At 52.6% G+C, this 439054-nt stretch overlaps 11 protein-coding genes, 1 long non-coding RNA gene and 1 pseudogene across 36 annotated transcripts; 8 read left to right on the forward strand and 5 right to left on the reverse strand.

Moving 5' to 3' along the window:
• Positions 1-1952: 1952 nt before the first annotated feature.
• On the reverse strand, positions 1953-19518 carry TMC6 (transmembrane channel like 6). 10 transcript variants are annotated; one of them, XM_053570553.1, is made up of 20 exons: positions 19445-19518; positions 15459-15597; positions 15228-15352; positions 14975-15070; positions 14474-14635; positions 12910-13015; positions 12658-12754; positions 12219-12479; positions 11663-11853; positions 10494-10638; positions 9106-9261; positions 8590-8741; positions 8326-8505; positions 7206-7301; positions 6830-6905; positions 5972-6105; positions 5658-5834; positions 5485-5563; positions 3597-3664; positions 1953-3432 (listed from the first exon to the last, which is right to left on the reverse strand). In XM_053570553.1, exons 2-20 carry the CDS (start codon positions 15512-15514, stop codon positions 3396-3398), a joined length of 2394 nt encoding a protein of 797 aa, XP_053426528.1. In that variant the 5' UTR covers positions 15515-15597; positions 19445-19518; the 3' UTR covers positions 1953-3395. The 10 variants fall into 10 exon arrangements, with proteins under 10 accessions (XP_053426528.1, XP_053426523.1, XP_053426526.1 ...); XM_053570548.1 differs by lacking the exon at positions 19445-19518 and adding an exon at positions 17243-18206 and having other exon boundaries at positions 15459-16800; XM_053570551.1 differs by lacking the exon at positions 19445-19518 and adding an exon at positions 17203-18206.
• Positions 19519-19526: 8 nt separating this feature from the next.
• On the forward strand, positions 19527-275548 carry TMC8 (transmembrane channel like 8). Of its 5 annotated transcripts, none has more exons than XR_008375666.1 (16): positions 19532-20329; positions 20464-20615; positions 20893-21042; positions 21277-21359; positions 21880-22016; positions 22299-22446; positions 22668-22838; positions 23124-23263; positions 24607-24730; positions 25129-25226; positions 25395-25578; positions 25692-25822; positions 25921-26079; positions 26935-27013; positions 27657-28080; positions 275520-275548. XR_008375666.1 is itself a non-coding variant. In XM_053570557.1 (15 exons), the coding sequence occupies exons 1-15, from the start codon at positions 20169-20171 to the stop codon at positions 27894-27896; spliced, it is 2085 nt and encodes a 694-aa protein (XP_053426532.1). In that variant the 5' UTR covers positions 19527-20168; the 3' UTR covers positions 27897-29507. The 5 variants fall into 5 exon arrangements, 3 of the variants coding, with proteins under 3 accessions (XP_053426532.1, XP_053426531.1, XP_053426530.1); XR_008375665.1 differs by lacking the exon at positions 275520-275548 and adding an exon at positions 29222-29507 and having other exon boundaries at positions 27657-29070; XM_053570557.1 differs by lacking the exon at positions 275520-275548 and having other exon boundaries at positions 19527-20329; positions 25764-25822; positions 27657-29507.
• On the forward strand, positions 50672-55871 carry SYNGR2 (synaptogyrin 2). Its single transcript, XM_053570581.1, has 4 exons — positions 50672-51504; positions 54046-54283; positions 54679-54818; positions 54916-55871. The coding sequence occupies exons 1-4, from the start codon at positions 51406-51408 to the stop codon at positions 55111-55113; spliced, it is 675 nt and encodes a 224-aa protein (XP_053426556.1). The 5' UTR covers positions 50672-51405; the 3' UTR covers positions 55114-55871.
• Positions 56947-70674, reverse strand: TK1 (thymidine kinase 1). 3 transcript variants are annotated; one of them, XM_053570575.1, is made up of 7 exons: positions 70421-70674; positions 70277-70308; positions 69414-69524; positions 67409-67502; positions 58361-58450; positions 57876-57995; positions 56947-57773 (listed from the first exon to the last, which is right to left on the reverse strand). In XM_053570575.1, the coding sequence occupies exons 1-7, from the start codon at positions 70484-70486 to the stop codon at positions 57576-57578; spliced, it is 711 nt and encodes a 236-aa protein (XP_053426550.1). In that variant the 5' UTR covers positions 70487-70674; the 3' UTR covers positions 56947-57575. The 3 variants fall into 3 exon arrangements, with proteins under 3 accessions (XP_053426550.1, XP_053426549.1, XP_053426551.1); XM_053570574.1 differs by having other exon boundaries at positions 56947-57995; XM_053570576.1 differs by lacking the exon at positions 70277-70308 and having other exon boundaries at positions 70421-70534.
• Positions 70712-93366, forward strand: AFMID (arylformamidase). Of its 8 annotated transcripts, XR_008375668.1 has the most exons (12): positions 70727-70876; positions 73575-73671; positions 81849-81953; positions 82024-82072; positions 83315-83400; positions 83487-83559; positions 83735-83832; positions 84042-84120; positions 84217-84352; positions 84660-84764; positions 89863-89987; positions 92771-93320. XR_008375668.1 is itself a non-coding variant. In XM_053570566.1 (11 exons), the coding sequence occupies exons 1-11, from the start codon at positions 70817-70819 to the stop codon at positions 92852-92854; spliced, it is 972 nt and encodes a 323-aa protein (XP_053426541.1). In that variant the 5' UTR covers positions 70712-70816; the 3' UTR covers positions 92855-93366. The 8 variants fall into 8 exon arrangements, 7 of the variants coding, with proteins under 7 accessions (XP_053426541.1, XP_053426542.1, XP_053426547.1 ...); XM_053570566.1 differs by lacking the exon at positions 89863-89987 and having other exon boundaries at positions 70712-70876; positions 92771-93366; XM_053570567.1 differs by lacking the exon at positions 89863-89987 and having other exon boundaries at positions 70712-70876; positions 73575-73665; positions 92771-93324.
• Positions 96669-102632, forward strand: BIRC5 (baculoviral IAP repeat containing 5). The gene is made up of 4 exons (XM_053570583.1): positions 96669-96850; positions 97183-97292; positions 98740-98857; positions 102259-102632. The coding sequence occupies exons 1-4, from the start codon at positions 96740-96742 to the stop codon at positions 102346-102348; spliced, it is 429 nt and encodes a 142-aa protein (XP_053426558.1). The 5' UTR covers positions 96669-96739; the 3' UTR covers positions 102349-102632.
• TMEM235 (transmembrane protein 235) lies at positions 110052-117269 on the forward strand. Its single transcript, XM_053570584.1, is given in 6 exon segments — positions 110052-110503; positions 110506-110559; positions 112178-112258; positions 112908-112980; positions 112982-113043; positions 115787-117269. Coding segments are annotated over 6 exon segments (597 nt in total). The 5' UTR covers positions 110052-110418; the 3' UTR covers positions 116029-117269.
• On the reverse strand, positions 212939-216058 carry SOCS3 (suppressor of cytokine signaling 3). The gene is made up of 2 exons (XM_053570579.1): positions 215759-216058; positions 212939-215206 (listed from the first exon to the last, which is right to left on the reverse strand). The coding sequence occupies exon 2, from the start codon at positions 215116-215118 to the stop codon at positions 214435-214437; it is 684 nt and encodes a 227-aa protein (XP_053426554.1). The 5' UTR covers positions 215119-215206; positions 215759-216058; the 3' UTR covers positions 212939-214434.
• On the forward strand, positions 234253-286636 carry PGS1 (phosphatidylglycerophosphate synthase 1). Of its 3 annotated transcripts, XM_053570559.1 has the most exons (10): positions 234253-234407; positions 248049-248238; positions 252033-252110; positions 253703-253802; positions 254914-255103; positions 255682-255860; positions 259342-259863; positions 272808-272956; positions 280230-280359; positions 286502-286636. In XM_053570559.1, exons 1-9 carry the CDS (start codon positions 234271-234273, stop codon positions 280347-280349), a joined length of 1665 nt encoding a protein of 554 aa, XP_053426534.1. In that variant the 5' UTR covers positions 234253-234270; the 3' UTR covers positions 280350-280359; positions 286502-286636. The 3 variants fall into 3 exon arrangements, 2 of the variants coding, with proteins under 2 accessions (XP_053426534.1, XP_053426535.1); XR_008375667.1 differs by lacking the exon at positions 272808-272956; XM_053570560.1 differs by lacking the exon at positions 286502-286636 and having other exon boundaries at positions 272881-272956.
• On the reverse strand, positions 246741-247376 carry LOC128570938 (ribosomal protein L18). The gene has a single exon (XM_053570582.1). The coding sequence runs from the start codon at positions 247343-247345 to the stop codon at positions 246779-246781; it is 567 nt and encodes a 188-aa protein (XP_053426557.1). The 5' UTR covers positions 247346-247376; the 3' UTR covers positions 246741-246778.
• DNAH17 (dynein axonemal heavy chain 17) lies at positions 282015-400859 on the reverse strand. Its single transcript, XM_053570537.1, has 80 exons — positions 399692-400859; positions 398429-398622; positions 397476-397668; positions 397221-397320; positions 396951-397036; positions 396648-396773; positions 395815-395967; positions 395598-395684; positions 393547-393714; positions 393234-393350; positions 387472-387737; positions 386539-386734; positions 385545-385691; positions 382637-382745; positions 381200-381303; positions 380783-380923; positions 378627-378770; positions 376492-376674; positions 375473-375727; positions 373354-373523; positions 372551-372773; positions 371114-371230; positions 370898-370984; positions 369380-369532; positions 365796-366044; positions 362122-362244; positions 360077-360424; positions 359891-359982; positions 359407-359533; positions 358471-358623; positions 355742-355867; positions 355447-355554; positions 354631-354762; positions 354077-354237; positions 353364-353520; positions 352271-352375; positions 349929-350086; positions 349421-349559; positions 349061-349288; positions 348567-348704; positions 347366-347498; positions 346537-346664; positions 345850-345998; positions 342106-342388; positions 341848-342021; positions 341449-341656; positions 340907-341072; positions 336873-336975; positions 335763-335910; positions 335305-335396; positions 334156-334317; positions 333484-333648; positions 333112-333303; positions 330480-330746; positions 329049-329210; positions 327381-327614; positions 325352-325516; positions 324430-324525; positions 324098-324315; positions 322215-322422; positions 321819-321934; positions 319764-319956; positions 318528-318763; positions 317871-317993; positions 316521-316725; positions 315794-315958; positions 315436-315576; positions 315020-315190; positions 312537-312659; positions 311755-311948; positions 300759-300907; positions 299837-299964; positions 298855-299082; positions 296331-296522; positions 291216-291395; positions 290688-290870; positions 288931-289113; positions 288481-288624; positions 287755-287980; positions 282015-286594 (listed from the first exon to the last, which is right to left on the reverse strand). Exons 1-80 carry the CDS (start codon positions 400031-400033, stop codon positions 286347-286349), a joined length of 13386 nt encoding a protein of 4461 aa, XP_053426512.1. The 5' UTR covers positions 400034-400859; the 3' UTR covers positions 282015-286346.
• On the forward strand, positions 291769-296199 carry LOC128570942 (exosome complex component RRP43-like; annotated as a pseudogene).
• Positions 389595-397700, forward strand: LOC128570945 (uncharacterized). Its single transcript, XR_008375670.1, has 3 exons — positions 389595-389825; positions 394081-394165; positions 395803-397700. It is a non-coding gene; the product is annotated as an uncharacterized LOC128570945 (long non-coding RNA).
• Positions 400860-439054: the final 38195 nt, after the last annotated feature.

Genomic DNA, 439054 nt, shown 5'->3' on the forward strand with positions numbered 1-439054 from the left:
GAAGCTGAGCAGGAAAGCACTGAATGGCTCCTAATTGGAAGAAGAAAGTAAGTGCTAGAGCAAGAAGGAAACGTGGGAAATGGGACGGTCAGGAGGCACTGCCACTCTATCTGGGACAGACTAGAGGCAGCCCTCAGCTCTGCACGCGGGCCCTGGGCAAGTGTGGTCCCACACCTGAGGCGTCAGTTTGTCCCAGTGCCTTGAGGATGTCCAAAGGATCTAAGGAGCTACATGTATTTGGTAAAGGGGGGGAAACGGAGATGGGGGCACTTCAAGAAGGTTCTCTGCAGGAACAGCCCCTTTGGTGAACCAGGAAGACCTAAATCGCACCATGACAGACACACACAGTTGCTTTACCAGCTCCCGCAGCCGAGGATCCCGTGCTGGCACCCAAGCGGCCTTGAGTCTGCTCATCACATCATGAAAACATTTCCAACTGCCTCCATATGCCTCTGGCCTGAGTGTGCATGCTGTGACAGTCAAGTGCCAGATGGGTCCCCGAGCAGGGATTCTCAACCTTGGCCCATGCTAGAATTATCTGGAAGTTTTTGTCATCCCAAAGCCAGGAAATCCAACTCATCAGGATCTCTGGAGTGACCACCAGGCAGCAATGTTCCTAAACCTCCCCAGTGGGCTCTGCTGTGCAGCCAGGGTCAAGCAGCAGTGGCACAGAGGAGCTTTGTCACTCTGAAATGTCACCGTCAACCTCCCACTCGGACAGCACTTGGCAATTTCCATGTCTTAAATTGGTCTTGTTGGGCAATTAGCTAGCTTTACTTTTTTTTTTTAGCAAACATAACGTCCTTTACTTCAAATCAACTGCCACATCTACAGCGGACCTTCAGAGGATCACCTAACTTGGGTTTGAACCTGTGGGAGCTGCAGCCTGACATAGCACACAGGCTGTCCTGCAGAAACGTCCCGGGCAGCAGCTTGCCCTTCTCCACCATTAGCTGCTTGTGCTGGCTCCTGCAGGAGCTATGGGGTCGGTGAAGTGGCTCCCGAGTGTGGTGTCAAGCCTCACTATTACGAAAATGTCATCTGGATGGATTTGGCCCAGGGACCCGGCAAAGCCACACACTTCCTGGCCTGCTCACCCAGGTCCATCCAGCAACACTCATGTCCAGAAATGCACCCCAAATCTGCCCCCCAGGCCATTTGCAGAGGTTCCTAATCGACACTCAGTTTGGTTTGTCCACAAGCAGCTCAGGAAATCTGACCAGGTGTGACCAGGTGAGCCCCATGGGCCGCATCAGCTGCTGGCATCTCCCCCGGGTGTCTGCAGAGCACAGGAGCATCCCGGTGGGATTGTCCTCGGGAGACGGTGTTGGGTGAGAGTGGGCCCAGCTTGGGGGACTGCTGGTGGCCAGTGGCTCTGGATGCGACTCTTTAGGTTCCATTCTCAAATGCTGAGTGGTGGGCCCATCTCCCCACCCAAGGTCATTCCCTCAGCCTTGAGCCCACTCCCCTCAGCCTTAAAGCATCCCGAAGACTTCGAACTCAGCCTGGCCAGACCTAGGGTCCCCACCCTCCCAGTCAGCCCTGTCTGCCCCTTTGCCTTGGAGACACCTCTCCCTACCTCCTCTCAGCTCATTTGCAACTAAAATGTCATCAACCTCCACACTTGTCACTCCCTAAATTTGCCTCCCTCCCCCTGCCCCAATAACTGCTAAAGCATCATTTGCTGGTTGACTTAGTGCTGTGGACACAGGCCCTACTGGCCTGTTTCACCTCCAGGCCAGGCCAGGCCAGGCTGACCAAGGGTAGCATCTCTGTGAGGTGCAGTTCAGCCCCGGCCAGCTGGTGCTAGGTCAGCAGAGGGTGCTCTGGCCCAGCTGAGGGACCAGGACCAGGACCAGGAGGTAGCCCCAGGCAGCCATGGGCACAGCAACCACCAGCACCTAGGCACACCTGGGCAGGCCCAAGTCACAAGCAGAGTTCCAACAGACAAGCCCATTTTGCAAAAACTATTTAATCAGAATAAATAGAGGCAGAGCAGGGCAGGGTCCGCTGGGGCACCCAAGCCCACCTGTCCCTGCTTCAGCTCCAGTCTGGGTGGGCTACAGCTTTCCAAAGGGGAAGCAGAACACTTTGTCATCCTGGAGTCCTTGCAAGGTAACCTGTGCCATGGGGCAGCGAGTTACCCAGGGCGCCAGGTGAGCGTGCCAGGCCCGCTGCTGTCCCACCAGGCGTCTCCTTCCCCTTCATCCGGGGGAGGGTGGGGTGGGGTGGTCTCCTGGGTTCTACCAGCTCTGCCAGAAGGGGGCATCAAGGAGGATACCAACAAACACTGGCATCCCTCCAACCAGGCTGGGCAGAGCCAGACAGGTCAACACCCAACAGCCTCTAAAGCAGTGGTTCTCAACCTTCCTCATGCCGTGACCCTTTAATACAGTTCCTCATATTGTGTGACCCCCAACCATAAAATCATTTTTATTGCTACTTCATAACTGTAATTTTGCTACTGTTACGAATCATAATATAAATATCTGATATTAGGCGACCCCCAAAGGGGTTGCAACCCACAGGTTGAGAACCACTGCAAAAACTCTAGAGAGCTGAGGCCGGAGTGAGGATGCTATGGGACACACTGCTGGTGTATTTGCTAACACGGGGTCGGGGGAGGGGGTACTGGACCTCATGAAGTGAGGCAGGTTCCAGAAATGTCACACAGTGCAACCCAGTGGCAGCTGGTGCATCTAAGCAACATTTCTTTCAGTCCAGGTCTGTCATGAGCTCAGGGCCTCACACAGCAGCTGGGCGTGGGGAAGCCAATCCCTCCTTCACACGAGAAACCAGGCCAGCGCCCTGCAGAGTCTCCGTGAGCCCCGAAGGATGAGGCAGCATCCTGGCCTGAGGGTCCCCACAGCTTGTTCTGTGAGTCTTACACCAGATGGCTGCTCTGTGGGTGCTGCTGCCCAGGGGAAGAGCCCTGGTGGCCATAGCCTGGGGCCAGCAATGGTCTAGCTCAGGCTCCCTGAGGGGCCAGCCTCAGCCTGAGCAACCCCCAGACCTGGAGGTGGGGGTGATGAAGAAGGGGAAAGAAACAAGCCTCTGTATGCAGATGTTCACAAAGTTTGTCCACCTGTGGGAGGAAGGTATCAACCCACCCCAGCTCCTGCTGTCAGGGTGGCACAAAGATAGTCCCTCCCATAACGAGAATGCCTTTGATCACGAGTTTGCGTCTCCATCATTTTCCCTTCCTAGGTCTGACCACAGGCAACAGGTGAACGCTGTGAAGGCCGAGGAACAGACACTGGGCTCTGCCCCAGTGACAGGGCACAGACTCCACAGGGAAGAGGCCCCGCCGGCTGGCACCATGCGACTTACAAGGGGAGTGGCACAGGGAGCCGAAGGCAGCTCTTTTCTTTCCATTTCCTCCTCCCTCACCAAACTTAACAACTTTCTTCCTTCCCCAAGTGCTCCGCACACCTGAGGAGGAACCATAGGGAAAGGTCATCAGCAACTGTGCCTGGGCCAAGGAGGCTGCCCACCCACAGAGGGAGGCAGACGTCCCAGAGATGCTGTCCAGCCCCAGCCCCAGCCCCTCTGACCACCCGGCTCAGAGCGGCCCTGACCCTTCTGTGGCCCCTCACCTACTCCGCTCCTTCCTCTCGTAGACGGAGTGAAGTTTGTTGATTAAGAAGATTTTGTCCTCCCCCTCCTAGAAAGGCCAGAACACAAAGGGGAAGGGATCAGCAGTGGTCTGTTCATTGGGCCATCCAGAACAACCCTGTTCTGGGCTACATTTGGGCAAAACTTACGATGTGTATTTTACATCACAAGCAGCAAAAAGCCAGAAGAGGTAGGTGAATGAGGCACCAAAACAAGGATCAGGAAAAGCCAAGGGACAGGAAGTGTGCCTATGTGTGGATCTAACCTTCCTAGTGGCTACGGTGAAAAGGGCAATGTGATCACCTGCACAGTCAGGGCCCAGAGCCAGCCCAACCCAATTTAAAACCAGCCACCTACTAAATCTGCCTTGGACAAATTACCTGCACTCTGACCTCCATGGCACCGTCTGCATAGAGGGATAATAATGCTTTCCTATTGCAATTGGATTAAACACCTCAAATTTAGTAGCTTAAAACAACACAAATTTATCCCCTTCCAGTTCTGAGATCAGAAGTCCAAAATGAGTCCCATTGTGCTATAACCCAGGGTCAGCAGGGCTCCTTCCCTCGGGAGGCTTGAGGACAAGCCCTTTGTGTGCCTCTTCTAGCTTCTAGAGGCCACCAGCATCCCTTGGCTCTCGGCCCCTTCCTCTGCTTCAAAGCCAGAAATGGCCAGTGGAGCCCCTCACATGGCATTACTCTGTCCCAAACTTCTGGCCTCCTTTTACCACAGTAAGGTGCCTGAGGTTACAGCGGGCCACCCAGATATCGAGGACAATCTCCCATCTCAAGGTCAGCTGACCAGCAACTGCAATCCCCCCTGCAGTCTTCATTCCCCAGCATGTGATATGACACGTTCAGAGGCTCCTGTCTTAGGGCATGGATGTGTTTGGGGCCAGTGCTGGGCTGACCCAGGGCTCTTTGGACAATGAATGTGAAAAGCTTATAAAGCATTCAGCACAGACCTGTGCAGATAACCACCAAACAGATGGCAATGACTGTTACTACTCAGATTGGCCTGGGTTCCCTGCAGGGAGCAGCTGGCCAGGAGCCGTGTAGAGCAGTTCTGGTCACTTGGTAACCCTGCTTAACCCAGGAACACCACTTACAATACCTGCAAAGGTGGACCACAGGCCCCTTAGCAACACCCATGAGCTGTTTCTGTTGAGCTGATGGCAGGTTCAGGGGGTGCCCCTGAGCTCAGATGCCCTCCCTGGCCCTGAAGACTAGACTATGGCAGGGGCTGGCCCTGGGTGGACACGGCAGCCAGCATCCATCTGGAGAATGGTCCTCCCGATCCCTCCCAGAGAAAAGGTAAGTGGAACCAGGACTCTCCCCCTAAGGCTGCTAAGCCCTCGGCCCCCCATGGCACCCCAAGCCTCTGAAGTTCACAGGGTAGGGCAGGAGCCGTTTAGCCAAAACCTCTCTTTGAGAGCTACAGCAGGACGACCACCCCAGCTGAGATGCCCAGGTGTGGTTCCGTTTCCTGGGAGCTCACCAGACACAGAAACACGGAGGGCCAGGAGTTGCTGTGTGCTCATTTTTGACAACCCCAGAAAAGCGGGAGCTGTCCCGGTAAGCACTTCCCACCCGGGACCAGCTGCCCACAGCCCTGCTCCAAGCACCGGCCAACCGGCAGCAGGGCCACATGTTTGCTGAGTGCTGAGGCCACGCCTGGTGTGCCCTGTCCAGTCCTTGCCTTGGCACACAGCCAGCCACTGACCCCCAACAAGCACTCCTGCCCTGGTGTGAAACACACCTGGTGACACAGGCACCCCACGGCCCCAAAATGGAAAACCACAGGAAGAAAGGACAATGTGTAGTAACAGGGAAGGTGATGTCAGGGCAGAACAGGGTGAGGAGCACTCACGTGGCTGATCTGCTCCTTGAGCAGGCCGATGACCTTTTGCTGGCCCCTCACCACCTGGATGTTGAAGTAGATCACGGCCCTGTGGGACACAGCCGTCAGGCAAGGCACTGGGCAGCAGCCAGAGCAGCAGAGACCCCACTGGGCGGGCCCAGCCCGGCTGCCCCTGAACTCACAGCAGCAGGGCAGACAGCAGGAAGATGAAGAAGGTGTTCTCCAGCAGGTGCCTGTGCACCCAGGGCAGCCAGGACAGCCCAGGGCCCGCCTCCTCCAGGCGGTGCACCCACACCAGGCCCGCCTCGTACATGCTGTCCAGGCTCCGGAAGGGGCCACACAGGCTCGAGGGCTTCACCCTGGGGACCAGGGAGAGCAGGACCCCTCAGCCTGGGCGGTGGCCCCCAGCTCCTCCCACCCCTCCCTGTCACCCCAAAACCCAGCCCCACACCCAGGTGCCACGACCCAGCCTAGGATGACGAGGCCCAGGACTCACTGCCAGACTGCATAGCAGAGGAAGACGGCGGCACCCAGGAAGGAAGGGAAGCAGAGCAGAGAGAGGAAGACGGTGCTCATGTGGGAGGCCAACCAGGGCCTGCGTGGTGCCTGGCAGTTGGCCAGCAGGCTTGTCTGCGGGACAAAGGCTATGCTCTGCCACCTCCCCGGCACTCCGACCCCTCCCCAGGTCTAGTGGAGGCCTCCAAGACTAAAGAAGGGGAGAGACGGGGCCCGGGCTGTGCTTCCAGGCAGGCACCTGACCTGGGACCCCCTCAGCCCACAGCCCCCCAAGGGTCACAGAGGGCAGAATGAGGCGCACGTGGGGAATGGCTTATCTGAGGCCTACATGGGAAAGGGTTGACCCTGACAGCCACCTGCACTGATGGAGGTCACTACCATGCCAGGCTCTGCATCCAGCCCTTGCTAAACATGCTCTCTTAGCCCCCACGGTACAGTGAGGACAGGCAGGACTAGAGGGAGAGGAGCTGCCCAGAGCCAGGACGGAAGCTGAGTTCCCAGTTCTCAGCCCCTAAGCAGACTCTAGCAGAGGACAGAGGGCCAATGTCACTTCCCAGGGTCCAGGAGGGCCTGAGGCTCAGTATCTCCCAGCACCCTGGCCCTAACCCCCAGCCCAGTGCATGCAGGCCCATCCTGATGACCTGTGGTGCTTCATGGCCTGCCAAAGACAGGCGAGGGCTCGGCCAGTTCCCTCAGGTGAAGGACAGACCCAAGGGTAGCCCTGGGCAGCCAGCCGCAGGCCACTAGGGAGGCAGAGGCCTCCAACGACCCAGTCTGCCCAGCTGAGCTATGCCCAGCAGCCACCCCTCCAGGGCCACCCAGCCTGCAGTAGCGTCACCTTCTTTATGTAGAAGAGGAGCAATAGCTTGACCATCTGCACAGCCGGGAGGAGGGGCGAGAAGAGGACCCCCAGCCTGGGGAGGGAGGGAGGGAGGGAGCTGTGGTTCAGAGACTGGGGCATGACCTCCACATGGCCCCCCAGGGCTGGAACAGCCCCTGGTCCTAGCTCAGGGCTGGAATAGGCTGCATCTGTGCCCTTCCCTCCCTGAGACCACACAGGGGAGGACAAGCAGGAGTGGCCATGTCCCAGGGCCCCAGGAGGAGAGGGTTCAAGGCCAATGCCACTGTAGGGTCCTTGAGGCAAAAGAGCACCACCAAGGGGCTCAGCCCCTCTTCCAGGGCCAGGCAGCAAGAGGCAAGTGGGGGCTCCTCACCAGGTCAGAGTCTGCCCATAAATCAGCTCCAGAACGTTCCGGGCGATGTCAAACTCAGGCTTCCGCCTCCTCCTCATCTTCTTCTCAGAGATAACCCTGGGGCAGAGGGGAGAGCCCTGAGGTTCAGATGGGAGGGCACCCCCACACCTTGAGTCAGGAAGAGACAACACCCTGGGGCCACCCTGCCGCTGCCTCTCAGTCACCCAGCTCTAAACCTGCAGAATCAGCATCAAACATTTTACTGATGTTTTAAATCATTTTATTTTTTTGAGACAGAGTCTCACTTTGTCCCCCTTGGTAGAGTGCTGTAGCGTCATAGCTCACAGCAACCTCAAACTCTTGGGCTCAAGCAATTCTCTTGCCTCAAACTCCCAAGTAGCTGGGACTACGGGCGCCTGCCACAACGCTCAGCTATTTTTAGAAACAAGGTCTCGCTCTGGCTCAGGCTGGTCTCAAACCTGTGACCTCAGGCAATCCACCTGCCTGGGCCTCCCAAGTTCTGGGATTACAGGCATGAGCCACCTCACCCGGCCTAAATCTTTAAGTATAATTGAATTCATATACTCTTCTTTTTAAATTTATTCTTCTATTTCATTTTTCTTTGATTTTTTTTGTTTGTTTTTTAGTTCTCATCAAAGGAAGATTTTTCTTTATCAACAAGAATGAACTTGGATAAATTCATATACTCTTGAAGAAGATGCAAAAAGAAAAAAAGAAAAAAACACCTGAAGTAGGAACCCCAGTGGCAGCTGCTGGGACACTCAGAACATGCCCACTCCCCTCACCTCCTCCCACCCCCCCACCCTCGACTACTCTCCCCCCCCCCCCCCGGCCTCTTTTTGCTTTTTCTTAGTCTCTGAGACTAAGACTGCAGCACACATCTCCCTGAACCCAGAACCTGGTCCCGTGTTCCTTCCCAATCTCGAATGTGCTGGGTCCCGACCAGCCAGCGTTATTCTTGGTCTAACAACCCTCCACAAAAAAGCTGACATGGGCAGGGGCACAGGCCCCAATTTGGGAAGTCAGACTGCCCTGACCCCACCATGCAGGTGAGGCTGTCCCTCCCCAGGCGGGGGACCCAGAGTGCCCAAAGCACGAGCAGCCAGACCTGGCCCCTCACCTCCACACCAACTCCCCAAAGAGCGTGTCCAGCAGCGCAAAGAGGAAGTCCACCACCATGAAGCGGTACAGCTCCTGACCCACGAAGTCCTCCCAGCAGCGGCCCTGCAGGGCACCTACCCTGCGGCCCAGCCAGTGGTAGCAAAGCACCCCCATGATGACTGTCTTAAGGATGAGGTTCCTGCAGAGGGCAGGGCATAGGGGCTGAGGAGCGTCCCCGGGACATAGGAGACGCACCCCAGGGCCTGCCCTGCCAGCCACACACCTGCAGATGGCCACGTATACCTCCAGCACTGGGGAGTCGTGGGGCTCCAGGGTGGCCAGGCACCGGTACAGGTAGGGGGCCGTCAAGTTGAGGAGGCAGACCACCAGGGGCAGTGCCAGCAGCATCACCTCCTGGCCAGCAGCCACAGGGCCCTGCCAGGGCAGCAGAGGAGGGGAAGGTCACATGCCTTGCCCCTGGATAGAGCAGGGGCCTGGGGGAGAGGGGGTGAAGGAGGGTCAGACCAGGCAGTCAGCACCTCCCTTCCTCACACCCAGCCCCATACACACCCCTTTGATTCACACCACGCAGGAAGTGGGGCAGGGGCACAGGGGTGGGAAAGGAAAGTGAAACCAAAAAGAAGACAGAAAAATAGGGGAGAGCAGGAGACAGAAAGAAGGACAGATCAGGAGGCAGCCCCAGCACGGAAGGTGGATGCATGGGACCCCTGTGGCTAGGATGGACGTTGGGGATACAGATGCTCAGAGTTGCAAAGCCCAGGCCCTGCCCTCCCCGCACCTGGATCACCAGCTCTGAGAAGGTGTAGACAGCCATAGCACAGCCCAGTGCGGTCCCCAGACACAGCAGCCACACCAGCCCCAGCACTGCTGCCTGCCGCAGCCTCCAGCACAGGCTCCGAGGGCCCTGCCGCAGCTGCCACTCGGCCAGCAGCTCCTGTGGGGGACAGTGTGTTCTTGTCACCCACTCCAGGGCACACGCACATACACCAGCAGGATTTAGGAATTTTTTTTTTTTGAGACAGAGTCTCACTTTGTCACCGGGGGTAGAATGCCATGGCGTCATAGACTACAGCAACCTCAAACTCTGGCTCAAGAGTTCTTGTGCTCAAGACTTCCTCTTGCCTCAGCCTCCCAAGTACCTGGGACTACAGGTGCCTGCTACAACACCCAGTTCGTTTTAAAGACAGGGTCTCGCTCTTGCTCAAGCTGGTCTGGAACTCCTGAGCTAAAGCAATCCGACTACCTCAGCCTCCCGGAGTGCTAGGATCATAGGCCTGAGTCACCTACCATGCCCAGACTCACACCAGCAGGAATTGAAGGGACCCAGGGTCAAGGGTCAACAGCCCTTCCTGCTCCAGGCCCCCTCCGGGCAGAGGAGGACAGGGCACTGCCTGCAGACCTGCCGCTGGGCCCAGCTCACCCTAAGGCCTGTCCCACAGCTCCACACCCAGCCACCCCAGCCCCTGGAAGCCTCCAGAGTTACCCTGCCAGATATCCTTGCCCCATTCCCAGTGGACGTGGGGCCTGTAGCAACCCTGAGGCATGGAAGGCACCTGCCCCCCCCAGGAACTCCCCGGGACAGTGGAAAAGCCTGTGAGCCGGGCCATAGCTCTGAGACCCACACAGCAGAAAACTCCAGAAAGGCAGAGAACCTTCCCTGCGACCCAGCTCTGCTGCCACCTGACCCTGTGTGTGACTTCCATGCCTTGGTTTCCTCCCTGTGGCACAGGGAACAGAACAGCCCTTCGCTAGTGGGCTACTATGGCCATTAACCGAGCTAATGCCAGCAGGAGCCTGAGGGCCTCCAGCAGGACACACGGGCTCCCAGGCCCTGTTCACAGATCAAGCTCTTCTGCGGGGCCCATGCACACAGGTACCGAAAGCCTCTGTGTGCAGTCTTCCTTATTGCTGGCCCTAGATGTCCCCTGGGCTGTGGCGCTGACACCCGCTAGCAGACAGAGGCAGCTCCAAACTGAGGGGCATATACAGGAGGGAAAACTAGGCCCCACCTGACCCTGTTAGCACCCCCCGACCCCCCGGCCCAGTGGCCTGGGGTCAGCTCACGCCTGGACAGCCCTCCCTCCAGACCACTGTCTGGCCATTTGGCCTGGGGGCTCCCAGTCTGGGGTCCCAGATGGCATAGCCCCAGGTTCCCCAGGTGCTCACCTTCAGCCGGGTACGGATGTTGTCATGCTGGAGGCGCGCAGCTCGCTTTTGAGTCACCTTATAGTCCCAGGAGCAGAAGACGGTGAGGGCGTGGACGCCAGAGGTGCTGCCCACCCGGTAGCTCTCCCCAAACGCGTGGGCCATGCTGGGAAGCAGAGACAGGTAGGGTGGGTGAGGGGTATGGAGGCCAGGGGGGTGGGGGGAGGGCAGACAGGACACCCTGCAGCTAAAACCCTCCACCCCTCAGGAGCCCTCTGAGAGCAGGACTGTGCCCCACCACTGGTCCAGCCTCCTGGCATATGCCACCAACCACTCTACCCCAGCACTGTCCAGTAGGGTGCCCTCCAGCCACACATGCCTGGGAGGGGGAGGAGGGCTGCTGCCCCAAGCCAAGGTACAGAGGGCTCAGGGCTCACTTCAGAATGACCAAAATGCCCTCCCCTGCCTCTTTCCCTCCCATTCTACTCAGCCTTCCCATCTCGGGGCAAGTGCCACCTCCCCTAGAATGCCAGGCTGACTCTTTCCCCAGTGTTCCCCTAACACTTGGGCAAACACCTCCAAGGTTCCTAGACGGTCCCAGCCCATTCACCGAGCTTGTGTCTTCCAGAGACACAGGACCCTCTAGGGGAGGTGCCATGCTTGATTTGCTTTCCTGCCCTGAGTTAAGCGCAAGGAATGTGTGTGGGGTGGATGTGTGAATGGGAGGATGGACGGATAGATGGATGTGGGTAGACGGATAAGTGGATACACAAGTGTATGGATGGGTGGACAGACGGATGGGTAGATGAGTGGATGGATGGACAAATGGATGAGTGGGTGAGTGGATAGATGCCTGGATGTGTGAATGGATGAATGGATGAGTGGGTGGATGAGGGACGGATGGGTGGGCAGATGGATGGGCAGATGGATAGATACTCAGATGGAAGAGTGGATGGACAAATAGATGGACAGATGGATGAATGGGTAAGTGGATGCATGAGTGGCTAAGCAGATGGGTAGGTAGAGGAGTAGACAGCTAGATGAATGGGTGGGTGGGCAGGTGGGTACACAGATGGATAGAAAGAAGGCAAAAAGTAAATGAAGGAAAGAAGGATCAGTGGATGGGTCAAAGGACGGAAGAATGCATCAGTGGTGCCCAGAGCCAGCTTCATAAGTTAGAGGACCATTACCTATACACCAGGGTGATGCAGGTGACAAAAAAGGCCACCCCCAGAGTGAAGAGGTAGGCCAGGGGCATGTGGTAGGACAGGCCACCTGCCCTGGGTCTGCACTGGCCACCTTCCCGGGGGTGGCCACATGGCTGGCTCACCGTGGCATTACTGTAGTAGCCGTAGTACATGACGGTGTTGGTGAAGCAGCCCTGCAGGGAACACCCAGCCAAGTTAGGGACTCCCCAACCCTCACCCACCCTCGGGCCTTGAGAGGCAGACGAAGGCCATCATGGGGAACGGCCCAGGTAGGGGCAGCAAGGAAAACTAACGGGCCAAAACAGCCATCCTGGGTACCCCCAGCACCATGGGGACCAGGACACAGTGGACACCAAGAAGCAACTGGGAGAGGAGGAGAGGAGCAGGCTATGGCCACCTAGAGTCACCGCACGAGGTAGAGATGGAGACAGGGTCTCTGGGAAAGCTGGGACAAGATGGGGGGACGGTGCCGAGGTGGCAACCGACGACAGGCACCCATGCCTGGAGCAGATGCCCCATCCCATGCAGGCCCCCTCACCACGCCCGTGAGGAGCTCCAGGCCTGTGCAGGCAGGGCCGGGACCAGGGCCGGGGTCCGGTGGGAAGGCAGCCTGCACGCCCACCACAAAGGCCAGCAGGGGCAGCAGCAGGAGGCCGTTGAAGGCCACCAGGGTCTTGAGGAAGAGGAAGTAGGAGAGCACACTGGATCCAAACTGGCCCCCAATGCGCTTCAGGGTGTAGTGCCAGGGCGTCAGGGCGTGTAGGCCCGACAGCAGCGTGAGCCCCAGGCTGCGCAAGGTCTGTGGGGAGAGCACCAGGAAGCCCCAAGGGCAAAGCTGAGCCCTCCTGCCCCAGGCCTAGGCTGCAGGTGGACAGCAGAGGCCCAGAGCAAAGGGTGGCCACCCCCTGCCAGCCACCCTAGCCCTCTGTGGCACAGGAGAGACCTGGTAGCCGTAGTACATGTATAGGAGGCCCTACCAGGATGCAGGCATATCCGAGCCGGCTACAGCAGGAGAAGACCCCAACACGGCTGGACTGGCCCTTCCACTTCCCATGGGGAGTCTGGCTCTTCTCCCTGGGACAGAGGGAACCCTCAGTGCCTGGACTGAGGAGGGGCCCAACTCCCTCCTGGGGCCACCCACCAATAGGCTCAGGGCCATTCTCCCTGACTACCTGGCCAAGCCGAGGAATTGGGTCTCAGCCCCCACAAGCCAGTGGACGGACACTCACCGCAGGCTGCGCTTCTCCGCCAGGCCCAAGGGCATTCCCCGGAGCATGTGGTCACGCTGGGCGGCTGACAGGCCCTGAAGCTCCTTCACCAGGAGGTTCTGCTTCTCTGCAAAGAGGGAGAAGGAGGCCCTGCCCACTTTGCAGCACCCCACCTCCTACCACAGCCGGGACCCTGGACAGGTCCGTCTGCCCCACAGCACCATGCTTGGCTCTCCCCTGCTCCCCAGCCTGTCCTACATGCTCCTCTGTCCACACTCCCACCAGGCCGGCTAGAGCCCCAGTGGCTCCTCTCTGCCTGCACAGTGAAGCCAGAACCCGGCCAGCGGTCAGGGGCCCAGCCTGCCAGGCAGTTCACCCTCACCTCCCCACTGTCCCCTGGAGTCCCACAGTCCCTTCTCCCACCTCTACCATATCCCCAGCAGTGCTCAGCACTCAAGGGGTGAGTGGGGGAGGGCGGCCGGCCCTGTGCTCTCTGCCCCAACATTGGGCTGCCCCCATCCACGCCTTCTTTCTCTCTGGAGGCCTGACTGGGGCCCACCAGGACCTCAGCATTAGGTCCCAGGACCCAGAGGAGTCTCCCTCATCTCAGGAGCATCAGCACTAGTGTGAGCCGCAGGCCTCCTTCTACCATCACAACCAGCCAGCAGGTAGGAGCTACTTTAGCCCCAAGATTACAGTTAAGACAAGACCCCTGGCCTGAGTCACAGAGTAAATGGTGAAACAGGAACATCTGTCCTGACTCTGAGCCCACAGCACCCTGCCCTGATCCATCGTCCCCAGATAGTGCCCAAGGCCTGGGGAGGCAGAGCCAACAGGGACCAGGCAGGAGGGACATGTTAGAGACCACTCCGAGCTCCCCAGCATCTGGATGCCAGAGATCACATGTTTGAGAGCCAGCCTGGAGGAATGGTCCCCGCCCCCTGCTTGGCTTCCCCTGCTCCCCAGCCCCTCCTCACTGGCCTCACTGCCTTTGCACCCCTGCTCAGCTCTGCTGCCATTTCCTCCACGAACCCTCCCTGGACCCCTCCGGGCTGGGCAGTGCTGGTTTCTTATCTGAGCTTTACTCATCTGTTTATCCATGTATTTGGTTCACATCTGTCTTGCTGGGCAGACAGTAAGCCACATGGGAGGGAAGGCCTGTTTTCCACCATCATGTCCCCAAAGCCTGGCCCTGTGGCCACAACCCAAGTGCATGATGGGCTTTTTCTTTCGAGACAAAGTCTCACTCTGTTGCCCTGGGTAGAGTGCCATGGCGTCAGCCTAGCTCACAACAACCTCAAACTCAAGCCATCTACCTGCCTCGGCCTCCCAGAGTACTAGGATGATAGGCATTAGCCACCACACCCAGCCCACACAACAGATATTTATGAATGTTGAATGCCTGCCTGCCATGGGGTGAGCCTTCTACAGCCTGAAAGACCCCTGCTTTCCTGCCCCCAAGGGTCCCTACAGAGGGAGGCCTTCAAGCAGCCTGCTGAGAGAAGGGGGCATATTCCCAGCTCTGCCACTCCCAGCACCTCCTCACAGGCTGGTGTCAGCCGCTTGGCCAGACAGGCTCACTCACCCTCCTCCTCCTGGGCCATGGGGTCCAGTTCCAGGTCATAGAGGCGGAGGCTGGGCCGGGCCGAGCGTGCCACCACGTCCCCCAGCAGGGGCCGGCCACTCCTGCGTCGCAGCCTCATCGTGCGGCTGTAGTACTGGGAGATGATGGCTCCACGGCTACGGCCTACAGAAGCAGCTGGGCAAGGCTGAGCAAGGCCAGGCCGGGCCTCCCTTCCCCCTACTCTGGAATGGCTCTTACACCAGGCTTCTCCATCACTCACCCCTCCCAGAACCCAGGAAAATCACTTTAGCAGAGACCTTGGGTGCCAATGGGTTCCCAAGAACCTATTTTTACCCCTGTGATTTTTTAGAACCCGCTGCAGAGGGCTAGGCAGGACCTCTGGGCAGCAGACAGGGTGGCTAGGAGCCCATAGGGCCTGGCTTTAAGGTACACACATGCCCGGCTGAAACCCAGGCCTGGCCCGGAGTTGGGGTTAATGCTGGGACAGAAGGTCGTACTCACCAATCGTACGACTGGGCATGCTGGCCAAGATGCGCAGTGTGGCCATGCTATGGACAGGGGCACTCTCGGGCCCCAGGAAGGTCTCATGGCCACTGCCTAGTAGTAAGAAAGACTTGGCTGGAGGTCCTGGAGGTAACCTTGGCTGGTGTCTCAGCCACCCCACCCCCATCCCAAGCCTACAGACTGTTGGGAGGGCTGTCCCAAGACACTGGAAAGCCCAAGCCCCTGTCCGCACCGTTGCTGCCTGGCTTACCTGGGGTCCCCTGTTCCCTTGGCTGCAGCTCCAGCCCTTCCTCAGTCACCCACCGGCTCTGCTCCTGGATGAGCTGGTGGAAGGAGTCATGCACTTCGCTCTCATCATAGGGACTGGGCTCCTGGCTGGGGGCAGGGGGGCAGGGGACAGGATCAAGGTGCAGCCCCCATCTCTTTCCACAAGGTCTTGATATGTCCCAGCCTCCTAGCCCCCCAGCCCACGAATGCTTACCCCTGGTCCCCTGGGGTCTCAGGGACATCAAGGAGGAAGGACAGTGGCTGGGCCATATCTGGAGCCCACACCCAGGCAGTCTGCAGACCTAGGGCAGCTCAGAGCCTGTAAGCCAACTCCAGAGCCTCCTGCTGCCCATCTGCTGAAACAAGGAGCCTTCAGCCAAAATTGGCCTTCAATGCCTGGCACACGTCCAAACCACCCACTTCCCTGGGGACTGTGGAAGTACCACTCATAGCCCAGGCTGCCCGATCCCCCATTCCCCCCAACCACAGTTGAATGTGTGGTCAGGTGAGTGGCCCCATGTCAGAATGGACTGAGGGGAGAGACCGTCCACTGCCCAGGGTGCTAGGCAGAAGGGAAGAGGGGGAGGAAGGGGAGATGCAGGTCCCCATCTGTTTCCTGGATGTTGACCAGTCCCTGAGAAATGGGGAAGGGCAGAGTGCCTGTGGACACAGCCCCTCCCAGGCCCTCCATTCCCAGGGTTCTGGCCCTGAGACACGTCCCACTTGAGGAGAAAGGTCAGGGCACTGGGAGGCCTTCCCTGTGCTGCTCTGTGACCTCAAACACTTCCTCTAGCAGGAAACCAGCACTGGGCCCACACTCCCAGGCCCAGGGGGAAGCAGCAAGAACAGGTCACTCCAGGCCACCCGGCAGGGGCTCCAAGGTCCTCCTGTTCTCAGGAGACTGATGCCCTCGCATTCCATCACCCCAGGGCAGCCAGCTGGAGGGAGTGGGGCCAGGCCTTACACAGGACCCCTTTGTCCAGCTCTGTGTCACCATCGCTGACACCACTGGAACCAGAGGGGCCTTGTCTAGGGCTCCAGCCCCAGTCTGTTCACCCCATGGGAGTGGGGTGGGGATAACACGCTCCCAACCCCCAAGTGACTCTTAAGGCTCTACCCCAGCAGGCTCTACCCCACTGGGTCCTCCAGGCCTCCCTTCACTCACCTCCAGGGAACTCAATTCAGAAAGTGGGGAGAACCACAGGGCCCAGACAGGGCCTGGGTCAACACCTCCTGGGCTCCTGCCTCCAGTGGGAGCACAGGTTGAGAAATTGGCCTAGAAACTATCAGAGCTGGACCCTCACTCATCCCCAAACAGGAAAGTCGTGGGAAGTGCAGGCGAGGTACCTCCATCCTCACCCTGGAGCCGGACTCCTTTTTTCCGACAGACTCCCCACGCACCTCTCCTCCACAGGGGTGCAGAAGGCTGTGGGCCCTCGCAGTGGGGCTTCCCCTGCGTGGCGGGGACTTCAGCCCGGCGGGACCAAGCGCCCGGCACCCCGCCCCCAGGCCAGGGCAGATCTGGTGGAGTTTCCGGGGCGCACCATTCCTGAGCCCTGAGCCAGGTGGGGAGGGCAAGGTGGGGCCGCTTCCTGGAACCCCTAACGCGGTTGGCAGCGAGTCCAACCGGAGCAGCCTCCGCCCAGGAAGAGTCACCACCTGACCTCGGAGCCCAGGGGCCGCAGCACCGCCTGAGTCCCTCGACCCGCGCTGGCCCGTCGCCCGGACCCCTGCCCCTCGCGGCCAGTGGTACCGGCCCGCGCGACCTGGCCTCCCCGGCCCGGGTCACAGCGCCGCCCAACCCGGTGCCCGCCGCCTCTTCCGCGCCGAGGCGGGACCCAGGGGAACTCGGCGGCCAAGAGGCCCTGGAGGCCGAGAAGAATTCGGAGGGAGTGGCGCTGCCGCCCCGGGGGAGAACCAGCCGGGGCAGGCGGACCCGCACCCCGAGCCCCGCTCACCTGGGAAGCGCGGGAGAGGCGGGGCCCGCGAGCCGCTCACCTGTGCCCCGCGAGGGCCGCCGGGAGCCGCCTGCGCTGCGCCACCCGAGGGAGGGGCCGCCGGGTCGGTGGGAGGGGTGACAAAGGGCCCGGGGGTAACTGGGACCGACGACAGCGCCCGGCCCACGCAGCGGCCTCGGCGGCCACGTGACCCGCTCTCTCGGCGCCAGCCACGACCTGCCCTTCCAGCCAACTTCCTACCCCTCGCCTCTCCCCCACCCCCACTGGGTCTGAGCAGGGGGAGGACGGCGGGGTAGCTGGTTCTGCTAATCTCTGACTGATGTCCCCAATTTTTGTGAGGCTCAGTTTCCCCAAGTTTCAAAGCGGGACACTCATTCCAGACCCATCCTCTGCGCACGGTTAGAGCCCGGCTGACGCCTGCCTTTCGACACTAGATTGGGCAAGCCTTCCCCCTTCCTCCCTTCCTCCCCTCCTCCCCTAACTCAGCAAGCCTCAAACTCTCCACACCCCTACCCCCACCGCTGGGGAGTCTCCTCTGGGTGAGGTTCTGCTGTTTATCTAGCCGGAGTTCTGGCTCACTGCCTGAGCAGTAGGTGGGGCTGAGGCTGAAATCAGCAGTGCTGTTTTCTGTTACTTCCCCTCGAGCCAGGAAAGTAGCAGTGACATTCCTCCGGAGATGAGGAAACTGAGGCAGAGAGGTTAATCACCCTGCAAGGTGGCCCCAGTCACGGCCTGACTCACGGGAGGAGCCTGGCTTTGAGAGCCACCCTCCCATCCATCTGGAGGAGGGGCATTGGGGAAGAAGCCCTCCTACAGGGAGAGCTGGAGGGGACTTGAAGCCGGACAGAGGGGGAGGAGCTGGGGCTGGGGCTCTTTGCAGCGGTCAACTGGGTGGGACCTGGCTGAGATACCTCAGGCTCTGCTCAGGCCCCTCCCCGCCTCCCTGCACGCTCACACTGAACTTGCTTGACCCCAGGCCCAACTTGAAGGACACCTCCTCTAGGGAGCCTTGCCAGACTGAGCCCTGGGGGAGCACTTACTCTTTATACCTATTACGCATTTGTGGGTCTGTCCCCACCATCTCCTCCAGCCCACCATGTTCCCCCCTGGCACCAGCACCCAGCTTGGGGCCTGGCACAAGAGAAGGCTCTGGAGACCAGAAGGGAGGCAGAAACAGAGACAGAAAAGCCACAGGAGCATTTAGACCTGAGATGACCCTGAAGGAGAAGGACCAGCTCCGCGCCCGTAGCATAGTGGTTACGGCACCAGCCACATACACTGAGGGTGGCTGGTTCAAACTCGGCCCAGGCCAGCTAAACAACTGCAACAACAACAAAAAACAATAGCCAGTGTTGTGGTGGGCACCTGTGGTCCCAGCTACTTGGGAGTCTGAGGCAAGAGAATCGCTAAGCCCAAGAGTTGGATGTTGCTGTGAGCTGTGACAGCACAGCACTCTACCGAGGGTAACACAGTGAGACTCTGTCTTAAAAAAAAAAAAAAAGAAAGAAAGAGTAGGACTGTGGGGCCTCCCAAGGGATTTGAGCACATGGAGCTGGTCAAAATGACTTTTTTTTTTTCTTGAGATAGAGTCTCACTATGTGCCCTTGGTAGAGTACTGTACCATCACAGCTCACAGCAACTTCCAACTCCTGGGCTTAAGTGATTCTCTTGCCTCAGCCTCCCAAGTATCTGGAACTACAGGCGCCTGCCACAACACCTGGGTATTTTTTGTTGCAATTGTCATTGCAACACCGCCTTGGAACCCGCCAGCCTGGGTGTATGTGGCTGGCGCCAAGCCATGGTCACAATGACTCTTTACCCCTGTCCTGGAGGGACATGAATGAAGCCTATTCCTGAGCACTTACTCTTTATGGCCAGACACTAGCCCCCGCCTTGGCTTAGTGGTGGTGCCAGGGACAGAAAGGCCGAGTTCAGCATTAAGACCAAGAGCTTCTGGAAACGCAGCAGTTAGTGCGATGGGGGCCACCATCTTCCTATCGCACTCTTCAGGGCGACCTGCGGTGGCAGATAGGGGCGTGGCCCCGCGGCCGCAGCCCCGCCCGGGTCAGGCCCAGGCTCCCGAACCGGAAGGCGGCGGACGTGCGCGCAGGAGCAGCCCCCGGCTCGGGGCGCGGAGCCCCCACGGCGGGCCCCGGAGGCCGGGCAGGCGGCAGAGCCCACGAGCGGCGTGCAGCGCAGGAGCCTGGCCCCCAGCCTGGCGCCGACGGCCGGTGCCTCTCACCTGCGCTGCTGCGCCCGAGAGCCCGCAGGAAACGCTCGCTCCACCGCAGAGCAGAGGAAACGAGGAGGGGCGAGGACAGAGGTAGCGGAGGGCAGCGGAGCCGGGGTTCCTGTCATGTGACCCGTCCCCTCGGCGCCCTCACGGTCCCGCCTGGCGCGGTGGAAGCCGTCGGAGGAGGGGGCTCCACCGGGGACTCGGTTCCTTGGTCCCCACGTGAGCTGGACGCAGAGCAGGGGGAGAAAGCGGAGGGCGAGAGTGTGAAAGTGAGAATTGAGGTCCTGGGGCCGTGTGAGAGGAATTATTAGAGCCTCCTCCCGGGGCTGCACTGCACCAAGTTAGACAGAAGAGAGTCCAGCGGGTTCCTGCAGGAGGCCGATCCTGGGAGCTGTCGGGGTTTGTGACAGGAGCTTCTTCCAAAGAACGAATTGGCGAGTGGAGAAGAGCGAGAATTCTCTCCGAAGGGTGGCCCAGGTGGCGGGTAGGGCTGGGATGGAGCAGGCCTCGGCTTTACGGTTACGGGCCTATCCTTCCCAGCCCTTTGGTACTTTCGCCCCCATTTGACAGACGGGATGACCAAGGCCCCTGGCCGTGTGTCGCTTTGAGAGTTGGAACGGACCGAGCAGGATTCTTTGTCTTGGTTCCGGAGTGAGCCAAGGCCACGACTTTGAGGCTCACCCACTTGGCGAGCACATCCCTCCTGGGAGTTGGCGTCGCAGCCCCGGAGATGCTGCGGCAGTGGTCGGTGCAGTCGGGGCAGGCCCCCGAGGGACCAGAACAGGAGATGGCCACCGATGAGCTGTGGGAGTCGGAGATGGAGCGGCTGTGCGCCTCCCGGGCGCCCGTGCGCGCACTGCCCTACCCCATGGCGGACAAGCGCCTCCTCCGGTGGGTGCGCCCCCGCACGGCAAGACGCGGCGCGGGGAGGGTGCACCGCTGGGAAGACCCCCGGGTCCGTGGGCCATCAGCCCGGCCACTGAGTGGGTGACTCCGGGGCGGCCCCATCACTTCCCCTGCGGCAGGCAGCTGCGAGAGCCCGAGGGGGTGAAGACCTCATTCTGGCAGCGGTGGCGGCGCAGGCGGCAGATAGCAGGACGACGGCGGCTGCGGGAGGCAGCGCGGCGACTGGCCCGGGGCTTTGGGCTATGGGAGGCGGCTCTTTACGAGATTGGGGGTAGGAACCGAGCGCCGACCCTTCTTCCCCCTCCAATCCCTGGAGTGTCAATGTCCAGTTTGGAAACAGGAGTAGGGCATCACCCACCAACCACTGCCCTGTCCATCCCCACCGGTCATCCTCACACACCCACTTGGTCCCGACACGGGCGCCAACTTAGCAGATGACAGCACACCCTGGTGGCTGTCAGAGGTACTGCTGGGCTTGTGTAGGTCGGGGCAAGGCTGGTCAACCCTGGAGTCTCTGCCCCCTGACCCACCCGATCCGCTCCCCACAGGTCTCTTTGGCACTGGAATCCGGTCCTACTTCACCTTTCTGCGCTTCCTGCTGCTACTCAACCTGCTGACAGTGCTGGTCACGGCCAGCTTCGTCCTGCTGCCCCTGGCCTGGCTCCACCCCCCTGACCCAGGCCCCACCCGCAACTTGAGTGAGTGCCCAAGGATGAAATGGCTCCCCAGAGCCCCCCTGCACCATGGGCTTGTCCAGGGCTCAGCTTACTAGGACAGCCTGGACTCTCAGTGCCCCACCCTGGGCATGCTCTGCTGTGGCCAACCCCAGGACCCTGTCTTCCATGTGGCTCAGGCCTCCCCAGGGTTGGGGGCTGCTGATGGTAAGGGCAGAGCCTCACGTATGTTTTGGGGACCCTCCCCCTCCTCAATAGCCCTCCAGTGCCTCGACAGCCACCAGCCCCAGATGCGTGTCCCAAAGTTCCACAATCAACTTTGGAATGTTTTAACTGGCACGGTGAGTGAGGTCTCTCCTGGCTTTGATCCAGGGACCCTGGGAGACCCAGGGAACTTGCTGCAGGGGACTGCAATCTAAAAAGACTCCAGCCCTACAAGGGCATTTGGCTTCTAGGAGGCTGATTTTACAAAGACAGCCTGACATGGCCAGTAATGAGGTTAAAGAAAGGAAGAGGTAATAGCTGGGCATTGTGGCAGGTGCCTATGGTCCCAGCTACGTGGGAGGCTGAGGCAAGAGAATCACTTGAGCCCAAGAGTTTGAGGTTGCTGTGAGCTATGATGCCACAGCACTCTACCCAGGGTGACAGCTTGAGCCTCTGTCTCAAAAAAAAGAAAAGAAAAAGAAAGAAAGGAAGAGGCCATTACACAAATGCTTCAGAGCCTGACTGGGTGGGAGTGCAAGGAACGAGGGGGACAAGTGTCCAGGCCTCTGGGACAAGCATGCTCCCCATTCCTGGGAAATTCTTAGGACAGAGCCTGAGGCTAGACACAGGCTCAGTTGTCTTTGTCGTCGTCCCCAGGCCTTCAACAACACCTACCTCTTCTATGGCGCCTACCGGGCAGGGCTGGAGAGCAGCTCAGTATACAGCATCCGCCTGGCCTACCTCCTCAGCCCACTGGTCTGCCTGCTCCTCTGCTTCTGCGGAACCCTGCAGCGGTGAGGGCACAGCCTGTGCATTGCTCTTTTCCAGGGCACCTTTTTTGATCACACCTTCCTGGCAGGGTGTGCCCCCCAGGTGGCAGGAAGGCCCCGGCCCTACTCAGCAGGCTCATGGGTGGTTCCTGGGCCCAAGCTCCAGCTGCAGTTCCCAGATGCTGACCTCAGGGGCAGGGCCACTGTTCTGTATCCCCAAGGCCTGCACCCCAGGCTGCTGGGGGCCTTCCCACCCCAGACCAAGAGCAAAGTGGCCCTCCCCCAGCAGCCCCTGGTCTCCCCCAGGATGGTGAAGGGGCTGCCGCAGAAGTCACTCCTGGGTCAAGACTACAGGGTGCCTCTCAGCGCCAAAGTCTTCTCCTCCTGGGACTTCTGCATCCATGTGCATGAATCAGCCAAGATCAAGAAGCATGAGATAAGCAACGAGTTCAAGGTGTGTGTGAGCACGTGACGGCAGGAGAGCATGTGACTGTGAGCATGAGAGTGTGTGTGTACAAGCATGGCTGAGTGGCTGAGCGTGATGGCATGAGAGTGCACGTGACCAAGTGGGTGTGAGAATACACGAGTGTGTGCACAAGTGTGCGAGTGTGACAGTGAGTGAGTGTGAGCAGGCTTCACAGCACCCTTCCCCTCCGATACCCACCCGCCCTGCAGGGGGAGCTGGAGGAGGACCGGTGCTTCCAGATGGTACAGCAGCAGTCCCCTGCGCAGAGGGCCTGCCGCCTGCTCCGCTACCTGCGGGTCAATGTCCTCATCGGGCTCCTGGTGGTTGGGGCCATCAGTGCCATCTTCTGGGCCACCAAGTACTCACAGGACAACAAGGAGGTGCCAGGAAATTATGTGTATTTAGTCCCAGCCAGAATTGTGGGAGAGTCAGGATGATCCCACTTTATAGATGAGGAAAGGCTAAAGGCTTTACAGGCTCAGAGAGGCTAAAGCAATCATGAGTCAGACTGGCTGTCACCGGACATCCACTGACTGCTGCAAGGAATAATTTATGGACTTCCAGATCCTGGGCCTGCACCAGAGTTGCACCTCCAGGTGCCACAGGGCAAGGGAGACCTGCAGAGGCCTCCAACCATGGGCTCCCTGACCTGCTTCTTCCCGCAGGAGTCCCTGTTTGTGCTGCTCCAGTACCTGCCTCCTGGTGTCATCGCCCTGGTCAACTTTATGGGTCCCCTGTTGTTTGTGTTTTTGGTCCAGCTGGAGGATTATCCTCCCAACACCGAGGTCAACCTCACCCTTATCTGGTAAGTGCCATCCTTGGCGGTGGGGGAGGAATCTAGCCCCACTGCTTTGTCTTGGTTGTGGCCTGGGTTTCCCCATTGGTCCCCAGCTGGGAGGCTCCTCCTGTTCACTGTTGCACCAAAGCAAAGGCAGATGGGCACGTCCACAACACATGACCTGAAGGGCATGGGCCTAAAGTTTTCAGTCTTCTACCTCTGAAGACAGCCACTAGTCTAAACCAAGCTCTGACAAATGACTGTTTTCTTGGGGTGTTGGGAACTGCTTGGAATACAGGAAAACCAGCTTGGGATGTGCAAACCTGCCGCATCCCCTGAGAGCTTGATACCCTCATGAGAAGTCCAGTAAAGTCTATAAAGTCCAGTCCATCCTTATCCCCATTTGATGGATAAGGAAACAGGTTCACACAGGTGAAGTGCCCAGTCAAGATCAAGTTCACCATGCCTGCTGGGTGCAGGTTCAAACACAAGCCTTCTCCCACCCCAAGCTCTGCCATTTTCCATCTCACCACCTTGGTCCTGTCTGGACCCCCAGCCCCTCTTTAATCCACCCCCAAGAGCACATACAGCCCCCCTGACTTCCAGCAGTCCCTCTCTCCTCCTGCCAGCCTCACCCCTCCCTAGGCCCTGCCCGCTTTCCCCACTGCTTCCTCCAATGCCTACTGTGTTTGGTTTGGTTTGCTTTGCAACTTTACTTTTGAATAGATTAAACACATGCACATGGTGAAAAATTCAAAATGCTCAAAAGGATGAAAGGTAAAGAAAAAAAAAAGCCCCCACCCACCCTTGCCTCCCAGCCACTCATGTGGCTAGCAATCACAACCTGCACCGGGAGGGTCCACCCTTGCAGCTAACAGCATGCGGTGGTGCCCGTGTAGGCCATCGTGTGTGTTATTAGGTCTGGCTCTGTGCACAGGCATACAGGGCACATGTTCACGATGTATGAGGCAGTGGCAGTGGGCTAGGATGTGAACAGGCGGTAGAAGGAAGGAAAGTCTCCTCTACAGTAAGGATCCTGAAAGGTCCCCAGGTTTCTCCTCTGCAGAGCTTGTCCTATATGAATCTTTATGCTGGGTGTAGGGAAAAGATGGCTGGACTGTGCAGTGTTTCCCAAACTGATTTAAAAACAGAACCCTTTTCCCATGAATCATCTGGAGACACAGATCCTGAAAACAGTTTGAGAAACATTGCCGTGGACAGAGCAGGTTGGAAGGAAGCTGGGCTCTGGGTTGCGAGGGGCTATCTAGGGACAGGACATGACCCCACTCAGACATTAGCCATCCTGCAGGGCAGATGGAGTCAGGTGCCTTGGTCCCTGCGCCCTGTCCCTAACACTGCCCCACCCCCAGGTGTGTGGTGCTGAAACTGGCCAGCCTGGGGATGTTTTCCTTCTCACTGGGTCAGACCATGCTGTGCCTGGGCAGAAACAAGACCAGCTGCGAGTCCTACGGCTACAACGCCTGTGACTACCAGGTGGCTGGCATTCTGGCAGAGCCTGTCCCTCCCATCCTCTGAGCAGCCCCACTTCAAACCATGCAGAGCCCTGTCCCCGTCTCTGCCCCTTTAGTCTCCCCATCTTCCTTCCCTCGGGGTCTCTCCATTGAGAGAAGGCGCAAGTAGAGCTGCCCATACAATGGCACACCTCCAGGGGGCACCACTGCCCCAGACTGCCTTGTGCAGTGTGACAGCCCTAGCTGTGGGGTTCCCTGGCCTCGCCTTGCCCCCCAGGCCTGGGTTTTAACTTAGCAACCACATCAGCTTCCAGGCAAGGCTCCTGTGCCACAGAGACCCCCCCTTATGAGGGCGGATGAGGGATGGGGAAGCTGGGGGCTGGGGGTTGGAGGCTGACCGTCCCCTCTCTCTGCACCCAGTGCTGGGAGGACTCTGTGGGACAGGAACTGTATAAGCTGAGCACCTTCAACTTCCTCCTCACAGTGGCCTTCACTTTCCTGGTCAGCCTGCCTAGGAGGTGAGCCATGTGGGGACATGGGCATGTTGGGGATGGCCAATGGTCACAGCCAGGGGTGAGCCAGGTCCACACATGGAGGTCCATATGAGCAGAGCGTCCTTGTCCATGACCAGAGCAGCACACATGTCCCTCCTGCACAGTGGGTACCCGGGCTTCCCCCTACTGCAGGCTGCTGGTAGAGCGGTTCTCAGGCCCGTTCTGGGCCTGGCTGGGCCGGGAGGAGTTCCTGGTGCCCAAGAACGTGCTGGACATTGTGGCGGGTCAGACTGTCACCTGGATGGGCCTCTTCTACTGCCCCCTGCTACCGTTGCTGAACAGCATCTTCATCTTCCTCACCTTCTACATCAAGAAGGTGCAGGCTCACTCTGGGAGAGGCATGGGATATGCCTCTGGGTGGGCACCCTGGGCTGGGCTGGGCTGCCTCTGCCCACCTGCTGACTCTGGCTTGCTGCTCCCTGCCCCCAGTACGCCCTCCTGAGGAACTCCAGGGCGTCTCCGCGGCTCTTCCGGGCCTCCAGCTCCACCTTCTTCTTCCAGCTGGTGCTGCTCTTAGGCCTGCTCCTGGCTGCGGTGCCCCTGGGCTATGTGGTCAGCAGGTGAGGGAGGGGCTAGGGAGGCACCACCCTGAGGCTGGTGGAGGGCAGCCCCTTGCCCGGGGTTCTGACACCAGCCCCCCTCACCCATGTCTCTCCAGCGTTCACTCCTCCTGGGACTGTGGCCTCTTCACCAACTACTCTGCCCCCTGGCAGGTGGTCCCAGAGCTGGTGGCCCTCCGGCTCCCACTCCCTGGCCAGCATGTCCTCCACTACCTCAGCTCCCATGCCTTCAGCTTCCCTCTCCTCCTCATTCTCAGGTGCCTCATGGGGCAGCAGGGAGCACATGGGAGGGAGGTCTTTTCTCCCATGGGGGTGGTGTAGGCCTGGCACCCCCAGCCATTTTCATGGGATTCAGGAGCCAGACGAGGAGAACCCAGGGGAGCAGGTACCCAGGACCTGGGGGACACAGGTGCCTCACCTACAAACAGGCACTTTCTGGTCCCGCCTTCTGGGATGTGCCAGGGATTGCACATTGCCAGTTGCAGAGGCGCGGCTGCTTTACAGGGCTCAAGGAGAGGGGAGAAGGGTCCTACCTATCTTCAGATAAAGCGGAGTGCAGAGAGAAAACCCAGCAGCAAGAGGTCCTTCCTTCCTCCCTCCCTCCCTTCCTTCCCTTTTCCTTCCTTCCTTCCTTTTCTTTTCTTTTCTTTCTTTTTTTTAAACATAGTCTCACTATGTTGCCCTGGGTAGAGTGCTGTAACATCACAGCTCACAGCAACCTCAAACTCTTGGACTTAAGCGATTCTCTTGCCTCAGCCTCACAAGTAGCTGGAACTACAGACGCTGGTCAAAACGGTTGTAGTTGTCATTGTTGTTTAGCAGCCCCGGGCCAGGCTAGAACCTGCCTCAGTGTATCTGGCTGGCGCCCTACTCACTGAGCTACCAGCGCCCAGCCAGCAGCAGCGAGTTTTTAAGAAACTGAGTGGGGTGGGGCGGTGCCTCTGGCTAAAAGGAGTAGAGCGCGGGCCCCATATGCTGGAGGTGGCCGGTTCAAACCCAGCCCCAGCCGAAAAAAAAAAAAAAGAAAAGAAACTGAGTGGGGAGAGAGTAAGTCGGGAGGAGGCACCTGTACTCCCTGGGAGAGCCTGACCTTGATCCCTCGCTGCCCCAAGCGTCGTCCTGACGGTGTGCGTCTCCCAGTCCCAGGCCAATGCGAGAGCCATCCATGGGCTCCGGAAGCAGCTGCTGTGGGTGAGTGTCCGCGGGGCTGGGGAGAGGACACCAACACCGAATCTCAGGTCGAAGCAGGTCGGGATTTTGCTAATGGTGGGCATGGCCTGAGGTTGACGGTAAAGATGGCAAGAGGAGAGACGGAACGCGGGTCCTCAGACCCGAAACCAGACTTGATAGGAATGTGGCGTTAGGCTTGGGGACAGGAGCTTAAAACAAGGGCTGAAGGCCAGACGGCGACCAGGATGAGGGCATGGCCTCGGGCTGGATTGGGGGCGAGGTGACCGAGCGTGGCCTCAGAGGATGCGGGACCCTGAAAGGGAGCAGGGCCTTGGATGGTGTCTCTGGTGGGGCAGGGGTCTAATGCCGCGGCGCTCAGGCCTGAGGCGAGACCCGATGGGCGTGGCCTTGGTTTGCTGGGGGCGGGGCTCTTGTAGATGTGGTCTCTGAGTGGAGAGACAAATGGGGCGTGGCTCTGGTTGCATTGAGGGCGGGTCCTAGTGGGTGTGGCTTCTGGCTGGGGCGTGGTCTGAGGCTGGGCGCGGGCTCTGGGGCGTTTATCTGGGCCCCGCAGTGGACTGTAGGGCTATAGACAGCTGTGGTCTTGATGGCTGGCTAGTGGGAAGAGGTTCTGCCCTCAACCCACAGCTAGCTCCCCTCACAGCAGGTCCAGGAGAAGTGGCACCTGGTGGATGACTTGTCGCGGCTGTTGCCAGAGCCGGACCTGGGCCCCGCATCCCCTCATTCTCGAGCCTCGCACCCGCGGTCCGTCTGCCCCGGATTCCCCTGTCCAGGCTCTCCTGGTCCCAGGGCCCCACGACCAGGACCCTCCCTCGAGGATCCCACGGAGCTGCGCTCCCCAGGCCCCGCACACAGATTCCGCTTCCCCAGCACGGAGCTGTAGCTCTGACCCCTGCCTCCACCCATAGCCTCCCCTGGGGCCAGACCTGCAGCCCCTCACTCCACTTTGCCCCACACTCCTGGTCCCTGGTGACCACCCTCTCTCTCAACCACCCTCTAGCAGGAGTCAGCAAAGAGGGGCAAACATCTGCTGGGACAGCAGAAAGAACATATGGGGTTTTTTTGTTGTTTTGTTGTTTGTTTGTTTTTTGTTTTGAGACAGAGTCTCACTATGTCACCCTTTGTACAGTGCTGTGCCGTCAAAGCTCACGGCAACCTCAAACTCTTGGGCTTAAGTGATTCTCTTGCCTCAGCCTCCAAGTAGCTGGGACTACAGGTGCCCACCACAACGCCCAGCTATTTTTTTTTTTTTTTTTTTTTGGTAGAGACAGAGTTTCACTTTATCGCCCTGGGTAGAGTGCCGTGGCCTCACACAGCTCACAGCAACCTCCAACTCCTGGGTCTAAGCGATTCTCTTGCCTCAGCCTCCCGTGTAGCTGGGACTACAGGCGCCCGCCACAACGCCCGGCTATTTTTTTTTTTGGTTGCAGTTTGGCTGGGGCCGGGTTTGAACCCGCCACACCCAGTACATGGGGCCGGCACCCTACCCACTGAGCCACAGGCGCCGCCCCCAGCTATTTTTTGGTCGTAGTTGTTTAGTTGGCCTGGGCCAAGTTCAAACCTGCCACCCTCAGTGTATATGGCCAGCGCCAAGCCATGTGGGAATTTCTATCTGTTTTTTATCTCATCTCTTTATATTGTCTGCTTTCTGTTGAATGTTTTATAATGTACATAGTAAATTAGTATAGTAACCTGTGAAAGCAATTTATAAACACATACATGCTGGACAACCTCAGAAATTGTTCACTGGTAGAGGCACTGTCCAGAGAGCCACTCCTTGCCCCAACCCCGCCCCATGCTGATGCTGTGGCCTTGACCTTTGCAGCCCTCAGCTGTCAGGGTGAGTGAAGAGGGTGTGGGTCAACCTTTCCCTGGGATTCTTCACTCTTCAGTATTTGAACCCAGCAGCCAAATCAACAAACCTGTCTCAAGAAACCAAAATAGAGCCCATGGCCACCCCTTGTACAGGACCCTATTCTCCCAACCTGAATTGTGTCCCCTGGTTGAGCCAACCTTGAGGACCTGTGAGCTGAAGGTTCCCTGCCAAGGCCTCAGTGGTATGTACCGGCCTGCATGGTAAGAGAGGTGGAGGCTGCAGGAGGTGGCCCAGGGAGGTGGTGCAGCCATCAGGGACACAAAAGCAAGGCTGGGATGGCACCCACGGCTATGTCTGAGATTACTGAGACTATTCAGTCCTCCTTTTCCAAGCCTTGGGGAACACCTGAGAAGCTGTCTGAAGTTGGTCCGATGCCAGCAACTCTGGGTACAGCCAGAAGACAGGGCACCCAGACTTCTTCAAGCTCCCAGGGAATGCCACAGGCAACTGGGGTTGAGAACTGCCAGGAGAGGAGACCACACGTCTCAAGACTCGCTCCACCAAAGGACCAGCTCCTGGCAGGATCCCTGGCCTGGACTCTACATCTGGCAGCTCTGGCCTGTCACCCTTGGGGCTGGAGGCTTCTTCCTGTGGTCATTAAAGACATGGTCATTCCATCCTCTCCTGTCACTCTTTGTGTCACTCAGCCAGCATCACAGGACCTATCAGTCCATCATCAGATGTGGATTAAGTGCTGCTCATTGTAGGTCCCAGTTCAAAGGGCCTGTGAGGAGGCTACAAGGGAACCAGAGGGAGCTGTGTGTTCCATCTGGGCAGGGTCACAAGCCTGGTCCAGGTGAAAGTGACACATGTTGTTAATTAGCAACATAGGGCCCAAGTGTGGCCTTGGGACCAGCAGCATCAATGTCACCTGGGAAAAGGTCAGAAGTGCAGACCCTCAGGCCCCACCTTGGCCTTCTGAATCAGTGATACCGATGGCTGCTTGAGGGAGGGACCCTCTGCACTGGGGCATCAAGGCATTTTTCTTGTGCCCTTCATGCCCCTTCAACAGATACTTCCTGAGAGCCGGTCACATTGTGCATTGCTGCGTGGGCAGTAAGAGCTGTGAGGGAGAGACAAGCTTGAGGACTTTGAGGAGGTCACCAACTCTGGGCCTCAGTTTGCTCATCCAAGACATAGGGAGGGCACTATGCTCCTCTGAGTGGTCATGAAGATTAAATGGGCAATTATTTAGGGAACTGATGACTGCCTAGAGGTGCAGTGAAGCTACTAGGTGGCCGTGCCTGACAGAGCCACATAGGAGAGAGGGGCAGTGGGCCAAGTCCCCTACGATGGGGCCTGCCCAAGGTGACGACCCAAGGGATCCAGGGATGGGCCACTTCCAGCAGGAGGGTTTCTGAAGGAGGTGACAAGTGGGGCCTGAGAGAAGGGGAGGATTCAGACAGGAGCTGAGGGCAGAAGGAAGGCCTGAGCCAATGCATGGAGAAGGGGCCATGCTGGGCAGGTTAGAAACTGGAATCTAAGGCCTCTAGACCAGCAGTTCTCAACCTGTGGGTTGCAACCCACAAGAACTGTATTAAAGGGTTGCGGCATTAGGAAGGTTGAGAACCACTGCTCTAGACCGAGGCCCAGGGGGCAGCCAGAGTGAAAGGCACCATCCTGCTGCGAGCATGCCATAGGGCTGGCATGATCTTCTGTAGGTCACAGGGAGCCTAGGTCCACGAAATAGGAAGCCAGCTTTCCAGCAACCCAGAAGTCACACCCAGGCAGGGAAAGACCCGAGAAGGTTATTACAAGAAATGAAGTCAAGCCCTCACTTGGGGGAAGCACCCTCTGCAGCCATTTGAGAAGGGCAGGAGTCATGACCCCCAACCACAGGGATTCCTGGACCCTCCTACCCTGAGAGGCCAGCCCTCTGCTCCCTGTGCCCCCTCCCACCCCTCAGCTACACTGACCAAGGCAAACCCCTCTGGGAATGTGACATGAGGGTGACAAGAGTGATGCCACTCGTTATGGAGGAGCTTGGCCCTTTGTGGGAAAAAAATTACAGCACTTCAGTCTGCAGCAGGTGACTGGAAAGCTTGGGGGCTCCCCAAACTCCACTCAGGGTGACCTCTAAGGCACCACTGGTGCAAGCTGATTAGTCCTGCTCTGCAGTGTGGACAGTGGGGCAGGGAAGCTCAGAGGACCAGCCCCTCATCAGATGGGTACATAGCTAATCCCTAGACAGGGGCCTGGGGAAGATGTCCCTTGAGTCTGCCGTGCTCTCTCCTCTAACGCTGGTGGCTTCCCAAATGCTGACAAGAGGAAGAGTCTCATAAGCTGCCTCATCTGATCGGTGTCCCCGTGAGCACCACGTGGAGAAAGAAGCCCGATTGAGTTTCCTGACTTCCGGGCAGCAGCCAGCGAGCAGCCTGGGACCTCAGTGGCCGCCAGTGCCTGGGACCTGCCATGCCTTCCTGCAGCCTTCCATTCCTTCTCCTAAACCCTGTGACAGAAGTGAGAACAACTTTTTGGAAGGAGATTTTGCTGGGAAACTTAGAGAAAATGTTTTGGCTCCCCAAAGGGGGAAAAACTATTACAAAAGCAGACAGGTCAGTGGGCACAGAGGGTACAGGTCCATGGTGGCAAGTGACAAAAGCTGACTTAGGATGGCTGAGAGACAGGGAGCCACTGAGGGCCCCCCAGAGCTCATCTCCAGGTGACCCTGAGGACACATGAGTTGGCTCTGCCCATCGTCCTTCCAGCTTCCCCCTGGACAGCACAGCTGCCCCTCAGACTAGCTACTTGGCTCACCTGGACCTCAACCTCACAGGCCCCAGCAGATCCCCCTGAGCATGGCTAAGAGGGGGCCCTCGGGGTCGAGGGGACAAGCTGTAACTGGCCTTTGGTGGTAAGGCATCTATTCCCGGACTAACCAGCTATGCCTGGGGTAGGGAGTGTAATTGACCACATAAGCTCTGTAGGAAGCAAATAGAGCCCATCAGAGGCACATGGTGACCTGGTGGCAGAGGCACTGCCCCTGAAGAAGGCAGCTCAAATGGGCATTTCCTGCACAAGAGGGAGGGAGCCTGACCAGAGAGGGAAGGGCTGGTGCAGCAGCCCCTGGACTGGCCTGAGTGAAGAGCCAGGCTGCAGGGGTGGGGCTGGGCAGGTCCTGCCCTCAGACGCCTACTCCTCAGCCCTCCTCTGTGCTTGGACTGGCTGGAGAGCTCTGGGACACCCTGCTTTCCCATGCTTCCCTCCAGGTCCAGCTGGTTCTGCTGTAAGCCGCTGACGAGGCCATGGATGGGGGGAATGGGCTGTGAGGTGACAGAGTCCCTCAGGGAGCGACCCCCAGCCACTTCTCTTTTAACGACTTTTTTTTTTTTTTTTTGGTGAGACAGAGTCTCACTACATCGCCCTTGGTAGAGTGCCATGGCATCACAGCTCATAGCAACCTCAAACTCTTGGGCTTAAGCAATTCTCTTGCCTCAGCCTCCCAAGTAGCTGGGACTACAGGCGCCCACCACAACACCTGGCTATTTTTTTGTTTCAGTTGTCATTGTTGTTTAGCTGGCCCAGGCCAAGTTCAACCCCTCCAACCCCAGTGCATGTGGCCAGTGCCGTAACCACTGTGCTATGGACGCCAAGCCTAGCAACATTCTTTTCACCTGCTGGAAGTCACATAGCCTCTACGTACTTTCCTTTTTTTTTTTGTAGAGACAGAGTTTCACTTTATTGCCCTCGGTAGAGTGCCGTGGCCTCACACAGCTCACAGCAACTTCCAACTCCTGGGCTTAGGCGATTCTCCTGCCTCAGCCTCCCGAGTAGATGGGACTACAGGCGCCCGCCACAACACCCGGCTATTTTTTGGTTGCAGTTTGGCCGGGGCTGGGTTTGAACCCGCTGCCCTCGGTATATGGGGCCGGCACCCTACTCACTGAGCCACAGGCGCCGCCCTACGTACTTTCCTTATTACAGCTTTCCCTCCTTAACATAATCCTTACTCCAGGTATTAAGATTTACCTTGTTAAAGATACTTACAGGTGTCCTCAAACTTTTTAAACAGGGGGCTAATTCATTGTCCCTCAGACCGTTGGAGAGCCGAACTATAGTTTAAAAAAAAAAAAATATGAACAAATTCCTATGCACACTGCACATACCTTATTTTGAAGTAAAAAAACAAAACGGGAACAAATACAATCACACCGCCTCATGTGGCCTGCGGGCCACAGTTTGAGGACCCCTGCTTTATAGGCTCGGCACCTGTGGCTCAAGCAGCTAAGGTGCCAGCCACATACGCCTGAGCTGGCGGGTTTGAATCAGTATGGGCCACCTGGCAGGTGTCCAGTAGGAGGCCAGCTATGAACTGATGTGTGACGGACAGAAGTTGCCAGACCTCCCCGCTTCTCCAATGGGATCCAGCCGGCCAGTTCTCCCTGACTGCCTTGAGTTATCTCGAGGAACAGCCCTCGAGAACTCAGGACAACCCCCCATCTCAAAATCCACCAGCATGGGAGACGGAAATTTTAAAAGTACTAGAAGAAAACATATCAGAAAATCTCCATGAAGTTAATTTGGGCAGTAATTTTTTGAATATAAACCCCAAAGCACAGGTAACAAAAGCAAAAATAGACAATATGGAATTATATCAAACTAAAAAGCTTCTGTATAGCAAAGTAAATAATCAGCAGAGTGTAAAGACAACCTATGGAGTGGGAAAATTATTTGCAAACCACACATCTATTAAGGCATTAATACCCAAAATACATAAGAAACTCAAAGAACTTAAGAGCAATAAAGCAAATAACCAGATTTAAAAATAGGCAAAGAGGGCGGTGCCTGTGGCTCAAGGAGTAGAGCGCCAGTCCCGTATGCCGGAGGTGGCGGGTTCAAACCCAGCCCCGGCCAAAAACCACAAAAAAAAAAAAAAAAGAAAAAAAATAGGCAAAGAACCTGAAAAGGTATTTCTAAAACTAATACATTGGCAGCCATGTAACACAGTATGCGCTTGGTCCCAGGGGTTAGGACGTAGACATCTACCACGTAAGGCCAGGGTCCTACAGCTCAGCCATGACTGCTTCATTTAAGCTCTGGCTTGGCTCCAAGGTGTAGACTCCTTCCCCTCTCTGGAGGGTCTGGGGGGCATTTGCTATTCTGGGTCTGCTGGGGCTCTCCAGGCCCAGCCCCAGCAGCTGAGGCCCGGGGGTGCTGGGCCTCCAGGTTATCTCCTGGCTGCCATAGCTACCAGTGAGCAGCCCAGGGGCCCTAGGGCAGGGGAGGCCAAAACCTAGGGAGCCCTTAGGAGCCTGAGAAGAGGCCTCCCACTCACTGAGCCGTGAGGACCTTTGTCTGCTAGGCCTGGCCATGCTGGTGAGTGCACTGTTGGACATCATGGGGGGCTGCTGCCAAGGTCTAGAGGAACAGGCTCAGGGTGGGCGTGTTGGGAGCACAGGAGAGGTGGGACCTGAAGGCATGGGCATCTCCAGAAGCACAGATGGAGGGGGAAAGATCTGGGCTTGAGTCTCAGACCATCCCCTTCCTGCCACGCCATCCTGGCCCGCTATATACCCATCTGCAAAAGGGGCTGATGATGCTCAGTGCTGTGGGTGGTGACACGAGTCAGATCCTGGGGCAGCATCAGAGGAAATCAGCCTGCTCCTCCCATACCCCGGGTCCCCCAACCACCCTAACCTGTCTAACTATTGCCAAGGAGCAGACGAGAGGGAGAAGCAGCATCTCCCCAACCCCCCCACAACCCCACCCCCAGCGGGTGCCTGGGAAAGCTGGATGGTGGGGGAGGGGTGGGAGGAGCAGGCTAAGTTGGGGGGGAGGGGGGGAGGAGCAGGCTAAGTTGGGGGGAGGGGTGGGAGGAGCAGGCTAAGTTGGGGGGAGGGGTGGGAGGAGCAGGCTAAGTTGGGGGGAGGGGTGGGAGGAGCAGGCTAAGTTGGGGGAGGGGTGGGAGGAGCAGGCTAAGTTGGGGGGGAGGGGGGGAGGAGCAGGCTAAGTTGGGGGGAGGGGTGGGAGGAGCAGGCTAAGTTGGGGGGAGGGGTGGGAGGAGCAGGCTAAGTTGGGGGGGAGGGGGGGAGGAGCAGGCTAAGTTGGGGGGAGGGGTGGGAGGAGCAGGCTAAGTTGGGGGGAGGGGTGGGAGGAGCAGGCTAAGTTGGGGGGAGGGGTGGGAGGAGCAGGCTAAGTTGGGGGAGGGGTGGGAGGAGCAGGCTAAGTTGGGGGGAGGGGTGGGAGGAGCAGGCTAAGTTGGGGGAGGGGTGGGAGGAGCAGGCTAAGTTGGGGGAGGGGTGGGAGGAGCAGGCTAAGTTGGGGGGAGGGGTGGGAGGAGCAGGCTAAGTTGGGGGAGGGGTGGGAGGAGCAGGCTAAGTTGGGGGGAGGGGTGGGAGGAGCAGGCTAAGTTGGGGGGCCTCCAGGGAACACAGGGCAAGGAAGGCGCTTGGTGCTCAGCTCTTGGCTTCCTGTTGGGCTGTTTGGTGGGGCAGAGAGGGTACCCTGGGCAGGTGTATCCCAACTACTGCACCCCAGGTTCCTGATCTGGAATGAAGCTCCAGTGGAAGCCTCTGCTCCACTGGTGGGAGTGACCCCAAAGAGGGCTGGGGAATCTGGTGGGACACCTGGCCTGAGGCCAGGATGAGGGCAGTTTGAGAGCATTTGGGGACTCAGGGCAGTACAGGGTGAGGGAGGAGGGGACCGTGGGGAAGGTCCCTGACAGCCCCTGGCCTGGCTACTTCCCATCTTTCTGCCTATACTTTTCTGCCCTCTCTTTCCCTCCATCCGGTGCCCCATCTCTAGCCCTTGTGTCTGTTAAAGGAGAGGTGGTCAGTCACTCCCTGTCTTCTCCCATCCGTCCCTTTACCCCAGGCACCAGGTCACCAGGTCATACTGCAAGGCATCCCCGTCTCTCCTACTTAAGGGCAGGTATGGGGTAATGGCGACACCCATCTCACTTGAAGGAGGCACAGGCTGAACTATCATTTCCTCATTTGCTTTAAAACCCAGCCTGTCCTCAGCACTGCTGCTAAAAAGAGCACCAGCAGCTGGGGAAGTCCCTGCACAGGGGCGCCGCCTCCCCACCCCCAGGCTCTGCCTGCTGCTCAGATCCCCTGAGCACGAGCGGAAGCCAAGCCCTCCGTGTCTTACAGCGTCTTACATTCTAGCGGGGCTGCGCAGAATGTTTCGGAAGAAGCAAGGACGGCAGAAGGAACACGTGGGGGGGGGTCGGAAGGAAGGAGATGACATTTCATATGGCATCACTGAGAAGGGTCCACACATCCCTCCATCCAACATCGCCCTGCCCAAGGACTCGAGGTGGGTGGGAGAGCAAGATGCACCCAGACAAAGGCCCCGTGTGGCCGGGGCCCAGCAAGCAGGGTCAGGGGCCGGGCCAGGGGCTGCCTGGGGAGGGAGGGCCTGTGCGGCATAGCACACCACCTGATTTGCCCTGCATGGGGTTATTTGGCCACTTTGTTGGGATGGGGCTCAAAGGGAGAATCCCAGAGAGCCAGGAGACTGCTCCCAGGCCCCAGAGGAGGGAGTGCAGGGTGGGAGGAGAAGGCATGCACTCTGGAGACCCACAGCACCTGCTGGCAGGGACGGGGTGGGGAGGACGTGGGTGCTAAGGTCTTTAGCCAGGCATCTGGAAGGATGGGGCTGTATGAAGTACACTCAACAGTAGCATGTCACATGGCTGAATAACTTCAGTGGCAGTAGGAAGGTGGCCACAAAATACTGTGAGTTAAGAAATTAAAACGCCGGCCCTTGGGAAAGATGATGATCTCTGTGTATTTTGAAATCTCCAGGCCGGACGTGGTGGCTCACACCTGTAATCCTAGCACTCTGGGAGGCCGAGGCAGGTGGATTGTCGGAACTCACAGGTTTAAGACTAGCCTGAGCAAGAGCAAGACCCCATCTCTAAAAGTGGCTGGGCGCTGTGGTGGGCGCCTGTAGTCCCAGCTACTTGGGAGGTTGAGGCAAGAGAATCGTTTGAGCCCAAGAGTGTGAGGTTGCTGTGAGCTACGACACCATAGCACTCTACTGAGGGCGACAAAGTGAAACTCTGTCTCAAAAAAAAAAAAAAAGAAATTGGCTTCATGCCTTTAGCTCAAGCGGCTAAGGTGCCGGCCACATACACCAGAGCTAGCGGGTTTGAATCCAGCCCAGGCCCACCAAACAGTGACATCTACAACTAAAAAATAGCTGGGTGTTGTGGCAGCTGCCTGTAGTCCCAGCTACTTGGGAGGCTGAGGCAAGAGAATAGCTTAAGCTCAGGAGTTGGAAGTTACTGTGAGCTATGATGCCATAGCACTCTACCCAGGGTGACAGTTTGAGGTTCTGTCTCAAAAAAAAAAATCTCCAGGAATGATAGCAAGTGTAATACTAATCGTGGTAGGAACCAAGGATGGGAATCTTCGGGGAATGATAAAATTTTGCAGATCACTGCAGCACGGGCACAAGGAGGAATATGCCAGACCACATGAGTTGGAGTTTGGGGAGGGGGGGAGCAATGTCTTAGGGAGGGAGAAGTATCAAGAGGATGTTGAGGGCGGCGCCTGTGGCTCAGTGAGCAGGGCGCTGGCCCCATATGCCGAGGGTGGCGCGTTCAAACCCAGCCCCGGCCAAACTGCAACAAAAAAATAGCCGGGCGTTGTGGCGGGTGCCTGTAGTCCCAGCTGCTCGGGAGGCTGAGGCAAGAGAATCGCGTAAGCCCAAGAGTTAGAGGTTGCTGTGAGCTGTGTGACACCACGGCACTCTACCCGAGGGCGGTACAGTGAGACTCTGTCTCTACAAAAAAAAAAAAAAAAAGAGAGAGAGAGGGCGGCGCCTGTGGCTCAAGGAGTAGGGTGCTGGTCCCATATGCCGGAGGTGGCGGGTTCAAACCTAGCCCCGGCCAAAAAAAAAAAAAAAGAGGATGTTGACCCTGTGTCCCAGCCCAGTGCCACCTGAGACAGCTGCAGGTGCACAGCTTCTGGGGAGGAGGGGGTCTAGTTTCTGTCAGATATAGATGAGAAGATGTTGGCTGAAAGATCGAGAGTACAGGGACTTTGCCCTGTGAGCCCATATTCCAGAGGGCACTTCAGGATGGGGAGGTTTGGAGACAGCACACTCAGGAACTTGCAGAGCCCCAAAAAGGCTGGGCCAGGAAGTTTGAGGGTAACCTGGGGGCCCAGGAGTTCTTGCGGGAATGATGTGGACATGACAACAATGTCCTCCTTCTGAGGGAGGAATATCTGGTTGAAGGACAGAATTTTTCTTTTTTTTTTGAGACAGTCTCACTATGTCACCCTCGGTAGAGTGCCGTGGCATCACAGTCCACAGCAACCTGAAACTCTTAGACTTAAGCAATTCTCCTGCCTCCACCTACCAAGTAGCTTGGACTACAGGTGCCCACCAAAACGCCCAGCTATTTTTATTTTTGCAGTTGTCATTATTGTTTGGCAGGCCTGGACTGGGTTCAAACCCTCCAGCTCTGGTGTATGTGGCTGGTGTCTTAGCCGCTGAGCTACAGGCACTGAGCCTGAGGGACAGGTTTAAACTAGACCGTGCTCCCTTGAGAGAGAGTAAAGGAACCTGGACAGATTTTCCAACATTTGCTCCTAATATCAAATGGTATTTCTTACAGTGAGATTCTAAGACTTCACAAGAACCACTTGTAAGAGGTGGTGTGTGGATTTCCTGGGTCTGCTCTAACAAAGGACTCCAAACCAGCTGGCTTAAAATGACAGAAATGTTTCCTCCCAGGGGCTGGGAGCCAGAATTTTGAAGTAGGCCGGGCTGGCGCCTTCCGAGCCTCAGGAAGAACCTGCTCATTGCTCTGTCTTGGTGGCCAGTGCCATCGTCCCTGTGAGCGTCTCTGACTCCTTTCCTCTTCTTGCTAGACCCCACTCTGACCCAGCATGGATGACTGGAGTTCAGTCAGCCATTTGACTTGACTGTGAGGTCCCATGCAGGGGTAACACACTCCAACCCTCCAGAGACAGGCCGTTCCCATCAGATCCCCGGACCTCACCTCTGGTCTGATGAGTGCCAATCTTCAGGGTTGGGATTCGCACTTCCAAGCTTCTAGTTATCACAGGGACAAGTCTGGAGAGAGGTGTGGACAATTCCAAAGGTTCCCGAGCCCCCTGGGCACAAGTGCCATGGTTGTGCTCTCTTTAGCAGCACGAAGGTCCTCCCACTGGAAGGAAGCTCCGTGCAGCAACGCTTAGCCCTGCCTTGGCTTGGCTTAGCTTCCTGACCTCAAGGTGGCTGGTTATCATTTCATCAAATTTCAGGGTGTGCTATGCCATCATTCAAACATTCTGACACAGTAGTTGAATTTTATTTTATTTTATTATTTTTTTTGAGGCAGAGTTTCACGATGTTGCCCTCGGTAGGGTGCCGTGGTGTTACAACTCACAGCAACCTCAAACTCTTGGGCTTAAGTGATTCTCTCACCTCAGCCTCTCAAGTAGCTGGAACTACAGGCGCCCACCACAACGCCCTACCCACTGAGTTATGTGCACCGCTGAGTAGTTGAATTTTAAATTAAATAACAGACCCCTCTTTATTTGATAGGTGAGCTAGATTATCAAAAGCTAAACTAAATTATCGAAAGGGGAAAAACAGGCAGCTTAAAGTAAAAAGTGAATGCCGCTTAAATGTGGTTCCTGTGGGCGGCACCTGTGGCTCAGTGGATGAGCCAGTGGATATACCAAGGATGGCGGGTTCGAACCCAGTCCCGGCCAAACTGCAACAAAAAAGTAGCTGGGCATCATGGCCAGCACCTGTGGTCCCAGCTACTCAGGAGGCCGAGGCAAGAGAATGGCCTAGGCCCAGGAGTTGGAGGTTGCTGTGAGCTGTGATGCCACAGCACTCTGCTGAGGATGATAGAGTGAGACTCTGTCTCAAAAAAAAAAAAAAAAGAAAGAAAGAAACAAACGTGGTTCCTGTCTGCGAACTTAGGCAAATAAGGCTTCTATTAATGTCCATTGACATAGAAATGAGATGTGGGCATTTTTTTCCCCCACTTTTTTAAGTCAAGATCATTTCCCTCATGAATGGAGCAGGAAAAAAAAGTCTAATCACGCATGTCAGGACTGGATGCCCAATTCCCCCACCTGGGGAAGTATTCAGCCCCTGAGGCATCCTTTATTTTATTTATTTTTTGAGACAGAGTTTCACTTTGTTGCCCTCAATAGAGTGCCAGGGCATCATAGCTTACAGCAACCTCAAACTCTTGGGCTCAAGTGATTCTCTGGCCTCAGCCTCCTGAGTAGCTGGGACTACAGGCCCCCGCCACAATGCCCAGGTATTTTTAGAGACAAGGTCTCACTGTTGCTCAGGCTGGTCTCGAACCCGTGAGTTCAGGCAATCCACCCACCTCAGCCTCACCAGAGTGCTAAGATTACAGGTGTGAGCCACTTCGCCTCAGCTGAGACACCTTTTAGATTGCAGGAGGAGGAGGCCTCTTGGCCCCGAGGCTCACATTGGTGAGATTGTTGGTAGAAGCCTGCTAACCCAGAGAATAATTTCATCTCTAGATATAACCTTACTTCCTTCAAATCAAAGGTTTTTGCATAATTCTGTGAAGGCAGGGTTGAAGAAAAATAAGCAATTTAAATAAAATTTTAAAAAGATGTTGGCTGCTGCGACTTCCCATAATACTGCCAAAGTCCACCCACATTACAGCCTGTGCCTGAACTTCATTTCTCTTTAAGGCTGAATAATATTCCACGTCATGGATGGATGGTGTTGTGACCGTCACCCACCCATTGATGGCATCTGGGCTGTTGTGAACAGTGCTGCGTGGATGTGTGTGCACGGTCTGTTTTCAGCTCCTTTCCTATATGTCTAGGAGTGGAACCTGTGGATTACAAGGTAATTCCTTTTTTTGAGACAGAGTCTCTATTGCCCAGGCCGAGGTGCTGTGTGGTCATCACAGCTCACAGCAACCTCAAACTCCTGGGCTCCCAGTGATCCTCCTGCCTCAGCCTTCCAAGTAGCTGGGACTACAGGCATCGCCACAATACCTGGCCATTTTTAGAGATGATGACCAGCTTCTCTCTGGCTCAGGCTGGTCTCGAACTCGTGAGCTCAGGCAATCCATCCACCCTGGCCTCCCAGAGTGCTAGGATTACAGGCATAAGCCACGGAGCCCGGTGTCTTTAACTTTTCGAAGAACTGCCAAACCAGTATTTTCTTAAGGTGCTTTATAAATGTTGGTTTATTTCTTCCTTCTTGGACAGTTTGCCTCGCAGAAATCAGCCCCAAGGTCTTCATTGCCTACACAATCCTGGGAGTTTTCCCCAAAGGCCACAGGGCCCTCCTAAGGAGCTCCTCATCCCTGGGGCCCCACCCTTCATCTGCTCCCTCTGGGACAGCCCAGACAAGGAGGTAGGGGTGGCAGAGAAGATGGTGAAGACCACGACCTGGCCTCCTTCACCATCACACTCAAGTCCAGCCAGCACCAGGCTGCGAGGTAGTGGCAGGTATGGGCCAGTGAGTGACCCTGGGCACAGCACTGAGGAGCCCCTGGGCCAGCAGCTCCTGGGTGTGGGAGTGGCGGGCCATGGGGACAGGGATTAGAGAGCACCAGAGCATGCTACCCACAGGGCCATGCACAGTCCTCTGGCCAGAGCAGGAGGGCAGCAGTCACCAAGTGTCCCCAAGCACCCATGTGTCAGTGTGGACCGCAAGTTGACCACAAAAAAAAAAAGTGTGAGCTTGGTGGTGCCTGTGGCTCAGTGAGTAAGGCGCCAGCCCCATATACCGAGGGTGGCAGGTTCAAACCCAGCCCCAGCTGAACTGCAACCAAAAAATAGCTGGGCGTTGTGGCGGGCGCCTGTAATCCCAGCTGCTTGGGAGGCTGAGGCAGGAGAATCGCGGAAGCCCAAGAGCTAGAGGTTGCTGTGAGTCCTGTGTACATCATGGCACTCTACTGAAGGCGGTAAGGTGAGACTCTGTCTCTACAAAAAAAAAAAAAAAGTCTGAGCTTTTTTTTTTTTTTTTGTCGCCCTTGGTAGAGTGCTGTCCATGGCATCACAGCTCATAGCAACCTCCAGCTCTTGGGCTTAGGTAATTCTCTTGCCTCAGCTTCCCCAGTAGGTGGGACTACAGGTGCCCACCACAATACCTGGCTATTTTTTTTTTTTTTTTTTTTTTTAATTTGGCTGGGGCTGGGTTTGAACCCACCACCTCCGGCATATGGGACCGGCACCCTACCCGCTGAGCCACAGGCGCCGCCCAATACCTGGCTATTTTTTTGCAGTTTGGCCGGGGCTGGGTTTGAACCCACCACCCTTGGTATATGGGGCTGGCGCCCTACACACTGAGCCACAGGCGCCACCCTACACCCAGTTATTTTTTGGTTGTAGTTGTCATTGTTTACCAGGCCCAGGCTGGATTCAAATCCATCAGCTGTGGTGTATGTGGCTGGCGCCTTAGCCGCTTGAGCTACAGGTGCTGAGCCAGCTTTTTTTTTTGAGAGTCTCACTTTGTCGCTCTTGGTAGAGCGCTGTGGTGTCACAGCTCACAGCAACCTCTAACTCTTGGGCTTAAGCGATTCTCTTGCCTCAGCTCCCAAGTAGGTGCCCGCCACAACTCTCTGCAACTGTTGTTGCAGTTGTCATTGTTTAGCAGGCCTAGGCAGGGTTCAGACCCACCTGCCTCAGTGTATGTGGCTGGTGCCCTACCCACTGAGCAACCGGCGCCAAGCCAAAGTCTGAGCTTTTTGCACTTTATCTTTTTTTTTATTTCCTTGCTTATTTTTGTTTGCTTTTGTTGTTGTTGTTGTTGAGACAGAGTCCCACCCTATACCCTGAACAGAATGCAATGGCATCATTGCTCACTGCAAGCGGGCATCCTGCTGCCTTAGCCTCCAGAAGCCCCTGGGATTACAGGTACTCGCTGAGGCACCCGACTGGGTTTTTCCATTTTTTTAAGAGCCAGGGTCTCACTCTTCACTCAGGCAAGTCTCGAACTCCTGAGCTCAAGCAATTCTCCCTCCTCAGCCTCCCACAGTGCTGGGATTACAGGCATGAGCCGTTTTTTTTTCTTTGAGACAGAGCCTCAAGCTGTCACCCTGGGTAGAGTGCGTGGTGTCATAGCTCACAGCAACCTCCAACTCTTGGGCTCAAGTGATCTTCTTGCCTCTTTTTTTTTTCTATTTTTAGTAGAGACAGGGTCTCGATTTTGCTCAGGCTGATCTCGAACTCCTGAGCTCAGGCAGTCCACCCTCCTAGGCCTCTCAGAGTGCTGGGATTATAGGCATGAGCCACCCACCCGGTCTGCTTTCTCTTACCTGATTGCCCTGCCTGCTTTATCTTATTTGATCTCCACAGCAGTGCTCAGGGTGGGGTTCTAGGTTGAGGCTCTATAGAAGTGAAAGCTAAAGCTCTGGGAGGACAAGGGAGTCGCCCCTGGCCACACGGCTAGAAAGTGGCTAAGTCTGATGTCAAACCCCACTGTGTTCAGCTCCAACCTCTCTTCTTCTCCATTCCGTCCTGATCTTAACAGGTTTGGTGGGAGCCAGGAAGTGTTGCCTGACCTACATGAGACTATGGCCCCCCCATCCATTCTTTGCCATGCACGCCCCAGGAACACAGAGAGAGTGGAGAGAGCCTTGAGGAGAAGAGCCTGGGATCTCTGCCCCATGGAGAGTTCCAATGCCTATGCTAACTGGCTGCCACCCAACCCCTGGACCTCAGCTGCAAAACAAAGATAATAGAAGGACCTGCCCTGGGGTTATGAAAAGGATTAAATGAAAGCTTTTCAGAAGTGGCCAGGGTGAAACTAAGTGTGGTGGTTTTTCCTAATCTATGAGAATGTTTATTTATTTTCTGAGACAGAGTCTCCCTCAGTTGCCCTGGGGTTGAGTGCCTTAGCATCACAGCTCACAGCAACCTCAAACTCTTGGGCTTAAGCAATTCTCTTGCCTCAGCCTCCCAAGTAGCTGAGATGACAGGTGCCTGCCACAATGCCTGGCTATTTTTTGTTGCAGTTGTCATTGTTGTTTAGGGGGCCCAGGCCGAAGATCAAACCCTCCACCCTTGGTGTATGTGGCTGGCATCGTAACCACTCCCGGCTATTTTTACAGACGGGGTCTGGCTCTTGCTTAGGTTGGTCTCCAACCCGAACCTGTGAGTTCAAGCAATCTGCCCACCTCGGCCTCCAGAGTGCTAGGATTATAGGCATGAGCACCGCGCCCAGCCCATGTAAGAATGTTTAGACCACCAGGCTGAAGGTCGGGGGTCCTTGAATCTATAATCTTCTAAGTGACATTTCTTGCTCGGAAGGAACTTGCTTCCCTTGCAGTAAAACAGACAAGACTGAAAGACTATAACTAGATACATTTTGCATAGGACATACTTATATTTTAAAAAGTATTCTTTTTTTCTGAAATTGAAATTTAATTGTATTTTTATTGGCGAAGTCTTTCAACCTAAAATATACTCCACGAGAATAAAACCAAATGTGAAATGTGCAGTGTACACTGCAGGTAGGGCACGAGCCCAGGCACAGGTGGGGCGGGTCCTCGGTAAGGCTGCCTGAAGGAGACAGGAGTCTCAGCTAAGCCTCCAAGTTCATGAGGCGTTTTATAACGAGAATTTTGGGGGGAAGAGGGATTTAAAACCTTCCAGCCATGCCTGGGCTACCTTCTTCCACTCTGCCAGAGCTAGTGTCCCAGCTTCTGGCTGACTTCACCCTTCAGGACACAGGGCCAGGCCCCAGGTAGAGATATCCTGCCCAGTGTCCTCAGGTGGGGCCACCCATCACCAGCAAACTGGTCAGGATGCACAGGCATGTTGGCATGCAGCGGAGGCCACGCCCCAGGCAGCCTGCTAACTTTTCCTTCCTGCTGGGGCAGACATCAGGCTGGTTCCTGTGCCAGGCTGGAAGTGACATCAGTGTCCAGGGCAGTACCCTCACACTGGTGGCCTCTGGTGAGAGGACCCTTTGATTTCTGGCCCTTCTGTGTGGGGAGGGTGTGCCATGCCAGAGCATCCGGGAGGCAGGCTGGTGGGAGGTGACACAGCTCCACCTAGCCTGGCCCAGAGTGGGAAGGGCACCTGAGGCAGCCCTGGCCCCTGCCTGAAGGCAGCCCTACCCAGCTGCCTCTGCCTCCACACCAGGGGAGCTGCCCTAGGGACCAACCTTTGTGTTGGCTGCCAGCCTGGCTTCCACTGCAGCTATCACCTCCAGGATGCTGGAGGGAGGAAATGGATGCTGGACACAAGGAAGAGCCGGAGCTGCCATTGGCCTGCGAGGTCCCATAGGGGCGCTGACTAGGGAGCAGCAGGCGATGGACTCGTAGGGCAGGGCTGCCGCCAGGGCAAAGACAGGGCCATGCTGTTTACACACGAGTGGAAGATGTCTATTAAGGGCCCGCAGGGCGCCATGTGCCTCCCGAGGCTTGCACTGTCCTGGCCTTTTCTGCCCCCAGCACCCAGCTGACTTCTGGGTGGAATGTCCCCTGTGTTCCTTACAGGGTCTGTCACATTGGTCATCACTACACTGACGTATAAAGTGACAGGCCCTTAATGGCTATATTTAGGTATAACTAACAGGATACTATGTGGTACCTCATCTTTCTCAAGTTCTCCCTCCTACTCTAGCAAGGTAGACCACTTGGGGTACTTCTTTTTTGAAAGAAGGTCTAGAAAGTAAATTGAGGTAGGAAACAGGATTGCCAGGACCTAACTAAAGACGAGTAAAACAAATCTCTTTAAAAGATGGTGGACTTCACTCTTTTAGGCTGCTTCCATTATTGTAATTAAAAGTCAAACAAGGGCGGCACCTGTGGCTCAAGGAGTAGGGTGCCGGTCCCATATGCCGGAGGTGGTGGGTTCAAACCCAGCCCCGGCCAAAAAAATCACAAAAAAAAAAAAAAGTCAAACAAAAGTGTTTGGTATATCCATTGTTATAAGGAATTTTGCTTATTGCAAATCTGTTTTATTTGTTTTTGGCATTATTCTGGGCCATGCTTTGCTTGATGACTTTCACCTGGGTTTTTTTTGGCTGCCTTTGGGCTGCTGTAACTATTTCCTTTTCAGTAATTTCTGTTCTGGACTTATTTTTGATACCCATCAAAACTGCTCATATTTCTGCTTAGGGGATGCCATTTAAAAAGAAGCTTTTCCAAAAAAAAGAAGAAGAAGAAGCTTTTCACCAAAACAAATAAAAATCAATTACAGTAATGGTGTTTGTACTAACAGGCAGATACCGTAGGAAATCTTGATAGTTTGGAGAAAATCAGTGTTTACAACATAGGAATTTTCATGGGATGTGTATAATCATGATACATATAAACAGGGATTTTTGTTTTATACGTCACTGTTTTACCCTGCTCCCCACCAATTTAATCTTACGTCTTGATTTATCGATTTGCATCTATCTTTTGGGGAGACAAAAGTTCTTTTTTTTTTGGTTTTTTGGCCGGGGCTGGGTTTGAACCCGCCACCTCCAGCATATGGGGCTGGCGCCCTACTCCTTGAGCCATAGGCACCGCCCAAGACAAAAGTTCTTAACAAACCAGTATCATGGGCGGCGCCTGTGGCTCTGTGAGTAGGGCGCCGGCCCCCTATGCCGAGGGTGGCGGGTTCAAACCCAGCCCCGGCCAAACTGTAACAAAAAAAAAAAAAATAGCCGGGCATTGTAGCGGGTGCCTGTAGTCCCAGCTGCTTGGGAGGCTGAGGTAAGAGAATCATGTAAGCCCAAGAGTTAGAGGTTGCTGTGAGCCATGTGACGCCACAGCACCCTATCCAAGGGCGGTACAGTGAGACTCTGTCTCTACAAAAAAAAAAAAAAAAAAATCAGTATCGAGGAAGATATGTGGTTAAAATATTTTTTTTTTTTTTGGCCGGGGCTGGGTTTGAACCTGCCACCTCCGGCATATGGGACCGGCGCCCTACTCCTTGAGCCACAGGCGCCGACCCTGTTTTTTTCTTTCTTAATTGAAAATTAATATATTTAGGGCGGCGCCTGTGGCTCAGTGAGTAGGGCGCCAGCCCCATATGCCGAGGGTGGCGGGTTCAAACCCAGCCCCGGCCAAACTGCAACCAAAAAATAGCTGGGCGTTGTGGCGGGCGCCTGTAGTCCCAGCTGCTCGGGAGGCTGAGGCAAGAGAATCGTGTGAGCCCAAGAGTTAGAGGTTGCTGTGAGTCGTGTGACGCCACGGCACTCTACCTGAGGGCGGGACAGTGAGACTCGGTCTCTACAAAAAAAAAAAAAAAAAAAGAAAATTAATATATTTAACAAGATGTATTTTATTTTCTTTCTTTTTTTTTTTTTTTGTAGAGACAGAGTCTCACTTTATGGCCCTCGGTAGAGTGCCGTGGCCTCACACGGCTCACAGCAACCTCTAACTCCTGGGCTTAAGCGATTCTCTTGCCTCAGCCTCCCGAGCAGCTGGGACTACAGGCGCCCGCCACAACGCCCAGCTATCTTTTTTGTTGTTGTTGTTGCAGTTTGGCCGGGGCTGGGTTTGAACCCGCCACCCTCGGCATATGGGGCCGGCGCCCTACTCACTGAGCCACAGGCGCCGCCAGGTTATAATTTTAAAATCCTCTTCAGATGCAGTCTGAGTTGACCACCTCTTACACACAAAAATTTTCTATTTTAATATTGCATTATTTTGGTGGTTTTCTAGTTAGTACATTCCAGTTCTTTACTGAATACAAATCTTTTGCTTTTATTTCCGATTTCTTGGACCAGAACAATAACTCACTTAAGATAGTTTATATATGGTCACAGACTTGTACAGAATAAATAATTGTTAGGTAAATCATCAAATGGTTTACAGACCTTTACATAAAATCTAAGGTACCTTGGTGGTGTCTGCTATAGTGCTTACTCCCACCCCTAATTCTGTTTATACCCTTTTATCTATCTAAGAAATATATATTCTCGGGTGGCACCTGTGGCTCAAAGGAGTAGGGCGCTGGCCCAATATGCCAGAGGTGGAGGGTTCAAACCCAGCCCCAGCCAAAAACTGCAAAAAAAGAAGAAGAGAAAAAAAACACAAAAACTAGACAGGTGTTGTTGTGGCCACCTGTAGTGTCAGCTACTCAGGAGGCTGAGGCAAGAGGATGGCAAGAGTTGGAGGTTGCTGTGAGATATATATATATACTGACTCAGGTTAGAATATATAGACTCAGGTTAGCTAGCAAAAGAATTAAGCATTTGTGATATTTAGGTGCAACTTTACCGAAGCCATATGTCTTATCTTCTTTGTCAACGAGGCTGTTGACCTTAAAGATTAGATTAGATGGGCGGCGCCTGTGGCTCAAGGAGTAGGGTGCCGGTCCCATATGCCGGAGGTGGTGGGTTCAAACCCAGCCCTTGCCAAAAAAAATAAATAAATAAATAAAGATTAGATTAGATTAGGTTGATCTAGCACAACACTGTGTGCGTATGTGTGTATGCAAGGATGTGGCATACGCTAGCGTATTAGTGTGTTTTTTTAATCCATTCTGTAACTTTTGGGGGGTTGCATTGTGGAGGGTAGGGAAACATATTTTTTAGGTTAAATCTTTAAGGTATTTCATAAATGTTCCTGGGTGTAAAAGTTTTTTTCAAATACTCATGGCAGGTAAGAACATTTTTGTAAATAATAAATTAGCACCATTTGGAGAAATTTGCTTTCATTTATTTTTTTGGACAAGTTCATTGTCACTGTATAGCAAAAGTCTCAACATTCGCTTTACATTTAGTGAAGGGGCAAGATTTGTTTTTGGAGTTTGAGAGATGTTTTCCTTGTCTTCCATCTTTCAATAAATACTAAAATGATTAAAAAATAAATAAATAAAGTGACAGGCCCTTCATGCTGCCTGACACCAGGCACCACTGGCCTCTGCATCCTGCACCTATCTGTCCTTTGGTGGCCACCCTTGCCTCCTGACATTCTCACCTGTGTCCTGGTCCTCCTCCTCCTCCCTCAGCCCCACCAGTGGGCTTTGCCAGGACTCTCCTTGGCACTCATCACTGATGGGTGCCTTCCTTCCAAGTCTGTCCTTTCCAGAGGCCAGGCTCATGGGCGAGCCGAGTTGCCTGTCTGAGCTTCAGTGTTTCCTTCTGTAAAATGGGGCACATATTCCTGGCTCTTACTCACCAGGTGACCAGGGGCCAGCACTGCCCTCTTGGTGATTCAGCACCCCCCTTCCTTTTGTGGGCTGAGCCAACCTCCTTCCTGTTCTCCTGCTGCCAGGGCTCTAAAGAACATAGACTCATAAAATGCACTGAGGCCTTGGGAAGGAGTGGCCAAGCTGGCCTGGGCTGGCCCAGTCTCACCTTCTTTGTCATCAAGGTTGGGACCAGAAGATGTAAGCTTGGCAGAGTACCCCCAAGAGCACCCTGGTCCCTCCCTTGCCACCCTACAGAAAGAAGGGTGAAGAAAAATTGAGTGAAGAAAAGCCTGTGGGGTAGGGGGATGGGGAGTGAAGGTCAGAGGACACACAGTGGCAGATAGGCAGGGTGAACAGGTGTAGGGACCTAAAACACAATGTAAGAGTTGTGGGTAATAAAATTGTACTATGTAGATTTGGAATTCATGGTAAATGAGTATATTTTAGCTTCTCTTGCCACAAAAAGGATAACCATGTGAGATAATGTTGGTGGTGGTGGGAGGATATTCTGAACATAGAAGGGGGCTCTGTGTGGGCCCCCGTTCTCGCCTCTCAGATGCTCCCCTACCGTCCATCCAGGTGTGGAATGATACAGGGCTCTCACACTCAGGGCTGGACAGGGGCCCCTCATTCTCTAGGCCCAGTGATCTCAGAAATCAGACCCTCCTTTCCAGAGGCCAGGCAGCTCACAAACAAGCTGCCCTTCCTGGGCCATACCCTCTGGTCTCTAGCAAGGTCATGAACCAAGCAGCCTGAAACGGTTTGGGTGGTTCCACCTTGAGTAGGAAGCACACACCCTAATGCCTTCCCTGAGACAAAAACTGCATCCATTCATTTGTTAATACACCCATTAACTTTGAAAAGATATTTTTCCACCTGCTAAGTCTTGACCAAAAGGTAATATATACCCCTAGACAAAGTCTCCCACGTGGGAGACTTCTGACTTGGGTCTTCCCCTTTCCCAGAAGCTCGGGTATTTTTTTACTCCTTCTGTGTTCCCTTCTGCCTAATAAAATCCTATCTTACCACTGATCTGTGGTCCATAGGTTCATTCTTTTTCTTTTTTATGAGACAGAGTCTCACTTTGTCGCCCTCAATAGAGTGCAGTGGCATCGCAGCTCACACAGGAACCTGAAACTCTTGGACTTAAGCGATTCTCTTGCCTCAGCCTCCCAAGTAGCTGGCACTAAAACGCCTGCCACAATGCCTGGCTATTTTGTTGTTGTTGTTGTTGCAGTTTTTAGCTGGCCCAGGCTGGGTTTGAACCCACCAGCCTTGGTGTATGTAGCTGGCGCCCTACCCACTGAGCTATGGGCGCCACCTGTGTGTTCATTCTTGAATCCCGGAGACCAAGGGTCTACTGAAAAACAGGGAGATGGTCTGGGACAGACTGTGAAAAGGCCTGGGACAGACTGTGAAAAGGCCAAGCCCTTCCCTCATGCCTGCTCCCCTCTCCCTTGGAGAGGCATCCATCTCCTGCAGGCCCAGTCCTCTGCTTAACCCACAGTACAACCTGGCAGACTGCACCCCACCTTGCTCACATGCCCTCATTAACCTTTCCTTACTACTAGCAAAGGTTGTCTGGAATTCCTCACTGCCAGGTCAGCCTGTGGCTGGGAGAACACAACCCCAGCACAGACGCAGAACCCAGCCCCACCTTCGCGGTGCCAGACGCTCAGCCTCCTGCCTATTGCCCCGAGGACTTGGTTTCTGTTTGCACACCATCTTGGAACCCGGAACCTTGAAGCCACACTGCCCTTCTCAGCCTTGGGGCCCAGCCCAGCAAGAATGCCCCAGTCTTAGCCCCAGGGTCGTCCACGGCAGAGTGCTGAGGCGTCACAGCTCACAGTAACCTCAAACTCTTGGGCTTAAGCGATTCTCTTGCCTCAGCCTCCCAGGTAGTTGGGACTACAGGCGCCCGCCACAACGCCCGGCTATTTTTTTGTTGTTGTAATTACATTGTTGTTTGGCAGGCCCGGGCTGGGTTCGAACCCGCCAGCTTCGGTGTATGTTACAGGCGCCTAGCCTGGCCTGGGGTTTTGAGTGGGATGGGAAAGGGGAATGCTGAGCTTAGGAGCCTGGATCCTGGGCTGCTGGAGTCCGGAACAGGTGTCTGACGGGCTTCCTGGAGGAAGAGACCTGAGGGCGGGAGCGAGACGATGAGGGGGCCTCCGTCTGTCCCTCCTCCTGGGAGACTCTCTGATCCTTCCCGGTCGTGCTGCAGGCCAGCGCAGCGGGGGGACGAGCCCCCGAAAAGGCGGTGGAGTGGACAATGAGCCCTCAGCGGCTAGAAGGCCCCCAGCGGCTGGAAACGCATACCCTCCCGCCGGGCGCCAGGGCCACACTTTGCCCTCGGTCCCTGGAGGCCTCCTGGCCACGCCCCCGGGGGCGGGGCGGGGCGGGGCGCGTGGGGCTGCCCGGCCGGTTCCTCAGCGTTCCGCGGCGGCGGCGGCGGCGACAGCGACATGGAGAGCGGGGCCTATGGCGCGGCCAAGGCGGGCGGCTCCTTCGACCTGTGGCGTTTCCTGACGCAGCCGCAGGTGGTGGTGCGCGCCATGTGCATGGTGAGCCCCGGGAAAGGGCTGGGCGCCGCTGGGACACAGTCGGCGCCGGGCCCTGCGGGAACGGCGAGCCTGCGGGCCCGCGGCCGCGACAGGTGGCTAGGGCTGCGCGTCCCGGGCCCGGCATTGGAGTGGGGCCGACGTCCAGCGTCCCGCTCCGCCCCGCCTTTCCTCCCTTCCCGTTCTGGGTCGCGCTGTCCCTTCCCGGCCCCGGCCCGGGCCCCCGCCACCTACTCCCCTCCTTGACCACGGCCCCAGCCCCGCCGCCCTGCGCAGGGTTTCGGGAGGCGCAGCCGGGAGCAGGCCCTCGCCCCGCTGACAGCGGGAGAAGCTTGGGGGCAGCTCCTGGACAGGTGGCCCGCATGCCGCGGTTCCTTCGTCGGAGAATTCACCAGGAAGGGGCTTTCCGAAGCCACGTGGGGTGCAGGGCGTGGGGGAGAGAGGGCGTTCTCGCACCCTGAAACTCGGTCTCCTTCCTATTCAGGAGCAAGTCAAGGGGTCTGCTTCCCCACCCACGATTGAGTGTCCCCAAGGCATACCCCTCCCCATAAGCTGGCCGAGAGCCCCAACACTAGGTTGGGGGGTGGGTCCATGTTTGGACAACCGGCGCTGGAAGCTGGAGGTGTCAGAGGGTGCTTTGCGTTGCCCAGACCATACTCGGGCCCAGAGCCTTTGAGGTCTCCCCTCCCAGTCTGGCCGTGGGGTCTGACAGCCTCTGTCTTGGGCTGTGCCCAAGGAACGAACACATGCCCAGTGGGTCGGGACAGCAGTGCCAGGAGTCTTGGATGGGCAGCCGGCTCCCAGCATCCCGGAGTTCCGGCTTCAATTGCTACGGGGTGGGGGTGGGGATTGGGACCGTCTGCTCCAGACTCTTAATGAGAGCTTCCTGTGTGACAGGGGCAGGACTTGGCAGGGGAGAGGCCCAGGGCCCTCCTGCATCTGATGAGGTGGGGTAGGCATAGGTGTTGGCCTTGAAGTCTGGGGAGGAGGCATGGAGCTGTTCCTACGGGGTGGAACCCCTCTGGGTAGCTCTGGCTGGTGGACAGACCATACCCTGGGTCCTCCAGGGGTCTGAGTTCAGAGCTGTGTCCATAAGAATGCTGGTCAGACTCCCACTCATCATGTGACCAGGAGCCAGGTAGGACCCACTGTGGGGTGGAGACAGACTAGGGCTCTCTCAGGGGAGGGACAGGGATGCCAAAGAGGCCAGAACCCTTATATGAAGAAAGCTGGACTGGGCTGGGGACAGTGGGTGTTGGAGGGTACCAGGGCTGGGATAGGGCTCCAGGAGGTTGGAGCCCCAGGGCACGAGCATGCCTTTCCCAAGATGCACCCCAGTGTGTTCAGGCAGAGGTTGGGCACTACAGAGATGGCTTTGGCAGAAGATAATGGAGTGGGAAGTGGGTGAGACCCCAAGCCTGGGTTTCTGTGAATTTGTGGCCCATCTTTTTTTTTTTGAGACAGTCTTATGTTGCCCTCGATAAGAGTGCTATGGTGTCACAGCTCACAGCAACTTCAAATTCTTGGGCCCAAGCGATTCTCTTGCCTCAGACTCCCAAGTAGCTGGGACTACAGGCGCCCGAAGAAGAAGCCACAACAATAAAAACAGCCACAACACCGGGCTATTTTTTGGTTGTAGATATCATTGTTGTTTGGCAGGCCCGGGCTGGGTTTGAACCCACCAGCTACGGTGTATGTGGCTAGCGCCCTTGCTGCTGAGCTACAGGCCTTGAGCCTATGGCCCATGTTATTTAAAATTAGTTCAATTCAGCTTGGCGCCTGTGGCTCAAGCCGCTAAGGTGCCAGCCACATACACCTGAGCTGGCAGGTTTGAATCCAGCCCGGGCCCGCCAAACAACAATGACGGCTGCAACCAAAAAGTAGCCCCGCGTTGTGGCGGGCACCTGTGGTCCCAGCTGCTTGGGAGGCGGAGGCAGGAGAATCGCTTGAGCCCAGGAGTTTGAGGTTACTGTGAGCTGTGATGTCATGGTACTCTACCCAGGGTGACAGCTTGAGGCTCTGTCTCAAAAAAAAAAAAAAAAATTAGTTCAATAGGCTCCATGTCCATAGCACAGTGGTTACGGCGCCAGCCACATACACCGGGGGTGGAGGTTTCAAATCCGGCACGGCCCAGCTAAACAACTGCAACAAAAAAATAGCCGGGCATTGTGGCGGGCGCCTGTAGTCCCAGCTACTTGAGAGGCTGAGGCAAGAGAATTGCTGAAGCCCAAGAGTTGGAGGTTGCAGTGGGCTGTGACACTACAGCACTCTACTGAGGGTGACATAGTGAGACTGCCTCAAAAAATAAAATTAGTTCAGTAAAGCAATTGAAGTTCTTAAAAAGGAAAAAGCCCAAACTGGCTCAAAGTGGGGGTGGGTTGGTGGTGGGGTGATTGCCCTTCATCCCCATCAGATGCCCTAATGAGGTAGTTCCTGCAGGCAACACTGACAGGTAGTCTGCCAACGTCCCATCCATTCCCTCGTGTCCCCACGGGGGCTGTTCCGGGGACCCCCCAGCCCTACTGGACCCTCCTCTTCCCTCAGGTCTTCGCCTTGGTTGTGTTCTCATGCATCTTTGGGGAGGGCTACAGCAACACCCACTCGTCAAGTCAGATGTACTGCGTGTTCAACCACAACGAAGACGCCTGCCGCTACGGCAGCGCCATCGGGGTGCTGGCCTTCCTGGCCTCGGCCTTCTTCTTGGTGGTTGACGTATATTTCCCCCAGATTAGCAATGTCACTGACCGCAAGTACCTGGTCATTAGTGACCTGCTCTTCTCAGGTATCTGCCACTACCCTTGGAGCTTGGGAGGTGAACTGGCATGGGAGGGGTTATCCTCTAGCATTCTGGGATGGAGGGGCCTCAGTCCCTTCAGGAGGGACTGGGAGCAGCTCAGGGTCCCCAGCCCCAGTTGAGCAGAGAGGCTTGGTCTGTGTCTCTGTCTGTTCTCTGGGCTGGCAGTAGGCATTGCTGCCCATCTGCTGAAACCCACTGGCCTTGAGTTCAGGACTTTGGAGCCAGGCCCTCCCGGGGCCTCCACCTGGCCCCTCTGCTCCTGTGGCTTACACACCCTGGGGCTCCCGGGAGATCCCTGCTTAGGGCCTGTCCTACCCTCCCAGGGCCCTGGAAAGCCCCTGCCCTTCCTTGGAGCTGAGCCCTCCTTGTCTTCTCCCCAGCTCTCTGGACCTTCCTGTGGTTTGTTGGTTTCTGCTTCCTCACCAACCAGTGGACGGCCACTGACCCAAATGATGTGCTCATTGGTGCTGACTCTGCCCGGGCAGCCATCACCTTCAGCTTCTTTTCCATATTCTCCTGGGTAGGTGGGCCTGGGGTAGGCAGCTCTGGAGTCCTGAGGTCCCCTCCCCCCTACACCCCTTTTCCCTCTGTAACTCAGTCCTTGGGGCTCCCTGCAGGGTGTGCTGGCCTCCCTCGCCTACCAGCGCTACAGAGCTGGTGTGGATGACTTTACCCAGAACTACGTAGATCCCACTCCAGACCCCAGCACAGCCTATGCCTCCTACCCGGGAGCGCCTGTGGACAACTACCAGCAGCCACCCTTCACCCAGAATGCAGAGACCACCGAGGGCTACCAGCCACCCCCTGTGTACTGAGAGCAGCAGGTGGGAAGGGGACGGGGCCACTGGGGCCTGGACTTTCCCCATGTCCTGCTTCTGAGGCTGCCAGCTTTTGCCGGTGTCTGCTGCAATTAGAGCCCCACTCTGCTCCCCAGAGCCATACCCCAATAACCCATGCCTGTGCCTAGAGAACTTCCCAGGCGCCCACTCAAGAGCATTTTTTAGAAGAGGGTTTTTACCAGATGGGTTTTCTGATTGCTTTTAATGACCCCCAGCCTGGCCTAGAGTAGCTAGTAGTGGAAGGAACCTCCTGCGCCATTTCTACAAGTGCCTTCGCTTCTCCCCCCAGCCCAAAGGAGCAGAGCCCAGGCCACAGTGGTGGCAGCCAGTTACTGGGGTTCTCTGCCAAAGACAGGTAGGGGGGCCTCACCCGTCTCCTGTGGCTGGTGGTATAGGCTCCAGCCCCCTGCCTCCTCCTCACTCAGGTTGTCCCCACAGCCCCTGCCTGGCCTTGGGCCAGGCCCCATGTTCACTGCTGTATGGTCTGGGGTCACCACCCTGTGCCAGTGCCTCTGGGCTGCCCTGGGTGTGGGGGCAGGGCAGCTGTCCAGCCCAGGGGGACGGGCTTTGCCTGACAACACCCAGCTTTATGTAAATATTATGCCTTTGTTAGTTAAAGGTGGGTAGGGCCAAGGGCTGAGCCTTGGAGAAAATGCCCTGGCCCCCCTCGATGGATTCTGCCAGACAGTTGGACAGAATAAAGATTTTCTCATCCAGTCTCCATTGTCATTGGCTGGCCTCAGCCTTGGGGTGGAAGAGATTTGGTTCTGGGAACCCCCGTGGGGCCGGCCTTCTGGAACTACTCATATTTTGAACAAAGTGGTGGTAGCCTCTCCCCAGTCCAGGGTCTCATCCTTCATGGACCTTTCACTAACGTCTTAAAATAGCAACTGTGCTCAGCTTGCACAGCTGACTTTCCTGAGATGCCTTGCCAGAGCCCTGCTGTCTTCTTCCCAGAGTTCGGGTGCAGTCACCTGGGGGTTGCCCCTTTCATAGCAGGACCAATGGGAGGGGTCAGCACCTCTGGACCCCCTCCTGGGCCATGGCATGGAGAGGGCCTGGCTGCCCCAGCCCACAAGTGAGAGCGTGAGCCCCCACTGGCCAGGAGAGGCCAGGGCCCATGAAGCAACTCAGCTTCCCCTTTTGAGCAATGACAAAGGCAGCTGTCAACAGTGGGCCCTGAGTTTCAAAATCCTGAGTACAAATAAGTAGGACCCAACCCCCAGGTGGGTATATTACAGGCCTTAATGCTGCAGGACAGCCTGCACCTGTGGCTTGTGACAAATCCTCAGCAAATGGAGTGTAGCAAAGAAAAGACAGTGTCGGGAGGTCAGCACTGCGGCCAGGAGGCCAGCACCTCGTCTGAGCACCCCTGAGTGGATCCTGCCTCTCAGTGAGCCGCCAACAGCTCATTTTCTGAGGCACAGCTGAGCTGCGTTATCTTGGCTTCTCAGCTATCAAGTGTCTGTTTCACAAATAAAACCTGACCTGGGGGGGGCCCAGTGGCCAGCATGACAGTAGCCTCATCCACCCAGCCTTGCCCCAGGCAGGGAGCCAGGTGAGCACTCCTCTTAGGACATACTCTAGAATCATTTTTTGGTTAAAAGGGGTTGTGGTTAACAGGGCACTAGTGGGTGGCGCCTGTGGCTCAAAGGAGTAGGGCACCAACCCCATATGCCAAAGGTGGCCGGCTCAAACCCAGCCCTGGCCAAAAAAAGGGCACTAGTTCTACAAAAAGATTTGGAAAATATTCCCAGCCCAAATCACGTCAGAGCCATCTGAAACAAGTTGAAGAGAAATGAGCTTTCACCAACTATTGAATTTTAATATTAGTTACTAATTTCACACGCTACAGAAGCATGGACCCTTCCTCCTGGTTCCCACTTTAAACGATGATTCCTGGGGTCTGAGCCCCAGCTGAGTCAGTGTCACAAGGTGACAAGTGCTGTAGTTCTGGAGAAAAACAGCTGCAGAACAGAAGGGCTCTGAGCCCAAAGGGAGCCAGAGGGCGTGAGGCCAGGCCGTCCCCAGGGGAAGGTGGGACCTGTCCTGGCATAGGGAACAAAGCCTTTGTGTGGGCCACGGGGCAAAGTGCTAGTGCCCAGACTTCCCAGGGAGAACAGAAACTTGACAGTGAAAGCCACAAAGGGGAAAGAGGCCAGCAGCGCTGATGTCACAACAGCATGTGGCTCTGCCCCACTCCTCAGAGGAGGGGGGTCTGTAGCCCATCCCAACAGCCCAGAGGGGAACCAAGAAAGGGCTGGTGAGCAGGCAATGAGGGAGCATGTGACATGTGACGTGTATGTGGCAGCCTCAGAAAGTCCCCCAGACACAGCAACCCTTCCTGACTTCCTCCCCGACTGGCCACACAGCGGGTAAGGGCAGGCGTCCGCTAGGCGGCAGCAGCACAGGGAGCAGGTGGACCTTCCAAGGCCACCTCAGTTGATCGGGCTGCACTGCAGGACCTGCTGAGGGGCAAAGAGCTTCCTGGTGGCTGCTGCAGCCACCTCCCCTGGCTTGCTCAGCACCGGGCAGTTCTCTTTGTTGTCCACCCCAGCAGGCTGGCCCGAGGCCCTCTTGAAGTAGCAGAGGCGACACACAGAGTGGTACTTGTCCGCTCCACCAATCACCTCAACCTGCCCACAGAGACACAGAAGGGGTGATGTGAAGGGCGTGGACTCAGGAGGCAGAGCTGCGTCCCAGCCCGCCCTGCAGGGCAGAAGGTGGGTAGGAGCTACCTCTTTCTCCATGCCCAGCCTCTTGGTGTAGGCGGCTTCCCGGAAGCACTCCATGCACACTGCAGTCAGCTTCACCACGCTCTCGGCCACGGGCACCAAGTTCAGGATGGGCCCAAAAGCCTGCACTCCAGGGAATGATGACAGGGTGCATATGGTCACCTCGTTGGGTGGGTTTCTCTTTTTAAGCCCTCTGATTCATAAACACTGAAGCCAGTACAGCTTGCCTTGACTTTGGTCCCCCAAAGAGCACTAAAACCTGACCTGTCCCTTTGCCAGTTCAAAGCACCTGCCATAGCAGATGGCATCCAGTCTGGACAGGCTCACTCGGCCTTATCCTGTGGTGGCCAAGCCCAGGTCATACAGGGAGTGTCATGTTGAGATGGGGAAGAACACGCTGGGCTAAAGTCTTTGTGCACTGCCCTGCACCCTCCAGAAGCACCTTCCTCCCTCTGATCCCACCCCAAGGCCTGGATCAGACCCCTTACCTTCCTCTGGAAGGTCCCATCCAGTGCAGCCACGATCACCGTCTTCCCGGCGTTGGCCATAGTCTCACAGAACTCCACAATGTCTGGAAACTGGGAGGGGGGCAGAGGAAGAACGTGAGTTCCTCCCTGGAGCCTTGGAAAAGACACTACCAGATCCAAAGACTCCAGCCACTCAGGCTAGCCTGGAGCCACTCTTACTCCCCTGATTGGGGACTACTGTCCATCTGAAGTCCTCCCAGCTGTAGAGGACATGCAGGCCCACAAGAGCCCAGCCCCTTTTCTGACCTGGGAGTGATACCCACAATCAAGTGCTTCCACTTAACGTGTCCTCCCATGTTCAAAGCGCAAATGCCACATCTCTCCCAAGTAAACTGTAAACTCTTGCCCCTGCCATGGAGGTCCCTGAGGGGTCTTGGATACAAATGAAGACAGAAGTGCTCAAATTATTTGTAGATGCCCAAGTTGTTTGCAATAATTTATTTTATTTTATTTATTTTGAGACAGAGCCTCAAGCTGTCGCCCTGTATAGAGTGTTGTGGTATCACAGCAACCTTCAACTCCTGGGCTCAAGCGATTCTCCTGCCTCCGCCTCCCAAGTAGCTGGGACTACAGGCGCCCGCCACAACGCCCAGCTTTTTTTTTGGTTGCAGCCGTCATTATTGTTTGGCGGGCCTGGGCTGGATTCAAACCTGCCAGCTCAGGTGTATGTGGCTGGTGCATTAGCCGCTTGAGCCACAGGCGCCGAGCCATGTTTGCGATATTTTAAAATGGCCTTGGCAACCACTTAGTTAGTATTTACTTTTATTGCCATTAGTTTTTTAGGATATGTTATGGTTGAATTTTGTCCCGCTCATTTACATATTGATGTCCTAATCCCCAGGTCTGAATGTGACCTTGTTTGGAGTGAAGGTCTTTCCAGAGGTGGTCAAATTAAAGTGAGAACAGTAGGGTGGACTCTAATCCAATGATAGGCATCCTTGTAAAAAGGGAAATTAGGACACAGAGATGCTCACGAGGACAATGGGATGACACAGGAAGAAGACGCTGTCTGCAAACCAGGAGAGGCCTGGAGCAGGCCCTGCCTGCCCAGCCTCAGAAGGAACCAGCACACTGACACCTTGGTCTTGGACTTTCAGCCTCCAGAACCGAGAAGAAATTTCTGTTGTTTAAGCCCCCAGTCTGCAGTAGTCCTTGGAGACGAGTACGGGTAACGTTAGCAAGGAACTCTGATGTCCTCAGTAAAGCCAGGGTTTCCTCAGTAGACCTATGGACTCACATAGGAAAGTAACAAAGCAGGTTTCTTTGTCGTGGTGACAAGTTTGCCCACTTGGGTTCATCTGTGTTTCCACACCCACAGATGACCTGCATAGAGCCATTTCTGGGTGGCAAGTTTTTTTTTCTTTTGTAGAGACAGAGTCTCACTTTATCACCCTCGGTAGAGTGTCCTGGCGTCACAGTTCACAGCAACCTCCAACTCCTGGGCTTAGGCGATTCTCTTGCCTCAGCCTCCCGAGCAGCTGGGACTACAGGTGCCCGCCACAACGCCCGGCTAGGGTGACAAGTTTTAAGATTAGGAAGCCTAGAAGCAGATTTTCAACCCCCTTCATCATCCTGCTCAGAGGTGGTGGCTTGAGCATGGTGGCAGAACACTGGCTCTGCCCTGGGGAGGCCTGACACCTGGCAGATACATGCTGGCTTTTCAGGACTAAGGGAAAGCCAGGGAAGACAGGAGTGAAGGAGGTGACAAAGTAAAAACATAAATTCGGTTGGTAAAAGACCACACAAAACGCCACAAAGGCAATACACGGAAAAGGGTTATTTCCAGCACATGATAAAAGCACATCAGCTACTATCCACGTCTACCAGAAAAGAAGATAAACTAAGAGAAAAATGAGCAAAGGACTTAAATAGGCAATTTACAGAGGGAGAAACAAATCTAAGTAGCTGATAAAACGTGGCGAGGTGTCAGCCACATCTGTAATAAAGCAGAAATGCAGTCAGACGAGGGCTGTATGCGCTCACACAAGCCGTCCAACGTGCCCAGGCAGGCTCCCCTCCTCTCCTAGCTGGCCTCACCACTGCCCTCTGGCCTCGACCACCTGCCCCGTCTTCACACAGGCCTCCTCCATCGGATTGGGCCACCCTTGATTTCCTCTTTACGTAGGGTAAAGCCCAGGCATCTGGCTCAGGTTCCCCACAGGCACTGCCTTAGGCCTCTATCTCATAAGTCATCCTCCCACCTTAACACTGAGCACCTTCAGCCTCCTCATCCTCACACTACCTTTTCCTCTAATTCATACCAATTTTTTTTTTTTGAGACAGTTTCACTTTGTCACCCTTGGTAGAGGGCAATCCCACCATAGCTCCCAGCAACCTCAAACTTCTGGGCTCCAGTGATTCTCTTGCCCCAGCCTCCCAAGTAACTGACATCCAACACAATGCCCAACTACCTTTTTTTTTTTTTTTTTTGCAGGTTTTGGCCAGGGCCGGGTTTGAACCCACCACCTTGGGTATATGGGGGTTGGCGCCCTACTCCTTGAGTCACAGGCGCCGCCCAATGCCCAGCTATTTTTTAGTGATGTAGTCTCACTCTGGCTCAGGCTGGTCTCAAACCTGTGAACTCAGGCAATCCACCCTTCTTGGCCTCCCAGAGTGCTGGGATTACAGGCATGAGCCACTGCACCAGGCCTTTAATTCATACCAATTATTACCACCTGACATTACATTTCTCTCCTCTAACTAGAGTGTAAGCTCCAGAGTGGGGGCTCTGTATTTTTTTTTTTTTTTTTTTTTTTTGAGACAGAGTCTCAAGCTGTCGTCCCGGGTAGAGTGCTGTGGTGTCATAGCTCACAGCCACCTCTATCTCTTGGGCTTAAGCAGTTCTCTTGCCTCCGCCTCCCGAGTAGCTGGGACTACAGGCGCCCTCCACAACACCTGGCTATTTTTTATTGCAGTTGTCATTGCTGTTTTAGCTGGCTGGGTCAAGCTCGAACCCGCCACCCTCAGTATATGGGGCCAGTGCCCTACCCACTGAGCCACAGGCGCTGTCCCTGGCTATTTTTGGTTGCAGTTGTCATTGTTGTTTGGCAGGCTCAGACTGGATTCAAACCCATCAGCTCCGGTATATGTGGCTGGTACCATAGCCTCTGAGCTACAGGTACTGAGCTGGGGCTCTCATAATCCTAGCACACTAGGAGGCCGAGGTGGGAGGATCTCTCAAGCTTGGGAATTGGAAATCAACATCAGTAAGAGCAAGACTGCATCTCTACTAAAAATACAAAAACTAGCCAGGCATGGTGGAGGCACCTGTAGTGGTCTGACCTATATTGGCTGTGGCAAAATGACTTGAACCCAGCAGTTTGAGGTTGCTGTGAGCTGTGATGCCAGGCACTCTACCCAGGGCAACAAAGTGAGACTCTGTTTCAAAAGAAATAAAGAACAAGGCAGGCCCTGCCTAGCTGCTCCACTCACCACTTACATCCCAATGCGTCACGGGCTGGCCCAAGACATCTGTGTGTCTAAATACCACAGACAAGGAAGCTTAACAAAATGCAGTATATTCGTAAAGATGAGTATTTTTTTTGATGTGGAAAAATGGCCAGAGAATGTGATGGAAGCCCGACCTATTTTTTTTGAGTCTCACTATGTCGCCCTTGGTGGAGTGCTGTGGTGTCACAGCTCACAGCAACATCAAACTCTTGGGCTTAAGCGATTCTCTTGCCTCAGCCTCCCTGTAGCTGGGACTACAGGTGCCCACCACAACGCCTGGGTATTTTTTGTTGTTGTTGTTGTTGTCATTGTTGTTTAGCAAGCCTGGGCCAGGTTCAAACCAGCCAGCCCCAGTGTATGCGGCCAGCGCCCTAACCACTGAGCTACAGGTGCTGAGCCAAAGCCTGATCTATTAAAAAAACATATATATGTAAGGATTAGAAGGATCTAGGCCAGTAGTTCTCAACCTAGAATGCCTAAGCCCTCTAATACAGTTCCCGTGGGTTGCGACCCATAGGTTGAGAACCACTGATCTAGGCCAACATGCCATGGGGTTTTTATTTGTTTTTCTGGGTTGGACAAAGAGCAGAGCAGCCCCAGGAGCTGGGCCCTGGCCTGGTGGGACGTTGTCATTGTTACTGAAGAGCAGCATCAGGACAGGCCACTCCGATGGGCAGGAGGCAAGATGAAAGGAGACCCCTCCTTAATCACTTCCGACAAAGACAAAGCAGAGCAGCAAACACCCCCCTCTCCTGGCCAAGGAATGAGCTGTCCCTCTGCAGCTTCGCCCCCACCCTCTCCCTAATCCAAAATGCTGCAAAATCTGGAAGTTTCTGAGCACTGACACGGCACAAGTAGAAAATTCAATACTTGACCTCATGGGACAGGTCACAGTCAAAACTTTGGTTCATGCATAAAGTTATTTAATATTGTATAAAATTACCTTCAGACCATGTGTATAAGGTTATATAAAACATAAATGAGGGTGGCACCTGTGGCTCAAAGGAGTAGGGTGCTGGCCCCATATGCTGGAGGTGACGGGTTCAAACCCAGCCCTGGCCAAAAACTGCAAAAAAAAAAAAAAAAACCTTAAATGAATTTTGTATTTTGACTTGGGTCCCATCTCGAAGATGTTTCATGTTTTTTGTTTTTTTTGAGACAGTCTCACTTTGTCACCCTCAGTAGAGTGCCGTGGCATCACAGCTCACAGCAATTGCAAACTCTTGGGCTCAAGCGATTCTCTTGCCTCAGCCTCCCAAAGTAGCTGGGACTACAGGTGCCTGCCAAAGTCCCTGGGTATTTTTTGGTTGTAGTTGTCATTGTTGTTTGGCAGGCCTGGGCCAGATTTGAACCCATAAGCTTTGGTGTACGTGGCTGGTGCCCTAGCTACTGAGCTACAGGTATAGCCAGATACTTCATGTTATACATGCAAAATATTCCATATCTGAAAAATCTGAAATCCTGACAGCCTCTTAAGCACAGCACCCTCAGCTTGTGGCCTCCGGATCTTCAGATGAATCACTTCCCAGCACCAGCAATTTCTACAAGGCAGGCTAAGTGCTGCTGAGCCTCACCCAGTCACCAAAGAGCACACAAGCTCTTCTTTAAGAAGGCAGGGCAGCTACTCTGGGACCTGCTGACACAGAAAACGAGGACAGGGCAGGCAAAGCTTGGCTTCATCCACTGTCCACTCAGATGGAGAAGGGGGAAGGGAGCAGCCCTTTGGTTGGGTCCCCTGTATGGAGCCCACCTCCTCAATCCAGAACTTGCACCGGGAAGACCCTGGAGTTCTTGTTGAGAACAAGGCTAGCAGAGGCCAGAGCACAGCGGAAGGATGGTGATGTTTGTACAGTGGGCATAATAAACATGCGCGGATCCAACTAGGGTTGGACTTGCTTGCCAGGGAGGAAGTAGACAAATAAAACCCTCCTACAGGGTACAATGGGTAACAGGACTTTGTTTGCTGGCTCCTGGGACATTTGGATGTCAACCAACCAGGAATAAGGGGAGAATGGGTGTTTGGGTAAACAAGGTTTACCCAAAGCCAGGAGAGCAGAGCTGAGGCAACTCACGGCAACAGGGTCTGGAGGGAGAGCTTCCCCAGAACCGAAGCTTCCTGGCTCTGAGAGGGCCATGCCCTCAAAGCTGATGCAATGGCCCCAAATCCTTTTGGAGATAACAATTTGGATAGAAAGGGAAGAGCTTCATTCCCAACTTGGGAGCCCCATCTCACCCAGATCCCTCCACTCATGTAGCAACAAGGGGGTGCCCAAAAGCACACCTCTGAGGATCTGAAATGGAATGGGCACACCCATGGCCGGGGAGCAGGTACCAGCTGCTGGGTGGTCTAGAAGCCAGAGCCAGTGCTGGCGGTCGGAATCCCTCTCCACGGGGGAGACTGCCAACTTCTCCATGGCCCTAGAGTTTAAGGCTGTGATTCACGGGAGGCCAGGTGAGAACAGGGCCAAAAAGGCAGGACTGGCCTTGAGGGAGCAGGACCTCTACCATCCCCGTGAGGTATTACAGTCACAGCTGCCTGGGTCTGTACTGGGAGGCAGGGCAGGCAGAGATCACAAACCGCTCACTTCTTCCTCCCGGCGAGTGGGAAATAAATCCCTACTGTATAAAATCATCACATTGTTGATCTTGAAAATGTTTACTCTTTGACAATTAAATATATTTTTTACATGTCTATCACATTAAGCTACTGGACTTTTGGTTGTACTCATTACAGCAACTCTTGTCATCCTTCCTAATGCACTTGAGGTGACCAGAGGTTAAGTAAGCTAAGCCCCTTCCAGAGTGGGTTTTAGTTCCATTCATTCAAGATGAATGGGGGAAAAACAAAAAAATTCCAAAGCATAGGAGAGAAATTAAGAGCACAGAAGATAACCAACAAACTCAACTAGAGAATGTGCTCCTAAAGAAATGGAAACAGTTAGCTGGAAAAGACTAAAAGAAGAGTTTCAGAAAAATAATGGAAGGAATAGCATACATTAAAAAAACCCAGGCTCTGGGCGGCGCCTGTGGCTCAGCGGGTAGGGCACCGGCCCCACATGCCGAGGGTGGTGGGTTCAAACCGGCCCCGGCCAAACTGCAACAACAAAAAAAAACAAAAACAAAAACAAACAAAAAAAAATAGCCGGGTGTTGTGGCGGGCACCTATAATCCCAGCTACTTGGGAGGCTGAGGCAAGAGAATCGCCTAAGCCTATGAGTTGGAGGTTGCTGTGAGCTGTGTGACACCACGGCACTCTACCAAGGGCGATAAAGTGAGACTCTGTCTCTAAAAAAAAAAAAAAAAACCCAGGCTCAGTGCCCATAGCTCAGTGCTTAGGGCGTTGGCCACATACACTGGGGCTGGCGGGTTTGAACCCAGTCTGAGCCTGCTAAACAACAATGACAACAATAATAAAAATAGCTGGGTGTTCTGGCAGGTGCCTATAGTCCCAGCTACTTGGGAGGCTGAGGCAAGAGAATCACTTAGACCCAAGAGTTTGAAGGTGCTGTGAGCTGTGACACCAGGGCACTCTACCAAGGGCGATACAGTGAGACTGTCTCAAAACAACAACAAAACAAAACCCAGTAAATTGTCTTGTTTTTTTTTTTGGATACAGTCTCAGTGTGTCACCTTCAGTAGAGTGCCCTGGTGGCATAGCTCACAGCAACCTCTAACTGTTGGGCTCAAGTGATTCCCATGCCTCAGCCTTCCCAGTAGCTGGGACTATAGGTGCCTGCCACAACACCTGGCTGTCTTTTTTAGAGACGGGATCTTGTTCTGGCTCAGGCTGGTCTTGAACTCATGAGCTCAGGCAACCACCCACCTCGGCCTCCCAGAGTGTGGGATTACAGGCGTGAGTCATGCGCCTGGCAAAAAAACCAGTAAATTATTAAACAAAAATGAGTTAGAACAGAAGAAACAAAAATAGAGGCATCAATACAAAACACACTTTGGAAAATAGTACCCAGAACACCATAGAAGGATGAGGAGAGACATTTCAAGTGATAATGGCTTAATAATGTCCTTCCCAGAACTGAAAAGGCACACCAAATACAAAACAGGATAAATAAACGCAAAACCTCCCCTGGATACGCTGTCCTGAGAACAGACCAATCACCTGCTCAAGAAGTAACCGTTAGACTGACAGCAGTCTTCCCCATACTTTTCAAAGCAACAAGATCAACCTACCACCTGCTGCCCAGCTTACACTGGAAGGCACAATAAGACATTTTCACAGGAAGATAGGCAGAGCTTTCAAATAAATGCATAAGGAACAAGCGAAACACAACAACAAACCAAACAAAATAGGCTAGGCGCAGTGGTTCACGCCTGTAATAACAGCACTCCAGGAGGTTGGTTGAGATGGGTGGATCACTTACGCTCAGAATTCAAGTCCAGCCTCAGCAAGAGTGAGATCTCGTCTCTACTTAAAAACAGAAAAACCAGGTGTCGTGGCAGGTACCTATAGTCTAAGCTACTCAGGAGGCTGAGGCAGGAGGATCACCTGAGCCCAAGAGTTTGAGGTTGCTGTGTGCCACAGCACTCTACTGAGGGCAACAAAGTAAGACACTGTCTCCAACAAACAAACAAATAAAACACCCCTATACACCAGTGTTGAAAAATCTTTTTTTCCTACTGAAAAAATATATACATTTTTTTTTCAAGACACAGTCTCACTTTGTTTCCCTTGGTAGAGTGCCAAGGCATCATAGCTCACAGCAAGCCCAAACTCCTGGGGTCAAGCAATTTTCTTGCCTCAGCCTCCCAAGTAGCTGAGACTACAGGTACCCATCACAATACCTGGCTATTTTTAGAGACAGGGTTTTGCTCTGGCTCAGGCTGGTCTTGAACCTGTGAGCTCAAGCAATCCACCCACCTCAGCTTCTCAGGGTGCTAGGATTACAGGCATAAGCCACTACACTTGGCCTTTCTCCCCCCCACCTTTTTTTTGATAGAATCTCACTTTCTTGCCCTCGGTAGAGTGCCATGGCATCTTAGCTCACAGCAACCTCAAACTCTTGGGCTCAAGCAATTCTCTTGCCTCAGTCTCCCAAGTAGTTGGGACTACAGGCGCCTGCCACAAAGCCCGGCTATTTTTAGAGATGGTCTCATTTCTTTTTTTTTTTTTTTGGTTGCAGTTTTGGGCCGGGACTGGTTTTGAACCCAGCACCTCCAGCATACGGGGCTGGTGCCCCACTTGTTGAGCCACAGGCACCACCCGAGATGGTCTCATTCTTGCTCAGGCTGGTCTAGAACCTGTGAGCTCAGGCAATCTACCCGCCTCGGCCTCCCAGAGGGCTAGGATTACAGGCGTGAGCCACCTCACCTGGCCAACTGTAAATATATATATATTTTTAATATAAAATATATCCTATGACAATAATATGGAAACAAGAAAGGGCAATTCAAAGGGGTTTCAGACACTCGTGGAAGGAACTTAACCTTGTTACTTCTACAGAAAGATCAGCAATGGAACAGGTAACTTCCAAGCCAGCAGAGGAAAAGCAGGGACAGATAAGGAGCTGATAGGAAGAATGATGCCAGGACAGGCCAACTTACAAACTGCCCTTCATCGATGCCTATGACAGCTGCACCCAGGGCCTCCTGGGTCACATCGCGGAGCAGGCAGGCCGGCAGTGCCTCCATGGTGTTCCTGGGAGACAAAGAAGTCAGTGTGAGCAAGACAAGCCAGGGAGACCTGAAACTAGCACCAGGGGCCAGGGAACAGCTATGGTCTTGACCACCCTGTACCTGCAACATTGGCTGCTGTGCCACCTTGCACAGCTCTGAGGTCAGTGCTGATGGGGAGGTGGCTGGAGAGCCAAGGCTCTTGTTCAGAAACCAGTTAACAGTAGAACCTCTGTAGTTGAGGACCTCCTTTAGCTGACCTGATTTTCATAGACCAGACATGCACCACGCATACAGATCAGTGCAGTGGGCCTACTTTCTCGTGTTGGCCACCTCCATATGTTGACCATTTGTCATCGTCCCTTGGGGGGGTAACTTACAGAAGTTCTACTGTATTTTTGTTTGTTTGTTTGTTTGTTTTTTGTGGTTTTTGGCCGGGGCTGGGTTTGAACCCGCCACCTCCGGCATATGGGACCAGCGCCCTACCCCTTTGAGCCACAGGTGCTGCCCAAGTTCTACTGTATTTAAAACAAGCCATTGCAGGTGGCACCTGTGGCTCAAGGAGTAGGGCCCCATATGCCGAGGGTGGCGGGTTCAAACCTAGCCCTGCCCCACCCCACCCCAAAAAAACAAGCCATTGTACTTGATGCTTTGAACTGGAAATCAGCCCTGCTCAACATAAAACTCAATAGACTCAAAAATTCTTTTCCGGCTCGGCACCTGCGGCTCAAGTTGCTAAGGCGCCAGCCACATACATTTGAGCTGGCAGGTTCGAATCCAGCCCAGGCCCACCAATGAGGGCTGCAACCAAAAAGTAGCCAGGCGTTGTGGCAGGTGCCCATAGTCCCAGCTACTTGGGAGGCAGGAAAATCGCTCTAGCCCAGGAGTTGGAGGTTGCTGTGAGCTGTGATGCCATTGCACTCTACCAGGGTGACAGCTTGAGGCTCTGTCTAAAAAAAAAAAAAAAAAAAACAACTCTTTTCTGCCTCTGTTCAGACACAGCTGATGAGGGACAGAAAGGGCCAATTTCTTCATCAGATACAGTGCCCTGGGGCGCATGATACTGATAGGGGCCAGCAAAGTGCTTTTATTTCTTTTAAAATTCATAAGAATTGCCAGCAAAGTGGCTTATGCCTATAATCCTAGCAATCTGGGAGGCTGAGGCCGGTGGATTGCCTGAGCTCACAGGTTTGAGACCAGCCTGAGCCAGAGACATCATCTCTTAAAAAAAAATAGCCGGTGTTGTGGCGGATGCCTATAGTCCCAGATACTTGGGAGGATGAGGCAAGAAAATTGCTTAAGTCCAAGAGTTTATGAGATTGCTGTGAGCTGTGATGCCACGGCACTCTACCTGGGATGACATAGCGAGACTCTGTCTCAAAAAAAAAAAAAAAAAAAAGCCAGGTGTGGTGGCATGTGCCTGTAGTCCCAGGTACCTAGGAGGCTGAGGCAGGAGGATCACTTAAGCCCAGGAGTTAAGATTGCAGGGAGCTATGGTTACGCCTTGGCACTACAGCCATGGAGTGGCTCTGTTTCAAAAAAAAAAGGACACTGTGTAACCAAAGGAAACGAGTTTGCAGCCTCTGTATAGGTACAAACTCTAGAGCAGTTTCTCAATGGCAGTCACTACTGACACCTGGGGCCAGATCATTCTTTGTTGTGGGGTCAGTAGCATCTCCTTCTCCCCCAGTTGTGACAACCAGAAATATCTCCATTCATTGTCATATAGACTATGGAGGACAAAATTGCTCTGTTTGAGAACCACTGTGCTGGAACCTTGTGAATGGCTGAGTCCTTGGCTACTTTGGCAGACACCCTGGAGAGTTTGCTGATTTGAACTACTCAGGGGGACATCACCATTATTTACCATCCCCCCTAAAGGCAGCTCTGACAGTGTGTCCTAGGCCTCCGCAGGACCAAAGGTGCACAGACTGACCGGTCATGAGTGCAGAAGTTGCTGCTGTAGCGAGTGTCTTTGGAATATTTGATGACCAGGCACTTGTACTGGGCAATCTGGAAGCGCTGGACCCGTCTCATCAGCTCCGTGCTGCAAATGTAGAGGGTCTGTTGAGGACCCTGGAGAAGATTGGGAGAGGAAGACCCCACAGCACAAGCTGGGCTCCCCATCGCCTCCCCAGGTAGTGTGCAGCCCTCGCCCCATCAAAGTAGGGAGAGGTGGCTGGGGCAGAAAGTGCTGGGTGTAACCCTCCCAGGAATGGTCCCCAGGTGGTCCAGGAAGGGGGGTAGGAGTAAGTTTCTCAGGGATAACTGGGGAAGGTGGCCAGAGGCAGGGGCACAGATTGCATTGAAAAGTAATTTCATCACAGAATTGTTGTAAGAACTTGGAGTTTTTCTGAATTCACTTCACAAAGGTTGAAAGCCCTTGCTGCTGGGTCCAAGAAGTACCACCCTGAAGCACTACGGCTTTAGACTCCTCCCTGTCAAAAGCAACTGTTTCCTCCACCACAAAAGGAAACCGTCAAACTGAAAGAGGGTGTACCTACGTGCCTGCCCCACTGGACACAACTGGACTCCCCCTTCTGAGAGGCTTACGTGGAGGGCGTGCCAGCTGTGACCAGCTCCAGGAGGTAGTGGCACTTTGTACAGTGTCTACAATGGGAGGGGAGGATGACCCTGGCGGGCAGGGGCAGTCTTCCTCCGGGACAGCAGGGAGGAGAACCTGGGCGGGCGCAGGGCTGCGAGAGGCCTTCCAGAGGGGGACTCTCCGAGAGGGGCAGCCGGCCTGGGAAGGCGGGGTCCCTGGGTAGAAGCCGCACCCCCGTCCCGCTAAGCCGTTACCTTTTTCCTGAGAACATCGGCCCGAAAATCACCTAAGAGAGAAGAAGTCACCTAGGAGAGGAGAGCTCCTCGTGGACACCCGGACACCACCCCGACCCCGCATCCCCAAGCCCCGCAGGCCCAGACACCACCCAGCGTTCGCACCTGGATCTGCCCCCGGGTCTTGCTGGGGGAGCTGGGCAGCACAGTGGGCAGGTTAACGCAGCTCATGGCGCCTCTGTGAAGCCCTCAGGACTAGGAACAATCAGCTGCTTCCTCCTGCTGGTACAGCGCTTGTTCCCGCGCCACCGACTTTAAGCGCCGAGCGCTGACCAATCGCAAGCCTCCGCCGCCGCGCCCAGGGCCAATCAGCGCCCGGCCCCGGGCCCGGCGGGAGATTCTACTGCGGCGGGTCCTGTCTTGGCAGAGAGCAAAGGGAGCCCCTGGTCTCCGGAAATGAGGCGGTGGGCGTGGCCTGGAAGGGCGTGCTCCGGTTCGAGCCCCGCCCCTCCAGCCAAGGATTAAGGGGCGGGACGCACCTCGCTTCCACAGTAGACAGTCATGGACGTCTCCAGTGTAGGTAACCGGGGCGAGGCCCCCTGGAAGAAGATGTCTACAGAGGTAGGCGGGTTGCAGGGAAGGGCTGGGGTCTGGGGTCTAGGGCCGCTGAGTTTAGCTCATTGATGACATTGGGATTCGAAGAAAGAAACATAGGGGCCATCTAGATCACTCCTGTGGGCGGGCTGAGCACCTACTTCTCACTGCAGGCAGATTTTTTTTTTTTGCAGTTTTTGGCCGGGGCTGGGTTTGAACCTGCCACCTCCGGCATATGGGGCCAGCACCCTACTCCTTTGAGCCACAGGCGCTGCCTGCAGGCAGATTTTTGTTAGCCCGATTTTAAGGCTAGAGAAAGTTGAATTCCTGGCTACGACAATATTCATAGACCTTCAGGTTAGGGACCAAAGTTCTTTTTTTTTTTTTTTTTTGAGACAGAGTCTGAAGCTGTCACCCTGGATAGAGTGCTATGGCATCACAGTTCACAGCAACCTCTAAGTCTTGAGCTTAAGCGATTCTCTTGCCTCAGCTTCCAAATAGCTGGGACTACAGGCGCCCGACACACGCCCGGCTATTTTGTTGTTGTTGCAGTTGTCATTGTTGCTTTAGCTGGCCTGGGGCCGGGTTCAAACCTGCCACCCTCGGAGTATGTGGCCGGTGCCTTAGCCACTTGAGCTACAGGCGCCGAGCCGGGACCAAAATTCTTGATCTTGACCTGAGGTTATGCAATGTGTTTGATTCTGTACCGGTTCATCTGCCCACGGCCCAACAGAAAGGCAATGGTCACAAACAGAATTTGTGCACATCAGGGAAAGTTTATTCTGCTGGGCACTAAGCGAGGAGACAGGAAAAGTCTCTCAAATTTGCGTCCAAGAGAATTGGTGGGACAGGGTTTTTAAAGTCAGTTTGGTGGGCAGAAGATTAAACACTCAGGGTTTACTGATGGGGCGATTTCAGGACATTGCTGGCAGTGCTTTGGGCTGGGTTAGTTACTGGAATGCAGGAGTTTGGGTGGATGGTCCAAGACCAGATGTATAAGTTCCTTGGTCAGCATGTGTTTGTCACTGGAATGCAGGAACTGAATGATATCTCAAAAACTACCCCAAGGCTCCAAACAGGTGGTGCTCATGACTCCAGGATAAAGAAACAAACTAGGGGACGGTTTGTTATCAAGCAAATGATTATTCTCATTCTTTTAGCTAAGCCTGCTCCTTTGCAGAGTTAAGGGCCTACCCTTAACCTAGATTTTGCCTTGCACTCCTTCATCCATTTGTAAGGGCAGTTTCAGAAGGAGCAGAAAGGCCACTGTTCACTGAGGATTAAAATGACACACGCAAAGCACATGGTGCACTTCCAGACACTTAGTGTGATTATCATTCGGTTGTAATTTCCTAACTAGTTTTCCTGTATTTTAGGCAGTGGTTCTTTTTCCATCATGGGCACATCTGAGAATCTGATGACAATTATAGATGTTGCACCAGGAAATCTTATCCCCCCGACAGGCACACACATTTGCTTACAATATTAGAGGACTCTCAGAAACTCACTGCATTATCATTCATGGCATTCATGGAGTATGTCAGGGGTGGCTTACAGATAATGACCTTTACAGGTGCACATTGTACAGCTCCAAAGACCTCTGGCCAAGAGTCCCATTCACCAGAAGAGGTGGCAACCCACATTTGAGTGTTGGCTTCACTTCACTTACATTCCTTATCTCTTCAACCTTGTGAGGTGGCTGGTATGGCCATTCTACCCAAGAGGGCACTGAGTCCTAGAGACTAAGTAACTTGCCTAGGGTGAAACAGCCAGAAGGTGGCTTGGCACCTGTAGCTCAGCGGCTAGGGTGCCAGCCACATACACCGGAGCTGGTGGGTTTGAATCCAGCCCGGGCCTGCCAAACAAGGACAACTACAACCAAAAAATAGCCGGGTGCTGTAGCGGGCGCCTATAGTCCCAGTTCCTTGGGAGGCTGAGGTAAGAGACTCGTTTAAGCCCAAGAGTTTAAAGTTGCTGTGAGCTATGACGCCAGGGCACTGTACGCGGGGCGACAGCTTGAGAAGGTGTTTGGTCTCAGGCCTTTCCTTGAGCCCCCTGTCTTCAAATTTTCCCTGATGATTGCTTTGAGGCCTCTCTCCAAAATCCTATTCCTGCGTTGAGTCTGGACATCTGAGTCTGATATTCACAGCCCTCCCTCCTCCCACTCCAGCTCCCAGCTTTATCTTTGTGCTTCAGGAGTCTGGCCTGCCAGCATTTACAAACTGACCTTTGATTCCTTACTCCTCCCCTCTGTGCCTTTGAGCATGCTGAGTCCTCCTGCAGTCAGAGTTGCCCCCTCTCCAGGGAGATGAGCTCCTTGTCTGCAGTGGCCACCCCTGCCACCTGGCCTCCTGTGGTCCTACTTGCTGTAGGGTGGCGCCCACAATGGCATTAACTGGACACATTTATGGAACCTTGTCTCCCCTTAAGGCAGACAGGGGTTAAAGGTACAGCCACTGCTGGTGCCCCACTAGATCATGAGTATAGGGCATCTTTGATGTATCTAGAGCAGCTAATGGGACACCTTGTGGGAGGAGGGTAGGGAGTGGGTTGACAGGCTGGAGGTTAAAGGGGACTGAAGGAAGCTGAGGGCGTCTTTGAGACCTGGGATCCTGGGAAGGGGGCTCCTTGAGGCAGAGAGGAGCATCTGGGCATGCAGAGGGGTGAGGGTTCACTTTGCCTTGAGAATAAAGGTCTTAAAGAGCCTTGTGTCTCTGTCCTACAGGAATTGGAGAATCAATACTCCCCGAGCAGATGGGCGGTCCAAATGAGACCAGAGGAAGCCTTGAAGACCTACCTCCAGATAGGAATCGAGGGTACTGGTGTGACCTCTTGTGGCTAAATTGGGTGGCCTTTAGCATGTGGCAGGGTTCAGAATGCCAGGAGGTATGGGGGGAGGGAGGAAGAGCTGTATCACCTGAGCCTTGAGAGCCATTTCCTGGCCACCAGGCATTTTGTGAGCCTACCCTGCTTGGGGCGCTCGCTGCAGGGCCTGGTGGAGGCAGGGGAGGCCTGGGTGGTGTCCAGGCTCAGTCTACCATGCTTAGCTTCTCCTCCTGCTCAGCCAACCATGCCCAGGCCCATGAGGCCACATGCTGTGGTTTTGAAGGGAGGCAAAGTGGGAAAAGGAAGGTTCTCCCTCCACTGCTGGATGTGGAATGCTGTTGCCATTTATTAAAAAAAAAGAAGAAGGAGAGGCGCCTGTAGCTCAGTCGGTAAGGCGCCGGCCCCATATACCAACGGTGGCGGGTTCAAACCCGGCCCGGCCGAACTGCAACCAAAAAAAAAAAAATAGCCGGGCGTTGTGGTGGGCGCCTGTAGTCCCAGCTACTCGGGAGGCTGAGGCAAGAGACTCGCTTAAGCCCAGGAGTTGGAGGTTGCTGTGCGCTGTGTGAGGCCACGGCACTCTACCGAGGGCCATAAAGTAAGACTGTCTCTACAAAAAAAAAAAAGAAGAAGAAGAAGAAGCCTTTTTCCTTTAATAAAATCAAAGCTTGGGAACTGGTAAGCTAGTGGAGCCTTAAGGAAAAAAAAAATTTTTTTAACCCCAAGTTTGGAAATGTATTTGCTTTCAGAAGTGTCAGTTTCCCAGTTTAAGAAGGTGATGATTCGCTATTGATGAGGTACATTGGCACTGTTGAAACCCCTGGAGTGACCTCAACTTCAGACAGAGCTGGTTTGGGTCTGGGCTCTGTCGCTCACGGTGTCACCTGGGGTAGCCCTTCGCTTCCTTGGCCTTGATTTCCTCATCTGCATGAGGTGCACAGGGTGCTCTGTTCTTGTCCTACCCAGTCCACACGAGTGGATGGAGCTGTCCCAGCCTCCTTGCTGAGAGGGACTTGGGTCCGGAGGTCGTCAGGAGTGAAGCTTCCGTCCTTTCTGTTGACAGCATTTCCTCATTAAATGCAGAGGTCTGAGATATTCTCTTCCTCTTCCCAGCAAGAGGCTGGAGAAGATAAAGAATGCCCAGGGATCCTTGGGGGACAAGAGAGTTGCCTTAAGGAAAATTTTTATCTCTGCTCTGCATCTATTTGAACGCTTAAGTTTTTGTGCTGCCTTGGGGCAGCAGGCTGCAGGAGGAAGTATGATTAAGGAGCAGCTGGCGGGGCGGCGCCTGTGGCTCAGTGAGCAGGGCACCGGCCCCATATGCTGAGGGTGGCGGGTTCAAACCCAGCCCCAGCCAAACTGCAACAACAACAAAAAAAAATAGCCGGGCGTTGTGGCGGGCGCCTGTAGTCCCAGCTACTGGAGAGGCTGAGGCAAGAGAATCGCCTAGGCCCAGGAGTTGGAGGTTGCTGTGAGCTGTGTGACGCCACGGCACTCTACCGAGCGCGATAAAGTGAAACTCTGTTTCTACAAAAAAAAAAAAAAAGGAGCAGCTGGCCTGTTGACAAGTCAGCTTTGTTTTAGCAGGCTGAACGCAGCCTCTCTGAGGCAGCTGCCCGGCTCCTCAGATTGGCGGTCTTCTAAACAGAGATAAGCCAGGAGGAGGAACAGACTTGTTGGGGATTTCTTCCAGCACATTCCAACATCCCCTTTGTCCTAATAGACATGGGACAGAGCTGTTTCTGAGGCTCTCTGGGATCCATTGCCATGTCCAGCTCTGCCACATGTCTCTATTTGCTCAATAAATATGTGGGTATGTGGTGAAACATGCATAAGCTTGGAGGAAACCTGTTTGGCTATCTTAATTGTTTCTAGGAATAAAAGAGCTGACTCCAGTGAGAAAAGGAGTGAAACACAGAAAGTGGATCTAACAGTGTGCTATGCTGTGTGCTCAGAATCGCTCTAGTGAACTCTGGATCAGCTGGCTAGTGCTCTAAGTGAACAAGCTGCCCCTCCCTGAGACTGAGGCTCCAGTAGACGGTGGTGCTTCGAGGATAACTGGTTCCTTTCATAGGCGGAGAGCACAAGCCCAGCAGAGTAGGATGAGAGTGAGACTGGTGGGGCAAGTGCCAGCTAGCTCGGAGCCTGCTTCAATTTAAAATTTTGTTATTTTGTTCATCATGGATTTTTTGGGCATTAATTTGGCTTCCACCTTTCCACAGAATCTGAAGTTATCTCCTTTGAGAATTACATTTCTGAGATGGCTCCAGCCTCCTTTTTTCTTTTCTTTTCTTTTTTGAGACAGAATCTCACTATGTCACCCTCAGTAGAGTGCCGTGGCGTTATAGCTCATAGCAACCTCAAACCCTTGGGGTTAAGCAATTCTCTCGTCTCAGCCTCCCAAGTAGCTGGGGCTACAGGTGCCTGCCACAATGCTCGGCTATTTTTTTTTGTTGCAGTTGTCATTGTTGTTTTAGCTGGCCCAGGCCAGGTTCCAACTGGCAGCCTCGGTGTATGTGGCCAGAGCCCTACCCACTGAGCTACGGGCATGCCCCCTCTTGACACTTTTGCATGCCCTTCATACCAAATTCCCTTTTTAAGCCCTACCTTGGCCTGAGACTTTGAAATGATTTCTTTGAAGCAAGAGCCTCAATCCTAAGCTATTTCTAAATACATAACATAGTGGCAGAGTCTAAAAAAAAAAAAGGAATTTAATCATAAGGTCAGCTGATGGCAGCCTGAGCAAAAGTGAGATCCTGTCTCCACTAAAAATAGAAAAACTAGCCACGCATGGTGGTAGGTGCCTGTAGTCCTTATGAGGATCTCAGGAGGCTGAGGATCACTCAAACCCAGGAGTTTGGGGTTGCTGTGAGCTAGGCTGACACAATGGCACTCTAGCCTGGGCAACAGAGCAAGACTCTGTCTCAAAAAAAAAAAAAAGAAAGAGAGAGTATGTTTACACAGTCAGAAAGTACACAGAAGGTTTTCGGTGAAACGCTCCCTGCCCCCATCTGCCCTGTGTCTCGTGCCTACCAAGGTGGCTGCCGTCATTAACATGGACACTCTCCTCCCTTCAACACAGATGGTACCATGGGAAACACATTTATGTTTTACTTAGTATTTCTTGGAGATCTTCTCTTATCAATACATAGAGAGCCCCTTCAAAGGCCAGGGTTGGTAACACAGTTGCTGCTGGCAAAATTGGTTTTGCAGGGCGGCGCCTGTGGCTCAGTGAGTAGGGCGCTGGCCCCATATGCTGAGGGTGGCAGGTTCAAACCCAGCCCTGGCCAAACTGCAACAAAAAAATAGCCGGGTGCTGTGGTGGGCACCTGTAGTCCCAGCTACTCGGGAGGCTGAGGCAAGAGAATCGCTTAAGCCCAGGAGCTGGAGGTTGCTGTGAGCTGTGTGATGCCACGGCACTCTACCGAGGGCCACAAAGTGAGACTCTGTCTCTACAAAAAAAAAAAAAAAAATTGGTTTTGCAACCACTCTGGTGTCCTGGGAGGGCAGCCTCATGCCTGGTCTTGGCATGTGGGAAACATGGCATCTACCATTACTTTTTCTTCTGGCTTTGGTTTTTAACAGCGTGCGCACAGCGCGGTTTCCATGAGCTCTCAGTCTCAGCCTTCGTTCTCTCCTGCCGTGTCCACACCTTCTGGAGTTTCAGGATCAGTCACACACCTGGAGGAAGCATGTTTGGGGGGGCCCACTGTGGCCACTGAGGTCAGGGATGGGGGTTCTCCAGGGAGGGCCATGGACTCCAAATAGCAGGTTGATACTCAGAGCTTTTTCTGAGATGCAGGTTCTGCTCTCGGAGTCTACTGGGAACTGGACTGCAGATCTTTTGGGGAGGTCACCCCAGCACCCCATCGGTGCCTGACTTACTAGCATCTCCTAAGTCCAGTTGGGGGTGGACTGCAGGGAAGTGGGCTGGAGGCCAATATTGAGGGATTACCACTTTGACACCCCCCCCATGGAGATTTGTCTCCAGAACCAGAGAACCTTGTGCCTGCAAACATCCCCTGAAGTGTAGTGTTATCAGACAAAGAGGGTCCAGCCACCTGCCGCTGTTAACCAATAAGCAGAGACGGGGATAGGTCCACCAAACTGTCAGAAGGCTGGGATTCTGAAGAACAGTGAAAGTAGCCTCTCCAAGACTGTTCTGTGCTTCCATTTCCAAAACCACTGTTTTGTACATGAAAGTTCAAAGCAAAAACCACATTAACCGTTAACTTAAAAAATAATAATCAGTATAACTCATGACCCATCATAAATAATAATCAGCATAACCCATGACCGAAAACAACATTCCAATTCAAAAGTTAATCTCCTAGGCCAGGCACAGTGGCTCACACCTGTAACCCTAGCACTCTGGGATGCTGAGGTGGGTGGACTGCCTCAGCTCACAGGTTTGAGATAGCCTGAGCCAGAGTGAGACCCTTGTCTCTAAAAATAGTGAGATGTTGTGGCGGGCACCTGTAATCCCAGCTACTTGGGAAGTTGAGGCAAGAGAATAGCTTCAACCCAAGAGTTTGAGGTTGCTATGACTCCACAGTACTCTACCGAGGATGACAAAATGAGACTCTGTCTCAAAAAAAAAAGTTAATCTCCTACATCACTTGCCCTAAACTACTGAAGATACACAGTTTTAGTGAATTTACAAAACAGCAAGATTGGGAGACATGAGGTGAAGGTCACAAAGGGCCTAAACTGAGCAGAATAGCTGTGTGTCTCAGCCCTACCTGACTGTCTACACACGCTCTCAGAAGGACCTTCCAGAATGATGATGATCTGTCCGTTTGCTAAGACGGCCATAACAAAGTACCAGAAGCTGAGTAGCTTCAACAAAAGAAATGGATTCTCTCATAGTTCTAGGGTTTTTAAAAATATTTTATTTCTTGGGTGGCATCTGTGGCTCAGTGAGTAGGGCGCTGGCCCCATACACCGAGGGTGGCGGGTTCAAACCCGGCCCCGGCTGAACTGCAACCAAAAAAGCCGGGCGTTGTGGCGAGCGCCTGTAGTCCCAGCTGCTCGGGAGGCTGAGGCAAGAGAATTGCTTAAGCCCGGGAGTTGGAGGTTGCTGTGAGCTGTGTGAGGCCACGGCACTCTACCAGGGGCCATAAAGTGAGACTCTGTCTCTACAAAAAAAAAATATATATATATATATATTTTTTATTTCTTAAATTTTATGATAGCATCTCACTCTGTTGCCCTGGGTTGAATGCCATGGCATCACAGCTCACAGCAACCTCCAACTCCTGGGCTCAAGCGATTCTCCTGCCTCCGCCTCCCAAGTAGCTGGGACTATAGGCGCCCGCCACAATGCCTGGCTATTTTTTGGTTGCAGCCGTCATTGTTGTTTGGCAGGCCTGGGCTTCGAACCTGCCAGCTCAGGTGTATGTGGCTGGTGCCTTAGCCTCTTGAGCCACAGGCGCTGAGCCGCCCCACTAGTTTTCTATCTGTTGTAGAGACTGGGTCTCCCTCTTGCTCAGGCTGAGCACGCTGAGCTCATGCAATCCACCCACCTCAGCCTTCCAGAGTGCTGGGATTACAGGTGTGAGCCACCTTGCCTGGCCCAGTTTTTCCCTTTCGATTAGCATGTTTTAGGTCCTGCTTATGCAGTCTTTGCCTACTCTAAGATTTTAAAGATCTTCTATTTCCTTTTCTAAAGGCTTTCTTGTCTTATCTAGAATGCGTCTGGTGTGAATCCCTATATACCGTGTGAGGTAGGGGTCAAGAAATTTTTTTTCTGTATGGATATTCAGTTGACCCAGCCTTGCTTATTGAAGTACATATTCATTACATAATTTCCTTTTCTTTCTATGCAATTTTATTTTAAATGCTTACTATGTATCAAGTCCTAGGTAGATAGAGGTGAGCAAAACAAAGCCCTTGTCTTCACAGAGTTTGTTCTAGTGATAGATGGTAAACTGGAAAAATATCTATTAAGGATGAAGAATGCTGAGATAGAAAATAAAATGGAGAAGGGGATACACCATAATGTATTGAACTAGTTTTCTGTTCCATGTCACACGAGCTATATCCAGTTTTTTTGCTATTATAAGTTAATGCCCAGGTGCAGTGGCTCACACCTGTAATCCCAGCATTCTGGGAGTCTCAGGTGGGTGGATTGCTTGAGCTTAAGAATTTGTGATCTGGGCAGCTCAGTGGGTAGGGTGCCAGCTGAGACAAGGGTGGTGGATTCGAATGTGGCCCTGGCCAAACTGCAACAAAAAATAGCCGGGTGTTGTGGTGGGCACCTGTAGTCCCAGCTACTCGGGAGGCTGAGGCAAGAGAATCGCCTAAGCCCAGGAGTTGGAGGTTGCTGTGAGCTGTGATGCCACAGCACTCTACCAAGGGCAACAAAGTGAAACTCTGTCTCAAAATAAGAAAAAAGAGTTCGAGATCTATTTGCCTAAGCAAGAATGAGACCCTGTCTCTACTAAAAATAGAAAATCTAGCTGAGTGGCTCGGCGTCCATAGCACAGTGGTTATGGCACCAGCCACACGCACCAAGGCTAGAGGGTTCAAACCCAGCCCAGGCCAGCTAAACAACAATGACAACTGCAAAAAAAAAAAAAAAAATAGCCAGACATTGTGGTGGGCGCCTGAAGTCCCAGCTACTTGGGAGGCTGAGGCAAGAGAATCTCTTAAGCCCAAAAGTATGAGGTTGCTGTGAGCTGTGACGTCATGGCACTCTACTGAGGACGACATAATGAGACTGTCTCAAAAAAAAAAAAAGGGGGGCGGCAGTGCCTGTGGCACAGTGGATAGGGCGCCAGCCCCATATGCCGAGGTGGTGGGTTCGAACCCAGACCAGGCCAAACTGCAACAACAACAATTAAAAAAAAAAAAAGAAAAGAAAGAAAGAAAATCTAAGAGCCAGGCATGGTGGCTCATGCCTATAATCCTAGCACTCTGGGAGGCCAAGGTGCGTGGATAGCTTGAGCTCACGAGTTCAAGGCAAGCCTGAGCATAATCGAGACCCTCATCTCTACTAAAAATAGAAAAACTGAGGCAAGAGGATTGCTTGAGCCCAAGTTGGAGGTTGCTATGAGCTATGACACCACAGCACTCTACGCAGGGTGACAGCTTGAGACTCTGTCTCAAAAAAAGAAGGAAAAAAAGAAAAAGAAAAGAAAATCTAGCTGGGTATTGTAGCTGGCACCTGTAGTCCCACTTACTAAAGAGGCTAAAGCAGGAGGATTGCTCAAGCCCAAGAGTTTAAAGTTGTTGTAAGCTATGATATCACAGCACCCCATCCAGGAAGACAGAATGAGACTGTCTCAAAAAATAGCATTGCTGTGACCATCCTTAAAACAAATCCTTGGGAATATTTCTGATTCTTTCTTTATAAGTGCGGATAATGATTTAGGGGCTTGGATACATATGTCCAAGTTGCCTTAAGGAAGAGTCTACACTTTACACTCTCTAGCCCAGTGTTGAGGGAGCTAATGGCTGGGTTTGGGTGATGGTTGGGGAACAACTGGACTGTGAGCAGAGTCCCTGCCCCTCCACACCTGTGTGAAAGGCCGTGCTCTCCCTTTCTCCCCTGCCAGGTCGCAGCCACCGCTGGGTTGCCCTGAGCTCTTCCACTGTGCCCTCGTGGGTATTCAGTGTTTCACTGTTTACTGATGTCAAGTGAGTTCCTAGAATACAATTTTTACAAATATTTGGGAAAGTTTGCACCTCCTAGAGCACACAGTACAATGTGATGCAGTTAACAAGCGTGTCCCAACACTGGGCATGCTGGCTCACGCCTGTAATCCCAGCACTCTGGGAGGCCGAAGTAGGGCATTACTTGAGCTCACAAGTTCAAGACCAGCCTGAGCAAGACAGACTCCCCCACTCCCATTTCTACTGAAAAAAAAAAATGAAAAGCTGAGGTAAGATTGCTTGAGCCCAAGATTTTGAGGTTGCTGTGAGCTATGACGCCCTGGCACGCTACCAAGGGCGACAAAGTGAGACTCAGTAGCGCTGAAAAGGTGCCAGTGAGAGCCCTGGTCCACTCAGAGGCACGGGTCGGGACCTGGGTGTCCCCTCTCACGGAAGGCGCTCATAGCCCTGGCTGACCTGTCTACTCGGGGAGATTTCAGCCAAGAGTTTTCTACCCTGGCTGAAACCGCTGCCACTTGAGCTCGTGCTGACAGTGACCTGTCTGTTTCTGAGACAGCCACCAGGAGGGCCCGGGCCACCAGGAGGAGCCTGCTGCACGTGCCTTACGGAGACAGCGAAGGGGACAAATTGGACGTCTACCTTCCCCGGGAGGCGACAGAAGGTCAGTGAGGGGGCGGGGCTCTGCCGCTGAGCGGCGCCGGCCCCGCCCACACGCCCCCTCGGTTTTGCAGCCCTCCCCTGCTTCGTGTTTTTCCATGGAGGATACTGGCAGAGTGGAAGGTGAGTCCGGGAAATGGGGATGATGGAGCCAAAGGAGATTCATCTTCCCCGTCTGGGTGGTCTCCTGCGGCTGCCTGCCGCGACAAACTGCCACCTGGGTTGCAGCTCTGGAGTGGGGACCCAGAAATCCAGGTGTGGGCAGGTCCATGCTCCCCCTGAAGGCTCCAGGGCAGGGTCCTGCGTGCCGCCTCCAGCTTCTGGTGGCCCAAGATGCTCCCTGGCCTGAGGCTGTGTCACTGCCATCTGTCTCCTTGCACACCTGCCAAGTCATGTTTGTTTTGAGACAGTCTCACTATATTGCCCTTGGTAGAGTGCTGTACTGTCACAGCGCACAGCAACCTCAAACTCTTGGGCTTAAGCGATTTTCCTGCCTTGGCCTCCCAAGTAGCTGGGACTACAGGCGCCTGCCACAACACCCAGATATTTTTTTAGATACAAAAATGCCTGGCTTTTTTTTTTTTTTTGGTTGGAGTTGTCACTGTTGTTTAGCAGGCCCAGTCTGGATTCGAACCCGCCAGCTCTGGTTTATGCGGCTGGTGCCCTAGCCGCTGAGCTATAGGCACCAAGCTTTAAATTCTTTTTTTTTTTTTGAGACAGAGTCTCACTTTGCTGGCCTTGGTAGAGTGCCATGGCATCACAGCTCAGCAACCTCAAACTCTTGGGTTCAAGCAATTCTCTAGCCTCAGCCTCCCAAGCAGCTGGGACTACAGGTGCCTGCCACAACACCCAGCTATTTTTTTAGATACAGGGGTCTCACTATTGCTCAGGCTGGTTTTGAACTCCTTGAGCTCAGGCAATCCACCCACGTGTGCCTCCTACCATGCTAGGATTACAAGCGTGAGCCACCACGCCTGGCTCTGTTTTTCCTTATAAGGACACCAGTCGTTGGATTTAGGGCCCACCTGAATCCAGGATGACCTCACCTCAAGATTCTTAATGTCGTCTGAAAAGATCCTATTTCCAAATAAGGTCACATTCATAATTTCTAGGGGTGAGCACTTGGACAACCCACTTCACAGTGAGAAGAACATCAAGCCTGCTTTTCCAGGGAAAAGCCAGAGTGACCAACCACCCCTGTTTACTCAGGACTGAGGAGAGTTTTCCCAGGGCATGGGGCTTTCAGTGAACGCAGTGAAGCTCTGTGTGGACAGGATATCTGGTACATGGTGTGTCCAGGTCACAGGGGAAGCAGCACCGTGGTCAATTTACCTTGGACTGTCCCATCTCCGTCTCTCTCTGCAGTAAAGACGAATCTGCCTTCATGGTGGAAGCCCTGACAGCACAAGGAGTGGCAGTGGTGATTGTGGATTATGACATTGCTCCCAGAGGTAACAAGGGCAGTGGCTGTGTGTTGGGGGGCTGGTGGGCTTTGACGGGGAGACAGCCCCCAAGCCAGCTCGGGTTCTCTGTGCAGGCACCCTGGCCCAGATGGTAGATCAGGTGACACGGAGTGTGGCGTTTGTGCAGAGGCAGCATCCGCGCAATGGGTGGGTGTTGCTGCAGACCTCCTGCTTGTTGGACCATGCTGGGCGGGAGGATGATGCCCAGTGGACACAGCCATGCTGCCCCTCTGGCCTAGAGAGCAGAAGGAAAATTGGGACTCCTTGATACTGGCTGGGAAACTTAATGCAAATCCATCTCTCTGCTCTGACCCATTCCTAGGGGAATTTACCTGTGTGGACACTCAGCTGGGGCCCACCTGACTGCCATGATGCTCCTGGCCAACTGGACCAAGTTTGGAGTCGTGCCCAACCTCAAAGGTTTCCATGGGGACTGCAGCCTGGCTGGGCAGCCTTCCCCTTCCCCAGTGGGCCTGAGGGTTGGGACCAGCTGTTCCAAATCCTAACAGCTGTGAGCCCTGTGAGCAGGGCCTTCTCTGCTTCCCCCTGTCCCTCCCCTGGGCCTGCCCCTCTGGCCTGGAGGGTGGGCTGCCTTTCTCGCTCCCCTGCACATGGCTTTCTCTTCTCAGGCTTCTTCCTGGTGAGTGGGATCTACGACCTGGAGCCTATCATGTTCACCTCGAATAATGCCCTTCTGCACTTAGCACCGTGAGTCCCTTGGCCACCCCCCAGCCCCAGCTCACCGAGATCCTGGCTTCCTCCTGCCCTGACTCCTGCCCATGCCCCCACCTCACCCCACATTAGGGAGGATGCCCAGAAGAACAGCCCCCAGCTGCTGGTGGCCCTGACACAGCCGGCAGACCCTACCTGCCACGTGCAGGTGATTGTGGGCCAGCACGACTCCCCAGAGTTCCAGCGCCAGTCCAGGGAGTTTTATCAGGTACTCCTAGCATGTGGTTTGCCACCAGAGGTCCAGGTCGTGTGATCTTCACATTATCTTCTTCTTGCTTTCACCCAAACGGGCCCTAAGACTATCAGTCACTCATTCAGCAGATACTTACTGAGCTCCTTTTTTTTTTTGCAGTGTTGGTCGGGACTGGGTTTGAATCCGCCACCCCTGGTATATGGGCTGGCGCCCTACTCCTTGAGCCACAGGCGCCACCCACTTACTGAGCTCCTGAGACCTACCAGGCATGGTCAGGAGTGTCTGCAGATTCATACCTCTTCTTCCGGTTTCTCCTGCCCAGGCCCTGTGCCAAGGAGGGTGGAAAGCCTCTTTTGAAGAACTCTGCAATGTGGATCACTTTGAAATCATTGAGAATCTGACCCAGAAGGACGATGTGCTCACGCAGGTGAGACCTCAGTCCTTCCCAGATGACCGGCAGCCCCTTCACGGTGGACAGCAGGGCCCTGGTCTAGCCCCTTGAACAGGGGTGGGCAGGCAGGCCTGCATAGCCAAGTCACCTTCAATGGTTCTTTGGCACCCAGAAGGTTGGGGGTGGGAGCTCTGGGTGCTGAGGCAGGAGTCAAATGCTGTGCTGGCTTCCTGTACTTCACCTCTGTCTGGAACAGCCCAGATCTCTGGGGAATCCTATCCGGGCACACAGGTGGGATCTACCAGTGACTACGTGGGTGGGAGAGGCAGGTGGGAGAAGGTGTTGGCCTGTGTCTATGAATAAAAGCAAACACCAACTCTATAAAGAAAAAGATGGAAGGTAAAAAAAAAAAAAAAAAAGAAAAAGATGGATGGATTTGGCTACATAAATGTTTACTACAGGGGTGGCACCTGTGGCTCAGTGAGTAGGGCGCTGGTCCCATATACCAAGAGTGGTGAGTTCAAACCTGGCCCTGGCCAAACTGCAACAAAAAAATAGCCGGGTGTTGTGGTGGGCGCCTGTAGTCCCAGCTACTCGGGAGGCTGAGGCAAGAGAATCACCTAAGCCCAAGAGCTGGAGGTTGCTGTGAGCTGTGACACCATAGCTCTCTACCGAGGGTGACAAAATGAGACTCTGTCTCTAAAAATATATATATATGTGTGTTTATTACAATTTTACTGCAGAGAATACCATAAACAATTAAAAGTCAAAGGATAAATTGAGGGCTGAGTACAGGGGCTCACATCTGTAATCCTGGCACTTTGGGTGGCTGAGGTAGGAAGATTGCTTGAAGCCAGGAGTTCAAGACCAGCCTGAGCAACATAGCAAGACCCTATCTCTACAAAAAAATAGAAAAATTGCCAGGGCATGTTAGCACATGTCTGTGCTATGATTGATGCCACTATACTCTAGCCCAGGCAACAGAACAAGACCTTGTCTCAAAAAAAAGGGAAAATTGGGTGGCACCTGTGGCTCAAAGGAGTAGGGCGCTGGCCCCATATGCCGGAGGTGGCGGGTTCAAACCCAGCCCTGGACAAAAACTGCAAAAAAGATGTGGGTGGGATTGATAAAAATATTTGCCACTTGGGGGGGGAGGAAAAGCAGAAAGAGGGACGGAGGGTGGGGGGTGGGGCCTTGGTGTGTGTCACACTTTATGGGGGCAAGACATGATTGCAAAAGGGACTTTGCCTAACAATTGCAATCAATGTAACCTGGCTTATTGTACCCTCAATGAATCCCCAACAATTTAAAAAAATAAATAAATAAATAAAAACAAACAAAAAAAAATGACAAAAGTTCAAAAGAAACGGCATTCACATCAAAAAACCATCACACAGAAGACTTGGCAAAAGGATATTCTTGTAAAATGTTTCAAGAACAAGGCACAAATTAATTCTTTTTTTTAATGCAAAAAGATTAAGCCATTTAATATAGCAAATTCCCTTGATATATTCACTTGAATGTATTTTAGAAAAAAATAGAAACCTCAAGTTGGGTTTCATTAAAAAAAAATATATATTTGCCACAGATGTGAGCAGATATAGCTATATTTTTCTCTTTTTTTTTCCCAAGAAAGTGGGCTTTCTTTTTCTTTCTTTCTTTTTTTTCTTGAGACAGAGTCTCACTCTGTTGCCCCAGGCTAGAGTTCCTAGCTCCCAGCAACCTCAAACTCCTGCGTTCAAGCAATCTCCTTGCCTCAGCCTCCCAAGTAGCTGGAACTAAAGGTCCCTGCCACAATCCCTGACTAATTTTTCTATATATTTTTTTTTAAGTAGAGACAAAGTCTTACTGTTGTTCAGGCTGGTCTTGAACTCTTGAGCTCAAGGTATCATCCTGCCTTGGTTTCCCAGAGTCCTAGGATTACAGGTGTGAGCCACAGTGTTGGCCTGGGAAAGTGGACTTTTGATTAACTGGGCTTTTTTTCTGGAGATAGAATCTCACTTTGTTGCCCCCGGTAGAGTGCTGTGGCATCATAGCTCACAGCAATCTCTAACTCTTGGGCTCAAGTGATTCTCTTGCCTCAGCCTACTGAGTAGCTGGGACTACAAGCACCTGCCACAACACCCAGCTAGTTTTATAGAGACGGGGGTCTCACTTTTGCTCAGGCTGGTCTCAAACTCGTGAGCTCAAGTGATCCACCCACCTTGGCCTCCCAGAGTGCTGAGATTTACAGGCATGAGCCATCTCACCAGGCCTTAACTTGGCTTTTTAATTAGCTGTACCACCTCCATGTGGTTTTTGTAGCATCCAGTTTCAATTCACATGGTTAACCTTAAAAAGACTTTTCAAATCAGAACAGTTTTTAGCCAGGCGTTGTGGTAGGCGCCTGTAGTCCCAGCTACTGGGAGGCTGAGGCAAGAGAATCGCTTAAGCCCAAGAGTTTGAGGTTGCTGTGAGCTGTGATACTATGGTGCTCTACCAAGGGTGACAAAGTGAGACTGTCCCAAATTAAAAAAAAAAAAAAAAGTTATTTCTTGGGCAGCGCCTGTGGCTCAGTCGGTAAGGCGCCGGCCCCATATACCGAGGGTGGCGGGTTCAAACCCAGCCCCGGCCGAACTGCAACCAAAAAATAGCCAGGCGTTGTGGTGGGCGCCTGTAATCCCAGCTACTTGGGAGGCTGAGGCAAGAGAATCGCTTAAGCCCAGGAGTTGGAGGTTGCTGTGAGCTGTGTGACGCCATGGCACTCTACTGAGAGCCATAAAGTGATGCTCTGTCTCTACAAAAAAAAAAAAAAAAAGTTACTTCTCTTTAAGAACGGTAATCGGCCTGACATAATGACTCATACCTATAATCCCAGCACTTTGGAAAGCCAAGCCAGGAGGATGGAAGTTCAAGATCAGCCTGGGCACCATAGTAAGACGCCTGTCTCTACAAAAAAATTTCTTTAATTAGTTGGGTGTGATGGCAAGTGCCTATAGTCCTAGCTACTTGGCTGAGATAGGAGGATCACTTGAGCCCAGGAGTTGGAGGCCGCAGTAGGCCATGATTGGGCCACTGCCCTTCAGCCTGGGTTTTGTTTTTTTTTTTACCACCCTTGGTAGAGTGCCATGACATCACAGGACTCACAGCAACCTCCAGCTCTTGGGCTTTCGCGATTCTCCTGCCTCAGCCTCCCGAGCAGCTGGGACTACAGGCGCCCACCACAACACCCAGCTATTTTTTGGTTGCAGTTCAGCCGGGGCTGGGTTTGAACCCACCACCCTCAGTATATCGGGCCAGTGCCCTACTCACTGAGCCACAAGCGCCACCCAGCCTGGGTTTTTGAGTGAGATCCTATCTCTAAAAAATATATAAAATAAAATAAATAGGAAAAAATACACAAATAATGACAGACAAATTTAAAAGAAATAGAAATATCTGGTAAACATGGGGAAAGATTAAACTGCTTTAAAATGTAACTTAAAATGAGATTCCTTCTCCATCTCTCATTGGAAATGATCTAATAATAGTAATGCCCCAAGCTCTCTGGGGTTCTGCTAGTCAGGAGCACATACTGGCCCAACATTTCTGGAGCTCAGTGTGGCAAACCCACTGACCCAATAGTTCTGCTTGGAATTTGACTTTAGCATTATATTTTTTTATTTTTTTATTATTATTTTTTTAAAGACAGAGTCTAACTTTGTCGCCCTTGGTAGAGTGCTGTGGTGTCACAGCTCACAGCAACCTCCAGCTCTTGGGCTTAGGCAATACTCTTGTTTCAGCCTCCTGGGTAGCTGGGACTACAGGTGCCTGCCAGAATGGCTGGCTGTTTTTTTTTGTTGTTGTTGTTGTTGCAGTTTGGCCGGGGTCAGGTTTGAACCTACCACCTTCGGTATGTGGGGCTGGTGCCCTACTCACTGAGCCACAGGCGCTGTCCCTGACTTTAGTATTATAAATGAACACTCAAAGATGTTCTTTCTTAATATTTAAAACTTGGAAACAACCTAAACATCCAGAGAGGTTAAGTTATGATATAATTAGGAAACAAGGTCAAATTTGTAAACACTGCTTAGGATATGTGAATTCAGGCTCAGCACCCATAGTGCAGTGGTTACAGCATCAGCCACATACACCGAGGCTGACAGGTTCAAACCCAGCCCAGGCCAGCTAAACAACAATGACAACTGCAACAAAAAATAGCCGGGTGTTGTGGTGGGTGCCTGTAGTCCCAGCTACTCGGGAGGCTGAGGCAAGAGAATCACTGAAGCCCAAGAGTTTGAGGTTGCCGTGAGCTGTGATGCCACAGTACTCTACCAAGAGCGACATAGTGAGACTCTGTCTCAAAAAAAAAAGGATATGTGAAATCAGTTCAGATCCCATTCTGTGAGAGCAAAAACATGAGAAACAACTGGTCTCATGCATTCTTAGTTTAATACGACATAAATAGCCATACCCCTGGATCTGTGTGTATGCAAATGAAAAGACATTTATCTGTGGTATTAAAAGTCCACATTTTTTTTAATAGAAATTGGATTCATTTTATTTTATTATTTGTGTGTGTGCGTGCGTGTGTGTTTTTTTTTTTTTTTTTTTGCTGGGGCTGAGTTTGAACCTGCCACCTCCGGCATATGGGACCAGCGCCCTACTCCTTTGAGCCACAGGCGCCGCCCGAAAGTCTACATTTTTAAAAATCTACATTTTCTACTATGAATGTTTACATATTTTTTTTTTCTTTGAGACAGACTCACTCTGTTGCCCTGGGTAGAGTGCTGTAGAGTCATAGATCATAGCAACCTCAAACTCTTGGGCTCAAGTGGTCCTCTTGCCTCAGCCTCCCGAGTAGCTGGGAGGGACTACAGGCGCCTTCCACAACGCCCACCCATTTTTTAGATGTGGGGTCTTGCTCTGACTCAGCTGGTCTTGAACTCCTGAGCTCAATCAGTCTACCCATCTCAGCCTCCCAGAATGCTGGGATTACAGGTGTGAGCCACTGTACCCAGCCATATTACTGGTTTTTTTTTTTTTAACTAGGAAATTAACACCCATAAAACCTAAGAAAGGAAGGAACCTAAGAAACACCACTGTTTGCTTAATCAAATCCTTGTCCACAGCTGCTCCAATTCTGAGGCTTTTGTGTCTTCTCTTCCTGCTGCAGATTATTTTGAAAACAATCTTTCAGAAGTTTTGAGGACACCTAGACCCCAGCTTGTGTGCACCCCAACTCCTGGCGCCTACTCAAAGAGCACAGCTGGTGCTTCTCCCAGTGCCCAGCCCCGCCTGGTAGGCCTGCCTGTCCAGGCAAGAGTCCCTCCTTCCCACTGCCGTGAACTCTTGTGACAGTCTCCATGTTGTCCCTCTTCTCAGCCTGGATCGGGCTTGAGGGATGGCTCGGGGGAAGGTCGGCACTCTGAGATGCCCAGAATTGCCACTGTGTCTCTGACAGTGCGTGATAGAAGTGGCTTACCTCCAACTTACCACCTGTGTTTATAGTGCTCTTAACCCAATAATGCTCTTAAGACTTTTAGACAGTTCAAAAAGAACCAAATAAGAAATTTTATAACATGTCGAAAGTATACATGTCAAATTTCCGCCTGGATAAAGTTGTATTGCTCATTCCTTTACATATTATTGGGCAGCTTCTGAGCAGCGCTGGGCAGTCACAAGGGCGGCTGCCTGACCCACAGCACGCAGTGTCTCCTGTCTTCACTGACCCTGCAAGGGCTTCCCTCAACCAGTCTTTGTTTTGCCTTTTACTTCTGTCTTCTGTTGCTCCGTCCTGGGGGCTACTTGTCCCTTGGGTCTGTCCCTAAGTGCCCTGGGGTCTTAGCTTTCGGGCTGACACCCTGACATTGAGGACAGTGCCATCCACAGGTAGGACAAGCTCCCCTTGCCCACCCGAGGTCTGTGTGCAGTTCCCATCCCCAGCCCTCTGCCTCTTTCCCTCCTCTGAACATCTAGCAGTTGGAGAATTTCCCCTGGATGATCCCGAGACCAGCCTGCTGCTGGCCCCCGTATGATTATGTACCGCCTGGTATAAGGCTTCAGGCATCCACTGGGGGTCTCGGAACATGTCCTCATGGATACAGGGGGACCAGTGTACATCTTGTATAGGGATGTAGTATATGAAGCATAATAGGCCACTGCACCCTCACTCTAGACTTTTTTTTTTTTTTTTTTTTTAATTTTTTTTTGTAGAGACAGAGTCTCACTTTATGGCCCTCGGTAGAGTGCCATGGCCTCACACAGCTCACAGCAACCTCCAACTCCTGGGCTTAAGCGATTCTCTTGCCTCAGCCTCCCGAGTAGCTGGGACTACAGGCGCCCGCCACAACGCCCGGTTATTTTTTGGTTGCGGTTTGGCCGGGGCCGGGCTTGAACCCGCCACCCTCGGTATATGGGGCCGGCGCCTTACCGACTGAGCCACAGGCGCAGCCCCTCACTCTAGACTTTTAAAGGAAATGACTCACAAACTGTGGGACTTCATTAATTAATATTTGTAACAATTACCTTGTGAGACACTTCATAGCTGCTAGCAGGGAACCCATTCCTCACCAGCCCTGGGTTGAGAATGGCTCCCTGTGCCATAAGGTTAAGCGCTTCTGGGTAAGCAAAGGCATAAATGGATACTTAGCTGTATTTACAGGCATATGGCAGGCTCGTCTCTGTTTCTGTATGAACAGAAGTAAGACTGGAAGGGTACACATGTGTCAGCAGCAGATAACCTCCAGGGTGACAAGGGGGGGGCAATTAAAATTTATTTAATAAACATTTTTAATTAATATAAATTGTTTGTTTTTCACACCTGTAATCTCAGCACTTGGGAGGCCGAGGTGGCTGAACTGTCTGAGCTCAGGAGTTGGAGACCCACCTGAGCAAGAGCAAGACCCTGTCTCAAAAAATATATATATATATATCCGGGTGTTATGGTGGGCACCTGTAGTCCCAGCTACTTGGGAGGCTAAGGCAAGAGGATCGCTTGAACCCAAGAATTTGAGGTTGCTGTGAGCTAAGATGCCATAGTACTCTGCCGAGGTTGACAAAGTGAGCCTCTGCCTCAAAAAAAAAAAAAAAAAAAAAAAAAAGTATCAACTTACAGTTTTTCTTTTTTTTTTTTTTTTTTTTGGTTTTTTTTTTTTTTTGGCCGGGGCTGGGTTTGAACCCGCCATCTCCGGCATATGGGACCGGCGCCCTACCCACTGAGCCACAGGCGCCGCCCAACTTACAGTTTTTCAACAAGGCATAAAATCTCTCTGACTTTCTTTCGCCAGACCACACCCAACCCATGTGGATCTCTGGCCATTAAGAAATTCAGCAGACCAAAAGGAAATGTAAATTCTTTTTACATTTCCTTAGCTCCTCTTTCTTTTAAAATTTGTTCCTTAGCCAGACGATGGTGGCACATGCCTGGAATCTCAGCTCTCTGGGAAGCCAAGGCGGGTGGATTGCTTGAGCTTAGGAGTTTGAGACCTGAGACCAGCCAGAGCAAGAGCAAGACTCTGTTTCTACTAAAAATGGCTGGGTGTTGTGGTGGGCGCCTGTAGTCTCAGCTACTGTGATCTATGATGCCATGGCACTGTACCCAGTGTGAAAAAACAAGACTCTGTCTCAAAAAAAGAAAATATTTAGGAGTCAAGTGTCACCGGCCTTGAACTTACTCATAAATGATTGAGGTAAAGAACCCATATCCATGCATATAAATGTATGTGGTATATACTCACACATACCTGAATTTGTGTGTGTGTGTGTGTATACATGGAGAAATTGGAGAGAAAATGATAAAACAAATGGCAAGAACATAAACAGAAAATCTGGGTAAAGGGTATATGAGTATTCCTTATACCATTCTTGTGACTCTTCCTCAAAGTGACATCAAAATAAAAAGTTACAACACTAAATGAATGGCGGTCTGCAGGGCGACCTACTTCTGGCCGGGGCAGTTGAGAGGATGTGAGGGCTTTGCCCTCCTCCCTCAGAGGGGAAGTGACTCTCAGAACAGCCAGTTCCAACACACAGGGCACCACTCATCTTTTATTTTGTTAAACAACAGGTTTTCTCTTTACTAGGCTGTGGGATTTACTATTGCTGGGAACTGCTGCTTGGAGGAGAGAAAGGCCAAGTCCGTGCTGTGGGTCAGCCCACCTGGCTAGCTCTTGCTCTGGCTCATGACCCAGGCCCTGTCCCCTAGCACAAGATGGTGATGAAGATGGCTGCCGGTGGTCTCCACTTATTCTGGCATAAAATAACTGGATGGAGCAGGAGTAGATGAACAGACAGACTCAGGAGCTGGGCCCGTCCTAGCCCGGAAAGGCCACATCTCAAACCCTTTGTTTCTGTCTCTTAAAAAAAAAACAAACCCCGCTGTACAAAGCCAGTTATTGAACCAACCCACCAGACTGTGGAAAACATAAACCTAATCCTTGTTGCATGCCTTCTGCTGGCATTCTTCCTAGAGGGGTTTAGACTTCAAACATAAAAACTAATACCAGAATCTGTAAGCTATGGTTCTGTTTATAAAAAAGAAAATGAAAACAGGGTGGCGCCTGTGGCTCAGCGGGTAGGGCGCTGGCCCCATATCCTGAGGGTGCTGGGTTCAAACCCGGCCCCGGCCAAACTACAACAACAAATAGCCGGGCGTTGTGGCGGGCGCCTGTAGTCCCAGCTACTCGGGAGGCTGAGGCAAGAGAATCGCCTAAGCCCAGGATTTGGAGGTTGCTGTGAGCTGTGTGACGCCACGGCTCTCTACCGAGGGCCATAAAGTGAGACTCTGTCTCTACAAAAAAAAAGAAAATGAAAACAAACAAAACTAGCAAAGGCTGAGGGTGAACCTGAACCAGAGCAAAGGGAGCCCGAGGTGGGCCTCAGCTGCCTTCAAACGTGATGCTCGGGAAGCAAGAGGTGCAGGTCCTCATGATGCCGTGACCCCAGGTCACCCCTGTGTCACGCTGGCCAGAGGAGGACGCCCTGCTCTGCCCCTTGTAGGCGTGCTGCCGGAGGCGACGTGGGTCAGGATGCCCAGGACACAGTAGTTACCATATGGAAGTGTTTTCATATCACTGCCCCAGGCCCTTAAGAAGCCCCCATTCAGGGAGGGAGGGGGGAGGTGGGTAGAGGGAAGGGGATTGGTGGGATTACACCAGCGGTGCATCTTACAAGGGTATATGTGAAACTTGGTAAACGGTCTGTAAAGCTAGTGAATGATGCCCCATGATCATATCAATGTACACAGCTATGATTTAATAAAAAAAAAAAAAGAAGCCCCCATTCAGCTCCCTGGGCCCTCCGGGGTTGCACACCTTCCCACGATCCAGGAGCTGAAGAGCTGACTCAGCACAGCCTAGAGCCTCTGCCCAGCTGGAATCCATTCTGTCTATTTTGATCCTCACTCTGCCTGCCTCCTTTGGATAAAATGAAGTAACACACACAAAGTTGGTTGTCCTGTTAGATACCACAGAACTGCATCTGAAGATAATGTCTAGCACAGAGGACTGTGTGTCCTTCAGCCTGGAGGGCCACTGTACCAGTCTGATGACACTCCTTCCAGGAAGAGGTGTCTGCAAAGGAAGGGCCAGCCCTTAGGGCTTCCAAGGAGGCTTGGGCTTGCCTGGGTCTCCACAATCCAGAGGTTGGCTCTGCCTGAGGCAGGCTTGCCCACATCCTGGAGGCCCACAGACGCGGGGCCAACCCGAGGGACCTGTAGCCCAACCAAGATGTCAGGGCATCTGCTCATAATGCCCGGGAGATGATCCCAAGACCAGCCTGTTGCTTGCCCCTGTGGGCTCCTTAGGAGAAGTCGTTGCAGTTAGGGAAGTGCCTGGTGGAAATAGAGAGCCACGGTGGGCGGTCAGCTGGAAAGTGGGACATCTGCATCAGGCTAAGCCAGCACACATGTCTGGGGAGCCACAACCCTGTTCCGGGGCTGGACTGACTGACTCTACTCCCCTTTTCTATAATCTGGACAGACCATTCCTGTGCTGTCCACTTACTTCCCGTGGTCATGTTCCAAGGCTGCCCCCCGGGGATGACACCCACATCCATTGGAGGGCTGGTGGGGTGCAGTGTTTCTCCTAAAATATAGTCAAATCTTTGTCAACTCCCCCACCCACCTCCATTGCAGACTGGGCTCTGCAGGCAGCCTAATTCTCCAGTGTGTAGGAGGCATCTCAGGAGGTGGATGTCAGTTCCGTGGGGGCTCTCCTCTAAAAGTCAGCAGTGTGTGATGGCACATGCCTGTAGTCCCAGCTCTTTGTGGGGGACCAAAGCAGGAGGATCGCTTGAGCCCAGGAGTTTGAGGTTGCCAGGCTGACACCACTGCACTCTAGCCTGGGCAACAGAGCTGGACTCTGTCTCTAAAAAATAAATATAAAAAATCACAGCGGGGGCTTTTTAAAATTCTTGTAGCTGCTCCCCCCCTTCCAAAGGCCTTACTGCACTATCTGCTTTGGTTTGTGTGATGTTCCTGCTGGTGGAGAACGGGGAGGAAGGAAAGGGTGGAGTTATGTTCTCAGAGATTCAAGTCCCGATGTACATTTGAGGAACCTAAGGCTCAGAGGGGGAAGATGTAGGCTTAAAATTCCAGTAGGAAGCCAGACATGGTGCCTGTGCCTGTAACCCCAGCAATTAAGGAGACTGAAGCAGGATGATCTCTTGAGGCCAGGAGTTAAGACACCAGCCTGGGAAACATAGCAAGACCTCTGTCTCAAAACAAACAAACAGAACCCAATTAGACTATCGTTGGTTCCCGTGGGACACTTGAGACTCTGACTTTCTACATGGTGATGTCCTGCCTGTGATGTGCTCACTGTGCCCGGCCTTACCTAATAATTTTTTAAGTTTTTGTACGGATGAGGGTCTGGCTATGTTGCCCAGATTGGTCTGAACTTGTGGCTAAAGCATTCCTCCTTCCTCTGCTTCCCAAAGTACTGGAACTACAGGTGTGAGCCACTGAACCCAGCCAGCATTCACCTTTTATTTATTTATTTTCTTTTTGCTACATGACACAAACATGCATTCCTTTTATTCACAAACACCCTGGTTTCCTAAAACAATATAAACAACATGTTCATCAGCAGGAAGCTGGCAGCATTAACCTTTTAAATGTATAGTCAATTTAGCAATCCACACTTCAAAAGCCAGCCTATAGGAGCAAAAATAACAGTACACACGAATATTCATACAAGATAGTTATTGCAGGGCTATTTGAAGTGGCACAAAATTGGACCCCCTTTTAGGGGTCTTTTGCCCATTGCAAGGATTATAATTGGATAGGTGAGTTTTTTCATATCTGGCACTACACTGCTTCTGTGGCATACTTAAGAGCTCCAGCTCTTGACCTGTAGGAATATCTCAGTCCGTTTGAATTCTAAGGGAAAGGCAGGAACCAAGCTCCAAGGGTTGATTCCTGGACTTCCAAAAAGCTTCAGGAAGGCTGGGCACGGTGGCTCACGCCTGTAATCCTAGCATTTCGGGAGGCCGAGGCAAATGGACTGCCTGAGCTCACGAGTTGAGAACAGCCTGAGCCAGCGCAAGACGCCCCCCAACCCCCAACCCCCATCTCTAAAAATAGCCGGGCCTTGTGGAGGGCGCCAGTAATCCCAGCTGCTCAGGAGGCTGAGGCAAGAGAATCCTCGAACCCAAGAGTTTGAGGTTACTGTGAGCTGTAACGCCATTGCACTCTACCAGGGCGACCAAGTGAGACTCTGTCAAACGAATTTGCACGCTGAAAGGGTGTATACTTGTGTTCTGGACAGTAGCCACTCTGAGACCTCACGGTCAGCCCCTTCTTCACTCGCTCTTTGAAGGCAGTGGGGAGGCGCTAAGCACAGGAAGGAACCAGGCCACCACTGGGCGGGGCAGAGCCGCGCTGCAGCAGGACTACAATTTCCGGCACGCCCCGCGGCCAGCCTCGCTTTCCCAGAAGGCCGCGGGTAGCAGCTTGTTCAAGGGGCGGGGCGTTCCCGACATGCTCCGCGGCGCGCCATCAACTGTTGGATTTGAACAGCTGCACAGGTCTGCCCGGGGGCGGTGGTGGAGGTATGGGCGCTCCGACTTTGCCCCCGGCCTGGCGGCTCTTTCTCAAGGATCATCGTGTCTCTACGTTCAAGAACTGGCCCTTCTTGGAGGGCTGCGCCTGCACCCCGGAACGGGTGAGACTGCCCGGCTTCTCGGGCTCCTGCAGGCCCGCCCCGTCCCGGAGTCCGGACGCGGAAGGTCGCCTCCCGAGGACTGCCGGTCCCACTGTAGCTGGGTAGCGAGGATCCCAGCTTCCCTCCCTTCCTCTGACTGCGGAACAACCCTTTCCCGGGGTTGCCGGCGCCACTGTGGCTAGGGCCCGGAAGTCCAGGCCACCCTCCCCTCGCGCCCCTCCCGCCCCTCCCGCCCGGGCTGGTGGACGTCCCCTCCAGCGGACTGCCGGCCCCACTGGGTCCCGGGGGTCTTCGCCACCGCGTCTGCTCACGAGCGGTGCTGTCCCTTGCAGATGGCCGAGGCCGGCTTCATCCACTGTCCTACTGAGAACGAGCCCGACTTGGCCCAGTGTTTCTTCTGCTTCAAGGAGCTGGAAGGCTGGGAGCCAGATGACGACCCCATGTAAGTCCCTTGAAGCCAGCCTCGATGGGCTTCCCTGACCACGGCGGAACCTTTGTTCAGAACTGGGCTTGTGAACAGGGTTTGCACTGGAGACAGTTAGTGCAGGAGGGAAGACTTCCAGGCTCATATTGTTTCTTAAATGGCTGTTGTGTTCTAGGAATGGCTATGGCCTTGAGCCTTGGTGATGCTTCCACTCTTATCAAATCTGGTTTGGCTAGAAGGTCCTTGGGGTGGATGTTGAAAAAAGTCTCCCTCATGCAAGGTGCTTGATGTCTTTCAAGTTCAATAGAAGTTAGCAGATCCTGTTGTCCTGAACTCCCAGGAATTTCCAAGCGCTTTTTTTCTTTGAGATTTGTTTGAAAATCTTTGAGATATTTTTTGAAAATCCAGCTTTATTGAGATGTAATCCACATGGTGCAAAAACCCACCCTTTTAAAGTGTACACTTCAGTATTTAGGATTTTGTTCTTCAAGACACCTAGTTACTTAAAAAAAAAAAATTCTTGGGGCGGCGCCTGTGGCTCAAGGAGTAGGGCGACGGTCCCATATGCCGGAGGTGGCGGGTTCAAACTCAGCCCCGGCCAAAAAAAAAAAAAAAAAAATTCTGTGTATGCATTCTGATGTATTCTACATGTCTCTCCATAGTGAAAAGCCATGTTCTTTTCTCTCCTTTTTATCTTGTCAGAGTTTATTGTTTCCACAACTTTTATTTTTTCCCCTAGAGAAATTATTTCCCTTCTTGGTTAGAAAAGAGCTGCTGGTTGTTTTTTTTTTTTCTTGATGTTTGCTATTATGATCAAGTGTTGATTGGCAACAGTGATCATAATGGCATGGTGATTTTATCAGTGATCACTGGGAAAGCAGTGATATCCTTCTTGAGGAAGAATTTCTAAGTGTTGCACTATTTTCATATTATAATTACTACTGGCCATTGGACTTTGTGTGGCTGTGTTTTTATTTTAATACTGTTCTGGTTAGGTGACATTCAGCTGCTCAGGGAAATTCCTCTGGGAGAAAATGACGGTGTGAGGAAGAGGGGTCCCCTGGGAAAGACTGGCCAATGATGTTCCCTATTCTGAACCAGTGGATTCTGTAAAAGTTCAGGGAAATGAAATTACTTCAAACAGTTCCTTGAGGATTATAGGAGGGGTCTCACTTCTACCTTCTAACACTTTCCCCACTAATCGCTAAAGGAGTCTAGATAAAATACATCAACCACAGGGATATGGGGGAAGACTCTGTGGAGGGAGAAGGTGCTAAGTCTTAGCAGCTGAGACAAGCCACGTGGGAATGTGGCCAGGGGCAAAGCACTAGTTCCAACTTCAGTCTTAACACTTTACTCTGGAAGCAGAACACAGTGTGCTCCTTAGGGGGTGGTCAGAGGAAGATGAACTACTGATTTCCCCCGTTACCTGATTTCCTGCTGACTTATGTATTGATTTTTCTAGAGAGGAACATAAAAAGCATTCATCTGGTTGTGCTTTCCTTTCCGTCAAGAAGCAGTTTGAAGAATTAACCCTCAGTGAATTTTTGAAACTGGACAGAGAAAGAGCCAAGAACAAAATTGTATGTATGACTGGGAATAAGAACTGAAAGCCAACCCTGTTCCATATCTTTAGTGCTAAACCACCCAGTCCCTCAAAACAGTAGGAAGAGTCTGTGCTTTCCTGAGACAGAGTCTCACTACGTTGCACTCAGTAGAGTGCGGTGACGTCACAGCTCACAGCAACCTCTGATTTTTGGGTTTAAGTGATTCTCTTGCCTCCGCTTCCCAAATAGCTGGGACTACAGGAGCCTGCCACAATGCCTGGTTATTATTTTTTTTTGTAGTTGTCATTATTGTTTAGCAGTCCTGGGCTGGTTCAAATCCTCCAGTCCTAGTGTTTGTAGCCAGTACCTAACCTAGTGAGCTGAGGTTCCTTGGTTGGTGGGGACACAGCAATATTAGGGTTGGTTTCATGCCTCAGTGACCCTGTGTATGGGAAGTCACTTACATGGGTGTATGTTATGTGTTAGCAGTCATGTGAGCAGAGGGTTTGGGGAAGCACATAGGCAGTGTATTGGGAAGGGGGAGAAGGAGGCAGCATCCAGCAGGACCTGGGGGGATTTCTGTAGGTGGACCTTGACTCTTGTCCAGTGGCACTGAGTTATTCCCTTGGCAGAGTCACAAAGAGCTGCCTCCCAAGGAGCCAGGTTGTGGAGAACAAGGCTTGCCGGAGAAGACCAGGGCTCCCAGTTAAATTGGAATTTCAGATAATCAAGGATTAATTTCTTAATATAAGTGTGTCCCACATTTTCTATAGGTATTTACTAAAAAGTTAGTTTTTAGGGCGGCGCCTGTGGCTCAAGGAGTAGGGCGCCAGACCCATACACCGGAGGTGGTGGGTTCAAACCCAGCCCCAGCCAAAAAAACTGGAAAAAAAAAAAAAAAAAGAAGAAGTAAAAAGTTAGTTATTTATCCTTTTTTAGGAACAGGATCTCTGTTACCCAGGGTTGAGTGTAGTGGTACAATCACTGTAACCTTAAGCTCTCGCACTCAAGCAATCCTCCCTCCTCAGCCTTCTAAGTAGCAGGGACTACAGGTACCTGCCACCACACCTAGCTAATTTTGGGGTTTTTTAGAGATGGGGTCTCAAATTCTTGGCCTCAAATGATCCTCCTGTCTTGGGCCTCCCCAAATGCTAGGGTTACAGGCATGAACTGCCGTGCCCGACAGCATCTTGTATATACTCATTTGCTAAATCTGGCAGCTCTATAGAGAACAGATATTGAGGGGGGGGGTTAGTAGCCTATATCAAAGCGCTGGCTGGGGTCAGGAGGCGCCCTGTTTCTGTTCCTGCCACTCACAGACTGTGTGTGTATGCCAGTCTGGGTCATACTTCTCTTGCTACACCTGTGTTGGACCCCACCCCATGGTTTCTGAGGTCTCGTCTCAACTTTAAAATTGTGTTCCCTTTTATAGATCAGTATAAAATAATTCTGTCTAATACAGCTTCTAAATGCTGAGGACTAAAATTGTGTTTTGTCAGGATCAGTGGTCAGGAGACTGCATTGTGGGGAAACTAGGTACTTGAATGAGGCCTTGGCAGCCTCAGTGTTGGAAATAGGGTAGAAAGCCTTCTAGGTCAGGGTGGCAAACTTTTTCTGTAAAGGTAGTCGGCCACATAGGCTCTGTTGAATGTTATTCTTTGTTGTCTTTTACAAATGTAAAAGCCATTCTTTTTTTGTTTGTTTTGTTTTGTTTTCTTTTTTGAGACAGAGTCTCACTTTGTCACCCTCAGTAGAGTACTGTGGCGTCACAGCTCACAGCAACCTCCAGCTCTTGGGCTTAGGCAATTCTCTTGCCTCAGCCTCCCGAGTAGCTGGGACTACAAGTGCCCGCCACAACGCCGGCTATTTTTTTATTGCAGTTTGGCCGGGGCCAGGTTTGAACCCTCCACCCTCTGTATATGGGGCTGGCGCCCTACTCACTGAGTCACGGCGCCACCCTGTGAAAGCCATTCTTAGCCTGTTGCCATGATGGGCCAGCCCTGTTCTAGGAGGAGAAGCAGCTTACACACCTGAGGAAATGTCACAAGCAGGAACCTGAGCTCAGCAGGGTATAGCCAGCTGGTGGGATCAGGTCTGGAGCAATGAGGGAGGCAAAGGAGTTAGGAGGGCACTGAGTTCTGACAGATCCCTTGCAAAAATGCAGATTAAGTGCTTATGGATGCTGAGAATCGCTCAGCTCCAATGTTACAAGGATGACGAAGAGGGGCCTGGTAGAGGATGTGTGAGCTGAAGGGACACGAGACCCTCTGATCTCTGTCTCCTGGTGTACAGCAGCCAGGGCCCCAGCCAGAGCACACCCCACCCAGTGGGAAAAGTGGAGAGATTTTGAACTGTTCTTTGTTTTCCCTAAATCAGAATACAGAATACTAGGTGGTGCCTGAAGCTCAGTGTGTAGGGCCCCGGCCACATACACCGGGGTTGGCAGGTTAGAACCTGGCCTGGGGCTGCTAAAACAATGACAGCTGCAACAAGAAATAGCGGGGCGTTGGGGCAGGCGCCTATAGTCCCAGCTACTTGGCAGGTTGAGGCAAGAGAATCACTTAAGCCCAAAGAGTTTGAGGTTGCTGTGAGCTGTGACGTCACAGTACTCTACCAAGGGCAACATAGTGAGACACTGTCTCAAAAAAAAAAAAAAAGAAAGAAAGAAAGAAAAAGTGAATGTTTCACAGGCTTTCTTTTCTTTTTTTTTTTTTGTAGAGACAGTCTCACTTTATGGCCCTCGGTAGAGTGCCGTGGCCTCACACAGCTCACAGCAACCTCCAACTCCTGGGCTTAAGCGATTCTCTTGCCTCAGCCTCCCGAGTAGCTGGGACTACAGGCGCCCGCCACAACGCCCGGCTATTTTTTGGTTGCAGTTTGGCCGGGGCCAAGTTTGAACCTGCCACCCTTGGTATATGGGGCCGGCGCCTTACTGACTGAGCCACAGGTGCCGCCCCACAGGCTTTCTTTAATTGTACAAGTAGAGGAAGACTCTGGGCTTTTCCTCTAGGAGCTTCAGAAGCAAGCTGGGGCGGAGGTTGAGAGCTGAGCTTTCTGCCTCAGACCAACTGGGTAGCCTGGAGCTGGTCAGTCCTCCCTGGACGTCAGATTCCTGTCTGTGTGACAGGGTGTGATAGCACCTGCTCATGGGGACACTGTGAATAGTAGCTCGACTAACATGGTGAGGCAGGTGGCATGGTATTTGGTATGTACAAAGTGTTCCATGAATGTCATTATGAAATGATTGGGAGGGAGCTTAAATTAGACGCAGTTGAATTACTCAGGACATTGCCCAGATGGCTGGGCATCTTGCCCTTGCACAGGGCTCAGTCTATTTGGGTGCTCAGTAAATGTTTCCTTTAGTTGCCTTCTTTTTTATCTTACTTACAGGGTGTGATTTGGAGGCTCTTATTTCAGTTTCCCGTATTTATTTCTAGGCAAAGGAAACCAACAATAAGAAGAAAGAATTTGAAGAAACTGCACAGAAAGTGCGCTGTGCCATTGAGCAGCTGGCTGCCCTGGACTGAGGCCTCTGGCCACATTCTCCTGGTCCCAGGGTGGCTTCATCACTTCCCAGCTTATTCCCTGGTGTCTCCAGCCTTACCAGGGGACCCCTTAGCAATACCTTCAGGAAAGGAGACATCAGAATTTTGAAATCAGATATTTCAACTATATTTTCATTTTTTTTTTTTATAAAGTGGCACCAGAGGCTGCTTCTGCCTATGCAGCTGGTGCTGTGATTACAGTGACTGACTCTTTTCTTTCTTTGGTAGTTTTGCTTTTTAAATTCCTGGACTAGCCGGTGGGGAAGCAGGCAGAGCTGATGGCTCTGGAGCCCAGTGTGGACTTGGCGGTGCTCGTTGGACTCAGCTGTGGCTCCTCACCTGTCATGCCTCACTGGTTTTCCTCCCGCCCCTACACGGTTCTTGTGTGATGAGGTGGGGAACTGAGACAACGTCCCCAGCTCCTAGTGTTTTGCAACATGGTTTTCCTGTTTTGTTTGAATTATTATTTCACAGAACACAGATTACAGAAAGCACAGAGCCGTCCTGAGGCAGTGGACATCCAAGAGCGAGCAGGAGGTGCCTCTGGAGATGGAGTGAAGTAGCAGGGAGTATCTAGCAGGTCTTATTTATGAAATTGCCACACGATTAGACAGGCCTTGTGCACCGCAAGGCACACGCCGGCTGTTCCCTCCCTGCAGAAAAGGCAGTGGCCTGAATCCTTTTTAAATTACTTGGCTCGGCGCTGCAGGGACTGGCTGGGCTGCTGCAGGCCGTGTCTATCTGTCAGTCTGGGCTGGCTGCGCAGGATTGGCCTCTGTTTGCTGCTCCAGTGTCACATCTGTCACAGAGCAGGGTGGTGGGAGGCACATGCCCACAGCGGTCCTTCCGTTCTCCAGAGGCCAGCTCCCCAGGGCTGCTGCCTGATGGTAAGGTGATAATTTGATTTCACCCTTTCCTCAAGTAAAGCTGCAGGGTAGGTTGTTACAGCCTCACTGGAAACCTCTGGAGTTACCTTAGTTGCTCTGAGAAATAAAAAGCATGTCCTTTCAAACCCTGCTGCAGACTTCACTGGGCTTTTAAAATACTGTCAGTTTTTTAGGCGAGCTGAGCCTTCCCTCCTGAGCAGGGGTGGTGAGGACAGGAGTCCTGTGGAGGGGCAGGGCTGGCTGTCGGCTCCTCAGCCAGAGCTGCGTGGGACCCAGCACTTTTGTACTGTCTGGACTCCTGGGTATAAGTGGCTGTGAAAACGTACCACTGACTTATTTATTATATTTTTACCACGTCTCAGAGAGTGAGATGTATTTTTCCCTCTAAACTTGGTGAAGATTGCAGTGGTTTTTGTTAGGAGAAAAATGCGCTAGATCTGCTGTGCTCGTCCAGGCTGCTTATTTCTGATATTTGTGTCAATCTCCAAGTGGACACTTCACTTTTATAACTGGTGCTTACCAACTGGCTTTGTAGAGAAGCTGGAAAAAGGTGTTTTTGTCCTCAGTTTTCTGCACACTGGGCAATAATGTAGATTTTGGCTTTTGTCAGGCCATGTAGTGGCTGGGGCTGAGCTGCCCTTTCAGTCCAGCCTCCTACATGTCTCCTCTTCTAGAAACTTGCTTTCTAAAGGCCAAGTTTATCATCAGGCTTTAATAACTGTGAGGGTCAGAAAGCCTGATCACCATCTATTAATAAAGCCTAAAGCCCTTGTCTAGGGTGACACCTCAACTTCCAATTATGTGTCCACGTCTCAGGGTGGTGTCTCAAGAGGGTTGTAAACGTGGCTGGGAAGGGTGATTCACAGGCTGTCAAGCAGGGTTCAAGTGGCAGGTTAGAGTCCCATGGGCCTTCCCCATTCCACAGGGAGTGGAGGTGACAGGGTGTTGTGGAAAATGGTACCCGCGGGGTGACACCAGCATAGGGGAGGTGGGGAGGGTTGCCAAGCCACAGGCTGTGCCCACTTAGAAAGAACATAGTGGGTGGCGCCGGCCCCATATACCGAGGATGGTGGGTTCACACCCGGCCCCCGTCAAATTGCAACAAAAAAAATAGCTGGGTGTTGTGGCGGGCTCCTGTAGTCCCAGCTACTCGGTGGAGGCTGAGGCAAGAGAATCACCTAAGCCTAGGAGTTGGGAGGTTGCTGTGAGCTATGATGCTGCAGCACTCCACCAAGGGTGATAAAGTGAGACTATCTCTTAAAAAAAAAAAGAACAGGGTGGCGCCTGTGGCTCAGTGAGTAGGGCGCCGGCCCCATATGCCAAGGGTGGCGGGTTTAAACCCAGCCCCGGCCAAACTGCAACAAAAAAATAGCCGGGTGTTGTGGCGGGTGCCTGTAGTCCCAGCTGTTTGGGAGGCTGAGGCAAGAGAATCGCATAGGCCCAAGAGTTAGAGGTTGCTGTGAGCCGGGTGACATCATGGCACTCTACCCGAGGGCGGTACAGTGAGATTCTGTCTCTACCAAAAAAAAAAAAAAAAAATACAGTTGCCAGTTAAGTCTAACACGATTTTATCTGCATTTTTAAATGCTGAAAAGGAGACCTTAATGAGGTGAAATAATTTGTCCAGGATTATAGAAGTGTTAAGTTTGAGGCCTGGGTTTTGAGCCCAGGCAGTCCCACTGCAAATCTGGGCTCTCACTCCCTGACACTGCGCAGTCTCAGGGGTGGCCAGCTGCCTGATTCTGAGGAGGGAGGCTTGTCTTTAAAGGGTTCTCATTCCATTTTCGGAAAGTCAAATGGAACAGAAACCCGCTCAAGGTGCCCAGAGATCATCACTATACACTTGAAGCTTTTATTTTGAAAGTAAGAGCACAGGGGTCCTGTGCACCCTTCCCTAGCTTCTCCACTGCGATGACAGCATGACATCTGTCTGGACACGCACGGCCTGTCTCGCATCACAAAGGCTTTCTTGTCTTGACTTGGGTGAATCCAGCTCTTAACAAGGCAGGGAACCAACCCAGCTGTGGGTTTTCTCTCTGCCAGACTCGGCCTGCAGTATTTTTCCCGTTTTCAGCTGGATGGGACCCAACTGGGCCCTTCACTTCTGCAGTTTCCACTGGTACCCGAAGTGGTGACATTGATCTCTGAGTTCCTTCACATGTTTGCCTCTGGGCCCACGGTGGCAGGCACTGCATCTCTGGCAGTGAGTTCACAGGGTTTCTTGTCTTCTGAAGAGTAGGAAAACAGGTCAGCAAATAGCGACTGCAGGAGTTGCTGACCAAGACAGAGCCACCAAATGCCATCGGTGGCAACAGGACAGGGCCTTTCTGAACTTGTGTTTGTCCCAGCCCACGGAGTAGGCTGCTGGGTGAGGTGCTCCGGGCAGAGGGAACAGACATGTACATGCATTCTGTGAAGTGGGGAGGGGCGTGGCCCTTGAGCAAGACCCCATCACAGGCTGCTTGGCTCTGTGGGCGGGTGAGGCCAGGGCAGCTGTGTTGAACCCCTCAGGTCTGTGAATTGTGCTCAAGGATGAACTCTGCCTTCCAGTCTGGGCCACATCTCACAAAGTGCACGTTCGTGCAGAATGAAAAAGCACATTTCCAACCTACGACCACAAGCGTTTGAGAGCCCTTTAGAATATTTGGCTTTGAGTAGAGCCATGATGAGGCTATGGCGTGACTTAGCTCCATAATGCACCTGAATGAAGTGGTTGGCCTATCGGGCAGGATGGTTTAATGAGCTTCCTTCTCTGTTGGAGCAAAGTTAGCTGGGCGTAGCCTGGCACGGAGCTTAGCTGGTGGTTTCAGCTGCCTCCCAATCTGTGCTGGAGGCAGCAAATAGATGTGTCACCAGCCTGGAGCAGGGCACATCTCCCTGTGGCCGCAGCTGGCCCAGGCGTCCTGTTGCCACTGGTGTAAAGTAGTTAAATGTGGGTTTTTAAAAAAAGAGGCATGGGTGCAGCCTTGTGTTTTGTCACTTACAATTGGAATCTTTTCCATCAAAAGGGCATCCCACCCCGGTTTCAGTGGTAGTGGTCTGACGCAACTTTGGAGAGGCCCTGCTGCCTGGAGCAGGCATGCTGTTTTGTCTTAGCTGGTCAAAGGAGGGGGAACAGTAAAAGCAGCACCTTTCTGGACTGGCCTAGGGTAGGATTTGGGAAGTAAACTAGCAGAATTCATCCAAGTAGCCCCTCAAGGTCCAGCACTTACTGCTAAAAAACGCACAGTGGGGTTTGTGTTGCACGTGTCACAGAAAGCCAGTGACTGAGGCCAGTGACAGGCTACAGGGATTGTGAAGGAAGAAACGTCTACTTGAGGAGATGTACTTGCTGGGGGGGAGGCACAGACTGCCTCAAATAGGGGTTTTTATGGAGGTAAAAATGAATAATGCATGAGGGGAGTGAATGTCATCACATGTCTGGGGTGGAGTGTGGTGCACGCGAGCACAGTGAGGAATCATGAACAAAAATGGTGGGTAAGTCCCTCCCACAGCGGAGATCTTAGTATTAGAATGAGCTGGGTCATTCTTTCAGTCTTGTGTGCAGGCTCAGGGGGTCCTTGGGCAGTGCCACAGAAAGTTACAAAGTTCTCCTCAGCAATTCTTACCAGCATAAGAAAACCATAAAAAAAGATTAAAAGATGTTTTGTTGCTTATGGAGGCGAGTGCACCACTGCTGAGGGGACAATCAGTGGCCCCAGCCACACATGCAGGGCTTAAAACACTAAGCCCAGGATGTAAAGCAGACGTGTGTGTCCAGCCAGGCCCTCTCCCACCCTGCATCACAAATGAAATGTGTGTCCATTCTGCCTAGATGTGGCTCTGAAGCCTCCCTCTAGTTAGCAATGGCCTCAAGCATGCCTGTCTTGGGTCTTGACAGCTGAATTCTGAATCAGCTCAAGTAGAGGGTGATCACTGGGAGGAAGTGCATGATACAGGCAGCCAGACAGTTCCTTTCTCCCTAAACCCTCAGTTCATACCTTACACTGAGTAAGGGAGATTTAGACCAGCTAAAGTAACACTGATCCTTGTTACAATGCTTCATTTATGCTAAATGTTAGGTGCCCAGGAGTTTTCGTTATGTTCTGTTCCTTCCCCAGTTGTAATCAGAGTTTGGGGCTGGAAGGAGGCCCCAGCAAGGGGGGGTTTGCTGCCCCTGAGCACCTTCCAGGTCTAACTCCTGAGAGAGAGGAGGCTCCCAGGGTAGGGGCCAGCAGGTACAGGGGCACTTCAACCGATGCAGCGGGGAAAGCCCCACCTGCCCACGTGCCTGATGGTCTTTGGTACAGTGTGTAGAGAGACAGACAGCCTTTCCACCCCAGCAGTTCTCTGCTACTCTATCTAAATTCTCTTTGAAATACTGTTTCAATAACTGCTGGGATTGTTTTTCTTTCTATGTTCCTCAAACTGGAGCCCAGCAGAATAAAAATGGCCAAAACAAACACAGACAGTGGTTCTCAACCGACCTACAGGAACTGTATTAAAGGGTCATGGCATTAGGAAGGTTGAGAACCCTGGGTCAGCCCTGAGAGCCAACATCACTGTGGCTATTTACCTGATTTCTGGCCCCTGTGCAGGCTTTGCCCAGCCCAGCAGTAACCCACAGGAGGCCCTCCTAGTGTCTGAGATTTAACCACCTACCCAGGCTGCCTGTATTGTCCCTCCCAACCACCTCATTATCATGGGATCCACACGGGGGCCTGCTCCTCTTTCTCCCTCCACACTTGTTCTAGAAGGTTCTTTTTTGTAGAGACAGAGTTTCACTTTATGGCTCTCAGTAGAGTGCCGTGGCATCTCACAGCTCACAGCAACCTCCAACTCCTGGGCTTAAGCGATTGTCTTGCCTCAGCCTCCGCAGTAGCTGGGACTTCTAGAAGGTTCTTTATGCATTTTTGCTCAGGGAGTGACCAGATAGGCAGAGGCTGGCCTTGCTGGATGTGCTTTTGTAATTGCAAACTCAAGCAGCCTGCTGCAGGCCCTGACCACCCACTGCACATCACTGTGTCCCATCTGGCTGGAGGACCAGCCAGCACCACATGTCCCTCCTACCTTCCTGAGCTCAGATGCTTCCAGGAATAGCAGGGCTCTGGTCCTCCTGAGCATCCTCCTGGCCAGTACCAGGCCAGACTCACCATCCTCCTCTCCAGCTGTGCATAGCCTGGCAGGGCGGGCCCATTCTGCCTTGCCAATGGAGAACCAGAGGTTTAGCAAAATTGGGGCCAGCAGGGTGGCTCACACCTGTAATCCTAGCACTCTGGGAGCTGAGGTGGGATGATGGATCTCTTCAGTCAGGAGTTTGAGACCAACTTGAGTAAAAGTGAGACACCCAGGGCGGCACCTGTGGTTCCGTGAGTAGGGTGCCAGCCCCATATATGGAAGGTGGTGGGTTCGAACCTGGCCCCAGCCAAACTGTAACAACAACAACAACAACAAAAAAGTGAGACACCCTTTCTCTATTAAAAATAGGAAAATTAGGGCAGCACCCGTGGCTCAGTGAGTAGGGCGCCGGCCCCATATGCTGAGGTTGGCAGGTTCAAACTCAGCCCTGGCCAAACCGCAACAACAACAAAAAAATAGCTGGGTGTTGTGGTGGGCACCTATAATCCCAGCTACTCAGGAAGCTGAGGCAAGAGAATCACCTAAGCCCAAGAGCTGGAGGTTGCTGTGAGCTGTGATGTCACAGCACTCTACTGAAGGCAAGAAAGTGAGACTCTGTCTCAAAAAAAAAGGAAAATTAGCCAGTGGAGTTGTGTGCCTGTAGTCCCAGCTAATCAGGAGGCTGAGGCAGAAGCAGAAGGATTGTTTGAACCCAGGAGTTTGAGATTGCTGTCAGCTACCATGACACCCCAGCACTCTAGGCAGGCAACAGAGTGAAATTCTGTCTCAAGAAAGAAATCTGGCTCTGTGCCTGTGGCTTAAGCAGCTAAGGCGCCAGCCACATACACCTGAGCTGGCAGGTTCAAATCCAGCCCCTGCCCGCCAAACAACAAGGACAGCTGCAACCAAAAAAAAAAAAAAAACCGGCCTTGTGGTGGGGCTGTAGGCCCAGCTACTTGGGAGGTGGAGGCAGGAAATCACTTGCGCCTGGGAGTTGGAGGTTGCTGTAAGCTGTGATGCCATGGCACTCTACCTAGGGCAACAGCTTGAAACTCTGTCTCAAAAAAAAAAAAAAAAAGAAAAGAAATCAGCGGCGCCTGTAGTACAGTGGTTACAGCGACGGCCATATACTCCAAGGGTGGTGGGTTCGAACCCAGCCCCAGGCCAGCTAAAACAACAATGACAACTGCAACAACAACAACCAAATAGCCTGGCATTGTGGTGAGCGCCTATAGTCTCAGCTCCTTGGGAAGCTGAGGCAAGAGAATTGCTGAAGCCCAAGAGTTTGAGGTTGCTGTGAGCTGTGATGCCTCGGAACTCTATCCAGGGCAACATAGTGAGACTCTCTCAAAAAAAAAAAATCAATGGGGCAGCACCTGTGACTCAGTGGGTAGGGCGCTGGCCCCATATATGGAGGGTGGCGAGTTCAAACCTGGCCCTAGCCAAACTGCAACAACAAAAAGAATAGCTGGGTGTTGTGGCGCGCCCTTGTGGTCCCAGCTACTCGGGAGGCTGAGGCAAGAGAATCACCTAAGCCCAAGAGCTGGGGGTTGCTGTGAGCTGTGATGTCACAGCACTCTGCTAAGGGTGACAAAGTGAGACTCCGTCTCAAAAAAAAAAAAAAAAAAAGGAATCTTCTTGGCTGTGAAACAAAGAAAAAGGAAAGAAAGAAAGAAAAGGGAGGGAGGAAAGAAGAAAAAATAGAAATATGCCCAGGTTGGGCACTGCGGGAGGCTGAGCTCAGTTCAAAGCTGCAGTGAGCTCTGATGACGCCACTGCAGGCCATCCTGGGGGACAGAGCAAACAAGACGCAGCTCAAAACATTAAAAAAAAAAAAAAAAAAAGGAAAGGAAATAAAACCAGGAAGACCTGCTGCCAGCTGGTGGGGATGCCAGGATTTGAACCCAGCGTGCAGCACGGGGTTCTGCGACTTACAGCTCCCTCCCCGAGGGTCGAGCTGCCACCGTAGGGAGGTGGGGACGACAGGTCCACGCCAGGCAAGCCGTGGGCGAGAGTGGTCGCGCTTAGGAGAGCCTCGGGCTGCGCCTTGCGCCCACCGTCCGGCCCCATGGCCCTGCTGGGCGCGCTGCTCAGCTTCGCGCTGCTGGCGGCCGCGGTCGCCAGTGACTACTGGTACATCCTGGAGGTGGCGGACGCGGGCGCGCAGAGCAGCTGTCCTCGCACTCGGGGCTCTGGCGCATCTGCGAAGGTGAGCGGCCACCTCGCCCTCCTCCCTCCGCGCCGGGGTCACCCTAGGGTCGAGGAGCCGGTCGGGCAGAGGGACGGCTGCGGAGGAAGGGGTCCTGCCTGGAGCCAGGCCGGGGGCGCGGAGCCTTCCTGAGCGGAAACCAGAGACCGCTGCTGTCCTTGGCTTCTCCTGTTCTGGATCCTGCCTTGTGCAAAATCAGGGCAGGTCTCCCGAAGTTTGCCGGGGGGTGGGGTGGGGGCCACTTGCTGCTGGATGACCTGAGACTTTGTCCCTCCTCAACCTCCCAGTCAGGAGAGAAGGGTGCGCAGGGGACTGGGTCATTGTGCCAGGGCAGGGAAAGGCTGGGCTGGGGGGTGGGGGGCAGGGAGCAGGGTAGTGGGTGTGGGAGGGGACTGGGTCATTGTGCCAGGGCGGGGAAAGGCTGGGCTGGGGGGTGGGGGGCAGGGAGCAGGGTAGTGGGTGTGGGAGGGGACTGGGTCATTGTGCCAGGGCGGGGAAAGGCTGGGCTGGGGGGTGGGGGGCAGGGAGCAGGGTAGTGGGTGTGGGAGGGGACTGGGTCACTGCATCAAGGTAGGGAAAGGCTGGGCTGGGGGGGAGGGGCCTGTTCTTGTTGCCCCTCTGTGGGAGCGGCCCTTCCCCTAGCAGGGGATGTGGGAGTGCGTGTGGGGGACCTCTGGGATGACCACAAGGCTTCATCCCAGTGACTGGGAATTGGTCACCTCCTCTAGTTTAGGTAGAGAGGAGAGGGGGTTCAAACAACAGGTCCAGGAGAGAGGAGGGGTTTCCAAATGACCCTCACTGCCACCCCCTCACACCTCCTTCCCTGGTGGGGACCTGCCTGGGGCTTCCCTTGTACAGGGCCTGTGCTGGGGGCAGGAGCAGAAATGACATGTAAGAGTGTAAGCATGCTCCAGTGTATGTGTAAATGTGATTGTCAGTGTGAGTGTGTGAATACGAGGGTGTATGTAAATGACTGTCAGCATGTGTGTCTGTGTGTATGCAAATATGACTGTGTCAGCATGTGTGAGTGTGTCAGTGTGTATACGTATGAGTGTGTGCACGTGTGTGCACGTGTGTATGTGAATGACTGTGTGTGCAAGCATGTGTGTGAGTTAGCGTGTCCGTAAAGTGTATGTGAGATGGTGACAGCTGGCGATGAGGGACCTCATCCATCTGACAAGCCATGCCTCATGCTCTAAAGACTTCCCGGCCCACACATGTGTCCATACGCAGGTGACTGCACGTGCGTGAGAATCGGAGCGTACACACGCCCACATGCCTGAGTCCTGAGGGCTCCAAAGTGCGAGGCTTCCCAGCGAGTCCATTTTGCACACACCTTTTTCCTTTCAAAGCAAAATCTGTTTTTCGCACGTGACAGGGACCTCACCTCAGGGATTCCCGAGGGCCCACTTGGGTGTGAAAACAAACAGAAGGAAGGAAAATGGCTCAAGCCCAAGAGTTTGAGGTTGCTGTGAGCTGTGACGCCATGGCACTCTACCGAGGGCAACACAGTGAAACAGAAGGAAGAGCCAGGGCCTCTCATCCACATGGAGCCCCCACTCCACATCCTGGGAGTTGCCCGTGGTGTCCAGCCCGGCCTGCGTCCTCTGCTTTCCAGGGTGGAACAGTTGCATCCCCCTGGTCGACCCCTTCACCAGTGAGAGCCTGGACGTCTCTGCCTCAGAGCAGCACCTCCTTGGTGAGTTGGGGCTGCATCTTTGCCTTGCTACGGAGTCTCTTGGCCCACCCAGTCTCAGGCAGGGCCAGCTGAGGCACCCCCATCCCAGAAGGCAGAGCTGCTGCCAATGGTCCTGCTGCAGGTCTGCCACTGTCCCGGCCTGTCCTGCCGCCCTTTCAGGTTCCCTTTCAGTGCCAATGGCTCACCCCTCTGTCATTGAGAGGGGACAAGAGACAGCCCTGAGCCTGGCTGCATCTTGTGGCCCCCCTTAGGGACTCTCCTTTGTCTTTCCAAATGGGCTGCTGTAATCCAACCACTCTGGGAGGCTGAGGCCGGTGGATTGCCTGTGGTCCCAGCTACTTGGGAGGCTGAGGCAAGAGAATCTCTTGAGCCCGAGAGTTTGAGGTTACTGTGAGCTGTGACGCCAAGCACTCTACTGAGGGCAACAAAGTGAAACTCCATCTCAAAAACAAAAACAAAAACAACCAAAAGGGCTGTTGGTCTGCTTGGCCAGCAACTCCCCACTGGGGTGGGGATGATGAAGGTGCTGGGGGATCCTCCCTCCCTCTGGCCTCAGTAAGCCTGTGCCAGAGGAGAAGTGAGAGGTGGCCACTGAGAGGGTCTGGTGGGGAGATGCTGGAGCAGCACGTCACCGTCCTCCTGGCCTGAGTCCACTCTCACCGCGCCGTCATGGTGGTCCTGCCCCCGAGCCTGGTGCTCCTGGTGTGCGGCTGGGTCTGCGGCTGGCTCCCTGGCCCAGAGCACCTCACTGCTGCTTTTCACAGGCTGCCACTTCCTGCTGTGGGGTGAGTCTGGGGCCCAGGGAGTCTGCGGGGAAGGTGGGACCTGGGTCCCAGGGGTGAGTGCCGCCCTTCCTGCTGCCACTCCCTTGACCCTCCCTGGGCAGCAGTGGGTGCCCTAGATGGCCCTGGGGTCTGATGGGGTCAGGGCTTCCACTTGTGGGGTGGAAGTGGGGAGTGGCACCAGGGTGTGGGGAGCGCCAGGTCCCGCTCTGGTGGGTCAGATGGTGCTTGGGGTGTGGGGCCGGCCCCCACTGCTCCCTTGTTCTCAGACTGTCCCAGAGGGAGGAGCAAGGCAGGCAGGGTGAGAACAGCTGTCACTAGTGAGGGTCCACCAGCTGACCCAGACTACAACTGACCACGCGCTGGCACTGGGCTCCCAGGGCTCCTGGGTCCCCCCTTACACCTCTCCTCCTTGGAGAGTTCCAAGGAGTGCCTGAAGCCAGGGGTCCCTCACTGACTTTGGTGCTGCCTGCCCAACTGCCTGTCTCCCAACTGCCCAAGGCTGGTGGCCCCTGTTGTCTTGGGCCAGGGCTAAGCCGGTGGTGTCTCAGAACAGCTCCACTATCAGCACTCTCACCATAGGACAAGACCACCAGGCTGGGGTGTCCACCCAGGTGGCTTCCCTGGCTTTGAGAGGCTTTTGCGGAGATGCTGACCGGAAGTACATCCCCACAGTGAGGAAACCAGGGGCCTTGGCTTTGGTCACAGGGCACATGAGACCAGCGTGCAAGTCAAAGTCTCCTCTAGACAATGAACTCAAGGATCCAAGTGTCACCTGTGACCCTGGAGACGGTCTGTGAGTGTTCAAAATCCAGTTACAAGGGCCTTGGAAGGCAGTGACAGGAGTAATTAGGTTGGTTTTGGAACCAGCCAGGGGCAAGGGTCTGGAGGTGGCTTCAGGAGGCAGCCCACGGCAGCTGCCCAGGCAGGGGGTGCCCAGTCTGAGAGCTGGAAGTGGGGTCCAAGGCTGGCCTACCTGAAGGCCAGCCCACCAGTTCCCTCATTCAGATTCCACCATTGCTTCCCTCGAACTGTGATTCCCCACAAGTGAGTGTCACACCACTCTCAGGGGCTCCCCAGGTGGGGCCAGGGCAGGCACAGTGGGCTGCAGCACGGGGGAGAGACAGATGTCACCCCAAGGGCTCTTGCCTAAGGCCAGCTCACCTGGTGCTGCCTCCACTGGCACGGCAAGAGAGGGAGGAAGGGGCGGCGCCTGTGGCTCAGTGGGTAAGGCGCCGGCCCCATATACCGAGGGTGGTAGGTTCAAACCCAGCCCCGGCCAAACTGCAACAAAAAGATAGCCGGGCATTGTGGCGGGCGCAGCTACTCGGGAGGCTGAGGCAGGAGAATCGCCTAAGCCCAGGAGTTGGAGGTTGCTGTGAGCTGTGTGACACCACGGCACTCTACCGAGGGCAATAAAATGAAACTCTGTCTCTACGAAAAAAAAAAAAAAAGAGGGGGAGGAAGGAGGGTCCAGGATGGATGGAGGTGCCCTTCCCTGAGACAGGACCATGGGGAGCATGGTAGGCAGACAGGGCCTGAGTGTCAAATCCTACCATGATCGTCCTGCTCGGAGTTGCAGGTTCTGGCCCAGGGAGACATCCTTCAGGGGCTCTGAAGCTAGCAGAGAGGAGCTGGGCCTGGGCTCCCTCTCCAGGGAGAGTTAGGTTGAGACTCAGGCAAAGTCCCTGCAAGGGGGCTCACCCTTTGTCCTTGTTGGGCAGAGGGTCGTGTCCTCAGCCAGGCCAGATGGAAGCAGTGGTGTTTGGAGAGGGCTCAGCTGGTGGGGTAGCCGGCAGGGGCAGGGTGCAGGGACTGGGGCTCCTGCCACCTGGGCTCCCTGCTAGGGCATGACTGGCCAGCCAGAGCCTGCTTCACATCCTATTCCAAACTAAATTTGTAACTTCTGCTGCTGCTCGACCCTCTCAGGCTGGAAGCTCTGTGTGTCCTCCCTCCTGCCGTCTTCCCCCTCCATCTCCCTTCCTTCTTTCTGTCTTTGGTCCTCTAGGAGTCTCAGAGGACCAAGGTGAGAGTCTGGCACCGTGGGACCCCCAGGGCTGTGCTGATTCTTTGGTCACCAGTGAGATCCTGATCTGGCTTTGAACATCAGCCCAGATCAGTCACCTGTCCTTGGCTGGGTAATCCCAGAGGGAACACTGCGCACCCAGGAGGTGCCTGTGGGGGCTTCAGGGCCACCTGCCCCCGGCTGCCATTTCCTACAGGTGGCACCAGGGACAGGCTTCGCTGTTAGCCAGCAGCTGGGGAATAAAGGGCATGCTCTGGGCTGATCCCCCAGAGCACAGCAGACAGGAAAAGCCCCCCGAGGCCTGTGGGCTGAGGGCAACATCCAGCTCTTTGCTGGACCCTGAACTGCCAGACATAAGGTCACCTGGCACTGTCACACTATGCCAAGCCAATCACCCTTCCTTGAAGACAGCAGGTATGTGTGTGTGTGTGTGTGTGCACATTGAGTGTTGGGGGGCTGTGGAGATACAGTGTGAAGGGCATTCTGTGTGTGGGATCTGTGTGTTGGGGTACAGATGATGCTGTCTGCAGGGAACTTGTGGGGTGAGGGCTCTGGGTTTGAAGTCTGAATTGGAGTTTCTAAACTCCCTCCTCCCAAACCCCAGAGTCCACAGCCTTTAGCATCTGTCCCCATCTGGTCCCCAGAGGTACTTGGTCCAGGTCCTGGTCCAGGTCCTGCGGCAACAGACACGTGGAGCAGCCGTGCGCCCCTATCCGGCAGGTGCCCTGACCCTGGCGGGGGTCAGTGTCTACATGGGCTACTCCCACCTGGCCTTCGCGGAGACTGCCCGCCAGTACGGCCCACAGCACATGCAGAACGTCCACATCAGCTTCAGCTGGTCAGTGGCCCTGGCCTGGGGCTCCTGTGCCTCGGAGGTGCTCAGCGGCGCCCTGCTGCTCACGGCCGCCCAGGCCCTCAACCAGGGTGGCCAGCCAGACACCTCCCACTCTGTGGTCATCTGAGTCCCCAGTGGGCTGGCAGGCAGGTGATGGGGGGAGACCTCAGCTTCCCTATGCATCCCTGGGGATCCCTGGAGTTCTGGATTGGGGGAGTCTGGGGTGGCTGGGGTATCCTGGGTGTTGAGGGGCTAACCGCCCCTCAGAGATGAGAAGAGAGAGTCCAGAAAGAGGACGCAGAGGGCTGAGGGGACACGAGCTGCGTGGCAGAGCCGGGTGGCAGTCCTCGGACTCTGGGTGCTCAGCCTGTGTCCGTGCCTGCCCATGTGCTTCCCTGGAAAGTCCCTGTGTCACCACTGCCCCCGTCGAGGGACCTGGACAGTCCAGGAAGAGAAGAGTGTGCCATGCTGGGTGCTGAGGGCTGCCCTGCTCTCCAGGCCCCCAACAGCCCTCTTCAGTGGTTACCATTTACTCCATTTTACAGAGGGGGAGAGTGAGGCCCCAGTCACACAAAGCCAGGTGTCCTTGTGGCCGGGACCTCCCAGCTGCTGTTCTGTCCACTCTCCTCAGAAGGCAGGTGCTGGTGGGGAGGAGGTGAGGAGAGACTGGGGAGCCCCAGGGTGGAGCTGAGTGGGCTAGATACGCTCACCCCCACCTGGAGGGTGATTTTTACTGAACATGTCCAGGCACAGGCCACCAGTACCTCTGGGCCTGGCCTTCCACTCCCCAGCACCCTGAGGAATGGCTGCCATGTGGCCGCCTGGTGGGACCCTGACCTGGCTGGTGTGGGAGTCTAGGAAGGCTGGGGAGGGGTGGGGGAGGCCATGCCCTGGTGGAAGGGTGTGGGCCACTCATCACCTGCCTCGTGGTGGCCTGGATGAAAGATCACCACTGGGCGAGGGCCAGACAGGGAGAATGGGGATAGCCAGCTCAGACCTGAGCCATCCTGGGTCATGGATGCTGGGGCAGGCCTATGTTTATGTCAGTGGCCAGTCAGGGTGGTACAGAAGTGTCCCCAGGGGGCTGTGAAGCATCTGGAGCCGCAGATAGCCCCGTGTTAGGTGTGGGACTCATCCTGATCCTAGGACAAGTGCTGAGGGAGGTGGCAGATTCTCTGGCCCGTTCTTCCCCCTGCACCCCTTTCGCCTCCCATCATTGTTTCAAAGTGACAGGAAACTCCTGGCTCAGGGGGCTGGCACTGTTTTGATGGGACCCACTGAGGGCAGGGATATGGGAGGTGAGTGGGGCCTGCCCTTCCTCCTTGACTTTGAACATGAGGGAACACTGTGCCACTTTGCCCCAAATAAATCAACTTGTATTGTGTGTGGTGGAAGTGCTTTAGTTTTCTCTTAGAAGTTTTCAAAATAGGGCGGCGCCTGTGGCTCAGTGAGTAGGGCGCCGGCCCCATATGACAAAGGTGGCGGGTTCAAACCCAGCCCCGGCCAAACTGCAACCAAAAAATAGCCGGGCGTTATGGCAGGCGCCTGTAGTCCCAGCTGCTTGGGAGGCTGAGGCAAGAGAATCGCTCTAAGCCCAAGAGTTAGAGGTTGCTGTGAGCCATGTGACGCCACGGCACTCTACCCGAGGGCGGTACAGTGAGACTCTGTCTCTACAAAAAAAAAAATAAAAGAAGTTTTCAAAATAGATGCCCATGTCTCACAGTACTACAAGGTAAACAAACCCTGTTCCCAGCTGCGTGCATATGGGTGTGTGTGTGTGTGTGTCCATCGGTGATACCTTTGTAGACACAAAGCTCCTTGTCATTGTCATTCACAGGTCAACCCAGGGTTGGGAGGAGTCCCCAGCCTCCAAGCTGGTGCCTGGGTTGGTTTACAGGTCTGGTCCTGCCCTCTCAGTGTGGGAGGAAAGGTCTCACCCTCCTTCTCCCTCCTTCCAGCCCCGCAGCCCTGCCGAGGAGCTTCTCCTTTGGGGCGGGGGTGTGTGCGTTTCCCCCAGGCCTCTCTGACTGCAGGGGGGTGCAGACTGTAGAAGGGGGCTACCGCTTGCCTCGTTCCTTCTAGAACAACTTGCCCGCTCAGACCACCCTCACCCTCTGATCAGCCAGTCTCCATAGCAGTTGGCCCGAGGGTTCCGGTTTCATGGCTTGCTGGGTGGGCAGGCTATGCAGTCAACATTGAGAGGCAGATGTGTGGTACGCAGGGAGGAGAGCGCCTGGTTCCAGGTCGCTGATGGTAGAAGACATGACACCAGGCTTAAGGGGTGCCGTGTTATTTACAGCAAGAGGAGTGCTCTGGGAGCTGCTGTGGTCGTCCCTGTGGCTGGGTCGTTTGTCCCAGTGGGCCTGTTTCTTGCAGCCAGACGCAGGCCCCGCCTTCTTCTTCCTCCTCCATTCTCTGAGGGCGGTCTTCCCCTAGCCCACCTTTCCTCCTCCCTCCCTCTGACACATTATCTGCACTATTCTGTGTCTGCATACTATCTCCATTCTGGGAGGTGTCCTGACCCTGGTGAGGACAGGGTCCTGACCCTGGAGGTGTCCTGACCCTGGTGAGGACCCTGATTGACCCCCAGACAATCTCTAAGACAGCCCCCAGTGACTTCATCCCCTAGAGCTCTCCCCTGTGTCATCACCCCTGCCACACTGAGTCAGGGCCCACCTGAGTGTCAAATAGGAAGCGACGGAGTGTGACGAGGTCATGAGAGTCATCGCAGCTCCTGCCTGGGCCTCCCCTGAGCTAGTCAAGTAGCCTGAGGAGATGCCTGTCCAGGCAGGTGCTGAGGCCTGGGCCAACCGTCAGCGGCGACTTGCCAGTGGCAGGAGCACCACCTGGAAGTGGATTATTCATGTAGTACAGTCCCCGCTGATGTGGACTGCAACCTCAGGAGAGACTCCAAGTCAGAACCTCTAGCTGTAAGCCACTTCCCAACTCCTAACCCACAGAAACTATGAGAAATAATGATTATTGCTATTTTAAGGCACTATATTTTGGGATTATTTGTTATGCAGCTGTGGATAACCAATGCAATGGACACTTGCTTGCCCTAGGCAGGGCAGTGTAGGAGACGTGGAATTATAGGGGTTTAGAGCTGCTGGCTTCTTTTCAGAGTTATCACCTCCTCAAGCACAGGAAAGCAGTTCTGGGGCCTTGGGGAGCTCCCTGAGGTCTTGGGGAGCCCCTGGGGATCTAGTATCCCAGATTATGTATCTGTATTATTCTATAGGATGGAAGGAAAGGTGGAGGATCCTCTGCCTTAGGGCTCCTTGGCCTGACACAGGCCCCAACTCTTCCCCCCTTGCACACACTCACTGCAGGCCAAGATTACTACTAATGGTTATTCTTAGATGATAAAAACACAGGCAATTGTTTTATTCTTTTTTTTGAGACAAAGTCTCAAGCTATTGCCCTGGGTAGAGTGCTGTGGCATCGTAACTCACAACAACTTCCAACTCTTGGACTCAAGTGATCCTCTTGCCTCAGTTTTTCTATTTTTAGTAGAGATAAGGTCTTGCTTTTGCTCAGGCTGGTCTTGAACTTGTGAGCTCTAGCTATCCCCTGCCTCAGCCTCCCAGAGTGCTAGTATTACAGGCGTGAGCCACCACACCTGGCCTATTTTATTCTTTATTCTTTTTATATTAGGAAAATTTATCCATGTTTCCTCTCTTGTGTTTATGACAAGTCTCACCAGAGACTTCTTACTCTTACTCTTCTTACTCTTTTTTTTTTTTTTTTGCAGTTTTCGCCCAGGGCTGGGTTTGAACCTACCACCTCCGGCATATGGGGCCAGCGCCCTACTCCTTTGAGCCACAGGCACTGCCCTCAAAGAACCACCTTTTGGATTTGTTTATCTGTATTTTCTCCTGGCTTAACTTCTTCACTAATTCTCTCTTCACCTGTGTCTTGTGCTATTAAACCTATCCACTGAGTTACTATATATATTTTTTTTTTTTTTTTTTTGAGACAGAGCCTCAAGCTGTCACCCTGGGTAGAATGCCGTGGCATCACAGCTCACAGCAACCTCCAACTCCTGGGCTCAAGTGATTCTCCTGCCTCAGCCTCCCAAGTAGCTGGACTACAGGTGCCCACCACAACGCCCGGCTATTTTTTTGGTTGCAGCCATCATTGTTGTTTGGCAGGCCCAGGCTGGATTCAAACCTGCCAGCTCAGGTGTATGTGGCTGGTGCCTTAGCCACTTGAGCCACAGGCACCAAGCCCAGTTGCCATATTTTTGAATTCTGAAATGTCCATGTGGTCTTGTGATTTCAAGTTTTCTGCCAGACTTTTTTTGAGACAATCTCACTCTGTCACCCTGGGTACAGTGCCATGGCAGAGTCACAGCTCACAACCTCAAACTTTTAGGCTCAAGTGATCCTCCTGCCTCAGCCTCCCAAGTAGCTGGGACTACAGGTGCCTACCACAATGCCCTATTTTTAACAAAGACGGGATCTTGCTCTTGCTCAGGCTGGATTTTGCCAAACTTTTTGATCTTGCTTTGTAATTCCTGCAATATTTTATTATTTTTAAATATTTATTTATGTATTTTTGAGACAGAGTCTCACTATATCGCCTCAGTAGAGTACTATGGCGTCACAGCTCACAGCAACCTCAGATTCTTGGGCTTAAGCAATTCTCTTGCCTCAGCCTCCCAAGTAGCTGGGACTACAGGCGCCTGCCACAACACCCGGCTATTTTTTGGTTGCAGTTGTTGTTGTTTAGCAGGCCTGGGCCAGGTTCAAACCCACCAGCCTTGGTGTATGTGGCTGGTGCCCTACTCACTGAGCTATGGGCACTGAGTCATGCAATATTTTATTTTAAAATCTGTGCTAAATAACTCCATTATCTTGGTCACTTAAAGGTCTATTTATTTTGTTCATTTTGGAGGGTATTTATTTTTAGCCCTATCTTGCTCCATCCTATGCCTAGTTATTTCTGATTGAGAGAGGACCTCATACATGAATAACTGTAGAGAAAATTGGAGGCTGTGGGTGGTGTCACCGTCTTCCAGGAAGACTGACCTTAACTCCTGGCAGGCCACTAGGCCAGAGGCACTAGCAACCCCAGATCACCTTAATCAGGGATTACAGTGATGCACAGCTGAGTTTCACTCCTCATGATGGTTGGTTGCAGTCCCCTCTCCTCCCAGACATTGGCCCCACAGGCCAACCAGGCAGTGTCTCTGCCCTGGAGATGCTGTCCGGCTCCTGTCTTGGCTCTTGGTGACCACTAGGGGGCAGAAGAGCACCTAGCACTCACTAGGCGTCAGCCACGACCCGGCTAGCCTGCGCCACTGCCGCCCTCACGTGGCAAGTGTGGGATCCAGCTCACCTTCCCACCTGCCCTGGAAAGACCACCTCCCAGCCAGATTCTCATGGCTCTCCCTGACTCCCCTCTACAGGTCCCAGCCCTTCCCACCTGAGCACCCTGCGTTGGCTAGAGAGGGTCCAGGGTCCGGGGTGAGCCATCCCGCCTTGCTCACAGACATGGAGGTAGCATTCCTACTCAAGCACCATGGCAGTGACAAGTCACTGAGACCGATGGAAAACAGGGAGGGTCTTGGCACTGAGTGCCAGAGGGTGTCTGCCCATGATCAGTTTGGTAGGCTGAGCCCTAGGACCACAGTCAGCTCCCACGTGCCTTTTGCCAACTAGGAAAGCACCCATCAAGAGGTCTCACCGCCATGTGCCGGAGAACCAACACACGTTAATGCACAACTCTAGGATGGCCGTGCTGTAGGTTGCTGGGCCACACACACCCTGCACACCAGTGCCCTGCAGCCCCGCCCACAGAGCACCTCCTGCTGGCAGAAGCCACTGCCATGTTGCCCTTGTGAGACAAGAAGCCCAGGGCACCAGTATCTATCAAGCCCAGCAGGAGACAAATGGCACATGCACACCAGGACATTGGAAGAGCAGTTGATAAAGGGACAGTTGACAAAGGTGAGGCAGGTGTAGGGACAGGCCTGAAGGGATGAGGCATGTGTGGTTACAGGAACCTGGAGCCAGGGCTATGGAGGAGGAGCTGGGGAGGGGCAGAGACACAGGGCCCTCACTCTCCCCACTGCCTTATCTCCTACCATGGCTCCCCACTGGCTGAGCCCAGCAGAAATCCAGGGATGTGGTCCTGAATGTCAGTCACAGCACAGAGGGGCCCAGTGTGTGCTGAGAACCTGGTGGGTGAATGGAGCCACCCTGTACCCCGAGAGATGAGGCTGGCCGGAGGGACAACAGGCACAGGCAGAGAAGCTGCAGGCCTTTTCCTGAAGCTCTTAGGGGGTGGGAGGAGTGAGGTGGAGAGCCTCTGTCAACACTCACAATGGGAGACACTACATGCTGGCTACACGTGGCCACTGTCCAAAGGACTGTCCTTGCGTTACTACATGCTATAAAGTAGCCGAGTGGGGTGGGCACCAGGCTGCCAGCTGTTGTCCATGGGCTTGGCAACTGCACCTCTGGCTCCAGTGGCCCCAGTCAACTCTCTACACCCCATCTCCTCCTGGGCCGTGGTCTCTCCCCCTCCCCCCAGGACACTCTTGTGGTTTGAACCCCTGTCTCCCCCCCACCAGGCCTCACACCTGTCTCACTTCCTTTCCCATCAGCCTCTGGCAGGTGGGGTCTGTGGTTTCTCTGCTGACTTCCTCTCCCCCAGGGGAGGGGAGACTCTGGGGAGCTGGAGGGGCACAAGGGTATGGCTGGAGGGCAAGTGGGGCTCCTGCTTCAAAGCCCACCATGGCTGTCCTCTGACTGTGGCTGGCATGATCTGGCTTCTGCCTTCCCCCTGGGGGTGTCCCCTGCACCCTACACTCCAGCCACATTCCCTATCTGTCCCAAACACCTTTCCCTCCAGTAAGCTTATGCTGCTGAAGGTCCCTGCCTGAGGGCTGTTCACTCATCGTAAAGGAGGCCTCCTCTATGAAGGCTGAAGGCCCCCTTCCCTGTGAGCCACAGGCCTCTCCCCACCCCTGGTTCCTAAGACACTCTATTTTATAGACACCCTTCAGGGTGAGCACCTGCCCCACCCAGACAGTGGGAACCTGTTTATGCAATAGGCTGCCTGCTGAGCAGTGGGCTCAGAGCCTTGGATGTTCTCAGCAACACCGGATGTCTGCTGGATGCATGATCAGCTTCAACCATCCCTTAACTCTAAATATGGGCCCTCAGGTTCAAATGGTGACTCCATGGCTTGTCCCTGGCCCAGCTGAGAGTTGCACACACCCAGCAGTAACAGTGAATCACTATGGCAGCAACTCTCAACTGGGGCTGGGGGTGTGCTCACTGCATCTTGTAAACACTCCCTAGGTTATTAGTGAATCGAGCCCACTCCTTGCAGAGAATCCCTTTATCCCCTTTTCTATAATAGATTGGTTGCTGTTGTTGTTTTCCAGAGTCTCACTCCGCTGCCCAGGCTAGGGTGCATGGTGTCAGCCTAGCTCACAGTAACCTCTAACTCCCGTGTGCAAGGTATCCTCCCGAGTAGCTGTAACTATAAGTGAGCACCACCACACCCAGCTATTTTTTTCTATTTTTAGCAGAGGTTGCTCTCACTCTTGCTAAGGTGGTCTCGAACTCCTGAACTCAAGGGATCCTCCTGCCTCCACCTCACAGAGTGCTAGGATCACAGACATAGCTACCATGCCTAACCTAGATGGGTTTTCTGTTTGTCTTCATGGGGAGACCAGTTATGGATTTTAGAGTCCTAAGTCCTTGGCTCAAACTCTATTTCTGCCATTACTGGGTATGTGGCCTTGAACGCTTCCCTCAGCATCTCAAGGGGAGCTGGGTGCCCATGCAAGGTACCCAGGTATCACCTGTTAAAATTCTAGCTGGGCATGCGCGGTGTGGGACACGAGGCGTAACAGGCTGCCAGGAGATGAGCGGGCTGAGCAGTGGTTAGAGAGCAAGGCTTCACCTGCGGCGGGTGCTACTTAAGTGCCACCTACCCACCGCCCCTGCGTCCTGGGCCATCCCTCCCACCAGCACTAGGGGCAGCGCTCCGGGGTCGCCTCCACGGCCCCTGCCCCGAGCCTGCACGGCAGGCTCACTATGGGTGGGGGTCTTCGCTGTAGTCGACGCTTCGGCCGTGGTGGGCCTCAGGGCTTGACCCTGGCCTGGTCACCGTGTCGCTGCGCAGGTCCACTACCTGGGCCGGGAACCCCCTTCCCGCTCCCAGATCCCCAAGCCCAGAGGATCCCGTGCCCCAGGACCGGGGTCCAGGCCAGTTCGCGGAGCATTACAGGGGCAGCCCTCGGCTCCCCATCCCTGCGGGAACTGCGGAGAGAGCCCTTTCCTCCCCTACTAGGGCGGCATGTAACTGCGGGGTCTGCACGGCCAGAATTCCCAGACTCGGTCTCCGCCGACCTGGGCCGGGCGTGCCGGCCCCGCTGCGCGCCGGGAGTCGTAGTTCGGGCTGCGTCACGGAGGCATGCTGGGAGTTGTAGTTCAGGCTGCGTCGCGGAGGCATGCTGGGAGTTGTAGTTCAGGCTGCTTCGTGGCGGAGACCGCGCGAACCCCAGACGGAGCCTAAGAGTTCTGCTTACTGGAAGGGAAACCGAGGGTGGGCGAGCTTTTGTAAAGCAGGTGTTCATGTGGCTCTTAACGTGTACCAGGCACTGCTCCAGGCGCCTTACGAATGTTAACTCAGTTAAGCCTCCCAATAATTGTAGGACACAAGTACTCTGTGGTTGGTTTACAGACGGGGAAACTGAGGCGCTAGCAGCTAATGAGTATGCCCAGGACACTTGGGTAGGAATTTGTTGGGACTGGGCGCGCTGTTCAAAGTCCAGCTCAGAATCAGTTGTTACTTTTTACATTGTCCCTAAAAAGTAGTTTCTGGTCATTTGCTTTTTCAGTACGGACTTGCTAAGCACCTGTTGCGCCCCAGGCATTGTCTGGGTGCCAGGCAGGGGACACATAGGTGGATGCATCGGGTCCCAGCTTGCAGCCTTATGGGGTGAGATACGAGAGAGAGTGCCTGCGCCATATAGCTCTACCCTGTAGGCTGGATGCTAGTGAAGGGCCACAGCTGACTGCGTTTGAGGTTTGAGGTTGGGTTTCCCGCTTGCCAGCTGTGTAGCCTCAGACAAGCCTCAGTTTCCTCAACTGCAAAGTGGGCTGTTGAGAGGAGTTGCTGACTGGATGTGTTTAGTGTTTTGACTAGGGCCTGGCTCTCGGTAAGTGCCATGTCTGAGTGCTCACTCTGCTGCAGCTGTTACCATCGTGGTCATGATCACAACCTGGAGCCCCAGAAACCCTGGGCTGCTGCTGCTGTGGGTATGCTCTGACTCAGCCTGGATGGTGGAATGACCTTCCCTCACCCAGGGAGGACAGGGACCCAGCCCCACTCAAAAGTCTGGAACACAGACTACATGATGTTGTCTGTCTCCTGTGGGAGAAAGTGGGTCCAAGAAGGGCCACAGTGGATCAGAGGCCATGGTGTCTGGTGAGGGTGCCCCTCTGTAGGAGACCAGATGATTCAAGGGAAGGAGAAGCCAGAGTTAAGCTTTGAATGCTCTGTAATTATAAGAAACACCTGTGACATAACAGCTCCATAACACCTTGGTGATAAGGGCATGGGGAAGGGATTCGGCTCTCCTTAACATGAGAACACCAGCATCAGTGCTTGGCAGTCTCCACACCTGTGGTGCAAATAGCCACGGGATCACTTTTTTTTTTTCAGTTTTTTTTGGCCAGGGTGGGCCTGCCACCTTTGGTATTTGGGTCCGGCACCCTACTCCTTTGAGCCCCAGGCGCCACCCAGCCACGGGATCACTTCCATGAGTAGCTGCAGGAGCCCTTGATTCATTCTCTCACAGACTCGCTCATTCTTTTTTTTTTAGTATTAGATGACTCACTCATTCTAATTCTTGCTTCCTCCTGCTCGGAGGGTGTCTGCTCGGTGCCCTTCTATGAAGACTGCTAAGATTCGAGTGCCCTTCTATGAAGACTCCTAAGATTCACTCTCCTACTAAGACTCTCTCTCTCCTGCTAAGGCAAGTTGCCCTCCTGCACCTAAGGGGAGTTGATCCCGAGTAAGGTAGCACAGTAGTCCACGTCCAGACAGTTAGATAGTCCAGGGCCGGAGACCTGGTGTTCCAGGCCCAGGCACCCCTCCGTGAAGAGGGTACTGGTCCTGCACCAGATGCTCTACCACGGACCAGTGTCCAGTCGGGACTGAGGACTTTGGGGCAGCAGTGCAGCCCACCCTCCAGCACTCAGATCTTCAGGGTAGGGGACAAAACACTGCTCACAAGAGGATCACAGGGAGCAGCTGTGACAGGCCTGCTTGAAACAGTACGCAGGCTTCCTGGAGGAAGCAACGAGTAGGCTGAGGTTTGAAGCATCAGGCCTTGGGTGGAGGGAATAGCATGGGTGAAGGCTGGTTGTGGGGGTAGGAAGGAGCTGGGAGATAGGACTAAAAGCTACGTGCAGAGCTGGGTAAGCTCTCAGGGCTGTTCATCTCTCCAACTTAAGCCTGGTGGGGCCACCCTGAAGGAGGCTGTGGCCCCAAGGAGCGCCATCTGCTAGGAAGGCTCACCGCCCTCCCCCACTCTGGGACCTCTCTGGGCCTGACCCACAATCTTCACCAAATTCCTGGCCCTTAGAAAACAAGCCCCTTATCTCATTGTCTGGCTCCAGCCCTTCTGCTGGGAAGTGGGGGGCAGGGAATAGAGGCCTCCATGGGAAGGAAGGGAGGTGGATGGGCTGTCCTGGGGCCGGAGCAGGGAGAAAGGGGCAAACGCACAGGCCCTGGGCACCTCCCAGCCATGGCAAAGCCACAGGGTGGCCTCCTGTTTGTTTGCAGACAGGCCATCTTCCAATTGCAGCCTCCTATCTGTCCTCACAGCAGCCTTGGGGGAGGAGGACTGGCCAGGGAAGTTAGGACCATCCCAAGCCCAAAGACCTCAGCCAGGCAACACAGCTGTCTTCAAACCTGGCTTTTCTCCACCCAAAGCAGAGCTTCTCCCCAGAGAGGTGGCCTCTTTCTGGGCTGGCCCCTTCTGCCAGGTCCTCCTGCCTTGCCCCAGTGAGGTCTGCAGCATGGAGGGGGCAAGAAGAATGGGCTGAAGGTGGAGAGCCCTGGGTACAGTGAGACATGTTACAGACAGACCCTCTGACCACAGCTTGGCTCCTGGGGGTTGTCTGGGCTTGTGCTTTTGTGCATGTGTGTTTGTATGTAAGCATGTGTGTGTCCCTGGCTACATCTGAGATCTGATTTGTCTTGCTGGTAAGTGGGGGACAGGCCACAGCTTCCAGGCTGGGATGTGAAGCCCAAAGCTCCCTGTGGGGCCAATTTTACTTGCCCTCTGACCCTGTGCTCATTCCTTCCTCCCTGTCGCTGTAATTCTTCTCAGTAGGAGGCTGACTGTCACCAGAGGTTATGGGGTCATCTCTTGCCTCACTCAGGCCTGCCCTTCCAGCTGCTCCCTTCTCTCCCCAGCTATTGCCCTTGGTAGGGCCACCCTGGGCTCCTGCATGAGTCTGGCCCCTGCAGTCTGGCAGTTGCTCCCAAACTTTGAGTGCTACATCTATCTCTGGGTGTTTCGGGGCCTCTTGGTGGGGCCCCCTCCCAGGCTCTCTGGGATCTGGCCTCTCCTGCTTCCCAGCTGCCTCCCCCGCTCCCCTTTCCAGCTCAATTGCGACATTTCTGTTCCCTGAATGTGGTGGCCTCTCTTTCACCCCCAGATCTCTGCACCTGTGTTCCTGGAAACCCCCAACCATTGGCACGTGTCCCGGCACCACTTTCTCAGTCTTCAGGCCACAGCTGAGACACTTCTTCCTCCAGGAAGCCCCCCATCCCCAGCCCAGAAGGCAAGGGAAGTGGCCCTCCTTCAGGAGTGCCCATAGCACCTTTTCTGCCCACTGCCCGGAATCAGCACAGGGTCACGGCCTGTGGGTCACAGCTGCACGTTTATTCCTGTGACTTCTCTGTCTGACCAGTGCTGTAAGCATGCAGAGGCCACATGCCCTTGTCCTTTGGTGCGTCCTCCATGCCTAGCACATAACCTGGGCCACAGGACTTGGCAGATTCAGCTAAATGACTGATTAGGAAGGGACGCATGGCTTAACACTCCTGACCTTAGGACCCCGGGCAGCATGGTTGTACTGTTTGCAGCTCCCTGTGCAGGAGGGCCTGGGGGGCCCTTTCAAGCATTTGGAGGTCCCCAAGGCAGCCCCCTCCCTGGTCCTGGGCCTTCTTAGGAGATTTATTTGCCACTCCCCAGAGCAGTGGAAGAACACCAGATGGACTTGAAGGGGACTCAACTCAGTCCAGGTGGGCTCCCTGGCACCTGGCCAGGCGTGGGCCCTGGGTGTGGGCACACGCTCACACACACTCACAGGGCTTAGTGTGAGTATTCCTGTAACGCTGGGCGCTGGCAGGAAGTGAGCGGTGGGGAGGCTGCTGCTGGGAACCCGGGGCTGGCCCCGCTGAGATAAAGGAGGCAGCAGATTGGAGCTGGAGATAGCGGCCCCAGGGCCTGGTAAACATGTATGGGGGGAAATGTCCTTTCCATCCCACCCCCTTGGCCCTGAGCCAGCAGGATCTATAGAGCACTGGCCTGGGCCCAATACGAATAGCCTGGGAGTATCAGGGAGAACAGCTCACACCACCACCAGCATTCCAGCTGGGCAGAGCAGGGGGCATGCACTTGGCCCTGCACCTCCCCCACTGGGAGGAAAATCAGGCAGAAATCCAGAGTGACCTGTTCCCATGAGGGTGGGAGACCAGGAGAGAACAGGAGTGCAGAGCAGATGGGCTCTGCAGACTCACTGCGCTGGGCTTGAGGGTGAAGGAGCTGGGGAAACCCTGCACTGCCAAGCAGAGGGGACACCATGGCCAGCCATTCAACCATTAGCTCCTGGCTGTGCAGGGCCAGAGCCAGGCTGGCTAGGAGCTATGCATGGTGGGTGCTCAAATACACTTGTTTTTCAAAAGAAATATGCCACTCATACAGAAAAGCCCAGGAAGCATCCTTGTGCAGGGTTACAGATAAACATGTATAGCAAACTCCTATGTTGTGGCCATGCATATGGAGAAATAGACTATGGCCAGGATTCCAGAAGCTTCCTCCCCATCTGTGACTGCTCCCTCTCCCGGAAGTTAAAGCTGCCCTCACTTTTATGATCGTGATTTGCTTTTATTTACTGTTTTACCACTGTGTATATATCTTCAACAAAAGTTGAGTGTCGGGGCGGCGCCTGCGGCTCAGTGAGTAAGGCGCCGGCCCCATATACCGAGGGTGGTGGGTTCAAACCCAGCCCCCGCTGAACTGCAACCAAAAAATAGCCGGGCGTTGTGGTGGGCGCCTGTAATCCCAGCTACTCGGGAGGCTGAGGCAGGAGAATTGCGGAAGCCTTTCTGCTCAAGAGGTTGCTGTGAGTCCTGTGACATCATGGTACTCTACTGAAGGCCGTAAAGTGAGACTCTGTCTCTATATAAAAAAAAAAAAAAAATGTTGAGTGTCGGCTGGGTGCCTATGGCTCAAGCGGCTAAGGCACCAGCCACATACACCTGAGCTGGCGGGTTCGAATCCAGCCCGGGCCCGCCAAACAACAATGACGGCTGCAACCAAAAAATAGCCGGGAGTTGTGGCGGGCGCCTGTAGTCCCAGCTACTCGGGAGGCTGAGGCAGGAGAATCGCTTAAGCCCAGGAGTTGGAGGTTGCTGTGAGCTAAGATGCCACAGCACTCTACCCAGGGTGACAGCTTGAGGCTCTGTCTCAAAAAAAAAAAAACAAAACAATAGTTGAATGTGACTTGTGTTTCATCTTTACAGAAGTGGTATCAGTGTGCTGGGGGAGGGGGGTCAGCGTGATGTTCACAAGTCACTGGCGTCACGGCTGTCAGTCCTTCTCCGCAACTTCTGCGTGCCTTTCCCCCGCCTGCCTAGACTGCAGCTAAATTCTTCACTCTGCCTGTTTAGGAACCCGGGTTGTTGACCAATGCTGCCTGCGAGTATTTTAGTCCTGTCTCAGGGTACAGGTGGCGGGTGAGGGTGGAACTGCTGAGTCTGGAGTCACCTCCAGCCTTACAGGATAGTGACAAACCCTTTCCCAAAGTGGTGGAAATGATTCTTTTCTCACTTTCCCGTTGCTGGTCTATCTTGATGACACTTAGCACCATGACGCTTCTTTTTTTTTTTTTTTTAATTTTTAATTTCAGCTTCCTTGTTCATTCTTCTTCGTTTGAAGTACTCTTTTTTTGTTGTTCATTTTCTTCTTTCTCTGGAGATGCTCTGTCCTGCTGTTTTTTTTTATGTTAGTAGAGACGGGGTCTTACTCTGGCTCACTGCTGTTCATACAGGTCTCGAACCTCTGAGCTCAGGCAATCCACCCGCCTCGGCCTCCCACAGCGCTGGGACTACAGGCGTGAGCCACCACACCCGGCCGCATCATGACGCTTCTTAATTCCAGCCACTTCGGTGGGTGTGTGGTGGTGTCTTATGATTTTAATCTGCTCTTTCTGGTACCTGGTGGAGTGGTGTGCCTCCTCCCATGTTTGAGCCATCTGGAGCCCTCTTTTGTGAAGCGCCCATGTTGGCCCACTTTGGGAGTTCAGACAGAAATTGCCCCTCTGGCAGTCCGGTGACCTGCCCCAGGGAATCCTTGCACTCTGCTCTGCCCTGTCCGGGCCTATGGGGCTGAATGTCAGGCTGGAGATCAAAGGTGACTTGACCTGCAGAGAGAAGGCCTTGGTCAGGAGAGAAAAGAGAAACATTGACACTGCCTGTCGCTGGGGAATGAGAGGTGGTCTTGGGTCAGTCCTGAATATACTGAGCCTCAAAAAGCCTGGTGAAAGGATGGTGCCTGTGGCTCCAGCCCCATATACCAGAGGTGTGGGTTCAAACCTGGCCCCAGCCAAAAAAAAAAAAAAAAAGCTTGTGAACAAAGTGGCCCCATGCTGGGCTGTGATCCTCCCCCTACCGCCCCCTCTCTTCATAGTTGAGGGGGGACTACTAGCCTTACAGGAGAGTGACAAACCCTTTCCCAAAGCGGTGGAAATGATCCCTTCTCTCACTTTCCCCTTGCCTGTCTATCTGGATGGCACTCAGCATCAACATCCTTCTTAATTTTAGTCATTCTGGTGGGTGTGTGGTGGTTTCTTGTCATTTTTTTTTTTTTTTTGTAGAGACAGAGTCTCACTGTAGAGACCTGTGACGTCACACAGCTCACAGCAACCTCTAACTCTTGGGCTTATGCGATTCTCTTGCCTCAGCCTCCCAAGCAGCTGGGACTACAGGCGCCTGCCACAACGCCCAGCTATTTTTTGGTTGCAGTTTGGCGGGGGCCGGGTTTGAACCCGCCACCCTCTGCATATGGGGCCGGCGCCCTACTCACTGAGCCATAGGCACCGCCCGGTTTCTTGTGATTTTAACCTGCTCTTTTACACAGTCCCTCACACAGAGGCACCTGGGCTTTGGGACCCAGTGGCATGGGGACACCAGGAGTTACAGGCCTTAAGTGCTTCTCAGGGGCCTTTGGGGGAAAGATTCAGAGTCCCGGAGGCCTGCAGGAAAGTGGGACCTGAAGCTGACAGCCAGTGGGCGGAGCTGCAATCCCGGCGGAAAACCCTCGGGGACCATAACCCAGGGCTCCCGCTGTGGCTGGGAAGCAGCCAGCCTTCCAGGAACTGGGCTTTGGGGTGGGGGTGGGGAAGCCCGTGGGGGAGCCCAGCAAGCCCAGGGCTGTATCCTCTCTCCAGGGCCTTCCTGAGAGGCTGGGGGCTGTGGTGTGGATGGGCAGGGGACCGAGCCCAGGGACCCTGGGGACGTCCCCTTCTCAGGCTGAGACCAGCTCAACCTCTGTTGCTTCTGCCCCGCCTGCTCCCCGCACCCGGGGGGCCAGCCTGCAAGCCCCTCCAGCCAGCTCAGCAGCTGGGTACACAGTTCAGCGTGCGTTATTTACTGCTGCAGCTTCCTCCTCCTTCCAGGAACTTGTCCTCCAGCTTCGGGCAGCCTCTGATTAGGCAGCAGACCTCTAATCTCCCTCGGATCTCCTTTACTGGCATCCACCTCTAGCTTCCTGTTACTGGGCCTGGACCGTAGCACGGGCTCAGCTCTGAGCCAGCTGGTCCCCTGCTGGGTCTTGGGCCTCGGTTCTGGCCTTTCAGCCCACCAGGCAGAGAGGACAGAAGGGTCAGATGCCGGGCATCAGGCATGGTGGCCATCTGGGGGCAGGTCCTATTCCATAGATACTCTGCTGGGTGCAGAGGACCCAAGGGTGAGCAGGCTGCAGGCTCTGCCCCTTGGAGCTCAGGGTCCAGCAGGGGAACATGCTACTCCCTTTGCCCTTCCTGGCATTGCAGAGTACCCACAGAGGACACCCTTCCCCTAGGAACCCCCTCCTCCAACTCCTGCTGCCACCAGGGAGAGCCCTTGTGGGGAGTAAGTAGATGCAGGAAATGGGAGCCGCATGGATGGAAGATGGGGCTTGTAGTCTGCCGCTCTCTGCAGACACAGAATTCCAGGGTGGGCCTCCTGACTCCCCCAGAGAAGTCCTGGCTTCCCAGAGTCACAAGGGTGTGGGCAAGAATAGCTGCCCGGCCCCACCGAAGGCCCGAATCCAGGGACAGGCAGAGCCTACCTTGTCCATAAGCAGAATCCCAACAACTGCTCCAATGCTGCAGACCTACTGTGCACCCCGGCTCCAGGCTCTCCCATTGGTCATTTTACCCAGAGATGGGATTTCAACACAAGTTCCTTAGCACTGAAGAGCACCCTCCTTCGGCACCCTGTGGAGGAAGTTTTGCCCTCTGCCATCTTGTCCTCTGTCCCCTGTACCATAGGCCTAATTGCTCTCCCCCCAGCAGCCTTGCAGAAGATGGAGCACAGCTATTGTAGGGGTACCCTGGGCCTGGCTCCCCAGTTGGGGGTTCTTTGGAAGGATGGTTGGAACTTGAGGCTGAGAGATGGACCAAAGAGGCGGGCACCTGGGACCCCGTCAGGGCTAGGGGTCCGAGGGCTCTCTTGCTGACCTGGCCTCCAAAAGGGGATACACAGGATGAGCCATTATGGTGGGGAGGAGAATTTTGTACTTACTATTTAAATCTCATTCTTTTAAAATGCCATCTTTTGTGCATATTTTAGAATGCAAGTAATATATTCATACAGTCATGGAAATGTGTAATCTATAAATAACCATGCATATATCATTTTTATTGGAGGGTGCATGATCCAAGCAGTGTGAAGGCTGACAGGTCTTATAATTTTTTACCCTGGGCACCTGCCCGCTGAACTTGAAGTGCAGGGTGGCAGGATGAAGGAAGGTCCCATGTTGAGAAACCTGGAGAGCTGGCTAGGTGGGGATCACAGGCAGGACTGAAGACCAGGGGATGGCCTGGGCCAGCTGGGGGTTGGGCTTCTCTCTGGTGGGCACTTGCCCCTATTGGGAACAGAGACAAGGGTGGCGCCTGTGGCTCAGTGAGTAGGGCGCCGGCCCCATATACCGAGGGTGGTGGGTTAGAACCCAGCCCCAGGCAAACTGCAACAACAACAACAACAAAAAATAATAGCCAGGTGGCGCCTGTGGCTCAACAGGTAGGGCGCCGGTCCCATATGCCGGAGGTGGCGGGTTCAAGCCCAGCCCCGGCCAAAAATAAATAAAAAAAAATAAAAATAATAATAGCCACTCATTGTGGTGGACACCTGTAGTCCCAGCTACTCGGGAGGCTGAGGCAAGTGAATCGCCTCAGCCCAAGAGCTAGGGGTTGCTGTGAGCTGTGATGCCACAGCACTTTACTGAGGGTAACAAAGTGAGACTCTGTCTCTAAAAAAAAAGGAACAGAGACAAGACTGGGCTGGCCCTGGCCCTGGGGTTTGGGGCCTAGGCTCAAGGACTCCATGCTGGGACCATGAGGACCATATGCAGGACTAGCAGCTGCTTAGGCATGTCCCTCTGTTGAGCAGCCCTGGAGTCCCCAGGAGGGGCTTCATCTTTGGAGAACCTAATTCCACAGGTCTCTGTCACCCTCTTGCCAGAGTCAGGGGCAGAATGCAGTCCATGTTGCCCAGTGTCCCCAGGCTGAGGGGGCACTTGACAGGTGTGATCAGAGACTTAGGTGCTTCCCAGAGACCTCAGTGAACAAAGGTGAGTTGTGCTGAGGAGAGATTCCAGAAGAAACTTCAACGTTCTCAATCTGTCCACCAGGCAGCATCCTACTGGGCACCCCTTAGGTTTGCCAGCCCATGTTGGATGCTGAGCTGAGCCTTTTGTCTCCTGCTGAGGAGACAAGACCTCAAAATAACAGCCAGGAGCTCTGCACACCCAGGACTGCAGGACCCCCTGTGTCAGTGGGGAGACTGAGATCAGGGAGGGAGGGCGGGAACTTGCTGGTAGGTAGTAGAGCTGGGATTGGGGCCCACACCTCAGAGGTGTCTGCTGCCGGAAAGACCCCGCCCTGCTGCGGGCACTGCAGGTGTCCAGCCTTCCTACTCCTCTGCCTTCTCAACCCCCTCTGTTTTGTAGCCTGTCTCCTCCTCCAGGAAGCCTTAGGTGATAGTCACTCCTGCTTCTCTCTGGGTCCTTGGAGCTGTCTTTGTCATTGGTCACTTGTCAGTGTCACTCACCAGGACTGCAAGATCCTAGAGAGTGAGACTTGGGTCTTTTATTCTCGGGGTCTCTAGCATGGGGCTTAGAGCATAGTGTGCAGGAAATGCCTGAATGTATGTAGATGAGAGAACTCAGAGCAGAGGGTAGAGAGGGGCTTCCTTCCAAGAAGAGATGTGGCTAGGGTTGACCTATGTAGTGGGGAGGGACAGTCCCCCTAGAGGATAGCTCTAGCAAAGATCTGGAGCATGCTATAAGTCTGCCCTGCTGGGGTGGCCCCATGGGACAGAGGACCTGGAGCACCAGGTGGATAGATGGCATTAGACATCAGTAGGGCTCCTGGCAGGTCCTCAAATGGGGCAATGCAGACCTCCTGCAGAAGAGGAGAGTGTGAGAGGCAGCTGATTCCCCACCCCCCCAGGAGTTTTGTGGCCTTCTCACCCCAGGCGGGGCTGTCTGCCTCCCAGAGCTCAGGACAAACTCTGCCCAGTTCATTCATTCATTTATTCACTGAGTATTTTTTGGTGCCTAGGCCTTGCCTGGCATTAGGGTGTGGACCCTAACACTGAAGGGGTGTTAGGACCACCCCACCCAGTCCTGGGCTCAGCCACCCTCTCCCTGCCCACTCTGAGCCAGGACCCCACAGGGGGCCTCCAGAGGGTGAGGGTGGTGGGGCTGGGCCACCACTGCCCCGCCCGGGCCCCATGCAGGCAGCTGTTCCCGGAACAGGAATGGGGGTTTTAAACTTTTCTTTTGTTGGCAAATATGCATGTGGTCTTAATTATTTATACGCTGGCTGCACTTATCTCCCCCAAATGTTTTATCAGGATTCGGCAGATCCCAGCATGCTAGAGGCAGGCGGGCATGGGGGCAGGGCAGGACATTCAGGCACAGGGAGGCTGAGGAACCTGGGGTGTCCCCCAAATCAGCCTGGTGCCTGGGGACTTCAGTGTTGAGGGAAGGAAGGAAGGATGGTCAGGTTAACTCTTCTAGGCACTGACAGGCAGGAAAGGGCACTCCTGGAACAGGCTTGTGTCCCCCTCCCGGCTCTGGCCCATGCCAATTCTGCAGGCAAGGGGCGCCAGGCTGGACAGCGACCCACTTTTCTCAGCAGCAACTTGGGGAGCCTTAAGAAGGGCCTCAGCTCTTTTCTGGTGGGGCTGGGGGAGGACGGAAAATGAAGAAAAGAGGCACAGTAGTCCAGGCTGCCCCCACTGCCTCCCCTGCCTCCCAGGTCTGTACTGGGCCTGGCTCTTTGGGCAGTGCCACTGGAGATGCCTGGAAGTGCCTTTGGGTCTCACACACACCCCCTCCCTGAACCTTTCCACATGCCCACCGTGTGCCTGCCTGTGGAGTTTGCATGGTGTTGGGAACCCCCACCCCCTCCACCAGCTATGTCTACTCTAATACTCCCCAGATTCCCAGACCCCACACCCCATAGGCCCTCAACACCCACTGACTGAATCAGCTGTGAGTCAGGGGCCAGGACAGAGGATCCAGATGGGAGGTCCAGGCCAGACCACGTGTGACAGGTGGGGCACTGGGCAAAGTCCATCTCAGCCCACTATGGCAGATAACAGGCAGGGGGTATCAGGATTTGGAGGTGTACCCCCAGGGCCCTGACCTTCACCCCACCTTGGGGCATCTAGAGCCCTATTTCTGTCTGGGAGGAGTGTGCATGTTTGTGTTGGGGGTGGGGAGGACTTTCTTAAACTTGTTGCTTTGGCCCTCTCTTTCCCACTGGGGCTGAGTTGGGGTGAGCTCCTGGGCCCCCCACATTACACACTCTCGTGGTCGGATTGGGCCAGGGTAGAGGAGTCTCAGTCCAGGCATCCCTTGAATTTCACCGCAGGCTGGGAAGTCGAGGCATTCCCATTGTCGAGCTCCAAGAGGGAGATTCCTGGGAGCTCCTCCCTGCCCCGTCATTGGCTCATCCATTAGCTGCTGATAACCACTGGGGGGCGGGGCTGAGTCAGGGGCCCAGCCCTGGGGGATATTACAAGGTAGGTGAGGTAGGTGGGAAATCAGGAAATTGTTAATTGTGGGTTGGGGAGGGTCTCCATGCTCCTCTAAGAGAGTGAGGACCCATGGGAGGCAGCCGTGGGGTCCCCCAGGTGCCAGCAGCCTGCTGGGCCCCCTCGGGCCCCTGGAAGAATTGGTTCCCACCAGCCAACCTTTCCCACAGCCAGAAGTTGCCATGGTGACCCCCTCCCACCTCAGCTACAGCTTTTCCAGTAAAACCACTGCAGAAATCCACACTTCCCGACAGGGCCCCCACCCCCCACTCTGCGCCTCCCAGAGCCTCCCAGAGTTAACCCTGCAAGTGCCGTGTGGACATCTGCTGTTTGGGGGACACAAGGGAGTGAGGGCCGAGCAGGTAGCAGAGGCGAGGACAGCTGGCCTGTCCCCAGGGTCCCCAGAGTGACTAGAGTGACTCCAGGAAGTTGGTATGGAGAAGTGAAGCTGGTGCTGTGTAGGCCCCTGGCTTCAGCGGAGGCCTAGCTCAGAGGGGCCTAGCTCCTACTGCTGCCTTGGGAACCTGAGGCTGCTGGGGGGCACGGGACCCTCCCCAGCTTGGCCTGTGGCAGCCACTCACTTGCCTCTCCCCTCTTCCCTCTCTTCCCTCCCAGCACACACCTCTTTCCTGGAGGCTGAGCAGCCCAGCCCCAGCTCTGGGCCCTGCTGTCTCCGAGGGTGCTACGCAGCCCCACTTTGTGTCTGTCGGTCTGCCCTGCCTCTGAGTCTCCCCCAGAAACAATGACAATCTGGGCCACTTACAGGTTTAGGGGAGAAGAGAATGCTCCTCAAAGGTCTGTCCTGCTGGGACCAGGGACAAACCTGTGTGGCCTCTGTTGGGGACTGGGGAGCCCAGGGGGCTTGGCTGTACAGCCCAGGCCCAGCCTTACTTCTACCGCCAGAGCTGTGAGGGAGAGATGCTCTAATTGTTCTCTCTGTGGCCCAGGATGAATAATTGAGAGGTCTTTGAAGAGAATTAATTAGCCTGCTTATTGACTTTAAACGCCCTGTGCAGATGGAGGGAGGGCTGGGGGCTGTGTGGGCTGCTGGCTACTGGGGCAGCAACTAGGCATTTGATTCACATCCACCTGGCCCCTCAGTGACCGGGGCTCCCTTCTCCCCAGGAAGGAGCTGATGGGCTGAGCCCCAGCCTGTCCTCCTGCAGTGGCTCTGCCCAGACTCCTGGTATTGGGCAGCAGCCCCATGGAGCAGCCTGTCTTCCAGGGCAAGATGGGACATCTGTAATCTCAGCACTCTGGGATCTGAGGTGGGTAGATCACCTGAGCTCTGGGGTAGGAGACCAGCCTGAGCAAGAGTGAGACCCTATCTCTACTAAAAATAGTCAGGATTGTGGTAGACACCTATAGTCCCAGCTACTCAGGAGCTGAGGCAGGAGGATCGCTTGAGCCCAAGAGTTTGACGTTGCTATGAGCTGTGATGCCACAGCACTCTACCGAGGGTGACAAAGTGAGACTCTGTCTCAAAAAGAAAAAAAAAAAGAAAGAAAGAACAAAAGAGGCAAGATGGGATCCCCTCCTCAGCAAGGAGAGGGGCTGGGATGTGTCTCACTACGGGGCATTCCCCCTGAGGCCAGGCGCTGGCCAGGGTCTGGGGGCCTGCTGGGCTGGCTCTGGCTTCCTCCAGTCCAGCCCACCTACTGTGCCCCAGCCCCCCTTTTTCGGGAACTAAGGAGTGACAGGAAAATGTGAAAGTGGTTCCAGCCCTCCAGTCTAGGGGGTGGAGGGTTGGACATGTCAACACCCCTGTAGGGCTGAGGCGGGCAGGCGCCTGCAAGTGGACAAGGCTGGGCACTTAGCAGGAAGTGCTGGGTTGCTAGACGGTAATTGATGGTGATAGTAAACATTTCTGCAGCATTCAATCTTGCCACCTACCCCATGGAGACCCTTGAAGCTGAGGGTAGGGGCTTGTTCCCCAGCTGGGACAGAGCCTCAGGGCAGACCCTGGTGTAAGGATGGTGGGTCTTTGCAGTGAAATGTAAATAGTTTGTTTTTTTTTAGAGACAGAGTCTCACTTTATCCCCTCGGTAGACAACCTCCAGCTCTTGGGCTGAGGCGATTCTCTTACCTCAGCCTCCCAAGTAGCTGGGACTACAGCTGCCCGCCACAAGGCTATTTTTGTTGCAGTTTGGCCGGGCAGGTTTGAACCCGCCACCCTCCCTCCGTATGTGGGGCCGGCGCCCTACTCACTGAGCCACACGCCCGTAAATAGTTTTTTATTAAAGACAAAAATCTCTCTCTCTCTCTCTGCCTTTCCTTCTCTGCCCTGTAGACATACTAGCAGCTCCCACTGCACCCCAGTTCCCTTTTCACAAACCACTGAGGAGCCCACAGATCAAAAGGAAATGTTAATTCTTTCTACATTTCTTCAGCTCTCTGCCTTTCAGAAATTGCTCCTATGGCTTGAGTGGTTCCTGAAACTCTCTTGGACAGACAGCTGGATGTAAACACTTGTAAATGGGATCAAAACACCTATAAACAAAGTCTGTCTTCAACTATCAGGGAATAGGGCATCCAGCCTTCACATCCATCCCACGAAAACCTGTGAATTTGGCTGCAGTTACCTTTTTCTCTTCCTCCAGCCTTCACATCCACAAAAACCTGTGAATTTGGCTGCAATTACCTTTTTCTCTTCCTCCCCGTAAAGTTCAGCGACCCTTTGACCTCAACTGCTGGCATCTTTCCTTTTCTTTATTTGGGATGTCATAGTCATCTCTCTCTCTTTCCCCACTCCCTTCCCCTCTCTCACTCCCTCTCTCCTTCTAAAGGATGAAATAAAGGCCAGGCGAGGTGGCTCTGGCCTAGCACTCTAGGAGGCCCAGGCAGGTGGATTGCTTGAGTTCAGGAGTCCCAGGCCAGCCTAAGCAAGAGTGAGACTACTGAAAATAGAAACTAACTGGGCATCCTGGCAGGAGAATCTCTTAAGCCCAAGAGTTTGAGGTTGCTGTGAACTACGATGACACCAAGACACTATCCATGAAAGAAAGATAGATAGATAGATAAAAAGAGGAAGTGTTTTAAAAATCATGAAATAAACTTACACTTTTATATCCTAATCTTGGTCCACAGAAATTCTTCTTTTCTTTGAGACAGAGCCTCAAGCTGTCACCCTGGTTAGAGTGCCGTGGCATCACAGCCTACAGCAACCTCCAACTCATGGGTTCAAGTGAGTCTCCTGCCTTCACCTCCCAAGTAGCTGGGACTACAGGCACCTACCACAATGCCCGGCTATTTTTTGGTTGCAGCCATTATTGTTGTTTGGCGGGCCCAGGCTGGATTTGAACCCGCCAGCTCAGGTATATGTGGCAGGTGCCTTAGTTGCTTGAGCCACAGGCATCAAGCCAGTCCACAGAAATTCTTTTCTCCTACTGTGCAGAACACCTGCTGAGCTTTGCACCCTAACACCTGGCACAGATAAAGGTTTGTTGAATGAATAAAGAAATGAGAACAAATGGATGGAGGGTGTGCTGAGTGCAGGGCTGGGCCTACACCCCTTTTTCTTCTGGATCAAGGACCTGTGCACTGATGTGTCTGCCAGTGGAGCAAGATGCCAGCAGCCATGGAGGACTCTGCCACATAGGGGGACAGAAGGAGGTGGGGCCAGCTCTGCCTCTGTGGCCTTGGGGGCACCAGTGAGGTGTGAGAGCAGGTAGGGGCGGGGGTTCGGGGCTGGCCGGAGATGATGTTGGAAGGGGCTGGCTGGAGACCCTTGGTCTCAGTCTAGTTGACACATGACAAGGCTTGGGCCAAAACCATCGACATGGGGCAGGGGAGGCTGTGACAGCTCTGAGAGCTGGGGAAGAGAGGGGACAATGGAACTGGGCGGCTTGTAGATCTGGGGGTGAGGGGACAGAGAAGTTGAGATGCCCCAGGTGTTACTGAGATGAGGACGTGCATCTCCAAACAAGAGGGCACCAGGAAGCCCAAGGATCTGGCTCTGGCCCTGCAGTGCAGCTCAGTGGATGCCCCTGGTGGGGACCCTTCTGTTCTGCTCTGTACCGGCTTGTGGAGGCTGCCATGGGGGGTCCACAACACTGGTCTCCCTCATCCCTGGTCCTCTGTCTGGCCCAATCAGCAGGAGGCACCGTCAGAACCTGGGGTGCAGTATAGTTGGCTGTGGGGGTTTATTCCTGTGGGTGACCTCTCCATTTCTCTTTCTGGGGCTGTGGTCAGGTTGGGGGTCCTTTACACGCAACACCTTTAGCCCCCCCAAGTGAGTCTCCCACCTCTACCTGCTATGGCTTGAGTGGTTCCTGAAACCACTCCCAGGGGTCCTACGGGTGGGGTTGTTACAGAGCTGATTTTCAGCTCCCAACAGACTTAGCTGGGACTTCAACAACCTCCCAAGTCACCAAGTCACTAAATGTCAGAGGGAAGATGTGAGCCCACACCTGCCAGGCTCCACATTGCTGTGAACGCCCGCTGGTTCATCTGCCCTCTCTCCAGGTAGAATGCAGCAGCGTCACAGCTCACAGCAACCTCAAACTCCTGGGCTCAAGCCATCCTCTTGTGTCACACTCCTAAGTAGCTGGGATTGCAGGTGCCTGCCATGATGCCCAGCTAATTTCTCTATTTTTAGTACAGACAGGGTTTTAGTCTTAGTCGGGCTGGTCTTGAACTCCTGAGCTCAAGGAATCCTCCTGCCCCAGCCTCCCAGAGTGCCAGGATTACAGGAGGGAGACCAGTGTTTTATATATATATATATATATTTTTTTTTTTTTTTTTGGAAACAGAATCTCACTATGTCACCCTCAGTAGAGTGCTGTGGCATCATAGCTCACAGCAACCTCAAACTCTTGGGCTTAAGCGATTCTCTTGCCTCAGCCTCCCTTGTAGCTAGGACTACAGGCTCCCACCACAATGCCCAGCTATTTTTTTGTTGCCATTGTTGTTTAGCAGGCCTAGGCCAGGTTCCAACCCACTTGCCTGGGTGTATGTGGCCATTGTCCTAACCACTGAGATATGGGTGCCGAGCCTGAAAAAGTATTTTTTAAAAAATAGTCAGGGGGCGGCGCCTGTGGCTCAAGGAGTAGGGCACCGGTCCCATATGCCGGAGGTGGCGGGTTCAAACCCAGCTCCGGCCAAAAACACACACACACACACACACACACACAAAATAGTCAGGAGTGTCTCAGTGCCTGTAGCTCAAGCGGCTAAGACGCCAGCCACACACAACTGAGCTGGCGGGTTTGAATGCAGCCTGGACCCGCCACACAACAAGGACAACTACAACCAAAAAAAAATAGCCCGGTGTTATGGCGGGCACCTGTTGTCCCAGCTACTTGGGAGGCTGAGGCAAGAGAATCGCTTAAGCCCAGGAGTTGGAGGTTGCTGTGAGCTGTGATGATACGGCACTCTACCCAGGGGTGACAGCTTGAGGCTCTGTCTCAAAAAAAAAAAAAAAGGCAGAAGGGTATATGAATCTCCATAGAATATCATGCAGGCGCCACATATATGCCTAATCTGTCTATTATCTTGGGGCGGGGAGTATAAACATTTAACTTTTTCTATTGTGGTAAAATGTACATAACAAAATTTATCATTTTAATCATTTTTAAGTGTATAATTCAGTGGTATTAAGTAATTCACGGTGTTGTGCAACCACCATCCGTCTCCTGAACTTTTTCATCTTTCCGACTGAAACTCCATCCTCTTTAAACTTCTCATTAGTACTCCCCATTTCCTGTCCCCAGCCCCTGACGACTCCCATTTTAATTTTCATCTCTGTGAATGTGACCCCTCGAGCTCCGAGTGGAATCCTGTGTAATTTGTTTTTGTGTGACCTGCACGTGTCTCTTCGCACAAAGCCTTCAGGGTTGGCACGTCGCAGCCTGCCCTGGACTTTCCTTCCTTTTTAAGGTGCAGTAACACTCTGCAGTAGGGACAGATCACCTTTTGTTTGTGGGGTTGCTCCCACCTTTCAGCTGTTGAGAATGAATGATCCTGCTATGCTATGCACATGGGGATACACATATCTCTTTGAGTCCCTGATTTTAATTCTTTTTCTTTTTTTGTGTGAGAGAGAGGCTTTTTATTTTACTTATTTATTTATTTTTGACACAGAGTCTCACTATGTTGCCCTTGGTAGAGTGCTGTAGCATCACACCTCACAGCAACCTCAAACTCCTGGGCTTAAGCGATTCTCTTGCCTTGGCCTCCCAAGTCGCTGGGACTACAGGTACCCGCCACAACACCTGGCTAATTTTTGGTTGTAGTTGTCATTGTTGTTTGGCAGGCCTGGGTTGGATTTGAACCCGCCAGCTCTGATGTATGTGGCTGGCGCCCTAGCCGCTGAGCTACAGCCACTGAGCCCCCGATTTTAATTCTTTTGGGGATATAGCCAGATGTGGAATTGCTGGGTCAAGTTTAACTGTTTGAGATGCCTCCACATTCTCACCAACAGTGAGCGTCTGCTTTTGCCTCATCCTCGCCAACACTTGCTGTTTTCTGCTATTTTCTGTTCTCAGGATCAGCCATCCTAAGGGGTGTGAAGTGGTGTCTAATTGTGGTTTTGATTCTCATTTCAGTCTCCATCTGGCTTCAGCTGGTTTGCAATGAGTTTCTGTTTCTTATAACTGGTACTAGTTAGGGTGGGATCAGTGGCTGCAGCAGGAGATATGACAACAGAGGCTGTGACTGGTGGGGGTTATTTCTCTCTCCCTCAGGGGACCCAGGCGGACAGCCACTCTGCCATCTCAGCATGCAGTTTCTGAGGTCACCCCCAGGGAGGAGTGTGGAACACCTGTGGGGAATGATGGGCCAGGGCAGACCTTCCCTTTCACATCCCAGCAGGGAACTTAGTCACAGGGTCACACCAGCCACCTTCTGCAGACACTTTCAGAGGAGGGGATGGGTTTAGGAAGTGGCCAGAGTCCCCAACACACAACAGGTGCATCTTCCATGCCAACCAGCCCTCACTGCTGCCCAGACTCAAACGTCCCAGGAGGAACAAGGATCCCATGGGAAGGTCAGGACTGCTGGGAGGACTATGTATCCAGCCTGCTGAGGGAACCAGAGTGGGCCCTCCATGGGAGAAGCCTGCAGTCACATGCTTGGAGGAAAGCCCTGGAGAGGCCATCATGGACTCCCAGGCTGCTGTCACCCCAGCACCATGGTTACCCAGTTGAATGGTAGCACCCAAAAGACATGCCTAAGCTCTGAACCCTTAGACCTGTGAATGAGGCCTTATTTAGAAAACAGTTCTTTGCAGATGTAATTCACTTATTGTCTGGGTAAGCCCTAAATCCAAGGACAAACATCCTTAAAAAGAAAAAAGACGTAGGGCAGTGCCTGTGGCTCAATGGAGTAAGGCACCAGCCCCGTATGTCAGAGGTGGCGGGTTCAAACCTAGCCCCAGCCAAAAAAAAGAAAGAAAAAGAAAAAAGACAGACACAGGTGAGAAGGCCAGTGACAGTGGACACGGAGATCAGATCAATGTAGCCATAAGTCAAGGAAGGCTGGAGCTGGATGGGGCAAGGATGGGTTGTCTCTCAGAGCCTTTGGAGGGAGCACCTGGCCCTGCCAACACCTTGGTCCTGGACTTCTGGCCTCCAGAAGGAATGAACTTCTGTTATTCTACACTCCTCTCTCCTGTGCGTGGCAGTTTGTTCAGACAGTCCTAGGAAACCCACCCCAAGATACCCTCATGGACTCTGGTACGCAGGGTGGCTGGGCCTGAAACCCATCACCACTGAGCGCTTGTACCTGGAGTGGAGCCCTGCAGGCTGACTGCCCTAATGATCTGTCACATGAAGGGCCACCTGAGACACAGCCTAGAGAGTGTGGACTCTGTATTATTCGTTGATGTCTACCTCGGGGCGGGGAGTGGGGGTGGTGCCAGGGCCCTTTCCCCACTCTGGGAGGTGTTTGCATCTCTGTGGACATATTTGCCTTTTTTTTTTTTTTTTTTTTGAGACAGAGTCTCACTCTGTTGCCCCAGGCTAGGGTGCAGTGGCATCATAGCTCACAGCAACCTCAAACTCTTGGGCTTAAGGGATCCTCTTGCCTCAGCCTCCTGAGTAACTAAGATTACAGTAGCCTGCCACAAAGCCCACTAGTTTTTCTATTCTTGGTAGAAATGGGGTCTCACTCTTGTTCGGGCTGGTCTCAAACTCCTGAGCTCAAGGGATCCACAGGCCTCGGCCTCCCCGCCTTTGCCTACTGGAGAGATAATCCTGCTGAGTGCCCACAGCATCCCTGAGTGTGACAGCAGCCCTGTACCAGGAGGAGGGCCCCTGACACACACTGGGCTCTGGGTACCCCTGTCAATCAAGGTGGTGGCTAGGAAGGCTGCTGGGGCAGTGTCAGGAGCTGGAAGAGTGACAACTGCTACAGCCCTTACCAGCCAACAGGGACCCAGACCCTGCATAACTTAGGGGCATTTGACTCCCTAGACCAGCCTGGGAACTCAGAGGCTTTTCTGTCTTGCCAGCCCCTTGGTGCCACTGTGACCATCATTTTCTTTGCCCCGTGGCCTCGACCTTCAGCAGGCTCCCTGGGCTGGGACAGCAGCACATCCACTTTCCCTGGGGACAGTCTGTACCCAGGGGCCCTGCTGGGTGGCCTGGCGTTGAGTCAGAGGCTCCCCCGAGGTGGGCCACAGGCTCTCAATACCACTGCTTGGCACAAACGTCCTTCAGGTGCCCTTTAGTGCCGGACCCTGCTCTGGATGCTGGGGACACTGAGTGACCAAACTGGAGGCTGGGTCCTCAGCAGCCTGCAGACCGGGGGTGGGACAGGGTGATAAATAGGGACTCAGAACACATTTGCGTTCTATACTGCTGTGACAAACTACCACAGAGGTGGTGGCTTCCCACAGCACTCGCTTAGTGTCTACAGGTTCTGGAGGTCGGGAATCCTGCAGGGTCTCTCTCACTGCCCTAAAATCAAAGTGCCAGCTGGGCTGAGTCCTTCTGGAGCCTCCATGGGGGAAACCTTTCTTTTTTTCTTTTTTTTTTGTGGTTTTTGGCTGAGGCTGGGTTTGAACCCACCACCTCCAGCATATGGGACTGGCGCCCTATCCCCTTGAGCCACAGGCGCCGCACGGGAAACCTTTCTTTACCTTTTCCAGTCTTTTGGGGGAGGCGTGTGTCCCTTGGCTGGTGGCCCCTTCCTGCATCTTCCTGTCCCTCTCTTTGACCTCCGTCTCCATCCCGTGCCTCCTTCTCTGCTCCCCACCACCACCTTCCTCTCTCCTTCTAAGGGCATGTGACTGTATTGGGCCCATGGGACAGTCCAGGACCAGGTTCCATCAAGGTCCTCAACTTTGATCACAGCTGCACAGACCCTTTGGCCATGGAAGGTGAATTTACTGGCCATTATTCTACCAACCACCGTTACAGGGAGGAACACCAGGTAGGAAGGCCAGGACTGGGAAGGAGGACTTCTCGGAAGAGGTGACATCGGAGTCAAGAAGACGTATGAGGGAGAGCAGCCGGAAAGGCAAGGCCCTGGGGGCTATGTTCAGCCAAGGCCCAGCCAGGGGCTGGCGGGGCAGGGGCCTCAAAGGGCTCAGGCACAGGGCCCCACAGGGAGGTTCCTGCCTTCCCTCCCACCACCCTGCCCCTCTCCTTCCCTTGTTTTTCCTCTTTTTTCCGCTGATGTTTCTTGGAATCCTCCCTGTGTTAAGCACTTGGTCAAATTCTCACCCTCTTGTCCAGTTTTACTGTTGAGAACACAGGCACCAGTGGTCAGCCATGCCCACGACTAGTGTGGGCCCCAGGGCCTGGGCTCCTAACCATAGGGCTTGGAGGGCTCCCTGTGGTCAGTAGGAAGGGGCTGTATTTTCCAAGAGACCAGTGTTGCCTGACAGAAAGTTCTCATGATGTGATGTGCACCTTGCATTTGAACACAAAGCTGACACCTCTGGGAGACACTGTCCACTTCTCAAATAGCGATTCCTAGCCCCATGAGGAAGAGCAGCCGTGTCCCAGGACTGTCCTCCACTCCCCTCCACAGCCCCTGCTCGAGATGCTGTGTTCTGGGGCCTGGATGTGGCTCTCCCAGCTAGCCCGTGAAGACACACAGGGGCAGGGGCACAGGCACTTCCTGCCCACCTCCAGGTGCCCCATGCCCAGCAGGCCCAAGAGGGCTGGAGGTGCTCTGAACATTGCAAAGTGAGTAAACATGGGGAGGCAGCCTGCAGGTGCAGCCACTGAACACCAGCAGCTCTCAGGTCTGCAGCCTAGGGAGCCCCATAGATTAGGTGGAAATCGACAATGCTCACGCTTGACCTCCATGAGATCCTGTCTCCTGACTGTCAGTGTTCCTGGGGGACCCTCCAGGGTCTCGGCTCAGCCCCAGGCCCCAGCTCTCCTCTCTAGCCCAAACTTCCTGGACAAGCTGACCCAGCCAGCTTCTGAGGGGCTCCTGTCCCAGTCTGAGCCCCACCTGGCTGCAGGTCTCTCCAGTTCTGGTGCCAGCCATCATGGGCTGAAAGGGGCCAGGCTCTGCATTCTCTGAGCTGTCCCACTCAGCTTCCCAGCGGCCCAGTGGTGCTGCTCAGGGTGCCCACTGCAGGGTGAGGACCCAGATGTTAGGGTGCACAGGACAATCTCCCAAAGGCACCTGTGAGGGTCCCTTGGGCACAGCCCCCTCTCCCAGCCCATAACTATGAGGAGCGCTGGTGTGGGGAGAAGGACCTCAAGACCCAGACACCCTCAGGGGTGAGGGAGGCCCCTTGCCCTCTCCCCCAGGACAGGCCTTTTGGAAACAGATGGCTCTTGGAAAGGGGAAGCTAGTTGCCCAAAAGGGCTGCTGTGGCACCTAAAAATACGAGCTTCCTCCTCCTTCTGGGAAGGGGGCAGAGAAGGAAGTGGCCCCCACTCCCTGTCCCCCTCCCCCGTCTGCCGCTGTGGGCTCAGCTGGACTTCAGCTCAGCCCTGCTCCTTGGCCCACACCCAGCATGTCATTTAACCTGTCTGTAAAGTGGGTCGGCCATGTGGCTGCCATGGATAGAGATGGTATCGGGGAAGCCACCCAAGGGCCCCTGGCTAGAGCTGAGCTTACCCTTCTCACCTACTGCTAGAATGGGGATTAAGGGTGTCTTTTATAGCCAGTAGGGACACTGAGGCTCACAGGTTCAATCACTTCCAACCGGGTCTGAATGACATCAAATCTAGGCTTGGCAGGAGGCCAGCTGAGCAGGGCCACCCATCTAATCCTGTGGTAGCTGATAAGTTCTATAAATGAGGGTTGGTCACAGAGGAAGCCCCTATTTCCCCAGGAAGCCCCGGCAGCAGGGAGGCCCTGAGACAGAGGGGGAGAGCCAAGTGGGCAAGGGTACCCACCCTCCCACCCTCGGGGCCTCATAGCCACAGGAGATCACATGGGTGCAGTGCAAAGGGGCTGGGAATGGGGCCCAGGCTGGGGCAGCGGGCACACCTGAGCCTGTGGCCCTGTGGCGGGAGGAGAGGTCTCTGGGGAAGGGACTTACCAGCAGCCAGCTCTGCTGAGACCCCAGGGGGCTTTCCTCCTTTCTGTAGTAACAGAGCCAGGGGCAGAGGGGGTGGCCCAGCTCCTCAGCTGTCTCCTGCCAGCTCCTCCCAAAACCAGCCAAGCTCCTCTCCTCTCCCCTGTCCCTTGGGCCTCCTTTACCATCATCCCCACCTTGAAATCTACCTTTTGGCTGCCTCCTCCCCTAGGAGGGAAGAGCTGGGCTAACTCAAGTTTTGACAGGTGTGGAAACTGCTTGAGGCCCACAGCCAGCCCTTCTTAGTGACAACTAGGAGAAACAAAGGCCAGTGGCGGCTCCAGTGAGAGGCAGTGTAGTGGCTGAAGGGTCCAGGCCCACCCAGTGCCTGTCTTCAACCTGGCCTCCAGCCCAGACACCTTCCCCATCTGTAGGCCCCTGTGGTGAGGTTGGGAGAGTGGCCATGCCACCACCTGGTAGGGTAGAGGGGAGCCGCTGTCTATCTGTCTGGGGGGTGGATGCCCTTAGGGAGGCTGTGAAAGGCACAGACATTTCCCCCGTAGGATAGGCAGATTGGGGACTTTGCCAGAGTTCACGACCCTGCTCCCAGATCAGGGCCTCTCACCTCACTGCCCATGGCAGAGGGGGTGAGGCTGCCCTGTGAGCTGACATTCCCCCCCTTTTCCTTTCTTTTCTCTCTTCTCAGCTCTAGATAGCCCCCACCCCAGCCACTCAGGTGCAAGGAACCAACCCCTGCACTGGGGAAGGCCTTAGAGCAGGTTTCTGCACCTGCAGGGCAGCTCCCCACTTTCCCAGAGAAAGGAGGGAACAGTAGCATCTGGGAGGGGGTGAAGCCCCTGCCTCCCTCCCTGTGCCCTGCCCTGGTAGATAGATCAACACCCAGGACATCTGTGCAGGGGCCTGGGCCAGTCCCCTCTATGCCCCAGACCCAGGTGACTTCTAGGCCAGCATGCAAAGTATATGCATTCAAGGCCCCAACCAGTCACACCCTGCCCCGGGAGAGAACCCCACACAAGCCCTGCTGTCACCAGCAGCTGGGAGGCATGGGTGCCTACCACACTTAGGGGTGCCTACCACATATAGGGGTGCCTACAGCATGCAGGAACTGCAGGCTATGCATAGGGCTGTGGGGAGGGAGATGCCTGTCAGCTCTCAGAGGATTTGATCCCCCTGGACAGGAAGGAACAGGCAAAGGGGAGGGACACCCCCCATACACAGGTAAATGAATCAAATAGACGAGAGCCCTGGGCAGGCACACAGGGTCCCAGGGATGTGAGCAGAAAGGAAAGCTTGTCCCTCCACTCGCTCACTTGTTTGCAGATATTTACCTAGTGCCTGTTATGAGCCAGGTGTGTCCTGGGGGCTGGAGATGGCATAGCAGCTGAGAACTATGACAAGTACGCGGGGCGCTAGGCAGGAAGGCCAGGTGCTGGGGTGCAGCTGAGTATTCAGGAGTCGGTGTCAGGGCAGACCCCCTGTGGAAGTGAGACGTAAGCCAGGCCTGGCAGGTGAGGGGCTGAGCCAGGTGGGCAACCAGAGGTGCAGCCACAGCCCTGTGTGTCCCAAAAGGCACAGAGCCCAAAGCCAAGGAGGGCAGGGAGGTCAGAGGCGGCAGGGATAGTCTTCTGGCCATTGTTGGACCTTCCGTGTTTGCCCAGTGAAGAGCAGGGTCTGGACAGGAGCCACTGGTGGAAGAGGGCCTTGCAGCGTCACGAAGGCACCCTGGGGAGGGGGCAGAATGTGGAGCCTGGCCAAGCCCCTGGCTCTGGCCGGGACTGGCAGTCGGTGCTGGGAAGTGGTTTGGTTCTGGGTATCATAAGCAGGAAGGGAAGCTCTCTCCTCACTCTCTGAATGTTCACTGAAAATCACCAGCAGAGGTGGTTGAGCAGATGTATGCATGGGGGATTGCAGAAGAATGGTCACCCAGAACCCAGGGGCCCCAGATGCTCTGTACCTTCTCCCTGGGGCAGAGGATTCGGGGAAATGGGAGTCTGAGGGGTATCAGTGATCTCTAGTAGGAAACAAAAGGGCTCAATGCTCAGACAATAGTTAGTAAATTATTCCGGGAATCTAATGGGACCTGAGAACAGACAATAGTTTGGGAAGAAGTCTGGGCTCTAGGTGTGGTGTTTGATTTTCACTCTCTGCCCCTATGATGTGAGTTTTAATCTCTCTGGCTAATGACATTTCGGGGAAGGCAATTGTGTTTCTCCTCAGCAGGTCCTGGCAGGTCAGGTTTCTAGGTAGATAAGAGAACGTCAGAGGACAGCTACAGCCTCCACTCTGGGAGACAGCGGTGCCGGGAGGAGGGTCAGAGGGACCCCAAGGCTGCTTCACATCAAGACACCATATTTCTGGCTAACCTGTTCTGAACCCTAACAGTATTTTGGGAATACTGTAATTTTCCATGGAAAAACAAAGACTTGTGTGTTTGGGCTTGGGTGCTTGTGGGGGGACGGTGTGGTACCCCACCCTCACTCCCAACCACTCCATGGACTGCCAGTGTACAGCTCCCCGTAGCTACCACCCCAACCAAACAAGACCCCAAGACTGACAGGCCCGGAATTGTTTACATGAACTACCACCTGAGCCACCCATGAAGGCCCCTGGGGGGTGAGCCTGTTCTAGGGGTTCCCTGCAAGTTTGCCTCTCCTAACTTCCTTCTGTTCTTATGGCTTCTGGTGGGGTGGGCAAGGAACAAAGCCATCCCTCTGAAAGTGGAAGTTATTTTTTGCAGCAGCAGGAGAAAGCTACTTGCTACCAGGCCTAATTAATATGTGGGTGATCCAAACTGGATCATGCACTTTTTACTCCAAACTGAGCCCAGGCTTTGAAGTCCCCAGAGCTAATTATCACTCTGAACTGGCTGAGAAGCCAGGTCTGCAGCCTTTGAGTCAGCATGTTCTGTGGCCTTTAGTACATTTGCCCTGTACAGACCTCTTCAGGACCCAGCCTACAGCCTCCGGGAAGGGACTGGCCAGTAGTGCCCCAGGTCTCCATTCACCTGTGTCAGTGACCAACTGCCAAACAGCCATCACCATGGCTGACTTCCCATCACAGCCACCAGGCTATGAAAACGTGGGCATAAACCTCCGTCACTGTCCCCCCATTTGGCCTTTGTGCCTAAATGATCAGCACCAAGGCTACGTTAGCAGCCCTAGCACCCCTCACCTCTCGCACCTAAAGGCCTGGGGACCAAGTATGCCCGGCCTGGCCACCTCCAAGCCCCCAGATGTTCCCCAGAATGCCAGCTGCTCTGTGCAGTCAGAGTTCAGTTCGTTCAGGGCCCTGGAAGTCTGGCCTCGATCTTCAGGCCTGCTTCAGTTACCAGATTTAGTAAAACTCACAAAAACTCAAGACATCTAGTTGAATTTGAATTCTGGGGAGACAACGAATACATTTTTAATACACGTATGCCTATATTAAAAACATATGCGTTATTTCTCTGAAATTTCAATTTCACTGAGCATCCTGTATTTTATCTGTTAACCCCACTCCCATTGCCCCCCAGTTTTGCATGTGCAAGAATCCTTTTCCTGCCCCAACCACGAATCTCTCACAGATGAAGCTGGATTTTCATCATTCTTTCTTTCCCCCAGCTGAAATGACTTCTTCTTTTTGCATTCTATAGTTTTACAACAGCAGCAGTAAAAAAATTCTTGTCAGCAGGGTGATTGAAAATGTAACTACAAAGGAAATCATTGGTTTTATTTATGTCTTCGTCAGAGACACACAATGGGTTCCCAGCACCACCTCTGCAGGTTTTGGGGCTGACAGGTGCTCACCAGCGTGAGGCCCCTTTGCAGCCACCAGCGTGTTTTGGGCCCAGTGGTAACATTTATTCCCAATAATCCTGCTGCAATGGGTTATTGATATTTAATACTTGTTATTGCAGTAAAATTTATTATTATAATTCCTCAGAATTATAATATTCATCTACTAATGGGATTATTATTTTGGTTTTTTGGTATTTTAAACCCATGGAAATAAAATATACTCCCAACAATACAGCTACAATTTAATGTCCCTAAAACTGACCATAAACAATAAACACAGTAACAGGAGGTCTGGACACACATAAATCATCCTTCTGGGGAAAAGTGAGCACACCATTTCTATCTGTCCAGCTGGGACCCAGCAAAGCTCTGGGGGAGCCCAGCCTTGAAGTTGAGGTCCTGGGCTGACTTCAAAAGGATGAAACAACTTCTTCGCAGGCCAGCTGGGGAGTGAGTTATTTAACATTTGGGAGCAAAAAGACCCAACTTGGAAGGAGCTGCTGCAGGGAGCCAGTTTTCTTTCTTTTTTTTTTTTTCTTTTGTAGAGACAGAGTCTCTCACTTTATCACCCTCAGTAGAGTGCTGTGGTGTCACACAGCAAGCTCGCTTAGGCCTCCCGAGCAGCTGGGACTACAGGTGCCTGCCACAAGGCCCGGCTATTTTTTTGTTGCAGTTTGGCCGGGGCCAGGTTTGAACCTACCACCCTCCGTATATGGGGCCGGCTCCCTACCAGCTGAGCCACAGGCACCGCCCATGGGAGCCAGTTTTCATGGGAGGTCCCCATGTGAGTCTCCAGGAGTTGCCGGAACAATGTGCTGCAGAGTTTGCAGAGTGGGGGGTGGGAGGGAGGGGCTTAAAACAACACAAATTGATGCTCTTACAGTTTGGAGGCCAGAAGCCTGAAATCAGGGTGTTGGCAGGGCTACCTCCCTCCAGAGGCTCCAGGGCAGACTCCGTATTGCTTCCTCCAGCTCTGCCGCCCCAGCTGTCCTGGGCTGTGGCTGCAGCCCTCCCGTCTCTGCCTCTGTGGTCCCAGGCCTTCCTTTCCGTGTGTCTCTGCGTCCTCCTTCCCTCCTGTTTCTTAAAAGGACAGAGTCATTAGATTGAGGGCCCGTACCATTCCAGAATGCCCTCGTTTTAACTTGATGACATCTGCAAAGACCCTTTTTCCAAATTTGGTCGCATTCACAGGTTCTGGGTGGACATATCTTTTGGGGGGCCGATTTACACTGCTGCAGCATCAGCAGCATCATCATCGCCATTTGGGACATAAGATGCGAAAGTCGGGAAGCACCAGTCCCCAAGGACGGAATCACGGGGAGGTGCCCACGGGGAACCATGCATCCCTTGTGGTGCCATGGCAGATGGTGAGGGGGCCCTCTCTGGCTGAGGTCAGGGACATGTGGACACCCACACACCCAATCTCCACCTACCTGCAGGATGCATCCTCTGCGGGGCCTCCTGGGAGGGGTAGAGGCAGGTGGGGACCCAAGTCAGCCCAGCGCAGTGAACACAGGCTTCGCCATCACCTGAGCAAGGGAGAAACAAGCGGTACTCCCACACAGAGGGACGTGGTTTGGCTGCAGGAGGAGAGCCAGTGACCGTGCTCACTACGGTGTGGGTGAGTCCTCAGTAAAAGAAACCAGGCACAGGAGACCATCAGCTGTATGAGCCCACTTACAGGAATTGTCCAGAAGAGGCAAATTTCTACAAAGAAAGTGGGTTAGTGGTGGCAGAGGCTGGGGGAGGGATGGGCGTGGGGAGCGTCTATTCATGGGTACAGGGTTTCTTTCAGAGATGATGAAAATGTTCACAGCCGACTGTGGTGAGGGCTGCACCCCTCTGTGAATGCAGCAAAAGCGTTGAATTGTGAATTGTGAAGACACTCCCACCCAGGCTTCCAGCTGCCCAGAGAGCGCTTGGAACTGGCACCAGGGACCAGGAGCACCATCCCACTGGGTGGATGGTTTGTGCTGCCCTTTCCTCCAGCTTAAGATGACAGGTGACATAAACCCCAAAACCAAAAGGCCCATGGGGGTCCCTTAGGTAATCTCAAGAGAGTCACCTGCAAGGGACGGAGGGGGTGGCCACAGCCTTCCAAGCAGGCTGGGGACAGGGCATCTCCTCTCCTGAGTGGGACAAGAGGCCCAGAGAGCATGGGGCTGGCTGAGGTCACCAGTGCCTGGGCGGTTCCCCTATCCCGACCAGTCCTGGATCCCTCCCGAGTCCCCTGTCCCCAGTCTGGTGTCTCTCAAGGAATGGCCGGCATCCCCTGCCTCGGTGTTTGAGGTGCTTGTGACCTCCCAGCTCAGAATCTCAGCCAGGGCCTGCATGTTAACCAGCCTCCAGGCCACTGAAGGTACTGCCGGACCCCAGGAATTTCCAGACTTGCCTGACCTCGGAATTACCCAGCTGCTTGTTAAGTTATAGGGTCTCTCCAGCTGAAATCAGGGAGCTGGGGAAGGGCACTTCAGAATCTGCTGTGATCACTTCTTGGCCTTTTGGCTAAGATCAAGTGCAGAATCTGCTGTGAGAGGTGCCAGGGACACTCTCATGACACAAAGTGGCAAAGCTGTTTGCTGTTTGTTCCTCCCTTCATTCAGTACATGCATGCCGCTCTGCAGGGGTAACCCTCTCCAGCCTGGCTGCCGCCCCCCCCAAACTCCCCCCACGGATGTCTGAAGCGCTTTCCATGTACCTCCTTCCTTCTGCCCATCTTCTGCCCTTCCACCCAGCATCAAGGGCTGCAGGATACCTTCCTTGCCAGGCTCATCACCTGGTAGCTGGCTCTGGGAGCAGGGCGAGCCCTGAGGGGGGGTCTGTGCCACCACCCCCACCGGGCCTCAGGCCCCTTGGAGGCCCTGGGCCTGTGGCTGTGCTCTGCAGTTCCAGCCTATGGTGGGGGCAGCTGCCAGCAAGTATCCAGTCCCTGCTCCTCAAACAATGAAGGGACAAAGGGCAGTGTCTAGGCACCAGTGAAGGAGCTGGGACCCCTCAGGATTTGGCTGCAGCCTAGGCCAGAAAGCGGTAGGTTCCTGTGGCCTCCCTGGGAGCCGCTGCTCCTGGGCCGCTAGAGGGAGACCTTGGCAGCCGCCTCTCCCCAGTCAAGGCCACCATGCAGCCAGCAGCAGGGAGAGGGCTGTGTGTGTGTGAGAGAGAGACAGACAGACAGAAACAGAGAAGTATGTGTGTCTTACCTGGAGCTGCCCTGAGCCCTGCACACACCGCCTGGCTCCCCAGAAGCAGCAGTGCTGTTCACACAACCGTGGGAGAGATTTAGAAGCTGGGGGTAAAGTTGGGCATGGCCCCAGGGCAGGCAGAATAGCAGATGAGAACCAGGCTGGCATTAATGGAGGACATTATTTGGGCCTTTCCCATGCCTGGTGCTGTCCTAAGCATTCAGCGGATATCATGGGAAATAACCCTATGAAAGTGGGGCCTATTAACACAGCGTCCATTTTACAGATGAAGAAATTGAGGTCCAGAGAGCCTGAGTTACTTGCCAGCCCTGTCTGGTAAGAGGAGGAGCCACCACGAGGCATGGCCAGGTAGGTATCTGAGCCAGCTTCCCAGACCTGACGGGCCTGGCTTTGGACCCTTCCCCCTCTGAGCTCTGCTGCCTGCTCCTAGATGGGGGATATTTGGAGGCTTAACTGACACACAGGACATAAAGAGAGACAGACTGCAGGGCCCTTGTCAGGAGCCTGGTATGTGGGCACAGGGCCTTTGTATATACCAGGAAGATGCTCCCCTCACTGTGGACTCCTAGTCCTTCCTCAGCTGCAGGGCCAGCTTCAGGGGCCTGTGACCCATGGATATGCACAGACCCCCCCATCCCCATTAAGCATCCATGCTGGGCTTAATGGTCTCCTACCACCAACTTGAAATTCTTAATACTTTTTGAACAAGAGTCCCGCATTTTCATTTTGTACTGGCCCTGCCAATGGCACAGCCAGGCCTGCAATTTCTATGGTGGCTGCACCCACTGTGTCATCAGCTGCAGGAGAGTGCTGAGGACAGAGCCCCAAGAGCAGCAGAGGGGGCCTGGAGCCCGAGCAGGCTGGACACGCTGCTGATGTCCAACTCCAGCCCCAGGGATGCCTCCTCAAAGGAGGCAGGCAGACTCCCCCCGACCTTTCTTAGCACATACTGAATTGGCCTGTGGGTCAGTCATGTCCCTAAAATGGAGGTGACAATTGAAGGCCTCCAAATTTCCCAGTTAGTTGTGATGGCAGGACTTCAGCCTGTACAGGGGCTGCTCTGGATTGTTAGTGGGGTCCCCCCTGGGGATCTCACCCAGGCTGGTCAGCTCCCCTACACCCCTGTTCTCCTAGAAGGAGAGAGCCTCAAGGCAGACTTGTCTGGGCTCAGCCTAAGTGCTGCGCTTTTTGGAAAGAGAAATTCTCACAGGTGGCGCTTATAGTTCAAGTGGCTAAGGCTCCAGCCACGTACACGAGAGCTGGCAGGTTCAAATCCGGCTTGGGCCTGCCAAACAATGACAACTACAACCAAAAAATAGCCGGGCATTGTAGCGGGCACCTATAGTCCCAGATACTCAGGAGGCTGAGGCAAGAGAATCATTTAAGGCCAGGAGTTGGGGTTACTGTGAGCTGTGCCACCACAGCACTCTAACCAGGGCGATAGCTTAAAGCTCTGTCTCAAAAGAAAAAAAGAAATTCTAACAAACAGAAGCCTCTCTCTCCCACTCCCCTTCGAGGACAGTGAACTCACCATCAAAGGCCATCTCAGGGGACACATGATATCTCAGCTTCTGGCAGTCTGAATGGGGACAAATGATGTTCAGGTGGCATCTTTCATCCTTCACTCCTGGCTCTGAGCACCTGCACTCTGGCCCAGTCTGCCTGCTAGGGTGAATGCCCTTTGGGGCAGGTGGTGTTCTGGGAACAGGCAATGTCCTGGCCAGTGGGGGGGCCAGAGCTAGAGCCTGACTGTAGGCCTCCCCAAGGTCCACCCAGGGGCGGGAACAGCGTCAAAAATTACAGAACACCCAGCAGTGGCCTAAGAGGATCCCAGGCGGGACAGAGTGGGGGCTGTTCCCTTCCATCTCAAATCTACCCCCTTGCCGCAGCCTGGTCCAGCTGTGTCCCCCACACCTAACTCATTCTGCAATTTGAGAACTTGCTTCCAGGACTGCAAAGTCTGCCGAGATGAATGTAGAACAGCTCCCAAGATTAGCCCAGTCCACAGGGCCTCTTCCTCACCATAGTGCCCAAGCCTTGAAAGGGGGAGGATATCCCAGAAATAAGGCCAGCCCTGGGTCCTGGCCCAGGATCCCAGACCAACACTCCACACTCACAATCTCAGCTGCTTCGTGGCCCTAGCTGGTGATGCCTCCTGTGTGGAGTGACCAAGTAAGTTGTAAGAAACCCAGGAAGGGGCTTCTGAGTGGCTGCTTCTCTGTGCCTTGCAGTTATCTCCAAGTGGCTACGGCTTTGTGTCCCCAACGCTGTTTTTAAGGTGTTTGAGATGATAAAGGGGAACCTGAGTCAAACCTTTGCAAGTTTGATTTATTCAATTTACAAACATTGCCTAAGTGTTTAGGAAGAACTTGCAGGCCGATTTGTAGTCAGCCCTGCAGGTGCTAGAGACAAGCCACATTGTGTGCGATTTCAGACTGTTGTTCCCAAGAACCTGTCTTCTATAGGCAGGTAAGTGGGTGAAGAGCTCTGGGACGGATTAATATACAGTATCCTAACTGTAGAGGTAACTGAACATAGCTCAGCCTAAAGTGACTGTTGGTATTTTAATATTAAAATTAGGCTGGGCACGGCAGCTTATGCCTGTTATCCTAGCACTCTGGAAGGCCAACACAGAGGGATCACTTGAGCTCGGGAGTTGGAGACCACCTGAGCAAGAGTGAGACCCCCATCTCTACTAAAAATAGAAAAATTGGTTGGGCATTATGGTGGGTAGTCCCAGCTGCTCAGAAGGCTGAAGCAGGAGGATCACTTGAGGCCAGGAGTTTGAGGTTGCTGTGAGCTATGATGACACCAAGGCACTCAATCCCAGGACATAGAATTAGACTCTGTCTCAAAGAAAAAAAAAAATTAAAGGCCAGGCAAGTTGTCTCACAACTATAATCCTAGCTGAGGCGGGTGGACTGCCTGAGCTCACAGGCAGAGACCAGCCTGAGCCAGAGTGAGAACCCATCTCTAAAAATAGCCAGGACTTGTGGCAGGGACCTGTAGTCCCAGCTACTTGGGAGGCTGAGGCAAGACAATTGCTTGAGCCCAAGACTTTGAGGTTGCTGTGAACAATGATGTTGTGTCACTCTATCGAGGGTAACAAAGTGAGACTCTAGTAAAAAAAAAAGAAAGAAAGAAAGAAAGAAAATTTGGGTGGCACCTGTGGCTCAAAGGATTAGGACGCCAGCCCCATATAACAGAGGTGGTGGGTTCAAACCTGGCCCTGGCCAAAAAATGAACAAAAGAAAAAAAAGAAAGAAAGAAAATTTATTGGATTTGGACTACATGGCCTAAGAAAACCTAGGTTTTAACATTCACTACTTGATATAGTGACTTTCTTCTTTTTTCTTTTTTTTTTTTTTTTGTAGAGACAGAGTCTCACTGTACCGCCCTCGGGTAGAGTGCCGTGGTGTCACATGGCTCACAGCAACCTCTAACTCTTGGGCTTACGCGATTCTCTTGCCTCAGCCTCCTGAGTGGCTGGGACTACAGGCGCCCGCCACAACGCCCGGCTATTTTTCTGTTGCAGTTTGGCCGGGGCTGGGTCTGAACCCGCCACCCTCGGCATATGGGGCTGGCGCCCTACTCACTGAGCCACAGGTGCCGCCCCGATATTGTGACTTTCAATTGGAATTTAAGATACAAAGTCTTGATTGGAGGCACAAAACTGCCCTGTCATTAAAAAATTCAAGTGGCACAGAAGAAAGAGAGGTTATGGGGGTGGGGAATGACTGCCTGGAGGAGGGCTGGGCTTTGGGGCAGGTGGAAGCCCTGTAGAGAAGCGTCTCCTCGGAGCTCCAGCGGGCAGTGCAGCCCACGCACTGCCCCTTCCCTGCCCCATGACTGCTGGCGTGGAAACTGTTCTCTGCGGCTCTCACTGGCTCCTTGAATCTCCTTGTGTCTCAATCACACAACAGAAATTTCACACACTCATTTCTTCCTTCAGCAAATGGTAAAAACCTCAGACATCCAGGTGCCTTGCCAGATGCTAAGAATTCAGAGCAGAGCAAGGGTCCTGTCTGGGGGTGAAGGGGATGAGTCCTGTCGTCTTTCCTCATTGCTTTGTGCCCCTGTGGTGTCCCCCAGATTTGTATGTTGGAACCAAATACCCAGGTGATAGTAGTAAAAGTCAGGGCCTTTGAGAGGTGATTAAGTCACCAGGACTCCACCTCGCAAATGGGATTAGTGCCCCTACAAGAGATGTTTAGGAGGGAGAGCCTGTTTTCCTCTTGTGCCACATGAGGACACAGCAAAACAAGCCATCTGGCAGGAATGAGCCCTCACCAGATACCACATCTGCCACTGTCTTGATCTTGGACTTGCCAACCTCCAGAACCATGAGTAATCACCCAGTCTAGGCTGGGTGCAGTGGCTCAAATTTGTAATACTAGAACTCTGGGAGGCCAAGGTGGGTGGATTGCTTGAGCTCAGGAGTTTGAGACCAGTCTGAGCAAAAGTAAGAACCCCTCCCCCCATCCCCTAATCTCTAAAAGTGTTCTGGCGAGCACCTATAATCCTAGCTACTCGGGAGGCTGAGGCAAGAGAATCACTGGAGCCCAAGAGTTTGAGGTTGCTGTGAGCTGTGACACCATAGACCTCTACCAAAGGTGACAAAGTGAAACTCTGTCTAAAGAAAATATATACACACACACACATACATACACATCACCCAGTCTAGGTAGTATTTTGTTACAGCAGCCAATGGCCCTGACTCAGCCTCTCTGTCTGTCACCCTGGGTTGGGGACTTTGCTCTGGCTCTATCCTCCCCGCCAACCACAGCCTCACCACAAGCAGGCCCAGTGGAACGGGGGGCCCCTGGGTTTAGCACCTGGGGCCACACCACCTATAACCACCTTAAATAGACCACAACCAGCACTAGGCTAGGGTATTCTTCATGGAATTCACCATCTTCTAAAAAAAACAGAAAATTATTATGTTTTGTTTTCCATTTAGTAAAGAAAAACTTGCTCGTTGTCTTTAAAATGGAAAGATTACAGAAATAGGTAACGTGGAAAGTGAAACCTCCCCCTCCCTCGTGCCACACCTCTGTCCCTCTCTTCTTCCTCCCTGGGGGCTCAGCCTGCCGGGCGCTGAGTACTGCTGTGCAGGTTGTGCGTGACCCCACTGCCTGGCAGATTATTCTCCCATAATCAGGTATTAACACACGTGTGTTGCCTTTGTAAAAGCAGATCTGTATTAGTGAAGGCTCTTCAGAGAAATAGAACGAATGCAGGGGGGAGGGGTGATTTATTCTAAGGAATTTGTCTCACACAAGTATGCAACTGGCAAGTCCAAAATCCTCAGGGTGGGCTGGCAGGCTGGAGACCCAGGGGTGAGCCCACCCTACAGTTCAAGTGCAAAGGCCCTCCTTGCTTGGGGGAGGTTAAGTCTTTTTGTTCTGTTCAAGTCTTCAGATTGGATGGGGCCCCCTGACATTATGGAGGGCAGTCCACATTACTCAAAATTCACTGATTTAAATGCTGATCTCATCCAAACACACTCTCCTAGAAATATCCTGAAAGATGTCTGACCACACCTCTGGGCACCCTGGCCCAACCAACTTGACACGTGAGATTAACCACAGGATCATTCTCCACAGGAGTTTGGCAGCGTGTCCTTCTTCCTTACTGACATATTTGAACGCCTTTCCGCGTCAGCCTTCCACCTCGCTGGTTTCCCCACAGTGCAGCTGCAGTGAGGACAGCCTTGAACTCAGCGTTCTCTCTTCTCACTCCAGTTGCAAAGGCTCCGAAGGCAGGGAATATGAACTTCTGTGTCTCCCCCAGGAGCGTAACTATGCTCAGCCACCCTCAAAATGGAAGATTCATTCTTTCAAACAGACATAACTTTTCCATTCACTCATCACCCCAAAAGTGTTTTCAGTGCCCCTATTATGAGCTAGTCATCATTATGGGTACAAGGATGTAGCTTTGGACATGAAGCAGCCCTGCCGTGTGGAGCTTTGTGACGAATACATGTAAAACGATCATGCCTGCAAGTGATGATGTTATGTAGAAAAAGAAGACAGAGCAAGGTGATGGAGAGAGGGATGGGTGGTCAGGGCAGCCTCTCTGATGAGATGGGCTCGGGGCAGAGCTGGAGAGAGCCACGTGGGAGGCTCAGGCAGCTGGGATAGAGGGAGCGCACATAGGCAGCTGGAGATGACCCAGAGGGTGCCCTGAGACGACGGGAGGTGCGGTGCATCTCCCACAGGGACATGGCTTGCTGTGACTCACTCCTGAAGGTGTCCACTTCAGCCTCTGGTGGTCCCAGGATGACCCCAAGGGTTCTAGAGGAGGATGGAGTTGGCATCCTGGAGGTGGGGAGACTTGGTTGGAAGCAGTTTTGTGGAAAGGGGGGGTCTTTGAGTGGAGGGCTGCGTCTGAGATGCGGGTAGACTCCCAGGGACAGATGTCAGGGGACAGCAGAGTGTGTGAGATGCAGGCTTGGAGGAGAGGCTGGCTGGCCATGACCTCGGGATCCAGCCTGCCAGTGGGTAGACGGAACACCCAGAAAGAGGAAGGCAGGTGATCCAAGAGGAAAATGGGGGGTGGCGCCTGTGGCTCAGTCGGTAGGGCGCCGGCCCCATATACCAAGGGTGGCGGGTTCAAACCCGGCCCCAGCTGAACTGCAAACCAAAAAAAAAAATAGCTGGGCGTTGTGGCGGGCGCCTGTAGTCCCAGCTACTCGGGAGGCTGAGGCAAGAGAATCGCTTCAGCCCAGGAGTTGGAAGTTGCTGTGAGCTATGTGATGCCTCGGCACTCTACCCAGGGCCATAAAGTGAGACTCTGTCTCTACAAAAAAAAAAAAAAAGGAAAATGGGCAAAAAATGTGAATAGGCATTGGCTTGACGCCTGTGGCACAGTGGTTACTGCGCCAGCCACATACAGCAAGGCTGGCAGGTTCGAACCCGGCCTGGGCCAGCTAAGCAACAATGACAACTGCAACAAAAAATAGCTGGGTGTTGTGGCAGGTGCCTGTAGTCCCAGCTACTTGGGAGGCTGAGGCAAGAGAATCGCTTAAGCCCAGGAGTTGGAGGTTGCTGTGATCTGCAACGCCACAGCACTCTACCGAGGGCAACATATAGTACGACTCTGTCTCAAAAAAAAAAATAAATAAACCCCCACAAAACAGACACTTGGCAAAGGCGGATGGCAAATGGCCCGTAAACATAGAATAGGTGCTTGAAAATTAAAACCAGAATGTGACACCACCACCTACCCAGCAGAATGGCTGAAGTGAAAAGGACAGAGGATCCCTCAAACTGGTGAAGATGTGGGGCAGCTACGACTCTCACCCGCTGCTGGGGGGGGACATGAATTGGCACTGCCACCGTGGAAGCTGTTTTGAGGTGCCGTCACTAGTGAGGCTGAGCACACCCAGCCTGTGAGGCAGCAATTCCATTCCTGAGAAGGTAGGCAACAGAAACTGCATGTATTCAGCAGTTTCACCACAACACCATCAGTAATAGCCCAAAAGTGGAACCAGCCCGAATGTCCGTCAGTCCATCAAGAAGGGAAGAATGGGCCAGGCGTGGTGACTCACGCCTGTAATCCCAGCACTCTGGGAGACCGGGGCGGGTGGACTGCCTGAGCTCAGGAGTTTGAGACCAGCTTGCGCGAGACCCCATCTCTACTAAACATAGAAAAATTAGCCAGGTGTTCGGGCAGCTATAGTCCCAGCTACTTGGGAAGCTGAGGCAAGAGGATCACTGGAATCCAGGAGTTTGAGGTTGCTATGAGCGATGACATTACATCACTCCACCCAGGGTGACAGAGTGACACTCTGTCTAAAAAAAAGAAAAGAAAAAAAAAAAAAAAGGAAGGGCAGAATGGATAAGCAAGCAGGAAAAATGGGCCACAACTGCACGTGTCCGTGGGGTGGGTCTCTCCAACACCAGGTTGAGGAGGAAGCCAGGTGTGTGTGTTCCGTTGATACAAAACCGGGAAAAACCAACCTACGGTGTCAAAAGTTGGGATAGTGTTTATGAACCTCTTTGGGCTTCTGGGGTGGTGAGAGGGATGCTCTGGGCCTTGACTTGGTGTCACTGGGATTTCTGTGCTTTTCCGTATGTACGTTACACTCCAGTAAAAAGAGTTTTTATTTTTATTTATTTTTTTGTGTGTGTGGTTTTTTTTTTTCTTTTTGGCCAGGGCTGGGTTTGAACCCGCCACCTCCGGTATATGGGACTGGGGCCCTACTCCTTGAAGCACAGGCGCTGCCCCGTAAAAAGAATTTTTAAAAAGTCTTGGCTATACTTGGTGTGCAGGTCGGATTGCGGGTCACTGTTCTTGCCTTCATCCACGCCCAGCCGGCTGGTGCCAACAGTTTTCATCACTCCCCTCACTGTCCTGCATGGCCCTCCCAGGTCAGGAAGGGGCAACTCCGTTCACACAGTTGCTCAGACCCCAGTCTGTGCCCTTGTCCTGGATGTCCACTCTCCCACTCACATCCCACGTTCCACCTGTCCCCTCTGCAGCAAGGTCAGTTATCTCCCCCTTCAGAGAGATCCAGAGCCAGCCTCTCCGTGGCCCTCTCCTCCCACCCCGGCCCTCCTGCTGGCCCTCTTCCTTCCGCTACCTCCTACCCCCGTGGGGTTGCCTCCCAAGGACAGCAAGAGCTGTCCTTCTAAAATACAAACCTGGCCATGCACTTTGTTACCCCCATTCAGAAGACCCCAGAGGTTTTAAGATGCAGAGGAGAGGGCGGCGCCTGTGGCTCAGTCGGTAGGGCGCCGGCCCCATATGCCGAGGGTGACGGGTTCAAGCCCGGCCCCGGCCAAACTGCAACCAAAAAATGGCCGGGCGTTGTGGCGGGCACCTGTAGTCCCAGCTACTCGGGAGGCTGAGGCAAGAGAATCGCTTAAGCCCAGGAGTTGGAGGTTGCTGTGAGCTGTGTGAGGCCACGGCACTCTACCAAGGGCCATAAAGTGAGACTCTGTCTCTACAAAAAAAAAAAAAAAAGATGCAGAGGAGAAATTACCCAAGCCCCCCAACCCGGGCTGTGGGGTGTGGCCCAGGGTGGGGGCTCTCCCTCCCCACTCTCCCTGGCCTCCACACACTGACCTCCCAGGGTCAGCTCAGGGTGCCCCTGTTCCTTCTGAGCATCCTTTTCTTCTTGCTGTCACCCAGGTGGCTCCTCAATACCTAAACGAGGTCAACCTTAGAGTCCCTCTGTTGAGTGTGACCCCAAAGAGCCTGCACCTTCTCCTGTCCTCTGCTTTGCCCCCCTGTGTCTCTGCCCCCATCCAGCCTCTCTTGGGTCCTCCCCTTGGCACTTCTGTGTTCATGGCTGGCCCCTCCCTTTCCAGCTGCCCTCAGCCCAGGATGCTTCTCCCACGGTACTGGCCAGGCTCTTGCCTCTGCCTCACCAGCTGGGCTGGGGGCCTCTGTCAAAACTGGGGTGAGGCACAGGTCACTTGTTTCCTCAAGTAGACAGTGTGCCTATGTAGGGTTTTTTGGTTTGTTTGTTTGATCGATTGTTTTGAAACAGAGTCTCTTTGTCACTCTCTAAAGTGCTGAGGCATCATCATAGCTCACAGTAACCTCAAACTCTTGGGCTCAAGCAATCCTCTTGCCTCAGCCTCCTGAGTAGCTGGGACTACAGGCACCTGCCACAACACCCTCTTGAGCTACAGGCGCTGAGCCAAACCAGACTATTTTAATTTACTTTTTTATGTTTTTCTGTGTTTTCTAACTTTCTACAAAGGTTACATATTACGTACATATTTTTTATAGAAAGCATCATTTAAAGGCCTATCCTCTTTGATTCAATATTTATTTGCTCTTCTGGGACACCTACCCCAAAGAAATAATTTTTTTTTTTTGAGACAGAGTCTATGTCGCCCTCAGTAGAGTGCTGTAGCGTCATAGCTCACAGCAACCTCAAACTCCTGAGTTTAAGCAGTTCTCTTGCCTCAGCCTCCCAAGTAGCTGTGACTACAGGTGCCCACCACAACGCCTAGCTATTTTTTGGTTGCAGTTGTCGTTGTTTAGCAGGCCTGGGCCGGGTTTGAACCCGCCAGCCTTGGTGTATGTGGCTGGTGTCCTACACACTGAGCTACGAGCGCCGAGCCCCAAAGAAATAATTCTAAATAAACAAAGAGTTGTGCAGGAATGAAAAGATTAAGTGAAACAGACTTAGGGCTCCCCAAGAAGCCCTCATGGTGAGACTGAGACTCGGAGCAGGGCTTAGACCATGCAACTGAAAGCAGCAGGGCGTGACTGGCCTGCTAGACACTGCTCAGCACTTTTCTTCCTCAAGGACTCTGTGAAGGTGGCCGCTCTCCTCATTCTTTCAGATGAGGCCAGGCTAACAGGGACTTGCCCACACTTTACCCTGCAGGCTGAGTTGTTGCCATGAGGCTGGTCCAGCCTGGCCTCACCTCACCCTGTTAGGGGACACCACCAGCTGCCCCCTTCTTCCTCATTAACAGAGCCCTTGCCCTAGGGGATGAAGAGAGATGGGTCTAAGCCAATCATCCAGTTCCTGCTCTTTTGCCAGTGACTGGTCTAAGGTGACCTTGTCACCCAGCCTTGGCAATGAAATGTAGGGTTGGGGCTATCTCTGGAGGACAAGATAGGCAAGAGAGAAGTAAAGAGATGGCAAAGGAGCATTCTGTTTTGCTTCCACCCTATTTCCTCTTAGTCAATGCACTATTATGTGAGGGGTGATGCTTGGAGCTGTGGCAGCTATTTTGTGCCAGGAGGAGCATCGTCTGCAGTACTAGGGTGAGCACAAGTCCAGATTTGATTTCCTGGATGCAGGAATTTTAGCACTAAAAGTGGGAGTGTCCTGGGCAAGTCAGGATGATTGCTCACCCTAAATTGATGGCATAGACAGACATAAACATAGGCCCTTGTCAACATGCTCACTTCTGGGTCTTTTGTCAGGTAAACAATGACTGTGGTTAAACTCTGTTTGTTCCCTGCAGCTGAAGTCACCAGCAGAGTGCTGCACATAACACCCTTTTCCACCCTGCTCTGTGCTGTTCCATCACTGCCCCCTGCACCCCATCTGTTGTAGACACTGTGTCCTGCTAATCTTACCTGTGCCGCCTCCTCCCTGAGGACTTCCTGAGCTCCCCGTCAACCAGGGCAGGTGGCTCACCCCTTCTTTCTGGCATCTCTTGCACCCTGCCCTGCACAGAGGTTTGCTGGTTCCACTTCACTCTTGCCTGTCCTGTCCTACACACAAGCTCTGAGCCCCCAGGGAGTAGACAGCACAATTCCCTCAACTTCCCCTATCCCTGTCCTGGGGAGCACATGGAGAGGGCCCTGCAGACCAGCCTAACAAATCCAGGCCTGACCTGCCCCATCTCCCTCCTGGACCGGCAGGCTCACTTCACCCTAGCCCTCCCACTGGGTTACTCACTTCCAACAGGAGGCCCCAGGACCACCCCAAGTACACGTCTGCATCCTCTTCCTGCCCTGGTGCCGTCTTTGTCTCTGATCACATGCCCCACCCCAGGTCCTCTTTCCGGGGAAGCCCAATGGTGGGCGATCTTTCTCCTGGTCCCACCTTTGCTACTTCTGGGGACTTGAAGCCTTTCTACAAGCCTGTCTGCCCAGGATCTTTCCCAGCCCCTGTTTGTAACTCTCCGCCCCTTCTCTGGACCTCCTCCTTCTCTTGCCAAAAGGGCCTCGCTCACATTGACGCTATTTACACCTCTCTAATTAGATTGGGGACAGGGAGCACTTCAGCCAATGTCCTCATGTGACAAGTTTCACAAGGACCACCCAATGGGCACTGGGGGTGGAGACAGAGGGGTCAGCATGGTCTCATGTCCAGGACAAGCCCATGTCCCAAGCCAGAGTCAGGGACAAGCTGACCAAGCACACCTCTCTGGGGTGGCTGTTCCTTTTCTGGCCAATTGGTTCGCGAGGGTGGCCTGCCCTGGAGGCGCCGCCACTGGGCCATGGTGGGACGGGAGCCAGTGGGCTTCCAGGAAGGGAAGCTAAAGATACCCCCTTCCTTCCCGGCATGGGCCTGAGAGGACAGAGATCCGGTTCCCCGTCCTGCTGTGGCTGGGGGCAGAGGTGGTGACCCTGAGTGCCCTGCCATAGCTGCATAAGTGCTGGAGCTGGGACGGGGCCTCTGCCGGCTGAGACTCTGGGCCGGTGGGCGAGGGCAGGGAGGGTGGGCAGGCGTGTTACTGGAAGCCTGGCCAGCTCTGTCTGTCACTCTGCCAAGTTGCCCACTGCATTCTTTGGCCTACTATTTCCAGGCAGTCTCTGGGACGGGTCCTGGGCCTGGCATGCCCTCAATCTGGGTGCCCATGTTAAGGGTCACTTGAGCTGCTACTTGGGCAACAGATGAGAGGGATGCATGGGGCTTGGGCATGATGCTCCCGGGAGCTCAGGTGACCTGGAGAGCTGAAGGGACTGTGTTCACATGCCACAGTCACGTATGTGCATGTGTGAGTGCATGTGTGCCTGTGTGCGTGTGCACAAGCGTGCGTGAGTAGGGTCTGTGCCTGTGACGTGCAGGTGGGCATAAGATATCCAGCTCACCTACCTGACCAAGAGATTATCCCATTCTTCCCCCTGGAAATTCCGGGTCCACATGCCTTCTTCCTGCTCACACTTCGCCTCAGCCTTCCTACCTAACTGTCCCCTTAAAGCACAGGGTCTTTTCTTCAGGATCCTGAGCCCAGGGCCTTCCAAGTGGCAGAGAGAAATCTGGATGTCCAGCAAGTTCTAGGGGTCCTGCCACCCTCTCCTCCCACTGTGGGGACATCCACATTGCAGCCAGATCAGGCTGGCCTGAGGGAGACAGCAGGATGATTCCAGGAAACCAGTGCAGCGCCCCCGATCAATGGCAGAAAGGCTGGCCGCCAGCAGGCCGGGCAGTGCGTCAGAGCTGGGGTCGAGGGGTTCTAGTCTCCTCCGGCCCTCACCCCCACACCCTGGCTGCTGGCTGCTTCCTGCTGGGCACTGACCTCCCCAGACCCTTCTTCTTACCTCCCCTGGCCTGAGCTTACCCAGGGAGCCGTAATCTGATCCCTAAGGATGTCAGGGCAGCTTCTCCCTTGCTGGGGGACTTGAGGGAGGTCACTCCACCTCTGAGCCTCAGTTTTCTTCTCTGGATGATGTGGGTGGATCACGCAGCTCCGAGGTCTTCCTGGCTTAAATGGAAGAACCATGTAAAAGGCCTTGCAGGCAATGTAAGTTAACTGCTTCCTGCTCCGGAACAGATCAGGCTCTGTTGTTTGTTTCTTTGTTTAAGACAGGGTCTCGCTCTGTTACCTTGGGTAGGGAGCCATGGCGTCATAGCTCACAGCAACCTCAAACTCTTGGGCTCAAGCAATCCTCCTGCCTCAGCCTCCCAAGTAGCTGGGACTACAGGTGCTCATCACTATGCCCTGCTGGTTTTTCTATTTTTATTAGAGATGGGGTCTCACTCTTGCTCAGGCTGGTCTTTAACTCCTGAACTCAAGCAATCCTCCTGCTTTGGTCTCCCAGAGTGCTGGGATTACAGATGTGAACCCTCTGGGCCTGGCCTGAGTGCCCTGTCTCTAAACAGAGGGAGGAGATTAGCCTCCCTGTCGATCCCTCCAGTGTAGGGGAGTAAAGATCGGGGACCCTGCAGCGAGGACAAGTGGCCCAGAGGTCTCCCTCCATTTCCTTTGCCAATCCTGCATGTCCTGGGCACCCAGGGCCCTGCTGGAAAGCTCGGCTCGCCCTTTCTTCTCTCTGGAGATCATGCTGTGTCCCAGGGCAGCTTCTGTTTTCCTGTCCTGCAGGGAGTGAGAGGGTCACTGTCCCTCTCTAATCTTTGATCTGCTCAGAACAAGGCTTACCAGGTTATCAGGAAGCAAACACTCTCCCTTCTTTGAATACCTGGGCGCCCTCTTCCCCTTCAGAGCCCAGCTCCTGAGTGAGGTATAATCAGTACACACGCCAAAGCCTGGTGGAGAGATGGGGCTGGGACAGTGATTTTCTCCACTAGCTGAGCAAGGTTGGAAGGGAGCTGGGGATGGCCTCACACCTCATAGGCCACAGGGCATGCCCTGAGCCAGGTCCCCAGTCTTCCTCCCCTTGTCCTCTTCCCACCCCAGCAGGCTGTCTCCACTGCCTCCCTGTAGGGTAGCCAGAGCCCCTGTCTCTGGTACTTGTGCCCTCAGCTAACCCCTCCATGCCAAATCAGGCTGACTCAAGGAACTTCAGGGGGCAAGGGCATGCAGCCTGGCCTCTTCCTTTCTGGTCTTTCATCTCTTTTACTCTGGGGGAAGCCAGGCACCACTCCATGAGGAAGCTCAACCTACCCCACAGGGAAGCTCATGTAAAAAGAAGCTGAGGCCTCCAGCCAACAGCCACATGAAGGAGCCACCTTGGAAACTTCTGCCAGCCACAGTCAAGCCTTCAGATGACTGCAGCCTCATGAGAGGCCCCAGGCCAGAACTACCCAGCCAAACTACTCCCGAATTCCTGTCTCACAGAAACTACCAGAGATAGTACATGATCATTGCTTCAAACCCCACGTTTTGGGGTGAATTGTGATACAGCCAGAGTAACCAGAATATCCGACTCCATGAGGAAGGAATTCTAGTGTCTTCTTTCTGCAACCCAAGACCTCTGCAGAAAGCTGTGTTAGTTTTCCATGCTGTGTCCAAATTATCACAAAGTTAGGACCTAAAACAACATGCATATCTGTTATCTCAGTTTCCCCAGGTTGGAAGTCTGGGAATACTTTCCTGGGTCCTTTGCTGAAAGTCCATTAGGCTGTAATGGAAGTGTCAGTTGGGCTGAGTTCTTAGCTAGAGGCTCAATTGAGGAAGGGTCATCTGCCAACTCTGCCGGCTACAAATGGGATTCCTTTCCTTGCAGCCGTGAGGCCCAAGGTTTCTGCTGGCTGGGGGCCACCTCAGTCTCTCACCTCGTGGGCCTCCTCAATGAGGCCGCTCACTCCATGGAGCCAGGTGGTCTCCGTCCAGTTCTTTATGTTGGTGAGGGCTAAGGCCGGTTTCCTGATAATTAGGTTTTTCTCCCAGACAAGATGGAGCAGTCTCATTTGAGTCATGCATACGCGTTTGATTAGCATGGCTCTAACCCAGTTGCTACAAAGAATAACTGGTACAACACCCAAGCGTGCTGTGTGCCAGACACCTAATGAGGCGCTCTAACTCGTTATCTCATTTAGGTATCACACCAACCCCATGAGCAGGTATTATTATTTCCTTTGAACAGAACACAGAAGTGAAATGGCCAAGGTCAGCTAATAGCTATTAGTCAGGACTGTCTGAAGCCAATGTAAAGTGGCTTAAGCAATTAGCAGGGGTTATATTGCTGGCTCACAGGAAATAAGCACACAGGATTAGCGCTGGGCCTCAGGCACAGTTGGATCTGGATGCGCCAGTGGTGCCGTCTGGAAACGTCTCCCAGGTCTGCTTCCCTCCTGCTGCCCCGCGGGCAGGCTCTCTCACTTTATACCCACACGGCTGCGGCTGCGGAAAGACGGCCGTGGAATCTACCTTTCTTCCCTCAAGGGTGCATCCACTGATTGGAAAGAATTCACATCTTTGACATTTTTTTTTTTCTGAGACAGAGTCTCACTATGTCACCTTCGGTAGAATGCTGTGGTGTCACAGCTCGCAGCAACCTCCAACTCTTGGGCTTAAGCGATTCTCTTGCCTCAGCCTCCCAAGTAGCTGGGACTACAGGTGCCTGCCACAATTCCTGACTATTTTTTGGTTGCAGTTGTCATTGTTTAGCAGGCCCCGCCGAGCTTGAACCCGCCACCTTCGGTGTATGTGGCTGGCACCCTACTCACTGAGCTATGGGCACCAAGCCAAAGAATTCACATCTAAAAGGAGTCTGGAAAAGTTTCCAGCTTTCCAACTGCTGCGATCTGAGTGCATCCCCCAACATTCACATGGTAAACCTTAATGGCTGAAGTAATAGCATTAAGAGGTGGGTTCTTTACGGGGTGATTAGGTCAAAGTCTTTTTTTTTTTTTTGCAACAGAGTCTCAAGCTGTCACCATGGGTACAGTGTCATGGCGTCACAGCTCACAGCAACCTCCAACTCCTGGGCTCAAGTGATCTTTTGCCTCAGCCTCCCAAGTAGCTGGGACTACAGGTGCCTGACACAACGCCCGGCTATTTTTTGGTTGTAGCTGTCATTGTTGTTTGGCAGCCTGGGCTGGATTCAAACTTGCCAGCTCTGGTGTATGTGGCTGGCGCCTTAGCAGCTTGAGCTATAGGCCCCTAGCCCAAAGTCTTCATGACAGAGGCTTTGCACAGCATTCAGCCCCCTTTTTGCCCTTCCATCCCTTCTGCCACATGAGGGCACAGCATTCCTTCGTTCCAGAGGACACAGCACCAAGGCCAGAGTGAGACCTCATCTCTAAAGACAGCCAGGCACATGGCGGGCGCCTGTAGTCCCAGCTACTTGGGAGGCTGAGGCAAGAGAATTGCTCGAGCTCAAGAGTTTGAAGTTGCTGTGAGCTATGATGCCATAGCTCACTACCAAGGGTGACAAAGTGAGACTCTGTCTCAAAAAAAAAAAAAAAAAATCATCCATCCCCAATGCATACAGGTCCCCTGGAGGCATAGAGATCACTAGTATCACAAAATTCCTCCCCCATTGCCCTGCTGGAGTTTTGCAAACCTGCACAGCATTATGTGGTGGCCCCAGGTCATTTACTTCGTGTAGAATAATAAGGAAGAGAAAGGAAGAAAAGGAAATCAGTTCACATAAACAAAGATGAACGTAATAAAGGAGAAAGAGTGTGTAGTGGTCCTTAACTCTGCCATAGTTAGTATTTGTAACTTCCCCTTCCACTGTCCATATTCCCTCTGTGTTCCACACCTGCCCCAATAACCCAGTCTCTACATGCCGCAGGACAGGTCCTGAGCAAGCCTGGGATGGGTGATGTCAGCAGTAGGGCCCCTACCCCTGCAGGGTGCCTGGCGCCTGAGGCACTAACAAACTGCAAGCTAGCAGAGCTGGGAAGCTGGAGGAGGATGGAGAAAGGAGTTCCAGAGAGAGGTGGACATGGTTATAAAAGTGTGCCTCAACTCCAGGGAGCCTGTGTGTTGGAACCACTCAGCACCTTGATTGTGCAGTGGGCACACAGGTGGCAGGGTGACACCCAAATGGGTCCCAGTGACACTGTGGAGATCTGAATAAGGTTGGCAGAATGTGTCAGGGTCAGCGTGTTGGTTGAGTTATTGTACCATGGTTTGTTTGTTTTTTGGGGGGTTAAGCAATATTTATTGAGAGAAACAACATTATTTCAAAGGATTAAGAGTCTGCTATTCCTCTCACATCGCGGTTTTAGGATTAGCTACCGAGTAATGAGATATTTGCCAGCCCACTGTGGAATGATGAACTGTTTTTGTAAATGGCAACCTAGGAAGTATTTTAGGTTTTGCAGTCAGTTCAGTTTCTGTTGTAACTACTCCACTCTGCCATTGTAGGGTGAAAACACTCATAGACAATATGAAAACAAGTGGGTGCAGCTGTGGGCCAGTAAAACTTCACTTACAGAAACAGGCAGTGGTGGGATCTGGCCCGTAGGCTGTACTTTGCTGAGCTCTGGCCTAGGTAGATTTTTTTTTTTTTTTTATTGTTGGGGATTCATTGAGGATACAATAAGCCAGGTTACACTGATTGCATTTGTTAGGTAAAGTCCCTCTTGCTTTGTTTTTTTTTTTTAATTTATTTATTTTTATTGTTAGATCATAGCTGTGTACATTAGTGCAATCAAGGGGTACAATGTGCTGGTTTCATATACAATCTGAAATATTCTCATCAAACTGTTCAACGTAGCCTTCATGGCATTTTGTAGGCATTTGTATTCTACATTTAGTAAGTTTTGCCTGTACCCATGGTTTTGGAAACTGTTGCCATAGAGGGGAACTGAGCAAGGTGTGCTGAGATCTTTCTGTCTTTCTGACAACTGGGTGCCAATCTACAACTCTCTCAGTAAAGTTTCGGTGGAAGAATTCACAAGGGGGAGGAGTGAGTGAATGGATGCGTGCAGAGTGGAGTCAGCAGTGAAGCCTGGAGCAGGAGGGTGACTCTCCATCACCACCTGGCAGCAGGACAGCCCCTGGGAAAGGCTGACCTGAAAGCTGGATCCTCCATGAGGGAACACTGCCCAGCAACCAACAAGGTCACTGTCGGACCCCTGAGGTGGATTTTCAGTCCTTCTCACTGTCCATGCCAACACTCCAAACCTTCACCAGCCCTATCCACCTCCTCCAGCACCACCCACATGGCTCTCTTGCTTTTCCTCTTAATTCTGACCCCTTCATTCCGCCTCACAGAATCTTGCTGGCCAAGGCAGGATCCTCAGGGCAGGGAGATGCAGCTGCCCCCACACCCTCTGGGTGGTGTGTGGGGGCCAGGAGTGCACCTTGACCTCCAGAGGGTCTCTGGGGTTCCTCCACTCCCAGGTGGTAGGCCCTGTCCTCCTGCCAGGCCCCCTGCCTGAGGCTGATTCTGGACTCTCTCCCACCTGCCACCCACTGAGGGAGCCGGGCCTATTAAGCCCAAGTGTGGGGTTGAGAGGTTTCCTCCCAGATCTCCATGCTCTTCCCCATCCTCTGGGAAGAAAGAGCTGCCCACCAGCCCCAGTCCTCAGGGAAGTGGAGGAGGAGCCCTAAGTAGGCTGGACAGCCTCAGCTTCTTTCTCTACTGACAGGCCCAGGAGGGGCCCCCTCCACCTCTTTCTGCATTAGGTCCCTGAAAGGGACTGAGCTTGAAGCTAACCAGATAGTTGAGAAGGCCCTGCAGCCCCTCCATCTGCTCCCCCCCTCCCCAGATCAGACTTCCCTGGAGTGGAGGGAGAGGGGAGAACACCATTCCTGCACTTTCCTAAAGGCCCCTAACCCTTTCTCCTGGCCCTTCTTCCATCTCTCATCTCCCTCCCACCCCCAAGTGCCTTTGTACTCAGGGGAGCGAATCCCTGCCATACTACAACTTCCCTGCTCTGGCTTCTTTTAGGAGTTCATTCTGAGTGAATACTGCTCATCACTTGAATGCCAAAAAAAATACAAAGAACCGTCCCTGCCAACAAAGTTAGAAGTGCAGAGTGTGGCAGACAGCAGCAGTTCTAGTTAAGGGAGAAGGGGTGGCTGGTCCAACTTCCAAATTCTAGGATTTGGTGTCTGCTGGTAAGAGCGGCGACCGACGGGGGCGTGGGGGGGTCTGTCAGTAGGTCAATGCCCTCTGCAGTTCCGGTGGACTGACTGCTGGAGACTCAGTCCGGCAAGCGCGGGGGTGAGGGAGCCCAGGACCGAGGCGCGAGGGCTGGGCACGCAGGGCCCCGGGGCAGGAAGGGAGCCTGGGGCGGCCGGCGCGGGCGCGCATTGATCGCCGGTGCAGACGCAGCCGCAGCGGCGCGGCCCGGGCTCCTCTGCGCGCCCGCGCGCGGCCTGGCTGTCGGGAACTCGGCCGCGCTCCGCTCGCTCGCGCTTACTGGAAACATGCTCCCGAGCGAGGACAGGCTCGGTGGCTGGGGCCCGGGGTCGCCCTGGACGCGGGCCACCCCCAGGACCCATCCAGTCGTGGGGTGCTCAGGACCTCCCTGCGCTGTGCTCCGGGGCGGGGGCGACAGGAGGGAGCCGGAGCGGTCGGGGAAGCCGCGGGCGGGCAACCAACAGCTGCAGGGCGAACCGCCTCCCTTCCCGGTATCCTCGCGGCCACCCGGTGGAACGTGGCGCCGCGCCAGGTCCAGGCCAAGGCGCGAGCTAGGCCCGCAGCCACGCCCCGTCGAGGGTGCAGGTGGGCTCCGCGGCCTGGAGGAGGTGCTGGGGGCGGGCCGGAATCCCGGAGGATCCCCTCCCTGCAGCCTCCCACCCCCTTCCCCCCAAGGCGCGAAGTCTTCATTGGCACCTACTACAGGGTGCCCTGGGTGCAAGCCCTGGAGGTGGGGGTGGGGGAGGTTTTTTCCGTTTCAGGAAAAGGTTTCAGAGCACGTATATTTATTTATTTATAAACCAGAGGCACTTTATTACTGGGCTTATATATTATGTATCCATAAAACTTGAAATTTAAAGGTGATGAGATAAAAAATAGAAGCCCAGGGATTGTGTTTCTTTCCACATGCCATCGACTTATCTTGCTCATGTCCCACTTTGGAGACCAGGGTTTAGTGGCCACATCCTGCCATGCCCCCCAGGCTGGAGAACACACCCTCACTTCCCATTTGTGTTCAAATCACCCTGCCCTTCCAGGTCCAGGATGAGCTGTCTTCTGGGTCTTGGTGCCTCCTCCACCTTCAGCTGGAGGGAAGCAGAAGGCAGGCCAGGGGAGTAGAGAGTGCTTGGAGATCTGGGTTCAAATCTTGCACTGGCCCAGTGACCTCAGGGCGCCCTGAGCCTCAGTTTCTTCTTCTGTAAAATGGAGGGAGCAGCATCTCCCTCCTGCCGGGCAGAGTGCCTGGTGGCTGCAGGCTGCCTGCCCCCTCCCAGCTCTGGGCCAGGTGGGCACAGACAGTCTGAGCGATGGACGCCCTAAATTAAGCCAAATGGCAAAGTGGTTAGGAACACACCCCCAGGGGCCAGGCAGGGTCCTGCAATGGTCATGCAGATTCAGAGAAAGAACCCATTTATCCTGGTGTCCGGTATAGATTATGGTTCCAGGAAAGTGTAGTCATTAGTAAAGTACATGTCACACAGCTGAGGGGCAGTGGGAGAGGAATGGTTCAAGGAGTTAGTGGGAGGGAAGAGTGAGGAATCAAAGAGCCAGTCAGTCAGTCAGTCAACAAACATTTCCTAAGTATTGACTCTGTGCCAGGCACTGTTTTAGGCAGTGAACAACCAAGAAGCTCACTCAGCAGCCTGGGATCCTTTGCAGCCCAGGGTGTCCCTCTCAGGGGCGGATGCTGGATCTCTGAGGAGTGTTGGAGTCATTTTCAGGCCAGGGCTGAGGGGCCCTTGGGAGAGTGAGGGGGAGGCCCAGGCCTAGAGCCAGGCGGCCACCCCCAGGTGTGGTCCCCCCTGGGCGGAGAGTGACTCAGGCCCCGCCTAGCCTCCCCACTGCCTGGGTTTGGTTTGTTTAAGAACAAATTAGTCACAGAGCAGGCAGCTTTCCCGAAAATAAAATGAGAATCCCCAGGAAACAGGGAAAATTGAAGGCAGGAGAGTGAGTCAGCACGTGCTGCCCTCAGGGCTGCACTTTCCAAAGTCTGCGCCGCCCACCCTCCCGCTGGGCCTTTCTCCTCTTACTTGACCTCCACCGCCCTCCATCCTCACCTGCCCACACGCGTTCATCCCTCTCTCCGAGTGCGAGGTCATTCATGCCCTTGGTATTTCCAGGGCCTTTCCTCCTTGGGAGAGGTCGAGCTAAGGGATGTGGCCAGGGGACAAGTCAACACTTGGTGCCCTGAGCCTCAGTCAGTCCTCTGGGATTGGCTGAGCTGGGCCCCCAACCAATGAAGTTGGGGACTTCACTCTGAGCTCTCAGTCTCCATCCCCAGCAGGTCAGGCAGGACTAGGGAGTTGTGGGAAGAATTCCTCACTCTGCAACCCCTCCCTGGCCCGGAACAGGCATGAAGGAGAGTGGAACCTGGCTGTTTTGAATTTGAGAGACAAACTCATTTTGTCCCCTCCTTCCCTCCCTCATATCCTTAGTTAGCCTCCTGTGGGTCAGCAGGAGGGAGATGGTATGGGGGAGCCAGGCACCTCTGAACCTGGCATCTGGGTTCCCCCTGGTCAGAGCAAGTGAGACCCCCTCCCATCTGGACAAGACTCTGAGGGCTGGGGCACCCAAGGCCCTTTGATTCTGTCCTCTGTCTCTCTCACCCTCCTCTCCCCTGGGGACTCCTGGGCCACTCACCTCCCAGACCCCTCAGGCTCCAGGGGAGACAGCCACATTCCTGGGTCATGGGGCTGGGCTGGGGTCCCTTGTCTCTCCGGTCACTGTCCAATCTCTGTCTGGAGCTCTCAATGAATAATTTAGTTGTTCGAATTACAGTAAAGAGCTATTTAGCTTCCCTTCCCAAATCGTTAAGAGCTGATACAAGACATCTTGGTTCCTTCTAAGGAAAATCCCTTTCCCGGTGAAACTGAGCCTTGTGGGCTGGGATTTCTCCCCTGCTGCTCCCCCATCATTAACTAATATCCGACAGTAATAGGCAATTGGGTTGTTTTTAAAGCTCGGCTGTGGAAAGTGAAGCCTTAGTTGGCTGCCAGTTCTAGGGAGCAGAAAAGTGTAACTGACCTGAGGGTTTGGATTGAGGTGCTGCTCTGGAATGAGACTTTCCAGCAGTTAATGGTGACCCCAAGTTATAATCTTGGGGGTGAAACTGACCAGATAGTGCAAGAGTGTGTGGGCATGTGGGTGTCACGTCCGTGAGAATGTGAACGGGCATGTGCATACGTGTGGTTGTGCGTATGTGCACACGTGTGTGCATGGAGTGAGGATGTGCGAACATGGTGTGCTTCCACGTGTGAGTGTGCGTGCATGTTTGTGTGTGTGTTTACCAGAGCACAGGTGCCTTGGACCAGGTGGAGCCTTGGCAGAGCCGGGCCAGCGCTTGTATTCTCAGAGTTGGGAGAGTTGGGGTGGAGATTCAGGGTGGAGCTGGGCTTGGGATCCTGGTTGTGACTTACAGGCATTGAGGGGAGGGGCTTTAGGAAGTTAGGAGAGAGGGAGGGTGGGATGGGAGAGGGCAGGGGTGGGACCTTGGCTGGTAGAGGCAATGCAGAGGGAGGCCACATCTGGGACTTGAGCACTCTGGATTTTAGACCCAGGATGGTGGGAGGTGGGTGTAGGAGCCAAGTTAGCCATGGTTGCCATAGAAGGAGGCTAGAGACCAGGCTGGGAGCCTTGGGCCTGTGGAGGGAGGCCTCCCAGCACCTGGGGAGGTCCCTGCAGCCTGGGCCAGGGAGGAGGAGGAGGGAGGGTTTTGGGGCTGAGATTCACCCTCACCCTACAGCAGTGGTGCTAGGAGGCCAGAGGGAGACAGGGGGAGCCCCTGCAGTCCTGGCTGGCAGGAGGCTCCAGCAAGCCCTCAGCCTGTGCCCTGACAGCTGAGGGAGGGAGGGACTGTTTGTCACACCTGCACCTGTGCCTGATTCTCTGACTTCACACCTCAGCCGGCAGACAGGGACACCCAGCACGTGAGCAAACAGCCACAAAGGCCTGAGAGGGTGAGAGTGGAGACCCTGCCTCACTCCCTTTCTCCTCCACTCAGAAATTGCACCCCACCTTTGGGGAGTCTGGAGGTGCTTGAGGATCTAGAAACCCTTTGATTGGTCCCAGATAGCCCAGGGATGGCCTGGGGGGCCCAGTCCTTATGGCGCTTCCCACAGACGCAGGGACCTCAGGGCAGAGTGGGAAGCAGCCCCAGCCCTCAGTGTGCAGGTTGGGCAGGGGGGGGGGGGAATCCCCCAGAGTCCATGTCTCCTTTCCAGTCTTGAAAAGGACCCCAGCCTGCAGAGTCCACGTCTCCTCTTCTGTCTCAAAAAGGGCCCCAGCCTGACCACTGACCAGTGGAGAGCCCACCAACCCCTAGTATGTTAGGACAGCTGTGTACACCAATTTCCCAGGTGTCTCCTGAAAGCTCTCTGGCTCCTCATCCTACTTGGCGGCGGCTCCTCCCACTCCCAGCAGGCCATGTGGGGCCCAGCTGTGACCTCAGTGCCCCTTGGCTAGATATGGGCCTGCTCCAGGCTCCCCTGGGGACTGCCCTCCATCTGCTATGTCACAGGGCAGAACAGAGGTGAAGGGAGAACCCCAGGGACAGCAGCCCCTAGTAACCTTTTCATCCTCTCATCTCCAAACCCCTAGTCCTCAGCCCCCAGGCCTATCTTGGCTTCTTGGGGGAAGGAAGGCATGGTCAGCTCCACAGAAGAGAGAGGGAGGGGCGGTGCCTATGGCTCAGGGAGTAGGGCACTGGACCCATATACCGAGGGTGGCAGGTTCAAACCTGGCCCTGGCTAAAACGGCAAGAACAACAACTAAATAAATAAATAGAATTCCTGTTAAAAAAAAAAAAAAGAGAGAGAAGATAGAGGGAATTCACCCAGTGTCACTGGACAGAGCAGAAATGTGCTGCTCTCCAAACCTGCCCTGCCCTGCCCGCGCTCCTGGCTTCCTGAGCAGGTAGGGTAGTGGGACACTTGCTGCTTCCTGTGCTCTCCGTTCCTCTACCTTTGCCAGGGAGGCTTGTGCAAGGTGGCACCTGGCTGGTGGCAACTAGACAGAGACCACCCATCCTTGCTCTGTCCTCTCCTGGGTGGGAATCTCAAGGACCCTCCCTGGTACCAAGACAAGGTGGCTGCTGCAGCCTGCCCCCTGCTCACTCCCAACACACCCCTTCCCCAGCTCTCTAATCCCACTATGGTGGGCTCTGGCCGATGCCCAGGAAGTTCCACTGTCTCCTGCCCACCGGCCTGTGCATGTGCTTCCCTGAGGCCAGAGGGGCAGCAAACTTTTTCTGAAAAGGGTCAGGTGATAAATATTTTAGTCTCTGCTTAGTGAGAAGGCAGCCATGTGGCTGGTTCCAATAGCACTACTTATGGACACTGAAACTTGAATTTCATGTAAGCTGCACATTATGAAATATTCTTTTTCTTTGGATTTGTTTTCCAACCATTTGAAAATGTAAAAATCATTATTTGGTCATAAGAAGTACAAAAACAAAACAGGCAGCAGGCTGGGTTTGGCCTGTGGTTAGGGGTTGGCTGACCCCTGTGCTGGGCCCCAGGGTAAACTCCTCCTCCAACCAGGTGAGCACTTGGCCAGGACGCCCAGGTGCCCCGTAACCTCTTTCCCACACAGTCGAGCTCAGTCACTGTAGATTATGTTTCCTACACATACACTGTCTCTTTCGCTCTTCACAACACCTGAGTAAAGCATAACTATGATCCCCATTTTGCGGACAGGGATCGGTGTGGCCAAGAGAGTTTAAGTAACCTGTCCAGTGTTACCCAGCAAGCTGAGGCAGAGGCAAGAATTGAGCTGCATGCAGTTTCCTGGGCTTCTGGGCAGCAAGGCCTCTACTGAGATGAGGATGGGGACTCAGCTGCTCCAGGGGTCAGGGAAGCCCAGCCTGCCTTCTATCCTTGGTCGCAGGCTTGCTTGGGAGCTAATGGCTGCTCCCATTGGCCTCTGTGGAGTGGCGTGTTTTGTGAGTCATTTCTAGGGCTGAGTTAGGACGCCTGATCTTTGGAGTCCTGCCTTCTCAGCAATCCCAGCCCCAGGGTGAGAGAGAGTGAACCTGCCCCTGGGTCTGTAGTCAGCAGCCCAGCCTTCCCAGGCGTTCCTTCCAAGCCCCCTGCCTCCAGCTGCCCACTGGTCCCCTGTGTCCTCCCTCAGCCCTGCTCCACTCAGCTGCCAGCCCCTCTTTCTCTATCAAGTGTTCCTATCTCCCCAAGTCAGGGGAGATGGCCCCCAACACCTCCCTGCTCCCAGCCTCAGCCTGGAAGTTGAGGCACACTCTAGGGGAGGAGATGAGGGCCGGGGCTGGATCAACATGGTCCCATGGTCCGGCTGTGGTCTGCCTTCCCACCATGGGGCCTCTTGGGAGATTTCTGAGGCTGGGGGTATGGGACAGACCCTCCTTCGGCCTGGAGGCAGTGACCCCAAGACCGTGTGGTCACTTAGCCCATCACTCTTTCTAGCTCTTTCCCACGGAACATCCTGGCTTCAGGGATTCCCATCACCCGGTCAGAGGTCATCCAAAGTTCCCCCCCTCCCTTCTCCATCCCCTGGAGGGAGGAAGGAGGGACAGCAGCTCATCTCTCTGAGCTGTAGGAGCTCAGGGTTCTGGTGAGGGGGGACAAGGGAAGTCATAGGGCAGCATGATCCCACAGTGGACATCACTGCCTCGGGGTGATGGGGTGACGATGACACCAACATCAGAGGCCATCAGCTCTCATCCAGGGGCTTGAGGGGACAGTGTCCAGATGGCCTCTGGAGGAGTGAGCCCAGGAATCCCAAGGACCAGAGATGGTTCCTTATGGGAGCCCAGAGCCCTTCCTCTCTCCCTTCCCCTGTCTGCAGCCAGACAGTGAACGTGGCCTTGCTGGGTCCCTCCGGGGGGCCTCACTCTGCTGCCAAAAGCGGCCCCCTGGTACTGGTCACGCTCAGAGCTATCTGCCAACTGTTACCAGCAGGATGGGGACCCATTTCCTAGGCTGGGGGTAGAGGCGACTGTGGAACATTGAGAAGCAAAGAAGACAGGGAGGGAAGAGAGGGAGAGAGGGAGGAAGGATGGAAGGGCACAAAGAGAGGGGAAAGGAGAAACTAAAGAGGAAGGGTTAGGAAGAGGATGGGAAGGGGCAGGAATCACCCAGACTCTGAGGGCAAGGCCGCCAAGAGGCCCCTGGTGTGTATTTGCTTATTTACTTGTTCTTCACGGTATTTAGCGCCCTCCCACGTGTACTTTTACTTATCTCCTTGCCACCTCCCTGGCTCTGGCCCCAGGTCCAGTTGGGACTGGCAGCCCGGGTGCCGGCAGGCCTGGTTGCCTCGGCAACGCCCCTTTGTTAGGCACCAGCGTCTGAAAATGTCACACTGATTTCTGTGGGTCAGACCCGGCTCCCTCCTTTCTCCCCCTTCTCCTTTTCCAATTCCAGTTGCTGCTGCCCAAGTTGCAAACTTCCTCTGTCTCCATGGGGATGGAGGAGGGCTGTCTCTCTTTTTCCGTCCCAAACATCTGTCTCTATAAACAGTGGTGTGTGCAGCACCTCCTCCTCCTTCTGGGCTCGGGCTTTGGAAGGAAGCGCTTTGTTTATCTGGAGGGGGTCGGCTTCCTTGCTCCTCTCAGCTCCTCCGGCTCCCCAGTGCTGGATGGCTGCAGCCTGGGACTCTGGGAGCCCCGGGCGGACAGCGGACAGCAGGCGTGGGGCTGGCTGCTCCTCTGTAGCTGGCACCCCGTGGGGAAGGCAATGGCTTTGCTCTGTAATCTAGTAGATAGATTACTTAACCTCTCTGAGCTTCTGTTAATGCTCAGTGAAGTGGGGATTCTAATAGCGCCTCTCTGGAAGATTTGTCCGGACGACAATGATTTGGCCCACACAGAGTCAGAAGCATTCATTCGATGGGCGCTCTCACCGAAACACTCCTGTATTTCCCACTTTCAGAGATTCTTTGGGCAAAATACTACTATGAACAGCTCCATTTAGGAGGAGGTTCCAACTCAGGTTAACTGGCCCAGGACTTACAGGAATTTGGCAGCAGAGACAGAATTCCTCCCAGGAGGCAAGCCCAGGCATTTTCTAATCCCTGGGACCCCTGTTGGAACCCCAAGCTCTCCATTTGCAAACTGAAGAGTTTGGATTAGGTGACTTCCTTCCCAGCTTAAAACTTCTTTGATTTATTTCACAGAAGAGGGTAGGGCAAGCTAAGAAGTTGGTGGAGTTTTGCTGGGAGCCAGGGACAGGGACTCCCATCTCACTCTCGGATGACTCAGACCTGATTTCCCTGCTCGTGGAACTGGGCCACGGGAAGAGCCAGTCTGGGCCCCGAGTTGGCCATGGCAAAGAGCCTGTTCTAGGCCCACCTGGCCAAGGTACCAGCGTCACTCCCAGTGCCCTCACTATACCTAACTCCCAAGTCCACATCCAGCACCTTTCCTTATGTCTACAGTTCCTGTGTGGCTCAAAGAAATAGATCAATTACCCCGTTTCCGGAAGGTCACAGACAAGATTTTATGAACAGCTAAATTAATGTCTGAGTTAGAGTTTTGGCTTTGGAGCCAGGAGAACTGAATTTAAACCGGCGGGTTAATCTCTCTGACACTTGGTTACACCATCTGTGAAATGAGTAGCAGAATAATGGTATCTCCTGCAGGGGATGCCTACAAAGTGCTTTGGGTTTGCGTGGCAAGTGGCTTTAGGAACGAAGAAGGTATGACCGTTGTGATTGTTTGGTTGGCTCTGGCAGGCAGGAGGCCGTGCTCACGACAGCCAGACCCCCAGGGATTTGTGGTCTCCATGCAGTGTGCAAGAACAACCAGCGTGAGGTGAGCAAAGTTGTGGGGCAAGGAGTGAACTTCCCTCTCTAGCCCAGCCCCCCTCTGCACACGGGGATACCAATGACCTACCTCAAAAGTGCATGGCATCCAACCTCCCTTCACCTGTACCCACCACCAACAGGAGAGGGTGGCAGGTTTGTGGTATGAGGATAGGAAACTGGTGCCTGAGCACATGTGCCCAGAAGGCTGGAGGCTGGACCTCCTGGGAGCCTACGCTCCAAGCCCACAGCACACACCTCCTCCCATCATGAATTGAAAGATAAAATGGGCTCGGCGCCTGTAGCTCAGTGGCTAGGGCACTAGCCACATATACCAGAGCTGGCGGGTTCATATCCCACCTGGGCCTGCCAAACAACAATGATAACTACAACCAAAAAATAGCCAGGCATTGTGGCAGATGCCTGTAGTCCTAGCTACTTGGGAAGCTGAGGCAAGAGAATCGCTTAACCCCAAGAGTTTGAGCTTGCTGTAAGCAACAAAGTGAGACTCTCTCTCCACAAAAAAAAAAAAAAAAGGTAAAATGATTAAGAACTTGAAGGTGATGCAGAGCATAAAACTCCAAGCATAAGGCCACCATCTGAGTATTGATTGCTATTTCCTAGGATGTCTTTCAATAGATGGAATAAACTGGATTTGAGGACAGGTGCCAGGAGGGAGGCAGAATTCATCCACAGCTCCCATCCCCTGTTAGTCCAAGTTCACCCCACAGAGCATTAACACACTAGCCCTCACTGAGGCTGAGTGGTCTCAGGCTCAGGGACAGCAGTGGGCACCCACAGGGCTGGCCCTAGGAACAGATAAGGTCAGGGGCATTATAGGTGCCACATAAAAAGTGTCTATTATGGCTCGGGCCTGTGGCTCAAGCAGCTAAGGCGCCAGCCACATACACCTGAGCTGGCAGGTTTAAATCCAGCCCGGCCCGCCAAACAACAATGACAACTGCAACCAAAAAATGGCCAGGCATTGTGGCAGGCGCTTGTAGTCCCAGCTACTTGGGAGGCAGAGGCAGGAGAATCGCTTGAGCCCAGGAATTGGAGGTTGCTGTGAGCTGTGATGCCACAGCACTCTACCCAGGGTGACAGCTTGAGGCTCTGTCTCAAAAAAAAAAGTGTCTATTGTGGGCTCAGCGCCTATAGCACAGTGGTTACAGCACCAGAGACATACACTGAGGCTGGCAGGTTCAAACCCAGACTGGGCTAGCTAAAACAACGACAACTGCAACAAAAAATACCTGGGCATTGTGGTGGGCGCCTATAGTCCCAGCTACTCAGGAGGCTGAGGCAAGAGAATCCCTTAAACCTAAGAGTTGGAGGTTGCTGTGAGCTGTGACGTCACGTACTCCACTGTGAGGGCAACATAGTGAGACTCTGTCTCAAAAAAAAAAAAAATGTCTATTGTGATGTGCCTTTCCTGGAGTTGATCATTGTACTGTGATTCTGTAAGAAAACAGCCTCATTTTAGGACACTCACACTGATGTACTTTGGGGATAAAGAGGCATCATGTTGTGACTTACACAAACACTCAAATGTCTAAGGCAAAAAAATGGGAAGGGGAGAGATAAAATCATGCAAATGTGGTAAAACGTTCACATTTGGGGAATCTGAGTGAAGGGCATCCGGGAATTCTTTGCAGTATTTTTGCAACTTTTTTGTAAGCGTGAAATTATTTCAAAAGAAAAAGTTGGGTTTTCTGTTTTGTTTCTAAAGATATACCACGGCCATCCTTGCTGGGGGGAATACCAGCAAAGAGCCCTTCTGCTGGAGGAGGACCTCAGTGCTGGGAGAAGGAACAGGGCACTGTGCTACCAGGCACCCCCCAGGCTCAGTGGCCACCATCGGACTCCAGCTTTCCGGCCTTGCGGCCAGTCTTTCCCTTTGGGGGGGCTGGTGACTCAGCCACGGGTTCCATGTGGCAGGAAGTGGGCACAGTGACTCATGGGGTGACTGGGCGCTCTCCCTCCTGGAGGCCGGGATAGCAGCTGAGGCCCCAGGCCAGAGAGGGCCCTTGAGAGAGGAGGGTGTGCACCTCACAGTAGTCAGCCCAAGGAGTCCTGCTCTGGAGCGCTCAGGCCAGCAAAATCTGCCCTCTCCCAACTCTGCCCACAACCTGCAGAGTTTTCCAGGAGTGCTGGACACTCCTTAAGAATTCCCCACTGTCTGCAAAGCTGGCAACCACTGCCAAGGTCTCCAACCCTGCTGGCTGCCCCCAGCCAGTGCCCTGACAGGGGCCTTGTCAGCACTCAGTAGTCATGCAAACGGCCCCCCTACGTGGCTCCCCTGGGGCCCAGGCCTCTGCCAGCCTGTTTAGGCTCAAGCCCCAGAGCATTGCCTCACTGGCCTTAAGGGTCAGTGCTGCAGATCTGTCTGCTGTCTCATCAGGTGGTTTGAAACCAACACCGTAAACTGTGAGTGAGTGAGTGAATGCTGCTTTCGGGAAGAAACTGTCCTTTCCCAAGATGCCCTGACCTCCCCAGCCTTTCTTCTTTGGTCTCCAGGAGCACACAGAGCTGGGGTGCTCCCTTTAAAGCATGCTCATGTTTTTTTGTTTTTTTTTTTTTGGTTTTTGGCCGGGGCTGGGTTTGAACGCGCCACCTCTAGCATATGGGACCGGCGCCCTACTCCTTGAGCCACAGGCGCCGCCCTAAAGCACGCTCATGTTTGTTGCAGGAATGACCTAGGGCTTGTACATCCTCTGTTTCCTTTATCCTCACAACAGAGAGGGAAACTGAGGCTCAGAGAGGTTAAGGACCTTGCCTGAGGCCACACAGCACCAAGTGGTAGAATCTGCATCTGAACTCCAGCTTTGGAGACTTCAAAGTCTGACAACCTATCCTATCTCATGATGGCCACGCCACACATTGCCACACATTGTCCTTTATTGCTGGCAGAGGTTTGCCTGCCGGGTGGCAAGCCCAGCAGCTCAGCCAGGAGGGTAGCCTCCTTGTTTCCCAAAGCTTCTCAGCCTGCAGCCATTGACACATCACAGGTGTTCAGAGGTAACTCACAGGTGGACTGGGCGTCCAAACCTGCCAATGGTGGCTCGGGGCACAGCTTCAGCTCTCCACAGCAAACCCTGTTCCCTCCCAGCGGAGTCCCTGCCCCTGTCTCTCACCCGCACAGCCCCCTATCAGGGACCTGCTGCTGGCAAATCCTTTTCTAGGCAGCCAGGTGCCACTCCACCTCCCCTGCCTCCCTCCCTTTTCCTGATGTATTTGCAGCTTTCCCTCTGCTGGGTTCCCACCGTCCCCCTTTTCAGCACCCTCTGAGCTGTCTGCAGGCTGTTTCCAGTAGAGCTCTCCTTCCTCTCAGCCAGTGCTGGGTCTACTCCAGCTCCACGCACAAGTGGGACAAAGGGTGGCTGCTCTCCTGGATCACATCCCACTTTTTCTGTGCAAACACAGACTCGAAGGAGGTCCTGGGGGGGGGGACGGTGGGTGTCCCTGGCTGTTCTAGTCCAGCTTCCCCAGCACTGCCTCCCACGCAGTGCCTTGCTCCTGTGTAGACAGAAGAGTGACTCCTCCTTGTCTGGGAAGTTCGACCAGGCAGTTTGTACTCAGGCATAGGTAGACTCTCTGGAGGGTGGGATGAGATGGTGCTCTGAGGTGGTGGTGCCCAGGGGCTCTCAATGCAGCATGCTGTTCCTTTCCTTCATTGTATTAAGTTGAAATCTGCCTTTTGGAAGCTTCCTTCCCCTTGTTCTTTCATCTGGAGGGGAGTCATCTCCCTGACCAGACGACTATCCACTGGTGGTCAACTAGCTGGTGAAGGCCATTATGCCGTCGTCTCTTCCCCCAGGTAAACATCTCGGGTTCTATCAACTGTTCTTCATGGATATGAACCTCAGACCCCTCCCCACCTTTCTGTCCTCCTCCTGGACACCCACTATGGCCACAAAGGGCTGGAGGCTACTTCATCACTCTATCCAGATGAGGACCACGGTCATGATGGCTTTTGTCCCATGGCGTCTGAACTGTAACTCGTCAGCAGCCAGCTAACACCGAGTGTCTGGGACACCTGATTGCTGGACTATGTATTCAGGCCTGTTCAATTTCATCTGTGTCACTCAACTCATTGTTCTAGCCTGCCATCAACTGGGGTTTCACACCCAGTTGTGTTTATCAGAGCACAGGCCTTCCTGGTCTTCATTCATGTCATTGGCAAATGTGTTGACCTGGACGAGGTCAAGGTCAGAGAGCTGCATTTGTGTCTAGAGACTCACCTCCAGGCAAGCACTGTTCACTTACCAATAGCATTTTTTGTTTGTTTTGAGGCAGAGTCTCACTTTGTCACCCTCGGTAGGGTGCTGTGGCGTCACAGCTCACAACAACCTCAAACCCTTGGGCTCAAGTGATCCTCTCGCCTCAGTTTTCATTTTTATTTATTTATTTTTTGAGACAGAGTCTCACTAAGTCACCCTTGGTAGAGTGCTGTGGCGTCACAGCTCAGAGCAACCTCCAACTCTTGGACATGAGCGATTCTTTTGTCTCAGCCCCCTAAGTAGCTGGGACTACAGGCGCCTGCTGCAGCGCCCAACTACTTTCTGTTGCAGTTGCCCCTGCCGTTTTAGCTGGCCAGGGCTGTGTTCGAACCCGCCACCCTCAGTATATGGGGTCGGCGCCCTACCCACTGAGCCACAGGCACCGCCCCTACTTTTTAAAATTAAACTATATTTGTAGAGATGGCGTCTTGCTTTGCTGCTCTATTCATAAACTCTTGGCCTCAAATAATCCTCCTGCCTCTGCCTCCCACAATGCTGGGATTGTAGGCATGAGCCGCTACCCCTGGCCCTGTTCTGTTTTCTAGGCTATTTTTTTCTATGTCTTGTATACAGCTATCACAGAATGTTAAATGTTTTTACATTTAACATTGGTATGTATGGTATGCTATATCCATAGCATTTCTACGATCTGACCATCTTATCAAAACAAAAAGGAGTCCAGGTGAGGTGGCTCACGCCTGTAATCCTAGCACTCTGGGAGGCGGAGGTGGGAGGATTGCTTGAGGCCAGGAGTCCAACCTGAGCAACAGCAAGATCCTGTCCCTACTAAAAACAGAAAAATCAGCTGGGCGTGGTGGCACCTGTAATTCCAGCTACTAGAGAGTCTGAGACAGGACTATTGCTTGAACCCAGGAGTATGAAGTCTCACATTATAGCCAGGACAATCAGAGTGAGACTATATCTCAAGAAGAAGAAGAAGAAAGGACTTAGTTTATCCAGAGTTGAAAATAGTAAGGTTTTTTTTACACTTGAAAAATAATAGTCTATATTTTTGTATTCATTTCATCAAAAGCCTAAAATACAGATAAATGAAAATTAAAAAGAATTGGGCGGTGCCTGTGGCTCAGTGAGCAGGGCTCCGACCCCATATACCAAGGGTGGCAGGTTCGAACTCGGCCCTGTCCAAACTGCATCAAAAATAGCCAGGTGTTGTGGCGGGCACCTGTGGTTCCAGGTACTCAGGAGGCTGAGGCAAGAGAATTGCCTAAGCCCAAGAGCTGGAGGTTGCTGTGAGCTGTGATGCTATAGCACTCTACCGAGGGCGACAAAGTAAAACTCTGTCTCCAAAAAAAAAAAAAAAAAAAAAGAAGAAAGAAAAAAAAGAAAATTAAAAAGAATTTTAATTTGAGGGCGGCGCCGGTGGCTCAGTGAGTAGGGCGCCGACCCCATATACCAAGGGTGGCGGGTTCAAACCCGGCCCTGGCCAAACTGCGACAAAAAATAGCTGGACGCTGTGGCGGGCGCCTGTAGTCCCAGCTACTGGGGAGGCTGAGGCAAGAGAATCACCTAAGCCCAGGAGCTGGAGGTTTCTGTGAGCTGTGATGCCATGACAGTCTACCAAGGGCAATAAAGTGAGACTCTGTCTCTACAAAAAAAAAAAAAAAAAAAAAGAATTTTAATTTGGGAGGCCGAGAAGGTGGATTGCCTGAGCTCACAGGTTCGAGACCAGCCTGAGCCAGAGCGAGACCTGTCTCTAAAAATAGCCAGGTGTTGTGGCAGGCACCTATAGTCCCAGCTACTTGGGAGGCTAAAGCAAGAGAATCACTTGAGCCCAAGAGTTTGAGGCTGTTGTGAGCTATGACACCACAACACTCTACCAAGGGCAACAGAGTGAGACTATGTCTCAAAAAAAAAGAAAGGAAGAAAGGCTCGGCACCTATAGCTCGGCGGCTAGGGCGCCAGCCACATACACCACAGCTGGTGGGTTCAAACCCAGCCTGGGCCTGCCAATCAACAATGACAACTACAACCAAAACATACTCGGGCATTGTGGCAGGCACCTGTAGTCCCAGCTACTTGGGAGGCTGAGGCAAGAGAATCACTTAAGCCCAAGAGTTGGAGGTTGCTGTGAGCTGTGTGAGGCCACGGCACTCTACCGAGGGTGGCATAGTGAGATTTTGTCTCAAAAAGAAAAACAAACAGGCACCTGTAGCTCAAGGAGTAGGACGCCAGCCCCATATACCGCGGTGGTGGGTTCAAGCCCAGCCCCTGACAAAACTGCAAAAAAAAAAAAAAAAAAGTCTTGGCGCCTGTAGTGGTTACGGCGCCAGCCACATGCACTGAGGCTGGCAGGTTTGAATCTGGCCTGGGCCAGCTAAACAACAATGACAACTGCAAAAAAGATTGCTGGGCATTATGGTGGGCGCCTGTAGTCCCAGCTACTCGGGAGGCTGAGGCAAGAGAATCACTTAAGCCCTAGAATTGGAGGTTGCTGTGAGTTGTGACACCACAGGACTCTACTGAGGGCAACATAGTGAAACTCTGTCTCAAAAGAAAAAAAACCCACAATCAATCCTACATACTCTGCTTTTTTCACTTACTGATATTTTGTGAATGTCTTCATGTGTGAAGAAGTAAATGATGTTTAGATAAACATCAGTACTGGCTGGGTGGTGTTTCCTGACGTGGCCATATCCTAGTCAACAGGTCTTACATTATGGGGTTTTTTTTGCCTTTATATACGTACCTGTTATGCACAGTAGACATTCTTCCCTGAAATACATTCAGCTATTATAGTCTAAGAATTCACAGCTCTTAATCCCCAAAACATTCTTTTTTTTTTGAGACAGAGTCTCACTGTGTCGCCCTTGGTAGAGTGCTGTGGCATCACAGCGCACAGCAACCTCAAACTCTTAGGCTTAAGCGATTCTCTTGTCTCAGCCTCCCGAGTAGCTGGGACTATAAGTTCCCCCCACAACGCCCAGCTATTTTTAGAGACAGAGGTCTCGCTCAAGGTCAAGCTGGTCTCGAACTCGTGAGCTCTGGCAATCCTCCTACCTCAGACTCCCAAAGTGCTAGTGTTACAAGGGTAAGCCACGGCGTCCAGCAGTTTTTCTATTTGTAGTAGAGGTGGAAGTCTCATTCTTACTCAGGCTGCTCTTGAACTCTTGAGCTTTATGATCCTCCCACCTTGACCTCCCAGAGTGTTGGGATTACAGGCCTGAGCCCAGCCTCCCTTGCTCATTCTTGTAGCACTGACTACAACCTTCCAAGTCTTTTTTTTTTTTTTTCTTAGAAGTGTTTCGGGGAGCTCAGTTGAACAGCCCCCATCCCAGCCGCCGGGTTCCAGGTGCTTTTTGTACTCACTTGTGGTTGGGGCCCCTCCCTCCCTCCCTTCCTTCCACCCTCTTCTCTTCATCCTTTTGAAATATGAGCTCAGCTCTCAGAAAGGTTGTTGGTGCTTTATTTAGTACCCTTACTCACCACCATCCTTTCTTTAAGAAATCTTTTGTGACTGGATTGTCTGAATTGTGGATTCTTTTTCCAGTTTATCCATTTTCCTTGACATATTTTCACTTTTAGAACCTGTAGACCTGAAGCCTTTTTATTTTATGTTTCTTTCTTTTTGGCCAGAGTTTCCTGAACTTTTTGGAAAAATTTCCCCTAAAGTCCCCATCTGACAGTTTCCAGTGTCTCTTTGCTGAACTGCTATAAACTCACAGGGAATCACCCTGTGTGAAGAGTGACCCCACTGTGAAATTCCTTTCCTGAAGTTTAAACTGTAGACTTCATTGGAATAAAGACCATTGTAATCCCCTTTGCCAGCTCCGGCAAAGCCACAGAATGCCAGAGCCATTGCCGAACTCTTTGGCAGGGCAGTGGGCTCAAACTCACCTAAACAGGAATGTGATCCCTAAACCCAGGCCAAGCTTAATCAGTGATGCTGGGTGTGGCCCTATAAGGGGTTGTCTTTTTTTCTTTGAGACAGAGTCTCACTTTGTCACCCTCAGTAGAGTGCCCTGATGTCATAGCTCATAGCAACCTCAAACTCCTGGCCTCAGGTGATCCTCTAAGCCTCCCCCGAGTAGCTGGTACTACAGGCACCTGCCACAAGGCCCAGTTATTTTTAGAGATGGGGTCTCACTCTTGCTCAGGCTGGTCTCAAACTCCTCAGCTCAAGCAATCTGCCCATCTCAGCCTTCCAAAGTGCTAGGATTATAGGCGTGAGCCACCCTGTCCGGCTGGGGGTTGTCTTTTTAAACAAGAGCTCAGAAAGGAACACAGTCTGAAATAGCAAGATCTATTAAGCATGTGCTATGTGACTATGACCCGGGGACTGGGGAGAGCAAAGGTAAGGATCTTGATCTCACCCTCAAAGAGCTTAGGATCTATTGACTAAAAGTTCTAGAACTCAGCAGGGGTGCAGTGGCTGTAATCCCAGCACTGTGGGAGGCCGCGAGGGGGTGGATTGTTTGAGCTCAGGAGATTTAAGAAAGAGAAATAGGCCAAGGGCCTACTGAGTACACAGCTGGGATAAATGCACAAGGAAGTCATGCTTGGGAGGCTGAGCTCTGCCCCTCGAAAAAGTGAAAAATGGACAATGGACGGACACCTATGCCTAGGCAAATACCCAGCCCTCACCAGTGGGAGTCACCTCAAATTCCACGTGAGGGGCTCAGGGTTGGGTAATTGAGAATGTAAATCTCTGGAAAAACCCTAATACCCTTGTTGCAACATTCTAGGAAAATGGTCTGTCTACTGAATAAGGGTGAATCACCCAGGGAAATGTTTGGGGCACCAACACTGTCCCAGCCGCTCGTCCCTACCTTTTGGTTCCCCACTGATGCTCCAGCTGCCCTCTGGGGGCTGTGGGGAGGAGGCGATGTCATCCAGATCCGGAATTTCGACAAGACACATGCAAATGGCCCCGTGGGCTCTACAGAGGAAGTTCTGAGGCGGGAGCTGTGGCCAGCTCAGGGCTTCACAAAGCAGAAGTGAGAATGGGTGAGAATTCCCGGTTCTCCTCCCCCTTCCCTCCTCACTCTGCCTCACCCCACACCCCTGCGGGCCCCTGTCCCTTCCTCCCAGAAAGGAGACCTCTGGCTTTTACCCAATCACCCATGTCTGCAAAAATGCCCATCTGTAAGGTAACCAGCTTTTTATAAGGTTCCTTTTCTTTTTTTTTTTTTTTTTTTTTGGCCGGGGCTAGGTTTGAACCCGCCACCTCCGGCATATGGGACCGGTGCCCTACTCCTTGAGCCACAGGCGCCACCCTATAAGGTTCCTTTTCAAATCCAGAACTAAGGAATAGATCTGGGGGCACTCAGGGGTGCTGGTGAGCAGGTGGAATAAGAAGGAAGCCATCTGTTGAGCGTCCTCGGGTGTCAGACCTGTCAGGCTGAGAGCCCATAGTCCTCACCAGAGGCCTGAGGAGTGTCCCCACACTCATTTTCTACATTGAACAATGGCAGCTCCATGGGGGGGTGGGGTCTGATGCCAGCCAGGATTTGACCCAGTCTGGCCATCTTCCCAGGACACACTCGCAGATCAGAAGTGCCCCAAGATGGGGCAGACACTATTCTCACTATTCTTTCAGAAAACTAAGGAGCGGTGCCTGTGGCTCAGTCTGTGGGGCGCCGGCCCCATGTACTGAGGGTGGCGGGTTCAAACCTGGCCCCGGCTGAACTGCAACCAAAAAATAGCCGGGTGTTGTGGCGGGCGCCTGTAGTCCCAGCTACTTGGGAGGCTGAGGCAAGAGAATCGCTTAAGCCCAGGACTTGGAGGTTGCCGTGAGCTGTGTGATGCCACGGCACTCTACGGAGGGCCATAAAGTGAGACTCTGTCTCTACAAAAAAAAAAAAAAGAAAACTAAGACACGGTTACAGAAGCTGGCTGCAGACCCACACCTGAGAAATACTGCAACTTCTGACAGAGCAATTCTGTATTCCCAGTAACTGGCATGTAATTAATCGTCATTGATTACTCTTTCACTGACATGTGAGTGTGAAGGCTCCAGCTTCGCTGTCAGAAGTAAACTATCTATTGACAAATGAATCAAAGCATTGGTGGCTGTTATTTACTCATGAAGGATGGTGTTGGCACTTCTGGGTGTCCCCTCACCTGTCCAGTGTGTCCTAAGAGAAGTAGTTTTCTGTGCTTCCTCTCTCTCTTTCCTCTCTCTCTCTGATAGCAGGCTAGGCTCCCTTTCACCAGATTTCCATCCTAAATGCGAGTCTTTTGCTTAACCATTTATTCCATAATCTATAGCTTTAATGCAAGGTGCAAAGAAAACTATTAAATTTGTATACCCAGTCGATTAAAGAATCAGCAGTCAGCAGCAAGGCGAGGTAGCTCAGCCTGTAATCCTAGCACTCTGGGAGGCCGAGAAGGGTAGATCAACTGAGCTCTGGAGTTTGAGACCAGCCTGAGCAAGAGCGAGACCCTGTCTCTAAAAGTAGCTGGGCGTTGAGGGCGGGTGCCTGTTATCCCTGCTACTTGGGAGGCTGAGGCAAGAGGATCGCTTGAGCCCACATGTTTGAGGTTGCCATGAGCTATGATGCCAGGGTACTTTACCCAGGGTGACTGAGTGAGACTCTGTCTCAAAAAAAAAGAAAGAAAGAATCAGCAATTGTGGATGGTATTTCTTTTCCTAGGCAGTAAATGAGTGGGGCTTGGCATGTGTGTGAGTTTCCTTTTTTATTCATATATAACTAATTTGTTATTCATTTTATTGAGGATAGCTATATATTTAGCACACACAAATTTTACAACTCACAAGGATTGGTGTAGTAATAAAAAAAAAAAAAAAAAGAGGCTCCGTGCCCATAGCTCAGTGGTTAGGGTGCTGGTCACATACACCAAGGCTGGCGGGTTTGAACCCAGCCTGGGCCTGCTAAAAACAACAATGACAACTACAACAAAAAATTAGCTGGGCATTGTGGCAGGCACCTGTAGTGCCTCTACATGGGAGGCTGAGGCAAGAGAATCACTTAAGCCCAAGTTTTGGAGGTTGCTATGAGCTGTGACTCCATGGCACTCTACCGAGAACAATATAGTGAGACTCTGTCTCAAAAAAAAAAAAAAAAAAAGCGGCGGCTGGAGACCACAGGTGTGGAAATGAGGGCCACGCCCCTGGCCAGACGGGCTTCTGAAGCTGGCAGGCAATGTATATCTTTCTACATATGGTGAAAGGGACACCTTTTGAGACCCCTGACGAAGGAAAGGCTCGGCTACTGACCCACTGGGAGCAGATGGACTATGGGCTCCAGTTTACCTCTTCCTGCAAGTTCCTGAGCATCTCTCCCATTGTGCTGTGAGTCTATGCTGGGTTAGAAAGAGCTCCAAGAACCAGGCTGAAAGACCCAGAGGGAACCTTTATAAAAGGAGGCTATCCAACTACCTCCTGGCCAGGTTCTACACCAAGTATGATGCTGCTCACTTCCTCATCAACACAGTCTCGTTGCTCAGTGTATTTCTGCCTAAGTTGCCCCAATTCCATGGGGTTCGTGTCTTTGGCATCAACAAATACTGAGGGATGGGGCTGGGGACAGTTCCACAGGCATGGGAAAGCATTGGAACAAGGGACTATAACATCATTCTCTTCTTCTCCATGCTTTCTTCTGTATCTTGATAGCCCGAGATACAACCTTTCTTAAGATTCCAGGAAGAGAAAAGATTGGAAAATGGGGCTCCTGGCCCAGTCCTGCTAGGGGCAAATTTCCTTCAATCATGAAAGGCAGATGAGGTAAGGGCCAAATCATTCTCCTCTATAGGAGGAATTCAGGTTTGGGGCAGCTTGTTTGGAGGCTACATTTTTTCCTATCTTCCATCCCTACCAGCTTCAAGCTCTGCTGTGCTATGTATTTTCCTTATAATAAAGAGAAATTTTCAGTTTAAAAAAAAGAGGCGCCTATGGCTCAGTGAGTAGGGTGCCGGCCCCATATACCGAGGGTGGTGGGTTTGAACCTGGCCCCGGCCAAACTGCCACCAAAAAATAGCCGGGTGTTGTGGCGGGTGCCTGTAGTCCCAGCTACTTGGGAGGCTGAGGCAAGAGAATCGCTTAAGCCCAGGAATTGGAGGTTGCTGTGAGCTGTGTGATGCCATGGCACTCTACCGAGGGCCATAAAGTGAGACTCTGTCTCTACAAAAAAAAAAAAAAAAAAATAGCCAGGCATTGTAGCAGGCGCCTATAATCCCAGCTACTCAGGAGGCTGAGGCAAGGGAATTGCTTAAGCCCAAGAGCTGGAGGTTGCTGTGAGCTATGTCACAGCACTCTACTGAGGGCAATAGAGTGAGACTCTGTCAAAAAAAAAAAAAGCTCAGAGCCTGTGGCTCAAGTGTTTAAGGCGCCAGCCACATACACCTGAGCTGGTGGGTTCGAATTGAGCCCAGGCCCACCAATCAAGAAAGATGGCTGCGGGCGGCGCCTGTGGCTCAGTCAGTAAGGCGCCCGCCCCATATACCGAGGGTGGCGGGTTCAAACCCGGCCCCGGCCAAACTGCAACCAAAAAATAGCGGGGTGTTATGGCAGGTGCCTGTAGTCCCAGCTACTCAGGAGGCTGAGGCAGGAGAATCGCTGAAGCCCAGGAGTTGGAGGTTGCTGTGAGCTGTGTGAGGCCACGGCACTCTACCGAGGGCCATAAAGTGAGACTCTGTCTCTACAAAAAAAAAAAAGAAAGATGGCTGCAACCAAAAAAAAAATAGCCAGACGTTGTGGCGGGCACCTGTAGTCCCAGCTACTTGGGAGATAGAGGCAAGAGAATCACTTGAGTCCAGGAGTTGGAGGTTGCTGTGAACTGTGATGCCAAGGCACTCTACACAGTTCGACAACTTGAGGCTCTGTCTCAAAAAAAAAAAAAGAAAGAAAGAAAAGGAAGGAAACTCGGGGGTAACCTGCCCGGGAAAGACCGTCTAGGGCCAAGAGCAAAGATCTGGGGCATGTTTTCGCATCTGAAAACCAGGTGCAGGACCTCCCAGTATTGCTGTGTGGATGCTCCCTCCGACTGACTTCTAAGGTGGTGGAGTCTTAGCAAGAGCCACACCACCTGGGGCTGCTTAGATGCCGCACCACTGCAGGCCCTGGCCAGGCCAATGAACCAGTCTAAGTTTTAACAAGATCTAGGTCGGCAGTGCCTGTGGCTCAAAGGAGTAGGGTGCTGACCCCATATGCCAGAGGTGGTGGGTTCAAACCCAGCCCCGGCCAAAAACTGCAAAAACAAACAAACAAAAAATAGGATCCAGGGCGGCGCCTGTGGCTCAAAGGAGTAGGGTGCTGACCCCATATGCCGGAGGTGGTGGGTTCAAACCCAGCCCTGGCCAAAAACTGCAAAAAAAATAGGATCTAGGTCAGGGGTCCTCAAACTGCGGCCCATGGGCCACATGAGGCAGTGTGATTGTAGTTGTTCCCATTTTGTTTTTTTACTTCAAAATAAGATGTGTGCAGTGTGCATAGGAATTTGTTCATAGTTGTTTTTTTTAAACTATAGTCCGGCCCTCCAGCAGTCTGAGGGACAGTGAATTGGCCCTCTGTTTAAAAACCTTGAAGACGCCTGATATAGGTGATCAGTGCTGACGTTCAAGTTCAAGAGGCACCAGGCTAAATCATGTGCTAGCTATATTTAAAAATCCTGGCAGAGAGTGAGCATGGATAGGTGACAATAATAGCTCCCAGCCTCTTCCCGCCCCCCAAGCATTCTCAGTCTCTTTGGGAAACCTTGGCTCTGGAGAGTGAGGCTTGGGTTAGATGGTGGTGACCATCTGCAGTGTGATGGTACTGCAGATTATTACTCTTATCCTAGTTTGCAGATGGAAGAGTGTGGCTGCCAGGAGCCCAGCAAATGGTTCTTTTTTTTTTTTTTTGTAGAGACAGAGTCTCACTGTACCACCCTCGGGTAGAGTGCCACACAGCTCACAGCAACCTCTAACTCTTGGGCTTACGCGATTCTCTTGCCTTAGCCTCCTGAGTACCTGGGACTACAGGCGCCCGCCACAACGCCCGGCTATTTTTTTTTGTTGCAGTTTGGCCGGGGCTGGGTTTGAACCTGCCACCCTCGGTATATGGGGCCGGTGCCTTACCGACTGAGCCACAGGCGCCGCCCCAGCAAGTGGTTCTAAGATCACAGAGTGAGCCCAAGGGAGCGGGCCACATGTGCAGATACCCACAACTTTGTTCACCAAGCTACAGAAGTGGTCATGTAAAAAGACACCCAAGGAGTTGGAGTGTCCTAAAGTTGACACCAAAGGTGATAGTTTAACAACTTTCTTTCTTTCTTTTTTTTTTTTGTAGAGACAGAGTCTCACTTCATCGCCCACGGTAGAATGCCCCGGTGTCACAGCTCACAGCAACCTCCTGGGCTTAGGCGATCTCTTGCCTCAGCCTCCAGAGTAGCTGGGACTACAGGCGCCCACCACAACACCCTGCTATTTTTTTGTTGCAGGGCCGGGTTTGAACCCACCACCCTGGGTATATGGGGCCTGTGCCCTACTCACTGAGTCACAGGAGCCGCCCATACCAACTTTCATTCAACACCCATTTGGGGGACACCTATCCTGTGCTGGGCACTGGGGACTCGAGGGAACCACATGGTCATGGGGTTGGGGGGAGCGAAGCTACAGGCAGAAAGGAAAGCGAATGGGATACTGGGGCAAACGCTGTGCCCACAACAACACAGGTGCCAAACGAACCACCCCAGACCTGGTGAGGTAAGGACGGAGAGGTCCAGGCGCCAGGCACCAGCCCTGGGGACGCAGCCAGAGGAAGCCAGTGGCTGTAGTCTCTGGACATTCTCAGTGACTTGACACTAGGGCTTATTCCTGGCCTAAGGAAAGACCTGGGTCTGCCCCAAAAGGTGAGTGAGCCCGGCGCAGCCTAGGGGTAAAGTGATGGCGGGGAGGGAGCCCTGCCCTGACGTGCCCTCTGTCCAGGGCACGCACCCTGACGGGAAGCCCGGGGCCCGCAGCTGCTCAGGCGGCCCAGCCCAGAATAGCCTCCCTTCCGGGCAGGGCTGTCCCGGCCTGGCCCGCAGCGCCAGCGCCCCAAGTAGGGCTGGGCTGGAAGGCCCGCGGGTGGCGGCGGCAGCGGGCGTGAGTGGCCACTTTGGCAGCAGGACTCGCGGGGGAGCCGGGCTCGGGGGCGGGGCCCATGGCAGCGAAAGGGGACCGGCGGGATGGAGACACAGAAACACCGGGCGGACGTCGGGGGCCGGGGCTGCCTGAAGCGGGTGCAGCGCGGCTCTGACTACAGTCAGCGGGAAAGCCGGTCCGGCGGCCCGGCCGAAGCGAGGCCCGAGGAATGCGCAGCCGGTGGAGCGGCGGGGCGCGCGTGGCCCTTCCCCTCTAAACCCCGCGGCCCGGGAGCAGCGTGCAGCTATTGCCATGCACACGGACCCTGGCTGTGGGACCAAGGCCCGCCCCATGCTCAGTCACCCGCCCCTTCCTGAGCCAGGAGCCAGCGGAGGTGGGCTCGGAAGAACCTCAGGGAGGCGGGGTACCAGGGCGCAGGGGCTGGCCTGAGAAGGACACCCTGCCAGCCTGCACCCCAGTCTTCCATCCTGCTTCCTTTGCTCCCTCATCCAGTGCAGTCCCCGGGGCCTGGTGGTCCTGGGGCTCTGTACCTCCCCTGCCCCCCATCCTCCAGGTGGGCAGTGTGGCCTCAGGCCCAGGCTCATGCTCTTAGCCTAAGTGGATAGGAAGGCTGAAGAAGAGGTTCCCAGGTGCTGGACTCCACTTTCTGCCCAGCACAGCCACCCCCCTTACCACCCCTCCACCCTCATCTCTCTAACCTCCCTAACCTCTCCCAGCCTCGGTTTCCTCATCTGTTAACCAGTGATTAGTCATATCTACCACAAGGGGTTGTTAGTTTTAAAATAGAATAATTATGTAATGTGCCATGCCCTCCACAACTGTGATCCTCTAGCCTGTGTCCCCACTGAAAGGCTGGTGGCTCATATGGCCCTTGGCCCATGTCTGTCCTCCTCAGTCGGGCAGTGTCTGAGGTGGGCCTGCCTATATCACTGACACGTCCCCAGGCCTGGCACGGTGGACACATCAACGCCCTTGCCAGAGCCCTCCCTTCCCTCCCCCTGAACCCCATCTCATGCCAGAGGATGGTCGAACTTGTTGTTGGAACCTGCAGGAATCCCAGGCTGAAGTCCAAGAATATTGACTGAGGGCCCAACCTGGCTGGGGTGAGTCAGCCTCCCCCAAGTGTCAGCTACCACCCCAGCTTGGGGTGTGTGGTTTCGGGGAGGAGGCAGCCCCTGGAAGTCTCTGGGAAGAGCAGTGTGTCCTGGGGGTGGGATTAAGAGCAGGGGAGTTGGGGGGCAGGAGGGGCCCTTGATCCCTCTTCTCCTCTCCTATAGGAACTGAGGCTTGGGACCAGGGGACCAATAGCACCCTGTGTGAGGAAGGGCGGGTCTGACTTACTGTAACTTTCTGGCAAAAAGCCTGATTGTCCTGAGGCTGGGCTGCCCAGCTGGAGAGGCCCCGGGTCTTCTGCAGGGAGGACTCAGGGAGAACTTGCCTCATACTGCATTTTTGAGGGTCCACTGTGTGTGTGGGCCCTCCCCCAGTGAGGGGGGGTTGTCACTGATTTCCCTAGGGAGAGTTAGTAGACTAGGTGAGGCTGCCTGGACGGTGGCTGCTTCTTCCCTAAGCAAGGAAGGCCACTACTGAAATGCTAGATTATTCACAAGAAAAGACAGGCTGTCCAGGGGTGTACCCCCTTTCTGAGGGCATCAGAGCAGAGGACTCATTATGTCCTAGAAGCATTTGCTCACCTAATTGTCACAACCACCCCAGAAAGGGGGGTCTGTTTGTATCCCCATTGTATAAATGGGGAGCAGATTAGAAACCTGCCTGGGCTGCAAGAGGGCAAACTGGGAGGAACACTCAAGGTCCCAATTCCCATCCCTCTGGCTTCCTGAGTGTGGGAACCACTGTGGCCCGGAAAAACAGTAGATGGATGGCCCCGCTGACCACCAGGTGCCTGACCCCACTCTACCCCTCCACCCACTGCACGGGCTGACAGCTTGCTGTGTACGGCAGCAGACTTCCTGTCCCTGGGCAGGGCGGTCCCCTTCCTGTGGTTCAGGTAAGGGCATAACCCCATGTCCTTTCCCAGGCTCTGCAAGTCAGACCTGGGCACCCCAGAGAGGTTCTCGGGGCCAGATGTTGGTCTGGAGTCCACAGCTGCAGGGTGAGGAGTGGGGTGGGCAGGGAGAGGGGCTGTAGGCATTGACTGAGGAGAGTTTGGGAGTTGCTGAGAACATTCCCTTCAGCTGTTGAAAGAACATGGCGGTTGGGTGGCGCATGTGGCTCAAGGAGTAGGGCGCCGGTCCCATATGCCGGAGGTGGCGGGTTCAAACCCAGCCCCGGCCAAAAATCACAAAAAAAAAAAAAAAAAGAAAGAACATGGCGGCTTTCTGTATCATGCTGCCTCTCTAATCAGTGACAAAGGTCTAGATGAGTGGTTCTCAACCTTCCTAATACCACGACCCTTTAATACAGTTCCTCATATTTTGGTGACCCCCAACCATAAAATTATTTTCATTGCTACTCCATAACTGTAATTTTGCTACTGTTACGAATCGTAATCTAAATATCTGATATGCAGGATGGTCTTAGGTGACCGCTGTGAAAGGGTTGTTCGGCCCCCAAAGGGGTCCTGACCCATAGGTTGAGAACCACTGGTCTACATGAAAGCCCCTTAACCTCTCTCCCTGGCCCTCCCCAACCTGGTGTTCTAGATTTGACAGGAGCTTCTGAAGCCCTGTGTCCACCCCACCGTCACATCTTCCAGGGCTTTGGTGAGAGTGGGCTGACTGCTGGACATCACCATGACTTTCCCCTAGGTAACATTGCCAAGGAACTGTGGCGCTACCCACATTTCCTGTGCCAGCTCCATGGCCCCACCTCCCTCTCTCTTCCCCCATTGAAGCTCGAAATAAGCTCTAGAGGATGATGCTCCCCGTGTGAGGGTCATCTGAGGTTGCTAAGACTGAAGCTCTTCACCAGAGAAATGCAGGAAGCATCCCTGCAGCTCAGTGAGGCAATGTCTGTAGAGGGCCAGACCAGGCTGGATGGGCAGCAGAGGGACACTCCCTCCCTGAGGGGGCCAGCCTCAGCCATGCAGCCTGCCTGTGGTCCTGCAAGGCCATCTGCTAGGCTCCATCCCTGGGCGCCTTTTCAGCCTGTCCTCAGGGCTCATAGTGTTTTTAGCAAGGATGAAGGGGCAGCTCACACATCCCTCTGCCCAAGAATAAGGAAGGGCATATCTCTCTGGCTGTTCTTGGAAGCTGCAAGGAAAGAAAAAAATGTTCTTAATTTGGGATCCCACAAGACCATGGTCCTCAGTAGAATGGTGTCCTTCCCAAATTCAAGTCTGTGTGGAACCTATAACTGTAACCTTATTTGGAAATAGGGTCTTTGCAGATGTAATTAAGATGAGGTCATCCTGTATTGGTTTGGGCCCTAATCCAGCGACTGGCATCCTTGTAAAAAGAGAGAAATTTGGACACAGACACATAGAGAAGAAGGCCACATGGAGATGGAGGCAGAGATGGGAGTGACGCACGCACAGCCAGGAACACCAGTCACCAGGGCTTGCCGGCGACTGCCAGAAGCTGCAAGGGGGCAAGGAAGGTCTAGAGAGGCTTCAGAGGGACCGGCCCTGTCACATTTTGATTTTTGGACTTCTGGCCTCCAGAACTATGACAGAACTAGTTTCTGTTGTTTTCAGCTGCTCGGTTTACAGTATTTCGTTCTGGTGGCCCTGGGATACGAAACACCACACGTCAGAGGACAGTTAAGGAAAACAAGAGGGAGGGCGGCGCCTGTGGCTCAGTGAGCAGGGCGCCGGCCCCATATGCCAAGGGTGGCGGGTTCAAACCCGGCCCCGGCTGAACTGCAACCAAAAAATAGCTGGGCGTTGTGGCGGGCGCCTGTAGTCCCAGCTGCTCGGGAGGCTGAGGCAAGAGAATCGCTTCAGCCCAGGAGTTGGAGGTTGCTGTGAGCTGTGTGACGCCACGGCACTCTACTGAGGGCAATAAAGTGAAACTCTGTCTCTACAAAAAAAAAAAAGGAAAACAAGAAGGAAACGCATCAGGCATATAAAGAAAAGACTAGGAGGAGACGAGCAGGGAACGGGAAGGGACACTTCCTCCTCTAACCCTGACAGGAACCTGAGGACCTAGTGGCTGAGCCTTGGAAGAAGTTGCTACTTTCCTCCTAGCAAGACTGCATGAGTTTGGATGTCAGTGAAGGGGAGATGTCTGAATCTTATTGGGTCCCAAGGAGACCCTGTTAATAATCAAAAAGTTGCTGAGGGCGGTGCCTGTGGCTCAGTGAGTAAGGCGCCAGCCCCATATACCAAGGGTGGCAGGTTCAAACCTGGCCTCAGCCAAACTGCAACAAAAAAATAGCCAGGCTTGGCTCAAGCGGCTAAGGCGCCAGCCACATGCACCTGAGCTGGCGGGTTCAAAGCCAGCCCAGGCCCACCAAACAACAATGACGGCTGCAACCAAAAAATAGGCAGGTATTGTGGCGGGCGTGTGTAATCCCAGCTACTTGGGAGGTGGAGGCAGGAGAATTGAGCCCAGGAGTTTGAGGTTGCTGTGAGCTGTGATGTCACAGCACGCTACCCAGAGGGATGTGTGAGACTCTGTCTCAAAAAAAAAAAAAAAAATAGCCAGGCATTGTGGCAAGCACGTATAGTCCCAGATACTTGGGAGGCTGAGGCAAGAGAATCACCTAAGCCCAGGAGTTGGAGGTTGCTATGAGCTGAGAGCAATAAAGTGAGACTCTGTCTCTACAAAAAATAATAAATAAATAAATAAGTTACTGAGCACAGTGGCTATAATCCTAGCACTGTGGGAGGCTGAGGCAGGAGGCTCTTTTGAGGTCAGGAGTTGGAGACCACCCTGAGCAGAGCAGGACCCTATCTCCACTAAAAATAATAAAAAGTAGCTGGGCATCATGGTGAGAGTGCTGACAAATAAAGTTTAATGGACTGATCCCCATCTCTGCATATTAACTAACAGTGACAAGTAACAGTGACAGGTGCCTTGTAGTCCCAGCTACTCAGGAGGCTGAGTCAGGAAGAGTGCTGCTTGAGCCCAGGAGTTGCAGGGAGCTAGACTAACAGCATTGCATTCTAGCAAGGATGAGAGAATGAGACTCTGTCTCAAAAGTAAAAATCATGAAGTTGTGACATGGTATTATTGTTTCAGTTTCATAACAGCCCAAGAAACAAGTTTTACTGAAATCTCCATGTATGGATTAGGAACCAAGGTAGGACAGTTAGGTACCTGCCTGAGGTCATATGCTGACAACAGTGATCTGGGACACACTCCCAGCTTTCCGGACACAGCCTGTGCCCTGCCCTTGACACTTGCCCTCTCCTGGTCCAGGGCTCCTGTGCGCAAGTCCAGTGCCTTGGTGGGGTTGGGCCAAGAAGCACGATAAGCGTACTGGCAACAGCACATGGTCCTAGCTCTACTGGTTAACCTTGTGACCTTGGGAAAGTTACATTACACCCCTGTTTTGCAGTTTCCTCTATTGAAAAAGTGGGCACAATAATAGTACCTAATTCATGGGGTGGCTGGAGAATTTGATGAGTCAGTATGTTTCAGGTGCTTAGAATAGTGCTTGGCGCATTGGAAGCACAGCCATAAAAGTATTGTGAAATAAATGATACCCACTGGGCAAGGGCTCTTTTCGTCCATGGCTGGGGCCAGGGAGAGAGTCTCAGGAGGGTGACCTGTCTTTTCTTAGTCCTTGAGGACAACAGCACTCTTGTGCAGTTCTTCTGTTTCCTACAGAACCCTCCAGAGACCAGCAAGGAGGTATGGAGACCAGGCAGCAGGGTCTCCTGGGCAGGTGGACACAGTGGCTTGAATCCTGTTTCTAGGCCCAGGTCACCTTCCCTTCTCAGCCGTCTCCCGGTCAGCTGTCAGCTCACCATAGGAACCAATTGGATCATTCACTATCACTTGTCACCCCACAGAAAGATAATACACAGTGCACATCCCAGGGACGGAACTGTTCGTCACCTTTAAGCACAGAGCTCAGAATGTGCTAAGTGGCAGATGAGTGTCTGGGAAGTCCTCCAGTAGTAGTCGTCTCTGGCCACTTCCCTACCTTTCCTTCAGGGCCTGCCGCCTCTACCTGGCATCTGACTCTTTTAACTGGATCCTCTCCAGCCATCCCCCTGACCAGCTAACAAGCCGGGGCCTGGTCTGGCTGCCCAGATCTCTACCTCTCCCCCGCTGGGATCTGACCAGCTTTGTCCCCATGCTGGTGTGGATACAAGGTCTCTCACTGCAGCTGGGTCCGTTGGCTGACTTTCTCAGCTCTTCCCTTAGGCTGGAGAGGCCTGGAAGGGTTCCCAGGGGGAGGGTCTAGGCTGCCCTCTGGAGCTCCTTCCCTCCACTCCAGCGCTCTGGCAGGTGCCTGGGGAGGGTCCCTGCTGAGTCCTCAACCAAACCTTGGCCCTGTGGTGGCCTGAGGAGTCCAGTGTGGAATCCTCCATGTGCAGAACAGTGTTCCATTTCCTTAACTGTCCCTCCCCCAACACTGAGCAATTCTGGCTAGTCTCTGAAGGTCTTCTGGGCAGCTTTCCTGCCAGACCCTCTTGCCTACTTTTACTGGGTGCCAAGGGACACTAAAAAGGGCAGCAGATAGCTGGAGGGCCACCTTGGAAGCCAGCCTGCCTCCCTCCAGTCCTGGCTGCCCTCCTTCTAGCCACTTGGCCCAGAGTTCTGTAATAAGAGGAGCAGAGAAGTCCTCTCTTCTACCCTCAGTTTCCCGAAAGGACAGTTTAGAGGGATTTGGGGTTCTCTGAGGCTTTGAGGAAAACCCTAGACATTACATTAGCCAACCCTGCTGGAGTTTCCTTGGGAATTGTATGTCCTTTGGGAGCACCAGCCCTGAGCATCTACTGGGCGCAGGGATGACTTTGGTGTTTCCACTAGGATCTAGGTGGACAGAGTGCCAACCCAGGCCTGTCCCTCAGGGCTGACCTGGATGATGATGAGAGCCAAGAGCGAACCTGGCTGTCATTTGGGTTCCTTAGGGAGCCTTCACAGTAGCTGTTAAGTGGAGGTCCTGAAGGTGACAGTGGTGGAGGCTCTCACACACAGGCTGAGCAATAGTAGAAAAGGGCTCCAGATGTGAAGTCAGGTGATAGGTTTCACATCTCCCACTGCTTATCCATGTAATCTGAAGCAAGTCTGAACCCCTGTACACTGAGTTTGCTCATCTGGAAAGAACAGTATATATATATATATATATTTTTTTTTTTTATTGTAGAGACAGAGTCTCACTTTATGGCCCTCGGTAGAGTGCCGTGGCCTCACACAGCTCACAGCAACCTCCAACTCCTGGGCTTAAGCGATTCTCTTGCCTCAGCCTCCCAAGTAGCTGGGACTACAGGCGCCCGCCACAACGCCCAGCTATTTTTTGGTTGCAGTTCAGCTGGGGCTGGGTTTGAACCCGTTACCCTCCGTATATGGGGCTGGCGCCTTACCGACTGAGCCACAGGCGCAGCCCAGAACAGTATATTTTATTTTACCTTTCTTACCTACACCTGAGGCATTTAGGGAGGCTAGAATGAGATCACCTATTAGAATGCAATTTGAGGGCAGCGCCTGTGGCTCAAGGAGTAGGGCGCTGGTCCCATATGCCGGAGGTGGCGGGTTCAAACCCAGCCCCGGCCAAAAACCACACACACACACACAAAAACTACCTAGAATGCAATTTGAAAAAGCAAAAATGTTATTTATGCAAAGATGTGGTACTAAATATAAAAGATACCTGTATGCTTCTGGAAGCAAAAGTCATGAATGATGAACTAAATGATATTTGAATGACTTCAGAAATCCTACATTGTTTAAAGAACATTTCCTTTTATTTCTTTTTTTTTTTTTTTGAGACAATCTCACTTTGTCACACTCGGTAGAGTGCAGTGGTGTTACAGCTCACAGCAACCTCCAACTCTTGGGCTCAAATGATCCTCTTGCCTCAGCCCCTCGCCCACCACTACATGTGGCCCAGCATGTCTTCTTTTGTACAGCTACAGGTCAAACACTCACTGAGCTTCCACCAAGCACCAACTGCTCTGTTGGGTTTTGTGAAGAATATATTAAAAAAAAAAAGAATATATTAGAGTCGGCATCCAATAAATAATCATTGAATGGGCTCGACACCAGTAGCACAGTGGTTAAGGTGTCAGCCGCGTGCACCAAGGCTGGCGGGTTTGAGCCTGGCCTGGGCCAGCTAAAGAACAATGACAACTGCAACAAAAGAATAGCCGGGCGTTGTGGTGGGCAGCTGTAGTCCCAGCTGCTTGGAAGACTGAGGCAAGAGAATCGCTTAAGCCCAAGAGTTTGAGGTTGCAGTGAGCTGTGATGCCACAGCACTCTACCTAGGGCAATATAGTGAGTCTCTGTCTCAAAAAAGAAAAAAAAAAAAGGTCATTGAATGATGAATGAGTGAGCCCAGGCGGGGTACAGTGGCTCACTCCTGCGGACCCAACTGGGAGCCACGGTGGGTGGATCCCTTGAGCTCAGGAGTTCAAGACCAGTCTTGAACTGAGTAAGAATGAGACCCTGTCTTTACTAAAATAGAAAAACTAGCTGGGTGTGGTGGTGGGTGCTTGTAATCCCAGCTCCTTGGGAGGCTGAGGCAAGAAGATCCCTTGAGCCTAAGGGTTTGCTGTGAGCTAGGACGCTACGTGACTCTACCCAACAGATGAGACTCTCTCAGAAAAAAAACAGATCAATGAATGGTGCAGTCTGTACATACAGAACACATTTGGAGGGATGGGCGGAGATGAGCTTTCCTCTGGGGTTAGAGCTCAAAGGGTTTTGGAAACCTAGCTTAGCAGAAGGTCCCAAGGGGATGGGAGTGTGGGTGACATAAAGAAGGCAATATTTTTAGAACAGAGTCTGGCATGGATATGCCCAATGGGGACATACCAAACTTCTTGAAGTTCCCCAAAGTTTCCCTTTTCCAGGCCATTTCCCCGTTTCTGATCTTTAGAATGCCCCATTCTCCCAAACCTGTGGAAGGAACACCTGCTGTTTTGCCTTAGCTCACACATAGGTCATCTCTTCTGGGAAGCCACTATAGATGATTTCCTTCTGGGTACCCCTAGCTGTACCCTGTAAACTGTTTTATTTTTAAACTCATTGCTTTTTAGGATACTTCTTGGTTTTCACATCTAGTTCCCCTTTCAGACTGTTAGCCTCTTAAAGTCTGGAATAGGTCCTGGCTGTCATTGATCTCCAGCATGGCACCATGGCCAAAACAGCAGTTCCACCTGCAGTGGGACCACTTGGGACAGCAATCTAGCAAGTGTCAGCTGCTGCTGGTGCACCTACAGTTCAAGATCATTGCAGCTACACCTCTGCTGGGCGGCCTGGTGGGATCCACCTACAGAAATATGAAGATCACATCTTGAACAGAGCCCCCTGCAGTTGTACCACACAAAGTCTTACTGCAGTACCGGGGTTCTTAATGACCGCCTACCTCATATGTATACCTCCAACATCCTGTACGTTACAGATACTAAATAACATTTTCTGACTGATTTGAGATTTGGAGGAGGGGAGATGAAAGAGAGGAAATAGCATTTTGTGTGATATAAAGGACAGATTTGCGCTTTTTTGTTGTTGTTTTTTTAATCTGGGTTTTCAGCCTTTTCCTAAATCTGGGCCTGAACACTGCCTGAAATAATGGCAGGGAGCAAGGATTGCGTGCAGTTTTAGCACTCAGAGCCCTCTTCTGAACTGAGCCTGAGGCCCCCATTCTCTCAGCAACCCAGCCTTCCAGGCTGTTGCTGTTGCCTAAGGCGGTGCTGCAATCGGAGCACTCAGGAGTGGGAAGTCCAGAGTTCTACCCGCTTCTGGGAACAGCCCCCTCCCCCCTCCCAGCACCGGCTTCCACAGGCGAGGCCTCATGACAGTGGGTCAGGCTCACCCAAGGATTTCACAAACGCCTGGCCAGTTCCCAGCACAGCACAGCTGGGAGGGCTCAGTGCTGGGGGAAGGAGCGCCATCCTCCCTGGGCCCCTGCAATCCTCCAGCCTAGGCAGAGGGAAGGGCTGCACTTGTCCCTGCTTGCCACTATAGCGCAGGCTGGTGGTAAGCTCTAGGCCTTCCCTCCCTGCCGATTTCCCAGCTCTGGCTTAGTCAAGGTACAAGGAGGAAATTCCCTGTCTCAGGAAGAGAGGAGAATCCAGGCTTGTCCTGCCCAAAGGCAGCACTAGTGGTCTCAGAGTCACCCAGGGAAGTGTTGATTATTCAGATTCCAGCAATCTCTTCTGAGCTGGGCTGGAAGTCATTTCATTCGCTCTGGGGTGTTGGCCATAAGTTCTCAGTGCTTTCAGGGACCTTGAGAGACAGAGGGCAGGAGCTCCGGGGCAGTGATGAGGGGTCAGCCCTGGATTCTAAGTCAGAGGCTCCAGCTCTCTTTCTAACTAGTCCCAGGACCTGGCAGAACTGTCCTTGGCTTTGGGGCCTCCATTTCTCCATCTCTAAAATGGATGTGTTGGGGCAGCGCCTGGCGCTGGCCCCATATGCCGGAGGTGGCAGGTTCAAACCCAGCCCTGTCCAAAAAAACCCTGCAAAATAATAATAATAATAATAATAAAATGGATGTGTTCTGACTTGAGGATAGAGTGACCAACTGTCCTAGTTTGCCAAACTGTTAGGGATAAACCAGGACTAGCTGGTCACCTTTCCTGAGGGGTGGGAAGGTGGATATTGGATGTAACGGAAATGTGATCTGAAGATGCGCGTCTTCCAGGCACAAATTGGCTGTATTTATTTAATTTACATATTTATAGCTCATTGTCTGGACACTTTGCTCAGCCTCAGAAGTCAGGCCCAGCAGGGCCTCCTCTTGCTGGACACTAGATCCCCTGGGCCTAGAACAGTTCCTGACGCATAGACACTGGTTAACGGATGAATGAGTGAGAATGACTGGAAAGCGAGAGGGCTGGGGCTGAGAGGACAGGATCCCGAGATGGAATGTTTGGGCGTGGGTCTGCTGTGCTGGCCTGGAGAGGGGGATCTGGCTCCCCTGGGACAAGAAAACTTGATCCACTCGCGGCTGGAAAACAGCCCGGCTTTCTGAGCAGCCTCCCTTCGGAGGGGTCAGTGACCTTCGGTGACGAATCCCCCTCCCCGCCCCCACCCTCTCTCCCCGCCCCAGGGAGGTGCGCCTGGCAACCTCCGGACCGAATTTCCTGGCACTCCGCTGAGAATAAACAGCGCTCTCTGCCTGTAATCCGGTTGCCGTGGCGACCGCGCTGCGCGGGCGGGGGCGTGGCGGGGCGTGACGGGGGCGTGGCCGGGTCGCAGTGCGCAAGCGCCGCTGGGCCGGGGCTGCGGCGGCCGTGGTGGCGGCGGCGCGGCCCCTGGAGGTGCCACCCTCTGTGCTCTGCGTGGACATTCTTCGCATAGCTCCGCCAGGGTTCCCGCGGTGTCCGGGAAGTGACTTTTCCTGGCAAAGGACGGCCTCGGAGCGACGCGCCTGCCCGCCAGCCCGGCGGCTGCCCAAACGGGAGAGGAGGGGGCAGAGGGGCGGGGCGCAGGAAGGTGCTCCCCGGACCGGGGCTCCTCTCACCCGCGGGCTCTGCGGTCCCTGTCCTGCCCGCTGTTCTGGGGCCCGCGTTCCCCACTCCCGCAGGCTCTTGACTGCCTCCCCCTCCTTCCCCTGCCCGATACCCTGGCGACGTCCCCTCCCCAACATCCTCGCTCCTTCCTCAGACTAGGACACATTTTGCTGGCTTATTCCCGGTCGCTAGCTCCCCTCTCTGTGGCCTCCTTCCCGCCCTCCCCCACAACCCCCTGCCCCGGGCAGGCCTTCGATTTCCCATTCTTGGCTCTAGCTCGTCAGGAGGCCTGCCCAAAAACCAACACCAGAGAGAGGATAGGGCCTCCTGGGGTGGATTCTTGCAGCCCTAAAAGCAAGGTAATAGGGCACAGGGCCTGGGAGCAGTTATCTCCCCCTCTTTTTGTTGGCCAGGGACCCCCAGCTGGGGACTTATCCCCTCTGGGCCCCGTGGGGTACCCATTCCCTACAGGGCACTTCTTAGAACCACGAGCATAACTCTTCTGGCGGCCAAGCCAGAGGGCCCCACACTAAGTATTTTGTAGGAGGGGTGTCTTTCCCTCCAAGGATTGAGAATTACAGAAAGAATTTTTTTTTTTTTTTTTTTGTAGAGACAGAGTCTCACTTTATGGCCCTCGGTAGAGTGCCGTGGCCTCACACAGCTCACAGCAACCTTCAACTCCTGGGCTTATGCTCCTGGGCTTAAGCGATTCTCTTGCCTCAGCCTCCCTAGCTGGCCTCACACAGCTCACAGCAACCTCCAACTCCTGGGCTATGCTCCTGGGCTTAAGCGATTCTCTTGCCTCAGCCTCCCGAGCAGCTGGGACTACAGGCGCCCGCCACAACGCCCGGCTATTTTTTGTTGCAGTTTGGCCGGGGCCGGGTTTGAACCGGCCACCCTCGGTATATGGGGCCCGCGCCCTACTCACTGAGCCACAGGCGCCGCCCTACAGAAAGAATTTTGTAATAGGGGTATGGGATGAGGAGAGAAGGAAGGAAAGAGCCGTTGGTGAGCAGAGCCATCCAAGGGAGGGTCTTCCCTGTTTGTTACCACTAATTTGCTGTGTGAGCTTGAGCAAGCTGCTTCCCTTCTCTGGGCCTCAGTTTGGTTGTCTGCAAAGCGCTTAAAGGTTGGTCCAGACTATGATCTCAAGGGGAGAGACAAGATGTCTGGGGTGGGCAGTAAGCAGCAGGTAGGGAAACTGAGTCAAGTGTCTTCCTGCCTCTGCATCTCTCCTAAAACAAGGTTCAATTTCCAGGGGGTACGTGGAGAGAACCACTTCCTCCTTGGCCAGAGAAGGCCAAGATCTGCTAGTGTCCGGTGAACACTGGGCGCCCTGGCTAAACTGCTGCCTTCTGGGTCAAAGGCAGGGACTCCAGGTTTACACTTTCATGGAGGCTGCATTTCAACAGAAGGGGGGCTTTCTGTAGCACAAGGCAGGAGGTGACTGACCAGGAGATCCCAGGAAGAGCCACTGGAAGTTTCCCAGGAGCTCATCCTCCTAGATGCCCTGGGGAGCCGTGCCCCACTTGGTCCTCTCAGCTAGACTCACGCTCTGGGGAGGAAAACCTACCTGCATCTGCATTCCCACGTCCAGAGTTCCCTTTTGGTCCCCCTGGTGTGGTTCCCACGTGCTCTGTTCACTCTGTGGTCTTTTTTTTTTTTTTTGTAGAGACAGAGTCTCACTGTACTGCCCCCGGGTAGAGTGCCGTGGCGTCACACGGCTCACAGCAACCTCTAACTCTTGGGCTTACGCGATTCTCTTGCCTCAGCCTCCCGAGCAGCTGGGACTACAGGCGCCCACCACAACGCCCGGCTATTTTTCTGTTGCAGTTTGGCCGGGGCTGGGTTTGAACCCACCACCCTCGGCATATGGGGCCAGCGCCCTACCCACTGAGCCATAGGCGCCGCCCTCACTCTGTGGTCTTACGTATGGCCTGGTCCTTTCTCATCACTTTAGGTCATTTTCCCCAAAGTCCAGGAAATGGGAAAGAAAAATGACTTTGTTTATTTACTCTCTGTTGCCTTTTGGATACTGATTCCTGGAGCAGCTTATCTGGTCCGAGGGGACAGGAAGAGGCTCTGGCTTGTTTCATCTGATACTTGCATAAGGGGTCCCTGACTTGGAGGTAACACTCATCTCCCAGCTGTCAGATCCTGGAGGGCTGAGAAGAAGGGAAGGAGAATATAACAGAGAGGATGTTGTTTTTAGTAGAACCGTAATTCGGAAACTCCAGAGTTGAGAGGGAAGGGGTGTACTAACTCTTGGTCCTTTTTGGGGGTGGGGGTGGGTCTTGCCCAGAGGAATGAACCATGAACCTTAGGCATATGCTTAGTGTATAGGGAGGCTTGAGAGTTCATGGACTTGGAAAATCAAATGGTCCTGGGTTCCTTCCAATCCTGTCTTTCCCACATTTCCAAAATGTCATGCCCTTGGGCAGGTTGCTTAACCTCCCTGGACCTGAGTGGCTGCCCCTAACCTGTCAACAAATATTTACTGAGCACCAATCTAGGCACCAAAAGTGACTAGCCCAGTGTCCTGGCTTGGACAGCTGTGTCTGAGAATATGGGCATGAGAATGCCTGCCAGGTGGAGGTTAATTGGTATGGTTAATGCAGGTAGCCTCTGAAGTGCCAGGGGCATGGGAGTAACTATAAATAGATGAATAGATGGGTACTTCTGAGGAAGAGTTGGAGGTTCCTGTCCACTGCTTAGGTTGGGACCCCTAAGATGATGGAAGGGAAACAAGGTATGAGGAGCAGAGGCCAGAAAGCCCTAGAATACCAGCCCCACTTGCCTGCAGAATTTGCAGGAAGATTACCCCTCTGCAGGGGTGGGCTGAGGTCATAGGTCGAAGAGCAACGACTCAGATGTCTAGGCTTTATTGGAACACCTTCCAGCTAAGGAGCCCCAGCGCCTCTAATAGCTTAGAACCTCTAAAAGCCCTGACCACAGTTCAGCTTGCCCCCAGCAAGCTCTTTGAAGCGCTTCCTTCTAACTTGCTTTGCATATTCTGGTCAGATCTGAATCAGACTAGCAGGAATTACCCCTCTCATAACAGCCTAGGTGGCTGCCTTAGCTTGTCAGTGGCACAGGGGCTGACGTAAGTCACTTGATTCCACCACCAGGGGGGCCAGGCCACCAGCGAGGGGTACAGCCACCACCTCTGTGGCTCCCTTCCTCCTCTCTAATGCAGAGAGGGGGTGAAAGAGAAATCAGGGCTGGGAAATGGGGGGTGGTGGTGGAGAAAAGGCTCAAGTCAGGTTTTTCATTAAAAAATAGTGCTCTTTATTATAAATTACTGAAATGTTTCTTTTCTGAATATAAATATAAATATGTGCAAAGTTTGACTTGGGTTGGGATTTTGTTGAGTTCTTCAAGCATCTCCTATAGCCTGGAAGGCCTGAGTTGGGGGAGGGGAGAGGACTGGAGGTGGAATCTTTATAAAAGACAGAGTGATTGAGGCAGATTGTAAACATTATTTAAAAACAAGAAACAAAATATAGAGAAAAATCTACCCCAACACACAGTTGCCCCATCCAGCCCGATACCTGACACAGAAAACTTTGTGTGTTTGTTTGGTTTTCACACCAGAAAAAAAAACAGTTCCAGGTTAATTCCATCGCTGCTACATTCCTCTAAGTTTTCACGGATCAGTGCTATGGTGGGAGCAGGAGCAGCTGCAGTGGACTTCCTGCCTCCCCTACCCAGGCAGGAGGGTGGCTGTGCAGGGCCTGGGTCTAGGAATGGCCACCACCCTCCCTGTGTATCACCAAAGGAAGGTGGTCCCCCACCCATTCCCTGGTGAGTGGCTGGCTGGGCGCTCGGGATGAATCCCTTGGCCTCTGCCTGGACTGGCCTGAGTGTGAGGCTTTCCCTATACCAGTCCCTATCCATGGGACAGGGAGCATCTAAGGCGAATCTCCTAGTCCCCCACCTTCTCCACCAGGAGTGGGGGTCAAAGATGGCACACCTCCTCCTCCATCCCCCTGGGTGCTGGAAGGTATGGCATAGGTAGGAAAAAAGAGACCAACGGCCAACCCAGGCATCCTTCAAATGCCACTTCCCCCTTAAAACCGGGGGAGGGCCCCGGGCTCTTGGGCACCAGGTAGACTATGGAACCTGTGTTTCCCATGCTGTCTCAAGAGAGAGGGTGAGGGGCACCAGGCTCTTTCTCTTAGGTCACCCCATGCCCTTCTCCCTGAGCCAGGGAGAGGAGCCTGCAGCCACCCTCCTCATCTGGGCTGGGCAGTGGGTGTGGCCATTTCCCTGGCCAGCCTGCAGCTCTGGTATCCCCCGAACCCTCTCTCTTTCATCCTTTCCCAGGCTCTGCGACCAGCTCAGGTTTAAACTAATCAAAGCGCAAACAAGTTCCGTTGGAAAGTTGGAGGATTCCCTGGCAGTTCTGATGAGTTCAACATTCCTGAAGTGTCCCCTGTTTGGAAGTGGAGTGGGGGTCGATGAAGGGGGCAGGAGAACCCACTGTCGTTCCCGTTGTCCCACTAGGCCAGCTCGCTCCTCCCGAGAAGCTGGAGTGGGGGTGGGGCACTCAGGTGGCACACCCCCTTCCCTCAAAGGCATTCCAGGTCCGCCCGCCCCTTTCCACAGCGCGGAGGGCCGGAGGGAGGGGCCTGCCTGCTCACTGGCTGGCCCACAGCTGCCGGACTCTCTCAAGGCTGGTTTCTTGTGCTTGTGCCGTGTTGTGTGTCACGGAGCAGAGGGGACCCAGGCCCCGAACCCCAACCTCTGCCCTTTGCTTTTTAAAGTGGGGCATCGTACTGGTCCAGGAACTCCCGGATGGGCCCAGGCAGCTGGGTGACTTTCTCATAGGAGTCCAGGTGGCCGTTGACAGTCTTCCGACAGAGATGCTGCAGAGTGGCCACGTTGGAGGAGAGGGGCCGGCTCAGCACCAGGGGAATCTTCTCGCCCCCTGAGTAGATGTAATAGGCTCTCCTGGGAGGGCTCCCCGGGAGCGGCTGCGCAGGCTGCTCAGGCTCCTCGGAGGAGGGCTCGCTGGGCTCGCTGGGCGGCGATGGGAAGGCGGGAGCCCCGGGGGGCGGCATGTAGTGATGGACCAGCTTGAGCACGCAGTCGAAGCGGGGCACCGGCTGCGTGCTCCGGGGGTCGCTCTGCAGGGAGAAGCTGCCCCCCTCGCACTGGATGCGCAGGTTCTTGGTCCCTGACTGGGTCTTGACGCTGAGCGTGAAGAAGTGGCGCTGGTCGGAGCTGTCGCGGATGAGAAAGGTGCCGGCCGGCTCGGCGCTGAGCAGCAGGTTCGCCTCGCCGCCGGTCACGGCGCTCCAGTAGAAACCGCTCTCCTGCAGCTTGCGCACTGCGTTCACCACCAGCTGGTACTCGCTCTTGGAGCTGAAGGTCTTGAGGCGCAGGCTGGTGTCCAGAGGGCGGCTCATCCCGGCGGCGGGAAACTTGCTGTGGGTGACCATGGCGCACGGAGCCAGCGTGGATCTGCGCGGTGGCGGCTGCAGCTGCTTCGCGGCCTCCTCACAGCGGCCGCTACTGCATCCCGGGGGGCTGCGGGGAGGAAGGCGAGAGCCGCGTGAGTGCCCGGAACCCGCCAGAGCGCCCGGCCCGCCGCGGCTCCCCTGCCTCAGCCGAGAGGCCGGGGCACCCGCTGCCCCGGGGGCCGTCGCCTGGGCTCGCGCTCCGACCCCGCGAAGCCCTCCCTGCCCCACCCCCGGCTGGGTGGCCCCAGACAGCCCCTTCCCCAGCACGCACTGGAAGAGCAGAGTGGGAAAGTCGCGCGCGGAAGTTGGGTCTCCGGGAGCGCGGTCGGCGTGGCCAGCGGGAGAAGGGCCCCCGGGACGCTCTGGGCGCCGCTCAGTCCGGTGGCCCCGGGCGGTGGGGACCGAGACAGAAACCCGAGGCATGGGAGTAGGGAGGGGACAGAAGCAGCCCGAGGGCCCCTGCCAGAGTATTCCGGGAACCTGGGATCTCCGGCTTCCATCCGCTCTGCCCTACCTCGTCCCCTCCCTACCGGGAATGACCCGGGAAGGGGAGGGGAAACCGGGAAAAGCTCTCGGGACTAAGCGAGACCCCTCCCCACGCCGCACCCCTTCTTCCTACCTGGTGCTGAACCGAAGTCTCCGGTCTTTGGGGCTGCGCCCACTGGTCCCCAAGGCGAGGCGGCCAGCGGCGGCCAGAAGTGGCCCGCGCGGCGCCCAGATGTTGGCAGCAGTGAAGTCCACAAAGGAGTCCTCGCGCGCGCGTCCCTCGGGCTTCACCGGGGCGTCCGCCCTGCCCCCTGCGCGCCCCCGGGCGGACGACCGGGCAGGGACCAGGCGAGGGGCCGCGGCGGGAGCTGGGCCGCGTGCGGGGCCGGAGCGGCGGCGGCGGTGGCGGTGCGGAGAGTCCGAGTCGGAGCCGCCGCGGAGGCCGAGCTCGCGGGTATATAGGCGGCCGCGCGCCCCGCCCCCCGATTCCTGGAACTGCGCGGCCGGCCTTCTTGTAATGTTTAGTCACTACTCGCAGCAATGAAAGGCTGCGCGCGGAGGGCGAGGGAGGGGCCGCGGGCGGCCGAGGGCGGGCCGCGAGCAGAGCAGGGACTGGCAGAGACGCGAGCAGAGACAAAGCGCGACGCGAGGCGGCCGGGGCGGCCGGCGGGCGCGGCGCCAGCCCCGGCGGCGCGTTCCTGGCAGCGGCCCCTCCCCCCGCGCGCTCCGCCCCCAACTTCTCATTCACACTTTCCCCCCACCCCCCTCCCTTCTAAGAAGGCCAGTTTCTGGCAGAGGCGGGGGCGCCTCTCCGGGACCGCGGGCAGTTCTAAGAGGCTACCCCGGAGAGGTTCCCCGGCTCCCCTTGCCTTTTTCTCGGACCCCGCCGGGACCCCCCCCGCCCCCTCCCCGGGGCCTGCCCGAGGTCCCAATTGCGGCTCCAGGCGGCCCAGGCCAGCTAAAAGGGAGATGGGGCCATTCTACAGCCAGACCTCAGGGCTGGGGTCAGACCTAGGAGCTAGAGGTGGGAGATAAAGAGACAGTCACCCGTGGGCACGTCCCCAACTGGAGACTGAGAGGCCCGAGGCTGGAGGGGACGCCCCCTGCGTGCCAGCTCCCTACCTCAACCCGTCGGCCCGTGCCAAATTCTTTGCGGACGCTGACACCGGTATTGATGACCCCCATCCCCAATAAAACCACTCCCACTTATCTGAGTCTCCTAACCTGTGGGGTCCGGTGTGGTCCTGCCGGGTGCTAGCTGCGCGGCTGGTGAGCCCGGGAAAAAGTGGCGGCCCCAACCCTCCCCCCATGTCCGCTAGAGGGCGCCCCGGGCACCGCAGGTGGAGTGGAGTTTGTGCATCTCGCCCCAAGCCAGTAAGGGAAGGCCCTGGGTCTTCGGAAATTGCTGCTTCTGAAGCTGGAGTTGGGGACGGAGAAAGGAATTCGTATCTCAGGCTGGGGTCACACCTGGGAATAAAACTCCAGCAGGAGAGAATTTCTGGAAAGCCCCCTGCCAGATGGCCCCCCATTGCCTAGGAGCCCTCCCTCTCTGCCTCTCTAGGGTTTCTGATGGGAGGTGGCGGGAAAAGAGGGGTGATTGAGGTGAAGGATTGATTTGCTTCTGGTTCCACTGGCTCGCTGCTGTAGATAATTTGGGCTTGGAGACCCAGGTGGGGTCAGCCTTCAGAAGGATGGCAAGTTTTATAATCTAACCCTAAATAGGCTGTGGGGTGCTGGTTACCCTTGAGGGAGCCACCTGAGTGGCACTTAGATCAGATCGTCGCCTCTCCGGGGGCAGACACCACGAGGCTGGTGGAAAGGGAGAGATTGCAGCACCAACCAGCTGTGAGCTTGGGGTTCTGGAGCCAAAAGCTGGCTCCTTGGCTCCTCCAGACCTGACAGGTGGCTCACTGCCTTTGCCACTATGTCCTTCACCGCTCTCCCAACAGATGCTGGGGGACTAATGAGATTTGAACAAGACACACAGCCTCTCTGGGCTTCCATTTTGCCATCTGCAAAATAAGAATAATAACCTTTTCCCATCAGCCAGCTGACATTTTATTTTTTTCTTTCCAGCTGTCGCCCTGGGTAGAGTGCGGTAGCGTCACAGCTCACAGCAACCTCAAACTCCTGGGCTCAAGTGATTCTTCTGCCTCTGCCTCCCAAGTAGCTGGGACTACAGGCGCCTGCCACAATGCCTGGCTATTTTTTGGTTGCAGCGGTCATTGTTGTTTGGCCAGTGTGAAACTAAGTGTGGTAGTTTTTCCTAATCTCTGAGAATGTTTATTTTTTGAGACAGAGTCTCACTCAGTTGCCCTGGGGTTGAGTACCTTAGCGTCACAGCTCACAGCAACCTCAAACTCTTTGGCTTAAGCAGTTCTCTTGCCTCAGCCTCCCAAGTAGCTGGGACTACAGGCGCCTGCCACAACGCCCGGCTATTTTTTGGTTGCAGCCGTCATTGTTGTTTGGCCGCTCGTGCTGGATTTGAACCCGCCAGCTCAGGTATTTGAGGCTGGTGCCTTAGCCGCTTGAGCCACAGGCCCCGAGCTGGCCAGCTGAGATTAAAAAAAAAAAAAAAAGATTCTGCGCATCAAAGTGTGATTGAAATCGAAGTAATTCAGTCCAACTCTCCTTTCAGACTCTATCAAGAGAGCAGTGGTAAGGAGGAAATTTTCTTGCCACTTCTGCAGAGGGGGAAGTTGTTTTATTGAACACATTTCACAAAGATTGGGCTCTGTGTGCCAAGTACTGGGCTGAGCATTGGGATGTAAAGATGAATGAGACCTAGACTTTGCCCTCAAGATGCTTGCAGGCTGATGCAATGGGTTCTGCTTCCCTCCACAATCAGGGGTTCATTCTTTTTCTCAGCTGTTGCGCATCATGTGGCTGCATGACCATATACTTTTGTGATGAGACCAGTGGAGGACAAGCGAGACGCAGGGAATAGCCCTTGAGTTAATGGATGAGAAAGTGCTTTGTAAATTAGAATGCTCTGACGCGAGTCAAGTTCATTCATCCATTCATAAATCCTCTCTGAGAACCTGCTTTTGCCAGGCCCTGGGCGAAGTACTGGAAGTCAGCAGTGCTGGGAGAACCCTGTAGGAGAAGGCCAAAGTGGTGACAGATACAGGTTCCCCAGGGGGCAAATAAGAGGGAAAGGGCTCTGGGCTCCCTGCGTTCTGACTCAGGAGCTTCAACTGCAGTCCAGAGCTCCATCACCCTGCAGCTCTCTGACTTCAAGCAACCTACTTCACCAGCTGTGCCTCAGTTTTCTTATTTGTGAAGTCAGCTGGTAATAGCAGGCACCTCATTGGCTTGCGAGCACATACATGCAGAATGCTTAGGACAGGGGCTGTGCCTGTAGCTCAGTGAGTAGGGCGCTGGCCCCATATACCCAGGGTTGCAGGTTCAAACCCGGTCCCGGCCAAACTACAATGACAAAAAAAAAGAAGGCTTAGGACAGTGTCTTGCACATAGTAGGTGCTGTGTCTGTGTTACCAGTCACTATTTTGAAAGCACTGAGGAGATAGCTGCATAACTAGGGCATGGGTATGGCCTTGAGCTGCTTTTTGTTTTGGAAACGCAAACCTCTCCTATATAAGATACATTCCAGAAAGCTGCTGGTCTGGAAACAACCATTTAGGCAACCACCAAGGTTCCCTTTGGCTTTCCAATTTCTTCTGTTTTCCCATTGTCTTTGGGATGCAGCCTTTGTACCAGGCTGCCCACTGTACCAGCCAGTGTACCGTGGCTTCTCTGGCTGCCACGGCCTCATAGGCAGGCACCATGCACTCTGACTGCCTGGACCTCTACGCTGTCTCTGGAAGGTTCCTCACTCTCTAGGCCTGGGTCTTTGCATGTTTGCTTCCCTTGGTGGGAGCACTCTTTAGTTGATTTCTATTTTTCCTTTAAAATTTGGAAGGCACGGGGGTGCCTGTGGCTCAGTGAGTGGGGTGCCGGCCCCATATACCGAGGGTGGCGGGTTCAGCCCCAGCCCTGGCTGAACTGCAACCAAAAAATAGCCGGGCGTTGTGGCGGGCACCTGTGGTCCCAGCTGCTCGGGAGGCTGAGGCAAGAGAATTGCAGAAGCCCAAGAGCTGGAGGTTGCTGTGAGTCCTGTGACGTCATGGCACTCTACCGAGGGTGGTAAAGGGAGACTCTGTCTCTACAAAAAAAAAAAAAATTTGGAAGGCACAGCGGCTGGGCACTGTGGCTAACACCTATAATCCAAGCACTCCAGGAGGTCCAGTCAGGTGGATCCCTTGATCTCAGGACTTCAGGACCAGCCTGAGCAAGAGCAAGACCCCATCTCTAAAAAGTAGCCTGGTGTTAGTGGCAGGTGCCTGTAGTCCCAGTTACGTGGGAGGGTGAGGCAAAAGAAGCATTTGAGCCCAAGAGTTTGAGGTTGCTGTGAGCTGTGACACTATGGCACTCTACCAAGGGTGACACTCTGTCTCAACAAAAAAATTGGGGCAGCGCCTGTGGCTCAAAGGAGAAGGGCGAGGCTCCATATACTGGAGGCGGCGAGTTCAAACCCATCCCCGGCCAAAAACTGCAAAAAAAAAAAAAAAAAAAATTAGAAGGCATTCATTCTAAACCTCTAGCATAGTTCTTTCCACATTGGCCAACACGTTCTGACTATTCAGGGTGTAAGAATCTTCAGGAAACAGATTGCATTTGATTTTCTTCTCTGTAAATCTGGAGTCTGGTATGTAGAAAATGTTCAATGACTCTTGAAACGAGGCATTGGGTTGATACTTATTGTCCATGATTTTTTTATTTTTATTTTGGCCAGGGCTAGGTTTGAACCCGCCACCTCTGGCATATGGGACCGGCGCCCTACTCCTTGAGCCACAGGCGCTGCCCTGTCCATGATTTTTATTTTTGAGACAGAATCTCACTTTGTCACCCTCCATAGAGTACCATGGTGTCGTGGTGTCATAGCTCACAGCAACCTCCAATTCTTGGGCTTAAGCAATTCTCTTGCCTCAGCCTCCCAAGTAGCTGGGACGACAGGTGCCAGCCACAATGCCCAGCTATTTTTAGAGATGGGGGGTGTCCCTCTTGCTCAGGCTGGTCTTGAACCTGTGAGCTTAGGGCAGTCCACCTGCCTCGGCCTCCCAGAGTGCTAGGATAACAGGCGTGAGTCACCGCACCCAGCCTTATCCATGATTTTTAGATCCCACAACCTGCTTTCTTCTGGAGTAGCTTTCGTTCTTCCCAAAGTACTTGGGAGTGGCCGCGTTGATGGGATAGAGGGTGGTACTGGGAAGCCCCATCCCTGGCTTGCCAGAGATTATTAGGGCTGCTAATCCAAAGACAAAGGGAAAGAGGATGCAAGTATTGCTATACAGATGGGAGGAGACCCCTGGGCTAATAGAGGGCACTTCCCGGGAGCCACCTTCCAGAGGAGATGCTGAGCACAGAGACACCAGAACCAGGAGGGAGCTGAGACCTCTGTCTCCCATCTTCCCCTCTGCGAGGGTCTCCAGGGGGTGGAAGCTTCACTCAAGTCTGACCCTTTGTTCCACCCAGCTGCCTCCCAGTCTAAGGGATTTAGGAGACTCTCGTTCTTTTCCTACTCTCTCCCTTTGCAGAATTTCTATGAAGTCAGGATCCCATTTCCAGGCAGAGGCGCTTGGTCATAAAGATAATAACGATATTCATTCATCACGGAGGGGAAGTACATAGTGGTTTCAGCTGCCTGTGGCTCCCCACTTACTCATGGTATGTGACATGCTGAGCTCTTCCCCAAATCTCACAGAGGGGAAGGAACTCTGGCGCCTGCATAGTGGTCATGAGAAGCTGTGGCAGGGCCTGGTGAACTCAAGCTTCCATACCGGCCAGCCCCAGGGGGATGATGAGATCTCCCTTTGTTCCAGGCTGCATGTGCAGCCAGGTGGTTAGGAGGCTGGTCTCAGACGGCCACTTTGCTAAATCCCAGGCCCAGGACTGCTGGGCTTCCTACTGAGCAAGGAGGCAGCCTGGGTTCAATTGCCTACGTCAGTCTCCTACTCCCAGGAATGCAAAGGTAGGGAAATGCATTTGGTCCCTGTCTTTGTTTTTTTTTTTTTTGTAGAGACAGAGTGCCCTCAGTAGAGTGCCGTGGAGTCACACGGCTCACAGCAACCTCTAACTCTTGGGCTTACGCAATTCTCTTGCCTCAGCCTCCCGAGCAGCTGGGACTACAGGCACCCGCCACAACGCCCGGCTATTTTTTGGTTGCAGTTTGGCCGGGGCTGGGTCTGAACCCACCACCCTCGGCATATGGGGCCAGCGCCCTACTCACTGAGCCACAGGCGCCGCCCTGGTCCCTGTCTTTGTTAGAGGTGAGGGTGGGAGGTTGTGAGGCCTCTCCCCTCCTACCTCCCCCCACCCCCTTGGCCATTTTGAGGAGATGCAGGGGACCTATCTCTTCTCTGACCCCACTCAGTTGGCTCTCCCAGGGCTGAGGCTTGGTGTCACAAGGCTGGGCTTCCTGGGTTCTGTACACCTTAGCCCCACTCAGTGGCTGCAGCCCTGGGGGTCTCTCTTTGTCCCACTGGAACAGCCAATGGGACCAGCCTTTCTGAAGCAGGGGAAAGGTTCAGAGGTCGCCTACCATGTTGAGCCTGATCTCACTCTTTCAGGCATCAGACATCCCAAGGGGCAGGCCAGGGGAGGCAGGGACAATGGCCTTGGGGGGCGGAAACAGCATTCCTGTTTGCAGGCCTTTGTTCCTACAGGGAGGGGCCTTGGAGCTAAAGAAAAGGTTTGTGGCTCAGATGTCTAAGAGGCGGTGGAGGAGTTCTTTCAGGCTGACATTCCAGGCCCAACAGCCTCTGGCATTTCCCAGAAAAACTGCTGAAGAGGGGAGGGGAAGAAAACACTCTACTAACCCCCCACCCACTCACCCACCCAGCCTCTTCTTTCCTTGTTCTCTCTGGGGATGTGGCTGGGCCTCAGTGCCAGGATCCCTGGGAGAAGTTGGGGGGGTTCCTCCACAACAGAAGGGATCTGGGAGGTAGTAAAAGGGTGTGGATGGGCAACTGGGGGGTGGCTAAGGGGGTGCATGCAGAGAGGATGGAGTGTGGGGGTGCAGTGGAGACAGAAGGGAAGTTTCTTTTCACTCTGTCAAAGATGAATCCACATCTGCTCCAAGTTCTGGTGGGAGGATGGAGAATGAGGAGAGTGAGCTTCCAGCCAATTATCTCCCCTCACCCCAAACCAACAAACCCTGCTCTGTCCCTGGCTGGGGTGGGAAGAGTTTCTATTTGCCCTGGAGCAGCTGCAGAAACAGACACCAGGGTAGCTGGGCAGTTCTGGGAAGCCAGGCTGTGGTGAACCATCTGGGCTACAATGCAAACGAGGCCTGGCCCTGAACTGGAGCAGCAGTGCCCAGGAGGAGGGGAGCCTGGCAGGGGTGAGAAGGCCGTGGTCAACTCTGGGGAAACAAATGTGCCTCCTGGGAGATGCCCTGGGCCCAGGTGCCCTTGGAGAGGCAGCCGGTGGGGAATCAGGGGATACAGCCACCCAGCTCACTGCAGTGACCCAGCAGGGCAGGGCTGGCTGCTGGAGCTCTGGCCTATGAGGCTGTTGGGTGAAGTGCTTCTTGCCACTACCACCGTGATCTCTGACTTCTTGCACCTGTACTCAGGCTCTGGGAAGGCCCTTGGCTTCTCCACACTGGGAAGCACACACTGGCATGCACTTTTCTGTGCTCTGATTCTTGGGCAAGTTCAAAAGGAAAATGAGGCGGCGTTCCTAGCTCAGTGGGTACGGCGCTGGGGCTGGCAGGTTCGAACCCAGCCTGGGCCTGCTAAAACAACTACAACTGCAACAACAAAAAAAGCCAGGCGTTGTGGTGGGTGCCTGTAGTCCCAGCTACTTGGGAGGCTAAGGCGAGAGAATTGCTTAAGTCCAAGAGTCTGAGGTTGCTGTGAGCTGTGATGCTACAGCACTCTACTGAGGGTGACATAGTGAGACTCTGTCTCAAAAAAAAAAAGGAAAATGATATTTAATGACACTCTCTTTCTAGCCCCCAATGACCCAAACCAGGCTCAATGGCAGAGAAGTGGGTCAGAAGGAGAGGGGGCTAGAAGTCTCCATCAAAGACAGGGAGGTGAGGGTGGCGCCTGTGGCTCAAAGGGGTAGGGCACCAGTCCCATATGCCAGAGGTGGCGGGTTCAAACACAGCCCTGGCCAGAAACTGCAAAAAAGAAGACAGGGAGGTGAGACTCTAGGGCATCTGAGGTGACATTGGGGCAGCTCGCTCCATGCCATTCCTTGATCCCCCTCTTACCATGCTGTACTCACCAGGCCTCACAGTGGTGTGGCTCAGAGATTCTTAACCCCTGGGTACATGAACTTCCCATGGCAGGATTTCATATGCCTCCAGCAATCTGCCCCATAATCCTTAACAATTGTAAACAATGCTGGTGGCCAACCAGATCAGCTAGGGGAGGGGAGGCAGGACCTACCTGGAGTCTTGTCTTGTTCCCATGACACATGTTTTACAAAACCATTCATTTATTCCTTGAACAGATGTTTATTTAGCACACATTAGGAGTTAGGGATGGAGCTGGATGACAGAAATTTATCAGTCTGGGACCTCATAATAGATTCTTCCCAGAAGAACAAGCTTTTTATTTCTTTCTTTTTTTTTTTCTAGAACAAGCTTTTTCTATAACTGATGCTCAGAGTAACTCATTTTGACTGCGCTGTGTATTATGAAGCTGTATGAGTCTATCACAGGCAGACCTAATCTACTGGGGACAGCCGGGGAGATTCCCTGAGCAAGTGGCACATGCAGGCTCATGGGAAGCTACAGTCTAGAGACATCCCCCAACCACACCACGTCTCCCAACCAGCTCTTGCCAGAGCTCCAGCTGGTGCCAGGCATGCTGACCAGGCTCCTATACTCTCTTCACTCACTTCCTCATCTGTCCTCCCTGTCTGGCTACCTGACTGCCCACCTGGGTGACAGAGGACTAGAAGCTGGCAAAGCCAGGGGGTACCTGCCTGCTGGGACAGGCACACAACCAGCAGCAGGGCGCCCGGGCCTTTGAGGCTCAGTGTATTTTCCACATTTACTTTTTTTTTTTGAGACAGAGTGTCACTATGTTTCCCTTGGGTAGAGTGCCCTGGCTCACAGCAACCTCCAACTCTTGGGCTTAAGCAATTCTCTTGCCTCAGCCTCACGAGTAGCTGAGACTACAGGTACCCGCCACAACGTCCAGCTATTTTTTGGTTGCAGTTGTCATTGTTGTTTAGCAGGCCCAGGCAGGGCTCCAACCTGCCAGCTTTGGTGTATGTGGCCAGCGCCCTACTCACTGAGCTACGGGCGCCGAGCCTCCACATTCAGTCTGCTTCACTGTCCCTGTCACTCAGGAAAGGCCTCAGTGCCTTACATCCAACCTCCAGCTTCCCCAAGGCTGGGAGCTGGAAAGATTCTGCTTCATTCTACCCATAGGCAGTGGGTCAGGCACTTCTAGAACTTTGTAAGGTGAAAACGCAGTTTGTGAATCAGTAAGACAGCCTGGCAAGCCAGCATTCCAGAGGCACCAGGGGTGAGCCAGGGATTCCTCTAGTACTCCCCTTCCTCCTATGGAACCTGGAACACTTTTTTTGTAGACCAGAAGATACAAAGTGGTGGTCACCAGGCTGAATGCAGCCCATACATGCACTGATTATCTTACATAGAATATTTTTATATTTTTTTCTTTCTTTCTTTTTTTTTTTTGGAGAAAGAGGCTCACTTTGTCACCCCAGGATACAGTGCTGTGGCGTCACAGCTCACAGCAACTTCAACCTCTTGGCTCAAGTGATTCTCTTGCCTTAGCTTACAAAGTAGCTGGGATTATAGGTGCCTGCCACCACACCTGTCTAGTTTTTCTATTTTTAGTAGAGATGGGGTATTGCTCTGGCTCAGGCTGGTTTCAAATTCCTGAGCTCAAGCAATCCTCCCAGAGTGCTAGGACGAAAGTCATGAGCCACTGCACCTGGCCCCCATTACATGGAATTTTTAAAAAATTTGAGACAACATTGGGCGGCGCCTGTGGCTCAACGGGTAGGGCGCCGGTCCCATATGCCGGAGGTGGCGGGTTCAAGCCCAGCCCCGGCCAAAAATAAAAAAATAAAAAAAATAAAAAAAAAAATTTGAGACAACATTGGGCGGCGCCTGTGGCTCAAAGGGGTAGGGCGCTGGCCCCATATGCTGAAGGTGGCGGGTTCAAACTCAGCCCCGGCCAGAAACTGTAAAAAAAAAATTTTTTTCAGAATTTCTCGTTCATATCTGAATCTAGAGATTTCTTAGGAAAAACTGGTCACTCTACTCACAGTGGGCTGGCATTCTAGCATGTCCCTGTTGGCCTTTAATTTATTACTATTTCTTTTTTTTTTTTTTTTTTTTTTTTTTTGTAGAGACAGAGTCTCACTCCATGGCCCTCGGTAGAGTGCCGTGGCCTCACACAGCTCACAGCAACCTCCAACTCCTGGGCTTAAGCGATTCTCCTGCCTCAGCCTCCCAAGTAGCTGGGACTACAGGCGCCTGCCACAACGCCCGGCTATTTTTTGGTTGCAGTTTGGCCGGGGCCGGGTTTGAACCCGTCACCCTCGGTATATGGGGCTGGCGCCCTACCGACTGAGCCACAGGCGCCGCCCAATTTATTACTATTTCTAAGACAGATTTTCATTGTTACCCAGGCTGGAGTGTAGTGTCCCATCATAACTCATTGCAGCTTGGAATTGCTGGGCTCAAGTCACCGCACCTGGCCTTTTAGAACCTTTATAGTTGGCTAGGCACCCATAGTTCAGCGGTTAGGGCACCGGCTACATGTTCCAGGGCTGGTGGATTTGAACCCGGCCAGGGCCTGCTAAACCAACAACAACTAAAAAAAATACCCGGGCCTTGTGGTGAGCACCTGTAGTCCCAGTTTCTAGGGAGGCTGAGGCAAGAGAATTGCTCCAGCCCAAGATTTTGAGGTTGCTGTGAGCTATGATGCCATGACACTCTACCGAGGGTGACAAAGTGAGACTGTCGCAATAAAAAATAAATAAATAAATAAAACTTTTGTAGTTATAGGGTCTCGCTGTGTCACCCAGACTGGTCTCAAGTGATCCTTCCACTTCACCCTCCCAAAATTCAGGGATTACAGGCATGAGTTACCATGCCTGGTTCCGACTGGCCCTTTAGATGGACATGCGTTCTCTGGATCAGCATACACCACCCCCAGGAAAACTACCCTTTCCTCCCTTCCCTTCCCTGCCAGGAGTTACAGGCTGAGGCAAAAACGTGGCCTGGTCTCTGCCCCCTCACTCTTTTTAGGCTAAAAGGCAAGAAGGGCAATGGATTTGGGAGGAATTAATAAATCCCCCAAATTTGAGTCTTTTTCCTAAATTCCAGGAGACTGGAAATAAGTCAAACCTGGATTGGAGGAAATGTTCGGAGCTTTCTGTCCCACTTGCTTGGACCTGGTCTGATCTTGCCTCATCTTAAGCAAGACTTGTTCTGAGGGAGTCTCCATGGCAGCCCTAGGCATGATCTGCCTCTTTTTTTTTTTTTTTTTTTTTGAGACAGAGTCTCACTTTGTTGTCCTTGGTTAAGTGCTGTGGCGTCATGGCTCACAGCAACCTGAAACTCTTGGGCTCAAGCAATTCTTTTGCCTTAGCCTCCCAAGTAGCTGGGACCATAGGCACTGGACACAACACCTGGCTATTTTTAGAGAAGGGGTCTCAGTCTTGCTCAGGCTGGTCTCAAACTCCTGAGCTCAGGCAATCCACCTGGTGATTGGGCCTGGGGCTCCCAGAGTGCTGGGATTGTAGGCATGAGCCATGGCACCCGGCCTTGATGGTCTGCCTCTTGCTTGGACTTTGCTCTGGGGGCTGGGCAGGGAGAAGCCAGGAAGGCAGCCTGCGGGTTTCTGCCAGGGATGCCCCCCACCTCCCTTTCCGGCACCAAGCCACCTGGCTTGGCCACCCATGCAGGGCCTGGGGACCCTGGGATTCCCTGAGACATCACTGGCCATGGGCCACTGTGTTTCCTAGCACTTTGGGTTGCTGGATCTTGTGGCTGTGCAGCTCCCAGCTAGGGTGGTGTTGGCTACCAGCCACGCCACAAGAGGCTGAGATTCCCCTGAAACACATAGCTGCTTTTATCTCTCACTGGCGACAGAGAAACAAACCAGGATGCTCTGCCCAGGAGGCATTTCCAGAAATTTGGGCTCTGACTTCTTGTTGACCAAATGCCAGAAAGTCCTGGGCTTCTTTGTGGTGAGGGAGCCATTGAGCAACAAGTGTTTTGTTTTGCAGATGACAAGATTTTCCAACATTAAGAAGTTTGAATGATAAATGAGAGGACTTTGACCAATTTGCTACCCCTAGCAAGTCAGGTTGCTGATCTGAGTTTCTGTGCTTGGCAAATTTGCTCTTTATAACTTCTGGCTCGGGGCAGCGCCTGTGGCTCAAAGGAGTAGGGCGCTGGCCCCATATGCTGGAGGTGGTAGGTTCAAACTCAGCCCTGGCCAAAAACTGCAAAAAAACAAAAACATATAACTTCTGGCTCTCCTGGGCCTATTCCCAGCTCCAACAGACTCAGGCCCCAAGACCCAGGGGACTTATCTCTTCCAATTATAGGGCCATCCAGGCCCACCAGGGCCCATGCCAAGTACATGGCTACAGCTGTAGAAAACGTAGACTTTGGAAACTTACATTGGACATAGGTATTGGCATGGCCTGGCAGACTATTTTTGTAAATAAAATTTTATTGGAACTTAACCAGTCTCATTCGTATTGTCTGTGGCTGCTTTCACACCCAAGTTGAGTAGCTGCTACTGAGACCACGTGGCCCGCAAAGTATAAAATATTTACTATTTGTCAGGCAGCGCCTGCGGCTCAGTAAGTAGGGCACCGGCCCCATATACCAAGGGTGGTGGGTTCAAACTCGGGCCTGGCCAAACTGCAACAAAAAAAACAGTTGGGCGTTGTGGGGGGAGCCTGTAGTCCCAGCTACTAAAGAGGCGGAGGCAAGAGAGTTGCCTAAGCCCAGGAGCTGGAGGTTGCTGTGAGCTGTGTGAGGCCACGGCACTCTACCGAGGGTGATAAAGTAAGACTCTGTCTCTACAAAAAAAAAAATAAATAAAATACTATTTGGCACTTTAAGAGAATGAATACTGACCCCTGCCTGGAGGAAATAGGAGTCTGCCTTATGCAGAGAGGGCTGGGCTTAGGTCTTAGTTTTGGGGGGAAGGGTAAGAGCGGCTGGAAAAGACCAGAGTGCTAGCAGGGAGATGTGACGAAGGGAGAATGAAGGCAGGACAAGGGCTAAGGGCCTGTGGAGAGACCTAGGGCTCATGGCCGCCCTCAAAGGTGGGCAGAGCTTCCAGGCTTACGACATGGTAGGAAATAGCAGGTCAGACATCGCTCCCAGGAGACCAAGCCACCACAGCCCCTACTCTTGGTGGAAGAGCACAGACTGGGTGGTACTCCCCTCCAGCCTGGGGACCACATGTGCATTCCTCACTCCCGTGTGGGTAGCCCAATTCTGTAGTCAGGCCTTCTTCAGGGTGCTGAGAACACAAGAGGACTCATGCATGGGCTCACATTCTGGTGGGGGGCAGGGAGGCAAAAAATATAACAACAAACTGGTAAATACAATTAGATCATAGCAAAGATTAGGAAAAAATAAAATCCTATTATCCGGGTCAGGGAGATGTTTCCAAGGGAAGGTGACATTTGGACAGAGGTTGAAGGAATGAGAGGAGCTGCGGAAAGAGGCCCCTGAGAAGACAGACAAACACATGTAAAGATCCCAGGGTGGGCGGTGCCTGTGGCTCAAGGAGTAGGGTGCCGGCCCCATATTCCAGAGGTGGCAGGTTCAAACCCAGCCCCGGCCAAAAAATGAAAAAAAAGAAAAAAGAAGAAGCTCAGCGCCTGTGGCTCAAGCAGCTAAGGCGCCTGCCACATGCACCTGAGCTGGCGGGTTTGAATCCAGCCTGGGCCCACCAAACAACAATGATGGCTGCAACCAAAAAATAGCCGGTGTTGTGGCGGGTGCCTGTAGTCCCAGCTACTTGGGAGGCAGAGACAGGAGACTCGCTTGAGCCTAGGAGTTGGAGGTTGCTGTGAGCTGTGATGGCACGGCACTCTACCCAGGGCAACAGCTTGTGGCTCTGTCTCAAAAAAAAAAAAAAGATCCCAGAGAGTACAGGGGCTTGAAAGAAGGCCAGGACAGTGAGGCTGGACACAGTGACCAAAGGAAGAATGGAGGGAGAGGCAGGCCATCTCATCCTTAGTACCCAGGTTGCATTCCCTTTAACACAAGTGCGTGCATCTCAAAAACAGATGATCAGCTCCCCATGTCAGCCCTCATGTCACACAAACAGGAAATTTTCTCATGCCTGGAGGCAGAAGTTAGGCTGGCCAATTTCTCTCTCCGTCTTAAATTTGCTAACTAGCCCTGGGTTGGGGAGAGACCCTCCCTCACAGAGCAATCTAGAGGAGGAGGTGCCCTTGTATTGGCCTGATTTTCTGTTCAGAGTGTGAATCACAGACAGTCAGGCCTGGGTCCTTGGCTCAGGATGTCCGGGTGTTTCCTGCCTGGGAGAACAGCCCCACTCTCAGGGGCAGCGGCCCACTACTCCCTGATGTCAATTCTCTCTCTAATGAATGGGTTTCCCTTCCCTCTTGGGAAGGCGTACTATCTGCCATCAGTGCCGTCAGTCCTGTCTTTCTAACCCTGGTACCTCCTGCCTGCGAAGGAGAGAGTGAGACCAATAGAGAAGCAGTGGGTGAGGGCAGGAGTGCAAGGTGATAGCTGCCTTCTCATCATCAAGGTGTGAATCTGGAAACCCCATCAGCAGTGATGTCGGGCCCACAGCTTATGTTCTCCAAGCAGCTTTGGGACACAGAGGGCACTCTCAAGCAGGCTCTCTGGGCCACCTGTGTTACAGTCCACTACTTTTTCCCAGCCACTGGCCCAGACGAGACCTCCTGATGGAAAGAGTGCATATGCTGTCATCATGTAAACAGAACTATTTAAAAATTGCTTAATCTCTGACTTTTTTTTTTCTTTCTTTCTTTTTTTTTGAGACAGAGTCTCACAATGTTGCCCTTGGTAGAGTGCCGTGGCGTCATATCTCATAGCAACCTCCAACTCCTGGGCTTAAGCGATTCTCTTGCCTCAGCTTTCCAAGTAGCTGGGACTACAGGAGCCCTCCACAACACCCTGCTTTTTTTGTTGTGGTTGTTGTAGTTGTAGTTTTCTTCTTTTTTTTTTTTTTAACTATTTTTTTTTTTTTTGTAAAGTCTCACTTTATGGCCCTCGGTAGAGTGCCGTGGCCTCACACAGCTCACAGCAACCTCCAACTCCTGGGCTTAGGCGATTCTCTTGACTCAGCCTCCCAAGTAGCTGGGACTACAGGCGCCCGCCACAACGCCCGGCTATTTTTTTGGTTGCAGTTTGGCCGGGGCTGGGTTTGAACCTGCCACCCTCGGTATATGGGGCTGGCGCCTTACCGACTGAGCCACAGGTGCTGCCCTGTAGTTGTAGTTTTCATTGTTGTTTAGTAGGCCCGGTCCAGGTTCGAACCTGCCAGCCCAGGTGTATGTGGCCGGCGCCCTAACGGCTGAGCTATGGGTGCTGAGCCAATTTCTGAAATTAAAAAAAAATTTTGCAGCCTCATGTCCTGAGGCAAGGTTGTGGTTGCCTTGCTCTGGTTATAGCTGTCTGTTTCAAACTAGCCATGAAGTTAGAGACTCTCCGTGTGTGGTTGCAGAAAAGACTGTGTCATTCTCTGATGTTAGTCCTTAATGTATTTTAATGTATTAGCTTATCATGCCATCAATATCACTGTCTTTTTTTGAGATTGGAAATGCCCACTGAAATGGGACCATGGTTGTCTTATTTCCCTTAATGCCTTACACAGCCACATGCCATCTGCAAGGAGATTCTGAGAGCTCTTTTTAGGATGACTAGGATGCTCTCCTGGTCCACAAGAGTGGTGAGAATGACTGTGGAGCCATTCAGTGAATGTTTACGCTGCAGCTATCACATGCCAGGCACTGTGCAAAAGTGGAACCATGCAATGGATGGTCTCATTCTGGTTACTGGAAGTTAGGATATTTGATGACTCACCATTTCTGACTTGGAAGAGTTGAATCAAATTCCACGTAGCATTTGTAAAGCTATTTAAACTTATTTTTTATTTTTTTTGAAGTTTTTTTTTTTGGCCGGGGCTGGGTTTGAACCCACCATCTCTGGTATGGGGCTGGTGCCCTACTCCTTGAGCCACAGGCGCCGCCCCACTATTTAAACTTAAAAGAAAAATTCAAATCAATCTGAAATACTCACTGATTGTAAACAATTTAGAAACTTCTGAATGGTGCCACATAAGCAGTGTTATCATTTTGCGTATTTGTTTTCAGTCTGCCTGTTGACATACTCATATTCCCTCCCTCCCCTCACACTTTTCTGATTTTTTTTTTTTTTTTGAGACAGAGCCTCAAGCTGTCACCCTGGGTAGAGTGCCCTGGCATCACAGCTCACAGCAACCTCCAACTCCTGGGCTCAAGCGATTCTCCTGCCTCAGCCTCCCAAGTAGCTGGGACTACAGGCACCTGCCACAATGCCCAGCTATTTTTTTGGTTGCAGCCGTTCATTATTGTTGGTGGGCCCGGGCTGGATTCGAACCCACCAGCTCAGGTGTATGTGGCTGGCGCCTTAGCCACTTGAGCCATAGGTGCCGAGCCCACTTTTCTGATTTTTAACAAAATGAGATCACCTGTGTACTAATCTTTGGCAATCTGTTTTTAAAACTGATGTCATTAAATACTCTTCTAAAACTTTTTTTTGTTTTTTGAGACAGAGTCTCAAGCTGTCACTCTGTGGTAGAGTGCTGTGGTGTCATAGCTCACAGCAACCTCCAACTCTTGGGCTCAAGCAATCCTCTTGCCTCAGTTTTTCTATTTTTAGTAGAGATGGGGTGTTGCTTTTGCTCAGGCTGATCTCAAACTTGTGAGCTCAAGCAATCCACCTGCCTTGGCCTCCCAGAGTGCTAGGATTATAGGCATGAACCACTGTGCCTGGCCAAGAACGTTGTTTTTATGAATGTATGGTCTTTCAGCATAGTGATGTACCATTACTTACTGAACCAACTCCTCTTCTAGAGTTTGCTCCCACACTTTTCTTTTTCTTTTTTGACACAGAGTCTTGTTTTATCACCCTCAATAGAGTGTTGTGGCATCACAGCTCACAGCCTCCTCCAAATCCTGGGTTTAGGTGATTCTCTTGCCTCAGCCTCTCGAGTAGCTGGGACTACAGGCGCCCACCCCAACGCCCAGCTATTTTTTTGTTGCAGTTTGGCCGGGGCCGGGTTCGAACCTGCCACCCTCAGTACATGGGGACAGCACCCTACTCTATGAGCCACAGGCGCTGCCCTTGCTCCCACACTTTTGATATCATGAACAATGTTGAGATGAACATTCTTGTGGGAATATGTATTTAATCTCTTTGGGATAATTCTGTGGAAGCAACATTTGGAATGTTGTTTTCAGGGTATCTGTGTCATTTTCAGCCTTCTAACACCCCCTGAGATAAATAGGGTGTGACTGTGTCCTACCTACAGTTTTCCAGTTTTCAGGTCCCAGGCTATGTGGACCAGCCAGAGACCCGCATATTACAGAACTCATCTCTCCTGCCTTTCGGAGTACTACAAGGTTTTCCTTTACAAAAGTAGCTGCAAAAAGTGTTCTTGGCATATAGGGATGAACTGTGCATTTCCAGGGGCCGGTGACACCTGTGTCTTTGGGCACATGAGGAGGGTGAAGGACCTTTCATTCATCTCACATAGATTTGTTTGTTTGAGACAGAGCCTGAAGCTGTCGCCCCAGGTAGAGTGCTGTGGCATCACAGCTCACAGCAACCTCCAACTCCTGGGCTCAAGCGATTCTCCTGTCTCAGCCTCCCAAGTAGCTGGGACTACAGGCACCCCCCACAACACCTGGCTATTCTTTGGTTGCAGCCGTCACTGTTGTTTGGCGGGCCTGGGCTGGATTCGAATCCACCAGCTCAGGTGTATGTGGCTGGCGCCTTAGCCGCTTGAGCCACAGGCGCTAAGCCTCACATAGATTTGTTGAGGCTGCTCTGTGCACCAGAGCTGCAGACTAGAGGGGATTTCCCACGGTTCTGCGCAGGTTGGTGCGTGTTAATTAAGTTCCAAGACTTTGTGCAAATCTAACACTTTAGGGGTATCTTACAAGTCTAACACCCTGCCAAGTCCACCCTGAAACCAATAATGACACTGAAAATCAATCCCACCCTGATCAGGGAGGAGCCAATTTTGACAGCAGATGTGGAGAGGCCGTTAGGATGGCACAGCGCATCCTTTCCTCCGGGACCGGGTACAAGTGAGCAAGAGCGCAGGCCACCTTGGACACCTGCGCACACCTTCCTGCGGGTTGAACAGGCAGGCTTTCACCACCCTCTGCCGAGCGACCACTGCTTAGTCCGTGTCCCTTAGGAGGGAAACTGAGGCTGGGCGCTGGGAGCCGGACCGGACCGCCCTCCCCGCGCCGGGGCTCCGGCGCCTGCGCGCTGCCGCCGTGTCCGCGCTCTCTGTTGTCAATAAAGTTCTAGCGCGCAGGAAGCGGAAGCGGAAGCCGCGAGTCTCCATGGCGGCGGTGGCGGCGGCGGCGGGGCCGGTGTTCTGGAGGCGACTGCTGGGCCTCCTCCCTGGCCGCCCGGGGCTGGCCGCACTCCTGGGACGCTTGTCGGACCGCCTCGGCAGGAACCAGGACCGCCGGCGCAGGTGAGCGAGGCGGCCGACCTGAGAGCGCGGCCCCCGCCGTGAGGCCCGGGCCCCCGCAGCCCCCAGCCCGGCGCCCGGGGCATCCGCAGCGAGCCCCTCGGGGTGTTCCCAGGCCCTTTTCTGCAGCCCTGGTCTCTACTGTGGCTTTTCTGCTTCGTCCCTGGTCTTCTCGAGGGAGAGTGGGCGACCCGAGTGTCATCGTCATCCGGGTCCAGCCAGTGGGCCTCCGGCCAGTCCTTGCCTTCCCCTCTCTACGGTGCTTGGTGACGAACCCCGGCCTCTGTCCACTTAACACTTTGCGGGAGGGCCTGTGTGTGCTTTCAGGGAGCTCCGGTCAAGCTCCGAAGGCTAAATTTTATGTCTTGGTTGCGCTCTAGGATGTGAGTGTTGGAGAGTCTTGTCACGAGGGACACTGTTTGGGTTGAGAAGGGTCTTTTCCTTAAGTAATCCTGGCTGTGAGGTGGCTTGGCGGGAATGAATCAGCTCTGCTGGGATTTTGTGTGTGTAGCGTTTCTCACATCCTGTCAGAGAGAGTTGTGAAGCAATCCTTAGTAACACTCAGGCATGGGAAGAGGAAACACTTGAAATCCTTTTTATGCTTTTTAACGTGCCTGTGTTCTGGAAAAGTACTGAAGTGAGTTATGTAAGTGGTGAAGTAGGCTTTGGAGCAATTTGTCCAGGCAGTGGTCTTTAAAAGTAAACATTGGCCTAGAACATGCTGACCTAAGAGGCCCACTATTGCTAATATTAAAAAAAAGGGGGGGGGGGAGAAATAACTTTGTGCAAATAGTTTTCTTATTAGAGATATTTGAGCCTTACACTTGATCCTTTTTTTTTTTTTTGTAGAGACAGAGTCTACTTTATTGCCCTCGGTAGAGTGCCGTGGCCTCACACAGCTCACAGCAACCTCCAACTCCTGGGCTTAGGCGATTCTCTTGCCTCAGCCTCCGGAGTGGCTGGGACTACAGGCGCCCACCACAACGCCCGGCTATTCTTTTTGGTTGCAGTTTGGCTGGGGCCAGGTTTGAACCCACCACCCTCGGTATATGGGGCCGGCGCCCTACCAATTGAGCCACAGGCGCCGCCTATATACTTGATCCTTAAAGGAAAAACAACTCAGAACTGTCTCTTTTAGTTGAGTTTGCATTGTCTTAGATTTTGTATCTGTGCTCTGTGAGTGAGATTTGACTTCCTTTAGTACAAAGATCTGGAGTTCATTTATGTGTGCTAATTCCAGGTACAGAAAAGAGCTTACTTCATATTGAGCTATGGTGGAAGATTTTCAGCAAAAACTTAAGTTTGATTTAGGGGAACTTTTAGGTGATAGATTCAGGGCAGAATGAAACTCTAGGAAGCCTGATTAGAAGAATGGCTCAAAGTTTCACATTGGTGAACCTGGTAGGAGTGGGGGTATAGAAGAGGTGGTCTCTTGTTTTCTGTATTTCATTTTCATTTCTTTGGTGCTTAGTAAAAGACCTGTTCATTTCAGTGGATAGTAAACTCAAATGACTTCCACATCCTGGCATCAAACCACTGAAATTTGGTTTAAAGTTTCAAAAAATGTTCTTCCTTTAAAGACAGGATGTTTAGGTTACTTTCTCATTTCCCTTTATGTGTTTAAACTATAGAAAGACATTTCATTATTAATCATTGGGGTTGATTACTAAAGGATGTGTGGACAATCTCCACAAATTCTTTTTTTTTTTTTTTTTTTTAATTTTTTTTTGTAGAGACAGAGTTTCACTTTATTGCCCTCGGTAGAGTGCCATGGCGTCACACAGCTCACAGCAACCTCCAACTCCTGGGCGTAGGCGATTCTCCTGCCTCAGCCTCCGGAGTAGCTGGGACTACAGGCGCCCGCTACAACTCCCGGCTATTTTGTTGTTGCGGTTTGGCTGGGGCTGGGTCTGAACTCGCCACCCTCGGTATATGGGGCCGGCGCCCTGCTCACTGAGCCACAGGCGCCGCCCAATTCTTTTTTTTTTTTGGTAGAGACAGAGTCTCACTTTATGGCCCTCGGTAGAGTGCCGTGGCCTCACACAGCTCACAGCAACCTCCAACTCCTGGGCTTAAGAGATTCTCTTGCTTCAGCCTCCCGAGTAGCTGGGACTACAGGTGCCCGTCACAACGCCTGGCTATTTTTTGGTTGCAGTTTGGCCGGGGCCGGGTTTGAACCCGCCACCCTCGGTATATGGGGCCGGCGCCCTACCGACTGAGCCACAGGGGCCGCCCTCCACAAATTCTTTTTAAAAAGGCATTTCACGAGTGGGTTTTTTGTTGTTGTTTGTTTGTTTTGGTGGTGGACAGGACAGTGTGACTGTGGGAATAATTTTTTTTTTTTTTTTTGAGACAGAGCCTCAAGCTCTCACCCTGGGTAGAGTGCTTTGGCATCACAGCTCACAGCAACCTCCAACTCCTGGGCTCAAGCCATTCTCCTGCCTCTGCCTCCCAAGTAGCCGGGACCACAGGCGCCCGCCACAATGCCCAGCTATCTTTTGGTTGCAGCCATCATTGTTTGGCAGACCCGGGCTGGATTCGAACCCGCCAGCTCAGTTGTACATGGCTGGCATCTTAGCCACTTGAGCCCTGAGCGCTGAGCCTTGAGCGCTGAGCCCTGTGGGAATAATTTAAAATGACTTCCCAAAGTCTTTTTTTGTAGATATCAATGTATGTAGTTTGTGTGTCTCCATATTACTTCATTATGCTGAGAGGGATGGTTGTTTCTCTGAGCGAACAATTTAAACAGTGTTAATTGAATTAACAATTTAATTGTTGGGCATTAAAGTCAGCAGTTCTGCTTGGGAAGAGTAGCTCACACCTGTTATCTCAACATTCTGGGAGGCTGAGGTGGGTGGATTGCTTGAGTTTAGGAGTTCAAGACCAGTCTGAACAAGAGTGAGACCCCATCTCTACTAAAAATAGAAAAATTAGCCAGGCATGGTGGTGGGTGCCTATAGTTCCAGCTACTTGGGAGGCATAGGCAAGAGATTGCTCAAGCCCAAGAGTTTGAGGTTGAGCTATGATGACACTATGGCACTCTACTCAGGATGACAGAGTGAGACTGTCTCAAAAAAAAAAAAAAAAATCAGCAGTTCTTGTTTTATAATTCTTGGAAGTAATGCTTATGTAAAGACTGAGGATAAATGCTTTGACCAGTATTGAGTGATACTGTATGTTTCTGACCCTTTCTTTGCCTTATTTGGTTTGCATATTTTTTCTGAATCTTTGTAGCCTTGGTGTTCAGAGTTAATCATGTCTGTTGTGGCTACTCACCCTTCATTGGCTGCTGACTTTCGTTTCTTCTCCATTGTTCATTTGCACCTCCCAATTCCTCATTCCCCGAATGATGTGGTTTCTTGTAACTCACTAATCATTGATTCATTACTAGGAGTTCTGTGTAGTCATGAGCTTAAATTATTTTAGATTTTAGTTTGTAAGACTGACTCAGTTGTTGGAGGGGGTGGTAAATCTTCGTGGCTAGCAAAGGGACCATTTCTTTTACTGCTGTTGTTACTTTTCAGGCATAGAGATGGCTATAAAGACAAAGAACTCTATTTAAAATTACTTCTAATTAATGATTTAGAAGTACTGTTGTTTCCTCTTAAGCAAGCATCTGCCTCATCAGTAGGGACTGCTGGATCCATTCATTTATCGGTGCTGTTCTGTGCTAGGTACTGAGGAAGCAAAGATAAAGACACAGGCCTGCCACCAAGACGCTGTGACCCACAAATGATTACAGGACAGTAGGTAAAAGGTCGAGGGAATACCTAGGAGAGGCATCTGGAGTTCATTGAAGGCTTCCTGATGGCAACTGATCAGAACCTTTTTTTTTTGTTTTTTTGTTTTTTGTTTGTGGCAGTTTTTGGCTGAGGCTGGGTTTGAACCCGCCACCTCCGGCATATGGGACCGGCGCCCTACTCCTTTGAGCCACAGGTGCCACCCAGGAGCCTTTTTTTTTTTTTTTTTTTTGTAGAGACAGAGTCTCACTTTATCACCCTTGGTAGAGTACTGTAGCATCACAGTTCACAGCAACCTCCAACTCCTGGGCTTAAGCGATTTTCTTGCCTCAGCCTCCCAAGTAGCTGGGACTACAGGCGCCACCACAAGGCCTGGCTATTTTCTGGTTGCAGTTCGGACGGGCCGCCGGGCTTGAACCTGCCACCCTCGGTATATGGGGCCAGCGCCTTACTGACTGAGCCATGGGCACCGCCCAGGAGCCTTTTTTTTTTTTTTAAAGGCTAGTCAAGTGAAGCAGTGGAAGTGGAGAGGGAACAAAGGACTCTGTAACTGGTTGTGATCAATTAGTGGTAAAGACCACTGCTCTCGGACTAGCCATTTGGAGCTGTTTTGACTGAGGAGGGGGAGTAGATGTTTGAGGAATGATAGTGAGTGACTGAGCATCCTAGCCAATACTGAAACCATTTCCCAGAGCTAACTGGGGGTACCAGTAGGGGAGGAAGGAAGGAAGGGAGGTAGGGAGAGAGGAGCAAGGAGCAAGTCAGTCTTCTGGGCCAGAGACCCAGAGAGGCAGGCTCTGAAAGTCCCTGTGTGAGTTCTTTTGATAGTGGTTCAGGCCTGACATGATGGGGGCATATTTGAAGTCAGGGTCAGTGGGAGCAGAAAAGAGGGCTACATTAGAATCAGTCCTGATGGGGCACCTGGAGGTTGGCACACTGCGTTGAAACAGGGAAAAGGAAGAAGACAGGTTTGGGGATGAAAAGGGACACATGGGCTGGGTAGTATCCAGGTCTGTCTGGGTGGAGGTGTTGAGTGCCTAGCTGACTGTGAACAGAGCTGGAGGCAGGTGGGCAGACATGTCATAGAGGTTTATGGAGTCATGGGGCTGCACAGAATAGGCTTGTTATTTGGAGTAGATAAGACCTAGTGGGGAATCTATTAAGAGGGTGTTAGTTCCCAATCTTGAATTTGACTACCATACAAGGGCGTATTTTCTCTATGGTCTACTTCCTTTTTCTTTTTAAACTATTTTCAGTTTCAGTTATATATGCCTAATAGTCTTTATTTTTGCAACTTAAGTCCCATTTTTTTCCCTTCTAGGTGCTTGAGTGTGCCTGTGTTGGAGCAGGTGGGGGTTCCTAACTTCCCTGAGTTATAAGAGGAAAACAGACTTTTCTTTTTTTTTTTTTTTGTAGAGACAGAGTTTCACTTTATGGCCCTCGGTAGAGTCGTGGCATCTCCAACTCCTGGGCTTAGGCGATTCTCCTGCATCAGCCTCCCGAGTAGCTGGGACTACAGGTGCCTGCCACAACGACCGGCTATTTTTTTGTTGCAGTTTGGCCGGGGCTGGGTTTGAACCCGCCACTCTCGGCATATGGGGCCGGCGCCCTGCTCACTGAGCCACAGGCACTGCCCCGGGAAACAGACTTTTCTTTCAATTAGATTTTCTTACATTGTAATGGGAGGCCAATTGTTCAACTTATAAGTAGTTACTACTCTGAGGGACCACCAGATCTCCCAAAGTTACTTTTTCTTTGAACTTCCTGATGTTGGGACCCAGTCCTTCTTACTAGTTACAGTTCAGCACAAACATCTCTCTTTCTCTTTTTTTTTTATTTTTAGCAATGTAATGGGTAGGAGGGGACTATTAGGATCAAAGCATAATTTTCTAAGATTACATTTTCATCTTGCAGGATTTTTATTTTATTTTTTTTTGAGACAGAGTCTCGCTGGGTAGTATCCAGGTCTGTCTGGGTGGAGGTGTTGAGTGCCTAGCTGACTGACGCCTATGGCGTCATAGCTCACAGCAACCTCCAACTCGGGCTTGAGCTAACGTTTTGCCTTTGTTTTTCTATTTTTAGTAGAGACAGGGTCTTGCTTTAAGATAACAGGTGTGAGCCACTTCAGGCTGATCATGCAGGATTGAAAGGATTACAGCTGAGCAGCTTTCCCATTCCAGCCTTATTAATATTAGCAAATGTGTGTGTCCCTAAGCACATTGTAGCTGGTGATGAATTAGGCTTAATCAATTGTGTGCCGGTAGGCAGATGGAAACCAGCCTGAGATTAAAATGTTCTGATGGATAATCCTTTTGTAAATAGTGTTTTCTGATTCACTTCAGGGCTGCTGGGACTCTGGCCGCTAAAGCTGTTTGGTATAGTAGACGTGTGATTGGGTCTCAGGCCCTGCGATATGTCGGGTACATTTGGCTACCCTAGAGTTACTATGGGTTATGAATATATTTTAGATTTCTGGCCCCCAGTGTTATCAACTTCCTTTTGGCTAGGCTGGGCCGAGAGTCATCTAGTCAGCATGTAAGCGAGTGCTGGCGACCTTGGCCTCTCGTGCCGGACTTGTTGTGGGAGTTCAGCAGGCTGTTGGTCTTTTGTAACCTACGGGAATCCACACTCATTTCCCACACTCGGCTTCAGGTCTTGCGTTAGTCAGGAAGGGCTGCCTGCTGCCGGGGTTGCAGGAAGTACGGTAGCTTCACGTAGTTTCTGGAGCCTTTCTCAGGAAGTGTTATGACTGTTGCTCTTTTCTCATCAGTTTACTTTTTTACATTTAAATGTGTATGACTGAGGGTATAGGGTGAGTTTTTCTTAAAAAGTAGTTTCTGAAAACACTGTATTGCAATCCAGAGAGCTCAGTTTCTTTTTTTTTTTTCTGTAGAGACAGAGTCTTACTTTATGGCCCTCGGTAGAGTGCCATGGCATCACACAGCTCACAGCAACCTCCAACTCCTGGGCTTAAGCGATTCTCTTGCCTCAGCCTCCCAAGTAGCTGGGACCTCAGGCGCCTGGCCAAGTAGTATAGCTTGTTGGCCTTTGAACCTTGAGGCAGTGGTGGTGCTATGTAGGGAAGACCATGTTGTACCTTTGCCATGGCCCTGTTTTCTAAGCTTCCCCAGTATTCTAGAGTAGAGGACCGGGCCTTCAGAGGCAAGGTTGGCAGAACCTTGTCATCAGACTCCCCGTCCCCTACCACTTCCTCCTTCCTCTGCTTAGAACTGGGAACTGTAAGAGATGCTATCTGGAAAGAGACAGTTCTGGGAGCCCAGGCCTAGATGTGGAAATCGTGTGTGTACTGTAGTTCTCTAAACAGTGAGTGTGACACATAGCTGGGCTTCTTTGGTAAAGTAACCACAGCCTCTGCCTCCTCAAATCTCTTGAGGCTGAGTTTTTTGCTGGGACATGTGGTTTCCTAGTAAACCTGCCTGGTATGAGGGGAATTGCTGTTGCAGGTGGTCGGCCCCTGGAGGTTGGCATTATTGTGCAGTAGGGGCTACTGCTAGCCCAGGAATAAACCTTTTCTGAGAAAATTCCCAGGAGTTATGTTGTGGAGAGCCGGGAACTAACCCCCGTGGGGCTCTGGCTGATGTGAAGAGAACAAAATTGGGCTCCTGAGCAGGCTCTGAGAAGTCAGCAGTGTGGATTCAGGATGGGGTTGGCTCTGGAGGCCCCGTTCATGTGCGTCAGTTGGATTTTGAGTGTCACCGATCCAGATGTGGTCTCCTTGGCAGATGCTTAATTGTGGAGACCTTTTCAAAACTCTCTGCTACTTTTCTTTTCTTTCTTTCTTCTTTTTTTTTTTTTTTTTTTTGGAGACAGAGTCTCACTATGTCACCCTGGGTAGAGTGTCATGGTGTCACAGCTCACAGCAACCTCAAACTCTTGGGCTTAAGCGATTCTCTTGACTCAGCTGGGACTACAGGCACTCACCACAATGCCCAGCTATTTTTTGGTTGCAATTGTCATTGTTGTTTGGCAGGCCTGGGCCAGGCTTGAACCCACCAGCCTCGGTGTATGTGGCTGGCTCCCTACTCACTGAGCTACGGGCGCCGAGCTTTCTCTGCTACTTTTCTTTTCTTTTTTTTTTTTTTGTAGAGACAGAGTCTCACTTTATGGCCCTCGGTAGAGTGCTGTGGCCTCACACAGCTCACAGCAACCTCCAACTCCTGGGCTTCAGCGATTCTCTTGCCTCAGCCTCCCAAGTAGCTGGGGCTACAGGTGCCCGCCACAACACCCGGCTATTTTTTGGTTGCAGTTTGGCCGGGGCTGGGTTTGAACCTGCCATCCTCGGTATATGGGGCTGGCGCCCTACCGACTGAGCCACAGGCGCCACCCTCTCTGCTACTTTTCTAAGCCGACCTTTCTCTGCTGCTTTTCTTTTCTTTTTTTTGCGGTTTTTGGCCAGGGCTGGGTTTGAACATATGGGGCCTTTGAGCCACAGGCGCCGCCCCTCTGCTGCTTTTCTAAGCCACTTTTTTTGGGCATCTTAAATTGTCGCTTGAAGTTTGGGTCTCCACCATGAATCTGTGAAACCTAATTGGCTTTCAGCTCCTTCTTTTCTCTAGCAAAATAAATTTGTCAGCACACAGATTACACAAGAAGCCAATATAGAAAAGCCTTCAGCAACGGTTGGAGGGAGGCCCTGGTGGAGCTTTCCCAGGGAGAGCTGCCTGGGAGGGAAGAGACCTGCTTAGGGGAGCCGCAGGGCTTTGGGGTTCATCTAGCCTGGTGCTAGCCAGAGTGACTCTCTCCAGGCCAGACAGAAGGGATGGGTGGACCCTGACACCTGTGTAGATGCTGAGAGAGAGAGGTAGAAAGAGAGAGTGTGTGAATGGTGTACTCTCTGCACTGACTTTTTTTTTTTTTTGCAGTTTTTCGCCGGGGCTGGGTTTGAACCCGCCACCTCCGGCACATGGGGCTGGCGCCCTACCCCTTTGAGCCACAGGCACCGCCCTGATTTTTTTTTTTTTTTTGTGACAGAGTCTCACTGTGTCACCATTGGTAGAGAGCCGTGGCATCACAGCTCACAGCAACCTCCACCTCTTGGGCTTAAGCAATTCTCTTGCCTCAGCCTCCTAAGTACCTGGGAATACAGGCGCCCACCACAATGCCCAGATTTTTTTTGTTGTTGTTGTTGCAGTTGTCATTGTTCAGCAGGCCTGGGCTGAGTTCGAATCCGCCAGCGTCAGTGCATGTGGCCAGTGCCGTAAGCACTGTGCTATGAGTGCCAGCCTCTGGACTGACATTGAGGCCTGAGTTTTTCCTTTGAGAGTGGTTTTTGTCAGTCCTGCTTCTTGTATTTGCTCATATCTCTCCTCACCCAGGACATCCTCCTTTTTCTGCATTTCCTCTTTGAATTCCACCAGGTTTTCTTTTCTTTCTTTCTTTTTTTTTTTTTTTTGAGAGAGTCTCAGTTTCTTTTTTTTTTTTTTTGAGACAAAGTCTCAGTTTGTTGTTCTCGGTAGGGTGCGGTGGTGTCACAGTTCACAGCAACCTCAGACTCTCTCTTACTCTTGGCTTAAGCGATTCTCTTGCCTCAGGCTCCCGAGTCCTGGGACTATAGGCCCCCACCACAATGCCTGGCTGTTTTTAGAGACAAGGTCTCTCTCTGGCTCAGACTGGTCTCGAACTCATGAGCTCAGGCAGTCCACCTGCTGTGGCGTCCCACAGTGCTAGGATTACAGGTCCACTGCGTTTTTAAGGCTCATTCAAGGCTGGCTGCTGTGAAGCCTCCCAGTGGCCAAGGCATCACCAGCCCCCCCACCCCCCTTTTTTTTTTTCTTTTGAGACAGAGCCTCAAGCTGTTGCCCTGGGTGGAGTGCTGTGGCATCACAGCTCACAGCAACCTCAAACTCCTGGGCTGAAGCTATTCTCCTGCCTCCGCCTCCCAAGTAGCTGGGACTACAGGTGCCTGCCTCAATGCCTGTCTGGTTTTTTTTGGTTGCAGCCATCATCATTGTTGGATGGGCTCGGGCTGGATTCGAACCCGCCAGCTCAGGTGTATGAGGCTGGCGCCTTAGCTGCTTGAGCCACAGGCTCCAAGCCATCAGCTCCTCTTTTTGATGACTTGCAGCATATGCACTGTATAGCTTGACCTTGAATTTTTTATTTATTCATTTATTTTATTTATTTATTTATTTATTTATTTTGAGACAGAACCTCAAGCTGTTGCCCTGGGTAGAGTGCTGTGACATCACAGCTCACAGCAACCTCCAGCTCCTGGGCTTAAGCGATTCTCTTGCCTCAGCCTCCCAAGTAGCTGGGACCACAGGCGCCCGCCACAACGCCTGGCTATTTTTTAGGTTGCAGCCATTGTTTCGCGGGCCCAGGCTGGATTTGAACCCGCCAGCTCAGGTGTATGTGGCTGGTGCTTTAGCCGCTTGAGCCACAGACACTGAGCCTTGACCTTGATTTAATTAACATTTCCTCCTGTGTTTTTAGATCATTTCAGATGTTTGGGTCTGTGAGGCTTCCCAGGTTGTGGGAGGCAGAGACTGTGCCTGGTTTTTTGGACCCTGCATGGTGCATGCTCGGCTCTTCCTATGATAACTTGAATGGAGGCTTACATTGACACTTACCCTGTTCAGCAACAGTTGGAGGCTTGCTATATGCCAAGGAAGGTTTCCTCGCCTTTTGGGGAGTTGGTTTGTGTTTCTTGGTTCCTGTGAAGGAGGACTGAGCTGTGCCCTGTTTCTTGTGGGGTTTGAGGGTGGCAGAAGTGCTGTGAGACAGAGCAGATGTTGATCTAATGCTGCTGTCAACCCCCGCCCTCCCCCTCCCCCCACCAATACACGGTTTCATTACTGAATATGTTTTTATTTTTGTAGTTTTTGGCTGGGGCAAGGTTTGAACCCACCACCTTCAGTATATGGGCACCCTATTCCTTGAGCCACAAGAGCTGCCCTCATTACTGAATGTTAAACTTTAGGCCCCTTTTGGGGCTTCAATCGATAGGTTGCTGTGTACCTTTCCCACTGTCTTGTGGTTTTCCAGTGAACTGAAGGATCCTTCTATTTCTGTGGTCCCTGGTTTGGGAAATCTTTTGTTCACACGTCTAGGCTTTTAGTTTGTAAGCCTGTGCCCACCATGAGTGACATCACCCCCTCTGGGGACAGCAGGAGAGCAGCTGTTTCCTTACCTCTGCTCTATGGGCCAAGGCCAATTTCAGACTTCCAGGTTCCAGAGAGCTGGTACCTTCTCTTGCTGACTAAAGTTTTCTTGGCAGTGAATCGCCAAGATAGGCCAGTGGGCTTTCTGGGAAGCACAGCTGTGGGCCATCTGTGTTTGTGCAGGGACCTTTATGAACCCTGGGAAGACTCAGTGCTTTATCATGAAGCTTTGGGGTATTTGAGCATCTTCTCCCCCAGTGTTCTTTTGAGGTTATGCACCTAAGAGGATTTTTCTGCTTCTGTTTGCAGGACTGGAATTTAAAGTCAGGTTGGGGCTCTGGGGCTCTGGGTGTGCAGTCCCTCTGTCCTGTGCCTCATGGCAGAGCCTCGTCTCCAGAGTGCAGAGTGTGCCAGGGTCAGCTTCATGTGGTTATGCTAGTGCTGGCCAGAGATGGGTTTCCCCTCTCAAAAGCCTGTGCCTGATGGCCAAGGAGCACTTATCATCTCTCTGGAGATGTGCTCCTTTTCTCTAGCCTCTTCCTGCTCTAGCTTTTCTCTTCAATCTGAGGGGTTTTTTGTTTGTTTGTTTGTTTTTTGAGACAGAGTCTCAGCTTGTCACCCTTGCTAGAGTGCTGTGGCGTCATAGCTCACAGCAACCTCAAACTATTTGACTCAAGCAATTCTCTTGCTGAGTAGCTGGGACTACAGGTGCCTGCCATAACACCCAGCTATTTTTTTTTTTTTTTGTAGAGACAGAGTCTCACTTTATGGCCCTCAGTAGAGTGCCGTGGCCTCACACAGCTCACAGCAACCTCCAACTCATGGGCTTAAGCGATTCTCTTGCCTCAGCCTCCCGAGTAGCTGGGACTACAGGTGCCCGCCACAACGCCCGGCTATTTTTTTTTTTTTTTTGTTGCAGTTTGGCCGGGGCCGGGTTTGAACCCACCACCCTCAGTATATGGGGCCAGCGCCCTACCGACTGAGCCACAGGCGCCGCCTGACACCCAGCTATTTTTTAGAGACAGGGTCTCGCTCTTGCTTAGGCTGGTCTTGAACTCCTGTGCTCACGTGATCCACCTGCCTTTGCCTCCCTGAGTACTAGGATTGTAAGTGTGAGCCACAACTCCAAATCTGAGTTTTAAAGAGAAAAGAATTATTTTTCTGGGTCTTTCCCTTCCTTGAGTAAAAACCTTGTTTATCTTGTGAGTCATATAATTGGGGGTCTGGGTTGTGATTGTCAGATTTCTGCTAGACCTATTCTTGTTCTGGATATCTTTCTTTTTTTCTTTTTTGAGACTGAGTCTTACTGTTGCCCAGGCTGGAGTATAGCAGTGGTATCTCATAGCTCACAGCAACCTCAAACTCTTGACCTCCTGCCTTAGCCTTCCAAGTAGCTGGGACTACAGGTGCCTGCCATCACTCCAGGCTCATTTTACTGTGGGTATCTTTTTTTTTTTTTTTTTTTTTTTTTTCCGCATCCAAAATCTTTTTAATAGAACAGTAGGTTTCAGGGTTAGTTTTTGTAGCCTCGGCTGGCCCGTCGGCCTCTGGCACGCTCGAACTTCCGGCCCTTGGAACGGACATAGGGTTTGGTATGACTGTGCGGGGTTCCTGGGGCCTTGCCAAAATGCCGGTACACCTCCCGGCCCTTGCGAGGACCGGAAAGCAGGACAGTGCCACGGCCTTTGGGGGAGTCCAGGGCCAACTGGTCGAAGGTGAGGATCTTGCCCCCAGCCTTGAGGATACGGGTGCGGGCCCGGCTGCTCACGCGCAAAGCACACACCTTCAGTTTGGGCACTTCCTGAACCCGCACATCATCTGTTATGGTCCCCACAACCACAGCTGTTTTGTTTTCCCGGCCAGGAAGTTTCATCTTCCGGATCATCCGGGAAAGAGACAGTGGTGGCCGATTGGTACGACTCATAAACAACCTCTTTAGCACAACCTGGTTGAAGGTAGAATTGGTTCGTCTGGCTAGAAACCTGTACAGCTTGACCAACAGCCTTAGGTAAATGTCCTGGCTCTTGGGCTCCTTGCGACGAACCTTTCGGTCCTTGTTGTGGCGAATATCGACTCCCATGATGGCGACACCCTCTCGGCCAGGTCCGGAAAGAGAGCTACTGTGGGTATCTTTTAATGCCATCTGCAGGCAAATATTTTTGAGTTGGATTTGTTAGGAGGTGGCAATATTAACCATGTGGTCGCTTTTGTGAGTTTGCTTGTGGCTGTGTTAAATTGGGTCCTTGAGTTATTGGGAATCAACTTCAAGTTTGAATTTATCATAGACTTTGACACTTCTTGGGTTAAAATGACGCTTAGTAGGCTAGGAGGAGGAAGGAGGGCTGAAGCAAAAACCTTTTTGCAGAGCTTGACTTGGAATCAATTGTTATTTTTATTTTTTTGAGACAGAGTCTCAAGCTGTTGCCCTGGGTAGAGTGCCTTGGTGTCACAGCTCACAGCAACCTCAAACTCTTGGGCTTAAGTGATCCTTTTGCCTCAGCCTCCCGAGTAGCTGGGGCTACAGGTGCCCACCACAACGCCCGGCTATTTTTTTGTTGCAGTTTGGCTGAGGCCGGGCTTGAACCCACCACCCTCAGCGGACAGGGCCGGCATGCTACCCACTGAGCCACAGGCGCCGCCCTGGACTCACTTTTTAAAACATTCTAGAGAATCTGAAATTAGCCCCAAAATACTCATCTCCAACCCCCACCCCCCCAATAACGAAAGAGGCTTCTGCAGAAGTATTTGAGCAATATAACCCATTTGCACGTTTCTTTAACCAGGTCACCATGGCTGTTATTGGCTCCCTTGCTGTCCCCAACTGTTCCCCTGGTCACCTCCCCGCCTTGCTGCTTGTGTCCAGAGGGAGTGCACAGGTTCCAGTGGATCAGGAACCTGGTTCCAGAATTTGGAGTTTCCAGTTCCCATGTTAGGGTGATTTCTTCCCCGGCAGAGTTTTTTGAGCTCATGAAGGTAAGTGAGTTCTGTCTAAAGGAAAGAAGTTTGAATTAGAGGTTTTGGGGATCAGGTTGGTGGGTCCTGAATGCCTTGTGTTCTGGAAGACTTTGTAGACACATTGATTGCCTTTGTCCTGTGTTGAAGATGTGGGTCACTAGGAGGGAGGTTGCTGAGGACGTGTGGGCTGCATTCATGTGTCCCTAGTGAATGTAAAGGGAGATGAACCTCTCTCCTATCCTCGTGTCTTGGACCCTGCTCCTGGAAACATCTCCAGACACAGTAGTGTCATCTTGGTAGATGGAACACGCCGGAAGTGCAGACCTGCCGGTGGAGTTGATGTGTGTGCAGAGGCATTTAAAATTTAAAGATGTCTGGGAACTTGCATGTTCTGACATCCTGCTTTTAGGAGTTACAGTCCTGGTTCTTTATTTTATTTTATTTTTTGAGATAGGGTCTTGCTCTTGCTCAGGCTGGTCTCAAACTCGAGCTCAAGGGATCCTCCCACTTTGGTCTCTCAGGGTGCTAGGATTATAGGATTACAAACATGAGCCACCGTGTACCTGGCTATTGTCGTGGTTCTTTTTGGGACTTGTCTTAGTGTGTACCTTCTCTCTCCTGGTAGTGGTGTAAACTTTGCATTTGGGGGTTCAGCTGTCAGCATGTTACTCAGGTTTACATACCATGTCTAGTTACTCTGGTTTAACTGCTAATTGGAATGAAGTAATTCAACACTAATTAATTTTTAACAACAGAGTTCATGTTAGCAATGATGTTAGAATGAAAGTCTGTTGAGGCTAGGCAGGCAGAATGCTGGGAGATAATAGAACAGAGGTAGAAAAAACGACCTCATTCTTTTTAGTGCCTGCCCAGCTCTTCTTTGCGCTCTTGTTCTGTTGACCTACACTTAGCTTGGTTTCTTCTTTTCTTTTCTTTTGTTTTTTTTTTTTTTTTTTGAGACAGAGCCTCAAGCTGTTGCCCTGGGTAGAGTACTGTGGCGTTACAGCTCACCTCCATCTCCATCTCCAGGGCTTAAGCAATTCTCTTGCCTCAGCCTCCCAAGTAGCTGGGAATACAGGCACCTGCCACAACGCCTGGCTATTTTTTGGTTGTAGTTGTCATTGTTCTTTGGCAGGCTGGGCTGGATTCGAACCTGCCAGCTCTGGTATATGTGGCTGCCACCTTCGCTACTTGAGCTACAGGTGCCGAGCCACTTAGGTTAATTTCTGGCTGACTTATTCTAGAATGCATCTCTGTGTAGTGTGTGTGCCCACGGGCCTGTCCTTTGTTCTCCCCTCTCCCCTCTTTGTTCTCCTCTCTTTGAGGGGAGAACGAAGGACAGCCTCCCACACTACCTGTCTGCCCTGTGCTTCCATGTTTGGGTGGAAGGATGCTGCAACTGTTTGCTTTTGCTTCTGCTTGGTTCTCTCCTTAGCTTGAAGAAACAGATTTTCCAAAGGTCATTCTTCTTGATGTTTTACTCAACTCTGGGTGAATGACTGTGTCTCCAAGTGGCAGTTCCCTGGCCATGTACCTGCCTGGGTGGGTGGGCTTGCAGAGGCCAAGAAGGGGGGAGAAGGGCTTGGCCCAGCAGGCTGGAAAGAAGCCAAGACCTCTTTTTTTCTGCCTTCTGGGCTGAATCTGTGGGCGGATCCTCTTGCCACACTGAGCATCATGCCTCTCTTCCTGGGCCAGACGGCCAGAGGAGGCCAGCCACGGTTTCTGCCTGGGCCTCAGGCCTTCATTACAGCAGGGTTGTTCTGCAGGGTCTGGTAAACAAATATGTTTTGGTTGCTTGAACTAAGTTGCCTCATACCTTTTTTATTTCTCCTTCTTCATAATCATCACCCCACAAACATGTAATTTACTAGGTAACAAAACAAAGGAACCTTGGAAAGTTGTTTTGTTTTTTTTCTTTGTTCATAAGCTTTTCCCAGTGGTATATTTAAGTGTCTGTGTAGCCCAGATGCCTGTCATCTTAGGTTGATGATGTAGGGTGGGCTGTGACGTCCCTTCAGATAGTGAAACAGGTAGCTGCCATGCTGTTCCCCTCCCTCTCATCCTGCTCCTGTGTGTCTTGTGGTAGCACTGTCGTTCTTACATCCTTGCTACCATCTCTGGGGTGGAGCTGCTTAGAGCTTTAGAGATGGAGTCATTTGATCTCCTGGGCTGGAGTGAGGTCTAGGGAGAGGACCCTGCCCATTAGGACTGATTCGATGTGTCATCTTTAGGTGCTAGTATGTTCAGTTTGTGTGTTTGTGTACCTGTCTGTATTTCAAAAGTGGTACATGCTCATTATAAACAACTGAAACTGTGCAGATGGCTAGAGAGTAAAAAGTGCAGGTTTGTGTCCATGCCCCTTTTCTTTTTATTTTATTTATTTATTTTTTGAGGCCAGAGTCTCACTTTGTCACCCTCAGTGGAGTGCCGTGATGTCACAACTCACAGCAACCTCACACTCTTGGGCTTAAGCGATTCTCTTGTCTCAGCCTCCCAAGTAGCTGGGACTGCAAATGCCCACCACAGTGCCTGGCTATTTTTTAGAGATGGGGTCTAGCTCAGGCTGGTCTTGAACCTGTGATCTCAAACAGTCTACCTGCTTCAGCCTCCCAGAGTGCTGGGATTACAGGCGTGAGCCACTGTGCCTGGATTTTTGTTTGTTTTTTTGAGACAGTCTCACTTTGTCGTCCAGACTAAAGTGCCGTGGTGTCATATCTCACAGCAACCTCAAACTCTTGGACTTAAGTGATCCTCCAGCCTCAGCCTCCTAAGTAGCTGGGACTACAGCCACCTGCCACAACGCCCGGCTATTTTTTAGAGATGGGGTCTCACTCTGGGTCAGGCTGGTCTTGAACCTGTGAGCTCAGGCAGTCCACCCACCTTGGCCTCCCAAGTTCTAGGATTACAGGTGTGAGCCACTGTGCCCTTTATTTATTTTTTGAGACAGAGTCTCACTTTGTCACTCTTGGTAGAGTGCTGTGGTGTCACGGCTGACAGCAACCTCCAACTCTTGGGCTTAAGTGATTCTCTTGCCTCAGCCTCCCAAGTAGCTGGGACTACAGGCGCCCACCACAATGCCCGGTATTTTTAGAGACGAGGTTTCTTTGTGGCCCAGACTGGTCTGCAACTCATGAGCTCAGGCAATCCACCTGCCTTGGCCTCCCAGAGTGTAGGATTATAGGCATGAGCCACCGCGCCCGGCCCAGTACCCCCTTTCTTTAAGCTTTATTCCTGGGGGTCCTATGCCATAGTCGGCACACATTCTCTGTGTCCCTGTGGGTCATCAGGCCACATTCTCCATGTTCCTACAGGTGTACCTGCACAGTTGTCATAGCTGAGGGCAGGCGGGAGCATGGCTGCGTCCTGTCAGCACTGTGCTTTTGCCTCTTTGCGAGCCCTCGTGCACGTTCCTATCAGCCTGCACAGGTCTCCTTCATTCTTTTCAGTGGTCGTGTTGCATTTGGTAGCAGGTTGAGATGATGCTTTACTTTGCAAGTTGAGTACTTTAAATTAGGATTGTGGGTCTTATTTGGTAAGTTACTGTGCATTTTTTCTTTTTTTTTTTTTTCCAGTTTTTAGCTGGGTCTGGGTTCGAACCCGCCACTTCCGTATATGGGGCTGGCGGCCTTCTCTTTTGAGCCACAGGTGCTGCCCCACTGTGCATGTTTTGGGCTTGCTTTAAATATTAATTGGTGAAGACATAGGCTAGCTCATCTTAGAGTATGGTTTGCCTCCAAGGTCAAAAGCTTATGTTTTTTTGAGTGAACTATGAAAATGATGAATGTAAATTTTGAATTTTTCTCCTCTTTTAGGGACAGATAAAAGTAGCCAAGAGGCGGGTTGTGATGGCTTCCCTCTATCTGGGGACAGGTCCTTTGGAACAGGAGCTGGTAAGTTTTGTGGGGATGTGGTCCTAACAGCAGCAGTGCTTTGGCCCTGATGTGCTCGAGTGGCAGTGAGGTTGACAAAGAGCTGCTGTTGGATGGCCTCCAGCTCAGAGCCAGCTCACATTTCTGTTGCCCTGGACATGGGCATGTTGGGAAGTCTGGGAGGAAGGAAGTACAGTCTAATCTGGGTCTCTGGTCTTGCTGGCCAGTGTCCTCCGCACTCTGCATGGGGCTCTCTAGATGCTCTGTCTACCCATCCAGGGCTTGGCAGACTGCAGCCAGCAGGCCCTGCTTTTTTAAGGCCTGTGAGCTAAGAGCGTGTTTTGAACATTTTCAGTGATAGCAGGAGGTGGGGGGGAATAAGAAAAAGAATATCCAGTATGACTGTTAGCTAAAAGACCAAAAAAAAAAAAAAAACCATGAAAAAGAATATTTTATGATTTGCGAGAAGTATGTGAAATTCAGATTTCTGTGTTTATGATAAAGTTTTATTGGAACATAGTCATGCTTATTCATTGGTGTGTTATCCATGGCTATTCTTATGCTACATTAGCAGGACTGAGTAGTTGTGACAGAGACCATCTGGCCCATAAAACCCCAAATATTTACTATCTGGCCTTTTTCACAAAAGGTTTTCTGACCTTGGCTGAACAAATGGACTTGGATACTGATCAGGCTGGCTGGCTGATTTTTCCAGAAGCTGGCGTCAGGTGCCAGGTCTGCAGCCAGCCTTGTTCTACCTGGACTTGCCTCACATCACACTTGTCATTCTCAGTGAGACAGGCAGGAGTGGGAAGGTCTGTACAAGGGGTGCTGCCTATGATATGGGGTCAACGGGTCAACGCAGGTTTTGGCACCAGCAGTCTGAAACTGGATTGAAGTGAATGTCAGATCAATACTTCGTGTGGGTCTCCTGGGGTCGTTTTTTGCTCAGAGATAGTGAAATGGGCCCATTGTCCATAGTAAATGTTGTTTCTTGGTCCATCCTCACTCAGAAATTCATAGGTGGGAGCTTTAGGGATTGGTGTGTGGGGAAGGAGGGGGGAGGCAGCTTAGCATCACACTTCCCTCTCTTCTCTGCCTCTCCCAGGAAGAAGGCCGTCCTCTATTTTCAGGACATACCCTTAACTGCCAGCATGGGAAGCCTGTTTGTTCTCGTGGGAGAAGAATGTAATATCCAACCCATGGGGAATGGCCGTGGGCAGGTTGTGTCTTGGATTCGCTCATCAGCCAGTATGTCCTGAGCGCTGTCCGGCCGTAGGGCAGGTGCTCGTCGTCATCTGTGTTGAAATGTACGTGGGAGCTGGTGCCTTAGCGTTTCCAGGGCTGGCAAGGCCCAGCCTGCTGGGGCAGCACACCCTGCCTTGCAGGTCCTCTTTCTCTTCCTGGAGGCCCAGGCTGGCGAGGGTGCTGCTTGTCCTGAAGGAGGCCATCACAGATGGACAGCTCTCAAGGGCTTGGTGTCTGTGAGCTGATGGTGCAAACCTGTGTTTAGAGAGGGTGCTGAGCATGTCTGCTGATAAGACGATTTGTATTTTTTAATATACCGACATATTTTTGAGTCTTATGCTTCTTTTGGGTTTTTTTCCTGATAGGTGGATTGCTTGGAAAGCACTCTAGAAAAGTCACTCCAAGCAAAGTTCCCTTCAGACCTCAAGGTCTCCATTCTCCTGGACTTCACCCGAGGCTCCAGAGGTAGGCAGATGTCACTCTGGCCCCCGTTCCTCTGCTGTCAGGCCCTCAGTGGGGGGAGTTGCTGTCACCTCCTCATTCTCAAGCAGAGACAAGGCTGTTTGAAGATGGGCTAGGCTGCTCGGGACTGCCTGGTCGTCGGAGTCAGGCTTCCTTCCCTAGCAAGCCATTGAAAGCCCGACTAAAACTGCTGAGGCCCAGAAGAAACTTTTTTGACTCTCATGACTAACTTGCTTTCGGTGGTTGTGATTTGGGTTCGAATGTGTCACCAGGACCCAGTTCCTGCTTTTCTTGGGTGGACTTGATTCTCAGGCTCTGTGGTGGCCTTTACTGGCTGCAGCCTGTCTCCCCACAGATACACCTCTTAGCTGTGGGAAGAGAGTCACTCCTCAGTGGGCTGCCGTGGCTGTGTGCGCAGCCTTGAGTTAATTGTGGTTGCCAGGGGCTTGGAGTCTGCTGGATAGCCGACCCCAGGCCTGTGTGTTCTGTGGAGCTGGGAGGGAGGGGACAGAGTAAGTCGAATCATCTTCGCCCAGAGCAGAAATGCTGAGAGTGGCTGTGGGGGTACCTCCAGAAGGAAGTTGGGTATAGTTATAAGAAGGAAGGTGAATAGGTACTGGGTAGCACAAACAGCATGTGTCTGTTGAGCATTCCTGCCCTGAGCGGGGCCAGCATTCAGGTTAAGAAGTTGGTCTAGGGGTGGCGCCTGTGGCTCAGTGAGTAGGGCTCCTGCCCCATATACTGAGGGTGGCGGGTTTGAACCCAGCCCCAGCCAAACTGCAACAACAACAATAAAAAATAGCCGGGTGTTGTGGCAGGCGCCTGTAGTCCCAGCTACTCGGGAGGCTGAGGCAAGAGAATCGCTTCAGCCCAGGAGTTGGAGGTTGCTGTGAGCTGTGATGCCACGACATTCTACCGAGGGCGATAGTGAGACTCTGTCTCTAAAGTTGGTCTAAGACATCATCTGGCTAGAAAGGGCACCAGTTGGTGGGGCCAACTCAAGGGGGGTAGTGTGGGTAGAGATGAGGCCCATGCGGGAGGCTGCTCCCTATGGTAGGAGGACGTCTTTCCTGGGGTGAATCACTGTCCATTTTGTCTGTTCCCACATACTCAGGCAGGAAGAACTCTCGCACAATGCTGCTCCCACTCTTACAGAGGTTTCCAGAGCAGGTCCGTGTCTCCCTTTTTCACACGCCAAACCTCCGTGGGCTTCTCCGGCTTCTTGTCCCTGAGCGCTTCAACGAGACCATTGGCCTCCAGCACATCAAGGTGTACCTCTTTGACAACAACGTCATCCTGAGTGGGTGAGCTGCCCCCCTCTGGCAGTGATAGGGCCTAGTGTTCTCCTTGTCAGCCTGGGAGCACCTGCTTGTGTGATTGCTGTGCATGCATCACCCAGGCATTGTGTGGGCTGTGTAGGCTGCAAGCCCCCTGCTGATGGGAATGTAGCCCCCAGTTACAGGGTGCTTTCCATTTGCTGGCCACCCACATGTACCACCTCATTTAGGTTCTCGTGGTGACCCTATGTAGTATTTTCCTGCCTCTGCGCATGTGAAAACAGATCCGAGAGGACAAATAACTTTGTTGGGCAGAGCCAGAAAAATAAGCAGGAGTCAGGGCCAGGATGGAAATCCAGGGCCTTGTGATTCCAGAGCACGGGCACTGCAGCTGCGTGTGGTTAGTCGACCTTGGTGTCTGCATCTCCTTCCCCTGCTTAGTGCCACTCTTGCCTTGTCTTGTGACATGATCATTGCTCAGTACCTCTTTGGTAGTTGCATCCTGACCTAGTTTGTCACTACCCTGCTGGCTCACCTGAGACCTGAGTCAGCAGCACGCTCTGCACTCTTGCCTGAGTCCTCAACTGCTTCTTCCCTCCCTGTAGTGCAAACCTGAGTGACTCCTACTTCACCAACCGCCAGGACCGCTACGTGTTCTTGCAGGACTGTGCAGAGATTGCTGACTTTTTCACAGACCTGGTGGAGGCGGTGGGGGATGTGTCCCTGCAGCTGCAGAGGGATGACACAGTGCAGGTCGTGGATGGGATGGTGCATCCTTACAAAGGTAGGGGCCTGGCGCTGTTCTCCTGCGGTTGTGGGTGGGATGGGGTGAGGCCCAGGAGAGCACACCTCTGGGTGGTCTTGCCACAGGCATAGGAGCCTTGTGTGGAAGAGCCCCGTTTGGCTTTTCTCAGTGCAGCCAGGCAGATGTGACTCACTGCCCATCAGTCATGCTCTGTGGTGAGGGGCTGGTGCAGGAGGTGGGTGTGTAGGCTTAGGATCTGAGTGCTGGGGTGAGTGAGCCAGGAGCCTGCCCTGACTTACAGGAAGCAGCATGCCCAGTGGCCATCCTCCTTGGGTCAGTTACCGCAAAGCTCCTGTCACACGGGTCCTGTGGCTCTCAGCTCTCTTGAGGCCTGTGGCCTCCTGCCTGGAAAGTGAAATGGGAGAGTCTCAGCTCTGCCTGCTGCAGACAGGCAAGTCTTGGCTCGAGCATTCTGGGGCATTTGCATTCTTGTGATTCCTGTGGCCGTGGCTTCCCCATGGCCCTTAAAGGGCTACTGCTGAATTTGCAACAGTGTCTACAACTTGGGGAAATGAGGTTACACTTGGACTGTGTGAGAAGACTTCCTTGAGTCATGCGGACCTAGAAAAAAGCATCTATGGGGCGGCTGCCTAGCAGAAGCCCCCTCCCTGCACCAGGGGAGCTGTAGGCCATTGAGCTCAGCCATGATCTCACTTGCCTGACTATAGTGGCCAGAGCTGAGAGCTCTCCCATATCACTTCCAGGTAGGAAACCATAGGCCTCAAGGAAGCTGAGAGCCACAAGGCCTGTGTAATAGGAGCCTTGAGGGTACTAGCCCAAGGAGGATGGCCACTGGGCAGGCTGCTTTCTCTAGGGCAGACTCCTCACTCACTTACCCCGGCACTCATACCCTAAGTCCCCAATGCCCGCCACCTGTGCTGTGTGCCCTCTCACCCCCAGTACAGCATGACTGATGGTCCTGTTGCTGCTCGGGTGCATAGTTACTGCCAGTAGGTTTTGAATTTTATCAAAAAAAAAACTTGTGGAAATCTGTTTTCTCTTGTTAAATAAGTGCATACATATTATCCTCAATTTTGTCTTTTGGCTCATAAAGCCTAAAACATTTACTGCGTGACCCTTAAAGCATTCGCAGACCCCTGGTCTGATGTAAGAGGCCAGGCATGAACATGAGGGGAAGTGGGCCACGGCCAGGGCAGGATGCAAGGGTGCCTGGGCAGGAGTGGGAGTGCTGGCATGTGCGGCTGTGCTCAGGAGAGCAGTGTGAGCACATGGAGAGGTGCAGGGTGCTCATGGCCGCAGCAGTCCTTCTGCCCTCCGTCCTGGCCAGCATGTATGCAACATGTGGCTGCTTCCCTCCCATGGTATCTGCCAGTGTCAGCAAGGATGGATTCTTGTGCAGGCCGGTCCTTTTCTTTGTTCTGCAGCCCAGCCTGGAAAGGCACCCGAGTGTATTGTTTCTGCTGTCAGCTCAGAGTATGTGAGCGAGGGGGCGGCAACCCAGGACAACATTCTTGCTTGGCCTTGGCAAAGGCTTGCTCTTCTAGCAGTCTTTTCTGAGAATCAACTTTGACACTGTTGATATTTGCCTTTTTTTTTTCTTTGAGACAGAGCCTCAAGCTCTGGGTAGAGTGCTGTGGCATCACAACTCACACCAACCTCAAACTCCTGGGCTCAAGCAACTCTTCTCCCTCCGCCTCCCAAGTGGCTGGGACTACAGGCGCCTGCCACAATGCCCGGCTATTTTTTGGTTGCAGCTGTCATTGTTGTTTGGTGGGCCTGGGCTGGAATTGAACCCGCCAGTTCGGTGTATGTGGCTGGTGCCTTAGCCGCTTGAGCCACAGGCACCGAGCTGATATTTGCCATTTTTGTATTGTTTTCATTCTGTTAACTTCTATTACGTTTATTGTTTTCTTTGTCTTTGTCTGTTGTCTTTTTTTCTCCTGATGTTTTGAATCGGATGCTTACTTTAAGTTTCGGTCTTTTCTCATCTAACAATAGCATCTTTCCCTTCAGTGTGTCTGGACAGCCACCTGTCGTCAGGGTCTCGTCTGAACATGTAGGGCACCCATGTAGTGCCTGCAGAGGATTCTCGGGCACTTCCCCACTCATGGGAAGCTTTCCCTGACTCCTGTGCTAAGCCTTCCTCTGTATGCCTGCCTGGCATACGCTTGCCCCTTTCCTGGCTAACACTTCCACATCTTTATTTGAGTAAGTTTCCTTTTGAAATAGAACATGTATACTGAACACCAGTCACAGATGCATAGCCCTGCATCTGTTCATAGTGACTAGTTCCTCAGACACCCTCCTTGCGTCCCCCACCCTCACCCCAGGTAACTACTGTCCTGATTTCTGTCACTCTAAATTTCTCTTGACTGTTTTTTTTGTTTTTTGTTTTTTTTGAGACGAGTCTCACAATGTTGCCCTTGGTAGAGTGCCGTGGCGTCATAGCTCTTAGCAACCTCTAACTCTTGGGCTCAAGCGATTCTCTTGCCTCAGCCTCCCGAGTAGCTGGGACTACAGGCGCCTGCCACATGTCTGGCTCTTTTTTTTGTTGTAGTTGTCATTGTTGTTTAGCACCCCTGGCCTGAGTTCGAACCCTCCAGCCCCAGTGTATGTGGCCAGCTCCCTAACCGCTGAACTACAGGCGCTGAGCCTGTTTTATTTTTGTTGTTGTTGTTAAAGAGAATGAGTCTCACTCTTGCCCAGAATGGAGTGCAGTGGTGCAGTCATAGCTCACTTTAGCCTAAAAACTACTAGGCCCAAGTGATCCTCCTGCCTCAGCCTCCTGAGTAGCTGGGACTATAGGTATAACTACCACATTTGACTGATTTTTAAAATTTTTTATTTTTTGGAGACAGGGGCTCAAGCTGTCACCCTGGGTAGAGTGCTGTGGCATGACAACTCACAGCAACCTCTAACTCCTGGGCTCAAGCGATTCTCTTGCCTCAGCCTCCCAAATAGCTGGAACTACAGGTGCCCGCCACAATGCCCGGCCATTTTTTGGTTGTAGTTGTCATTGTTGTTGGCAGGCCCAGGCTGGATTTGAACCCACCAGCTCTGGTGTATGTGGCTGGCACTCTAGCCGCTTGAGCTACAGGTGTCGAGCCTGATTTTTAAAATTTTTTTGTAGAAATGAGGTCTCACTGTATTGTCTAGGCTGGTTTCAAATACCAGACCTCAAGTGATCCTTTCCCCTCAGCCTCCCAAAGTGCTGGGATTACAGGAGTGAGCCCCTGTGCCCAGTCTGTCTTGCCTGATTTTGATCTTTTTTTTTGTATTTGGAATTAAATGCAGGCTCCTGCAGACCAACTCCTTATCTTGGGTGGCCGCACCCTCAGAGGAGCCTAGCTCGGGACTTGTGCCTGTGCTCATTGGATACGCGCTCGGTCAATGATCAGTTGTAGCGTCTGCACTTTCCCGTCACATTTGTCCTGAGCTAGGCAGAGTCCAGACCCTCATTTCTCTTCTTTTCGCTCTTCTTTCTCATGTCTCCCTCCAGGTGACCGGGTTGCATATTGCAAGGCAGCTAATAAGAGAGTTATGGATGTGATCAACTCAGCCAGGACTCGCCAGCAAATGCTCCATGCCCAGACCTTCCACAACGACTCTCTTTTGACCCAGGAGGATGCAGCAGCTGCTGGTGATCGGAGACCAGCCCCCGATACCTGGATTTATCCACTGATTCAGATGAAGCCCTTCGAGATCCAAATTGATGAGATTGTCACTGAGACCCTACTGACTGAGGCTGAACGAGGCGCTAAGGTCTATCTCACCACTGGCTACTTCAATCTGACCCAGGCCTACATGGACTTGGTTTTGGGCACACGGGCTGAGTACCAGATCCTGCTGGCCTCGCCAGAGGTGAATGGCTTCTTCGGGGCCAAGGGGGTGGCCGGTGCCATCCCAGCAGCCTATGTGCACATTGAGCGGCAGTTCTACGGCAAGGTGTGCAGCCTGGGGCAGCAGGAGCGGGTCCAGCTGCAGGAGTACTGGCGGAGGGGCTGGACCTTTCATGCCAAAGGTACGTAGCAGCTGGTCAGAGGATTGCCCCGCAGCCCACGGCATGGGTGGGAGGGCACCACACTCCAGGTTTATTTGCAGCTCCTCCCCAGTAGAGCCCTGCTGTTTCACTTTCTGTCCTCATGGTAGCCCTTGCGGGCGTGTCACAGTTGCCCCATGTTCAGGGAGATGCGAGCAGTCCTAACTTCATTTCAGTTGTATAAGATCTATCTTCCTTTTTATGTACCAAAAAGTCAGGAAGTTGGGGCGGTGCCTATGGCTCAAGGAGTAGGGCGCCAGCCCTATGTACTGGAGGTGGTGGGTTCAAATCCAGCCCTGGCCAACCCTAAAAAAGTCAGGAAGTCATTTCGGAGGCTGTTTAAAAAAATGTGATACATGGGCCATGTGTGGTGGTGGTGCCTGAAATCCCAGCTACTTGGGGGCTGTGGTGGGAGAATAGCTGGAACCCAGGAGTTCAAGACCAGCCTGGAAAACATAGTAACACCCTGGCTCAAAAAAAAATTTTTTTTTAATGTGGCATATATAGGCCAGGCGCAATGGCTCCCTCTTGTAATCCTAGCACTCTGGGAGGCTGAGGCGGGTGGATTGCCTGAACTCACAGGTTCAGGATCAGCCTGAGCTAGAGCGAGACTTCATCTCTAAAAATAGCCGGGCATTGTGGTGGGCACCTATAATTACAGCTACTTGGGAAGCTGAGGCAAGAGAATTGATTGAGCCCACAAGTTTGAGGTTGCTGTGAGCTATGCACCACAGCTCTCTACTGAGGGTGACAAAGTGAGACACTGTCTCAAAAAAAAAAAATGTGGCACATATGCCCTTTCCCCTAAAGTAGATGGAGAGGAATGTGATTAGGCTTGTCTTTTTTTTTTTTTTGAGACTGAGCCTCACTTTATCTCCCTGGCTAGAGTGCCTTGGCGTCACAGCTCACAGCAACCTCAAACTCTTGGGCTCAAGCAATCATCTTGCCTCAGCCTCCTGAGTAGCTTGGACTACAGGTGTTTGCCACAACACCCAGCTATTTTTTGTAGCGAGAGGGTCTTGCTCAGGCTGGTCTTGGACTTGTGAACTCAAGCCATCCATCTGCTTTGGTCCCCCTAGAGTGATGGGATTACAGACATGAGCCACCATGCCTGGCTCGTAGGCTGGTCTTGACTGTGAGAGTTCTTCGCTCTTTGGTGCTCTTCCTGGGGAGCAGGAAGGACCCACCGGGGAGCATTGGTTTGTCATTGACGCTCAGTTGCCTTGTCTTCTTCTCACTGCTGTTTGTTCTTCTCTATGCCAATCCTTTTTCCCTCCATGACTGAGAGAATGGAAGCTGTGTGCACAGCCCTGGCCCCGGCAGATGGACCATAGTCTGAATTACATGTCTATTTCTATCCCTCTCAGGGAACCAAGAGGTATAAGCTCAGGTGCACCTTTCTGAGATGTGGATAAACGTGTTCAAAACCCTGTGCTTAGCGCAGGGCTTACCTGTGGCCTCTAAATGCTCTGCGGGTACCCACTTCTGGCAGCCTGACCACATTTCCAGTCTGACGCTTGGGGAACCTGTTTAACCGGGGGTTAGTCTGTGTTTAAAGAAGGGTAATGGGTACCTGGAGGGCCCCTGGGCCATGAGCTCAGTGCATGGCCTTTCTGGCTTCTCCTCAGGCAATCAGGTGCCTGCTTTGCTTTGCTTCTCTTAGTGGTTCTTCAAACTGCTAAGTGAGGGGAGGGAGGTCCACTTGCCTTAGTCCCTTCTTGGGTGAGGAAGCCAGGTTATAGACTGCCATGGTACATGTCTGTGTTGTTTATACTTCAGGTCTTCTTCAAATCCTCAGATTGAACTTTTTTTTTTAGAGACAGTCTCACTTTGTTGCCCTCGGTAAAGTGCTGTGGCATCACAGCTCACAGCAACCTCAAACTCTTGGGCTTAAGCAATTCTCTTGCCTTAGCCTCCCAAGTAGCTAGGACTACAGGTGCCCACCACAACACCCAGCTATTTTTCTTTTTGTTGTTGTTGTAGTTGTCATTATTGTTTAGCTGGCCTGGGCTGGGTTTAAACCTGCCAGCCTCAGTGCATGTGGTCAGCACCCTAACTTCTATGCTACGGACGCCGAGCCTCCCAGCTAATTTTAATTAATTAATTATTTATTTATTTTAATTTATTTTTATTTTTTTAATTTATTTATTTTTATTGTTAAATCATAGGTATGTACATTAGTGCAATCAAGGGGTACAATGTGCAGTTTTCATATACAATCTGAAATATTCTCATCAATCCCAGCTAATTTTTAAAAAATTTATTTTGTAGACATGAAGTCTCAACATATTGCCTAAGCTAGTCTTGAAATCTACATGAATGTTTTGCTCATATCTTAGCCTCCCAGAGTATGGGAGTTACAGATGTGAGCCACCATGCCTGGTCAAACTCTTTATTATTATTATTATTATTATTTTTTTTTTTGTAGAGACAGAGTCTTACTGTACCGCCCTCGGGTAGAGTGCCGTGGCGTCACACGGCTCACAGCAACCTCTAACTCTTGGGCTTACATGATTCTCTTGCCTCAGCCTCCCGAGCAGCTGGGACTACAGGTGCCCGCCACAACGCCCGGCTATTTTTTTTTGTTGTTGTTGTTGCAGTTTGGCCAGAGCTGGGTTTGAACCCGCCACCCTTGGCATATGGGGCCAGCGCCCTACTCACTGAGCCACAGGCGCCGCCCTCTTTATTATTTTTTTTACAGGCACCTGCCAATTTTTTTTATTTTTAATTGTAGTTTTCATTGTTGTTTAGCAGACCTAGGTTGGGCTTGAACCCACCAGCCCTGGTATATGTGGCTGGTGCCATAACCAAAGAGCTATAAGCGCTGAGCCTCAAACTAAATTTTTTTTTTTTGTAGAGACAGAGTCTCACTTTATGGCCCTCGGTAGAGTGCCATGGCCTCACACAGCTCATAGCAACCTCCAACTCTGGGCTCAAACGATTCTCTTGCCTCAGCCTCCCCAGTAACTGGGACTACAAGCGCCTGCCACAACGCCCGGCTATTTTTTGGTTGCAGTTTGACCGGGGCCAGGTTTGAACCCGCCATCTTCGATATATGAGGCCGGTGCTTTCCCCACTGAGCCACAGGCGCCGCCTGTGAGCCTCAAACTCTTTATTTTTTGAAAGAGAGTTGCCCAGACTGTTCTTACTTTTGAGCTCAAGTGCTCCTCCCGCCTCTGCCCACTTTGCCCTCTATTCTTTTCTTTTTTTCTTTAACTAGCTCTTTGGGGGCTGAACCCAACATGATGTTTTCAAGAAACTCCCTAGAAGGTGCTGATGCCTAGCCTTAACCACTGTCATGCTGGAATGGGGAACTTTTGGCCTGCTCAGTGGAGGCCCACATGCCGGCTCAGGCAGGTGGCCCTGTTTGGTGTGGGAAGTGACTACCCCATTTTACCACAGGGCTCATCCTAGCATGTGTCATGGCCTGAATCAGGCTGGTGGTCAGGTGTCTCAGGGCAGGTAGGGCCGGCTAGTGGGGGGTGTGGGAAAGTGTTTTCAGATTGGTGCTACTTCTGAGAAGGTTGAGTGGGGTGCTGAAGATAGCTAAGTGGTGGGGAGAAGCTCAGCTTTGGGGAGGTGCTGCGCTGGGGCCCCTGCAGCCATGCACAGCAGAGGAGGCTGGATGTGGTTCTTCCCTCACATGCACTGTGGCGGGAACAGTCGGGGTCCCTTGTTGCTTGGGGCCTTTTATCACCTTGCAGGTGGGGAGGTTCCTGGCCTGTCAGCTCTGGCTCTGCTGCGGCAGGCAGCGCTGATAAACGTGAGGTGACTCCCCAGTTACCGTTGAAACAGAAACACCCAACCTGCTTTTCCGGTGTGTCTCACCTTTTCCCGGACTGGCAGCTCCTGCCTCCCTCCTTCCCACTCTGGGAGGGTGGGGCCTGGCCACCTGGGAGTGCTGGATTAGTGGAGAGGCGTTGCTGATCCTACAGCTGGGTCCCAGGGCCAGCACAAGTGTGCATGTGTGTATGTGGGAGAGAGTTGGCGGAGGTGGAGGGTGGCTGCTGCATGGAAGGGGGTGCTTCTGAGCAGAAGGTCCTGTCCTAACGCCAGGAGGCAGGGGTCAGAGATCACTCAATACTAAAGTGAGAGGCTAGGTCCGTTGTGGGGCGTGTGTCAGCACCCTGTCTGGCCATCTTTTGATGGTCACTTGCCTGCAGCAGCTTGTGTTGGTTGAGGGATGAGTGGGCAGTCCACATGGTGGTGGTGGATTTGGATGACCACTTCCTGACTGCCTACCCTTTGCAAGGTGGGTGCTGGGTACAAGCTGTGTGCCTGTTTGGATGTATTTGGGCCTTAGAAAATTCCTGCCAATGGCTGTGTAGCCACTACTACAGTTCCCTTTCCCAAGCCCCTGCAGGGCAGGTCTGGGCTGGTCTCAGCTGTTCTTCTTCCCGGAGGCCCTGGGGCAGAAGAGAGTGTGCTGGGACACTGTGGCTCTGATCCTTGCATCTTGCACAGCACCCGTTTGCCAGCAGAGTACTCCCTTGGGAGTTAGGCAGCAAGATGCTTTGAGGACTGACTTGGTGTTGAACTTGCTGGTGATACAGGGAGGAGTGGCTTGGTGGGGAGAGAGCCTTCCTCGGTGACACGGCCACTTTAGTCAACACCTGCAATGGCTTGGTACCCGTAACATAGTGGTTACAGTACCAGCCACATACCCAAGGCTGACGGGTTTGAGCCCAGCCCGGGCCAGCTAAACAACAATGGCAACTAAACAAAAACTAGCTGGGCGTTGTGCTGGGTGCCTGTAGTCCCAGCCACTTGGGAGGCTGAGGCAAAAGAATTGCTTAAGCCCAAGAGTTGGAGGTTGCTGTGAGCTGTGATGCTACGGCACTCTACCCAGGGTGACAGCTTAAGATTCTGTGTCAAAAACAAAACAAAAAAACAGCTGCAAGTAGATTTCACTGCAGTTCAATGGTAGGAAATTCTTAGGGCTCATTTTTAGGACTTTCTATGTTGCATTTGCTCAGATGCCTTGTTGGAAAGATTCTTGGGTGGTAACTGTTTGCCAAAGCAGTGTTTATTCTGTTCACTAGCCTGAGTATACCTCCCTGGTACACTATACTGGTTTCTTTTTTCTATTTCCTTTTTTTGTCGCTCTGGGTAGAGTGCTGTGGCATCATAGCTCACAGCAACCTCAAACTCTTGGGCTCAAGCAATTCTCTTGCCTTAGCCTCCCAAGTGGCTGGGTCTACAGGCGCCTGCCACAATGCCTGGCGTTTTTTTTTTTTGTTGCAGTTGTTGTTTTAGCTGGCCGGGGCCAGGTTCAAACCTGTCACACTTGGTGTATGTGGCTGGTGTCCTGCCGACTGAGCTGGGGTGCCGCCTATGCTGATTTCTTAACAGATTTCAATATATCGTGTATGCATATATATCATATTTTATAGTAAATTACACTGTTCAAAAGACCAGAGGAGCCTTTGACTGTGTAAAGCCATTTTTGGCAGTTTGGTTTACCTGCTTTTTATTTGGATTTTCCCACATAAGCATGATTTGACGTAGAGATTATCAGTCTTGGAGTTGAGAAGCCTCCGAAGCCTGGTTTTATTTATTTTTTTCTTTTTTTAGGAGAGGGTCTTGCTGTGTTGCCGATGCTAGAGTTCAGTCACTCCTAGTTCACTGTAGCTGTTGATTCCTGGGCTCAAGTGATCCTCCTGCCTTAGCCTTCTGAATAGCTGGGACTATACCTATTTGTTGCACCACCACACCTGAGTAATTTATTTTTTATCTTTCCTTTTGTAGAGGTGAGATCTCACTGTGTTGCCTAGACTAATCTTGAACTCCTGGCCTCAAGTGATCCTCCAATTTAGGCCTCCTACAGTAATGGGATTACGGGCGTGAGCCCAGCCAGAAGCCTAGTTCTAAGTCCAAATTTACCTTTGGCAAAAGCTGAGGGACCCTGTTTAATCTCCCTCCGGTTGAACAGTGATGGCACTGGGTTTTTAGGAGGACTGTGCCTGGACCCATAGCCAAGTGTCTATAAGATAGCTGTGTGGTTCTTGGGACAGGAGGGGTGTCCTGAAGGCTGTGATGAGACCAGGACTGTGTGGGGGTGGAGACACGGGGGAATGGGCTCTGAGTGGTGGCACAGATGCTCGGCAGTGGGATCCCTTGGCACTGGGCCTCTGGCCCATGACCTGTAGTTGTGCTGCTGCAATTTGGTTGTGAAGGAAGGCACTGAAGCCCTAGCTCTTCGCCCGTGTCTTGGTTTCTGAAGAGAGTCCTCAGGAAGGGTGTGGGGGTGCAGCCTGGGCGGGCCCTGTGGTCTGGCAGTTCCTTGTTACCTGGCCCTCACTCCTTACCCAGTAGGTGTGGTGGGACAAGGTTCTTGGAGCTCGGGTAGAATATTGCAGACTGTTCTGAAGAGGTGCTAGGATTCCCTTTCTGAACCTTCTGATCTGGAGCGGGGTGCGGGGCAGGGACAGACTGCTCTGTCAGCTGTCAAAGTGTTACATTTTACTGCTGGGGCAGCAGCTTCAGGGAGCCTGAGTGATCCTGAACTGAGTCAGGCGGTTCTCGTGTGTCTTACTGGAGCATTCTGCTCTGTAGAGAGGGGAGGCCGGGGAGTAGTGCTCGTGTGGGGGTTTCTTGCTGGGATCACCTTTCCCAAGGGCCACAGTCCTTTCAGGCTGGGTGTGGTCCAGTCCTGGGTGATGCAGCATCCTCTGCTGGGATGTGGGCTTTGCCCTTGGGCATGTTTTTTAGGAGGCTCAGAAAACGAGTTTGAGAGTTTGAACGTGCTGCTTTGATTTTCTCTGCATGCAGTACGCTAGCATTCACACCAGCGTGCTGGTGGCTGGGCAGTGCAGGGGCACTGGATTAAGAGATTTCTGGCTCATGTTGACTGGGGAAGCTGTTAATGATTGTGAGAATGTCACTATTTTTACTGCCTTCCCGATAGGCCATTTGGCATAGCACCCAAAGGTGAGCTGATGGTGAGAGCCTGCAGCCGGCCCTGCTTTCTGGGCCATGTCAGGCACTCTCACCTGGGACTCTGTGAGTGTAGCTGGGGGGCTGTGTCAGCACCACTTGCCCTGTTAGGTGACAGCATACACCAGCCCAGGCCTCTTAGTTTCTGGAGGCGCAACAGGCACGTGCTTCTCCATGTGAGGATGGGACTATTGTAATTGATGTCTCTGTCCCTTCCTTGCTTTTATAGGGGTCAGAGAATCCTCAGAGATTTATTACAAATACTGTGGGGGTGGTATTCTTCTTCGTGTTTTTTTTTTTTCTTGAGACAGAATCTCAAGCTGCTGCCCTGGATAGAGTGCCATGGCATCACAGTTCACAGCAACCTCCAACTCTTAGGCTCAAGCGATTCTTTTGCCTTAGCCTCCCAAGTAGCTGGGACTACAGGTGCCCACTACAAGGCCCGGCTTTTTTTTTCTTTCTTGGGTGGGGATCACAGTTGTCATTCTTGTTTCAGCTGGCCCGGGCTGTGTTCGAACCCACCAGCCTTGGTGTATGTGGTCGGCGCCCTACCCACTGAGCTACAGGCGCTGCCCACTGCGGATGTAGGGGTTCGTACATTGGGTTTTCCCAGGAGAGAGCCTCAGAGAAGGTCTCAGCCTAAAACTCTTGGTGCTCCTTCTGTAGAGCCTTAGAATTCTATCCTTCAAGTAATCTTCATCTGTTGGAAGAGCCACCATTGCTCAAATATTTATTGAGTACCTACTGTGTGCCAGGTCATTTGAGGCATTAGGAATGGGCTAGTGGGGACAAGACTAACTCCCTGCCTTCCTAGGGCTCATAGTGTCATGGGGGGTAGATAATAAGCAGGTGAATCTGTACAGACATACTCCAGGCAGTGGCAAGAGTTATGGACAAGACCAAAGCAGGGAGGGGCTCCAGGCAGATGGGAGTCTGCTAGAGGGCCTCAGGGAGGGCTTCTCGAGAGATGGCCTTCACTCAAGCAGAGGCCTGAGTGAAGAGGAAGGCCTGTGTCTGTGTCCAGGAAGAGGGACCAGAAGCGTGAGCCCTGTTGACCACATGAAGCTTGCAGAATGGCGTGAGAGGCTGGGAGTGGTAGCAGCGAAATCAGAGGGCAGCCAGGGCCTGTCAGAAGTAACTTGAGTGAGTGCTGGGGGCCTCTGCCAGGATAGGTGATAAGGAGAGAGCAGAGGCAGAAAGAGAAAACCCAGAACTAGGAGCCCCAGAATCTGCCTGCTAGTGTGGGTTCTCTTCTGCTGCCCCATGCCACGTTCCCACTGGCTCTGGTGAGCTTTTAGGGAGAGGTGGTAGGTGCCTCTGCCTCCCCTGCAACCAGGGCTGTAGTTCTCCTCCCCTCCTTTTATTTATTTATTTTTGAGACAGATTCTTAGTATGTCACCCTCAGTAGAGTGCCACTGCGTCATAGCAAGCAGCCTCAAACCCTTCGGCGCAATTGATCCTCTTTTTTTTTTTTTTTTTAGAGACAGAGTCTCATTTTATTGCCCTAGGTAGAGTGCTGTGCTATCACAGCTCACGGCAACCTCCAACTCCTCAGCTTAGGCGATTCTCTTGCCTCAGCCTCCCAAATAGCTGGGACTATAGGCGCCTGCTCCAAGGCTCAGCTATTTTTTTTTTGTTGCAACGCCCAGCTATTTTTTTGTTGCAGTTTGGCTGGGGCCCAGCTATTTTTTTTTGTTGCAGTTTGAACCTGCCACTCTTGGTATATGGGGCTGGTACCCTACCCACTGAACCACAGTTGCCGCCCCACAATTGATCCTCTTGCCTGAGTAACTGGGACTACAGGTACCTTCCACAAAACCTGGCTAGTTTTTAGAGACAAGATTTCACTTTTGCTCAGGCTAGTCTCTAGCTTCTGAGCTCAAGGAATCCTCCTGCCTTGGCCTCCCAGAGTGCTGAGATTACAGGCGTCAGCCACTGTACCTGGCCTCCTCCTCCTCCTTTTTTCTTTTTAGAGACAGAGCCTCAAGCTGTTGCCCTGGGTAGAGTGCTGTGGCATCACAGCTCACAGCAACCTCCAACTCTTGGGCTTACGTGATTCTCTTGCCTCAGCCTCCCAAGTAGCTGGGACTATAGGCGCCCGTCACAATGCCCAACTATTTTTTGGTTGTGGTTGTTGTTTGGCAGGCCTGGACTGGATTTGAACCTGCCAGCTCAGGTGTATGTGGCTGGCACCTTAGCCGCTTGAGCCACAGGCACCGAGCCCTTCTTTTTTTCAATAAGAGACATGTTTATTTCCAAATACCATGTACATGGGGACAATCACAAGAGTGTTTACAGTTTGAGGTCCAGAGTCCTGCTTCCCCAAACCCAGTTGACTTGGTTTGCTTACTGGACTGAGCTAGAAAAGTCAACTGAGGCCTGGTGGTGATTGAGAGCAAAAATGAATGGAAACCAAATAAATCTGGAGCAGCACGGGCGTGTGAACCTACACAAGTCTCAGTGTAACAAAGAAAAATTTTATTTAGGAACAAAGGGAAAGTTTAGAGCACTTCCAAGTAGTTGGGAGTGGGCCCCTTTCACGGTGGTGTCTCCCGTGCCCTGTGAGCCACCCATCTGGGCTGCCTGCAGTCAGTCCACTCCCAGAAGCGCCTTCTCTGCAGCAAAGCTGCTTACTCCCTTTCCTGGCCATCATTCCTAAATTGGTGGTTCCTGGTGTGGGGGAGATGTTGGCTCCAAAGGTCAGGCTTTGGGATGAGTTGGGCTTATAACCAGTTTATGGCCTTGGACTGGGAATTATACCCACTAGTCCTGGTGCTGACAGTAGCCCCATGTATACACAGCCTGACATCCTGGCCAGTGGTGCAGGTCAGGCCCAGAGCCACACCACATAGATGAAACAGAATGTAATTAAATTAATGAATTAATTTTTGGAGACAGTCTCACTTTGTCACCCTGGGTAGAGTATCATAACGCCGTAGCTCATAACAACCTCAAACTTGATTCTCTTGCCTCAGCCTCCTAAGTAGCTGGGACTACAGGTACCTGCCACATCTGGCTAATTAAAACTTTTTTTTTTTTTTTTTGTGGAGACAGTGTCTCACTATGTTGCTAAGGCTGTTCTTAAACTCCTGGCCTTAAGCAGTGCTCCTGCCTTGGCCTCTCAAAGTGCTGGGATTACCATTCATGGTATTTATTTCTGATGGGGAAGCGCTGCAGTGCAAATAAGACCATAGGGGAAGTCGGTGTGGCAGTCTCAGGTGGGTTAAAATCTTTGTGAGTTGCAGCTCTAATCCCAAGTGCTCACCTGAAGGCTAACCTAGGCCTTAGAGGAAGAAAAAATTAGAAGGAGGTAGAGGTGACAGGGAAGAGAGCAAAGACCAGAGCTGGGGATATGTTGTGCCTTCCCAGCAGGCGTGACAATTGTTGGGGAGGGGTGCTGAAAAGATCTCTTTTAAAATATAAATAAGATCCTTTTAAAAATATAAATAAGATCTCTCTTAAAATATAAATAAGATCTCTTTTAAAACATAAAGAGATCTTTTCAGCACCCCTCCCCAACAATTGTCACGCCTGCTGGGAAGGCAGACATATCCCCAGCTCTGGTCTTTGCTCTCTTCCCTGTCACCTCTACCTCCTTCTCTCTATATATTTACAGATATATATAAAGTGTGGGTGTACAGACAATGTACAAATAGATAGTCTGCCTTGGGGACAATAATGATAAAAAGATGGAGAAGCAGGGACATGTGATGAAGCTATCAGTAGTGGGCCAGAAGTGGCTGTCTTCCTTTGCCATAGACTCCCAGGTCACCTTGTGAGAGACTGAGGCAGTGGTAGGTAGGTTTGCAAATACAAAGTGCTTGTAGGACCAGGTCTGTAGTCCAGGAGCCAGGGGGTAGGCACGGGGTCACAGTGGTCTGATGCAGATCAGTCTGATGGTGTGGCCTCCCTTGTCATCACTCTCACTGTCAGGGCAGGCTCAAGAGAGCTGGCTGGACAGGTGGCACTGAGCAGGCCCAGTTTTTATGAGGCTGATCTTATCATCAAAAAAGTTGGAAGCAGGGCGGCGCCTGTGGCTCAAAGGGACAAGGCACCAGCCCCATATGCCGGAGGTGGCGGGTTCAAACCCAGCCCCGGCCAAAAACTGCAAAAAAGAAAAAGAAAAAAATTGAAAGGATCATTGTCAGGTGAGAGGAAGCTGTTGCCATCTGGGGATGGCAAAATTCCTGCCCTGCACCTGTCTTGTGGCTCTATATCCTGTGGGGAAGTTGGGTATGGAAGGGAGGCTCTGGGTCTGCAGCACGTTGAGTGTGGAGGATATAGCTCCTGGGCGGGATGGGCCATAGGGAGGACAGCAGCCAGGGAGAGAGGCAGCTGCCCACTCCTGTGGGCCTGTGAATGGCTGCAGGCTGGTGGTTTGATGCCGGTGACGGAGAGGTGCACACAGGCAAGCAGGTGGCTTTGATGTGGCCCTCTGGAGGGGAGGAGACAAGCCCATTACAGGAATAGAAGGCAGGGCCTCATCACCTCTTACCCAAGAGGTTCTTGGAAATGTTCTTGCTCTGCGTGAGAATTAGGAAATGGTCTTCTATTTTAGGAGCACGGTGTGTATGTAATGAGTGCCATGCTTGTAATGAGTGTGCACCTCCATGGGTCCTTTGAAGGGGCCATGCTGGTGGAGGTAAGTTGTGGTGGGAAAACCCAAGAAGGCTGAGCCCGTGTCCATAGCCAGGCTGACACTAGGCTGGATTTCTGGGATAAGTGTTCTTGGTGTGGTGAGGGAGCCCGTTGGGGGAGGGTCTGGAGGCCAAGCCTGGGATCCCAGAAGGAGGAAGGAATTCTTGGGGAGCAGGTGTCCTTTGGACGTTAGGTTTTGGGATAGCCTTTTTAGGGGAAATAGTTCTGGTGGGAGGGGGGCCATGAAATTAGGCTGTGGAACTCTGGGGAGAGGACAGGATGGGAATACAGACCCAGTGTCTGTCTTTGGTCATCTCAGGTAGCATTTCAGGATTCTGAGAGTGCCTACAACCTTTGTTACAGAAACGTCCCTGTGGTGTGGCTCTCATTCCCACCAGAGTGCTCATCCTGTGCCCTATTTTTTCTCTGAGTATAGTATTAACAGGCTTATTTCCTAACAAAGAAGGGAAAGCAACGTTCCTTGGTTGTTTGGGCATCTCACTGACTGCCCTGTCTAGCCTGGGTGGGAGGCCCTGAGCTCTGTGGCCAGTTGTAACAGAGGTCTTACTTTTATGATCTCCTTTGGGCTTTGTAGTTTTCTGGTATATGACAGCTGGAAAGAGGGAGGCTGGGTCAGAAAGTTGTCCCTAGGTGGAAGGGCACAGATGTCCTATCCAGAACCTATAGCCAGCCAGCCTTAGGCAGACCTGTTTTTCCCAAACATGTTGTCACCCACACAACAGCCCCATGTGTGCTGGATGAGGTAGAGAGGATTGCTTTTCCTTACCTGCCGTCACGTGGAGCACAGTGGCAGCTCCTTCCCTGAGCAGCAGGTGTGCGCTGACCTGCCAGGCTCTTTTCCCTTCCTGTGTGTACTCATAGGAAGACATGGCTGAGCCTCTGGCCACTGTGGGCTGGGAGCTTAGCTGGTAGCATCAGCAGGCCAGGATGTGGCCATGGCAGCTTAGAGAGGGGAATTTGAAGACCTTAACTCTCTGGGGAAGAGGCTCTGGTGAGCAGTGGGGTGCAGGGTGAATGTGAGCAGACTCTGGAGACACATCATCAGGTTCCCTTTGGGAGCCCCACTTAATGTCCTTCCTGCTTGGGAAGTGAGGCCACAGTGTAGAGTGGTAGAAGCAAAGAGCAATGGTTGAACTGAGGCATCCGGGAAACTTGGGGTAGGAGTTGGAAGAGTGCGTCCTAGTTTAGCCTGTCTGCCCCATCTGCAGTGGCCACCTTGTATCCTGGGAGCCCTGTGGTCAGCTGCTTTTCTCTTAGCTTGAAGCTGCATGGAGAGGACTTTGACAAATGCTGTGCTCATTCCCTGTCTGCACGTTTCCTTTTCCCTGCAGGCCTCTGGCTGTACCTGGCAGGGAGCAGCCTGCCCTGTCTCACGCTGATTGGCTCTCCTAATTTTGGGTACAGGTCAGTTCACCGGGACCTGGAGGCCCAGATTGCTATCGTGACAGAGAACCGAGCCCTGCAGCAGCAGCTTCACCAGGTTGGTCAGAGCAAGCGAGATCCTCAGGGTGTGTGGGGGATAGCTGGGGCCATCAGCTGTACCCATGTCGCCAGGCTGCCCTGAGAGCTCAGAGGGAGAGGCATTCAGAGCAGAGGATGACTCAGGGTCCCATGAGTCTACAGAGATGGTGGGACCTGGTCTCAGAGAGAAGCCTTTGAAGACCATGCAGCTCCCTAGGCAGCTCGTACCCCAAGTCCTGGGGCCTTTTCTTCCCCTGTGCTAGAAGGGACTACCCTTTTCTTTCTTTCTTTCTTTTTTTTTTTTTTGTAGAGACAGATTCTCACTTTATTGTCCTTGGTAGAGTGCCGTGGCGTTACACAACTCACAGCAACCTCTAACTCCTGGGCTTAGGCGATTCTCTTGCCTCAGCCTCCCAAGTAGCTGGGACTACAGGCGCCTGCCACAATGCCCTGCTATTTGTTGTTGCAATTTGGCCGGGGCCAGGTTTGAACCCGCCACTCTCAGTGTATGGGGCCGGCGCCCTGCCCACTGAGCCACAGGCACCACCCGGGATTACCCTTTTCTGACGAGTGTGCGTGGAGCTGTAGAGCCCAACCTTGGAAGAGGGAGGGGCAGCTGTTAAAGGGTCTGCAGCATTCTCTGCCTTCTATGATCGTAGTCTCATTGAAGTTTCTTTTCTCACTAAAGTAATGGTAGGTTACTAGGAATTCACTAGTGCTTTTAATTTTATTATTTTTTTATTTTTTCAAGCAGAGTCTCACTCTTTGCCCTGGGTAGAGTGCTGTGGCATCATAGCTCATACCAACGTTATACTCTTAGACTCAAGAAATCCTCTTGCCTCAGCCTCCTGAGTAACTGGACTATAGGCATATGCCACAATGCCTGGCTAGGTTTTCTATTTTTAGTAGAGATGGGGTCTTGCTCTGGCTCAGGCTGGTCTCAAACTCCTAAGCTCAAGCAATCCACCTGTCTCAGCCTCCCAGAGTGCTAGGATTAAAGGTGTGAGCCACTGTGCCTGGCCCCTGGTGCTTTTAGATGAATCTCTGTTTTTTGTTTTTTTTTTTTTTGAGACAGCCTCAAGCTGTCCCCCTGGGTAGAGTGCTCTGGCATCCCAGCTCACAGCAACCTCCAACTCCTGGGTTCAAGCGAGTTTCCTGCCTCCGCTTCCCAAGTAGCTGGGACTACAGGCACCCGCCACAACGCCTGGCTATTTTTTGGTTGCAGCTGTCGTTGTTTGGCAGGCCCAGGCTGGATTCAAACCCGCCAGCTCAGGTGTATGTGGCTGGCACCTTAGCGCTTGAGCCACAGGTGCAGAGCCTGAATCTCTGTTTTTATGCAACCCTATTACAGACTTTTGAAATGGAAGCATATTCTCCTTTGTGTGAGCCCTTAGGGGTGCTTTGACCTCTTGAATTGTGACCTTTAGTCACACCTTTCCATGGAAGATCCCACTTCCCTTCCCAAGCCTGGGACTGCACATGACACTGCACCTGGCAGACCTCATAAGCATCAGATGTTGACTTTGTTAAAGCTTTTATGTACCAGTGTTTGGGAATCACTGTTGCCAGATCTTTGGAGTCTTTGCGGATGGACGGTGATTGCTGGGTTCCCTGGGACCTGTCCTCTACAGTCAGATCTCATCAGTGACTGAGCAGGGCCATGGTGCCAGGAAAGGCTTCATGACCAGGAATGAGGGGAAGTGACAGTGGTCATGCTCTGGGTGGCCAGTGGGGTCATTGGGTGTCATTGGATTTGTTCGGTGAGTTTCTTCCTGCAGTATGGTTTATAGCAATGGACCCCCCAACAGCTGGGAGATTCCAGTAATAGGGTGACAGCTGGCCTTAGGGCCAAGCTAATGGGAAACATATGAGCCTGCCACTTTCACCAGCAGGGTCTCCTGGCCTTTTGTCTCACTTGCAGAGACAGCCCACAGCTCCTTTGTTGGTGAGGCTATGCCCCAAGTTGGTAGAGAGCTATTGGTGGCTTTGGCTTGGGGCAGCGATGAATTGTGTGTGGATGTGGGGTGATTTGGGGTTGCAGGTCCCCGGGCCTGAGCCTGGTGTCCTGTACTGACTATTCTCCCCACTTCCTGAGTAAGGGAACTGAACCCACATCCTGGGTCTTGAGAAAAGCTGGGGCTGGTTGTGGTCAGGAGCTGCCTTCTCAAATGACATATTTGGGATATTTTCTTTTTCTTCCCAACCCTGAATCCCAGGGGCTCTTGATGGCTGGAGGGTGGTAGCTCATGCTACCATAGCTCTTCCATTCTTTAGAGATAGATTGATTTCTGTGCCAATGATGTGCAGAAATACATTTCTAGATTTTTTTTTTTTGTAGAGACAGAGTCTCACTTTATCACCCTCGGTAGAGTGCCATGGCATCACACAGCTCACAGCAACCTCCAACTCCTGGGCTTAAGCAATTCTCTTGCCTCAGCCTCCCGAGTAGCTGGGACTATAGGCGCCCGCCACAACGCCCAGCTATTTTTTGGTTTGCAGTTCAGCCAGGGCCGGGTTTGAACCCGCCACCCTCGGTATATGGGGCTGGCGCCCTACCGACTGAGCCACAGGCGCTGCCCTAGATTTTTTTTTTGTTTTGAGACAGAGTCTCTGTGTTGCCCTTGGTAGAGTGTCATGGCACTCTACCTCCAACTCTTGGGCTTAGCGATTCTCTTGCCTCAGCCTCCCGAGTAGCTGGGACTACAGGTGCCCGCCCCAATGCCTGGCTGTTTTTTGTTGCCGTTGTCATCGTTGTTGTTTAGCAGGCCGGGGCTGGCTTCAAACTCGCCTGCCTTGGTGTATGTGGCTGGGGCCCTAACCACTGAGCTATGGGCGCTGAGCCCATTTGTAGATAATTTCACCTGTATGCTTGTATACTGGGGCTGCAGCTGCTCTCTTGCTGGGACTGCCCAGCCACACAGCCTTCCCGCAGCCCAGAAAGTCCCTAAAACCCCAACTGCCCAGGACTCCCTGCTCAGAAGCTGCCTCTGGAGTTCTTGCAGTCCAGGGAAGGGCCCTATTCATGTCATGTTGAGCACTGGGAATGGGGAGATATTTTTATCAGAATCTCAAGTCCCTCCCTTCTGTTAGTGCATACAATAAAACTGAAAACTTCCTGGTTTTGTTCAGAGAACACGGTTTACCACTTGTGACCCAAGAAATACTCCCCTGAACAGCATTGTAATCTCCATCAGCTGACTTCCTTCTCCATCCCTGTTGTGGAGTCTGTGAGGAAACTTAAGTGTTTCTGGTAATTTAATTGAAATCTTGGCTGGGTATTCATTTGAAAACATAAAGCTGGAGCCGGCTCTGTGGAGACTTCTGCAAACCAGTCCCCCGAGACCAGAGCTGGCTCTTGTCAGGCACATCCAGCCAGGGACTTGGACCTCAGCAGCAGCAGTTAGGAGGTCAGAGAATTAGGTACCCATGTCTGTGACATGTGGGTTGTGGATCGGCTATCTGGAAGTGTCACATGGACCCACAACAGAGGCTGTGAGCATGAGAAGGGTGTAGGGAGAAAGGACGTTGGGGCATTGGCTTTACAGCCCTTGATGAGAAAAGCCAAGGACACATTCTGTGGTGTCCTGGAAGGGGAGGACTCCTTGTCCAGTTCTTATGGGGGCAGAGGAGATGTCAGGGACACATCCTGCCTTCCTCCTTCCTGCTCTTGCTGGTCTGTAGCTGGCAAAGCACCTTCCTAGCCCTTATCACGCCTCCTCATGATAGTGCGCCTGCAGGTGTGACCTGAGATGCAGGGACCTCACAGCCAGGAGCAGCAGAGACAGCCATGTGAGGGCCCGAGGGTTTGTCAGATGCCTCAGTGGGGAGGACAGCCCTTGTAGGTCGGTTTTCTCAGAAAAGAAATAGTTTCTTCTCTCAAAGATCCTAAACACAACTTATGACAAAGCATATATGTGCTTTCTGTTTGTCTGTTTTAAGACAGAGTCTCAGTCTGTCACCCTGGGTAGAGTGTCATGGAGTCATCATAGCTCATAGCAACCTCCAACTCCTGGGCTTGAGCCATCCTCTTGCCTCAGCCTCCTGAGTAGCTGACACTGCAGGTGCCCACCACAACACCTGGCTAGTTTTTGTTTTTTCTTCTATTTTTAGTAGAGATGGGTCTTGTTCTTGCTTAGGCTGGTCCTGAACTTCTGAGCTCAAGCAGTCACCACCTTGGCCTCCCACAGTGCTAGGATTACTGATGTGAGCCACTGTGCCTGGCCTATCTGTGTGTGTGTGTGTGTGTGTGTGTTTAACTTGGTTTTAAATATGAAGGTAATGTTCACTGTAAAAATTAAGAAAAATTAAAAGAGACTAACATTTTCATCCAGAGATAAATGCTGAAATCTTTTTTTTTTTTTTTTTTTTTTTGCAGTTTTTGGCTGGGGCCGGTTTTGAACCCACCACCCCCAGTATATGGGGCCAGCTCCCTACTATTTGAGCCGCAGGCACTGCCTGACGCTGAAATCATTTTGATCCCCTACCTGTCTTTTGTAAGAGGCATACTTTAAAAAAAATATGATTAGAGGCTCAGCGCCCGTAGTATAGTGGTTACGGTGCTGGCCACATGCACCAAGGGTGGTGGGTTTGAACCCAGCCCAGGCCTGCTAAACAACCATGACAACTGCAACAAAAAATAGCTGGGCATTGTGGCGGGTGCCTGTAGTCCCAGCTACTTGGGAGGCTGAGGTAAGAGAATCGCTTAAGCCCAAGAGTTTGAGGTTGCTGTGAGCTGTGATGTGATGGCACTCTACCCAGGATGACATAGACTCTGTCTCAAAAAAAAAAAAAAAAAAAAAAAAAAAAAGAATAAAGATTGGGATTATATTGGATGCATATTTCTTTCTTTCTTTTTTTCTTTTTGGCCAGAGCTGGGTTTGAACCCGCCACCTCCGGCATATGGGACTGGTGCCCTACTCCTTGAGCCACAGGCGCCGCCCTGGATGCATATTTCTTGTCTAGCTTTTATCGAGTACTTTTTTTTTTTTTTTTATTGTTGGGGATTCATTGAGGGTACAATAAGCCAGGTTACACTGATTGCAATTGTTAGGTAAAGTCCCTCTTGCAATCATGTCTTGCCCCCATAAAGTGTGACACACACGCAGGCCCCACCCCCCTCCCTCGTTCCCTCTGTTCCCCCCCATAACCATAATTGTCATTAATTGTCCTCATATCAAAATTGAGTACATAGGATTCATGCTTCTCCATTCTTGTGATGCTTTACTAAGAATAATGTCTTCCACGTCCATCCAGGTTAATACAAAGGATGTAAAGTCTCCATTTTTTTAATGGCTGAATAGTATTCCATGGTATACATATACCACAGCTTGTTAATCCATTCCTGGGTTGGTATCGAGTACTTTTGTGTGCTTCCCCTTGTTATTAGATAAATGTTCTTCCTAACATCTCATGGTGAGTGCTGGTTTGTCATAGGGGTTTATTAATAAGTTTGGCTGTTGGACATTTAGGTGGTTTCCAGTTTTTCTTATTATAAGTATTGTTGTCATAAATATCTGTATACAAAAATCTTAGTACATGGTTCTGAGTGCATAGATACTTCTCTTTGGATAAACTCTTACAAATGGAGTTTTGTGTTTTTACCTGGTGTGGTATCCTCTGCCACATTTGAGCAGTTGTCAGATTGCTCTCTGGAAAGATGATTCCGTCCCTTCTCCATCAATAGTATGGAGATTACCTGTTTCCAGACCTCACCAGCACAGGATGATAATATTACAAAACAACTTTTTGCCAGTTTTTTTTTTTTTTTTTTTTGTAGAGACAGAGTCTCACTGTACCGCCCTTGGCTAGAGTGCTGTGGCGTCACACAGCTCACAGCAACCTCTAACTTTTGGGCTTACGTGATTCTCTTGCCTCAGCCTCCTGAGCAGTTGGGACTACAGGCGCCCGCCACAATGCCTGGCTATTTTTTTGTTGCAGTTTGGCCGGGTCTGGGTTTGAACCCGCCACCCTCAGGCATATGGGGCCGGCGCCCTACTCACTGAGCCACAGTCGCCGCCCTTTAAAGACAGTCTTATTCTTTCACCCTTGATAGAGTGGTTACAGCAACCTCAAACTCTTGGGTTTAAGCAATTCTCTTGCCTCAGCCTCCCAAGCAGCTGGGACTGCAGGTGCCGGCCACAGCTCCTGGCTTTTTTTTTTTTTTTGTAGAGACAGTCTCACCGTACCACCCTTGGTAGAGTGCCGTGGCGTCACACGGCTCACCGCAACCTCTAACTCTTGGACTTACGCGATTCTCTTGCCTCAGTGCCACAACGCCCGGCTAGTTTTTTGTTGCAGTTTGGCCAGGGCTGGGTTTGAACCCACCACCCTCGGCATATGGGGCCGGCGCCCTACCTCTTTGAGCCACAGGTGCCGCCCCAACGCCTGGCTATTTTTTGTTGCAGTTGTCATTATTGTTTAGCTGGCCTGGGCTGGGTTCAAACCCGCCAGCCCCAGTGTATATGGCTGGCGCCCTAACTGCTGAGCTATGGGCGCTGAGCCCTCTTTTTGCCAATTCGATAAGAAAAAAAAGTATTTCTTATTTAAAAATATCTCATTATTTTGACTTGGCGCCCATACCACAGTGGTTATGGTATCAGTCACATGCACTGAGGCTGGCGGGTTTGAATCCAGCTCGGGCCAGCTAAACAATGACAAATGCAGCAACAACAACGACAACAACGAAAAATAGCTTAGCTGGACACTGTAGCCCCAGCTACTTGGGAGGTGAGGCAAGAGAATTGCTTAAGTCCAAGAGTTGGAGGTAGCTGTGAGCTGTGACGCCACAGCACTCTGCTGAGAGCAACAAAGTGAGACTTTGCCTCAAAAAAAAAAAAAAAAAGAAAGCCATTATTATTTTCTTTTCCTTTTTTTTTATTGTTGGGGATTTATTGAGGGTACAATAAGCCAGGTTACACTGATTGCATTTGTTAGGTAAAGTCCCTCTTGCAATCATGTCTTGCCTCGTGTAGTAACGGTGAACATTTAAAATATTTTTTTCCCATCAGCTATATTTCTTCAACTGTGAATTAGAGAGGCTTAGAGTCTCATACATGTTTCTGTTTTAAAAATCTTTAGGAACGTGGGCTTCTTAGGGTCTCTGAGGGCATCTCAACAGCAGCAACCTCAGGGCCTGGCCTCCCCTGCGTCCAGAGCACCTGCTAAACTCTGGCGGCAGGGTAGACACGTGAGGTTGCTGTTTTTGGGCTGGTCTGAGGGCCATGGCCAGGGCCAACCAGTTGGGTGACGTGGTGTTGGAGGGGGATACTAAGACTTCCTTCCCTCTTCTTCAGGAGCAAGAGCAGCTCTACCTGAGGTCTGGTGTGGTATCCTCTGCCACATTTGAGCAGCCGAGTCGACAGGTGAAGCTGTGGGTGAAGATAGTGACTCCACTGATCAAGAACTTCTTCTGAGGATGGACAGGTGCTGTGTCTAGTGCTGCCTCTCAAGGTTTTTCAAGCACTCATGAGTAGGCCAAGTGGCTGCCCCTACCCGTCCGAGCTCCCAGGGGGCCTCTCAAAGGAGCCCTGAGGACTCTACCATCTCTTTCTCTGGGGTCATGGATGGCAGTCATAAGTGTTTGAAGCCTGACGCTCAGTTAGGCAGCCCGATTGCCTCCTGTTCATTATTGACTTTACCGAGTCCTGGGGCTGCCCATGGTGGGCCAGGCAGCATGTAGGCCTCTCCTGAGCTCCCTTCCTTCTCTGTTGCTGAGTGTGCTGGTGCAGGGGCCTAGGAAAGGGTAGGTGTGGAGGAGGAGGAGGAAGACTTCTGGTTGGGATAGCAGCTCTGGCTTGTTGCCCTGGCCAGCTGCTGCTCACAGGCTGAGGTGTTGATGGAGCCAGACCTTGGGGCTGCTGTCTCCCGCCTCCCTGACATTTCTGTGATGCACAGTTATGGAGATGTAGTGTTCTAGAGGCTCTGGCAGTTAGGTGAGGAACAGGATGTGCTCTGCCCACCCTCTTCTAGAGGCACCGACTGGGTCCCAACAGTCATCTGCTCTACCTTGGCTATCTAGACACCTGGAGATCTGGGCAGCGGGTGCCTGCTACTAGAGATGGGGTCTCTGGAGTGACCATCTGTGTTCTAGATTCCTTAGGACCCTGACCGCACCCCAGATAGGAGGCTCTATGGGTCTGGGTGTCCTGGGCAGTTTGCTGGCTGGACTGGCTGGGCATTTGGCTTATGGGACATGGAGAGTGGGGATTGGAGGCAGTACAGAGGCTGTGTGTCCACACGAGTTTGCAGCCTGTGCTCCCCAAGACCCTGCCACCCTGCTTTTCCTCTCTGCCTCAGTTTAAACATTTGTATTTCATTGTATCCGTTTTCTTAATTATTTAAATTTTATTTATTTATTTATTTAAATCCGCCAGCCTTGGTGTGTATGGCCGGCACCCTACCCACTGAGCTACAGGTGATGCCTATTTAAATTTTTAAAAATAATGTACCATTTAGGGGGTAAAGTAGTACTGAAATACCAAAAGAATGTAACTGTTTCCTGCTCTTCCCCACCCGAGGGGGCCACTTCTGACTTGTTTCTCTGATATTCACACACGTTCGTATTTCTAAATAAGATGTGTATGTAGATACACAAAAATATAGATTCTTAAAAAACTATACCAAAATCATACCTGATTAAAAAAAATGAGCAAGAATTCCTTAGTATAATCAAGTACTCAGAAGGTGTTAACAATTCTGATTGTCTTATAAACATTTTTTATTTCACCTTAAATTTTTATTTAATTTTTTTTTGAGTCAGAGCCTCAAGCTGTCGCCCTGGGTAGAGTTCTGTGGCATCACAGCTCACAGCAACCTCCAACTCCTGGGCTCAAGCCATTCTCCTGCCTCCACCTCCCAAGTAGCTGGGACTACAGGTGCCCTCCACAACGCCCAGCTATTTTTTGGTTGCAGCCATTGTTGTTTGGTGGCCCGGGCTGGATTCGAATCCACCAGCTCAGCTGTATGTGGCTGGTGCCTTAGCTGCTTGAGCCACAGGCGCCAAGCCTCACCTTAATTTTTTTTTTTTTTTTTTTTTTTTTTTTTGTGATTTTTGGCCGGGGCTGGGTTTGAACCCACCACCTCTGGCATATGGGACCAGCGCCCTACTCCTTGAGCCACAGGCGCCGCCCACCTTAATTTTTTTTTTTTTATTTCTTTACCTTGAGATTTGCTTAAGGCCTACACCTTGTGATATGTTGGCAAAGTGTCTCTCTCTTTTTTTTTTTTTTTTCGTAGAGACAGAGTCTCACTGTACCGCCCTCGGGTAGAGTGCCGTGGCGTCCCACGGCTCACCGCAACCTCTAACTCTTTGGGCTTACGGATTCTCTTGCCTCAGCCTCCCGAGCAGCTGGGACTACAGGCGCCTGCCACAACGCCGAGCTATGTTTTTGTTGCAGTTTGGCCGGGGCTGGGTTTGAACCCGCCACCCTCGGCATATGGGGCTGGTGCCCTACTCACTGAGCCACAGGTGCCGCCCGGCAAAGTCTCTTGTAAGTGCATATTCCTCTATTTTTTTCCCCTTGCAATCTATTTTTTTTTTAAAGATTGAACCCTTTTTTTTTTTTTTTTTGGAGACAGAGTTACACTTTGTAGCCCTAAACAGAGTGCTGTGGCATCATAGGTCACAGCAACTTTAAATTCTTGGGCTTAAGCGGTTCTCTTGCCTCAGCCTCCCGAGTAGTTAGGACTACAGGCACCTGTCACAGTGCCCAGCTCTTTTCTTTAGAGATAGGGTCTTGCTGTTGCTCAGGCTGGTCTTGAACCCGTGAACTCAGGCAATCCACCCTCCTTGGCTTCCTAGAGTGCTAGGATTACAGGTGTGAGCCACCAGGCCTGGCCAGTGAACCTTAGTTTATTTTTTTGCAGTTTTTGGCCAGAGCTGGGTTTGAACCCACCACCTCTGGCATACGGGGCTGACGCCCTACTCCTTTGAGGCACAGGCGCTGCCCTGAACCTTATTATTATTTTTAATTATTATTTTTTTTTGAGACAGAGTCTCACTTTGTCACCCTCGGTAGAATGCTGTGGCATCACAGCTCACAGCAATCTCCAGCTCTTGGGCTTAGGCTCTTGCCTCAGCCTCCCGAGTAGCTAGGATTCCAGGTGCCCGCCACAACCCCTGGCTATTTTTTTGTTGTTGGAGTTTGGCCGGGGCCGGGTTTGAACTTGCCACCCTCTGTATATGTGTCTATGGGGCTGGCACTCTATTCACTGAGCCACAGGCGCCACCCTGAACCTTATTTTTATTGGATCTACTTAAAATGTTTTTGTGACACCTTCTTACAGCAGGGCATCTTGAATGCACCTGTGTGTGTGTGTCTGTGTGTCTGTGTTTATAAAAGCCAGCCCCCTTCCCCAGTGGTGTCTCCGGGAGCTGCTTCAATAACTCATGGCCCAGTTTCCTCACTTAAGGTGCTTGAGCTTCTACAGAGAAAGGCCTTTCCATAGAGAAGCCTCTTGGCTCCAGAGCACTGGGGTGAGAAGGGCCTGTCCTTTAGGGGAGGAGGATTGGGTTCTGTCCCTATATTTTTGCCTCTGGGAAGCAGCTTTAAGGGCTGCTCACCTTTCATGGGGCCTGAATGGTTGTGGCCTGCCAGCCTTGCTGTGTGCACCTGGGAGCGCCTACCCTTATACAAGGACAATCTCAGACCCTCTCTCTCTCCCCACCCCCATCCCCCGCTCACCTCTGCAGACCTGCAGGTTTTAGTGGTTGGGAGTAGGGCATAGGCTATGCCACCCTGGGTAGCAGCACATCAGTTAACACTGTTTGTTCCGACCAGTTATTAAATTGTCCTGTGGGACAATTAGACTGGAGGAGCCAAAGGAATGTGCTCAGGCACTGGGACTCTGTTTGGAGAGAGGCTTTAGGTAAACAGAGCTCGCATTCCTGCAGAGTCTGTGGGACCAGAGTCAACATCATTGTGCCACAGCCGGGCTTGAGCAATCTGCCGCTGTGCCCTCTGCACCCCACTGCTCCCTTTGTCTTTGCTAATGACCTTCAGGGCTGTCCTGGGCAGGTGCTGTCCCCTGACTTGGAGGCAGAGCAGCCTGGGGAAACAGACAGCAGCAGGAAGGGCTGCCCCAGCTTTGGTCCTAATCCCAGCCTTCTCATCCCTGGAGTACAACCCAGAGTTGAATCATCTTGTGGAAAGTGGAGACAATTCTGTTACCTGCCCATGATGTGTACATGTGGAATAAATTACTGTTTTATTTCAGGATCTAAAGGCAAAGTTGGAAAAACTTCACATTTTGTGGTTATTACCAGGGATTGGAACCTGTTGCTTGGTGGCCACTGCAGTTTTATCTGCTCTGGTCAGGAGTGGCCTGCCCCCCTCCCCCCCCCCCCCCCGCTGGACCCGAGGGGCTGCAGTGACCCCTTCTGGCCAGCAGAGTAGTTGCCAGTAGCCAGGCCAGTGGCCTTGAGCCGCCTCCACTGCAGCCCCAGGGAGGGTGTCCTGGGCTGTTTTCTTTCTTCCTATGGTAGCCCCTCCCAGGCCCTGGGATTGTTGTGAATCATTACCTTCAGTGCAGACTTCCTGGGCCGCCTCTTCACCCATGGTTTGGGTGCGTATACTTGGAAAAATATTTTTACAGAACTTTGCTAGAGAGGGTTCCCTTTACTTTGCTTTTAAGTCTAATAAATGTCAGATGTTTCAGGTCCCAGTGCCCGTGGGACCCGTCTTTCTTATTACTTTTTTTTGTTGTTGTTGTTGTTGATACAGGGTCCCACCCTGTGCCCCTGAGCAGAGTGCAGTGGGTGTGGTAATTGCAATCTTAGACTTGGGCTGCGGGCACCCCGCTGCCTCAGCCTCCGGAAGCCGCTGGGATTACAGGCGCCCGGCTGGGTTTTTTAATTTTTTTTCATGAGTTGGGGTCTCACTTTCGCTCAGACGAGTCTTGAACTCCTGAGCTCAAGCAATTCTCCCTCCTCAGCCTCCCACAGTGCTGGGATTACAGGCGTGAGCCACTGCTCCCTGCAGGGACCCATCTTTCTTGCAATCTGTGGCTCAGCTTCCTCCTGCCTCACCCCCAGTCTTCTCGATCCCCTTGTGTGTGTTTGGCAGCCCAGCTACTTTGCTGTCACGTCCTGCTTGAGCAGGGCCACAGAGTCTGAAAGGTCTAGGGTTCGCTGGTCTTGCTTCTGGCAGCCCTTCCACGAGTACCCCCCAGCAGCTGCCCATTTCTTGGGGACAGGCACCCACAGAGCACAGAGGGCCTGCTGCTGCCTCTCAGGCCTTCTCTGCTAGCTTGTGGGCAGGGAGACCACCTTTCTTCCTGAGCTCTGGCTCCGGGCAGGTTGCGGGTACTTTTTTTTTTTTTTTTTTGTAGAGACAGAGTCTCACTTTATAGCCCTCGGTAGAGTGCTGTGGCCTCACACAGCTCATAGCAACCTCCAACTCCTTGGCTTAAGCGATTCTCTTGCCTCAGCCTCCCGAGTAGCTGGGACTACAGGCGCCCGCCACAACGCCCGGCTATTTTTTTTGTTGCAGTTTGGCCGGGGCCGGGTTTGAACCCACCACCCTCGGTATATGGGGCCGGCGCCGCCCGCGGGTACTTTTTTATGGTGGTTCTATCAATGACTGTGTCACAGATAGGCCAAAGGAGTTGTATGAAGAACAGAGACCTTGGCCTTCCTTATGCCAGGACCACAGCTCTCTGTGGAGGGGCCTCCCCTGACCCTAGACTAGCTCACGTGGAGCCCGAGCCAGCACACTCCTCTCGTGGGTGCATCCAGCCTGCAATGTGGGCGGGAAGTGGGGACTGATGGTGGGGGTAGTAGAGGAGAGAAAATGCCAGAGCTGCCACAGAGAAAGTGGATGTAAGATCTGGTGACCTCCCGGGACACATACACCGAGTTCCTGTGTGGAATAGTTTGTTCTTCCAAATTCTGGGAGTGGGGGTTGGAGTGGGCATTACCATAATCATGAAGGGTCCACCTATCCTTGAGGGAAGGGGATGTCGCCTGAGGAGACACTGTGTGGGGGAATGTCCTTCCCCTCCCTGGTGTGACAGCCACACACTACTGTGTTGAAAAACAAACCTGAATGACCTCCCACCCCATGAAGTCAGGGTTCAGGGTTTGGCTCCTGGACGCTTGCCTTTGCTGCCAGGACCTGGGGCCTCTCCCCAAGCCAATGCCAGGCCCTTGGTGGCTCAGGCATGAGCCGAAGGCTGTTGCAGGTGAATCAGACAAGCAGCTGAGTGGCTCCAGTTTTTAATCTGTGCCCCTCTTCCATGTTAACCTCACCCTCTAGTTAGTCCAGATGTATTGTTTGTAAAGTACCTGATTATTTAAGAGAACCAAAAACAACTCTGCATTCTTGTGAAGGACAGCAAGAGTTGCAGGGCTGAGCTTCTGGGTGGAGGTTCTGAGTTGTGCTAGGCTGCACTGTGCCGGGGCGTGTGGTGGGCTACACCTGTAGGAGCAGGGCCACGGCCGCCAGGATCCACTTGGCAGCCTTCTCTTTGGTCTTCAGATTGAAGGTCCAGACGTAGGTGGGGCCACGGATGCGTGTTTTGTACACGGGACACTCATATATGTTCTTGGTGTCCATGCGATCCACAGGGATGGCCTTGATGAAGATCACAGGCATGGCTGGCGTCAGCTCCTTCAGCCGTGCTTCAGCGATGACTCCAGTCTGGGTGTCCCAGCGAGCTCCTGTGGGGACAGCATGGCTGAGGGTCAGGTGGCCCTGGGGAGGCGACTGTGTCCTATCTGGTATGCTGCTAACAAGTGAGAGGAGGGGCTGGAAAGGCCCTTGAACCTGCCTGCCCTTTACAGCCATGGACTCTGTCCCCCAGAGCCCAAGCCATGTGGCAGGGCAGGACTGGCATAGGACTGGCTGCACCTGGAGGTGTGAGCAGACCTGCCACAGTAATGACATGCACGTCACAGCTGTCCATGCCTGCTGTGCACCGAGGAGCAGCTCAGCACCACACCTCCTGGGTTCCATCATCTAACTGTGGTGTTTTCAGAGCCTCATCTGTCAGCCTCCTTAATTTCAGACAGGAAATCATAATTGCACCTGAAAATTCGAGATTAAAACTTCCTGGCTCCTTCACTGTGATGCCTGTCTTGTGTGTATATGCAGCGTAAACAGATACCCGCAGACACACACGTCCATGCCGTTACCTGCACTGACTGCTGGGGTCCTACTCGCTCTGTGAATGGCGGCTACATTTCCTGCCTATGACTGCAGAATAAACGTGAGAGTGGCTGCTGCTGCACTTGTCTTTGGTGATGTGGGAAGCCAGGGGCCTGAGTCTTTGCTGGCCTGGCCCTGACACCCTCTCAGATAATGTCAGTCATAAAGGGTGATATAAGTCTTTGAGGGGGGGACAGATGTTTGTAGGGGGGGATGTGACCTCAGTGGCCCCTCTGTAAAGCAGGATGGAGTGATCTGGGGGCAAATTCTAATGGATCCTGGCCATGCAGATGGCCTCATACAGGCTCTAGAGGACAGGTGTGTGCCTGGGGCAGCAGAAACTTGGGGGTAAGGAGGACTCAGACAGGACATAGGTGGGTGGCCTGGCCTAGGGCCTGTGCTGTGCCCTCAGATCGCCCACAGAGCTGTCTTGAGCTCCCTGCTGCAAGCCCAGGAAGGGCTGAGTTTGACCCTCCTCAGTAAGGCAGCCCAGCCATTTAGTCTCCACCAGACTCCTGCTTTGTCTCAGAATCTCTTGGCCCTCTCTGTTGGTCAGCACGGCTCTGAGCTGTGAGTTGCTGTGCCCCACTCTGAGTTCCTCTCCTGCACTGCCAACCCAGCTCTAGTTCTGCCTCTAGCTGAGCAGGATCAGCTCTGGAAGCTTCCTTGTTACCTTCCATGAAGAGCCCATACACATAGGAGCCCTCTCGGGGGGGAGCAGTCATGTCCTCCCGATTTTTCTTGGTCACTTCCACAGAGAGACACATCTTGTCCAGGGGCCACTCGTTTTTCCTGGCCATGGACTGCATGATGGCAGTGAGGAAGGACTGGGGGTTGAAGAACCCCGCCAGCCACACAGTGGTAGGCAGGGCAAAGTCTGTTGTCCAGGCCTCGAGTTCCTGGAAGGGAAGAACACTGCTGAGCAGGGGCAGTGCCACCGAGTGTCCTCGAGCCTCAGCTGGCAGTGTGCAGGAAGCTCGCTGCCTTGCTGTGGCGCGTTTCACTGTCTGCCTGCATTCTCAGTGATGGAGCAGGAAGAGAAAGGTCAAAGAGAACAGGGTAGCATTTGAGGGTAATTTAGGGTCCCCAATAAGGCTTTTGCCTTCATCACCTTGCTCCTGTGGAGGGCAGCTTCACTGAAAGTTCTGCCTGAGGCGGAGCTGATGGTTGCCGCTCTCACTGCAGACGTGCTAGCTTTTCTCCTTCAGGAGGAAATGCCTGCATCGTCAGGGCGTCTGAGCAGGGTGACCAGGCCTTCCCAGCCCTGCTGACAGAGGCCAGGCCAGCAGTAGCTCCAGAGCTTCCTGGCCATACTCCTGTGAGCTCTGGGTGCGGGGTGTGGGGTGTGCTGAGGGGGGTCCTAGGGTGGGCGGCGGCTCTGAGTAAGAGCTGTACTCACCCTGATGCGAAGCAGCAGGTCGGCGTACCAGGCTGCTAGGCCCATCATGGAGGGGTAGGCCCGGGCCACCCATGTGTCCGGCACAGTGTCGTAGAAGAGAGCCGTGGACAGGTCTTCCATGTCAGTTGTGATGGTCAGTTCCCCCTGAGGGAGGTACAGGTGTAGGGCAGCCCAGGCCAAGCCTCATTTTGCCCACTCTCGGTGGGGGGTGGGAGAACACAGGCCTCAGCGTGCTGTGGTTGTCGGCACAGTGTGGCTCTGCACAGTGGACTAGAGTCGCCCTGCTCACGGCTTGCAGGGTTTCCCACCACGTAACAGTCTGGATAAATTCATGGTTTAAGTAGAGCTCCAACCCAGGGAGTGCAGGGGGAGCAGTACTGTGCCAGCCCCAGGGTGCTGTGGGTTTTGCAGTCAAGCGTGTCCTGCAGCTGGGAGACCCACGTGCTTTACCTTCAGCCCCAGGTTCAGCTCTTTCAGTGAACGACGCATCTCGTTGGTCAGGATGTTCATCCTTTCACATTCTTGGAAAGCAACTACCACATAAGGGGTTTTCTCAGCGGCCTTTGCCATGATCTCAGCCATGTTGAATGTCTCTGGGATCTTCTCGAGGATGTCGTCCAGCACGGCCTTGACCTGGAGTGAGTCCCCAGCCCACCTGCCACTGTGTCTTCACCAGACGGAAGAGCCCTCCCCACTGCGACAGGGTCGGGGGAACCTTTCTGAAGCTTTCACAAGCCTGGGCCCTGGGGGAGGGGAGAGGCAGGTGGCACTGTTCCAGAGACGCAGGGTCACAGGGGAAGGGAGCCTCCGCCACAAGCTGGGAGTGTTCTGGGCCCCTTAGCAAGGCCCTATGGCTGTGGCCCATGCCTTCCAGACAGTCCCAGTATACTGGCTTCCTTTCTGATCCAAGATTCACCCAGCAGTTGTAGGACTGTAACTTTATCCTCCTGTGGGCTGTCTGTAGGGACCATGCTGACCCCACCCTCTGAAGGAGTGGCCCCCACGGTCACCTGCACCACTATCCAGCGGTCAATTTCTTATTTTTATTTATTTATTTACTTATTTTTTTGTAGAGGCAGAGTCTCACTTTATCGCACTTAGTAGAGTGCCATGACGTCACACAGCTCACAGCAACCTCCAACTCCTGGGCTTAGGTGATTCTCTTGCCTCTGCCTCCCTAGTAGCTGGGACTACAGGCGCCCGCCACAACGCCCGGCTATTTTTTTGTTGCAGTTTGGCCGGGGCTGGGCTTGAACCCACCACCCTCGGTATATGGGGCCAGCGCCTTACCCACTGAGCCACAGGCGCCGCCCTCCAGCGGTCAATTTCTAATTTTAATCAAGAAATTAGAATTTCTTGTATACCAAGAAAAGGTCCTGGGCCTATAGCAGTAGGGTCTTATGTTAAGAATTTGGTCTATTTAGTGTGAAGCCAATACTTGTAATAGAACTTTCTCAAATATGTTAAGTGCAGCCATGTTCATGTGATGACACAGAATTTGTTCAGTGTGCCTATGTCCTTGGGGATGTTCTTTGAAAGTCAACAGAACCAGCCCATTGTGATCACTCAGCTCCTCTGGAAGGGCTGCTCTTACATGTCAGGCTGTCCTATAAGGGTCACACTGCCTCCCCCCCCCCCCCCCCCCCCGTGCAGACAGGGCAAGGCTGGAAATCCTCTTCTCGGGAAGTGGGAAGATTGCGGGAAGGGAGGCTGGGGATGAGGATCCCTGCTCTGAGGCTGGCTTCCTGCCGAGACTGCTCCCCTGAGCCTGGGGACATATTACCCTGCTTGGCGCCCACCTCAGGGTCTCTGATCTCTCATTTCCTGTGCTAGGGCTGGGCCAGAGCATGCTGTGCTAACAAGCTTCCAGGTACTACTGCTAGTTGGGGCTGTACTCTGGGGGTCCCTGACCCCTGCCTCTAGACCAGTGGTTCTTAACCTTCCTAATGCCGCAACCCTTTCATACAGTTCCTCATGTTGTGGTGACCCCCAACCATGAAATCATTTTCATTGCTACTTCATAACTATAATTTTGCTACTGTTACGAATCGTAATGTAAATATCTGATATGCAGGATGGTCTTAGGTGCCCTCTGTGAAAGGGTCCTTCGACCCCCAAAGGGGTTGTGACCCACAGGTTGAGAACCGCTGCTCTAGACCTTCTCTCCTCTGTTGCTTGGGAGATAGAGCACTAAATAAAGATCCTACCTTCTCCTCTCGGGATACTCCTGTGCCTGCTCCCGAGTCTGTCTCTTTGGGCTGCATTTCTAGGACAGTGCGAAACAATTTTTCCGAGGTGACCGTCAGAAAGCCGATCTCCGCATTGGGGTGCAGGCCATACAGATAGGGACTCTCGGGGGGAAGGTTCTCATCAATGTATTCATGGTAACCCTGAAGAAAGCAGTGGTGAGTAAGCAGGCTCCCAGGGCCAGGCTATGCAGGCTGAAACCCATGTCCTCTGCAGTAAGCAATTCTTGCCGGAATGTTCCACCCACGTCTTGCCCTCTGTGCCCACTGACACCCAGCCTCTGAATGGCTGGCCTCATGCTCCCCAGCTACATGGAGGAAATTTCCACCCCCTTCCCAGAGACTGCATTTCTCATCTTCTCCAACACCGGCTGGGTTCTCAGTTACTGATGCTCCCTTTGTGACGGGAGTTGCTCGCCTCGGAGCCAGCACAGCTTTACCCTTTGTCGCTGTTGTGTCAGAGTGAGCTCACGCTCAATGTATCCTCACCTTGTAGTCTAGGTTGGGGGGTATCTGGAACCCGGGGGCCAGGAGGACCTCTCCCTCTAGCATCTCTGCACGGATGTACTCTGCCAGGTAGGTCCTGCACAGCCGGCGGTCCCAGTCATCTGTGATGTGGCCACCGTACATGATTTCACCAAAGAGGTAGCGTAGATCATCCCAGGGCACCTTAGGAAAGATGGATGTGGTTAGAGGAAGGTGTCCACTTGGCCAGGCCAGGCAGTCTGCCAGGTGCTCAAGGGCCAGCTGCTCTACCAGCCGTTGCTGCTTGCTCCCACCCCCACCCCCATTGTTCAGGATCACTGGGCTTAAGGGCTACCCTTCTTCCCATCCTGTGCCTGTCCCCAGCATCTGACTCAGCTGGCCAACCCTTTTGTCACGCTCTCTCCTTTGGCCCCTCTCATGCCGGGTGCTGTGTGGTTTCTCCCTCTGAGGCTGAGCTTCCAGCCCAGCTCTCTCCACAGTCTGCCTCTATCTACAGTGGTCTCAACAGCTTTGTGCTGGTGCCGTAGATGCCACAGCCTGAGTCAGAGCTCACACCCCCATCTCTCCCTCTGTTACGGTTCATCATTGCCCCTTCACTTCCACTTTCAACAAGAGCAGTTTAATTCTGTGTGGCAGGTGCTCACTCAGGCCCTGTGTATGTCATGTCTTTGGCTGTGAGGTTGTCCCGTTGGTCATGTCTTCCAAACGTGTTGAGTGGGTCCTCCTCTGATCCCCTGACTGGTCTCAGCTCTGCATTTCGGGTGTATTACATCTTTCTGAGCAGCTCCTGTGCCTGAGGCCTCTGCAGTAGCACAGATGGCTGGGAGCATTGTGTGTCCGCATGCTCTGCCTGGTGTTCAGGCTCCTTGTCGTCAGGCCAGGTGGACTCCCAGGCCTTGTCTCTTGCTGTGTACGTCCACTCATCCTGCCAAAGGGCTGTTCCCACTGCCTCTGCTTCCTCGCCTTCTGGCACCTCAGCCCCTCCACTTCTCATTCTTCTGAGCCTGGTGCCTCTGTGGCATCTCTGCCTGCAGCCTCCATGTGCCCTGGCATGTAGCTTGTTTCCCGTACACGGTGCCCTCCCAGGGAAGTGCTGTGGAGCCACATACGTGATTCTCAGCTTTCTAGCAGCCACCAAAGGAGAGTAAGAAAATTGTGGCCACATGTAATTGGTATAAAGACTGCTAGTGTGTGCTTGCACATATAGCCCCCCTTGCTTTGTGTGGCTGTGGGCAGCCACGCCCTGGCAGTCCCGCGTGGGACCTTGTGGCTTGCAGTAGGCCTGTTCCCACTTTCATGCACCTACTTCCCCGAGGATTGCAGCTCCTTGAGGACAAGGTGAGCATTTATGTAATGTTGGGCCTTCCCCAGTGTCCTGCCCAAAAGAGTTTATCAAATTCCATCGAATTAAAGTTAATTGAATAAGAACTAGATTAATTGGGGCAGAAAGATGGAAGCTAGGTTCAAAACCCTGGAACCTGTGGAGTACTGCAGGGGATTTCTGGGCAAGAACTGCCGTCCTGATGGAAGGGAGGTTGGTGAATTCAGAACCACAACCGTCAACATAGGTTCAGTTGGTACTGGAGATGGTTCTGCTTTAGAGAAGCTGGGAAATACAGGAATTTGTCCAGTTAAAGCAGAATTTGCAGCACCACCAACAGATGCCCCTGATAAAAGGTGTGGTGTTCGTAATGTGGATCCACCCTTGTGTTCATGGAGATTTCAGTCTGGACCTCCCGGAGAGGAGGCCCGGGTGGCTAGCCACTCACTGCCCATGCCATTGAAAATTCACAGATAGGGGAGGCGCCTGTGGCTCAAAGGAGTAGGGCGCTGGCCCCATATGCTGGAGGTGGTGGGTTCAAACCCAGCCCTGGCCAAAAAACTGCAAAAAAAAGAAAAAAAAAAAAGAAAAAATTCACCGATAATTCAGAAAGAGGACTTACACATTTTTCCAGGAAAGCTTGCTTGGGTTCTATACTGGGCCATCATCTGCCTGGACTATGATGGAAACATTTTGGTTGCCTACACATTTGCTTTCTTAGCAGCTTTTAAAAACTGTGTAGTTGCCTGAAGTTACTGTAAATGAAGAAACTGCTTTAGGAGAAATTAATTTAAGGAAGAGTTATTTGAATATTAGAACTCATCCAGTTGTGACTTCCTTTGCTGTGTCTAATGACGTCTGCTGAGAGGAGCCGCTCCTGGCAGTGGGACTGTAACAGCAGCAGTGGACGAGGACGGCGTCTCTGCCGTCTGCACTAGCTAGCAGAAGCGGCTGAGCGGAGCTGAACTTCAGGACTGTACGAGTTGAGCAGTTACAGGACACAAAGAAATAAACTGATGGGTGAAGTAATTAAGAGTATGAAACCCAAATAGCCCCCATGTTTTCAAAATAGATTTGAAATTTGAAAATTGCATTTGTTGAGTGGCGCCTGTGGCTCAAAGGAGCAGGGCACTGGCCTCATATGCTGGAGGAGGCAGGTTCAAGCCCAGCCCCGGCCAAAGCTGTCAAAAAAAACTGCATTTGTTATACTGTGCACAAGCCTTTTATACTAAATAAATAACAAACTACATTCTTCTGGAAAAATAAAAACTAGGTTAGTCAATTATCTGGTTTAGTCTCATGAATTTTTACATAGAACATTGATATCCTCTAATTTGTCATTTTGTGACTTAAAAATTACTTTGCTTGAACATCTTGAGGATGTGTCGAGCTGCTTTTCCTACATCTTATTTGCTTCAGAGGCAGCTTCTATTTCCAGCGGGAGGGGTCGAGTGCTGCGGGCCTCTCCTTGGGAAGGCCTTTGTGGGTTTGTGTGTGTTCATAACCAACACCCCAGCTGATTTTTTGTCTCCTGACCTTGTGGGAAGCCCTGAACTACGTCCTCAGAGCGGGAGGGCTGAACGAAGCCCGGACTCAGCATCATGACGGGCGGTTCTCTGCGTCAGGCATGACCTATGGCTGTGAAGGGAGAGTGCAGGGAGCCAGGGTGAGTCTGCAAGGGAGAGAGGGGGCCTCTCCCAGGACATGAGCCCAGAGGAAGGAAAGGTCAGCCAGTGCAGGTTTCAGAACACTGCTTATCAGGACGTGGCCATCTCGAGCACACCATGTTCACTCCCACACGGGTCTCCAGCCAGCTGAAAATCCAAACGTGGAGAAAATGGCTCAGGAAATATTTTCAAGAAATTCTAGTGGAGACTGTTCCCTCACACTCATCCCCAGTGGTGATGAAAGTTCTTTACAGCATCTTGCGTGTGTTTTTTTGCGAATGTTGTAAGCTATGGACCTCACTTTAGATAAGACGTGCCGCATCCGTGCTGTCCCCAGCTTGTGAATGGGGACTGCCTTGCTTTCTCCCTGGTAGCAGCCATAGGCGTGTGGCCCACCTCGTGGGGACACGGGAGCTGGCCTCTGGCCCGCCTTCTCCAAGGCTGGTACTTTACCAGGGAAGTACACACCCAGTGTTCCAGGCCCGGCTTTGCTGACTGCACTCCTGAGAGGGAGGAGTCGGGAAGCTCCGCCTCAGCCTCCCAGGCAGGCTGGGTGCTTGCCTTTGTGGGTCAGCCCTGTGGCCTTCTCAGGCTGCCGTGGGGAGCACGTGCAGGGCTCATCCCTTGCTGAGCTCGAGCTTTATCACCAGTGGGTGGGAAGCACCAGGGGCTTTGAAGATTAGTGCTCCTAGGCTGGGCTGGGTGTACCTCACCCTTCCTCATCTAACCCCCACGTTTAGGGGGTATCATTCTCGCTCGAGGCAGTTGAGTGATTTGCTTTGAGGGCTCAGCCAGGGAGTGGCAGAGCAGGGCTTCAAACCCAGGCCCTTCTGGCATCAGTGCCATTTCCACCCTGTGATAATGGGGTGGGACCTCAGCTACCAGGGCCCTGGCAATGCTGCCCACGTCAGCACTGACATGTGAGCAGGCCGTCTGTGGGCCCCTCTATCTCTCGGTCTATGCGAAGGCACTTGGTGCTTGGGGAGCCACAGGCCTAGTTGCTGGTGATCTGGGAGCTGAGAGCAGGAGGCAAGGTTTACAGCGCATGGCTGCCCTCCACCTCCCTTGGGATGGCTCCTGTGTCATGCTAGGCTACCCGAATCTGATCCTGGTAAGATCCATGTGAGGCGGGGACTACAGTGCTGTCCAGTCTGGGGACAGGACTACCCTGAGTGGCTGGAGGACACCTGGCAAGGGGCTGTTGAGGGTACTCTGAGGGCCAAACCTGTGCCCTCTCCGGGTCTGTGGACCTCCCCGCTGCTCTCTCGGCAGTCCCTGCAGCAGCCTGTGCCCTCTCCGGGTCTGTGGACCTCCCCGCTGCTCTCTCGGCAGTCCCTGCAGCAGCCTGTGCCCTCTCCGGGTCTGTGGACCTCCCCGCTGCTCTCTCTGCAGTCCCTGCAGCAGTTTGCATTGCCCTGTATGCACATGTGCTCATTTCCATGGAAATGGACAGAAGTGGTCCCTTCTTTCCAAGGAGATTTTTGGCCTCTCTCCCTTCCTAAACCTTGGTTTCTGACCCCAGAACCTGGTGAGGCCTACAGCCCAGGAAGCCCTGCTTTGTCACACCATCAGGGGTGATGGGGTTCTTTAGAATTCCCCCAAGATGGGCAAGTGGCTGTGAGCTGATCCCATGGAGCACTGACAGGCTGAAACCGCAGGCAGCTGACACCTGCAGGAGGTGGTGGAAAAGGACGGATGATAATCTCTACACCAGGTTATTGAGAGCAGAGATGATACTGTTTTTCAGATTTCTTTTGGATTATGAAACCTGCATAACTTTTTTTTTTTTTCCTTTTTGAGACAGTTTCACTTTGTGCTCTGGGTAGTGTGCTGTGGTGTCACAGCTCACAGCAACCTCAAACTCCTTCTCTTTGCCTCAGCCTTCTGCATAGCTGGGACTACAGACGCCCGGCACATTACCTGGCTAGCTCTCTGTTTTGAGTAGAGACGGGGTCTTACTCTTGCTAAGGGGGGGTTTCAAACTCCTGAACTTAAGGGATCCACCTGCCTCGGCCTTCCAGAGTGCTGGGATTATAGGTGTGAGCCACTGCACCCAGCCTGCTTAACACGTCTTAAACATAAAAGGAAGGGAGGGAGAGGCACTGATTTGGGGGACATGCAGCCCCTCACCTTGGGGTTGGCCTCTAGGTAATTGTAGAGCACGTTGATGGAGATGGTGAGGTCCCCATTGTTGAAGGGGTACGACCGGTTCCAGCCCTGGGCACCAAACTTGCGCCTCTCGGCCACCACGGCATGGAAATAGCACAGGGCGAAGAGGATGCACTTGAACTCGATCTCTTTGGTGCACATCTCCAGGGTGTCCTACGGAAGGAGCCACATGTCCCGTCAGTGTGGAGGAAAGGGGAGACCTGTATGCAGAAATGCCCCCAAGTGGGACCAAGCCCAGTCTTGACGGCCTTGTCGGGGGTGGGTGGGGGGGTGGGAGCGTGGGATCCAAGCTGGTCTCTCTGAGAGCTGCCACAGGGAAAGCGCGTTTCACAGGAAGCTGTTTCCTTTTTTTCTTCAAGAAATGCAGTTTTATCACTTCTAAGTATTTATCACAAGTTGAATTATTAATACTGCTTCCTAATATCTGTCTAAATACTGGAGCCATGGAAAGAGTTTGCTAAGCCATCCTCACTACCCTCATAGGAAGCCTTTGCTAATTTTTTAAAAGAGTTTGAGATAGTGTTTGTATGTAAATGGTGAGAAATAGTGGTAATTATAGAGGAACATTATTGCTTCTATTTCTCTGCTGCCCCAGGCACCTGCAGCTTCTGTTCCCCTGTTCTGTGGCTTAGCCACCCTCTTCACTGGGCTCACCTAGCTAGCTGGGCGGTAGCTGTTCCCCTGGAGGAGGCGCCCTCCTAATTGCCCCTGTCACAGGGCTTTGTACTGCCCCAGAGGCTTCCTGCTGTGCCCCAACCTCATCTGTCACTGAGACTTTTGCAAAAGATAATAAAAATGAAATACTAAAGGAAACACAGACCGTGTGCTTGGATTCACAGCAGCACAAATTCTGCAAAGTTTACTGCCTGCCTCCTCTCAACTTCCCAGACTGCAGCGGGCCAGTGGCACCGCCCGTGGTGGGCCTGAGCAGCGTGGTCCCACAGCGTTTGCCACGCTGAGTGCCCCTCAGTAGACTAGGCTGGTTAGCCCGGGTCACGGGTCATCTGCCCTTCCCTCCAACAAGTGCCTCATTTTAAACATTGGTTTTTCGACTGTTCATTCTCTTCATGCCCAGACAATGGTGTGTCCTTAAACGGTTGGGAATCGTTAGTCCCTACCTATCTCAGATATTTCATAGGAATGTTTTTTTGAACACTACAACAGATAATGAAGTTGTGCATTCACAACAATACCCTAGGTATTACGGGAGAATGCCGAGTTTCACAACCTTGAGGTTGTAGCCTCCAATTGGGAGGTCCAGTGTGTATGTACAGAAAGTTCTAGTACAGAGCAGAAAATGATGAGGCACCCAAAGAATAAATGCACAGGTGTCCCAAAAGTCGCCCGTAAAGCTGCCATGCATAGAGAGCACGGGAAATTACAGTGAAACACATTTACTTACAAATAGTTATAAAATATTCTCTACCTGTTGGCCACCTCTTTGTAAATGAATATTTTGTAAATACAGCAGAACCTCCAAAGCTGACCACCTCCCAACACTCATCACCTCCTTAAGAGGACCTAATTGTCATAGACCAGACATGCACCATGTGTACGTATCAGTATGGTCGGCCTGGTTGCTTGCGTTGCCCACCTCTGCGTGGTGACCAGAGCGTTACAGTCCCTCGGGTGGTCACCTTACAGAGGCTTCACTTTGAAAGTACGTTAAGCTACCGTTTCCCATTTTCCCTGTGAATAGCAATTTCTGGGACACCCTGTAGGTGCTGAGGTGTGTAGAAAGCAGACGTTCCCGTGGAGGAGAATGTCCACAGAACCTTGAGGATCATGAGTTTTGGGTTGGAGGGAAGAGTCGGTGAGCACAGACTCCAGGCAGAGAGGGAGTGTAGAGGGGACCCAGCCAGTGGGCGCCTTGCTGCCGCTGTTCTGGAGACCTCCATCTCCATCCTGGGCAGCAGGAGGCCACTGCAGTGCTAGCAGAGGACCAGGCCACTGGGCGACTGGGTTTTGGCAGTGTTCCTCTGATGGGCAGTCAGGGCCGGGCCAAAGGTGAGGAAAACTGGTGGTGGAACCAGAGCCCAGAGCCCTGGCGGAGGCAGCTGCGCCATTTCCCCTGGGTCACCCGTCACCTCTAGCAGTGGGGTGGTTTGGCCCTGTGCATGTGCATAAGACTGTGGGGGTGGCAAGAGCGGTCAGCGGACACTGGGGTCCCTGTAAAGCTGAGTGACCTTCAGGGAGCCACTTGAGGGAACCTGACTTCACTTCCAGGACCCAGGAGTGACCCGTTCCTCAGAGTTGGAATTATTTGCATTTTCAGTCTTTTAGAACGTGTTGATTTTGTAACATGAGGGGTGTGTGTGTGTGTGTGTGTGTGCACGCGCGCGCGCGTGCTGGCTGGGGGTGCGTCTCCAGGGCTCAGAGTCCCCACCTCAGCTCTCAGAGCCAGCTCTTTTCTCTTGTCTGGGCCCCAGGGCTGCTGAGGGGACGGGGACAGGTGCAAGGCTGCTGGTGCTTAGCGCTGTCCCACCTGGGTGAAGAGGTCCAGGGCCTTGTGCAGGTTGGCATACATGCCCGTTGGGGGCTCGTTGGTGATCTTGATGGCGTTTTCCAGGATGCCCTGGGGGATGATGTGGGACTCGGGGCTGGGGGCCGGCTCCGCGCTGATGAACACACGGTAGTCCTCGTGGCTGCCGCTGCTGTAGCGCTCCACCTTCTTGTCCAGCGTGCCCAGCCAGCGGGCCACCAGGTGGATGTTCTGTGGCCGAGACCAGGAGTTAGCTGCCCTTGCATACTTCTCCTGCCCCTGGGCCTACAAGGACGGCCACTTGGCAGTGTCCCCTGGCATGGGCAAGGCTCTTCCCACCAGCAACTACACTCACCTGGTGCCTGGCACCACCCCCTACCTAACAAAGTGCCAGGTATGCAGAGGGTTTCTGGCCAAGCAGCTGAGGCACCAGAATTGGGTTTTTTGACTCAGTTAATTCAAAACCTCTAGCCTCATGGTAAATCCTTTTTGTCCTCCCCAGCCAAAGACTGAGATTATGTGGCCCCCCTTTCCTTAAAGCTGAGGTTCTTCCCACTAGGGCCAGGCTGGGCCCTATGGACCTGTGGCGACCAGGAAGCCCTCATGGGCAAGCTGGCAGCCAGGAAGGGTCTCTGGGAGTGTGCCTGGGGTGCTGTGGCCTTTGCTGCCTGCCTCAAGCTTCTGTCAACTTGTAGTTTGTTTATTAATAATATCTTTTTAGGGGTACTCTGGTATGTACCCCAGTGTCGTCCTCACCACTGGAAGAGTGCAGGCCATCACATGGATGTTCATGGCACCCCCACACCACCCGCTGACAGGGCAGAGCCAACACTTGGGGGGACCCCTCCTACAGTGGGCTGAAGGATTTCTGCCCCCAGTTATGAGCTCAGGTCCCATCTCCTGTGCCCTTCCTCGCCTTGCAGCCCATCCCGAGGCCGCCTCAGGGAGGGGAGCCCTTCCCCCAGAAGCGCCGGCCGCCTTGTACCTGCAGAATGACCCAGTGTCCACTCTCTGCGGCCACGTCCAGAGCGTTCTCGGCCACTACCTCTTGTCCCTGCCCCAGGGACACATTATGGAGTTTCCCATTGTCTATGGTAAATCCCAGCTTTTTCCCTAAAAGAAAAGAAAAATGGAAACACAAAGGATAATTAAACGACAGAAATTCGGGCCCTGGGACCGAGACTGGCGCCCCCTCTTTCCTTTAGTATGTAAAGCACGCGCCACGTGACACACAATTACCACTCAGTGACATTCCTTGCAGTATCTCACAGCCATCTGTCAGGGACACTGTCGTGGCCCCAGAGGGACTCCACGCGCCCCTTAAGCCGTCACCGCCATGCCCTCTCCCGCTCCGGGCCGGCCTGCTTCCTGTTGTGTGCTTTGCCTGTGGTGGACACTGTGCAGAGGACGTGTGTGACACGGGGCTTGGTATCTGCTTTCTGCCTCTCTGTATGTCGAGTGCTTGTCCGTGTTGTGGTGTCACTCCTCCACAGAGCAATGTCATCCGTTGTGCCACCAGCCTCACGTGTATGCCACTCACCAGCGGGTGGACGTGGGCGGTTTCTACTTTGTAGCTATTGCGAAAGGACACTTGCGTGCTTGTTTGGACACCTGTTTGCAGTTCTTTGGGGTGGTGTGTACCTAGGAGTGGAATTCCTGGGTCACGTGGTGATTCTGAGTGTAACTTACTGAGAAATTGCCACTGTTTTTCACAGCAGTGGCACCATCTTAGGCCCCTCCCAGCAAGGCGTGAGAGTTCCACTTTCTCCCGGTCCACACCAAGCTTTTTTGTTATGTTTTTGTTTTTGATACTTGCCATCCTGGGGGTGTGGTTTGCGTCTGCATTTCCCCATGACTGGTGATGCTGACGCCCCCTTTTGAGAACATCGCCTGCAGTCTGCACTTACCCAAGGCTTCCACATCTTTCAAGGGGTCTACCCCTGGGGAGAGGATGAAGAAGATTGGCGTGGAGGGGCTGCTCTCCTCATATGACTTAGAGAATTCAACGCTCCGGCCTTCCACAAACTTGCTGCCCATCTTCTCCTCCACAAAGTTCCTGAGGGCAATGTGCCTGGTGAGGCCTGAGGCAGTGGAAACCGTTCCTCAGACCAAGGGCAAGGGGCTGGGGAGGGCTGTGTCCCAGGCAGGTGTGCCACTTTCTTGGAGGAGTTTCTTCAACAGAGAAAGGTCTCTGTCAGGAAATCGAGGGGAGAGATGCAGGGGGGCACGTGTGTTTTCTGCCTTGGCTTTGTTTGTTAGGGGCCCCCTTCATCTCTTCCTTGGGGCAATCTGATCAGGTCAGGGTGGTGCTGTCCCACACGTCAAGCCAACTATGGGGCACTGAGAGGGAAGGGAGTTCAAATTACAACAGTTTGGGTGAGCCACACAACCCGGAGAATCAGAAAAATCAAAGTGACTTGAGACTATAGAAACACTTCTTGGTACCAAGCTGTAAACTCTTGCTAACTTGACCCCAGTAAGTCTGGCCTCAGCCGAGGCCCCAGATAATCTTCATTTGGAAAATCTACCATGGTTTCCCAGATGGTCTTTGGATTTGGGGTGTCTGCCTTTCTCCTGTGATCATGGATGGCTCCCCTTCTGTAGTCTGAATGAATCCTAAGTCTTAAAATTCATAATTTAGTGTCCAGCCTGGTCTCTGGAAGGAGCAGAGGTGAAGATCACACCCACGATGAGGACCTGCTTGTCCTTGGGCAGCTCAGCACTTGAGTGTCCTGAGCCACTTACAGGCCACCCAGCCTGCTCCAGCTCCTCCCAGATTCAACAAGTGGCTTTCTGGGGATGCCTCTATCTGTTATATATATACAAAAAAATTTTTTTGAGCTAGAGTCTCACTCTGTCACTGTGGCTAGAATGCCGTGGTGTCAACTTAGTTCACAGCAAACTTTTTTTTTTTTTTTTTGTAGAGATAGAGTCTCACTTTATGGCCCTCGGTAGAGTGCCGTGGCCTCACCCAGCTCACAGCAACCTCCAACTCCTGGGCCTAAGCGATTCTCTTGCCTCAGCCTCCCAAGTAGCTGGGACTACAGGCGCCCGCCACAACGCCCGGCTATTTTTTGGTTGCAGTTTGGCCGGAGCCGGGTTTGAACCCACCACCCTCGGTATATGGGGCCGGCGCCTTACCGACTGAGCCACAGGCGCCGCCTCACAGCAAACTCTTGACACATGCTCACCCCTTGAAGGCACAGCCAGTCGTACCCTCATTGGGTTCTGACATGCTCTCACTGCAGACCACCCTCATCTCGGTGGTTTCTTAGCCTCCCTGGTCTTTGGGAGCAAGAGGGCACAACCATCCTCATGGCTTGGTGCTGGGGAGCATTTCAGGGCCCCTTATCTCTTCCCCTGCATGGCCTTGGAAGCAAATTGATTCCACTAGCTTTGTCTGATCCCTGGACGCCCCAGGGGCCCTGGTGGCTGCTGGCTGTTGTCTCATTATGGTACTGATAGGAGCTGACCTCTTCAGGAGACCTATGCCCTGGCTGGGAGAGCCAGCGGGCGTGGGCTTCCTCTTCTAATGAGGTGAGATGACCTTTCCTCCTACCTCCTCCACCTTTACAGCATGTTATTTAAAAAAAAACAAATCCTCCTCCGTTTTGCTTATACTTTAAATTAAGGAAACCTTTTATCACAGCTGAAGATAGAAATTGGGACCTCTTGCCCTCCATCAGCTATACCAATCAAAATAAATGTAGCATTAACAAAGCAGCACTTGGAACCCCAGGCACCTTCTGTTCCCTGCCTCAGCCTTGGCTCCCTCAAGCGATCCTCCTGCCCCAGCCTCCTTTTTTTTCATTATTTAGAGAATACTTTATTAGCTTCTGTAATCAAATCCATGTAGATAAGACCTTCATATTTAATACAGTGCATTACCCCCGTATAAATGGAAAAAAGTTTAATGTTTCTAGACCAGTATGGCTGTTAATTTCTGTACAATGCCAGCTCAACACAGCCCCAGCCTCTTGAGTAGCTGCGACTATAGACACCTGCCACCATACCACCCAGCTGATTTTTCTATTTTTAGTAGAAATGGGGTCTTGCTCTTTCTCAGGCTGGTCTTGAACTCTTGAGCTCAAGCAATCTACCCTGCTCCGGCCCTCCAGAGTGCTGGGATTACAAGTGTGAGCCACACCTACCCTCTCTTATTCCTTTCCCTGTTCCAGCCTTATCTGGCTTCTATAGAGTTTCCTGAAACAACGCTGACACAAGGCAGGGGAGGAGGGGAGAGGGTAGGAGTTGCCCCTCCTACAGGCCCCCTATTCTGTTCAATCCAGGCCCCTGGACTGACTTAGAATGTGTATGTTGTGATCCTTGTCCAGGGAGGGACTTCTACAGTGTCCTAAGTCTCGCCCCTGGGCAGGGACAGAACAGAAGCACCTTTGCTAATTTCTTGGCCAGGACAAATGGCCATTCTCTGTGGGGCAGTTAACGTTTAACGATAAAGAATAACGTGTGCTTATTCCCAGCCAGGCTGCACTACCTCCTGCACTGTGTCCTTGGCAGAGGAACACGGGGGCCAGCTCCTAATGGCTTGTAATAAACCACTGGCAGCTCATACCTGGCCATGGGGGGAGTATTTATGCTACCAAAATTGGCTTGTGTGTATTTTTTTTTAAATTGTTTGGGATTCATTGAGGGTACAAAGAATTAGGTTACACTGATCACATTTGGTAGATAAAGTCTCTCTTACAATTGTGTCCCGCCCCACAGAGGTGTGCCATACACCGGGACCCTCTCCATCCTTGTCCTTCCTCCCCTCTCCCCACTTGCTCATTCCCCACCCCCACCTTTGTATTAGCTCATCTGCTGCCTTCATATTAGACTCGAGTACGTTGGATTCTTGCTTCTCCATTCTTGTGATGCTTTACTAAGAAAAATGTGTTCCACTTCCATCCAGGTTAATACAAAAGATGTAAAGTCTCCATCTTTTTTTTTTTTTTATTAAATCACAGCTGTGTACATTAATGCAATCGTGGGGTACGATGTGCTGGTTTTATATACAATTTGAAATATTTTCATCAAACTGGTTAACATAGAAGGCTCCATCTTTTTTAGTGGTGAAGAGTATTCCATGGTGTACATATACCACAGCTTGTTAATCCATTCCTGGGTTGGTGGGCATTTAGGCTGTTTCCACATTTTGGCGATTGTAAATTGAGCTGCAATAAACAGTCTAGTGCAAATGTCCTTATGATAAAATGATTTCTTTTTCTTCTGGGTAGATGCCTAGTATTGGGATTGCAGAATCAAATGGGAGGTCTAGTTTGAGTCCTTTGAGGAGTCTCCATACTTCCTTCCAAGAACGTTGTAATTAGTTTGCAGTCCCACCAGCAGTCTCTCCATATCCACACCAGCATCTGCAACTTTGGGACTTTGTAATGTGAGCTATTCTCACTGGGGTTAGGTGATATCTCAGGGTAGTTTTGATTTGTATTTCTCTGATGATTGGGGACAATGAGCATTTTTTCGTACGTTTGTTAGCCATTTGTCTTCCTTAGGGAAGACATGTCTATTCATGTCTCTTGCCAGTGATATATGGGATTGTTGGGTTTTTTTGTTGATTACTTTGAGTTCTCTATAGATCCTAGTTACCAAGCTTTTGTCTGATTCATAATATGCAAATATCCTTTCCCATTGTGTAGGTTGTCTGTTTGCTTTGGTTGTTGTCTTCTTAGCTGTGCAGAAGCTTTTCAGTTTAATTAAGTCTCATTTGTTTATTTTTGTTGTTGCAATTGCCATAGAAGTCTTCTTCATAAAATCTTTCCCCAGGCTGATATTTTTGAGTGTTTTCCCCACACTTTCTTTGGGGATTTTTATTGTGTCATGCCTCGGATTTAAATCTTTTATCCATCTTGAATAGTTTTTGTAAGTGGTGAGAGGTGCGGGTCCGGTTTTAGTCTTTTACACGTGGTTATCCAGTTCTCCCAACACCATTTATTGAATAGGGATTCTTTCTTCCAGTGTATGTTCTTGTTTGGTTTATCAAACATCAGCTGTAAGATGTTAGTTTCATCTCATAGTTTTCTATTTCATTCCAAATATCAATGTCTCTATTTTTGTGCCAATACCATGCTGTTTTGATCACTATGGCCTTGTAGTGTAGCTGAAAGTCTGGCAGGGTGATACCCCTGGCTTTGTTTTTATTGCTAAGAATTTCCCTGGGTATATAGGTTTTTTTCTGGTTCCATACAAAATGAAGAATTATTTTTTCCAATTCTTGAAAGTATGATGATGGTATTTTAAAGGGGATTGCATTGAATTTATAGATTGCTTTGGCTAGTATAGACATTTTGACAATGTTGACTCTTCCCAGCCATGAGCATGGTATGTTCTTCCAGGAACATACCTTCTGCTCTTTCTTTCTTTCTTTTTTTTTTTGAGACAGAATCTCAGGCTGTCACCCTGGGTAGAGGGCTGTGGCATCACAGCTCACAGCAACCTCCAACTGCTGGGCTTAAGCGAGTCTGTTGCCTCAGCCTCCCAAGTAGCTGGGACTACAGGCGCCCACCACAACGCCTGGCTATTTTTTGGTTGTGGTTGTCATTGTTGTTTGGCAGGCCCGGGTTGGATTTGAACCCACCAGCTCTGGTGTATGTGGCTGGCACCTTAGCTGCTTAAGCTACAGGTGCCAAGCCTCTTCTGCTATTTTTGTTTGTTTGTTTGTTTTTGTTTTCCTTTGTTTTGTTTTCATTGAGGCATTTTTGTTCAGTATGTATTGCATCCATAGAAAAAGAATCGCAGGATTTTCCCTCCTGTGTGTTTTCTTTTTGTGTCTTTGTGGTCCATGATGCCAGCTGAAGTTGTCAGTACAGTGAAACCAAACTGGCGGGATGGGAGCAGACAATTCTGCCATCTTTCTAGAGTTGCACAGCAAACCTGGGGCTGATTGCTCCACACTCGTTTAACCTGTCTGTGAGGTTTTCAACGATTTTCCCAGCTCTGCGATCATCGAGGATTTCAAATTCGCCAATGTAACAATGCTTCATCATCACAGCGGACAATGGGGTGGCATGGCACCTGTGGCTCAAAGGAGAAGGGCGCCGGTCCCATGTGCCGGAGGTGGTGGATTCAAGCCCAGCCCCGGCCCAAAAAGCAACCTCCAAGTCTTGGGCTTAAGCAATTCTCTTGCCTCAGCTTCCCGAGTAACTGGGCCTACTACGGGCGCCTGCCACAACACCCGGCTATTTTTGGTTGTAGTCAGCATTGTTGTCTGTCAGGGCCTGGGCTGGATTCGAACCCGCCAGGTCCAATACACGTGGGTGGTGCCCTAGCTGCTGAGTTACAGGCGCCGAGCCTGTTGATGCTCTTAAAGAGCATTCATGTGCACCGTTACGGTGGCACGCACAGAAAGACGGTGGGGGTGGGTGGGGGGCAGGCAGGACTGCTATTTTTGCCCTCTGCCCTAGACAGACAGCCTCTTCTGCTATTTTTTTTTCTGAGGGTTTCATAATTATCTTTGTAGAGGACATTCACCTCTTTTGGTTAGGTATATTCCTAGATATTTTATTTTATTTTTTTGAAGCTACTGTGAATGGAATTGTGTCCTTGATTAGCTTCTCATCTTGGCAGTTATTGGCATATAGAAAGGCTACTGATTTGTGGACATTGATTTTATGTCCTGAGACATTGCTATATTTTTTGATCACTTCCAGGAGTCTTGTGGTTGAGTCTTCGGGGTTCTCTAGGTACAAGATCATGTTGTTGACAAAGAGTAAGAGTTTGACCTCCTCTATCCCCATTTGCGTGCCCTTTACTTCCTTCTCTTGCCTGATGGTATTGGCTAGAACTTCAGCACTATGTTCAACAGTAGTTGCAATAGAGGACAACCTTGTCTGGTTCCAGTTCTAAGTGAAAAAGCTTTCAGTTTTACTCCATTTAGTGTAATATTAGCTGTGGGTTTGTTATAGATGACTTCGATCAGTTTAAGAAATGTGCCAGCTATGTCTATATTCTTAAGTGTTCTAATTAAAAAGGATGCTGAATTTTATCAAATGCTTTTTCCGCATCTGTTGAGAGGATCATATGGTCTTTGTTTTTGCTTCTGTTGATATGGCGAATTATGTTTATGGACTTGTTTATGTTAAATCAGCCGCATCCCTGGGATGAAACCTACTTGATTGTGATGAATAATTTTTTTAATGTGTAGCTGTACTTTATTGGCTAGGATTTTGTTGAGAATTTTTGCCTCTACATTCATGAGTGAAATTGCTCTGAAATTCTCCTTTTTAGTTGGGTCTTTTCCTGGTTTTGGTATCAGGGTGATGTTTGCTTCATAGAACATGGGAAGATTCCTTCCTTCTCAATTTTTTGTAATAATTTCTGCAGTATGAGGATAAGATCTTCTTTGAAGGCTGGAAAGAATTCTGGTGTGAAGCCATCTGGACCAGGGCATTTTTTTTGTTCTTGTTGTTGTTGGAGATCTTTTTATTTCTTCCATCTCATTTCTTGAAACCAATCTGTTTAAGAGATCTGTTTCTTCTTAATTAAGTCTAGGGAGAGGGTGTGATTCCAGATATTGATCAATTTCCTCCACATTATCAAATTTCTGGGCAGAGTTTCTTATATTACTCAGAGATGATCTCTTGGGTCTCTGTGGCATTTTTCGTTATTTCCCCTTTATCATTTCTTTTCTTTTCTTTTCTTTTTTTGTAGAGACAGAGTCTCACTGTACCTCCCTGGGGTAGAGTGCCATGGCGTCACATGGCTCACAGCAACCTCTAACTCTTGGGCTTACGCGATTCTCTTGCCTCAGCCTCCTGAGCAGCTGGGACTACAGGCGCCTGCCATAACGCCCGGCTATTTTTTTGTTGCAGTTTGGCCGGGGCTGGGTTTGAACCTGCCACCCTCGGCATATGGGGCCAGCGCCCCACTCACTGAGCCACAGGCGCTGCTCCCGGCTTTTTTTTTTGTTGGAGTTGTGTCGTTTAGCAGGCCCAGGCTGGGTTTGAACCTTCCAGCATTGGTGAATGTGGCCTGTGCCCTACCCACTGAGCTATGGGTGGCACCCTGAAATGTCTTCTTGTTGCATTGTTCCTTTGACCAGTTTAAAGTGTCTGTCTTTGTCTTTTTTAACTTTAGTTGCTTTAAATCCACTTGTATCTGAGAATAAGATTGCAACATCTCCTTTCTTCTGATTTCCATTTGCTTGAAATACTATTTTCCATCCCTTAACCCTGAGTCTTGATTTTTCCTTCAAGTCTAGTTGTGTCTCCTGGGAACAGCATATGGATGGTTTGTGCCTTTTTATCCAGTCAGACAGCCTGTGGCTCTTCAGTGGTGAATTCAGTTCATTGACTTTTTTTTTTTTTTTTTTTTTTTGAGACAGAGCCTCAAGCTGTCGTCCTGGGTAGAGTGCTGTGCCATCACAGCTCACAGCAACCTCCAACTCCTGGGCTCATGCGATTCTCCTGTGTCTACCTCCCAAGTAGCTGAGACTCCAGGTGCCCGCCACAATGCCTGGCTATTTTTTGGTTGCGGCCATCATTGTTGTTTGGCGGGCCCAGGCTGGATTCGAACCCACCAGCTCAGGTGTATGTGGCTGGCACCTTAGCGGCTTGAGCCACAGGTGCCGAGCTTAGTTCATTGACATTTATTGAGAGGATTGGTAAGTGTGGTAGAGTTCTATTCGTGGTATTTGTGAAAGTCCTTTGTGCCACTGTGGAAGCTAAGTTTTGACCTTTAGCTTCTAGGTGTTTGCTTTGCTGGTGGTCCATTGTGATGGTCATTGTTGAGAATAGGTCTAAGTATTTCCTGTAGAGCTGGTCTTATTGTAGTGAATTTCCTCAGTGCTTGTGTATCCACAAAAGATTTGGTTTGTCTGTCAGTTTTGAAGCTTAGTTTAGCAGGATACAGAATTCTGGGCTGAAAATTGTTTTGTTTAAGAATGTTGAAGGTGGATGACCATGCTCTTCTGGCTTGGAAGGTTTCTGTTGAAAAGTCTGCTGTCATCCTAATGCCTCTGCCTCTGTAGGTCAGTTGGCACTTACTCCTGGCTGCTTGCAGAATTTTTTCTTTCATCTTGACTTTGGACAGGTTCATGACAATGTGTCGAGGCTCTGTTTGAGTTGAGATGACCCGGGGTTCAATGTCCTTCTGAAGGCAGTGTGTCAGGGTCTTTAGTGAAACTTGGGAAGTTTTCCTTTATGATTAGAGCTTCTGTTTCTTTGGGACAATCTTTTCCCCCTTCAGGAATTCCTATTATTTGAATGCTTCATGGAGTGTCGTAGTTCTCTAAGCACCTGCTTTGCTTTCTCTCTCTTCTTTTCTGCTTCCTTAACTTCCTTGAACTTGAAAACTTCATCCTCTACTCCGAGGTTCTTTCTTCTCCATTGTCTAACCTATTTTTTTTTTTTTTACTTTCTACTGCATCTTTACATTCCTTGATTGTCTCCTTCATTTCTTTCTTTCTTTTTTTTAGAGACAGAGTCTTACTTTATCGCCCTCGGTAGAGTGCTGTGGCATCACAGCTCACAGCAGCCTCCAGCTCTTGGGCTTAGGTGATTCTCTTGCCTCAGCCTCCTGAGTAGCTGGGACTACAGGCGCCCACCACAACGCCTGGCTTTTTTTTTGTGGCAGTTTTGCCAGGGCCGGGGCCAGATTTGAACCCATCACCCTTGGTATACAGGGCTGGTGCCCTACTCACTGAGCCACAGGCACCGCCCAGCTCCTTCATTTCTTTAAGTGCCGCCATATCCTTTCTATAGTTTATATATCTCTCATCTAATTTTTGATTCTGTCTTTCCATTTTCTTGTCCATTCCTTTTATTGTCTTAATCATCCGTATTTTAAATTCCCTTTCATTTATTATTTATAGATGGAGTCTTCTGTAGGAGGTGCCTCATGGTCCTTTGGAGGAGTTCCTCTGTTTTGGTTTTTCATGTTGCCCAAATTTTTCGGTTGGTTCCTCTTCATGTTCTTTCTTTTTTTCACCTCCTTGTCCTCTGTATTCCTTCTCACTTTCTCCTTTGCTTCAAATGACCTTATCTCAGAGCTTAGGTCTTGAAGTGGTCTCAGCCTGAGCAAAGTCTAACTCTTCCTCATGGCCAAATAAACAGCGACCTTCTCAGTATGGCTGCCTCGCCAGTCACCAAACCTATGGCAAATCCACTCCAGCTAGCATTCAAATCTGGTTGCTGTACACTGTTCAAGTCTGCCCACTCTTCCAAGCTTTCCACTCAACATGCAGCTTCCCCCCAAAAACTGAAAATTTCGTAAAGGCTTCCTCCTATCCTGGACCTCCATGGGGTGCCAGGTGCTGATTCCAGCCAGTCGCAATCACTTGCTTAATTCATCAGATTTCCACTGCTCTGGATCATACGTTGTATCCAGCTCACCACCTCCTCGCTGTGCTCCCTTGCTGTTCTCCCTGACTCTGGGTGAGGTCCCTGCACCAGGTATGGCTGGGTTTTCTCTTTTTCTCCAGTTGTTCTTGGAGAGCTCAGCTGAGCGATCCTTCTGGTCTGTCATCTTGCCCCCTGTGTGTGGTTTTTGTTGTTGTGGAGAGCCTGTTTGTCAGCTCACCCTCCGCCTTGGGCAGGCGAGCTCCTCTCCTCGCTTAGCTCCTGAGGTTGCTGGACGAGCACGGGCTAGCATAGGTGGGCGGCTCTGCTTGGGCATCTGGCACATGGGGCAGGCTTGGTCCATGTCAGCTGCTATTACTTGCTATTTAAATTTTCTTGCTTTTAAACTATACTCTCCCTGTGTGGTTAGGGTGATCATTCTGCTTTCCTCGGTAGCATAGAAATGGGTGTATTTCAGAGCTGAGGAACATGGCCTGAGCTTACCTGGTACTTGGGATCTTTCATGCCCCTGGAATGTGCACTAGTGCATCTGCAGTTGGTGGCTGTTTTCTTATTTTAGGTCACCAATATGCTGTCACACCTGCTAGCTCAGGAGACAGGGAGGCCATCTCATCTTCAGATGAGCCCTCTGATGCACGGTGAGTCTCGTGACCCAAGTATGCCCAACTTTCTCAGGCAGGTGGATGTGCCTTCCCCTTGGCCTTGCCCAAGCATCGCCCACCTGTCTTCCAGCACCAAGTCAGTCCAGGGTTCCTCCCCCCGCCACCCTGGCCACACTACTCTCCTGGGTCACGTCACGGTGACTTCTGGTTTCATTCATTGTCCCTCCCCCCAGGTCCCGTCCTTCATGATCCATGGAAAACAAAGTGAAACAGAAAAGTCTGAATAGCCAGTGTATGTGGTGTGAGTCAGGCCTGGGCTTTGTGGGGGAGGGAGAGGAATGGGGAAATTTGGCTGCTTTCAGGAAAGAAGCCAAACAAGCCGCAGATGCTCGGAGAGGACCCTGAGCTTTTCAGACTTCATGTGTGCAGGGGTTTCAGGCCTGAAGAAATCATGAGATTGCAACTCTTACAAAGTGGCCAAAACTGACACCCAGTCAATAGGAGATTGACTTTGAATCCTGCCACTGAGGGGCTGCAAGTCCTTGGGTATTGATGGTTTTGCCATTGTTTTCTCCCCAGAACTTCCTAAAAGGACCGGGCTTGTAGAGCCATTGTAGATATCAGTGCCCACACTTAGAATCACATTTTAAACCTAGGAAGCTTATGTGGGAGGCTCATTTTCCTGTCATGTATCGCGGGGCCCTCCTCACTCAGGCTGGCAGGGAGGGAGGGGTGTGCCGACCACACTCAGAAGCTGAGGGTTAAGGAGAATCAGGACTGGAGTCAGCAAAGGGGTTGGGGTCCCGACTGCTCCAAGGATCTGCGTGATGATGTAGCTTCTCTGAGCCTTGTTTCCTTGCTCTGTGAAACGGGGGCCAGAATGAGTTAGGCCTGACTCGATGCAGGGTGTCTGAGGGGGCCCCACTTGGGGCAGGCGTCTGACCGTCCGCCCCACCCTGCGCTATCTGTGGGTGCCCGGCACTCACTTGACGGCGTAAGTCATGCGGTCAGGCCGCATGCAGCGCACCATGCACAGCTTCTGCAGGGCTGTCTTGTTCTTCCACTCCTTTGGGAAAATCTCCTTTTCTGGGGCTTCTGACTCCACGAGCTTTTTCCACCGCTTGGCAGATCCTTCGATATCACTATCCAGGTTTTTGAATTCATCCATCTCCGAGAGGGCCTGTGGCAGATACAGCGCCGCTGTTGTCCCTGTTGCTGAAACCGTGTCCCTATGTGTCTGCCTCTGGCAGCCTGGGACAGCAGCTGGGAGCCTCCTTGGGAGGAATCTGATCTAGTGATGTGACCTTGCTTCCCATCTGTGGGGCATTGGAAGGGACTAGCGGCTGTTTCTCTAGTGGTCTCTGGAAATGGGACCATCCTGTCTCAGGGAACTACCCTCTTCAGGTCTTTTTAAAGGGAGCTTTTGAAACTGGAGGGTCCCTGGCTATGTGTGTCCAGGAACCTAAGGAATAGCCTTCACACTGTGCACTTGGCTGGCCCTGGGAGGAGAGGTCCCCGGCAAGGAGGGAGGGGACTGGGAGCTCATTGTATGCTGTCCTCAGGGGACCTAACAGATGTCACAATTGCATAGCAAAGCAGAGCTACCTGTGAGCTGACTGCCTGCCCATCCTGGTCTCTATCACTGTCTCTGGGGCCTCCTTGTTATGCTGAATTTTAGGGGCCTGTGGCACCTTATAACCTGGCCTTGTAAACATCCTCAGCGTTAGTCAGAAATAAAGTACATGGTGTTCAAAGTCTGAAGCCTGACCTTGATCCCGCCCCAGCCTTGGTTCTGCAGGAAGTCCACTGGCGACACGACCCCAGCCTTAAAAGGGAACCGCAGGAGGAAGTCCAGCTCCACTGGGTTCAGCTCTTTCTTCATGGATAAGACCTGAGGGCCAGAGGGACACACACTCAACACTGGCAGTCAGCAGCCCTTGACGTGAGCCCTCTGGCTGCCAGGGAGCGCACACTCCTTGCGCCCCGTGGACGAGCTGTCTTGCCCTTTTGTGTTGGGGCAAAGCTTTGTGTTCACTTTGTCTAACGTATAGTTTACCACTTTAACATATATATTTTTTTTTTTTGTAGAGACAGAGTCTCACTTTATGGCCCTCGGTAGAGTGCCATGGCCTCACACAGCTCGCAGCAACCTCCAACTCCTGGGCTTAAGCGATTCTCTTGCCTCAGCCTCCCCAGCAGCTGGGACCACAGGCGCCCGCCACAACGCCCGGCTATTTTTTGGTTGCAGTTTGGCCGGGGCTGGGTTTGAACCCGCCACCCTCGGTATATGGGGCCGGCGCCTTACCAACTGAGCCACAGGCACCGCCCCACTTTAACATATTAAAGTCTGTAATTCAGTGGTATTTCACACATTCACAATGGTGTGTAGCCACCCCCTCTTTAGCTCTAGAACTTTCTCACTACCCAGAAGGGAGACCCTCTCCGCTAAGCGCCATCCCCCTGTCCCCTGACAGCCACTCCTCTGCTGTCTCCGTGGATTTGCTGTCTGGACATTTCATATAAATGGACCCACGTGCTGTGTGCCGGCTGCATCTGGCTGCTGTCACTTATCAGACGTTCTGCGGTTCCACCATGTGTCTGAAGTTCATCCCTTTCTAAGGCCAAGTGGCACCCCACTGTGTTCCCTATACATCCGCCAACAGACGGATGGGTTGTTTAGGCCTTATGAGGCCTTGGCTGTTGGGAATGAAGCTACTGTGAATGTTGGTTTGCCAGAGTCTGTCTGGACACCTGTTTTTGCGTATTCTGGGTACATACCCAGCAGTGGAGTGCCAGGCCGTGCTATACCCTCTTGTACATGTGGGTGCCACCCTCTGGACCTCCAGCAGGCAGGGCTGGCTGTGCTGGGCAGCTAGCAAGGCGCTCTCTGTCCAGATGGGTTGACAGGCACTGCCATGCCTCACTCAAGTGCCAGAGTCAGACTTTTTCTTTTGATGATGTAATATGTTCTCTGGGCCTGAGAAGAATGCTTTCTTCCCTGGAAGATGACAGGGATTCCCGGGGAAGTTTTCTCAGCAGGGAGAAGAACCCATCATGTACCTCTGTGACCCAGAGGTTCAGATGTGAAGGAAACCTCCTTAATTTGGACTGCATTGATTCAAAGTTGGAGTTGGGGGATGGGTGCGGTGGCTCACCGCAGTCTGAGAGGCTGAGCTGGGTGGATCACCTGAACTCAGGAGTTCCAGATCAGCCTAAGCAAGAGTGATACCCCATCTCTACTAAAAATAGAACAACTAGCCAGATGTTGTGATGGGCACCTATAGTCTCAGTTTCTCAGGAGGCTGAGGCCAGATGATTGCTCAAGTCCAGGAGTTTGAGGTTGCTGTGAGCTATGATACTATAACACTCTATCTAGGGCGACAGAGTGAGACTCTTGTTTCAAAAAACAAAAAACCCCACAAAAGTTGGAGTTTGGATTGAAACCCAAGTTTACATTGATGCCAGAGCATTTCCAGCCATACTAGTGAACAGCATTGCAGAAGTTTGAGCTGTGGTCTGAATGTTTCCTTCAAAAACCTTGTGTCAGACATGCCAGCAGCACTGGAATGTGACGCCTGATGATTCGTGATTAGGCTGGGATAGCAGAGTGGAAGGATTTGTTATAAGAGCGGGTGCCAGGCCCCTCTTGTGATCTCTCGCCCCCTCTAGCCTTCCCCACGGGATGCTGCAGCAGGAAGGCCCTCACCAGATGCCTGCACCTTGGTGCGGGGTTTCCCAGCCTCCAGAACCATGACAAATACATTCCTATAAATGGCCTAGTCTTAGGAGTTTTGTTACAGCAGCACAAAACAGACTGAGACCGGCTGTTTAATCAAGTTAATGGAACGCAGCTCTAAATGTTCCAGCAGGACTGTATAATCAAGGAGGAATATTGGTTCACTGATACGTGTACTGCTCAGGAAATATATCTCAGCATGCACAGTGGAATGCAGGATTCATTACTCAGCACAAAAGGACATTTCTTTGTAAAATTCTCTTCAACTGACGCCCGCTGGCAGTAGCTGCCACTGGAGCACCTGCCTGCTCCCCTTACACACCCTGCGGTGAGCCCCGGCATGTTCCATGGCAGGCACCTCACACTCCGTAGTTTGTCTGGAGTCTTGTTGAAATGCAGATCTGGGCTCTCCAGGTCTGTGTGAGGCCTGAGAATCTGCATTTCCAACGAGTTGTTGGGGACACTGGCACCACCGGGCCATGGACCACACTTTGAATATCCAGGCTGGACGTTACCTGAAATGCAACTTGTGCCAGAAAAATGAGTTTGTCTCGCTCGAAGAGCCCCCGGGCGGTGTACATGTAGACAGAGTAGGTGATCTCGTCGGTCAAGTTGACCACGCGCTGTTTCACCTCGTCAGCAGGAGCCGTCTTCTGGATAGCTTTCTCAAACACCACGTTGAAGGCCTGGAGAAGCGGCCACCAAGCTGCCACTGCCTGGCCTGCGGTGGCCTCTGGCTGGTTTTGATTGTGTGTGTGTGGATATTTTCTGGGGGCATCGGGAACAGCAGGGTACAGGGACCCTCCCCAGGGGAACTGGTGCGGCATGATCTGGAGTTTTGGCCTCCTTGTCCCTGCCTGAAGCCTTGGCCTGGTGCTGCCCAAAGGCCTATGGGCACCAGGCCCAGCTCCAGAGCCCAGACACAGCCCACCTTGAGTGAGAACTGGTAGATGGGGTTGATTTTGTTGAGGTCGTTGAGGATGAAGTACAGCAGGGACGCCCTCTCTGCAGCAGGGCGGTAGCTCTCTCTTGCCTCGTTGATCTTAACTTCTGTGATCTTTGCTTCTTGCACCTCAAAAGAAACAAAAGGGGAGTGAATGAAGCCAGCAGGTGGACAATGCCACGCGCAGGTGGCCCAGGCCTATCCACTGCCCCCGGCTCCACTGGAAGCCACCACAGAGGGCTCTCAATAGACGGCGAGTGCTGGGAAGAGCCCACACCCCTTGGCCCTGCTGCCCACCTCCCTTGTGCTCCACCTGGGTCTCAAGGGTGTAGCCTCAGCATCTTACCTTCTCCTCAATCTCGCTGGCTGTGTGTTTGGTGGTCTCCAGATTCTCCACCAAGGCAGTGTCTCCCAGAAAGTTCCCCGATGCAGCTGACAGACGGGCCAGGAGAGAATCTTCCAGCTCTTTCAGAACAATCTTAAATTCATTTTGAGACTTGGTGAGGTTAGCCTGCAGGGGAAGCAGAGTCAGTGGCTGCATGGCCTGGCTGTGGCTTGGCTCAGCCACAGCCGTGGAAACTAATGAGAGAAGTAATGCCAAGCACAGCAGGAAGCTGCAGGAGCCCCCAGAGTCTGGAGGGGCCCTGCTCCCCGCCTCCTGGCTTCTTGTCATGGAGACTGTGGGGAAGGATGGGGAGGCATGTGGGCCTGGGCATCCTCCTCTGAGCCCACATGTGTGGCCAAGACAGAGCCAGGGATGTGGCCGGTTCACCGCATGTCGGCCAGACCTTCTCACGGGGCAGCACTTTGGAGCTTCAAGTCTCTGAAACCCTCTGTGACTCCTGTTCTGTAAGTCAGGTAGTTGTTTGTTTAGAATTAAATTTGGGAGCTGGATGAGGAGACAGCAGAGAAGTTGAGGTGACCCATGTGTTGCATGAGAAGGTGTGACTCGGTAGGACAAGCTCAGGCACACCTCAGAGGGAAGCAGCGAGACCCAGGGGGCTGACAGCTGCTCACAGGGACTTTGACGGAGACCCACGGGCCCTACCTTCTGGGGGACCCAACATCGTTACCTTCAGCTGTTCTAGATCTGGGCGCTCTTTGGCCACCACAGCAGCCAAGAGCTGGTCCTCAAGGCCATCCCTGGTGACCAGGAAGTTGATGAGGGTGCACTGCGCCTGCATCTCGGGCTTGTAGTGTGGGTTGAAGTACTTAGTGTGCAGGATCAGGCGGAAGTTGGGGTGGTACTCCACCTCCTTGTCACCAATCTTAATGTACCTGAATAGTGGGGACAGGATTAGAGGGGCTTCGCTGGCCCACCGACAAACAGGCAACATAGGCCAGTTTGGCCCTCGTTCAGGGCAGTTCCAGGCCAGGCTGCTGTCTTGAAGCTCCGGGTCACTGGAAGACACGGTGGCTCTCCTGTCTGTCCCTCCTCTTCAGCCCCTGACGCACGCCCTTCTTGAAAAGCTTCTCTCCTTGCCTCTGGGCAGTTTGGTCTTACCAGGCTGAGCTCACTTGGGAGCCTGGGCAGAAGTGCTCACAACACCAGGAGGTCCCTCAGGTGGAAGCCCAGGCCTCCTGCTCCACCGGGGGGCATCCCTTGTCTCTGGGGATGTGCTCTCCCTGGCTTCTGGTTGGGCTGACTTTAGGGGTCCCTGCCTGACCTCAGTCCTGGGCACCTGCACTCATTCCACCTTGCTCAGGGCCTAGGACACCAGCATGTTCACTTGCCGCCTCTGCTCTGGGTCCCTGCATTCCTGTCTGCACTCATAGGCGGCGTCTGCCCACTCTGACCTTCCCTTTTTAAAGTTAACTCTTTGCATATTAAGGAGTAAATTGCATCAGCTGACGAGAGATAAGACATGGTGCAGCTGTACAATGGTACATTATTCTGCCGTAAAAATGAACGATGTGCTGGCACCTCAGAAACTTTGTGCCAAGTGCAGAGAGCCAGGCGCAGAGCAGCCCGTCCTGCGCAGTCTGTTCACCTGAGACAGCCAGGGCCCGGGAGGGAGGGCGAGAGCTGTGCTTAGTGGGTGGGATCTCGGTGGGGAGAATGTCTCTCTGCAGGACACCGTGAGTATCCCAAATGCTCCTGTGTGGAACACTTAACATTCTTAATTTCACATTGCAGCAATTTCATCTGAATTTTAAAGAGGTAATGTAGTACTGGGATTGGCAAAATGCATAAAAACAGAAAGGAGGAAACGTCGCCATTCAGGAGCTCTGTCTGGAGGTGACTGCCCCACACCCGACTCCCACTCTCTGTCCACCGTCACACCCGTCAGCACTTTGTCAAGGCTGCTGCTTCCCAGGGAAGTGAAGGCAATTCTGGGCATTTCTCCCTGAATACATTTGAAGTTTTCCCCACTGAAGGTATTTAGCCGGATTCACCCTCAGAGGTGGAGACAACTACTCACTTTCCCTTCTTGATGGTGTTCCTGCCCAGCAGGGGATCCAGCACGGGCTCCACCGTCTCGCTAATGTTCTCAATGAGCAGAGTGTCCCCTTCTGAAATGGCCCGCTCAATGATGTCGAGGTAGCTGTGGGCACAGTGAGGAGCCACTCACTGGGAGGGCCTAGTGCGGGCCGGCAGGCACCCTGAGAGCCCGGGCTGTTGCCTGAACAGCTCGCCCTTTTCCTGAAAAGAGCGAAGGGCTTCTGTGTAAGGACCCCCGTGGTCTGCTGGGCATGGAGGTGAAAACAGGAACAGCCCTGAACTGCTTCCCAAACACTCTCACGTCCGCCTTGCCTCTTGTTTCCCATGCAACCAGGCAGGGCACCTGCTGTGCCCGTGTTGTTACGGCCCTTGTGATGAGAAACCAAACCACATGGGACCCAGAGCCTCCCAGCCTGCGAGTGCCAAGCTGCATGCAAACCCAGGCGGTGAGCCTGGGCCTGGTCTTCCCTGAAGGAGCAATAGGTAATAGATGTGTTGTGGGGTGTAAGTTTAATTTTTTACTACTGGTACTGTTTCCTAAGGCCAGATATTTAAACCTGTGGGCTGTGCTTGCAGTTAACGATATACCCTGCCAGTTAACAAGTGTGAAGTGCTCAGGCTGTGCAGCCTCACGCACCTCTTCTGTCCCAGGCGGATGGCTTTCAGTTCATTCCCATATTTGTTTTTGATCCACTTGATCCCTTGAAGCTGGGCGTCCACGATCAGGGGCCAGCGCTCCGTGTTGCACAGGATGGTGGCGTTCTCAGTGGACATGCGGTCGCTGGGGAGGCCCTGGTTGTTCCAAGAGGCCACATCCGCATCGTCGGTCAGCAGGCTCAAGGGGTCTAGGCCTTCGGTGATCGGGATGGGGACCTAGGAGGAAAGGCACGGGCTTTCTTAGAAACAGCACCCCCCCACCCCCCATGGCTGCATGTTCTTTTTTTTTTTCTTTTTCCTGCCTCAGGTTTATTTGTACAAATAGCACAGGAGGACCCCAGCCCCACGCAGACAGCAGCCCAGAGGTCACACCAGTCCTTTTGTCTTCGTGATGGCAGAGGCCTCTACATGGTAGATGCCTCTACTCTGCAGCCTTCGTGGGGGCCTGGGCACCTTTGGGAGCCTGAGGTGGAACTGAAGCTGGAGCTGCAGGTGAAGCTGCAGATTGGGCCTTGGTTTGAGCCTTGGCCTTGGCCTTTGGCTCGCGGAGCCTGAGACCCTTGGCAAAACGTGCATGAGCTCACTTCCCAAGCTGGGTGTGGGCAGTGTAGGCAAGTCGACTGAGTTTGTGGCTGGCACCCTTTGGCATCTTGGTCTGAATCTCCTTGGCTTTTACCAGGAGGGCCTGGACAGCTTCAGCACGTGCACTTGTGGCCTGCACCTTCTTCAGGCCCTTCTTGTTGTGCTGCTTGGCAAAGCGCATGTTCCTCAGGACCTTGGGACCTGCCCCCTTGAGAGAGTCAGATCTTTGTGATCAGGTTTCTTGATGCCACTTTTGGGACTGGTTGTGTGTGGTGTGGTTCTTGGACTTGGCCATGTCTGCACCCAGGCAAGGCTGCTCTCCCCCATAAAGTCCTAGTTCTTCCCCTGCTGTCCATCCGCTCCTTGGGGACCTAGGAACAGCGCCCCACCCCGCAGCGTCTGCTCCCCACATCCACACAGCTGGTCTCGCTGCTGTGGTTCTGTGGTTCTGCTGCAGTTAGACGTGGACTGGCTGAGTGGCCTGAGTGAAGAGGCCATTCACCTTGTTCTGGATGGAGCAGCTCTGTGCCTCGGGGTGGAGGGCCCTCAGCGCCAGCAGCACTGGACCAGGTTCCAAACCCCACGTGGGCCAGAACCTCAGCCAGGTGCTGTCTGCTGGATCTGTACTTCTTACCTTCAAGTGATTGACATAAGGGATCCAGAATTTCTCCATCAGTTCATTTCGGTATTTCTTAGTGAAGTAGCCCACATAGGAGACGAAGGCAGAGATGAGCAGGACGTCCCCGCACAGCGTGATGCCCTGGCTTTTGAAGTTCTCCACCGATTCAGCCCAGCGGACGTTCTCTGAGGCTAGTCCACCCACCAGCCTGGAACAGGAACAGGAGAAGATAAAGTGCATTTGCCCAGAGAGAGGATCAGATGAGACCAGTCCTCCACCTTTAAATGACTTCAGAATTTCTTGGAGTCATTTAAGAGCTTCTCTGGATCTTTAGAGTTTCACATTTGTACTTGGCTCAGTGGCTCAATGGTGAAAATGCTTTTGGGGAGCTTTGGAGAAACAAAAGTAATGATTTTGGAGGCCCGTGGGAATGTGGCATTCCCAGGTCACGTGTGCATCTGTGTTGATGACACCCTGTCTCTGCTGACAGTATGTGACCTTTCCCCCCATGCTGCTGCTGCCTGGACACCACTGAGCACATGCGTGGCCAGCAGGTGCTGGAACTCACGAGGGGACCATGGTGGCCCCAGGATGATGTGCATGCAGAGGCCCCTGGCCCTGTGAGGAGTGGAGACTTCAGGGTGTGCACTGCTGCTCAGGCCACCAGTTTGAGGACTGTCCCTGACCTATATGGCACACACTGTGACGTATTTGTTGAAAGTCTAGTTTGCCCAGTTAGGCCCACTGAGGTCCATCTGAGCAGCCCTTGCTTGTCCGTGGCCTAGAGACCATGTTGCTTTTCTTGGCACATAAGGTTAAATCCCTCAGGCCCATGACAGGGGGGATGTGCACACCACCCTGGGGGCCTCTCCTGGGGTCCCCACGTCATGCTGACCACTGACTAATCACTGGCAGCCAACCCACAGGGAAGGAAGAGATATAGCCAGCTGGGCCCTCGGACTGAGTCTGCCTGGCGCACACTTGTGGGAATGGGAGAGGGAGGTTCCAAAGCTTCAGCAGCCTTGAGCCCCCCACGGCTCCTGGGCGGGGGCCAGTGTGCACTGAGATTCGGTCTTGGGCTCACCGTGAGAACAAGATGTAAAGTATCTGACTGATAATTTTTATCTTGATCAGATGCTGAATGATACTATTTTGGCTATTTGGGGTTAAGATATATATAATTAAAATTAATTTGAGGCCTGGTACGGTGGCTGACACTTGTAATTCCAGCACTCTGGGAGGCCGAGGCAGGTGGATTGCGTGAGCTCAGGAGTTTGAGACCAATCTGAATAAGAGCGAGACCTACTCACATCTCTAACTAAAAATAGAAAACTAGACAGGCATTGTGGTGGGTGCCTGTAGTCCCAGCTACTGGGAGGCTGAGGCAAGAGAATTGCTTAAACCCAAGAGTTTGAGGTTGCTGTGAGCTATGATACCACGGCACTCTACCGAGGGCAACATAGACACTGTCTCAAAAAAAAAAAAAAAGCTGGGCATTGGGTGGGCACCTGTAGTCCCAGCTACTTGGGAGGCTAAGGCAAGAGGATGGGTTGAGCCCAGGAGTTTGAGGTTGCTGTGAGCTGTGACGCCATAGGACTCTACCAGAGGTGACAGAGTGAGACTGTCTCAAAACAAATTTTTTTTTACCTGTTTTTTTGTACTTTTTAAACTGGCTGCTGGAAGAGTTAAAATGGCAGATGTGGGCTACATTCTACTCTTAGCAGGTGCACTGCGCTGGATCCCAACCCCCCGAGAGACACGGTAAAGCAGGTATGTGCTGGTGTGCAGTGACCTGGGAGCTTGCACCCTATGCCATGTTGTGGCTGACAGTGGGTTGTCTCAAAGTGCTGCCCGGGGGTAAGGCCCTTGGGACATGCTGTCCTAGGCAGGTCTGGGTTGTTGAGAGAGGCTGTGTTCTCTGCAGGTGTCTGAGTGCACAGGAGACAAGGTTTGAGCTCAAAAAGTGAAGCTGCAGTGTGACTCCCTCGTCCTCCTCTGGAGGCTGCAGCGTGGGCTTGTGCCTTCCAGTGGGTCCAGGGGGCAGGAGAAGGGGAGGGGAGGAGCCACTACCTGTTGGCCAGAGAGATAACCCTATTTGTGGTGTCGGCCTCTTGCTGACACTTGATTTTCTCAGCTGTCGCTTTCTCAAAGGCCGACGTTAGGTTGTTCAGGTTGGCGTTGAGTTCCTGGGGAGACAAGTTGGAAAGGTCCTGGGATATCAGTACCAGGCTCTCCTAGCACCCACCAGGTGGCAGGTGGGGAGCCAGGGGTGAGCACAGGCTGCCCAGGAAGATCAGGAGCCCTGGGAGCGTGAGGGCCAAGTGGCCCTCGAGTGACCTGGCCCATCTTCTGCCTGTGTTCTCTTGTGCTGATGAACAATTCATGACACGGCCTGTGCCAGCCCACTTTAAATGGGAATATTGATTGGCATCATGAGCAAGTGGTCGAGAAGGAGACCGTGCTTACGGCAATCTTGTTTTTGATCCGGGACAGCTTCTCCTGCGCCTCTGCCAGCTCTGCATTAGCCTCCTCCAGGGCCAGCCTCTTGGGGGCCACGTCACAGTAGACCTCATAGAAGCGGACGATGTTGATGCACCAGGAGCACAGGCCTGCAGCGGCCGTGGACTTGGAGCGGATAAACTCAGGGTCGAAGGTTGGGTTGCCTTGGTAAGGCCTGCCAGGGGAACCCAGACAGTCAGAGTTGTCACCCTGGGGACGTGTGCCCAGAGAGGCTGGGTGTGTCCCCCACAGCTGCGATGCGGCAGTGGTCCACTCTGTCCCTCCCAGTGCCCCAGCGGCATCTCCCGATTTCCCAGGATGGGCACCCGGAAACTAAAATGACAAGGTTATAGTGAGGAGCTGGCGTTGCAGGTGCGACTCTTGGGGGGAATGCTACAGTGACCCAGAAGAATGCCCATCTGCGTAGTTTAGACTCTTTGGAAACTAGTATGTTAAAAATGATGATAACATCATTAAATATGTTAAACTGGTCTGCAGAAAGAAATCTGAATGGATAAATGAAAATATTAGTTGAAAAGCAATTTCAATTTAGGTTGGGAGAGCAGCTGCTGTTTCTCACTTTGATTTGTGCTATACCTTGTTTATTTAATATTAGAATGAGTTTGCATCCTCTAAACATGCACCAAACAGTATGGGATGGTGGCAGCCTTTGCTGGGTGACAAGAAGAAGGCATTCATCAAGGTACAGAAACAGCCTAAATGTTCAACAAAGCAGGAAGTTAGGTATGCTATGGTTGCCCCAGGCAGATGAGATCATGTGCCAGGGCAGGCTGATGAACTACGTCCACCTGGGTAAAGTGGTTTCTGTCAATGTTACATGAAAAATAAAAGAACAAATAATTGTGTATTTACAGTGTTACTTCAATGATGAAAAAACTTTTAGGAAAAAGACTGAAGGTAAATACACCAGATGCTGACAGTGCCCCCCAGGGGTCTGGGAGCCTTGTCTTTATTTCTTCTCTCTACTTCACACTGTGCTGTGTCTGCCAAATGTCTCTCATAGTCCAACCTTCTTTCTCCCTGGCGGAGCTGGGACCTCCAGGGACCTCAGCTTTGGTCTCTGGGCTCAGGAGGTGTGGCCGCCTTCCTCAGTGGGGGTTGGGGACCCTGAAATTGGGCTTCCCAGGGATGGCAGCAGGGAGCCCATGGGGTGGGAGATGGGCCTGGAGCACTTACAGAGGGGAGACCTCATGACACTGTGGGTAAAAAGTGGACTCCTTGTGACACCCTTCCCATGTGTCACGGCCCACCCCCGAGGGAGCCCCCGCCAACCCTAGGGGGGACCCTCCCATATACAGGACCTTTGTACTCCCATGAGAAGGCGGAGAGGGGTCCCACAGAGCCTCACTGTGTGCGTGTGGACATGGGAGCACACTGTATGTGCATGCACACACACATCACATCCATGCATACGTGTGTGGGGCACCCATCTGTGCAGCCAGCTGCAGTAGACCTAGCTGGCCTCTGTCAAGGACCAACATCTCTAAGGGAAGTGTTTATTGAGTGTCAGCATGGCCTGAGGTTGTCCTGTGGCCATGCTGTCCCTGCATGTCAGCTGTGTGCTTTTGCCCTGGGTGCCGTGGTGGGAGGGCCTTCCGAGATCCTGAGCCCCAGGAGCCTGGACACCCCACGCCAACTAGGTGCAGACAGGTTTGTCCAGAAGGTAGCCCCCGTCTTTGGGGCTCCACTGTGCTTCACTGAGCCCTGTCCAAATCCCAACAAGCACACGCCTATGGGCTGTATTCCTGGGAGAAGGTTCTGGACTTCGTGGGGCCTTAATTGGACGAGGAATTGGAGGGAGCCTAACATGCCTGACCAGGCCAACTCACTTAAATGCTTTCAGGCAGGCCTCGGGGATGTGCTCCTTGTCAAACTTCTTCAGTGAGTCCAGGAAGGTGTCCACTTTGCCCATCATGATCTTCGCAGCCTTCCAGCTCTTGTCCTTGGGGATCTTGCCCCCGGGTGCCGTCAGGATCATGACAGCGGCCGTGACATTGACCACGGCATCCGGGGGGGACCCAAAGGACTTCAGCTCCGTCAGATTGTTCTGCAAACAGCAGACAGGAGGGGTTAGCACAGGCAGTGACCCTAAGAAAGCCCCTTACCGCGACAGTGAAGGCCGTGTCCTCTCCACTCCCCTCCCTTTCCATTCCCTCTGGACCTTGTTCAGAGTGTCCAGCGCTTCCTGTGCGGCCAGCAGAGCTGGTTCTGCTTTGGCTAGGTCCGTCTCACAAGCCTTTTGTTTCTCAGTGACATTCTGCAAGGAAGCCAGACAGGCTTGTCATCTGTCTCCAGGACCCCTCAGGTCTGAGCTCCGAGATGGGGCTGCGTGTCCTGCTGACCTGCTGGCTTGCACCTTCCCTGACAGCCCCTTGAGTGTGCTCGGCTACTGCATCTGGAACCCACCTCTGCCCCCAGTCCAGCCCTGGGATCTTGGAATGGGAACTCTTCCTCCTACTGGCTGGGGTCACCCAGACCACCCTTGGCCTGGAGAGCTTATTGTCTGTGGGACCATCATGTAGGTCCCCGAGAAGGTACATCTCAAAGAGTGAGAAATAAGGACGTTTTCATCCATCGGCTCATTCATTTACTTGCTCTAGTCACCAGACACTCTGAATTTAAACTACCACCAGACATGGGCAGAGGACAGAGCCCTACAGGGAGGGGAGACAGAGGAACAAACGACACTGTGGTCCTTCAGGTCCCAAGGTGATGGGGACGCTTCTCCTGTGCCATGGTTCTCAGCCTCCGCCACCCACCAGAACCAGCGAGGATCCCCCCCAGGCCAGTGATAACCTGACCTCTGGGGGTCCCGAAGCGGCAAGTCTAGTCTGAGCACCAAGGCCCCAGGCAGTCTTCTCAGCCTAACAGACACTGGTATCTGGTTAAAATGCCCAGAGCTGGCTGGGGCCTGAGGCCTGCTTCCACTGCTGTGCCTGGGGGCTGCACTTTCAGGAGTCTCACAGTGGTTGGCATTTCTCCAGGGAAAGCCAACTCTGAGCTGGGGCCCTGTCCCAGGGAGATATGCCCTCCTGCTGGGGTTCCGGGGGTTGGGAAACTCGCCTTGCGAGGCCTGCGCCCACCTTGTTGATGACCTCGACCTTCACTTCCTCTTCATCAGCGATGGCTTTCTCTTTGCTGACCTTCTCCGTCTCCACGCCCACCACCTGGATCAGCTTGTCTGCATTCTCGTTCTTTTGCTTGAGCTCAGCTTCCTGAATGGCCAGCTTGGCCTTTAGGTCGTCCACCTGGGAACGGAGAGGCCGAGGGCAGGCAGGATGGCAGGCCATTCCCAAGTCTTTTCAATAACTCTACGGGAGTGTTTATTAATTGTCAACTGCGCACAGGGTCATGAGCATCAGACACATTCCTGGAACTCAGAGGGGTTGGCGGGCCAGGTGAATAGACAGAAAAATGCCACCTGAGTCACAGTGCTGAGGAGTTTGGGAGGCCAAGGGGTGTTCTGGGCTGGTGGGAGAGTGACAGGGAAAGCCTGGGGACTGGGGTCCAAAGACTCCCCTGAAGCAAGCATGAGGCCCCAGCTTGTGCACAACTGAGGCCGGGACTATTTTAGGAGACATTTAAAGCCAGGCAGGACACTTAAAAATTAATACAGTGTGAAGGAAAGGACAGAGGGAGCTTTCTGAGCAGGGCACCAGGTGTGAACAGCATTTAAGAATGGATGTTGGGCGGCGCTTGTGGCTCCGTCGGTAAGGCGCCGGCCCCACATACCGAGGGTGGCGGGTTCAAACCCGGCCCCGGCCAAACTGCAACCAAAAAATAGCCGGGCGTTGTGGCGGGTGCCTGTAGTCCCAGCTACTTGGGAGGCTGAGGCAAGAGAATCGCTTAAGCCCAGGAGTTGGAGGTTGCTGTGAGCTGTGTGAGGCATGGCACTCTACCGAGGGCCATAAAGTGAGAATCTGTCTCTACAAAAAAAAGAATGGATGTTGGCGGGAGTGATGGCTCATGCCTGTAAGTCTAGCATTCTGGGAGTCCAAGGCAGGTGGATTGCTTAAGCACAGGAGTTAGACACCAGCCCAAGCAAGAGGGAGACCCCATCTCTACTAAATATACAAAAATTAGGGCATGTGTGATGGCTCACACCTGTAATCCCAGCACTTGGGAGGCCAAGATGGGTGGAATGCCTGAACTCACAGGTTTGAGACCAGCCAGCATGAGACCTCGTCTCTAAATATAGCCTGGAGTTGTGGCAGGTGCCTGTAGTCCCAGCTACTTGGGAGGCTGAGGCAAGAGAATTGCTTGAGCCCAAGAGTTTGAGGTTGCCATGAGCTACGATGCCATAGCACTCTACCAAGACAAAATGAGACCCTATCTCAAATTAAAAAATAAAAGAAAAAGAAAAATTAGCGTTGGCACCCGTAGCTCAGTGAGTAGGGTGCCAGCCACATACACGGAGCCTGGCAGGTTCGAGCCTGGCGAGTTCAAGCCTTGCCCAGGCCTGCTAAAACAACAATGACAACTGCAAGAACAACAAAAATAGCCAGGCATTATGGCGGGCACCTGTAGTCCCAGCTACTCAGGAGGCTAAAGTAGGAAAATTGCTTAAGCCCAAGAGTTTGAGGTTGCTGTGAGCTGTGATGGCCATAGCACTCTACTGAGGGCGACATAGTGAGACTCTGTCTCAAAAAAAAAAAAAGAGTAATCCCAGCTACTTGGGAGGCTGAGGCAGGAGGATTGCTTTGAACCCAGGAGTTTGAGGTTTCTGTGAGCTGTGGTGCCACTGCACTCTACCAGGGGGGACAGAGTGAGACTGTCTTAAAAAAAAAAAAAGAATGGATGTGCTTTCACTGGCTGTGTGAACTTGATAACCAGTCTCATGGGCAGGCACGGCACCGTCATCACCTTGCCAAGTGCCCTGTATGAGATCTAAATGAAGCAATTCCAGTCTGTTCTTAAGTATCAGGACACGCCAGCAGCTCTGCCGGGTCTAGGAGTTCATGTTCTTGGGGACAGGAATCACCTTACTTACTTAAACTCATCTTATTTCATGCTCAGCCCCACATGTGACCGTCCCCAGAGGAGCCTGTGTCAGCCATGGCACCGTGAGGCCTGTGGGGATGGCGCAGGGTGGGCAATGGCCACCTCTCCTACCTGGGAAGCTGTGCTCTGCAGCTTCATCAGCCCGTTCTCCAGCCTCTCAATTTTCGCAACAAGTTCCATCCTCTTCTTGGCCAGCAGGTTCTGGTACAGTTTGATCTGCTCCAGGAAGGTTTTGGGGGTGGTGTAGTTGTAGCGCCTCTCGGTAGCCAGGTATATCTTGGACATGTCGTTGACAGTGGTGTGCACGTAGGCCATGAAGAGGCTGATGGAAGCCTTGACTTCCCGCTGCAAAGGTGAGGTGACACGGTCAGCCCCCGGACCCCATCCCTGCAAGACCCCCTTGTTGCTGGGGTCCTGGCCTGGCTCTCTAAGAGACCCCAGGAACGTGGAGGCTGCTGCCAGCCGCGGCAAGTCAGGAGGTGGGATCCTGGACGTCGTGTTCCAAGGCCTCGGCCCTTCCACTTCAAAGGAGGCTCAGGGAGGAATGCCTTCCCCGGGCGGTCAGGGGCTTTGTGCACAAAAGGGTTTAGCTCAGTGCCTGGGACACAGCAGAGATCGTCATTCTCTCTGATGCATATCTGCGAAAGTGCAGGTCTGAGAATGTTTTCACACCCCTGGGAACTAAGCAGCCGTGTCGGGTCCGGGACTCAGCACCTCTTTCCTGGCCCTCTGGGCCTGCCCTTCCACCTGAAGATGGGCACTGGATGCTTTGCCCCAGAAATTGTCCAAGATGTATTAATTTTGATTCAGGGCTGTATCAAAATTGATTAATCTGTATACCACACACACTTCAGCAGTCTGCAGTGGCCCTCGTGGCTGGCTGTGGGGCCATTCTCCTAGCAAGCTCCTAGAAGCATAAACCTCCAACCAGAAGACCTCTGAGCTTCAGGGCTGCTGGGAGCAGCCCATCACTAATGCCAGGCAGAGTCTGTTCCCCATCTTTAAAAACTAGGGAAAAAAGCTAATTTCAGGGTTTCACTGTCCTGTTTAACAACCGAACATGCTCTCAGAATAAGACTCAGTGGGAAAGCGAGGCTCATGGGGCTGCTCCCTCCACAGTGTTGACACGGCGGGTCGGGGGCTAATGAGCTCCTCACACCGAGCTGGGCACCCCTCGCAGACAGTTAATGCGCACCGAGCTGGGCGCCCCTCGCAGACAGTGAATGTGCACCGAGCTGGGCGCCCCTCGCAGACAGTGAATGCGCACCGAGCTGGGCGCCCCTCGCAGACAGTGAATGCGCACCGAGCTGGGCGCCCTGCAAGGCGGTGTCACTTGCCATGCTCCTAGAAGGACTGGGCTGAGCCACTGGAGCCTGAGGCTGGAGGTAACAACGTGCCCTGTATACCCTTATCAGAGTGAGCAAAGGCTCTGCAGCCGGCCAGGCCCCCAGGGCCAGGCCCCGTGGCCCCATCTGTCCCTGGGCAGATTATATCAATTCCCAGGAGTCCCTGCCACAGTCGGGGAGGGCTCATTGGAAAGGCTCTCCCTGCCCTTCCCGTGGCGGGGAATGGAATACAGCAGCCCATCTTTGTTCACCATTTTGATGTTTTGTTCATAAATTTTGTTACATTAATTTTGATTTTTAAATGATTACATTAAAACATCACTTCCCTCGATCCCTGAGGCTTTTGGTGCCCCCTTAAATGGCGTGCTCAAGGCTCTGCTCCCCCAGTTCTCCCTAGTCAGAGAGCAGCTCCCCTCCTTGTCCAGAGACTCACCGGGATCCCCTCAGTCTCCTCTAGGAAGCGGGCACTGACAGACACCAGGGCGTCTTCTGGCCACTCGTGGAACCAGTTGATGGCCGTGCAGTTGACCACCGCAGGGAACTTCCTTGCTCGCACACGCAGGACAGAGCCCACGGGGGAGAAACACAGAATCACCTGGGTGGGGAGACACAGATGGGCTGCTCTCTGGGGACGGCAGTGCCAGGGCCACATCTGTCCCCATTGCAGAAAGCACATCCAGAGAGCAAAGGGCTCTTCAGGGCTCGTCCCCTGGTTCTGGTCCGAAGGGTGTTGCAGTGGACAAGTGCGCATCTGACCTTACAACCTTAGCCAGGTGGTGATCACTTCCCGCAAACTGCCCCACCCAAGGCTGGAGTGGGGATCAATCGTACTGGGGCAGCGAGGCCCAGGAACAGAGAGAGCTGCAGGCTCTTCTGGTATCCACAGGAATGGTTCCCAGAGACACAGAGCCTCCTCCAAGCCCCAATGCCCAGAGTCCCAGCTAAGGGACAGACAGTCTGGGCCCCCAGCTGGAGAAGAGCTGCCCTGGGGTCTCTCTCGATGGATTGGGACCTCCCTGCTCATGGAACCGCAGCCTCCCACCCCCTCCTCCTCCTTTGGTCCTGTCTGTCATGGTTCAGACAGGCTGGCAGTGGCCATTGATGGCAACAGGTCAGTGCTCAGCTGACCTTGCAGCTCTCACTAGAGACGTGAGGGTAACAGAAATAAAAAATAGGTTTAACAACTATTTGCAGAGCACTTATATTGTATTAGGTGTTTCAAGTAAGACTATTTAAAGTGCATGGGGGGGGGCTCAGTGCCTGTTGCTCAGTGGTTGGAGCGCCGGCCACATGCACTGGGGCTAGTGGGTTCAAACCTGGCCTGGGCCTGCTAAACAACAATGACAACAACAGCAAAAAAAATAGCCGGGCGTTGTGGCAGGTGCTTGTAGTCTAAGCTACTTGGGAGGCTGAGGCAAAGAGAATTGCTTAAGCCCAAGACTTTGAAGTTGCTGTGAGCTGTGACAACACAGCACTCTACCGAGGGTGATGCAGTAAAACTCTGTCTCAAAAAAAGTGCACGGGGGGTGTGCATAGGTTACATGCAAATACTGTACCACTGCCATACCAGGGGCTACACATCCGCAGGCTTTGGTATCCAAAGGGCCCTGGAGCCAGCCCCCCCCACCAGGTCACCAAGGTATGATGTAAAATCCTGTAGCCCCTCAGTGTATATCTGATGACGCATCTCCAGGCTCCAGGCCCTCAGGCAGCCCCCACCCCACCTCCAGCCTGCGCCTCTCCACAGGTTTTCACACCCAGTGAAGGACGGTCCCTTGACCCTACACAAGTAAAGACCAGAGTCCTGTGGGCAGCGGGGGGCACCGCACTGGGCTCCAGCCACCCTGCTGCACGAGGGTCCCACCTTGAGCTGTCGGCGCACTTTTTCAATGAAGAATTTCCAGCATGTTTCCCGCGTGTCGTTCAGGCCAAGGGACTTGACCTGCGGGCGCATGGAGGAGATGATGTTCTCCAGCTCCTCATCCGTGAACAGCCCAGGGATCTCCCCAGAGGCCAGCAGGTCATTGATCAGCACCAGAAACTGCTCCTCGGCCACCTGGGAGTCTGTCATCAGGAACACCGAGGGTACATTCTTCACGGCAGACTTGATGTACTGAGCAGCGAGGTCAAGCTGGACAGAACAAGGACACTCTCAGCAGGGTCTCTACAAGGAGACGGACGCTTGGACGTCTCTTAGCCACCAGGGATGGGACACCTGGGGCCGGCTTTGTAAGAAGTGTGCGGGGCCGTAGGAGGAGGTCTGAGAGCTCGAGTGGGGCACCCAGGCTCACCGCAACCCAGGGGACAGCCCACATGTCAAAATCTGTGCAGTGCAGGATCATTCAGCTGTAAAAGGGAAGCAGCTTCTGACACCTGCCACCAAACGGATAACGCTCACAGACACTGCACCCACTGGAAAGACAGGCACCAAATGATTCCGCTTATCCGAGGTCCCTGGAGTAGCCACGTTCATAGGGAAAGAAGGGGGAACAGGGGCCAGTGGCTGGGGAGGGCTGTGGGGAGCTGTCATTAATGAGCACAGAGTTTCAGTTTGGGAAGCTGAGAAAGTTCTGGAGGTAGATGGTGGTGGGATTGTACAGCGTGAATGTGTCGAATGCCTCGGAGCTGTAAAAAATGGTTAAGATGGTGGATTTTAGGTTAGGTGTGTTTTACTGCACATACACAAAAGGAAAAAAAAGAAACCTTCACGTGGAAACCCTGAAAGAGGCCCCTTGGTGGGCTCAGGCTGGGGACAGCACTGGAAAGTTGCAAGTCCTTGGGTCTCACTCAGGCGGCTCCTGGTAGGATTTAAAGGAGTGACTGGAAAAAAGGACTGTTTTATCCACATCAGTCTCACTGTGTTGCCCTCAGTAGAGTGCTGTGGCGTCACAGCTCACAGCAACTTCTTGGGCTTAAGTGATTCTCTTGCTTCAGCCTCCCAAGTAGCTGGGACTACAGGTGCCCGCCACAATGCCTGGCTATTTTTTGGTTGTAGTTGTCATTGTTATTTGGCAGACCCAGACTGGATTCGAACCTGCCAGCTCTGGTGTATGTGGCTGGTGCCTTAGCCACTTGAGCTACAGGCACCGAGCCACACCTGGCTATTTTTTGTTGCAATTGTCATTGTTATTTAGCTGGCCCAGGCTGGTTCGAACCCACCAGCTTCAGTGTATGTGGGCAGAACCATAACCACTGTGCTTACGGGTGCCGAGCCTGGACAAAAGGACTTTACAGTGATCTTGGAAGAAAGAAATGAAGTAACATGTTACAAAGCAATAGCAATAGCTGCTATTTTTGACAAATATGCCAGCTTACATGTTTATACACATTAAGAAATGTCTGCCAGGCTCCCATCATTCAAGTATTAATGTGAATTTCCAAGGTTTTCATGATTTGTCTCTCTGTAGACTTCCGTACTTATTTAAAAGGCTTTAAAATATGTTCACTATAGGCAACCCAAATGGCTTAGTTCTATCCTCTGGAAGGAAGGCTGACTCCCCAAAATCTCTGTTTGGAGAGAACATCACCAAGGTTCCTCTTTTGGAGTTGACTGGGGGTAAAGCAAGCCCCAAAGTTCATATATTGTGATAAGCTAAAACTAGTGGGGGGACAGTCTGAGTCTACAGAAGCACAGGCCCCAGGCACAGTGACATGTGTCTAAATTTAGCCTTATCATCCCTGCAGATGCGTCTCAAGCTCACCCAAGGAAGCAGGAAGGATAGCACTGGCTTCCAGGAGGCTGAACTCTGTTTTTTTTTTTTTTTGCATTTTTTGGCTGGGGCTGGTTTTGAACCCGCCACCTCCAGTATATGGGGCCGGCGCCCTACTCCTTTGAGCCACAGGCGCCACCCAGGAGGCTGAACTCTTGACAGGGCTCCAGATAAAGCCACCTGGCCAGTGATCACCTCCCTGCGGGCTGTGTGCTGCAGGGACAGTCTGCGTAGGGCTGTCCTCGGGTCTGGCATTGTCCTAGCCCCACAGAAGCAGCCCCGGCACCAGTACAGAGAAACATGATTTTGTAGCGTGGGCCAATCAATTTCTGGCCTAATCTCAAGCACTGCGATGATTTGTTTTGGGCTAATAGTGTTTGACTAGCTTGCCATTCCCTGGGAGAGCAAATTTTCAGGAAAAAGAAATCAATGAAAAGCCTCAGAAGTGTGCCTTGGGCATGGGAGACCTGTTTACACTAATGTTTATTTAATTCAAAATGGAGCTGTCCAAAATCATGTAGCTCCATACCCAGTGGTGGCTCTTGATTATTCAGTCACCCTCTAGTGACTGAGGGCAGGAATTGAGTCCCTTTGCTTTATGACCAAGCCTGACTTTCTGGACTCAGAGCCGACTGGGCATGTGCACTAGCCTCTACTTTCCAGGATACAAGCCTTTTAGATAAAGGATTCTCTGGGCTGGGGGTCCTTGTTTTGCAAGAGGGAGGGATGGAATTTTTCTCCACTTGCCGTCCCCAAAGGGCAGCTCCTGGAACAGTAACCTCTCACCTTGAGGTCGGGGATCCCATATCCTTTCTTGAGGGTGATCTGAAACACGTCCAGGGCACTGATGTACGCCGCCAGGCGAGACAGGCTCTGCTTACCGCTGCCACCCACCCCTACCAGCAGGGCATTCCCCCGGGGAGACTCCAGGATGCGATTAATCCTACAGATGTGAGCCACCGCGTCTTCAAACAGCACCTGCAGAGACCCGAGAGAAGCCTCAACCTCACAGCACATGGGCTCTCCTCCATCAGCAGCACGGACTCTGGCCACGCTGGGATTGGGGGTCGGTCATACAGCTCCAGAGAACACCCTGCAGTTGTTATGACGGACCTCCGTCCAGGTCCGTTGCACCTGCTGTCAGCTTGGCACACTCACCAAATTCATGACTGCATTCACTTCATTGTAACTGTCTAGGGCGTCTACTAGTAGCTTGTTCAGATGCGCCATGTCAGTTACTGCAAGGTATCTGGAATCTCCGATCCCTTGAGCAAAATGGCAGAAGATATTTGGTTTGGCAAATAAGAGTTCATCACCAAGATCCTAGAAAACAAAAGGATGATACTTCTATTTTTTGCCATGATGACTACACAGATAATTAATAGCAGCCCAGTACCTTCCAAGGTGGCCTCAGAGGTCCCTCGGATGCCAGGCCAACTCTTCAGGGGCCCAAACCACTGCTGCCATGGGTCCAGCAAAGCACTGGGCAAAATCCTGTGCGGGACGTTCCATCCCACCATATCAGGAACACAGCCCTGAGAATGGTCCCACCAGAACACACAGGACTCACCAGCAAGGCACCTGGCACTCAGCAGGGCCTTCCCCACCCCGGTGGGCAGAGGGAGCTCAGCCCCCCGACCTCCTGCGCAGCCAGTCCCTGCCCACTCAGCTCCATAGCCACACGATGGAGTCCTCAAGGGGAACCTAATGTGGGTCCTCTCACCCCGGCCAAGGCGCTTCCAAGAGAGGGGGAGTTCCCATCAGCCCTGGATACTCTTCCCTTTGGGAGCCTTTCTGGGATCAGGACAGGAACCCAATGGCTTAACTTACATCAAAGAATTTCTTGGTGGAAGCTATGGTGACTCTACGCAATGTTTCCTGGTCCTTTTCATCAACCATCTTGTCACCGTATACTCGTTCAGCTTCATGCAGCCAAAGCCGGGCAAGGTCCAGGGGGATCTTCAGACACTCTAACGTGGAAAATAGGATCCCCTGCCCAAGGCATAGGGGTCAGCATCTCCAGCCGTTACAGAGATGGCCAAGTGCCGCACACAGACAAAATGGGACGAAATGAGGATGTGGTCACTTCCCTGGAGAGCGATCCATTCAGCTGCTGGCATAACATTTAATTGGGGCTAGGGGAGCCATGGGTCACTGAGGTTGTGCAAATCCTGGAGGCCAGAGACTGTGTTTGAGAGACAGGAGGGGACTTTCCTCACAAGGCAAAGTTCACCCTCTAATGGGGTGAACAATGGAGAAGGGACAGGGAGGCTGATCACACAGGGACCAGACTAGTGAAGGCCACAGAGTAGATGGTCACAAGCCTGGGCTCTGCACCAGGCTCATTTGGGTCCAGTCCCAGCTTGGCCGTTTACTAACCAAATAACCACAGACGAGTTCAACAAGGGCTTACTGTGGGTCTGCGTTCTTCTGGGCTGTGTGGAGTTTATGCTGTAGTGGGCAGGTGTAGCCAAGTAAATAAGACGACAACTTCACAAGATGGTGTGTGCGTACAGCGCAGTGAGATAGCGGTAGGGTGAGGAGGGGCCTCTGAGGATGCGACGCTGCAGCTGACATTTAATGTGGGAGGAATGACTTAATCTCTCAGAGCCTCAGATTCCCCCTCTGTAAAATGGGGATGGAGCACCAACCTTGTGTGTTGTTCGGAGGAGGGAAAGGGAGCGTGAGGGGCTGAACCCATTATGTGACTTGGGATAAGCAGTCAATAGATGAGAGAAAATATTATCGCCAGCAACGTCATCGCCATCGTCACCACCATCACCAACAGGATCACCACCATCTCCACTGTCACCACCACCACGACCCTCAACTCCACCGTAACCACCACCATCACCATTGTCTCCACCATCAGTCTACAATTCACTTTGCCTTCTCTCCTAAGAGGCCCAGCAGAAGAGCACCGATGGATTGGGGACTTGTCTATAAGGGGGGAGTGACGTGAAGCTAAAAGATGAGTACCTGGAAAATATTGGAGAGGTCCCTGAGGTTGAAGACGTAATGAAACTTAATGGCCGTGGGAAGAAATGTTGCCGTGACTTTCTGATGCAAGGCTGTTACAGGAAAAAGGCACATCGATTCTTACCTACTCTTAATGGCCCCAGGAAGTGCAGAGCTCAAAGTTTCTAAAGCAAATGGACTATGAAATGGTGACAATTTAAGTAAGAAATCTGCACAGCTCTTTGAAGGAGGAGGAAGTTTGCCACTCTACTGTAAATCATTTCTGTATACTAAATTTCCTATGCTCCACCTCCCCCCATAGCGATTGTATTTTGTCAACATCTCCTATGGAAACATAGCATCAATTAAAAATATTGATTTAAAAGTATAAATAAAATATTTGCCAGGGGAAAATACGACAACCTATCAGCCCCATAAAACAGTAGGTTTTACCGACAAGAGGGGACGAGTCCACTCACCCAGAGCTGCAGCCACCAGCTGACTGCTCATCCTCTGGACTGCCATGGGGATCGTGCGATAGGCCAGGTGCTGGGTCAGGATGGTGTTGTAGATGGTCGTGAGGGCCTCCTGGCCAGGGAAGCTCACAGCAAACACACAGAAGTGGCGCTGCCCCGGAACCAACCACAGACTTGGTTAGATGGCTCTTGGGGACCAGCCCGTGGCTGGGGCCACCTTCCTGGGAGAGCAGACCCTTTCTCGTTGACTAATATCTTTTGGGCATTATTAGAGTGGACAGCTTTTCTTCTTGTGCCTTGCATGTGGTAAAGTCACATTAAATATCAGTTATGTGTGAAATGGCCAAATTTACTTCATGCTCTCAAGCAAAACTTTGGCAATGGCAAAAGAGCCACTCAGAGCACAGGCCTGGGCTTAATGTCCCAGGCCTCCATGTGCCTCAACAGTTTGGAAGTGAGGACTGTGTGGGCGGGGCTGCAGATATATTAGCAATGCACAATGTCCTGGTAAATCCAAATTTCTTTTTTTTGAGACAGAGTCTCACTCACCCTGGGGTTGAGAGCTGTGGCATCATAGCTTACAGCAACCTCAAACTCTTGGGCTCAAGCGATCCTATTGCCTCAGTCTCCTGAGTAGCTGGGACTATAGGCATAAATCTGAATTTCAGGTAAACAACTAATACATTTCTTTTTTTAGTAGAGGCAGTCCCTGGGTTATGAATGAGACAACGTTCTATAGATTTATTCTTAAGTCGAACCTGTATGTAAGTTGGAACAGGTACATTTGTAATCTTGAGTAGTATATCAGTCTCGGGGACTGCCTAAGTATGCCCAGATATTGTTTAGGACATACCTATACTAAAAAAGTATCTGTGGTTCATCTGAAATTCAGATTTAACGGGCACCCGCATTTTAGTTTGCTTAATCTGGTAGTAGTGTGGGATCACAAGGAAGGCGGCCAGGGTTTCCTGACACCTTCTGAAGGGTGAGGGAGTTTTCCAGAGAATGTTAGCCTGCGGCCCCAGCCTCCCCAGACACCTCTTTTGCTCTCGTCTGTTAAATGCAAACCTCGGGCCATGGCCGGTAACTGACCTTGCGTTGGCCTCTGCTTACCTGAAGTCGGGGGTCGATGGTGAAGGACCCGGAAGTGGGGTTCATGCAGGCCACGTACTGACAGTTGTGGACGTCTTTTAACGTCAGCTTCTGTCTGTCGTACCTGCGTGGGGGAGACCAGTGTAAGCTTCGCACCACTGGGAGGAGCCACCGCGAAAGAATGCTTTGTGTATGGTTAAAACGGAACCTCAAAAAATATCCATTCTAGATGGAACAGCCCATTTAACTTCATGCTTTCAAAAAGGATTTTGGAAGGGGAGGTAAGAGAGTGCCAGAGGGCGGGCCTGGGTTTGCGTTCCAGCTCTGTCCCAAGCAGCAAGGGCCTCCGGCCAGTTGGTTAACCGCTCTATGCCCCAGGATCCTTGCCTGTACGCTGGGTCGTTAGGCGGCTTTAAAGAAGCTAACACGTGAAGAAGCCCTTGGAAGGTGCCTGAAATACGGTAAGACTGCAAAAAACGCTACCGTCACCACCGTCAGTGTCAGCGGCTCAATGACCTCCCGGTGTCAGGGCTCGGCGGCTGAATGACCTCCCGGTGTCAGGGCTCGGATGGCGGCTGAATGACCTCCCGGTGTCAGGGCTCGGATGGCGGCTGAATGACCTCCCGGTGTCAGGGCTCGGATGGCGGCTGAATGACCTCCCGGTGTCAGGGCTCGGCGGCGGAATGACCTCCCGGTGTCAGGGCTCGGATGGCGGCTGAATGACCTCCCGGTGTCAGGGCTCGGCGGCTGAATGACCTCCCGGTGTCAGGGCTCGGATGGCGGCTGAATGACCTCCCGCTGTCAGGGCTCGGATGGCGGCTGAATGACCTCCCGGTGTCAGGGCTCGGATGGCGGCTGAATGACCTCCCGGTGTCAGGGCTCGGATGGCGGCTGAATGACCTCCCGGTGTCAGGGCTCGGATGGCGGCTGAATGACCTCCCGGTGTCAGGGCTCGGATGGCGGCTGAATGACCTCCCGGTGTCAGGGCTCGGATGGCGGCTGAATGACCTCCCGGTGTCAGGGCTCGGATGGCGGCTGAATGACCTCCCGGTGTCAGGGCTCGGATGGCGGCTGAATGACCTCCCGGTGTCAGGGCTCGGATGGCGGCTGAATGACCTCCCGGTGTCAGGGCTCGGATGGCGGCTGAATGACCTCCCGGTGTCAGGGCTCGGCGGCGGAATGACCTCCCGGTGTCAGGGCTCGGATGGCGGCTGAATGACCTCCCGGTGTCAGGGCTCGGCGGCTGAATGACCTCCCGGTGTCAGGGCTCGGATGGCGGCTGAATGACCTCCCGGTGTCAGGGTTCGGAAGGCGGCTGAATGACCTCCCGGTGTCAGGGCTCGGATGGCGGCTGAATGACCTCCCGGTGTCAGGGCTCGGATGGCGGCTGAATGACCTCCCGGTGTCAGGGCTCGGATGGCGGCTGAATGACCTCCCGGTGTCAGGGCTCGGATGGCGGCTGAATGACCTCCCGGTGTCAGGGCTCGGATGGCGGCTGAATGACCTCCCGGTGTCAGGGCTCGGATGGCGGCTGAATGACCTCCCGGTGTCAGGGCTCGGATGGCGGCTGAATGACCTCCCGGTGTCAGGGCTCGGATGGCGGCTGAATGACCTCCCGGTGTCAGGGCTCGGATGGCGGCTGAATGACCTCCCGGTGTCAGGGCTCGGATGGCGGCTGAATGACCTCCCGGTGTCAGGGCTCGGATGGCGGCTGAATGACCTCCCGGTGTCAGGGCTCGGATGGCGGCTGAATGACCTCCCGGTGTCAGGGCTCGGATGGCGGCTGAATGACCTCCCGGTGTCAGGGCTCGGATGGCGGCTGAATGACCTCCCGCTGTCAGGGCTCGGATGGCGGCTGAATGACCTCCCGCTGTCAGGGCTCGGATGGCGGCTGAATGACCTCCCGCTGTCAGGGCTCGGATGGCGGCTGAATGACCTCCCGGTGTCAGGGCTCGGATGGCGGCTGAATGACCTCCCGGTGTCAGGGCTCGGATGGCGGCTGAATGACCTCCCGGTGTCAGGGCTCGGATGGCGGCTGAATGACCTCCCGGTGTCAGGGCTCGGATGGCGGCTGAATGACCTCCCGGTGTCAGGGCTCGGATGGCGGCTGAATGACCTCCCGGTGTCAGGGCTCGGATGGCGGCTGAATGACCTCCCGGTGTCAGGGCTCGGATGGCGGCTGAATGACCTCCCGGTGTCAGGGCTCGGATGGCGGCAAGGAGTTTGCGCTTCTTCCTGTGCACTGTGACGTTGGGTTTTTTCTCCCCAGGATGCACGTTTTGTGTTTGTAGGACTTCCTTGTATATTCTGGACATCAATCCGCTGCCAATTTTAGACTTTGCAACTCTTTCCTCCGCTTTGGTTACCTCTCTCTTACGTCTGTCCATGGTGTCTCTCCAACAGAATTTCTCAATTTTGATGTAAATCACAGGGATCAATACTTTGCCTTTCAGTTTATGCTCTGGACATGGTTGTTTGAGAAGCCCTTCCCCACGCGCGGAGACACCCTCCCCTACTTCCTTCCGTCCTCACGGCCCAGCTTTTGCTTACAGGTGTGCACACTGCTGGGCCCTTCCTTGGGTGCTGGTGGTTCTGGTCAATGCTTCTTCCACGAGTGAGGTTTTCCCAACACTTCCTGACATACCCACTGACCAGGCCCCCTTTCTGCATTGTTGTGGGCTCAGCTTTCTCTCTTGTTCTAGGAAGTGCTGAAGACTCATCTGACTGTGCTACCCTCTTGAAGATGCTTCAGTGTAAACTGACCAGCAGGCGTGGACTGGGGCTGAAGCTTAACAACCTAGAGGGCCCTCTTTAAGGACAAGATGATGAAACTCTGAGCAAATTTTCCAAGTGTGTGTAACCTTATGAAGCTTCCGGGGCTTGGAAGAGGCATGTGTGAGTGAGGGCTAGGCCTCGGGCCCCCACGGGCCAGGCGGAGATGCCTGCAGAGAGGGACTGTCTCTCAGTGTCTGGCCCTGCCTCCCTCTCCCTAGAGCTCCCGCCCCACTCTATGTCAGTCATCTGGAATGATGTCCCACTTTGGCTTGTCACCTCCCCCAGGGAGTCGCCTCTAACACCATGCACCCGGAGCTGTCCTTGCTAGCTTCCTGTGTCCTGTGAGCCCTGTGAGTTGTGTCACTCACTGGGGAAAGGCAGGATGGAGTCAGACATATTTGGACTTGAAACCCAGCTTTGCCACTTGTTAGGGCCGTGACCTTGGGTAGGCAACTTTAGCCCTGTGCCTCCATTTCTGGGCAGGAAGGGCAGGCTCCTGGAACCCACAGACTAGTTTCTGGAGTTCTTTTGGCCTTAGAGTGCCCAGATATGGGCCTATCTACTTAGCTTAAGAGACAACTGGACTGGATGTTCTTCTCTTTCCAAAGTGCAAACCTAAACTCCACACTCTTCCTGGAGCCACTGGGGGAGAGTCCACCCTCGGCTGTCTAGCTACTCAGAGGACCCAGGGTCTGGCTACAGCTGCCCTGGGCACCCTCTGCCTCTGGCTGTCAGACCCTGGCCACCCCGGCCTCCTCAGGTCCCTCCCGCCTTAGGGCCCTTTCACGTGGCATGCTCTGCCCCACCTGGGATGCTCCCATGGCCAGCGCCCCCTCAGCCTCCAGCCTCTGGCTTCATAAGACCTCCCCAGGGCATCTCTGACCCCGATGGAGGGGGAGGCACCCCTCTGACTGCGCTTTTTCTCAGATCTCTTCCTTTACTCCGTAACCATGTGTGGGGGACAGGAAAGGGTGTCCATCTCCCCTCTGTGGGAGCTCTAGGCCACGCCCCTGCCCATGGCCCTGTAGCCCCACCATGATCTCATCACTCATCCAGCTCCTGGTCCCAGCCCCCTGCCCTCACCCATAGTCCAGTAGCTCCACTTTCCTGCCTTATGGCCCTGCCCCAGGAACCCCACCCTGTGCAGTGACCCCCCCCACCCCAGACCCGAACCACTAGTCCTACAGCCCCCTCGCACCTCCCCCATGGTCCTGCAGCCTTTTGGCCCCAATCCCCAAAGACCCTTGGCTCCTGTCCCTGCAGCCCTGGCTCTCCCTTACCAGTGCCCATGGTCCATGTGCTGCCGGATGAGGGTGTGCGGGGCCACCGTCCCATACTTGTCCACCTCAGGCATGTTCATGTCATCGATGAAGTAGATCAGCTTCTTAGTGCCTGGTGGCCCATAGTTCCTCCCTGACTTCTTCTCCAGAGGCTTCTCAAGCACACCTGGAGAAGGCAGCAGGTCAGCCATGCCCTGCCATCCTGAGCCCAAGAGTCAGGTGGGCAGGACACACCGGTGGGCTTGGAGGAAAGATGTGGGAGCTACCGGGGCTTAGGTTCAACCCACACACCTGCCTAGGGAGTGGGACCAGGCTCGGAGTCCGTGGAGGGCTGGTGGCTCAGGGCCAGGGCAGGGGCACCCTGCTGCCCACCAGGCTTTGGGCCTCTCAGATGGGTCAAGATGCTCCCCGTGGGCTCTGCCCCCATGACTGGCCATCAACACCCACATCATCAATACCCCACCACCACCAGAAAGAGGGGTCCTGGCTGTGGTTCAGGTGGTCTCGCCCTGGGGAAAGGAGAGGCCAGTGTGGGGCCTCACCCTGTAGCATGGCCGAGGTCGTATAGAAGTTGAAGGGTACAGCCTGCACCAGGTAGTCATCTGTGTTCAGACTCTCCAGCTTGTCCCCCATCAGCACCGACTTGCCCGTCCCCGCGTTCCCCACCAGCATCAGGGGCCAGCCTTTCTCCATGAGCAAGTCCATGAAGTAGCGGATACGGGTGGTCTCGGTGGTGTGGACCAGGGAGGCCTGGGGGGCGGGGTGGGCAGCTGTCACCCCCAGGCCGTGCTTCACCCCATGTGCAGACCCTAGTGGTTTAAGCCCCAAACTTTGCTTCAGAGGCCCCACTGTTGAGGACGACTTATACATGGACACCTGCCCGGGGTTCCCTGAGTCCTGCTCCCATCACTGGCCAGTGGCCACCACTTTGGGGAAGTTACCTGCAATGGGACATCTGGGTCCAACTCAAAGCTGGGCACTTTGTCTGTCCAGGGCAGGAATTTCTTAGTGTCGGGGTCGATGTAATAGTCAAAAACAGTTCCCTGGGAGGGGAACTTGATGGTTTTGAATTCGTTGATCCACCACTTACTGAACTCGACTCGATAATCTACAAGCTGTTAAGAAACAGAAAGGAAGACTAGGGCCGGGCCAGGAGGGCTGCGGGAGCCTCATACAGGCGACCGTCCCGTGTCTGTCACCTGGTCCTGGAACATGGCCCCACCAAAGGCCCAGAAGCAGGCGAACACGAAATAGAGCTCATACAGCTCCTTGGGGGAGTCGGGCGGCGCGTTCTTCTCCGTGAGCAGACACTCCAGCAGGTACAGGATCATCTGGATGACCGTGATCTCAGGCACTGGTGTGATCTTCTTAAACCCGAAGCGCAGCTTGTCCAGGCAGGTGGGCAGGTACTTGTCGAAGAGGATCATCAGGTTGGCCTTCTCCGACTGCACTTTGCGCCTCTCAATCCAGCTGCTCACCACCCTGGGCAGAGCGGGGAGGTCAGATGACGGAGGCCACACGGTGGGTCCGCCAGGGGTTCCTCCCTTGCAGAAAGCCTCTCCCCCTGTCCAGCCCACCCCCAGGTGATCCTGGTAGGGCAGCAGCAGGGTGGAGACTCAGGTTCCCCGCTCCTCTGGGGCAATGGTGCAGGGGCACCCATGGGGCCAGCTGCAGACCCCCAGAAGGCCCGATGCGAGTGCTGGGCCGGGGTGCTGCAAGCCTGGAACTGGGAGCTGTCTCGCTACCACCTGGGACACCTTTGCCCCCAGTGAAGACAATACTGAGCTGGGGGACAGAAGGCGAGGAGGAGAGAGCTCATGACGCCCCCGAGGCTGGGAAGAAAGTGGGGCTTGGTAGGAAGGACAAAAGGATAATGGGACACGATATCCGAGCAGGGACATTTCATCATGTCACCTGGACTCCTGGGCCAGCTTTGTCTGAGCCACCCCCTCGGTGACTTGAGACGGTGGAGGCTTTTTTATCGCTTCAGATAGAGTTGAATTTGTCACGTTTAATGGAAGAGTCCGAATGTAACAGGCAATCCTTGAGGTGCTCCCGTTGGATTGTCAGTCAACGTAGCTGCCTCGGGGTGGGGGGCCCCCACGGTGGCAGGGGGTGTGGGCTCTGGAGCCCCACTTCCTCTGGCTAGAACCGGCTCTGGTGTGGGCAGCTGCGGCCTTGGGCAAGTTGCTTAATGCATCTGAGTCCCGGGCTTGATATCTGTGGACGGGTGGTGTTTACATCACCTCCATTTTAGAGGACTGCATGGGCCTGGTCAGAAGTGCCAAAGAAGTGTCTGCTGAAAGCATAAATAGCATCCAGCTCCCCGGAGGGTCAGTGAGCTCAGCACGTGCGTCATTTCCAGGATGCCGGGGGCGTCAGCAGGAGGCTCACGTTACCCAACACAGCCACTCTACCACCTCTGCATGCTCTCTTGTTCTGGAAGCTCCACCCTCCCCCTGGGCCTCTCTCAGAGAAGAGAATTGGGAGCTGAGAGCCTTTGCCCAAGGTCCCTGGGCTCCCCAGAGTGGCAGAGCAGCCCTTCACAGGTGAGGACTTGGACGCAGGTGTGCCAGTCTTCAGAAGGAGAGGCTGATGTGCTGTTGCCTGAGAGGTTGGAGGTGTTTGTGTCAAAGCTCTGATGTGGCCTTAATGGGAGTCCTTCAGCGCACGTTCATGGGCACATTGGCTTTGATCCTCAACATAAACCCACAGAGATACCTTCTTTTGAGATGGGCCGACTTTCTCACCCCTGGTCCAGCAGCTTCTGGTCCCGCCCCTGGAGGCAGCTGGGCCCACCCAGCCTTGAGTCCCTGCCCTAACCCTTCAGGACACTGGTCCACCTCTCTGGGGACCCTGCACCTGCTTCTTGTCCACTCTGCTCCTCTAGCAGAACCCCAGTCTCCTCCTGCTCCCTCCAGGTCACCCCTCTGGAAGCGTGGTCCCCGCCGCTGTGCACGCCAGCCAGGCTTCCTGCCCCCACAGCCCAAACACCCACATCCTGTCCCCCTGCATCTCAGCAGCCCCCACTCTCTGTCTTAGTCCCCTTGCCTTTGTCTTTTGCCCGTGTGGAAAACTGTCTGATGGGGTGGAATGGGCAGCCCACCAGCCCCACAGAAGACGTGACCGCCTGCAGCCTCATTTAGAGAAAAGGCCTTTGCAGACTTGGTCGTGTTAAGGCTCTTGGGACAAGATCATCCTGGATTAGTGTGGGCCCTAAATCCAAGGACCTGTGTCCTTATTAGAAGGGGGACATTTGGCCAGACACAGAGAAAGCCACATGAAGACAGAGGCAGAGACTGGTCTACGCGTCAAGGAATGCCAGAGGCTGCCGGAGCCCCTGGAAGATAGAACGAGAGAGGCCCGGTTGAGATTCAGACGCCAAAGGAACTGGCCCTGCTGGTGCCTTGTTCTCAGACTTCTGGCCTCCAGAACTGTGAGGATAAGCCACTGCTGTTTGCAGCTGCCCAGTCTGTGGTTCTTTGGTGTGGCGGCCTCAGGACATGAGTGGACAGGGGTTCCTGGAGCAGCCAGCACGATAGTGCCAGGGCTCAGCGGCTCCCAGCAGCTTGGGGGTCCAGCCAGGTTCTGGTCCCGTCCTTGCAGGGAACATTCTTCTTGGGACCCTCTCAGACCCTGGCCTCACTGTGCCGCCTGCCTCCCAGCAGACGTTTCACCTCCTGTTACAGAGAACAGAGAGGCACATCTGGGACTCTGTAAATGTCTTTCTCCGCCTAGAGACTTACCTGTGCCTAGAAATAGTCTGACCCCCCAGACCCAAACGTTGTTCTTGTCTTAACCCAGCAAACCTCTGATCTTGCTCTGGACGCAGCCTCACTGTCATACATCTGGCCGGTCCCTCCTCACGAATCGGCGTCTGGCTTCTGCCTCCATCGTGTTCTGAAGCTGCTCTTCTTGAGTGAGTGAGCAGTTCCCAGTTGCTGAGTCCAGCAGAAACTCCTCCATCCTTGATGTCTGGATGTGATCCTATCTGGCTTCCTCCTCTCTGAAGTTTTCTTTCCCTGGTGTCTGGATGGTTTCTCTTTGGAGTCCTTTCTGCACGCCTCTTCCTCCCAACACGGCGTGCTCTTCCTCTGAAGGCCATGGGCTCCCATCCCACTCCAGCTGAGGGAGTCTCCTAGGGGTTGCCCTCACAGCAGGTGCCCAGAGGGAGGGATGACCCTCCGCCTCCAGCCGATGGCTCTCCGAGGCCTCACCTCCATGAACACCCCACTGGGATGTTGGGATGTCCATGCAAGACCATGTGGGACCTTTGCTCCAAGCTGCTATTTATTTCTGCATCCCAAGAAAATCTATTACTCTGCCCATTACTGGCCAAGTGTCCAAGCCCAAAAATCTGCCTCTTAAGCTTTAGAGCATCTCTTAAGCCAACCTCTTCCACTCCCATGCCCAATGGCCACCCATCACTCACTGACTTGACCAACTGTCCTTTTCACATCACACCTCCTGCACCTGGCCCTGTGGGTGACCTAGCTTCTGTCCCTGCCTGCCAAGGACACCCGACCCCTGCCTGTTGCGCTGTGCCATTGCCCCTGGCAGTGCTGGTTCTCACCTGGATTGCTGCCCAGCTTCTGTCCACCTAGAAAGCCCCTGTCATGTGGCAGCCCAGACCTCAGCCCTCTGTGAAGATGTCCTGCCCCCATGGGGCTCCGGCCCACCCTCGCCACCAGTTCTTGTTGTTCCTGTGTTCCTGGCCCTTTGTGCAAACTTCCATGTCTCCAGTGGCGGAGTCATGGCGCCCTCACATTATTGACCTGAGCATCTATCTCTCCCCCTCCTGCTGCCGTGACCCCGGTGCCTGATGAGGGCCCAGTGCACGGCGTTTAGTGTGCGAGTGAACGAATAACTTTACACATAGCCCTGAGCCAGGCCCTCTGCCTTGCTGTTCTCTGATGGGTTCAGGGAAACCAAAACCGACTCACGGGTTCCATCCCAGGTCTGCTGGGTTGATGTAGAGGATGCCGGCCCTGGACACCGTGGCAGGGGTGGCTGTCCTCAGGTGGCTGATCTCAAATACCAGCCTCATGGTGCGATTCAAGGGGATTCGCTCGTTGCTGGCCAGGGTGAGGACCTAGGAGGGGGACAGCAGGCCGCAGGTCCCACATCACCACAATAAGAGTCCCAGGAGGGGCAGCTTGGAGCAAATCTCTGAGCAAGGGGCGATACTTGCCATCCCCTGGTGAGAGCAAGCCTTTTTCATCCTAGCATTTCTCAGCCCCTCTCTGGCCCCTGCCCTGCCCCAGGACAGCCTGGGAAGCCTTCTGCACTCTTGCACCAGGAGGATCGCACTTGGTTCTCAAATCCTCACCTTCTCTGGTAAGTCTTGTGTTCCCACCTCTACCCAACAGAGGATCATTTTTTATGAATAAAACTGCTTCTAGATAACTCTGAATGTCTTTTCTGTCTCCCAAAACATTCCATGTAGTTTCCACGTGCTGCATATAAATTGGAGAATGCTCCCGGGGTCTCTACCCTGAACTACCTGCGACTAGAAAGCCATTGAGGAGAGGCCCCGCCTGCACAGACAGGACATGTCCCATGGAGAGGCCTCACCCCTGCCCCCCTGCCCCCCGTGTGGCTCTGGGGTTAGCTTAGAGCCCGGGCTGCACCTTGTTGTCATCCATGACGGTGTTGAGGGACTCGATCCACATGGGGTCTATGTCCCCATCCAGGACGATCCACTTGGGGCCGTCGTGAGTGAGGTTGGCCAGGTCTCGCATGATGGTGGAGAACAGGCCTGGGAGGAAGCACGGCTCTCAGCAGCTGCAGGGAGCACAGAGGCCACAGAGGCCCGGGGGCAGGGGGCAGGCGGCAGGCCACACACCCTCCCGCCCCGTCCTCCTCTCCCTCTCTCCCTTCCTCCTCATCCTGTTTCCTCTTCTCCTCCTCCTCCCTCCCACTCCTCTCAGAGGCCCCCGTCCTCCTCTCCCTCTCTCCCTTCCTCCTCATCCTGTTCCCTCTTCTCCTCCTCCTCCCTCCCACTCCTCTCAGAGGCCCCCGTCCCCTGCTTCAGATGGACAACAAAGGCCTGAGGACCAGAGTGACAGGCTTCTTTCCTTCCCTCCTCTTTGCCCCTGGGATGGGGTAGCCTCCCTCTGATATGCCCCAGCCAGGCCCGGCCTTTGCCCTCTGACCCTGCAGCCCCCCCATTCTTGGACACCCCAGTTCTCTTTGTGAAGCCACTTTCCAAGAGAAACTCTGGCTCAGAGCCTGGCTGAGGTGTGGCTACCCTGTGCCCAGCCTCACCCTGTGTCCCTCTCGTAGGGTTGCACCGTCCTTGCTTGGGCAGGGCAGCCTGCGGTTCCCACAGGTCCCAGCTTGGGTGTGCCTCCCTGGTGGCGCAGACCCCTAGTGCCTGTGGCCCCCATAGCACTGTCATCGTGGTGCTGTCCCCACAGCTGAGCTGCCTGCCTTGCCCGGGGCCCCCCCTCCTGGTACCGTCTTTCCACTCTCTGGTGGCTGGGTTAATGATGCCAAAGAGCTCGTCACAGGTGACGGCCTTGGGGTCCAGGTCCACAGCCACTGGCTTCCTCTTCAGGTTCTGGTAGGTCTTATTGAGGGATTTGAGGACCTGGGCAAAGGCGGGAGGCCACTCATCTGTGACTCCATGTCCCCAGCACCCCCTGCACCTGCTCTGGGACAGCTGGGAGCCTGGACGGATATGAGACCCTCTACGTGAGCCCAGACTGGCCCTTTTGTGATCACATGCAGAATCTCCTATGATCTGGTTTGCTTTGGGGGCATGTAGGTGAGCTTGCCCACCCCCACCTCCACCGGCAACCATGGGTGTCAGGGGCTAATTGTTCATATTTACAGCTGCAGAGGGCCGCTTGCCTGAGGCCATGCTAAGCTCTGGATAAATTCACCTTAGCATCTTCCTCCTAATACAAGTACTCCAGGCCACCGGGAGAAGCTCCCAATCTCTTACCCAGAGAGACGGGAGTGCCGTGGTGTCACAGCTCTCAGCAACCTCCAACTCTTGAGCTCAATCAATTCTCTTGCCTCAGCCTCCCAAGTAGCTGGGACTACAGGTGCCCACCACAACGCCTAGCTGTTTTTTGTTGCAGTTGTCATTGTTGTTTGGCAGGCCCGGGCCGGGTTCTAACCCGCCAGCCTCAGTTGGTGTATGTGACTGGTGCTGTAACCACTGTGCTATGGGTGCCAAGCCGAGAGACGGGTTTTAAGGACATGCAAGGACATCTCATCTGTGTGTGTGTGTATGTTCCTTTTTAGGAAACTGGGTTCATATGGTTCCTGACTTTACAAAACCAACTTCTGTGAGCTTCCCCCAAACCCCTGCCCCGTTATTAGTCTGGGGAACAATCTGCCATCAGCGTCCGTCCTCAGGGTGGTGCATGAACACAGGCTGGTGTCACAGACTTCAGTGGCGTCAGCCACCACCCTCCATATCTCACCAGCCACAGGGCATGGCAGGGGACAGGAGGGGGAGGGCTGGCCCAGAGAGGGGGAAGCAGGGGGGTAGGGGCTGTGGCTCCTTCTCCCCTCCCCCTAATTGTCCTTCCTGGACTGGGACACAGTTCAGCGACTCCCCAGGGTGGGGCGAGCTGATGGGGGGCTGACCCTTCCCCCCCACTCCTGCACCGGCCAGATCCCTTCAGGGCCCTCTGGGGGGAGGCACCTGAGACTTGCCGCTGCCCGCGTTCCCGATGACGAACACGGAGTGCCGGACCTGCAGCAGCTCCTCCAGCTGCACCACCTTCAGCACAAAGTTGTCCTCGGCCTGCAGCCTGAGCTCCACGATGCTCTGCTTGATGACCTGGGGAGACACAAGGTGAGGCTGGGCACTGGGACAGCCTTTCTTTCTGGCGGGGTCCTCCTGCCCAGTGGGACAGCGGAGAAGAGAACCATAGCCCTCTAAGCAGGTACATCTGCAAGTTCGGCCGCCAGTGCTACTGTGACCTTGGGAGGGATGCATTTGCCCAAAGCCCCATCTGAGGGAGTGACCCCCCAGCCAGGCCTAGGGATGCAGCGGCAGCCCCACGGTCTCTGGACCCTGGAGGCCTGTGTGACGTGGCCTCCTATCCAGGGTTACATTTGCCATGTGGGTCCCTGTCTGACATCCTAGGCAGGGCAAACCTCTCAGTGTGGAGAAAAGGCCCGGGGTGACTCTACCTTTTCAAAATTCAGGTCTCGCTTCCGAGGCACGTCCAGAGCTGGGAAGAGGTCCCCAATCAGCCCCATGAACACGGGCAGGTCATCGGTCACGATCTTGGGGATGTTGAAGTCTCTCAGGGCCCTCATGAGCACCTGGTCCTCTGCCCGGCTGGGGTCCCCCCTCTTCAGGGAACCAGCCACCACCAGCACAGACTTGATGGCACGCAGGCCCCAGTCGTAGTGGTCCTGTGGGCAGCAGGGACGGCGGGCACAGCTGAGCTCCCTCTCCCACGCTGGCTGGGGGAGGTCTGGGAGGGCGGGAGGCAGCCTCAGCCATGCCCACCCCACACCACGTGCTCCTGGGCCCCAGACACACACCTGCTTAGACAGCAGCTCCTTGCACAAAGTGTAGAGGGTGATGAACTTCCTGGCCAGCAGGCGCGCCTCCAGGAAGCCCTCGGCCACCAGCATGATCTCACAGATCAGTTCAAAGTCAGGGACCACCATAGCACATGGCCTAGGGAGATGGGGACAGGTGGGCTCCTCCCTCATCCCTCCCCCACTCATGCCTCCACCTGTCCCTTGTCACCTGGGAATGCACGCTTCCCCTGCCAGTGGACTGCAGCTTATGGGTCACCTCCTGGGGCAGGAAGCTGGGCTCTCAGCCCTGTCCCTGACCTCCCCTTGGGTGTCTCTAGCCTGCCAGGGTAACCCTTCCAAGTGCCAACCGGCAGCCTGCCTTCCATCGGCTCGGCTTGTGCAGTGTTGGGCTGTGTCTCAAGTGTGTCCTCCCCTGCCTGCTCAGGGCTGTCCTGATGAGCCCCGTCTTCCATGGCTGCCCCCCCCCACCCTCTGCTCTCTCCCAAGTCACACCTGGGCCACGCACCTGAACAGGGCCTTTAAGTTCTCAGGCAGCTCCGTGCGCCCCGCGTACCCGGGGTTCATGGTGATGAAGATGCCGACGGTGGGGATGAGGCTTATCCTCTCTCCGAGGAAATTAAACGTTTTTTTCTTGGCCCGAATTGCATCTTGGACACATTTTACCTGAGCAGTTGGTACACAGACATGTCAGCAGGGAAGTGGCCAGCTTCGCTGAGCCAGGTGGGTCTCTGGGTTAAAACATGTGACTGAGTCTGCAGTGTCCTCCTAGTTTCTTTTTTTCTTTTTATTTTTTTGAGACAGAGTCTCACACTGTCACCCTTGGTAGAGTGCAGTGGCGTCACAGCTCACAGCAACCTCAAACTCTTGGGCTTAAGTGATTCTCTTGCCTTCAAAGACTCCCAAGTAGCTGGGACTACGGGCGCCCGCCACAATACCGTTATGTTGTTGTTGTTGTTGTTGCAGTTGTTTAGCTGACCTGGGCCGGGTTTGAACCCGCTACCCTCGGTGTATGTGGCCGGCATCATAACCACTGTGCTATGGGAGCCCATCCTTGGTTTCTTTTTTTAATTAAGCTTTTACATCTGGAGGCCATTATAGAAAGGCCTCACGCGGTTGTAAGAAAGAATGTAGGGGCCCCAGTGCCCAGCGGGGACATCTTGGACTACAGTGCACTGCAGCAGGGTCCTGGTGCTACTGGGAGCCACCATGGGAGCCCTGTGCCCTTCCTGTAGCCACACCACATCCCTCTGTTCCTCGCGCCCCCGGCCCCTTAGTGACTAATGTCTGTTCTCTGCTTCTGTGGCGCTGTCTTCTCACAAATGCCATCTCAGTGAGTCTCCTCACTCAGCACGGTTCTTCGCAGGGGCTCCAGGCCATTGCCAGAACCAATAGTTCCCTGTGTGGTGTTGCTGAATGGTGTCCCACCTCCCAGCCTTCTGCGTCCTCTTCCCACGCTGACAATGACTGGTCTGCTCATCAGACCACCTGACCATCTGTCCATTTCCAAGGTTAAACCCCTCCTCGCCCCTGTCTGCGTTTGGTCCTTTGCTGGAAACTTCCAAGGCAGCTGTGGATCCCCAAGTCCCCACTTGGAGGCGCCCAACACTTGCGGTGAGACGTGCCCCACTTGCCTGGCTTCCCAAGTCTCCCCAAGCCCAGGTTCCACTGCCCCGGTTGTCCCTCCCTTCCTGCCATGACGGGTCTGCAGAGCCCACAGCATGACCTGGACTGGCCGGGATGCTTCCCACACCGAGCCTCTCCTTCCTGTGTCTCTGAGTCTATAAACTTCCAGTGCCCCAAACAGGCTCTGTACCCCCACCCCCAGGGCGCGTTCTGACTGTGGGGTGGCAGGGGAGGCCCAGGCAGCAGCCAGCACTGCCCACACACTGGGCCAGGGCCTCCTGGCCAGACACTGGCCTCCAGCCCCAGGGCTCAGGGATTCTTCAGGCTGGGGGGAGTCACCTAGGGGGAAGTAGCCACCTGTGATTCACTGGCAAACCAGCGTCATCGATTCCATCTTACAGATGAGAAAACGTGGTTGCAGACAGTTCAAATCGCTGACAGGCAGAGCGTTAGGGAGTTAACGTAGTAAATTTAAACTGGGCTTTGAGCCCAGGCTGGGGTCTGAGCAGCCTGGGCCCCCAGGCCTGCACCCTTCTTCTGAGCTCCCTGCTGCGGGTGTGGGTGGCAGTGTCAGCACATCCACCCACCCATACCCTGACCCCCATCTCCTTCAGGAATATCGCAGTTGGTCCAGGCCTCCAGGTCAGCCCCCTACAGAGCCCAGGGGTCTCCACCCCATCAGGCAATTGTTTGAAGCAGAAATGCTTGTCTAGTCATGTGGGTGGCCCCATGGGTGTCTTTAACATGGAGTGGGGGTGGTGCTGGCACAGGACTGCTCCCCCACCGAGAACCCCACTCCTGCCCTGCGGTCCTGAGCTCCGGCCTGAGTGTTCCCAAAGTGCACGGCCACGTTGCCTCCCCGCCTCCCCCCACTTCTTCCTTCCCTGCCACTCCCTTTGGTACCCTAGTCTAACCTAGAAACCGCTGCGTGTCCTTCAAGGCCCAGCTCCATAGATACCCACAACAAGCCCTTTGTCCTTCTCACCTGAATTCATCTGCATGTGTGTCACCATACCAGACTCTTACTGTTTTCAACCAGAATGAATGTCTAACCTGACCCCAGGGCCCTGGGGCCAGGTTGGGGGCCCCACCCATCTCTGTGTCACACCATCCCCCAGACCTTGGAGTGGGCAGGTGGGCAAGGAGGTTCTGTCTGCTAATGGGAAGGGTGCGAGGTAACGGGCAGCCGGGCAGCCAGTCACCCACACTCAGGCAGGGGCCTACCTGCACGGCAATCACGGACAAGACCTCCACCGAGATCCGGTTAAACTCGTCAAAGCAGCCCCAGGCCCCCGTCTGGGCCAGGCCCTTGTAGATATTCCCACAGGACTGGAAAGGGTGAGACCAGAGGGGTGCCGTTGGCGAAGGAAGAACCTTGGGCCAATGGCCTGAGGGAGGGGTCTACCTGCCCCTTCCTCTAGCTGCCCCCGGCTGGGAATAGCTAGGCGCCGGAAGGCCAGCAGGCTCACTTCTCAGAGAGGGCTGACACTGCGGGTGCCAGAAAGAGCCATCCTTCTGCCCGGACCCCATGGGTTGAGACCCCGGATGGAGGCCCCTGCAGGGCTCCTGGCCAGAGGGCTTGGACAAGTACACACTCACAAAATCCAGGCTTTGCATTTATTCTTAGCCTTTTCTTTTATGCACACAAAGGAAGAGCCCCCTCAAATGGGGGGGTTTCAGGGGCCTGACCAGTTTCCATCTAGGTTTCCAGGTGATTACTACACCCTTCTGGAGGTTCCGACCTCAGACTGCACTTTCCTAAGTCCAGGAGGCTGCAATGCACTGTGTGGCTCAACAGCCCCAGGGGCAGCTGCCTGTCCTCAGAATGGGGTCCCCAGATCTGGGCAGGGTAGCAAGGCCTTTTCAGGCCCAGGGTCCCAAACTCAGGGACTGCCCCACCTCCCCTCCTGCAGGAGGCTGCAGCGTCGGGACCACCCTCCCCTGCTCGGTCCTTAGAGAATGGTCTGTGATGACTGATGGGACCAGGCCTGTCCTCTGCTCCCCTCCCAAGCCCACCTAGACATAGCTCTTACTCAGTCCCCACACGTATCCATGAGGGAGGTGCTCTCCTCTGCCCAGAGTCCCCAGCTCTGGGGCAGTCTTGGAATTGAGGCTGAGAAAAGGTCGCCTCCAGGGCAGGGCGTTTGGGGTGGAATTTGTCAGACAGGCCACCAGAGGGGGACACCACCAGCAACAGGGTCCCCAGTGCTGCCTCCCTGGGTGCTATTTGAGATGTTCAGGGATTGAGAGCTTGGTGCGGGGCTTCCTAGGACAGGGTGCTCAGATTTCTTCCCACCTCTGGGCCTCAGCTGCACACCTTGTAGTCCATTTGCTCGGAGCAGTTGAAGACGTACACCATGGTGCCCAGTGCTCTGCCCAGGTCCTTGGTCGTCTCCGTCTTGCCAGTCCCAGCAGGGCCAGCAGGCGCCCCGCCCATGATCAGATGGAGGGACTGTGTCAGGGTGATGTAGCACCTGTTGGGACCTCTGCTTAACCTGTGTGCTCGTGACCTCACAGCCGCCCCACTGCTTTCACTGAGGCTGTAGTTAGATATGTTACTGCCCAGCCCCAGGAGGCATGACAGCGGGAGGGCAGGAAGGACTTCGGATGTGACTGAGGGACAGGCACCGCCCAGGGCAGAGGTGGCACAGGGACCTTTGCCACTGTGGCCCTTGGGCAGGGGAGCACCACTAAACCGGTGATGGCTCAACACCACCACATCTACTGAGGGTGGGCTCAGGGCGGGGCAGCTGCTGATCTTAGTGCTTTTGGTTGTTGAATAATTTATTCAGCCCTTAACAAGCTCATGGGAATTCATAAAACATTATCCCCGTGGAGCTCGAGGCCTGGCACCTTGCAGGTGACGGGACTAACCCTGAACGTGGGTCCACCTGACCCAAGTGCCCGGCTTGTTTAGCCTCAGCAGCTGGTGTCCAAGCCTGACAATGTGAAGAATCACAGAGAAGGGACCAAAAGGAATGCCGGACTTGTTTAGGGATGGGCGTGACGGGCCCATAGGTGCGTCCCCACCTGTCAGTGAGGGGGGTGATGACCAGCCGTGGCGTGTTGCCCAGATACTCATAGGAATACCGGATTTGGGCATCACAGATGTTGGCAAAGCAGTGTCGCTTCTCCTCATCCCAGCGGTGCCGGAGCTGGGACTGCCAGGTGAAGGCTTGAGAACTCTCCACCTGCGGAAGGAGCCACAGCTCTTCTTGTTGGCCAAGAGCGATGCAACCAGAAGACCCGCCAAGAAGGCCAGGCTGCCTCCCACAGGCCCCTGGGCCCTCAGGCGCCTTCCTAGCCCTCCTTCCTCTCCAGTAGGAGGCATCCGCCCTTACTGCTGCCCCACCCCCCGCCCCTGTTGAATCTTGCTGAAAGAGGAGTGCACCCCATGTGGGGGTATTGCTCATCTGATCACTGTGCCTTCTTGCCAGGGTGAGTCTAGGCAAGGGGTTGGGGGCTGAGCTAGGGTCCTGCCCCAGGGAGTAAAAATGTCAGGGCTGAAGCCTCCGAAAGCATGCCCCCAACAAGGTACGCTGGCCCTTCCCCAGCCACTCCCTGGGGATAGTGGGCACGCGTACCTTGGCAACAATCATTTTAGCCACCACGTCTCGGGCATGCACGTCGATGGTGCAGACCGTCATGATCTTCATCCTGTCCCCGGGGTTGAGGTTCCCGATGAGCAGTGTGATAAGCGCATTCAGCTGGCTGATCTGTGGGAGGAGAGACGCCTTCACAGAGTCACTGGAGGATGCCACCGAGGGCTGGGTGGTCCCCCAGCGGGGCCCCTGGGCTGTTTGGGTTCTCAGGGAGATCACAGCCATACGAGGAAGTTCACCACACTCTTGTTTATAGTAACAGAAAACAGGAGAACATTGTGTGGGGCATGTTAACCTGTGCGACAGCCCTGGGATGGAATACCACAGAGCCACTAAAAGTGATATAGTAGAAGAAAAGTTAATGCTGTGGGAGAGGGTGGATATTAAGTAAAAACAGTTGATTTTAAAACTTTCCAGATAGTTTGTATATTTTTACATACAAATTGTACGCACACCGGAAGACTAGGAAGCCACATAAGAAAATGCCAACAGTGTTATATTTGGGTGGTGGGATTATAGTTAAATTTTCCTTTAAAAAAAATTATCTTTAGTGTCAATATTTCTAAACAAGAATCTTTAAGAAAAAAGACTTGCAGTAGCATTTCACGATTTCCAGATAAGACATTAAAGTTACATATTTCGCAAGATGTTGCTGTTGGGTACAAGCGCCCAGGGTCACTGACGCTTGCCAGCTTCTGACCCATGGGATTGTCAATGTCACAAGGTTCAGTCTTGGAAAGGAAGATGTTTCCAGTAGTCACTTGGCAGAGTTTGAGATGGATGTACAGGATCACGAACCTGCTTTTTGTTGTAGTCTTTGATAGCATTTTCATAGCCTTCCTCCAGCCTCGAAAACGCCAGGCCCACCTCCGTGGTCCACCAGATCTGGGTGCACGTGAGGGCGATCTGGGAACAGAGAGGCACCCCCATTCCTGAGCAGTGAGCTACCAATTACACTAATAAAAAACATTCATGCCACTGATGCAAACTGTTTTCCAGCAAGTGTGGTGAAGACAGGAGCTACGTGGACACAGCACACACCCTCGTCTCAGAGCTGTCGCTCCCCCACTGTACCCCTTTCTCCCTCCCAGACCTGGGCTGGGTAGTCAAAGATCCACTGCTCCCGCGGCTTCTCCTCGTACGTCACCACGGCCTCTGGAATTTCGTGTCGGAGGGTGGCGACCATTCGGTCCAGCACTCGATTCAGCCACACTTCCACCTGGGGACGGGGCCACATGTGCCTCTAGTTCAGTGGATTGCTGCTTTGTCATCAAGAAAAAAATCTACTCTCTGTCCCATCATCATCCCAGGGCAGAAATGTCATGGTTTTTGTAAAGCAGTAACAATGAGCCACTTAAAATGTGTGCTTAGGACGCTGAGCAATAAATGCTGTCATAACCTGTGACATTAAGCATCCAGGTATGGACGGGAGGGGACCCAGAGAAGCATCTAAAGGGAGAGTGAGCCAAGGCTGTACCCCTGAGCTGGTGCTCTGAGCTGGGACCTCCAGGCCCCTTTGCTTGGGACTCAGCCCAGTGGGGTTCCCGCTTGCTTAGCGAGTGACTGCTGGACAGTGAGCTGCCATCAGCAGGACGCAGGACACTGCTGCCAGCAAGTCTGATTTATATTTTAAGATGTAGGTGTCAAAAAATGTTACACATTTTAGGAGAAAAGGCTGTCCTATCCATGTTGGGTGTGTGTTGACACCAGCATTAATTTGATTAACCCATTTTTTTTTTTTTTTTTTTTTTTTGTAGAGACAGAGTCTTACTTTGTTGCCCTCGGTAGAATGCTGTGGCGTCACAGCTCACAGCAACCTCCAGCTCTTGGGCTTAGGTGGTTCTCTTGCCTCAGCCTCCCGAGTAGCTGGGACTACAGGCGCCTGCCACAATGCCCAGCTATTTTTTGTTGCAGTTTGGCCGGGGCCGAGTTCAAACCCGCCACCCTCCATATATGGGGCCACTGCCCTACCCACTGAGCCACAGGCACCACCCGATTAACCCTATTTTTTTTTTTTTTTTTTGAGACAGAGCCTCAAGCTGTCGCCCTGGGTAGAGTGCTGTGGCATCACAGCTCACAGCAACCTCCAACTCCAGGGCTCAAGCGATTCTCTTGCCTCTACCTCCTAAGTAGCTGGGACTACAGGTGCCCACCATAATGCCCGGCTATTTTTTGGTTGTAGTTGTCATTGTTGTTTGGCGGGCCCGGGCTGGATTCAAACCGGCCAGCTCTGGTGTATGTGGCTGGAGCCTTAGCCGCTTGAGCCACAGGCGCCGAGCCGATTAACCCCATTTTTTGAGCGAACCTTGTATGACATGTTGCTGTACTAATTCAACTTTGGAAAGTAATGCACAGATAACATCACTTAAAATGTGTATATATATTTTTGGGGCCAGGGATGGTGGCTCACGCCTATAATCCCAGCATTCTGGGAGGCCAAGGCAGGAGGATAACTCAAGCTCAGGTGTTTGAGACCAGCCTGAGCAAGCTCAGGCCATCTCTACTAAAAACAGAAAAATTATCTGGGTGTGGTAGTGGGTATCTGTAGGCCCAGGTACTTGGGAGGCTGAGGTAGGAGGATCACTTGAAGCCAGGAGTTTGAGGTTACTGCGAGCTAGGTTGAGGCCATAGCACTCTGGCCTGGGCAACAGAGTGAGACTATGTAAAAAAAAAAGTGTGTATGTATTTTTGGCACCCCTGGTACAAATCCTAAGCTTACCGCTACTAGGAGAAAAACCCCTCCATGGATCCTGGGTGCCTGTTTTTCTGACTGTGAAAGCAAAGTGGGCAGGCCTGGATGTCAGGGCTACTGTGTCTGATGACTCTGGCCATGGCCTGCCCAGCCCCACCCACATACGGCCCACATGTGCCTGGAAGTTCAACTCTTCAAAGCTCACTCAGGTTTTCTTGTCTGGGATTTCCACCCCCTACCCTGCCCCCACAGCTGATTTACCTCTGAACGCATTTTCCTTAGTCTGACATTAAAATCATCCCTGATACTTGGTCAACAGTTGGGTAGTGAGATGGGGTGGGGGCAGCCAGTGGGCAGGAGGAGCCAGCCCCAAGCTGGGTGACGTGCTCACTGGGGAAGGGGAGCAGCTGCCCGAGACCACTTGGGATCTGTCAATGCAATGCGGCCAGGTGGTTTGGATAGGTATTTGGACAGATGTTAGAAATTGCTGCCTTAGATGTGTGTGGCATCCTTCAGAGCAGTCCCCTTGGTGAGCTAGTGACTTTAACAAACCTTCCTCCCTCCCTTCCTCCTTCCCCTCAACACCGCTCATGCTACATGGTAGAGGCTGTGCTGGAAATCCTATAAAAAAGTCAGTTCTTTAAGTGTTTTCTCTCTTATTTTTAGAGACAGGGTCTCACCCCATCGCCCAGGCTGGAGTGCAGCTTACTCGATCACAGCTCACTGCAACCCAACCTCCAACTCCTGGGCTCAGGCGATCCTCCTGCCTCAGCCTCCAGGGGAGCTGAGACTCAAGGTGCATAGCCTCACACCTGCCTAATATATAAAAAAAATTATTTTGTAGAGATGGGGGTTTCACTTTGCTGCCCAAGCTGGTCTCAAACTCCTGGCCTCCAGTGAGCCTCCTGCTTTGGTCTCCCCGAGTGTTGGGATGGCAGGCGTGAGCCACTGCACTGGCCCCTTAAGTGTTTTCTAGAAAGACAGAGGAGAGGAGAAGGCTCCTATTTTAAGTGTTTTCTAGAGGAGAGGAGCAGGCTCCGCGGACGCTGCTGTCTGAGGACACGCGGCCCTCCCCTGAGCGGCACACTTGCCGTCACCCTGGGTCCCGTCTGGGTGCCGGGCGCACACACCTGCCCTGAGAGGTCGCACTCCTGGTCGAACTCCACATACTCCTCCTCCTTACTGTACATCCCCAGGCCAAACTTGAGCGGCTTCCCACTGTCGTCCAGGCGGAACTTCAGTTTACACAGGCTGTCGAAGAGTTTGGACAGGTGGCGGCTCACCTGGGCGGTGGGGAGAAAGAATTATGCGACCGGGGGATTGGAAAGGGTGTGGACATGGCTCGGGTTCCCCTGGGGTGGTTTTAAGAATCTTCCTTGTTTTCTTTTTTTAATATGCTCCTCATCTTTGGCTAACGTTAGGTGAACACGGCTTATCCAACACGGAGAATCAGGGAAAACTGCTCTCAGGCCGGACACAGAAACGAGCCCTTGGAGGAGATGATCTCCCTGAGGCTTCTTCCCCCCTTGAGGTTTTGTCCCAGGCCCAGGCAGCAAACTCAAGCCCGTCAGTGTAGGTCAGCCTTGCGTCCTCCTTCCTCTCGTGTGTCCCGTAACTTTGCAGTTAAAATCAAACATGGTATAACCATTTCCCCTTCGCCTTATTAGTTAACTCTCTTTCCTTTCAGAAGAACCTCAGAGAAACTTTTCTTGCTGGCTCCTGGGCCTGTGATTTATTAGAAGGACACAGAGGAGGACCCGGGGAGTGGCTGCATCTGTTGGAAACCATGTCTTGCTAAGCTGGGGCACCCAGCCCATTTTTAAAGAAGAGGAAAGCGAAGAAAAGAGGTAAATTAATTTGCCCGAAGCTACACTAACGCAGGGCAGGTGTGAGCTGCTCCCACATCAGGGCAGCTTCTGGTGTGGAGGACCTCGTGGAGATGATACGGGGACATCCGTGGACACTCTTCCTCCATCCCAGGGCTACCCAGATACCGGGGTAGATCCTGGAGTCTGGATCTACGGCATGGCGTGGGCTTATACTCCAATGCCGGGGCCCACGCCTACCTCTACAGGATCGTTGCCATTGGAGAGGATGTCCAGCAGGTCAGCTGAAGACACAAAATAGAACCTTGGGAAAGCCAGTCTTTTGGTCTCTAAATATTCTGCCAAAGCCTTTTCGCACATGGCCAAGCTAGGAGGAAGGAAGGGGAGCAGCTGGTCAGCTTTGCTGCACAGAGGGGCCTGTATAGCCCTGCCCATCGGCCCACTGGACGGGTGGGTGTGGAGATGTCTGGTCTCCTGTTCACAAACCTGGTTTAATTCAGAACTTTCTACCCACTACTCTCACTTCTTTACCAGCCCCTGACCTCAGGGGCATTCCTGGGCAGCAGGGAGGGTCATTTAATCTCCACCCGTGGTCATTGCTTCTTCCAAGGTGAAGGAGCATTGCGAGGTTAGCATGGCGGAGGGTGGTCCAGGGATGGGAATATGTTAGCCTCCCGACCAGTGGCTTTGCCCCACCCTAACCAGCAGGGATGGGTGGGTCCACCTTTTCTTCAGGGCTTCCAGTTTATTGTAGAGACCCGGCTTGTTGGTGGCTTCCACCACATTGGGTGTCTTCACTGCATCCTCCATCAAGGCCTGGGGAAGGGAGGGATGCCCAGGTGTCGGGAGCTCTGGCATGGCCAACACGGCTGCCTCTGAAAGCACCTGGGAACCAGCAGGCTGAGCTCACCTTGAACTCCAGGTCGATGACATCGAAGCGTTTCGAGTCCTCGGGGAGCTGGCTCCGGATGTCCTCGGAGCCAATGAAGATGCTCTCCAGGTGGCTCCAGGTCCTCTGGACTTCAAACCAGATGGAGATGACCGAGTCTGCCGTGGACAGCTTCTGCTGCCAGCTGGTCACCTCCTTCAGGAAGTGGGACAAGTACTTGGACATCATCAGGTTCTGCAGCTGCACCTGGTTGTCCTCCAGTGTCTCCACCAGGAGCTCATCCGACTTGAGCATCATGGTGCCCGTACGTGGGTGTGGCTCATGCTCAAATTCCATCGTGCTCCAGGTGCTGTCCAAGGTCTTCAGCACCTGTCAGGGGGACAAGGGAAGAGGGTCACTAAGCGTCTGGCATGTGAAACTAGGGAAGGACCCAGGACACACCTAGACTGTGGTGTGAATCCGCTTTAAGAAAGCAGGATGCTCACACCAACACCACCTGTGGTAGGCAGGCATTGTCAGTTACTCACTGTCGCCTGGACAAACACAACTCCCTGTACTCACAACAGGAGGAACCCAACCAAAGGAGCACCCCTCAGACTTCAGGAGGAACCCACACACAGGAGCACCCCTCAGCCTTCAGGAGGAGTGACACCCGGGCACGTGCCATAGTGCAGAGCCTCAAGTCCTGAGGCTGGGGAAAGAAGCCCACACATATGCCCACATGCCCTGCGGGGAGGAGCGAGGAACATGCTGCCCAGAGCCTGCCGCTCTGCACTCTCAGTGTTTTGTTAAAGGCCCTCAAAAAACACAGGTGCCAGATCACTTTGACCTTTGTTCTGTTTCTTAAAAGCAGGAGATGGGGTGGCACCTGTGGCTCAAAGGAGTAGGGCACTGGCCCCCTATACCAGACGTGGTGGGTTCAAAACCAGCCCCGGCCAAAAACTGCAAAAAAAAAAAAAAAAGCAGGAGATGAAACTCCCATGTGAAAAATGCCCTCTTGGGGTGAGAGGGAGAGTGTTGTCTTGTCAGTACAGGCAGTCCGGGCCCTATGTTCTCGGACCTTGCTGGAATGGGCCTGCCTTCCAGCCTCACCGCCCATCAACTCTCACGGCCCACTGCTCTCCCCTACACTTTGGGGCCTTCACTTACTTAGGAAGGTTCCAGAGCCATATAGAGTGTGAATTAAATAACTCTTGTATTTTTATCCTGTCGATCTGCCTTATGTCAGTTTAATTCTCAAGCCTAGCTGAAAAAAAAAAATACCCTAAAAGTGTCGAGGTAAAATTTCACCTCTCCTCTGCCATGCAGTCCCATGGACGTCCAGGCTAGGGGGACCCAGAGAGACGGAGAGTTGGTGTTGCCTTGAGCTGGGGGAGCTGTGAGCACATGGGCTGGGAGAGGACAGCTGAAGGGCTTCCTTTTGAGGTGATGAAATTGCTCTAAAATTGGTTAATTCTAGTATGTGATGATCACACATATCTGTGAATATGCTAAAAGCCACTGAATCCTACACTTTGGGTGAATGGTGTGTGTCTCTCGATAAAGCTGTTAACAAAAAAAAAAAAAAAAAGTGCCAAAATGTGGCAATTCAAACTCACGAAACGGTTAGGGTGAGGAGAGAGAGATCTGAATTGCATAGAGTCTTCCAGAGTCTTCCAGGGGCTCTTGGACATTCCAGGCCCTGGCTGGGGGCCACCACCACGCCAGCCCCCTCCTGTCAGCTCTACTGAGCAGAGGGCTGACCCCCACGGAGGAGCAGCCAGGACCCCAAATGAGGGTGTTTGCAGCGAGGGAGGTGAGTAACCTCCAGGTTAAAAATGTACACATTGCCACTGGCAGGGAGACAGCTATAGCCAGGAATTGCATTTAAAAAAAAAAATAAGTTCTATAAGTTATTTTATAAGATTTATGGCCTGAGTTGGGGAAAGAAGGCCCACTAGGTTCCCCTTGAGTGTTAAGGGCCCCTGGATCCCATGTGAGCTGAGCTCCATGCAGCACTCTGAGCCGGGACGAGTGCCACCCCCACTCCCCTCTGCAGGGAACAAACCCCGCGGCACACACCGCACCTTCTCCATCCCCGACTCCTTCACGGCCTTATCCACGATGTTGCGGACCTCATCCTCGTAATTGTGGAGGTTCAGCTGGAGCAGATCCGCCAGGGTAGTCTCGTCTGACATCTCAAATTTCACCTAGGGAAAGAGACCAGGCAAGTGAGGATCTTTGTTGTCCAGGGGCAGATGGGGGTCACTGTCAGGGCCAGGAAGTAGTCGCATGGCTGCAGGAGGGAGCGGGACGGAGCTTTGCTCCGCTATTTTTGCTCTGGGACTGGGGCAAGTCACTCATCCATAAAACCACGCCACAGCAGAGCCCACCTGGAGTAGTTGAAACAGCAACCCCCCTCCCCCCATTCACGCCCACCTCAGCGTGTGACATTATTTGGAAATAGGGTCTTTGCAGCTGTTAAGCATCTTGACATAAATTCATCCTCTATTTTCCAGGCAGCACATAAACTCAATGCCAGGTGTTCTTATAACAGAAAGTGGAGGGAGATTTGAGACACACAGGAGAGAAGCTGTGTGACAGAGGCCGAGGTTAGAGCGACTCAGCCACAAGCCAAGGATGCCTGGAGCCACCAGAAGCCAGAAGAGGCAGGAAGGATCCTCCCCCAGAGCCCAGAGAGGGAGCACCCCCTTCAACTCCTGGCCCCTGGACAGAAGTTCTGCCCAGTCTGGGGCCTCTGTTGGGGCAGCCCAAGGGCCAATCCCATAGCCGTAATGACCGGAATGGCTGGGCCTCGGGGCTGAGTCGTAGCAGTCACTCTAGAATCAACCCCAGCTACTTGCCCAGTACTGCCCAGTTCTCAGATCACCTCTGGTCCCTCATCTTAGATGCTTTCCACTGTCACGCAGACACACCTTTCTGAGTCTGGAACCGATGGACTCTAGTGTCTCTATTTTTAAAATTTACATTATTTTTTTAAAAAAAGAATGTCACTTTGTCACCCTCAGTAGAGTACTGTGGCACAGTAGAAGCACAGCGACCTCAAACTCTTGGCTAAAGCGATTCTCTTGCCTCAGCCACCCAAGTAGCTGGGACTTCAGGCGCTCGCCACAACGCCCAGCTACTTTTTAGAGATGGGGTCTCACTCTGGCTCAGGCTGGTCTGAACTCGTGAGTTTAGGCCATCTACCTGCCCCAGCCTCCCAGAGTGCTGGGATTACAGTCATGAGCCACCACGCCCCACGGAATCTAGTGTCTCTAACCACACTTGTGAAAACACCTGCCTGGGTCTCCCTGACGTGCCCACTTCTTCTTTCAGTGGGACATTTTGGTTGCCCCTGGGTGGGATACCAGTGCCTGAGGGCTGGGGAACTGGGAATCCTGCAGTTTCAGCACTCAAGAGCCCCCTGCCCCAGTGGCTCAGATCCCAGAGACACAGATCTGCTCGGAGGCAGGGGAGCCCTCAGGAAGCTGCAGGGCTGGGTTTGCCTGGACGGTGCAGCGGGGGCAGGGAGGAGGCCCTCGTGCCCTCCCAAGTGGCTGCCGTCCAGGGCTGCCGGGACCTGTACAGAGAGTATACAGCCACTTGACCTCCTACTTCCCACCTAGGTTGGGTTTTCTCCAGGAGGTGGTGGCTGTGACTTCCTGCCATGCTGGCTTTGGGCCAAGTGGCCCTTGACCCTCTGATGCATCCACTCCCCCCCACCTCTGCCTGCCTCTGCAGCCCCTCTCCCAAGGTCCCAGGCCAACCACCACATAAAGCCTTCCTTCTCATCCCTCCCCTTGGAGGTGACTTTCCCCTCCAGACTCTTGGAACCACAACTGAATACCCCACGTACAAGGCACCCACACACGATAACCAGCATTACCAAAACACGCCACCCCCAAACATGCCACTTTGGCTTAAAGGTTATTTTGAGCTGAAAGCAACTGAGAAGGAGCTAAAAGAGAAGCTCTGGCCTCTTCCTATTTGGCAACAAGCAGGACATAAATTTGCCAAGGTGCCCCCTTCCCCTACCTTGAAGGACAGAAAAGTGGAGGGGGACGGTGGAGACCCTCCTTGGACCAGAGAGGGCAGTGGAGGGCCCTAGGTGCACAGCTATGGATGCTCATCCCATGCGACCCCTAGTTCCCCCACGGATTAACCTCCCCACAATTTGCCACCCTTAGAGGCTCCTAATCCTGTTTCCTTGTCTTGTCACTTCCCTAAAAATTGGTGGTTAAGATGCTTCACAGCCAAGTTGTAAGGCCCTCACTGAGTCGCCCCGCTCGGTGCTTCTGTGGATGTGTACAATGTATGTGTCAGCTTGTGCTTGTTTTGTCCTGTTAATCTGTCTCTCGTCAGCTGAGTCCACAGGGCCCCAGCCACAGCACCTCCGATGGGCGGAGAAAAAAATGATTTCTCCCCCTCTTCACGATGACGCGTGTACCATCACTTCTTTCATTGCTCCCTTAGGAGCAGGGAGCAATCTTCCTCTCCCTGGGTCCTTGACATTGCTGTGGGGCCTCTGCTGAGCAGCAGCTCAATACAGGCTTTTATTTATTTATTTATTTTTATTTTATTTTTTGCAGTTTTTGGCCCAGGGCTGGGTTTGAACCCACCACCTCCGGCATATGGGGCTGGCGCCCTACTCCTTTGAGCCACAGGCGCCGCCCACTATAGGCTTTTATTTTTCAAGAGATGGGGTCCCACTCTGCCACCCAGGCTGCAGTGCAGTGGTGCAATCACAGGTCTCTGCAGCCTGAAACTCTGCCTCCTGCCTCAACCTTCAGCATAGTTGGGACTACAGGTGTGAGCTACCACGCCTGGCTAATTTTTAAAAAAATCATTTTATAGGGCTGGCATGGTGGCTCACTCCTGTAATTCTAGCACTCTGGGAGGCCAAGGCAGGTAGATTGCCTGAGCTCAGAAGTTGGAGACCAGCCTAAGCAAGAGCCAGACCCTGTGTCTAAAAAAAAAATAGCTGGGTGTTGTGATGGGCACCTGTCGTCCCAGCTGCTTGGGAGGCTGAGACAAGAGAATCATTTGAGCCTAAGAATTTGAAGTTGCTGTGAGCTATGGCACCATATCACTTTACTGAGTATGACAAAGTGAGAGTATGCCTAAAAAAAAAATTACTATTATTTTATTTTTTTTTTTTTGCAGTTTTTGACCAGGGCTGGGTTTGAACCCACCACTTCCGGCATACAGGGCTGGCGCCCTACTCCTTTGAGCCACAGGCGCTACCCACCCCCCACCCCCCCGCCCCACCAAAATTATTTTGTAGATACAGTGTCTCACCATGTTGCCTAGGCTGGTCTCAAATTCCTAGCTTCAAGTGAGCCTCCCTCCTGGGTCTCCCAAGGTGCTCAGAATATAGGCATGAGCCTCCACACCCACCCTTAATGTAGTTTTGTTCAGTGTCTGTGGACAGTGGGGAGTTTCCACTGGTGGACACTGTCCACCACTAGGAGCTATCTCTAGAAAAACCTACACCTCTGAGTTCCTGGGCCTCACCTGCCCAGGACATGCAACCTGCAACCGGGACAGCCTCACCGTTTGCAGGGCCCTGCACACAAGGGAAACGTGGGACTTCCCATCCAAAAATCACTACAGATTTCAACCTGGGGCCAGCAGAGTATCCAACCCGTATCTGGCCCTGTGTGTGACCACGTTGATCACTCTCGCCCGAGGCTATCCCTGTGGGCTTTACCAGCATGGGGCCTGGCCACCCTGCCCTGCCCCACCCCGGCAGTGGTACCTGCGTGGCCTGCATGAGCTGCTGCCAATGGCGGTCCCGAATGGCGGGGTTCTGCAGCTCGCTCACCGCGCGCAGGGATGTGATCATGTTCTTCACCGTGTTGTCGAGCCCCAGGAAGGCGTCCCAGGTTTTCACCTCTTTGTCCAGGGACCTCACGTCCTTGGCAAACTTCTTGCAGTCTAAGTCCATCTGCTCAACGTTGATGTCCTTCCATCTGGTGGTCTTCCAGTCATCAATGCTTGTGTTCACCTGGGATGGGGACCCCAGCTCACCTTCTGCCCACGTCAGGGAGGCACCTTTGCCACCCCTACCGCACTTGCTCTCAGGGAGCAAAACCCAATGAGGAATGTTGAGAACAGAGCTCAGTAAAGTGGGGGAATACAAGAAAAAGAAAATCAGCAGAAAATCAAAAAAGGTACAGTTTAAAAGTTAGTAGTTCAAAGATATTTTGGCAAAAACCTCTGCAGGGGTCTTGCTGTCGTTCTCCCTGAGTTCCTGGTGGGGCCACATAACTCGTCTTGGCCAATGAAGCAGGAGTGATGCCTGACAACACCAGCTCTGCACCTCTTTATGCGCCTAGGCAATCGTGGAAGTGCATTACTGACACCTGGGCCAGCAATACTGACTGGCTTCTTGGTAGACAGCTGCCCAAGGAGCAGCGGCTTGGAACTAGAGTGTGAATTTGGTGGGAATGAGAAATACACTTTTGTCATTCGATACACAAGAGATTTGTAGGGCTATTTGTTACTGCGCAATAACCTAACTTATACCGACCGACAGACAAAAATATAATAGAAAAAACTTCATTCACAAAAGTATGAAAGAAAACACACAAAATACCTAGGAATAATCCTACCAAGAGTGGAAACAGAAGGTTATGAAGGCTGCATCCTTAATTTGGGGTGGACTAAAACAGACTGTGAATCTAGAAACTGCTAGTTACTGAGGGGATCAGAGATTGTTGATATTGGCGCTTGGAAGTGGAGAGGCTTGGGCTTGCAAGGGATCCATGTCAGCTAAAACTGGGAGAGTTCCCAAGATGCTTGCCTTGAAAATACTAAGACTTGGAACCTTAATCCAATCCCCAGAGGAATCAATGACCCTTCCTGTAGGTTTAAGCTCATTCTGATCCTATTATTGTACCATGTCCTACCTGGTTTGTTTTGAGGAGTTTCTCTTGAGCAATCTTGACTGTAAATGCTTATTGTCATCTTCTGGAAGAGATGACCTGTGTTCTCCAGAATGTGCTCACAATTTTTTATCATGGGAAAGTGCAATATGCCGTTCCTCTGACTACAATGATCCCGTTCTGTAAGGGCACTCATATAAGAGAGACTAAACTCGCTTATTTGTGAAAAGGGATCAAGAGGGTTCCATCTGTACCACTTCTTTATGCCTGGTTGCAATACAGCCTGTGACTCCAAAGATTTCTCCCCATATGTATGAAATATGCAGACTCAATATGGGTATGAGGGCACCTACAATATTTTATTATGATGTATTTAAAAAAAATAAAACAAAGAGGCAAAGCGTGCTCCTGGATGGAAACTAAGTATGACAGAGGGAACAATTCTCCCCAGATGACTTTACAGGGCAGATTCAATTCCGTTTAAAGGCACCAGAGCGTTCTTTTGGAGGAGAGAAAGATTTGGCGAATTATATTTGGCAATATAATTGTATTATATTTTTGTCAGTCAGAGCTTTTGTCTAAAATTCTAGGCATAACAAGCTTATTCTAAAACGTATATGGGAAGAACAAATCCTAGATTAACAAATCAACCTTGACCAAGAGTAAAGTGGGAGGAGTCACACTGCCTGACACTAAGTTACACCAGGTCACCATGGTCATCAAGGTCATCTGCTGTTACAAAGGGACAGACACGGAGACCAGCGGAGCAGACCAGGGGACCCATAAACAGTGCCAAACTAATGCGCCCACCTGATCTTTGACAAAGATGAAAGAGAAATTTAATGGAGGGACAGCGCTGTCAAAAATGGTGCCGGAACAGTCAGACATCCATAGGCCAAAAAAAAAAAAAAAATGAAGCTCAATTTAATCTTCACTCCTTATGCCAAAATGTACTAAAAATGGATCACAGACTTAAATGTATAACATAAAACTGTAAAACTTAAAGGAGAAAAATCTTTGGGATCTGGGCAAAGAGTTTTTAGACTTGACATCAGATGCTTGTTCCATGAGAGGAAAAGACTGATAAGGTGGATTTTATCATTTACAGTTGCCAAGATATGGAAACAGCCTAAATGCTCATCGACCCAGGAGTGGATTAACACACTGCGGGACATGCATACCATAAAAAAGCTGCAGACTTCACATCTTTTGTATTAACCTGGATGGAGTTGAAACCCATTCTTCTTAGTAAAGCATCACAAGAATGGAGAAGCAAGAATCCATTGTACTCAGTAGTAAGGTGAAGCCAGTAGGTGATCTAACACCACAACCACACAAGAGAACAACTCAATCCATTCAAGATTGGGGGAGGAGAAGGATGGAGGAGGGCGAGAGGGAGTGTGGCTGTGCTCCCCCGTTAACGGGAGTAATGTAAAGGTACGTGGCACACCTTTTGGGTGTGGGACACAACTATAAGAGGGTCTCCACCTAACAGATGGAAACACTGTAACCTAGTTGTTTGTACCCTGAGGTTAATCTGAAATTTAAAAAAAATGGATTTCATCAACATTCAAAGCTTTTGCTCTGCAAAGGACCCTATTAAGAGGATGAAAAAACAAGGGAAAAACTATTTGCAAACTGCGTAACTGACAAACAACTTGTTTCCAGCACACATAAAGAAGTTTCAAAACTCAACAGTAAAAAACAAACCAAAAAAAAATCCACTTAGAAAATGGGTAGAGGACTGGGATAGAGAGTTCACCAAAGATGACGTGCTACTATCATACTGTCACCAGCACAAGACACTTGACATGATCAGACAGCAGGAAACGCAAGTTAAAACCACAGGGTCTTTCGAATAGATGGAGTGGGCCGTGGTCTGAATGTCGGTGTCTCCCAAATGAAATCCCCACCCCAGGTGATGGTACTGGACATTAGGTCATGGGGCAGAGCCCTCACAGACAGGTTTAGTGCCCTGATAAAAGGGACCCAGAGAGACTCCTCGCCCTTCAGTCACATGAGGACACTGTGAGAAGGCGTCATCTACGAGCCAGAAATTGGGTCCCCACCGGACCCTGAATCTGCCTTGATCTTGGACTCCAGCCTCCACAACGAAGAGAAACGAACGCCTTGTTCACGAGGCTCCAGCTACGGGGCTCTGCCACAGCAGCTTGTGCAGATTAGGACGAGTAGTACTTTTTATTTTTAAAAAATGTTTAAAGGAGAGTTGAGATGTGAGAAACAACGGGGGGGGGGGAGGAGAGAAAAGAGAGGCAGTGGCGGAGGAGACTATCTGCGTACGGAGGAAAAGGCGCAGGGAGACGCTTTAGTGGAGTGACTCCATGGCAGGGCCCTTTGGGTGCCTCCAGCCAAGACCGGAAAACCCACTGCTGCATCTCACAGCCAAAGGGCACCCAAGCCTGGGGTCGTGTTGCGGGGCCCACCCTGCGCTCACCATGATGATCATGTCCCAGAGCTCCTTCAGCAGGCGGACCTCCCGGTGGCAGGATTTGAGCTGCTTGTAGTCTGGGACTGTGACCTCGAACAGGCTGCCGGACTTGGACAGCGCCTCCATGGTGCTCTCCATGGCCGCAATGCTCTTTTGTTGCTGGGGAGGCGAGGCGGCCGTCAGCAGGGCTGCACCCCCATCCTGCTCCCCGGAGTTCTGCGCCCTTTTCTCCACCGTGTGCTGACACCTTCTCTGGGGCGTGGCACAAGGGACCCAAGCCGCCTCCACCCCCAGACCACCCTGCTGCTGAGCGTGTGGGAAGGGGGTTTAGTGCTGCATGCTCAAAAGTGGGGTTTGCCCTTTGGTAGACATGGTACAAACACTTCATTTCCTTCAGGGGTTTCCAGATTTCGCAGCATTTCTCCAATTTTCATACTATATTTTTACCTTATTAAAAATTTTATACGTTGTATATTGAAAACTAGAAAATCCAGATAAGCCAAAAAAAAAAAAAAAAAACTCATCACAAATCCCACCACCACAAGCCAACCGCCATTACCATCTCGGTGCTGGGTATTTACACGCACACGTGTGCACAGACATGTAACTGAAGGGCTGAGTGTGTGCTCACTCCCTGGTGACGGCCTCACTTGTGCACTGATTGGGTGGCCACAGGGCACCCTCCCTGCAAACCTCTCCAGAGACCCCAGGCCAAGGGTTGGGTGTTCTGGAGAGTAGACAGAGAGATCGGCCACTTCTGTGTCCTGGCTCAGGATTGTGACCTGAGAAAATGGCTGAAGGAGGGCAGGAGCAGGGCCTTTTGGAGCTGGGAGCCACAGAAGCAGAGGCTTTGGGAAGTGGGGAAAGGGGAAACCTAAGGACATAGTGGGGTTCATGTTTGCTGTAGCCTGGGGTGCCGAGTGAGGCAGAGGTGCAGGCTGGGCTGGTCCCGCAGGCCCTGGACACGTAAAGAGGCACTGGCAGGTCCCTACTGTGTCCTAAGAGGCCATCCCTGGGCACTGAGCACCCCACATGCTCCAGCCTCATGGCAGCCCCTTGAGCTCCACTGGATTTCCATGTCCAGGGCCATGTGACTGTGCATGCCGGATGCTGACCATGAACTTGGATGGTGGGAACACAGTGGGGACACAGCTGAAGCTTGACCATCACTGGACGTGGTAAACCAGGAGAGGAAGGAGTCAGGGATGGCGTGTCAAGCCCGGGTGACGGGAAACTGCTGAATGGCAATAGGAGGGCAGAGCCAGGCGCAGGGACAGGTGTTCAGCTGGGCACACAGTGGCCTGGAGCAGAGCAGCAAGACATAGAGGGGAGACCTTGGCTCTGGGGGATGCTGAGTCTGCGTGTTCAAGAGCACACGCACACCCACACAAGCTCATGCATGGCCCAAGGACAGTCCCATCCAAGCCATGTTTCTGGATTTGCCAGAATGACAACTTGAGGAAAGGACAGAAAGCGACAGAGTCTCCAGAGTTGCTGCCCAATCTCATCCTGGAGCACAAGTACCTTATTCAGGGACTTGTAGGGGTCGGGGTCATCAAAGGCGAAGGGGGCCTCCTGCCGGAACTTCTCCCTGAACTCCTGCTGCTTGAGCTGTGTGACAACAATGCAGGGACTTGGCACATCTCAGGGTGTGTCCCACGCCCAGCGTGTGGCCGGGACACATTCGGGTGCCAAGGCCTGCACCGCATCCCCCAGGCTGACACCCCCGGGCTGCGGTACCTCAAATTGCTGACATTTCCGCCGGAGGATGTTGACCTCGTTGGCCTGCAGCGGGGCCACGTTCTGCTTCACCTGGATGGCCAGCTTCTTGGTGTTCGTCCACTGCTCCGGCAGCTCCTGCAGGGGCAGGGCCAAGCAAAAATGGTGCAGAGTCTTGTCTGCCCTCCACCGAGCCTCGGCGTCGGCAGGCTTTCATGCGTCTCTGTTAACTAGACAACAGAACTTAGCTTCCTCGTGCTCCTCGGCCTGAATCTGAGTGCACGCCTGTGCACGCGTGCATGTGTGTGAGTAGCCCATGAGGTTTGACCCCACATACAGGCTCGTGTCCATTGCCACCAGGGACCTCCTTTGCCTTCCACAACCCTGGCCCCCTGTGACCTCTCTAATTGTACCATTTCCAGAGTAACTGTAACAATCGGATTAATTTTTCCATCATCCAAGTTCTCCACACTTGGACAGACATTGCACTTGTAATCATAAGATATTTCAAAGAAAAACAATCCCAGCCCATGAACTCTCTCCACAAATGGAGGAGATGTTTCTTGCTTCTTTGGCAATTGCCGGCCAGCCCCAGTGGTTTCTGCCTGCAGGCTTTGAATCCCATTTCGTCCACACCTCAGATGCCCCAGGACTGGCCACACATGCTTCCCATCCTGGGTCCGTGCCCCGTTGCTATGGTCAGTTACACAGTAGGCCCCAAGCAGGGCCCAGGTATCATGGGGTCAGTGCTGGGGGCCCCAGGCCTGCTCTGTCCCTTCTCTCTATCCACTGCCTGGGCTGTGGGGTGTTGAATGCTGCCTAGAGCCAGTGCACATGGGCAGGGGAGTGGGCCCGGTGTGTGGCCAGACACAGATGGGGGAGGGAGGGTGAAAGCAGATGGGTTGGGGGGAGGTAGGCACTCCAGTGCCAGACTCAGAAGAGGAAGGGTGGCATCTCCTTGGCGGACACATCCTCTCCGTCCTTCCCAGCCCAGCCAGCACACCCACCTCTCATACTGACAAGTGACACAGCCTAAGTTAGCTGTCCTGAGCTCTGCAAACTCAGGCCCCCCGCCAGCCTACTCTCCACAGGGTGTCCTTAAGACTCTGCACCCCTGCCTGCTCTCCATGGGGTGTCCTTGGACCCCTCACTCTCTTCACCATCCCTGGCACCCAGCTTGACGGGGAGCTCAGGAGATGTGAGGAATGAGGGTGATTCCAACCCAGTAAAATGCCAGCCAACTGCAGGGAGCACTGCTCTAGGCTGAGGCCGCCTCTGGGGGCCCCAGTACCCTGGAAAGCCTCTGCCCTCTCCCCCACCATTCCACAGGGACCCAGCCTGCAGCCCACCCCCGTGGTTGTGTGTGACACCTGGTTATGTCCTCATACAGGCCCAGCTCCTCCTCTCATCACCCCGCACAGCCCAGCACCCCCTGCCTGACATCACTGCCCGCCACACCTGCAACTTCAGGTGTATCTCCTCCGGCATCTCCTCCCCATAGGACTTGAGCAGCTTGATGGTTTCCTTCAGAGGCTCAAACAGGTTGTCAGTGGCCGCCTGCCTCTCCTTGACCTTCATCAGGTGCCCCATCACCTCTACCAGGCCGTCGTAATCCCCCTCTTTGAGGGGCTTTGTTAAGCCTGTCCTGGCGACTTTCATGAAGGCCTCCAGGTCAGCAAGGCTAAGGGATAAGGCCACCATCTGAGATGGGCCACTCCTCCTGAGCCCTGCCTTGGGTGGGGAGCTGTCAGAGGAGGCGACAGCAGCGAGGGGCCCCACCTGGGGAGGAAGAGTTCCTGGTGACCCTAGAAACCTCCAGCTTGCAGAGCCCCTGCCTGTACATCATCCCAGCCGCCCATCCCCCCAGCTTAGCTCAAGGTGACCACCAATCCCAGCTTAAGGCCATATCTCAGAGAGGCCTTTGCTGGCCTCCTAGATGGAACTCAGCCAGGTGACACATAGCACTGTGAGTGTCACAGTCTTGACGGCTGCCTGTATTCCACAGTTCCTGGTCTGTCTGTCCAGCATCAGCCCCTACCCCAGACCCCAGGCTCTTAAAGCTTTCCAAAGCACCTGGTGCCTGAATGCAATAAGCACTCAATAAACAGGGGAAGGAGTGTTTGCCCTGAAGCCTGACCTCTACACCCACACCTGCCCTGGGTGGGCACCCAACAAACACAGCAACCTCCTCTGGGTGCCCTTTGTGTATCTCTGGGCTCTCCTCGTGGCGGGAGGTAGGCGGCTACGGTCCCTGCACCCACCTGTTGATGACGTGGTTGATCAGGTGCCGTTTGAACATGAGGCTCCAGCGCCTGATGGTGCTGAGCAGGGCCTGCTTGAAGGGGCGGCAGTCACACTGCAGCCAGCCGTGGAACACCTTGGTGTTCTCACACTTGGACACCTCCTCATATAGCTTCTCGTAGGAGTCAATCTGGAAAACAGCCACCACTGGCCCGTCATGGCCTGCAGGCCTGCGGGGGCATCAGGCACACCTGTGGCTGCTCATCTGTCAGCTGCTGTGGGGGTGGGGCCACAAAGGCAGGTGCCTGGGATGTGGTGGCCATGGTGGGGGGCTAATTACAAGTTATTTTTCCTTCTCCAGCACCCCAGGTTAACCCCAGCTCTAGCAGTAAACCCCAGAATAGGATACTCTGCCAGGAAGGGACAGAACACAAGCAATGCCCCAGGACTTCTAAAGCAGAATAGGACAAAATCTTTAAGAGGTGAACCTCGTCATAGACTCCTAAAGGGCACCCCCTTAACTCATCCTTCTTTGTACTATTTTATATCCCAGAAGCTCTTGAATGCCCTCAGCCGCCCCGTACCCTGTGTGGAAGAAGGCATCCCCTGGACCTCACAGGTGGCTGCTCTCAGGGGCTTCCTCTCTCTCACCACACAGTAAACAGAGTTCATGTATGAACTATGATTTCTTATTTTCTTTCTGCAGCTATCAGATGAAATTTTTTGCAAATGTCTCTTAGTTTAAAGTGCATTTTAAAGCCAATGTTTCTTTTTCTTTTTCTTTTGTTAATTAGAGATGGGGGCTGCACTCTGCCACTCAGCCTAGAGGGCAACCGCACTATCGCAACTCACTGCAGTCTCTTAGGCTCCAACAATCCTTTTGCCTCAGACTTCTGAGTGCTGGACAATGGATGCATGCCATTATGCCTGGCTAATGTTTTTTTTTTAAGAGATGAAATCTTTCTGTATTGTCCAGGCTGGTCTTGAATTCCTGGTCCTAAGCAATCCTCCCACCTCAGTCTCCCCAATCACTGGGATTATAAGCATGAGCCGCCATGCTCAGCTAGATCTAGTTTCTTTGTTGAGTTTCTGTCTGGGTGAAATAAGGCGAGAGTGGGGTGTTGAAGTCCTCAACTATTTTTGTATTGGATTCTATCTGTCCGTTTAGATCTAATATTTGTTTTGCAAATCTGAGTGATCTGATGTTTGTTGAATATATGTTTAGAACTGTTATACTCTCTTGCTGAATTGATTATTATTACATAATGACCTTCTTGTTCTCCTTTTTACTGTTTTTGACTAAAAATTCATTCTTTGTGATATAATTACAGCCCCTCCTGCTCATGTTGCTTTCTGTTTGTACGGAAGCTCTTTCTGATCCTTCACTTTCATCTACATGTGTCTTTACAAGTGAGGTGAGTTTCTTTTAGGCAGAAGATAGTTGGGTCATGGTTATTATTTTTTAAAAAAACCATTCAGCTAATCTATATCTTTCAATGGAGAATTTAATTCACTTATACTCAAGGTAATTATTGACAGGTGTCACTTTCTGTATTATTGATGCTCTGACACCTGGGCCCTTGCTGGCCCTGGAGGAGTGGCCCCTCCCAAGCCTGTCTAATTTCTAGGGATAGCAAACAACTCACCTGGGAGCAAACAAGGCAATCCAGAGCCCATGCTCCACCTACCCCCTTGTTCAGGCTCTCACGGGGTCTTATACTCTGGGGTCTATCCATAATCACCCCAGGGCCAGGCTCCAGACAATGCAGGAGAACCCCTCTAGCCTACAGCCTGCTGAAATTATTCAAATTAGCTGATCTTCAGCCTGCTTACTCTTCCCATTCCTTCTGTGGAAACCATAGTGAAAGTTCTTGCCTGCATTTCCCCTTGCTCCCTCTGCCTCCTGATTGGCCCTGGAGCTGCCCCCACCCCCCACCCCCACACATGGTCCTGCATGGGACAGCCTGTTCCCTCCTTGGAAACTGTGAATAATGAGTTGTTTTTCCAGAGGCATCCATCTTCTGACCTGCTGACCTCACCAGACCTGAACCTACATCTTAAAACAATTCACCCAAGTTTTAAATCCTTTACTGGAAGATTCTGGAGATGAGGATGCCAGTGGGTGAGGTCTGCACTCACCTGCTGCTGAAACTGAGCAAGGTTAGGTGGGGTCTTGGGAATGGCATCATCTGTCCGGGTGTCCAAGTCCTCTGTAGTGGGCGGATGCCCAAAGATCAGGAAGTTCTTCATGAACTCCTGGGGGTCATCCAGCCAGAGGTAGGAGTACCTCTCAAAGGAGTCCTGGTACTCTTCAGCCTCTTTCATGGCATTGATGACCAGGCTGGACACCTCCTCCCGAATCTCTATGAGGTCTGTCATGTCCTCCAGATCCGTCTGAGAGGGGGGTAGGAGAGATGCAAACAGGTGTGGCATCTCTGTTCTTGCCTGATCTAGACTTATTTTTCCTGCCTTGGAAAGTGGCTCTCTGTTGGTGAAGGTGTTGCTAAGCTCTTACAACAGGACACAGGGAAATATGGGGCTCATTATTATGAATTGTGAACTGCGTGTAGATGGGCTGGGGTGTACCAAGTAACTCTCCTCTTTTATAAACATTTAGTTTAAAAAAAAATTTTTTAATGTTAATGGGAACAGATAAACACATCTCTAACCTCCCTTCCTGGGGGAGATGAGTTCCTATGCCTCTTGCACCCCCAAACTCAACTCTGGCCTAGGCACTCCGTGGGGCATGGTGGGTGTTTGGTGCATTTGGAATGGAGGGAGGCATGTTTGTCACAGTGCCTGAGTGCTGCAGCAATCACAGTGTTCAAATTACAGAACGGAGTAACCATCAAGAAGTGGTTCAATCACACTCTTGGCATTGTGCTAGGGGTGAGGGATGGTCATGGAAAGACACTTGGGCAGGTTGGCAGGAGAAGCCACTCTGGGGAGGAAGATGGATTTGGCAGGGAGCACAGGGACTAGGGTCTGTCACCTGGGGAACCTAATAGTGTAGGTAGTTCCTCATCACATTCAGAACCATTGTCATTGTGAATGTGCAGGGCTGGGCGTTTCCCAGTTAGGAAGGTGATTCCAAACTGGGAAGGCAACTGGTGGCCATGTGGGGAGAGTGGGTCAGGCCATGGGAAGCCAAAACTGACCTTGTAGCTCATCCTGCCCTTGGCCAGGCGGGGGATGAGCCTGGCCATGTTGTAGATGTCATTGACCAGGCCCTCAATTAGTGCCAGGAAGCCACGCTCTGAGCCCACCTCCAAGGATGGATTGAAGGTGAGCCCCTCCTCGTCCAGCTCCATGCGGATCTCAAACAGGGGTGCAATGCTCTCCTAAAATAAGCCGGCTCAGGGTCAATGCTTCTGCCCACCTTCGAGTGATTCTTAGCACCCAGATTGCCCATTCCAGGCTCTGACTGAAGGGTGGCTGCCTTCTGCTGGCCTGGACCACCTTAGGGAGCACATACCTTGGGGAGCACAAGTGTTGGGAGAGCACATACCTTGGGGAGCATACTTGAGCCATCCATGCCCAGCACATAGCCACAAGGCCAAATGCAGGCTGGGGCAGGCCAGGGAAAGACCTCAAGGCCCTGTCTGCTTCCTACCAGCTGCCTATCTTTGGGGAGCCACTGAACTCTCAGTTTCCCCAAATAGATACAAACGAGCACTATCATTTTACAGAACAGAGACATTGATGTTTTCTGTCTCTCTGGGTTTTGTGAGGATAAACTGGATGCAAGGCATGAACAACGGCAGCCGGACAGGCCCTCACCTTAGAGTTCCCAATTCCAAAGCCGGTCTCTGTGTGCTCCCAATTCCCCTTACAAGGCCGTGGGGCTGTGTCAGCAGCCTTTTTGGAAAGTGAGGGGATGGAGGCCAAGTCTAGCATTCCGTCAGACCAGAGACTCTCAGTGTGGGTCACTGACACCCTAGCACAAGTCCCTGTTAGCCCCGTGGGTGATGCCTCTCAAGCCCACTGGTTTTGCTATGCGAATGGGAGGCCGTTCACTACTGAGTCAGGTGTTGGATGGCAGGAACGGTTAGCTGTCATGGACTCAGGTGACCAGAGTTTTCTGAAGACTAACTCAGAGGTCTGCTCCTGCCACAGGGCCACTTACAAATAGGAGGGCTCCCTGGAATTTTTGGAGAAGGATGTTTTACCATCAGGGCACCGTTATGGCTTTGCCCCTCACTTTGTGGTTATAAATCATGGCTAGTTAACATTATCGCTGACCCTCCAGACTTCTGGGGTTGCTTGGTGGACCTTACAGGTGGTGGTGACAACAACTTTCATTAACAGAATTTGGGATCTATGACCAGTTACCATCCAGCCTCTGAGACATACGTGCTGGGCTCAGCACAATTCATTCACCCTCCATGGCCTGTCTGGGGCAAGTCACTGCCACCATCCTTTTCTGTGGGTGGGCTGGGTGTGTTGGGGGGCCTTTGAACTTGTCCTCCTGGCAGTGTCCCAAATCATCTGGGACCCTTTGTAATAAAAAGACACTGGCAGGGAAGGGACAAAACACGTCTCCTTGCACAACCCCTTTGCTAACTTAGCTGTGCTTTCACTAAACCCAGCAGAGGGTTGAGTAGGTTGGTGGCTGAGGTGCTGACTAGAACCACCCCCCATCCTCATGGGTGGAGCATAGTGGTACCCACCCCTGTTACCTGGCAGCAAGGTGGGACAGCCCTCAGGTCTGTTGAGGTTTTCTATGGCCAATATTTTACAGCAGATTCAAGGTAAGCACCTGTCCTGAGTGCCCAAGATTGTGCACTGGACTTCAGTTTTTTTGTTTGTTTGTTTGTTTTTAAGAGCTAGGATCTCTCTCTGTCACCCAGGCTAGAGTGCAGTGGCCTGATCATAGCTCACAGAGGCCTCTAAATCCTGGGCCCAAGCGATCCTCCTGCCTCAGCTTCCCAGTAGCTAGGACTACAGGATGCACCTTCATGCCTGGCTAATTTTTTCATTTTTTATAGTGACAGGATCTTGCTATTTTGCCCAGGCTGGCCTTGACCTCCAGGCCTCAAGTGGCCCTTCCTCCTTAGCCTCTCCTAGTGCTGGGATTACAGGTGTGAGCTGCTGTGCCCACCCAGGACTTTTCAGATTTAAAACCAGGACAAGTTGGTTACCCTGGGCAGATTTCAAAAAGTCTGTTTATTTATAAAATAATTGCCAGTTCTTTCATCAGGAAATTACTAACTATAGATTCTAACATAGACTTTACCCTATATTTATAAGAGAGTACAGACATATAAATAAATACTTAATATTTATAACTTACATCTAAGACCATGTTGTCCGTCAGGTAATTCAGAGATTTGCGGATGAACTGGTCAAATCCTTCTAAGACCATGTTGTCAATGTAGTTGACATAACCCTTCCAGGGCAGGCTCAGTGTGTCTGCCCTGAACAGCTCTGCGTTTTCCTGCAAACACAAGCACATGGGTGGTGGTCATTTCACTGGGTCATCTGTTTGCTCTTTAAACAACCTGCTCAGTGGCTCTCGGGGCCACCCTCGTCCTTGTTCACACAGAACTGCTTTGAGCTTCTAGAATGTTCTGGGCTCTCTCCTACGCTTGGGTCTCTGCACAGGCTGCTCTCTCCCACTCTTGTCAGGTCTGCCAGTCTTTCAGGTTTCAGCTCAAATGTCACTTCCTCATAAAGGCCCTCCTGGAGTGTCTCCTCCATCTCATGTTGGGTTCCCGTCCCTGCCCTCACCTGTATTCCCTCTAGCAATCTGTTATTTTTGCCCACATGGCACACCGACCACTCTGAATTATTCTCCTTGTTTTTGGTCTATATGCCTTTTGGATGCCTAGCTTCATGAGGGCAAAGCTTGACTATCCTCTCCATCACCATATCCCCAGAACTTAACAGTGTCCCTGGGACACAGCAGAAGCTGGTGAATGAATGAATGGGTGGGTGGGTTGGGGGGGGTTAATGAATGGATTTACGGATGGGTGGATGGATCGGTTCGGGGGGTTAATGGTGGATTTATGGATGGGTGGATAAATGGGGTGAATGAATGGATGGATGGGTGGGCTGGCGTTGAATGGATAGATGGATGGGTGAGTGGGTAGGTGGGTGGATGAATGGATGGGTAGGGTTGAATGGAAAGATGTATGTGTGTGGGGTGGGGTGGATGAATCTACACTGAGCACCAGGGAAACACAAAGATGAAGATGACTCAGGCTGTGCCTTCAGGCAGCTGTATTCTCATAGGGGAGAGAAGACACAGCCTTAAATAACTTCATTGTAAGACAAGAAGAAATGGTCCCAGTGACCATCAAGGGCACAGACAACCAAGCCGCTCACCAAGGCAGTGCCCGCTCAGAGGGGGAGCAGGTGTGGCTTACCCCATGGCTCGCTGGCCTCAGCCCACTGGGTTCCTGCTCCCTGCTGCTGGCTGCCTCACCCTGTTCTGCCCGCTTGCCCAGCCTTGTGCTGCGCTCTGACCCCTCCTAAGCCTGAGCCAAATTCCTCTCTCCTTTGCTGTTTCCAGCACTGTTAACAAGTGAACTGGTTAACTCTCCCATGAAACATTTTTGCAGTTTAACATCTTAATTTAGTGGGACTTCTGGTAGCCTGGCAAAGGAAGGACGAGGAGGACCCAAAAATGAGGCAGAACGGCTTTTGACCCAAGCCCTGGGCAAGCCATTCCAGCCACTCCCCTGGGTAATGATCGTCAAAGCAATATGGCAGACCAACCCCTGGGTGGGGTGACCTTTAAAATCCATTGCTCCGTGCCCTGGGAGGCCCCAAAAGACCACTCCCCAAGCATCGTGAGCTTGAGGGCGAGTTTCCTATTTTAGGAGTGAGCGCACCGCTCAGAGATAAGTGGTCACGCTTTGCTCAGAGATAAGCCACCAGGCGAGCCCAATGATGTCACCACCAAGTGAGGCAGGCACAAAAGCCCCAGGGTGCCTGGAGTCCAGGCAGAGCGTTCAGGAGCACCTGCTGCTCTGCACCCTCTGCACGTGCAAACGAGGCTGCCCCAGAGGCTGTTGGGGACACACCCTGTACACACACGTCGAATGTCCCTCTTCCCACGTCACTGCTCCCTGCCCCCACTCAGCAGTGAGAAACCCACCAGGGAACCAACGCACACAGGGCCCGCCCTTAGCAGCCTGCCTGGGAAAACCACATCCGTTGAGCTGGTGTGAAGATGTCACTGGTCTATACCACCTTTGTGCAGGGTGTAGGGTATAGGTATTTTCCGACCCCCTTAGAATGTGGGGGGGCAGGCACATAATTTGAGGCCACAGGCTTCCGAGCGGCAAGAAAGTGGTCTGCTATTTAAGACGAGGCTCTTTTGCATTAAAGACCACAGACTATTGTGACCTCTAAGAAATGCGACTGTCATTTTCCTGAGACCCTAGTTCTGCCCCTCCACCTGCCCCTCTCAGAGCAGGCCCCGCGGCCCCCATGCCGCCTCACCGCGACCATGGCCTGGATCTTCACGCCGGCGTCCTTCACAGCTGTGAAGCGCTTGTTGAGATTGGCCGTCCTTCCATCCAGGTCCAGCAGGGCCTCTTTCTTGTTGTCCTTCCTCTCAAACAACGGGTTGGCCGACCAGTCCTGCAGTGAGAGCAAGGGAGAGGAAACAGCTGTTTTGGAGGAAAGGCTTTGGTCTCACTCCTTCACCATGTCCCGTATGGTGTGAGCTTCCTCGTCCCTGGTGACTGCGTTCTTTTTGCCCATGGACCACCTGACAGCATCATATGGGTCAATGCTGCGTTTCCGCTGCGTTTGGCCACGTGGCAGCTCTTCCCGTAGGCTCCTCTGCCCAGCCCCAATGGCTGCGGACACCGAGGGCCTCCGCGCAGCCTGCCCAGTGTCCTGCCGCTCGCTAACCTTCATGGTCTGGGAAATTGCTTCTATATTTTGCTTTGCTTTTTGCATCCTGTTCTGCAAGTTATGTAGAATTTCTCGCATCTCTTGAATATACTGGAACACACCTAAAATATAAACATGAAGGAATCTTACAGAATGAACAATTCAGCAAGAAGAAAACTTTTCTTGGCTTAACCCTCACTATTACAAGACAGCCCTTGGACAATACTTCTCCTGTTCTAGAATGTGGCTTCCAAAAGAAATCACCGAAGTTTCCCCGAGACAAAATGCCAAGGAGCAATGCATACTGTGCCTTTTTGAAAACAGACTTTCTTTTTTTGTGAGGCAGTGTCTCACTTTGTTGCCCAGGCTAGAGTGCTGTGGCGTCACGCTCACAGCAACCTCAAACTCTTGGGTCAAGCCATCCCTTGCCTCAGCCTCCCAAGTAGCTGGGACTGCAGGTGCCCACCACAATGCCTGGCTATTGTTAGTAGAAACGGGGTCTCGCTTTTGCTCAGCCTGGTCTTGAACTCCTGAGCTCAAGCAATCCACTTGCCTCGGACTCCCACAGAGTGTAGGATTACAGGTGTGAGCCACTGTGCCCGGCCTGGAAATGGGACTTTCTTATCTCCAAATGTGTGGATGCTTCATTGCACTCAGGAGCCCCCTCCTGCCAATGTGCAAGGCACCTCTCTGGGAGCCCCAGCCCCTCCAACCACAGACGGGTCACTGTGGACCCTTCAGTATCTTCCCCAAGCTGTCAGGGCCTGGAGCGACCGGAGGGGAGGCGTGTTCTCATGTTCTCAGGCAGAAGTGGGAGGAAAGAAGCATGGCCTCTGTGCCGAAAAGTCTGGGGGGACCCTGCTGTCAGGGAAGCCGGCAGTGACACTTGGTCCCACCTTTAAGTTGAGACAGTGGAGGCAGGACATGACAGAGGGGAACTTAACAGGTGCCAAAGGATTAAGTAGGAAGGTCCTGGAGCAAAGAGGAGCAGAGGCAGGGATCCCTAGGGCGAGGCAGAGGCCGGAAGTTGGGGATCCTTCTGCCTGTGCAGTGGCAGCAGGAAGGGAGGAGGGGGACCTGTGCTCACACCTCTTTCTACTCTTCCAGCGCCAGCCCTGAGTCAGTGGTCTCTGTCCTGCTCACCTGCTGTGCGCTTGGTAAGACAACAACAAAGGCTGGGCCTCCAGCAAGCCCAGTCTGGAAACTCTGGAACCCCTGGCAGTTCCCAAGGAGCCTTTGCTTGATTCCATTTGCAAATGACACAAATGGGCTCTTTTTAGGAGGGGCAGGCAGACAGAACTAAGTACCCCTTGGCTTTAAACACAATCCCACTGCGGATCAAGCAGCTTTGGGAAGCCAGGAGGCAGCAGTGGCAGCTCCAGGGGTGTCTGAGGACAGACGCTGGGCAGGCTGGACCCCCAGGTTTAACCAGGGGGATGAGTGTGGGCTGGATACCTTCACTGTTCCAGAATAACGTCGTTTCCGCACTCTGCAACTTGACGTCCATTTCTTCCAGTTCTGACTTTATGAGTGGAAACTCTACTTCCTTCACTGTAGTCTTTATCTGCAAAACCGAAGTGGCAGGTTTTGTTCCAAATCTAACCGGATTTTAAATTGTTCTGCGGTAAGGGTTTTCATTACTCGGTACTAACCAAGCCAGTTAAGAGTTAGTGCTATTTGTTTGGAAATATATCTATAAGTCATATTTTAGGAGATTCCATTTTTTAAAAATAATTATTATCAGCTCGGCGCCTGTGGCTCAAGCGGCTAAGGCACCAGTCACATACACCTGAGCTGGCGGGTTCGAATCCAGCCCGGGCCCGCCAAACAACAATGATGGCTGCAACAAAAAATAGCCGGGTGTTGTGGGGGGCGTCTGTAGTCCCAGCTACTTGGGAGGTGGAAGCAGGAGAATCGCTTGAGCCCAGGAGTTGGAGGTTGCTGTGAGCTGTGACGCCACGGCACTCTACCCAGGGTGACAGCTTGAGGCTCTGTCTCAAAAAAAAAAAAAAAATGATTTTTATCATCAAAAAAGATTGACGTACTTATTTAATTCTTAATTGTCCATGGTGTAGGGGAGAGAAGATGGGAGTTCTGTGAGGTGAACACAGCAGATGGTCCCAAAAGTCTTGTATTTGGATTCGGCTTAGAGTCAGAAAAAGAAAAATTAAAGAAATTCACAATAATCGCTGAGAATTTCTGGGCTCAGAACTGTCGTTGGCGATAAATCTAAAGCCAGAGATCTATGTTAGTAACAGGACTGCCGAGTCTGAGCATGTGGCTCCCGGGGTTCCTGGTCAGTGTTAATAGTGGCTGATGGGCTTCACACCGTCCTGCCCTGTCTGTGAAATTAATCTGATGCTCAAAAACCTGAATTTACAAAGCAGAAAAAGCAAGGGAGGAGCATTTGAGCTTTGGACTATGACACTTGCTAGTGTCACTTTATCCTGACGCTTCAAGGACACTTCTCCAGGCGTGAGGAATTCTAAAGAATTAAAATGGGATATTAGATGCTGACAATTCACCTTTCAGAATGATTTTTTTTCTTTTGAGACAGAGTCTCACTCTGTTGCTCTGCGGAGAGTGCTGTGGTGTCAGTGCTCACAGTGACCTCAAACTCCTGGGCTCAAGCGATCCCCCTGCCTCAGCCTCCTGAGTAGCTGGGACGACAGGCGCCCACCACACTTGGTTAGTTTTCTATTTTTAGTAGAGAGGAGGGTCTCACTCTTGCTCAGGCTGGTCTCAAACTCCTGAGCTTGAGGGATCCTCCCACCTCAGCCTCCCAGAGTGCTGGGATTACAAGTATGAGCCACCGTGCTTTAAACTTCGGCACCGTAGCTCAGCGGTTTAGAGTACCAGCCCTGCAGACTGGGGTGGCGAGTTCGAACCTTGCCTGGTCCTGATTAAGAAAAAAAACAAGAAAAAGAAAGGCCTTTGGCCGAGTGCGGTGGCTCCTGCCTGTAATCCTAGCACTCTGAGAGGCCAAGGAGGGGGTGAGGGCGTGAGGGGGTGGGAAGGGGACTGCTTGAGCTCAAGAGTTTGAAACCAGCCTGAGCAAGAGTGAGACCCCATCTCTACTAAAAATGGAAAAACTAATTGGGTGTGGTGGCGGGTGCCTATAGTCCCAGTTACTTGGGAGGCCGAGGCAAGAGAATCATTTGAGCCCAAGGTTGAGGTTGCTGTGAGCTACGATGTCAGGGCACTCCACCAAGGGTGACAAAATGAGACTGTCTCTAAATAAATAAATATATAACTGGTGCCCTACATCAATGCCTTTGAATGTGTTCAGACCATTAACTCTTAGACTAGGAGGGTAGAGGCAGCAAAAAAAAAAAGAGTATAAAAGATGTCACCAGCTGAAAACCAGGCAGAAGTGGCTGCACAGGATTATAAAGCAGGACACTGCTGTGGGTCCCAGGTGTCAGGGTCTGGTCGTTAAACAATCCCAAGGACAGTGGTCTCTTCCCACTGCAGAGCCCTGCCCTGAGCTATCTCCTGAGTGAGGTGAGCTCACATCCCACATCTCTGAAGTATTTGTAACTAAATGGCTGTAAGGGAGTTCAAAGAGGGACCCCTTCCTACAGAATTCCACCTGTTGGGAAAGGTGCTGGGTTGCCAATGACTTGACAGTGGACGCTGAAAGTAGGGCCATCCAGTAACTAGAACCCAGCGGCTATGGCAGCGGTAGGGGGACACTGCTCTGTGTGGGAAGACTGGGCTTCGGGTCTTGCCCATAACTCACATGGGTACAGGGGGGCAATTTATTGACTCACTGCAAACAGCCCCCAGGAGCAGCTAAATCAGTGCTCAACCTTCCTAATGCCCCGGCCCTTTAATATAGTCACTGTGGGTCGCGACCCACAGGTTGAGAACCGCTGAGCTAAATGCTAATCACACAGTCAGCCTTTGTGATTACTGGGCCAGGCCCCAGACTGGGTGGACATCAGGGGTCGAGAAGGAACTCTTGAACCACAGGGCTGAGGGTGGACCCCCACTACACGGTGCCCTCGTCTGGATTCTAGGCAACTCCTGTCCCATCCTCACGCTGTTCGGGAATAACAGAGGTAACGTGGGAAGACTTGAATTTTATCCAAAATGTACTTAGAACAGTAAAGCATTTATGAAGAATCGCGTAACGTGAGCCACCATCCAGAGGAAAGGAGGCTCCGTCCGTCACTGGTGGTGGTTTTCACCACCTTCACTGTTGCCATTTGTATAAATAATGAAGAGCAGCTTCAACTGCGTGGAATATTAAAATATGTTCATTTATTTGGTTCTGATTGGAGATCTTATCCCAGCATTTATTCCAAACAAGAACCAAAACTTGGAACACACGCGCATACTCTGAACTACACTGACTCACCTCATTATACCAGCCAACGATGAGCTCCAAGTTGCCCACAAACTTCCGGAAGGTTTCATTATCTGAGAACAGACTCTCTGCACTATCTGGAATTTCTTTTTGTTGCTGGAAATTCAAGTATTTGACTTCTCTCAGAACTGCCACCAACTATGAGACAAATGCAGAGACCATGTCAAAAGGTCATCTGGGCACTGCCGCAGTTAGCAGGGGGCATCTGTGCCCTGGGCACCTGAGCCCCTGGGCCTGAGCGTCTGTGTCCCTGGGCCTAGGTGTCTGTGTCCCTGGGCCTGGGCATCTGTGTCCCTGGGCGTCTGTGTAGGTTGGGGAGCAGTTGCTCACGGGACCAGGGTGTTTCCACCCTGCCTGAAGACCCTGGGCCAGAAAGCACTTGTGTCATCATCACGGAGAGCCAACACCGACATGGTCACAACCTTCTCATTGCCTTCGCCCACCCCAGTTCATTTTGGGAAAGGTGTCAGGGCTTTGCCTGGGTCCTCCCCAGGATCTGACCTTCCCTCTTCCTCTTCCTCCCACCCTCTATGACCCTCATCCTCCGGGGCTTCTGTCCACAGAGCCAGGATACCTCCATGTCCAAAGGGGACAGAGCACAAGGAATTGTCCCTCTCCTGCTGCTGTCCTCTGTGTCTGTCTGAACTGCCCAGGTCTCAGCCACAAAATTCCCTGAAGCCCCAAAGTGTGACTTGTCCAGCTCACTGGCCCCGGCCAGCCAGCCCATTTTTTAAGTTTTCAAATTGGTGTTCCTCCTGGGGATCACATCAAACCTTGGTAAAGGTTTGGCCAACACAAGGAGCTACATCACAGGGAGTTTCCTGAGGCTGCAGTCAAGGCTGCCTCACACCTTAGATGTGTCCGGGAGGTAATGAAAAGTAGTGGCAAGCCAGTGTGGACACAGACATGGAGCTCTGCAGACACACACTGAGGGCAGCAGGGACTCCCCTGGGGGCGCCCTCTGCAGCCTGTCCCAGGCACCCACCGCCTTGCTGAAGTTGACATGGATGAGGTTGGTGGCCGGGTCCCGCTGGATGAGTGGCTGGCCCAGGTTGAAGTGGCAGTCCTGGTCCACGCGTGCCACCCACTGCTGGTAGGCCCTCTGCCGGCTGCCCCTGAGCAGCTCCATCATCTCATCGTACTTCTGGTAGACCAGGTTGGCCTCCACGCTGGACATGACCCTGGGACCAGAGTGAGGTGGCAGTGAGGCACCAGGCCTTGCCTTGATGTCTTCTCCACCACTACTGGGCACCTGATAGTTTGAATGTGCAAAGGGACAAAGGCCAGACCAGACCTAACAGTCTGACCTGCTGTCTGCAGCCTCCAGTTCTAGGAGTCAGGCAATAAACCATGGCAGCTGTCAGCCCCATATGGCGAGGACTTGGCTAATCCCTGCCAGCTTCCCTCACTTCTGACCCCTGGCCAGTCACTCTAGAGTCCCGGCTTCCAGCCAGGTACACTCACAGCATCCCTGCTCCACTGTCAAGCTTTGCCTTCCTGCCTGTGAGCAAGACGGTGACCGTGGCTCCACTGACTCCCTAAATAGCCTCCACTTGTTCCCATTGTAGGGGAGTGGGGGGCGGGGCGGGGAACAGCGGGTGGGTGGTGGGCTGGGGGATCTTTGTTTATATCTACAAGGCTGACAGCCAAGAGTGAGGACACTCACTGAGAAGGTGTTCAAGGGAGGACAGGAGATATGGACAGGGCTTTGCTCTGGGAGGTAAAGGTTTGGCCAACAGGAAGAGAGGGGCTGTCAGGGTTTGGAAGGCTCCTCCCTCCCCACCCCGGCACACTCTGGCCCCCTCCCAGGGCCCCCTCCCTCTCCATCCCTGCACACCCTCAGCCCCCTCCCTCAGCTCCCTCCCTCCCAGCTCCCTCCCTTCTCCCCTCTGCACGCCCTGGCTGAGCTGAGACTCACGGGTGCTCAATGTGCTTCACGTGCCTCATGGACACCTCCAGCTTCTCCTGCAGCTCCAGGCTCCACTTGAGCTGCCCAGCCACGGGGGGCATGTTTTTGTGGATTGGGGGGATGTTCCCCTCTGCGGAGGCTGCCATCTGGGCATCGTACAAGATCTTAGCATTGTCCAGTTCTGTGTTAAACATCTCCAGCATGACCGAGTACTTGGGCACCACCTCGGTGAGGATCAGAGGCCGCTCCAAGAGGCTTCCACACATGTACAGGAGCTGGGGAGAGCCGGGGAGGGGGCGTCTTTGTCAGATCCCCACCGCTTCCCCATCCCTGGGACCATCTCTGGCCTGTGGAGCAAGAGAACACGAGCCTGTGGAAACAGAAGGATTTATCTGAACCTTTCCCTGGGCAGCAGCTGGTTAGACAGACGCCCTGTGATTTTTGTGTTGGCGGATGGTGAGTCTCCATGTACTTGGCTTGTAAACCAGCAGTATGAACTGGACCCACAGCCTAGAAACATTTATTCCAAGCCCAGAGAAACCAGGATTTGAGTAAAGAAGATTTGAGCAATTAGAAACACAATCGGAATTAAAAAGTCACCACAAAACTATGTTGGTGTGCCCAGGCATCTGACAGCTGTGGGGAGATGTGCTTGCTTTAGGAAGAGCTCTGTCAAGGCCAGGGATGGTAGAACCACAAATTTGTTTTGTACTGAAGTTCTGGGGGAACAGAGGACAGGCAAGGTGGCAGGAGAACCACAGAGGGAGGGTCTTACTCTTCATGGGGTCGCCTGATGGCTAAACTCACCAGTGCTGAGTTAGTGGGAACCCCTGTGAGCTTCCTTAAGGCTGCTGACACAGGGCGGAAGACAGAAGACAGGTGCGCGCGGGGGAAACTGCCTGAAGGTCAGATTTGCCCCAGACTGTGGCTTGAGAAATATGACCACTGTTCCTAAAAATGACTCTTGGAAGAAAGACTGAAACATGACTACAAAGAATGGAAGAGAGATTTTTCAGGCCCCCAAAAGTCACACGGAACAGGTAAAGATTCTCAGGGGGGCGCAGGGGCTCTGAGGTTTAGCCGGCCGCCTCACACCGCTACAGCTGCAGGGCAGCCGCAGACAGGTGAAGTCACCAGCTCCATGTCCTTTTTCCTCCAAAAATTGACATGTGACAGGAAAGAAAAATGTCCTCATTATTGGTTTATGACCCTCCTGTTTTTTCTTTCTTTCTTTTCATGTTTACATATTTTTTTGGCTTATGACTCCTGGGGAGGAAGGTCATTCTGTTTTCTGCCAAGAGATCACATAGGAAATTTGCTCTAGAACCTTCCTGGCTGTGTGTGACTTGCTGACAATGGGAACTTGTTTGGGACATTCAGGGAAGGGGTGGGGAGGATTGGGGAGGGAGGGGCCCCCAGGGGCCTAATTAGAGCACAGGGTTGTCAAGCATGGGAGAAATGTTCTTAGGTTGAAGAGAGACAGGAACGGATGGAGATAGGAATGATTACAAGAGGTAATTTCCTCCTTTTTGCCTTTTTGTTTTTCTAGCATGAAGTTAAAATTTTTAAAAATGACTTTTAAAATACCAGGAAGGCTATGTTAACCAGTGTGATGAAAATATGTCAAATGGTATATAAAACCAGTGTGTGGCGCGCCATGATTGCATTAATGTACACAGCTATGATTTAATAATAAAAAAAATAATAAATGACTTTTTTTCTTTCAGAGCACAAAATCCAAAGTCAACCCTAACAGGGGAGGGATGAGTTCCCCAAGAAAGCCAGGGTGCGCATTTGTTCACCCCCAGGCCTGGGCCTGGCTCCTTCCTGCAGAGGCTACAGAGTTTCTTCCCTGCCCACCTGCTCCTGGCAGAGTAGTGACCTGAGACTCACATCAGCCCAGCTCCTTCCCCACAACACCCCGTGGAGTGTCCTTGTCTGTTCATCCCCTTGTTCCAATCCACATTTATGGAGTATTAGGAACTCCAGGCCTCCTCCTGCCCTGGCCAGGCCACCTCCCTCTTCTGAGCTTCCTAAGCTCATTTCCTGTCTGTACAGCTGGGAGTGGCGCACCCTCGGTGGGGCTGCTGTAAGGATTGCAGAATATGACTGCCTGATAGCTACATGGCCCGCCTAGGGGTGTCTTCACTTTTGGAGACCCAGTCACAGGGGAGAGGCTCTTCTGCACTTGGGGAAAAATATAAGACATTAAGCTTTGCATTAATGTCTCTGGGCTGCACGCCTGCCAGAGCCATCTCCAGAGTGAAGCCAGCAACATTGCCTCCCTGCAATGGCCAGAATCACCACCATCACCACCCCCAGCCAGTCCTGGAGTGCCTGCCTCCTGCTGGGCTCCGTTCTAGGTGAGCTCAAACAAGCCCCTGCCCTCAGGGAATTTCCATTCTAGCTGGGAAGACAAGGACGGTGTAAAGACATCACCACACTGCAGAACACCGGGAGGGGGAGGCCAAGCTGGTTAGAGTCCGCCAGCCAGAGGGTGGGGAGGCTGCTACGTGAGGGAGGGGGAGGCAGGAAGTGAGGACCCAGTGACTAGTGATGCAGCTATCTGGGGCAGAGTCTTCCAGGGAAGGGAACAGTGAGAAAGGTTCTCTGCTGGGCCACTGTGTCTCAGGCTTCTAACCCGCCTCCCAGACCTGTCTGTGCACGTCCTTGTAAAATCCAGTTTTAGCAAACAACCTACTAAGTCAAGTCAGCAGGAAGCCCCCTCCTCAATTTCTGGTCATCATATCTGATGACCTTGCTCACCACTGGCCAACCCCCCACCCCCACCCCCAGGGGATATCTGGTCACCTGCCCCTGCCTGTCATCAGCAGGAGTCCTTTTGGGCTGGTTTGGTCAGACTCCTCCAACCCTGTTTTCCTCTTGGTAATTTTCCACCCACTGACCCCCATCTTGCTCCCTGGCTGAAAATTCCCGCTTGTCTGTGCTGTATTCAGAGTTGAGCCCAATCTCTCCCCTTCACTGCCTTAACCCCTTGTGGGGTCCCTGTATCTATGGCAATGATCTTGAATAAAGTCTGCTTCCCCTTGCTTTAGCAAGCCTCACTGAATACCTTTTCTTTAGTAAGTGAGAAGGCACTGTATTAATCTGCATTCAATGGTATTTTGCATCTAGCACCAACAGGACCCAAGACTCAATTGATCATCACATTTGCAGAGCTTCAAGTTCCTAGTATTTGCATTTTTAGAAAGAATATTTAAAAGGCAAAGGAACATCCTGCCATTTGCCTGGAAGAGATCTTTGTGCTGGGGGGCAGGGACCACCTGGGTTCCCAACTCAGCCCCAGGACATGCAGCCCTGACATCGTCCAGAAAGATGACCACCAGCCTGGGCTTCTCGGGCCCACCCAGTCACCTCCACAGTCCCGGGAGCCGCTCTGGCCAAGTGGTTCAGAATGGGGGCTTGGACACCATCTCAGAGCTGTCCTGGGGTTTGGGTTCCTCTACTTACTGGATGGCTGTACAAACTTTAGGAGTTTTCTTGACCCATCTGAGCTGGTAAAATAAGGTGGATAATGTAGTTGGGGAGCTTAGCCAAGGGCCTGAAAGAAAATATTACCATGAGAATGTGACCACCTCTCACCCCCTGCCATAGGAATGTGACCACCTCTCACCCCCTACCATGAGAATGTGACCTTTTGTAACTGTTCCAGGAGATAGCCCCGAGCTGAAGCAGATAAAAGGACTAAGCAAATGTTTAACTGTTAAGCAAATGTTTAACTGTTAATCTTGTCTTAAGACAGTTGAGTAATGAACCAGAGTTCTTCTTATCTGGAAAGCCCCTGCTATGTCTGCTCCCCCTCCCTACTTCATGGTTAAAGCCCCTGCTATGTCTGCTACTCCCGCCTACTTTGTGGTTTTTGCCTTTATAAGCTTGTAAAATCTGCTGTTCGGGGCTTAACTCCTCTGCTCCTGAGAGAGTCACGGGTTAGGCCCCAGCATGCTGGAATAAAAAAAAAAAAAGAAAACCTCGTGCTGATTGCATCAAGTGTCGCCTCTTGCGGTTGATTGGGGGTCACAGTAGCCCAGGACAGAGTGGGGGTCTTGTCCCAAGTCTTTCAGGCCCAGGTTGTTGTGATAGTTAAGTGAGATAATGTAGGACTTAGCAGAGTGCCTGGGACCACAGACTCCAAGTAGCAATTGCTAGGCCTCTGCCATGGGCATCCCACTATCTGCAGTAACCCAGAGGCTTGCAAGGTGGAGGAAAGACACAGCTCTGAGATTCACGTTGACAAGCACGCTTAATGATAAGCAGAGAATTAAAACAAGCTACTCGAGCAAGTACCTATATATTTATTCATGTAAATATTGGATACTTGTTCTCTGGATAAGCTGAAGACACACACACTAAATTCTGCCGTGACTCTGCCATTGGTTGTTGACCGGGGCCAGGCAGGCCCCAGTGAATGCATGAAAAGGGCTGGGCCAGGACAGTAAGGAGTGGGGGGGACTGGGGCAAGTTGGAGCACTCGTGGTCAGGATGGGGACCCACTCGGACCTCCATGTTGGTATGAAGATTATTTCAAACTAAGCACATTTGAGATTCAAGGGACACAGAGAGAAGCTGCTGCCATAAATCCCCTCTCAGGGGAGTTTCATTGACAGGAATAAGACCTGCATAAACAAACAGCCCACCAGCTGTCGTATAAAAGTCCATTTGCCTTTCCTCTAAAACAAAGCCCTTGTTTTTCCATAGAAGCCCTTTCTCCCCCTTCATCTCCCCAATGAAGTTGGTGCCTAAACCCCCAATCTCTAGCAGTCCGGGGAGCTACTTCCTTCGTGCGTGCCACATGCACACACATAAATGTAAATAAATTGTTTTTCTTCCTGTTAATCTGTCCTTTGTTAGATGTTTCTGAAGATTTGAGCTTGAGTAAAAAACTGAGTAAGCAACAAGGGGTTTTCAAGAAATGCCAGGGGTGTGTGGGAAAGAATCCAATAAAACTTTAAGAAATGAAAAGGTCACTGGATGGGTCACGTGGCCAGCCAGACACAGCCGAGAGAGAATTACTGAGCTGGAAGTCAGAGCTGAAGCCATTACTCAGAAGTCAGAGAAGAGAGGCGGGCGAGATGGGAATGGTGAGAGTCTAGGAGACACAAGGACAGATTGAGGTCTGCTATGCTGCCTGATGAGTCTAACTGAAATCCTAGGAGGGAAGAACAGCAACCAGGCAGATAGACAGCGGCCGAACAATTCCCCACATAGCTGAAAGGCCAGAAAACTCAAAGAAAGCACACCCTTACCTCATGAAAGACAAGCAGAGGAAGTCCACGCCTGCCTCCCTCCCCATGGACACAGGCTCCGAGTCACCACAAAGACCCAACCAACAGTGATTTAAAGGCCCAGTTTATAAGCATCACTGGTTTACGGTCCTACCACAGGCTGACATCACCGCTTAAGCCGCCCAGTCTATGGCAGTTTGTGACAAAGATGCTCAGCTCCGCGTGGCGGGTCTGGTGTGTGTACGTTTTATTTTTATGGCAACGTGGCCTCTCTGTCACCTTCGCTCCTTCCAAGGAGTGGGAAGTTGAATCAAGAGTGAGCAAGTGGACACCTGTCTCCTCCGAGAGCAAAGGGCAGTGCAGTAAGTAAAGACTCACTCTCTCCTCTTCCTCTGGGATGTGGCGATGACAATCATCAGAAACGACCCCTGGCGGTCATCACCAGCTGGCCCTGAGACCGCCTCTCCTCACCTCCAAGCAGGGCCACCTGATGGCTCTCTGTGTGCGTGGGGGCCCGTGCGCACTCACCTTGGCAGAGGACTCAATGGAGCAGCAGTCATCAAACGCTTGGCAGAAGATTGTGGCCAGCCTCCTGTCCAGGTCTTTAATTTTGGTCTCAAAATCAGCATAGTCGTCGTCAAAACTCTAAAAGTAAACGAAAACGCCAACCTCGTCATGGGCATACAGAGCAAGTCAGCCTGCCCAAGGGTGAGTGTGCCTCCCGCCCTGGGGCGGCTCTATGGGCAGTGTCCACAGTTCAGGGACTGCCCGGCACAGCTTCCAGCGTGCGTCACCCCACTCCTTGGGCGTGAAGTCCAGTAGGCCACACCCGAGGACGTACCGAATCTCCGGGGTCCAAGGGATCATATCTGCACTCGGCAAAAACCTTGACTAGCTCAAAGACCTCTTCATAGATTTGGGTCACCAGCTTCCCAAGGATGTTCCCCTTCACGCCCCCCAGCTCAATCTTCTCCAGCTTCAGAAACTCAATAGCTGTTTTGTAAAGATTCTGGTGGAGGGAGAGAAATGATGCGCTCAGTCAATTCATCTGGCTTTTTGTTATTGTTTGAGATGGGGTTTCACTCTGTCACCTGGCCTACAGTGCAGTGACCTCATCACAGCTCACAGCAACGAAGCTCCTGGGCTCAAGCGATCCTCCCACCTCAGCCTCCCCAAATACTGAGATTACAGGTGTGAGCCACCATGCCTGGCCCTCATTTTCATAATCACACTTAAGGGTCCAGTTACAAAATGAGCTCTGTCTCCAGCCAAGAGGAGCTGGGGAGCAACACCCCCCCAGGAGGCCGGACCATGGGGAGGCCCCTCTGTCCATCTGTGTTGATGTGTTTTAAGCACATGCTCTGTCCCCTGACAGGAGGAAGGGCCCCGTGAATCATCTCTGAGTTACAGACAAGGAGGATTTGGAGAAGGTGGACCCCTGCACTGGCCGAAATACATGGGTAAATATCCCATCATTACTGGGCTCTTCGTCTCCTCAGGGTGGGAAGCAGTGGGAAAGGTCCTGGGAGGCTTCTGATGCTCTCGCTAAGCTTCACACCCTCTGCTACCTGGAAGACCACCCCATGCTGTGAGCTCCTCCCTGAAGGTGACCCAGAGGGCAGCGCCAGGGCTCTGGGGTGGACGTGCAGAAAGTCTGCTTCCTCCAGTGAGGCTCACACCTGCTCTCTGAGGCTTCCTCAGCTGCTTCGGCCTCAGCGAGGCTTTCCTCCCCAGAAGCCCAGTCAACTGTCTGGGCCCGTGGTTTTACACTTAATCCCTAGAGGCCCATCTCACTAGCAGGCTCTGTGCCAGGAGTTCCTGTTTCCCAAACAAGATCTCCAAGGTCCCTTAGGGCAACCAGTGCCTTGTGCTTCTCTGGGTTCCTCTGCGTGCCAAGCACAGTGGCAGGCAGCAGTTAGAATTGTCATCGCCTAAGCCGGCACTGAGCTTGGGGCCATTCTCTCCAAGAGTCTAAGGCGTGCCGAGCTGTAAGACCAAAGCAATCCCAGGAAAGGCACGGGCTTGGTATGCTGGGGGCTCTCACGTTTTCTGCCCAATGAGGGGGGCCAAAATCAGCCCACTTGGCAGGAGTGGACAGGAAGCCACCTCCCCACCATCTAAGTCTCCCTTGCATCTTAACTCAGAATCTGTAACGTAGGAACCAATAGCAACTTGGCCAGAAATTCAACTGTGACCTTCCAAGTTCTCAGTCTGGGAGATCTCAGTTGTGAACAAAGATTCCACAGCTGAAATTTCGGAGTCCTAACTGGGCTTTCCTCCTCCACCTTCCAGAGGGTGCAGATGAGAACCAGACAGGCCTTTCCCCAGCCGCTGCTACCAGTGTCCATCTAAATCAGCACTCGGTGGTTCCGGGAGGATTTTGCCCCCCCTTTTTCATGATGTGAGTTATATGCGCACAAAGTAAAAAAAAAAAAAAAAAAAAAATCCCACCAGGCAAAAGAAAAACTATCTTGCCCTTCCCAGAGAAAACCCTCTCCAACTGTTTTTAAGTTTTAAGTTGCCGAATGTCAGAGTACCCCCATGGGGCTCACACAGGGTTCTCCTGAGTCCTCATCTGTAATGATTTTGTCCTGCTAAGGGGCTCTGTCTTTGGCCTCCAGGCTTCCAGATAATGGCCCTTAAACTCCTCATTAACCTGCTCATTACAGGAGGCCCAGATGAAGCAGGTCTTGTCAAGGTAGGCCATTGCCTTCTTGACTAACAGTTGCAGGCTGGAGGAGACTGCTGGCGGACTCCCGCCCCCATAGTGGATGTCTGGGCCAGACTTCCATTTTCCCTGCTTGGCAACTGTTCTAAAGCGGATAAGGATGGAAAACGCAGCCGAGAGCATCTGAGAAGAGCGGTGAAGATGGACCAAACTTTGTTTTTTACCTCTATGGTTTGGACACGGCGGAAGAAGGAATTCATTCTGGAAAATGCCAGGGATGAAGGGAATTCCCAAGGCACAGGTTCTTTGTCCTTTCAGGAAAGAGAGAGAGGAGAGAAAAGGCTGTGTCTGCTTCAGATATTCCTCCCTATTACAATGTGGGGGCAGTACCGACTTGGCTTTGTTTTTACTGTGCCTTTTGCTCCGCAGAGCAGGAGGTACCTTAAAGAAGAGCTTCATGTTTGCACAGCAGAAGTCGTAGGCGCGGTAGATCTCCTGCAGGACATTCACGGACAGGGAGATGCCCAGCAGGACCTCCTCAATCTCACCCTGCAGGCCTTTCAGCACCTCCTCCGGGCTCAGGTAGGTTCGTGTCTGGACAAAAGGGGAGACGGACGTCCCGGGCTCTCACAAGCCATCTGGGGTGCATCTGGGTGCACTGCCTACAGGTCATTTGCCTGATTCGCCACAATCCATGCAGGGAACTGTGATGTGTTCTGACACATTCACTGTTTCCTGGGCACGGGGACCCCCTGCCCGACAGCCGCTGGGATGTTTTTAGGGGGACCGAGCCACCTCTGTGGCACCTCATCCCATGCCAAAGCTGCACAAAAAGAGGTTTGGGTCCCAGATGATCAGGAGCCCTCCAGAGACAGAGGACCCACTGCACCCTCTGGTCCTGCAGACGGGCCACAAGCACAATTTTGATATGCACAGGTGGCTTGCTAAGGGATGTGTGTGAAGGGGGAGGCAGGAGGTGGCCAGTTAAATCCCATGAAGCTTCTGGTTGAGCCCCGGGGTGCTGCATGTCTGGGGCAGAGTCCCCATGCTGTCCCCTTTCCTTTCTCCTTTTGCCCTATCTGGAGTGGGTTGGACAGGGTCCAGGTCCTGGGAAAATTGCCCAGGTCCTGGGAAAATTCTAGGTGGCCACCAGAAGGGTTCCACCCCAGCTCAGGTCCTAACAACACCTGTGCTGACAGCATGGGCTGTTTCCACCTTGCTAGGACCCCGTGGGTGTGGGGGGAGGAGGGCAAGCTGCAGGCCAGCAGGGTTACCATCTCGATGATCTGGTTGCAGAATTCCTGCAGAATGACAATGGTCCTGGAGGGTGTATTGTAGTGCTCGGAGGTGGCCCAGATGAAGGCTATGGTGTCCAGCACCTTGGCAATGAAGGTCGGGAGCTAGGGAGAGACGGGCCAGGCATCCACCCAGTCACAGTGTCACAGCTCTCACCAGGCCTCCGGGACAGGGTTTCCAGGGGGAGATAGAAGTGGTGCCCAAGGCCCTTAGTCTGATCACAGCCCAGGATGTAACCCCCTCACATACACACAAATGGCCACCCCACCCACTGGGCGCACCACCGTGAAGTCGGCCTGCTCCATCTCCTCCAGCAGCACCCTCAGGGGCTTCAGGTAAAGCACGATGTCCTCGGCTTCCTTCAGCCCTGCGCACAGGAGAACCAGGCATGTCAGCTGAAAGCTCCCCTTGCTCCTGGGACCTGCTCCCTTAAGAAGCAGCTTCTGTCTCCAGAGGAGGTAGGGGACCCAGGAAGCCGCTTACAGGGGAGGCAGACACCACCACCGCAGCCCTGCCGGGGGCTTCCTGCCCCTCGCTGGGCCCAGGCCCACCTTCCGTGACGTTCATGTAAACATTTTGCAGGGCTGGCCAGTAGCAGCTTTTGGCCTTTTCCAGGATCTCCACTATCTTGTTCACTTTGGGCCTGTTTAGCTGAGGAGGAGAGGATAGCGTCTGCCTCCTGTTGAACCCATGGACCCCAGAACGAGGCCAGCGGGTCCTCAGGCCCTGGCTCCCTGGGCACCTTGAGGTGGAGCTCCGGGATGTGGGGGCGGAGCTGGGAGGACCTGGTGGAAGGGGGTGCCCACCTGCTCATGGATGCACTTGAGGTTCAGTAGCCGGGCGTCCCAGAACTCAAACTCGACGCGGGGCAGGGGGTTCAGCCCGTCCAGCAGGGCCTGGGCCGAGTCCTTGCTCAGCACGTCCCGGATTTGGTGGGACCAGTCGATGATAATGGTTTCGATGGCGTGCAAGAGAGAGTTGTCCAGTGAAGAGGGGAGCCTGCCGGGCAGACAGGCCGTTCTTACAGCCGGGGGAGGTTTCCAGTGAGCCCTGCCCCTACCTAAGGGGGTCTGCCCCTCCCCAACAGACTCCAGACCACCAGCAGCAGCACCAGGTCTGGTCTCAGGCAGAGGAACTTCCCAATCTCCCAGCTGGGAGGAGAAAGTGATCAGGCTTCAGGTGTAGCCAGAGCCACCTGCACCAGGGGGGTGGGGAGGTGGGGGGAAGAGGACTAGGGACTCTGGGATAAGTCACATTCAGGATGGATTCTCTGGGGGATTCTCATGGGGCCACCAGGCAGGCACATGGTTGCTGAAGGGCTTGCCTGCATGACCCCCCCAGGGACAGTCACCCCCAGGTGTGAGCACAAGCTATCCTGCCAATAACATTTCAAGAGTCTCCACTTGGGGTTGGAAATGGTGGCAGGGCAGGCGCCAGGGGACATCTTGGGGTCTGGTGACCTTCCCAGGGCCTCTCGGAGACCCGCACCAGTGGTGGGAAGTCCCTCCAACCCCACCGACTGCCCCTGGGGCCCCACATGTTACAGCTGAGTGTCCTGTGTCAACGGTGTGGCCCCTTTTCCATGTGTGATCGGGGAGGGGCCCTGAGGACTGGAGCTGAGTCCCACTCTAGGACCATCTACCTCAGACTGGGCCCCTCTAATGGCACTGCCTTGTTTGTGGGTTTCGTTAGCTTTAAAACACAGAACTGGCGTGCGGTGGCACAGCCTGTCGCTCATGGCCAGTGCCTTCCCACCCACCTCTCCATGGACTCCAGTGTGCCGTCCAGGCTGCCCAGGTGCTCCGGGATGGGCAGCAGTGTCTTCCCCTTGATTTTGCCTCCCATCACAAACATGTCGTTCTTCAGCCGGTGCACCTGTTTCACGATGTCCTCTGAGACCACCCGGGGCCATCCGTCCATGTTCTCACTTTGGTTTAGCAGAGAATAGAGGATCTGGAAGGAAACCCTCCCGTGGGTCTGCTGCACCGTGCCTCCCCCACTCAGCCGCCGAGAGGAGCCAAGTGCCCAGGGGGTGGGGGGTGGGGGGCGGTTTCCGAAGCTCCTGGCGCCTGGTCCTTATTCCAGAGGAGGTGGGGCTGGTTGGGTGCTCAGACCAACGATGACGACCCAGCTCCCCTGTCTTTGTGGTGGCAAAGCCATCTCCAAGAAGGGGGACCCCACCCCTTGCAACCAGAACACACACTCCCCATGCCTCGAGTACTGTGACAGTTAAACTGTCCCCCCCCCAAAACACGCACACTGTAATCCTAACCCTCAGGACCTGAGGATATGACTGCATTTGAAGGCAGGGTCTTTATAGAGGTAAGTAAGTTAAAATGAGGTCATTATGCTGGGTACCTAATCCAGCATGACACGTCCCTGCAAGGAGAGGAGACCTGGGCCCACATGCACTGAGAAGGATGCCCACGTGAGGCCACAGGGGAAGGCCGTGTCCACAAGCCAATAAGAACATCACCCAGAATCAACCCAGCCACCACCTTCATGTCTCCAGAATTGTGAGAGGAGAAACGTCTATGGAACAAGGTGGGCACACGGGTCCCCCTTCCACAGACAAGGAGAGTAGTGACCAGGAGGGGTGAGGAGCTCTGACTCCAGGGGTCTAACTCCACAAAGTGTGACCCCCCACCTCCCGCCACACCTGCCAAGAGTGACACTGGGGAGGAGGCAGGACAGAGGAGGGACACACGAAATGGCTTCCCATTGCCCCCCCTTTTACGCGAAGTCTCAACACTGGGGAAGCCTCTCTGTCAGTACACAGATAGCTCACACCTCCCGGGGCCATGGGCAGCAACTGTGCCTAGTACACGGTACGGTCCTTCTAAGGGGATCAGGAGAGACCCCAGTAAAGAGCAGGCTTCTGAGACGTGCAGGCGTCCACTCCCGGAAGCTCCAGGGCATGCCACTGTCAGCAGCCTGTGGACCTCACTCTGAGCCACAGGGCTGGTGGCCGCCCACTGAGTCACTCCAGGCCCCGCCTCTGGCCTGGGCCAGCCCGACCCACCTCTTCCACCACTGCAATCAGCTGGTCCACAGGCGTCGGGCTGATGTCCCCGTAGAGGAGGCGGGTCTTATAGTTCTCCTTGGTGACGTTGTCAGGCTTTGTCTTGATGAAGTAAACCCCTTTGGACTTGAGGGACTCCGGGAAGCCCAGGCAGGGCACAATCATGCCAGCAGGGTTGAGCGTCAGCACCAGAACCAAAATGTCTGGCTTTTCAAAGAATTCTGTGAATAAGGCCATGTTCTCTTCCGCTCCGATCAGCTTGCTCCACTTGTCTATCTTGAACTTGAGCATGACAGTGGCGACTTCCTCCAGGTACTCTAGTCTGGCGTCTGAAATGGTCATCCTGACTTCTTCTTACACACGGTTGTCTGTCCAGTGAACAGAGACACAGTTGCAAAACCCAGGCTTCCCCATGTCCTTCCCGGGCCTGGAGCGGAGAGAAATCTCTGCTCTAACCAAGGAGAAAAGGGCTCATCATGAACATGGATTAGCTGTGGGTAGGCTGTAGCGGGGAGGGACAAGGGGCTGGTGGGCTGTGTGCCCTGGCTTTGCACCTACCCTGCCTCACCATGAGAAGTCACAGGAGTTGCAGCTGTGAAGTTCATGGATGGGGAACCCAGAAATGGAGGTTAGAGAGAAAAAAAAAAAGGACATGTGTGTCCAAGTGGTGAGGGGTGTGCTGTGGGAAGACATCACACTCCAAGAACACGTTGAGACCCGGAGAGAAGGAAACAGACCCAGCATGCTCTCCTGTGTTGGCCCCAGCTGGAGTGTACCCCAGCTTCTGCCCCGCTCTGTCCCCCCCGCCTCCCTCCACTCCCACCTTATTCCTACAGAGGGACCAGGCTGCAGATTTCCCATGGGTCCCTCACGCACTGTTCTCACCCCCCTGGGAGAGCCCAGCATGGTCCTTCCTTCAGCGCACAGCACTAACCAGAGAGCTGGGAGAAGGGGTCCCTGGAAGGACTCCCTGAAGTCCCAAAGGTGAGACCAGCAAGGCACACCTTTGTGCTGTCAACACGAAATTTAAGGGCATACCCAGCCTCTTAGCAATCAAGGTACATGGTATGTCAATGTTCAAAAAAAAATAAAAATTAGTGCCGCCAAATTCTCGATGAATAAAATATCAAAACTTCAAATAAAGAAGGGCTATGGCAAGAGGCCTGGGGTGGGGAGGTAAGTCTGGCAGGCGCAGGTGAGACCTGTCCTCCATTGTGGGTGACAAGGGATGCTGTCTTTTTATTCCAGCTTAGGCAGTGAGCAGCTCCCAGATCTAGGGGCAGCCAGGCTGTGGGTCTGGTCAGCTCTGGGGAGGACAGGGTTTTCGGAGGCCCTCGCCATGGTCTGCTCTGGGAGGACAGGCATTGTCGGAGGCCCTCACAATGGTCAGCTCCGGGGAGGACAGGCATTGTCGGAGGCCCTCGCCATGGTCTGCTCTGGGAGGACAGGGTTGTCGGAGGCCCTTGCCGTGCCGCCTTTGGGTTGTCATTGCTTTTGAGATCGTGACCGTCTGCGGTTCCCTGAAAGACACTTACTCTACAGAAGAGGGTGGATGTCACCTCTCCACTTTGTTACAGTAAACCAACTAGATGCCAGGCAGCGGGACGTGAGGTGTGCTATTAAATAATCTGGATTTGTCCACAGCCCCAGGCGGCTCTAGGAGAGAACTCAGGGAATATGTCCCTCAAGCAGCAGAATCAGGGTGGGCCCTGAGCAGAGCTGTCAGATTCAGGAGCATCTGGGTGAAGAAAGGGGCCACCCCCAGCAACCTGGCAAGTGGAAGGACAACACGGGCACCCGCCAAGCACAAGCTGCCAGCCAGGTCCTGTGAGGGCTTTGTGCAGGTGGCCACGCTGAGCCGGGCATCACACCCTCATTTTCCAGGCAGGGCCGGGGGTGCTGGGGAGCCCTGAGCCTTTGGAGATAATGGACTGTGGGTCTCACCCTGCTGGCCACACCACTGGATAGCGGGAAACGGCTCTGGTTTACTGATTTTGCAGATTTGCACTTTTACAAAATCAGCCTGAGAGGCCCAAAGCCCCCATGTCTCTCGAAATCAACCTATCTTATTTCAAACTCCCCTCCAGCCACGTCCTGGGGTGTAGGCCAGGAGGTCCTAGTGAACAATAATGTCCCATGGTATTTCTGGAGGGGGCAGCCATGGCTCCTCAGGACTCAGGAGGAAGGCAGGACTGGGGGTTCCAAGAGAAGCCAGGGTGGGGGCTGAGACAGGGCCTGCTGGCACCAAGGATGGTCTGGAGCTGGCAGGTACCAGGGGCGGCCTGCACGATGCGCCGAGCCCTGACCGGCTCCCAGCGGGGAGCAGAGCCACTTCAGGGGTGCCCATGGGACTGTGGTCCACCAGGGCCTGGGTTGCCCTCCACCCTCCCAATGTCTTTGACGCCCTTAAACAGTTCAGGGCTGCTCACCAGCTCACACGAACGGCTGCTCCAGTCAAAAATGGAGAACCAATAGGCAGCCCCTTCCCAAGCTAGGAAAGGAAATGGCTCCCTTCCCTCGAGGGTCAACTGCCACAGAACTTCTGGAGGTCTCCCCAGGGCATCTTGGGCTTCCAGAACCTTCCAGTACTGACCAGTGCTGCAGTTGAGCAGCCCCTGCCCACTCACCACAGGGAAAGTTTCTGGCTCATGATAATTTAATCTCAGTGAAACACTGAGCCTTTTGACTGGAGCATTTAGCTCACTTCCCTTTCGCGTAATGATCAGTGCTAACATACGGGATTTAAGTCAGTTGTCCTGTTAATTGTTTCCTCTCTGTCCTGCCTGTTCCATGTCCCCTGCCCTTTCCTTGCTGGCCTTCTGGATTTTATCCTTACAAACTGCGGCCCTGCAATTAGCTCGGCCATCGTTGTATGTGAGGCCACACACGCTCCAGCCATGTGTGGTTATCTTCTTTTTGGACACTTTGACCCTGTTTTTTGCCATAAATCTTAGTCCTAAAACCTTGTTGTTATTCAGAATATGGTTAAATAGTTGGTAGTTAAGTGAATATGCCTTAGACTTCCCCATATTCACCATTTCTTTTTCATCCTGAATCCCCGAGCTTCCACCTGGGGTCACCTGCTTTCTGCCTCTGTCACCCTTGCCCCTTGGTCCTTGGGAAGCCTTTGTGGCAATTGCAAGAGGGGAGCTTCGCTTCATGTCCTGAGGCGCAGTCCTGGATCTCAGCTCTCCCTGAGATCAGGGGTAAGAGTCCACTCACACCACTTCTGTTCATCTTACTGACGTTCTACACGGAAATTAGGCAAGAAAAGGAAAGAAGCATTCAAAGTGGGAAGGAACACGGTGAGTTTTATTATTACATTCGTTCAAGTCCCTTATCGGAGATAAGATTTGTAAATATTTCCTCCCATCGTATGGGTTGTCTTTGCACTTTTTGAGTTCTCTTTGAGGAACTCTTTTTCCTCTCTCTTTCTTTTTTTTTTAGGGTCTCCAAAAAAATTCTGTCTCCAGGTTTTTGGATGACTCCAGCACAGGTTGAAGTGAAGTGGCCCAGCCACACAGTTCCTCGAAACCTTGGCCTCCTGGGCTCAGCAATCCTTGTGCCTCAGCCTCCCCAGGAGCTGGGATTCTAGGCACTTGCCACCACACCTGACTAATCCTTTTTTTTTTTTGGCAAGGGCTGGGTTTGAACCCACCACCTCTGGCATATGGGACCGGCGCCCTACCCCTTGAGCCACAGGCGCTGCCCCACACCTGACTAATCCTATTCCTCTCTGTCCTGCCTGTTCCATGTCCCCTGCCCTTTCCTTGCTGGCCTTCTGGATTTTATCCTTGCAAACTGCGGCCCTGCAATTAGCTCGGCCATTGTCGTAAGTGATGGAGGATCCTATCCTCCTAATGGAGGATCTTTCTCCTCCATTTTTCGGAATGAGAGTCAATGTTTACACACCTGTTGACTTGCATGGGCTCGCTACACTGCCTGGGATTTCTGCTGGAGTTGTTTTAATTCTTTTCAACTTGTAACATGCCTGGATCGACCTGCTGCCCCTGCTGAGCCTTCAGCTTCCTCGGCCTCCACTTCACCCTCAGCAGATGAGCTACCTTTTACTCCAGTGAGAAAACAGAACCATCAGGAGAGACGTCTTAAACTGTCCACAGCCAAGCCCCTAAACTTTCTTATACCTTTATCTGTTTTATTTTCTGTACTTTCTTCTTGATAAAATAGAAGTTGCACCCTCTTTCCTCTAGGGCAACACCTCCCCCTGTGCCCTGGCCCCATCTTCTCCGGCCCACTCCTGAGCCCTTCTGCTATCCACTGACTTGTGTCCCCCCAGAATTCTTTTGTTGAAACCTCAACCCCCAATGTGACTGTATTTGAGAGGTAAAGTTAAATGAGGTTTTAAGGGTGAGGGCCTAATATGATGGGACTGTGGCCTTATAGGAAGATGGGGAGAGAAGAGAGCGGAAGAAAGGAGGAGGTGGGAGAAGGGGAGAGAGAGAGGGAGCACGCGGTCATTTTCTCTCTCCACCATGTGAGGCCACAGCACGGTCAGCGGTCTACAGCCCAGCACAGGCCCTCACCAGAAGCTGACTATGCTGGCTTATACTGTGAAAAATAAATGCCTGGGCTGGGTGCCTGTAGCTCAAGCAGCTAGGGCGCCAGCCACATACACTGATGCTGGCGGGTTCGAATCCAGCCCAGGCCTGCCAAACAACAACACTTAAAAATAGCCAGGCGTCGTGGCGGGCGCCTGTAGTCCCAGCTACTTGGACCACCTGGTGAGCACCTGCACTGCAGCCGCCCTCCAAGTCCTTCTTCTGCCATCTGTGGACTCAGCCAAAATGTTTGAAAAGAAAAACAAGGTAAAATACCAAGGCGACTATAAAAGTAACACAAATAAAAGCGCAATGTAGCATAACAGTTATTTGCGTGTTGTCGACATGGTCTCAGGCATTCTGAGTAACCCAGCAGTGATTCAGAGTGTTTGAGGGGATGTGCGCAGGGTGCACACAGTTACGACGCCCTCTTCTGTCAGGGACTGGAGCGTCTGTGGATTTGGTATTGTCAGGAATCCGAGGATACTGAGGGACCAGTGTGTTTGAAATGTCCCCGGCAGGTAACTCCATGAAGATGGAAAGCAGGTGGATGGCTCCCAGGGGCACGGGGTAAAGGCGGGGCTGGGGAGGACCCTTTGTGGGTTTCCTCTGGGCTGATGGAGAAGTTCTGGCAGGAGACATTGTGGTGGTTGTGCAGGAGTGTGAATGATCTTGGTCCCACCAGATTGTACACATCCACATGGTTAAAACGGAGAATTCCCCATTATGTGTGTTACTTCACAATTTTTCAAATGAAAGGGGAAAGCCTCCTCAGCACTGGGGGGCTGGGGGACACAACTAGATCCATATTCACCAACCACACTGCACCTCAGGACCGCTGGGCAGATTTCAGAGGGACTGGATGTCTGTGCCTGGTCAGGCCAGTCTGCAGGCGGGTCAGAGTGTTCGTGCTTTAAAAAAGTTTTACAGGCAGCTTTTCTCCTACAGCAACGAAAGGAGCAGGGATGTCCACCCTCCCCCCTTCCATCCAACACTGTGCTGGTATCAGTGACCAAGACAAGAAGGGTCAAGCCAGGGCGTGCAGAGGCCGCATCATGAGGTCAGATGAGAACGGTGTTCTCAGGTACACAGTCAGATCATCTGTGAATAAAGACAGTTTTGCCGGAGGACGGGAAGAAGCCGGACTCTCACACACAGCTGGCAAGAATGGAAAATGGGGCAGCTGGTTTTGAAAACAGTCTGGTAGTTCCTTAAAAAGTACCCGCCATTAGGGTGGCACCTGTGGCTCAAGGAGTAGGGTGCCGGTCCCATATGACGGAGGTGGCGGGTTCAAACCCAGCCCCTGCCAAAAACCACAAAAAAAAAAAAAAGTACCCACCATTCCACTCTACTATACACCCAAGAAAAATGGAAACACACACAAACGTTCAGCAGCGTTACACATAATAGCCAAAAAGTGTGGAAAAATCCCAAGTGTCCATTAGTGGGTGAATGGATAAATAAAATATGCTCAGTCCATACAATGGAATGTTACTCAGGAACAGAGTGCTGACATGCTACAGCATGGAGGACCTGGAAACTCGCCGAGAGAAGGGAGCCAAGTGCAGAGACCACGAACTGAGCGATTCATTGGCACAACATGTCCAGCTCAGGCAACCCTTAGATTGGAGTGCTCAGGGCTGGGGAGATGGGGGGACCTCCAGGGGAATGGCTCAAGGTGCCAGGGTTTCTCAGGGTAGAGACGAAGATGTTTTAAACTTGCCTGTGGTGGCGGCTGCATGGGCTGTGAATATGCCCAAAACTTAAATGTACACTTTCATTGGGCAATTTATATGATAGGTGAGTTGTATGTCAATAGCTGTTTTGGGGGGTGGAGCAAGATGGCGGCCAAGTAACAGCTTCCCTGCAACTGGGCACGGTGAGTCTGGGGAGATAAGACTCCAGGCATCTCTGGCTGGTGGGATCTGCCTATAATCATCCCTTTAAGGATACAGGGAGTCAGGAAGGGACTTCTGGACACCAAGAGGAGGACAAAAACAGAGGAAAACTGGCAAGTGGTTGCGTGTGTTCGATCGACCTAATCCTGCTGGCAGCCATAAATACAAGCAGCAGTGAGACTGCAAATTGGAAAGGCCTTACGTGTGAACTGTTTTGGTGGTTTTGGACTTGGCACTCAGTTGAACTGCCTTGGGAAGAGCTTGAGCAGGAGCATGGAGAACGTTGGGCATTGTCTAGGGCCCCAGACTGAGCCGCTGAGCCGGACAGAGCTAATAGTGTTCAGCTATGGGCCGCAGGGAGCCATTGTGAGAGAACTGCCCCAGCAAGCTCCGCCCTCAGGGTACCAGAGCAAGGATTGGGCGGGAGCTAGTAACCTACTGACTGAGCAGCCTAAAGGGGGGACTGAGCTGCCTTACAGCCTTAACCCTCAGGGGCAGAGTGAGACTGGTTTTGGCACACTGGAGCCTCGGGCTGTTGCCCTGGGTAGAGTGCCGTGGCATCACAGCTCATAGCAACCTCAAACTCCTGGGCTTGGCACCGCCTGGACCTCCATAAGAGCTGCACCGCGACCCCCGAGCCAAGACCCGCGCCCACTGGGCCTCCGCATGCCCTGTCCAGGAACTGCGGGAGCCGTGCAACCCTGCATCCTCCTTCCGGTACCCTCCCTGCCTCCACACCCGCCCGCTCGTCTGACCAGGGACTCAGAGGATGGCCAGAGGCAACAGTGAAAAACAATCACAAGGCAAAAATCAACAGAAAAGCTCTGGCAATATGAATAATCAGAGTAGATCAACTCCCCCAAGGATCAATGGGGCAGACCCAGCACAAGATCCCATGCACAAAAAAAATAGCTGAGATGTCAGAAATCGAATTCAGAATCTGGATAGCAAATAAGATTGAATTAGAATTCCAAGCAGTAACCCAAAAGATATCTCAAACATTCAAAGAATTAAAAGACCAAATGATCAAAGATTTTGACACACTGAGATAAGAAGTTGCAGCCCTCAAAGATCTGAGAAACACAGTAGAATCCCTCAGTAACAGAATGGAGCAAGCAGAAGAAAGGATTTCTGATATTGAAGACAAAGCTTTTGAACGCTCCCAAACTCTCAAAGAGGAAGAGAAATGGAGGGCAAAAACAGATCACTCTCTCAGAGAGCTCTGGGATAATTCGAAGAAAACCAATATTCATCTTCAGGGATCCTCCGAAAGCAACAAAGTGGCTTCACAAGGCACACAGTCTCTTCTCCATGAGATTATGAAGGAGAACTTTCCAGACATGCCAAGAGATTCTGAAATTGAGGTAGCAGACATTTTCAGAACTCCAGCACGACTCAACCCAAATAAGACATCCCCCAGACACAACATAATCAATTTCACTAAACTTAATATGAAGGAGAAAATTCTGAAAGCAGCCACACGAAAGAAAACCATCACCTACAAGGGCAAGAATATTAGAATAACTGCTGATCTCTCTACTGAAACCTTCAAGCTAGAAGAGGATGGTCATCAACTTTTAATCTCCTAAAACAAAATAACTTTCAACCCAGGATCCTATACCCAGCTAAACTGAGTTTCATTTATGATGGAGAAATTAAATACTTCAATGACATTCACATGTTGAAGAAATTGGCCATAACTAAACCAGCTCTCCAGGATATTCTCAGACCTATCCTCCATAAAGACCAGCGTAATCCTCCACCACAAAAATAAACCCACCCAGAAAACTTTGATCAAATTCCAACTTCCACAGTTGCAAAAGGATTTAAAATGTCCAATGGGCTCTCAAAAGGCCTATCAATAGTCTCAATTAATGTGAATGGTTTAAATTGTCCTCTAAAGAGGCACAGGTTGGCTGGCTGGATACAAAAACTCAAGCCAGATATCTGCTGCATATAAGAATCGCATCTTACATTAAAAGACAAACATAGACTCAAGGTGAAGGGATGGTCATCTATACTCCAGGCAAATGGAAAGCAGAAAAAAGCAGGTGTTGCAATCCTATTTGCAGATGCAATAGGCTTTAAACCAACCAAAATAAGGAAGGATAAGGATGGACACTTCATATTTGTTAAAGGTAATACTCAATATGATGAGGGTTTAATCATTAATATTTATGCACCGAACCAGAACGCACCTCAATTTATAAGAGAATCTCTAACAGACATGAGCAACTTGATTTCCTCCAGTTCCATAGTAGTTGGAGATTTTAACACCCCTTTAGCAGTGCTGGATAGATCCTCCAAAAAGAAGATAAGCAAGGAAATTTTAGATTTAAATTTAACCATTCAACATCTGGACTTAACAGACATCTACAGAACATTTCATCCCAACAAAACTGAATACACATTCTTCTCATCAGCTCATGGAACATACTCCAAAATCGACCATATCCTAGGCCACAAATCTAACCTCAGCAAATTTAAAAAAATAGAAATTATTCCTTGCATCTTCTCAGACCAAGTGGAATAAAAGTTGAATTCAATAGCAACAGGAACCTGCATACCCATACAAAAACATGGAAGGTAAACAACCTTATGCTAATCGATAGATGGGTTATAGACGAGATTAAGAAGGAAATCACCAAATTTTTGGAACAAAACAACAATTAAGACATGAATTATCAGAACCTCTGGGATACTGCAAAGGCAGTCCTAAGAGGGAAATTTATAGCACTGCAAGCCTTCCTCAAGAAAACGGAGAGAGAGGAAGTTAATAACTTAATGGGACATCTCAAGCCACTGGAGAAGGAAGAACACTCCAACCCCAAACCTAGCAGAAGAAAAGAAATAACCAAAAACCAGGGCAGAATTAAATGAAATTGAAAACAAAAGAATTATACAACAGATCAATAAATCCAAAAGTTGGTTTTTTGAAAATATCAATAAAATAGATAAATCTTTGGCCAACCTAACCAGGAAAAAAAGAATAAAATCTCTAATTTCATCAATCAGAAATGGTAATGATGAAATAACAACAGACCCCTCAGAAATTCAAAAAATCCTTAAAAATACTATAAGAAACTCTTCTCTCAGAAATATGAAAATCTGACAGAAATCGATCAATACCTGGAAGTACGCCACCTACCAAGACTTAGCCAGAATGAAGTGGAAATGTTGAACAGGCCTATATCAAGTTCTGAAATAGCATCAACTATACAAAATCTCCCTAAAAAGAAAAGCCCAGGACCAGATGGCTTTACATCAGAATTCTACCAAACCTTTAAAGAAGAACTAGTACCTATATTACTAAACCTCTTCCAAAATATAGAAAAAGAAGGAATATTACCCAACACATTCTACGAAGCAAACGTCACCTTGATCCCTAAACCAGGGAAAGACACAAGAAAAGAAAATTATAGACCAGTATCACCAATGAATATTGATGCTAAAATACTCAATAAGATCCTAACAAACAGAATCCAACAACACATCAAAAAAATTATACACCACAACCAAGTGGGATTTATCCCAGGGTCTGAAGGCTGGTTCAATATATGTAAATCTATAAATGTAATTCAGCACATAAACAAACTAAAAAATAAGGACCATATGATTCTTTCAATTGATGCAGAAAAAGCTTTTGATAATATCCAGCATCCCTTCATGATCAGAATGCTTAAGAAAATTGGTATAGAAGGGACATTTCTTTATCTGATAGAGGCCATCTACAGCAAACCCACAGCCAATATCATATTGAATGGAGTTAAATTGAAATCATTTCCACTTAGATCAGGAACAAGGCAAGGTTGCCCATTGTCACCATTGCTCTTTAACATTGTAATGAAAGTTTTAGCCATTGCAATTAGGGAAGAAAAGGCAGTCAAGGGTATCCACATAGGGTCAGAAGAGATCAAACTTTCACTCTTCGCAGATGATATGATCATACATCTGGAAAACACTAGGGATTCTACTACAAAACTTTTAGAAGTCATCAAGGAATACAGCAATGTCTCAGGCTACAAAATCAACACCCATAAATCTGTAGCCTTTATATATACCAACAATATCCAAGCTGAAAAAACAGTCAAGGACTCTATTCCTTTCACAGTAGTGCCAAAGAAGATGAAATATTTGGGAGTATACCTAACAAAGGACGTGAAAGATCTCTACAAAGAGAACTATGAAACTTTAAGAAAAGAAATAGCTGAAAAAAAAAAGAAAAGAAATAGCTGAAGATGTTAACAGATGGAAAAACATACCATGCTCATGGCTGGGAAGAATCAACATCATTAAAATGTCTATACTACCCAAAGCAGTATATAATTTTAATGCAATTCCTATTAAAGCTCCATTGTCATATTTTAAAGATCTTGAAAAAATAATACTTCGTTTTATATGGAATCAGAAAAAAACCTCGAATAGCCAAAACATTACTCAGCAATAAAAACACAGCAGGAGGAATCACACTACCAGATCTGAGACTGTATTATAAATCGATAGCAATCAAAACAGCATGGTATTGGTACAAAAACAGAGAAGTAGATGTCTGGAACAGAATAGAGAACCAAGAGATGAACCCAGCTACTTATCGTTATTTGATCTTTGACAAGCCAATTAAAAACATTCAGTGGGGAAAAGATTCTCTATTTAACAAATGGTGCTGGGTGAACTGGCTGGCAACCTGTAGAAGATTGAAACTGGACCCACACCTTTCACCATTAACTAAGATAGACTAAGATAGACTCTCACTGGATAAAAGATTTAAACATAAGACATGAAACTATAAAAAATACTTGTAGAAAGTGCAGGTAAAACTATTGAAGGAATTGGCCTGGGTGAATATTTTATGAGGAGGACTCCCCAGGCAATTGAAGCAGTATCAAAAATACACTACTGGAACCTGATCAAACTAAAAAGCTTCTGCACAGCCAAGAATATACTAAGTAAAGCAAGCAGACAGCCCTCAGGATGGGAGAAAATATTTGCAGGTTATACCTCCAATAAATGTCTAATAACAAGAATCCACAGAGAACTCAAACATATTAGCAAGAAAAGAACACGTGATCCCATCTCAGGGTGGGCAAGGGACTTGAAGAGAAACTTCTCTAAAGAAGACAAATGCACAACCTACAAACACATGAAAAAAAGCTCATCATCCTTAATCATCAGAGAAATGCTAATTAAAAGTACTTTGAGGTATCACCTAACCCCAGTAAGAGTAGCCCACATCACAAAATCCTAAAACCAGAGATGTTGGCGTGGACGTGGAGAAAAGGGCACACTTCTACACTGCTGGTGGGAATGCCCACTAATACGTCCCTTCTGGAAGGCTGTTTGGAGAATACTTAGAGACCTAAAAATAGACCTGCCATTTGATCCTATAATTCCTTTACTAGGTTTATACCCAGAAGACCAAAAATCACAATATAACAAAGACATCTGTACCAGAATGTTTATTGCAGCCCAATTCATGATCGCTAAGTCATGGAAGAAGCCCAAGTGCCCATCAACCCACGAATGGACTAGCAAATTGTGGTACATGTATACTATGGAATATTATGCAGCCTTAAAGAAAGATGGAGACTTTACCTCTTTCATGTTTACATGGATGGAGCTGGAACATACTCTTCTTAGCAAAGTATCTCAGGAATGGAAGAAAAAGTATCCAATGTACTCAGCCCTACTATGAAGCTAAATTATAGCTTTCACATGAAGGCTATAACCCAACTATAGCACAAGACTATGAGGAAAGGGCCAAGGAAGGGGAAGGGAGGGGGGAGGTTAGGGTGGAGGGAGGGTAAAGGGTGGGGCCACATCTATGGTGCATCTTAGAATGGGTACAGGTGAAACTTACTAAATGCAGATACAAATGTCTGCATACAATAACTAAGAAAATGCCATGAAGGACAGTTTGATGAGAATATTTCAGATTGTATATGAAACCGGCACATTGTACCCCTTGATTGCACTAATGTACACAGCTATGATTTAACAATAAAAAAAAGAGACAAAAAAATAGCTGTTTTTATACTGTTTCTAGAAAAGGTTCCATACGGGAAAGAATAAGCAAAACTATCTTTATTCACAGGTGATCTGACTGTGCCCCTAGGAAATTTTTAGAACTCTGCCAAAAATCTACAAGAACCATTCAGTATATTTAGCAGCTATCCCAGACACAAGGTCAATGTTCAAAATCAGCTGTATTTGTTTATGCTAACGATGAGCAATGGGAACTGAAATTTTAAAAATACCATTTACATTAACATTTACAGAAATAGCTATGCACATTTATAATAAAATACAGTATAAACTCTGAAAGTTGACCACCCAAGAGACTGTCACACACTGGTCAACACACAGAGGTCATCAACATGAGGAACTGGGCCTGCTGTGCTGACCGTACATGGGGTGCAGGTCCAGTCTCTGAAAACGAGGTCAACTTAAGGAGGGTGGCTCTACAATAAAACACCAGCTGACCACCCTGGCCTGTGCATTCATTCAGGAGAGCAAGTTAGTCCACGATGATTGGGTTAAAGCCTCAGCCTTAGGTGGCACCTGTGGCTCAAAGGGGTAGGGCACCAGCCCCATATGCCGGAGCTGGTGGGTTCAAACCCAGCCCCGGCCAAAAAAAAAAAAAAGTTTCAGTCGTTAGCACATAAGTGACATCACGCTAATGACACAGGAATAATTTTGAGATAATTACAGACCTTGTAATCACACGTATTTTTTTATAGTCACTTTCCACCCGTGTGGCTATTAAAGCCAAGTGGCTAATCTACTGTGAATTTTATAGTAATAGCTAAGAAACACAGGAGTTGTAGCCCCTGAGCAAACCATGAAGATAAGATGGACTTGTAAAAAATATTTAGCTTGAAAGAAAGTGGGAAGAGAGGGGAAAGGGAACAATACAAATGCCTACATACAAGAACTAAGAAAATGCCATGAAGGCTACGTTGAACAGTTTGATGAGAATATTTCAGATTGTATATGAAACCAGCACATTGTACCCCTTGATTGCACTAATGTACACAGCTATGATTTAACAATAAAAAAAGGAACAGATCAAGGTGAAACCCATGTCAGGATCGTAGGCCTAACTCTAATCAAGTCAGTGATTGCATTAAATGCCCCCTCCCAGCATAGGGCCAGGCCTGAGCTGAGAGTGAAAGGGTTGGGGTGGGGAGGGAGAGAAAGGGAAGGAAGAAGGCGGGAGAAGCATTCTCATGGAGGAGAGAATGAAGTCACGAGTTAGACATTTAGATCTTTTAATACCCAAGGTGAGAGGCCCTGCAAGGGAACCCACACCATTCTGGAATCTGGGCCTGGCATTAGTCAAACTGGTGTTAGGTGCAAAGGGGCAGGTCGGGGAGATTTCAGCAGCAGCACCAGCCTTTGTGCTAAAGTCAGCGGGGAGAGGCACTGAGTGTGTCTGCACTCAGCCGGGCAGACCTCTAACAGTCTCCCCTCACAAGGCCAACAAACATTACTGTAAGGAGGAGCTGGGCTGACCTGGCAGAGTCCCGCAGGGGCCGCCTCCACTGAGGAGCTGGGCTGACCTGGCAGAGTCCCGCAGGGGCCGCCTCCACTGAGGAGCTGGGCTGACCTGGCAGAGTCCCCGCAGGGGTCACCTCCACTCATCTTGTTTCCTCAGTGCTGCTTGGGTGGTCCTGGGGCTGTTGGAACTTGTTTCTGAAAAGCTCCTGTGTTTATGAAAGAGCAAGAATGTGTCGGGGAGAGTGGAGGGAACGTGGGGACTCTCCAGAGCTGTCCTGCCCTGCTGTCTCCTCTGTCCCTCCACACAGGTGTCTGGCAGCCCAGTTCTGGCAGTAGTTTTCTGTGACACAAGAAACGCGTGGGACAGAGGAGCTCTCTCCCCACTTCGGGGAGGCCTAAGTGTGTCCCAGAGGTCCTCAGGCATGTGGTTGGGCTCCTGTGCTGCCCACGGGGATCCTGAAATCAGCATGGCGCAACTGGTCTCCAGGACCCTTCTCAGCCACCTCAGACAGACAGGGAAGCTGAGTTCAGGGGCTGAAGGGCCCACATGCAGTTTACTGCCTCTCAAACCCCCAGCACCTGTCGTGGTTCTCGAAAAAGAGCCTACTCAGAAGTATTTGTGTAGTAAATTAACTACAAATTAACGAAAGACAGGCAGAAATCACTACTGAAACCTGAAACTCCACTGTAGGAGTCTGAGCTCACAAACAGGCCACAGCCAAGCTTCTGTGACAGCAGAACTGTCACCCACAATCTCTGTAGCCATTAGGCCCAAATGGCCAGGACATGGGCAGAGTCGCCAGCTTCCCTATTATTTGTCCCTGTTTCCAACTCAGGGCCAACCAGAAAAGGCAATAAGCTATCACTTGAGAGGCACAACCTCTAGTCTGCCACAGGCAGCTTCCTGTTCCCACAGTCTTGGGCAGGGCTGGACCCTGAAAAATCTTCCTCACCAAGGTCTCCTTCCCCTGCCCGCCTCTGAACCCCTTCCCTAGGGAGCACCGGTTTAAAAGCCTCTACTGGTTCCCATTTGGGGCCTTTGTCCCTTTCCATGAGAAGCAGAACAGCCAGGGGCAGGGACAGAGGTGGACCTCAGTCATGACGGGACCTATGCTGGCGAGCTGGTCTCAGATGGCTATGGCAGAAACAGGCGGCCGTCTGTACAAAACCTCTCTGCTTCGCTTCCTGCTCACAGGGGTCTAGCAGGGGGTGCTGGCCAAGTCTGGGCACACCCTGGGAGCAGGCTGAGCTGAGGATTCCTGTTGCTGAAATGACAGTTCTCTGAGGGTCCTGGCTGCTGGGACTGTGAGTGGGAAGCGAGGCTGCTCCTTCTTGGCACGTTGAGAGACTGACCCGGGTGGAGGGATGTTGACAGGTGGGATGGCGTGGGGGTAGGAGCCCAGGCATGGAGCCAAACTGCCAGGTGTAACACGTTCTTACAATTTCACATTGCCTCAGAATCCGTTTAGAATGTAAGTTGGACTTTCCCTGGCCAGAAGTAGAGCCCAGCCACCCTCAGGGCTATTTCCAGTCCTCTGCCTCCTCCCAGTTCCTCAGAGTGGTCAATCCAGACATCTGCCTTAAACCACCACCTCCTAGGAACCCTCTCCTTATGGTGGGGCTGCAGATGGCCTCCTGGCATCACCCTACTAACCCCTACACCACACATGGACTGTGAAGATGCGTCCCAGGGACACGGCATGACCCTACAGAGCTCTCAGCTCCATAATAGAACTCCTCCTGGAAAATTTGCCTGGGTAATGCCCTGGACCCCAGTAAAGGCTTTGGCCCAGAACTCCCCCCCCACCACTTGCTCCCCACTTGCCAGCTGAGCTCTATACTATCCATGGGCTTCACTTCAGCCCCCTCCCCCAGCTCCCCTTCTCTCCAGGCTCTGTGAATAACAAACTGGGCCCCTAGGAGGGTCTCTAAGAGGTGGTGGTTTAAGGCAGATGTCCAGGTTGACCACTCTGAGGAACTGGGAAGAGGTGGAGGACTGGAAGTAGCCTCGAGGGTGGCTGAGTTCTACTTCTGGCAAGGGAAAGTCCAACTTACATTCTAAACGGATTCTGGGGATTCAAACTGCTGGCTCTGCTGCACAGAGCCTCGGCCACGTGTCCTTCACCATCTCCTGCTGGCTCTGTTTCCCTGGTAAAAGCCTAGATGACACAGACTGTGTTCTAACATAAGCCACCAGGAGACCATCAAAACCTCAACTTCTGTGTCTCCACAGGCAACTGTCCCTCAGAACTCCTATCTTGTGGACAAGCTGGTCAGTGTTCTATCCCGTCCATCCCCGGCAGCTGAGCATGGCTCACGGATGAGCCCGGAGATAACTTCCACTGGTCCACGGCAGCTGGCAGCCCTGCGTGGGGGCTGAAGACCCTGTGATGGAAAGTGAGGCCATTTCTCAGCATGTTGGTGAAAAGAAACATTAAGATCCAAGAAAGAGAGAGGAAACCACACCTCCGGTTCCTCTTCTCAAGCCCAACGCCTTCTCCTCACAACCGACGTGGGAGAGAAGACATGACCCCGTGACAGGTCCTAGCAGGAGCCTGGCCCTGTGGGAAATCTAGGGACAGGACGGGAGTCCTAGTGCCTGACTCAGCCCTCAAGCCGAAGCCTGGGCCTGGCCAGGCAGGTCAGAAGTCACAGCCCAGGCATCAGGAAGGTAGCCTGGACCTCTGGTCACTGGCTGAAGCTGCTGGCTGAGGTTTTCCGGTAGAAAAAAAATTCCACCTGAAGGCAGCTGCTGGGGCAGTAGTGGAGATGCTCTGTCCAGAGAGGGCATGGGGTGGGTGGTGTGGAGGTGCAGTGCGGTGATGGCCACAGGCCAGCTCCATGCACTCAGGGAACTCACCTGTAAAATAAATTAACCGCACAATGGCCACGGTCCTCCTCCTCCTCTGACACCCTGCAGCTCAGCCCTTGAGGACCGGGCTCACATCACATGGGCTCTCCTGCTCCTGTTCCTGTTGTGACGTGCTCTCTTCTGCCATCGCTGAATGAGAATTGAGGACCTCTAGCTTGTGACCTGTCTCTGTCTCTAGACATCAGCAGAGAGATACTAAGTTACCTGGAGCTCCTTGGTTCGATGTGAGGTTTCATGGTGGGTTCCTGCTTTGGCACACCTGGTGCTGTCAAACTCCAGGCCCGTCCACTGGCCAGCCTGGGTCTGTCTCTCCAACACGCACATGCAGCCTCAAGGTCTGGCAGTTCATCTCTGTCCCTGCCCAGGGAACATGGGGGAGTGCCCACCCCATCACACCATCACAAGGCTTGGAGAAAGCAGCTGATAGCCAGAGGGCTTCTTTGACATGGAAATCGATTCTGTGTCTGGCATGGGAACTAGCTTTGAAAAAGCCACCTCGGGCTCCTTTGGGGTCACGTACATGGGGGCCGACTGTGACAGAAGGTGTTTGCTCCTCACCAGGCTTTCTCAAGTGGCTTATGACAGCAATAGCCATACCAACCATCAGCAGTCAGATCATTCAATTCATGCCAAGGGACACTGAAATGGACAAAGCTGCCTGTTTACTTTGAGTGTGCACGAACATTTGACACAAACTATGAAATGCAGAGGAAATGTCCACTTTCCAAACCTAAGGAACAAGACTCCGGGGACAGGGCGGGAAACTGAACATGTGCAGAGAGCCGGCTGGGTCTTTCCATCTGAAAATGATGAAAACCAGATGTCCCGAAGACTTCTTGAAAAATCAAAACAAATGATAAAACGGGATGGGAAAGTAGAACTTTACAGAGGTGCTGGCTTTTGTCACTGAGCTTAGAGACATTTCCTGGCTTATATTTATGTGAGTCATTTTCAGGCCCCGCAGAATGCAGGTGTTTACGAAATCGGAGGGAAAGAATGGAGAACACAGCACGTTGTGGGGCCTTTGGCATAAAGGCTGATTTTTTTTTTTTTTACCTGGAATGTGGTCACATCTGGTCAGTTGCATGGACTCATAGTCTATGAGGAAAGGCCAACCCCAGGCTCCTGGAGAAAGAGCCCTACAGAGTCCTTCCCTCGTTCCCTAAAGAGTCCGATGAGTGTTTTTTAGGGTTTACACAGGAAGTAGGGAGCAGCCAGGTTGAGGGCTGTGGATTTGGGGTCTGAATTTACACCGACACCAGGAGGCCTGAGGCACTGTTGATTGTGGCCACTCCCGTGGGGCTCTGAGACAGACTGGACGAAATCTGAGCTGGGCAAGGGGTGGGCTGCACTGGACGCTTCACACCTCCCCCATGTCCTCTGGCCCCTGCTCCAGGGACAAGCTTCCTGGAATCAAAGGTGGGTGCTGCTTCCCCCTGCACAGTAAGATTTGTCCGAGGACACAGGGGAGGGTGACTCGTGCAGACACACAGCTGGAAGCTCAAGGGCACCGATCCCAACTTGAAGACTTAAGCCAGAACTCCATAGAGAAATGTCCTGTGTATGGGATAAGATGACACAGAAGCTGAAATGTGACCCAAGAGACGAGCATAACACAGCTTCCCTTGCACAGGGGTCAAGCCCTCTGTTCAGTTTATTTGTTCATATTTCATTAGTATTTCTGGGGACAATCTAAACAACAGGGAGGTCCTGTCCTGCAATCCTAAGGAGAAGCCACGGAAGCCAAGGAGGGCCTGTAGCTTAGAGGGAAACCTTCCCGCAGCACAAAATGCACGCTTAGTCTTCCTAAGGGAATGTGCCAGGAACAACAAAAACCTCGGAAGTAAGTGTGGATGGAAACGGCCTGGGGAATGTCGCAAATCAGAGGTGATGGAAGGAGCCTCGAAGCCTGACAGGATGCTGTTGTCAGGACCATGTCCTGTTTCTAGACATTCTTTATGGAGGGTGTGGCTGGCAGTGGCCCTGATGGCCCACTCTGTCCCTATGGGGCCTGAGAACCGACTATGCCAACCTGCCGCTCCCCTCTTCTTTGCTGCTGGGGCAGGAAGCCCTGGGGTCACAGAGGGGACACAGCACAGCCCGACATGCTCTTGGCAGCAGATGAGCATGGATAAGAGGCCCACACACCCTGGCCACTGCCGCAGGGTGACAATGAAGATGCTGGGCAGAGGCCAGCCTGGTGGGCCCCCATCTGACCTGCCCGGGGTAGGAGGGGATGTGTACACCTGTGGCTGCTTATACCCGGGGCCTTCACAGCTTCTGCTCCAGGGAGGTGGCAGCAACCCCCACTGTGCCGAACACTTCTGGCAGCCCGTGGGGCCTCACCTCAATGAGGAAGGCCTCCCAGCCTGTCTTAGGCAGCTCCAGCTCCTTTCTGTAAACCCCGGGAGCCTGAGTAAACCAGAACAAATTGTTGTTGTCATTGAAAGGCCCCATGTGGAAGTAACAAGCCCTGTCACCAAGTTCCCTCAACCCCAGCTCTCTTCCCACCTAACCCTACCAGCCCTGCTGAGCTCAGGCTTCCAGACTTGTCCTCAGCACATCTCCAGAGCAGAGATCAATACCCGCTGAGCCCATAGGTGAAGACCGCCAGGCTCAGAGCACTGGGTCTATTGGCACACCCAGCAGAGCATGATGGTCCAGAATAATGAGACCAAGCCATCCTGCAAACATCATCGATGTGTGGAGAGATACGGTGCAGGTGACAGTCCAGAGGACTCTGTGTGGGCATGGCCCCCACCCGCCCTACTCAGAGAGCCAGTGGTACAAGGGGGCTTGAAATATTCTCCCTCGTGGGTAAAAAACTAGTTTGGGGACATCTGAGTAAAATTCAGCAGTTTAGTGGAGACAGGATAACAGTGAAGTTAGAAGGGATTAAAAATTACTCTCAAGCCGAGACAATCTAGCCTGGAGGCTAACCATAACCAGTCCTCTCCCATCCCCTAAGGCAACTTTGTTTGTTACCTACTTAGTTCCCCCTTGAGAATTGTTCTGATTTATTGCCTCCACCCTGATGACCTTTTTCATAATCAAAGGACCACCTGCACAAGTCCTGAGACCATTAATCTCTTCTTCTTTCTGTAAACACACACCCTAAAATCCTAATAAAAACTCCTGAGAATTCAGTTTAGGGCGGCACCTCTCTGCCTCGCTACAGGTTGATACGGGTCCCTTTGCCCGAGTCTCAGCAGACTTTTTCACAGACCTTCTGCACGTTAACTTCTCAGCACTGTTACTCCCTCCACCTCAGACCCACACTTCCCAAGTGGTCAAAAAAGGCCCCTCTTGGGGAATTCTCAGTCTGCTGTGTTGCAACAACCTCAGCCTTCCTTAGAGGACATGTGACCACCTTACATACACTCTGAGTTTTGCTTTAGGAAAAAATACACAGGCCAAAGAGTGTGTGCAGGCTCTGTGCCCTGGGGGCTGTGGTCACTTGGAACTTTAGTGCCTGCTCCAGTGGCTCCCCTGGACCTCGTCCATCCCCTGGTGGCCAGTGACATCTGTAGGTCACTGTGAAAATTTTGAGACAGACCATGTTATGGGCCAATGTTTCACTTCTGAGAAACACAGTTGACAGTGTCCTTTCTGATTCCCCTGTGAAAGTTCCACCTCGCTCAGCTTATTGGTGTTGCCAGGAGCACTTCATTTGTTTCCATCCATGAGGATTTTATATTTCTTGATTTTTGCGTGTCTCAAAATTTTGGTAATGACCCTCACATTTGGTCACATCAAATCACTCTGTGCCAGTCCAGAGCTCCTCAAACCTCTCTTTCCCTAACAGTGCTGGTATATACAGGTGTTTAAGTGTTTAATTTTAACAAATGAACATAAAAATAAAGAAAAAAATTACAAGTCATGATAATATATCAGGTTCCTAAAATTGGTAGCATTGTCATCAAGGAAGGCAAAGAGATGACCATCCCACTTAAGGTGGGAAAAGTTGGCTTTAACTGGCTGTTAGTTCAACTTAGCCTTGAGGACTGACCTTCAATTGGGGGGTAGGGAATCAAACAAAAATTCAATAATATTGATAATACTTCTGGCATTTTTAACAAGATTTTATCAGAAAGGTAAGGTATAATGAGAAATTTATATGGCAATTTTTAGCCTTATGGGAATAAACATCACTTGAGAAATAGAAATTAAACAGCTTTATCAAGACAGTGACAAGAGGGTGGCGCCTGTGGCTCAAAGGGGTAGGGCGCTGGCCTCATATGCCGGAGGTGGCGGGTTCAAGCCCAGCCCCGGCCAGAAACTGCAAAAAAAAAAAAAAAAAAAAAAAAGACAGTGACAAGATAGACCAGAAAACGGGAGAAAATATTTGCAAATCATGAAACAGACAAGATTCTAGCACGGAGAATAGAAAGGTGCTCTGACAACTCAGTAACAGCCCAACTGAGAGATGGTAAAGGGACTTGAACAGACATTTCTCCAAAGAAGATTCACCAATGGTGGATATGCACACGAGGAGATGCTTTAGGGAAACACACGTCAAACAGCAATGAGAGGCCACCTCAGAAACTCTAGGATCACTAGAGTTATGAAAAAATAACAAACGTTATTTTTGGTGAGGATGTGGAGAGATTAGAACCCTCACTCATTGCTGGCGGGGAGGTGAAATGGTTCAGCTGCTGTGGGAAGCCAGTTCAGTGGCTCCTTGAGAAGTTAAACACAGAATTCCCATATGTCCCAACAATGCCACTCCCAGGTACCCAAAAGAACTGAAACGTACACGGTGGTGTGTTCATAGCCACACTAGTCACAACAGTTGACAGGTGCAAACAGGCCAAGTGTCCATCAGCAGAAGGGTGGAGGGAAAACGTGGGCTGTCCATGTGCTGGGACCTCAAGTGACACCCGAAGCTCCTCCTGGGTCTGCTGCTTGTTCATCCCCTGACAGAGGCAGAAGGTGTCAAGGGGACAAAAATGCCCACTGTGCTAAATCTCTGTGGGAGCCTGGGTCTCTCTGCCACAGTAACATGCAGGCGTTAGAACAAGGCCCCATAAAAATAAGTTGCCTGGAGAGAGCAGCACTTACAAAAAGGGTCTCCGAGTGCACTGTGGACAAGCCTCAAGGGCGTCGTGCTCCAGGCCAATAGCCAGACTCCTGATTCCACTTATGAAAGACTGTGGCCCATCCACCTCACATGGCTGAGGTCAGGGAGGACAGACACAGAACCACTGAGATCGCCCCTGCAGCCTCCTGCATCCCTAGGAGAAGTGTGTGCCTGATGAGTGGCAGAGTCGCCTCTTACCAGGTTTTCCACCACACACAGAGACCAGGAGACCCCAATGAAAGGGAGAAAATACCGGACGTCTCTTCTGAGGGAAGAACAGAACAAACACATGGATTGAGCAGGGGTGGCAGCAGTGGCAGGCGTCACGGTGGGGAGGGGCTGATGGCCCTGGGCTGCCCTCCTTCCCCCTCCCCTGCCAATCCAAGGAGGGTTTGACCCTAACACCGCCCAGCTCTGCCTCCCTGTGTCCTGAGCGGGGCTGAGGAATGGACTGCCGGGGCCCAGGAAGCCATGTGATGGCTGGAATTCCTGAATTCTCAGGATGCCAGCTCTCCTGTTACCATGGCACAAACAAGGGATGCACAGGCCTTCTGATGTGGCCAGCATAGGAGGACATGCCCTCTTGGCTAAACTGACTCAGAAAATCTGTCACCTGGGGTCTGGGAAGTAATAGAAAACCTCACAGGCAGCGAGGGACTCGGCTTTCATCTACCTCGTTCGCCTCTCAGACACCTGTGTGTCCCTGGCCCAGACCACCCCTAGCTGTCCTTCCGCTCCCAACCCCGAAGCTCCTCCTGGGTCTGCTGCTTGTTCATCCCCTGACAGAGGCAGAAGGCGTCAATGGGACAAAAACGCCCACTGCCCTAAATCTCCGTGGGAGCCTGGGTCTCTCTGCCACAGTAACACGCAGGCGTTAGAACAAGGCCCCATAAAAATAAACGTAAGTTGCCTGGAGAAAGCAGCACTTACAAAAAAGGGTCTCTGAGTGCACCGTCCATCACTGCTCTGGTGGAGCCACCACAGAGAGCCCCAGAACGCAGGACTCTGCTGCAGGGAGGCCTAGGCCAGGAGCCCCTGAAGGCACCCCCATGGGAGAAGGGGAGGGCAGCCCAGAGCTCACTAAGCAATTGCCCTCTTCTTAATGGGACACTACATGCCTGCCCAGGACCTGCAGGAAGCTCGGGGGACATCTGTCCTCTGATCAGAAGGTCAGCCCTGAGCCTCACCATGTGGCCATCCCACTGTCCCACAGAGGCAGCCCCGGGGCCATGCTTCAGGGGTGATGCGCAGGAGTTTACAGCTCTTAGTACATTTTCCCACCTCAGGTCTCTGCATGCCAGGCAGTGATGGAGAGGGGCTGCACGTCAGTATAGAAGGTGATGACACCCGAAGTTGCTGTCTGGAGAGAGAAGACATTTAGCTGAGCCGTCAGGCAGGAGAGAGGGCAGGTGGCTGACAGCCCAGCACAGCCCTCAGACGGGGCCCAGGGGTGTGTGTGTCACCTAGGTATTCCAGAGACAGCTACATCCGTGTTCTGTGCCTCAAATTACTTACTTGGAAAATGCTGGATAATCCCTAAGGAAACTTCTGCCCTAACAGCCTGTGATTTTCTCAAGGAGCTGTCTCCTCCTTACTGGGCAGAAGCTCACGTATTGTGTGAGCCTTTGGCCCAGGGTCAGTGTCTGCTGCTGGGCGGATGTCAGCGGCGGTATCCTTGGGGTACCATCTAGGGACACCGTACTTTTGAAAGGCGTGTCAGGTGGCTTCTGCCCTTGACTCTTGGCATACTCTTGATGGAAGAATAACCAGACACATCAAAGTGTCAAGTCCATCCTCCTGGGTCTATTATCCTGTTTGTCTTTTTCCTTAGGAGGGAAAAAGACCACCAGCAGGGTCAACATGATGGGGTGGCCCCAGACAAGAAACAACCTTACAGGAGTGGCTTTTTTTTTTTAATTTAATTTTTTTATTGTTAAATCATAGCTGTGTACATTAGTGCAATCAAGGGGTACAATGTGCTGGTTTCATATACAATCTGAAATATTCTCATCAAACTGCTCAATGTAGCCTTCATGGCATTTTCTTAGTTATTGTATGTAGACATTTGTATTCTGCCTTTAGTAAGTTTCGCCTGTACCCATTCTAAGATGCACCGTAGGTGTGGCCCCACCCATTACCCTCCCTGCACCCTAACCTCCCCCCTCCCTTCCACTTCCTTGGCCCTTTCCCCATAGTCTTGTGCTATAGTTGGGTTGTAGCCTTCATGTGAAAGCTATAGTTTAGCTTCATAGTAGGGCTGAGTACATTGGATACTTTTTCTTCCATTCCTGAGATACTTTGCTAAGAAGAATATGTTCTTGTGTCTTGATTGTTGTTTTATTCCAAAAATTTGGTGATTTCCTTCTTTATTTTTTTGTGGAGACAGAGTCTCACTGTACCGCCCTCGGGTAGAGTGCCGTGGCGTCACACGGCTCACAGCAACCTCTAACTCCTGGGCTTCCGCGATTCTCTTGCCTCAGCCTCCCGAGTAGCTGTGACTACAGGCGCCCGCCACAACGCCTGGCTATTTTTTTTTTTTGTTGTTGCAGTTTGACCGGGGCTGGGTTTGAACCCGCCACCCTCGGCATATGGGGCCGGTGCCCTACTCACTGAGCCACAGGCGCCGCCCAGTGATTTCCTTCTTAATCTCATCTATAACCCATCTATCCTTCAGCATAAGGTTGTTTAGCTTCCATGTTTTTGTATGGGTATGCAGGTTCCTATTGTTATTGAGTTCAACTTTTATTCAGCTCGGTCTGAGAAGATGCAAGGAATAATTTCTATTTTTTTAAATTTGCTGAGGTTAGATTTGTGGCCTAGGATGTGGTCGATTTTGGAGTATGTTCCGTGGCTGATGAGAAGAATGTGTATTCAGTTTTGTTGGAATGAAATGTTCTGTAGATGTCTGTTAAGTCCAGATGTTGAACGATTAAGTTTAAATCTAAAATTTCTGGGCTTAGCTTCTTTTTGGAGGATCTATCCAGCACTGTGAAAGGGTTGTTAAAATCTCCTACTACTATGGAACTGGAGGAAATCGAGTTGCTCATGTCTGTTAGAGTTTCTCTTATAAATTGAGGTGCGTTCTGGTTGGGTGCATAAATATTAATGATTGAAATCTCATCATACTGAGTATTACCTTTAACAAATATGAAGTGTCCATCCTTATCCTTCCTTATTTTGGTTGGTTTAAAGCCTATTGCATCTGCAAATAGGATTGCAATGCCTGCTTTTTTCTGCTTTCCATTTGCCTGGAGTATAGATGACCATCCCTTCACCTTGAGTCTATATTTGTCTTTTAATGTAAGATGCGATTCTTATATGCAGCAGATATCTGGCTTGAGTTTTTGTATCCAGTCAGCCAACCTGTGCCTCTTTAGAGGACAATTTAAACCATTCACATTAATTGAGACTATTGATAAGCCTTTTGAGAGCCTGGTGGACATTTTTAATCCTTTTGCGACTGTGGAAGTTGGAATTTGATCAAAGTTTTCTGGGTGGGTTTACTTTTGTGGTGGAGGATTGCACTGGTTTTTATAGAGGATAGTTCTGAGAATATCCTGGAGAGCTGGTTTAGTTATGGCCAATTTCTTCAACATGTGAATGTCATTGAAGTATTTAATTTCTCCATCATAAATGAAACTCAGTTTAGCTGGGTACAGGATCCTGGGTTGAAAGTTATTTTGTCTTAGGAGATTAAAAGTCGATGACCATTCTCTTCTAACTTGAAAGGTTTCAGCAGAGAGATAGCAGTTATTCTAATATTCTTGCCCTTGTAAGTGATGGTTTTCTTTCGTGTGGCTGCTTTCAGAATTTTCTCCTTCTTATTAACTTTAGTGAAATTGATTATGATTTGTCTGGGGGATGTCTTATTTGAGTTGAGTCGTGCTGGAGTTCTGAAAATGTCTGCTACCTCAATTTCAGAATCTCTTGGCATATCGGAAAGTTCTCCTTCATAATCTCATGGAGAAGAGACTGTGTGCCTTGTGAAGCCACTTTGTTGCTTTCAGGGGATCCCTGAAGATGAATATTGGTTTTCTTCGAATTATCCCAGAGCTCTCTGAGAGAGTGATCTGTTTTTGCCCTCCATTTCTCTTCCTCTTTGAGAGTTTGGGAGCGTTCAAAAGCTTTGTCTTCAATGTCAGAAATCCTTTCTTCTGCTTGCTCCATTCTGTTACTGAGGGATTCTACTGTGTTTCTCAGATCTTTGAGGGCTGCAACTTCTTGTCTCAATGTGTCAAAATCTTTGGTCATTTGGTCTTTGAATTCGTTGAATTCTTGAGATATCTTTTGGATTACTGCTTGGAATTCTAATTCGATCTTATTTGCTATCCAGATTCTGAATTTGATTTCTGACATCTCAGCTATTTGTTTGTGCATGGGATCTTGTGCTGTGTCTGCCCCATTGATCCTTGGGGGATTGATCTACTCTGATTATTCATATTGCCAGAGTTTTTCTGTTGATTTCACCTCATGATTGTTTTTCACCGTTGCCTCTGGCCATCCTCAGAGTTGGGGAGGTGTCTCTCCAAGATTAGACCCCAGCGGGATCACTCTATTGTTGCTGGATCTTTGTAGGGAGTGATCCTGTGTAGTTCCTCTGGGGCTGGCCCAGCCAGGGAGTTCTGGTTGTAGAAGCAGCTCTGGAGTGTGACACACCCGGATCCAGCAACAGGGCGGGAGGTGGTGTGCATGGTTCCGGGAGTGCCTGGTGCCCAGTGACTTTAGCACAGAGAGCCCAAGGCTCCAGCAGTCTCTGACCAGGAGAAGGGCTCTGAGCAGAGGCAGGGAGGGCTCTGGAGGATATGTGGCTACCAGAGTTCCTAGTCAGATGATTGGGCTGGTGTGGAGGCAGGGAGGGTACTGGAGGGAGGACGCAGGGTTGTGTGGCTCCCGCAGTTCCTGGTCAGGGCATGTGGAGGCCCAGCGGGTGCGGGTCTTGGGTTGGGGGTCACGGCGCAGCTCTTATGGAGGTCCAGGTGGCGCCAAGCCCAGGAGTTTGAGGTTGCTATGAGCTGTGACGCCACAGCACTCTACCCAGGGCAACAGCCCGAGGCTCCAGTGTGCCAAAACCAGTCTCACTCTGCCTCTGAGGGTTAAGACTGTAAGGCAGCTCAGTCCCCACCTTTAGGCTGCTCAGTCACTAGGTTACTAGCTCCCGTGCCATCCTTGCTCTGGGACCCTGAGGGCGGAGCTTGCCGGGGCAGTTCTCTCACAATGGCTCCCTGCAGCCCATAGCTGAACACTATTAGCTCCGTCCGGCTCAGTGGCTCAGTCTGGGGCCCTAGACAATGCCCAAAGATCTTCACGCTCCTGCTCAAGCTCTCCCCAAGGCAGTTCAACTGAGTGCCAAGTCCAACAACACCAAAACAGTTCACAGGTAAGACCTTTCTGGTTTGCAGTCTCACTGCTGCTTATACTTATGGCTGAGAGTGGGATTAGGTCAATTGAACACACGCAACCACTTGCCAGTTTTCCACTGTTTTTGTCCTCCTCTTGGTGTCCAGAAGTCCCTTGCTGACTCCCTGTGTCCTCAAAGGGATGATTATAGGCAGATCCCACCAGCCAGAGATGCCTGGAGTCTTATCTCCTGAGACTCACCGTGCCCAGTTACAGGGAGGCTGTTACTTGGTTGCCATCTTGCTCCACCTTCTTCAGGAAGTCAGGAGTGGCTTTTATTGTAAAATGCAAGGAATCTGTCTCTGGGAGAGCAGAGTGACAGGCTGACTCTCACCAGGACTCTCTGAGTCTCTCAGGCTGCTGTCTTCTATCGGCACCATGTGGGGAAGGCTCCCGGAAGGTGCAGGGTGTGGTGCCTCGGTTCTGTGCGTGTATACATGGGCTCCCTCTCTGAAAGCCCACCTGGGACGAGGGGCATTCCCAGAGTGACAGGTCAGTCCCTCCTTCCTCAGGTACAGCAGTTGTCAAATGGGCAGCCTCCAAACGCTGTGCCCACGGGTCTCCCTGTTCCCAGGTGGGGCAGGTGCTGGGGACAGGGCAGTCTTGTTCCCAGATGCACTGGAGATCCCGCCTAACTCACAGATGGACCTTGAAGACTTCCTGCTAAGTGTCTGTGCATTCCAGGACCCAGCTGTGGGAGCATCACAGCCCCACATAGGAAAGCACCCATGCTTCTATGTTGTGAGACGGGAGTCGGACACCTGTGGCAGCGAGGGCAGGGTCAGAAGCAGAGGCCAACAGAATAAGAAAGCCTCAGAACGTGAGTGTGCTTAGCTATGAAACACAACCACAGGGACTCTTATTTATTCGACTTTAGCCATAGCTAGAGTCAAATGCCTTCATTAACGTGGTAAAAATCACACCCACCAGCACTGTGACCTTTGTAAATGCCCTGGTAGCTCCTGGAAGTTCCTCCATAAGGTCAAGAAAGAGGAGGGTTCCCCATTCTGGGAACCCAGAAAACCCATGAATGTTCCATCCCCAGCTTAGCATAAGATTGGGGGTTAGCTTAAAGGGACAGACCCTGACCCTGGGGTGGCCCTGTTCTCCTTGGGTCCGCCCTCTTTTTCTTTCTCTCTCTCTTTTTTTTGAGACAGTGTCTCACTCCACACCCTGGCTACAGTGCAGTGGTGTCAGCCTGACTCTGACAGTCTGTCAGTCAATACGCCACTGCCCTGCCTTGGTCCGTCTTCTGCTGCTATCCCGGAATACCTCAGACTGGGTAATTTAGAAACCACAGAAGCTTGTTTGGCTCATTGTTCTGGAGGCTGAGAAGTCAGAGACCCGGTGGGCTGCACCTGGTGAAAGCCTCCTTGTCAGAACGTGGTGGAAGGGGGCGGAGAGCTGAATTTACCCTCTAATCTAGGGCTGCTCCCATGGTGCCAGCATCAGGCCATCATGAAGGCAGTGCCTTCATCACCCAATCACTTTTTCATTTTTTTTTTTTTTGGCCGGGGCTGGGTTTGAACCCGCCACCTCTGGCATATGGGATCGGCACCCTACTCCTTGAGCCACAGGCACCTCCCCCCAATCACTTTTTCAAAACGAGGTAGAGCCTTGCTCTGTCACCCAGACTGGAGTGCAGTGGTGTCATAACAGCTCACTGTGGCCTCAAACTCCTGCCTCTGCCTCCTGAGTAACTGGGACTACAGCACCTGGCATAATGCCCAGCTAATGATGTTATTATTTTGCAGAGACGGGCATGTCTCCATCTTGCTCTGGCCAGTCCTATGTCACCTCTTAAAGGCACCACCTCCCCACATGGTTGCACTGGGATTAAGTTTCCAACATAGGAACTTTGGAAGACTCTGAGACCACAGCAGCCAACAAGAAAGAACTTTGAAGCCTGGCTGCTTCCAACATGGGTGGACCTCGGAGACACTAAGGAGACAGGCACAAGGGACTGAGTTCTGGGCACAGAGCACGTGGAGGGTCAGACCACGGGGACAGAGAGTGGATAAGAGAGTTGACGGGTGGGCCTGACACCATGCCCAGAGCCTGCCCCCTTGCTGCCTTTCATTGGTGACTTAGCTCAGAAGGCCAAATCCAGGGGAGTGGCCAGAGGTGGCCCTGAGATGGCCTCAGGGAAAGCACACATTTTCTCACTAAAAGGGACAATCGAAGCTGCCACTGTCCCTTCACATTCCTTCTCCTGCCCTGGACACAGAACAACTGCTGGGGTCACTGCACTACCTCCATGAGGGTGACAGCCACCATGCTGAGGGTAGCAGGGCAGGGGGACACCTGCAGATTCCCTGTCACAGAGAAAAACACATCTCTACTTGTCCAAGCCACCACTGGTGGCCTTTCTGTTACAGGCAGCCCTGAGCGTTCCTGAGAACAAATCACCATGGTGGATAATACAAATTCTGACATCTCTGATGCATTTAATAAAAACACCACAGACAAGGAATTCAATAACATTATTAAGACAGGCACAGAAGAGGCAGAGCAGGTGATGTCAAAACATAGAACTTCCCAGCTGCTCGGGAGGCTGAGGCAAGAGAATCGCCTTAAGCCCAGGAGTTGGAGGTTGCTGTGAGCTGTGTGAGGCCACGGCACTCTACCGAGGGCCATAAAGTGAGACTCTGTCTCTACAAAAAAAAAAAATGTATAGCCGGGCGTTGTGGCGGGCGCCTGTAGTCCCAGCTACTCGGGAGGCTGAGGCAAGATAATCGCTTAAGCCCAGGAGTTGGAGGTTGCTGTGAGCTGTGTGAGGCCACGGCACTCTACCGAGGGCCATAAAGTGAGACTCTGTCTCTACAAAAAAAAAAAATGTATAGCCGGGTGTTGTGGCGGGTGCCTGTAGTCCCAGCTACTTGGGAGGCTGAGGCAAGATAATCGCTTAAGCCCAGGAGTTGGAGGTTGCTGTGAGCTGTGTGAGGCCACGGCACTCTACCGAGGGCCATAAAGTGAGACTCTGTCCCTACAAAAAAAAACAAAAACAAAAAAACATAGAACTTACGGAGAAGGTCCACGGGGTGCCCAAGAGCACCAGGAACTTAACTCCCGCTACACCCCTTGGGCAGGGCCCTGACAGTGGGCCCCTCGCCTTCCCCTTTGCTGCCCTTCATTGTGACTTAGCTTGGAAGGCCAAGTCATCACTCAGGAAGTGATATCCCTCAGAGTGCACAGAAAGTTTAGTAAACACATAACGAGTGTAAATTGCAGGGAAACTGCCCTTGGGGTCTCACACACACACACAGAGCCCCGCTTTTTGAACCACTGCCGTATTGTGACAGCCCAAGCGTCAGTCCTGGCCAGACCCGGCCGTTTCTGCAGTATACCGCAGGGTGTGCACCCATGTCAGGAAACTTCCTGACGAGGTTAACCCTTCACAGGCCTGCCACGGTCATGACTGTATCCTCCTGAGGTCAGCAACACAAGCCTCGTCTGCCTCCCAGGAAGGAAGCAAACACGAACATCCTCAGAGGGGAAGGTAGGAAGCCCCTGCCAGGGCGACCGGGAGGAGACTTTTAGAGGAAGCGGGTGTGTGCACAGCCTGGCAGGCCTGCCCCAGTCGGCCTCCCGGCTGCAGTGGGAAGTCAGCACCTTGACTGGTGGTGGGCAGTGATGTCCCTGGCAAGGGGTAGCAGGATGCCCTGGGTTGGGGCGGCTCTTCTGTGCAGGGTCCCAGCCATGGAGGCACAGCCTGTGTCTCCTCTCAGGGAGAAAAAGGCCCCCCACGAGAGGTCTGTAATAAAAAAATCCACATCGTGACGAAAAAGGGCTGGGGACAGTCCCGATGGAGGAGGCTGAAGAAACAGAACTACGCAAGGCAGCTCCAGACCCTGGGCAGTGCCCTGGCTGTCACGGGGTGGACTGACCAAACCTGAGCAGCAGACCAGACAGAGGGCCGTGCCTGGTCAGGGTCCCGACATGGACTAGTGCTGTGGGGACACAGGAGAAGGCCCCGTTCTCAGGAAATGTACGCTCAGCTGTTTAGGGGTAAAGTGTCTAATGTATGTGACTTTTCAAATGGTTCAGGGGAGGGGCGTGCTCGCAGAGGGTAAGGCAGACAGGGGAAAACGCTCCCCAGTGAATGTGGGCACAGGGTGCTCTTTAGGCTGTACATATATTTTGCAACTTTCCTGTATGTGTGAAATTCTAAAAGGAAAAATCATCCTGAGAGGCTGGGACTTTGCCTGTGTGTCTGAATGTGGGAGGAGGCAGGCAGAGGGGACGGGGGGACAGAGGTGTGGGCGTGGGCAGGCTGAGAAGCTGTGATCAGAGGAAAGAACAAGGAGACCTCGGCCTCACTAGCCTCCCTCCTCCCAACCCCCGATCCCAACTGGCTACCCTGACTCCCAGGCTTTTGTCCTGGTGCTCTGGGCCATTTCCACCAGGAAGGAGACCTCCTGGGGGTGGGGAAGTCCTTTTGGTTTCCCCTTCTGATGTAGAGCAAGCTGGAGTCCGAAAGCCCTGGAGCCACATGGCAGGGCAGCAGACAATTGGGTAATGCCACCAGGTGGGCGTGTCCACCAGGGATTCTTAAACATAAAAGGAAAGGCGAGATTGCTGGTTTTACCACCCCACCCTCTAACCCCACAGGAGGAAACCCAACCTGATGCAGACGAAGGCCAGAGAAGGGCGGTTTGAGGGTGAACTCCCACTCCCGTCCCCAAGGACTCGTTCCCAAGGGGCTACCTGTTGCTGGTCGGTGTTCAGCGGTAGCGTTTGAAGGAGGCTGGCCACGCATGCAGCCTGACGCTGCTGCTGTTTCCCATGTTAGCTCTGAAGAGCATCCTGGCATCGGGCCATTGCAGTGGAGTGGAGGCCATGATGGGATTGGGGAGGAGAGAGTGCCTAAGGACAGAATCGCAGTGGCTCCAGGCTGGAGTCAGGGTAGCCCCAGGAGACACGAGGACGTGGCCTGCCAGGGCCACTGAGAACAAGGTCCCCAGCCCGAAGACCTGGTCCCCAATGTGCCTCCAAAACCTCTATACACAAGGCCCCCAAATGACACTGTTACTCAATAAACTGTCCAAGAAAGCCAGAGCCATTATCATCAGCCAATCACAGCCATTCCCCGAAATGGCCATTTGGACCAGTGACCAGATAACAGCCGGCTGGGCAGAGAAACAGCAGCCCAGGTCTGTGTTCTTGGCGTGTCTCAGGATTGCTCTGGCCTTGCGACCTCCACCTGCTTTTTATTGTTTATTATTTTATTTTATATTCTGACTCTTTCCTCCTAGTCTGTAAGCAATATAAGGGTGGGGATTTTACTTTATTCATGACTTGGCCACTGCTCTTAGAACAATGCCTGACACCTAGTATGTTTTTAATAAATAAATATTTGTGGAAGAAAGGAAGAAATGGCCTATCCTGGGAAACTGGGTCAGTCACGGCAACACTGACAGAGGGAGAGATTTCCTGTGGGGGTGATGGTGGAATTCCTTCTGGCTGTCAAGTCTTAAGTGACAGAAGAATTTCTTAAATTCTATTTATACATGTTGTGAATAAACACCTACTGGGTACAGAGAAGGAAGCAAGCTTCGGAGTTACCTGCTACGAGCAGGACTTTTTTTTGTTTGCATTTTTAACTTCACATCTGGTTTTGCAAAGTTACCAGAGTTAAAATGCTCTGGTTCTTCCATCACAATTCTCTACACTTCACTACGTAGTTACTTCATGTTCTTTTCCTTCCATGCTCCAAATGGGTAAGGAAACCTTCATTCACAGACTGCTGGGAGAAGACAATTTCTTTCAAAAGCATTTTTGTTGTTTGCAGGTAGCAAACATAATCAAGCTGGCCTTTCACTCTATTTGAGATTTTACTTCTCAGCGTGAGGCAGAAGAGGCCCCCTAGACCCCAGTGCTGGGCCCAGCCTCCCTTCTCCAGATCTCTCCAGGGGGAAACGCTCTGTAGTGGCACCAGCTGGGAAGCCAAGGCAGCTCAAATGCACATCTCTCTTTGGAGTCTTGTCCACATAACACAGCCACCACCATGAAGAGACAGGGCTGGGCCACTGCTCTTCTCCAGACTGCTGGGCAGCTGGAAGAGGGAGGCCGAGGGTGGCCTTTCCTTTAATCACAGGGATTGGAATTTCTTCAGCTGGTATCTGGGGGACACAGGACATCCAAATTATTTCCCCACAGAGGATTCCCCAAGGAAACCATGTGGTACTTCCGAGGACCTGCCTCCCTGTAGGAGTTCTCTATTCACCAGAGACAAATACTCTGCTGTCAGTTCTCCGCCTGGTGGCCACGGGGGGACCAGGTCTGTCGTGGAGTCCAGCTACTGGTGTTGATGGTGTTGGTTACAGGGGCAGGGTGGACGCAGTTGTCACCTGCTCATTCCTTCAGCAAACATTTATCAAGCCCGCTGAGTGCCAGGCTCCCTGTCTGTGCTTCTTACCCCAGACAAAATATTATAGTGCTTACAAGAAAGACTAAAAGTCCAGGGATTACTAAGAACATCAGGAAACTGAGGAACAGCAAGGTCTGACGCACCGACTATTAATAGCTCCTTGAGAAGCTTCTATAAGGGAAACATTGTTCTTGGCGCAGGAAAAGGAGCAGTTCCAAAGACGTATGGGAATGTAACACACGATAAAAGCAGTATCTTGATTCAACAGGAAAAGGATGATTTAATTAACGAATGGTTCTGGCATTATCCATTACCTTTCCAGAGTAAAATAAACTTAGATCTCTTCCATCTAAAAATGAGCTGTAGGCTCAGCGCCTGTAGCTCAGCAGCTAGGGCGCTGGCCACATACACCGGAGCTGGCAGGTTTGAACCCAGCCCAGGACTGTCAAACGACAAACTACAACCAAAAAATAGCTGGGTGTTGTGGCGGGCACCTGTAGTCTCAGCTACTTGGAAGGCTGAGGCAAGAGAATCGCTTGGGCCCAGGAGTTTGAGGTTGCTGTGAGCAATGATGTCACAGCACCCTACCGAGGGTGACAGTTTGAGACTGTCTCAAAAATAATAATAATAATAAATAAGTAAATAAAATTAAAAATGAGCTGTAGATGGATTAAAAATCTAAAGGTTAAAAAAAGCAAATTAAACTATTAGAGAAAAACTGCCAGGCCTGTGGAGTTTCCCCCTGCCCATGCATAGCCCCGCCCTTAAACGAACACCTGTGGTGAGTATCCTTGCAGACTTCTGGAGCCACACTCTTTACTCCAGGACCCTAAGTTGGAAATTTCAGCCACTCTGACAGCCTAGAACTCTGATCTCACTCTGACTGGGCCTCCACCTCCCAAAACTGTGGCACAAATGTCTCTCCAACTCAGAGGTAATATGGCAGGTGATTCCTTGCTCTAAAAAATCACAGTGCAGGGCGGCTCCTGCAGCTCAGTGGGTAGGGCGCCAGCCCCATATACTGAGGGTAACGGGTTCGAACCCGGCCCCAGTCAGCTAAAACAGCAATGACAACTGCAACAAAAATAGTCGGGTGTTGTGGCGGGCACCTGTAGTCCCAGGTAACCGGGAGGCTGAGGCAAGAGAATCCCCCTAGCCCAAGAATTGGAGGTTGCTGTGAGCTGTGATGCTACAGCACTCTACTGAGGGCAACAAAGTGAGACTCTGTCTCAAAAAAAAAAAAAAAAAAAATCACAGTGCTACCCAGGTGTGGTGGCTCCCAACTGTAATCCCAGCACTCTGGGAGGCCAGAGGGAGGATCCCTTGAGCTCAGGAGTTTCAGACTAGCCTAAGCAAGAGCAAGACCCTGTCTCTGAAATAGCCGGGCGTTTTGGCAAAGCCTGTAGTCCCAGCAACTCAGCAGGCTGAGGCAGGAGGCTCACTTGAGCCCAGGACTTTGAGGTTGCAAGCTAGGCTGACGCCATGGCACTCTAGCCCAAGCGACAGAGTGAGACTCTGTCTAAAAAAGAAGAGGAAAAAAAAAACAAAAAAAAACATGGTGCCGTGTTGTCAGCTGTGCAATGCCTGTAAATGCCCTTGCATTTCTTTGGTTTCATTCTGCAGAAGCTCAAGTGCACAGCAGCTCAGTTTTATCTCAGGGGCAAGTAGAGGCCCTAAGTCTTTTACACAAGCTGCCTGGGATTAAGTTGGATTGAGGCAATGAGCTGGCCATGGGTTGACCACCTCTGCAGCTGCTCTGAGGACCCACACTTTTTCATAACACTGGCCTGTGATCCTGCGTTTGGAGGATGTCCAGGCAAGGCAGGTGAAGTGATCATGTGATTATTCACTGCACAAATAAAATTATCCATAAAGGTGACCTGAGTCCTGAAATTGGTGTGAAGACTACGGTCTGATTCACTCGCCAATCTTCCTGATTTAGGAGGGAGAGGAGGTGTTTTCACAAGAGCTCTGAAGCCCCGGGTCTGCCTGTGTGAACTACACCAAGCAGTGACCAATCCTGTGAAGGGGACCACAAATGGCCAATCAGAAAAGCCAGGTTGCTCTTCACCCCATCTGAGGACGCGCCCTCGCTCAGGACAGTTGCGTCGTGATCCACCTGTCTTCATGAACCTGAACCAACCCATGAGCACTCAGGGTGCAATCAGAGGTCCCAGCTGGGCTGCCAACAGCAAGAACCTAAAACAATGGGCTCTTTGTGGGCAAAAGGCTCAGGGTCAGAGATGCACTTTCCAGAACTAAGTTAACTGATGAGGGTCTCCAGGGGAATCGGGAAGACTTCCTCTTCGTGTTCTGCCTCTGTCTTCCAACGGCTCTGGAGACATTTCTGTGTTTGGGACGCTCTATCAGATTATCTTGAACGACAAAAGAAATGACTTCTTGTCTCTGCATTCGTCATGACCATCAGTCCGCTCATTCAGATAAAGCCCTTCACTGGCAGATAGGATTGTTTCAATGGGTTTCCCTCTGAATTCCCATTGAGTTAGACTTTCTAATGAAATCTGTGTAGGGAAAGATCAATTTAATATTCCCATCTGCATGCTGTTGTAAAGTTCCCACTTCCCAAACACAGGGTAAAAGTGCAGGTGGCTTAGTCCCACAACCTGGGGTCCATGAATAGGCCTGAGGGGTCTGCCAATCTCTGAGCTGTGTGCACAACGTTGTGTGTACCAGCATCACCCAGGTAGGCCTGAGGTGGCATGATCACAGCTCACTGTAGCTTCCAGCTCCTGGGCTTAAGTGATTCTCTTGCCTCAGCCTTCCAAGTAGCTGGGACTACAGGTGCTCACCACAATGCCTGGCTATTTTTTTTGTTGCAGTTGTCATTGTTGATTTTAGCTGGGCCTGGCCAGGTTCGAACCCACCAGCCTGGGTGTATGTGGCCTGCGCCCTAGCCACTGAGCTCCCCTTCTGAGCCCTCGTGTTCTGTTCATGGCAATACAGGATTTTCCAGCCCAGTCCCCCACGTTCTTCCACCCTCCACCGACCACCCACCTTCCCAAAGCCACTCCCACGTTTTCACATTCGCTATAGCAACAGCCCAACTTCTCGGTGCCAATTCTGTCTTCGTTTCATGCTGCTACAGCAGAATACCACAGACTGGGCAATTTATTAACACAAAGGACAGAAAATTATTGGCTCACAGGTCTGGGGGTCAGGAAGTCCAATATCAATCTCCTGAGGGCAGTGAGGCAGGTGCCACCTCTTAATTCTGCTACAAGGGCAATGAAGTTTCAACATGATCGTTGGAGGGGACAAACTATAGCAGTTTCTTTTAAGGCACCCAAGTTTTTTTGTTTGCTTTGAGACAGAGTCTCACTATGCTGCCCTTGGTAGAGTGCCATGGTGTAATAGCTCACATCAACTTCAAACTCCTGGGGTCCTGAGTAGCTGGGACTACAGGTGCGTGCCACTATGCCCAGCTATTTTTAGAGATGGGGGTCATGCTTTTGCTCAGGCTGGTCTCAAAAACTCCTGAGCTCAAGCAACCCACCTGCCTCGGCCTCCCAGAGTGCTGGAATTACAGGTGTGAGTCACCATGTCCTGCAAGGCACACAAGAGTTTAATCTTAAATCCAATTTAGCCTTTTTGTGGTGAATTTTGTGTCTTATCTAAAAAGTGTTGCCTCACCCCATGATCCTTAGCATTTGCACATGTCCTCCTGAGAATTTTATTGTTTAAGCCCTCATATATTTAGGTCATTGATCCATTTAATTTCTATAGATGGTGTGGGAGTCCAACTTCATTCCTTTGCACATGGATATTCAGTTGTCCCAGGTGAAAAGACTGCTCTTTCTCCCACTGACCTGTCACGGCACCCTTGTATACGATCAATTCCCACAAATGCATGATTCCTGGACTCTCGAATTGATTCGACTAACCTACATGTCTATGCTTATACCAGTAACACGTAATCTTGATTGATTATGGTTAAGTGTTGAAATTGGTAGGGTGTGAATCCTCCAATTTTGTTATTTTCCTTTTTTTTTTTTATTGAGACACGAGTCTCACTTTGTTGCCTTTGGTAGAGTTCTGTGGTGTCACAGTTCACAGCAACCTCAAACTCTCGGGCTCAAGTAATTCTCTTGCCTCAGCCTCCCCACTAGCTGGGACCACAGGCACCTGACACAATGCCCAGCTATTTTTTCTGTTTAGCAGGCCCGGGCTGGGTTTGAACCCGCCAGCCCCAGAGCGTGTGGCCAGTGCTCTAACCACTGAGCTAAGGGCGCCCTGCCCAACTTTGTTATTTTTCAAGATTGTTTTGGCTCTTCTTGGACCTCTGTGTTCCATGCGAATTTTATGATGGGCCTTTTCACAACTAAAATAAGCCAGCTGGGATTTTGACGGGGACTGCATTGGATCTGTAGATCAATTTGGGTGTACTGTCATCTTCACCAGATTAAACTTCCCACTCATAGCACAGGATTTTTTCATTTGCTTAGGTCTACTTTAATTCCTTGCAATGATGTTTTGTAGTTTTCAGCATAAAATTCTTACACTTTGGTCGGGCATGGAGGCTCAAACCTGTAATCCTACTATGGGAGGCCGAGGCAGGTGGATAGCTGGAGCTCATGAGTTGAAACCAGCCTGAGCAAAAGTGAGACCCCATCTCTACTAATAATCCTCTGAGGCAAGAGGATCTCTTGAGCCCAAGAGTTATAGGCTGCTGTGAGCTATGATGCCATAGCACTCTACCCAGGGCGACAGCTTGAGACTCCATCTCAAAAAAAAAAAAAAAAAAGAAAATTCTTACACTTTAAGAAAACAATTCCACTTATAACAGCATCAAAAGGAATAAAATACTTAGGAATTAACTTTTTAAAATTTCTTTTGGGGGTTGCTCATTATTCATGTATTGTAAACAAGTGATTTTTATGCATTGCTTTTGTATTCTGGAACCCTATACAAACCTGGGTTTATTTATTAGCTCCAATAATTACTGTCGATTTCTTAGGAAATTGTGTACAAGGTCACACCACTTGAAAATAAATATAATTCTTACTTCTTCTTTCCTATCTAGATGCCTCTTCTTTCTTTCTTTCTTCTTCTTCTTCTTTTTTTTTGTAGAGACAAAGTCTCACTTTATTGCCCTCAGTAGAGTGCTGTGGCATCACAGCTCACAGCAACCTCCAACTCCTGGGCTTAGGCGATTCTCTTGCCTCAGCCTCCCAAACAGCTGGGACTACAGGCACCTGCCACAACACCCAGCTATTTCCTTGTTGCAGTTTGGAGGGGGCTAGGTTTGAACCCACCACCCTCGGTATACGGGGCCAGCACCCTACCCACGGGAGCGACAGGTGCCACCCAACCTCTTATTTCTTTTTCCTCCTTTATAGACCTGAGTAGCTCTACCACAACACTGAAGACAAGTGGCAGAAGTGGACACCTTTGTCCTGTTCCTGAGCTTTAGGGAGTTGTCTTTTAAATGAGATTTGGTCATTTCTGTGGTTAGAGGGAAATAAATCAGTGGGAAAGGAGATTATGTCTAAGAGAAGGAATAATTGGCAGAGAAAGACACAGGGGAGCAAGGCAGAAGGGAGGTCATATGGATGGGAGGGAAAGAAAAAAAAAGAATGCAGGTCAGGTTGCCCTAGTAGGGAAGGACCCGCTCTTCAGACTTCAGTAAAGCTTAGAGGTCACATAGTGATGCCTGAGGAAGGCCAGGAGCT

This window comes from Nycticebus coucang, chromosome 18 (assembly GCF_027406575.1).
Source record: "Nycticebus coucang isolate mNycCou1 chromosome 18, mNycCou1.pri, whole genome shotgun sequence".
NCBI classification, from domain to species: Eukaryota; Metazoa; Chordata; class Mammalia; order Primates; family Lorisidae; genus Nycticebus; species Nycticebus coucang.

Coding starts and splice junctions, on each gene's coding strand:
- TMC6 (XM_053570553.1), bottom strand. CDS start 15,514: ATGGCCCAGCCACTGTCCTTCCTCCTTGATGTCCCTGAGACCCCAGGG. Junction 8,742..9,105: donor TCTCAGAGCTGGTGATCCAG/GTGCGGGGAGGG, acceptor CTGCCCTGGCAG/GGCCCTGTGGCTGCTGGCCA. Junction 5,564..5,657: donor CTGCTGTCTGCCCTGCTGCT/GTGAGTTCAGGG, acceptor TGTGTCCCACAG/GGCCGTGATCTACTTCAACA.
- TMC8 (XM_053570555.1), top strand. CDS start 20,169: ATGCTGCGGCAGTGGTCGGTGCAGTCGGGGCAGGCCCCCGAGGGACCA. Junction 23,264..24,606: donor GTCAACCTCACCCTTATCTG/GTAAGTGCCATC, acceptor CCCCACCCCCAG/GTGTGTGGTGCTGAAACTGG. Junction 25,823..25,920: donor CTGGGCTATGTGGTCAGCAG/GTGAGGGAGGGG, acceptor ATGTCTCTCCAG/CGTTCACTCCTCCTGGGACT.
- SYNGR2 (XM_053570581.1), top strand. CDS start 51,406: ATGGAGAGCGGGGCCTATGGCGCGGCCAAGGCGGGCGGCTCCTTCGAC. Junction 51,505..54,045: donor TGGTGCGCGCCATGTGCATG/GTGAGCCCCGGG, acceptor CTCTTCCCTCAG/GTCTTCGCCTTGGTTGTGTT. Junction 54,819..54,915: donor TCTTTTCCATATTCTCCTGG/GTAGGTGGGCCT, acceptor GGCTCCCTGCAG/GGTGTGCTGGCCTCCCTCGC.
- TK1 (XM_053570574.1), bottom strand. CDS start 70,486: ATGAGCTGCGTTAACCTGCCCACTGTGCTGCCCAGCTCCCCCAGCAAG. Junction 69,525..70,276: donor CCGATGTTCTCAGGAAAAAG/GTAACGGCTTAG, acceptor CTACATTTGCAG/CACGGAGCTGATGAGACGGG. Junction 57,996..58,360: donor ATGGGACCTTCCAGAGGAAG/GTAAGGGGTCTG, acceptor CCTGGAGTGCAG/GCTTTTGGGCCCATCCTGAA.
- AFMID (XM_053570566.1), top strand. CDS start 70,817: ATGGACGTCTCCAGTGTAGGTAACCGGGGCGAGGCCCCCTGGAAGAAG. Junction 84,121..84,216: donor GCCCTTCTGCACTTAGCACC/GTGAGTCCCTTG, acceptor ACCCCACATTAG/GGAGGATGCCCAGAAGAACA. Junction 84,353..84,659: donor AGTCCAGGGAGTTTTATCAG/GTACTCCTAGCA, acceptor TCTCCTGCCCAG/GCCCTGTGCCAAGGAGGGTG.
- BIRC5 (XM_053570583.1), top strand. CDS start 96,740: ATGGGCGCTCCGACTTTGCCCCCGGCCTGGCGGCTCTTTCTCAAGGAT. Junction 96,851..97,182: donor GCGCCTGCACCCCGGAACGG/GTGAGACTGCCC, acceptor TGTCCCTTGCAG/ATGGCCGAGGCCGGCTTCAT. Junction 97,293..98,739: donor GAGCCAGATGACGACCCCAT/GTAAGTCCCTTG, acceptor TGATTTTTCTAG/AGAGGAACATAAAAAGCATT.
- SOCS3 (XM_053570579.1), bottom strand. CDS start 215,118: ATGGTCACCCACAGCAAGTTTCCCGCCGCCGGGATGAGCCGCCCTCTG.
- PGS1 (XM_053570559.1), top strand. CDS start 234,271: ATGGCGGCGGTGGCGGCGGCGGCGGGGCCGGTGTTCTGGAGGCGACTG. Junction 248,239..252,032: donor AGTTTTTTGAGCTCATGAAG/GTAAGTGAGTTC, acceptor CTCCTCTTTTAG/GGACAGATAAAAGTAGCCAA. Junction 253,803..254,913: donor CTTCACCCGAGGCTCCAGAG/GTAGGCAGATGT, acceptor CCACATACTCAG/GCAGGAAGAACTCTCGCACA.
- LOC128570938 (XM_053570582.1), bottom strand. CDS start 247,345: ATGGGAGTCGATATTCGCCACAACAAGGACCGAAAGGTTCGTCGCAAG.
- DNAH17 (XM_053570537.1), bottom strand. CDS start 400,033: ATGACCATTTCAGACGCCAGACTAGAGTACCTGGAGGAAGTCGCCACT. Junction 370,985..371,113: donor GGAAATGTCAGCAATTTGAG/GTACCGCAGCCC, acceptor GTTGTCACACAG/CTCAAGCAGCAGGAGTTCAG. Junction 359,534..359,890: donor CTGGAAGCCCTGAAGAAAAG/GTGGACCCACCC, acceptor CCTTCCTCCTAG/CTTGGCCATGTGCGAAAAGG.